The sequence below is a fragment of the Sciurus carolinensis genome, chromosome 9 (assembly GCF_902686445.1).
Source record: "Sciurus carolinensis chromosome 9, mSciCar1.2, whole genome shotgun sequence".
NCBI lineage: Eukaryota > Metazoa > Chordata > Mammalia > Rodentia > Sciuridae > Sciurus > Sciurus carolinensis.
Window position 1 is genome coordinate 84827534 of NC_062221.1, and position 576716 is coordinate 85404249.

General features: G+C 36.3%; 3 protein-coding genes and 2 pseudogenes across 12 annotated transcripts; 2 read left to right on the forward strand and 3 right to left on the reverse strand.

Annotated features, from left to right (window-relative positions):
• Positions 1-6671: 6671 nt before the first annotated feature.
• Positions 6672-253504, reverse strand: Bbx (BBX high mobility group box domain containing). Of its 9 annotated transcripts, XM_047563425.1 has the most exons (19): positions 253369-253504; positions 250064-250134; positions 150798-150871; positions 137784-137900; positions 96244-96414; positions 91207-91449; positions 80340-80535; positions 76487-76554; positions 65317-65397; positions 61945-62019; positions 54570-54650; positions 38368-39376; positions 37015-37153; positions 33708-33856; positions 22633-22722; positions 21267-21326; positions 14587-14784; positions 12392-12578; positions 6672-8523 (listed from the first exon to the last, which is right to left on the reverse strand). In XM_047563425.1, exons 5-19 carry the CDS (start codon positions 96403-96405, stop codon positions 8436-8438), a joined length of 2826 nt encoding a protein of 941 aa, XP_047419381.1. In that variant the 5' UTR covers positions 96406-96414; positions 137784-137900; positions 150798-150871; positions 250064-250134; positions 253369-253504; the 3' UTR covers positions 6672-8435. The 9 variants fall into 9 exon arrangements, with proteins under 9 accessions (XP_047419381.1, XP_047419386.1, XP_047419385.1 ...); XM_047563430.1 differs by lacking the exon at positions 137784-137900 and having other exon boundaries at positions 14587-14706; XM_047563429.1 differs by lacking the exon at positions 137784-137900 and having other exon boundaries at positions 14596-14784.
• LOC124992540 (formin-like protein 14) lies at positions 252720-394284 on the forward strand. 2 transcript variants are annotated; one of them, XM_047563434.1, is made up of 3 exons: positions 252720-253303; positions 391199-391321; positions 394152-394284. In XM_047563434.1, the coding sequence occupies exons 1-2, from the start codon at positions 252848-252850 to the stop codon at positions 391226-391228; spliced, it is 486 nt and encodes a 161-aa protein (XP_047419390.1). In that variant the 5' UTR covers positions 252720-252847; the 3' UTR covers positions 391229-391321; positions 394152-394284. The 2 variants fall into 2 exon arrangements, with proteins under 2 accessions (XP_047419390.1, XP_047419389.1); XM_047563433.1 differs by lacking the exons at positions 391199-391321; positions 394152-394284 and adding an exon at positions 262984-263737.
• Positions 394285-396986: 2702 nt separating this feature from the next.
• Positions 396987-397973, reverse strand: Ccdc54 (coiled-coil domain containing 54). Its single transcript, XM_047563162.1, has one exon. The coding sequence runs from the start codon at positions 397971-397973 to the stop codon at positions 396987-396989; it is 987 nt and encodes a 328-aa protein (XP_047419118.1).
• An 18215-nt stretch (positions 397974-416188) lies between these two features.
• On the forward strand, positions 416189-416887 carry LOC124993678 (proteasome activator complex subunit 3-like; annotated as a pseudogene).
• Positions 416888-439631: 22744 nt separating this feature from the next.
• LOC124993679 (beta-1,4-galactosyltransferase 2-like) lies at positions 439632-440839 on the reverse strand (annotated as a pseudogene).
• Between the last annotated feature and the right edge of the window lie 135877 nt (positions 440840-576716).

Sequence of the window (576716 nt, forward strand, 5' to 3'; positions counted from 1 at the left end):
CAGAGAACTCTTCTGGAGCCAAACCATGTGGGTTCAAACACTTTTCTATGAGTTTTGAAACAGAGTAGTGGAACGAAGCACTGTTTTAAAGCAACTTAATTCTAACAATACAGTTTTCATTTTGATTGACATATAACACAGGTCTTAATGGAGGTGAGGCTAGCATCAATGTGTGGAATATCCATATTTTATTTATAAATGGCTTTAATATTCAAGGACTCGTGAGCAGAACATTGCTCTATTTTTTAACACACTTCTAAATATTCAATCCAAGATAAAGTATGGGAGATTTTATTTTACAAAACAATGACCAAATTTTTCCAGAATCTATGGATTGTATAATATCTTGAATTAGAGGGAAAAATTCTATCAAGTTTTTCTATTAAATAAATTTCAATAAAAGCTTTAAACTATATGGAAAATCATCATCTATTTTTGTATCTACCATTATATTCCTATTGTTTATATATATTTTTCAGTGCTTTCATATGCTTATTTCTGGAAGATAGTAATTGTACTTATTCAATTGGTCATTCATAAGCACCACTAATATCAAATAGAAAATATCAGGATTATACTTGAGCATGTTTCTTGGACATAGTTCATAATGGCTTTAGTCTTTCTGCCTCATCCTCCCCCATCTCAACTCTCACATTTTTCTGACTTCTAATATAGGACCCTGTAACAAAATATCTTTAGTGAAATTCCTTAAGGGTAAAGAATCTCCAAGTGGGGATAGTGTTCAACTGGGTAAAGAATCTCCAAGTGGGGATAGTGTTCAACTGCCATTTTACTTCCATTATATACTTCCGTTTCTGGCCTGTTGACCTAGGATTTTCAATGAATTCTTTGACAACCTGTCTTCCAGAACATCTAAAATTTTGTCTCTACCCCTCCTACAGATTTTCTCTTGCAAGTCTAGGGGACATAGAAAATACAGTAGGAAGAGGGTTGGGGGCGTGTATAGAGACATACTGTTAACTCACACGCATAAATTGTTAGTTCTGGTGTGGGCCTTTTAAGTCATTAAGTCTGTAGAAAAAAAGGTCATAGAAAATGAGATGCTTCGCCCCTGCAAAAAGACATCTTAAGAAATGGCTCCTTTTGATCAAGAAAGGAGCCATTCTTTCAAGAAATTGTGGATCATGAAGGTAAATTCAGAGCATCTAATCTGAGTAGTGTACTCTAATTTCCAAATGACCCTCACTTTAGCACATCTCTTCTTGGGTTCATGGATCCCTTTTGCTTTGAACAATTTTTTTTTTTTTGTATTTGTGAAGAGGCAATACATGAAAAATGTAAGCTATGTGTACCTAGCATCACTTTTGCAGTCTCCACTGAAATAATTACAGATAAAATCTTTCTAGAATGTGCATATCTCCTGGGGATGGGGATATGGCATGGTGAAAATGGGTGTCATTCAGATAAAACAGGAATTGGGAAAATACTGTGTATTTCAAGCTGGGTGATGAGAACCTGGGTTTGATACACTAACCTCTTTACTTTTACATATATTTGAAAATTTCCATAATTCTAAATAAGATAAAAAGGTTGAAAATGATTAATAAGCTTATCTTTTCTAGTATGAATTTTCAGTATATATGGAAGAGTACTATCTGTTTTACCTCACTTACTAATGGTAAGAACTTTATTATTCCCTTTATCCTTGCAAGAGAGTTCATGTTCTATTCAAAGGGAAGGATACAATTGTATAATACATTTAGGGCCACACAATCATGGCTAGTCATTTCAAAACAGAAATTATCCTTATTATGGACCCCACAAATTTTGTAGACAGTAATGGAAAGGGTGCTTATTGTGTAAAAGCATAAGCTAACTGATGTGAATTTCAACTACTCTTGAGTTTTCACACCATCAAGTCTCCTGAAAAATCTTACCTCTAAAGCACTAGGCCCATTCAAAATTATTTTGAAAAGGTGGCTGTATTATCTATTTTGAATATACTACCCTTACAGTTGGAATAAAAATAGTTATAATCAGCATTTAATTGTTTAATTACAGGCCCCAGGCCAACATTTTTCCCTATATTCTCTTTTTCAGTTCCATAGAAGTGGTATGAAGTTACCATCACCATCACCATTTAGATTGTTGAGGGAAGCTAAAAACCCAAAAGTAGATGAGTTCAGGAGCCAGAACTTAAGAGTGTAGTCTGTCAAAATGCAAAGCCCATTTGATAACACACTGTTTGTGTTTGTGTGCATGTGTAATTTCCAAAGGATTAAAAAAAAACCCTTATCTAAGGCTTGGGAATACTGTATTCAGCAAATTTGAGGTCTGAATTTATACTTTAGATTATGGTCTTAATGATGTCATTTCCTTAGTTTCATTATACTTCATGTCTCTTCTTAGCAAGGTGCCCCAAAGTCTCTTGTTCTAAGTAGGAAGACTGAAGCCTCTTCTTTCTTCTGCTGGACTCCACTCTACAAATCAGAGGAAAGGCAACCAATGTTGCCCACACAATAGTGAACCTCAGGCAAGTGTACGAGAAGACGATTCTGAGATATCCCAAGATATCCCAAATAGATGAAATATCTCAATTTAATATCATTCCCACTGCTTTTAGTGGATATGGCACACGGAAGGAATACACTCTATGGTCAGTAGTGTGAACATAAAAAGAAATGTATTTGAATAATATCTTTAAAATATTTCAAATTTTTATTAAATATTTTTATTCAGTTTTAAGATCACAGTTAAAGTACTTTAGCATGTTATACACATGACTTACATGTGCAATTTTTAGAAATATCAAATTAGGTATAAGATTTTGAAGAAAGAAATTATATAAATGTGTATATTGACTTTTACTACACATACATCTAAGAAAGCAATAATTCTGTTGTACCATTAAGTGGAAATCATTTATTACATGGCATGTTTACACCAACTCTAAAGAGAACCAAGCCAATTTCTGAAAGCAAAAAAATGAGCTATTCAGTCATGCTGAAACTGTCAACAGACTTAAGACCTGGTGGTCAAATGAAACTATGGTTAATTTATGACGTGTAAGTAAGCAATTCAAACCTATGAGAAAAGTTCATAATCTGGTACGTGGAATCTCAGGTGGTTTTATTCTCTTTTTGACAAATTCCTGAGAGCAAGAGATTTGTTTAGTACTAAAGAAATGGAAAAAAAGAAAAAAGAAAAATGCTGCTGAGCAAGTTACTGAGCTGTAGATGGCAAACCTTCCCTACCCTCAGTTCTGCCGCTCTTAGAGCCGAGGCACTAATGTGAGGTGTCAGGGGACATGAACTCACCCCTCTAGTGGGTCAAAAAGAGTCAGTGATAATTCATGAAGCATGCTTGTCTCTGATTTAGGTTAGAGCTTGTGAGGTAAGATTTGCATTGTGGGCAGAAGGGTTTGGAGGCATTCAGTTAGATCCTTGCTACTCAGTAACCAGTTCTGGCCCAAGTTGTCAGGAAATCTTTGGAAGGAGTAATAACGTTTGTGATAAGTTCTGTGCATAAAAACCAGTTTGAGGGCATTATCAGTTTTGACCACTGACTGCCAAAAAACAAACACTAAAAAAAAAAAAAAAAAAAAAAATATACAAAACCAGTGGCCAAAGAACTTTTAACTACAAGGTTCTGTCTCTCAATTTATGTTGGTATAAATCATACCACCACAGATGAAATTTGGCCAGAAGAAAACTTTTTTTTAAAAAAGAAAATGTATTTATATTTGAAGGAAAAAGTAAGCATAGGAAGATGGAGATGTCTGTGGGAATCAAATATGTCTGTCATTATTCACTCTTCTGCTATTTCTTTTTTAGAAATGTAAGATAATGTCCTCAGTGAAAAGGACAAAGTCATCTAATATGGAGTATAATAAACTTACCTATCACTATTGATTTAAAGCAAAACAGCCCATCAAACCCTGAATACTTCACCAGACACATCTGGTAAGATGAACTGAACAACTGCTTCTCTTTTTATTTTATGTATGCTGTTAGTCAGTCTAAATATGACAATTTTTTAAAATCCCAAAACTCATATAAAACAAAGTCCAAATCTAATTCTTTGGGAATGCCTGCATAAACAAAAGCAACATCTAATTACCAATTAGTATATTTTGCATAAGTTGCAAAACAAAGACTATGTGGGGAAAAGCTAAATTTTCACTTTCACCTAGCAGTCACTCTGAATACTTTATAGGTCAAATGTCATAGCATTTGCTTCTACTGCCCATTTTCAGCAATACGTTGTTCTCTCTGGAGAAGGCGGTTTGTGAAGTCAAAACACTGCAGTGGAAAATAGTGGCACTGAAGGCAGAAGCAAAAAAAGACAAACTTCTGAAACAGGACTTACTGAAATTAACTTTTAAAGCCGAGGTAGCCCATTAGGATTGGCCTTACATGAGGGCTCTGTGGAGCAGTGCAATCAGAGGTGAATCTCCTCAACAGCATCACATACACCCCAATCTTCCCTTCACAAATGATGGCTTCAGGCCTCCCAGTTTCCTTCCTTGTCCCCAACGCTGTGGTTGGTGCCTCCCCTTTTTGGTGTGGATGCTGTCCTCCAGCCTCCAGCTGCTGGTCTTCAGAACACTTAGCTTCATACAGTAGTTTAGCAGGCAGCATGGTCCCACTGCTTCACATTAACGCCAAATGCCAAGCTTGGAACAGAGCTATTAGGTACTCCCCACCCCACCCACCCTATAAACAAAACATGTCATTCAGTTCTCAGCTAATTCCTGTTCTGTAGCAATTTATAATTTGTTAAAGATTTGACATAGGTGCAAACACTTTCATACATTGAGCCAAAGACTGCAGAGTGCAAACACATTTTTATATGACTTAGAGTAGCATCTGACTTAATAAGAAAAGGACAGGGATTGAACATGTTGGATTCTAAACAACCAGACCAGTTCAGATGTGCCTTTTTCCCCATAGTGTTCCATCAATTTTTTCTCTCCACTAATTATAATGGCAGGAACCAGAATAACAAAGATAACATGGGAATTATTTCAGCATGGCATCGGGGCATCATCTGACAGAATTAAATAATTTCTGGTATTTGTGGGAAAAGGGTTGTCATAATTACAACAGTATAATTTGTCCTTCAAAAAAGGATTTAATGAATAAAGAGTTTTGATCTATAATCTGGGAATTGACCAATTTGGGGACAAGAACCTGTATTTCCAATGTGGTTGTGGGACATTTTCCTTTTCCTGATCTCGTATACAGTACCCAAACAAATAAAAACTTCAAGGATGTCTTACAGTAAATTTTCTTTCACTCAGCTTCTTAGAGCTGCAGTTTCAGTTACTATAATATATTCTACACACTTCAAAATCACATAGGAAATACCAGAATAACTAAATAAATAAAAAGCTAGAGAAAACTGGAACAGTACTACGTCTCCATCCGAGACGAAATATTCCACTTTCAGCATTGCAGAGAAGGGCTAGGACAATTTTTTTTTTTTTTCAAAAGATTTATATACAGGTTTGAATCCAGAAATTAAGGTTAAAAGCATAAATATTGATAATTTCAACTAAATTCAGAATGGTTTCAGAAAGATATGATACAACGATTTAGAATAAAACAAAGCAGAAGAGCATCATATTTTGGTTTGCTTGAGATATACATAAGGTGCAATAACTTTTTCTTGAGGATGCTGTGGGACAAATGTTAGTGAAGATGGTGTTTGCTGGCAGATTAAAGTACATACCATAGCAATATGATTTTCCAAAATAAAAAAAAGAATGAGAGCGTGAAGTGAAAATGATAACGGGGGCGGGGCACTACATACTGGTCTGAAATATTTGTGCTAACAAATGTTACCTGAAAATACCAACACCCCTCTCGAACAGATTCAGGGCATGAGAAGCACTACCACTGGAATCAAAACCTCTCAGAGAAACAAGGCGAGTGCCTAAAGAACTATAAAGCTTTGCAGGATTTCTGCTACTCTCAGTGCCTAACCGCTTAAAAATTAAGCATTTCTACAAAAAGGTTTGTTTTAAAGTATCTGAAAACAGTCATATCCAGGAAGTTGTTCCCCCACCCCACCCCTGCCTAAGGGAAAAGCCACTGAGGTTTAGGAAAAGCAGATCAAGTAAGATATTAATCACATAGAAAAAAGTAATCTTCTGTTTTGCTTCTTTTTAAAAAAAGGTCCCATGAATATACAGCAATCTCTTAAGGAACTCTAGTGAAATGTAATCGGAGGACTGAAGGAGGGTGCTCTGGCAAAACTAGATCTATTCTAACGTGTTCTACAGAGTGACAAGTTAGTACCATTGTCAAGATGCATGTTCTGCACCACACAACTTTTGTTGTTGGTTTTGTTATTTATTTTTTTTTTTTTTGGATTTCAGCTAATTATAATTTTTAAATCACTGCTAGCAAGTGGTCCACAACTCCAACAGCCACCAACATCAGGACCCAGCAATTTTCAAACATTCACTTTTTGTTTTGAAATTTAGAAAATATTAATAAAACAGTATCATAGTAAAAACAGTATGCTAAAATCTGGGACTAGTCCCTTGATGTTTCTATGTTAATGGGGTTAAGCTATAACCATGGATTAAACCTTCTGCTAATTTCTGCCTCCTCCATCCCCACAATGAAGATGCATTTTTGAGGACATTATTCCAATGCTCTGCTGCCCTCTTTACCTGCTTGGGGGGGGAAAAAAAAAAGAGAGAGTACAAACCCTCTTCATTTTTTTCAATCCTGTTAGTTTATGTTGTACATATTTTTCCAGCACCGAAACTGAAGTAATATCTACAACCACAAGAAGCTAAACCTAGTCAGTATTAATAGAGTCATTTTTATATGGCTATTAGGTCAAATTACAATTAGAAAAAAATCATCATTACAATTCAGTCAAGTATAAATAAGAAAGCTAGATAAAACCATGTAAACTGTCACCATTTAGAGATCTAACTCAAAAGCTTCAAACTCAACTAGAACTATCAAAACTCCACCAGTTTGAAAACCATTAAAAATTATTGCTGGAATCCAATAATCAAAATTTGGTAGTTTGTGCTGTGATGCAAAAGTGGGGAAATACTTTGTGCTATGGAACAAATACCCTGTAAAATCTGTAGCCTCAGACTAATTTTGATTTATCACTTTGTATCTGTTGCTAGGAAACAAGACACTGTGAACGTCAGGTGGTTAAGTCAATATGTTCAATGTTCTAAGCCAGTTAATCCACTTGGCACTGGCATATGTATGGTTGATTTTATGTTTAAAAGCAACAAAACACAAAAAAGAAACAGAACTTGCAGGTGGGTCTATGACTGAGAGGCCCACCTCAGGAATACCTCCCCTATCATGTACTCAATTATCTCCTAAACAGCAAGCTTGAAATGACTCTAAAAACCTGCAGTGCCAATTAGGCTGTGCATAGCAATTACAACACGTCCAGTCTATCTGTGATGGATGTGAAAGGTCTGTAGCTCCAAGTCCACATGAAGTGAAAGTCTTCAATGTGTTTAGAATAGTGAAGTAATACTAAGGTCACTTCTGAATAATATTTTTGTCTTTTTTGTTTTGTTTGTTTGTATGAACGATTCATTGGTCACTTAGACCCCTGTGTAAAAATAAAAGAATCCTCAAGGCATGAAAACATCAGTAATCTGTAATCTGCAGGACTCCTCCCCTGTCTGGGAAAATATTTGCCACAATTTGCCCCAAGCAAATTCTTGGTCACTCAAGGCTAAAAAAAATTCAGATTGTAAGAACTGTAATTTTCTCTCTCTCTCCCTCTCTCTCTCTCTCTCTCTCTCTCTCACTCTCTTTTTGCCAGCAAACTATCACTCTGGTGGCAAATATAAAAGTGCAGAATATATGGACCACGAGGCCGAGCATACACCGCTAACAATGGTACATTTGCCTGCCCATGCTGCTTGGGAGTCTCTGGAACAGGCTTTTTAATATTTATTCTACAATATAAATGTAGGTATAACCTATTATATAAACCATCTTAGAACTTAAATCTCCATGTACAAAAAAGACTAAGAATATCTAATAATAACTAGTGCAGTGCGTCAGTTTTTGTTTTTTTGTTTTTGTTTTGTTTTGAAAGAATAACTAGGTAATATATGAAACTAGTTTCACACTCTCTGGTTGGTAAAAGAGATGCTGGATGAGCTACAGTAAAGGCAGCCTTTTACCAAGTCACCACCAATTACTGTCAAAAGCCTTCAATGGAAAGCAAAGCTCCAGGATCATTCTGTTTCTGTTCAGTATCAGATAACGTCACCCTCAAAGATTCTGGGTTCCAAAAGAACAAACTGGCCCAGGATGCTAACTTCTGCTTCAAGTGAGTCTGGGCCGTGTAGGGCAACAAGCACTTGTTTGCAGTCTATATTTTCCACCACATGGACTCACTAGCATCCCTTGGTAAAGACAAGGCTAGGGTAGTAGGTAAAGCACAATGTTTTACAATTAAAGGGCGCTTCACTGGTCAGCGCAAGAAATAAGTACAGGAGCCTGTGGCATTTCTTTTGGCTGTCCATCATGGGTGAGCGGAGTTGACCTCTGACCTCTGTAAAACAAGAGGGGAAAAAAATGACTTATTCAGGGTGTATTATCTGAGAAAGGAGAGGATGATGAGTAATAAAAGATTTCCAGTATCTTAATAGCTGCTGCTGTTACTTGTGTCATTTAAATAAAATCAGTTTTGTCTTTAGAATTTTTCTCTTCCTTCCTTTGTTCTCCCCATTTCTTTCTACCTTCCTAAAATTTCTTATCTCAATTTCTCTTACATATATTCTTTGGCTCCAAACAACTAACTACTTCCATTTTGTAGAGATGAAACCTGAAACTCCCACCAATTTGGGGCAAATCCCTAAGAGGTAGAAATTTCTCATTCAAGGACTTATGTTCTGGGACAAAAATCCTCCTCTTGATCCATGGATATTCAAAGTGACACACTCCTTTCCTGTAGTAACTGGCAATCTCCAGGCTCACTTCTTAAGATCCATTGTAATACACTCAATTTAAAACTTAAGGTCAAAAAAGCAATGACTGCAAAAGAGGTGAAGAGATGGACTATGACAAAGAAAAAAAAAAAAAAAAAAGAACAAAGGTAAATAAAGAAAAAGTGGAAACCTCTTATAAAAGGGAAACCTCCCAAGTACATGGAGAGACAGAAAAGTATAGGCAAAGGAGGTAAGTACTGACTCTGGATTTTGGATGTAAGAACATCTAGCCTACTTGGACCCAAATCAATATATGTGGAGGGCGAACTCCAGCAAGACTAGAAAATTTATGGAAATTTTCATCATTTGGATTGGAACTATGCCGAACATAGCTGATTTTTCATTCATCTTTTGTATAATTTAGTAGTTAAAAAATACAATTTATTTCATGGTTATGAGAAAACTGTTCAAAATTCCTGGCAATTTCTACAGTTTCTCATTTTATAATAGGTTTAAGGCCCACCTGACGTTTGCCCACAGGCCTATCAAACCTGGACAATGCAAACTCCCGGCTCTGTCTCCTGCACCAGTCTGTGGGGCGTTACCCAGAATGGAAGACAGAGGGGAAAGCAGAGTGTTTTCAAGGACATCTCAGTATAGTACTCTTTGTCAGAGTATGTAGAACAAAAAGGGCTATTTTAAGATTCAGGTAATATTTGCTCCATAACCATATCCAGGTTTCTCCTGATGTACCAAAAGGCAAAATAATTAGTTAAATTACAACATTTGGGGCTTCCTGAATCCAATGATCCCTGAATAGTACAACATATTTAGGATTTTAGAAAAATACATGTTAGAAATCAAACCTCTGGATTAATCTGTTCATTCATGTATGGCTGCTGTGAGCACCAACTGTTGAATATGTTCAGCTTTTTCTCAAGAAAGATGAAATTAAAATGCTATTTTTTTTTTTTTTTAACTTTTAAGATCATCTAATAAGAATTTCAAAAGTATTTTAGTAGTACTGGAAAAGGAAAAGAGAAAGAGATGAAAAGTACAGTGTAAAGGAAGAAGGGCAAGAGGGAGAAAAGGTGGGGTGACAGAAAGGAGTCAGGAATGGAGCAGTGCTGCAGCTGAATGACGCAGCCTAGGACACGAGTGAAGCCTGCTCAGGCTGCACGCTAGAGGAAATGAAGCACAGGACCTGGAGTCCTAAGACCTCAGTGCAAATCTTGACTCAATCAGGAATCAGCTGTGTGCTCTTGACAGTTTATTAACCATCTGCACCAACATTAAAATGGGACTAAAAAGACAGACCTGTGAGGGCTGGGTTTAAGGATTGTGTTTAATGAGCTTTCTTCCTTGAAAACACCTAATAAATAAACAGTCTCTCAACAAAGGTTTGCCCAATTCCCTATTTCCCATATTTTGTAAAACCATCTAAAGTGGGTTTCGGAACTTAACATTCGATTCTTCATGGCAAGAGTACAGGTAATGTATTTCTACCCCCAGTTCCGTGGGCTTACCCTATAAATTAGGAACCTAGGTGTTGCCTATGTAATAATTAAATGTTGAGACTGACTGGTTGGTCTGTTTTGGCAAGTAAGGGAGAAAGTTACAATTGAGATTAACTACAGTCTTTCTAGGTCTTAAGAACAATTTGTTAGGTTGATGGTAAAATTCTAGTCATTTGTTCATTTACCCATCGGTGTAAGAGAAGCTATCTAAGTAAGCTGGGACATAAAGAATAAAACTGGTGCTTTGCTTTCAAAATATATCGAAATGAGACAGAAGCATCAACAAATAATTACAACAGATGTTCTCAAGCCGGAAGAACACAGAGTGACGGGCAGCATGGAAGAGGCAGCAGGAGCAGCAGGAAGGCTGGGAGAAGAGGACCAGGCATGAGAGGTGGAAGGAGCAGCAGCCATTCACCTGAGAGGAGGATGTACAAAGGCAAGAACTTGGCTAATCTGGAAAGGAGCAAGAGTGCGTGTTAATGCAGGGCAGGGTGTAGAGGCACTGGAGAGATGCGAGTGGAAAGGTTTGCTTTGGCTTTCTGCTTTTGTAAACTGGGAGTCATGGAAGGCTGGCTAGCAGAGTTGGTGGTGTGATTACAGTCATGTCTCGAGAGAACGTAGGGAGCAATAGGGGTGACAGTGTGGTGGCATTTTCTGAGCCCTAAATTATGATGCTCCTTTGAATTCTTATTTTATCTACCTACTTCCATAATTTGCAGGGACACTTAGCAACATTTAGGCAGGCAAGTCATGTGTTTGTCTTCTATACTCAACTGTAAAACTCTACAAGTGGAGAAGTGCCTCCCTCAGAGACACAAGCACATTTACAATGTCTGTCAGAGTCACTTGCTATTGGGGCAGCGTATACATGAAAAGGAATGTGACGTCTTAGAATATCTAGAGGCTACTTGTGAGGAAGCACTAGACTTATAACATGACAGGTAAAGGGCAAGAAGCCAACCAAGCTCACAGGGGGGCCTACGGATTTACCTGAAGTACGGGTTTACCTGAAAATGCAAAGGGAGCGTGAGGTCCTACAGGCAGATATCCAGGTTGTGCTAGCACTTTATACTAGACTGAAAGTCCCCAAAAGTAACTCATCTGTGGTAATCCACAGATGAAATTCAGTATGAAATACTGGAATTTACAAAAGGCTTTTTAAATAAATTTCTAATATTTTTTGCCTTCCCAAAGGGCCCATTAAGTAGCAGAATACCCAATTATACACTTAGAACTTAGTACACTTCCTGTGTGGCTTCACTGAGTTCAAAGGGTTTTCACAACTATGATTTCCTCTGATCCTTACAACTTTTGTGATTCTTAGGGGATATATCACTATGCTCAATGAAAAATGAAAAAACTGAGATGCAGAGAATAAATTACTTTGTAGTAAATCACAGAGAGTTGAAGAAATTCCAGGCCTCCTGCCTGCCATGAGTCAGTTGCCAAGACACTCCTTTCCCTGAACTGCACTGTTCCAATGGCTGGCCACCACTGCCACCAGCACCTCCTCAGTAGGGATGTCCCCACATGAGCACTGTGTCATCCCACACAGCAACTCCATGAAATGAGTGCTACCCATCCCGTTTTACAACAGAAAAGATTGAGAGGAGAGAGGTTAATGATCTTGCTCAAGATCTTTCAGATTCAGAGCCTGAGTGAGGATTTAAAGTCCTGTCTGTGATCTCACACTTAAGGGTTAGATAATACGCTTTCCTACTCTCAGGTTTTTATGGAAATCCAGATTAGCCACAGGACAATATATTCAAAATGAAATACTTAGCTGGCTATATTCTCTTACATTTTCCCACACTGTTATCTTAGCACATAAACTTTTGTAACACCTCACATAAACAACAATGCTCCTGAAGCACTCTGAACCCCAGTATATATAAAAAAATTGCCACAAATCATGTGAGAAAGGTTGATTTGGTTTCCATATTTTTTCCTCCATCCATGTCACACCACTGACCTGTGCACATTCTCCATGGCTGCCACTTCGGCCAGTGCAGCGAGGCTGAAGAAGGCAGACACGGCAGGCATCTCTGGAGTGCTGCTCCGCGTCTCCTCGGCCTCGGTGTGGTGTGAGCACTCGTCACTGCAGTCTGTCTCAGTTGCTTTAGGGAGACTCCTCTGCAGTTGCTCCTTTGGTTTGTCATCTGTAACAAAAGAGAAATCCATCACAAGAGGATCACTCTGCTCTCCAGAGAAGGAACACTGAGGAAATGTGACAGAGAATGAAAAGAGCTAGCTTTCTTTACTATTCACTTCTGCTATCCATCGAATATTATGACTTTCACAGAATCTCTTCTTCCACAGTGACAAAGCACTTTTATTAAACTCAGTTGCAACCTGGAACACTATGGACAGTGAAGATGAGCTGAAGAGAAGCTGCTTTATCCAAAGTTAAAGAATGGGTCAGTCTTGGAGGAAGAAGAAAAAATAAGCCTTGGCCAAAATAAAACCCAAGGGGACTTCTGCCACTGGGCCCTTAAAACCCTAGCTGACGATACAGTTTTCATGAATTTTCATGAAGCTAGGTGCAGGGTGACCTACTATGGCAACTTGGACATTTGATGTGCTGTGATATTAACACTTAGGATAAGCTAACCATCAGATAAATCAATCCTAACGATATCCCATGTTGTTGTTTTGTTCCGAAGACCTACTGGAGAGAAGGCAAGGGGTCCTCTGATATTTATGAAGAGGTAGATGAAATGCTATGCTATTATAACCTGCTAGAAATGAGAAGATTTTCTTTATTATGCAGACATTATAGATATTAATTAATTCTCTCATGCTAGAAATGAGAAGATTTTCTTTTTACGCAGACATTATAGAAGAGGGAGAATTTTTATCATGAGTTTTAAAACATTTTAAATATAGAAAATGAGTGATAAAAGATGTGAATTTCATATATTAGGGCATAAAGCTGGTATGGTGTTTGCCTACAGAAAATGGAGTGTTTTCTAGTGTTTCTTCCTACAAGTGAAAAATAACAATCTACAGAACAATCTGTTCTCAGAACAGAACCCAGAGTGGAAAGGGGAGGAGAGATGCATCAACTGGACTAAACATCAGGATATCAAGATTTAAGTCCTCGTCCTACTTCTACTCAGTTGGATGTACTCAGCACAAAATTCCACTTTCCACTTTCTTCAAAAGAGTTTCATATCTTTTATGATGATGGAGTCAGGGTCTTTAATATGTTTTCTGGTTTTAGTAATTAGTATATGCAAAATTCAAGAAAAAGTGCCCCGAAGTAGATTTGTCTTCCAATTCTAACTCAGCAAACAATTCATTTCTATGAACATCCAGATTGACCCAAATCAGATAAAATGAAATGCTGGAGATGTTGAAAAGCACCAATCACTAATGGGGGGCTGGAGTTGTGGCTCAGTGGTAGAGCGCTTGCCTAGCATGCGTGAGGTACTGGGTTTGATTCTCAGCACTGTATATAAATAATAAATAAAATACAGATCCACTGACAAAAAAATTTTAAAAAAAGATCACTAACGGCCAGATGGTGCAGCATCCCCAAGAATTTCTAGGGAGATGCTATTACTCACTGTTTCATCCCTTTACCCTAGTCCCTCAGGTAACTCTACTGTCATGGAGGCCACCAGGACCAATAAAGAAAGACCCAAGTCATGACTGCAAATGGGGCACTTTTACTGTTTGGGTAGATAGGACAAGAAATTCATGCATTCTCAGGCTTTCTTAGTGTTCTGCATCAGTTCTACACAGAGTTAGGATGTGTTTTAAGGTCCCTTAATCCACTGATTTGAATGCTTGATAATCTGGATTGCAGTGAATGAACACCAGACCACGGAATAACACAGATTCATCTAGTACCTTTAAAAGTCTAGGCTCTTCTGGAGTTTACTTAACCAAGACTTTTTTTTTTTTTTTTTAGCATGCACAAAAAAAAGAAGAGGAGGAGGAGGAAGGAGCTAGAAGTCCTAAATTTACCTTTCTTTTCTAGGAATTAAAATATGCTCTTGGAAAAAATAGGTATGACTTTTAAAATGTGGAATGAGACATGTTTGGAAGTCTATATAAAGCTAAAGAACAGCTCATTTTTCAATGAGGAGCCACCACTGTCTTACGGTCATTTGCTGGCTGATGTGACTTGGAATATCTCTGCTGAGAGCTCCCTCTTCTTACCCAAAGTACCTCCTGCTGGTGATACCCGGCCATCTGCTGTCCTGACAAGGTGTGTGATCTTGGTTTTCCTTGCTTTTCTCTTTTGGCTGCCCACCAAAGGTTCTTGCGTTGTTGTTGGCTCTGGAGTGTTAGGAATGGATGGGACATTTTTAACCTTATAAGCAGGCTCTGTGGTGTTTTTGTCTTCTGAAAATATGGCTGAAACAGGACAAACCATACATAGTTACAAACAAAACACACAGTACTAGCATTGCTCTTGGAAAGAAACATTTCTAAATGACTGAACCATCTGAATTAAGAATTTATATTCAGAATCTTCAAACTATTGATGGAAAAAATTCAATACAACATTTCTATAATGTTTACTACTTATTTGTACCTGTTCTGATAAATAATGAGCAGAATATGAAGATAATCTCTCTTTTAATACTTTCTAAGTGTTTGAATCTTGCATGTTGATGGGGAGGATAACATATAAATCTGAGTAAACTGTAGCTCAACAGACCTCAAGTCCTAGCTGTGATCAGGGTCCCATGCCTCATAATTTTACCCTGATGGTTGGGACTTTTACTTCCAAGTACCAGGCTGGACTAATGAGAAAAGAAATTGTGAGACCTGACCTCCTTTTAGGCACACTGACTCTCAGTAAGGACAGGACAAACACTGTGGAAGTCAGCACACATCAAACCCTCCTATTCACTGAATTCTAGGACAAGGTGAGTGAGGTAATTTAATGGAGTCTCACGTGCTGACAGATCAGTTTTAAGTACCCTCATTACAAAACTAATAAATATTAATAGCACACTCTTGTATCCTGAGTCACTATGTCAAGAGTAAGCAACACACTTGCCATTAAAGCCTTTATCTCTGGCTTATATTTGATGAGAATGCTTGTGTTATATACTTGTTTCCTCAGGAGTTCATCATTCTCATCCCTTTAATTCAAAAGTGAAAAAACAATGTGCAGATATGAGTTCAGTACATTTATGGGAATATACATGTAGTCAAGTGCTATGATTGAGATGTCTTTATTTTTTCACATGACTGTGGCCAAAGTGTTTTAGGCAGGAAATAAAGAATTTTTTTTTCTACTCTGTAACCATCCAATCTCTTAGAACTGACATAGAAATCATTTTTGAAAAAGAGGGAACTGTGGACCAGAAAATCAAGACCTGACATGACAAACTTCAAGCAAACTAAACCTGAAACATAATCGAAGATATTTATGTCAGAAGGTGGATTTGAAGGTAGACACTGGAATAAAACAATGCATACAACATAAAAAAGAAAAACAGCTAAAATAAGAGGAATAAGATGGAATAAGATTAACTCAGGGTGTGAAAAAATGCACTTGTTGGTATAAATACTTGCACAGGCCTCCTACAAGATTTTTAACCCAGTTCTCTAATGAGCTTAGGAAGTCTGGAAACTGACTATGAATTAATAAGTCCTTTGCCCTGGAAATCATGGAATCTTGTTTTTGAAAGATGTCTAAAAGGCAAAAGGTTGATTCCAGGCTTCACATTCTAAAACAAATGGGAAATAATTTCAGTTCCATTAAAATAAAGTACAGACACAGAAATTGCACCATGATCTGTGGTTTGGCCTTATCTCAGTATCTTAGTATTGCATAACAGATGGCTGTGTGGGGATAGGCTTAAGATAACAATTATTATTAAAACAAAACAAACAAAAAAAAAAAACCACCAAACCAAACCAAAACTGGAAAACATCAACTATTTAACCATGTTTCCAATCTTTTCTGATTACAGAGGGATCTTATTCACCTCTGTAGTGTGATCACTATATTACAGATGGTCATTCCAAGAGAATATTAACCTCTTCCCTTTTTCTTAATTTCTCTTCCTAGAGAAGTCCAAAACTTGCAGAAAGAAGGGCATGGCCTAGGTTCCAAAGATGAAAAGTGCATTACATCAGAAGAACTGCTTATGGAAAGAAAATACAAGGAAGTAGAAGGCATAGATACCAGAAGAAGGCCAAGCAAGCTGGGAGAGATGATCAGATTTTCACATAGACCAGGGTAATGGAAATAACCATCACAGAGAGACCTGGATTCCACTGTTGAATTTGTAATTCACTAACTTTGGAACCACAGACCTCTGTTTCTTCAATGTAAAAAAGGAGGGTGGACTAGATTAGCTCTAATCTAGAGACTCAGACCCAAAATAATCATCTTGCCACAGGGTCTACAGTTGGAGTTTTGGGCAAGGAAAAACAAGTCCTCATTCGGTTCGAGCCCCACGGTTGAGGAACAGTACTCCCTTGCATAGCACTGTTTTCTTTTTTATTGGTGACCCTTCAAATGGTTTTAATTCTTTTAAATGGTTGTTCCTTTCTAATTTTTTCCAGATAAATTGGTAAAATCACTATAAGAAGCCAAGGGCAGGGCTGTGGTTGTGGCTCAGTGGTAGAGCACTTGCCTAGCATGTGTGAGGCACTGGGTTCAATACTCAGCACCACATATGAATAAAATAAAGGTCTATCAACATCTTAAAAAAAGAAAAAAAAAGCCAAGGACATGAGGGCAAAAGGACTACAAATGGGAGTCTACTGTTAATTCAATATTTAATAGTAAGAAGTCACAAACATACGGCTGTGGGAAATTTCAAAATCACAGTACCCACTAAGCACACAGGAGTCAGAGGGTCCAAGACCAGCCAGCCACCAAAAGATATCAGCAACACTCAATTTCTAACACACAGGCATACTGGGAGACAGTAAAGGAGTGAATCTGGTTGCAGGGCAGGTAAAAGAGGCAAAAAATAATACACTGGACATTCTCTTTAAGCTATTCCCACCAAAGTAGGTATGTCATTTACCCAGAAGTAGTCTCCTCTAAACCTACTAACAGACATAGAAGGAATAATTCTCCCTACAGAAATATATGGATACATATTTGAAAAAGGTAAAGAATATGACCTTGCTAGAGTTTGGAAGAGGAGGTAAGAGTCCTGCCCTGTGCTTTGACCCAGCAGAAAAACATACTGTCTTGTCAGCTTATACGAAGGACAGCCCTCAAGATTAGTCCTCAAAGAGAACCTTTTCCTAAGAGAGGACTGAGGAAGGAAAGTAAGGTTGAACCTAAAAAGTACTCCTCTAGGACAGCAGATCTGAATTCAGCCACAGTTGTGGAGCAAACAAAAGGTTGGGTGGTGTGGGATGTGAAATGAAAAAGCTCAGAGAGGAATCTATGTCCTGCGCCCCTACCCCGTCCCTGCTAACTAACGGAAATGTGAGAAAAGAAAGGCTTTGTCATCCAAAAGCAAATTAGTCATTTCTCTTTTGGCCTTTAATTGAACACACAAGACTACCCAAGCACTAAGAACAAGTCCACTGGGCTAGATTTTACACTAACAATAACCATAACATACTTGGAGTGCATCATCTGAGAGTGATAACATGAGCTCACTCCTGGAGTCACATTAGGAATGTGGCAATAAGAGGCTGTCTTGTTTTCCAAACTCTACTCCCCAAATGTAGAGTAAACGTTTTGGAAAAGCAGCACTGCACTTGGATTGCACCCCAGGAGGCCACTAGAATCACAGATTCACTTTACAACTGGGGGATTCAATTTGAATTATTATAGCCAGATCTGAAATCTCATTGCCTTTGGTTGATCTCCCATGCACTAACACAGCAGTCAGAATCTGAATAGAATAAAGGAAAAAGAAGCCAATGAATGAGACTTATTTAAGGTTCTGGGAGATTTTGAAATAGTTATATAACAACTATTTCAAAGTTAAGAGATCAAGTTAGAATGGAAACTGAGGATGGTATTTGAAAATCTATTTACCATATAAAAACTATAAAAACTATAAACCAGTCTCTCTCCTGCCTCTGATTACATTTACACAGTGCAAAGAAACTAATCTGACGAAGGTTCCTAGTCCGAGGTTTTGGGTGTTTTTTTGGGGGCAATATGCCTTTTATATTTCCATCTGAACCAAATGAGGACTAAAAAGTCCTGAACAATTGATATGTAGATATGCCTGAACAATTGAAACTGTGGTGGGTCAAAGGAGCTTCAGTGGAAAGAATCCCAGTTTCTTCTCCTTTGCTTCTATTGGTCATGCTTCAATACCATGTGTTTGGGATTAACAAAACCCTTCTTAATTCAATGGGTCCACTGTGAAGATGAGATTTTAAAAATGTATATGGAAGGCTTTTGTAAACTATGAAGTTGTATTAATTATATTATTATTGCAATTAGAAACATCATGGGCATGTAACAGCATGTTCTCGCAGAAACAAATATGGTGGCAGAGACAGGTCTTCTTACTTTATCAGAAAATTTTACCTTTCTAAATTCTAGATCATAGGCAATATATTTATTTGATATGTGAAAGTTCTAGAAGTAGTTTAGCCATTTTTAGTTTTAAAAGCATAGGGAAAAACACACAACAAATTATAAGTTTAGCATTTAACCCTTGGATTATTACTAAGTATTTTTGGAAAAAACTCTTCCAAAACTGGAAAAAAACATTCTACATAGGATGTTGTAAAGAATAAGCTCAGTGAACTTCAAGTCATCCACTTTAAAAGAAGTCAGGGACAGCTGAATAGCTGTACAGTCTTAGGTGTACCAAGGCTTCTATTATAGACACTAGCGACAAAAAACTCCTCACTTTTGTGCAGAATGGTTTACACATGTTGAAATTATCCTGGATTATAGTTTCATTTTCTGTCCCTAAGTATTTATACTTTCCAAAGCAAAGTTGTAATAAGCAGTGATCTGGCCATGGGTGAGAGAGAGGATGAAGTAAAGGGCCTAGATAATTCAAAAGTACACAATCACCACCTGAACCAGTAAAGACTGGGGTTGGTATGAAAATAAATAATCAAGAAAGGTCACTTTAAATTACTAGTAATTTTCTGATGCTCAAATTGATTCCTTTTTCTCTTGGCCATGTAACATGAGCTTGTACTCTACACTAAATAAATGGCATGCATTTTCAGTGCATCCTCTCCAAAGCTTTGTTCATATACATTAATAATATCTATAATCAAATATCACCAATAATAATCTATTTCTACTAATCTCTGAAGACTACCTAAAAGATTCAAAATTGATTTACTTTTCTGTCCCTGAAAGGTAGAAAATTAGGGCTGCAGAATAGGGTGCTTCTAGCTTCACATTACCCACTCAAGATACAAAAGTAACAAAATCTTCAAATATTAGGGGGAACATGGAATTTATGATTCCTGAATTACTACATCCTATCATTCACCCAATCCCTCAACACATGAACACCACCTATGTACATAGGACAAATGTGAAGAGTAAATCCTAGTGAGGTTAAATAATTTGTCCTACTAAAAAATGATAATTAGTGGCAGATCTGAGAATCAGTATCTCCTAATTCCTATGTTAAGTGTTCCTTCTCTCATGCTGCACCAGTTGCAGCAATGCAGCAGCATTTTTAGTGTCTAAGAAAAGCAAAGTAGAGCAAAACAAAATGAAGTATTTAAAATGGTATCAGTTGAAGTGAAGAATAATGTGATCTTAAATGACTTTAGCTTTCTGGGATAGGTCATCAATGCCTTATATTTATCAAAACAGTCTAAAATATATACTTTATAATACACAAGAGCTAATATTTCAATTTGGGGATGTTAGGACTAAATTCTGGGAACAGCACAATTCATATATTTTTCCGCTTGTACTTAAGCAAAAATAATATTCCACAGAGGTTGTAAATGTGAAGTAATAGGTCAGAAAACATTCCTTTTGAAGTCACTTTTTGTAAAATGATGCAAAAGCAAACATGGCATGCATGAATTATGTCCACTAAACCAAAAAAGTTTTTGATAAATGTAACTCAAACTAGAACTGGCGCTGGGGGGTGGTGGTAACTGGGAATTTAACATAGGGGCACTCTAACACCAAGTTTTATACCCTTATCCTTTAAAAAAAAATTATTTTAAGACAGGCTCTCACTAGGTTGCTAAGGCTGGCCTTGAACTCAGGATCCTGTTTCAGCATCCCAAGTCCCTGGGATTTCAGACATGTGCTGCCATACCTGGCTAAATATATTTATAAATAAATACCAAAAAATATGAGTGATAAGTGACTAGGGCCAAATGTTCCTTTTAATTTTTTTTCCCCTTTTAAATAAGGTAAAAAGAGCATATTTGGGAGACAAGTTTGTTTTCTGGACATAAGTAAATTTTTTTGGATGTAAATAAATCAAAGGGGTCCAAACTGGATGACTTCTAAGAATCCTTCTAGTTTTCAAAAGAAATAGGCACTACAAAAAAGTTCAGGTCTTTAAAATTATCTATGACGAGAAAAGGAAAATCAATGGGAAGAAGGAAATCAATGGGAAGAAAAAGGATGGCTCCTTAACCATCATATAAATTAAAACTCACCAAAGCATTCAATATTTAACAGTAATTAATGTCATAAGCAGAACTCAAATCTCTGGTTAATGTCATTGAAAGGTTTCAAATTCTCCTTTCATAAATTAAACACCACATGAAGTCTTTCTGACCCTTTGCAGATCTTAAAATGAGTAGTTTTGAAAATTAAAAGTAATCTAACTTTTAACACACATTTTAATGCTATTGGTTGAACCTATATAAATGATGCCCTTTTTTAAGTCTATAAAAAATTACTCAATTTTCAACTTAGAAATTAAATAACATGCTGATTCTTTTACCTTCTGTAGGGTGAATGGCATCCAAGTAGAGTTGCTTGTTTGACCATTTATCCCCACTTCCTAAAAACAATGACAAAAAAAAGAAAGTGAAACTCTATTCCTAATATGGACATACATATTATAAAAATAAGGTGATGTGCAGAGTAACTTAAATATGAAACACCATATAAAAAAAATGGAATTTTATTTCAATTATTTTGTTCTCAAATTGTATTTACCAACTAAACTAATGAAGCTATGGAGGCTACACAGAAAATGGATAAAAATAAACAAATTTTTGTCTTTCATGAAATACATTGTTGGGTAATTTCTTTGACATTAAATACAGATAACTTGAAGATCAGTAAAGGGAATGACAATTTTACCTGAAAAATAAAGTTTCTTTACTGGAAGCAAATAAAAAAAATATAAATACACAAAACAAAAAAAGAGGCTGAAGTGGAGGTGAAAGCCCACATTTAGTAAGAGGTTGTTACACACAGGCACACACAGGCACATTTGCCTACACAGAAGACAGCTGCATTGAGAGCCCCACTGAAGAAGCACAGAGTGCTTCACATCTGGCCATGCAAGTAGGACGCGAGTGTGCATCAAATGAGTCGGTTTATGGCTTGACACGGACATGCAGGGAGACACTGAAGCCCAAACTCCAGGACTCGTGGCTATACTGAGTCAGATTTATCTTTTATGTGAAGAAGGAGTCCTGAACTATGAGAAAGAGATCTTGAGATGAGCCCTGAAGAGGTTCAAGGGCCCATCAAGATCGTAACAATGAGATAGATGCTCAGAGGAGAGGAGGGGTGGGGTGCACTAAGTCTCCAGGGCCCTCTGGAAATAACAGTTACGTGACTGTAGGAGTTGGGAGAAGAGTCCAGCCAACACTGAAGACACAGATGAGGAAAAAGAGGCAAGTGAGGACTTAGGAGTGGAGAAAAATGTCCATGGGAATCCCTAACAGCGGGACTCTGACATGAATATGAAGATTTCAGGAAGCAGGAAAATGTGGTTATGGCATGAAGGGCTGCCAGATATGAGAAAAACAAGAGCCAAAGAAATAAATGGATACAAGGTCAAAAAGACTAAATTACAAAAGGTACCTAATGTAGATGAGAAGAATCAATTTTAAAATTCATATGGAACTCTATACATAAAGACAAGTATGGATTTGAGTAGGAATCCTAGGGAAGGAAGTTTGGAATTAGCTGCAGAAGTCTAGAAAGAACAAAAATCCCCAGTCAGAAGCTGATGGCACTGAAGCAAGCACAGGGGAGGAAAAGGCAAGGAGTAGCGCGGAAGCATTACTCAAAGATGAGCTGGCAATGGAGGCGGCCAAGAAACCTTAATGGAGGATGGAAGGCACCAATACCTTTTTCTGGAACATTAGGCTTCTCCTTTTTGTGCTTATATTTGCTGACAATTTTGTGGAATAAGTTCTTTTTCTGAGACTGGAAAGGACCTACAGACAATATTAATATGAATATATTTTAAATTTGCAAAGCTTCACAAGACAATATTGTGTGTTTTTAAACAATTATACCTCCTCCCTCCTGTGGAAAGAGTAAATCCAGTTGCAAGTAACATCATCTTGCATCTCCACTCCTCTTGGGACTCTGCCCTTTTCTTTAGGTTTTTGTAAAACCCAGTGAGATTTTCCTTGAAAGTATTGGGCAGAAGCCTCCATCAGGGCTGGAACTTTCTAAGCAGAACTACAGATTAAATGAGTAGAAACGAACTGCAACCAGTGTACCAGCAGAATGGCGACACTCTATTACAGAGCAAAGGTTCCACTTTAGATGCCAATACCACAAAGGATGGCATGTGCATTTCCTTTCCTAGGAGAACTGGCTTTCACAAGGACAGCACCTTCAGGATGACAGCTGACCTGAGAGCGTTAGATAGCTTTCTGGTCTTTTCTGAAGCTATTCTAGGAAGAAAAAAGTGATTTAAAAACAGAAAAATATTGATAAAAAACTTTTTTTTCTGGATGGGAAGGGGAGAAATCTGAGAATCTATCTTAGTTATCTCAGATGAAAACAGAATTGAGGTTATTTCAGTTAATTATAAATGCCAACAGCCCTGACTTCCCCAAAGCAGGCTCCTTTCTATACTTTGAGGATTCTCTTATATGAATTTACATAACTTTTATTTCCTCATCTGTAAATGGGGCTCATCTAACTCAGACAGTTGGTATGAGGATTAAAGTAAGCAGAGTCATAAGCTGCTCTTGCTGCATCGCCCCACCTACCAGCCTCCGCAACATGCTCTGCTTCTGGCAGGAGGTGAATTAACTATGCATCTGCCCAGGCACTTCTACCCTCCCTCTCCAGTGGGTCATTCCAACAATACATAAATGTATATTATTTGTCCCAAAGTTAAAAAAAAAAAAAAATGGTTCTGCTCAAACTTCCTTCATGTCCCTGTTTCCCCTGGAGTGAAATTCTCCTCAGAGGGCTGCCTATACTGTCTATAATTTCTCTCCTCTGTTCTGTCTTAAACCCACTGCAACCAGGCTTCCATTTGGTCATTCAAATAAACCTGCTGCTGTGAAGGTCAATAGCTGAGGATCATGGTGCTCATGCATCTTCCAACGCGGCCGTCTACACCGGCTACACCCTCTGCCTTCAATGCTTCCTTCACTGGGATTCTAGGATACGGCTGTCTGTGTTGCTTTCTCTCTTCCCTCACTGATCTTTCCTTCTATGTCTCCTCTGCTTCCTCCTCTTTCTCCAGATGTCTTAGTTTTGGAAAGAGAGGTCCTTGTACTCTTCCCTGTTCATTCTACTTCCTTTGGTGATTACTTCTGGTCTCAGGCTTTAAATACCAGCTATAAGATACATCACTCCAGCCACACTGCTATGTATTTGAAAAGCCAGCTGCCTTACAAATTTCCATTATATCTGTAAACTCACATCCTGCTTCAATTCTCTCCAGCACACTGGCCTCCTTGGCTCCTCCCTGCATGTACCGTCTCCCTCCAGCTTATAGGACTTCTATGTTGGCTCTGCCTAGAAAATGTTCTTCCAACTTCCTCACCTCCTTCAAGGTTTTGCTCGAGTATCTCCGACTACACTTTGCAAAACTGCAACCCCCACTCCATTCCTATCACTTGTGATCTGCCTTTCCTTCACAATCTATTATTATAACTGATTTTTTTAAAGTTCTACTGAAATATATTTCACATATCAAACAGTTCACTAATTTAAAGTATATAATTCAATGGTTTTTATATTCAGAGTTATTTGCAACCATCACCAATTTTAGAACATTTCATCACCTCAAAAGTAAACCACACGTCTTTCAGTTATCTCTTCTGTACCGGCATTCCCCGTCTCCCTAAGCAATCATAATATCCTTTCTCTCTTATGGAACCTTCATATAAATTAAACCATATAGTAAAGTGCTTTTTGACTGGCTTAGGATTTGTCCAGAATGTTTTACAGGCTTATCCATGCTGTACATAGTCAGTATCAGGATGAATAGTATTTCATTTTATGGATATAATACATCTTGTTAGTCCTTTAGCAGATGATGAATATTTGAATTATTTATATCTTGTAATGAATATTGCTGTTATAAACATTCACGTACAAGCTATTGTGCAGATGTATATATTCGTTTCTCTTGGGCACATACCTAGTAGGGTCATGAGAACCCTGTTTAACCTTCTAAGAACTACTAAGACTACTAACTGAAGCAGCTGCACCATTTTACATTCCCATTCCCAGTGTGTAAGGGTTTCAATTTCTCCATGTTTATTATTAGCTGTTTTTTTGAGTAGGGCCATTCTAAGGGGTGGAAATCTCCTGACAGGTGATGATATCAAACATCTTTTCAGGTACTTATTGGTCATTTGTAAATCTTCTTGGGAGAAAAATATATTTACTCAGTATATCACTTGCCCATTTTCCCCCCTTTTCAACCATTTAATTGTAAGAGTTCTTTATTTTAGATGAAAATTCCTTATCAGATATGTAATTTGCAAATATTTTCTCCCATTCTGTGCAATTTTTAAATTTTTTTAAATTTTTTTTTTATTTTTACAGACTGCATTTTGATTCATTGTACACGAATGAGGTACATCTTTCGTTTCTATAGTTGTACACGGCAGTGTCCTTTGAAGCACAGAAGGTTTTTTACTTTTTAATTCTGACAGTCTAATTTATCCTTTTGTTTTTTGTTGCTTGAATTTTTGATGTCATACTTCAGAATCCACTGCCAATGCAAAGTCATAAAGATTTCCCCCCATGTCTTCTTTGAAAAGTTTTATGGCTTTAGGTCATACATCTAGTCTTTGATCTATTTAAAGTTAAATTTGGTATTTGGATAAAGTAAGGGTTCAACTTCATTCTTTTGCTTGTAGATATCTAATTGTTCCACCACCATTTTTTAAAAAGACTGTTTTTTTTTTTTTTTTCCATTGAATAGTCTTATCACCCTTGCTGAAAATCAAATGACCACAAATATGGGTTTATTTTTTTGTATACTCCATTCTATTTCATTGATCTATATGTCCATATTTATGCCAGTGCAATATTGCCTTCATTACTATTGCTTTGTGGTTAGTTTTGATACCAACTGCTACTACTTTTGCTTCTCAGGATTGTTTCAGTGGATCAGAATCCCTTGTAATTCTATGTTAATCAAAGGTTTATTTGTTGATTTCTACGAAGAAGTCAGCTGAGACTTTGAGAGGGACTGAGTTTAATCAGCAGATTAGTTTGGGGGAATGTTTCTATCTTAACATTAAGTCCTCCAATCCATGAACATGGGATATTTTCCCATTTATATTATCTTTCTACAGTGTTTGGTAATTTTCATTATGTTGCACTTCTTTTGTTAAATTGATTCTAAGTACTTTCTCCTTTTTGGTGCTTTTGTAAATGGAATTGTCTTTCCCATTTCATTTTTGGGTTGCTCGTTGGAAGTGTACAAAAATACAATTAATTTTGTATGATTTTGAATTCTGTAACCCCACTAAACTCATTTACCAGGTATAAAGGTTTCTTAGAATTTTTTATATGCAAGTTCATGTCATCTAATAAGTTCTACCTCTTTCTTTTCAGTCTTGATGGTTTTTGTTTCCTCTTGCTTAACTGCTGTCTAGAACAGCTAGTACCATGTTGAACAGAAGTGGCATAAGTGGACATATTTGTCCTGTTACTGAATGTACAAGGAAAGTGTCTGATCTTTCACCATAAATATGTTGGCTGTATGTTGTTTGCAGATGCCCTATCAGGTTGAGGGAATTCCTTTCTATTCCTAGTTTGCTGTCTCTATTATGAAAAATTACTAAATTTTATCAAATGTTTTCTATATATCTATTGAGAGGATCATGTGATTTTGGCTTTCAGTCTGTTGATAGAGTAATTCTTTGATATTTTGCTAGATTTGATTTGTCAGTATTTAGTTAAGGATTTTTGTGTTCCTTATTACCCAGGATATTGGTCTGTAGTTTTCATTTATTTGTCTAGTTTGACATTATAATGAGTCACAGAGTAAACTGGGGAGTGTTCACTCCTCTTCTAGTTTTTAAGATTCATTTGTGAAGATCTGGTACTAATTCTTTCTTTAGAAGTTTGGTAGAATCCAGTGGTGAAGCCATCTGGACCTGGACCTTTTTATTTGTACCCCCCTTAGGCACATTTTGGATTGATAATTCAATCTCTTTACTAGTTACAGATCTGTTCAGATTGTCTATTTCTTAAGTGGTTTCAGTAGTGTGGGTCTTTATTTGAATTGTTTGTTTTATCTAGGTTATCTAATTTACTGATACAAAATTGTTCATAGTCTTCTCTTAAAATGCTTCTCCTTTCTGTAAAAATGATAGTAATGTCCTCTATTCCATTTCTGATTCTAATAATTTAAATCTTTTCTTTTTCCTGGTTACAACTGAGCTAAATGTTTCTCAATTTTGTTGTTCTTTTCAAAGACTTAGTTTTAGATCACTGATTTTATTTTTCTATTCTTTATTTATTCTATTTAATTTCATTAATTTCCTCTCTAATCTTTATTATTTCCTTCCTTCTGCTTTCTTTTTTTTAAAAATATTTTTAGTTGTAGATGGACAAAATACCTTTATTTATTTTTATGTGGTGCTGAGGATCAACCCAGTGCCTCACACAAGCTAGGTAAGCATTATATCACTGAGCTACAACCCCAGCAACTTCTTTCTGCTCTTCTTCTTTTTTCCAATGTCTTAATGTGAAAAGTTAAGCAGATTATTGATTTGACATCTTCTTTCTTAGTGTAGGCATTTAGAGCTCTCTAAGTATTACTTTAGCTACATTCCTCAAGTTTTGATATGTTGTCTTCATTTCTATTCACTTCAAAGTTCTTTATGATTTAACTTTTGAATTCTTCTTTGACATATTGGTAATCTAGGAGTGTGTTGTTTAGCTTTAATGCATTTGTGAGTTGTCCAAATTTTCTCTTACTGTTGATTTTTAAATTTATTCCACTCTGATACAAGAATATGTGTGTTATTATTTTAATCCTTTTAAATATATCAGTTTGCTTTAAAGCAAGTTCTGGAGATTGTTCCATGTTTACTTGAGAAATATGTTCATTCTGCTATTGTTGGATAGAGTGTTTCATATATGTCTGATAGTTCTAGACATTTTATAGTATTGTTCAAGTCTTCTCTTCCCTTGCTGGTCTTCTGCCTAGCTGCTTTGTCAACCTATTCTTTCTTTCATACCAATTTTCACCTTTACACACAAAACATACTTTGCTTACTTCAGGCTCATTTATGGTCTGGTAACCCCAATAAAATTTAACCTCCATGGCAGGGGTGTTCTTTGCTTTCATTCACAGATATAACCTAAGTGCCTAAAATAGTGCTTAGTATATGACAGGTTCTCAGTAAATATTTGTCTCACAAGAAGTAAATAAAGTTCTTAGAGCAAAGCTTGGCACAAAGTGTGCACAAAATGACATCTGTTGCTGTTATTACTGACACCATAAATCTGTGCAAGTGTTTCTTTGATGAAGACACTAAGACATCCCTCTAAATAACCAATAGAAACACTTCTGAATTGTCTGCTGCTGACTTGAAATGGAAATAGAAAATGTGCTCTTGTTTGCTTCTTTGAGAATAAGTGAGCAATGAAAGAAAATAAATTTAAACTAGAATGAAGAAAATATGTCATGTATACATGCTATACTAATATTATGGGTATTCTCTATAATCTGTTTGCAATCACTGCCTCCTGTATTTCATAAAACCTAGGAAACTGCAGGTTTCCTGAATGACATGCTGACAATCACAGAAAACAGAAAGCAGAAAAACAGTTCTGAAACTTTTCAGGATCATAAAGATCCTAGTGATTTACCTGAAGGAAAATAATTAACAATGATAATATACTGGTGCACAGGGAGGAAGAGATCAAAAAAGTGGTTCATAGAAGCAAACTGATATATAGAAAGGGTTAGGAAAGAAGAAAGGGGGTATCTTTTCAGATCCAGCCATACTCAGAAATCTAAAACGAATACAAGTTAAGGACAAAGCTAAAAAAGAACTTAGCAAAATTACCAAGGAAAAAAAAAAGAAAAAAGAACATTCTGGAGTGCTTTTTGTACATTAGATGAGCTTATTTAGACTTACATTTTAAAATTCCTGCTCCAAGCCACCCCCACAAAATATAACTATAAAACATTCTAAGCAAATGACAACTTCTTCAAAGAAAGTGACAAACTTGAAAAGAAATAGATAAGATCTAATCATATTTACTGAAAAGCAGTAATTTTGGAGTCAAGAAGTGAACAATTTAATTTCTGCTCAGAAGCATGGTATGTATGTATGTTTGACATGTTGTCTAAAGAAAATAAAGTCAAAATTTGTAATCAATAGCAAATACAAGGTAATTTACTACTATGTTTTAAAATGTAATATAAATTTACATTAACACAGAAGTGTCCACAGAGGGGGGAAAAGGTGAAAGTGAAAAGGAGAGAAAAGAGTTTTTGAAAGAATCATTCAGAAAACAAATAACTGAAATGTATTTTACTCTACTACCTCTAGATTCCATCCCATCTCTTTCCCTACCAAACTTCTTGAGAGAGTATTTGCATCAACTGCAGCTTCCTTGTGAGAAAATCACCCATTACTGTTATGCAAAGTGGCTTAGATGTCTCTGCTTGTGGGCTCCGGTAGGACGGCCTATACAGTCCTTCACACTCCAACTTCACAGCTGAGTAGGAAATAGGCTAAAACAGGCTAAGGGGGATGAGAGGGTTACCACAGACATGTCAACAATAACCCTTCTAATACATTAATATTGTTTGAAGTTTGCTGAAAATAGACAGTTTGGGAGTAAGAAAGTATAGTGACACAGAAGTCTTCTTTTTTTTTTTTTTTTGGGTGCCGGGGATCGAACCCAGGGCCTCGTGCTTGCAAGGCAAGTACTCTACCTACTGAGCTATCTCCCCAGCCAGAAGTCTTTTTATTGTTGGGCTGGTAAGATAATTTTTCAAGGTCAGCAGGAAAGGTGAACTAAGTGAACCTACTTTTTAGAACTGTTGTCATAAACAAATGTCAGGCATAATTCCCAAGGTGGTGGCTTTTCCCCAGATTCTATAGTTTCATGTTTTCAACCTACAAAAACAGTAAGGGTTTTGTCAAAGATCAGGTTGCCAATTTTGTCATGAACACATAATGAGAAAATAAGGAAATAAGGAATTCCTTTGCAATTGTTTATAGCAAAGTGCATCCAGCTGCTAATAAGCATGTGGATCTGCTGACCTGAGTAAGTTCTCAGTAAGTGTATAGGCCACAGTCAAGTTAAAATTCATTAAGGTGGAAAAGCTACCTTCTTGGGCTAGGTGTGCATCTTTGTTAAGTAACTCAAGATTATAACAGTAAACATGTTACAAATGCATTGTCACCATGTTCCTGAAAAAGTGTGGTCGCAATGAAGATTCTCAAAACAATTCTGGAACAAAATGAAGAGCTATTCCTATCTGAACAGCTGTAACTTCCTTGTAGGAAAGGCTGGTTGAGCTACCAACAAATCTTAGTTCTCTCAGACTAACAGCATCCTCTGGTTGGCTCAGTCCCAAACAGGGGATTCTGTCTTCAACTTTTGACTTTGTGAAACTTCTTTTATTACAATTGTGATAAAAAAAGGAAACGCTCAAATCCCTATTTAAAATTTCAATCTTAAAATATAAGTGGATTAAAAAAATAAAAAGGAACAACAATATATTTGATAAAGGTCAATGAACTATGTAAAGATAGAAGGAATAAATGAGGAGAAGTTAAGTAAAAGGTCAAGATGGGGCATATCACACATTCTAAATTGAACTCAATTTCCTTTTTCCTCCAAGAGTCTAGTTTCATTTGAAAATTACAATTTTGCAGAGAACTTTGACTTTGGAAGTTGTTGGAAACAAAGTTTCACACATCAGAACATAAATAATGTATGGTGTCAAAACAAATCTCTTAAGAAGTTACAATTAAACTTGGGCTTACCATTTGAAGTTTTCCTTTAAAAACACATAAAAATAATTACAAGAGAACAATGTCAAACTGGCCTACTTAGACTGAACTGTATCATGAGTTAGGTCAATAACAATTTACTAGATAATTCTGTTCTTAGAAGCAAAAGGAAATTCTAGCTCTCCAACAACATAACAGCACAAACCCAGTTGGAGGGAGATGGCACTTATTTTCATCCCTTTCATTGTTTAAATTTTTGACAAGATCTATTATATAGACATAAGGGACAGGGCAGAAATAATAAAAAGACAATGGGAAAGGATAAGATACTATTGGGCAAAGTAAACATGAACAAGGAGACCAATGGGAAGAAGAGTAAACCCACACGGGTATAACGATTCTAAGATACATAATTGTATAAATGCATGGACAATAATTTCTTCTAAAAATCACATTTCAGAAAAATTCTGTACATTTGATAAGCCTAAGTATCTAAAAAACTACTAAATATAAATTGTGAAAAAGTATAAATATTCAATGACAATATATGAGAAAATAAAATACGGACCATGGCAAATTTTTAGGGTAAAATGAGTTTCCTATGGACTTAAGTTCTTCTAATGATCTCATACACAGTGCCTGCTTTAGTTGATTCATAAGTCTAGAGTTGAAGAAAACAATCTCATCTATCCCCTAAAGATCAGGCAATTACAGCACAGCTGGTATGATAATTTCATTAATAACTTGTAGTCTAGTACATTGGTGTTGCTAATGCCAAATTACAATCAGTTACAAATACTATTTCTTTAGTTTGTTAAATAGAGAATTTAGTATTTAATTTCTTCTTTATTTTAATTGCATTTTACTTCATGAAACAGAACACAGAGCAAAATCTAAAGTCTTAGAAGACTTCCCATACATGTAATTATTTATATACTGTATAAGAACCAGTGACTTTTTGGTTTGAGAGGCATAATGAGAAAGATAAGATGATACTGCATGAAGTAAAATCCAAAAGTCTGAAATGCTATTTCATATCAAAAGAAATACTACTAATCTCAGCTGAGAGAGGAAAATCACATAACGGACAACTAAGACTCAAGAGAAGGTTTCCTGAAAATAGTTTCTAACTTCAGGGTTTTATAGCTTTACAAAAATAAATCTAATGTTACCTTCCCTGATAGATAATTTGGCCAACTTCAGAGCAATAAAATGAATGTCCTGAACTACAAAGAGGGACATAAGAAATGCATCCTTACATCAATCAATTAGGCTCCATTTTACTGGCTTGTCAAGTACTTATCAGCAACTTTAAATCCAAGAATTATGGAAGCTCAAGGTAGCTGGTAGCTTTGGGCTCATGGACTACTTTGCCTATTCCTAAATATCTCCAGGGCATGAAGACTGCCATTTCATTTGGTAATCCATTACAGTAGTCAGCTACTACCTGTCAATGTCCACTTTATTTCTTTTCCTATGCATCTTGGAAGACCGTCATACAGTGCTCTTTTATTTTCCCAGATGAGCAAACCAGTCAATGCAACAATACTTCCTTTCCAGTACTTTATTCACTAGCCTTGCTTTTATTAACCCCAGAGAAAACAGTTAATTCTAAAATGACTTTTGTGTACCTCCTGTCCTTTAATCACAAAGGGGGAATTTTCACCAGGCATTCACTGATGGCCTGAGATACAGATCTCAAAGCAACCGTCTTTGTGGCAATTCATGTGCAAAGAGTACTTAGGTCTTGAGAGAAAACAATTTAGTCATTTTTTAGAAGACATAATTTTCCCTCATCCATATATCTTAAATATTTCCCTCAAAGATCCACAAAAACTGTATTTCTCCATTAATATTTATATCAGATCTATCTAAAATACACAAAAGAAAGGAATTAATCTGATTTGACACAAAGCAGGGAATAGGCAGCCACCTTTGCAAGATAAGTTGTAAGTACTCTTCTATCAAATCTTGCTCAGATTTTGATCCTGAAAGCAACTATAGCTCTGTGACACCAATTCTTCTTCTCTCTATTTTCTCTTCCTAAAGGACAGCTCACTGGAGGCAAATTGTCCCCACTAATCTTTAGACCTAAAGTCAGGAGAAAGGCAAGGTTCTCAATGACACCAATATTATCATTTTAGATAGAACAATTTGCACTGTGCTTGGAAGATCCTGAGCAGAGCAGGATGTTTGGCACCTCCATCCCTATCGCACAAATGTCAACAGGAGTTCCAAGTATTGAGACTACTAGAAATGCCCCATACTCTTTAAAATCTCTTTTGAGATCTGCCAAGTCATGCTGATAATTTTAAGAGATTTCCTCACATAGATAGGGAGAAGCTGAGGGGTTGGGTTATGTAGCTCTGTGATAAAGCTCTTGCTTAGTGTGTACCAGACCCTGGGTTAAATCCCCAGAACCACAAAAAAATATAAATAAAATAGCCAGATGGGGAGAAGCTGTTATTCTTGAAAATAAATATGCTAAACAAAACATTTTTCTAAATTTAACAAAACCAATAAAATATATATTGCTGCAGTATTGCAGGTACTTTTATTTTCATTTGGTCCATACTGTCAGTAAAGAATACCTTCTGCTTATCAGGCAAATAGAATGATATCATAGTCCAGAGTCCAACCTGTTGTAGACTCAAGGAAGACACAAACTGGACTCAGAAGTTTCTGAAAAGTTTTACACTCCAAATAGGAGTTCTGGAGAGCAGAAGGCTGAAGATCATGTAACATGTCTGGAAAAGCTGGCTATACCTTTAAAGGAGATGTACAGACTTAGATGCTAAAGGACAGAGGAGAAGAATGAGGGAGGAACGCAGGGAGAAGGGAGGCAGGGACCAAGATAATCTTGAAAAGCAAGCTGAAATTTTGACTTCCTATTGCCTTAATTCTAAATCCAATTATTGTACTTATCTAAAGGAGCTGCTGAAGCTTAGCCAAGGGATTGGTTGAGATTCTGACCACACTGCAGGGAGGTACAGGTGACAGCTAACCTTTGCTGGTTTTAGATGGTTCTGAGGACCCATTTCCAGTCTTCTTCTTTTTTCTTGGGACAGGTACACATTTCCGGTCAAATGTAATCGGACTATATTGAGGGAGACTGTTGAATTTCTTTTCAAATTCTTCATCCAGCTTTACTGAGCTATTAAAATTGGGGAGAGGAATCAATTAGCACATGACCAGATGCTTCAATAGAAAATGATACAAGGCATATTTTTAAGATATTCCATTTGAAAACAGGGCACCTAGGAATTAGGGTATTTTAAATAACTTTTTAGCAAGGGAAAAAAAATACATTTTTCCAGAAATGCTTGGGAAGATTTACCAAGTTTTCTTAGTAAACTCACATGACAAGTTGCATTATTACCTTAGAAAAGTAGAAACATTGTTTAAAATATTAAATATGTTTCAAGTGGGGAATTTGTCATTCTCTCCATTGACATGAGAATTTCTCATAAAGTTCAATACAAAGCATAGCTTATTCAGAGTTTTCCATTCTAAAGATTCATATGTATGCATATATATTAACAAGCTTACTAGTAATATAGATACTGATAGTTTTACAAATTTGACACTTGGTTAAGATGTACACACACATAAAAAGCACATAAAATTTGAATATCAAAAAAAATCTGGAGAGGTGATCAGATGAAGATAAAAACACACAAGGAGAAAAGTAAAAGTCAGTTTTGAATGAACTTACTGGCAAGAGAGGTAACACTACTTTAACTTACACCACATATGACTAAATATTCCACTGGCAAGGCTGGGAATCTGTGGACTGGCTTTGACCATCTCCAAGGCCCCCATGGAGCAATGGCTGCATGTCTGTTGGATCCTAGGCTGGTTGCTGGCTTTCGTTCAGTGAGACTTAATAACTAAGGTTCACTCCAGACAGACGGGGAAAGTGGCAGACCTACTGTGCTTGGTTGATGGGAAATGGAAGGTGTGTGGAGGAGAAAGTAGCTTTGGTACAACTTTCATGAAACTAATGTGTTTGGCTTCTAGCTATGAGATGAACTTGAGATATTCTCACCTAAAACTGTTCCCAGTTTTGGAGGAAGGTACAAGCGTTGTAAAGCAGAGAGGTAAGAGGGTCATATGACCAACAGAACAGTTAACAGAAAATTACTAGGTGGAGCAGTGGTGATGGAAGGGGCATATTCCTCCCCCAAAAATCATCTTTCCTCATCAACTTAAAAAAAAAAAAAGAACAAAAAAAATCTCACTCTGATGGAAAGTTTGATATTAATCAGATACAATTCGAAAGTTTTCTTAAATCATGAGTTTTTCAGACAGTCCGAATACCCACAAAAGACAACTGTGAAGACACAAGGCTTTTTACTTACATGGTCTCTTGGGACTGTCATTTTTAAAGAGAACAAGGATAAACACCTATGTTTTTCCTGAGAGACATCTGTAAAATTAGAACTGTCAATACTCAGCTGAATTTTTCTTGGCTATAACTAACTAAATCAGTAGCACATTTTCTGAGATTAAAAAGGTTTAAAGTGCTCACCTACAAATCTCAAAGGAGACTGACAGGAACCATCATTTCTCACTGCTTAGACACTACACTGGCATGTTACAAACCAGGAAAACCCAAACAGTTGGATCCTGACAGGTCGATATTTAAAGAGGTAAAGGAGGAAAGAGAACTAAAGTTTAGGGTTGACTGAAACCATCAGAAAACCACTCTCTCAAATATATACAGGTGACTTTCTCAGAAATTATTAAAATACAATACACATAAACCATACAGCAATCTCTTTGGGGACAGATTTTCAAATGATCTTTCAAATTTACTCTGTTTTTCACTAGACTGGAGAATATCTCTTTCTCTCAAATTAGTTTCTAACGGGAGTTTCAGGGACAGTTCTACTGGGATGCCTTAATGCTTGCTTTTCCCCCTAGCACTTCTATAACGAGAACTGCTCCCTCCTGATGTTCAGACTCAAGAGGCACTGGCAGCTATTCTAGAAGATACACAACACTGGTCTAAAAGCTCAAGGATCACTTTTTGGATAATTCTGCATTGAAAATATCATTTGACAATGACAAATGGGAGGATTTTCATGTCATTACTTAAGCATATAATGTAAGCAAAACTAATTTGAAGTACTTTGGACTTTAAGAATATTAGAAATGAAATATATGCAATTATAAATGTACTGTTTCAATATAAATAATCTTGAGAAGCCAGCACCATGAGAAATAATTTCCATCCTCCCACTTTATGTGACCTACAGTCTTAGAATTAACCAGACTTTAAAGCACTGTAATTTCTGAGGAAAAATATTACATTATTCCACAAATAGAAATGCAAATATTATGAATAAAACAAATAAAATATGCTCAATGCATAAAATTTGCATACTTTTAAACACTTATGAAAAAACAGAATTATTTCCATTCAATGTATTCTTTTCAAATTGGGCTAATGAGAAATCTCAAAGGATTTTCAAAACAGTACCACCAAATATGCAGATACTTTCCTCACCAATATAAAGCTCTGTATCTCCCATATTATTAACAAAATGCTTTATAATAGGATTGTTATTAAAAGACTTTGGCATAAAAATTAAGTATGAAATGATTTTTCATGATCTTATCTTGAAGTATACCACTGCTTATTTACCACTACATTTCAATGCATGGGTTAATGCCTTGAATGGTCTTTGTATCAGGAGAATATTCAACTGAATTTTCTCCATTTTTGTGTGCAGGGGTGAAACCCAGGGCCTCCTGCATGCTATGCAAGTACTCCAACTGAGCTACATCCCCGCTTCTCAAACTAGTATTTTGATCTTACAGCAACAGAAGATGGTTTGAACAAATCAAGGTTAGATACAGTGGCATAACTTTATTTACCTCATGTTTTCCAGCTATACTTCATACACGTGTGTACATTTAGAAATATTAAGTGAATATAAATACAGTACTATAAATAGAGTACATAAAATGGGCAAAATACAAATATTTTAATAATATCTATCCAAAGATTCAGATGTAAGAAAGGGTCCTGGTGATATTAAAGGATTTATAATATCACCACTGCTTACATGGTGGACCTCAATTCAAACTCAAACCCAAGTGTAAAACCTACATAAGTTCTACTGTACTTAACCATGTGAATAGAATAATCACTCACATGACTGTGTTAACAGCAGGAATTGTGTACTTACACTTGATTTGTGTTTTCTAGGGAGCTTAGTCACTGGCAACTGATTCATTTCTTCTTCAAAGTCCAACTACACTGGGGTCTGTGCAGTGCAGGTGGACTGTGCTTCAAGCACTTACCCAAGGAGAGAGTCTTCCTTGGGCTTTGTCTTCTTGAACTTCTTGCTCCCGCTGGTCCCACTCTGGTTAAAGGTCCAACTTTCTTCACTCCAACACCCTTCATGATCAGAGGAGTTCCCTTTTCCTGAGCTTCGTTTACCTAGGGATGTGCAAGAAGAAAGGATGTGCTCAGTACACTGGAGTTGGGAGAAATCATTTTAGTTGCTTCACAGGTGACCTCTTGATTTCTTAGGTGTTACTTGCTTGATACTGTCTGTAACTATTACAGAGATGATTCACACTGGACTATCTTTAATAATGGACATGCAAAGAAGGTAACTAACATAACCTCTGGGATAAGGTGTTTTTGTCATAATTTAACAGGTTACCACAGGATTCAAGACACAGACCTAAGTTTTCCATTTGATAACTAGCCTAAAGCAAGCAAGTCCTCTGTTGATAGACACTTTTAATTCTAATTTCCCCAAGACTCACTGGAAGGACATTCCAGGAGAACTACATATTCCCAAGTTATCTTCATTCAGAGCTTACTGACTTAAGACACACATCTCTTGGTGCAATATAGCTTGGCAAGAGAGAGTTCCCTAGTCAGGTGCTACATTTTAAAATAGATGAATTTACGTGAAATAGTCCATAGAATAAAGGCATATACAGCAATTAGTTTCTGGGTGCTGTCATGTTTTAAAGAAAACTTCAATTACATTTTTTTTTTATTGTAAACAAATGGGATACATGTTGTTTCTGTTTGTACATGGAGTAAAGGCATACCATTTATATAATCATAAATTTACATAGGGCAATGTTGGTTGATTCATTCTGTTATTTTTTCCCTTTCCCCCACCCCTCCCACCCCTCTTTTCCCTCTATACAGTCCTTCCTTCCTCCATTCTTTCCCCCCTCCCTAACCCTAACTCTAACCCTAAATTCAATTATATTTTTGATTACCAAATGGAAAGGCTGGATAGGTTATTTGTTTCTGGAGGTTACAGATCAAGATCCTAACAAATATATCTGCTACATTCAGAAAATTGTATCTGTTTTAAAAACCAACCCCATCTCCATTGTATTGACTTACTGAAATAATGAATCAGCCCAAACAAGTAAAATGAAAGAGTTTAGGTATTTTGAATATTTACATCTCAAGAACTACTTACAGGTACATACTCTGAATGGTGCTGGCAAAATCTGACTAAAACAAAAAATAGATATGAACCATATACCACAGAGAACCCTATGAATGTTAAGATGCTCTCTGGATGTCATGTTGTCCTTTATGGAGATGCTTTTCAATTGTCTAAAGAAGAACTTCCACTTGGTTTCCATGCTCCTTTCGGGTTTGTAGCAGTTACTTACCTCTGTCAACATTAGCTCGCAGAGAGGTGAGCATGCCCTCAGACACCAGGGTTTTATAAAGAGCACCTTTGCAAGACCTTTCAGATTTCCTGGAACCACAGGTCTCTATTTTTCTGTGACAGTCATTTTCCTCAGGCTTGGCCTGTCCCGACAGGCTAGGTGGTAGTGCATCCTCTGTGGGAGTCAATGGTTCTGTCTTTATAACCTCTGGCACCTCACCGGAAATGTTCTTGCTGGCAGAAATACTAATGAAATCTGGAGGTCTTGACTCTTTGGTGATGTCTGAGGATTTCTCCTTTGACATTTTCTTCTCTCTTGATTTCACTTTTTTCTTTGGTGGCTTGGCATCCAAAATGCTTCCCTTGCCACTTGAGGACGTACGAACCTTCTTTCGTGGGGTTTCTCCAAATTTGTCAACACCCCAGTCTCCTTTTGCAACTGCTTCAATGGTATATATGACACTCTCAATATCAGATTCTGAAGACTGCCTCTTTTTGCATGTCTTTTTGGGTGTGGATTTATCATTTCCATGTCGATCCATTTTGCTTTTCTTCTTTTTCTTTTTTAGTTTTTCTGGTTTGGTTAGAGCAGTGGGGTCCTCAATGATCATAATTCCATGAGGATGGCACATGTGATCCTTTCTGTTGGGAACATCACTTATTATTATCTTGCTACTGGCAGAATATGAAAAATCAGGGAAGTGACTGTATTTTTGATCTTCCTCTAATTCTTCCTTTCTAATTTCTTTGGGGTCTTCCATTTTTATAGCCATTACATTATCCATTTGTAGCTCCTCAAAATTTCTTAATTCCTTAGACTCTCTTATATTTTCCTTAGATGATTTTTCAAATTCTCCTTCCTTCTGTAACCCAGCTTCCTCAATTTTCTCTATTTTTATTTCTCTTTCCTCTTTTCCCTTCTCCAATTCTTTAATTCTTCCAACATCTGATTCTTTTGCTTTTATTAACTTTGTTTCATCCATTTTCACTCCTTCTGATGCCAGGCACATCTACACAGTTAAAACAAAAACGGGAGAACAACACAAAATATCCTCGTTATTCCATAATCAAACAAGTTACTGTTTTAATTCCCATCCCTCTTTAAAAAATAATCAGAACCATCTTTATAATAGTCACTGCAGTTCTGCCAAAGTAACTTAAATGATTCAAATGAAAGGTCTATAGGCCATGTGGTACATTCATTAAACTCTAGACTAACATATATCTGAATCATCATTTTCCAGCTTCATCAGAAGCTTTCCTATGAAAATAACATTTGATAGGAGGAGGATGGGACATGAACTTAAAAGACTCAAGTTTGACTCTCAGTTTGGCTGTTTACTAACTTTGTGGCATGGAATGAGTCACTGCACTCCACGCTTCCCTGTGACCTTTGTAAAATGGAAATGATCCTATTTCGGAGGATCTTGTGAGGTCTACGTGAGACGAAGTACTTATAGTGCTTAATTATCCTCAAACTCTCTTTTAGATGTTTGCCTTCCCAGCATCCTTGAAGGGAAATGAGAATGGCAGGAGCTTCAACCAATCCAGTTGAAATGAGAAATGGCACAAGGATTCACTGAACAACTGCAAAAAGTTTCAATAAAAGAACAAAACTTTATAGGTCCACAAATGCTGACAGACAACTCACTTAAAACCACAAAAGCTCTGAAAACAAAGGGGATTTTTTATTCGTATGACTTGTTTTTAACTCATTTGGTGGAAATTTCAATCTGATCTGAACTTACTTGGCTATAAATTCTGACCTGAAACAACATGAAAATGTTTTATATCTTAAATAGTTTATCTCACTTACTGACAATTCACATGTTTTTGCTATCAGAATATTCATTAGTTTCAATATGCACAGTGGAAATTACATAGAGTAAGATGTATCTACTGTATCATTTCTCTAGAATCTGAACAATTCTGAATACCAAAACATTTCTGGTTCTACACTGGTTAAGTTTTTAAATTATCCACCAAAACTCCCAACATTTCACGTATAGGACATTTAAGGGGAAAATTGCCATCTTTCTCTCCAGTTCATAGGTACCTTGAACTTCAATTACAGGCTATTTTTTAGGAGGGGTAATTGCAGCTTATTATAAAATTAACTTCCAATATCTGGATTTTCATTCATACATACTTAACTGCAAGATGCCAAATGCCATGGCCAAGTAGAATGCTAAAGGTATAAAAACCAATCGGGTCAGGTTTCTGCCTTTGAGAAATTTATTGAGAGGTTGATGGTGCTGATTTGGTCAAAGGTAGCACAGGAAGTCTTAGTCATAACTCATTTTATTTACTTTGCATTAGTAACTTAGAGGGGAAAGAGTATTGAGGCTTGCTGAGTCAGTACAAGATCAAGCACATGAGTAGGGAACCAATCCATTTTCAAAACCCCCAAATGGTAAGTTGTCAGAGATCTTTAACACATTTAAATTCACTTTTTAAATGGGTAATACACTAAATTAGATATCAGATGCTCTTTTCTCTCATTTTTTTTTTCTTTGTACTTTCAATGCATCACAAATCTTTCTGGGAGAAATCTATTATGATTAGTGAGACTTGGAAGACACTGGAGAAGGGGTGGGAGAGGCAGTTACTGCATTTGGAAGGAAAAATAAATAAATAAAGGAACATGATGAGAGTGCCCCGCCCTTCAGATTATTCACAAGGAAGATCTGAAATACCAAGGGGCTGTCTTTTTCAGGAACTAATGTAAGGTAACTTTTAATGACTACAAAGATCGAGAATTTTCATTTATTAAACCTAACCAGCAATAACCCAAAAGCAAAATGTTAATTCTGAAACGCCAACATATTTAGTCTTTCCTGCATGTTTTACTCTGATGAGAGAATTTGTTTTTGCATCAATTTTAAAGTAATTTTTATTTTCCTTTTTCACCTATTCTAGCCATGTAAGCTAAGAGAATATACTTGCCAGACCAAAAAGGCTCCAGGAGGTAAATTTTATGATTTTTCAACCAGCCCCCCTGTTGGCCTTTCATAGGTCATTTCAGGGTCCTTTTGTCTTCTGGGTGCTAATTTTTACAGTGATATGCAGAGAGTTTACATTTGCATAGGCTCCACTTAGCAAACCTAATAATACTTTGCAAACTCTGCTCTCTGCTTCAATATATTTCAAAATGATTCTCCTCATCACCTCTGATAGGATTCTACAGCTAAGAATGAAATGGAACACATGCAGACATTCACTCTGGGGATATATTCTGGGAAATAGCATAATATTTCTTGGGTAGGTAATTACACCAAACACTAGTCATGCTTTCTTTACTTTCTCATTTCAGGCTCTTGAAAGTTTTTTCACAAATAAAGTATGTTAATCCTAAACTATAAGAAAGAATAATTATAGTGCTGGAGATAGAATTATAAAAGTAAAACAAATACCTCTGAATTACAAACCACAAATCACAAATTTATTCCACTAACTAAAAACCAAATCAGAGTCAGCTGTTATTCCAGAGGCTGTCTAACACAACCTTCCCCAAGCAGGAGTTCCCTCTACTAAAGGCTTCCCAAGAGTTAGTTAACCAACTTCCATACAAAAACATTAAACCTATTATTCTATTAGAGGGCAATTCTGTTTAAATTCTTTTTAAATACTGAGTAAAAATTGACTATTCTATTAGTCTTAATTCCTGAAGTGAGAGTGGGCTTTACTGAAAAGAACTGGGTTCATGACCAAGCACCATAGCTTGCCTAAAGTCACCCAGTGAGCTATGGAATGGAGGAGACTTAAAACCACAGGAGGAAATACCAACTGAGGAATGGGATACTGGTGCAACTTACACGGGTTCCCTGTGAGGTAAAAGAGAACAAATGTGTGCAAACAACCTGTACATGTTGCAAAGCTTTACTAATATCTTTTATAAATTATATTCTAGTCTTGCCATAATATATCAGATGAGAAATAAAACCATTTGTTAGTTTGCGGGGGTCCTTTCAATGGGGTACAGATATGAATTATAAATTCTTCTTTTAAAAACACATCACACTTCTGGCTGTATTGAACTTGTGGTCAATTAAAATCCCGGATTTACTTACCCACATAACATGCTGGTTGGGTGGGTGTACCTAGAGTCAAGACTTTTTTTCTATCAGTACTAGGGATTGAACCCATATGTGCTCTAACACACTTAGCTATATCCCCAGCCTTTTAATTATTTTTCTTTTGAGACAGGATCTTATTAAATTGTCCACACTGACCTCAAACTTGTGATCCTCCTGCCTTAGGCTCCCCAGTAGCTGGAATTATAGGTTTGTATCTCTGCACCCAGCTAGAACTGCATATTTCTTTTTTCAGTAATATGTTTTTGTCTAAATCTTTATGAACAATGTTGAGTGGGGTACGGATCAGGACAGAGTCTTCCGGTACTTCTGGACCAGTTTCATTGGGCATTTCTTGAATATTAATAATCTTCAGCAATGTTCAAATGTTTTATAATCCAGTCTAAATTTTCCCATTTTGTTCACAGGGACATTATATCTGTCAAGTCTTGCTGAAATCTAGCCTGCTTTATAACTAACTACAACCATACCATATAGAAAATGAGGTTGCCCTGTATCCAGTCAGAGTCTAACAAGGTAAACAGAAACAACTTAAAAGCATACCTAGCAGAGGACCTTTAATGCAGGGAACAGGTCATGAACAACTAAAATGACTAAATAAAAGAAGTGTGAGGCAACTCAAGGATTAGCACCAGCAGGAAACCAGACTGGAGACAAACAGGGTAAAGAGTGTTACTAAAGCCCAGATGCCAGGTCCCAGTGGAAGGCAGAAGCACACTGGGCTTCTCTGGAGGGAGCTGGACCATGGAAGGGAAGCTGTCTCAGCTTAACCCTGCCACTGCCTCACCCCTTCCCTATACAGCCTCGCCTCTCCCATACTGACCTCCTACCAGTGTTTTTCACTGGCTAAATCCAGTGGAAGAATGGAAGCTGGGACATAGGAGCAGAAGAAAGACAGTCTGCAGGCATTTGGGATATAAAGGCAGAAATCAATCCAAATAGACTGAGGGACAGAGAGCACATGTGAAAATGGCCTTTGTCAGGGAAACTGATAATTCCCAGTTTTCATCTTCTTTTCTATAAGTTCCAAACATAATATTAAAATAATTTCTAATATTTCTAGAAATTAGTAGCCTACATTTTAGGAATTATGCTTACATTTTTTAAAAATTAGAATGAAGTTTTTCCATTTTTGTTCTCATTGAGTTCCATTTCTACAACTTGTCAAAGATTATCAAAAGTGAGATAAATTTCATTTCAAAGGTCTCATAGTATCCTACAATTTTTCTTATTATATATATAATTTTTTTTTCTGTAGGAAACCTGAATTACTATACCAGGATCATGTTACTTCAGTTTTTTCTAACTGATTTAATATACACTAGCCTTTTTGTACCTATACTTTCTGATAGAACAAAATATTCTTTATCCCCTCCCCACAATGGCAGCAAAACAGTAATCAACAATTTTGCCTTTTCTTCTTTGTAACCTTTACTTCCTCTAATCTAAGACAGAGACAATTTTCTTCTACCTTTAGTTCTAAATGGTTAAAAACAGTCCAGAGTTTTTTGTTTTGTTTGTTTGCTTCTTAGTTTTTGCCAAATATAGTTCACGCAGGATTTTAGTGTATTTTTTCCTGCTAATTGATGCCATTCTTTTGTATTCCTCTTTGATTATTTATTATACAAAGTTCATATTATTTTACAAATGAATTCATAAGTATTTCTAGATTTTAAATACTTTTAAACTTCTTCCCCATTCTTTTTCTTTTACTGAGATATATATATATATGTGGGCACCACAAGTGTGTGTGTGTGGCAGGAAGCAACAGAGACGGACTCTCTTACTGATCTTGGGCCTTATTTCATGGTAGTGACTATTTGTATGTGCAGTTCCTGAATTTTTTGAAACTCATTTTTCCTTAAGTCTAAAAAATACATTTGACTCTCTAAAACATTCTTTGTTCTAAGCATCTTCTTAAAAGCACTTCAGTGTCCTATCCTTTACTACAAAAATCACTAAACTCCATGACTTCTGTTTTTGATTCCTTTCCCCCCTCACTATTATATTAGGCACTTACATATGACATGAACTGAACCTGGGAATAGCTACGGATATAACAACTCTAATAAGATGCCTTCAGTCTTGCAGATAGGCAAATTCTATATTGAGAGGCACTGCCAAAAGGTAGAGAGTCTGGAGTCACATTGTCTAGGACACAGGTGGGCTCTACCACTGATTGCCTACGTTAATTGGAGGGGTCAGTGCCAAGTAAGATTATTCATAGCACTTAACTGACACTTTTTGTGCCTCAGTTGTCCATTTTACAAAATGTAAATGTTAATATTTCCTGCCTTAGGAATACTGTGAGGTCCAATGTGTTGCACAGATACAGAATTTAAAATAGTGCCTAGTACAAAGAAAAAAAAGTATTGTGATACTCAGCCCTCTGGGGCTTATGACATAGAATAAATGCTAGAAAAATGTCAATACTATTAGTAGTAGTAGTAATATTCACATTAGTATCATCAATAGCATGCCACAGCCTTGGAAGACTAATTGCCTTTTTCTAATTTTTCATTCTAGGGTTGAATGATTCTGTCGTGGTTAAAAAAGAACCATACCCGACAAAATGAGGCTAGGAAGAACTCAAATCAGTATCCCTCCCCCAAGCAACACAAGTAAGCTCCTTTTTACTTTTGAGTTTATCTATTTACATCCACTTCAGGTACATATATCTATACAGTAGTGAACATAAAACTATACATACACACTGCATTACATACACATGCACAGATGTGCACAAAGGCAATCAGGCATACAATGGACATACAAGAACACAAAGTGATGTTTAATCAAGGTAATAAAAACGCATTATGGGAATCACACAACTAATGACTATTATTAATTTAGTCAAGATGCCCTTTAGTAGAGGGTTGTTATTAATCAAGTCTTGAAACAGTACATGACAAAGTAAATGACAATTTATTGTTCTAGTATTATTTCGAATTGAACAATAACCTTCTTTTAAAGTGATAACAGAAAATCATCTGGACATCTTCCAGGGATGGAATCCCCATGACTGCATTCAAAGTAGTTAAATGCTAATGTTTTAAATCAAATGATGGGCATAAATATTTGATTCTTAGTATATATTCCCCAAGGAACTACTGTGTTTTTTTATAACTATAATAGAGGACATAAAATGAATTTTGTTCACCTTTGGATTCTCCAAGAAGGCATTCGACAGATAATTGTGTTAAATTGAATGGTTCATTAGTTCTTAGGTAACTGATGAATCTAAAATGCATTCTGATTCAAACCTGGAGAGGGTTACTTTACAAGTCTATAAAAAAACAATGCTAATTATGACCATGCTACTGCTAGGCTTAAATTGGCAATCACATTGTCCTTAGTTACATCTCCCAAGAGCACCAGTGAAAATTAATCACAAATATTTAAATTTTACCTCTGCCAACAGAAACCACACTGAGATTCCTCACTGTTTTGTACAGTCAGAAAGGCCTGATGGTGATATGCTGCAAGAAATGTGACTCATACCCAAAAGAAAAAAAACTGATATGTTGATATCAAGGTCCCAAGGGTGTACATGTTAAACCCAGTATAAAACAGTTATTCTCTTCAAAATAATCATGAAGGAAAAACTCAATGGAAATGCTGAAGTACCATAAGATAAAGTATGCTGTAGAGGGATTTTGTTTTAAGTTCCTGGATTCAGGAAGGCTGCCATTTTTAGTTCAGGAAGAGCACACTGTAGGTATGGGGTTTGTTATTGGGGACTAGCTTTAAAGGCATAATAAACATCTGCCACATCAAGCTTATCTCTTTAAATCAGAGCTATTCTAAAAGTATTCTTTTCTAAAAATGTTAAGATATTGATTAATTTCTTAAATATGTCCTGCTTAAAAAGACTTTGTGAAGTGGTGACTGAAAATAAATTATGTATATTAGGTAAGAAGTAATACCACAGTAGAAGTCATGTAACTGGTATGAAGAGATGGTAACTACTTCCAAAAGGTACCATAGTATTTTACTCTTAATTATACTTTCTTTCATTTTGAAGGAGTCAGCTAAATTAAAAATAAGGCAGTGTGAAAACAGACCTATGGGCATTAATCAGGAAGTTTCAATTTCAAAATCTCTGCTTTTCAGTACAAAACAAATGTTTTGCAGTCAAGGTATATTTACAATCATTTTGTACTGACTTATTATCTGCCAAAACAGATAGACATAACCCTAGGATGGCATTTAGCATTATTTTCTAAGATGTGCATTTCCCCTATAATTAAATAAAACCAGAATGTTTTTGCCATAAAAATACACACTAGCTGACAGTTTCTAAGAATAAACAAATAGCATTGCTGCTAAGAAAATTAGATTCTTTTTATCATAAAAGATAAGTGGTCATAGAACAGTGGTCTAAGCGTTTCCTGACCCTGGAATCTGGGCATATTAAATAGTATTCTGTTTGGTGTGCTGAAACAGTTTGCCCAGGTGAAATGGGAGTTTCTATTTCTCTTTACTTACTATTTCTTCAGAAATCATGGAGTTTCTGAAGATTTCGGATGGGTTAGAGGTGGTTGTTGTTCACAAGACCCTCTGTTAAAGTCTCCCCTGAAGATGTTAAAGGTAGGTATTAAACACATTTGTATCTCAGTTCTTCTAAAAATAAGTTGGTGCAACTGGGGACAAAATGAAAAGTTTAAGGAATTTCCTAAAAAGACGCACAATTTTAATAAAAAGATAAGAAACATATCATATTCAAATAAAAGGTCTTCTTAAAAGAAGTTTAAGTATGATAATTCATTTCTACAACAACTCTAGGAAGAACTGAAGTAACACCAGCAGGTTTATGTTCTGTTCCTGGGGTCTTTGGAAAGGATAATACACATGGATAACATAAGAAAATTCAAATGGAATCATATTTCAATCAAATACAACCAGTAACTGTCAGTGACAGAATGAGATTGGAGGGAACACAGTCAAGTAAGATTATTCATGGGATATCTCTCCTTGTTTTCTTCCCTGGCTCCCTCCCCTCCCTCCCTGTGGTACTGGGGATCAAATCTAGAGCCTCACAAATTCTAGATAAGCACTCTGTCATTGAGCTACACCCCCCAGCACTTTTATTTTGAGACAGGATCTCATTAAGTTGCCCAAGCTTGCCAAAAACTTCTGTTCCTCCTGCCTCAGCTTCTGTAGTAGTTGAGATTACAGGAGTGCATCACCACATCCAGCAACAGTGGCTTTTTAAAAATGAGCAATAATTTTCTATGATTGAAAATTATAATAGTAATAATAACATTTTTACAGCTGCTAGAAGTAGTTCATCTTTACCTATCTTTGATTTTAAGTGGTTTTAGTAAGTGAGAATTTAAGAAAAGGTAAGAGGTTGAGCCCTCTGAAAATGTCTTCATTGTTTTTCAATGATAACTTTTCCACTTCCCTTGCGCCCACCAGACCCATAATTTTTCTTTTTCACATGTGAGTAATACAGCAGACCAAACTTGGTGACTGTCTTTTTTTTTTTTCACCTTTCTTTCTTCTGTGCTCACAGGAACACATGTATCTGCTTTCCAAATTCAACTACTTAGCTAGCAATTTGCTCTCTTCTTGACTCATCTAGTATGGCGAATTCCTCAACTGTCTCTTCCCTCTCAACATCTTTCATCTCTTCCTTTCTATTAGAGTAACATCTTACCCTTTGCACACATCTGGGCTTCCTGAAGTAGGGTTCCAAAATCAGGGTCAAAATTCTTGAAGCTATCCTTCTATCTCATACTCAATGTCAAAAGTTGGAGTCAACTCTTCTTTTTTCCTTTGCTTCTCACTTCTATTCAATCACCCAATTCAACTGAAAACCCTCAAAACTGCTCGTTATCTGTTTCTGCCTTCTATTCCCACTGCCTGCTCCTCCAAGATCTGGTGCCCAAGGAGGTTTTCTACTCTGCACAGCTGCCAGGAGCATCTCTCCATGTCCCGCTCTCCTGCATATAACTGACAAATCTTCAATGGCTCCTCATTATTTTCAAGGATAAATTTCTTTGCTCTGCACTAAATATCCTTCCAATCTGACTGGAAGCTACACACTACCTTCATCTTTCATAAATCTCCTAATGCAGACCTCTACTCTTGCCTATTTGATTTGCTTATTGCCATCTAACGATCTCCTTTGCTTGCTTTGTCTCTTTATCTCCCCCATCTCTATATTTATTTATGCATGAGTAACAATCTCCACTTTATGTGGTCAGGTATGAAAAAGAGAAGTAGGCAAGTATTAAGTAGATGATGGCAATTTTTACTGGCCTCAAGAGTCAGCGCTCATCAGAAAAGGGAGAGGACAGTGTCATTTGGAGAGCAAATACCAAAGAGGGCAACCACTAATCAGCTCTGACCAATTATTCTCACAGAGGAAGCCTGACCTTGTGTCTGCAGATCCTCTAAATTTTTAGGAGCAGTCAGAAAGCTACATTTATTTGAAATATAATTTTTAAATACTAGCCACTAATTGAAATGTAAAATATGATACAGGTCAACAAAATGTGTGCCAAATAAAGTATCCCTGCTGAATAGATGTGGCCCAAAGGTTGCTACTTTCAACTTCTGGTTGTTTCTAAATGACTCCTTTATCAAGAACCATCTTAATGTTCTTTAATGCTCTCTTCTTTGTGCTTGGTCCCCAGAACATTTCTGCTAATACTAATTTCTATCTTTTTTAGTTTCACACATCACTTTATGTATCACTCTTAAGTGCACAATTCCTTGTAAAATAATTTGCACTATTTATTCATTTCTTACTCTGTAACTTTCAATATATTCTCTCTCTGCACCTAGACAGTAAGCTCCTCTAGGACAGGGGTTGTATACCAAAATTTCCTATAATACTCAGCACCTTCCCAAAGTATGCTCACGAATAGGCATATATTTAAGGGTGTAAGATGTATCTGTGGCAGTTTCAAAAGTACAGACGGTTTCTAAAAAGGAAATATAAGCTCCATTTCTTTGACAGCAGTCTTGAACATCTGTCATCTTATTCAGCCATACATATATGTGTAGGAGTAAGCTGTCTTCCATAAGACTTCTATAATATGCACATGCCTATAAGAAGCAACATGCACAGTCTTTTAAAAATATTCATCAAAACGAGGCAACAGAACATCCCAGCATATGGAGACAGACTATCTGGGTTCCTACCTGAACTCTAACACTGTCCATATCACCTTAAGTAAGTTACCTAACTTCTCTGTCCTTTAGTTTCCTAATGTGTAAAAGAAGAATGATAATACCATTCACCTCAGAGGACAGTTCTGAGAATTAATTGGTACACAAAAAGTTCTTAAAACAATGCCTGATGCAAATAGATATTCATGTCAGTTATTATCTTAGGTTAGAAAATAAAATTCATCTGCTAAAAAAATCTAAAAATTTTAATCTGAAGTATATTTAAAATTACTTTGAATTATGAATAAAACTAACAACAGTATTTTTAGGTTTGCACTCAGTCACTACTCCACACTACATACTTCGTACTCTGAAGACAAAGTGCTCCTATACCCCTGACCTTACGTGGTTTACAGATTTTGGTTCTTATGAACTAAAATATGTGTGTACATACATTTGCAGGTAACTTTAGTAGCCACACTGTTATTGGTATGGCGTAAACCCTGATAATTATTGTCTGTTAGAATAAATAAACTATCCCACTTATTAATTAGACAATGGTGGTCTTTAAGTATATAATTTTCTTTACTGAAATGTACAGGTAGTTATCTCTGAATTTCTTCAGACTGTCTTCAAACTAAAGCAACTATGATACAAGATGACCACACCAGGAAGGAGACTCTGTTGATCTTTATATAACCTTATCTAACTCATTTCCAAACAAATGGAAATCAGTATATTATAGTATTTGCATAACTTAGGTTAATTGATTAAGTGAACACTACAAACCTCATGGGGGGGTTCAAACAGAAAGCACTGTATTTTTCTTAATTCCCTGACCTCAGCAGAAATCTGAGAAATTCCTTTAAAACAAGTGAAATGAATCCCAGAATTTTCAGTTATTAAATATTTTCAGCTATTAAAAGTCTACCCATTAAAATGCCAATCATATGCCTAAATCGGACCCTTCCCTAGGGCATCTTTTGGCTTCAGAACCATGGGAATATAGGGAGGTCCTTATAACATCATAACCAAGAGTACAGGCCTATCCAAGCCTCTCTGTGCCTGCTGCCAACTTCATCCTATTTTCTTTTTCCTGCTCAGGTAGGTACAAATCACAGCAGTGCCTAAAACATTTCTCACTGCTTGTCAAAGAGAAGAAAGTTAAGCAACAACCCTGGCTTTGGAATATCTGCTCGTTCACTTTTCCTACCATTCCAGCCTACAGGAGTGTGGTTGGGGAAGAGTTAAGTGCTTGGTTTTAAGCCAATTTCTGGCCTTTCACAAGGCCTAAAGCTTCTGGTTTAGTCATAGAAGACAATGAGGTAAAACTAACTAAGTGCCCATGGTTATGTCTTTATTTTGTGGTTCCTGCTAACTTTATAAAAGAGTTCACGACTTCCTCAGGGGAATGTATAGGAAAGGGTGATATTTAAAATATTTAATAGGTGGGCATGCCAATTATCAGAAGGAATGTGGCTACAGGGCTGGAACATGGTCTTGTAGGTTCCTTGGTGTATCCTGCAGTTGTTGGAAGAACTAGGGTAGCTTAGGGATGCTGGCCAAGTTGTGACACAGATACTCCAGGGGGTTGAGTCACAAGCTTTTTACTAGTAGTAGAAGTATTTTGGTGTTTTAGCATCAAAAAGGCTGATTGATGCAAACCAGTTGAATTCTACTTTTCCAGAGGGACTGCTTCAATGTCCCCAGAAAAGGCATTTCCATTATATTTTTCCCTGGTGTGAAAGACTGTCCCAGGTCTGCTATCTATGAATTCCTCCCCATTACTATCCAGCGGCCTCTTACCTGATCAAACTAATCTACTTCCTGTGTATTCACTTGACCTTTGGTAAACATGCATTTTTTTTTTAATTTGTTCTAATTAGTTATACATGACAGTAGAATGCATTTTGACACACTGAGAAACACGCATCTTTACAATGCTAAAACAAAGAATATAGCGGGCCCTTCAAAGTCTCTCACTGCTGCCAATATCCTTTGTTCTCTTTTTTACCTGGGTGGATTAAGTAAAAGATGCCACAATGAATTTATGTCCAAAACATTTCTTGCTTCTGGCTAAAGAATGAGGAGATACTTCTTGATTGTTCCTCCCTCAGTCTTTAATAGTGGTTCTCTTGGAGCTACCTACACTTCCCTTGATGGGGCAGGGGTAAAGAAGAGAAGTTACTTATCCTTTCCTCCCAAGGACAGAGAAACATCATGATGCTCCAGATGACTGAAATGCCCATGTCCCCTCAACCTAAGATGACTTGGGGGTTGCAGTGGGGATGAGAGGTATCTCAAAGTGTAAGGGGTAATAATCGGATTATAAATCCCATGAGACAGGTCCAGTTCAAATTGGAAGGTATTTCTTGGTGAATTTCCTTTTGGAATATATAAACATAAAGTTGTCTTCTTCAGATTCCAGGTAATAGCACAGGTTTTTACTCAACAGGAAAAATCCTCCTCAATATCCTGTTATAATTACTTTCTTATAAAGAGGCATGCGAATAATTAAATATTCTATTTTGCTGAAGAAAAATCGAGTAAAAATTAAGGATGCATTTATCTACTAGTAATCATTTGGTAATGTTGATTAATCCATTGTACACATTATCTATGTTTAATCAGAAGCTGGAAAGGCTTTAGGAAGTTATTCTAAAATGCACTCTTGGTATTGTGGCATCATATTCATGTGGTGCAAATAATAATGTGAGAACAGTTTCTAGGTGAATTATTTTTTAGCAACCCTGTTTCATCAAAAGCATATATTTTTACTCAAATATTATAAAAAACTGAGTCTGAGTATAAGCTGATTTGCTATAATTGGAATAAGCTTATTTCAGTCATTTTACCCCTTTAAATTATGATTCCAGCATTGAAACATCTGTTAAACCATAGCATCTGCTTCATATTTGGGATGCATCCCTACAAATTAGAAGAATGTTCTTTTTAATGAGCTCTGATTTAATAAGGAATCCTTTTTTTTATAACTGGAAAAAAATGAAAAGACAAATTCATTTAGCACTGCTCACAGCTAAGTATCCCAAAGGTTCACACATTTCTAACAAAAAAAGGTTTAATAAAAATAAATATTGCATGTTGAAAGATAGTTTGTTTTATAAATTAGTGTTAATACTTAAGTAACCAAGTTATGTTTGTATATATGTACATGTACACACATATACAAATTATATAACCAGAAAAACAGAGACCCCCACACACCTATTATCATTCAAGAAAAACAGTTACTTCCTTCAAAAGCCTAGTCTTAATAATCTTAACAGTTTAGAAAATTCATAACCTTTGGTCTCTTTGTTTACTAAGATTTGTTTACAAGTTCAACTCCAAAGCAACCCTCTTTTGTTGGATCCTCACTGTTTCAGTTGTGTGTGAGGTAGAAGTTTACAGTGACTCATGCAGTTCTTTTTAGAACAATTCCCTGCTGTCTCCCTAAGTTTTTCTTTGAGTTTTCCACTCATTCTGCAGCCCTCCATTTGGGTCTGAATTTGTCTTACACAAGCAGCACGTTAGTTCAGTATCAGACAACAATGGGCGGGTTTGTTCCACTGTTTATATACACTACTATCTCAGGCCTTTTTATTTTTATATTTCTAATAGGGATCTGGCTGGGTTTTAAAAGCCTAATTTAAAGATATTTAAAACTTCCAAATGTTTATGATACAAACTACCATAAAACTTAGAAATTTTAGAAAATCTTCTGTCACCTCATTAAGCTCAATACATTACAAAGAATGTATGAGAGAACCATATCACAAAAGAGCTCAGAGGAAACTGAATGGGAGAAAATCCTGAGAGAACAGGTTTGGATAAAAAAGTTTTTTTATCATTCATTCACTCTGTACTTCCTAATTCATTTGCACCAATTGAGAAAACTTTCTTTAGTATCCTGGTGCTGAGGACATTCGTTCCACATGTTCCCTTGAGACAGAGTGGCCAAGCCTGGCAGAGCAAGCCACTGTTCATGCCCACCAACGACTGCTCTGGCACTTTCCTGCCTGACCCATTGCCCGCCAAGTGAGGGCTCTGCCCCTTGCAGGCTTTATAAAAGCGCATTTTTTCTTTGTCAATGGAATAAAAGCATTTTATACCCATGTCACATCAAAAAGTACAAGTGTTAATGTGTTATAAAAAATTGACTTTAGACCATGCCAATGAATCTTTCACTTAAAAAAAAAAAAAAAAACTAAAACATCAACCTGGGTTAAAAGTAATGCCTTCTAGAGATTTACAGATGATTTCAGAGAACAGAGAAGAGGAAAGTAACCTAGTATGTTAGTCAGCATTTTCTTGAAGTAACTAAAATGCCTGACAAAAACAACCTGGAGGAGGACAAGTTTATTTTGGCTCACAGTTCTAGGGATTAGTCCACGGTCAGCCGAGTTCACTGCTCAAGGCCCAAGGTGAGGTGGAACATCACAGCAAAAGGGCATGGTGAAAGGATGCTGCTCCGCTCACAGTAGCCAAAAATTAGAAGGACACAAGGAAGATGAACCTTCCAAGGCACACCCACTGTGACCCACATCTTCCAATCACACCCCACCTGCCTATAATTACCACCCAGTCAGCCCATTCCACTAGGAAGGTCCACAGCTTTTATAATCTAATCATTTTACCTCTTAACTTTTCTCTATGAACACAAGAGCTTTTGCAGGATACCTCATATCCAAACCATAACACCTGGGTTATTCTGTGCTCCACTGGACTGACTTAACCAATGAGACAAAAACGACCTTCCTTTAAAATAGTACCTTTGAAAATCTCTGTATAACCTTTCTTAATGCTTAATGACTTTTAGTAGTGAAATTCCTTTTTTATAAATTAAAGGTTAACTCTCTCATTGTTGAAAATTAGATATAACACATTTTATGGTCAAAGGTGAGATGGTACAGTTTATGAAATAGTTATAATTATTTTGTAATTTCTGCCTCTGAGGTCTTATCTCAATATATTCACAGTAACTTGCCTCTGCCAGTTGAAAGAGTGCAGACTTCCCACAGCGTTTTACAGGCTCAGCACCACCCAACTGTGAAGAGTTCGAAGAGATCTATATTGAAAACAATTGACATAAAGAACATTAATTATGATACCAGAATCTTTGCTTTCTATCCACACACGTTTAAGAAATTTCCTTAGATTATGAGAATATCATAAGTACACTTCAGAGTTAATTTTTAAGAAAATATTTGGGATCTTTATGGAAAGATAGCATCAAGTAAATTGACAGTATTTTTTTTCTTTTTTTGAGAATATATGCTAGGCAATATGATAGGAGTTAGGGAAACTAAGAGTTTTACAGAGACACTGACCCTGGTGGTGTTTCAAGTATGCTCTAAAGTACACTTGAAGACTGATAATCAAGGACATGACTCTAAGTTTTACAGTTAAGGACCTATGCTATGTTGTGGTACACTGGTATGCATAACATTACATTGACTGCATATTCTTCTGGAAAATTTGGTTAAATGGTGTCTGGGCACAGATAAAATATGAAAAACACTGCCCTTTCTTGTTTTTATATGAAAACTTCATTTTCAGTTTCTAGCCTCAGTAAGAGCTAAGAAAGATATATGCATTCTTTTCCTGGAAAAGTTTTATTATGGTTAGCTATAGTCAAGTTCTTTGTGATTCTGAATTCTTTCCCAGTTCAGACAGAGCTGTTTCTCAACTCTGTTCAGGAGACAATCTTGCCTGATGACTATATCCTTATAGGTGACATCCAGGACCCACAGGGGATTCTACAGAGTTGTCAGCTCCAGGAAGGACTGGGAGTTTGCAGGTAGAGTGAATTCTCCCAAGAATTCCTGCTGAGTAGAGGCCTTTGTATAAGATGTACTTAATCACCTACAAAGCCCATCATAAAAGGTCAAGTTTAAGAAAGTCATGAGGATGCTTTCTTCCTGGTGCAATCAGTTTTAACAGAGTTCTCCCATATTTACTATAATCATTTACTTTCTATTGGAAGACAACATGGTGCTCAATCTTTCTGAAGTTTGGAATATTTTCCTCTGGCCAAATATTTACTGATAAATGTAACTTCTACTTTTTCTAGACAAGCTGAATTCAATTATGTATCATTAGACTAAGAGAAAACAAACTCATTATCACTGACTCTTAGTGACTTAAGAAAAGAGGTAGTGAACGTAGACACCAGTTCTTTGAATTGAAGTTGCAGAACAGAAGGGATATGGCCTATGTGCTGGACAGACATGCCTTCATTACTTTTGGCTTTGTGGATTTAATTCAAATAATAAAGACTTTGAGCCTCATTTACTTTACCTTCAAAATATAAACAATACCTGTCCTGTATCACATGTGAAGATAAGATTTCATGTTAATGAGCAGCACAGTGCTGAGGTCAGAATTATGCTCTCAATGTATGATACAATTAGTACTAATGAGTTATCATCAACACTAGTAAATATAAACCCTTTTAGTACAATTCCAAAAATTGGTTACACACTGAAATTAAGCAGACTTAAACAACTATAAGTAGTATCTGAGGATACTACTGATAAATGTAACTTCTACTTTTTCTAGACAAGCTGAATTCAATTATGTATCATTAGACTAAGAGAAAACAAACTCATTATCACTGACTCTTAGTGACTTAAGAAAAGAGGTAGTGAACGTAGACACCAGTTCTTTGAAATTGAAGTTGCAGAACAGAAGGGATTATTAGATACTAAATAAGTATCTAAGCGATAATAAGTATCTGAGGATACTACTTATAGATTTAGTCCTTTGTAGAATATTATACTTGTTGCACAATTAAGAATAGCTGAACGACAGAGCAGAGTGGCACTACACAGCCCAAGCTGTTTTTCTAGTTCTCCCACTGGCTCCCTCTGCTGTCGCTTTTGTTGCATAGGCCTCTGCTCCATGGCTGTTTGTTATTACCACATTATCTTATGCCTAATGCAGAGCATGGCACACAGAGAGGCTTAGTGAAGAACTACAAACTAAACAGATGCATTATCTGCTCTCCTTCTCTTAAAGCACAGCTGTCTGACAGAGTGAAGAGGCTTGAGATAGTTCCTTGCCTTCCAAAAGGACTCCCCATGTTAATCAGAACAGTTTTCCTTATTGCCTCTGGGAGGATTTTTACCTATTTATAGGTACGGCAGGGTGAGATTTTAAATGCTTAAGGTTGCTGGGAACCCTGACTTCCAAAATGGGATGTGCAGGAAGTTCCAACACTTCTGGAATCTCCTGACAATAAATTTTTTGTGGAATGACTAGGTGGTGTCACATAAAGATGTGTTTCCTAAAAATGTCTTTTAACTTCTTACTGGGGTGGTGGGTTGGTGGAAAACTGGACAGATGTTAATTGTGATGGCTTAATCTTATCTGGATTTCTCTGTAGCACCTGACATTGGTCATCTTTCTTTTGGGAAACTCTTTCCTGGGATTCTATTACTACAGTAGGGTCCTACCGCTCAGCTCACGTCTTGTCACTCTCCTTTGCTAGCTCTTCTTTCTATAGTGTCTTTAAATGTGTTTTCCCCCTCAGGGTTTTGTCTCAGAGCTCTCTTTTATGTCACACATGTTCTATCAGTACTGTCATCTAGACTGATAGTTTTGATTTTAGGCACTTGCTTGCACAATGCTGATTTCTGGTATTGCCACTGCTCACCCCTGCTAATAATATCCTACTTAAGAGACATATGCATCCTTTCAGATAAGAGGAACATAGTTAATGTAAGTTTTCAATGACTGACCCGCAATGGAGAAGTTCATATTTGCTGGTGGGTGGGGTCACTAGTGGTTATATTGTATAGTTACATTCATGACCATGCTTTTACTTTCCTCATATTGGATGGTGCTTGTCAGTGTATTAACTCCATTTTAGTCTCTATTTTGACTTTTATGTAATGGTCAGATAAACAGTACTCATCCATAAAGGGCTGGCAAAAGGGTAGGTGCAACAGTACATGAGGTAAGGTTTAAAAGTGCTAAGAAAAATTACCACTGTAGACATTAAATTACTGATTTTATGGCTGCCTAAGGTGGAGAAATGCACCAACTGGTGGTAATGATCAGAATAAAAGTAGGTAATGGTGGAATTTTTTGCAATCATGAAGGGTATCAACATTGTAGTCTTAGAGAAAATGATCATAATTAGTGATGACAAACAAAATCAAAGACAAATGAACAATATGAGGATGAAGAGTTTTCCTTACCTTTAAAGAAGTATTAACAGTTCCAATAAAACACATAATATGTCCACTAATTAGCTGCAGTGTAAGCATATGGTGTTTTTATGGAGTGTAATATTCCATAACTTACTGCGGTATTCATGAAAATGAAATGTTTTAAATTTGGACCTAATGCTTATATCCAGCTGTGATGGAATCTTAAATTTGTTGAGATTATGCTTGTACTTTTATTGACCGTATCTTCTGAGGGAAGTTTTAAAGTCCAAATCTAAATTAGCTCTGAACCACCTAAATTAGCTCTCTATATATTTAAGTAAATAGGTAATTTTTCAATGCAAAGATATACTTCAGCCACAGAGCAGAAAAAGAGTATGTGAATTGGTCATGGCTTTTAGAACTGATAAATAATGGAAAACAATAGCTCCTCCTCTCTTTGTGTTTGGTCATCAGTCTTCAGTAAACCAGATCTAAAAAGTGACTCATGTGACATTCTACCTGTAAACAATAAAAGATGCAGACAGAGAACTCATTCTGATCACTTAATGAATAAAAGAGCCTGGAAACAGAGTAATAGCAAATTGAATGGGCCAAGATGAATCTGGATGAAATACAAGTATCAATAAGGAATAAGAGACAGGTGGAAATGGGAGGATGGAAGCAAGTGTCTGCATTCCTATTTCTTTCTAGATCCAATAAAGTAGATATATTATTTTCTTCCCTTTAATGTAAATATTCATAAGGAATCTATAAACAAAATGTGCTTTAACTGAGTTTCCTGGTTCCATAAAGGTTATAACTTCGATGGCTTTAAAATTAGCATATTTGGTTAAGGAAAGAAATATCCTTCTCAGTTTGCAATGCAGAGACCCAAAACTATATGTGAAAGAAAACACTCAACAAAACCTATTTCAACCCAAAGAAGTGCCCAGGGCTTATTGGTTTTTTTAAAAAATAGGTTTCTTGGACAATATATTACACAATAAATGACCCATTTCTAAGAGATGATATAGCTAAATCTCTTCCAAGAGTTTTGTAAGTGAAATTAGTAGAAACAGTTTGAAGATTTTTGGATGCCTGGTTTAAAATAATATTTAAAAGTAAGTACATTAAAGACCTAATTGATTCCTAAGCTATAAGAACACTCATTTCTAACTAGGCGATAATCACCTGGGAATCCCTCTGAAAAGGGATGGGGTTATAAACAAATTATACACCCATCCTCTCTCTCTTCCACCTCCTCCCAGTGAGGACATACAGACATAGTAGAGTGCTGAAACAGTCATAATTTAATAATTTGGGGATTAAAAAAAGATAACTAGAGATAAGTGATCTTAAGCTGTAGTTTCCTAAAAAGGAAACCTGTTGGATATTCTCAGGCCACACTCCCACTGATAAATCAAAAACTCGAGTGGGGTTCAGCTAGCCTTCTAGGTGACACTGATGTATTTTATAAAGTTTGCAAAACTGCCACAAAACTAATTAGAACAAGAATTTCATGAGATTTTGTGTTTTCTCAAAGGTGATGGTGTATCATGGATAATTATAGAGCTGTAGGTATATCATCATAGTAATTATAGCCCATTTTGTTTCTACTGCAATACACATGCTCATATAAGATTTCAGTAGATAATTTTATTAGTTCACCTAATTAAATTAGTTCTTTTTAGCTTTAAATAAACCAGCCCGGTATTGGGCTGATGGTAGGTCAGATCGAGATTGAAACTTAGGGTTCTCTTTGTCATAAGAGGAAAATGACTAGAGAGATTATATATCCTTAGAGTAACATGAACTTCTCTTACATGACACACAAAATATTTAAAACTAAATAACCAAAGATACCACAATTTATTTAATTTGCTTAGAAATTGAAAGGGCTTGTATTATCAACCTATGCAAAACATAACTAGGAAAAGTAATAACCTGAGTGTTGAGAGGACTGCATTGAATTTAAGAGCATAACAGAAAATAATTTTTTACATTATTCATATTATGTTGGGTTTTCCATCATGCATGCTTTCCTATGTTACAATCAATTCAAACAGCTCCTAATAAGTTTTCAGATAAACAATATTAAGCTTCTTCAAATTCTGCATACAGTTTATGTCAAAAAAACAAAAGACCCCAGTGACAAGTGCTATTGAGCAGTGGGACAACATCTGGGATGTCACCTGCATGATTCTCTCAAGGAAGAAGTTCTTTTCTTCCTCTGAAAATAAACTTAGGGGCTAGAGTTGTGACCCAGTTGTAGAGCACTTGCATAGCATGTGTGAGGCACTGGGTTCAATTCTCAGTACCACATATAAATGAATAAAATAAAGTCCATTAACTAAAAAAAAAAAAAATACTTAAAAAAAAAAGAAACTTAGTAAAATTAAGAGAAAAGAAAAAAATCTTCTAGTCTGCTGAAGAGTGAGTGTGCTGAGCAGCAAAGACGAATTACTTTGAGAGGTATTGGATCTCATTCTGCAGAATCACAGGACAGTGCTAATAAAATATCAAAGTGGTCCCTCGGAGCTGCCCCAGGGCTTCAGGGGCTCCTAATGAATCTGATGATGGAATGTTTCTTAACATCTAATCATGCTGTAGACACTCACCAAGACCAGTTCAGTTATCTCACATTGACATTTTACATTAAGTTGAATACTCTTGGTAGTTAATGCCTATGCAAATATTAGGTGTGTCAAAGTTGAGCCACTATACCTTTCTAATATTCATGCTACGGAGTGGAGAATTTAATCAAACAGAATACATGGCAAATTCTGTTTTCAAGGAAATGTTTCTGAAAAGTTGGAGGAAACTAGCTCAGTTATCAATATTAAAAATAACCTCATTCAACATGCCAAAATTCTTTTTTAACTCTTTTAAAAACTTATTAGGAACAGATCAATGGCTGCTGACAACTGGAGAAAAAGATGTGCTATTAAACAACACTATTTTTCCCAGACACTGAAAACAACAGCCTATTTATCAGAATGGAAAATTATAATAAAATCCTAATTTATTCAGATTCATCAAGCAAATTGTTCTTTATGAAATGATAACATTATGTATTTTTGTTAGCAGTTTTATATAATAGTCCTCAGCAACTAAAGCAAATAGTGTGGTAAAGAAGCCTAACACATAAGCAGGCCACTGCTGACACAAAGTCGTAGTGGCTGACAGAAGCATCCCAAAGAGGAAGCAGTGTTTTGTGGTGGTTGGTGGGGGAGTGGATACAAGCTGAGTAATTTTTTCTCCTTTTCAAAGGAAGATGCTAGATTTTCTCCTGCCAAAAGGATATCATTTTACATTTCATTTATGCAGTCATCTTTATTCAAATGAATCACAGTAATTCAATACATCAATATTAAACAAAACAGTCCTACTTGTCATTTTCTCTCAATCCTATTAAAAACTGCTTACTTTCTGATATGCATTTTTTGTTAGATTAAAAAGGAAAAAGGAGAAAGACCTAAAGCAGACAGCATCTTATTTTCATGAACCGTATATGATTTATTATTTGTCACACAGTGCTCAATAGGATCAAGCATATGGTTGAGGCCAGGGTTCTGTGGCAAAATCAAGCATATCAGATTTGCTTCCTCAGAATACCAACAAGAAAATACTCTCTAGCATGTGCTCTGTCTGGCTGACAAACTGAAGAAATCTGAGATCCTGAAAGAGCTGACCTGATCAAAGTCAGGGATTAAGTGCTAATAAAAACACTGGCTGCAGCTACATCACATCGAAAGTGAAGTGCTGATGATTTAACAGGTCATATTCACCACTGCATCTGCTTTGGGAGAGTTATTCATGAATTATAGCATCTAATTTCACTATTGGAAACATTTAACAAATTGGAATCCTCTGGCCTTCATGTTGATAGCAGTTGTTCTTAAGCTTTTAAGATAAATTAAAAACAAGGTAAAATAAAATAAATGAATTACTGGTAAGTGCCTATTCTGAATGAACTCTTTAATAAATGTTTATAAAATGGGTATGAAATCTGGAGCTGACTCGACTATGATTATACCAAAGGCAGCAAAGAGCCATAAATATTCTTTGTATTACATTAATAATGGCAAGAGCCACGCTTAAAGTTGACTGTACATCATTAAAATTCCATTTCAGTAGTTTCTGAGATAAATGTTTTCTGAGTGCAATAAGCATAAAAAAAAAAAAAAAAGAAAAAGACGGCTTTACCTCTGCAAACTGAAACAAGGCTGATGCTTGACACTGTTTTGTAGGAGCATCAGGGTGGGATGTACTTGAAGATATCTGAAAGGAAACAAGTTATTTTTAACGTACAAGGACATTTTCCCATATCAGACTATTAGATTCTGCCTTATATTTCCACTGCAGACACTGATAAAGATTGAGACATGAATCATCACCCTCAATCCCTTTTAGAAGAACACTATAAATGATAACAGAAGACAAAGGCCATGTTTTTAAAAACAGATGGTTGGAAAGAACCAAATGACAGAGTCTGGCTTAGTCGCCATGTCCCTTGTAAAGGTATCAGGTATATATCAAACAGCAACTAAGGAAACCTATGGAAATAAATTTTTATATTTCTATGATTTTCAAAGAATATATTATTTAAAGCTGGAGGCTACAAGGAAAACCACTCTCTCTCACCCCTATGTCACCCCTATGAGAGCAAGCTGCTCTGTTCATAGAGGCAGCAATAAACCTTTTGGAGCACATGGATGTGGGTCAGGGTTTTTGGGATTGAATCTTAGCTATGTGACTCACCAGCTACATGACCCAGGCAGCTTAGCTAAACTTATTTTTCCCAATTGTAATTTAATGATGATGATAATTTCTATTTTAAAAGACTACTGGTTATGGTGAGAAAAATGTAAGCCATAAAATACATAGGCCATAAAATATACATGCTGGCATAGCATCACAACTTAGAAGTTGCTCACTAAGTATGAAAAGCATTTTCTTTCTTTTAGGACACCTGCATCCTCCCACTCAACACAAACAAAATATACTTTTGTGCCTCTCAGTAGACAGAAGATTCTGTCACACCACAACTAATATTCTCCTAATGGAGAACTTTTGTTTCTACTGGGTAATCATGGAAACCTCACTCAAACTTTGCTGAGAGCCATGCAGAAATATTTTTAAGAACATTTTGAGAGCAAGATCAGTTTTAATTTTTGTCCCAAAGAAATAACGCTTCTCTCCTGTTATAAATCAGGTTGAAAGTGAGTCACAGCCCATTCCCAGTCTCACTGAAGTTTTCTTTCTTCAAGTAATTGGGTTTACCACCTCCATGAAAAGATACTAAGTAATGAATGCACCTCAACCACAAAGTATCTTCTAGAAAAGTGAGGGAAATGGGGTTGTATGGTAAAATATAGTATCGCAGTGAAATTTAGGGATGAGAAAGGATTAGGAGAAAGATTGAAACTATGGATTTTTATTCACTGTCGAAGACATTAGGAAAATTTTAATTCTACTGTATTTTGAAGCAAATAAGCATTTTTAGAATAAATATCAAAAATAAGAAAAAAAAAAAAAAAAGCAGATCCTCTTTAGCACACTAAACATAAACCAACCATCACAATTGGATAAAATTTAACCAAGTGTTTTGAAGACAACCAAGGGTGAAAGTTTAGAATTTTTCTTATTCAAACCACAAACCCTGAAATATCCAATGAACACCATGGACAAGTATGATGGGCTGCAAATATAAACCCACAGGATTTTCCTGAAGTCTTGGGAATTACAACCTCAGTAGGTCTTAATTCAAATATTGCTTTTCATTTCTACTAACACTCTATAAAACTTAGAGAAAATAAACAGTTTATATAAAATAAAAAGCCTAACCTACAATATATTTCTTCAAGAATTAAATCAGGCAGTGAAAAAAAAAACTGAACCAGTATTCTAATCTATCTTCTTTTCTGAAAAGCATTTCATGAGTTCCAAACAAAAGGATAATTTTTTAAAAATAAATGTTGAGATAGAGGAAGATTTCTATTAATGACATGAATAGGAATGCCTGAAGAACATATTACCCAAGGATCTTTTTTTATCATTATTATTTTATTTTTACAGACTGCATGTCGATTCATTGTACACAAATGAGGTAAATCTTTTCGTTTCCATGGTGGTGCACGATGTAGATTCATATCATTCGTGTAATCATTCATGCATATAGGGCAATGATGTCTGTCTCATTCCACCATTTTTCATACCCACACTCTTCTCATTTCCCTCTAAGTAATCTAAAGTTTCTGCATTCTTCTCTCACCCACATTGTATATCATCATCCACTTATCAGGGAAAACATTTGGCCTTTGGTTTTTGGGGATTGGCTTATTTCACTTAGCATGCTATTCTCCAATTCCATCCATTTATCTGCAAATGCCATAATATTATTCTTTTAAATAGAAGTAATAGTATCGGAGATCTCCTTGAAATCTGAAGTATGCTGTAGAGGCGATAAAAGTGTTCACATGAAATTTTGGATATTTCACAAGATCTTTAGGGGTCCAGGGATCATTTGCCAAGAATCTCTGCTCTCAAAGTTGGGCCCAACTTCATTCAACATGTCTATAACTGCAACTGAAAGGGACTACATAATAAAAACTGTTACATTAACTTTAAAAAAAAAAATATATATATATATATATATATTTAGTTGTAGATGAACATAATACCTTTATTTTATTTATTTTTATGTGGTGCTGAGGATTGAACCCAGGGCTTCACACATACTAGGCAAATGCTCTACCACGGAGCTACAACCCCAACTTTTAAAGAAACAATGTACAAAACAATTGGAATTCATGGCAGGTCTCACAGAGGCAGAAAAGTGAAAGAGAAGGAGTCTTACAAGCAAATATACATAACATTTTAGTGACATCAGCAAAGTATTTAGGAATATCATAAACAGTTTCAAAGGAACAGCCTACTGTGACAGTGTCAAAAATATTTTTTTGAACTGTAATATGTTCCCCATGTACAAAACTGTGAGAGGATGGGCAATGCCAGGAAGGATGAGATTGGTAGAGAATGTCTAATGAAAGACAATTCAAATGATCAAGGGAAGATCAGGTGGTTTAAAGTTTTGGGGAGGGGAGGTCAATTGGAGCTCATATAGGGTTCAAGGCTAAATGAATATATTTTTAGGAAGCAGTTTTAATCTATAAGTTTACGATCAAGGATAATGTGTTTTTTAACATCTCTCTGAACCAGTGTCAAAGGCATTTTGAGCATTACAGGCCCAACCCATAACATAAGACTTTGACAACTACCAACCTTCTAGTACAGTTTCAAGTAAGAGAAACTTACGACTTAAAACAGAGTTGGAGGCAGGTTTGGGGAAGGCTTAGGCAAAAACCATGAGTTGATTCAGTCTTCTTATTTATCAAATCAACATGTAATAAATGTCTTACTTTTAATAACTCCATTTTATTCATAAGTTTACTACCCATGAATAAAATTTGGTAATAAGGTTTAAATGTAATAATATTTAGTTGTGACTTAAAAAAATTATATAAACTCATAGTTATATTATAACTTTCTTATTAATTATAAACTGCAGCGTATTACCTCGGCAAACTGAAACAATGGTGACTTTTGACGCAATTCAGGGGATTCTGAAATATCAGGCCTGCAAGTACCAGAGGATATCTGAAACAAAGAAAGACACATGAGGTTTACAGGCAAGGCTTCTAGAAGAGAAGAGGAGGCAGATGTCACCTAAAACATTCCTATGCTGAGGAAAGAACAGTTTTATTCCAATTTAAGGTAGCGTTATACTAAAAATGCAGTTACTGTGTAGTTTTATACAAGTGGCCATTTTACTGCTAAATAATGCCACAAATAGGAGGAGAGGAACAGCACCTCACCCAAGGAAGTATCTACAAAGATGATCTCTTTGATCTCTTGATTTTCTGCCACCAAACCCAAAGAATCTACTTCATGTTCTATGTTTCCTCAATATTTCTTCTCATTCTACAGATGAAGGACCTGAGGACCAGAAAGGGAAGTGACACTTGTCTTCCCCAACATTTAATAATCCCCTTTTTCTTAATTTAGCACTTATCACATGACATCAATATTGGTTTACTGTATATCTCCTCCTAAGAGCTCTACTTAATGCATTTTCCCAACACTGCCTGAGAACATAGACATTTCATCAAGTATTTAACGAATGAACTTATGAAAGGTGACAATAGGTCTTCTAAATCCCAAATTAATGTGTTGTCTCCCTACTTTCCTGAATGATGAAGTCAGGTTGTATAGGGAAAATAGTTATTTTCTACTTTAAAGGAAAATATACAAAGTTACTGCCCCCTTTGGTCTCTTTGCTTTCTGCACAAAACCCAAAGAAAATCTACTTCTTTCACATATTTTTTTAACGGTTTGTTTTCTGACTATAAAAATAATCCAAATTCATTATAAAAATCTGAATAAAGAAAAAAAAAACAACAAAAAAGAAAAGATATCTACCAATGTTACTTCCCAAACGTAAATACTGTTAATATTCTGTATGTATTCTCAAGTTGAGGATATAGGTAATTTGCACATAAAAGTAGGATATTATAATTATGGAATGTTCTTTTGTAATCCTAATAACTATCCTGAATTATAAATCTTTTTCAGCTTAATTTTCATAGTTGCAATAGTGATTATATTAGATGCTTAATTCTATGGAATAATTGCCAGTCAACTAGGTTATGCTCCTAAAAAGTTTCTCACTGAACCTCATCATTAATATTAGGATGTGTTTCTCTAGCAGTATCAGAGGCCATTAAGCAGAGCAAGCATTTGAAAATTTGTCACTTTTGGATATTTTAAAGAGTAATGGTCACCTTCTCCCAATGATAAGCACCAGAGAGAAGGTTCAGAATCTTTAATCTGCCACCTGAGGTTTGGCTGCAACCTCCTTATTGCCACTTGATTATTTGGCATGTTGTGCCAAATGTCCAACCGAAGAGACACAAACTCCATCAAAAAGAAAGCCAATAAATCTGAAATTAGTGTCTACAAAGGTTTGGGAATTCCTTCACTGGAAGGAATATTGGAATAAAATGTCTCTTCCTAATTTAGGAATTAAAAAAAAAATCAGCACTTCCTTGGTTTCTGAAGAAATCATATATTGGCTCCTAAATATTATTTTGGTAAATAATCAAAATGTGATTTAAGACCAAGCTTGTAATTTAATAAAAAGTATAAGTATGTCATAAAACTTAATTAAGTAGGTTATGCATGTGACCAATCTAGAAAAGGTACTTGGAATGAAATGTCATTGACAGCAACTACACACATAGAGTCATGGGTTGCTTTACAACAGGGTTTATGTTCTGAGAACTGCATCATTCAGACTTCATCCTGTACAAACATCACAACACAGACTAAGACGGCTTCAACATCACTAGGCAACAGAATGTATGGGATCACCATTGTGTATGCAGTCCATTGCAGACTACAATGTCATTACATCAATATACAGTGTGTGACTGCACTCTTATTTCAGAGTCTATGAAGTAGGAGAAACAGTTACCACTTATGCAGAAGTACATTGCCCTATGGCTTAGAGTTCATATTAATAAGAAGAAAATTGAACTCTGTCATTTATAGATTATATTTGCTTATATAACAAGTCAAAGTTTAAAATTTAAATGACATCCTTTGAAAATCTTCAGGATGGATGGTCTTACATAAAACTCCTATTTGAATGGAAGATTCAGATCCAAGTAATTATCAAGGTATCTATAATCCTGCAAATAAATGAAGCTATGCATGCATGTTCATGCTCACCATGCACTAGACAGAGTAGATGCACAATGAATATCTGTTATCCAGTTTGATTCTTTGCATATGTGTGAATATGAAGAATCTCAGTGACTGAACCAGGAAGTACAACAAAGGCTGTCTAGTAGGTAACTGAGCAGGAATAGAATCACTAAGGCATGCACTTTACCCTAGTGAATCATGTACTCCTAAAATGTAGTTATTCTTACCATAAAGCACTGTGGATTTAATATGCATCATTAATGTAGTATAATGAAAACAGAACAAATTAGGAGCCAAGAGAACTGGGATCCTCCGAGGCTATGTTATCTAACCTGGTTACTTGACTCTCTCTAGTACACAGAATAGAAGCAGTAAATCGAAGGAACCAAGAGTGGAGACAAGATAAAAGGAGAAGGCTGTGAAAGGAAGAAACCAATGTCAGCACCAAGAGGAAAAGGAGAGACAGACAGAGAAACTAAAGAACTAAAGCATAGTAGTTTATCTTAAACAAATTAAAGGAGGGCAAATAGCCCTAAATTTATCCTGAAGGCATCTATTCAATGCAGTAATTTATATGTTTAGCTATGATTCTACAATTACAAAATATTTTATTAGAAGGCAGAAATTTCTAAAATCTAGAAATGAAAAAATGGTTCAATGCACATGTATATATGTAGGATTCATTCTTGAGCACTTCATAAATAAGAATACAGGTGTATCTATTTGTGCATACAGTAATAATATGTGCTTGATAAACAATATGGAATCCTATCTATAAGAAGGGATAGCATATTCCCACAAAAGGCTCCTATTTTAATTATGTCATTAGAGTGCAAGATCTTATGAAGTGTATAAAAGATTGTGTGTACTATGTTGCCTTGCTGTTTGCACTTAAAATACTTTAAATATCTATTTGTGCTAGGTGGGGCACATTTTTTATGGTGAAAGCATCCATTCCTATGCTAGAACAGTTTTACTTTCTAAATGTAACAATATGCAGAGTTGAAGAGGAGGAAAGAAAATACAATAACTAAGCAGTGGTTTAATAAGGGGGTGATGGGACCAGAGAAGCTGTCTCTAGAAACAGTCCTTGAAATAAATCCATAAAGCCACTAGGTGATGCTATATGCCCAAAAACTAAAATAGCTAAAGGGATTTGTTACCACATAACTTCCCTTACATTCAATCCTCCCTTTGATTTAGCTATAATTCTCAATAACCAAGGAAGGGAAATGATTAGTATAATTAAGAATTATGAGGAAGTAGTATTTTTTCCACAGGAGCAATTCAGATAGTGAAAATTCTAGGCATGTGAAAGTGATCCAGCCTTCCAATATGAAACAAGATCAAGTCAGTTATGCACTGTAAGCAGCTTGGAAAGTAAGAATTATCTAGGGCCCATTCCTACTTTGTAGGGCACAAGATCACAGTGTCACAATGCCTGGTACTGTGGCAAACACACAATTAAAAAGGTATGTGCCTTTTGTAGTTCAGTGATGTAGTCCTCCTCTTGCTAATCAAACGTTTATTTATACTCATTGAATAAACACTACGCTACAAAGACTGCTGTTTTTTAAGAAGGTTAAATTCCACTTAATTTCAGCATATGCTGGGGAATAAAATAATGACTACAGAATTGTGCCAGAGTGTTGTCCTTGAACTCTCAGGTAGAATCTTCTACCCCCCAAACTGTCTTTTCTCCTGAAAGACACTCCCTGCTCCTTTGCGCAAGCCTTCTCTCAAATTCCATCTTTCAGCTTTAACTCACTGCAATTCCAGTGCCAGGGTCATCTGCATTACGTAAATGCATAGTGGTGGAGTATCACAAGGCCTATGGGAAAACAGTCTTTACTATGGTTGGAAGGAGTACGGTAGTATCTCACATACATCTAGACGGAAAGCCAGAACGTCTCTCAAAAAAAAAAAAAAGTGTGGAAATATGTAGTAATAGCTGGGAAAGTATGAAAGCAAATACGTGCTCTGTGTTTTGAAACAGTGACTACCCCCGGGTGGTTAAAGAGTAAGATGCCACGGGAATAGAGTGGGAAAAGAATCAGACTGACAAAAACTGGAATGCTGTATTAAGAACTCTGAAAATTAGGCTAGAGGAAATGGAGACTCTCAAGACTTTAAGTCCAAGACTTTAACTCCAAGCATAGGAGTAGGTAGGTAATTATGCCAGTGGTGTATAGGATGACCTTGGCTGGGGTGTGACTGGAGGCAGAAGACCAATTAGAAGGTTAAGGAAATAGAGCAGCAGAGATGTGGGATCCCAATTAAGTCAGAGAAAGTGTTTGCTAGTCTCAGTAATTTTCTGGAAGAATGTCAGGGAAAAGGGAGAAGGGTCAGGCAACTGAGTATTAACAGAAGTCGAAAAAGCAAACTTGAGAGAGGAAGGCTTGGTCAGGTGCAGAGAGCATCTTTCAGAAGAAAACAAATTTAGGGGTAGAGCATTACCTGAACGTCAAAAAGAACTTGCATCATGATGCATCACACCTGGCTACCTGACAACAGTAGTATACTACCATCCTGGACAAGTACTGGTGTCCAGGGAGGAGCACAACCAAACAGCACCACAGAGTTGAATGCTCCCAAATCAGATTGTAGGTTGAGTAACCTGACGGAAAGGAAAGAATAAGACCCTGGTTTTTACTCAGGGAGTCAGGGCTACCACAGTATTGATTTCACTCCATGGGTAAAAGGTTTTTTATCATTACAGTCTGTGTGGCACAGCACTAGTGTGAGAGTCCAGACACACTCTGGCCAGTTCTACCAATAATGTGCTAACAGTTGAGTCAACTGACAACATCTTTCTGCCTTGGCTTCCTCACTTGAGAAAATGGAGAGTAATGCTACTCTGCTTTCTTGCCCTCTTCCCAGAACACTGGGAAAACAGTACACAACAGCAGAGTTTATATAGACATTCTCTCAACAATGACAGCAGCAACAATACCACCTTCTCTTGGCAAGGCTGCCTCTTTCAACTCCACCTCCTCTGCCTATCTCAGCGCTCTGGCTGATCAGCTTCCACAGACCCCTTCCCTTCATCTCTCAAAAGACCAAGGAACTCATGCAAGTTCACCAGTGCAGCCAGGGGACTTGGAGGATCTGTGATTGCCATTTGGGTGGGGTAAAATAACCTGATTCTCTGGGTCTTTGATCCCCACTGCTGGCAGAAGAAAGAGGTTGGGCTCAAGGACATGATAGGCAGTTTCAGTTAAAAAGGCAATAAATAGGCAAGGAATGAACATAGGGGAGGCCCTAACACATTTAGGAAGAGAAAAGGCTCAGAGTTTTCATTTCCTTTTCAAAGTAGAATTTAAATACATCTTTCTTCACAAAATATGTTTAAAACCTATAAACTTGTAAAAAGGGAATTAAAAATTTAATGTGGGTTGGGCTAGGAGTTAAAAAAAAGGGAAAATGTCATTCCATGGATTAAGTATCCCAGATAGTCAAATATAGTACCTTACATAGGCACCTATCACACAAACAAAATTGTACCAAGGGACAGGAAAATAGTTCTCCTAATTTCACTGACATTAGAAACTATAAAAAGTTGAAAACTTTCAATTTTACCTAAATCAATATTTGTTTCATTTAAAACTGTTGAAAGTATGGATATAAGCATTGATTTATTTACCACATATTAGATAACAAAGTGTTCTCCATCTCAGATACTGCCTATCTCATCATATAACAAAATATGTGGAATTAAATCCTAGTGTTATGACTTCCTTGTTCTATGACCGTGGAGAATGAAGACAATAACAAACTGATATTACAGGGTTCTGGGGAAAATGAATAATCACTGTGAAGGGCTTAGTACAATGCCTGGCCCTGAGAGCACCCATGAAATGCCCCTGCTCTGGCTGCTAGTAGCTGAAGTAAGAGTTCAGCACAGGCCATCACAGAAGTAGCACAGTTGAGGCTGGGTAGGTGGGGAGTGAATCACAAAGGAACTAATATACTATGGAAGACTGGTTAGTTCTCCTGGGCTCAAATCTGTTCTGCCACTTGGTAGATGCATATCCACAGTTTTCAATAAACACTTTTCATATCAATGTATGCAATGACAGCACTCAATTTCACACTGTTAAAAGTCTTATGTAACATGACCTCCCTACAGGACCTTATAGGAAGCAAGCCCATCACCCACTGGAATCTTATCCCTAATCTGATGCTAATTCAGCTACTCTGCTTAAGTCATTACTTTGCATATTGATTTCCCCCAAGTATTAAAAACTGTCTTCTTCTTGAGTACTTGATGATAACAGTAAATTACAATGGTAAATTCTTGCAAGGTTTCAATGGACAAGTAAGGTGGTGTGTGTGTACACGCATGTGTGTAAACTGTACAGTATATTACAGCCTATGGGAATAATGCCTAATATAATTCAAACTTTCAAGTGCAGTATGAAATGCCCAGAATAACTTAAGGTAACAATACTATACCTACAAGAATTCTTTCCAGAAAAAAACCTGCCTTACAAGTTTTATTTAATTTATCTTCATAGTAGTCTTCAGAGTTACAGGCAAATGGGTATTATTAGTTCCATTTCACAGAATGTAAGGCAAAGCAAGAACTGGCTTAATCAAAATTTTATTGCCCTGTTTGTTCAAACAAAAGAAGCAAGTATTCTAAAATCACAGCCCTAAGATCTAAAGGCAGTTTGCAAGCATTGGAAGGTTTGGCTTCAGTCATTCAACTGAGTAAATATTGATGTCTTCAAAATTCTACCATCAATTACGATTATGCCACCTAACATCTTATTTTCCATTTTCCCCCAACCATCTTTCTTTCTTTTCTAATCAAGCTGTCTTTCTGTTACTAAGGTTCAACACTATATCATTACTTTCTAAGGTTAGTCCACTGTTTTAGTCAGTTTTTTCACTGCTATGACTAAAAGACTTGACAAGAACAATTGTAGAGGAGGAAAAATTTATTTGGGGGCTCATGTTTCAGAGGTCTCAGTCCTAGATAGCTGGCACCATTCCTTGGTTCTCAAGATGAGGCAGAACATCATGGTGGAAGAGTGTGGTGGAGGAAACCATGATGGTCAGGAAGCAGAAGTCTCTACTTGCCAGATACAAATATATACCCCAAAGGTATGTCTCCAATGCCCCACCTCCTCCAGCCACACCTACCCACCCTTCAGTTACCATTCAGTTAATGCCATCAGGTGATTAATTCACTGATTGGGTTAAGGCTCTCATAACCCATTCATTTCTCCTCCAAACCTTCTTGCATTGTCTCACACATGCATTTTTGATGGACAACTCACATCCACACCACAACACCATGCTCTTTGACACGTTAGATGTGGGAATAATTGCCCTTTCCACACCTATCTATCACTCCCTGCCTTTATTTTAAATTTTTAATTTAGTTGTGCATTTTTACTAAAGTAACTAATAAAAAGCAGATTCTTAGTCTTAAAGGTAACTTATAGTAGTCCCAGATCAAATATTTCGGCTTTATTTACTGTATTTTCATTACGTGCTCCCCACCCAGTGGTCAGGGTACAATCAGGGCCTTGCACATTCTAAGTGAGTTGCATTTATCTTTCGATAACTCCCTGGATATGAAACAAACTACCTTCTTTTCAGGTTTTCTCAGTTCAATGTGAACATTGTTCTTCTGTTTGTCTTTTGCACACTTAAAGTTAAAAAAAAAAAAAAGTATCTATTCCCTTAAATCTCAGGGCATTCAACTGAAACACCATCTTTTCTCCTCTACAGCTCCCTGCTAGTCTATTTATCTGGATCTTATTTTTTGATTAAACAACTTCACTTGATTTCTGACTTAATTTGCTTAAATCTCATATTCACCGGAAACACTCCTTGCTATTTCTTCTACTGTCATGTGGTTAAAATAACACTACTATGCTTGTATGGTTGTCATGGTTTAGATATGAGGTGTTCCTCAAATATTCCTGTATAGGAATATTCAGAAGCAAAATGATTAGGTTATGAGATCTGTAACATAATCAGTCCATCTTAGTTTGAATGGACTAATTAGATGGTGACTGTAGAGAAGTGGGGTATGGCTACAGGAGATAATCACTGAGGGTGTACCCTGGGGATGGGTAAATCTTCCCTGTACCTCAACCCACCCTTTCTGCTTTCTGTCCACCATGAGGGGAGCAGATTCCCTTCCCAGGGTCTTCCACCATGATATGCTGCCTCATTTTGGGCCCAGAGCAATGAAGTTTGACAACCATGAACTGGTCAGTAAAAACTCAGTAAAGATTTGCTTAGTCTACCATTTTGAGCCATGATGAATCACTCTTTTCTTTATGTCTGCCTTGCTCAATATATCAATTTTTCAATCAATAAGTTTCATAAAACATTGTTTCTAAGATTTATCTCTAATAATTCATGCATTTCACTATACTGGGGGAGTAAATAAAATATACAGTATATAATAAATTTAACAAACTATACTATAAAGAAAATACATGAATAAATTTAAAAAATTAAACTATAGATCAAAATTCACCTCTTTATCACAATTGAGACTATAAAGTCATCTCAGCTTAATAACAGTAGCACTAAAAAATGTTCAACTAATAGACACAAATCTATTATGGAAGATTAAGATGAGGAAAAAGAGAAAACTTAAACATTATTATTATTTGCCCACTGATATTTCAAAAAACTGAAATCTCTGTCTACAACTCTAAGAACACTTAAGATAGATCAAGAATAGAATAAAGGCAAACAAAAACAACCAACCTTTCAGTTTGGGACTTGAAGTAAAAAAAAAAAAAAAAAATCTATTATCTATATTAATTTAGACTCAAGAACTTTTTATATGTGAATAGGTCTCGGTTCAACGAACAAAAGAAAATTTCTTCCCTTTAAGAATAATATTTCAGAATAAAGATTGTTTCATGGCATTTAAAAAGTCATGATTAAACCATTTCTGTGGTAGAATTTTTGTAAAATGTCAAATTTCACAGTAATTGTTCTAAATGTCAAAAACAGAAAACTTTTGAATCTCTCATCTTATATTCCTGCTTAATTCTTAGAAAGCTTAAGTATATATTTACTATGTTTGGCTTATGTTCATCTGCCTGTGTGTGTAAGTCCCTAAAGTTCTATTACTGTGTCTACATAATTGAAATAGGACTCTACATAAAAATCCAGGGGCTAACGGAAGTCTTCTGATATCTATGAAGTAAACTCTCAAACTATTGGTATTTACAAAGGCAATAGATTATTTTACGTATTTTTACTGCTTTATTGTTCCAATATGTCAAGATTATTTTCACTAATAACCTATATATCTCTGAGGTGAAGGGTAGGGAATATGAAGACAGAGTTGGGTACTTGAAGATCTAGTGACACTTTTTCCCTTAGTATAGTTCCCTTCACTCATTATGGTTCATTTTTAAGTCATTTAATTTTGCTTCTTTTAGCCTGAGAATTCTCAAAATGCTTCCACTTCAGAGATAAAAGATCCAACACTGTAATACTTAAATTGCTTTTTTTGAAACCTCTATGCTTTAAAGGGAATAGGAGAATGCACTGAAAAGACCCCAAGAGGCACAACTTTAAGGGAAGGGGTCAGGGAAATATCCTTTTCTTTGGCTATCATCTAGAAGTTCTATAAATGTAGATTTGTTTATAGTTATACTGAAAAGTTAAAAAGAATGTTGAAAGACATTGGGAATAAAAACCATCATCATTATTAAATCTGTTAGGTGAGATGATGCTGACTTTCACAAGGCAATGAATTCTTAGAAATCAATTGTACAGTTGTGTTGAAAGGTCAAATGTGTATTGTTATTCCAACAATCATCTCTGGAACACATTTGGGATATGCTATACGTAAATGAGAGTTAACCTGGTTTGCCAATAGGTAGCACCATATGGAAGAAAATGAAATGATGCCTGACGATGCTACTTGTGTTAGAAAGTACAAACATGCCAAATAATGTGTATGCAAAAGTACCAAGTGACACATATCAGGTTTTTTTCCAAGTTAAAAAGTATAATATAAATTTAAAAATATACATTTTTGATATACTAAATTGAACAGAATCAAAATAATTTAACTGAATAGATAGTCAACAACTATGGATCCAGATATAAACTATTAAAGTCACATATGATATAAACAGTTGAATAGGCTTTCACTATAACCTACATGGCATCCTCACAATTTAAAAAAAAAATAAAAGTATAAATCTGTGATAAAATTGAGGTGACTGCTATTTTGCCCTACATACTTATTCTGGTTGAGGACTGAAAATTTCCATCTCAAGAACCCTAGTGTGATAAAATAACATGACCTGCAGGTTAATTTGACTGGCCTCTGTTAAGAGTGTCTGGAAAATAAAAGATTCCACAAATGCAAACTATGTGTGGGTTAACTGTCACTATCTGCCCATCAAATCATACCCATAAATGTTTAACAAGAGAAGTCCAATAACTAGACTAAGATACCAAGCTCACAAGGGTCCAGTCCTTTTTGTTCCATTTTGAAAAATAAAACAATTCTGCAAAGTCATGTATTCAGATTTTTAAAACAGAAGTTTGGAATTATTCAGGTACTAGAGAAAAAAATAGTTTCATGTTTTTTACAATCATTTTCTACTAGGAAATCCAAATGAGAAAATCAAAAGAGCAGGAAAGTTTTGAATAGAGTAAATGAATTATAAAGATACAATGTACATATCCATGCCAGTCATAGCAAAGGCCAACAGATAGTACTTTGCATTTCTTACTTTTAGATTTGCAGACACTCATCTCCACTGGACTTGTGTTCATGTCCCTGTAGATTTATTTACACCACTTCTGTTCTCAACACACCAGTTATACAGACAGATCATAATGAAAACAATTATAAGTAAAGTTTGCTCATGAGCTATAAGCAGTGAGCTGCAAAAATAACAATGTGAACAGAATACAAATGTCTGTGTTCCTAAGCCCAAGCATGAGCAGGGTGGAAAGGGATGAGGGACTGGCTTACCTCTGGTGTCCCAAGAGCATGTTCTCCAGCTAATAGCAGCATGCTCAGGCCTCCCATTTGAGTAGGATCTAAACAAGTCAAAAACAAACAAATCATCACCTTCCAAGCATGATGTATGTATAATCTATAGAGAATCAATGAGAATATTAATAAAGACAGAAATGCAACAGAACCACGTAACTTTTATAGAAACTTTCAAAACTCTTTAACAATAACCTGGCATATATTTGCCCTAGTGCTTGTACTTCTGTAACTCTTTTAAATACCATTATTGTCTCACCATTCTAGCACAGCATTTTCTTCAGTATCACAGCTGCTTATAACACGAATTATCTCTCAACCTGAGGCTTCTTTCTGGGCATGGAAAGTTGAGATGGAATTTCTTTTTATTTTTCTTAAACAAGAATACTTACACTTATCTTCCACAAAGTTTGAGATTTTTATTCTCAATTGTTATTTCTGCCAGATGAAATCAAGACTAATAAAAAAAAACCAGGCTATCAGAACTAGAAAACAATGACAAATTTTCCAAATGGACCTTCAAAATCTAGTGAGCTTTTCAAATTATCCCTCTTTAAAACTTTCAGGATAAATTTAAATTAACTGATGTGTTTTAGACATTTTAAATCTTAGGAGTAGTTAGACTCTTTCTCAAAATAACTTCAAGAATTAAAACTAATCTTCTTAATGTTACCACTGATTTTTGACCCAGGTCATATATCTAAACAAAAAAAGTATTAGAGATAATAAGAAACATTTTTTAAAGGTTGTCTTAAATGAATTAAGAGTCAGTACTGTAACAAAAGAACACATGTAAAAATGCCTAGCTTGGTTTCTCTCCTAGTACACACAGGTTCTCAATAAATGCATATCTAATTTTAGGAATCTCTATAATTAAAGATGAGCATCAATCAAAATGTTGTCTGAAGACATTCAGTTGTTTCTTTCTTTTTGTTTCAAGATATACCCTTCAGTATACCTTTATACAAAACCTGTTTTGATACCCTTAAGTATACCTTATGCAAAACTTGTTTTGAGAACTCATGAAGTAAGTTTGATCATATATACAATTTGTTTAAAAATTGCAAACAGGTTGCAAGGTACTTATGAGGTTATAAGAGGGAAAACTATGTCCACCAAATGATTAAGTGTTCAAGAAAGTATGTCAGTGTTGGAAGACAGCCATATGGAAAGACACAAAAACAGAATATGTAAGCAATCACTGGTTGATCTGATGAAACAAAGCTCGAGTGTTGTTATTTAAAGATTTCAATTTTAATTAACACTAAATTTAAGTACTATTGAGACTTCTAAAATAGATACTTGAGCTATTTAAAAATTTTTAAAAACCAGAAAGGCGAAATGAATTAAGTAGAAAGTAAAAGTTTAGTTGGGTACTTTCAGAGTGAAATACTTTTGCAGCTGTCATCCTAGAGACCAGCAGGATTGGATGATAGTTTTCTAAAGATAAAAATGTGTTAGTTGAAATTACAAAGTAAAATGCGAACATGATCACATTATAATTTAAGTTATATATCAATGTGACTTTGCAAGAAGTTTGCTATATTGATACTAAATATAGACCAAGAAATTACCACATCCTTTATATCATTTATATTATATAATTCAGAACTATTAAAATATATTTGCATAAATAGCACAATTTCCTTTTATGAAGAGGGTTTGTACTGTATTAATTTCTAAATAACTTCCCCTTCCTGGAAGTCATATACATGAGACAAATTTGGGGTATTATGAACTAAAAAACTTCAAGTGAAAAACCAGAGCAAACAAAACAAAATGAAAGAGATTCTCTGCTAAGGAAAAGTTAAACCAGCCTTTAAAATCCCTCTATACCCCCTAATTCAGATAGCTAAGAAGCAGGTTTTAATTAAAGGCAATTTGGAAATATCAGACTAATATAAACGATTACATGGAAGCTGAGTAAGAATTCTCACCATGGACTTCCAAAATCCAACACAGGCAATTAATTGTACAATGAGATGAATGCCAGGAAAGTGTTTTTGTGTTTTCCTGTACTTTGCTGTAAAGAACACTGTTTTATGCTGGGTGCAGTGGTATACACCTGTAATCCCACCAGCTCAAGAGGCTGAAACAGGAGGATCAAAGTCAGCCTCAGCAACTCAATGAGGCCCTGTCTCAAAATGAAAAATAAAAAGGGCTGGAGATGTGGCTCAGTGGTTAAGTGCCCTGGGTTCAATCCCTGGTACTAAAAACACTGTTTTAAAAAGCTAAGATATAAATATCTTTGTTGAAGTTTACGTTCTACTTCAATTTTATAGGTAAAAGACTGGTAGATTAATAGTGTCAGAAACACTACAAAAACATTTCTCATAGTTTTATATAATTTATTTGAAATTATTATTTGTTTGCAGAGAATAATTCAATGTTTTCTTAAAAAAAAAAAAACCTAAATGCACTAACATTGTTTTAGAAGTGAGAGAAAAAGCAATGGATGCTAAATGATAATCAAAGACATTTAGTTTAGAAGTCAGTCATCTACATAGCCTTTTTTGGTCTTGATAAGAGAATGTTTTAAAAATGCTCCAAATGATATAATATGGGAAGTCCAGAGAACCATCAACAGTATCCACAAGACTGTCACAGTAACAAGTGAGTTAAAGCTAAAATTGTATAAAGTAACAGATAAAAGGAGAGCAGATCTCTATATTTTGATTATTTTGAGACATGCAGAAACATCATTTTGGAGGCTTAGTATAGCTTAGTAGTAGAGTGCATGCTTAGAATGCACTTATCCTGGGTTCAATCCCCACAAAAAGAGAAAAGAAAAAAAAAAAAGATGAAGGAAGACATCATTTGGGAGCTCACTTAGAGTCATACTATAGACCTGCACAGAAAAAAATCACCTGGAGACTGTTTCCCCAGAATGCTGTCATTGTGTTAAGCTTCACTTTCAGCATTTAAATAAATCATATCTTGAACTATTAAGTCTGATAAGATTTTTTTGGCTATTTAAAAACAAAAAAATGTAAATGTGTTCTCCCAGTATCGCCCAACTTCTGTCCAACCTTCCCATATTGTAAATGGTTCAGTATTCTGATTCTAAAGAGAATTTGCTTGATAAAATAGGAACCCTATGGCTCAACACCAACTTTACTGCTTCTACTCTGCCCAATCTCTGAATTTCATCCTGGCAAATTCTTCTTTTGAGTATTGCATTGCAATGGCCAGGAAAGATAGAGACACTTACAGGTTGAATATAAATACTTTAATTCATGGTAATAAATTCTTCAGCATTCCTTACCACCCCCGCAAAAGTATTCAAGGTTCCATAACAAATGGGACTATCTGGAATTTAAAATTTGCTTGGCCCATACAGGAATTGAGAGGTGTGAGATGCGGGTTGGGGAGTTAAGATGAAAACTCTTTGTAAGACACACCTTTAGATCCACCTCAGATGTGTGCTGGAGTTGTTTCATATTCTTGCCCTCAAGGTTTCAAATACTGAGATACTGTGGCTTTTTAGATATCCATGAAAACCAAGGCCCTTACTGGGATCTTTCGTTGTATGTATGTGTATGCAATATTTTAAGTATTATAAAATTCCCTAAGCTCCTGACAATCTTCACATTTTTGTCTCCTTTTCTACACAGTCAATGACAGAAATTCACACATAACTTGATCTTCATCTCCTTCCTTTAATTAATATATATTCTCTGTATATCATGTTCTAATGCTTTAAGACATGCCATAAATTTGTGATTGCTTCATATTGGGAATTTTACTATCCCCAATTGTGTATTAATTAAAAATATTGAATACATGTATTGTCCTATTGCTGAGGAAGGGGTAGAAACAGTGTCTAACTCACCAGCCATTCCAAAGTTCAGCTGAGGCATTTCTTCAGTCTTTGCCTTCTTGGGGCTTGGCAAGTCTCTTGAAGAGTCAGATGGAAAGGCCCAAAGTTTCTTCCGTGGATTGACTGTGGGTGTTGGCGATTTCACAGGTTTGTTTGTGGTAGGACACCATTTGTAGCCAGGATTTGCTTTCATAAATGCATCTTTATACTATTAAAAAAAAAAAAAAAAAAAACAGCAAATTTTAATTGACATACAGATTGAGAAAAGTTCAAATAGCTTTTACCCATTCCTCTCACTTAAATAATGAATGAGAAAACCACTTTCAGTGACTTCTTTAGCTTTCCACATAGAGGAAGGATAATCTCGGCACAGGGCTCTGAAAATTCCATTAGGGGTAAGAGCCCAAAGGGTACATATTTTGTCTTTGAATCTCCATTTTCTTCAACCCCAAAAGCAAAAGTTTGTCTGATACTGGTGGGGACAGGAAGTTGTTTATAACTGAAAGAACCAAAAGCTCTGGAGACAGAAAATGGAGGGTTCAAACCCTGATACTTCCACTTCAGGCTATGGCAATCAAGGACAGAGAAAGTGGCCTCTCTGGGTCTCAACCTTAGATTGCATAAACAGAGAACACCACCACCAATGCCTAGGGTTATTGTAAACGATGGTCTATTTGAAAGTAATTTTGGTTATACACCACAAAGTGTGAGTCTACACCAGCGCCAGAAATCAAGATTATTCCTGCAACTTAATTAAATTTGCTAACTATGGCTAAAAATAATTACATCTGTGTTTTGATGTACTAGTAAGATAAATGCAAACTCAGAGCAAAATACTTCATTATGGGATAAAGGAGCCAAGATCAAGAGCAGGAGAAGGGGAACAGAGGAGGTCAACTGATATAACTTTTCAGTCATTGGAAGACACAGGGGCCCTGAGTAGGAAAGAGCACTGAATGCACAGTCTGATGATCTGGATTCCAAACAACCTCTACTCCAGCTAGCTGTGGACATCAAGCAAGTTGTGTAACCTTTCTAAGATTTTAGTCCTCCATCAATAAAGTGTCAGTGCACCTGCCAACATTTTATAATGTGCACACATGATTGAATATTTGAACAAGTTGAGAGCTCTGATGTGTGATGTTGCAATTAATCTATCACTAACTTTATGTCTTACTTGGAAGTTTTAACCTCCACTGACATCTTTCTTTCTCCTTTGTATTTCTGCAGCTTTCTACTATAACCCTTTCTCCACTGATACCTCATTCTCCTTTTAAGACAGTGACTCTAAAATGAAATACCATATTGATATTCATTATATGTTGCCAAAAGTTATATTATCTGATAAAAAATGTATTTTCCATGTGTTTTTCAAATGTTACATGTAAATACTACTGGATATTTTATTAGATTAATACAATTATTTCAATCTCATTAGCTAACCTTTTAAAATGGACATTCTATGTACATGATTACCCAATTTAGTATGTTTCAAATAGCTTTTAATTTAACCCAACAGAAAAAAAAAAAAAGGTCCCTTTAACACTGGTATAAGAAAGAATATACAGTCTAAATGATATTTTCCCCACCATTTAAAATCATATAAATGAAAACTAAATAGTGGATAATAATGCAATGTTAACAGACAGGGATCTAGTATTATCTCAAAGTCATCTTAACTCAAATTTTCTTAATTTTTTAACCTATAAGAGGTAAACTTACCTATAAATGGACATAAAAACCCACAAGATACTCATTTTTCTTACAAAAGTAATTAAATTGATACACAGGACCAGAGAAAACTATAATTTTCATTACATACCAGAATGCAGTTAGGGATATCAAATGTGATATAGGAGATACACTATCACAGCCCATGCATGTGGATGGGAAATTTGCATATGAAGCTGAGGCAGACAAATAGCCCTGACTGCTGTCTGGAGGCAGAAAGTGACAAATGGTTGGGTGAGGTGAAAATGGAAGTAGTAGACACATGCATCATTACTGTGTCCTAGTAGCAGGCACACTGGCTGTGTTTGTCAGATGAACAGTCATTTGGACAAAGGTCACTACTTTATAAAGTGACAAAAGACTTTCAAATTTATTAACATATGGGGGGTAGTTCAAAATTTTTAAGAAAGTCACAGTTATAAGATGCTAGACAATGTCATCAGCATGCAAACTGCCTACTAGGTGTCCCCTCTCATCCTCCCCATGTTCATTTGCTGAACAAACTCTTTCCCAGTAGACATCACATCTTTTGCTAAGAATTATTTAATAATGTGCTTCAGTAAAAATCAATACTGTTAACTTTATAAATGAATTATTGACAGCATCGACTATTTTTAGAGCATAGTTGACGACTCTAATAAAGGCCAGCTTAAACTAGTTTACTACAGGGAGCTGATGCTGAAGCCAACAGAAAGCAGTGACAAGCACTATACCACAATCATGTCCCTTATCTTGTATACATGCTACCCACCCTCACTGCAAACACTTTGTGAACATTAACTAGAAGGAAGACACTTATCAGACACTGAGGATAGGAAAGGGCATGAAGTAGAGTCCCGTTTTCATATTGCTTTCACTCTACAATTAACTACAGAAATATATTATTTCTTTTTACACATAGTTTATAAGCCTTGTCCTGACTCAGGCATGCAAAGTTGTTTTGTAAAGTCGAAGCAAAACATTAGTGGAAGAAATGACAAAGGTCAAGAGAAAGTCTTGAAATATGAAGCGTTTTATAGAAAATGGTAACTGGGAATTTACCCTGTGGTCCAATACCTTGGAACCGTATTGTAATATTAACCTTGCAGATTCTTAAATTCAAAATAAATGTCCAATACCATGAAAACATATATTCAATTGCACATGCATGTATATGAGTGTATATGTGTGTTTGTGGCGCTAGGTATTGAACTCATGGCCTCATACATGCTAAGCACACAATCTACCAATGGGCTGTATCCCCAGCCCACCTTGATCGAGTATACATTGAGCAGAGAGTTAAGAATGTGGGAGACAGGAAAAGAGTAACACATAATCCTTGTCCTTAATTAAGAAGTTTAAAGGTTGGATAGAGATGCCAGAAATTCATTAAAAACACAAGCAATGTGTAAGTATCAAGTGAGGGCGGAGGCAGAAAGAGTCTCAGGTTTAAGAATGCCTAACTGTCCTTGGAACTAGGCACCTCATCAATCACTTGCTTCAGCTCTAAAACACAACAAAAATGTTTAATCATTTGTTGTGGATGAGGTTATTTGGAAAGGATTACAGAGAAGGCTGGGTAAAGGAGAAATGGGGTGGGGTGGGGGGCTTCTTATGTCATCTGAAGTAAACAGCAAAGCAAGCGAAATTATTACCATGCTGGGCAACCATGCGGGTGAAATTCATCATCAAAAGACTGAAAGGGCCAGAGAGATAGGCCTTGCTTATCTAGATATCCAAGGCCAAACTGTTCATGCTAGAGGTAGGAGGGAAGCTCATTTATCCTCCAAGAACATCAATCACAGGCTAATTTGGTCTAAATATTTCAATGAAAGACTCTTGCAGGTAACTAAATTCTTGCTATAATACTGATTTTCCAATGTCTTCCATTAAAATGAAAATTCTCCTCATAGGCTCCGATTTCTTTCTGCAAACTTCCAATTAGATGACCTAAATGTACTTTATGAATACAATTAATGACTTATATAAGGTGCTTAGTAATGCTAACTCCCTTCTCTTAAATCTCAACTACTGTTATTTCATTAGCAATAATTCCAAATTTTTATTTCAGTTATTGATTCTATTATTCATTACTGGCATTAAAGACATACCTTTTGTCATGGCATTTTTGGTCCTTCATATTTGACAAAGGCATATATATATATATATATATATATACACACACACACACACACACACACACATATATACATATATATATTATTATATAACAAAAGAATATTAGGTCAATCTTTTAAAAATGTGGCTTCAATATTACTTTTCCAGATCAAACACACAAATGGAAATTTGATCCACAAAGGAACTCAATATTAATGAGAGACATATTCACCTATTGTTTTTCAGTTGTTTATTTTTAATTGGGGGTGGAATGCTATTTAAAATTCCACTAGTATTTCTAATTATTATTACAGTCTAGATCTTCTCAACAGAGTGAATGAGAAAGGAGCAACCCTGTGAGATTTAGTAATAACGGATGCTGAGAACCCCTGCATAAATAAAGACAATCCTGGTGCAAATATGCAAAGTATTATCATAAAATAAAATCTACTATAAGTGTAAAAGATTATACAGGAAATCATCTGATTTTTAAAAAGAATCACTACACATATTTTATTTTATAAATACCCTATAGTGGGATAACTGAACACCCGCATAGTATGTTCTAAGACAGCTGTATCCTATTTCATCAGCAGGCAGAAATCACACACAAGGAGGAAAAGGAAAGGGTGATATTTGAGAAGTAGTACTAAGTAAGTGCAGATTTCATGTGAGGATCTTTCCATCACAAAAATTTGAAAATTATCATTAGAATAATAAGACTCAATTCACTATGTGATGTGAATTATCCTTGATAGCTGTTTCTTCTAGGAAGAAAATTAAGACTTTTGCAAGACAGAACACTGAATTAAGTTTACGGTTTTGACTGAATAAAAATATACAGTAAACTAAAAATTTTTAATGATAAAGCTACTCCTATAGAAATTAAACGCATGAAATAGTGATTTGAATATTGTGACCAGAGAATTGTTTGGTTGCTCTATTATGGAAAAGTTAAAGGAAAAACTGAATTCAAGGGAGTTGTCTACAGCTGCTTGGATTGTGTAAGGATGAGGATTAGTGTGAAAACAGTGGTTTCTTTTTATGTAAATTTTATTCCCAAATTTGGATAATTAGGAGAAAAGTCAGTTTAATCAGTATGTGCTAATTTTAAAAAGCATAATCTTAAGAAGTGCTTTAAAATTTTAATTTTATTACTTCTTAAAAAGTAGATAGGGACTTGGGTGAGAAAACATTATCAAAGATCCTTTAAAATATTAGAAAGATGTGTTAATTCATAAGTTGAATTGTCAAAATGCTTACATTTCCTTAAAAAATATGTTCACTTTAATACTTTCCTTAAATACTTTAAATTTCTCCTTGCAAATAATCTACATCAAGTATTTGCACATTTTTCAAATGGTGCAAAAGTTAACTTTAACTCACATCCCTTTGAATGCTCACAAGTTCCAAAGTAACCAGGAATTACTGTAGTAACATCAGATATCACATTTGAGCATTAGGTCCCACAATCAAGCTAACAATTAACAACTGGAACTAGATACCAAGATGAGTGTGAGACTTAGTTTAAGTTCTCAATAGTACTCACTAGCTCCAGGGTCTTCATAAGGTCCTTGTAATTAGATTTGATTTGAAATTTAAGTATTATTATATTAGTAAACAAATTAGCAAACAGACAACCATTTTTAAATCAAATAGTTCACTGCACATCTATTTTGGTAGAGGCTATTAATCACAATGCACATTTTCTGCCAAGTTGGACAAATGATTTATCTAGCTTTGTCCCTGCTTGTTGATTCTGTTTGAAAGACTCAACTTTGCCTTTTAGTAGCTTTTCAATATAGTAATTCAAAATAAAATAGTGAGTTTTCATTAAGTAGAGAAATATCAAATAAAAACAAACATTAAGTTGCTCATTAGTTTTAACTCTAAAACTAACATTTGTATAGCATACTAAACTTTATATAATGTTTGCTCGTATATTTATTTGTACCTTACATCCAACCCTGTAAGGACAGGCATCTCCCTGAAATTTTATAGATGTGGAAAATCCAAAAAGGTCTGAGTAAAAGGAAGTCAATTATGAGAATCCCAGCCTCACTACTACTAACTTTGCTTGCTTGGAAAAGTTAACTTTCCTCAGTGATCTCATCTTTACCGTTTGGAAAATAATCCATTCGTGGGATTGTTCTGATGATTAGCAAAATGTTTATAAAAGAATCATGAAAATGATAAAGCAATATTTAAAAGTTTATTTTTTATAAATTTGTAAAATTTATAAAAGATATACCTACATATTATTATTATTATTATTAGCAGTGCTGGGGTTCAATCCAGGACTTCCTGCATATGAGACAAGCACTGCACCACTGAGCTATGCCCCTAAATCCCTGACAATATTTTTTTAAATACAGCAAAGAAAAGTCCTTGTATCTGGAACATAAAAATGGATGAACGTGGGGAGTGAGAGAAGAATGGGGGAACTTTGGATTATGTAGAGGGAAATGAGAGGGAGGGGGGTATGAAAAATGGTGAAATGAGACAGACATCATTACCCTATGTACATGTATGACTGCATGAATGGTATGAATCTACATCGTGTACAACCACAGAAATGAAATGATGTACCTCATTTGTGTACAATGAATCAAGATGCAGTCTGTAAAAAATTTAAAGATTAAAAAAAATGGATAAATTTAAGAAAAAAGGAATGTTGCAAAATATGAAGCCTAAATATGTGATTTTACCATCTACTTCCCCTCTAGAGTGATGGGGTCCCAAGTAAGCCACAGTCAGAAAGTCCACATCAATGAGACAGTAGTCAAAGAAAGAAGCTGAAACTGAGAGTAGGCCCAAAAGAGGAAATCCAAAGAAAAGTAAAGAGGAAATTCAAGAAAATCAAATAGTTGAGAACTATTTACTATATAAATAAATATTTGAATATAACTCAATTATTCACAAAGGCTCATCCATAATTCACAGTGGGAAATAAAGGATAGAAGTATTAAAAGATGTTCTGAATAAGGAAACAAATCAAATTTTAACTAAAGTTTTCAGGGTAAATATACAAAATAAATTTGTAGTTTTTACAAGAACACTGAAGTTTCATCTATCTGGAAATCACTTATGTGTAGCACTTGCTTCTCAAGGATGCTGAATGAATAAGGGGTCACACTAACAGCACGCCAAGTGCTGCAGCACACTGGCAACAATACAAATTCTGTCTGCTAGGCATGATGCGTAACAGTCAAGAAAGGCCTCCACACTTTAATTCATAAGAAATACGGTACTACTTATTTGAAATAGAGTTCATTTTTGATGAAGCCAAAACAAGGGAATGAATGATCTTTACAAAAATTATCTCAAAAATAGGTTAATCTTATCTTGAAGAAATATGGAGGAAGAAGTTATTAAAATCTCCAGAGTTTTGTGGTGGTGATAATCTTTTCTCCAGTAGTGATAAAGATACCAATATTTACAAAGGGCTAGTATCATTTGCCTTCAAATTTCATATTTTTACATTTAATTCCATAGCTGTTTTACCAGCATACAACTGAACTTAACAAACTTTTCAACTTGATCTCTAATGATTATTTTTACCTTTACACATCATTACCTCCTATGACTATTCTACATATAACCAAGGTAATAGGTAAAATAAACTTCCTAGTTCCTAAAACTGATCTCAAATTCCCACATCTGAGTCTTGTCTTTCTTTACAAATTCTATTATCAAAACCAAGGATATAAAGCCTTTCCTGATATACTCCCACCTCCCAGGCACAGGAAGATTCTTCCCATAAGATGCATAATATTGTATTATTACCATTCTTGCCATACTTACTCAAATCCATTTAGCTCTCAGGCATTTAAACTGAATAGGATAAATATACCATTTGTTCACTGAACACATGACTGTCCAAAAAACTAACTCCTATGCTTTGAAGAAGAGAGATGATCTTACATGTTCTGTGCTTGCTTAAAACCGTGGGCAAGGAATGAACGAATCAATCAATAAATGCATGCATTCTACTGCATATCCTTGGTCCTCTGGTCCTAAAAGGCAGGGATCACCTTAAGGGTCATTTTAATTGTCAAAACTTTTCAGATTCTCCCCTCCTCTTTGCACTCTGTTCTAGCTGAAGGTCAACATTATGATCCTATAAATTTATTATAAATCCATTAAATACAATAATTAGTTTAGGGTGACAAGTGGAAGGTTCAAGCAATGTGGTAGGCAAATATGCAGAGATTTGTATTCCTCTATTTATTAGAGTATATAAAGATGTTACAAGGAAAGGTAAAATCGCTTCCATACCTCCCAATAGGCAGTCACACATCCAGAAATTAAAATTGGTTAACAGGCACAACATTGTACCATTGTTGGGCATTGCTAAATTTAAGAATGCAATCCAGGTTATCTCTGGGATAGTACTTTTAAGATTACTTACTTACAATAAATTATTGCTCTGATGAGATTCATCAGAGAACACAGAACACTCATTCAACAAGATTTTTTTCCCTCTAACAATGCAAATTAGTGCTGGGCGATAATTCAAGAAAATGACAAATTATGGAATGGGTGCTTCAACCAACCAAATGCACTAACATAAGGTGATAATCAGGAGTAAGGGAAGAATGAGATGAAATTTTCATGAACTAGGAGGTAAAAAAGGAATCACTCTAAATGTGTATTAATTATAACTCACTCTTATTTTTAAAACATGCTTCTTTTAAAACCACAGAGAGAAAGGAATAATTTACATAATAATGTTTTGGGCAACTGCAGAACACATACATAATACAACACCAGTCCTATAATATTATACTGCCTAGTGACATTGTAAATGTCTTAAGTCTGTTTAAGTACACTATAATGATTGCACAATGACCAAATAGCTTAATGGCACATTTCTTAGTGCATACCTGTCATTAAGTGATGCATGACTGGATTTTTCACTGGACTAATAATGGCAGGATAGATTTTGGTGAATACATGTTAAGCATTCACAAACATGCACTACGTTGAAAGACTATGTCTAATAAAAATATTTTAAGCTGGGGTATAAAAATAAAATTAAAAATTACGAACTAAAATATAGTTTGTAAAGTAATGAGGGGGGGATGTTTGATGAACAGAGATCATATTTATTACTGGCTTCTATCACTAGCAACCACCACCAAAACCTGGTACTCAGTAGCCACTTATTAAGTATTTGTTGATTGAAATGACATTCCAGTTAAGGTTGCCAAATTAACACAAAAAGCACTAGCACAATTACACTACATTAATGTAACTATGAAACCATTTAGTAAATAAGTTGAAACAAGTAAGAATCATGACTAGAAACCAGTTATGTCATAAATTTGAAAGTAGCTAAATCATCTACACTTTATGGGAGAAATGAGGCAACCTTTCATAAATGCAACTATAAACATGGCAAGTTGTAATGTGGGACATTATGGGCTCCATTTTTAGATCATAGGGGGCCACCTTAAAAGATTTTATTATAGCACCACAATGGCAAACATTGTGAGAATCTAATTAGGCAATTAGTAAGGGATTTCCTATACAAAAATAATACCTCCTTTCTTAAAAGTGGCCACCTATTGGGTTTGTAAATTAGCAGCATTTAAGAAAAGGCAAACAATATACTGGGGATATGCTGCATGTTATCCAAAAACAGCAATCCAAAACAAACTCAAGTGTTTAATTATAGGAAGCTTATGTAGTTCCCTGTGAGACTTCAGATAATTGTTTATTTTACCATATAAGCATTACTATGAAAGAATGTAAAGCTATTTAATGAAAAAGTTTTACTGTTAATTACTGTTATGCCAGTACAAATCTAATGAAACATTTAAAATAATGTAGGTTCCTGCAATTTGATTTTAAATTTTCCAGATGGCCAACATACTTAAAATTCTATCTTTAACAATAGTCAATTCCGGAAGCTTGTGTGATCATTAATTACACAGCAACGATGCTAATCATTTACTCTGGATTAAAATTTCCCTGAACATTTCATAAGAAATTTTTATGTTCCATGTTTCCTTATTAAAGAACTCAGTAAAACCACAGTAAAACGAAGTATTGTTTTTCCACATACTGATTGTCTAATAAAATATCTTGAAACTACGCATTTTATCCCCTGCTGGTTCATTTTTTCAGAGGCATAAACCAAATGTTTGGGCAGCAGGGGTTTTCATGAATCAAGATTTTCTTAAGTTGAACTCTGAAGAAACAGGGTTAGAATTATTCCTTTCAGGTTTAACCACAAGGATATGGTTTTGCTTATCTCTTACTTGGGAATAAATCCACTCATAATATATTTAAATGAGTAATGCTCCTACACTAATTTGAGAGTAATGGAGAAACAGTACCAAAATATAATTTTGGCAGAAATTTACAAACTGCTATCATTTTGGAATTGATTAATGTTCCACCTCTCTGAATAGCCTTGCTGCATGGAAATGTTTCTCACCAAGGATTGCCTCCACAGTGTTTACACACATGAACACATCACAGTACATCCTGTTCTACTGCCATTCATGCCTTTATTGGTTTTAAATATTCATGCTGTGCTACCTTCAGAACAGAAACAAGTTAAAGCAGCAGCAGCTGCTGCTGCTGCTGCAAAGACCAAAAGATTGACTTATATATATGGTCACAAAGCATTTAGCATATAAAGACTCTTTCCCATGATGCAATTAGAGTAACCTAAGATTGTCATCTTTACCATGGACATTCTCCAAAAGCAGAAGATGAGTTCCTAGAAAACACTTAAAAGAAAATCATACCAGACATGATTAATAAATCACTATTCATAATAAATCAATCCCTTATATCAATCAGTGGGGTATTACCCATGAGAAAAAACTTGGTAATAACCTGCTCTCAGCACCTCCACCAGTATTTCCAAAATGGGCCTGGGACACAGAACATAAGGAAAAAATTTCTTCTATTTTTCCTTAGCACCTGAGACTTAGGGTTGGTTTTCTCATTGCTTGACCTCCTGTAGGTACTCAATATTTGCTGAGTGGGACTGGATGCTCAAAGCGACCTTGACACCTTTGTCATTATAACCTACCTCCTTGGCCATGTCTGTGTATTTCTGCTTTTCCTTTGGATCGAGAACAGCCCACCAGTCAGCTAATATCTTGGTAGCACCTCGGTTATCAAGCCTGGGGTGTTCCTGACGGACAAGGGGGCGATGGCGTTTGCAAAATAAAAGAAATGCATTCATTGGTCTACGGGCTCGCTGTTCTGGTGATTCATCATCTTCAGTCTCACCAACATCTTGCTCTAGGCCATCGGCCCCAAGAAGTTGAACCTATAACCAATCAAAACAAAAGTTTAACACATCTCAATTATGATTTAACAATCCGTTTTGGTTGGTAATTTTTTTCTTACCTCTATTTTTTCTTCTTACCTCTATTTAAATACCAAACAAATTGGAAGTAGTAATTTTTTAAAATCATTAACCACTATTAGTGGTTGGAAACTAACTTATAATGTATCCTGCTTAGTTCACATAGCAATTGTGTATGTCCCTATTACAGTAAATATTTACATTGTTAAAATTGCTTAGATTTTAATGCTATGCCCATATGTGAATATGCCACAATCCCGTGTGTGTGTGCGCGCGTGTGTGTACTTCCTATACACACAATTTTAATACACAAATTTAAAAAATAATAATGAAAGGGAGATCAGGAGAGTAGAACAAGTGGATGGGAAAGAAGGGAAAGTACCAAGAAATGAGATTGATCAAAGTAAATTATGTGCATGTATGAATATGGCATAATGAATCTCACTATTATGCATAATTATAATGCATTCCCCCCAAAAAATTAAACAAAAAATAATTGCTTACATTTTTCCTCTTTCATTGAACAGTAAGCTTGGAGAACAAAAATTTTCTTATTTACATTTATAATTACAGTGTTTAACTTCTTGTCCAGTATAACATTAAAACTTAACTAATTGCTAATGAATGAATAAATTTAGTTTTGTTTTCTTGGTCTCAAAGTTAACAATATCCATATAAAATACATCAGTATTAGCTCTTTTTCCTCTTTAGAAAGCACTTATCTTCAGATAATAATATGAGAGTATTTAATATGAAAATACATAATTAAAAGCTAATATAAATTCAATGTTCTTCCAAACATCACGAGTGGGACTTCCTAATGTAAAATAATAACAATAAACATTTAACATGATTACTTGAAAGAAGAATCACCCAGTAAATCCTTAAACCTATAAGTATCAAGCCACCCTGTCTAGTGAAATGTTATTATGATATGAATAAACTCCTTAACAATCAATTAGTCACTATTCAAGTTCTTCTGGGTCTGTAATTCCCATTTCCATTGCTCTAGTACCACTTTGGCCCATGGCCTGGTCTTGCTATTTTCTGCACATGGCTGCCAGATTAAATTTCTTAAAGCATATCTCTAATCACAGAATCTCAGAAAATATTAGAATTGTAAAATACCTTTTAAAGCTAAAATACGATTCTATGATGTTTCTTGGAAAGAATGGGACTATGAACAGAAATCCAGAAAGCTTACTAAGACCATTTTTAAAATTTACTTGTTCTGTAGTTAAAAACAAGAAGAATCAAAGTAGTCATTAGTCTACATTATGCAGTAAAGCAGTAGTTCTTAAACTTGAGTGTGTATCAGAATCCCCGAAGACCTTGTTAAAACAGATCCCTAGGTTCTATTCTGAGTTCCTGATATTGTAGGTCTGGAGTAGGTCCTAAGAATTTGTATTTTTAACAAATACAAATGCTGATGCTGCTGGTCCGAGGATCATAGTTTGAGAATCACAACAATGCAATGCTGTTGTTCTATACAGTGTTTACTGGGCAACTGTTACAGGCAGGTACTGTAGAAAAATCACTTGCTTAACCACTTAGCATATTTTTAAAGTCCTAAGTACTGCAAATGCAGTTAATTAACCATTGATTATCTTTGAGACAAAAATAATACAGAAAAATCTTGAAGCCACAGCTGTCTTATAATTAGGAATGAAGGATTCAGATTTATATCCCGAATTATATATACAATCATTAACAATGATCTGCATTTTCAAGGAATATTTGGCATTGTGAAATTTTAAAAGAGAGAGAAATAACAATGTGTTGTATAAGTTGAAGAAATAATTATGGTTTCCCTTTAGAAAAGAATAACTTTTGATTCAGTTACTAAATTGTAAAACTCATGCTAAAAGCTGGAAAAAGGAACTCACCATTTTTGAAGGGGAGAAATGCATACGCACAATTTAAAAAAAGGTGTGATGACTGCAACAAGGAACCAGTGAGACTAGTGGATGGGTAAAAGCACAACAAAGTCTCCCTGAAAAGGAGTTGTCTGAGCTACATTTTGAAAGATGAATCAAATGAGTCAGGATGGGGAAAATACAGGGAACTAAAAAGGATGAAGGCTTGAAGGTTTATTTTAACATCAGTATGCAGTTCCATAGTCTTGGTATATAAAAGATGAAAACAAGATTTGTGACATAAGGTTATATAAAATATGGGCCACTTCATGAATAAAACGCTGTGTCAATAAAAAAAAAAAAAAAAAACGCTGTGTCATGTTAAGAAACATGCATTTAATCCTGTGGACCAGTGGTTTCAGACTGAAAGGATGAGTAAAAAAAAAAAAAATTTTGGTTGAACATGGATATAAGCATTTGATTTTGCCAAATACATAAAAAAATTTTTTTTAACTAACCTAATGTTCAAATTATTTCACTGAATAACTAAAAAGTGAGTGAATAAATAAAACACTTGAATAAATTACAAAATAAAGATGAGAAACTCTCTGGACTTATATTTCTTTTACTAAGGGTCCATTAAAACCTTGGAAGAGATAATGAGAAAGAGCCAAGAGTGGTTGGTATCTAATTGGAATTGAAGATTCAAAATCAAGTGTTTCGAGCTTGTGTGACAAGTTTCTTCACATATAGCAGAGAATACATTTTCTCAAGAAAAATTAGATCCCCAGGGGAGCAGAAAGAATGGGGCTAGGGAGGCTGCATTTTAAAGGGCTACAGGGTGTGCTATGTGAAGACCCAAGCCTATGAGATAATGATCTGGGGACCAATATAGAGAAGAAAGAAGACTATGGGTGTGAAAACAGTGAAAAGAAAAGGATTTAATGATGCCCCATCTTTCTATTTACTGAGCATCTGCTATCGATCACATATGGTTCTAGGTGATGCAAACAGAGCAGTGAATACACAAGTCCATGTCCTCATGAAGCAGAGAAGCAGCACAACAGCCTCAAGTTCAAAATGGATCCCCTTGGCCCCTCTGTTGAGAATAGACCATAGAAGGGAAAGAGAATGGCAGGGAAAGAGGGAAGGGACAACAATCTCTGCTAGAAGTGGTGATGGCTTGCATTAAGGTGGTTAGAGGGAATTGTAGACAATTTCCTGGAATAGGGATGCTCTATGATTTCAAGGTCCTCTCCCAAAACTCATGTTGAAATTAGATTGTCATTGTAACAGTATTAATAGGTGAGACCTATAAGATGTGACTAGGTCACGAGGGCAGTTGAACAGATTAAAACCATTGTCATGGGAGTGGGTAGTTACTATTGGAATGGGTTCTTTATAAAAAGATGAGTTCACAGGGATTTTTCTCAGTTTTACATGCATGCTTCCTCTCCAGGAGATACCCTCCACGCTGCTGTGAGGCAGTTAGAAGGTTCTCACCAGATGCAGCTCCTGGATCTTGGATTCCTAACCTCCAGAACTTGTGAGCCAAATAAACTTCTTTTGCTTATAATTAACCCAGGCTGTGATGTTCTACTAAAGCAGCAGCAGATGGACTAAAACAAGGAAAAATAAACAAACCCTGTTCTCTGAAACAGGAAAGGGAAATAATAAGAGTAAGGAGTGAGATAGGTATATAGGTACACAGAGAAAGCTAAAGAAGTGATTTCTGGTGGCTTCTACCATTTCTGTGGAAAAGTCACAGTGAGAGGGATATAAAGGGTATCTCCAAAGTTGAAGTCTGAGAAACAGGAGAAATGTTTCTAATTCCTGCTCAGATAAAGACAGATAATTGATCAAAGTCAAGGGAAAAAGTCTGAATGGATGTCAAAGTCTTAAAAAAATTAAAAACATATATTTGTAAAATTTGAAGTGACACAAAACATGTATTCATTTAGTCTCCATTCAGTAGACTTCTATGCAATATGTGCTACTTGTCAGGCACCATTCTCAATTCTGGAGAGAGGCAAGGCCTCTGCTCTTAATGAGTTCCTCCTCTAGTTTCTAAAGACTAGAGGAGTGCCCAAGTAAACACATGGAAAATAGTCTTAAGTACTATGAAGGAAATTCTTTGACTTGGAATGAGTTATATGGGAAGGATCTTGGAGATGATTAGGTATTGTAGCCATTTTTTGTGTTGAGGCTTAAATAATAATGAGAATCCAGGTATGGCAAGACCTGGAGAGGTGTGTGATTTTTTTTTTTTTTTTTTTTTTTTTTGGTAACAGGGACTGAACCCAGGAGTGCTTAACAAATGAACCTTTTTAATTTTATTTTGAGACAAGAACTCTCTAAGTTGCTGAGGCTGGTTTTGAATTTTCAATCTGCCTGCTTCAGTCTTCCAAGCCACTGGGAGGATGTGGAACTTTTTAAAGTTCCTGCATGGCTGTGTAAATTTCTAAACAAGAGCCAATAGCTCATGCAGTAGGCCAGAGAAAGGAACCTGGAGGACTGAGTGAACAGAGAGGCTTGGTGGAACAAGTACAGTCAGATGCTATGAAGGTCACAGCACCAAAGACCAAGAGAGTAGCTCCAAGATGCTCTATGGTGGCAGAACTGAGCTGTAAGCAAAAGAGGCCAGAGGGCATCCCCACTGTTGTGCCTCTGGTGAACACATCAACTTTTAAGAACATCCCCATCTCACTGCATTTCAATATTTCAGTTAGGAGAAATAGATACTGTAAGAGAAATCAATAAAAATGTCAGTTGAATGGTCACATGGGATTTAAGTGATACAAATTCTTGGAAACACATCTTTTAAACCACACAAGTTCACTAAAGTTTCTAATTAGTACTCAAACCTACTTGAAATTTCTGGAGTAAATGGAAGACTTACCTTGTCAATATCCTCTTCTTCGTCTTCCTCTTCCTCCTCTTCTGAAAAGTCAAGAAGTTTCTTTGCTAGCAATGGATGCCACTGAAGACACTTGCGTTTTGGTCGTTTTCCAGTTCCTTCTCCTTCTGCTGAATGATCTTTATTTCTATTACTGCCTTTCATTACTGTGACCTATAGTGAGAAAAGAGACATGCAGAGAAAAATCAAAGTAAATTTGATTAAAATTAGTTTATTTTGCTCCCTTAGTTTTATTGGATTATATTTTAATGACTAAACTATCTACCAGCTCAGGCATTTACTAGATTCAGTGAGAATCCTAAGTACATAATCAAGCTTTCATTTTAGTGGGTTAAATTGAGCTATTAAAATTGGTCTTTTATGAAATCTACTTCCTTCCACTCCATAACTTCAAAACTTAAAGCCCAAATAAGTTTTAGGATGATTTGACCAGTTAGCTTCATGTGTTCATATTTACTCAGGGTAGTGTTTCTAGGTTTCCCATCAGAGGGACAAAGAAAGATGCCTCCTAAGGGAGCTGAGGGGCCTGCAAAGGTGACCCTCCAGCTGTTCTCTCCTGATAACAATTTACATGGCTTTTGCATTCCACACTAGATAAATCTGTGCCTGTGCTATTATGAAATAAAATGAATAATTTTTAAGAAAGGTTTGGATTTGAAATAAAACTATTTCCTATGATGACACACATTTTTCAGAAAGGATCTGTGGGCTTGCTGCCTTCAAGCACTATATGGGAACTCAGTAGGAGCATTCTCTGTGTCCATTTACAACAAAACAAAGCAAAAGTTCCCTCACACCTTTCTTTATACATGTGTTGGGAACATTGGCATAAAGTTTTGCTCTTGCCACCCCCTCCCCCTTTTTTAACTGGGTGACTGACTCAAACAGCTAAGAAACAACCAGACTATGAATGTGACAAAGTCTTTTAGAAGTCCCAAATTCTAAATTACTTTTGAAAAACTTCTAATTATTCTTGATGATAAAATTAATGCATATTCATATTATGTGGGTGATAATAGCATAAAATGAGGTTTGCCCTCTCCATCATGCCCAGTCCCACAGCCCAGGGGTAGCTACATTTTAGTTTCCACATGTTTTCTCAACTTTTCTGATTTCTCAATCATTTATTCATTTGATGTAAAACGAATATAAAAATTATTGTTTATGTATATTCATGCAAAAACTCAAAAAAGAATACAGTTAAATGTCATCAACTAAAATGGTTCAGAACATATGCTGACAATTACAAACCCAAAGGTAGCTGCTATTATTAGTGGGTAGAGGCTTTTTTGCTCAATGTAACATGTACTGGTCCAATGCTTATGAAGGAATACCATTTAACTTTTAACACCATATTAAAACTGAAATTTCATGAACATTCAGTATCAAGATTCATCCAGTTCTCAAGCCTTCTAAACAATATAGAATAGGCAAATTTATTGATGTTCCTTAACTGTTTCTGGATTTGGGGGTATGCTTAGATCTTCCTCCCTTCAAAACCCAGAAATGTACACTGACTGCTTTCTCCTAGAAGTCACATAACTTCATCTTAAATATATGATCAATCTAGAATTTGTTTTGATAAAAGGAGTAAGAATCTTTTTTTTTTTTTTTCCCCCAAATAGCTAACCAAATGCACTAATGTCATTTCTTTCCACCATTCCTTTGGACTGCTGCTTTTATCCTATATTAAATTACCATATGTATATGAATTTATTTGTGAATTCTTTTCTGTTAATAATTATCTCCCTCTAACCTTGGACCAATTTTCATGTCCTTAGAAACTATGTCATTCTACACCTTTTTAAAATGTGCAAATACAATAGTAAACATAATCATGAGTAAAAAAAAATTTTAAGTTGTATGTATCATGCTCTTCTCTTTAAGTCAATATTGGTTGGTCATTTTCAATTTTAATAACTAGGTAATATTCCAAAATAAGAATGTATCACAATTAACAGTTCACTATTTGATAAACAACATTCAGATTATTTCTTTTCAGGACGCAAAAAACAGTCATTTTAATAGAATCATTTTTTAACACACTAACAAAAATTCTCATTAACTATTTAAAACCGTGACAAGAAAGTACAGAAATAAAAAGGGGAGGAAGAGAGAGGACAAAAGGAAAGAATAAGAGAGAAAGCTATGTTCCTCTGGGCTTTCTTAGCAAAAAACTTCCACTGAATATCTGAAGCAATTATATGACTCATTGAGGCTGCCTTAAGCGTACAAGTTATTGAAAACTCTAAATGGAACCAGTTATCTGGTCTACTCTTAATAAATGAACAAAGATTTCTTATGAATTGATAGATCACTTAACAATTCCCATTCTACCTACAAATAAAACTTGGCACAGGCAACCCAATTTCCAAAAATACCAATGCTTGTTATATAGGGAGAAGAGGAAATGGTTATTTCTGTGGTTTATTAATCACTTCAGGATAAGCTGCTTGAGTGGTAATTAAACCCATATTGGGGGCCCAGTATTTTATGATAACACATTTTTTATATAGTAAAAGAAATCAATGGAAACTTATGTCAGGCAGCTTTTATTAAATGGGTAAGTGATGGCCTAAGACTAAGAAAAATATATTTTTAGTCCCAAGATTTTGAATTAAATTATGTTATTTAATTTTACATGCATTATGCTATTCAATTTACATACACACATATATACATTTTACCCCTGGTATAGTGGGAGATAATTTATTCCAGGATGCCTCACAGATATCAAAATCTCAGGATGCCTAAGTCCCTTATAAAATGGTGTAACATTTATCCAAAACCTACTGTTTTGATTTGGATCTTAAATGCCCCCCAAAGGCTCACGTTGAAGGCTGGTTTTTAGCTGATGGTGACATTGGGAGATAGGGGGACCTTTAGGAGGTGGGACCTAGTGGAAGAACAACTGGGCCTTGGAGGCATGTCCTTTAATTTTTATTTTGAGGCAAGGTCTTGCTAAATTTCCCAGGCTGGTCTCAAACTTGGGATTCTCCTGCCTTAGCCTCTCCACCTCATAACACTATGCCCAGCTTTCCATGTATTTTAAAATCATCTCTAAATTACTTATAATACCAGAACAACATAATTGATATTTGGATAGGGTCTCACGACAAGGTAAAGAAGTCTGCAGGTGGTCAGTATAGATGCGATTTTTTTCTTATTTTTGATCCAAGCCTGGCTCAATCTGAAGATATGAAAATCATAGACACAGAGAGCCCACTGTATGTTCATGCCTTTATGTTTCTATGTATAATTTCAATATTCAAAGAGGAAACAACATCTTGAGAAACAAATCAATAAGCAGTATATGTGGCTTTGGGTTCACATTCATTCCCATCTTGCAATCCTGCTCTAATTCTTTCCATGTTAGTCCACACATCACTTTGGCTACAAGGTCTTTTCTGACACTCCAGAAGTTAAACTCTCCTTACTCTGAAATACAGAAGAAAGACTTTGTATTGCTACCGATCTTACACCATATTCTCCCATGAATTATAATCATTTGGGTATATCCTACCACTATTGTTAGGTCTTTTTCTTGATAGCCCAAGACTTTATCCTTCTATGTTCAGGAGCATCCTGGCTGAACATCAAGATCAAACAACCATACCAACTCCAGTGCTAAACAGTGGCTATGAGTCACTAGTTTGTGTACTAGGATGGCTCTAAAATTAACTACCATCTCTCTCATTTCCTTGAATTCAGATAGATCTGAGTTGGAAAAGAAACAGGGATAAAAACCATGTAAAATTCTGACATGCAGATCAAGGTGGTTTGGGTTGTAGGAGAACCACCAGTCACCTGGTCTTGGGGACAAATAAGACTGGCAATCCCTAGCACTGTCTCAGGAACAAAGCAGATACATTTTTAGCATGGACTTAAAAATGAATAAATGAATAAGTGAATCTGAGATAGTACATCTCAGATGAAATGATAAAGAAAATGAAATACCTCCAACTGTAAGCTGGACACTTAAATAATGTCTAGTGATCTATTCCAAATATTTTTAAGTTTTCTACTATAGAAAGAAAGATACTCAGGGCGGATGGAGGTATGATGTTCCTGGTAATAATTCAAAGGAAGTGAGAAAGCAGCAGGAGAATAAAAATTGAGAAAGTGGGAAAGAAAAGGACTAAGCATAATTTTGTGACAAGATTATCATTCATCTTATTTCAATAATAAGGAAAATTTATTAATCTTACAAGTGACAGAGGAATAATCTTGTAATTATTTTGCCACTAAAAACCCATATATTTATTTTAAAGTACGTTTCCTTGTTCTCACACAAGAATAAATTAAGCTAACAATCTATACCCAATAAATGAAATGACTGATGGATTTCATTCAAAAGTGGTCATTCTTCTACTCTACCCTGCTGCTCCAGAATAATTGGAATCAGGTTTTTTAAACATCAATGGACTCTGTGCTTAAAAGACTCAATAATACAAAATTCTGCTGCCGAGACTGTCAAATGATGATATGAAAGTCCCTATCTAAAATACTGCATACTCATTTATCTTACAGAACCTAAGCAACCAGTGTGTGCTCCATTTCTATGCCAGAATGAGTGTCCCTAACAGATATTCATTGTACTGAATTCCATGTCAACCGGATAAACTGGGATAAACTTCACTTACCTATATTTTCAAATGTAGTAATAAGCACATTCATTAAGACCTTGCTCATGGTCAAATTCCATAAGAAATTTAAAGAAAAAAGACTAGAAGAAAACAGTATGAAGGAAACACCATAATTAATATAATACAAGTAGAAGAAGAAAAAATAAGAGGATATTAGAGCCTATCAGGTCTCAGAATCTTCCCTTTAACACAGTCATCATGCCGGTCTTTCCTCAGGTTAGAACTGAGTAGCAGCAGTTCTGTGAGAACAAACATGACGGTCAGCACAGGGCCTAGAAGGCTCTCTCTCACAAATGTACCCCACTTTTAGAAGAAGCAGAGGGTCAACAAGCAGCATTGGCCCACTTACACAAAGGCCAAGATGTGTGTAAGGGAGAGACAACTGTCTCCCAATTTATTTACTGAGAAAGAAAGAAGGAGAGTTTTCTTTCTTTTGTCTGAGTGATATACAGTCAGAGACAGTGCCTTGGCACAGTAATAAATTTTGTGAATAAGACCCTCTTAGTCTTTCTTTCATCTTGTCTTATAACTTTAGACAAGATGTACGCTGGTCAATCAGTACCCTTCTGACCTTTAGGATTGGTGTGAACCCAACTCTCTGGCATAGGGGTATTTTAGAGTCTAATTTTTTTTTCTAAATGTCCAATAAAATCCCATTCAAATCCTGTGAAGACCCCAAATCAAAATCATCATTTTTTGCTCTGAGGTTTGCCATATAGTAGTCTCTTATCCACAGATTCATTTTCTACAGTTTGTTACCCATGATCAACCACAGTCTGAAAATATTACGTGACTATTTCCAGAAATAATCAATTCTTAAGTTTTAAGTGGCAAGTCATTCTGGGTAACATGAAGAAATCTCATATCATTCCACTCCATCCCACTCAGGATGTGAATCCTTTCTTTGTCTAGCATATCCACACAGCCCTACCTGCCTATTAGACACCTAGGAGCCATCTCAGTCACCAGATAGACTCAGCACTGCAGTGCCTGGGTTCAAATAACCCTTACTTTATTTAATAATGGCCCCATAATGTACAAAAGTAGTGATGCTGGCAATTCAGATATGCCAAGAACATGCCAAAGAGAAGCTATTAAGTGAAAATGATGAACATCCTCAACTTATTAAGGAAAGAGGAAAATGTAAAGATATCTAAAGTCTCTAGTAACATCAAATTGTGAAGAAGGAAGAAGAAATTCTAACATTAGTTTTAGTGTTGCACCTCAAACTGCAAGTTATAGCTACAATGTACGATAAGTATTTTTCTTAAATTGGAGAAGGCATTCAATTTATAGGTGGAAGGCATGAACAAAAAACATATGCTAATTGATGGCAACACTGTCGCAACAGAAAGTATTATACTTACAGAGGACTTCATAAAGGGTTCCCCTGAAACAAGGGACAACAACAATTTAGTGCCAGTTTTAAACTAAAAAATATATAAATTACTGGAGAGGCTGTATCTGCCAATGAAGAAGTTTCTGCCACATTTGTATGCATTTGAGAAACATCTTTAACAACATGTACTAAAACAAGCATTACATTCACATCATTTTTATTACTGTATATTGTTATAATTGCTGTTTTATTATTATTTTCTAATTTCTTACTGTGCCTAATTTAGAAATTAAACTTTATCTAAATATGTATGTACATATAGGAAAAAACACCGTATATACAGGATTTGGTACAATCCACAGATTCAGATATTCACTGAGGTTCTGTGACATATCTTGTCTGAGGATAGATAAGGCGGGATTACTATGCTTGACCTTGTCAGGTCAAACAGTATATTACCAATTACTCCAATAGGTGTGACTTCTAGAGAGGGCAAATGACATGGTTTCCATTCTGTCTCAGTGACTAATCCTGACCCTGGCATACAGAAGGCTTTGAAAATGGTATTAATTGCTTCTAATTTCCTAACCTAACACTTAATCACATATAATTTCCTAGAATGGCATGCTCCTAATAATTTTTAAGATATTAATACAAGTTATATTAAATACTCAAACTGCTATAATTAATTGCTACATACATGATATTCATTATGCCACTTAACCCTTACAGGAACTCTCTGAGGCAGATACTACTATGAATCTCAGTTGAAGAAACTCTAGGGTCACAGAGTTAGCAAGTTGAGGAACTGGGCCTAGAACAGGAAGCCTACCTTGAGAACCCAAATGCTTACCCAGGAAAATGAGCTCTAACATAAGATTTACAAATTGTCAATTCTTTGAGCAATTCCTATAGGAGAAAGCACTTATGGCCTATGGAAATAACACAAGAGAGCACTCAAAAGTCAGCAGGGGATATATTCAGGGATTCATGGCACAAAGGCAAGTACTTTGAGTAACAATTAAATTAGATGAAAACTCAATGAAGATAAAATTCTGACAAGTTCTGATCATTATTGATTATCGTAATTTTAATGACAATTCTAAACTGTAGACAGAGTAAGTAAAAAATTCTAACTCGGCATAGAAATATTCTCATTTTAAAAGCAATTCAGCCACTGTTCATGCAAACAGTGTCTTTAAATGTGTTAAATGCGTTCCTTACTTTACTGAAAAGCATTGGCTCTTCAGTTAAAACAGTCAAGATGTTATCTATATGCTTTTTATGGCTACTAAGGCACCCATTATTCAAAGAAGGGTTTAGCTGTACTGGCAGTTCTGGTCCCTCTGCCCATATCTCATAAAGTAATATATATTTTTAAGATTTCTTAATATGTGCCCTCCATGACGCTTAGCCTTGGGACAGCTTAACATGGTTCTCAAAATAAAAATGCTGCTCTAAGCTAAAGATAAAAACAACTACCACCTTAAAAGAGATAAAGGTACCACAAGAGGGAGCTAAGAGAAGAAAGGCCATTTGTATAACAGGAGTGTTCCAGTCTAGATACTCTGCCCGCAAAAGCAACCTTCTCTTTTCTATAATCTTATAGAGGTGTTTACATTCTTAATCAAAGTCACTAAATCTATTCTTCAACAGGCCTAGCAAAAAGTGATTGCCTTTTAGTTTATAAATTAACAAAGGTTTTTATTACATGCATTTATTTTACCTGGTTAGGACTATAATTATCTCATTGACAAGAAGCTGAAGCACAAGAAAATAAGCCTACAGCAGTTTGCTCCTCCTCTATTACCAGTGCATGCAACACATGTATTTATCACCTGGTGACTGAGCACAGTGGAAGTTGCATCCAGCCTTAACTCCCATTCAACTCTGCTTTCCTATCAGGCTCCTGTCTGCCCTGTTCCCCACACCTGCCCAGGTGCTTCTGTACTGTTGATTCTCTGCTCTTCCAGGTTTGCACCCTGTTGCTCTACATACCCCATTCTTGCTTTCTATTCCACCTAACACACTGTATTGGTCCCAGTTCATGTTGTTGTCCTTCCTAAGAGCATTTTTCTGACCAACCACAGCACCTAATGGCTATACTATATTGACATTTAATTGTATGACAACTATCATTTCCCTATACAATGCATGTATTATGATATCATATGAATTCCTTTCAGAGACCCTCCAGGGTAATAAATATGCCAGATACTGTTCTTGGATCTGTCGGAGCCATGATCTGGACAAGAAGGAGAAGCCTGGTGAACATGTGGAATGTGAACACAGGAATAATACTTCTGGGCTTTCTTATTATGCTTTTATGTTGTCTTGCTAGAAGGCAACAGAGATAAAAGGTTTAAAAAGAAAATATGCAGCCAAGGAAAAATAATAAGCCAGGAAGGGTTGTTTGAGAGGGGAGGGGAAAGAGAAAAGAAACAGGAAGTTGACAAGGCAATGTAACAGATATAATAAAATAAAAGTCACTTCCACATGGGTGTTTATACAGTCTAAAAACATGTTTCAGTAGCTTTATTTCCTTCTTTTGTTATTTGTCAATGACTTTCATATTCTCTCAAAATAAAGGACTACAGTACCTCACTGGCTGTCTTTCCCTTTAATAACTGGTCTGTGAATAAACCTTAACTCTGAATCTATCCAACCACTTTTCTTCTTTAGGTCAATCCCTAGGCTCCTGGGTGCTCCTGTACTCTGACACTCCCACAAAAGTTTGCAATCCCAGGTTGATCTTCAGTGCTCACGGGTGATCCTTTTACTTGTCTTACTCAGTTCCATACACAATCCCATAATGCCCATTATAAATGGTTTCCCCTGAATTCCTATTAATGATGATGACAAAGGACAATAATGATGATGACAGCTAGCCACTTACGATGCTTCCTATGTAACAGTAACTAAGAACTTAAATACTTATCAACTCTCTAAATTCACAAAAGTCTAAGAGCTAGATACTATTATTATCCTCTTTTTGAACATGAGAAAACTGAGGGAGACCTAACATACACTGCCTCTTCTAGTTTAAATTAACAAAAGTTTTTTACTATATGCATTTATCACATGGCTAGAACATAACTGTGACAAGAAGTGGAAACATGAGAACACAAGTTCATGGAGTCTCATTAAGTATATACTTACTGATCACGTGGTCAGCTATGCATAATGTTTATATATCAAATCACTAGCATATAATTGAGAGTCAATATTTGACCGCAGCAGGTCTGACTTCAGAGTGTAACTCTTAAGCATTATACAGTACTGCTTCATAATAACAAAATTCATTGAAAATTTGCTACATGCTAAGCACTTTTCATGACTTAATTTCTTTAATCCTTAAGAGTCTTGGGAAAAAATGATATAATGATCACATTTTAAGCACAAAACTGCAAATGACAAAGTTTAAGACACAAAGTCAAGGCCACTGCGCCATTATGTGGTGGGGTCAGGATTTAAACAAAGGTCTTCAGAACAAGGAACCTGAGCTTTGGGATCACTCCTTCATACTGTCCCTCCCATCCCAATCCTAGTTTTTCTAGATAATGTCTTTGCCTCCTAGTTAACAGAAAGGTGTTAGCTCTCCTAAATGCTACCACATTCCTATCTTGCCTACCAATTTCAAAACTTTTCTTCTTTTTTAATTTTTTGCTTGGATCTTCACTTAAAGCAGAAATTTGAGGTCAACTTCTCTCACCCTCGATGGGTGCTTATACTCTTCTTTTTTGCTACCCTGAGTCATCACTCTTTAAATTTCTTTGATGAACTACCAATAGTTTCTTCCCCTTCAGTCTATACACATCTCAAGTCTAAAGCCCTGTCTGACATCTCTATCCTTCTATCCTCCTCTAGGTTGGTCCACTTTCTTTGCACACACTGATTTCTGATGGACCAGAAGACTACCTAATTTGAAGCCAGGCAGGTATCACCTAGAAAGAATGGGCTTGTCTGGTACTACTATTTGTTCATAGTTCCTACCTTGGACTTCACTGATGTGGTACCTAATTTTGGTTCTAACCCTTATGATTAATTTCCTAAAGAGCACATAAAATTTGTTCCTGTTACACTATATCACAGACTCTGACTTATCTTACCTCACTATGATTCATACTTACATCTTTACTTTCTAGGCCTCTTAGAGAAAAAGCACTGTATGTGCTAGGCTTCTGCTTCTACCATATCCCTGGAGTTACACCAAAGCCAGGCGAGCTGAAACATTCCAACCTTCAGGTGAACATTGAGAAAGTTTGTGTATGTACATATACATGTCATATATGCTTTTCCTACACACCACACAAATATATATAAAAAATATATTTTCTGCTTTCTCTCCACAAACTCAGATCATTAAATTGGCTACTTGCCTCAACATCGGATCTCTCACCAAGATCTCTATTTCCCACGTGTTCCACTCCTTTCTACTCCTGCTATGATGATTCAGCAGTCTGGTCTTAGCTAAGCTGTGCTGACTTTAGTTCTCCATAATACCAATATCTGCTCATGTCCTTCTCTGGCATACAACCTCTTTAATGATCCCTCAATGCATTTTAAGTTCAAACTCCTCCTTTCACATAACATACAAGACTTCCTGATGTAGTTCCTGCTTATTTTTATGGCTATTGTTTCTTCGTTGAATTCTTAACCTCAAAGCTCTACCAACACTGAGTCACTTGCCATGCACTCTGGCCTCTGGGCATCTGTCCTGCTGACTCCATCGCTGCTTCAAGGCTTAGCACAGATCTTACGTCAAGCCTTTGCTGGCCCTTTCTAATCTGAGGAGATGCTTTTAATTCCTCTCTAGAGTACCCTATACTTAATAAGTGACACTGGAATGGACTATTTCCTTCTTTACATCACACTTAATGGCAACAGAGAACAGGGCTATGAATTATCAACACAGTGTCTCTAGGGCCTGACACAGGGCTGGGCACTGTATAGGAAAACACTTATTCAGTGAATGAGTACCAGGACTGCTCCCTGCACTCTATTCTTATTGCCCTTCCTTTCTAACCTACCATTTCCAGGCCCTGTTGAGACCCTCCATTTTCAAAACTTCCTAGTATCTACCCAAAGAGCATACTCAAACTGCCGACTAAAACACCTGGTAATTTTATTTGTTTGGAAACAGTTTTTATACAGCTAATCTCACAAAATAAAGGATTCTTAATGAATAACTCTGACTTTGTGATAGAAATAATTATCCACTCCCCTTTCTCCTATATCCATCACTAAGCACTGGTTATTTCATCTTCCATGTTCTACTTTACATGTAGCCCTTTTCTTTCTATGAGTGACTGCACATATTGTCCAAAAAATTATATATTAAATCCCATCTAAAATGGTCAATGTTTAAAATAATCATTTTTAATGACCTCTTTGTTTTGAGGTTTAAAATAAAAACAAAAATGAACATGTTGCATCATCCTGATCTCCAATATAATTACCAAGAACAAAAGAAACAATGGTTCAGTTAAGAATGAAGGAAAGAAGGACTGTGTAGAGGGAAAAGAGGGGTGGGAGGGGTGGGGGCGAGGGGAAAAATAAAATAAACATCATTACCCTATGTAAACGTAAAAAAAAAATAAAAAAATAAAAAATGAATAAAAAATAAAAAAAAGAATACAGAAAGAAAAAAAAAAGAATCAATAATCTATATATCACTCAGTTGGAATCTTTTTCCTAAGCTACTGGTTTTCACTCTTAAAAAGTGCCAATTAAAACTCATTTCATTTTCTTAAACAAAATTTCTCATCCTTAGTGGATGCAAAACATTTTCAAAAGGTTAAAAAAAAAATTACTCTTTCTTCAGTAGTACAGTATTAAGAAACAGTTTCTGCAGTGCCCACCATCTTTACACATTAATACAGAATTAACTCATTTACAAGATTTTGAATCACATGAAGATAAAGAGGATAAAGTGCTGCTTATCTTTTCATTTCCCAATGCTTAAAATATTGAATATAATATTTTATTTACTAAATAGTGTTTAAAAATGCATAAATAACTACATATCAACATGTACATCTACCAAGGAAATTAGAATGCACAGTGTACTATGATTCATTTATAATTCTATGTAACTAGAGTTAAGCAGAAAACCATTTGTTTTGGTGAAATTTTTTTCTTAATTATATTTCAGTTTTCTGATTCAATATATATGACACAAACTATAAGAGTTCACTAATGATTACAGTCCTAACAGTCCCTCTCAGAACATTAACAATTCCTTTATATTTCTTCTGTGGTATTTTTTTCAGGTATTTTGGTTGAATACGTTCTAATTTCAAGACGAAGTACTGAAATTTTGTTTTTATTTACTGAATTTATTAAATTCATGGCATTTGTTTTTAAAAGATTCTTCCCTTCACAGAATTAACCAAAACCACAATTCCTGTTTGTATTGTGTTTGCCCTTTTCTCTTTTTAAAAACTACCAAAGAAAGAATACAAATAGCTACAAGTTTTAATTATAATCCCAAATTCTCTCCTTCCATTTTCCTCTCAATGCGTGGTAAAAAATGCTCTAAAGCTGTATCTACCAGAGACATATTTACCTGAAGTATCTTGGAGTACATATTTTTTTACTGTCCAAATTACATGAATCTACTCTCTGCTGGCTAAAATATTTATCTTCTAGCATCATATCTAAATATAAAGGTAGTGCTTTCTAATATAAAGAAAATAAAGCTCTTCTATAAAATAATTATCAACCATATAAGCCCAGAAAAAAAGCTCTTAAGAAGCTCATCTACATCACTCAGGCATGGTGCTAGCTGATTTTAGGGAGAAGCAATCATCCAAGTATTGAGTTAAAGCCAGGAATTTTCAATTTAATATCATTCTCTCCCTAAGCAAGATTCTTAACACTAAGATCATTTCTCATTATTCAATTCTTTTCCACCTGGAGTCTCCACAGCACTTTGACCAAGTTTTTCGAGGACATTATACTGAGGGGACCACAGGATGGAGGGCTTTTAAGATTCTTGATTTGTCAAGGTCACAAGAATTAGTGGCAGAATATGTAATCAACAACAGGGCCTGCAGTGCTACCAATGAGCTACTATATTGGTTTTTACTTCGCTTTCTTATTCAAAGATGGATTATAATAATTTTTCTGACATATCTAAGAAATTTTTTGTTTTTAATAAAACATTTCATAATATTTGAGTACATTTCATTAAGTTCCAAATATATTTTCTTTTTTTTTTTTTTTTTTTTTTTTTTGGTGGGGCTGGGGATTTGAACCCAGGACCTTATGCTTGCAAGGCAAGCACTCTATCAACTGAGCTATATCCCCAACCCCCCTAATATATTTTGTAGTACAAAAAAAAAAAAAAAATCAGAACTGCCATTAAAACCCCTGGACTGCTTTAATTGCACTTTCCAATTATGGACTATTTTATAACCTACAAAGCTTTCATTGTATACATTTATTTATAAAATGTTATACTATCCTAAGAAGTGGGTATAATTATGCCCATTTTACAGGGCACTGAGAAGTCTCAGAGGTTTATGTAATCTTTCCAATGTTATTAAGTGTCTCAACTAGGGATATAGCCTAAAGGTTCTGAACTTTAAAACCTAAAACAGGTAATTTCTTCTACAGAACTGTGTCAGTGACTGTAATTTTTAATCAATATATTTATTTTGAGAGGAAAACTAACTCATTTTTTAGCCTTCTTGTCTCTCAGTGTATTTTACACTGAAAATAAATGAAATGAAAATTCGTAAATTTTCATTCATATTTCAAAATAATCCTTCGTATAGATTCAGTCATAATAAATACACTAGGGAAGGGAAGGAATCAGGGAACAGACAGCACATGTATCTGTGAGTCTATGTACTTTTCTTCACTTTGCATTTTGTAAATATTGATGTCACTACTCTTAAAGTACTCTTGGAAGTGGTTATGAGTGACAGCCCATGAGTGCTGCTTCTTTCAAAACAAATATGCTTTATTGATGGAGAGCTCATGCATCTCCGTTTAATTTCTCTGAATCAGGAGCAGAAAAAACAACGTGAGTCCACAACATTTTAACTAAATTCAGCATTCTACATTGAATACAATAGGTAGGTTCTTTTTTAGCAGACATCATGAAAGTTTGTCATTTCCATAGTAAGGACACTCCACTCCACAAACCTGCCATATAATCCCAAAGCAGCAGGCTACTTCCTATGTTTATTATAAATATTTTTAAGTATAAGCAAAAATTCAAAATATAGTTTGTGCAAAAAATAGTCTTTGCACATAAGTTTTGCTGGATTTTAAAATATGTAATAATATATTGCTGAAGAATACAAATAAAGTTTGGATAAAAATTTGAAGAGCAACCAACTGGAATATAAACAAAAATATACTGAACTACCTGATTCTAGGGAAAAAATAAATAAATAAAACCTGTCATTGTCTGCTGTGTATTCAAAAATCACACTCTAGCAGCAAATGTCAGACACATTTTGTATCATATTATAGTTTTTTTCAAACTGGAAGGTAAGGCCCATCCAGGAGTCAAAGGAAGATTCTGCTTGCTGAGCTTTCCCAGCTGTTCAGCTTTGATGGCTGTCAAATCCATACTTGAGAGGCTAGCAAATTCCTTCTACAGCTCTTACACAGCTCCTCTAGGGAGACCTCCTGATCCCAAATCAACCTTTTGAGGATCTATTAGTGGACTCATATTAAGAGAGATGACACTTATTGTGAACAGTGAGTTGGACCAATAAAGGGCTTGTTAGTGAGAGAAAACCTATATATTAATGAAAACATTTGGGAACTAGGACAGCATGTAATAGAGTGCCACAAATGTAGCCCAAACCATTAGGGAATAGAAATATATAAGAAGATATTCTCTGCACCTGCAGCACCAGATACTTGGCAGTTATAAAAGCCATTGAGAATTCAGATAATTCTCTTTATTTCCCATGAAGACCCCCATTTGCTAACCCTTTAACTAATGGCTAAACTTGTCAACACTGCTGAAGGCACTTCCAGGTATGACCCCAGGTTCCAGGAGCTTCCTGACACTGCAAATCTTTGCTCACTCTCAACAGACTTCTTTCATTTTGAGCATCAGCAAAACTAACCCTCTGAAAAGAACTGTTCATTTCCTTGCTGTTACTTAACACTGGGGTAATGTTCTGCAACTTTCCAAGGTTTGAGATAAAGGGAAGGGAATCAAGTGACTAGCATTCCTGAAATCTCAGACTGGACTTCAGAAGAATTGGGGAGGAATTTATGGCAAAGTAATGCGTAAGGGAAAACAATTCAGAATTTTTTTTTTTTTTTTTTTTTTTTTGCCGTGCTGGGGATTGAACCCGGGGCCTTATGCTTGCAAGGCAAGCATTCTACCAACTGAGCTATAACCCCAGCCCCAAGGGGAGAACAATTCAAATGCCAATTTAAAATGGTCAGAGACAATCCACAAAAATATGTAAAGTATAATCACATTCTGTCCTTCTCATGCTCATTTTTTCATGCTTATAGAGTTCTTTCTTCATAGAAAGAAGGAACTATAGGACCCACAGAAGTACCAAACAGAGTAAGATTCCAGTGTCCAGTCCTGATTATCACTTTCTAAGAAGAAAAAAAAAAATCCAATGTTAGGTCTATTCAAGGTCAAAATTAGCAAATGAAGAAACAGAAAAACTGTAGGTGGTCTTCAAGTTTCATTATCATTACTCTATTCTATGGTTTTACCTCACTATCATCAGCTAGGACCAGGTTGTGCTATGGAATTCCCCCTTCACTATACAGAAGACCTGCATTTCCCTGACTATATCTTCCACCAGGAAGAGGAAAACACACAGCCCCTCATACAGCTTTACATAAATGAAAGCTTTCTTATCTGTGTAAATGGACCTTTCAAAGAAATTATGACAGCATTTTGCATATTTACCTCACAATATTTTTTTTTAGTTTAGTTAATACTGGATTCTATATTTTGAAACTGGCTACAATACTGATTGTTGTACACATTCACTGATATTTTAAATGCTTTTCCTGTGCATTTTTTAGTTTCTGCTTTAAGGAAAAAATAACTTTTCCGAAGTTTCAATATGACTTCCCAAACTGGACCAGCTATTTGGGAGGCCAAGGTAGGATCTCTTGAACCCAAGAGTTTGGGCTGGGGAGATAGCTCAGTCGGTAGAGTGCTTGCCTTGTAAGCACAAGGCCATGGGTTCGATCCCCAGCACCAAAAAAAAAAAAAGAACCCAAGAGTTTGAGGCCAACCTGGATAAGCAAGATATTGTCTATTTCAAAAAAAAAAACAAAAAACAAAAAAACCTCCCAATGTCTATTTAGAAGATATAGAAAAACATAAATTCAATGTAAGATTTATCATGGAGATGTTAAACTTTCAGAAATTCAGATCTCTAACAGTTAGTATTAAGTCACCTTTTGCATATGTTCAGAATCACTCCAGCTACTCTGAAGCAAAACTCTGCCTATGGTTCTTAAAAACGTGAACACCACAATGTGTAGCTCACGCAGGTAATAACTGTGGTCACTTCTGGGCTTTCGAGTACTGGGCCTCCTCACATAAATCCAAACCATTCATGTACCAAGAAAGGAACTACCTGGAATACTGAGAGCTCCTACGTGACAGAAAGTTTAATGGAGAATTACAAGTGCCCCTACACACGTAGACAAAGTCTGTCCTTGATCCTGAAAGTGCTAAACGATTGATACACTTTTCTATGGAAAAATCACCAAAGGTTTATGGTATTAGAAATTCAGTCATGATATAACCAGCTGAACATAATACTTAATATTAGAATTATGAAGTCAAAGAATCCCATGTAATTAAAAAAACTAGTATCTTTTCAGAGATTTTAATATTTTCAACATTAAACTATACTTTTGTTGGAATAAGGATACACTTATAATCTAAACTGAACTTATAATTCTCATGGGCAACAAAGAGAGGAGAAAAGTGATGGTAGGCAGGCCCTTTTTTCCTTTCCTTTCTTGAGTTAATCATACACCAAGTAGTACCCTAACTCTTTACAATCGCTGATTCATTTAATCCTCAAAGCAACTACAAAGTAGGAACCATGACTGGCCACGTTCTACAGATAAGCAGCTGAGGCACAGAGAGGAAATTCTCCAGGTAACACAGCCAGGGATGCTGGCACACTAGAGGCCCAAAGCTTACACTCAGGTGGCCCTGGCGCAGTGCTGTTTAATACTTGCTCACGCAGAGGTGGCTTTAGAAGCATTGTGGGGACCTGTAAATTCTGCAATCAGTGTGATACCTTTTAAAATAGATGATTAAACAAAAAAGTCTCCATTAACTCCTCTAAACATCAAGGAGCTCAGAGGTAAAACACAAGGTAATTACCTTTGTCATATTTAACATGATTTTTGAGTGATGGGCACCATGTATGGCTAAAGTGACTTAGTATCATTTAACCGCACTTTAATTAGCATTACAAACTTGATTGTTCAACTCACTGCCTTAATAACGAGTTCACTGTACAGACTAAAATCTAGATATTTTATTGAATGATCTTTTTCACTCCTTGGCTTAGAAATAAAATTCAAGTACATTATATATACACAATATAAAAAGTTATGTACACACAAAATTAGTATAAAAATAGAATGTTTCACTACCTAAGACTTGCTTTATTATTTAGTGTTCCCCAAACATCCTGGAGTTGATTTTGTACTGACTTTCCAATAATTCTGAGATTCATCATGGAGGCATCACTGCTACCAAATAGCTATATGGAATCCTAAATTCCAGTTTTATTCTATTATTGCAAATCTCACAGTACTGGATTCAATGAAGACATGTACTGGGGAGAGAGGAAGAGGGAGGAAGGGGAAGGGAGATGTAGAAGTAATAATTATTTCACTCATAAACATAAAGGACCTCAGGCACTACCCCTAGTTAGGTATCTAGAATTCCTTAACTATGTTCTCAAACCCGTTTGTAATACGCTCCCCACCCTACAAAGATAATGCAGTCTGAAATGTTTAGCTACACCAGAAAAGACTTAAGTCCTTAAAAAATAAAATAAAAGTGGGAAAATGAAACACAAATAGCTAATCTTATATCATAATTGGAGTCTACTACTGCTCAAATACTGGCAAGTCAAAAGCTTTCTCTTGTGGTTATTTCTAGATTTTGGCTTTTATAAACATATTTGGGTTCACAAACAAAACTCTACAATGTTAGAATTGAAAAAGGCCTTAAAAATCATCCAAACCCCACCAATTTAAAGATTTGTAAAACTGATCCAACGAGAGTGGGAGAACTAAATATTTTTGTTCTCTGTGTTGGTATAAAGTTTGGGGCTCTTCTGGGCAAATGTATATATATATGTGTGTGTGTGTCTATGTGTACACAGACACACACAACACTTATGTCTTACTAAATTATAAACCAGAGATTACTTTCAATTTGTACTAAGACACAAATGGGTAAAGTGCTACTTTTAAAAGTTAAAATTACAGACTTATTTACAGTAAGATGACAGAAAGGACTTTCAGTTTCTTCACTTTCCACTTCTGGAATGAACTGGATCAATATAGGGAAAGCATCTAAAGGGTAATTTTATTCTATTATCCAAATGAAAGAAGTCATAGCAGAATGGAGCAGACAAGAAATGATCTATTTGAGGACAATTTACCATTCCCAAGGTTCCTTGCTATGATGATAGAATATCTCAGAGAAAAGATACATACCGATGATAACAACAAAAAATTGTGGTTATTAAATGGAGGTGAAAAAAACCTGCACTAAGAATTTTAACTGAAAATCAATAAAGAAAAAAAGTCAGAAAAGTTGAAAGGAGGAATGTGTGGTTATAGGGACTTTGCCCAAACCAAACATTAGTGCAAATGCTCTAGGACACAGAAAGAACGTCTGTAAGGCATTACTTATGGCACATAATAAGCAATCAGAAAAGTGGAAATAAGGGTCCATTACTCATGGCAGGATAACCTGCATTATCCTCTTACAGATGCATCACTGGTGAGAGCTGATGAAGAAAAAATGAAGGCTAAGAAAGGGAATGGTCTATCTTTTACATGTAATTTTCAGCAAACCTTGATGAGTTTCAATTCTGGTTGAGTTTCCCCCTTCTTTCCTTCCTTCAATTTCATTTAGAAAATTCATCTTGGTTAAGTTGTTATGTGTGACTCTGCAACTAGTCTAATGTTGCCCCAAATTACCATCCCCAACATTCCTTCCAGAAAGCACCTGATTAAAACCCTCAGGTTAAGCAGATCAAGGAGATTATGTTGGTTCCAAGAACAAGAACCTGTCAAATCAACAAATCAGTGTCTTTACTCTGTCAGGTATTTCCTCCTGTCAGATACATTTCCTATTTCCTTAAAACTTGCTTCTTGATTCTGGCAGTTTTCTGTCAGTCACCTGATACCCTAATTCTTAAAGCTTATAAATTTCTAGTTCCCCTTCTCCAATTTCTCTACAGATTACACTAGTGACCTCTGCTACTGATTTGGGAGAGTCATCTGGAAGCCCTTTGTACTGACCATACCACAAAAATTAAAACTCTGTTTTCATGAGTCAGCTTTACAGTCTAAAATACCTAATTCAGTTGGACAACTCATGTTTTAAAACAACTCATAGAAAAGGAACTCCACTTCTGTGGTGCTGCTTTTTCTCCCCCTTTGTCTCTAATCAGAAAAAAAAAAAGAAGATGAAAGACAGGAAGTGGCCTATCAACAAGCAGTTCTCCTTTGAAGACATATAACAAAGAACCACAGTTACAAGTATATGTGTAATTGCAAAGTTACTCTTCTTGAACAAATTCCAAATACGGTATCTGTCTTTGATCTTAGAAAAGCATTTTTCTCACTGTTCACTGCTGACATTGATGGTTCAGTTAGGCACCCTACTCCAAACTATAGGACAAATGTTCCTGGAAATTCAATCATGTGAGACTACTTTAGTTGACGGTAGACAACTAGATGTGGATGCTTATGCTCTGCCTTGGCTGCTTCCTGGGATGTTTCTGCCTGCTATGGTGACATAAAAACTTGCCTCTGACATCTGGGAGACCCTTCCTTGTGTCACATGGTGTTGGACAGTCATTCAGCATTTCCTTGGACAGGGACTATTATATCATTAAAAATAATGCAATGATGAGAAAAATATTGAGAACGCAAAACATAAATAGAGTTTAAGTTTTATATTGAAAAACGGAATCTGTTCTTAACTATTCACATTTGTTATAACAGTAAAAAAGTCCAATGATGATATGTTGTTTTAATAATGAAATAAGCTTATTTTAAAACAATAAGAATATCCCCAGCATCTCCATGCTTCATTTTGAACTATAAAATAAATACCATCACATTTTGTAAATTATTCAAAAAAAAATTTTTTTTACCTGCAGGAGCTATTTAAGAATTTCCTTAGATAGTTTGCTATGGGGTCTTTTAATTCAAGGAGAAAAAAAAAACAAAAACACATTGACATAATAAAATAAAGAGAAGATTCATATTTTTGATAACTAATAGTCCTTAAATTCAGTTGATAGAGAAAAACAGTAGGATCTAAAAGAAATCTAAGGATAACTGTAATCCTTTTTGAAAACACCCATTGCCACAGTACAATTTCTGAATAAAAAGGAAGAAAAACATGCTTTTAAAGTTAACATCTGCAAAAACACACAGCACACACTCTACAAAGTGTAGAGCTAATGCACAACACATATTGGAAAACTGCTAATGCTTGGACAGCAAAGTGGTATTTGCTCTCCTAAAATAGGGGTTTGTCTGAACATGACACCAAAACCAAATTTAATTTTTGAGACTCATCCATAAAGTCAGTACTCAGTTTGTTCTTTACTACCATGGGATAATACTAACCAACTAAGTGTGAGTGAAGAGCTTCAGCAAAGCTCTGGGAAGCAGAATTAAAGAATGATAATCAAAAAAAGTAAGGTGTGTGTCACTGGCTCTGACTGCATCAAGGAAAAATTGTGATCACAAACCCTAAATAAACAAACCCTGAAATTTATCTCCTCTAGAAAAATAGCTGTTTCTTTTCCCTGAAAAAAGAAACTCTTCCTTTCATCCTTATTAAATGACAGTGATCTTCTAGATACACAGGAAGACATGAGGCAGGGTCTATTTCTAAAATGTGCAATCAGACCACATCACAACCAGAATCCCGCCATCTTTGTGAAATATAAATGGAACACTAAAATAGAAAGAAAACTCTAACAAGAAAGGGCACAGGAATTTGAAGGCAAAATCATATAAAAACATTTTTTCACTAAATGCATTATGGTAACACTTACATAGCATGATTCTAATTAAAAAGAAAAAGAAAACTGCAAAAATGCACTTATGTCTAGGAAAAAACACCGGAAGGATAAACAAAATGGATATGGGAGGCATGTGCACTGAAGCTGATACCTAGTTTGTCTTCATATATTTCAGTGTTACTCTTATATGACATGTATTATAAGCAAAAAAGAAAGCCAATAAGTTATTTTAAAATCAAATACTTTAAAAGTAATTTAACAGAGGACAAAGTATCAGGTTTCTGAAGTACCAAATCAATATGCTGCAGTGGAAAGTCATTCTCCAGATCCTTTCTGAGATCATATGACATATTTTAACACTTGCTCAAAATTAACTGCTTCACTACATAATTACTGCAACTAGAGCAAATGGGCCTTTCTGTCTGTAATTCAATTACTTTAGAAGGTTTTATAGTTTATTAAGAAGTGAAGCATTTACCTGACTACATATATAGAAATAAAAGACTCTCAACATAACATATCCTAATTAAAAGTGAATTTAAAATTTTTGTTGCTTGTATTTATACAGAACAGAGCTGATTGGCCAATGTTCTGTGGTCTTGAGAGAGAGTTCAAGCACTGTTCTGTCTCATTTTCAGGTGACTTAAGTGATTTCCACATCATGATTAGAGGCCCAGAGTTGGTATGCTAGAGTGAGCTCCCTTGGTGTGCATTATATTTACACAGCTACTGTGACACTATCACCTTGGATAGAAAAATTTTGTTTGTAGGTTTACCTTCCACACTTAATAGAAGCACACCGGTTACAAAGAATGCATTCATTAAGTGATGAATAAATGAACTCTTCTAGAAACAAATGAACTTGGGAACAGATGTCAAGAAATCATAGTGAATCATCTGTAACCTTAATAGGAAAACTAGCAAATATTCCTGTCTTAAGAAAGGTTTCCAGCAACTCAAGTCTTCTCTCCTTCCTCCAGCCTCACTCACCCAATTCTTGTTTTTAACACCTTCATGAATGTATTCAACTTCGGCCTTTAGAAAAAGAGGAAGAAAATTGTTTTACATGTAGTAAACTTAGAAGGCTTGGTTTTTCCTAACTATGAATTATCCTTTGCATTTCATTACACTGCAGTGTTCTGAAGAATGCTACGTAAGTTTTCTTGTCTTGTGTCATGTTTGATTGCAGTGTTAGTACTATCAGCAGCTTCAGTAACTTCCTCCATGATCTGGACTGATTTATGGCCAGCAGGTAGTAGACCTGGAAATTTATATCTACTTCCCCCAATTGCTAGTTTGACTCAATAAGAAAAAATTAGCCTTAGTTTAAGCAACTGAGTAAATAAAATTAGCCTTATTTACTTTAATAATGTTTAGAAATCTCTAGAATGTCTACAGGATTACCACACCATCTACCTTACTCTTTATGTATATGGCATGTACCTTCAGAGTACAAACAGCAGAAATGTCCAATTACTTATCTGATCTGCTTAACTTACCATAACATACAGTACTCGAAATCAGCATTCCTCAGTGGGGATGCTTTTGGCATTTGGGTGGGGCTAAATTTTACTGGCAAGACTATTTCATTTCCTGTGGAGTTAACACATATCTAGGCTCCCTCCCCATCCTCTGGCCCATCCATAATCCCCAATCACTATGACAATAATGTCTCACAAATTTCTAAATACTCCCTGGAAGGTGATGGGACCTTTAGTTCAAAATCACTGCTACAAATAAACCTACTAATATAAAAGTTCCAATTTTAAAAATAAAAAGACTCCTTAAAAAATAAGTTCCATAGAACTTTTCCCTCAATGGCTATTTTAACTAAAACTTTACCAGTTATTTTCAGTTAACATGTAAGGCTCATCTACTATATACTTCAGGAGTCCTTATCAGCTTGAGTATTTTCTATGTAACTTTTGAATGTTTACAATCCTGGTGTTAAAACCTTCCATGTTAGTTAATACTTCAAATTGGTTTGATCCTATTAAAATAGGTTTCTAAAACATTATTTACTATTACTGCCATCATTATTCAGATATTGTGTTTAAAAAAAAATTACAGGAAATGAATCAATTGCTACCCACTCTGTGCTTGGCCACCACAGGACAGCACATACAAAGATGTACACTCCAAGACCCAGAGGGAAATATAATTTTGCAAACTTAGGGCCTCTCTGGTCACCAGAGCAATGCAAAGCTGATGAGTCATTTCTAAAACGTGAAGCACCATTATAAAGCCTCAAAAGAGCAACAAAGATCCCACGTGTTCAGTTAATGACAGATTATCTGGAATTGTAAATCCACATTTTTTAATAATAATAACTTCATTATCACTTAGCATGAAAGTGAAACTTGAATGTTTCCCTTATCCACATATGCAGCATGCCTTAAGGGACCTGTCAAGAACTGAAGTGGTCTCTTTAAAGTGGTACAGCAGACCTAGTAATTCAGTAGAATCACAAATGGTCTCTTCTAAATATTACATAAATAGTGGCTTTAGTGGTTTCTGACAGAAAACTTGCCCTCTTTCTGCTCCTTCTTCCAACAGCATTACTGTGAGGTACAACAAGTCCTAATGCTTTCATAATTTGACTCTGTTGCCAGTTTCAAGCCAATCAACATTCTCATCTTACTTGGAAGCTACTTCACCCTTGTTTTTGGCATGTCTACTACCACTTGCACTCCTTGGCCTCTTTTTAGAAATCTTGGACTTGGGTTGAGGGTGTAGGTCATTAGTAGAGGACTTGCCTAGCACATGTGAGGCATTGGGTTCAATCCTTGGCACCACATAAAAATAAATAAAATAAAGGTGTGGTGTCCATCTACAACTAAAAATATTTTTAAAAAGAAATCTTCAACTCATAAAATCCTACTTGAATTTTGGGATATTTTGCCTTGGGAAGAGGTATCATCAAGAGATGGTTTGTGGACTGGGTTTGTGGCTCAATAGTAGAGCATTTGCCTAGCATGAGTGAGGCACTGGGTTTGATTCTCAAGACCACATACAAATTAATTAATTATTTAAAGGTTCATCAACAATAAAAATACTTTTTTAAAAAGAGAGACGGTTTGAGAGACCAAATTAGAAGTAGCTCTAGTTGAAAGAGGTAAGGCAGATGTGTTCATTTACACCACCCTGTGCTCTGCAAACAGTGTTTCCAGAACTTCCTAAGAACCAAGTAGCCCCATGTGACAAATCAGTAAGGTTTGGCTTCTTCAATTCTCCATCATCAAAAAAAGAGGACTCCTTAGTCAGTGATGGACTACCTTCTGGCCACACTAATTCCTACCGGCTTAGCAGGAAGCATCTGAAATCTTGAATTTTGTTTCTGCTTTACACTTGTTCCTCCCAGGCTTCTCTGATCCCTAGGACTTAAGGCTGTACTTTTCTTACTGAAGCTGTTAATTGCTACAAGACTTTCTGCTTTAAAATGCCAGTTCTGATTCCTCCCAGGTTGTCATAGCCTGAGAAGTTCCAATTAGACAAGTGTCAAGTAATACAATAAATTAATGCTCACTTGAAAACAAGTTTTGGGGGAAGAAAAATTTTTACTGATTATTCTTGGAGACATTTTTGCAACCAGTAATATCAAGGTAAGGGGGGCTTTTATAGAGATCCCACAAGAAAAATTCAGAGGAAAAGAAAGCCCGGACTGAAACTAATGTAAACTCCTGATTTCCATTTGCTCGTTTGTTTTTGTTTTTGTTTTTTCCTTTTTTATAAAGAAACAGTGTTAAAGCTAATAACCAAACATCCTAACAGAAGCCTGCTGTCTCTGGGACCTTTTCAATTCTGCTAGTCATTCATCATGTCTTTCTTAAAGAGGCTACATTTATTCATCTTTGTATGTCCAGTGCTATTATTGCACCTGCCCACACATTAGGCACTTAATAAATGTCTATTAAATAAGTGTCTCTGCAGTTGGAGAACCATGCAGCTTTCACATTCAGAATAGCATTGTCCTGTACGAAGCTGAGAAAAGATGGAACCCAAGTCCATAAAACTCTATGAGCCTGAATTTGGGGTAATTGAAACTACAATGTTATATAAGTTCCATACCAAAAATTGTATAGTACTTGTTTCACTTTACAAATGAAATATTAGCTGTATTAAGCAAAACTATAATCTAAATCATCTATATTATGAACTTTACAACTTGAAATCTGACATTTATTGAGAAAATTTGATGGCAATAATACCATCTTAAGGAACTACATTAATCTGTGGACTTTTTTTTTCCTTTTAAATGAAGACAAATATGGCTTTGAAAGAAATCCCAGATCACCTGTTTAGCTCCATTTGTCAATACCTAGTACTTCATGTGATTCGGCATAAGGATTAACAGCACAAACACTCTTTTTTTTTTTTAAGTTAAAAAACCTGTAGCCACAGATTACTGGGTTACTTGAGCATGGTTACCTTGAATGAGTAACCTAACCTCTCTGTGTCTTGGCATCCTCATCTATAAGAAGGGGAATGAAATTTTTAAACACACACACATTACTTAGAACAGTGGTTTGCATGTGGTAATGTCTACAAATGCTTCTATTATTACCATTATAATTAATAAATATAAACATTCTAATAAACTTGAAATACATGACAACTAACAATTATTAACCTCATATAAACTAAAAATGTAACAAATTCTTTCAACATTAAATTTATTATAACCAGATGTTGTATCAGGTTGATTTACACAACTTTGAATGCTTTATTTTTGTCAGTAAATCTTAAAGAAATACCTTACATATGAAAAATCTATGGTTAAAGAAAAGACAGGGGTTGAAGGTGCTAAATATAAACAGTGGAGTAACCAAACAATTTATAGTGACCAAGAATTCTATGAAAATACACTGTTGATAAGAAAATATATTCAAGGTAAACTTAAATGGAAAAAAGGGCAGACTGCATAGGATATAATTTTTTTTCAAAATGCATAACAGATGTGTCTATATATGTATACACAAGGAAAAAAGGTGTGAAACAATGATGTTACATTGTTTTCAACATTGTCTTTAATAGAATTATGGGTTTTTCTTCTTTTTGGTAATTTAGTTTTCTAATTTTTCTCTAATAACTAAATAATCAAAACAGGAAACATCTGGGTAGACTTTACCTTCCATAAACTAAAAGTTCTTCAAAATACTAACAGGCTAAATAGAAAACAAAATCATTCATAAACTTGTATGCACTATTAAGAATATCATTAGCCTGTTAATAACTAATAACCTGGAAAATGACTCAAATACTAAGAAATTTTTCATAGGATCAGGCCAGTGATTCTTAGAATTTTAACTTTAAAACAGGAACTTTGCAACGATATGGAAAATAAAATCTGTATCTCTGCTACAAGCACAAATGTCCTACACCTGTAAGAAGCAAAGGTTTTCTAATTAATGGTTATTCAGACCACTTTTTTCTATATTTTCTATGTGCTTATAAACTTAAAAAAAAATTTAAATGGTTAGGAAAGCAGGCTTCCCAATGATACAGTACAGGTTACCAGTATCATGCTGTCTTCAAGAACTTGTCAGGGATGCAGAAATGTTCCCTATAATAACAACAATGACTGATGAAAATCTCTTCATTAAAAAAGATGATTTTAAAGATTATAAAAGTCCAAATGTTCATGAACAACCAAACTTTCTGTGGGGAAAAACAAAAGACAAAAAAACAAAACCTTGTTTCCATTATGCCATCTAGTCAAGAATGCTGCAGGCTGATTCTAAACACAATTATAAGGTGCCATCTAGTGGATATTTCAAAAAGTTCCTCCCTTCACCTACACTTAAATTTGGATGAACTAGTGTTTTAAAAAGCTAATCTGGATGAGGAAATAGCTATCTCTTAAAACATTTTCTCAATTACTGATTTGAGTCAGTGGGCAGAAACATTTAAAACACAAAGGCAGCCACCTCTGACTGGTAACATTGATTTTAAAGTTGAAGTTGAACCTATGCAACCATAACAAAAGAATAAGGAACAGCTCGATTGTCTCCTAAGAGGTCCAGGTCTTATAATGCTCCCTACACAAGTTCAAAAGGAGATCCAATTTGCCAAACATGCTCTTATTCACTTCAGTCAATAATAAAAGATTACCATCACTGAAGAAGGTAACTACAGTTACTGCTGCTTCATGTTACATGAAAACAATTCACTTATTCATAATAAGCTATATCTGATATTTAAAAATCAGTAGTTTCAGGCAAAGCTCTGATAGGGCACCATGTCCCAAGTGTGCACAGCTGCCAATGTCCTCTTCTCCCATGGGGTGGCATAGCACAGGACATGACTAATTAAGATAAGTCAATGAACACAGTATATATACATAACCAGTATAAAAAAAGGCTAGAAAACACACATATATATATATATATAGTATAAAATAAGCCAAATGCTTATTTTACTATTATTCTGCAATCGTTCAGGTAACAGTTTACATTTAGATTTAACTGGATGAAATCTATAGCTACCTATATTATCCTAGTTATTGACTTGGAATTTGGGGGGGGGGGGTGCCTTCATTAAAGTTTCTAATTTTCTAGATAATTTCAGTTTTATAAAACAGAAATTATCAATTTATTTGAAGAGCACTCTATTCACTAATGAAAAGTTTTTACTTTGAAAAGAGTTTGTCTGCAGTCTGTCATAACTAGCTTTCTTAGGAAAATTGTGCATTTGTTCTTCTGTTTCTGGTGTAATAACTAAATTACAGTTTAATTTCTGTTTAAGGAACTATTCTAAAATGAAACTCTTCATTTATAGAACTGATAGGGACTGCAAATCCAGCTTTCAAGTACCATCTTGTTTCCCCCAATTTATAAGTGAGGAAAACAAGACCCACAGCTCAAGTTCAGCAAACAAATTATCAGTAGGGTTAAGGTACCTTAACCACAAAATTTAAACTCTTTCCTCTATCATGCTGGCTTTTTATTCTTCTCCAAAAAGAAATGGTATGTTTCCATTACAACTTTAAGGTATTTCAGTTTCATTTTTCATCTATAAAGTCCATTTGAGAACTGCTGCCTTGGTGTATCTGAAAGGCAAATAAGGGTATTAAAACCAAGGGTGTCAGAGAATAAAAGGTGGGAAGAGGCAAAGCAGCTACTTAGATCAGTGGTTTTGATGAGGGGACTTAGAGACCAGGAGGGAACAAACCCATCCATTACTCAAGTGGGAATCTGTTGTGAAGAGGGCATAAGAAGCTGTTTCTGTTTACTGGCAATGCTGTCCTGGAATTTGCTGTAGCTGAAGCAGCACTATAGACTCAACAGGTGCCAACAGACAGAACTTCACAGGCTTTCCACAAAACTGCCATCTTTTTTACCTGTTGTCATCCCCTAGAGCAAAACAGAGCTACATAACACATATTCCTTCAGCTCTGAACCAATTCCAAACTCCAGGATTGTAAATTTTATCTGGGTCTTCCAATCACATTTGGGGCAGTCGAGGCTTGTATTTAATTTTTAAGTTATAAATTCCTTTTTGTCACTAATCCTAGGACAATATTTTGACCCAGTGAATGTGTACATAAGTGAAAGTCTGCAAACTTGGATGCATATACTAAGTCTAGGCAGGAGAATGCCTTAGCTAAATCACCTACCTCTAAATCTCATCTGGCCCTAGAGATAGCCCAACTCTGAATTATTCCAAGACTGCATTTCTTAAAAGCGCTGTACAACAGGTCTCAGCTCTACAAAACTTATCAGGCCTTTCCCTAAAACTAATTCTTTAGCATTGGCTTTAACAGAAGTCTTAGGAGTACTGTGACAGGCCCAAATCTAAAAGGGGTTCTTTGTAGATCATATGTGAATTGCTTTTGAGAAAGTCTCTGTAGACATCTTACTTTGGCTCCTCCTCTATACAAACCGCTGTGCAAGCCTAAGAAAAGCAGCTTTGAAACATCCAAATACACAGATTTTGTACAGCTGCCACCAGCCTGCAGACGTTGCCAGAGGAAAGGGGCGAATCAAAGCAGTTCTCCCCATCCTGCTCCTCAATGTCTCCCCTTACTTGGCAGCTATACCCTGGGATTCGTCATCTAGCTGCATGTCCAGAGGCCCAGAGTCAGTTCCAGGGCAAAGTTTCCTGTCAAAAACTTTCAGAGTGATATACAAAAAACAAAAAACAAAACAACAACAAAAAAAATTAATGGAAAGGAAATCTTTCTTACCACAACTGTGAAAAACTAAAAGGGCGGTGAGGCAATGACTTAGAAATTGCACTATGTATGTGTCAGAACATTCACATGTACCTTTCTGGATCAAATGTATTATAGGCACTTAAAAGAATCAAGAAAAATCAATATGAAAGTTTCTTATATTAGTTACATAGCCAGAGAAGCTTCAAAGATATTTATTTACACATGAATTTCTCATTTTCAGGCTCCTCTGACACTTATTTCCAACTTTAAAGATGACTCACCTACAGGCTCTATTTTTTTCTCTTGAAAAGTATGAGTATCATTAATGGTCTGAGTTAAATTACAAAATATGTAAATTTGAATGCATTCTTCCCCCCAAAGGAGAGTGCTTAACTTTACATTTGGTGGTCATACCACTCTGGAACAAAAGACAGTTCATACCTATTCACCAACATAAATGAAATACTTGAAGACTGTCACCAGAGACAGCTCCACTTTTTTTTTTTTTTTTTTAAACAAACTTTCTCTGAGACTTTTACATGAGAAGAAACTTTCAAGGGTAGAAAAGGTACACGTTCAGACATTAAAATTTTATTTCAAACAACTAAGCTGTTTCTTTTTTTAAAAAATTCATGTTATGCTAATTTTCAAGAGTTTATAGTAGAAAAATGTTATCCAGAATAGGAATATTTCTAAGAAAAAATTTGAAATACATCTTATTAACAATCTGTTGTCTCTTAAGAAGAGCAATTTGTAAAAAGGAGAAGCTGATCATAAGAGATACAAACTTTTAATCAGTATTCCTTTCATTCTCCAACAGTCTAAAATTTTTTGACTTTTGTCTGTGGTTTGAATTTTGTGAAGAAACAATATAGTTGTTAAACAGGAAACAAATAATACAATTCCTGTGGGAAATTTTTGGGGAGTGAGGTAGACAGGTGAAAAAGCAAAAATGCTGGAATTTAAAAAATGTAAAACAAAGCTTTATTAGGAACATTTTAAATGGTCATTTTGTTAGAAAATGGTTATATACAGAATACAGAATAAGAAAACTCACTACTATATTCAAGGAAAACTCTATAATCAAATCTCATTATATATATAAACATGTATATGTATACAAATAAATAAAAATAAGGTTTTACGACCATGCAACTCCTCCTATGATTTCTACTATTAGGAGTGTTTTCTCTCCCTAGTACTTGTTCTCTTTTCTTCCTCATCAATCTGCTAAAAGTTTACTTAATATGAAACTTTACCTTATTAAACTCATCAAACTTGATTTAAAAATACTACTTCTAGGCTGGGTACTGTGGTGCAAGCCTGTAATCCCAGCAGCTTGAAGGCTGAAGCAGGATTGTGAGTCCAAAGCCAGCCTCAGCAAAAGCAAGGCACCAAGCAACTCAGAGAGGCCCTGTCTCTAAATAAAATACAAAATAGGGCTGGGGATGTGGCTCAGTGATCAAGTGTCCCTGAGTTCAATCCCCGGTACTTTAAAAAAAAAAAAAAAAATACTATTTCTTCCCATTTTGAACTCTGTTATGGTTTGAATGTATTCCCCAAGGTTCAAACTTAATTCCCAGTGCAAGCATGAGACATGGGATCTTGAACAAGTGGTTGGGACGTGGGGGCTCTGCCCTCATGAATGGACTATGGTCAACACTGCAGAAGCGGGTTCCTTATCTCAAAAGTAGATCAGTTATAGAGGAATTCCAGCCTGCTCTTGCCCTCTGTAGCCCACATGCTCTTTCACCTCTCCATCTTCCACCATGGCATGACACAACAAAAAGGCCCTTGCCAGATACAAGCACCTTGAAAGTGAACTTCCCAGAAGTGAGAAATAAACTTCTTTTCTTTAAATACTACCCAGTCTGTGGTATTCTGTTAGAGCAAAGCAAAATGGACTGCAACTCCTACTTTACTCTTGATTCAAAATCACAAATTATACTTAGAATAAACTAAATACAATTATAGTTAGAATAAACTTTACAGAGATTATACAACTTAATTCCTTCATTGGAAAAGAAATTCAGATCAAAATTAAGAAATGTGCTCAAGATCCGAGAACTTGTTAAAGGTGAAAAGCTGGGGTTACTACAAACTGATTCACACCAATCATTTATCATTTTCATTTATCATTGAGAAAGTCAAGGAAACACTACTGAAGACAACTTTGTTTTAAAAGCAAATCATTGATACTTTTCACAAAGTGTTAACAAGTTATAGTTTATGACAAGTCACATCATTAAGATGAACACCAGTCTCTCATCATTAAAAAATAAATGTATTCAGCATCCAGTCATGTCAGACACCTGGGGGGGGAAGCAAAATAATGAGAACTAAAAAGGAATTTAAACCTGTGAGAAAATTCATCATGGGCTTCTAATACTCTCCTAGAGAGGTCTGATTAACTTGGCACACTGTACTCTAATGGACTATAGCACAATAAAAAGAATGTCATACTCTAGTCATTATCCTAAATGGCCTTTAACTTAAAATATTGCTTTGTATATATGTCTATAAAACAGGTAGAGCCTTCCTACCAATAAATCCTCCCAATTCTTACCTTTCAGGATAATATGAAGATAAGACCAGGATTTTCAAATAATCTGTGTTTAGAGTTGTATGCAAATATGTAAAGTAAGTAATGTGTCTAAGACATACGCCCTGAGTCTAATTCAAACAGTCCAGTCACAAGATCACACCTCATCTGAAAGGGACCACATTTTACAAGCCTTAATGATGACATAAATCAACTCAGGATTTGGAGATAAGGACTTTTCCAAACCACATTTTCTTTCTGTAGCTATCAGAGGTAAAGAGTAACAAGACATTGAAGACACAAGATTTCAATGAAAAAGATTCAGAAAATGGAATCTTAAAATTAAACTGCATTTCTAAGTATCATATTTATTATTTTAGTGCACTACTTTCATTCTAAATATTTAGTTATGCTGGAAACTTAACACTCTTGTGCTCCCTAAATATTTACAGCCCTGGTCTCTCAGGAAGACAATCAGTTTGCAGTTCTATATGGACCTAATAAAATGTGTGAATAGTTTTATACTGCTGCATTCAATTTTACAGTTCCTAAAAGTCTTTTGGGACATCATTCTTAATATGCTTCTGGCCTTGTCCATTTAATTCTCTGAACTGATCTTCTTTGGTGAACTAAACCATTCGTTGCTTTTACCAAACAACACACACACACACAATTATAATTTTTTTCTCATCTAGTTAATAATATTGAGATGTATCCCTTGAGAAGTCAATCTTGAGATGAAGATTCAAGGTTTTCCTTTGAGGATGAAAAAATCATTCAGAAGGAATAATGAGCTTTGTCATTTTAGCTCTCTTATTAACAACCTCAATGGTATATAGGCTCAAATCTCTCCAAATTTCAACGGATGAATATACTACATGTGGACTTCAAGACTTCAAGTCATAGACAGAAGCTCTTATTATAGCTTCCAATATCTAATTTGAATGCTTATTTTGATTTCTTACACTACCCTGAATCAACTTGTTGGGCAACTACACACACTCAGCAGAGTCAATGAACATACTTCAGACAGCTGCTTTGTATTTATAAACCTAAGAACTATTTTTTTGCCAAAGAAAATTCAGGTTTTACAAAGAGAAATAAAAATTAAGATTAAAAAATTTTTCAAAAAATATGTTCAACAGAATGGCATCCATTTAACACATTTAAGGATAAAATAAGCAATCTAAAACTAACATACTCCATCGATGAACCACATTTTGGGGGAAACTGCTTTTTAGGAAAAAGTGACAAATTATGGGAAAAAAAAGTATCTTTAATTAAGAAAATGAAACAAAACAAATAAAATAAGCCTCCCCAAATACCTTGTATAGGAAGTAGAAAAATGGCTAGTGATGGTCATGGGCACCTATTTCTTTACATCTCCAACCCCTTGTATGCAATATATATTTTTTAAATTTCAAAATAATTATTTATCATTAAAGAAATGATGTCAAGATCATAATCCCATTAAAAATAAACATCAGTTCCTTATTGAGTCAAGTGTAGTAAACATTTTTGTACTGGCAATGAAAATATTAAATTTAAAAGTTTTCTACCAAACTTTCAATAAATAAAAGTAACCCAAACTCATCTTATGAAACATTCCCATTAATTCCATAAATGTTGTTCTTGGAACTGATAAGACATTAGTTTCCCTCCCTATCCATAGTTTCACTTTCCACTGTTTCCTAGGTCAACCAGTGTCTGAAAATATTAAAATGGAAAAATCCCAGAAATAAGCAGCTCATACATTTTTGCACATCATTCCAAGTAGTGTCATGAAATGTTACACAGTCTTGCTCCACCCAACCTGGCATATGCCCTTTGTCCAACATTTCCACATCGTACGTGCTACCTGCCCATTAGTCCCTTAGTAGCCATCTCAGTTATCAGATCGACTGTTGCAATAGTATCATGCTTTTGTTATAGCAACCCTTATTTTTCTCAATAATGGTTCCAAAGCCTCATAGCAGCAATGCTGGTGTTTTAGTCAGCTTTTCTTTTATCTGACCAAAATACCTGACAAGAACAACTTAGAGGAGGAAAAGTTTATTTTGGGCTCACAGTTTTAGAGGTTTAGTCCATTGTAGTTTAACTCCATAGCTTGAGGTGAGACAGAACATCATGGTGGAAGGGAATGGCAGAGGAGAGCAGCTAAGGACACAGCAACCAGGTAGCAGACAGTGGGCTACGCTCAACAGGAACAAAATATAAATCCCAAAGTCACACATCCAGTGACCTATTTCTTTCAGCCACACCCTACCTACCTACAATTAACATCCAGTAAATCCATTATCAGTGGATTAATCCACTCATTAGGTCTTGATTCTCATAATCTAATCATTTCACCTCTGAAAATTCTTGTATTGTCTCACACATGAGTTTTGGGGGTGACTTCCTATCTAGAATATAACAGTTGGTAGTTTGGATATACTTTTGTATATCCAAAACAGTTGAAAGTGCTTCCTTTGAGTCATCAGGTAAAAGTTCTCAGTCTAAAAATAAGAGAAAAAATACTGTATCCTGAGGTTACTAGGATCTAACGTTAGAACAAAAGAAATAGTGAAGAAAAAAAAAAATTGTGTTTTTCTTGCTGTTACACCTCAAACTGCAAAACTTAAAAATTAAACTTATAGGTATATATGTATAAGAAAAAGCAAAATATATATAGGATTTGGTATTATCCTTAGTTTCAGCATCTTCTGGGTGTCTTCAAACATATCCCCCAAGAATAAGGTGAGGGATGCACTACTGAATACTAAAATTACAATTTGATGAAAAATATAATCTTACTATATGTTTTAAAACTGGTACAAAATATATTGACTGAAATACTGTTAATTGACATTTTCTCTAAATTAAACAGTGTTCTCTCAAATGCTGTGCTTAATAGTTAAATCTAATTAGGTAATACATAACATCTGATAAAAACTCAAATTCAGGTGTACTGACATAGGTGCATGCATGTATATCAAAACAAATATGAATATAATCCTAATTTGGATTCATTTAACAATTCCCATGAAAGTAACAGATGACAAATAAGGGATAAAAAGTTCATCTTTCTCCATTTTCATATTTCATGAGTCAGAAACTTACCCATCAGATAGGCCTGACTATGAATTCTGACCACTACTAGCTGTCTAATTAGAGGGTCTCTGTTCACTGATTTCAAGGTAGACAAATATCTACTTCATAGTATGGTAAGAATGGAAATAAAATAAATATGGAAACACCCCCCCTTAGATAACCTCACTCATACTGCCTTAAATATTTAGCTAAATATTTACCTTGAAAAGAGCATGCTTTCTCACTTTTTCAAATCCTATACTTCACCCCACAAAGATGATTATAATAACTTCTAAATGATAATCTCCATTCCAAACTAACCTCTTTCATTTTATGATTATTTCTTGAATCTTGCATTCCCTGAACTCAAAGTCTTCAATGGCCATTTAGTATACTCCTGGATTTCAATTCCTTAAACTGATAATCTACATTTTTTGTTCTTCCCCGCATCACTCACACATACATTCTTTTAAAACTTAGCCCAAAATTCTCTTTCTCTGTGTTATATCTGAAGATCGACCTTCTTTGAAATTTAATTCCTTACAGCATAAGTCAGATTGCCTTTGTGACCCTCTTCTATTCTGTATCAAATGATTATGTTAAATCTGTGGCTCAGCCTCCTATTATACCTCTACTTCAGGCACAACCACATCATCATCAGTAACCTCTTAATTATAGATATTGAGTCTGAAACACAAAGATTCCACTGAAGATCACAGATTTAAATAGTGTAAGTTAAACTTGTCCACAGATCATTCTTTCCATAACTGTATCTGTGAATGCAGGAGAGGGGATGGAGAAGGTTTGGATGTTCCTTATTGATTTTTGAAATCCTCACAAAAGCATAAAGGAAGAAAAAAGAACAGTCCCATCGATGATTTCACCAACGTTAGTAAATATAAAGAATAAAAAAGCCAGAACCTCTGGGTAAAAACTGTCCTGGAAGCCATTTAAAAGTTCTCTGACTCAGAGTTCCAGAGCACCAGCTTCCCTAGGTCCAGCATGGTTCTTGGCAGTTGGCAGGTTATGAGTGATAAGAATGCAAATCTCATGTTTGCTGGGCAGCTGAATGCTTACACACGTTGCCAGCTGCCTTATTATAACACACATATACCTGCAGGTGCAGTGAATGGTTAAGTAACAGTGAATAACTATAAATGGACGGACACTGCAGCCAACATCCCTTGGAGCTCAAAACAGACCTTAGCCTGAGGGCAACGATGCCATCATTCAAAGCGGACACAGTGGGCTAGCACAGGGCAGAGGTAAAGAGTCCTTTGGGTAAATGCAAAGGAAACGCATTCGGAATGAAATCTGGTGAAAGAATACAAGTTTGGCATACACAGAGAAGAAAACCTGATGAAAATCTGACATCTTCGTGAGTCTCCTGGATTGCTGTACCAATTCCTCAAAACAAATGGCGATAGCAATGTGTGTCCACTCTACATTTCTATTGTTTAAAAAAATAACACTCCGCAATTTATTATTCAGAATTAATAAAATCTAGTTAGCCTTTTAGAAATATGGATTTTACATCTAAAATAATAAATGATAATATATTAGAAAATTAACTTAAGGAAAACAGTCATTGCTCACTTCTATTTCTTCAAAATTACAGACCCATTTAACATTGAACTGCTTTCTTATCCCTATATGAACTCTCAGAAAAAATGAACATTGTTGTTCTAGCAACCAACACTAAATTTGAATGAAACTTTTTACAACTTTTGTAACAAAATGCTTATTAAATAATACAGATATCTATTTTGGTATAATTACTTGAATAATTACATAAGGATCAATTTGAGCTTACTTTTATATTCATTATAAACTTTCCTGTATAACACAGTAAAATATGAATAAAAATTAAATGTGAAGTTCAAAATGTATTCCTAATTAAACATTTTAAAAATCTTTAACAAATTAAACACATTCACTACAGAATTTGTAACCAATGTTTTCTACTTTTCTCAAAAAGAATGTTTCATAACCCAAGTTTATATATTTATAAATTTTTCTACTGCATTTAGGGATGGTCCAACATAGTTTATTTTTAATATTTGCTGCAGCTTTAATCAGAGAATATATGTTTCTCTTTCAGAAGACATTAAATTAAGAATATTAAATGAGTGTTGTAGGTTTGGTGAAGCACTTTTAATCCTGCCTAAATTAATAAAATACTAAGTGAATTAATACTTTAAAAGAAACTTATTATTGTTAATTTAAAATATTAATGTGAACATTTAGTAGGTCAAACCTTTTACATTAATCAAAGATATAATATAAGAATGGTTAAACATTCTCCTATCAGTGAAGTTTCCATGTCATATATTTTCGCCCATATTTCCCTTATAAGCATAAAAGTGTGTTTCTTTTTCTTTGCATTCCTAAAGAATAAAAAATCATCTGTTGTTCTTGAGACAGGATGGCACTAACTGCTTCTTAAGAGAGCTGAACACTTGGCACAATGTTTTCTTAGAGTTTCATCAAGTAAGCAGTCAGGAGGGGTGAATTATCACACACAGTCTGGCTTCTTTTTCCTCATAGCTATGGAGTCCCAGTGAATCTCAATGTTTCCAGTGTATGGAGGTTAGAAGGGGAGGTCAACGACTAAGTTTTTAATAGTAAGTAATTTAATGTTTTTAAGAATCAAAGATGATTTTTAAAATTCCAAATCTGATTTTTAATAAAGTGAATGTTATTGAAACAAATCCTTCACTAATAAAGGTTGTCCCCTTTTTTTATTGTTTTAGTTGTGAAATTCTTCTCCTGCCTTATTCTCTTTTTAGCCAAAAATATGTCATACTTAGAATTTTCACAAAGAAAATCAATAACATTGTGATTAGATTAGATTATTTTATGTCCCTTTAAGAAAGGTTAGAAAGAACCTACCTGACCTTGGCTAATAATCAAATACACAGTCTGGCCAGGACCCTCAGAGATGGGGCCCTGTCTGCAATCTACAAAGTTAAGAGGCTGCTCTGCCCCTGCCCTTTGTAATCTGATCTCTAGTACCTTTTCCCTTCAGTGCAGAGTTCAGAGGTGCTCACAAAATGATGCCTGTATAAGACATTTAGGAAATACGTCATGTGAAAATCTGAGAAGTCTAAAAACTTCTCCAAGGTGGTTGTAGTGCTAATCTGTCTTAAGTTAGAATAGGATTCCTGCAGGGACAAAAGATATATATTTGGGAGTGCAGGTAGGAAGGAAAGCAATTCAGGTCCTCACTCTCCTTCTACCTATAGTTGAGGAGTCCCTGGCAGATGAACCAGAGCAGAAAGAAATGGACAACAGCACCAGATCGACAGACCCTCTAACTCCAAAGGAAGGCCCCAAAAAACCCAATGCTGACTCAACTGGAGTGTGAGAAAAGACATTGGGTTAAGTTGTACGGCAAATAACAAAGGGTACAACAAGGTGCCCTGATCATTGCTATAGGGCTGGGGAAAGAGAAGGAAAGGCAAAAGGGCAGAACTCAAACTCTTGCACAGAATAATGTCTGGGTTACCTGAAGAATGAAACTGGGATGCCAAAGGCACTCATTATATTCTTTCAAAGAAAGATAAATGTATTCTTTCTCTAGAACAAATCAAGCCTAAATAATAAAGAAAGGAAGAAAAGTTCAATGTATGCACTGCTTGCTATGGTTATCAGACAACAATCATGGGCCTAAAGCCTAGTGAGGTAAACAGATTCAGGTTCAGGTTGTGGTGCCCAGAAAAATGGTGAGAATTTTTTTTTTTAATTTCAATTATATGATTGAAAACAAAATGTTAGGAGTCAAAAGGAATCTTAGAGATCACAGATCTACCACTATCACTTCTCAAAAAAGCAGAATGAAACTCAAGAAGAAAGTTATTTACTAGCAGAACTATTTTCAATTGTCTTGATTTTTGCCCTATGCCATTAGGGAAATTATTGTTGCTGAACAGAAAAAAGGCATTTCAGTGTTTGCTGCATTTACCTCTTTGTTTACATTCAAAAAACATTTATTAAATATTTAAGTACTAGGCAATAGGCTAGATTCTAGTATCCTCTCTGGAATATCTTAGAAAATGGGCATAGTGAAGAGTGACAATAAACTTGGTAACAGGCAAAACACTGAGATCAGTCAACTAACACTATGGGCCACCAAGTACCTATTATAAGGCTAGGAGGAACTTTTGATATTAAAACTGGAATGAAGTATACAAGTATAATCTCATACCAAAAGAACTGTTGGCTTAAGAAAAACAAAAGTGGGTGAAGGACAGAAAAGGGGCAAGAATGGCAAACACAGCTTGACTCACACACTCAAGTTTTTATAACTTTTGCAATGCAGAATAAAATAGGTGGATCAAATCACTTCAGCTTGCAAACAGTCCTCTGTGGGCTACTCCTTCGCTATCTCAACTGCAATTTTAAGAGGAAAAATTAAATCCGTAAAAGATGTGTGTATTTCTCTGCCGTGTTTTAGAAGTCAGGATCAGCTGACAATTTTAATTTAATCATAAGGGAACATTATATTATGGTTTTCTGGAGGAAAATACATAGCAAACATGTCCAACTATTTCAGTAGCTGAGTTTGAAAAAAGGTGAGAATGATGAATGAAAAATGGAGAGAAATAAGAGCAGCAGCTGCTGCAAAGAATAAAACTAGCTTTAAAAAATGAGGGTCATCAGGGTTATTGTTAAGATGGTACCATAGGCAACCTTAAAAATCATTCCTATTTTTAAACTCTGCATGGGTACAATAATATTCACAGAAGATCATTCTTAAAGATGTGGTACATCTATTAAACAGAATCTAGCAATTTTCAATAACTACAGGAAAAGGAGGGAAGATTTACATTATGAAAGGGAGTATAAACTTTAGCGAGTTCTAAGGAAACGCATTTGACATTATCTTGTGGACTGTGAAGCTAAGCATACCCTTTGACTTGGCAGTTCTGTTTCTAAACATATATCCTACCAAAAATAACAGAGAGGACATATATAGGACTCTTAAGAATTTTTCCTCTACAGCTTTATTTCTAGTAATACACACACATACACAAACACACACCCACACACACATGAAAACAGCCTAAATAGTCATTAAAGGGAAATAAAGTGTGGCATTTTCATATAATGAAATACTATAAACTACAATCATAAATAAATTACAAGCATAAGCAGGAATAACTCTTAAAATCATGAGCAGAAAAAATAGGTACTGCAGAAGAAGACAGTATTATATTATCTATATAAAATTCAAAAAGAAGCAAAATTTAACATAGGGAGTAAATGTGTGGAAAACTATAAAGAAAAATGCGTAAGTTATTAATAAATTCAACATCCAGGAGTAGTGAGGTAATAAAGTGAGGTGTTGGAATCTGGTATGGGCATACAGGGAACTACAGATACTAGTAATGTTCTATTCCCTAAGCTAGTGGTGGGTACTCAGTTACTCAAGTTATTCTTTATACCTTATTTAATATTCTTTGTACATGTAACATTTTCTAAATACTATAGGGTTACTTCTACTTTTAAACAACTATCAGAAATAATCCTACATTTAACAGTTAAACTATTTTAAAGGTATTTCTAAGTATGTGCAAAGGTATTTCTAAGTACCTAGCATGTACTCATCTCTTTTTAAGTTCATGTGGCTCTTTGAGGAAAACATTTTCCTTCTTAGTTCACATAAGAAAACTGAGATTTCTGTTGTTAAGTAGATTGCCCAATGTTAGACAGCTAGCAGTGCTGGGAACCAATCCACTGGGAACACTGATAATCCAACTCTGAAAACGTGGTGCACATCTATTAGGGGCATGCATCTGCTAAAATATGACAGCAGAAATAAATCTCCAACATGAAAATTAAACAGACTTGTTATACTACAGTTTACTATTCTAATTGCTTTTAGCACTTAAAATGATCAGTGTGTATTAATTTTATGTCACAGAACTTCTTTATTGCTTCACAACCATAATTTACCCTTAAATTCTCTAAATTCTAAAACTAGCAACAAATACCAATTAAACTGATGGAAAGTGACAGCTTTACTGTATTTCTTCTCATAACTTAAATTTCTCTAAGACTGGAAACTTAAGGAAAGTTAGGTGTTGGTAAGCTGAAACTTAGCGGTCTTATTTCACTACGGTCCTCCATCTCACAGGCAAGCAAACAGGCTTGCCAAAAGAAATTACTCATTTCCACCCTCCCTCTCCTCATCTCTCTCCAATCATACTTCAAAACCTAATTTTAAACTCATGTAGGAAACCTGATTAATACCACCTGGCTTTCTCTACTCCATTAACCCTGGGTTCTTTCAGCAGACATTCAACACAACTCTTTTATAAAATTATTTCTCAGCCTTTAGATTTTTTGTTGTTTTTATTTGTACGTGTATTTACCCTGTAAGAACAACTGAAAAGAATTTACAAGTTTGTTTGTTCTGCACTGCACCCTCACTCATTCTTCCCTCCCAAGTACAACAAACTATGCCTGTGAACAGTAGTCACTATATAAATGCTGATGGACTTACTACAGTGGAACAATTCGCCTCTGGTATTTCTCAATATCCCAGTGAATCCTCCACATCTACAACATGCTGGAGATGATACCAGGTACCGCTAGAGGCTTGGGATCTTCCTGAGGGTGCCTGGGACAAGAAAAACACAGAAAGAGACCAGAGACAGTCAGGAGAAACACAGAGAGAGGAAACATGGAAATAACCAGAGGATAGAAATAAAGAGCTGAGAGGAACGCGAGAGTTAGGACTCATATAGAGAGACTAAGCAGTCAAAGGAATCAGAGACAGAGAAGAAGTAGTTGGCAATCTTAACTCAGGTTTTGATTTTGAAACCACATTTTTGATACTATTTATTCATGTAAATGATATAATTTACCACTTCAAAGTAATTTCTTGAGTTTTTTCTGAAATTTATTAAAACTATTTACCAAATTTCACCTCTGAACATTATATATATTAACACATAATCCTTAAAACAATCCAGCTGTAAACAAGGAGATTCTGCCCTCTCCACCCCCACCCCCCAATTTAGGAAATGGAAGTCAGGGAGGTAATGTGACCTGCTCAAGGTTGCAAACAAATAAATGATAAGGGGGCCCCCAAATCTTCAGATTCCAAAATGTTTCCTGATATCCTATGGTGTCCCTAATAAAAATGGACATTATATAAACCCAAATTTTTTATAAAATACAAATCAAACTCTAATTCAGAATGAAATTTTTCCATCTTATGGGACAAATGAAATACCACTACTCCAGTTACTCATCAAGAATATTCTACTCTATTTTAATTAATTTATTTATTTACTGTGTGGTACTGGGGATTGAAGCCAGGAATTTGTACATGTTAGGCAAGTGTTCTATCACTGAGTTAACACTCCCAGCCCCTCTTAAGAGAATTTTTAAAATACATCAGAAAAAATAAATCATAATAAAAATATATCAGAATAACAGAAAATTTAGACAGAAATGAACAGTCACTAGGCAAAATTTTAACCTTTGGGAAAAAAAGCTATAAAGTGTTCATTTGCTTTTACAATTTCATAATTTGAAAGTCCTAATGATCTGGCACATTTTAGCTGACCAAAAAAATATGAAAATGTTCTACATTGCAATGAATTCTTAAAAAGTTAAGTATCAGTAAAGGACTGGTCTCAAAGTTACTTCTCTCTCATGTCTTACCTAACACCTGCATTGCAATCCCATTTCAAGGTACTCCATAAAGTAGAATGATTTAATGTACACTCTTAGTAAGCTTTAGTATGTTTCTCTTGAGGGATACTTATACTCCTCTAAATAATCATGCACTTTTAGAAACAATCAGTGTAATTGCCAGGAAAGCTCCTTTGATACAAGTACAGAACATGTTATTGGATTTCACAGCAAGACAATAAGAATACAAAGAAATTTCTATTCAACTGTGCATCGATATATTTTCCATAATGTTCAGCAATTTTTAAACCAGAAATTTTCAAATAAGGCCTAAAGTACAGTACTGCTCTGCCCTCTAGTGACAGGCTAGGCTTTGCTAACTGCATTTTATTATTTTTAATTCACTTTTAAGCAATAGTTTGATTTGTATTTTATAAAAAATAATTTTTTTTTTTTTTAAACTACAGGATGGCTGCTTTTTCATTTGTTGAGTAGTGAAAAGAGTCCTGGTCAACTTTTAAGACATGATTTGTGATTTGAACACAATGTAGGAAAGACACTAGAGTTCAACAGTTCCTTTTTATTGGGATGGCCCACCTAAGTGTTATAAACCAAAAACAAAATTAAAAAAATAATCTCTCCTATATTTAATTTTTTTATTTTATTTATTTATTTATTTATTTTTGTACTGGGGATTGAACCCAGGATACTTTCCCCCTGACTGAGACACATCCCTAGCTTTTTTTTTTTTTTTTTTGCGGTACTGGGGATCGAACCCATGGCCTTGTGATTGCAAGGCAAGCACTCTACCAACTGAGCTATATCCCTGCCCTAGTTTTTTTTATTTTTCATTTTGTGTGACAGGATCACAATTGCTTAGGGCCTCAGACTAGCAACTCTTCCCAGTCACTGGGATAACACACATGGGTCACCATGCCTGGCTCTATCCTTGCATTTTTACGTGCTTTACTTAGAAAGGCAAAATATCCCATTTAGTTTTTGTTAAGAAGTTTACAAAACTTATAACTTTATAAATCCCAAATTGGTCAATTCTATTATTTTGGAATATGAGGTAATAACAGAAGTGTTACAGTGAATATCATGCATGGGTGAACAATTGCCTATTAATAGTAATAGAGAAAAAAATGTTTAATACGAACTATACTGAAAATAATTTACCTTTAATTGTTCAAAGGAAACTTCAGGATTTTACTGAGGGTAAGTGTCATCATTAGGAAATCTGTTATTACTTTACTAGTATACATGGAAACCAATATACATTAATCAAGGATGCCAGTTAAGACAGTTACATGGTGATTCACCCTAGTACTTTGATGAAAGGGAACTTCATTGTCATAGTAGAAGGTCCCTCCAGCCATAGGCTCTTGTGAGGAATGGATGCATTCCTAGAAGCATTTCTACTCTCACTAAACCCAGCATACCACTTCTGTCTATACACTTTATGTGTTAAATATAAACCATGTATTTGTGCACAGGAATATAAAAGGATATCTGAATATTTGAAGATAATTTATGGGATAAAGTATAACCTTAGGCAGATCACTTAACCTCTCTGTGCTTTGGTTCCCTCAGCTTAAAAAAATGGAAATAAAAAGAGGCTCCTACAAATAGTAATGTTTTATACCTTGGTAGGTATCTGAGTTATACTGGCATATGCATTTATTAAAATTCAAAGATGTGTCTTTAAGAATTGCACACTTTTGCTAAATGTAAATTTCACACCAAAAAAGAAAAATACACATACTTTAGAATTTAGGAGGAGGTATAGTGATGCCTATAATTCATTCTCAACTGCATCAAAACTTCAGTTGAACTGATAAGGCAAAGAGATATATATTTATGATAGAGATGTCATAAAATAAATGTGGTAAAACCTTAATGGCCAAATCTAGGCAGAGCATATACGAGTTTGCCTAACAAAATGATGAGGGTACATGCACTTACTTCTCACCAGGTTGATGCAAAGATTAAATATATGTAACAGTATTAAATATAAAGACTGCTGACTTAATCAATGGCATATAGCAATAGGCTGATTTAAAGACATGAAAAGCAATGATCTATTCTTCCCATGTTGGCAGAAAAGGGAAAGTAACCAGATACTGAGCTCCCATACTAAGGTAAATGTTTCAGCTCAAATTTGAAATACATCATCAAACTGTAGGGGCCATGTAAAAAAAACAATAGTCTTTGAAAGTCAGAGCTAAATCTGAATCAAAGCTAAATCAAATCAAGAAGTTCAATTTATTTAAACATTCTAAGCTTCAGTTATCTCCTATTTTAAAATAAGAATAATAGGTACCTATACATAGCTAAGCTCATCGTGAAGATTAGGAGAAAGAAAAAAAATACACCCACAGATATATAAATTAGAACATAAAATGCAAAAAACAGTGGTTGTTTTCATCATTTTGATCATCACTTCTACCTAAGGGTGAGTCCTACATACCTGAGACCACTTTCTGCAGATGGAAACAAAACTGGCTACATATCTGATTCACAGCTTAGAAATGGCACATACAGGTAGCCCAAGTACTCTGTAAAGTTTTCTAAAAGATCTTCATTAAAAAGCAGGCTTTCCATAAAGTATCACTACACTTGGAGTAAAAGAGTTGGCAGTTACAGGGAACTCATTATTTATTCCTCTGTAATGCCAATTATAATAAATATAAGTCCTCTGGGTGAGATATTTAGGAAATACACTTGTTGATGACATTTTAAAGGAAGTCACTGTGTGCATTTGAGGAAATGATATCAGCACCTGGATAAGCTTTATTTGAAACAGTCTAAGGTAGCAAACTTCAAGAAAAAATAGTAAGACTATATTTATAGAAAATTGGTTCTGTGCTTCCAGGGAGTGGATTTGTAAATCATGATGCATTACTCCCCGAAGGCAGTAACTCAGCATACAGTTCCAACCAAAGGGAGAATTGAGAACTTGGCACTGAAAAGGGGTATCTTAGAAACATTATCCAACAGGGCGTCTGCATTGACTACTCCATGAAAACTACTTTTTCCAAAAGTTTATTTACCTGTGGGTAGCTAACCCAAAGCCTCTGTGTAAGGTGTTTAGATGTTTCTCAACATTACTGATGGTGAAACTCTTCCCTATCTTCCACAGCAGTACACTCTATGGGCTTTTCTCACCACAGATCTGATTATTTTCCTTTCCTTCAAATACTGCTTAACAAATAGGCAAGAGTTGTCAAAACTGTATTCTTCGGTATATTATCTGCTTTCAGCAATTTTCAAAGTCTCATTTTCCTTCAAGTGGCCCCATCTTAAGTCAAATGCATCTCAAATTTAAAACAATCACATGAATATCCTCTCTGCATATGAACTCCAATCTACCCCAAACTTCACACTCCACCCCCAGCAAATAAGCTTCTGCTACAATCTCCTTACTTCTGGCAGCAGCAGCAACAGCAGTATTCTGAACACAACTAAATCAAAGATGTATTTCTGGCTTTTCAACAACTTACTGATTCCTTCCCTCTTGATCTTTCTGAAAGTCTATCCTTATCAATCTCTAGAAATCAATAGTGAGCATTACGCAGTTCACAATCTAGAGGCAAATAAGGACACTTACGAGCAATAGGAAGTAAAAGTTAAAAATCTTTAAATATTCAGAGGTAATTATAAACTCCAATGTATAAAATATTCTATTACAATGAAAATAATCAAAAATTTGATCTTGATGATTAAGTTAAAAACTCACAAAAAGAGGTGGGACCTCCTGGGACATCTTTACTACCTGTACAATAGAATAGCCTTGCTAGAAAGTTTTCTCTATGCCCATCATTAACAGGAACAACTAAACTATCAAACCTGAAAACTTCATCATTCAAATGCTTACCTTAGCAAATTAAGTGAAATATCAACTGTATGCTTCCATCCTTCAAACAAATAGCCCAAAAAAATAACTCCATAGAAAGTTGCTATTTATGGGGAATGGCAGTGACTGCTGATTTCAAACTCTTCTCTACTGATTCTTTTATAATACACCTATTTGGTACCTCTAACAATGCTGAAAACCTAGTTGGTATTCACAGACTACACTGAGATAATGGATCGTTTCAGGAGCATGCCCATCTGAGTGGTGCTGGATGGAGAGATGGTAGGTACTACTCTGCACAAACACCTATAGTGTGTATATCTGCACATATTTTCAAAGTTTTACTTTCTCTTATTTGGCAATTCTTCATAGTAACATGATTTACTAGGATAGTGGTGGCTAAGCCCTATTCGAGAAATCAGTTCCTCTGTATCTGGCTGGCTCTAAGGAAACCTGTGGAGTCTAAGTGCCTATGGAAATTAACGTTCAGTGCCTTAAAACACCACCTGAAGTGGAATACTCTGCCATGAGTAGACACTTGGTAACAGATGTCCTTATAGTAAATGTTAAGGAACAGTAAAATAATCACATAATTCATCTGTTTTATAAGAACAGTACTACAGTCACAGCAGAGGAAAATAAATAAATAAATAAAACTAAACGAAGGTTATAGAAATCAATGTAAAGATAAGACACAATATTCCTGTCATCTTCACAGGTCAATTTAAGTACAGAGAAAGCATAAAAATATCCCCACAGAATAAACCACCAAAATGTGGATTTCAGTCAGCTGTTTGGTAGATATATTAACTGAGTCCAGGTACCATCCTGCATCTCTTAAAGCCCAGCATGAACCAATTTGCCTATTTTAAATCTCACAACCTTCACATGTACTCAACTAACTCATCTACTGATCAAGTTAGAGAAGCATGTGTTAAAAAGCTAACAAGTCTGAATAAACACCTGTGATTAAGTGTACATAACAAATAACCCATCAAGCACCTGGAATTGTTTTGCTATTCATTTTAAGTTCTCAGGCCCACTAACATTTATTGATAATGGGACTAACCACAAACTTAGATCTTTAATTATTCTTCTTCTTAAACTCAGTCTGGGAAAAATAATTACTTCCATTAAACCAGGGGGTGCTTATTAACACTAAGTTCAATGGAATACAGGATTAATGAAATGCAAATTCCTAAAATACTAATTCACCTAATGTTTATTGAGCAAACTCCATGTGCCAGACACCGTTTGTAGGTTTGGGAAATATAGTCACAAACAAAATAAACTTTCTAGTGTAAATTCAAGTCCCTTCACATTTTGAACAAGTCCTATTAAGAATTCCAAGTATATACTGCACTGATTTGTGAATATAGAGCATAACCAGTAAATCAGTATGTGTTTTACATTATAATAGATGGAAATTCTTAGAAATGTTAAGAACAACTCCCCTGTTACTATAGTTTAGATCAGGAATGTCCCCAAAAAGCCCACAGGTTAAAGGCTTGGCCTCCAAATCGGCCAGTGGGAGGTGGCAGAAACTTTAACTGGTAGGGACCTTTAAGAGGAGAGAGGTCTTTAGGTCATTGAGAGGTGTGCCCATATAGTGAATTATGGTCTCCCCTCTTTCTTTCACTTCCCAATCATGAGGTAAGCAGTTTTCCTCTGTCATATGGCACTGCTACTATCCAGTATCCAACTGGAGGCCTGAGAACAATGGTTCATCCTAATCAAGGACAGGAACGTATAGAAGGTTACAACCAAAATAAATCTTTTCGCTGTAAGTTGATTATCTCAGGTACTGGTTACAGTGACAGAAAGCTAATTAGCACAGTTATTACATCTATGGATTTTCCTGGGAAAGCATACTTTTCTATAATGGAGATCAGAGGGACTACAAAATTCAATGCAAACTTACTTAATTTATCAAATGCCTTTCAAAGTACCATTAAGTGCATGGAGAGAAGTCATGCCTAAATATATTTAATACTGTCCTTAACTAGTGAATTTCACAATCTAGTACACTGATCCTATTGTTGAGAAGAAATACACTGCTAAAATTCATTATGTATGTTTTTGAGTATGAATCATTTCAGAAATCACTTTTAGGGAAACTAAAATCAAAGCATTTTAAAAGAGTTAAAATATCTTTAACCAATTAAACAGACATCTACAAAATTAGATCACTGCTTGACAGTTTATCCTACAGTCAAAAAACAGAGGTGAACTGTTAAATTTCACAAATGAATTTAAAATTATTTGTTCACAGAAGTGTTTAAGGGTTAGGGATGCAGCTCAGTGGTGGTGCACTTGCCTAGCATGGTTTAAGTCTCAAAAGGTTTGTTTCCTTTTGATTACAGACATCTTGTATTGGACAGATACCAAATAATCAGAAATTGAAATTATTCTAGTGACACAGAACACACAATACACAATCAACTAAAGATAAAACAAAGAAAGTTAATCTTATCTATGTCAACATCCACTATTTGCTTACCACTAATTCCAAGTACCCATCAACTGATGAACTTAATTTAAAAATATACTATGATACAGTGGAAAAAGGTACTAAAATTCAGTGAGCTGTGCTTATCGACTATACTTGAGAAATTCAAACTACTATCATCTAACTTAAGCACTGACATCAGAGGAAAGAAGGGGAAAAAAGAAAAAAGAAAGGAAGCTAAGGCAATAAGTAGGTAGATGTATCAGATTTAGGGCTCTCTGACTTCTGGAACTACTTCAAATACATTCTTTTTTGTATTATTTTCTGTTTACCAAAATCTTAAATATATTTCATTTCCCTATCTGGATTCTCAACTGTTTCACATAGTTAAAGAATACTGCCTTGGATCATGTGAATTTCCTTGTTTGAGACAGTAAACAGAAACAGATATAACCTCCAAAAAGTAACTCTCTTGTTCTTCAATGAAATTCTCAAATACAATCTATTCCTAAATAGCAATGAAGACACATGGAAGCCAATTTTTACAATGATATAATTCTTCCATTATACAAATCATTTCTGATTTTCAAGTTCTTAGACTTGATTCCTTCACTTATAAGAAACTCATTTTCATGCACAACAACTTCAAAGTGGAATATGAATTCAGTAATTTCAAATGTCTCCCACCTCAAAGGCACCAAAGATAATTTTAGAATCTTAGAAGACTATAGCAAACCATATTTCTTGTTTATATATTATGTATTACAGAACATACTTTTTCAACACTTCCATTTCATTCTTTGGAAGAGAAAAACAACTACCTGTTATGGGTGAAAGTGGGCTTCCCTGTGCAAAAAAACAAACAATAGGTTAAAGCCCCCATTCCCAATGTGATGAGACAGGGAGGACCAATAAAGAAATAATAAAAATTAAGTGAGGTCATAGGATGGGACTCTAACACACCTAGTTAATTTTGAGAAGAGGAAGAGACATCAGAGCTTTCTGACTCTGTGACAACTGAGGAAAAGACCCTGTGAGGACACAGCAAGAAGGCAGCTATGTATAAGCCACAAAGGGAACCAAACCAGAGACCACATTTACCAGCTTCTTATTCATGGCCTTCTAGCCTCCAGAACTGTGGAAAAATAAATGTTTGTTCGTTAAACCACTCAGATGGTGATATTTTTTTATAGCAGCCACTGCTAGCTATCACAACCTGTAAAGATGAGGAGCTTATATTTTTAGGTAGTTTTACTCTACTAATAATCAAGCTAAATCAGTCAGTAACTGATAGTAACAGAGATGTTCCATTTATAAAATGAGTCTGGAACAATGTGAAGAAAAACTCACACACACACCCCATTCATTTTTACATACATGTGTTATTTTAAATTAAGCAAATGAAACTGTCATTGTAGAAAGATCATAAGGTTTTGTACCTGATTCTGAGAGTACAGGAGGCAATGTCAATAGAGAAGTTCTTTAAGGAGTCCAAATCAATTAAACCTTCATTGGAGAATAGTAACAAAAAAACTTAAAATATAAATGCCCACTCCTTTTGAAATCTAATAGCATTTGCTCTTCATGGTAAAGAAAAATTTAGCAGCACCACCTCCTGTTTTTGTATCTTGCCTCAAGATTGTATAAATTTTGAATGTTTTGAACTTCATGATAAAAGAATACATATCCAATTCTTGGTCATCTCTCTGTCCTTGGGACTTCTAAATTCTCACTGGCAGAGTGAACTATTAGATTATAGAGTGGCTCACAATCTTTAACAGGATTCACCCTTTCTCTCAGTTTTAAGAATATAGCTACCTTCAATTTCCAGTATAATTGTAGAAAAATGGGTAAGTTTTTACACTTCCAGGGCAATTTTTAAAAACTCTTCAGGGAGATTATTCATATATAAATATACAAACACACTTTAGATAAATATACACCATCAGATATCTATCAGAGGTATTTTATAGGGTATTGGGATTCTTGAATTTTCATCACATTCCTTTTATTTTTTAAATGACTCATAAAAATTGTACATATTTATGGGATACATGTGAGTTTCAAAACATGCATACATTATGTGATCTTCAAGTCAGGGTAAACATCTCTAACTCCTCAAAATTTAATGTTTCTTCATGGTGAAAAATTTGTAAACTACCATTTCCTGAGTGTATCTATGTGCCACGCACTATATTCAACACTTGACACAACTGCCTCAATTTTACTTCTCACACTCCTTCAAGGTAGAGATTGTGATCCCCTTGTGAAAATGAAGAAACAAAGTTTCAGAAGGATCAAAATAATCACCCAAATTCTTTCAATCAAAAAGTGCCAAAACTAGAATTTCTCTAAATCCAAAATGCCATGTTTTGTTATGCTGTCTTACCTTCTAACCTGTATATACACAATTAAAAAAAAAAAAAAAAAAGACAGCTTTCTAACCATGCTCCTCTCCCTCAATCTTAAGGAACTATAAACTATCAAACAAAAGTACTGTTAATAGCCTTCTGTATTTCTACACAACTGTAATCTATACAGATCTGGAAAAATTATTTTTTAATACCTATAGGATTAATCAAATCAATATTAGCTGAGGAGTTCCATGTTCCTAGCAATTTTCTATAAGACTTAGGATATAATAATGCAAAGCCACTGTATAGTGAATATGACCTTAGGTGGAGTATGTTAGAAAACTCCAGGGATACAATTAAGCTCCCTACAATGTCACATTCTTTATCTCTAAAATGATTCTTGAAATTGAACTTAAGTAGACAAAGGTAATTGATAACCATTATATTGAGTAAAAATTATTACTAATGAGAAAAGTAAAATACTCATTTCTTCATTGCCTTCTTATATCAAATTAGATAGTATCTGTCAAAATTCTGTAACCTATTATGCATAGGCAATGAATTATAATAAATATCATATTTCCCTTCTCTAACTCTGTATGCAAACTGCCATGGGTCCTGTATGCATTAGTTCTCATTTATTTTTAAAACTACTTATTAAACAATAATGTAAAGTCTAAAATATATACTAGAATTTATTACTAAATAATGAAAAAGTTCTAACATTCAAAACATTAAGACACTCAAACTGTATCCACTCCTCACTCCATAACTTGTCATCAATAGTAACCCATATAACAATAAAAAGGAAACAGTCAAATAAATCTAGATTTAAACAGATGGATTTACTGAAGGACTTTTTGCAATCTTTAAAATATCAAGTACGCTCTCTCTTAACAAGCAGTAGATGCTATTTTCAGATACTAAAGTTAAAACATGCACTGTCCTCCTTATCTGCCTTTCCCTACCTCACCCTTTGTACAAGGTCCCTGGCACCCTAAAACAGAGGCTTGGCCAAGTGACCTGCTTTGGACAATGAAATATGAGAAGCAGCGACATGTGTCATTTCCAAGCAGCTGTTTTAAGTGCCATAGCTTCACTATTGCTTTTTTCTTCCACCACAAAACCTATGCATCCCAAAAAAGGTTGCTCCTTCAGCTTTGCTCCAGGAATGAAGAGGATACATAATACAGAAGAGCACCAGACTCATCAAAGACATAAACAAAAATAAGAAACTTTTACTACTATATACCACTAAGATCTGGGGACTCTTAATAATGCAACGTAACTTTGCTTAAGCTGACTGATGTTTCCCAGATCTACGGAATGCTGGTATCCTTTCGGCAAGTAACATCTTCTAGTATATAAATCACTCTTGCTTTTGTATGACATCTTTTTATTTCTTAATTAACACAGTATCTGAGTGCAAATACATATATATATACACTAGAAGTATACAGTCTTCACCATCTTCAATTAAACTTTCATCTTAAATTTTACCAGCAATTTCAATTTCTGTCAATTTCTGCTTAGTCAATAAAATGTTTTATTGTGGTAATCAGATTTACATTCAGAAATCACAGATCAAATGGCTAGTCAAGACCATCATACTAATGAGTTAGTTTTCTGGACAGCTCAAATTAAAAAAGCTGCCTTACTTTTTATATATGTATTCATATTTAACAAATTCAGAATACTGTTGACAATTTCAATTTTCTTTAAACCTCACTATAATTTCCTTTTGGATTAGCAACTGAGACCATATGATATTTCGGTATCAATTTATGAACATTCCATGTCAATTTGCTGATTTTATAAAACTATAATTATGTTCTGACTGGCATTCTTAAATCTGAAATTTTTGTTTCTATCAAGTATTCCTAAAGGATAGCACAGTAAAAAGGAAAAATAGTAATACCAGTTTTCTTAATGGCATCAAGATTTTGCTGGTGTTTCAAAACCTACCACCACACACACACACACACACACACAAAAATGAAAGAAAGAAAAAGATTTGCTTGATGTTTTCCTATATTAAATACATGTTTTAAGCTAACCTGCTAATTTTTACTGTGTGTCCAATCCTAAACAATGACATTCAGAAAAACATGACTCAGAGGCTTTCTATTTATGCTCATGGTATAAAAGCAACATTCAGTCATATACTGAAGGAAAGTAGTTGCAAATGTTTTAGACAGATTTAATAAGCTAACAAAAACCCCTTAAAACAGAAAAGAATTCAGATTAATTTTCAATTAATTGAAAAGTTAAAAAAAAGTTCCTTTCCCAAAAACTGCAACTGAACCATATTTGCTACATTTGTTCGTTTTGATTTACACCAAGCTCTTTTGTCTTATAAATCATCAGTTCACAATATAGTACGCATGTATGAATAAAGCAATTGAACAGCTGATTCCCAGATTGGGAAAAATCTATGCAACTAACCATTACTAAAACTAAAATATTAATATCATATTTTAAAACAGATAAAATTTTTTTCGAGTAACAGCTTTAAAAATTTGTCACATATATACATATGTATATACATAAAAAATTTGAACTTTATTACATAGTTTTCATATTTTAAGAAGTTTCATGATGCAGCTATACACATCTCTATTATATGCAATGGGGGATTTAAGAATTAAAGGGATTGACCTCAGGACCACCAACCACTGAGCCACATCCCCAGACCTTTTTTTTTTTTTTTTTTTTTTTTTGTATTTTATTTAGAGACTGAGTTGCTTAGCACCCCCACCTTGTCCTGCTCTATTATTTTTAATAGGTAAGAAAAACTCCCAAGACTTTTGATATTGATTCATTTTCCAATTAAAAGCAACAATGATACAAAGAACTGCTTTCAAAGAAACTGATCAATTATATATATATATTTTAGGTGTGTAACCCAAGACTTTAATCAACTGACTTTCACTAAAAACACACTGTTGTGAAGAAACAAATGAAGAGATTCTGAAAATTTTTTAAATTTCATAATTTGAAAAGATCTAACTTACTTGATGATGAAGATTAAAATGTCACTGTAAAAAGAATAATAAAAATGAGAAAAAATACAGAACTGTCACACTTCTTGATTAGTATGGAAAGTGAATCCATCAGATGGGGCAAGGCTGAAACCAGCTCTAATAGCACATAGTTCTTGACAGCCTCACAGCTTCCAGGTAAGCAAGTAAGATGCACCTTCAGTGCAGCTCTTACCAGTCAAGTCAGGACTTTCCATTGTGATTGCAATGGAACATCAGAACTTCCAGCGTCTGTGATGCAACAGGATTCTGTGAAAAAGCCATAGCAAAGTGGTTAAAACAGGAGACAGGAAAGCCTTGCAAACAAGCTGACACTAATTTTCCTTCGCCAAAATAGTCTCCCAATAAAATGAATTAACAGCCTAACAATCAACACCAGGCAAACATCCCTATGTCAATGCAATTTAGAGAAGAGTCCCCAAGTGTTTACTGTCATTTTTAATTTAACAAAAAGACAACTAGCTAAAATTACTTAATATGAATTCTGAGAGTGAGGTTGCATAGACTAAGAATTAAAGGCAATGGCTTCTTCAGCTTTGGGCTAAAATCAAATATATAATTACAGGAAAACTTCCTGGAAAAATACAGGGTTAACTGTCATCCTGACTAAATTAGTTATTTTAAATGACTGACCCAACTCAACTACATAAACTATGATCCAGATATTAATATAATTAATCTTTCAAGTATTTTAAAGAAAATGAATGAAGTGAGACAATAAAATTAAACAAACAAAAAAGAAAACAGTTACGGTGAAGGTGCACACAGATAAAAACTGTACCAAACCAATTATTTTCTAAGTATAAAGAACTAAGAAAATATAGGAAAAATAATCAAAATCAGCAAAAAGAATGTACATACCAATACATGGAATATTTTAAATGTAAAATAACACTGTAAGTAAAGATAACTATTTTATAATCTCGGTTTCATTGTGAGATACATTAAGTTTCTAGTTTGCTTGTTCACATTTAACCAAAAGGGGCAATTTCTTGCCCCAAGCAGATTATGACAATACATTTCTTACTTACTGGTTTACAGGTCTAACAATATTATGAGTCATTTTATGTCTAGACTAAAGTTTTTTTAATTTTAATCAGTCTGTGATTAACATTAACTATCAAAACTGTGTAATAATTCATGAGTAATTTTATCTAGAATTAGATGATTCAGTTGTCACCCAATGCAATTAACAGAAACAATAGCAGGCAAGAATAGAACATTAAATGGTCTCATGCCACTTCACACAAGATACTACTCATTCATTCCCATATTTTGAAAATAAGAGTATAGATAAAAAAACTAAAATCAAATCTTTGAAGTTAACCTCCAAGGTTAGCATATGAATACTTGCAAACTAAATGCCTGTTTTTAAAACTTTTTCCGAAAGAAGCACAAAATTTTAAACACTGATAAAATTAATACTATGAAACTCTATTTAAAATTACCATACAATGGGTGGGAGGGGTTAGCGTTAGGGTTAGGGTTAGGGTTAGGTTTAGGGTTAGGGATAAGGAGGGTGGTAAAAATGAAGGAAGAAGGACTGTATAGAGGGAAAAGAGGGGTGGGAGGGGTGGGGGGAAGGGAAAAAAATAATGAAACAAACATCATTGCCCTATGTAAATTTATGATTACACAAATGGTATGCCTTGACTCCATGTACAAATAGAGAAACAACATGTATCCCATTTGTATACAATAAAAAAAACAAATAAATAAAATAAAAAATAAAAAAATAAAATTACCATAAAATATACAACTAATGTCAATAAAAATTTAAAGAAAATATCACAAACTAATCTCCTAGTCATATACTTTTTTCCTTCATACAAAGTCATAAAAGCAATATATACAACCATTAGTTAATATAAAATAAATGAGCAAAAACCATTAAGTAAATAACTACACATGTCAAATAAAGAAATTCTTACAAATTAAAAGTGTTACTATAATTTGTTCAGTCAAAATTGGGAGAAAAAGTTCTATCACCTTTTTGGGGTTGGGAGGTTTACTGGGGATTGAACCCAAGAACACTACCACTGAGCTACCATCCCCAGTCCTTTTTTTTGTTTTTGTTTTTAATATTTGAGACAGGTCTCCAACTTGTGACCCTGTCTAGGCCTCCTGAGTAGCTGGGATTACAGGTATGAGCCACCATGCCTAGCTATCACATTAATCTTAACAGTGTGGGTTTAATTCTTCTTTGGTTTAAATATTTGATTACACTTTAGTGTAAGCAGTGAACATATGCTATATGAGAAATAAAATATGCTAATTCTTCTTCCATAAGAAGTTCTTTAAGAAGCTCAAAGATAAACAAATCTTCAAGTATCCTGATACATTTATTTCTATAATGGGAGATTTTATTTTGATTACCGTTCTGTAATTTACTATGTATGATACAACTATCTATGGATAAAGCGGGAGAAGAGGAAAGAATAAATTGACTATTCTATGGCCAATACAGGTTGTTAACTCTCAAGAAAACAAAGAAATCATGATGGACCTAAAAAGACAGTGAACCAGCCCCAGAGAAGAGGTCAATTTCCAGGCTAAATGTCCTACCTGAGACAGCCTAACTTAAGATTGTATAGGCTATTACAAAATGCCCATGAGTAGCATCAGAAAAGCAATAATAGTGTGGCCTATTCTGCATTTCAATTAAAAGGATTTCATTTTTGACTTGACAGAATTGGGTTGTTTGGTGAGATGTCATAAGGTCGGATAAGCAAAAGCCCAAAGTGTGAACACAATGGTGACTTTAACAAGCCCTTTGATCAAAGTCTGGGCAGATCTGTGCAAGCCACCTGGTGCCTGCCTATGTTCTCCCAGTCCCATGTTGGTGTCTTCTCAATCCTCACTCCCCCACAGAGAGCCTTGGAATCCTGACTCCTCCTGATTAGAACCCACTACCTCATTAAGAACCTCCCCTTCCCTTTTGAAGGTCTCTGCTTTCCACTCATGATAGTCCTGGTCAACCCTGTCCACACTCAGTATTCCCGCCTAGAAACCTCATCATGGCAGGTGGACAGTCATCTATTAAATACCTATTATTTGCCTCTTAACACAAATAAGGCATCTGACTTGGCATCTCAAAGCCCAATCTTAAAGATGTGGCCTAAAGCAATCACTGAAATATACCAATGCAACTGGCTTTCTGGCACAGCTCAGACACCGTCCCCTTGGGGCACTGTGTTTTGAATCACTTATTACACTACAAAAAGGTGAGGTGCCACTTCTTACAATGAGGCGGACTTCCAATTAGTGTTAAATGTCCAATATAGCATTCAAAGGCACATCACTGCAAAATTCCCTTCTATGCCAAAATTGTATGCTTTATACCCTGATGTCACTACTACCCAGTCAGCACAGAAGGGACTCCAGGGTGACCATGTGCCTGCTTACATGGAAGCATATTTAATTCCCATGAATGACTGCTTTTCTGATGTTTTCATCAATTCTCTGGGTAATAGACTAAGCTTTAACTAACTCATTTTCATACATACACCTAATTCAATCAAGCTCAATGAAAGGACTGCAATTATTTGCTAAGGAACAATTACATTCAAATGAAAAAAAGAAATCAGTGGGCATGACACAATCCATGGTACAGATGCCTTTCCATTTATGGCATAAGAACAGCAAGAAAAGAAAAAAGAAAAAGCCAAAGTGCTAGAAAAGTAAATATATTTTTTCCTCATCTTCCTGAAAACTGAATACTTATGCTTTTACACCTGTAAAAAGCAAAATGGGGAACCAGAGAAAGCAAATTTTTAAATTACTCCTTTCAATTATGTTAATTATTTAAAAGGAGTTGCATTTTTTTTCTTTCTTTTGTGGCAGTGGGGATTGAACTTGGGCCACTCAGCCACATCCCCAGACCTATTCTGTATTTCACTTAGATACAGGGTTTCACCGAGTTGCTTAGCACCTCGCTTTTGCTGAGGCTGGCTTCTAAATTCGAAATCCTCCTACCTCAGTCTTTGAGCCACTGGGATTAAAGGTGTGGGTCACTGCACCTGGCAAGGAGCTGCATTTCTAATCTAAGAGTCAGTAGGACCTCAGAGAGTCAAACAAATCCAGATCACAATCTAAGAGTTCTAGTAACTGCACATATACTAAATCATCCACAGGATCACTCCACTATCCCAACAATAAGTATGCCAATCTCTACTCTACAATGGATTTTCTTAAAATGTTTTTTTCTGTTTTAAAGCTTATTATTGTTATTTTTAATGTGAATTTTTATGTTTTCCTCAACTCACTCCTTTATTTATGCACTACACTTTTATAAATGAACTTAACTAAAAACTCCAAGTTCTATCTGCCACATGATATAATGGGTATCATGTTTGTAAGTCAAAAACTTCTTAACTAAAGCCTTCCCTGTATTGTGTGTGCATAGGGTTTCTCCTCTATTACTCTATGCAATCTCAATTTCTTCAATAGTGGCATCAAATACATTGTACAATACTACAGTATTGAAAAATGGTGTCATATTAGCTGTTTTACAATTTTAGTCAAAGAATACCATGCCTCAGGTCACTGTGGTTCAACACTGGTTAGAACTGCAAATGACAAACAACCTACTGCCAACAAAATCATTTGCCAAAATAAAATAGCTTCATAGAGATAAAGATAGGGACATAAGTGTATGTGGTGTGTGTGTGTAAGAGAGAGAGAGAGAGAGAACACATAATGTAAGAATAAATACAACACTTTTGTTAAAATAATCCACCTTTTATTGTTGAAGCCTAAACCACAACTATTTCTGGCCAGGAACCAATATTTAACTGAAATTTCAAATGTCAGCTATACTGAGAATGGAGATCTTTTAAAGGACAATGTAAATCTGAATAACTTCCTTGAAACCTTTCCACTCCCACCTTTACTTCCTCATGACCTAGAGCTTTTCAGTTAAGAAATATTAAAAAAAAAAAAATAATGACAAGCAGTCTTAGGAGTTTCCTCCATGTCCAGCAGTAAAACAAAGTACTAAGTATTTACAAATTTGTCCATTTGTAAGGACAACTCTAGCATTCACTGATAACACTGGTCTCCTAAAATACCAAGAAGATTTAGAAATTCACTTCCCTCTAGTACTCAATATTGTACCAATTATAAAATTATATTTTTAAACTACTTACCACCTACTATAGGCCAACAGAACAGTAATGTGAATGATTCAACGTTTCACTATTTGAGAAAGTAAGGACCTACTTTCTCAAATATGAATTATGAGTTAGCATAACATTGCAAAAGGTATCATTAACAGCACAGCTGGTTTTTTGAGCCGATATTCTAGTTCAGTAATCACAAACAATATACATACAGAAGTCAGATAATAGAAGAATACATAATAAATATTAAAATAGTAAGCAAAAAAAATTTTATAGTTAGAATGTATAAGAGTATTCTTACACAGATAAATTAAGTTGGAACATGAAGCAGGGATGACCTTGGTATACAGAGGCACTGGCCCAGGATGAGCAAAAAGATTCAATACTGGGAGAGAGCGTGATCTGCTGGAAGTGTTAGGGGAACTAAGTGGCAGATCTGGCTAAAGCACTAATTTCACATCCAAAAGTGGAACATGAAATATAGGCAAATGAAAACTGTGATGTCCTGCTTTTTTCTGTCCATAGTCTCATAAACATAAAATAAGGTTAGTAGCACAGTGTTGTGCTAAACCTACTAATCTTATGATATACCACCCTACAACTGTGGGTCAATTCCTAAGCCTCTCTGGGCCTCTATTCCTCATCTGCAAATCTGAGTAATAATCCCCACAGCTTTAAGAGTTGCCTTAAGAATTAAGACATTATAATATAAAATACTTGGAATATATTAAGTGCTCAATAAATGTTAAGTAATGTTCTCATCAGAGTTAAAAATTAGTAAAAAATTTTGGTGAAGTTACATTGTGAACACACTGGGGTTGGCTTGAATATTCTCAGCATTTAGATGGTCAATGAATTGGTACACTATCGAATGACGTTTCACTGTGTATTTTATTTTAATTTAGGTGGCTTAAATATATGCCTAATTCTGACAGTCTGAGCAACCACTTTTTACTCCTACCAATTTCAATGTACATTTGCTGATTTGATAATATGGACATTTTATTATAAAGATTATCTGTCCCAAACTGTTGCTCCAAGGACCGTGGTAGAACCAATAATTTCTGCAGTTTCCACACATAGAGTTAGATGGTTTGGCATGGAGGCATTGAATATCTCTTTATACTCCCATGAACTGTGTAAATGTGCCTTTGACCTTCCAGGCAGGGAAAACTGCACAAGATAGAGAAAGGGGCTGAGGTTGTGGTTCAGTGGTAGACTGTTCGCCTAGCACATGTGAGGCACTGGGTTCAATCCTCAGCACCACATAAAAATAAATAAAAAAGGTATTATGTTCATCTACAACCAAAAACAACAACAAAAAGAATTTAAAAATACATAAACAAAAAGAAAGACAGAGAAAGTGTCACTTCCAGAATGAGTATAAAAGTATGCTTGTCAGCAGCCACATTAGTAATAATGACAGGGAATACCCAGATACTTTGGGAAAACTCATAAGCTCCATCAAGACACTAAAACTAAACTGGAAAATAAACAGGATAACTGTGGGTTACCCCCTCGGAGATTACATTGGCTCAAGCAAGCCTGATCTACATGTACTTTAGGAATTAACTTGTAACTTTCAGAAGGGTTCCTGCAAGCGAAATGCACTGGACAAACCTCAAGACCACCTTGTCTTCTGAAGTAAGAAAGGGCTCCTTTGGCTATTTTCAAGATATCAATAATTCACAATATACAGAAAATCAGATTCTTACAAAAAAATTATCCCAAAAATGTGATAATAGAAGTCAATAATCAGCAATTTACATAACTGTAACAGAAAATATTGTTTCAAGAAGTAAAGGGCATTGATCTTTCTCCTTTTTTTCTTTAATACAAATTACACAAAGCCAGTCTAAAGAAACAAACATAAAAATACAATTTAAAATTTTGTGGTATTATTTAATAAAAGTACATTTCTATTAAAACCTGTATTTTGGAAGGGAGAGTCCTAGGGATTGAACCCAGAGGTGCTTTACCACTGAACTACATCCCCAGTCCTTTTTATTTTTTTATTTTAAATCAGGGTTTCACTAAGTTGCTTAGGTCCTCACTAAGTTGCAGAGGCTGGCTTCAAACTTGATCTTCCTGCTTCCTGCCTCAGCCTCACAAGTTGCTGGGATTACAGGTGTGTACCACCACACATGATGAAATAATTTTTTAAAAAAATAACAAAAGACTCTACTCTCCAGATAGGGCCCCTGTCCCTTTCAGGTGTGTCTAATTTTTTCCAGTAAATATCTTACTGGTAGAAAGACTTGCTCAGATGCATTAACTGTATGTTTTTTAACATATATATTTTTTAGTTGTAGATGGACGCAATACTTTTATTTTATTTATTATTTTTTTTGTGGTGCTAAGAATCGAACCCAGTGCCTCACATGTGCTAGGCAAGTGCTGTACCACTGAGTATTAACTCTAGCCCTGTAAGAGTATTTTTATTATGAAGTCACAAAGAAGTCTGCTCAAAAATGACTGTGATGTGCCAATATGTTCCCTTTTTATTTATTCGCAAATCAGTTATATTTCTGGAACAAATAAGATCACAAGAAAATTAGTTATTTTAAATCAAAAAACCCCACGTAACTTTCCTTAGGGTGCACAGAGAAGTTCAATCACATTTCCATGGCCGAAAGCAAGTTAAGACCCAGGGAAACTGGTGACTGGACAAAAGGTATTCCAGGTAATTTTGGACCAGGTTGAGGCAATACCCCAGGTCTTCACAATGCTTTCCCCATTACTGCATACTGCTGCCCCACAGGTCTGATGCTTCCTGTTAGACAAGTTGTGAAGTTACAGAATCATAGAATGTTAGAGGTACGGGAGAGTTAGGACCCTCTTACTCTGGCCCATGTGATGGCACAGCAAGAAACAGGTAGGGGCAGATCAGAACCAGGTTCCCTGCCTTTGTTTGTCCTGATTGCACAAATGCACTTCAGGATTATCAATTTGATCTAGAATTTGTTATCCACAACCAGTAGGAGGCTCCAGGCCACATTATAACTTCACTCTTACAGTAGTCCACCACAGCAGCAATATTCAGCAGGAAAAGACCCATTAAAAGGGGTCTAACTTTTTACACTCAGAGTTCAGAGAATATTTTTTAGTTCTGGAATGATTTGCCCTTGCTAGGCTGAAGGCAGGGAAAGACAGCACTTAGCTGTAGAAATACATATGTCACATACATGTGTTTCTAAATACTCTAAGCAACACCTTGAAATGAGGAGTTAATGTCAAGTGTGTGTTGTGTGTGTGTGTGTGTGTGTGTATACACAAAGGGTATAGAAGAATACTCTATACTTTCTGTCCTATTTGATTGTGAACCTAGAAATACTATTATAAATAGTCTTAATATTTAAAATATCTGATGTCAATTTACTTCATTTAGCAATGAGAATTAAATACTGACTATGGAATGACAAGCTAATGCCAGTTGAGAATATAAGAACAGTAATTCTCCCTTAAATGCACAACCCCAGGAGAAACACCTAGTACCAATTAAAATTATGTCTTATATTAAAACTAAGTACATGCCCTATTATACCTCTGTACAGTACAAATGCTCCACCAGTAATTAATCCTCAGAAAAACACTCCCAGCTTTAGTTGCCACTGCTCCTACGACAGTCAATATTTAAAGTAATATAAAACATTTAGTTTAAATTAAGTCAACTCAAAATATCAAAAGAAAATATTCTCTAAGTATTTCCATAGGTATAGGCTTATTCTTTGCCGCTAAATCCAGTGTAGTAACACACAGAAATCAGTGTTATACAACCCCAGGGGTCACCAAATATAAGGACTACAAGGCAAAAGGCTTATCCTGAAGCAACCCTAGAGTAACCTGCAATAGCCATAGTTCTCAATATAGCACATTTTGAAATTTGAACTTCTTAAAATTAGCAAAATCAAACTTTGCCATCTTTCAAGTTGAAAAAGAAACTTGTTGTTAGGAGCCTTATTTAAACAGGAGAATACCCACCTACAAAAGCATATTTTCTATACTGGATTCTCTCAAGCAGAAAATAACAGACTCATGTTTTAACCTGCTTGGCATACACTTCCCATTATGCACTTTGATTTTTGGGAAAATACTTCATGCACCTGGAGTGTACATGTCTTTTTGGGAGAAGAGTCCAGTACCTTGAATAGGACTAACCTAATTCTACCTCCAAGTTTCTGAGATGAACTATATCATGCAGGCTTGTCCAATCTGTTTATTCCATCTTCCTAAACACTGTGGCTGAGTGAGAACTGGGTATGAAACCCGAATCTTGGCACAGCTCACAAAATAAACAACAGAGATGTTAAACTACGTTACTATAAGTACCTATATAGTATCTATATTACAAATATTACCCAAATTACTATAAGTACTATGTACTTAAAGTGAAAGAGAATGGTTTAAAATTTTGTTGAAATAAAAGTACTGGACCACATACATACCTCCTGAAAAGAAATGAAAGGAAGTACTGATTTATTTTACTCTACTTTGTATCCTCATTTCAACAAATTTATTCAAAATTGCTGGTACATCATGATACTTAGTAAGTCAAGATTTTTAGACTTGAAATCTTTTCTCCTGTTACAGCAATTCATCCTCCAATTTACATTTCTTATAAAGAGAAGTTTCAGGTTTCAATACAAACATGGAGAAACTGGCATATGTTAATCTGATTTCAAAAACTAATTGTAAGGACATTTCCAACGTCTTGAAATTTGCTATGTATCATGGTATACTTAAGTGAATAGTGACACACAATTCATTCTCCATGCAAACCTATGGCCTGAAATAATTTTATCTTAGATTTAAAAGGAGGGAAACAAAACAAAATAGAAACAAGGAATAGTGAGGAATACAGTGTCTTGCTCTGAAACGTTATCATATATACCTCTGGAAAAACAACCAATTTTTGAGGGATAAAATAAAACAAAATATGTCAACGTTAAAACTATTCTGAATATATTTCTTAAGTGGAATCTTTGCAGCTTAAAAGGCATTTACAGTACTTTACTTTCACAGATGATTATAGTCACAAAGAACCCAAGAGTTGGTTATTATACAGTACATATGATAATTATATTCTTCATCAAATCCCTCATACCATCTTTCTTGACCTAGGCCTCTTTTCATAAAAGTTGAAATACAAATGAATTAATGATGAGGTCATGTATGAACATCCACACACAACCAAAACTCTTAACTTCAAAACACAGAGCTCTTCAGTGATTCAAATTCCAAAGAGTATTGCTATAATTTTAGAGTAACAACCCAAGTACTTGTCCCTTACTTTGGAGGTAAAGTACATATAAAGAAAGGAAATAAATGTAAATTCAGGCCTAGAATTTATTTTCAAATATGAACTACATCTCAAGAATTTTTACAGTGTTCTAGAAATGCCAAAGACTGCTTTGACAACACATCTAAAACTAAACTTTAATTATTGCACTTTGGAGGTGAACAGTAACAGGAATAATAATACACATTAGATCCCAGGTCTAGCATGTGGTTCATAGCCTTCAATGAATTTAGTCAGCACCAAGAGTCTCATATAATGAATTCTAGGTGATCCCCAAAATACAATATACTAGAATAGACTTGAAATTCAAGTCTACTTGATTAGAGTAAAATCGTTAACATGGTTCAACACCAATGCTAACAAAACAACCTTAATTTAATTAGATTCTCTTCATCCCATATTTCACTCCTATTATGCTTCCTCCCTTCAGAGCAACTACTTTAATGTGCTGAGTATTTTGGATGTGTGCTAATTTTACATAAAACTGAAAATGGTACATCAGATAATAGGTGGAGGAAAGGACACATGCTGTTAAAAGGGAATTCTAGGTTTCCCTTTTGAAGTTCCAGCATGAATGCATGCTAACAGACATTACACTTATGTTTAAAATTTCCAACTGTGGAGTAACAAGAATAGGTAGCATGTAAGCACACCCACAGATTTATAAGTAAGCACTGTTACCTTATCTTTTCTCTGATTATGTCACTGAAAGGTAGCACACATAATCTAAACTAAGTCTCATCAAGTAGAATGAATAAAAGTGCAAAAGCAGAGAACTGGAGATGCCTACCTTAACTGAATGAAATGCATGTAAAACTGTATAGTGCAATATGAGTCAGCATTGTGAAGTACCCCAAAATAAAATGAACTTAGCAGAAATACACTGTCAAGCAAAAAATGAAAAAGTCCTCTCTACCTGGTGCTGTTTATCTTTACTAGGTAAGAACATAAGAAACTCCAAGTTCCTCTAGAACAGACCATTGAGAGATAGCAGAGGAGCTAAGCAACTCTGCTGGGGGAAAAACGGTTGAAGAAAATGAAAATGTTACTCTGAAAAAGAAGTTCTGTTTTCACATCCCTTCAGTGTCTCATAAAGATGAGACATCAGGCATAAATTTGTATGGTTAGTTCAGAGTTTAAAACTGAAAACAATGAGCAGATGTTTCTAGGAGGTAGTTTGGAGGGTTCAAGGTAAGGAAACACTTTTTAACCATCAGATCTATACAAAAGTGAAGGGAGTTCCTTTCAGATATTTCTCTATTGATGGAGATAATCAAGTAAAAACCTAAGAAGTTATTATATGGAATTCGTTCAGGGCACAAAGGCTTTCAAGTCTTCTAAGACCCAAGCATTTCAAGATTCTCAAGAGTCTTCAGAAAAACCAAGAAAAGCTGAATGCCATGAGGCCTGGAATGCACTATGCCTTTCAATCATGATGCCCCAGGACTCCAGCTCTACTAAAGATTATGGTGCAGTAATGTACCAAAGGCAAGTTCAGGTTATTTACATTTTAAAATCACAATTCAAAATTTGTGTTAGTCAAACTGTTTAAGGCATTGGAAATGAGCATATGCTAGTTTCTAATTAAAAGACAGTACAAAACTTTTTATATAATCAAAAGATTTCATATTAACACCATTCAATTATCACATTAAGCTTGTGCTCATACTGTTGCACTAAAGTGAAACTGGATTAATAAAAGAAATTCAAAATAAATAGCATTATCACCTATTTTCACAGAACTGTTCTTTGGAATTCAGAGCACTTTACAGACATTTGGATCTATCAAAAATTATGATAGTAACTAATAAGAGGGATTTTATTCCATTTTATATGTTAAGAAAACAGCCTCCAATAGCTATAATTATACTCATCAACCATACAAATCAGAAAAACAAATCTCTAGAGTACAAATTATTAGGTGGGTAAATCATTCAGCCACAAGGGTCCTCTATGTATGAGGGTCATTTAAAAAAAAAATCAATGTTTTATTAATATCCCAAAACTATAACTATTAATTATGAGAGCAAAGGATTTCAGATAACACCTAAAGAAGGATTTTATTTTCTAATTTGTACCTTACAAACCTAGATCTATATTTTTATTTCATTACCTTTTAAAACTTGCCTTTCAGAATATTTTTAGCCAAACTTGCGAGGTAGAGAATGCACCCCAGAATTGATGATCATGAGATTAGTATCTTGGTAGAATTAATATATCTCACAATTGAATTTCTGAAAAATTTTGCCATTTTTCCCCTACCAGAGGATATTCCCTTTCAGTTAAAATTCCACTGTAAAGATAACCACTTTGATACATGGTGGATTCTTTTGGTAAGTGCACATTTTTATTGTGTGAACCCTTCCCTGAAAATCATCCCAAACATCTGACTAAAAGCAAAAAACAAAAGTTCTACAATTCTAATTTTAAAAATCACATTTCCTCTATAAAAACTAATTTCAAATTAATCACAGTAGACACCTAGACATTTCCAAGAACTGAAAAGCACTAATACATAGAAACAAGCATTTCTCTTAAGATTTCACTAAAAGTTCCTATCAGGATCTGGAATTGGAATCTGTTAACTAGTCCTAGATTGCCACTGTTAATAGAAGGAACTGGATTCTTATTAAATCATTTTCAATTCACTTTGTAATACCTTTTCTTCCCATAAATAAAATGTTCTTAAAATATTTGCAAAAATAATTTGTGAAATTTCTAAGTATAGCAAATTTAATAAGTACTATTTATATTTTCCTATGGTTAAAAGTAAAACAAATTTACCTTTCTTACATACATGTCAGAAAAGTACCAAGTAAGTGAAGTCAAGAAGTCTTTCATATCTAAGGAAAACTGACCTGGAATTAAAGTGTCACCAGGTTGTTATGGTAATCCATAAATAGCAAAAAGAAAGCATGCACTGGTAATATTTATATATAAGGTATCCTCCACAAAAGAGATAAGGTCTATAAAGGCAAAACAGAATGCCAAAATTTGTCATAAGTTATATTTTTTTCTTAGTGTTTTTTAAAGCTAATCCTACACAAGGAAAATCATTTCCCAAACATGCAAGTTAAAACTTATACTACATATAATATATAAATATGTTTAAATTCTTCTAAATGCCCTAAGCCAGGACATTTATTTAAAATTTTGATTTGTTTCCCTAACACTTCACTCTCTTCCACCACAGAGATCTGCTACATTTTAATCTGAACATATTCATTATTTTCATCCACTGCCTGCCTAGGGCACTTTGTGAGGTATATTTGATTTAGCAAGTTTGATGTGCTGAGTGAAATGGGGGACAAGACCAAATTGAATCCCAGGACTTGGAGGCCTAGGCAGAAGGACATGGTGGTATTATACTCCTGTGATGGAAAGGCTGTGTGTCCTGGAGGTTAGGAGTGAGGAAGCCAATAAAAGGTTTGTTCTAGTCAGCAGAGGTTCAGTTTGGAATCTTTTACATGACATGTGTTATGCAGAATGGGGGGGGGGGCGCTAAGCAGACAGCAGGCTTTGTGAGTCATGCAAACACACAGGTTAAATCTATGGTGAAGAGATGTTGTTACCCAGGGTCTTCATCTAAGAATGGGAAAACAAGAGCCCAAGGACTGCAACCGCAGGGAAACTTCACAGCTTGCCTCAGCTCCTTTATAAAAGAAGATGAGGGATCATCACCCTTGCCCATGATGGACGTTGTTGGGCGTTTCTAGGAACTGATGTATCCTGTTGTCAGGACATGCTAATCCTTTAGTTCACTCTCCCTGCAGCACATGCCTGTCTATATTTTATGTTCTTCTTCACAACTCTTCCATTTGTAATCTCGTATGTTTCAGAAGATGTTTACCCTGAAGCACATTTCACTAGTAGAATTACATTCCCTTGGCCAGGTCACATTCTATTTTCTGACAGAACTGGTTTAAAAGTGTTTAAAGATAAGCTGCCTGCCTTGACCAGCAACAGAGATGCAAGCTTATCAGGACAGGTCAAATCCTAAAAATCTAACATCATATTCTGCACTCCTTACCATGAAAACATAAGTGGCATCAAATAGCTCAAAACAGCTCAAAATAGTCAGCAACAAAACATGCAATGTCAGCAACCAGAATACCAAGTTCCCCACTCCTCAACTCGGCTCTGGAGGACTAGGCAGGTATGGAGAAGAGTAGTTGTATTTGCTCTGAGACATTTGTTTAATCAGAACTTTTAGAAACCTCAAAAAGTTGCCACAATACCACTTCCTTTTCAATCAATCACTCTCAACTTGAACTATAAAACGTAATCACAGGAACCACTTGAAAATGCCAATGTCGAGAGAGGCATAGTGACCTGCCCTGTAATCCCAGCTACTCAGAACGCTGAGGCAAGAGGATCACAAGTTTGAGTCCAGTCTGGAAAACTTTGTGAGCCCCTGTCACAACAAGAATTTCTAAAAGGGGTGAGAATGTAGATAAAGGTAAAATGTCTCTGGATTCAATCCCCAGTAGTGGGGGTTCCGGAGGCGGGGGCACCGGTAGATAAAAATGAAAATTAAAAATGCAGATTACCTAGTCTTCACGACCCTAAACCAATTAAATTAAAATAATCTCCAGGGTTAGTCTCAGGCATCCACAGAGATAAAAGTTCCCCAAGTGATTGTAAGGTATATCCAAGCTTGAGATGAACTATGAATATGCAAGGACTGAGCTGATTTTAAAAACCGATAAAAAGTGGCAGTGTTGTTGTGTTGTCTGGTGATTTCAGATGATGAACACAAGGTTAAAATGATCACAGGTAATATTTAATCAGACCAGTAAGGTTTATTCTTTTTTATGGCAAGTCGCTGTTCTGACAGGCATCTTACCAACTGATGCCATATACATGAATAAATCTGTATAAAAAAGGTCCTGGAAGAAAGTTTCACTATCAGTAATGCAGAACTGTCTTCACATTCATGGGGCAGCAGGTAGAGATACTGTTGCGTGTCTCAGTCATGCCTTTTCCTATGTCTTCTGTTGTATTTTACAGCTAAAAACAAGCTTTATAACACAGCTGACTAATATGGAAGCATTTTGTAGCAGAATTTCTTGTGTCCACTTAGCTGCATCAGGAAGTATGCCATGATCACTATTAAACAGGTGTGTTTTCAGGAAGAAAAAATCAATGTGTTCCATGCCCCAAAATGACATTGATTATTGTCTTTCACCTACTATTGAGTGGTGTGAATGAGAGTAGAGAAGAGCTATACTCTCTTGTGAGGCTGCCTAGTGGCTTAAAATTTTACATCAGTGTCTTAAAAATAAATATCTTTTCACAACAACAACATCATGTGCATAATTAATAACAGTTCAGGACCATTGTCTCTCATGATTCTTTTTGGTTGCTTTCATCCTATACCAATAATTAGCCCTTATATACAAGTAGAAGTACGTTGTCACTTCATCTATTTGTAGATCCTGGGTAGTTTTTAAGTGATCAGGTAAGGAAGTTGTTTTGTTTTTTACTTTGTTTTCCTTTGTTTGTTTCTTCCTCATTGACAATTAATTTGCATTTCAGCTTCCTTTTGTGAAAAGGGAGATGATAAAGGACAAAGCTACTGAACAACTGGGAAATTACTCAAATCACCCAAAACAAATACACTCAGTTCTGCAAGTTCAGTACAAAGAGACACAAATCTTATCAGGGAAAAAGAAAAATCCTTAGCTCTCCTAGAAATTGCAGGCTTCCCAGAGCTTGGATCAAACAATTAAAAAGTAAACACTTCACAATTATAAAGAAATCAAAACACTTCTTTCAAGTAGGAAAGATCAAGGAAGTAAAAATGCTGTTTTTGAGGAACATGATAGTTTCCCATCTATAATTTCTCTAGACAAAAAGATGTTTCCTTCAAGTACTAATATATGTGATGAGTTTCTAATTCTTCATCTTTGTAAATTTCCATTTTACTTTAGTAAAGGAAAACAAGTTCTAAAGAGTAGTGTTCAGGAAAAAAAAATACATACTATGCATCTAGCCTCTAAGAAATATTAACATTTTAAGGTTAAAATCCTTAAAAAATCAGTACATGCCACATCTTTTATTTAGTTTTGTTTTGTTTTCCTAATACTGGGAATTGAACCTAGGGTTTTGCAATTGCTAGGCATGCACTAAGATATATCGCCAGCCCTTTCTTAAGTTTTGAGACAGGGTCTCTCAGTAAGTTGCCCAGGCTGTCTTGCAGCTTGTGATTCTGCTACCTCAGCTTCCTGAGAATCTAAGATTACAGGTATGTGCTGCGTCCAGCTAGATGCCACATTTTTTTGGTTTTGGTTCAGTTTCAAAATGCCTCCTAATGTTCTGTGAAGCTTATGTCATTGAGATTACTGGAGAATTCTTTAAACTAGAAGAAATAATAAACTCGAAGAACTTTTTAAGAAAGAAGTTTCCTAATATAAAAATTATACATGTAAGAAAGAGACTAGAAAAAATACATATTTAATCTGTCTGAACTTCTTTACTAAGAGATTTCAGATTGGTTTCTAATTTTGACATGAGTTGAGAGATATAAAGAAATTGGATATGTTTTATTTCTATTTCAATAAAAGAAAAATAATTACTTATTTAATATATTTTATTTGTACATGCACACAATTCTCATTTGTAATCAATAACTATTTACTCATTAACAATTTCACTCAAAAATATGGAATCTTTTATATCAATCTACACTTTAAAATTTACAGTGAGCATTTATATCTTTGATATAATTTTTTAAAATCTGGAGCCCTCCAGTGGTCAAATATTTATACAGTACCATGAAAAATCATGATAGTCTACTGACTGCATTGGGTACCACTTCTTTATAAAGTTTTTATCCAGTATCTAAAGAAAAATGTTTCAATTAATTTTGTTCATGAACAACCAGATATAGATTCCAGACATTATAAAATGATGGGCATTTTCCAATGTCACAGAGCCCTTACTATTTATTGCCGTAATAAGAAAAAAAAAAAAAAAACTCACAAAAAATATACTCAGTATTAAAATAAACATTACAAGAAAAAAGATATTTTCCAGATACCAAAGAACAAAACATTTAAAGAAAACCTAACAATAAATAAGAAAATTCATGTGCTTTTTCTCAACAAATAAAAGCAATTGTCTTATGTTCTGCTTATGTATTGCTTTGTAAATAAGTGTCCTCTTCAAAATAAGCCATAAGCCATACTAACATCACTATCAACGGGAAGGTACTGCTATCGTTTCAATTTGGAGTGTCCCTCAAAGGCCCATGTGTTAAAGGTTTGGTCCCCAGCTTAGCACTATTCGTGGAAACTTTTTAAGAAGAGTGAGAGGTCTTCAGGTCATTGGGTGTGTGTGCTCAAAGGGCATTACAGGACCTCAGTCACCTCTTGCTCTTTCTTTCAATTTCCCACTACAAGGTAGGAAGTTTTGAGCCACCGAGCACTACCACCAAGCTATGCTACCACAAGCCCAGAAGCAACAGGGCCAGTCATATGAGAGTGAAACCTCTAAAACCACACCATAAGCCAAAATAAATCTTTCCTCTTTTAGTTCATTATCTCAGTATTTGTTATAATGACAGAAAGCTAACACAGGTATAATCTGCTTAGAAAGAGAAAAAAAAAAATGTAGTCTATTTAACCCTAAAGAGAACAGAAGAGGCTAAATGAAATTCAATTACAACATTTAAAATATGCACACATCAGACTTTAAATACATTTTCTTCCTCAATGATGGTGTGCGAGATATTAATTGAAATGAATTCATTATGGGTCACAATTATGGCTTGCAGCCTTTATCAACATTCTTGCCTCAAACTCTAGTTGCTCTCATCATTTGATAACTAAATAATAACCAACCAAGCTTATAAGTAAACTAACAATTACAAGATGAATCTGAAGACTTCACCTCTTCTGTCAAGAGTTCAGTGGTCATCTCTTCTCCATAGAGACATATTAAACATTCCTCTGCATTTGGCAAATAACCAGAAACTGATTTTTACTGTCCAAGGGACCATCAATAAAAAAAACATGCTAATCAAACAGATATTGTTTGGGGCACCTACTAGGTTCCAGAAGCTTTCACTGGTAGCATTTCTTTTAGTTGTTACAGTTATCATATAAGATGGTAACCAGCCTCCAACATGGTCCCCAATGATTTCCGACTCCTAGTAGTCTCTTCCACACTGAACAGGGCTGACCCATGTAAATAGTAAGATACTGCAGAAAAGATAGAGAATTCTGAGGCTAGATCATTAGGTCATAAAAGACATTGTGACTTCCTCCTTAACCTCTCTTGGACTGCTTGTTCTAGGGGATGCCACCTACAATATCATGAGGATATGCAAGAAACCTTAAAGGAAGGTTCACATGGGTAAAGATACTCATGAGCTCTTCTACAAGGTAGGTGCAATCTTGAAAGTCAAACACAGAATGGCATTTGTGAACTACCTTAATGTGAACCCCAGATAAGGCTTTGATCAAGGCTTGAATGCAGCTTAAGTAGACATCTTGACTAAACCCCATGAGATACCTTGAGCCAGAATCACCCAGCTAAGTCACTCCCAAACTCTTGGCCCAAAAAATCTGTGAGATAATAAAAGTTTACCCTAAGTTTTATGGTGATTTGTTACATTTCAAAAAATAACTATACTAGCTCCCCCTTATCCATGGGGGAATATATTCCAAACCCCCTCCCAGTGGGTACTAAGACCTATTTATACTATACTTTTTCCTATACATATATAGGTATGATAACATTTAATTTATGAATGAGATTAATTCATAGAATAATTATAACAACATATACTATAATAAAAGTTACACAAATATGGTTTCTCTCAAAGTAACTTCTTGTATTTTCACCTTTTAACATTAAGGAAGCATTTTTCAGCTTCTCTTTCCCATATCTGAATGGCCAGCATCAGTACCCTTGCATCTTGGGGACATCACTAAGTAAAATAAGGCTTACTTGAACACAAGCACCCACAATGCCATTACAGCAAATCCAATAACCAAAATGTCTACTAGGTGATGAATGGGCAGGTTGTATATACAGGGTAGATACACAGGACAAAGGAAGGATTCATATCCTGGGTTGAGCAAAATAGGATAGTGAAGATTTCATCATGTTACTCAGAGTGCTCAGTTTAAAACTTGTGAATTATTTATTTCTGAAACTTCCCATTTAGCATTTTCAGGTTGCAGTTGACCACAGATAACAGGAATCATGGAAAGTGAAAATGTCTGGTCTCCATTTTATAGTCTTCATTTTATAGAAGAGTTTGGGACTAAGAAGAGGAATTTTTTTGTTTAACTTTTCTAGCTCAGTTATTAAGTATCTGGTCATTTCACCAAAAGATTAAACCAGTAATAATCCAATTTTTCAGATCACCCATAGAACTTGTTTGTTCTAGCTTTAATACATCATTATATATTATGTAGCCTATTTTACCAACAGTCATATCTCAGTTTATATTCCACGTCCATAATATGATCAAAACTTATTTCCAAGTAAGTGAAAATCCTTTTTTCTTATAACTTGTCTTTGGACCTAAAGAAGCAGTGCTGATAGGTACAGCAAATAAAGTATGACTTAATTTATCTAAAAATATTGTTGTACATGGTAGACAAAAAGCACTTGCTACATGCCAGTAGCTATCCTAAATGCTTTATATTAACTAACAATTTAATCCTCACAAGAATGCCATGAGGAATGTTCTATTATCCCCATTTTACAGACATACTGAGGTAAGGAAAGATTAAACTTTTTCAAGACCACATGGATAATCAATAGCAGAGCTTTAATTGAACACTTTGGCTTCTGAACTATGAGCATATGTTGGCTTTCATAACCTATAATCTACTTAAAGTACTATGGTAGTCAAAGGCCATGTGCTTTGGAATTAATATATTTGGAGTTTTAAAGCACAATTCCACCATTTCTATCTGCATGATTTTATAACACTAAATCTTTTACTCATCTATAAAATTAGGGTTATTTAAAAATGGGTTTAATTTTTATGAATACTGAATGAAAATATGAATAAAACCACACTGTACAATGTTCAATCTATAATCAGTAGTTATGTTTTATATTAAAACCAATGAAACTTAAGTTTCAGGAACCTTCACTTTCACATCCCCTTCTAAACACTGTACCTAATTTCATTTTCTTGACTTTTCTTTAAAAGGGGCTCTAAATGTTATGACCTTCAGGTCCCACAAAACCTGAATCTTTACTTCTTTCCATTATTTCAACAGTAAAACAAGTCCAGTAGGTCCCAGTTGTAGTTAAGAGGGAATAAGCACACTTCGTCTTGTCTGTTCCAGTGTGACTAGCAATAAAACCTGGAGAGAATTCACACGACAGCTAAAATTAGCTGGGAAATAGGAGAACAACAAAATCTGAAGAACTATTTCCTCTATTCTGTTATGTGCTGGGTCTCAAGTCTTTCTGTGGTGTCAGAGGAGGTAGCAACATGAGACCCTACAGGAAAGGAACACAAAAACTCAAGGAGAGGGAACCTTCATCTCTGATTAGTGGAACATTGGTCCCAAGAGGGTGAGGCAAACCCCTATTGCTTTTTTTGTGTTCCTCTCTTTTTATCATTCCACTGCTTGTTCCCCCGAGGCAGGGGCAATCATTGGAACTATATGAAAAAGTATGCTAATGAAAGATCTGAGTTTTCTAACAAGAGCCCCATAAACAAAGTGTTTAGGGATGAGAGAGAGAAGGGAACTCAGTAAAGTGATTGCTTCAAGTTATTTATGAACTCTTGGTCTCATTCCAAATTATTCAAGTGTGGGTCTGATCCAAAACTGCTTATACTGACATGAAACACTAAAGGACAGGACTGTTCAATTCCCAAACTGGCCACTGGGTGGCAAGTCAATGCGACAAATCCTAATACCAATAAAAAGATTTGGAAAACCGAACCAAAGGACATAGAAACCACAATGCACAGAGGGCTGGTTAGAACATGAATCCTAAACTTGGTTGGGTTAATTGCATACTAAAGTTAAAATACAATATTTTCCGTAGGATATAAAAAATAACCAAATCTCACAAAATAATGAAATGTTCAAAATTAATCAACATATGAAAATAGGAAATAGGAAATAGGAAAAATCTCAACTTATATAGATAAAAAAAAAAGAGAAATAACACAGATGTTAAAATTACCTGAGAAAGATTTTAAGGAAGCTTTATAAGAATGCTCTAACACAAGCCAGGCTCAGAAGCCTAAGGCAGTCTTTGATTTCAAAGCCAGCCTCAGGAAGGGTGAAGCCCTAAGCAATTCATTGAGACCTTGTCTCTAAATAAAATACAAAATAGGGCTGGGGATGTGGCTTAGTAGTGAGTGCCCCTGAGTTCAATCACTGGTACCAAAACAAACAAACAAAAAAACAAACAAACAAAAAAGAATGCTCTAACACATAAGGGCTAACACTCTTGAAAAAGAGAGTATTTGTGAGGTAAAAAATGGTATAGCTGCTCTGAAAAGGTTTGGATGTTTGGATACTTTTTGTATAAGCATGCACTTACTACAAAAATATATACTCACACTCCTAGACATTAACTTTGAAGAAATCAAAACTTATTAACAAAAACCTATATATAAATGGTATAGTTGTTTTGTTCATATAAATTACTGTAAACTGGAAATAACACAACAGGGAAATTTATAAACTATAGTATGTATGTATAGGTATGTGTGGCAGTACGTGTAGCAGACTACTGTTCAGTACACACACACACACACACACAAATGGACTACTGATATAAAAGCAGTACTGATACAAGCTAAATCTCAGGTATTATAAGATTACATATTGTATGATTCCATTCATATGACATACTCCAAAAGAAAAAACTACCTTTGATAATGAAGAACAAATAATGGTTGCCATGGGGTAGGATCTACTTATAAATATACGCCACTACAAATATTTATTATTGAAATTTTACATAAAATCTATACATTTTTAAATTCTTGGAACACAAAAAGCCAATCTTACTGACAATCTAAAAACTAAAATTTCTTAAAAGCTCAAAGTGGAAAGAGGGAAAAAAACAGATAAATACACTGCTAGCATAATTAAGAATAAAAGATGAGTGATGAGTTATATTAGTTGATTGATTGACAGGCATTTGACCTACTACATGAAAAGCCAATGGAATCAACTGAACTGCGACAGGCCTGAAAATGACTTACGAAGTTGTAATCCTACCCAAAATGCTTCCATTTCTACTGTATATACAAAACCAAGACTAAAATAGCACATGGAAAGAAAATCAAAGAATACTGTGTCACTCACTGCCTGTCACCAGGCAGCAACTCATGTCTTCAAACTGAATGATATCTAAATTACCTGAGATGAGAATCTTTCTGTCTTTGAAAGATCCATTCCAATGTTAATAATTCCACCTGGAATTCTAAACTATATCCTCCATAACACAATCTCCTCAGTGTTTTTATTTTTTTCTGCCATACTGAAAAGGAGGTGAGGAAATCCCACTTCTGTAAAAATGAAACAAATATATGTATTCCTATCTCTCTAATGAAATATAATTAAAAATACTAGGAATTATATATAAAATGACCCCTAAAGACTAAAAGAAAGTAAGAAAAAGGCACACCTACTAGGAATTCAGGACCCAAGCAACAACACTGGTGAATTTCCTGGAGTTTCTTTTTACCTCATATATGCCAAAATTGAAAATAAAGAAGCTGGCCATCCAGTAATGCCAACAGAGCACAAACAAAAAAGTCTCAACAAAAGATAACTCTCTTTAGCCAAAGGACCAGGAAAAGGGCCACATAGCAAGACAGAAAACTTTGATACAAATAACTGCTCTATACAAATGAAACATCACAGAAAAACTAAGGCCCCTTACCTACCCTGCCACCCAAAATCAAGTACAGAACATAGACTTCCACGCTCGACAGGTTGTAAAGATGGGTCACAACTCCCACACTGGGGTTGGTGACACAGAAGGACCTTGGGCTTTTATCTCCCACCACTCATACAATCAGTGGAAATCATCTGTGAACAGAGAACTTCCAACTACCCACCCAAAAGTGATGGTTCCCTCTTTCCCTGCAGAGGCTGGATCACAGGAGACCTAGTAAATATTTCAGCATGTTGACCACTCCCCAGTAGTCCCAGCAGTAATACAACCAACTCTTATTTCCCACCCCTAACCCCTGTTTCAGTGGACACCATGCGGAGATCGTAGTGAAGCACCCCTATACCATTTCGATTAGGGTGTTATCAGCAGAAGCCCATTGGGTGTAGGAATTCCCCAACAGTAACAAGGAGCTTTCCCCTCAGATATTAATGGAATCCAGGAGGGGAACAGGACTTGTAGTAATGTGATGGTATTATATCTTCCTCATGCTACAGCAATGTCAGAGAATGTGGCTAAAAATAGGAGGTTTAATTAAATAAGATCCACAGTCCCACAACACAATACCCAAAATATCCAGATTTCTATTGAAAGTCACTTCTCATACCAAAAGGAGGAATAGCTCCATTTGAATGAAAATATACAATCAAAAGATGACAAAACGAAAATGAAAGAATTATCTGACAGAAATTTTAAAGCAGTAACCATAAAAATGATTTGGCGAACAACTGTGAACATGGCTGAAACAAATGAAAACATACAATGTCTCAGCAAAGAAACAGAAAATATAAAGAGGAAACACACCAAATATTTTGAACAAAAAAACACAATGACCAAAAATTTTAAAAAAAACTTAATGAATAGGTTCAACAGTAGAAAAGAGAAAATAGAGGAAAAATAAATCAGTAAAACAGAAGATAAAACAACAGAAATTATCCAATCTGAACAAAAGATAGAAAATATATTGGGGGGGGAAAAAATAAACAAAGCCTCAGAGGACCTGTAGAACAATAAGATCTGAAATCCATGCCATTGTAACAGGGTGGGGCGCTGAAAAAGTACTCAGAAATAATGGTTGAAAACGCATCCAAAACACACACACAAACACACCAAGAAACATCACCAACTTCTGAAAATTAATCATCTCCCCTTCTTTCCAAATACTGAAAGCAACAAAAGAGAAAAGACAGCTTACCTATATAGGAATAACAATTCAAACAGCAGATATAGCATTAGAAAACACAGAGGCCTAGAGTGATGGCACAATATTTAAGTACGGAAAGAAATTAAGCACAAACCTAGAATCCTTTGCCCAGAAAAAATATCCTGATGGCATGAAAAGTAAATAAAGGCATTCTCAGAGGAAAAGGAACTCAAGAGAGTTTTCAGCATCAGACCTACCCCAAAAGGGTAGCTAAACGAGTTCAATAAACAGAAAAAGTAAAAAATAAACTGAGAACATCAAGAAGAAAAACGTGTTTAAACAAAAACATGAGTAAATACAACAGGTTTTCCTCCTTTGAGTTTTCTAAATTATGTTTGATGTTTAAAACAAATCATAAAATTGTCTAATAACTTTAATGTGGTTCTAAGTATACATAGAAGTATTTAAAACAATGATATTACAAATGAAGAAACAGGATGTAAAGAAAGGGCAGTTAAACATACTAATTAAAATACTAGAAGTGGTTAAAAAACATGGTCTAAGTATATGGTCTACACATACATTTTATATTTCAAATATAAAAACAGGTAGGTTGAAAGTAAAAGAATGGAAAGGCTATCGTGCAAACAATAAAAATACAGCAAGAATACTGTACTAATCAAGACAAGATTTCAGAACAACGACAACTATCAGAAACAAAGACATTACATTGCAATGAAAGGACAATACCATCTAGAAGATATACCAATCCTAATGGAAGGAAGGCCAGTAGAAAAAAGGAAGGGAAATGGGGAAGGAGAGGGGAAGGTAAGACAAAGTACTAAGGACTAAAATGGAGTGGATTATGTTCTATGCATGTATGATTATGTCAAAATGAATCCCAATATTATATATAAGTAGAATGTAGGAACAGGAGACAGGAAAAAGAGAAGATATACCAGTCCTCAATGTGTACACACCAATAACAGAGCTACAAAATATGCAGGATAAGAATGTATAGAACCAAGAGTAGCAACAGACAAATCCATTATTATGGTGGGAAAATCAAGTTCTTCTCTCAGCAACTGATAGAACAATTAGACAGAAAATCAGAAAGGACATAAGAACTCAACAATATCATCTATCAACAGGATCTAATTGACATTTGAACACTTGACCCAACAACAGCAAAACATTCGTTTTTCAAGTGTCTTTTCCAAGTGTCCATTTCAACTGCCCAAAGAACCATACCAAGATGACTATATGCAAAGCTATAAAACAAGTTATTCAATAAATTTTAAAGAACTGAAATCCTACAGGGTGTTCTCTGATCACTACAGAATAAAATTAGAAATCAATAACACAAAGATTAATAGGAAAATTCCTAGACACATAGGAATTAAATAACACAAATAAACCATGAGTCAAAAGCCTCAAGAAAGATTTTAAAAACACAATGAATTGAATGAAAACAGCATATCAACATTTGTAGGACACAGCTAAGTCAGTGCTCAGAGGGGAATTTGTAGCACTACATACTGTTCTTTTTTAAAGAGGAAACCTTGCAATCAGTAATTTAAATCCCCATATCAAGAACCTGGAAAAAGATCAAACTAAACCCAAAGCAAGCAGAAATTATGAAAATAATAAAGGTATAATTATGGTATTACTTAACTACCAAAACCAGACAAAGATTGTATAAATAAAAAGAAGCACACACCAGTCTCCTTCATGAGCACACATCCAAAATTTTCTAACAAGGGTTGGGGATGCAGCTCAGTGGAAAAGCCTAACATGTGTGAGGCCCCACTAACTCTACTACTGTAAAAACAAACAAAACCTAACAAAATACAAAAAATAGAAATTTGAGAATACACAAATTCCACAATACAACCAAGGATTTATTTTAGGAATGCAAGGATGATTCAATATTCAAAATAAAAATCAACGAATGTGATCCAATGTAAAAGGCTAAAGAAGAAAATTTATATGATCTTATCAACTAATTCAGAAAGAAATAATAGATACAATTCAACACTCATTCATGATAAAAATTTCAGCAAGTTAGGAATCAAGGGGGCTTCCTTAACTCGATAAAAAGCATCTTAAGCTACCCTAACATTGTAACAGCAAAATACTGAATGTCTTTCTCCTAAAATTATGAAAAGGACAAGGTTGTCCACTCTCATTACTCTTATTCATGCATAAGTCATGGAAAGGAAATAAAATGCATACAGATCTGAAGGAAGAAACAAAACTAGCACTATTTACAGATGGCATGATTGTCTACATTAAAATCTCAAGGAATCTACCAAAAAACCCTCTAAAATGAATGAGTTTATTAGCACAGTCAACAGAGACAAGTTAAACACACAAAAATTAACTATTTTTATGTGTGTGATGGACATGAACATCAAAATTAGAATGCTTTACTAGCAATGAGTATGCAGACACCAAAATGAAAAATACAATTTATAATAACTTTTTATATTAAAATGTGTAAATCTAACAAAACATGTCCAGGACATGTATGCTAAAAACTATAAAATACTAGTAAATAAAATCAAAGAGGATCTAAATAAGAGACATACTGTGTAAATTAACTGGAAAACTAAACACAGTAAAGATGTTGATTCTTTACAAAATTAATATACAAATTTAACACAATTTTTATTAAAAAAATTTCAGCATGATGCTTATAGATACAGTGGATACAGGCAAGTTTATTCTAATTTTATATGGAAGAGCAAAGGAATTAGAATATCTAAAACAATTTTGAAAAAGAATACAATGTGAGGAATTGGTTCACCTGATTTCAAGACTTATATAGCTAGAGTAATAAAAAATGAGGGCTGGGATGTGGCTCAGTGGATGAGTGTCCCTGAATTCAATCCCCGTACCAAAAAAAAAAAAGAAGAAAGAATGAATGATACTGGTAGAGGATCAGACATATAACTCAATGGAACAGAAGAGAAAACCCAGAAACAGATGAACACCAAGGTCTATATTATTATTATTATTATTTAGACAAAGGTATAAAAGCAATTGAGTGGAGGAAGAATAGACTTTTGAAACAAATGGCACTGGAGCTAACAGACATTCATGGGCAAAAAGAAAGGAACCTGGACATGAGACAACACGTAAAAATGAATTCAAAACAGATCATGAACTTAAATATAAAATACAAAACTATGAAATCTTCAAAAGATTCTCAGAATATAGAGATATTTAAATTTGAGTAGTTGGACTTAACTCCAAATTCATGATCCATACAAGATAAGACTAATAAAATGGACTTAACCAAAATTCAAAACTTTTGCTCTGCCAAAAACCCCATAAAGATGAAAAAGACAAGCTACAGAGAAAATTCATGAAGATCACATGTCAACAAAGTACTAGTATCTACCATATAAAAAGAGCTCCCAAAACTGAGCAGTAAAATAATCTGATGGGCAAAAGATATGAATAGAAAATTGAACAAGGGATATATAGAGATGGGAAATTAACAAATGGGAAGATGTTCAGTATTATTATCCATCACAGAAATGCAAAATCAAACTACAATAAGATCATTGTACACCTACTGAAACAGTTTTTAAAAAATGACACCACCAAATGTTGGTGAGAATACAGAGAAACTGAATCATTCATATATTACAGATGGGAATGAAAACAATACAGCCACTTTGGAAAACCATTTGACAGTTTGATCCCCCCACCCTTAAAAAAAAATGCAACTGTCATTCGACCTAGCGGTTACAGTCCTAGACATTTATCACAGAGGCATGGAAACTTATTCAGATAAAATCATGCACACGAATGTTCAAAACAGTTTCATTCATGATAGCTCCAAACTGGAAACAGTCCTGGCTGTCTTTAAACCAGTGAATGGTTAAACAAACTGGGTATCTCCAGACCACTGCTCAGCAACAGAGAGGACTACTGAGGGCTAGGGATATAGCTCTGTGGTAGAACACATACCCAGTGTGCAGAGGCCCTGGGTTTGATGCCCAGCACCACGCTGCCCCTCCACCTCCCCCCACCAAAAAAAAAAAGTGAAAAAGAAACTACTGATACACCCAAATACATGAAACTCCAGAGAATTGTGAAGAAAATATAAAAGCCAATTTCAAAAAACACCTACTATATAACTATTTCTAAAATATTCTTGAAATGACAAAATTATAGAAATGGAGACGAGATTAGTGATTACAAGGTGTTATAAAGGAGTTGGGGGCAAAAGAGAAATGAATGTAGCAATAAAAAACAAACATGAGGTACCCTTGAGCTGATGGAAAATGTTCTGCATCTTAACTGTACATAGGTCAATATCATAGTGTACTATAATTTTATAAAAAATAAAGGTAAAGGGCATATGGGATTGCCCTGTATCATTTCAGATATCTAAGATGAATCTATAATTATCTCAAAATAAAAAGTTTAATAAAAAAATTTATAAAGCAATACTGTGAACAAATATAACAAAAAGCAGTTGAGTAGTGTATGTTTCTCCTTCATGCTTCCATCTCATGTATGGGGGCTGTGTCCTTTTCAGGGGCTTTGGTTAGGGTTACAAAGTTAACTTTTACTATTATTCTACATTTCTCCTTAATTTGATCTCATTCACAGGGGACTTCGGTTACCATATGCCAATGATTGCCAAATTTGTATTTCAAACCCACTCCTTTCTTCCAGAGTCCAGATACATTTTACTTTTGAGTATCTCAACTCACAAGCACTTCCACACTGCAATTTTAGACATGTCATTTTTTTCCCCTACAGTCCTAAGATGTGCTTCTCTTGGGGCTTTTCCTGTTTCAGTAGTTGGCTAGGTCTGAATGTTTGTATCCCTCCAAAATTCACTTGTTGAAATCCTAACCCTCAAGGTGATGGTTTTAGGAGAGGGACCTCTTTGCAGGGAGAGGGGATTAGGACTTGAGGGTAAAGCCCTCATGAATGGGATTAGTGCCTTTACAAAGGAGGACCCAAAGCTGCCTTGACCTTTTCTACCATGTAAGGACACAGTGAGAAGGTGCAAATCTATGAACCAGGAAATGGGCTCTCACCAGACACTGTACCTGCTTTGATCCTGGACAACCTAGACTCCAAATAGTGAGAAATAAAATTCCTGTTGTTTCTAACCTACACAATCAATAGTATTTGCTTACAGCAGCCTGAATGATCTATGACATCACTATTCCATCCTACATATAGATGTTTAAGCTAGTGTGAGGTTCAGTCTGCCTTATTCTCACTCTCACATAGTCAATCTTAAACAGCTGGTCAGTCCTCTTCTTCCCATCCCCCACAATGCCACTTGGTTGAAGCACCACTGTAATCATCTACTGAATGACTTATGTAGCCCCAACTGTGCCCCTTCAAAACCATTCTTCCTGCAGCAACCAGACTCAGTGTTACAAAATGCAAATTCAAACACCTCAAGTCTAGCTTATAACTTTTCATTGTTACCCTGTGCTTACACATTGTCCTAATCAAAGCATACAAAATTCCATATATTCTTGTTCCTATTTGTGTCATGCCACTGTGCATGCTCATTTCTAAACTCCGGCCATAATAAGACTTTTATTTTCTCCAAGGCACTCTGCTATTTCACTTCAGAATCTTCACACTTCTTTCTATCACTCCCAGCCCAAACTATCTAATATCTACCATCCCTCAGACCTTAGTTTATCCATCGCCTCCTCTAAAACAGTTTTCCTGAGCCCTCAGATCTAAGGAAGGTCCTTGTTAAATAATGAAAGGAAAGGCTATCCAACTTCGAATACACTCAAAGTGTTTTAATAAAAAATTACCAGTTTTAGGATTCATACAAAGATAATAAACAAGGTAAAAGCCAATATATTTCAATATATGTCACATATATCTGATTTGGTACTTTATTTTAACTTAGGTCCAACTGGTAGGTACTTAACATCTATTTTCTCTGGGATTTTCTTAATATGAAGAACAAAAATCATGATTCTAGTAAGATGCTTTGTCATTCTTAGTCAAACTATGACTATTATTTATTATGAGCAACCAATACAATTGTTTTATCACAATTCCTTGTCATTTGCTAGACTTTAGGGAAATTTCATATATACATACTCTAACTTTCTTAGGGACTTGTAAGTTCAAAATATAACATTGTTGACGCTGAAGTTTAGCTACCTAGCATTCTTTCCAAAGTGTAACAATCTCTACCCAGTCTTTTAATAACGATAAAAATCAGTAACAAAGACAAAAAACTCATATTAGAACGTGTCCCATAAAAAAATGTCTGAAGCTTCAGAGGACATGTCTAGAGCACCATCTAAATAGAGAGGTTTGTATTTTAAACCTCTACAGCTGAGTAGTTTTTTCTACTGTTCATTGACATAGATGCATATGTGATGTGACCACATCATCATAATGTTGTCTTTACACGTAAAATTCTACAAAAGTATTTACAAAAATCTGTGCTTCCTAGTCTCATTAGGGTTTTATTAGTACTAAGAACTAATTAATTCAACTATCAATCATATTTGTCTTTGTCATATTAATTTTCAACTGTATAGTTATATGGTTCACATATACGTGGTTCATGGTTCTAAATACATTCAATCTTTATTTCCTGTTTTAAAAAATATATTTAAAAGCATCATCATAAACATTAAAATAATGAAGAGATCCTAGGAATGGATTTCAGTATTTTAGAGGAAGAGCCACAAAAATAAAAACAACGGAGTAATGTGAAATGTGCTACAAAATAGAAGGTAGACATGGAAATATTTATTGGGGCACAGGAGGCAAAGGATGCTCTAAAAATGCAGCTTCACGAGGTGTCACCGCTGACATTGCACCATCTTTGGATTAACAAGACCAAGGGTTTCCAAACTGTGAGAAGAGACCACATGCAATCAACAGGGCTGGAGGAGTAGCCTAGTCTGACTGACTAAATCTACTTACAAAACCTTTTTGTTTCAACAAGTGCTATTGAAAACCTTTCTAAAATGTATTAAGGTATGCTTTCGTGCTCTAGTAAGTACAGTACAGTGAACATAATTAAATCTCTCACTGTTGACTATGGGTCTTATCAGATATTAAGAGTAGGCCTTATGAGCATTCATTTTCACTGGAACCTAATGAAAATGTAGACATTTGGATTGTTTGGGTTAGATGTATACAGACTGGCCCTGGGCTATTTATTCTTTGGAACTTTTTTTTTCTACTTTACTACACAGCTTAAAATCAATTTTTAAAAGGGAGAAAAGGAGCTTAATTTTCCTATAAGTCAAGAGCAGGAAAAATAAACCTGGTTATCTGAACTCTTACTCTATCACTGGAGCTTTTCTAAAGTAATAGGTATTCTTGAAAAATCTGTTCCATTTTCAACACTGTTATAGCAATGAGTGCCCAAGGGTAAAGCTTAGGAAAAGTAAAATTCAATTCCTATGTGAAAAAGAGGAATTTGGAAGAAAGCTGGTAGTATCTGAGTATTTACTAAATATGCCTTATGTACTAAGTATGTTTTGTGTACCAAGTACTCTACCAAACTCCATGGCAATAGCCAAGTCTTCCCTGCCTGTGCCTCAGTTTTAACATCTGCAAAATTAGGAGACTAAACATAGTGGCCTCTCCACACACAAAAGCTCTCCATACTGTGATTCACTAAGAGCAAAGTGATGTTACTCTATCATTCACAGAGTGTGCGTGCACATGTGCACATGAAAGCAGTAAGAGAGCAAATGAGAGAAGGAAAAGTATGGGGGAATATTTAACTCTCCAAGAGAAGCTAAGATACCAAATTCCTAAGAAAATTATACTCTGCAGCTAACTGAGGAATGTTAATTAGTTATTCTACTCCACTTTTTATTGCTTTGGGCAGAACATTAAATGAATAACAAATTCATGGCTGGGCTATATGCTAAAATGTTGTGGGGTTAAATATTAAATATCCAAATGAAGAAAGTGAAAAATCCCATGGAGGTTTTTTCTTTCCTTTCAGTTTTCTCTGAAAACATCCTAAATCACAACTGTATGGGCACTAGTGCTGGGCACCAGCAGAGCTGTATTTGGATTCTAGCCCTTGTATTAGTGAGCTATGTGATCTTAGACAAGTCACTGGCTTGTCAGCAAAACATTTCCTTCTATTTCTGTCATCATCAAGAATGTTATGCAAATGCAACACATTTCATTTTAAAATTGCCCAGAAGAACACCATGCATATGATGCATTTTGACTCTGGAAAGGCATTTGACCAAGCACTAAACATAGACACTAGGACAGGCTATAAGTCAAATGAATTCTTAACTCTGAATAGCAAGTTTTGAGTAATGAAACAGAAGAAATACTGGAAAGATGAACTAAATTCACAAGATTAAATTTAACTATGGATCCAAATGAATCCATATAACACTCTTAATATTGCTACTATGTGCATGTAATAAACTCTGACATCCAGTTTGGATATATCATTTTCCCTGTATGAAATAACTGATTCATTGGTTTTCCCCATTATGTTTCACAAGTATAAATGTAAATACTGAACCTAAAGTGAAAAAGAAAAATTTACACACATGGAGAGGCCTGATTTAAGTGTAGTTGATGAGAAAAAAAACTAAGATCATTAGCTGACTTCAAGATTCACATGAATCAAGTGTGACAAGACTGCCAAAAAAGTTAACATAATCTTAGACACCAAAAACAGAAGTGCAATGTCCAGAACAAAAGGGTTACAGCTTTACTGTATTCTCTGCATCCTTTGCATTTTGTGCTGGTTACCACAGAGCCAGAATGATGGGTTAAATCCCAAGATCACCTTATTTAAGAGAATGCTGACAAAGGAGAAATTCCAGGTAGGGGAATGACCACAATACTGTAGAACCTTGACAGGAAACAAATCTTGAAGACTGAGAGAACCAGGACTATTTAGCCTGAAAAAGCTAGGTCCTAGGGAAGATGATATTAAATACCTGATGAGGAGGAGATCTAAGAGGACACATGCCAAAGCAGATTTGGTGGATACAAATAGTACGCAAAATGGAATCAGCACTGGGAATGTTGAGATAATGCAACTGTGGTCAACCCTGGCTATGTAGAAATACCCGTGAATACTTTTAAAACAATCAATGCCCTGGCCCTGCCCCAGCCAACTAAACTCAATTTCTGGGGGAAGGGTCTAAGCAATGGTAGTTATTGAAAGCTCTCCCAGGATTTCTAATGTGAAGCTCACTTGAGAATGACAAAGGTAAATACAATCAGGGTGGCTACCTGTGCATGAGTGGTGTAGGATTCCTTATCAGAATTTTGCATTAGGCTTACTTCCCTTCTGCTCTGGAAACTTCTGTTGATTTTTAATCTACTTTTTTTCTTCTGTGATTTTGGGGATGGAGCCTAGGGCCTTGGGCTTGCACTCTACTATGGAACTAAACCCCAGCCCTAGACTCTTTTGTATTTTTAAAATGTTAAACTCAGCAATGACTTGTACGATCATGAAAGATTAGCAACTTTTTGAAAATATTTGAGAAGAAATGAAGTTTAAATTTCATTTAAAGGGAAAAAATACTCTCCTAAAGGGAAGATTTAAGTTGGGTTATAATAGTACATTCTTGAATAAGAGGTTTCAAAGATTTAAGTACTAGTACTTTTAGAAAATAACAGTACAGAATCTTCATATGTAAATAAACCTATAAATTAATTTCAAAGTTTGATAAAATAAAGTTAACACTTGCTAACATTCAAGTTTTCATTTCTTCCATGATATAATAATTATGATCAAGCAAAAATATTTTGTAGTTGAGTGGTCTCTACCACCAGTAGTAGTTTATCCTATGTACATAATAAAATGCTACATTTTCCTGTTTTAAATATCTTCTAAAACTTTTTGTAACAGAATAGACTGTATTTTTAGTAATCAGTATACAGCTTTCCATGCTTCCTTCAATACTGGTTGTACTCTTGCTCTTGATCCTTTTCTCCAACTACTGAATAAAATCATTTATACAGGTTTCCTAATATCTTTGGAAAAGATACAATAGTGTGTGTTCAAAAGCCTTCTGGCCTTAATATAGGTCAGGCATCAGCAGTAGTGGGTTATACTTGTATATTTAGTTGCCCCTCCAGATTTTTCCACTTAGATGTAGCACACCCTCTAAACTTTAAAACTTTCACTTTAGATTACGGTAAAACACCAACCATTTCCTTTTACTTTTACCATCTGTCAGTGTAAAAAGCTCCTAATGAATCTGAAGCTTCTTCTGGGCTACTTGAAGTCTCTCTCATTAATCTTTGTCATGTGGCTCATAAATAATGAAAGAGGTATTAAAGATCATCATCTTGTTTACAGACAGCCACCACCAAAAGAGCCTGGAATTGGAATAACACCGGGGATCTGACCAGACGTATTCAGCCTGAGAGCATGTCGGGAACCCTGATGTGGGGACGAAGCACACGCTTAATTTTTTTTTTTTTTTTTTAACCACTAAGCTGGTTAACTGCACTCCGATTCAATTAATGATTGCCTTTTTCCATATCAAAACATTAGAAAGAATTACGACCTTACAGTCATTTGAGCAGCTGCTGGACGGGCAGATTGCTCCACAGCCAACAGTCACCTTTCCATTTTTCAAGCACATACCTCTCATAGAAATGTTTTCAGTGCGGCAGTCTACAGAGCTGGTTATAACACCGGCACGATGTGACAACAAAATTCATGATGATTTTGCTTTTTCAGTCTGCCCCTTTCTTTTTTAAAAAATTCTTTTCTTGACCTTCATCTCCCAAAGAAAACCAAACCAACAATACTTCCACAAAACCTGCCTCAGTCTTAGGAATATAACGCTTTCAATGAAAGCAGACCAGCTTTATAGAACAGCTTTAGAGAAGCAGGAAGCTGATCTGAGCAGCAGAGAGCAGGGATGGGGCGGAGCAGAAAGGAACTGAGCTGGGGGAAAGCGAAGCACTAGCAGTCCTGGCCGCTTCTAGTTACTTATTGACACTTTTCTCTAATAGCACAGATTTATGAACAGGGTGAGCATCCGTCCTGCCATACCTTTTCTTTCTTTTACAAATTTCTGTCAGTTTGGTAAACTATCACACAGGGGAAAGTAAGGCCTTACAGCCCCGCCAGAGCCCAGTTGCAGGGAAATGATGTAAGCTTCCCACCTCCCACCAGCCCCCGCTCTGCCAATCCACCTCTACTCTGACCTGTTCATATCCCCTCCCTCCCCCAGGGCCACTGCCTGGGGCTGAGGGGCCCCAGGCTTGCCTAGCTGTGTCCTACTGTGCAGCACAAAGTATTTGCCAGGGAGTAAGGAATATTTTTGTTTTCAGAAAGTCTTCAATGAGAAAGTAAATGCCTTTCTATTTAAAAAATAATGCTGAATGGCCAAAAGCAAGTCAGTTCCCAGGACAAATAACAGTACATAGATCTGAGGTGAGGAATGCAGTTTACCAAAAGTCAGAAGAAGGTGTGATGTAGCAAGAGGTGTAAAAGTGGGAATTAGAAGACAGAAATTCTACTTATTTACTACCACCTCTGTGACCTCGATCTACTAGCTTAACCTCTCTGGTTTTGTTTTTGGTTTTGTTTTCTGTAAAATAAAAGAAATATAAATTATATAATATTTCTTATATATCTGGTGATATAACAGTCTCTTGATTGTCTATAAACTGCTACCCAAAAGAAAAAAGTGAGGAACCAGACTGTGGCCAATTGTTTGCTGTTTACTCAACAACCTTTTAAAGATTTGCTTTTCCAAGTAGGACTAGCACAAGAAATAGAGTGAAAAATTTTAGAGAAAGTTTAAGTGCTAATCCTAATCTGGAGAATTTGTAGAGAATTAGGGTTACAGAAACTCATGCTCAGGAATGACAACTGATAAACAGATGTATGTAAGCAATTGAGACCTATGACATTACCCTAGACAACATAAATATTTGCCTTGGTCAGCAGTGATACAAATTTAAAGGACTCACCAAGAATTAAAAAAAAAAAAAAAAAAAAAAAAAAAATGAGAGCTCATCATTTACTGGTTGCTAGCACAATCCTCTTCAAACAGATATGTAAACTCCTGGAAATACAAGACTTTTCAAAGGTTATGCAGAGGTTAAATACTTTCCAGGATCAACTTTTATAAGCACCCTTTCCTAAAACTGGTCTACTTTAGAATGCCCTGGAGAGTATGTTAGCTTTACTCATTTTCCCATTTTCAAACATCCTTTTCCTCCACTTTATAAATTAAAGGCATATAATTCACCCATAACAAATCTCATTCTGGGGCATATATCTTGGAATAGGGGGGAAAATCCTCTGGTCGGGACACAAGGGGACAATTATAAATACCAGTGAATAGTGAATGGTCCTAATCTAATCACTCTTCTGCAATTCAGATAGTTTTGCCAATTCTTTGCTTAGACTAAAACCAGGGGAGGGCCTGACTGTCAACTGATGAATCATTAAAGATAATTTAAATGATGAATCATTGGGATTTGGAATATAATCCAGGAGTCCAAATAAATGAGTGACACTGCTAACTTAATACTTCCATTCTCTTCAATTTATGTAAACAAAATTCCAGTGTATATATTAAAAAATAATGAAAAATATACTAAATATTAATCAAATAATGATGAGTTAATTGGAAAAATAAAGCATGCATTAAGAAAGATTGTGTGCATAAAACTGTGTTTTTATCTCTAATATTACTTATCAAAATTTGTGACTTAATGCATATTATTTTGATGAGTTACAAACTAATCATTACTCAATGATACCTTTTTTAAAAAATCAGAAGCCAGTATGGTGGTATACACCTATAATCCCAGCAACCTGAGAGGTTGAGGCAGGAGGACCTCAATTCCAGATCAGCACTGACAACTTGGCCACAGAAAATTAAAATTTTATCATAGAGGAATGATAAGGTGACTAATAATAGACTTTTAAACATAATACACAAGGATCAAATCTGCTGAGAAGTGTTAAAAAGTAAAAGTTCAAGGAGGGAAAAATAACACTAAGATTTCAGATTGCTAGAGAAGAGTTTACAAATGCATAATGGAAGGTAATATTTAAAAAAAACCATAGTATTTGACTGAAAAGAATATATTTAAGAAGAAAATCACGATTTTATTTAAAAATTCAATGTTTACAATAACAATTATATCTAGCAAATAATTTAAACATGATGAAAAAACTAAAAAAGTCAATTAAGAATTATAGGAAGGAACCCATGTTTTCCAATTCTTGAATTCCTAGAAGCACAAGAATAAAGCTTTCAATTTCCAGAAGAAGCAAATAAAATTCAAGTAATATCAGAGGGGAGAAAAAAGTTTTTTAAAAGTTAGCATACATTACCTACGCTATTTATAATTCCCATATGGTAAACTAGGCACATGAATCTCTTCCACGAATTATTATGTGGTTTTACTATACTTTTCACTTGATCCTCTACACATCTCTAACATTATTTCTAGGTTACTGATTGTCAATCTGAGCCTGAAATGTATTTAAGTGAATTGCCTGCAGTTAGACTGTCTGGATTCAAATCCAGATACACATAACTCCAGAATGCCTGCTTTTGACTAAAACAAGCCTCCCAGGAAGCGCAGAACACAGCAGAAATGCTGCCGCCACTCCCTGCTGCAGTGTCTGTTGCTGAGAGCTGCTTCAGTGGGGCAAGGACATATACTAGAAAACTCTGCTGGACAGAGACTTGCATCCTACTTTTGAGTGTTTCCTCTGCCTTTGTGATCCTGAGCAAGTTATTTAACTTTTCTAAGCCTCAATTTCCTCATCTATAAAACGTAATAGTCCTATAGGGATCAAAAGACAGTACCCGCATTCCAAGCCAGGTGTAAATTTGAGTTTCCTAAATGCTAATAACTACATTTTTAAGCTCTTACTATGTCTGATCTTGATTCATGTAATTCTCCCAACAATCCTATGGCATCGTAGATACTATGATTTTTATTACTGTTTTATCAATGCAGAAAGACTTTGTCCAAGAGAGGGAAGGCAGTTTGCCTAAGGTCATGACTCACAAAGAGCTAGCATTTAGGCTAAACAGTGTGACTTCAAGGCTCGTAGTCACTGGGACTGCAGGCTGTCTAGAAATGATAACACTACCTTTATTCTCACCACCACCACCACCATTATCATCATCATCATCATCATCATCACCAACCTTTTCTATAGTTCGCCTGAAGGGCCTTGGGTCTAGAAAGCACTCAGTAGTGAGACACAGAAAGATCCAAAACTAAAGGGAATTAAGGCTTCAGAGAAAAAGTCAAGAAGGAGGCTATTCCCCAGAAAAAAATAATGTACAGCACAATGAAGAGATTAAACACAGACCTAAACTCAGAATATGAAAAAGTAATCAACTACTATACAAGGGACAAAAAAAGGAAACTCAGCCCAAGAAAGAAAAACATGTGTTTATAAAATTTTATAAGGTGCCCAAAAGAAATGTTTAAAAGGGAAAAACCTAACACGCGTTACAATTTGAGGTCTTGCCTACTTAATAATTTCTCTCTCCAACTTGGGGAGCGAAGAATATGATCATTTGAATCAACCATAATTGATGATCTGATCCAGACAAAATTAAAACCATTTGCCTCTGAAAGTATCAGAGCCCAGTAAAACATCCCTCTCAACCATCTTTTGTAAATCTTAAATCATGTACTCATGCAAAATTATCTATGGGTTCCTTGGAACAACTGTGTTTGGGCTTTTAATCTACATTATTTTCCTCTACGGCTGCCTCTTTTTTTTTTTTTTTTTTTTTCTTTTCTTTTTTAAATCAAGGATTCAAACCAGGGGCTCTTAACCACTGAACTGTATCCCCTATCTTTTTATTTTTTATTTGAGATGGGGTCTCACTAAGTTGCTAAAGTTGGCCTCAAACTTACTATCCTCCCTGGGATTACAGTTATTTACCACCATGACTCTAAAGTCTCTCTTTTTTTCCTCCACTTAAAGGAACTGGGGGAAATCACATCTTGCTCATTTCTCTCCAGCAGAGTCAGACTGCATCCTATACACTTACAAACACTGCAGATACCACTGTTAGAGCACTGGTGTATCCCATTTGTGACTACAGATCTGGTTTCTCCATTACCCTGTATCCATTCCACAAAAGCACATCCAGGTTTTGTTCATCTTTACCACTCCAGTACACTGCATTACAATCAATAAATGGTGGAAGAAAGATTATTTTCTGACTTCATCAAATTTTTGTCGCTGAACTTAACTCTAGAAGCCTAACTCCTCAGACAGTGATAATCTTAGATCAACAGAAACTATGAGAATTTAGTAAAACTAGTGATTACTTCACTGACAACTGGTTGGGAAATAAAAAGGAAGCCCCCCCTGGGTCCATGTTTCAGAGTTCTTTTCAGTGATATTGGTTTTCAAACAAAAGATATGCCTCAGGGTCATGATCAGTTAAAATTTATTAACTAGCTTAGGGAGCTTTGGTTATTTATCCAGTAGTGGCTAGCACAAGATTAGAGGCCAACAAACACTTTTATATTGGTTGATTAATTGACTGCTATTAGAATTGTCATAGACCAAAAGCAGACTCTTCATGAACTGCCCACAAGAGTGTTAAAAGATTTAGAAAAACACCAAGAAGTCTCGGATCAGATAACTAGCTTTTCAGGATTATAAAGCTACAATTACATATAGTCAGATAATGTTTAAAATCTAAGTAATCACACTTCTACTTTTTTTTTAATAGGGTTCTTGAAAATGCAGAGGCAAGGGAACTTTTTACCTTGATCTCAAGGTGGTGGGGGGGACCACTCCACAAGGGTGAGGTAGTAATTTAGAAATTGTTGGCCCTTAAGGTGTATGGGATAAGGAGGATCTGAATCAATGATCACCTAATACTCCTGGAACTTCCCAAATGATATTACTATCTTGATAAATCTAAACATACCTACTTGAAAAAGTTATCTTGGGGTTCCTAAAAATTGCATGTACCTCTTTTATCAATAAAATGTGCACTTGTGTGTACTGATAAACACAGCTAAATAAATAAATACACAAACTTTAATTTTAAACTTTAGGTTGCAAGCAAAGATTTAATTTTAAGAGTGCTAAATTTCCCCTAAGATTTCCTTGCATTATTGGGATTCAAGAGACATTAAGATTGAGCATTCCATTCAGTACTAAGACTGCTATTACTTTAAAAATCGGTTTAAGATTATTTTTATCAGCAATTTCACAAAGAATAGACGATGATCTTAGTGCACCTTTAAAAAAAAAATTAAGAAAAATGAACTAAGTATACTACATTTTTCAGTCTGAGAGGCTTTCAAGTTTTCCCAAATTTATGAAAGTCATCCTAATCTAGATTAGTCATACTAATCTAGTCATGCTAATCTATTAACTTCTTGATGAGATTAATCTCTAATATAAAGGCACATGAGTAGCTAACTACAAACTAAATTACATATATAGTAACAAAAAATAAGAAAATAACATTTTTGTACCATGATGATTAAAAAGGCTTACCAGCAGGAATCAACCAACAAGTTATAGATTAACCTCACCACACTCGATCAAATATTTTCCTTTACTTCCATGAAATCTTACTAAGGGTATTTCATTCATTTAAATTACTCTGCCTTATGGAAACATTTCTATTATACCTTTCACAATAAATAGAATATTATTAAGAGTGGGATTTGGGTCTTCCTTTTAAGTGTGTAGCATTACTAACAGCTATAACATTCTCTTATTTTTATACTTCCTTAGAAAATAAATAAATCATAATATATGTGGTAGAAAATCAGATGTCATTTATTTGCATGTTCTCTTCGTTTGATAATATTTTCTGAAGACTCGTTTCTACTCTAACATCCTTTTAAGGTTTCATACTTGAAAGTCACAACTTAAAAATGTTTTAGCAAGTTCCTTCTAATTGCAGAGACATCTAAGAATGATCTATTTACATTAAAATGTTCACTGACATAAGGTCAGAAAACATATTTTACAAAAATTTTTACTTCAGAAAAAACTCACTGAGGTAATTTTATTATTCCTATTTTACAAAGAAAAACACCAAATCCAGAAAGGTGAGCATTTTGCCTAATCTAAAAAGCCAAGATTTGAACTGGATTTTTCTCATTTAAAATTGGGTATTTTTAATACTAATCAGTTTTTTAAACATGTGTTCCTCTATACAGTACAACAATATAAAATCCGCAAGAAAATTTAACATGGTTCTACCACACCGCCTCCTTTCCTTCTTACCCAGCTTTTAAGCAGCTTATTGACTATTTATGCATTGTAACTCTTTATAAGCTTCTTTTAATGGACTTGCACTGACCTCCTGAATTTTCAAAGCATGATTTTGGATCTATTGCTCTTTGATTATTTTTATGAGTTTCCTCACTGTCCTATGAAATACAGAGAAAGTCAAGGGACTCACTAAAAAATTTAGATCACCTTTACTTTCAGACATGTTATATCAAAACAAACATTTTTTTAGAATGTAAAGAGATGGGACATCTACCTTAAAAAGTAATGATATGATTCTGCACTTAATCTACAATTGTATCCTTAAGTGTCTTGGGTTTAGAAAAACTATCTGGATTGGCTTTAACCTTTAGGAAACTGGCTGATTCCCCAAGTGGGCAATGCTTAGAAGCTGAAGGTATTTTGAGCTATATTAGGGAAGTAAGGTCATGGAAGGTCAGTAATGAAGTTTCTGGCAGTTGGAGCAGGGAAAGCCGTGACCTCCATTGGGACCATACACAACTTGTGCTGCCATTGACCAGTGGAACCTGACTCCAAACTTCAAAGCAGCATAATTCCTACCACCTGCCCCTAACCTAAGTACTAAGTGGAGGGCCACCGGTATGGCTTTAGATGATGGAGTAAATAATGAGTCAATAAGTTGCTAGGTGTAAGTCAGAAGCAAGCAGCCCAACATGGTCACTCAAGGAAAGGGATCCACCTGTCTTTACAGGTAGGAGGTGAACTTGGTGATGCTTAAAAATAAAGAAAGAGAGAGGGAATGGTAAAATAAGAGAGGCAAAGACTCAGAAAACTGAACTACAACAGGTGCCATACACAAATTTAAAAGCAATTATTTTATTTGTAAAATCTTTATATTTAAAGCTGATACAACCCTACTGACAAAGATCCCATGGAATGGTTTTTTATGAAAATGTTTTCAGAGATGTTTATAAAGATTCACTTTAAGGAAAAATGAAAGATAAAGACCTGTACAAAGGAGGAAAGGACCATATCAGATCCCAAAATGATGAAAAGCAATAAAGTGAAGGCATAAGGAACCAGCCAAAATTCATAGGGCATGAAGGAAATCTTTAGTCATCTGTGAAAAGTTCATTTTAAAATCAAGTTTCATTTTGCTAGATCTTGCTCTTTCTCTAAAAACAACTGTGTGCCTTTTCTGTAATTAAGAAGGCCAAAATTCTCAAAACACGCACAGAGAAATTCTGATATTTTTGTACCTAAACAATACTCATTCAACTGCTCTGAGTTCTTGCCAGAGAAAATGAAGAGTGCAGTTCCACTCCTGAAACTTTGGAAAAGAATTGCTACATGGCACTTCTCACAAATCAAGTTGAGACTTTAGGCTTTTGTGCTTCCACTGGTTAATTTTTTTTGTACCAAGGACTGAACCCAGGGGCACTTAACCACTGAGTCACATCCCAAGCCCTTTTATTTTTTATTTTGAGATGGGGTCTCGCTAAGTTTCTTAAAGCCTCGTTAACGTTGGCTTTGAACTTTCGATCCTCCTGCACCAGCCTCCCCAATCACTAGGATTACTGGTGTGCGACACTACACTGATCTAAACTTCTTCAAACAGTGTCAACTGGAATTATTTGATCACTTTAGTGCAGCTGGAGCATATGAATCAGTAGTCATTTCTGTTATTTTTTTGTCCAAATAATTATCTGGAAGACCAAATGACCTGATTAAAAAAAACTATCTGGAAACAAAGGAAAGACTACCAGACTAGGAAGCAGGAAAACTAAAACATAATTCAGAATTAGGATTAAACTACTTTGACTTCAATTGTTTTCCATTTTCTTCAGTCTAACAGCTTTGTTTTCTCAGTTCTTTTATATAGTGTAGCTGGGCATGGTAGCACACGCCTGTAATCCCAGCAACTCCTAAGGCTGAGCAGGAGGATCACAAGTTTGAGGCCAGCCTGAGCAGCTTATAGAGGCCCTAAGAAACTTAGTGAGACCATTTCAAATTTTTAAAAATAAAATAAAAAGGGCCGTAGATGTAGTTCAGTGATAAGGTGCCCTGGTTTCAATCCCCAGTACCAAAAATGAATGAATGAATGAATGCATGCATGAATGTATGTATGGTAAAAAAACCCAACACTTCTTTACCCTAAGAACTAACAAGCTGGTCAAACAGTGGATGCTGAAAAGATATTTACTCACAGAAAATAATTAACAATCTCAAATGATAAAAAAAAAAAAAAAATGAAATGGTCCCTTATTTTTCATCTGCTAAAGTCAAAATTGCATTAAAAAACTGTGTAAAATGATGTCTATAGGTTCTAATATGTCAAAAGGCCAAATGAAAATTCACCAGATATATTAAATGACAGAAATGAAAACAAGCAATGAAACATATCCTCCTAATTCTGATCTCAGATAGTCTTTGAAAACACTATGTTTTACCTAAGTTGGGACTTAATTTCTTTTATTTATGATTATTCATTAGTTATTATATGTGATTTCTATTAAAATAAACAAATTTTACCTATAATCACATTGCTATTGACATTTTTGACTCTGGTGTTTCTACTTTTTAATTCCAAACCCTGATACAATAAGAAGGAACTCTACCTTTAAATCATTTTATATGTTCAATTTTTACCCAATTATTCTTTATTCACTTGCATTAATATTAATGGCTCAATATATATAACATATGTATTATATATAATCTTAATGGCTGTGTGTGTACACACATACCTATTTTTTTGTTTGTTTGGTGGTAGTAGGGATAGAACCCAGGGGTACTCTAGCACTGAGCTACATCACCAGTCCTTTTTTAGGTTTTAATTTGAGACAGGGTCTCACTAGGTTGCTGAAATTGATCTTGAATTTGCAATCCTCCTGCAGCAGGCTCCCAAGTAGCTTCCAAGATGGAGGCCACCATGCATGGTTTAGGCTTTTTTTAACTGGAACTGGGAAACTCAAGTACAGAGAAGTTAAGCATCTTGAATAAAATTACCCAGTGAATTAGTGATAAGCTGGGACTTGAACCTAAAATAGGTGATTTCAGAGCTCATGCTAGTAATCAAATTGTTTGAATGTAATATATGCCACACCCCTCTGACCTTCTTCCCACCTACATTTCATTCTAACACATTAGCTTCTGGCTTATCTCCAACATGAAATGGCTGCTAATCCAGATTGGCTTCTTTACTGATCCTCCTACTTTCTCTTTTTCTATTCCCCCATCCCAGGCACCAAGCCCCTTTCCCTTACTTTGTGATCACTGTTGTTCACAGGGCTCCGTCAGTTTGTATACCTGTTAGTATCCACACCCATGTACCCATCTCTGGCTTCTCAAGGCTCACACCTTTTAAGACCTGGCTTGTGTGCCCTCCCCTCCAAAATATCATAAGTGACCATAAGAACCTTCGTTCATTCATTCATTCATTCAAATTATTTAGCAATTACTTATTTAATACCTACTGTGTGCCAGATACTGCTCTAAGCACTTGAATGAAAAGGGCAGCAAAGCAGACAAGGCTTCTGCCTTCCAGAAGAACAGGAATTTAAAAAATGCAAGTATCATTCCTGTCAGTGATATGCATTACAAAAACAAGGTAATTTTCTGTACAATTTTTTTTTTGACTGGCTTTTAGTCAATCCGAAGTAAAACAATAAATTACTGAAAAGCAAGGACTGGCACGTAATAGGCACACTTCAGTGATGAGTGTATTAAAACATGTATAAGTGAAGTAGGAGAGGGGGAAGGAGGGAAGGAGCATAGGATACAGATGGGAAGAAGAGAGGACCACCTCAAACCAGAAAGAAATCATTTCATCTCTAAGTGCTGCTTCCCCTAACTAGGCTGCTAACTCTTACAGCAAGAGCCTTGAGCCTGCAAATCAGTGTTGTCTGGCCTGTCTAGTGACAGAGAAAACGAATTAAATGATTTCAGGCAGTGTGGTCATCTCCAGTTAAACTACGATCCCCACTATTTACTCTCCTCTTACCCAAGTCCCCATACACATAATCATGCTCCCTTCATGGTGCCTATGAGCATCTGCCCACTGACAGGTTTATTTTAGAACAGTGACCCAAAATTTAGTAACAGTCAGCAAACTGAAAAACTTTGTAATATGTTCATAACTAATTCTTTAGGATTTATGAGAAAAGCAATTTCTAGTGAAGATTATCTAAAAATATAAGAAGATCCAAATCATTCCAATATGTGACTAAATTCTTAAAAGTTCACACAAAATTCATTTCTCTTTTAAAATATTAGTTTAAGGCTGGGATTGTAGCTCAGTGGTAGAGTACTTGCCTGGCACATGAGACACTGGGTTCAATCCTCAGCACCATATAAATAAATAAATAAATAAATAAATAAATAAATAAATGTTGCTAAAAAAACTGATAATTTTTTAAAACATTCAGAACAAGTGAATATGTTTTTAAATAAAGTGAGAAAACTCTTCGAAAGTGTCCTTATGTTCTCACTTGCTTATATCAACACAATAATCACAGACCATCTTCAAGGCCACTATTTCTCAAACTTGCTTTAGCCTTGATAACAAAAATAAAATCCACAGACAACTCGGTGGACCCCAGTATTAAATGAAAATGGTCTTAAAAATAAAACATTAGCTTTAGGTACACAAAATTCAGTAGCTGTCTTAGTCAGTTATTTTGCTGCTGTGAATAAAAGATCTGACCAGCACAATCATAGAAGAGAAAAAGTTTATATGAGGGATCACAGTTTTCAGAAGTCTTAGTCCACAGAAGGTCAGTTCCATTCCTGGGGGCTCAAGGTGAGGCATCATGGTGGAAGAGTGTGGCAGAGGGAAGCAGCTTGCATCATCAGGAAGCACAGACTACTCTTCAGATACAAAAATATACCCCATAGCCATGCCCCCAATGAACCACTCCTCCAGCCACACCCCACTTGCCTCCAGTTACCACTCAGTTAATCCCATCAGGGATTAATTCACAGATTAGGTTAAGGCTCTCATAGTCCAATCATTTGTCCTCTCAACCTTCTTGCAGGACACCTCACATCTAAGCCGTAACAATAACAAACAGTACCATAAACATAAATGCAAACTTTGTGCTAAAAATTCAATAGTAATGCTCAGTTATAATCTAACCTGGCTGCCCAGAAAACGCTATTTCTTTTATATTTATCATCTAAATGAAATACATTTCTAAAATTTTCATTAAGAACCAGCTGGCCCCTAAGAGTTTATCCATTATTTGAGTCTAAGTTTAAGAAATTCAGACCTACACAAAAACATATCTCTCAAGAAATGAATGAATGTATACTGGTGGTATGATCATGTGTACATACAAACTGCATACAGTAAAAGTTTATCCTTAAGTAATGTTGAAATAATAAGATTCTTAAAATCTTTTTACTTTTTTTGCTCACTAGCTACAGTTGTCTGATAATACAAGCTAGTTAATAATATATATGTGAAGTCTTTACAACAACAGATTACTATTAAGAAAACCATGTGGGGTTAATTATCTTGGTCAAATAATCCCTGCCTATTTATTTATTAACTTTAGATTTTTACATTGAACTTTTGAAATGGGAATAGTAAACACTGAGAATCTTTAGTAATGTGCTTTTAAGAAAGAGCATCAGAAAATGTATGAAACCTGATTTTTGTTTGTTTTTAAAAATATATAAATATTGTAAATAAATTGTAACCCTATAGAACAGGATTTATAGCAGAACTGAATCTGAAGTATCTGGAACCTCTTAGTTTAGGGGTCACTATCCTCTTTTGTGAAATAAATAAAACCATATTATCTTGTTTTCTTGTACTGTCCTACTGTTTTACTAATATAACTAAAGTACATTTACTTTATGGTTTTAGTTTAGTTCTTCATTCATGTATATGAATATGAATAAAATACATGTGTGTGTGTACATATATCACAAGTTTCCTACACTGGAAATATTTCTCTTATTATTTCAAATGTCTCATGCCAATTTAGCATCATTAGAAATTATAATATTTAATATAACATTTGCCAAAGAAAATAAAGACAACAACATAGGACAGTATTTTTGGTGCACTAAGTTAGTGATAAGTCCCTTTAGAGGAAAGATAGGCTTTGTATAAACATCAGAACTACAAAAAAATTTTGAATAATTTAAACATTTTTACTTTTACTTGTTTTTATATATAATAAAGACCACTTGAGAAACTAAATCTTCATTAGCTTCCCAAGTTTTTTTTTTCCCACATTGGGTATAAAGATACATCCTACATATCTAAGAATAAAAATCCAGACTGCTTCCAAAATCTATCTCCAGTACTATTTCATCTCCAAATAAAACTTTTCAAAACATTTGTTAACAACAACTATCAACTTTTTCTCCTTTCTCTCTCTACTCAGTCCACTGTAATATGGCTCCCCCACCCTTCACTCCACTTCTCCAAACTCTCTCCACCAGCACCTGGACTGCCTCACATTGTTAGTTTTCCCTCCACTTGGATTACTGACTAAACAGTCTCCTGTTTCCCTCCTGCCCTCTGGTCAGTACTCAACCTCTATACTGATTCATGCCACTCCATGATCTCTAAGCTTTGTTCCTACACTCTCCCCTGCAACTGTCTCCCAAAGTCCACTAATTCTTAAATTTCAACTGAGACATAGCTTCCTCACAAGAAGTCCTCCCCTCAAAGTTTTAGCTGATTCTCTTACTGCTCCATTCCTCCGCCTTTAAGTATTTTATGAATTGAATTAAAATAATTACATACTTTTTTGATGCAGACTACCCTCACCAGAATATAAGGTTAAGTACTATGACCCCTGGTATTTACCACATTGCTTTCCAAACATGAATACTGGAATGAATGTGTTTCACAAACTAAATTGACAACTAATAACTTTAGTTCTAAAAGGTATGTAGGGGCTGGGGAGATAGCTCAGACGGTAGAGTGCTTGCCTTGTAAGTACAAGGCCCTGGGTTCGATCCCCAGCACCCAAAAAAAAACAAAACAAATAAAAGGTATGTAAAACTAAAGAAAACAGTTATCATTTCAAAAATTTGATTTAGATGTTAAAAATAAACCAACTGCAAATCAGGTGAATGGAATTTATAAGAACTAGTAAATAGAGAAAGTATGTATAAAGTACAATTTATTCTGAATGTTAAAATGATTAGCCTTTTTTGTTTTTAAACAAAACAGTCCTATAAATTATCACTCCAAACAAAAACTACTTTGCAGAATCACTAATTCACTCAGGCTCAACAGAAATTAGACTGTAATTTTTTTTATTTTTAGAATTTTTTTTGCAGTGTTGGAATTGAAGCCTGAGTATCATGCATGGTAAGTAAGTACTCTACCACTGGAATAAATGTTTCTTAAACCTGAATTAACATTTAAAAACTACTCCCAGTGACTCAATTTGTTCTTAAAATGATAAATGAAGCATTAATTACTCAAAATCTAGACACCTTGCACTGCTGGTAATAAGGTAAATCATTCATGCTCCATTTCCTCATTCATAAAATAGTGGTTGAGTAGCTGGTCCATGAGATTTTTTCTAACCCTTTTGAAAGTTTTGCACCAAGGAACCTAACACTGTTCCATCCCAGCTAATCAAAAAGCTGGCTTCATGGTTTAACTATTCAAGCTACAAAAGACTGTTAAAAAAAAAAAAAAAAAAAAAAAAAAAAAAAGACGAAGAAAGGAATTCTCTGTTGGGCCAAAATTTGTTTTTATTAATACTCCAAAGGTCCTATTTAGCAGACCTTGACACATTAATTTTGGTCATACTTGCAATATTTTATAATTGCTTCACTATGTAATAGTAAATCATATAACTAGGCTAACTACCTTGAGAAGAATCAAATGATAAGAAAAATAGAAAAAAATACTAAAGCATAGATCACTCTCTAAAGAACAGCTATGCAGTGTTTACAGTGAAGCAAAGAGCACAATACACCTCTATAGCCCATATCTACACCATTCTATCAGTCCTAACAGCAACAATGACTTTAAGTTATAAAAAACACACGTTTGTTAAATTCTGTCTCCAGGAGATTAAAAGCAAACAAGAAACCCCATAAACAAAAGGGAAAAAGTATTCTCCTTTGTTGAAATTTATCCCTACATTTATGCCTATACCCATTTCAGTGGTTATGGGTTTTCACAGATGATCACTGAACTGACAGACAAGAACAATCTTATAACCATAAAGACTTAACTTCAACACTTTCATTAACAAAAAAATCAATACTTAAAAACAGTTTATAAGCACTGACTGCTGAAATAAAATTAAATGACATTAAAAAACAAAATAAAAAATATTGTTTTTAAAAAAAATTTCCACACATGGTGTATATACTGAAAATTCTTAAGATAAAAACTGCACAGATTTTTTTCCCACAAAGTTTCAGAAGTATACTACAATTTTGGTCAACATTTGCTACCTATAGAAAATACTTTTAAAATACGTCTACCAGGTACATATGAATGTTATTAGGCAGAAAGTATGTTAAGATACCTGACTCCCTAACAAGCTAAAAACAAATAACTGTTTCTACCTAACTCTTTGGTGGGGGGGGAATATTTTTTGATTCATCTTATAGATAAATCACTATAGATGTAGTAATACTATGTAATCTAAATTTGATGGATTTCTTAATATAGCACTAATTACAATACAGCATAATTCTAAAAAAAAAAAAAGATGACAGCTATTCCTTAGCGGACACAGTATATGATTGAGAATAAGATTTAATAAATTCCATAAATTCTGCCCTGCTGCTGATAACTTACATTCTCTATGTATAGTTCTGATCCTTTTCTTAAATTCCTGTAAGCAAAATACAAGAAATAGCTAACTCAAGACATTAAATACCCAGAATGGATGCAATGGATAAAAACTGAACATCATCAGTTCATGTCCACAGGAGAGACCAATTTGTAAACCACTAATTATAATTTGGCATACAATTCTATCCTCAAAGCTATTTTTTTAAAAAAGCTCCACTTAATTCCACCATTATCAGCTATTTAGCATATGCAAAGCTGTTAAGTTAGTATAGATAAGTTGAAGGCTGAAGGAAATATGGAACCTTCATTTTGACTTGGTAAGAGCAAGGTGCAAATAAAAGATCATGGAAGGGGAATTTATAAGTTTAAGAATCATGAAAGACAATGGCCTATATCACAAAAAGAATTGAAGGGAAAGCCAGTCCTTCCCTAGGATGCTGGGGACGGGGGCAGCTCTTAAACTTCTCTTTTATTCACCCCATACTCTCAACAAAGCATGTGGTAGGAACGGCAGCAGCAGGAGTAGTAGTAATAGTAATATAAGTGTATAACAAAAGCTCAATAAGTGAAAATATGACTGAAGTTATTTTAAGGTAAAATGACCAGTTTGTTTGAAAAAACTAGAAACCTGGTTTATTCTTCTAGTACAATATAGATTGTATCTAAGCAAAACTCATTCAAGAATTCATTTGTAAATAATAAGTAAAAAGGTTATTTTCAGAAAAGATATCAGCTTGTTCTCAGAAAAGATATCAGCTTGATTTGGGGTTTTTCTCTTAAACATTTATGTGCATAATTACAGGACTCAACACAAAATTGACTCACTGAAAATACTAATATTTTAAATCCATTAAAGGGTTAAATTAATAGGATAATTTTTCCTGATACCATATGTATAGATCATTCATATTTGGGGTAAATATTTAATTACTAAGAATTAAACTGAAGTTTAATATAATTGATACCCAAAGTCTACATTATTTTATTAATTGAATCGTCCATAGTCATCTTTCTTCTTAATCTGGTTATAAAATAAAACAAATCTTAATGTACATTATCATATGAATTGTTGGCGTAAGAAAATGGCATAGGGCTGGGGTTGTGGTTCAGTGGTACAGCGCTTGCCTAACAGGTGTGAGTCACTGGGATCGATCCCCAGCACATTAAAAAAAAACTAAATAAACAAAATAAAGGTATTGTGTCCATTTACAACTAAAAAAAATTTAGGAAAAAAAAAGAAAACAGCATTGAACATACAAACAAAGTAAGAGGACAGGAATACTAAAGAAGAATAGTGAGAATAACTTTTAAAACTACCCACAATAACAAAAACCTATAGTTTTAAGACTCACTCTCTGTCCAAAATGATAACTCAACAGAAGCAATGTATTTTAAGAATCAGACAGACAACATAAACCCAAACTTGTAACCAAAACTCAGTGTTTTTTCATTAAACAAAAAGGAAGCACCATACATACAGTCAATGTTTATGACATTCATCTTTCCTAATTTACTGTATCTGAAAGTAGACTTTATTGCTGATGTCAAGTGATTAAAATGATCTAGACTCAATTAACTGCCTATACAATGCTGGAAGCAACTCAATTTTTTGGCTGTTGTGTTGATTTAAAATGAGCTTCTAAAGTACAATCCAGTTATGGGGGGGCAGTTATCCACTGCCATAAATTCGTAATTATGTAATTAACAAAAAAATACTTCAAGGCTTGCCAACTTGTGTTCATAAAACTAGATTTTTTAAAAATGATAGTAACACTAAAGATACTCAATCCACAACAGATATTTTCTTAACATCCCCACACGGTACTAAGGACACCACTAAGAGATGGACAGAAAAAGGCAACTCTGACTAAATGCCAGAAAGCAAACTGGGGAAGAACAATCCACATTAACAATGAGGATTAAACTCTTTCAACTTTCCTTCTGGTAATAAAAGAGGCACACTAAACATAGGTTAAGTGTCTAAGTAAAAAGAAGCATAGAGAAATCTGTTGGGGTGGGAGGGACTGCAGAGCATCCATCAACATTTGTTTGAAAAGACCTGCCAGGCTCTCAGGAGTTACACTTAAATAATGTGACCCTTTCCCAACAGGACAATACTGAGACAGATTAGACCCTTCAAGGAGTGATTCATCCTCAGGCGCATGGTGAGAGGGGATCCAGGGGATCCAATACAAAGCTCGGACCCTGTGTGTTTGCTTAAGCATCTGGGCAGCTCTTTCTGTGGCCCTGTAACTAGCTACTGGGTAATAATGCACCTAGAGTCTCAGGACAAGTGACTAAAGGAGGCTCCAGACTGAGTAACAAAAGGTACTCAGATTCTCAAACAGCACCCACTTTTCTCTTCAAGTCTTATTAGAGCACGAATTCCAGTATATGATCTTCCCAGGTCCTTTACAAGACCTGTCCTCTGACTTTGATTCTGAAAAATAAAAACTCTAAATGAAACAATGAAAAGCAGATTTTAAAAGAAAAGCACCTCACCTCAACAACTACAGAAGAAAACAATCTGAAAGTGAGAAAGGAGATCTATGCATTCTACACAGGCAACTCTCTTCTCATCATGTATGTATGATCCCACTCACAGCAACATAAGAGCTGGAGTATAAAATGAGGTCCTTTAGAGCACAGAATTATTACATAGATTATAAAATCATTGAGGGCAGGAAGTAGTATTTAAATACCACCTGTCTCAATATCTCAAAAGCCTCAAAATTAACCCACCCCAATTAGGTAGCTGCCTCTTGCAAATGCCTTCATCCAGTCTTTCAAATCCATCACTCCCTTGCATTTCACGAGAGGGGGAAAATATCAAGGAGGGGACAAACCCACTTTCTCCAAGGCCCAGGGGAAGGGCGGGACTCTGCTCATCTGCTCACTGTGAACCTCTGAGCTGGCTTCTTAGGAGGAGGAAGCGCCTCCCTGAGTCAACTGTGCTGTGCTTCTCCCTCCTTCCTGCAGATGGAGTCAGGCAAGGAAAGAGCCTGCTCCAGGGCCAAGAGCCCCCTCTGCTCTCTAAGCAGACAGACAGGAAAATGAAGCCACAGAAAGCCCCGTGCTTCTGGAAATGAGAAGACAAACGCAGATGCTATTGATTTTAAACATTGTAAAATTCTAACCTGACTACCACTGTGTGATATTTTTTGTGCACACAAAACCTAATTAGATATAGGTTACTAATAACTTTATCCATGGACGAAGTTGAAACCCCACCCTTTCTTCCAGAGTCAAGTCTCTGTCCCCACAGTCTAGAAGGCAGGGTGGTAAAATGTCCTCTCCTGAATGAATTTATATTCAAGTTGCTTTCCGTCTGTAGCTCCTCGCTGTTGCCTGGAAACAGGAAACCCTTCCCACCTACATGCTTCCTGACTACTCCCCCCATGTCTCCTTCTCAGTGCAGTGAAATGTACCTGGCCATGCTTCTAGATACTGTTTTAGCTTAAATAAGAGCTGATTCTTTAAAATAGGGCAATGACAGAAATGCATTTAACCGTTTAGAAAGAATACCAACTATTCAAATTAATACTAAAAACTTGAATTGTTTAGGCAGTAGAGCAAAAACACACACTACCAATTTACAAATGCTGAACGGTAGATACAAATTCAATAAAATGAATGTGTCAAGTAAAAACAGAAGTTACTCTCTGGATTTTTTTTTTTTTTTTAAACCTACTTCTTCACCTCACCAATACTTCTTTAAACACCCTCCTTTCTTGGGGTAGCCCCCTCTGCTTGAACCACCATAATTATCAAGGTGCCTCTTACATCAATACCCACCTCACATCAGTTGCTAAGCCTTTATGGAGTATAATCACCCAGTCTTCACTCATTTGCTTTTTATTTTTTCCGCTCCCTTTTCTTCCACTAAACTTTGGGCGTTAATTTTCACTTAAGATTATTGCAGCAATAAAGCCTAGTACTTTTTATTATCGACTACTTAGATGAAACCATGTGCCAAGAAGTATGAAAATCATTTACACATCTTATCTCACTATTATAACTTTTATTCTTTATGCTTAATAATCATTATTATTCCACTTTACAGATGAGAATACTGAGATTTAGAGAGTTTAAGTAACTTGCCCTAGGTCAACTTGCCCTTGATTTAAGCCTCTAATTCTCCTCCTAGGAAGACAGTAGCAGAACAACTTCATTTTCCAATCCTTCTTTATATTCCTACCATTTTCCTAGGAACTTTGGAAAAGTTTTTTAGACAAATTTACAACTAAAATGGGGTTTCACCTCTAGGTAGGTGAATCACATTGTGTTCCACACTCATACCAACAGTACATACAATACACTGGTCCACCACCTCCTCTCTTTAGAGCAGGTATGCTAGGGATCCATTTTAGTGTTTTAATTAATGAGAACTATGGCAACAAATTTAATATGCCTCTCAGAAGAGCAGTAAAAGAAAATAAATATCTTCTTGTGATTGGATGTTTAAAAGAGCTTGGTAGAAAAAAAGCTCTGTTTTGGTCAATTCCTTATAGCCAACAAGCCTCTAATGCTAAATGAAACCATAAAAAAAGGGGGAGAGAGGGAAACATAGATGTACAGCCATTAATCCTTGGATTGGTGATTTATACCTGGAGAATACTGAAAATCAGAAAGTAAATTTATATCAATTTACTCAATTTACAAGTTCATCCAGTTAATGTTCCCTTGGTTCATGAAGAATTATGAATCCTTTTAAATTTGACTTTAATTTATATATATATAAATTAAATATATAAATTTTTATATATTTATATATTTTTTATATAATTTATAAATATATATAAATTATATATATATATGTGTGTGTGTATATATATATATATATATATCACACAAACTTAACTGTACCTTAGATCAGATAAAGACCTTTAAGGCAAAACTAGAAAGTGGAAATTGTACCAAAGTCAGAGAATTGCTGCACTTGAAAAACTGAAATTATCAATTATTAAGTATTTTCAAATAACTTATCTGTTTAAAAAGAAATGACTGTTATTCATTCAACAAAACATAGGTAGTGTTTTGATTCTTAAATATATCCAAGAAAATCATGTTTGTGGCAACAAAATCATAAAATAGTCACAGGGCAGGCAGAACTGGATTTTGGTTATGGTGTTAAGGTTTACAAAAACACCTCAACTTCAGCATTTCACTGGTATTGCCTGTGTCTCAGTTTTCCCACAAAGATAACAATAGTAACCCAGACTACCAACAGGTTATTGTGAAAAGTAAATGAGAATATGAATAGTGCTACATACAACATTTGGTGTCTTTACATTGTTTTTATTCTTTCCCTGAACTAACTTTGTTTTCCTCAGTTCACATCACAATTGGTTTTATTCCGGTCATATTTTAAATTATCAAACTAAAGAAAGTCTTGCAGTCAGTACTCATCATTTCTGGCATAAATGCCTCATCTACCACATTGAGAAAACTTGCCATCTAACTTTTAATAACGACTTCTGAGATACTATCTTACTTAAGGACTACATGCCTATGAATATTGTTTAAATTAGATGGCATTAGCAAACAAAATTCTTGTAATGATCAATAAACACTAGCACATATTATTAAAAAAGACATGCACTCTGTTTCTTAATAAATTCCCTTATGTGATTAAAAAAAAAAAAAAAAGACATGATTTTACTTATTTGTTTGTTTGTAAAGAGACTAGATCTCCTCTGTTATCCTCTGGCTCCAAACCTCTGGGCTCAAGTGATCCTCCTGCCTCAGACTGTCAAGTAGGTGGGACTACAAGCATATATCATTGCACCTAGCAAAGATATGATTTTTATTTAAGTTCTTATGTAAAGCCAAAAACTTAAAAGAAATGGCTACATGATGTGGCACTGTAATAAAAATTAATATTCTAACGATCATTATCCTTACTTTAGTTCTTAAGAGTACAGGTATTTCCATCCCTATCAGATGGTTAGCAGGGTCAAAGAAGGTGGCAATTTTGGTAGAGACTGAGATATTTATGAGCTGGTTGGATTTTTTCAAAAATGAAAATCTAGAAAAATCAGTGCAAAATATAGTTCACCAAAACATCTACTCACAAGAAAAAAGTGGCAAAAATCAGGCAAACCCTGGGTAATCAAAGTGTCCATGAACACTGGCAACAGAATGAAAGAATATAAAATAAATCTTAACTGATATTTTAAATATTTTCTAAATTTAGTAATGGTTCATAATTTGACATACAACTAAATAGTCTATCTCTTCATACAAAGGTGATGGAAAGAAAAACTAAAAAGGAGGATATGAAGGATTTTACTATTTTTAATTGAAATTACACAACTAGAAAAAAAGAAGAAAATTTACAAGAGACTTTATCAAATTCATTTAGACAAAAATGTTTTTAAGATGAACTTACCCAAGTTAATGACCTTGACTATGACACTAGCGTTTAAGGATAGAAACAGCTTTTGTTTACCTGTCAGCTTCTTTGTGGGTTTATGTGATTCTGTGGTTCTAATATACCTTCCATTTTATCCTGCTTTTAAGTCTGAAACTGTAATAAACAGTTGTCAGATATTCGGTGTTGAACCTAACTGGACACTTGGACAATGGCAACTCTTATACCACCTCACTAACCCAAAAAAGTTCACTTCGGCTGACTTATGCTGCCCTCTACAGCCTTGAGTCATTCTTTCTAAAAAATATTTCTAATTTTTGAAATGTGGAAGGACAACACAGAACTAGGGGTCAAGAGATATTCTTCAGCACTCAGTTTTATCTCCAAATTACATTTATAATAATAGTGACTTAAAAGTAGGATTTTAAATATTGCCAGATACTTATTCCCCATTTTATTCATTAAGCTCACACTGGAGAATTTCTTTCACTCCACTTCAAACAAACAATAATTCCTAAGTGTTTATTACTATACATAACACTGAGTCAGATGTTGGTAGTACCAAAATATAGGTAACATGATTTTTTCCTTCACAATTTCCAAAGAATCACCTAAACTTTAATAGACAATCATTAAAGATATATATTTCCCTGAAATTTTGCTTCTTGACAGATCAAGCTAGAGTTATTACACTGCAAAGAAGTGTAAAATGACCAATACTCAAATTAATTTAAAATAATGTTAATCTTGGAGTAAGGGGATGCTGAGTTTAAATCTGAAATCCTTTAACAGGTGTGTCATTCTGGATTAGTTACTTAAACTTTCTGGGTCTCAATTTTCTCATTTATAAATGGAGATATTTATAAGTCTCATGAACAGTTTTTCATAAGAATAAATGATATATCCTTGAAATATTCTTAACCACATTTATTGCATATGTAGTGAGTACACAATAAATGGCAGCTGTTATTTTTATTATTTTATTTGTATTTTCCAAAACAAAAATGGAGACACACAGTCTGGGGAGAAAAAAGTACACTTATGAAGACAGTGAGAGGTTTTAAATTAGGACTGTCCTAGAAGATTGAGACTATGTGTTTCCTATAAAGTCAACTGAAAATAGTTAACAAAACTATGACTATGTTCAGTATATATTTGGTTTCACTTTTAAAACCTCCATAGTTTTCACATTTTACTATTTGTACCTAAAGAAATTGTGAGTTTATGTAGAGACACCATATGATTTGACTAAATCTCCAAGAATACATTTTTAAGGGTTTCATCTTTTTATCTTATCTTTATTTTATTTAGTTTTATATGTGGTGCTGAGGATTGACCCCAATGCCTCACGCATGCTAGGTAAGCACTCCACCACTGAGTCACAATCCCAGGTTTTCGAGAATACTTCTTAAACTGCACTAAACATGTTCTTTTATGTGGTTTAGATTTAATCTATGTAGATGTTAAAACATTCAGAAACATCTGCATTAATGTAGGGTACTTATTATGAATGATTCATTCTCAGAAGGATGTAAGACTGAATATAATGTTATTGTTTTCACTTAAATTTATTTATTACTAAGTTATGAAAACATTTAAAATATTTTATTGTTTGCAAACTTCTTTAAAGTTTTTAAATATGTCAGAAAACATGTATCGGTATAGTGGTAGTAAACTACAGGCACATTTCATTTGAAGACAAAATTTACAAAAAGGTGGCTCATTTAATCACTTAATGGAGTTTTTTTGGTCGTTTCACATTCTTTAAAGTAAGCCATTTAAAATGAGAGGTAAATCAGTATATTTAAAGAAAAGATCAGTTTTCCTAGTCATACTATAAGATATAATTTTTTATTTGAATGGTTGATAATTTAAAATGCTACTTTTAAAATGTCTGTTACGTTTGTATATTAAACATTGAAATCATTATATCATATTGATGTTAATTCTAACCTTTTTCTCAATTTGTAAACATACTAATGATCAGAAGGTTACGAAACAAGGAAGTAACATGTTGAGAGTTTACTTGTAATTATAAAGCATTTAGATATAAAGGCTAACTAATATGCAATTACTCTTAATACATGAAAATTCCTCATCCATTTCAGGCATTTTTAGCTTGCTAAAGAATAATAATTCTGATAAAATAGTCCTTTAATAGATACCAACTGTCTCAAAACAAGGTACTAAACAGAAAAATGGACTTCTAATTTATTTGTTCCTAATTGTAAAAAAAAAAAAAAAAAAACTTAAGAATTCACTAAGAATTTCTAAGAACTAAGAAAGGATCTGAATACTGTAGTTTGGAAAGTTCAGCTGTGGTTACCAGCACACTGTGGAGTAATACTATCCTAAGAACCTGAAAGAAGGGAGTGTACTTTCTGATAATATCTTCAGTCTCTTAAGTCTAATATAACATGATTTCCCAGAACCTTTATTTACTCTTCCATATTATGTCATTAAGTGATTTCTTCATAAAATAAGCACACTATCATTTAAGAAAAAGTAAATGCCTTGCACAGTCAATGGCAAACAGGAGAATTTGTACCTACACTATCTAGCTCAGCTAATAAATTACAACATGCACACACATGCATACACACACATTATACATATAAACTCACATGAACAAAACACTGAGCAGGAAAAGAGTAGATAGAAAAGAAATTACTCTAAATAAGAAACCCAAAGGTAGGTCAAACACATCTCTTCAAAATACTGTTAATTTGGTTAAGTTTGAGAAGCCAGTGATCAAAGTTTTGCTTTCACAATGAATTTCAACAACTAGAGCAACAAGATCAGTTGCTTTCAAGGGAACAGGATACCAAGACAGGTCAAGGACATATTCTTAGGATTGTTGTAAAGCAATTGCTGAGTTAAATCACATAACATATACGAGCAAAGTAGCAGTACAGTTCTTGGTGCATAATGTTTAATAGTCTAATACTATAATTAAGGAATTTCATCCTTACAATAACAGAGTGGCATTTGCACCACATTTTCCTAGAAAACTGAAGATCAGAGGCAGCAAGTAAACAGCCATAACATAGCTAAGCAGCAGTGAAGTAAGATCTCAAGTCAGCTCTGTGTGATTGTTTGAATTTATATACTTGTATCAGATATATATTTTACATGTATTTCAAAATCCCCTGGCTGGATATAGAAAGAACCATGGGCTCTAGAAAATCTGAAAACCAAGAATCTTATTTATTGAACAGACAGAATGAGTAGAATAGTGAGATAGCACTGAAAGAACACCACTGAAGAATAAATTAGAACCTGGGCCAAGAATTTCTCCAAAATTCAAAAGAAAGGGATAAGAAACAAAAGGTAAAAAGAGAAAAGCGGAGACACAGAGGAGAGATCTATTTTCCATTCACCTGTTAGCAAGGCCAAGATCTGAGAATAGAGAGCCTGAAGAAGAGGCAATGTTGGAAAACAGCACATTCGAGAAACATGATTCACATTGAAAGGAACCAAACTGCCAACTGGGATAAGTTAAAAACAAAAACACTTGAGACATATCGAAGGAAATTTTCTGAGTGAAAAAGAAAAAGCCTCAAAATTTTCAGGAATAAAGAGACATACAGATACACCAAACTTCCCCTTTTAAAGACAGGGGAAATAGTCTGTCTTATCAACCCAAGAGGTTCAAGAGGCAGGATGGAGGAAACCAAGAGCATGTTCCAGTTCAGTCTTGTTTACAGAGAAACTACAGACACCTTTAAGTCCAGACGTTGTTAGATAAACATGTATAAATATGTATGTTAAAAATATGAAATAACCACAGAATAAGAAAGAAATATACGTTATTTAAACCAACAAACAGCAAAACAAAAAGTCTGATCGTTCTAACAAAAGTCTGCAATATGAAAGTGGGAAAAAAAAAAGTAATAGAAAAATATTAACTGGTAAGTCACAATAAATATAAATACACCTATTCAGAGTCATGTTCAGATTTGTATCCATAAAAGATACACATAAAACAAAATGGCATACAAAGTTTTAAGATTCGGGGATGTGAAACCATACAGAAAGCAAATATAAAGAGAAAGTAGGTGTAGCAATACTGGCAACAGACAAAAAGGTAATCAAGGGGAAAATCTTTACAAGGGATAAAGAAATATTTATACTGCCAAAAAGAATAATCTTCCATGAATGAATGACAGTCATTCGTTCTTTATAGATTTGAAATATATTAAGGGAAAAAATAAACAAAGACAAAACACGTAACAATTCATAATCAGATTGGGAGACTGTTAAATGCCTCTCTCAGAAAATGGTAAATTAAAAGAAAAATAAGTAATATTATAAAAAGACAGGCATAACATATTCAAATTAACCCAACAGACATAATATTAGCCTTAAAGATACATAGCACTTTGGACCCACATAAAAAGAAATTGAATTTTTTCAAAAACATGAAATATTAAGAGAGTGGTCACATACAAAGAAAATATTAACAATTCCTAAATAGTGCTAACCTGAAGCCCACATTCACTAACCTAAACATGATTACATAAAAAATTGATAATAAAATGATAGCAAAAATATTTTAATGGGGATTTTAAAATACGTTTTGAAATTTGATTTGAGTAAATCAAAGTTTTGGTTTTTTTTTATTTCAAATTAAGTAACCAGAATACCTAAGAAAACCTCAGACATTTCATCAAAATGCTCAGGAAATAGTGCACCCAGCAATATTTTAGAGAAAAACAATTTTTTGAAAGTCTGAAAATAAATGTATTATTTCATAATAAGCACTAGAAAAAAGAACAAAAAAAGATCAAAGAACTTAATAAATACACAAAACAAAACTAAAGACATAGAAGAATAGACATTAGGTCACTAAGAACAATTTTTAAAGTTTAAAGGCTACACAAATGGACAGTTTGCTAACAAAATGTAAATTATTAAAATCAACCAAAGAACAAACAGAAAACTCAACAATAATAAAGCACTTACTAAAGTTCCATGTCTTTAAACAAACTGTTCCATAGCACTAGAACTAGAACCAGTAAGAACAGCAAAGAAAATAATTATCCAATCACATTATTTTAGATATCAAGATTCTAAGTAAAATTTTTAAAAAGAATAAAACAGTACAAAAAAGAATCATCAAAAAGAAACAGTGAGCCAGGCACACTATAATCCCAGTGGCTCAGGAGGTTGAAGCAGGAGGATTGAGAATTCAAAGTTAGCCTCAGAAATTTAGTGAGGCCCTGAGCAACTCAGTGAGACCCTGTTTCTAAATAAAATGCAAAAGGGATTGGGGGTGTTGCTCAGTGACTAAAGGCCACTGGGTTCAATCCCTGGTACCCCCCCCAAAAAAAAAATGAAACAATGATATTTAACACCAGAAAATCTGTCAATGGAATTCACTACATTAAAAGGGCAAAAGAAGAAAATGATATGATTAAGTCAACAATCTTATTTTACCACTCATTCATGATAAAAATTTCTTAGCTAAGAGAGAATTTTCTTAACTTGGTAGAGGACCTAGGAGAAACAGAAAACATGATGCACAGTAGTGAAATTAAACGTACATACAAAGAAGGATGTACTCCATTACTGGACCTCGAGAACTAGAGAATCTGTAAGCAAAAACAAAATAAAAAAGAAAAGTAACATTGAATAGGATGCCATAACTGTCGTTAGTTAAAGATTGATTTTCTATAAGGAAAGAACAAGAGACTCAAATGACGAACGAGTAAGACAAGTAAAAGAGTTCATAAGGTAGCCAGATATGTGATTAAAAAAAAAAAAAATCAAAGTTTCTACATAACAGCAATAATTGGTGAGAAATTATGAGTACAAACAAATTTCCTTCATTATGACAATGAAAACTACGATACTCTGAAAAAAACTCAAAAAGAAATGTGTAAGATTTACAGGGGAATAAGTCTAACATTTCCTGAAGAATAGAAGAGAAAGCTTGAATAAATGAAATGAATGTTCCTGGATGGAAAGTCAACATTTTGAAGTAGACTTACCTATTTATAAGCAATTCAGATAAAAATTCAAAAGTAATACTTAGAATCAAGATGTAATTCTAAATTCATTTGGAAGACTATTCAAAAACAGCCAAAATAATTTTGAAAAGGAGTAATTACAAAGAGAATGTGTTCAATAAATAAAATATATATTAAAAAATATACATAACATATAAAGCTATAATATCTATAAAGCTATTAGTCAATCTTACATTTCCACAGCAAAAGAAAAATAGGTTGAGAGAACACAAGATATACATCCAAAAATCAACTCAAAGACACCTGTACATGGTAAATGCATTTTGAACTAGAGAAAGCACACACTAGTCCACAGAAAGGGTTGAAATAAACAGTCACTCCAACCCTTTATGTGGAGGGTGGGGAAGATATGAGGGATAAAAAGATGTATCTCTAACCTGACGTTAACAGTTAATTACAGACAGCTTTTTTTTTAAGGCCTTAAACATAAGATTCAAACTATATCAATGACACCACGGTAGGAAGGCCTTCCTCTAAGTACAGAAAGGACAAAAAGGGAAAAACTGATAGTTTACTACATGCACACTGTGGACATCCTCATGAGAAAATGACTATAAACAAAGCTAAAATGAAAATAAACTAAGAAATATTTGCTCTATAAACACATACACGCACAGAAACATGTAGACAAAGAAATAATATAGACTCTGTATGAAAGTTCATTCAAAAACAACATCCCAAAAAAAGGAAAACAGGAAAGGAAAGCTCAATAGTATAATGGGCAAGTAATTTCAAGGAAAAAACTGATCAATAAACAGATAAGAGCGAGTTCAATCTCACTAGTTACATAAAATGCAAGTTAAGGGCAAGATATTAGTTTTCACACATCACATCAGAATAACTGAAAACATTTGATAACACCGACATTTGTAAAGATATTGAAAATAATGCCTATATTCTCTGCTTTCTTTCTGTGAAAATATGTACATAAGTGAAGGCATTGAAAGGGTTGTTAAGAACACACACTTAACTGATAAAATAACTAGCGTAGAGGTTGGTGTGAGTGGGGCTGAAAAACGCCAAGACTGGAATAAAAGACAAAAAATTACTTTATTCGTTTAGCATTCATTCACAAACATTTATTATTTAACAGGTCAGTCCCTGCAATAAGCACAGAACATAAGACCAAATGAAACAGAGGTCCTAGTTTTCATGAAACTTCTTTTTTAGAGGGATAGGTAGGCTATAAACATGTAAACAATCAAATGATGAAACTACTTTTTATTTTAAACTAAAATACTTATAGAAATTAGTAAACACTAGGGAAACTAAATAGGACTGTTTTTATTCTGAAATGTACTGGTCTTTGATAAAGGAAAATATGTATACATACATTACCTATAAAATAAGCATTATTTTTTTTAATGTTATAAAATTTTGTTTTTTCTCTAATAGTTTACATGTGAGGATACGTATATAACAATATCTAATCTTCTGAAATGTCTAGATAAAAAATTCTAAAAAGCCAAATCCAGAAAGTCTGGTCAGAAAACATAGGTTTGATAGAAGAAATGCAGACTTTGTATTGAGATATTCATACATACACTGGCACAGTGAGGGTAATGCCTCCTTCTGCCTGGTCCAATGGGACAGAGACAAGGTGCGGAACAAGTCCCATGGGTCTTGAGAAGACAGGGCAGGAAAGGGTCCCTGAGATCACAAATATTCAGTCCCTAACTGGCGGGGGGGGGGGGGGGGGGGGCCCCACGGGGACAGGACGGACACCATCTGAAAAATGCCCCTCCATTACCAACCTTCCATCCCTCCCCTCTCCCCAGCACACATAAATGCCTGCCCTGAGCTCCTCCCACACAGCAGGGAGGAGAAGCTACATAGCCTAGGGCTGTAGGTCTAAGGACACTTCTGAACCAAACAGTCTACCTGGACAAGAAGTGACTCTCAGGATTCTGGTCAAAAAGAGACCTAGGTTTGTCTATTCCCTAAATATTTGCATAATGCCCAACATATGGATTTCTCCCATATTTTGGAGGGAAATAAAGGCTACCGACTGCTATAGTCTGCAGTTCAACTTGGAAAGGACAGATAACCTCAAATATGGGGACTTTGAAAGTTATATTCTATATGATTAAAATATTCTGTATAAGGCTAAAGCATGTTAATTCATTTCTTTTCAAGTTACATACAGTCATTTGTAAAGGTGAACAGTATGCTTCCTGGTATGGAACCTTTCTCTGTTTTCATTCTAAAATCTGAAGTGTAAAAACACAGATTTTTAAGTCTTGTTAAACAAAAGTAGTTCTCAAAATTAAAAAACCTTTCTTCATGTTTTATTTTATTCTTTAAAATATACTCACAAGTATATTTTACAAGAAAAAGAAAGGTGAGGGGAGAATCTCATGAAAATCAAAGGGAGATCAGTAGAGGAGAGGAAAGGAACCAGGATGAGGGAAGAGGGCTGGGGAAAGAGGAAATACTGGAGAAAGATATTGGTCAAATTATATTGTTATATTGTGTACATTTATAAATATGTAACAACAAATTCCACATTATGTACAACTATAATGCAACAATAAAAAATGGAAAAAATCAGGGTGCAAAAAATAAAAACGAATCAAAATAAAACATCAAAATGTTTTTTCATATTTATTTCAACCCTATTGCATTTAGTTAACCTGTCAAAAGTAAACAAAAAATAAAAAGTGTTTTATTCAAGGATTATTTGTATTATATAGGACAATCACCAACATATTAAAAAATAGCCCATTAAATAAATTCTGCATTTGTCTAAAGCAATGACTCAGACTCTAAAGAACTATTTTCTTTTAACACACCACATCTGCCCTCTATAAAACACATGTTCAAGGCATGAACATTTGAGTAAAATGAAACTTCCCTTAAAACAAGTGTGTTTATTTGAACACACAATTTCAGAACCAAATCAACAAGTGTTTTACAGGTTCACACTCATAAGGAATCTCATGTGTGTTTATTTGAATGTAATCACAATGAAATAAACACAGCTGCGCTTATATCAATGTGTGAGAATCCAGATCTACACATCTTTGTGCAAGAATGAAACTATGGCATAGTGCATGGAAATGTGAATAGAAAACAGCACAAAGCACAATCATTTTCTTCAAACACATTGTTGAAAATTAAATCTATGGCTAAAAGATATTTCAGGAAAGGACACAACTCAATGTATTCTACAACGCAATCAAGAACATCAACTTACATTGTCAAGTCTTAGAATGTTTCCTTTGCATTTTTTAAAAAGGCTGATAAAGTGTAAACAAAAAAAATTTGGTAAAGAAATAATGAAAGTGCAAAGAATACCTACCACATGAACAAAACCTACTACAAAAACTGAATCATTTCAAAATAAATACTTATACTATACTATAGAGACCTTTTGAAAAAATAATTAAATTGAGGTCCTCCATTTTAATCTCCCTGGTATCATTCATCTTCATTCCTCCCTCCTCAGAAGCTAACATTACCATGAATTTGAATAAATAATATATAGAATTGTTTGGGATGTTTCCTAGACATATACAGAAGATATAAGAAAAATTATTCTCCAGTTCATTTGTTTTCTATCACTACTGCTCTTGAGATTGATCCACTAATTCATTTATCTGCTGAATACTTATTCTATCATGTGACTATACCATAATTTACTATTTCCCTACTGATGCTATTTCCAGTTTTCCATTATAAAACAGTTCTATTATAAAGTTTCCCATTATAAAACAATTCTAATATGAATATTCATGTATATGTATAGACATATATGGATATGTACATCCTTGTGCAGATATTTGAGAATTTCTGTAGTATATACAACTAGATGTGGAATTGCTATATTTTTCAACTCTTGCTAGATATTGATGAAGTGCTCCAATTTGGAACTGGATTTGACCCATTGTGCTCTAAGCATAGTGTTCAAGGAATCAGTTTCTTAAAATCAAAATTTACTGCACATTTACCACACCCAAGATACAGAATGTTAACAGACTTTCATGTACTTGCTTGATCACTTAGGTTAGTATCACAGTGGTTCTGGACCAGGTTTTTTTTTTGCCCCCAGGAGACATTTATCAATCTCTGGGGCCATTTTTTATTATCTTGACTAGGGAAGTGATACTAGCATACAGTGGTCAGAGCCAGGAATGCTACTAAATGTTCTACAATTCAACAAATTATCCAAACCAAAAAGTCTATAGTACATTGGCAGTGTGATTCAGTACTCTTTCCACTTTTGATTTAGTCTTCCCTCTCAATTAGGTTGCTACATTTTTTCCTTCCTCAGTGCTCTCAGGGTAACAGACCTCCCAGCTCTACCAAAATTCACTTTCTCCCATGTTATCTTTTTAAGAATAGAGTCCACCTGTTTGATCTAGCACACACTGGAGACAAGGTTCACTCTCCCTCCTTAGCCAAGTATAAGTGCCAGAAACTTTTGGCCTATGAAGTCATTCTTTAGACAGTAATTAAAGCAGTAACCTTTAGAAGTTTTCTGATATCACAGCTGGATTCAGAATAAGGAAAATGAGCTACCATACCTAAAGACATTCTATATCCCCATTACTCAGAATATTTAAAACATGTCTTTCTCAAATAACTGACTACACATATCTAAACTGAAACAACTGGAAATATAACTGAGTCTCATGACTTATCAAAAAGAAATCTTACTCTCAATTCCTAGTTGACTTAGTATCTCAGCTGACATTTTTGCCATTTCTTTTATTTATAAATCTAAGCCAACAGTCAGAAATAAAGATTTTTTTAAGCCAAATCACTTAATTACTTCTTCTAGAAAAACGAAAACCAGGAGATAAAAGGTCAAGATACTCTAGGAAGAACTGAAAAAATACATTTGCTTTTACCTGAGAGGATTTGTAATTTTTTTTTCATTTTTCCTATACTGTTAACAGTTAAAAACATTTACTTTCCCTTAATTTAATAGGCAAAAATGTAACTTCAGTATTCATTTGCAGGCCATGTGAGTCATTCAAGATAAAAATACTTGAGCAAATTGACCGACACTGACCGACTCATCATTTCCATCCTTGGCAATGGTATTATCAGCCACAGTGGCCTTCAAGGACTGCCTCTACAATGAAACCATCTAAACATACATACCCAAACTTCAGTTTTAGTTGAATATTTCCAGAGACTTGCTTGACATTATCACATGGGATATCCCTATCCTCCCACCTCAGCTTTCCAAGTAGCCCTAGCAAACAACTAACATGTTATATTCAAGAGCCATATTTATAGATTTCTGGATGTGACATTTAATATCAGATGCCTAAGACATGCCTAAGTCATATCCTAGGAGATATGACTGTCGGGAGGGTCTCTGCATATATTCATGCAAGCTGTGCAATGCACAAACCTAGGGGGCACTGCTGAAACAGAACTGTAAGGACTCTCAAACACCCTCCACCTCATAAAAGGACCAATAGCCCCGTAGGTAGTCAGCCAGTCAGTATCTTTAATGGCATCCTCTCCTTCAATCTCCCAATTCCTATACTGCCTCTTCCATAATATCTTTTTGATCCATTTCTTCTACCCCAGTTTAATTGCCACAACTGAGAACAGGTCCTAGTTTATCCCATACAATGCTTCTAGACTTCTCTCCCTCCTGTTTATCCCTAGTTTCTCTTCCTAAAATTCACCCTACACATATTTTGTCACATTAATTTTTCTAAAATGTAGTTCTGACCACACACTTCCCAGATTAAAAATCTTCACTTGCCTGGCATATGAGTACACCCATGACTTGATCTCAAACTAATGCTAAACATTTGACTTTTCTACCAAAACTCTTTGATAAGCCAAATCAAAGTCAAACAGAATAACCAACTTTCTTACACATGAACAGCCATACTCACATACCATGATACCTTTTCTCAATTTTCTCCTTCTGCCTAGAAAGCCCATCATATCAGTTATTACACAGCCAGACCGTATACTACGTCAAGGCAAAATCAAGATACAGGATAACTTCTGTTTTCCCCTAGTCAAAAGCAAATCCCTCCTCTGAATGGTCTCTTGTTCACTTATGCTCATTTTGTTATTGCTGTGATTGTTCTGACCACGGGAGACAGCACAGCAAATGATTAGGAAGATATACATCGGGATGAAGCTGCCTTTTGGGTTAGTTCCACAACTTCCCTGAACCTCAGCATACTGGGTACTGTGATGCTCTGCCCAGATATCCTTCACCTACCAGCATACCCACTGCCCAGCTGCTATAGATCCTAGATACAACTGCACAAACCCTTTCCCCAGAGAATTTGGGAGATTATACCTTTCCCTGTCTGTCCCCCCTCACAACTCCTCACAGCCAAAGCATTTCTGACAGGGAGTCTTTCTCAGTGGCAACTCTATAGTAACTCTATAGTAACTTTGGACTGTCATTCACAGTCCAAAGTTCCCTGAAGAACCTTACAGTGGCTAGATTTTGGCAAACCCACATCTCACTTCACTTCCTATAAATCAAGTGCTTCTTAAATTTTAGCATCTATCAAAATCACCTGGTGGATTTTATTAAACCATATATTGCTGCCCAGTCACCAAGTTTCTAATTCAGGATCCTGAACTGGGACCTGAGAATACGTATTTCTAATAGGTAATGCTACCATTACTAGTGCAAGGTCCACTGACTTCCCACCCTGCTCCTGAGAGTCCTGTCTCAATAAACAACTTGCACAAGAAGCTACACCTCAAGGCTTTGCTTGTAGAAAACCTGACCTAAGGCACACAGTTTCCTAATATACAAATGGGATGTATTAGTACTTAACTAAAATGATTACCATGGAGATAAAATCAGATACTATACACAATATGCTTAGGATGGTACCTAATGCTGGACTTTTAGTTTGGCAGTTTGGCTATTGTGCTTAATATAATGCTCTCAAGTTTCATCCATTGCTACAAATGACATAATCTCATTCTTCTTTATGAATAAATAAAACTCCATTGTGTATACATACACCATTATTTTCTTCATCCATTAACATGCTGATGACACCTAGGGTGGGTTCCATAATTTGACTTTGTGAATTATGCTGCTATAAACATGGGTATGAAGGTATCTCTATAGTATGCTGACTTTAATTCTTTAGGATAAATACTGAGGAGTTGTACAGTTGATCATATAAGTCAAGAACTGTGTTTTCTCTCATATGTTTGAGGTGGAAAGAAAAAAGGTCAGGGACTGGGGTAGCTCATGAAAACAGAAGGGAGACCAGCAGAGTAGAGGCAAGAAATCAGGAGGTAGAGAAGGAAAGGGGACATACTGGGAAATGATATCGCCCAAATTATATTGTTATATTGTGTACATGTGTGATTATATAACAAATGTTTAATTATATACCAATTAAAAACATGGGAAGAATAGTGCTTGACCATAAACTGACTATAAGTATTACCTACTATTAGCAGTTCCCTCAACACTACAAAAATTTCTTGAGTATAGGGTCTATCTATCCCTTACCCAATTTCCTACTTTCTTTACTACCTAACCCCAATATTGATCATGGAAATCAAGCTACTGGATTTAAGGTACTATGGATTGCACTAAATATAATAACTAAAACTTGGTTTCTACCAAAAAAAGAGTTTTTATATCTGCCTCCTGGAAGATTCTGAAGGAAAAGAGGTACAAGTACTCAGTCATAGTTGCTACAGGCGATGCTTAAGAAAGAATTCAAGAAATGGGACTGAAAGTTGGGAATGACTCATCAGTGGGGTTTCTAGAGGATGAGTACTAGGGGAAAAAAGTGTCGAATATGTTATCCTAGAAAGAATGTTAAAGGAATTAAATATTAGATGTCACATATGTAAAGATCTTTCTATAAAACCGAGGACCAATAATAACAATGAATTGAGACTGTGAATGAAGTGTCCTGATCACAGATCTACTGCTTGACTTGATAAACTGATTGCAGAGAGAGAAATAGGAATTTTTTGGTGTTTTCTCCAGATAATGTTAGACTTTAGCTAAAGAAAGTACATTAAGATGTCTAGCCATTTTACACAGTTACTTTGTTGAAGCCCAGACAAACTTCTCAAAATAGAATAACCATGTCTTGTCCACTGACACCATCCCTGGGGAATATGGACTGGTATAACAAGAAGCCGCCACAAAATGAAAAAGGTAAATTATTCCTGGGACATCAATTTTCTTGATGGCAAGTAATTTTAAACATTATTTCTATATTAACATGTAAGTATATTCTTCACAGGACTTGAGGATTGTACACCATTGTATGTTTTTGTCAATATTCAATATTGTATACTTAAGATCTTTACATTTACCATATGTGAAATTTACCTACATTTGAAAAAAAAAAGTATATATTATAGAATTGGATATAATATACAAATAAACTTTAAAGATAAAACATTTTAGCAGCTTTAACAAATCTGAGTTTCTGATGGCAAAACATGGGGTACAATCCCTGACTTCATAAGTCTGAGTTTACTTCCCTACACCATTCAAGTATTTCAGTAGAAAAATTTGAGAAGAAAAATGGTTCAGAAATTCAAAGAGTCCTCTGATTCTAGCTTCAACGTTTATTTAAGAGAGAGCTTCAGAATCTCTCATGTGGTTCATAAAAGTTTTCCAACATCTTCTTTGTTTTTTTTTATGTAAATTAAGCCTTCTTTGGAAACAAATGGGTGGCCCTGCTAGGATTATCACTTACAATAGTCTGTGCCTTAACATACATTTCCTAAAGGAATCTCTTAAAACACACACACACACACACACACACACACACACACAACCAAACCTGATAGCCCTAGTGGGACTGCCTCACCGGTTCTGTTAATTAAAGGAATAAATGCAGAAATTACCAGACACCTATACAGCTGCATAACACTTGGCATTTATGTGTAATACTCCCCAGTAGGAGAAGGCCTCTGAAAATTTGCTCAGCAAAATGGCTCTGGCTCAAGGTCAGCAACTACACAGTGCGTAATTCAAAAAAACAAAGACACAAACATGCATGTACTAAAATTATGAACCCAGTAAGAATCACTTATATATAATAATAAGCATGCAAACCTCTTCAGTAACTACCTATTCAATCACACAGCTGAACAGTGAATTCTATTAACCAACAGTTTTCTACAACAGAGAGCAAAGTCCTAATGTCTTGGAGGAACAGCAGCAAAGATATGATATAAGAGCATGTGAACCAATAAAGCTAAACAGAGGGGCTAGGGATATAGCTCAGTTGGTAGGGTGCTTACCTTGCAAGCACAAGGCCCTGGGTTCAATCCCCAGCACCGCAAAAAAAAAAAAAAAAAAAAAAGCTAAATAGACCTATGAGCTACTCAGTACTTGATCTGACAGTGGAGACAGGGATTGACGTGACTTTCTCAACCCTGACATCCACCTCACAAAATTACGGGTAAACTCCCATCTTTCTACTTGCAATAATACCCCATTATTTTTCTATTACAAACAAATTTATTTAAATTATATTTTTTAGAAATATGTATTTTCTATTACTTTCTCCATGGACAATAGTCAATAACACTTCTGCACTAATATTTAAGATAAGTTAAGCATGGATGGAGCAGGAATATTTGTCCGGAAATGTTTAAGACCCTAAGAAATTACTACTCATTCAAATTCTTTTGAGTTTGACCCTTCGCTCCTTTATCTATGATTTCAGACTAAACCAGGGATGCCTCCAGCATTCAAAAAAGCATCTCCTTCAATGACAGCTCCCAGTCCCAGAGGTGTTTAGATGCCCTTGTATGTGATTTCATTAACAGGCATCTTTCTAACCTAGAAATACTGCACTTACAAAACATGAACACTGCCTTCTTAAACACAGGTAGGATAGCGTTTTTGGTTGCATTTTTGCTTTCTGATGAATCATCTTTGTTGGACTTTTTATGACCATAGCAGTGATGTGATTACAGCAGTCAATGTCTTCTTGAAAAGTTAACAAGCACTCTCCAAGATTTTTCTGGGATCTTTAATGAAGAATCCAACTTGGGTGGATTATTCTGCCCTTTGTACATTACTTTCCTTTGCTAAAGTGCCCTTGGAAATCCACAAAATTTCTTGATGAGTTGTGTACATCTAAAACCTTAAAACAAGGGGAAAACACAAGAGAAGTACTCCAACTGTTCTGTATTACTTGGCCAAATCCTGTTCTTATAACTTTTACTCAAAACAGACTACATGCAAGTGGAAAGGATAAGATAGGAGGTGGGAGAATGAGCAACTGACTTCAAATAGGAGGCTTTGGTCCAGCATAAACAAAGCAAGTATATTTTTTAAAAAAGCATAGATTTACATTTACATGTTAAAGTCATTCTCAGTCATCTGCACAGATTTATTTTTTGCAAAATTATTTTTTAAAATATTTTTTAGTTGTAGATGGACACAATATCTTGATTTTATTTATTTATTTATACGTGGTGCTGAGGATCGAACCCAGTAATCGCTCTGCCACTGAGCTACGGTTCCACCCAATCCCGCAAAAAATATTCTTTATGTGGTAAAGAGCTTAGACAACATTGAAAAGGCAAAAACAACATTATGAGAACTGCTGTGGATAAAAATGCCTCAGAATTGCTCCATTAGTGGGTTACATACTACTGGACTGTCTTCCCAAAGGTTTGCTTCCACCATCTTCTTTGCCTTTTTTTTTATTTATTTTTTAATTAGCATGTAATATTTCTATATAATCTGTAAAGATCAAATCAGGATAATTAGCATTTTCATTTCCTCAATCATTTATCTGTTTTCTTTTTTTAATCACTTAGGGTTTTAGAGGAAAAACTACCCTTAGCAAGTTTAAAATATATACAAACCATAAGACATAACCATACCTCCAGAGTCACTCATAGTAACCACTTAGCTAGACCATTACAAAAAAGAAAAAATAAAACCACAAAACAAACCTAAAATATTACCATCTTTCACCACTGTTAGAAACTTAGAGAATGAGTACAGATGTCTCTTGGTAGCCACAGAGGATTGGTTCAAGGAACCCCCTGCAGATACAAAAACCCAACAGATACTCAAATCCCTTATATAAAATGGTATAGTATTTTCATATAAACTACACATATCTCCAATGTATTTAAGTCATCTCTACATCATTTATAATGCTTAATATACTGCTTTGTTTAGGGAATAATGACAAGAAAAGTGTACATGCTCAGTACAATTTTATTTTTTCTGAATATTTTCTAGTTGTGCGTAGTTGAATTTATGGATATGGAACTCAAGGATATGGAGGCTGACTCGGGAACTAAAAATCTAATGAAAGGCCTGGGATGTAGCTTAGAGGTAGAGGGCTTGCCCAATGTGCATACATGTGGCCCAGGGTTCAGTCCCCACACTGACAAAAAATATTTTTTTAATCTCATGAAACTAAATAAATAATTTGAAAAATTAATAGAATATGTATAAACCTAAACTCAGTAAATAACCATAACTTTGGCTTAAAACTAATATTGTGTTCAAAAAACAAGCAAAATATCAATCTATTTACAACAAAGTCTCTGGGTACCAGATCCTTTAAGATGACCATTTTAAGCACAGAAATATTAGAAAAAGATTTGTTTTTCACAAATAACAGCCAGAAAAGGATTTAAAAATTAAGAATGACTAATGTCCCAAATGTGTAATCTATATTCCCTCAACCTGTCTGTTTTGTTCCTTGATTTTCAGCTTCTGTTCTTCAAAAAAGGAACATTCCTCCACATATCCAGCACTCCTGGCTTCAAACTCAAAGTCCCATTTCATCTATTTCTTCTTTTCCTCAGGCTTATTTGGGTTGCTATCAGCATTTGCTGCATATCATAACCAAATGCAAGATGTGAAAAATACACACACTTGGATTTCACTCTGAAAACTGATTTGTTCAGGAATACACCCAGGAAGTAGGATTTGGGAATCAAGCTAGACTTCAAGGACTCATTTACCTGTTCATCTATCTTTTCACTTTAGTGTATGGTGCAGTATCTTCCCGTTGCTGACTTGGGTTCTCCTGCTGGCTACAGTTACCTAGTTCTCACCTCAGCTGCCAAAATGAACCTCTTACGTTTAAGCCCCAAAGGACTCTCCTCCTGTATGCTGCCCTCACAGACACAAACCTCTTCCACCCCATCCGTACATCAGACCATGCATTAAAAAGTACAGGCCTAGATTTTAGCCATAATTTCTAGGGAGCAAGGAAAAAGTGGCAAAGTGATTACTGACTTCGATTCCAGAGTGGGAATGACCAGAATTCAAATCTTGAAGCATAGAAATAGCTACCCAGATATTTTATTTCCCAATTAGAATGGGAAAAAATAAAGTTTAAATAAGATGACTTACATGACACTCAATAATCAATAACAATTACTAATACAAAAGAATTTATAAAGTGTTTAAATCCATTTGTGGGTTTCAGAATATGTAATAAGAACTTACATCACTCATTTTAATAGAATGTCTAACCAACTTTTCACTACTGACTAGTCAGTACAAATTCAGCAAGTTTAGCAGATCCTGAGCAACCTGATGTCACTCTGACTCCACAATAAAATTTCTGAAATCAAGTTTTTTCTTTATGAAGTCAAATGAAGTACAGCAGTTAAAGAGTGGGCAAAATTAGGTCCTTGCTACCTCAGCAAAACTGACTAAAGATGGCTTCAATCTATAAATCCCTATAAAATAGGAGCTTTAATATCCTTAGAGGTGGCATATCTCCATGTCTCTCATGGTTGTTGAGACTAGCTGAAATGTCTATTCTTTAGACCTAAACAAGGGAAATGGGAAGAAACCCCATAGGAATTCACCATCTTATTTCAAGAGAGAGGAGAAGCTGGGATGAGACATATTATTTTAAGTTTTCCAAGTATTTTTACTGATTAGGACATTTTTTAAAACATAATTTTACTTTCAACAATAACTTACAGAAAAGAAGAGTCACTGGATTTCACACTTTTCCATCTGTAACAGGGGAGTAAAACTTACCTGTACAAAATCCTAATCCCTGTTTTCCTTAATATAATAGAAGCTGGTAGAGGTACCTATTTTTATTTACTTCATATTCCTAGGACTTAATATCATGATCTCCAGGTAAATAGCAGGACCTCAATAAATGCTGATTCAGTGAATACCGTATTTCATCATATAATCGTCACACCCTGTTTTTTCAGGTCAAAAACTGGTTTATAACCTTTCACCACATAAGCATTGCATGTTCCCATGCCACTTAAAGGAAAACAGAGCAGTAGCGTGTTCACCAGTGGCATATGGATGTGCATTTGTCTTCTAATGCACTCCAAGTCACAAGCCTGGAATTCTCAGCACTTGAGCATTGTCCATATATTTCTGAAAGCCTACTTGCCTGGTTTATTTTGAGCGCTTCAGTACTAACAGTAAACACATCTTATATGAGTGGTGCTGAGGACAGTGCATCAGATAACAAAACCAATGATATAGGGTCAGAATCCTCATACACAGAAGATTAAATTTTCAAAGTCCATACTTTGCAATATTGTATTAAATATTCTCAAGTGTAATATTTAAACTATAATACACAAATCAATAACAACAAATATGTTAACTTATTTTATCCAGACCTGAAAAATGTATGCTAAACTGCCACAAAAAAATGATGTGCACTAATTTGGACTGTTCAATTTTAACATATATTCACAAGTATTCCCTGAATCCTAATCTTGCACCAAAGACAGCTGAGTAATAAGTTATTTTTAAGTAATAGCTGGACAATTAAAAACACATACACACTTCACATAATGGTTGCACCCCACTCTTTTTGGAAAAAATAAACTCTGCAATGATTATGCAGTGAAACACGATATAATGGGTTTTGTGATCCCCCATTCAAGAGTTTATTTCTGAATACATCAAGAGTTGTTTCTGGGGCTGGGGTTATAGCTCGGTGGTAGAGTACTTGCCTAGCACATGTGAGGCACTGGGTTTGATGCTCAGCATTGCATATAAATAAAATAAATGTTCACTGACAACTAAAAATATATTTTTTTAAAAAAGTGTTTCCACTACTTCTCTAACTCCAAGAGAGGATCATACCAAGTTCAAGTTCAAGAGTAATCCCTTAACCCACTAATGTCTCTCATAGCTGCAACAAACCCAGCAATTATTTACCCCTTCTTCCATGTGCCATGCACTCTGCATAGAAAGTTCAATGTTCTCCAATTAAACTTGGAGGAACTGGGGTTGTGGCTCAGTGATAGAAGGCTTGCCTAGCACCTGCCAGGCCCTGGATTTGATTCTCTGCACCACATAAAGATAAATAAAGGTATTGTATCATCTACAACTAAAAAAATTTTAATTTTTTTTTTTATTTTAATGTAAACTTAAGAGACTTTCAGTCTCACACATGGAAAAAAAGTGTGTGTGTGTGTGTGTGTGTGTGTGTGTGTGTGTGTGTGAATGTCAGGAATTTATGAGGAATATCAAATCATTTGAATTTTATATTACTATTTGTCATTGGAGATCCTTCCCCTCTGCTCTTAATACAGACTTGCAGGATATTCCTAATCATTCCAGGATGGCCTTTTGTTCTCCACAGATCAGAAAACTGAGGTCTACTGAAATAAAGCATCTGGCACAGGTTATTCTCATTAGTAATACAAAAGCCGCAGCTAGAATCTGAGTTTATCAATTTTCAGAACAATATACCCTTACACATAACTATATTAATGAAGTTTATGATGTTGGAAAAGAGGAACATGCATGTTATATTTTTATATTATCTCTTACAGTGTTATACATTTATACTAGAAAAGAAGACAAAGCTGATTGTTTTTCTGAAGAAAACTAACAAAAATGTACTAAATAAAGCTTAAACAGCATTACTATTCTTTTTCTTTAAATAAAAAAAAAAAAACTCAATGAAATTCTTTCTTGGAAACCACTTTATAAGACTGATGATCTTAAAAATTTTCACATAAAAATCAAGAAAATGAGGGCTGGGAATATAGCTCAGTTGGTAGAGTGCTTGCCTCCCAAACACAAGGCCCTGGGTTCAAAAACAAATCAACAAAATCTTATCACTGATCTATATTACTAATCCACAATGCAGCATCGAAGAAGTAACTGATATGTGGTTATTTCTATTACTTCCCTGTCTGCTAGTGTGTGTTTAACACAGAATATACAGCAAAAGGCCCAAAAGAATTATAAAAATATATTCACAATATTCAAAAATTGAACTCTACTATACATACCTAAACACTGATATAACTTTACTTAACATTTTTTGTTTTGTTTTGCTTTCATGTTTATAAGGCCTCTTGGGAAAATGACTTAGATACTGCTAAATTCTCAAAAAAAAAAAAAAAAGTTATTCCAGTAAATTTGATTTAATGTTTTCATTTTCTCAGAAAGAGTTTCTATACCAAAAGGAAGTATTTAAAACCATTCCATTGAGCTACAGTTTAAGTACTAAAGTATTTAAGCATGCTGTCAATTCAGTTTCTAAAATATTACTGGGCTTCAAATATGCTTCTATAGTCCCACCAGCCACATAAGAGGAATCGCCAGCTCTGATGCTGTTAACAGTCTCCTCATCTGAGACTCCTGCCACCCGTTATCCAGCACAGACTACTGAGTCTGCTTTAATGATCCTCCACTGCTTGGCCTGGAAATTATATCCCCTAAGACCTGACCCTCATCCTACCTAGAAGCTACATTTCCCTTGCATTCACCCTTTCTTCAGCTGAAAAGAATTACCACTGGAGCCCCTAAACTCCCCTGTGCTTCCCAATCTCTAGCATGCCCTTGTTTGCAGTTTTCCTCTCACCAGGATCACCTTTTCCCTTTATATATCCATGCAACAAATATTTAGTGATAGCCTGTTCAGTACCACCTGTAAAAAACACAAAATCAAATAAGGCAATCTCCTCCATGCTCCCATTCAATCCTCAAAGCCCATTTTAAGACTCCATGTGGATTTCTTTAATAATGGATTCCATAACTGACCTCCTTTACCATACTGTCTGTACTTCTCTTGAATGAGTAATCACTTTACTCAGGATTCAATAAAGGTATTGAACATCTAGTATACCCAAACATGTGCTAGATCCTTCTCCTCTTATCTCATCAAGGTCTCCTAACAGTACCTGTTCTCCCCTTCTGTTGTATATGCTCTCGATACACAGAGATATACCTCACTTACCCTTATTCACTCTAGCATTCACAATGCCTAGAACAGTAAATGCTCAATAAAAATATGTTGAAAGAATAAAAATTAATCTATAAATGAATATATGGAGGTTGATGAGGAAGAAAGCATTTATTCCCATAATAATTTTTGAAAAGAAAATGTTAGCTTACTCCTCCTTTTCTTTGTCTTGACTCCTTGTAAATTATTTAAAATTTAAATGTACCCTTCCTCCCATTCAGTATCTTTTTTTAAAGGAATTAAGAATAGTATACTTGCTTAAGGCACTTCTTGATCCAAAAGGCATACTTGCTAGCTTACTTGACTGTTATCCCAAATTTAAGAGACAGACAGAAAGAGAGAAGAAAAATATAGTACTTTAGCTACAAGTAATGTATGTGGTTTGCCCCTAATTCTGTCAACTGAAGTACCAGGCACCTTCTTCCAAGCATAACAGTGAATACCCAAAAGCCTGCCATCAGGTACAACTTTTGTACCACCTTTCATACTGAACAGCAATGTCTTCAAAAAGGTTGAAAACACTCTCAACAGTACAGAAAAGGACACACAGGTCTCAAGAACATGGGGCTCCCCGGAGGTCAGCACCATGCTTACCATCTTTGCAGACACTCCTGCTGAATAGTACAGTCCTATGCAGAGTATGACTCTGTTTAATCACAGACCACCTGGAGAGGGCAAGCCCCTCTTTTTCATTCCCTTCCTTTCTGTACTTTTCCTGTAACATATAACCACCTAACATACCACCAGCTTACTTATTTACTGTCTGTTTTTCCCAATTAAAAAGTACACTCATAAAGGCAGCACTTTAACCACACAGATGTTACTATTACTACAGTTCTACAGACTAGAATGCAGCCTAGCTCACAGAAGGCTCCATAAATGTTTGTTGAATAAATACTATAATTCTTTTATTATTTAAATCATGTTCTGCTTATTTTGTTACCTTTATAGATATACTACTCCCCAGCCAAAAAAACTACTTGTTTTCTGAATCTAGTTTTTTTTATTCATAAATGACTGGAAATATAAGATCAGCTATTATGCTCATGAAGAGACAAATCAATACAAACACTGAACTCATCTAACAAGTGTCTTTTTTTACAAATATATATATATATATTTGCAACTGCTAAGTGCCTATATACAAAGCAAGAGTGCTTTATTTACATAGATTATCTTATAATTTACACAATGATTCCAAAAGGCAACCATTATTTTCCTTGTTTATAGAAAAGAACAGAATGCAAAGAGTTTAAATGTCTTGCTCAAATACACACAGCTAAGAGGTAGCACAGAAGACACTGAAATAAAGAGTTATCTGATACATGATCATATTCTAAACCACACTGCCTCCCAGGTAGATATTTAAAAGACCAACTTAATTAGGTTTCTGAGAGTGTGGCTGGACACAGAACTTCATTTTAAATCTTGAGGGAAAAAAGTCAAGCAAATGAGGAAAACAACCAATTGTTTCAGAAATTGGAAATTAAATACTCTAGGCATATGAGTACCTAAGTGAGGACAGTGGAAATGGTAGTGACTTTGGATTTGGATGCAATCCCCTCCTGTGTGATTCCAAGTGGGTTACCCCTTCTATTAGAGGTTCCATCTCAAAATCTGTGAGAGAAAAGAACAAGACAGAGCAGACAACAGAAGGGAGAGGTAGGGAGGTTGGATAAATTATGTCTACTAATACCTGTTATGATCTTCAATAAATCGAGATATTTAAGAGTATACAGAAGAGTACCTGATGTACAAATGGATAGTAAATATTTATTTAATGTCATGTTTTGTTCATTTCTTGAAGGGAAAGACAAATATAAAACAAAAAGAAAATCAACTGGGATAGGTTTCATGGAAATCTGGAAAAGATCTTAAAAGTACGCCAAAAGAGCCTACAAGTCTCCCAATTCTGCCTCGTATTTCATTTATTCAAAAATGCCCATTTTCTTAATAAGTATTGAGCTAGGTGCTATCAAGTCGTGTAATTATAATCATTACCTATATGTAAGATAAAGCTCAATAATTTAACTTACTGAGCTGATATTTAGTGAATGGTCACCAATATCATTAACTTATGAACTACAAAAATGATCCCTGAAAATACAATATTAATACCATAAATTTTCTAAAGATACTGTTTAAGAATCATCATAAATTCTTTCTACTTTTTTTTACATTTCTTCAGTATAACTTATGCTATTATCCTGACTGTAGCTAACCATTAAGAGCTATAAATTTTCATCAATAAATAAATAAATGGAGAATGTTTGAGTTTATTTCATATTTGGAGCAAAACTCTTCTAGTATTATCTCATAATACAAAACAACTGAAATGATTGTTAATTTAATAATTCAGGTTTTTAAAGCAAAGAACCAAGTATTGATTAATCTTTCAAACTATGTTGAACATTATAAAGTTTACTTAACATACACATTACGTAAAAGTCAGAATAAATAAACTAGCAGAGCAGTTATATTAATAGACCATAACAGAAATTGGGTAAAAAGTTACTCAGCAAATCCATATAATTACTTTCACTTCTAAAAATACAGAAATAGATGGTGGAATAAAGGAATCATGTATCATTTTCAGGTATACTATTATCATATTGTAATGAAATAGGATTTTCAAATAACTAAATCATACATTTAAAATTAATATGATATTTAATGAAAATGCTTTCCTTGATTTAACATTATACTACTGGCTTTCATAATGGTAAACTTTTTTGTTGTTGTTTAACTTAATAATACCAACCTTTTCCATAAACGAAAAAAAAGGTAATAAAATTTCAAAAAGAGTTTACAACTTTCTTATGAAAGTCTAGCCTAACATAAGATGATATATCCCTAGATTTGTCTGTAAATCCACTTGATAATGATTATTTAATCATGTGGCCCTGTGTATCTTGGAATCTTGAAAATTCTGGTATTAATGTAGCCAGAAACAAGTAACTAATTAGTCTATTCTGACAATGGGCTTTAAAAACTATGACCCTTAAGTTACCATATTAAAGTTTCCTAAAACACTAGTAAAAATAAATGATTAATAACATATAGTCAAAAGTGAGTAGGGAAGAAGTAACATCTTGCAAAGTATGAACAGTTGAGGAATCTAAGCATGGATGTTCAGAGACTCCCATGTCTTAGAACTGATCATCAAAGGGCACAGAAGAGTGTGCTGACTCAATCACTATCTGTCTGCTGTGAGCTAGGGAGCTGGTGAGAAAGTTCTGGGAAGGTTAGGTATTACAGAGCAAGAAAACTGATCATTAGCCTGTGGGACCTAAATAAAAGTAAAGGGTTCAGGATTAGCTTGAGGTTTCATGTGTAACATTCCTACTAAAAAAAATTAGCACCTTTGAGTTGCTACCCACAAGCAGACTCTTCTTTTTACAAACCCAACATTTTACTGTCCTTTCTACCAATCTGTGAGGAGTTTTGAAATCTTTATTTGGAGTTCCATGTTTTACAACCATGTCATATTTGATCCTGACTCAAACAAAAGCCCCAGCAAAACTATGGTTTTAACTACTTAAAGCATCATCTCTAGCTACTGAGCAAGACCCAAACTAGACCAAGGAAGCACACAGACTATGCCAGCCATAGTAATGGATTTCCTGCTGAATATCTTACCAATTGCCACTCCTTAAAGAATAAAAAAGGTAATTATTACTCATTAAGAAAATAATTACATGGACTAGCACAAAGATAAAGACGACATTGCTACCTTTCCAAATATGTAGGGAATTAAACCTGTACAGACAGCCTCTTACACAACCACCCTAAAGTCAGATACACAGCATTCTGAAATCTTCGGCTTTCAACTAAACATAGGTACTGATCCACTATCACCATTCTCCCTCAAAAATTAAAACTTTTATTTCCATTTAGCTGCACTTCAGATTTATAAAAGGTTCATCTGTCCTTTCTCTTAACTCAAATGCTCACAGAGCATACATTCTTCATCACAGGTTGCCAATTTTTGGTATGTTAAAAATCCCATCAAGTTGGACTTATATGATGTGACAATTAACTTTTAATGACAGATGAAAGAGGTAGGTGCTTAAAGTCATTTTACATTCTATTATAGCACCCATCTAATAAAAGAAAGCTCCTTTATAAAGGTCAGTAAATTTTCTTCTTTTAATCAGACTAAAAGATAGCATAACTTTAAAAGTCCATAAAATCTGTTGGGCCAAAAGGTGTGTAACAGAACGTAGAGCCTTTTGCCAGTACTGCATCACAGAAGTAATGTCTCCATTACCTATTTTTTTATTAATTTCTTTTTGTTTATAATATTCAACAATGATTTGCCTAAATAACCTTTTTTTTTTTTTTTTTTTAACTGTATTGAGGTTTGAACTCAGGGGTACTCTACCAATGAGCTACATCTCTAACCCCTTTATTTTCTATTTTGTGTTTTGAGACAAGGTCTTGCTAAGTTGCTCAGGCTCATCTCAAATTTGTGATCCGCCTGCCTCAGCCCTCCAAGTATCTAGGATTGCAGGTGTACATACCACACCTAGCTAATAACTAACATGTTATATTCAAGGGCTATATTTGTAGATTTCTAGATGTGATCTTTTAATATCTGATGTCTAAAGACAAGATCTCCTAGGATATGTCTGCCTGCAGGGTGTCTGTATATATCCACGCAAACTGTGCCGTGAACAAACATAGGGGGCGCAACGTACAAAGACAGGTCTGTATATTTACTATGACAATTTCATGCCCGAAGGCATTGAAGTGTCTTGTTATAAGCAAAATCAATCTATTATGACAATTTTTCTCAAGAAAGGGTGTCTTTTTTTCTAATTTATACAAAGGAGTGGAACAGTGGCAGCTGCCCAGACTACCTGGTCCTTATTCTCTAGGAGTTTATGGCTGAGTGATGGCCATTCCTTAGGCAAGCTCCCAGGAATGCAACTGTGATAAAGCATACCAGGTTTCTTCTCTGAACTGCAGAGCTGAGGTTAATTTCTACCAAGTGAAACTTACAAAAATACCAACCTAGAAAATATCATCTGTGTTCTTAATTCACTAATATTTAGTCCATACACATTTGAGGGGATTCAGTCACAGTGGCAAGGTACATGGTCACTTTATTTCACTACAGTAGTTTCCTAATAAGGCCACCATGAGGCACCACAGTACACAGATCAGTTAAACCACTCTTTCACAACTAAATCTGTTATGGTTTTACAAACTTCTTTTCTCCTGATAAGCTTTGAGCGGTTTATACTTTCATAGATAGAACAAATCTAACAACCCAAGAATAACTTACTAAAGCTCTTTTGCTTAAGATTAGGATGAGCTACTGTGAGGCTGGGATGATTCTTCCTAAAATCAAACTGCAATAAACTTAGGGCATTTGATAAACTGGTATGCCATTTAACAATGTGTTATTGTTTTGCAAATTCCTCATGTTTTCACAGCACACAGGGCGCTACATTCAAGCCATGTTTCAACTAACTGTTAAGCTACCAAAATCACTATATACCTACCACTAAGTCAACTAAGATAAAATGATTTCAAAGTAATATGTATAATATATTACATATAGTTTCATTCTAACAATACATTTCAGTTCTTAAATTGTTTTAACCACTTATAAAAAATAATGATCAAAAAAAAAAAAAAAAAAGACCACATATATTGCTGTGCAGATGGTACCATTAAATTGGCTAAATATGTTTTCCACATTGTTTGGGAGGTAGGCAAATTTCCATAGCAAAACACCAAGAAGTCTTATATCTTAGACCCAGCTCTGCCACTCAAACAGCCAAGGATCCAGTTCCTCACTCTGTACCTTGTTTTCTTCAAATTTAAAATGACAGACTGTATTATTCTAAGATCATCTGAAATATGTAGAGCTAAAATTCTATTACTCTTTAGGTTTACGTTATCTGAAAACTACTTTCTTTTGCTTATTGTAGTATAATGTTTCTTTTAAATCACAGATATTTCATCTCTATATATTTTAACTTTATAATTTTACCATATTCTTGGAGTGATTCAAGAAACAAGTAACTGAGGAACAACTGTGTATATGACAATCTGCTTGATGATGTAGGAACACAAATAAAGAAAAGGAAATTTTATCCTGGGTTGGAAAGTCATACTTTAAACCGAAGACATTACAACTCAGTGAAAGTCTAGAGAGGTCCATGCACAATGGAGTGATATAAATGCCTATGGGAAGCACAAGAGGCAGGATAAGAGAGTGAGTGATTATGCACGTGGCCTCAGTAGACAAAGTGAACTGGGAAGGAACACCAGCTCCAACATTTACCAGAAGAATGGGTAAGCTGGCAAGCCTCTGAGACAGTTCCCACATCTAAAATGGAGGAAGACAATAATTCCTACTTCACAGGGTTGTTGTGAAGTGCTTCTTAGTTTACATCATTGCTTAGAACTGAAGGTCCAACAGGCAGGCGTGGTGGTGCAGGCCTGTAATTCAGCTACTTGGAGACTGAGGCAAGAGGATCACAAGTCTGAGGCCAGATTGGGCAACTCAGCAAGACCCTGTCGTAAAATAAAAAGGGCTGGGGGTATAGCTCAGTGGCAGAGAGCTTGCCTAGCATGTATGAGGCCCTAGAATTGATGCAGGGGAAGTACAGAGGGGCTGAGGGTAGGAAATAACTACACACCTAATTATCCTCATGACTTTTATATCCACCGTTCACTTCAAAGGAAAAGCAAAAAAAAAAGTTAATGGCTTCCAATCACTTCCACCATTTCATGCCTTCTTCAATAATCACATGCTCTGGTTTTATCAAACTGAAATTTCTTAACAAACCTCTTCTTTAGCCATTAATAATACACTATGTCCAAAGGCAGTATAAATAATCAAATACAAAGTATAAAAATTAAATTGAAGCAAAGGGAATCAACAGAAATAAACATTCTAAATTAACTGCTTCTGTATCAACACTAAAATAATTAAATTTTAAAAGTTCTGGAGTTCTAATGTGAACAATCTTTTATCACTCTCCCACAGTAAAATAATTAGTAGACCTCTTGAGTCATGGAGAACTTGGAGATAAGATCCTAACAAATAAACCTCTGTATTATGTAAAATATTAATTGTTTAATTGGTCCTGAAATAACTTTTAGATAGGAAAATCTTCTCTTTTATTGCTGGCAGAGTTACACGAGATTTCCTAACTTTTCCAACCAATCCATGAAACTTCTCCTTCTATAAAGTGCCAAATTAAAATGCATTTTAAATTTAAAAAGAAAAAATACTTGAGCACTTGTCTGCATTTCTCTGAAAATACTAGTTGATGAACAAATTGTGAACTGAAAATGTTCTAGAACTAAGAGTATTTCAAATATCTAGATATCAAATCATATTTTCAAATCACTTTTCATACACTTTATTTTCCATTACAAGCTATTAAAAAAAAAAAAAGTCCAGATGTACAGATTCCCTAAAGGATCTCTGAACACTTATTTAGATGCCCAAATAGATTTAAGTACATCAGAAATTAAAGACTAATATTAAAGTCTGATAATTTTTTAGCCAAAAGGACATGAACAACTACATAACCACATTTTCTAAACCATCATTGTTCCAGGTATTACAAAAACCTAACAGATTGAAAACAAGTAAAAGAAAGAAAAAAAGGAAAATTTAGCTCAAAAAAAAAAAAAAAAAAGATAAATTTTCTATAGCACAAAGGGAAGTACAGAAGGAATGGTCAGAATAAGTATGTTCTGATCTTACAGGAGCCAAAGCAAACTCAGTGACCTGGGTCAAGTCACTTAACTTTCAGCAAGACTGTTGCAAGTACTTAAAAATAAATGTCTAAGTTTATTAGCTAAGTTAAGCCACTTAACTTCACCTGTAAAATGGGAATGATGATATCCTACTATCTACCTCATAGCACAGTTAGAAAAGAGCAAATAAAATAATGTCTGTGAAATCACAATGTAAACTCTAAGCTGAAATAACAAGTGTATGATATAACCACTGCTAAGCAATAATAAGGATAATGGCCTTGCAATAAAGATTTGATGACTTCATGACTAACTGGAGGACAGCAAAGATGTTTCACTGTCCAGGTCTTTTACTGAGAGATCATACCAAAGATGCAAGAAGGCTTCAAAAGAAAATAAGTTTTCATTCAATTTTGGAGAAGCTTGAGCAGATTAGACCATTTTAGTAAGAACAAAGAGGAACTTCTACATTTACTATAAGGTGTCAGAAAAGCAAATTAGAATACCATAATTTATTAATTGTACAGATATGAAACCACTTTAAATAAACATGTCTAAGTGAGATAAAAGGAGCTATCTGTCTTGACCAGTGCAGCAGAGCCAAAGAAGGATACCTCCATGTGGCTAGATTCTAAAGGAGACCTAATGCCAAAGCTGTTACTGATAATGTTCAGTAAAACAAAAGACAAGTTTATTTTATGAATAAGAATATTCCGAAAGGAGGAGAGAAAATATAATATACCTTATTTTGTAAATAAATTCAGTCGTGTTTTAGTAGTATAGGTTAGGGTGATTCATGACATATCCCAGTGTCAGTGATGGGCAAGAAGGAATAGGAAAATAGAAGTTGTAGTCACTAGAGCACCCTCTATATGGGCTAACACTGCCAAGGCTTGAAAACATATCTGCCTATTGTACCAGGACCATAGTTCATTCAGAAAAGGACTCATTTACAGGCCTCTGATCTTGACTTTGATTCATTCTTGCAAGTTCAGGGCCTCCAATATCCAGTACAGAGTACAAAACAGAGTAATTCAATTCAACAAAAATTAATTAGATACCTACCATACTATATCCTAGGACAGGAGGGTACAAAAATGAGTAAAACCCAGATCTCACTGTTTAAGATGAGGTAACCAACCTAAGTCATCATTCCTCAGAGATGTTCTTGCTAACAATCTGAACTCCCATGAGCTGATCTTCCCACCTACTTACAGTCAATCTCCATATAGTGTTCTGCTTTAAAGGTCCTCCTGGAACTTGCCTTCTCATGTCAAGGACTTATGACCTCTGCCAGATCCCTCATGCTATACTACACAATATCCATACTCCTATGAAGTCAACTTATACTTACTGAGTCCCTACTTTGTAGCAGGCACTTTTATAGGCATAAGAGAAACATCAATAAACATCGTCCCCACCAATATTTGCCATATTTCTTATGCTGAGCTAAACTGTTCTCTCCCCTACCAACTGCTCTAATTTTGTATATTCATTTAATAGTATCTATTAAGTTCCTACTATGTTCTAGATGGGGATACTGCAGTAAACAAAGAAGTCCCTGATCTCATGGAACATACCTAGACATGGTGTGACACTGCCCAATTTTTGCCAGCAGTCTCCAAAGTAGGATTCTGAAAACCTAAAACATGAATCACACAGTCCACTTGGAGTAGGAGTAAGAAAAATATTAGAATTTTTCTTTACATTCAACTTATCTTCTAGAATTGTTGATCTACTTATATTTTGTTATATATAATAATCCCAGGTCACTGAGTTTGCTTTGGCTCCTGTAAGATCAGAACATACTTATTCTGACCATTCCTTCTGTACTTCCCTTTGTGCTATAGAAAATTTATCTTTTTTTTTTTTTTTTGAGCTAAATTTTCCTTTTTTTCTTTCTTTTACTTGTTTTCAATCTGTTAGGTTTTTGTAATACCTGGAACAATGATGGTTTAGAAAATGTGGTTATGTAGTTGTTCATGTCCTTTTGGCTAAAAAATTATCAGACTTTAATATTAGTCTTTAATTTCTGATGTACTTAAATCTATTTGGGCATCTAAATAAGTGTTCAGAGATCCTTTAGGGATGCACTAATATTTAAACGAAAGTGATTTTTAAAAATTCATTCTAGTGCTGCAGCCAAATTAGTTTTACAATCTTAATGACAATAAGGGTAAACAGCACCACAGCTAAAAACTCCCCACATGTTTCAAGGTCCAGCTCTTATGCCGGAATTGGCCAGTTTTCCACTGATATTTACTTAGTACTTTTTTGCACCATATATTTTCAAACAATTAGCACAGATTAACTCATATGATAGATATTTCATCAACTGGCTTTCTCAGCTGTAGAACATGTTGCTTTGAGGACAAGGGTTGTTTCATATTATCTGTATATCCTCAAGTCTAGGTCAAGCATCAACATGAGTAGGTATTTGATCTATGAACACTGAATTAAACTGATACTGGTTTGCTACCTGAGTCTCACCAACACTTGTTCAAATTATTTAATTTGGAAAATGTTCGAACATAACTCAAGAAAACAAGGAGAAAGAAATGTGTAAAATGCCATAAAACTTAAACTAATTCAAGTTACCAACCTATTTGAATGAGAAGAGTGCAAAATTGGTTTACTGTGGGGAGAGGAGGAGGTGAGGCAACAACTGGAAACTCAGAACCTTTGGTAAGGTATTATTTGGCTAAAATAATGCAAAAAAAGCAGAGTATGGTAATAAGATCATCATTGGCAAATGCTACTTTGCTAAAATAAACACTATTTACATATTTCATGCCTAAGGGAAAAATAAAACCCACTTAAAGGTTAAGAAAAAGAATGACAAACTTTTAATCTTCTATATCTGAATTAGACTGACTTTGCTAATTTGCAAAGATAAAATAATTTAATTTCAGATGAATAGGGCTCACAGTACCAAAAGGCAATAAATTACTTTGTATTTTCTAATTGATTTCTACCTCCACACAAATGTGTAATTTATAAAATCCATTCTACTTATCACAACAGAAACAAACTTCTTAGGTAAAATAAATCGAAAGTAATATACCCTTAAACACACTTCCAAAACTGATGAAGTAGAACTTTTGACTGACCCTATATCTAATTCATGTTTGTTCATCAGATACAGCATAGTAAAGGCCGTGAAGTGAATCTACTTATTAATTTTTCCACTAAAACTGAATTTCCTTTCAAAGTAAGTGCCAGAAAACTATTTTATAACACTATTGATGTTACATTGTTAAGCTCCTCTTGTAAAATATATTCACTGATTAAGAATTAAAAACTACCAGAGCAGACATAGGATGTTCAACTTTGAAAACTCACTTTCTCATGACAGAACAAATGACTTCTATTGATGCATCAGAAGAATTAATAAATGTTAAAAATAATGCTGGCTATCAACATTTCTATACTAGATATACCAACCCCTCCCCCCCAAAAAAAAAAGTTGACTAATTACATGTCAATTTGTAAATTCAGTGTTGGGCCAATTTAGACTTTGACAGTGACCTAGAAGATGAAAATTTACAACAGGTCCTGGATCAGAGACTATCTCACCCAACTCCCTTAAAAAAGTGATAAAGAACAGAGTTCCAACATTATCACCTCAAAAACGAAGGAGATTCTTCCTTAGAGAGGGAGACAAAGTGGGGGTAATTCTTGGCTAAAAGTTGTCCCAAACCTTTCATTTCTAACTTCTTGGAATGTGGTCCTAGTGGCAGGTAAACATAGAAAAAGCCCCAGGAGACTAGAGCACTGCAGACAGGCCATCTAAGCCTGGTAAGATCACTGACTAGCTATATGACTTCAGACAAGTTATTTAACCTGAGACTTAGTTTCCTCATCATTAAAATAAGGTACTTCTCATCTGAAAGTTGTGAAAAATAAAACTTATGCGGCAAAGGAGGCTCTTGGTTCAAATTATCTTTCTCTTTTCCCACTAATATAAACTATTACTTGGGAAACTGTTCTAAAAACCACATTCAACTTTCTCTTAAGTATAAATCAAAGTGTGGAGTCATTTTATCACTCTAAGAGAGAAAAATGACTGAATAAAGCATTTAGTTCACTTTATTTTATAAAAACAACAGGTGTTTTTATTTCACATAGACCTGCTAAAGGTTCCTGATAATCTCTTCCTAATTGACACTTATATGTAGGGAAGTTTATAAGTCTCAAACTCATGTATCAACAATTTTATTATATGAGTAGTGTTAAATACTTAAAAACAACTCAAAAACTACAAATCTTTAAAATTAAAGTTATAAAAAAAATGAAGATCAAGCCCATATTCTCAATCTCAAGTACTTTCAGGTAGTATCACAGATGTACGTTACTGAACACAACAGGCTGAAGGCCAAGAGTAAAAGGAGAGATGAAAAGGTAGGGCGAGAAGAGAGGGGAAGGGAGGGGAGGAGAAAAGGAAGAGAAAAGAGGGAGGGGAAAAAAGAAAATGAAAATTTCAGCAACTCAAAAAATAACAACAGTTTGACAGCTGTACGTAGAGATTTATTTTCTCACTTTGTTATATGCCCCACTATATTCCCTTTGCAGTCAATGAGAATGCTACGCTTGGGTAAGTTTTGAGAGGTACACCAAAAGCTGAAAAACAACTCAGCATTTCTTAATATTAAAAGAATCAACACCTGGGTGCCGTCACATATACCAGGTAATCCCAGGAGCTCAGGAGGCTAAGGCAGGATTGCAAGTTCGAGGTTAACCTCAACAATTCAGTGAGGACTTCAGTAACTTAATGAGACCCTGTCTCAAAATAAAAAATAAAAGGGGCAGGGATGTCAGGTGCTATAGGGCACACCTGTAATCCCAGCAGCTCAGGAGGCTGAGGCAGGAGGATTGCAAATTCAAAGCCAGTCTTAGCAAAGCGAGGTGCTAAGCAACTCAGTGAGACCCTGTCTCTAAATAAAATACAAAATAGGTCTGGAGATGTGGCTCAGTGGTCGAGTGCCCCTGAGTTAAATCCCCGATACCAAAAAATAAATACATACATACATACATAAATGATGTTTGTTTGTTTGTTTTTAAAAAAAGGAACAGGGATGTGGCTCACTAGTGAAGAGTCACTGGGTTCAATCCCCAGTATCCCCCATAAAAAAAAGAATCAACAATGTTAATGAGACTCCCTCTGAATTATTCCGTCTGTGACTTTTCTACACTAAGGAATGTAGTCATGTATGTCAATAAATAAGTCATATCAATAAATAATTCTTTAGCATTAATAGTTTCAGTCTCTATCAAATGAAGACTATTTCTAGAGTGATATCGAGATTCTTCCCTATAAAACATACTTTTCATTTTCCTATATTAGTTTTATAGGAAAGTAAAAGGCAAAATCTTAATATTTCCTAATTACTGAAAACAAAGGAATCTAAAATCTCTGTAAACAATAAAACCTGAAAACGTTTTCATCTGAGAATAGAATAAAATACTATTTGTTTTTATTTTTCTGATAAATGGAAAGAAACCCATAAAAAAGTGGAAACATAATAAAGAAAAGAACACTTTCGTGAAACTCACAGTCTGAAATTTGTTCAGCATTGAATATTGAAAAAACATTCAACATAGAAATTTCAAATATTATATGAATTTGTGCTTATTTAATAAAACAAAAACTACAACACAGAAATCACAATGCTAAAATGGAATGTAAAAGGCTCACTTAAACGTAAACTAAGCAGCCTATGTGTGTTTAAGTTTTCCTTGTCCAGAAGCTTTTCACTCTGCTCAACTTTCTTGGAGTACAAATAATGTTAACTACTATATTTTGCTTTCCTGACTTTCTACCCTCTTATGACTTGCACTCTGATATTTAGAGCCAAAGACACAGTTGATGAAGTTATATATAATGTTAAAAGGCTTTCCACGATTTGCCAGCTTACAATGACCAGCTTGCAATGATCAAATGTTCAGATGATCAGTGATCAAAATTTGCAGAAGGAATTTCATTAAGTTAAATGGGTAAGAATATCAGATAATTTCACTCTGTGAACTAATGAAGTTAATATAATAGGATCATAATCCCTTACCTAAAACCCTCAGGTCCATATATATTTCAAGTCAGATCTTTGTGAAATTTTTTATGTTTAAATTAAGGTGCAAATAGTACATATTATGTAACATTTCTAACTAGATCCAGCATAGCACCTCATAATCAATCAGTCACTATTACTACTTATACAGTAAAATAAGTGAACATTCTAAGAGGGCTTAAAAACAATTTTAAACATTCCTATGACAGTTTGGGTTAGGTTTTGCTATTAAATGAATTTTAATACCAAACTTTGGAGGAAAAAGAAACTTTTGAAGGAAAACGTTTTTCATAAGTTTAGATAAAGGGTGGTGAATCTGTTTTCAATACGACTACACATCAAAATACTGAGACATTTTCAATATATAGTCTATTAATGTACTAGAGATCATAAAAGTATGGCAAATTAAAATTTAGCAAAGAAGGAAAATGTTCCTGGCAACTATAATCTTAAAATGGGGAAATATAAAAATTAATTTTATTTGTTCATATAAATTAAATGATTCTTGAGGCTACTTTTAGAATAAATTTCTATGTGAGAGACAAGGTGTATTTGATAAGACTATAATGTTGAGAACCATAATACCTGTAGCCTTCTGTACTTCCTTTGCATTTGATCATATGTTTCATTTTCCCTAGCTTTTCTTTTTCACATTGTTTGAGATTTAAGGGATCTGGTTGATGCATTTCCCATTCATCTTCTCCTTAGCCTGCCCCTCTTTATTTAAGGGCCTATGTTGTGCAATGTAATTTATTAAGCATTTCACATGTAATGTTTCTCAATCTTCATACCTTAACACAAGGTAAATTCTACCTAGTTATGAGGAATGCTTCCAAATAATTAGGAGAGTTAAAGTAACAGTTTATAAACAATTTTATAGGTATATATGAGAATATTCAAAATTTTTATTATATCATACTAGCTTATATTCAGATTTCTCTTCTTGATAGCAAAAGAAATGGTTTAATCACACTGTAAACTACCTATAAAACCTACAGCATAATTTATCTATGTCTATAACCAGGGAAATTATAATGCCCCATGTATAAATAGTCATGTGTGATGAAAAAAGTTTGAAAATTGATGCTCTAAGACATCCTAATATGTGTCAAAGTCACCAGAGAAATGCTCAGTGCTATCAACTAACTACCTTGAAATATGAAGAGATTTTTCCTGTCCTATGCTATGTCTTTTTAAAGAGGTGGAAAAGTCATTCCCCAAACCTAAAGGAGCATTGTATTCACCACAGTATGCTTCAGGTTTTTTCTTTTCTTTTGGTTATTCTTATTATTTCCTTCCCTAATTACCTCTCCAGTAACTCACATCAAGTTATAAATGCACCAGTGTCTCATGATACAAAGTTGAGAATGACTTGAGAGGAAAGAAAAACTAAAAGGTACAGCTTCAAAAAATTTCAAAGTGGGGGCTGAAGTGAGGTGAACTAAAACTATAGAAACCGACACTATACACTGAGTGCTGACTATGCATAAGGGTCTGTGTCTTTCTTGTACTACTGCTTGGTAAATATTAATATATCCATTTTACACATACAATAAATGATGGAAGTTCAAGAGTCATGAAATGACATGCTCTAAGTCCCTCAGGTGGCAGCAGGACTGGAACCTAGGACTCTGCAAACCCTTTGCTCCCTGCACTACACCTATGTGAGTATCTACAGAGAGGGATGAGGGCCTCAGTGGTACAACCATGCTGACTGAAATACAGAAAGGTGAGGCTGGACGAAGACTTTAGCAGTCAACCACCTCAAGAGCACATACAACTTCCATTCAGTCTTTAGCTCTCTGTCCCTTACAGGTGAGCCTATCAAAGTTATGTCAAAGGACCTCCCACCTACTTCAGAATCTAAACTAGCTATCATCTAAATTTCTGGACCCCACCCAAGAATCCATTAGGGATGCGGCCTACAGACCTCCATTTTTAGCAAGCACTCTAGGTTAGTGTTTTTCAAACTATAAGTTATAAAATCAATTTAGTGGATATATTCAGTATTTTTTATCTAATAAAACATCTTGGAACAGATTCAATTTACAAAGATTAGATAGGAATAAGAAATATCCAGAGGTTACTGCACTTTGTACTGTTTTAGGAAACTTTTGTTTCAGTTCTTTTATGTAGGTCGGGATATAAAAGGTATTCCCCACCAATCATCACGGTCTAAACATTTGAGAAATATAGCTGTTTTAAACAATCTTTATCCTCATTTCTCCTTTTAATTGTTATTGGTCTTTTATTTAATTACTCATTTTACAAAAAAAATGCAAACTTGTATGTTCTTTTTAGGATCAGTTATTCCATTCCAATGTCTTCTACTGTACTGCCTGAACTTTTTACCTGAAGACTGTGCTTTAATTATTTAACCAACATTTTACAATATTTTAAATTTTTCTAAGGTTTCATAAGATCCAACTCGCTCATTAAATTTTTGATATTTTTATACCACCTCCTTGCTGTGTGAAGTTATTTTACTTCCTGGATTCTTGATCACATTCACATAATTCAACTTTATATTCTGGTAGGTGTGTCAATGCTTCATGGTATTTAATCCTTTAAGTCTTTCTCTCATTCTCTCCTATTTATATATACCTCTAGATAGAATTCTTTACTGGCTTGCCTTCTTTGGCATTCTTTGTATAATTGGCACTTATTTCAATTTTTACCATATCATTTTTTTTGAAAGAAAAAAAATGAAAACATAAATAATAAGGATTTCCCATGTATATCTTTTTATGTAAAAGTTTTTGTTTTGTTTTGTGTGTACCGGGGATTGAACTCAGGGGTACTTGGCCACTGAGCATATCCCCAGCCTATTTTGTATTTTTTTTTTTTATTTTGATTCATTGTACAAAAATGGGGTACAACTATTGTTTCTCTGATTGTACACGAAGTACAGTCATACCATTTGTGTAATCATACATGTTCACAGGATAATGATGTTGGTCTCACTCTGTTATTTTTCCTTCCCCGACTCCCTTCCACCCCTCACTTTCCTCTATGCAATCCATCCTTCCTCCATTCTTGCCTCCCTCCCACCCCCAGTTATGTATCATCATCCACTTATCAAAGAAATCATTTGGCCTTTAGTTCTTTGGGATTGGCTTATTTTGTATTTTATCTACAGGCGGTCTCACTGAGTTGCTTAGCACCTCACCGTTGCTAAGGCTGGCTTTGAACTTGAGATCCTCCTGCCTCAACCTCCTGAGCCACAGTTCTTAAATGATGTACAGTAAAGCTGGACGTGGTGGCACATGCCTGTAATCGCAGCAACTATGGAGGCCTCAGCAAATTAGCCCTATTCAGTCTCAAATTTAAAAATAAAAAGGGCTGGTGATTATTGTACAGTAGTGAGGCACCTAAATTCAATCCTCGGTTTAAAAAAAAAATGTACAGTGTACTGGCATTTCAAGAAACTGTAATTGCTTTCTGAAGGATAATATGATCACCTTTGAATGCTGAGTAAAGGTATACTCAAAACTTTGCTCAGGTATGACTTGAAATATTTGACACAGTATGTGATGACTGCCCTTGAGGTAGTACAAACCTACTGATTGAATTTGGTCACAGACTCTTCACACAAAAAGAACCTCCAGTCAGTCTTAGCCTTGGTCCTTACCGCCTTCTGAGTAGTGTTTCTCAATGTGTTGCCTAAGGACTGCACACATCTGATTTACCCCAGGGCATGTGATAAAAGAGAAGCAGTGAAATTATAATGTTCTTGCTGAAGTTAGGTTTGTTTTCATTTAACAGTGAGAGCAAAGAATCTGACTAAAAATATAGGGAAGATACCACTCAGACCTATTTTAAAAGGTGCCCTAGGTTGGTGAAATGTTAAAAAATGAAGTGGACTTCAAAGTACAAGTTCAAGAGAAGTGTCTTCTTTTTAAGTTAAGTACCTGCTTAAGTTTAAATCTTAAATTATAGGTACTCCACATTAGTGATGATACAATATGTCAAAATTAATTGCCTCGATTAATTTGAATATCACAACTAAACATTCTCTGTACTTTTGTGAGACGCTAATAATCATCTCAGGGATTTCCTTTAGTACAGCAAAAACGCAATCTATAATAGGACTACTTTCAAAAAAGTTTTTTTTAAAGGGGGTTGAGCTATAAGACCTTTATTCTATTAAAGATTTCTATTGTAAAAGTCGTTCATATTCATGGCATGATCCACTTAGAAATATGGCTGTTTTTATCTCTGTTCTTTATAAAATACAAGAAAACATATAATGTTAGTACGCTACTTAATAACTAATTAGAAATTGTAATTTTATTGAAAATATATAGCTTTGTTATTTTAGTTGCTGAGCTATACCACTTCATTTTCAAACCTGTTGTTCCTTCATAAAAAAACAAAGCTATCCCACAAACTCTTAAATACGACACTTTTAAAAAAACTTAGATGCAGAGATCAAGATGGATTTTTTAATGTCTCAAGATTGCAAATATTTTAAAATATCTGAATATCTAGTAGACAATTCTTCCCAAAACCACCCCACTATCTCCAAAGATGTAATACTAGGAAACACCAGAGACAAGCCACCTTTTCAATAGCTGGCATTAAATGTGAAATGCAAACTAAGGCTTCAATTTCAAAACTTAATGGAGATTTGCAGAATAATAAAATGGAAAGTTTGGAAATTCTTGCCAGTGAGAAAACAAAAAATTTCTTTAAATTTTTATTTTGATAAGCTTCATATCTAATATTTTTTAGATGCAAATAACTGATAATTCACTGGCAAAGTGACTTTTGAAGATCCAAGTTTTATATTATCAAAGCTACTTCACTGATTTCAAAGACCAAGACTGTTCTTGAAAATATTGTTTTAATGAAGCAGTCATTTGATATCTCAAAGAAATACAGGAGTTCATTCAGATTGCTTTTATTGTGGTACTGATTTCCATGTTAGTTTTATTTTTGGATATGAGGGAACTGAACTCAAGGGCACTCAACCAGCCATATTTTGTATTTTATTTAGAATTAGGATCTCGCTGAATTGCTAGTATCTCATTCTTCCTGAGGCTGGTTTTGAACTTGCAATCCTCCTGCCACAGAATCCCAAGCTGCTGGGAGTGCACCACCTTGCCTGGCTCCCATGTTAGTTTAAGTGGTCAAATATACTTCCAGAGAATTAAGTAACATTAAAAGTTTGCTGCAGTGAACAAAATAATATGACGCACGTGTATAAATGTGGTGTTTTTTAGTAATCAGAAGTGCATTTGAATACTACTGCCACATTTTCAAGAATGAAAAGCCTCTCTTCCAAGTAAGTTTGGAAAAAAAAAAAAATCGAAGACACTGAAATCCATATTTCAGTGTGTAACTAAATTCATCTTATAAAACAATCTCATTCTAACCACTCCAACTCCTGTTATATATGTGATGTATTATTAAGATCTCCAACTGAATGAACTATCTAATTATGAAGCAATGTAATATTCACATTCCATAAAAAATACTGGACACAGAACTTATATAGATTTATCTAAAGTCCTCAATAATATCAAAGCATATTTTGTTACTAGATAGAGACTACCACAAAAGCCTGGACTTCAAACTCAATTCCTCTTAATACTAAGACAACATTTTATTAATGTACTAAATCTCCCAGCAAGCCAGGAAACAAAACAGACAAGGTCCCTGAATTTTCCATCATGGAAAACTGAAGTCAATTTTCATTCACAAAATACAATCTCCAAATTCACTATGGTAATATCACAAAGCACCACAGCTGATTTGTATAATTTAATACAACTAATTTTCTTACAATCAGCAACTCAAGAGTATCTGGGGTGTTTCTTTACAATGCAGAGGCAACCTTGTAAGTTGCAGTTTCAACTCACTATGCTGCTTTCAAATACTCTACAAACTCTGTTTCACTTATCAAGTTATTGCTGACAAACTTTTCAGACACTGTTCCACACATATTTTGCAGATTTTTCCATTTGGGGAGCATACATCTGAAAAGGGCACTTAACCATAGATCTCAAAGTTGCTGTTTATATTATATACAGGCCACTAAAATGTTTCTAATTACTCAAAAAATATATAAATTTGAAGAAAATTACTATCAATTTTGAATCAAATCTGTACACTAAAGTACTAGATTTACTACACTCCCCAACCCAAAAGTAACTGTTACAAACATGTTTTACTCAAGAAAAGAACCTGGAAAACAGCACTGCAAATATCAGTTACTATAATTAAAGAGGCCTAAATGATTCTTCCTTCAGTTTTTAATAATTACAGTAATCCATTGCAAGCTTTCTAAAGTACCGTCTTACAAATTTACTAGGCCTTCAACTCTGTAAAATTTCATTATCTATTAAAATGCCTATTGAATAAGTTTTCAAATGACACTTACTTGGAGATTAACAAGTAATGAACATTTAAACAATCTTGGAATAATAATAATAACCTGCAGCTGAACTCTAACGACGAATAATCATAAGTTGGCTTCTTCAAGGAGAAACTTGGGAAGATAAGCTTTCTGGGGTGTTAAAGCCTCAATAGAGCATCTTCCTATGTTAACAATAAGAACCCTTATGTCATTTCTCATAGCTATCCAGTTTTCCTGTATGAAGAGTTTGCATACTTACCCAGGAAGGTAAATGGAAAGTACACAGGGAGGAAGATGAACTGCAGCAAAGCCTTTGTCATATGATATGACCTATAAAGTATTGAATAAAGGTACATCGTCAGTATGGTAAAGCTTTACAATAGTAAAGTCACAGGTCCTGTGATATCTATGAACCAAGGACACCAAAACCCAGGAGTTCAGCTCCCACCAACCCCTCCCCTTTCTCCTCCCTCTTCCACCCAAGAGCAGCAGGGGCAGGGAAGGAAAAGCAGCTCCCAGTATTCAAAGGGCAGAGGATAGGGGGGCAGCCCGGTTGGCATTCCAGGGTGTCTTCAGCACCCTCGCTTCCTACTCCCAGTCTGTACAAAGCGGAAAGTTGATCCATTCTGCAAATGCAAAATCCACACTGCGATCATTCATCAACTTGCACAAGTGATCACCGCCCCCAGGACAAATACACCAGTAACCAAATCATAGCGATCGATAGGCAGCCCAAGCTTTGCCGTGCCCAGGAGCCAACCGGAGGTGCCACCGCGGCGGCAGCGGGTCCAGGTATCGCGCAGCCCCCAGCCCTGCAGACCTGGGCGGCTACAACCATCTCCCAAAAGCCCGGCCCGGGTCAAAATCCCGAGACTGGAGATCGGAACCAACCGGAGAAAACACATTCGCCAGAGCCCACAGCTCCAAGCGCAGGGCCACCAGGTCTGCGAGGTCGGGGTGGGGAAGCAAGGAAACGCGGAGGGAGGAAGGGAGCGAGGGATCCCACCCTGGCTTTGTTGCTGGTCACCATCAAGTTTGCATCTTAGTACAAAATGTCGATCTTAAAGGCTGACAAGACAGAGGCAGAGGCAGAGGGAGAAAGAGAAAGGCAATAGAGTCCATCTTGCTTTGGGGAAGAGGGGGGAGAAAAAAAATGAAGTACAAATCCCACACTCCAGGCGTAAAAGTCTGCTAAACACCTTTCCACAACGGAGGAGCAACGAGTGGGGTGTCCCCATGCTTGTGCCCGCTCGAACTGGCGGCGGTCTGAGCAGAAAAACGCCTCCCTCTCCTCCTCTTCCTCCTCCTTCCCCTCCTCCTCCTCCCGTTCCTCCTCCTCCTCCTCCTCCTCCTCCTCCTCCTCCTCCTCCTCCTTCTCCTCCCGCGGGCCCCGGCGAAGATCCCGCCGCCACTGCCTCTGCCTCCGCTGCCCCCCAGGGAGGCACCGCCGCCGCCCGGCCCGGCGCTGCCATTCCGGGCTTGGACCGTGCGGCGCGCGTGGGGCCGGGCGCCGAGTAGCCGCGCGGGGACGTCCGCGCCGGGGACCCCACGCGCCCCCTGGCCGCCTGCTGGCTACAAAAGTCGCGCGAGCGGAGGTGGCGGCGGCGCGCAGGAGAGGGGGCGCGCGTGGGGGCCCCCACGTCGCGAGTGGGCAACCCCAAGGGATGGCGAAGAGCGCCCCTCCCCGCGCGGGGAAAGTACCCCAGTCCCCGTCACCAAGCCCCGGGAATGGCAGCCCGGCGTCCGCGGCTGGGAGACGAGAACTGGACGTGTCATTAGCAGGACAGGCAATGGTTTCAAAGCCCCAGGCCAATGACCATTAGCCGAGGCAGAGCTCGCTCCGTCCCCATCCCCCACAACCTCCACCCACCTCCCCCTTCGCCCCCCCCCAACCTCCACCCCACCTCGCGAAACTTTTCAACAAGATCCACCTGGACTAATTTGTCCTCAGACAGTTAAAATATTGACTAGACCCTTCACACTGGGAAGGAAGGGGAATGCACGCTTTATTTTCCTTTCTACAGAAAAGAAAGCAAAAAATAGCTTCTCTCTGTCTCTCCCTCTCCCCCCCCCCCCCCTCTGTCGTACATGTTGTGTCTTAGCTTTTTGCATCGTTTCGTTTTACCTTCCTCATTTAGCAGAAATGATCGCGGATATAAAGCACATAAACGTGTTCCAGATTCTTGGATTCAGGATCCTTGTAAATTACAGGACTCGGGTTCGGTCTCAGTTACGTTAAGTTTCATACAATACCAAAAAATAAATAAAAAATAATACATTTCTGAGGGTGAGTGAGCGAGACGAGGTGGAGGAGGAAAAGAAACCTCGAGTCTGATTTCTGTAATTTACTAGCGACCCGGATCTCAGCAAATAACAGTGTAACACGAGTGTGGTTCAAGAGAGCTGGGGAGCTCTTTCTAGAGGCATCGACCCCATCCCCGGATAAAGGATCTGTAAGTTTTCTGTCATCGCGACCATGCAATGCCATAACTTACCTTCAGAAATGAGACTTTAAACAGCCAAGGCCTTCCTCCTCCCCTCCACCACCACCCCCAGCCTCGCTCTCTCCACCTTAAACTTATTGACACAACATAATCCCACATTCAAGCAAAATCCTGACACAGCCTCCCTCCTCCTCTTCCCCCTCCTCTCTTCCCTCCCGTCCTCGCTCCCTCTCTCTCTTCCCCTCCCTCTCCCCCCCTTCCCTCCCTCTTCTCTCTCCCCTTCTCCCTCGCTCTCTTCCCCCTCTCCCCTGTTCTTCCTCCAGGCTACTCTGGCACTAAAACAGCACTTTCTCTACTCGCCGCGCATTTGGTTAGGGGTGGGGGGTGAGAGGGCACCGATCCGCGGGGCCGGAACACCCAAATCCCAACTCTCCAGATGAACGAGCAACTGGGCTGCTGTTCCCGGTCACCAACGCACACGAAACGTTCCATAAATCCACTGAGAGCTGGCTCCCCGTACCTTCTCCCCTGCCCCAGCTCCCCAGGCCCCACCTCCCCGGCAGCCGAGCCCAGGCTGGGCTCCACGTACTTTCGCCGAGATGAAGTTTGGGCTCCCCGGGCGGCCACGAGCCGCCCGCCGGCGTGAGGGCTCTGTTGTTGTTTTCCTCGGGCTGCTCAGCCCGCGCCCCGGCTCCCGTGCCCCCCTCGGGCGACGCTGCCTGTGTGCCGAGAGGTGCTGGTTGCAAACGCAGCCTGGCACCGGCTGGCCTACTACTCCCCAGCCCGGCCCCCAGCCTCCCGCTCGCAGGGCACTGCCTCCGCGCCCCCCGCCCCCGGGCCCGCCGGCGCGGCCACCGCGACCCTCGCCCCCGACCTCTCGCGACCCAAAGTTTTGGCGGAGGGGGAAAGTGCCCTGGGAACTGGCCGGCCGGCGGCGGCTCCGGACGCGCGGGGCTCCCTCCGTCTTCCTCAAGTCCACCCTACCGGCTGCCGCCGCCGCCGCCGCCGCTGCTCCTACCGCGGAGTCCTTGGGGCTGCAGCCCGGCTGCTCGCAAGTGAGTAGGAAAACAGAAAGTGCGGGGAGAGCGCCCGGGAAGGGCTGGAGATGGGGGGCGCCTACCTCGCGGGCTCGCCGGGCGTGAGGGCGTGTGTGTGGCTCGCCCTCAGCGGCCAGTCAGGGTTTCTCTATGGGAAAGTGGAGAAGAGCTCGCGGAGCCGCTCTGCCTCCGCTTCACTGTACACTGCTCCACATACAGTACATGCAACCCGGAGAGACTGAAAACACTCATTTTATATAAGGCAGCCTGCCATTGGCCCGAGCCGTGACTGACAGACCGCGCAGCCAAACAGAAGGCCCGTTACACCCAAACACACGCACACATACACACATTTTACAGAGACACACAAAGATCATCATATTTTCTATTTTCTAATATTCGGGACCTGTAGACAGTAGGAGAGGACAGGTATAGAGGCCCAGTAGAGTGAGGTGAAGGGAAGAAACCCTGTCTGCACCAAGTTGCCAGGCTTGAAACTGCTGTCCTTTTGACTTGGGAGGGTTATGGTCATAAACTACAACTCCACTGGATATGGAAGTGAGGGGGTTTATTTGATCGCTGCCGTGTGGTGCCCCATGAAAGTGGCGTGCATTGTGTTATGATTTGCCTCCTGACATGGCTAACAAGTGGCCAAGAAGGTCTTTATCAGCTTGGATTTCTTTTATAATGGGTTAGCTATCACAGGCCAAAATAGTGCAACATAAGTTTATTAGGACTATAATGCACTGAGGTTGTTAATGCTTCGTTTGTAGGTAAATTCATAAAAATCAATACAGCAGCACCCAGAAACAAAGGTAAACATTTTTCTAAAATAGCCAATCTACTTTTAGCTAGTCAGAGTACTGCAAACACCTGTGTGGACATGCAGACTGTGCTATAATGTAGAGTCAGTCATGGAAGATTGGCTGTTGACCACTTTGCCTTAAAAATAGGCCTTTAGATTCAAAATACGCAAGATTTACGTTTTTATAATGTATATGTGGAAATATCTGATTTTTTTTTTACATATTTCCCATGTATGTGAATATTACATGTTCAGTGACTTGGAGATGGTGAACCTGAGAGCTGGTCTTGATTTTTTTTATTATTATTATTCTGTGATGCACCTTTGGCAGATTGTATTTAAGTCTGAAATAAACAAGTCAACAGTTTTCTGGGAAAAAGCCAAAGCTGGAAATTAGGAGGAATAAATCCTAGACTTAACTCTTAAACTGGTTGAGTGATCTTAAACAAGTTACTTAGTCTGTAATGATCAGCGTTGACTTTCGTTTTTAAGATTAAAATAAGAAGATTTTCCGAGATCCCCTTCATCAAATGTTTATTCAGCATCTACTATGTCCCAGGCATTGTTCTAGGATGTAGCTTTTTTCCTAAGGTTCCTCTGATTTGAGAATCTGTATGTTACTCTTAGACCAACATTTTGAGTATTAAATAAGCAATATGATTGTATGGCCTACCTACATAGCTTTAAAACTTATAAGAAACCTGAATAAAAGAAATTATTTCAAGTCCTCCTTTTTCCCTTGATGCCATCTTAAAGTTTTTCTCTCATTCATAAAGCTAGCAAATGAATATGTGTATGTATATTTGTGTAAGAGTGGGAAAGAGAAACAGAAAAAATGAGTTTATGAAGTTCAGAAAATAAAGAGGTAATTAGAAATGTGATATCTTATTTTTTAAAAGGAAAGTCATTTTTAAAGGGAAAAGTATATAAAGTCACAGTATTTTATAGTGATGATATTAAAGGTTATATTAATGATCCTCTGCATTTAGTTGACAAAAGGAACAATGTGTTCTTTATCCAAGCTACACTGCTCCGAGTTCAGTGCTAAGTATTATTATCTCTATTTTACCCTTAAGAGAAATGAGGCAGGGACAAATTAGATAGACTGCTTGATATTACACAGAATGCCAGTGAAAAAGGAACTTTAACCCAGGACTTTTAATATCCAGCACAGGTTCGGAGTAACTTGACAGCCTGTCCTTCCAAATGACAAACTTCATGGAAAAGAGACAGAAGGAGGGAGAACTCTCTTAGGATTTCACTGTGCCTTTTTGAAGAGAAATCCAACAGGAATTGCTTTATTTGATAGCTGGATAAAGTGTGAATGATTTGCAAGTTTGTTTGTTTATTTATTTTATGAAAAATAAAGACCAGCCCACTCCCCATGCCCACCCCAACCTCCCTCATAAGAAAACACACTTTATACTTTTTCGGTTGCAAAGATATTTTTGTTGAATTGCACTCAGCTTAGCAGAATTATTTAAAGCTACAGTCTTCAAACTTTCAGGTCATGCATTGCTATCAGCAAAATGAGCATATCGCTTCAGTATATTTATATACACATTAAAAAATGTACCACTGTGTGGATATATTACTTATTGTTAGAAAGCATATAGTAATGAAAACAAAATTAAAAGGCATGTAATAGATAAAAATAAAATTTCTTCCATAGTCCACGTGAAGAGTCCCCATTATAACCCTAGCACATGCCCTATGGTTTTGCATTCTACTTTGGAGACCTCTGATGGTACAAGGTGCCTGCTGACCAGGACTGATACCTGAGAGCATAAAAAAGTGCACTGAGGTAACTCCTTCCAAGTCATTAATCTGCCTGTAGAAAACTGGTCAGTCCAGAGCCTTTAGAATTGGGAAAATTAAACTTTAAAAAAATACATATTGCATATTAGTGGTTTGTTCTGAGCATCATGTAGCCTTATAGGCTTATTCAGTATTCTTTAGCAGAACGTGTATTGAGTGGGTTCTGTGTCACTTGTGATGCAGAAGTCAGAATAGGAAAATTGCCTGCTTCTAGAAGTGATAGAATTCCAGTCTTCTATGTGATAGATGGGCCCTCAAGACTAAGTAAGGAAAAGAGGCTTAGAGCTAACTTTAATGTAGTGTTTTACCATTTTGCGAATACTTTTAAAAGTTTAATTATTTCATTTGAAAATGAGTATCAAAAATTTAAATTCCAAAAATTAAAAATATGATCAGGAAAACATCAATGCTTTCACAATATTTGCTGAATTTTTATAAGGTAGGGTTATGAAAATAGAAACAATTATTGTTTACCTGTGTAAAATCACGTACAAAAGGGTTGACATTTTTCCTTGTGTTCACATTTGGTAATCCATCATAGATTGACCTCATATAATTAGTATATTCCTCCTTATAGACTTGATTATTCATTTATTTAATCTTATTTAAGTACTTTGTTGTAAGCCACACAAAATAATTTGGGGGAAGTAAATTTAAATATGTGTGTATCTGTGTATATCATTTAAATATATGTCTAAAAAATATTGTTTCCTTGTTTCTATATTACTTCTTTACACAATTTTAGTTCAAATCCAGGCTTTGCCACTTCCTAGTCTTAGGAAAATGTTTTAATCGCTGTGCTCAGTTTCCTTGTTTGTAAAATGGGATAATAAGAGTATTCATGAATTAAATAATATATATAAATTCCTGAATGACACCTGAAACATACTAAACAGTTGGTCAGTGTTGTTTTTAATTATGTTTCACCCATACTAGTGAAAGATGACAGCCCTTTTGCAGAAACTTTTTCAAGACTTAACTATCATATGGATGGAGTTTATAGAACCTGTTGCAATTTATTTGCCCAGAATTTGCAATTGTCTTTCAGCCTATATTCCACCAACCTCAGTTTCTCTGCACTTAAAAGGGATAGCAGCCTCATCCCAGGATAAAACAAGCAGCTTATTGGGTGAGTTTTATTAAACACCCCCAAAAAGGCAAACTTTAAATAATTCATTGTTTGAAACAAGCCTGATTTTATGCTTTGCAACTCTAGAGAGCTACAGAGCCTTATATAACAGTTTATGACTTGTACTTGACCTTTCCACGCTTCATTTTTTTTCTCTATAAGAAAAAAATGGGGGGGGGGGGTTACCTGTCTCCTACAAAGGGACTAAAAACTGGAATTTATAGACAGTTGGACTACTCAACACCTGTGCAGAGATTCATAATCTTGAAGAGAACCAACTTCTATGAAGTCCCAGCAGAGTTGGTAAAAAAAAAAAAAAAAAAGAGGAAAATGCCTTGATTTCCTAGGGGAATGCTCAGCACAGGGTTTTTTAAATTCCCACTCTCCTGAGATCTTCTACAGGATTTTATCTATAGTATTCTTAAAGCATTCAAATACCTTGCTTTGTTTCATATTTTTCAAATGTTAACAGAAATCATTAAGTGATGGCAAATGCCTTGAAGAAAATGATTCAACATTTTGTTTTCCAACAGTGGCCAGAACAATAACTTGCCATGTTACAGTAACTTGACAAAAAAAAAGAACAAAACAAGCAAAAACAAACTAACAAAAAGACCATAAGTTCTAAGAAAGCTCAGAGAGAATCCAGGAATGAGAGAAATGTCAGAGAAGGTTGAGGGTCCCAGATAAATGCTAAACAGAATTTACATTACAGTCAATGTAGGTTGTATTTGCATATCATTTAAATTTTCTAAAGCATTTTTACATTTAAGGTAGCCTAGAATAGTCACAGATAGTGGGAACTTCTTTTTAAAGATGAAAAAATTGAAGTAGGAAAAGTTTAAATGATTCCCTCAGTATTATTCAGCTAGTTGCTGAGCTGGGTTAATACAAAGTTTCTAGAAAGTTCTGCAAACTTCCTGCTTCTTTTTTTCCTCTTGTCGGTGGGAGGAAGAGGGGAGTACCAGAGACTCACTTAAGGTTCCTGCCATGAAAGCAGGTCCCTAAGTGGACAGTGATTTTACAGTAGTGGATTTGATCATCAGCTTTATTGTTAGCAGGGAGGTCTTTTAGTTACTATCCCATTAGAAGCTTTAACAACGTCCCCGACAAGGAACTTCAGTTATGAAATATCTGTCTCCTGGGAACTCCCCTCTTTCCTAAACAGTCCATTTCATCCTCTGACAGTTTTTTGTTTTTTTCTTTTGGTGCCAGAGATTGAACCCAAGGGCACTTAACCACTGAGCCACATCCCCACCCCTTTTTTATATTTTATTTAGAGATAGGGTCTTGCTAAGTTGTTTAGGACCTCACTAAGTTGCTGAGGCTGGCTTTGAACTTGTGATCCACTTCCACCAAACTTGATTGACAGTTTGATTCTATAAAGTTCTTCCCAATACTTAACATAATCTTTCTCCTTGTTTTAAGTTTTACCTAAAGGTTTTTGTTTTTATTTTTTCTGCTCTCTTGGGACCACATGGAGCAATCTAATCTCTCCCCTGTGGCACTTGAGACCTGTGAAAATGGGCTATCAAGACCACCTCCTAGGGCACCAGCCTTGATTTCTTGGTCTCCTCTCATAAAAGCTGACTATTGTCCCATTGTCTTTGCTAATGTGCTCCTTCAAGTGTGATATGCAGAGCAGGTTGGGGGCTGAGGCAGTATGTGGTACAACATGACCATGACTCCTTGATACAATATTTCTGATAATACAAATTAACAGAAATTTTTTCTTTCTTTCTTTCTCTTTTTTTGGTTGTCATTCTGCCAAAACTCACTCTGCTCCCAGATATTTTTTTTTCTTTTTCTTTTATTTTTGGCAGTGTGGTCTGTTAAGCCATGTCTCTCCTCCATTCTATTCCATTCTATACTGCATAACTTATTTTGGGGAAATTCAGGCATAAGTCTTTACAACCCTAATGCTGTACAGTGATTGAGAACTTAAGCTTTGGAGTTATAGTAACACATACTAACTTTTTTAACTTGGACAAATTTTATAACCTCTCTTTGCTTTAATTTCTTGTGTATAAAGAGATGATAAGGTACCTCATGAATTTATTGTAAGGTTAAATAATAATAGGTACTAAGGTTAAAAACAATGCTTGTCATGATATCAGGACTCAATAAATGGTAGGGTTTTCTTTTCTTTTAGCCCTCAATTCCATTTTGCCAGTATCATTTTGTAATACTGATTAGTTCAGTCACTTGCTACTGATATCATGGTCTGATTCATTCACAAATTTTATGCCTTCTTTACATTTCTCTAAGTAATTTGTGAAAGTATTGTCCAAGGTTGAGCCCAAAGCACAGCCTCCAGACAGGTTAACATCCATACATTCATCAGCACACCCACAGCCACAATTGTTGAACCTGTCATGGAGCCACCTATTTTTGCCTAAATTTTGGTTACTTTAACCTAAAGAAATTTTAAACAAATAATGCAGTGTAGTGATCAACTAGGAGCTTTATTAAAACAACATGTTTTATATTGCCTCAGATTTCTTTATAAGAAATAAAACATTGCAAATTCAGTTGGAACCCCTTCCTGGTCCAATCCTCCTCTAGGTCTCCCTAGAGATAACCATTATTTCATATTTCATTCTCATCCTATCCATATTTTTGCAGCCTACTTATAAAAAAAAATGCTTGATATAGCTTTATCAAAGGACTCTATGAAATTTGAAATTTGCATTTAATAACACTATCGGAATGGAGTTCTTGGGTAATGGGGATGTAACGACTCTGGCTAATTAAAATGAATACAGGAAATTATGGAAGGATGTGGGATAGCTCTTAGAAATAAAGGAAAAGCTGGAGAACTCAATCTCAGAAACTCTAAGGACACTGTCACTTTCAGGTATTGTTACGGTTTAGATATGAGGTGTCCACTAAAAGCTCTTGTGTGAGACGGTGCAATAAATCTCAGGGTGAACTGATTGGGTTATGAGAGCCTTAACCTTATCAAGACAGTAATCCATTTGAATGGATTAACGAGGTGGTTCATGGAGGTAGATCGGGTGTGGCTGGAGAAGTTGGGTCACTGGGGTGTGCCTTTCAGGTACACATTTGTCCCTGCTGAGGGGAGCAGTCTCTCTGCTTCCTAGTGACCTCATCTTGGGTTTCTTTCCTCTACCATACCCCTTCATGGTGATATTCTGCCTCACTCAAGCACAGAGCAATGGAGTCAGCCATCTATGGACTGAGATCCAATATACTTTTCCTCCTCTAAAATTTTTCTTGTCAGGTCTTTTGGATACAGTGGTGTAAAAGCTGACTAAAACAGAACTTGAGATAATTTTAGGTTAGAAGTTCTTTACTGTGATGAATATGTTCCAACTCTTTCCCATCCTTCTTCAGGCCACTAACATGAGTCCAACCGGCTTCACCAATGTTCTTTGTTTACCCTTCAGCCAGGGTAGAATAGTATATTTTGCTTAACCTACCCACCAAGTCTGCAGTTACCTGGGGAGGAGGGACAGTGGTAGAAGAGAGTGGTATTGAGTTAGAACAAAAATATTAGATGGATGCAACGTATTGGTAGCATTCTGACTCTTGGTGAATTCACAGGTGTTCATTTCATAACTTTCATAAATGTTACTTTATTATTTTGCATTTTTCAAGCATACTTTAAAAATAAAAGTCAAACTTCAAAAAAAAAAAAAAAAAAAAAAACAACAACAGAAAGATTGTATGCAAAGAAGGCTTTTTGATTCCCAAGGTAAAAGTAGCATACTAAGAGAAGAAGGTAAATAGATATTGGCCAGGTGAAAATGGGACATCCGGAACCTCTTTAGCAGCCACGGTGCACTGAGGTATCAGTTTGTTCACTCTGTTATAAAAGAAAAAGAGGTTTGAGGTAGTCTTAGTTACCCCATGCTGGAGATTACTTATTCCTTTTTTAAAGTATGGGCAGATCTTTCCTTCATTTGCCTATTTAGTTAGATTTAATTTAGTTTCAAGGGCCATAAAGCCACTCAGATAAGCTTAAGAAAAGAAAAAAAAAAAAAGGGTAAATTAATTGTACCACAGTTGGAGTTTCTCACAGAACTCAAAGGCATTAAAGATAACTAAGCATAGAAACGAAAAGCTCATCCCCTGGTGTCATCAGGTGAAGGACAAGAATTCACCTCATGGAGGCTGCTTTTCTGGGGTTGTAGGCAGGAACAGTGCTGAAAAGTGAGCATGGGAATGGGAGGATAAAATAGGTATTATCCTCCATAGCATTTTCTATAATCTTATCTAGGCTCTATGTCTCATTTGCCACCATAAAATTTGCAGGATCTATCTTTTACCCCCAACCCCAAGAAATTTAGGTAGCATTACACAGAAAGTTTATGGCCTGACCTTATACCTGCAACTATTCAGAAATAACCCATTTTCTTTTATGTTTATTTGTTGTATTCCTTTACTGGTTCCAAAAGGATTTCCATTGGTATTCAACAGTTCAATCATAACTACATGTTTTCTCAAGACTCACAGGTATTACTCAATAGACCTAGGAAATTTGAACTCATTTATACTGTCCTGGTGGTCTCAAAAAAATTTTTTAGACTTATTTTTTTACTTCTTGTTACATTCCATAGTACACTCTCAAACAAGCTGAAAAAAAATAAAGATTTATTAGAATCACTACACAGGTGAGGTTACATCGAGGGACAACCAGCAAAAAGCTATAACTGGACCCCCCCAAATGAAGTAAGATTACCAAGGCTGGGAGATAGGCAAGAGGCCAGGAACATTGTTCCACAGTGCTGTTAAAATACAGGAAGTAGAGCTGGCTAGAGAGGCAGCTTCTTCCTGCAGTAGGATGAGACAGACAAGAGACATATGATTGAGAAGTTAAAGACAATGATGTTTTGAGATAAAGGAACTAACCCTAAAGGGGAAGGGGGTTGTCGTTAAATGGGATTTTTGTATGAATTCACTCTTAGACTTAACTCTACCATGTATGAGTTAATAACAAAAAGCAAATATATTGAACCTGGCCTACCAGAAAGGGCAGCTTTGAAAAGAACAGGACAGTGCTCAAAGGAGGCATTAAACACTGTTTGTGAAATTAGGCTGAAGTTTCATTACAATGGAAGAATTGACACTAGTTCTTAAAAGTACCTAACTATTTGAAAGAGATGTTTTCTGTCACTCCACACTTTTTCTTAAAATACAATCTCTTCCTTTAAAAACAAAACTTCCTAATCTTTTGCTACAATTTTCCCCCCATATATCAGATTAACTGTTGCAGGTTTGTTGACATGCCATTGGAGAGAAGGATAAATCAAATGAGTAATTTGGCCTGTTACAATACAGGGAATAGGGAGGGAAGGAAGAAAGGGAAAATGGAGGCATGTGACCTGACTGTGTTTAGTAGAGAAGCAACTTGTCCCTTAAAAGATAACTCTGAGCTGGGGGTGGCGGCACATGCCTATAATCCCAGCAGCTCCAGAGGTTGAGGCAGGAGGATCACAAGTTCAAGGCCAGCCTCAGCAACTTACCTAGGCCCTCAGCAACTTAACAAAACCCTGTCTCAGAAAAATAAAAATAAAAATAAAAAGGACTAGGGATGTGGCTCAGCAGTAAATTGTCCCTGGATCCAATCCCCAGTTTAAAAAAAAAAAAAAGATAACCCTGAGTTCAGAGAAGGGAGACACCTCTTGAAGCTTCTTCAGCAGACAGAGGGCTGAAGGTCCTACTGCCCTCCAAGACCTCATGTGTTCTAGACATAACCAAGTCCGTGATCAAGTCCTCCTCTGGCTATTCTCTAACATACATTAGATGACATATGTTCTTCCCTCTTAATTTGTGGGTAGGGTCCCATTCCTCCTCCCCTTCACTCATACTTTTTCTATTAGAGGAGATAGCAGACTGCAGAAAACCCCTACTTTCTGTCCCCTACCCCCTATAGGCTTCCCTTCCTAATTGGGAGACTGACTGCTTTTGGAACCTTCATAGATGGAACTGCCTCAAGCACTACAAAGGAAGAGAGTTACCCATTCGGAACACAACTCTAAGTGATGCGCAGAGAAGAGCTGGTCTAAAATCTTGATGCTCATCTGAGAAACCAGTGGCTTTTCAATCCTGAGTGAAGTAAAGGACTCTTTCTTCTTTCTGGCACCCAGTAAAACTCAAACCATTTCCCTGGTGAGGATGGAAGAAATAACTGCGCTCTGGGAGCCTCTAAGTTTCATGGGTCACTCGTTCATTACTTTGTTCAACGTTTATTAAGTGCATGCTCTGTGCCAGCTACTATGGTTATTGCAAGAGACACCAAACAGATGTGGTCCCTGTGCTAATGGACCTTGTGGTCTAGCAGCAGAGACAGCTGTAATATACAACAGAACACAAAATGTTCCTCGGAATCAGGGATGGAGGCAGAGCAAGCCAACTCACAATACTGGAGGAATATAAAAGGAGAAAAACAAACTTCAGGGTCTGAGGGTGTTAAGGGTTTAGTTTTAAAGGGAAGAGAGCATTTCCTTAGTTGGCTAAGGAAAGACACTGGATTATGGGATCTTTAGATCCTTAGGTTGGTTTTATATTCTAAGTAAAAGAAAATGCCACTCTGGGACATGTCTTTTTCTTGATTTGTGTGGTCACTATTCTTCTTTTTTCAACTCTGCGTAGAATGAGTGATTGGGAGAGATTATGTTACTTGCCTCAGAAATTTCAGCAGGAGGCTAAATGTATTAGGGGTTTCAGCACAAAAGAAAAAGAAGCGTAAGTATTAGCGGTTATAAGAAGATGTGTCAGGAAATACTACACACTGGAGGTTTCAGGTGGCAGCTACATGGAACAGAAAAAGTTTATATGCTGCAATAAGAATGACTTTTCATAGTTAAAGCATGTCTGGCAAGAATGACAAACACTGGATATTGATGTAGATTTTAGTTTTTATTTTTATTTTGGAGAGATAATTACATTTTGATTTTGTGTCATTTCTTGTGGAATAGACTTGTTATTCCACAGGGATCATGTATCCTTAGTAAGCTATGCAATTTGTAATGCTGTTTGTTTTATCTGTGCATGTTCATGGGGCGAGTATGAACTAAGTCTCCCAATGGAGGTGGAACTGCCTAGAATTTAAGAGCTGGTGCTTCTGGAGTCAGAAAGATCTGGATTCAGACACTGACTCTGCTAATTAGTAGTTATATGACCTTGAACAAGCTTCTTCACCCATCAAGTCTTAGCCTCAGTTTCCTAACTATAAAATGGAAACTCATCATTCCTATTTCTAAGGGTTATTGTAAGAATTAGACAAAATCATGCTTATGGAAATAGTTCCTGACAATAAGTATTAGCTCTTATGTGTGGATTGTTATACAGAGTGATGTTGAATGTCCACTGATATGGAACTTTGAACAATAAATAAAAATTTTGTTTTCTGAGTAATGTAATTAAAATGTTTAAGAGATTTGGGAGGGCCACTCTTTGAAGATTACTAAAATTTAATATGGTGGCACAATAATTACAGTGATTGGGACTAATAAAATATTTTCTTCTGTTTTCTTTATAAGAGACAGTGGTATTTTTGATTATTTGGGTAGCACTGGAGAATTCCAGAATGTTTATGTACTTCTGACTTGACTCATTTAACTCTCTTAATATGTGTCTGCAGTAGATCAACAGCTCAATTTTAGTTCCAAGTCCCGTTTGCATCCTTTGGGCTCTACGGTATTATGATAGAATTTTTCAAAGTGTGGTTCATCAGAATCACCCAGGTACCCATTAAAAATTCAGATTCCTGGCACTAATGTATGAAGAAGTCTCTGAATTTTAAATATTCAACCTGGCTGATTTTTTTTTTAAATATGATACTGGGGATTGAACCCAGGACCTTGTAGATATAGATGCACAGTGTACCCCAGAGCTACATTCCCAGCCCCACAACTAGACTGATTTTTATGAACATCTAATCTTAGGCATGAGTAGGCCACTTTAATAATGGTGTTCCACAAATAAGCTATACTCCCAAAGATCTCTGACAGGTTGTGCTTATTATTTAAATGGTAGCTTGTATGAAATATTTATGGAACATTCCCTGATGCCTTCACAGGGCATAAAACTTTCCAGGCCTTATCTATAATTTCCAAATCACTTGATTAGTAATGATTTACTTTCTCTTGTAAGTCTTCAGATACAATTCTCTTTCCCTACTCATTGTGGTAACGACTAAACTATTAACTTGTCTTTGTTATCAAGGAGTAGGACTGGAGGGAGAGCTAAAGTGAATGGCTATATGATTGGGATCCTCAGAGACCCCTCTGGTTAAGGCAAACCTCTCTGGGTTTGAACTTGTTAAAGCTGACTTTTCTGTCCCTAATCCTTTTGTACCTAAAGTCTCATACATCCTGACATATATCCCCATGGCATCCCCAGCCTATGTATCCCTGACCCTTTCCATCCTGACAGACTATTCCATATCCGATTTGATCTGCAACCTGCTATCTGATTCTGCTTGTAGAATTTTATTAGCCATGAAGGTGGTAAAACTTATATTTCCACATTCCAGTTTGTAAATAGAGAAGAAATATCTGTGAAGAAGTGTCAACATGAATTGGAGGGTAAGGGAGAGAAAGGGAATGATGCCAATAAATTCAGGGAAGAAATCTCTACCTTTATATTGCTTGACCCATTGGTAGTTACAGGACAAGAGACAGGTGAGCCACAGAGACAGCAAGGATGCTTGCTGCCCCAGTATGTTGAATATACAGGTATTTAGTTTGCTATGCCATTTTATACAGCCCAAGCAAGATGACAAAGTTTACTATTTAAATTCTACATTTGGAGATTGACTGGTGTATAAAACAATGCTGATTTCCTTTTGATTAAAAATATTTTGACTGGGCAGAGTGGCACATGTAATCCCAGCCAATTGTGAGGCTGAGGCAGGAGGGTTGCAAGTTCAAAACCAGCCTAAACAACTCCACAAGACCCTATCTCAAAATAAAAAATAAAAGTGTGTGGGGTTGTGGCTCAGTGGTAGAGCGCTTGCCTAGCCTAGAACATGTGAGGCCCTGGGTTCGATCCTCAGCACCACATAAAAATAAATAAATTTATAACAAAAAGGTATTGTATTCATCTACAACAACAAAAAAAAATTTAAATAAATAAATAAATAATAAAAGGGAGCTGGGGATGTGACTCAGTGATGAAGTATCCCTGGTTTCAATCCCCAGTACCAAAAAAAAAAAAAAAAAAGAAGAAGAAGAAGTATACACACACACGTATATACATGTTTTAGGAGACCCTTCTGGCTTTGATGGAAGTAACACCCTTTATGTGGTAAATGTGGAGGTCACAACTGGGAAAGCAAAAATATCTTTGGTGTCAAAGTACAAGCGTCTCACAAAAGATACCTGTCCAGTAAGTAACTTTAATAACATGGGACCCATATGCTGAGATGCCTTCCACCATTTCTCTGTATCACAGAGGTGGCTTTAAATAAACTGCCAGAGCAGTGGTTACACATATGGGCTTTAGAGTCAGACAGATATGGGTTTTTTAATTCTGGTTCCTCCCCTCACCAGTTGCAGGTACCCAAACAAACTACCCAGCCTCAGATTCAACTGTAAAGATAAGATGATAGTAATGTTGTCCCATATAGTATCACTCAATGTGCTCTTTTGTCATCTTATGCTTCTATTGTCACAATATTTTTCTTTTTCAAATATAATCATGTAACCTCTCATACCCTATTCCTCATTTTACCAAATTCATTTATTAATTTGACAAATCTTTCCTAAGTGTCTGCTAGGTGTGGGCACTGTTGCTCATTCTTTTTTTTTTTTTTTTTTTTTTTTTTTTTTTTTTTTTTAGATGTTGATAGGCCTTTATTTTATTCATTTATTTATATGGGGTACTGAGAATCGAACCCAGTGCCTCACACATGAGAGGCAAGTCCTCTACCACTGAGCCACAACTCCAGCCCTCCTCATTCTTAAATCAGAGCAACAACAACAAAATACTCACCATCATGGAGCATACAGTCTAGTTGAGAGGAGAAACACAATAAGCAATAAACAAGGCAAATGAGTTAATTTCATAGTATGCTAAGTGTGATTAGTATTATGGAAAAAAAAGAGTTAGGTTATGAAGATGGGGTATAGGAGTGGAGGTGTTATTTTAAAGAGATGATCAGGATAGGCCTCCTTGAGATGTTTAAACATACAGGGGATGGGAAATGCCTTTTTGGTGAAATTTTACAGAGCTCAGTAGACTTGGGCAATTTTAGGTAAAAGTGAGAGGCTGGAATGCCTAAAATAAGAGAGAAGTTATTGCTTAATTTCTCAAAAGCAACAGAAAAGCAGCAGAAGGAAGATTGGTAGTGTTTGCCCATGAAGTGGCAGTAACCATTTTCTGTTTGTTTTCTCTTTCTAACTTCACTCTTCTCTATTCTTTAAAGGTCACAGAATCGCCATCCCTCACGCCTTTAGTATCACATCTCAGAACCTTGGATTATAGATAATGTTATCAGTAAAAGATGAGAACTTGACACTACTTATGCTATATCTCTGTGTGTTTCATTGCAGAGTTTATATAATATAAAACTGTATGTCTTACATACCAAAAAGTTAAAATGTTTTGCAACTCGGGGAGACACATATAATTAATTATAAATGTATAATTAGATTTAATCTTGGGTAATTTTTATTGAAACAGTACCAAAAGGGACTGGGGATGTAGCTCAGTGGTAGTGTGCTTGCCTAGCATTCACAAGGCCCTGGGTTCAGTTCCCAACTCCACCCAAAAAAGAAAAAAGGGTACAAAAATTTTTCAAGCTTGACGAAGTAGGAAGAGCACTGCAATGGGATTCAGAAGCAGGATCTGCCTAGCCCTCACTAACTGTCATTTGACACTTCTATACCCACCACTTTTCCAATTCTGAATGGAAAGGTATGAGGTATCCCTTCTACCTCTAATTCTATGAGGTTTTTAAAAGCTATACAAAAATTTTTCTTTTTGAAACTAGAGCAGGTATAATGTGTAGGACTTTAAACTCTTGACATCTGTTTTATGGAAAACTGTAATTAAGGTGATTTGTCCATTTTTGGTTGGGAACAAAAATAGAGTGGTAATCTTCCACAAATTACTTGTGCTTCTTTACCTTTCATACTGTAAATGAAGGAGAGAATATATTCTTGCCACACACTGCTCAACAAGAGTTTCACCACACATGTAGGAACTCCAGGCCTTACCATCATGTGTTAGCTATCAAACACGTAAAAGATTCCAGTATTTATGAATTTAGAATCTTACAGGTAACCCAGATCTGTCTTAGGGTCTCAAAGCCTTTACCTATTATTATTTTTATATCAGAGATAATTCTATCAGTACTGTGTTATAACTAATATGTTATAATCTTCATTTTATATGGGAAAAATTGATATGGTTAACAAGATTCACTTAATAAATCAATGTCACTCCCCACCTTAAACCTGAACCATTCCTTAATCTTCTAAACAGGGGTTGCAGGGATGTAGTTCATTGGTAGAGCACTTGCCTACCTTGTGGGGGAAAGAAAAGATGTTAAACCAGGGTTGAAAACTACTGCCTATACACTAAATCTGCATTACCTTCCCTCTTTCTTTCCCCTCTCATTTTTCATATCGTTTTAGCATTTTGTTAATGATTGAAGAAATTCAAAATAATAATAATAATTCATGATAACTAAAAATTATATGAGCTAGGCATGATGGTACACACCTTGTAATCTCAGCTACTCAGGAGGCTAAGGCAGAAGAATCACAAGTTTGAGGGCAGCCTGGGCCACTTAGCGAGACCCTATCTCAAAATAAAAAATGAAAAGGGTTCAGGATATAGCTTAGTGGTAGAGAGTCCCTGGATTCAACACAGTACAGCAAAATTAATTAATTAATTAATTTTAAAAATTCAGATCTCAATGTTCATAGGTACAGACTTATGGGGACATGGACACATTCATTGTTTAATATATTAACTGCTCATCTATATATGACTGCTTTTTGATAAAATGGCTAAGTTGAGTAGTTGTAACAGATTGTGTGACTCCAAAAGAACAGGATATTTACTATTTGTCCCTTTGCAGAAGAAAAAAAGCAAAAACTGCTGATATCTATTCTCAACTATATGGATCTCTTTGTTAAGAATCTAGGAAGAACATACCTAGACTCATGGCTACTTTATGTTACATATTGCACATGGTACCATTTTGTAAGAAAATTACATGTCTTCTCTACCTTTCCCCCTTTATGGAGTGGTTACTCATGTTTAATTGTTATTTCTACTTTTTTATTCATTTCTTCCCTCAACAAGCCCCTATGATCCACCTACCTGGGAATAAGTGACTAATAGGATGTAACTTTATTAGTTATCTTGTAGAGATAAATAACCAACCATAACTGTATAGTAGTTGGAAGTACCATCCTAGGGTTATGACTAGAAAGGAAACAGAAAGGAAAGGTCCTCAAAGGCTGAGGGGTTGGTGAAGGCTTTCTAGCAAGGAAGACACTTGGGCTAAGGACAAGAAGAGGTGAGTACAGGGTGTGGGGAGAGAGGACATGTGTTCCATGTTAGACCAATGTGTTCCAAGACCTGTATCAGTCAGGTTCAGTGAAAGAAACAGAAACCAATGTAGTTATCTTAAGAAGGAAAAGATTTAGCCAGGCCAAGTAGCTCACGCCTATAATTCCAGTTACTTTGGAGGCCAAGACAGGAGGATCACAAGTTTGAGGCCAGTTTAGCAAGACCCTCAGCAACTTAGTGAGCCCTTTTCAAAATAAAAAATAAAAAAGACTGGTGAGATATCTCAGTGGAAGAATGTCCCTCGGTTCAATCCTCAGTACTTGGAAGGGGAAAAAAAAAAAAAAAAAAAAAGAAGTAGAAGGAGAAGAAGATGAAAGCCTTTAAGTAAGTTATAGGTAACTAGGACAACATCGTTGGAAAGCCGGGTGCAGTGGTGCACACCTGTAATCCCAGTGGCTCAGGAGGCTGAGGCAGGAGGATTTTGAGTTCAAAGCCAGCCTCAGCAAAAACAAGACACTAAGCAACTCAGTGAGACCCTGTCTCGAAATAAAATACAAAATAGGGCTGGGGATGTGGTTCAGTGGTTGAGTACCCCTGAGTTCAACCCCTGGTACCAAAAAAAAAAAAAAAAAAAAAAGTCATGGAAAGGCCAGAATGGGCTATAGACTGACTACTAAGAATGATTTCCAAGTTGGGCACAGTGTCACACAGCAACTCAGGGGGCTGAAGAAGAAGGATCACAAGTTCGAGGCCAACCTCAGCAATTTAGGGAGACCCTGCCTCAAAAGACAATGCAGCTAAGTGATAGAGCACCCCTGGGTTCAGTATCCCATACAAAAAAGAAAAAGAATGATTCCCAGAAGACTATATTTCTGTTCCATTGAAGCCACCACTAGAATTACTCATTCCAAGAACATCTTGCCATCCACCATGAGGAATCAGGAGGGCATTCCCTAATGCAGCTGCCAGTGCAACTGCCTCTGAACATTCAGGAAGCCAGAAAATGGACACAGGAAATCTGCTATAGAAAAGGGTCTCTATAAAATTGCTTGTCAGGAGAAAAACAGTCAGGAAAGCAAGGGGATGGCCTCAGGCCTATTTTCAATTTCCAAACCTTAGAGGAGTACATCTATTTTGTACATCCAGAACTGTTGCTCTTTTGCTGTAAAAGAAAATGGGAAAGATAGCCTTTAGCTTTCTAATCTCTGCAGCACAGGAAGAAACTCTAAGAAGTAAGGTATAGTGGACATTGAGCAAGCTAAGGCACAGAATCTACCACAGGTTCAGAATTCATGTCATGGTCCATTCAAACAATTTCAGGTTTTACGGAATGTCTAGAGCAGTAGTCCATAAATATTCAGGCATGGATCCCTTTTTAACCTCAAAATGTTGAACCCCTGAGGCATGTGACAGTAGTCATATTTTACCACCCTATAAGTGAGAAATACAGTACAAATAGTTACACTTGAGTAAAATTTTATTTTATTAATCATAATAGCAAATACATTTTGAAAACAGTGATTATAACAATGACTCACATATGCTGTATGCTTTACATACATTAACTCATTTGATAGTAAGGCATATAAAGTCGAACTCTATCATTTGTTCAGTCAATAACTAATATTTGGACCACTATGGATTCCAGAACTTTTTTGTAATGCTTGGAAACTCTAGTGTTTTAGATTCACACTTGGGAACTACTGATCTGTAGTTCCTAGTATCCTAATAGCTTAGGTTATGAGCTAAGAGGCTTTAAAAGAGCCTATGAAGGAAGGCAAAGAGACTGTGAAAGAAGGCTGATTTCTTTTGAAATTAACTGCAATATGGTGGGGAGTCAATGAATTTTATGCAAAAGAAGAACAAAAGTAGACTTCTATTTCAGAAAGACCATTCTGGAGATGGCTGACCAATAAATTGGAGGAATGAAAGTAAGGGCAAGAAGAAAATGTAGGTGTCTATTTCAGTAGTCTCAGTGGGAAAATAAGGGGTCTAATAAGGCATAGGTTGTGCAGGTGAAGAGAAATGGATATTTAGAGGTAAAATCAATTATTTTTTGTAACATGAGTAACTTAAGAGGAAAGAGGCTGTGCTTGGTAATCATGTAAATATGGCATAATTATATCAAGTTCTTAAGTAAAATATATGTATATTTCTACAGATAGATATGGATATAGTTTTATATGAGTAGAGTGAAATGATTGTAATACTGAACTTGTCAGTAATAACACTAAATCTCAGTGGCTTAATATAGCAAAGGTGTTTCTTCTTCATATCACAGTCCAGTGGTGGTGGGGTCTATCTGTGTACCTGTGATGATGAGGAGGGAGGCACATTCTGTTCCACCGGGTTTTTCATATGTCCAGGTTGTTTCCTTTCATTGGATCCACCATCTCCTAAGACCACTGGGTTCTCTACATTAAACTAGGATAAAATTAAAGAACTGAATTGAAAATAGGAGGATCTTACGGGCCAGGCTTAGAAGAAGTATACACTATTTGTACACACATTTCATTGGTTAGAATTAAGTGATGTGGCCAGGCATGGTGGCTCATGCCTGTTATCCCAAGTCAAGAGGCTGAGGCAGGAAGATCAAAAGTTCGAATCCAGCGTCACCAGCTTAGCCAAACTCTATCTCAACAAAGGACTGCAAGCATAACACAGTGGTAAAGTGCCCCTTGGTTTAATTTGCTGTACCCCCCAAAAAAAAAATTCATTGATGTGGCATAGCTAATTGGGTTGATTATGAGAAAGGTAATCAAGCTGTGTGCCCAGGAAAAAGAAGACATGAATTTCAGGAGCATTTACCCCATTTCTTCCATAAGCATATGCTAGATTAGAAGATAGAACTCATAGAATTTAGAAATAGGATTGCAGTGGGTTTAATCCAAATTTGATTGTTGCAACAAAGAAATGTGAACCATTTGATCACTGAAGAATTTTGTGTTTGTATAGCATAGGCATTGGGGAGAAATAGAAAGGAGCAAAAATATATCTGCAGATTCTATGTACTATCTGCTGAGATATGTGAATTGAAGGTAAAGGGACCATCACTATCTCCAAGACTGTCCATAGACTGGGATTTTCTACCCATTTATTCATTAACTGCTTACCAAGGTCCTTCTGCTTTCCAGGCACTGTTTTAGATCCTCATGGCTTGAAGGCTTAAGCTTTTATAGTATTCCACTACAGCTTGCTCTGATTCTCTACTAACCAAGTACCTTCTAATTCTCTCTCAACTGTCTTTGATTGTAGGGAGAAACTACACAGACCTCAGCACTCATGTCCACATCCCTGTGACTCAAGAAACCTCCTTCTTATCTTCTTCTTCCTCCTCTGTTTTCATCACCATCATTGTGCTTATCATTAGAATGCCATTCACTAGGTACTGGAACTTGTATTAAGTATTTTATGTTTCTTTTAACCATCATGACAGTTTCATTTTACAGATGAAAATACTGAATCTTAGAGAAATTCAATAACTTGCTGTCACAAAGAAAGATGGGCCTGATTCAGAACCCAATTCTGCTAACTTCATAGTGCAAGTTCTGCCTACCATTATAAAAGAGTAAATTTTCATCTGGTTTATAGATTAATCCCTTGAGGACTTAATAAGCATGAATTTGCTTCCTTGAATTGACCAAATCTCAATTCATTGACAAAATCAAGTTACTAGTCATACAATACTCAAGATCCAGTCTTCAGATGAGGAAATTCCTCAAAGGTCATTGGACACTAGAGGTCTTGGTCAAGACAGCTGTTTGACTACCTGCATCTGATATCCCTGTTTCTGAACTACAACTTCAGCATTGATGACCTGGTGGTTTCACAAAATAATCTGTTTACTAGGGAGAACTTACAACATATTTGTATTTTTATAATGAGAAAAAACACTCTCATAAACAGAACCCAAAAAACTTCAATATAAAATTTAGTGAGGTTACCAGATAAAAATTGTATTTGATTCCTTGAATAAGAACCATACTGTGTAGTCACAATTATTGAGCAAAGTGTAATCAGAAAAAATATATTTTTGAATTAAAAGGTATTGATAGGAATAAATAAAAGTAAATGTATTTTCTTCTAATGGCAGTTTTTTTTTCCCTGAGTGGGAATCTAAAATTGCTTCAATTGCTTCTAAGTTAGTAAATAGGAAAAGTGCTTGACTAGTGATAAAACTCATAACAAATGTTTAACCAACACGCAAAGGATGCAAAGGATGATGAGAATGGGAAGAAGGATTCTGTATACGTCCCCAAAAATGCAACACTCCTTACCCATGTTTCCAACCGGGGTACAACAAAGGAAGCATCTATTTCATTTTAATCTTTCATTTTAGTTCATATCCTTATCTAAAACTAACCCTTGCCCAATGGATCATTCCTTTGATTTCATAATATTTCTGACCCTTTGAATCTTATGTGATCATTTTTGTTGGTTCTTAACTTCTGAGTTCCATTGTGTCATAAAAGAATTAAAATGTAGGTATGTCTTTACAATGTCATTCTAGTAAAACTGGGAGACACATGAAAAAATAATGTGCATTTCTTAAACAGTATATAATATAATGATGGTGGCAGTTGCTCACTGCTATTTTGGGGAGAAGAGTCATGGTAGATGTGGGATTTGGTTGGCAGTAATCTTTTTCTGGTGAACTACATGAATTTGAAAGCCCACCATCTCAAGTAAGTTGCAATAAAAACAAGTTTTATCAAAAGTACACATATGACGATTATCCAGCTCAACATCTGTATCCAAGGAGTGGACAGCACCAAGGCTACCATCAGGGCTAGATAACTCATCCATCTACTGCTACTTTAATGTAGCAACTACAAATTCTACTCCAAGGCAGTGGAGGAAAATTGCCTAGGAGTGAAGATACCTAGACTCAACTCTGTGACTCTAGGAATTCACCTCAACTTCTAAAGTTTCCAGTCTGGTAATCTATAAAATGAAGGAACTGGACTAGATGTACAAGATCCTTCCAGATTTAAAATAGCAGCAGCACTGCTTCATTGTGTGTGTCGGTGGGGGGGGGGAGGCTTCCTTTTAAAAATGAATTAGAAACATCATATATGAAGTGATATTTACAAAATAATTGCAATCTATATGGCTGCAGTACACATATCATGAATATGAACATTGGTGGTAAAAGCCTTTGCATTTCTTTCTGGTCTGTGAACTTGTTTGAACCTAAGTGTGCATTGGTGTTTCATCAGGCTGGTAACAGATTCAGTCTATGATTATTAAAACTCGTATTCCTGAACATTGTATGCAAAAGTACCAGATTCTATTAAAATCACAAAGCTCCCATGAACCCATTCTGGTTACCTCAGAGCTAAACCTACTTTTCATTGAAACCTATGTGGGCCCACAAACACCTTTTGTCTCAGAAGTTCTGTGATTTGGTGGCATTTCTGAGGAAAGGATAGTTATGTCTGTGCCTGGGACTCAACCATGCCCCATACATACCCCAGTTCAGGGCCACTGACCCCAAAGTTCTGTTCCCCTTCTACTCCTGACCACCCAGGCTAGAACACAGCACTACTTTTTTCCCCTTTGCAACCTTTGAAAAATCTTTATTTTCTCCTCTCCTTCTCTGGGATACCATGCATAAACTCTTCAGTGAGTTTATATTTTTATATAAGGTGGGGAAAGAATTTGCTTCTTGTAACTTCTACTTGACCTTACAAATTTCTCTGAAGAAAGGAACTGCAAAATCTTATGGCTAACATCTGAGACTGAGGACAAGGGAAAATGCACAGGGCAAAACACAAAAAAAATTTGAATAAGTCATTCTGCCACAATATCAAGTCATTGAAAATATAATTATGTTTATAAGGGAAAGCATTTTTCCTTGTTTTTATTGTAATATTAAATAAAAGCTTCATTGAGATATAATTTCCATACTATACAATAACCTATTTAATGTATATTTTTTATTTTAATAGTGAGTTTGAATGAAGGCAAGTTTAATTAGAGGGGATAGCCAGAGAAATTTATGGATGTTTTAAAGAGGACTTCTGAATACCTTCAAAGGCTTGAGAGGTTAATGATGCTGGAATTTTTTAAATGTAAAATTTTAATAAAATATTTTATTTTTAAAGATGTTATGGGGCATATGATAACATGATTTTATCCTGTAATGGTATCTGAAAAAGGCATCTGCAAAGTTGTAGATGGAATCTGACCACACTTGTAAGAAAACCTACAGAGCGAAAAAGATGGGAAGACTCTACTATCATGTATAACTAAAAAATAATAATTAAAAAATTTAAGAAACATAAAAGAAAAAATATGTATATGTACACACATATAAAATATTTTAAAAATGGGAAGAAAAATGGCTAAGTATCAATTGTCAGATTTAAGGTAACTATTCTATTTTACATTTTTATAGTCTCTTCATTCCGCAATTAGTATGTGTAGTGTTAGAATGAGAAAGGGAGGTCTATTTATGAAACTGTGAACTCTTCTTTTTGGAAACACGATCCCTCTTCATCAGACCTGACATAGGTCATTAGGAGAGATCATACATGATGAGGATAAGCTGCACTTGTTAATTGTTTTATAAAGAAGATTGCTTCATTTCATGGAGCAGAGATGGAGATTTTACTGAGGAGATTGTCTAAAGTTGGGGAAGCCAGGAAAAGCAGAAGGGCATCCAAAAGGACCTCTTCATGTAAGCAGTTTTTTTCTGGTGGAAAGAACTGTCACCTGAGTTGATGACAGAACAAGGCAGGAGGGGCTGAGAAGAGCACAGAGCAATTCCACGGGGCCATCAGTGACCTGAGAAGGAAAGGGAGAAGGAACAGAGCTTCCTGGCATGGGACTTTTGTGCGTGATATTTTTATGCCTTTGTTTAGTGTCATTAATTTAGGCCAGGTTGGCAGTTGTCCATTAAAAAATTGTTCAAAAGAAAAGGAAGAGGAGGGAGAAACAAGGAATCCCATTTCAGAGTGAGTGAATGAGTGTGAGAGAAAGAATGAGACCCAAAAAGTCTTATGCCAGTGGCATTTGTATATCAGCAATTTAAGTCTTAAAACACCTTCCTTTTAAGTAAAGTCCATGTCATATGATTTTAAGGAGAAATGGAGTTTTATTTCTTCCAATATAATGAGTAGATTATATTTATAGCAATAATTAACATGAGGTGAATGAAAATAATAAAATTCTTGAAAGACTCACATATTACATTAAGATTATAAACACTTTCTTTAATATATTAGTTGACATAATTGTTGGCACCTAAATACAAAGGATCTTTTTTTTTTTTTATTTTATAGGTGCCTTAAAAGCAAGGCTATGAAAATTTAGAGGGAAAAATATATCACCTATTTTACTAAGTAGTAATAGCTTATTTATCCAAATCATCAAATAAAATTATCACAGGTTATATTTTTTATACTTAAGAATTTTTAAAATAATCTCTATTAACTTTATCAGAATTTCTAGTGCTTTGAAACCACTGAGACTAAGGGAATATTTTCAGGTGTCAAAGCCCAGTCAAGCATTTGAAAAATGCCTAAATGACAGAACTTCAATATAATGTAATTGCAAGGCATTAATTAGAATATAGATGGAATCAAGGAGACACAGTGCAGGGAAACATATAACACACAGCACAGCCAGGCTTTGGAAAGCTCCAGATCCTAGTGTGTTGTAGAATTTCTGCTTTTGGAGAAAAACCAAACTAAGATAACAGTTATGTACTCCTTTGCATTACCCTTGTGTTTAAGTCAATCTTTAAAGATCTTAATTGTATAAATCTTGCTTCTACAACCAGACTGTAGTCTTCTGAGGAATGCAAGAGTTTCTTAGAGATTGTATATCCCCATCAGTAAGAGTGCTGCCTTGCATGGGGTAGATATCAATTAGTAAATATTTGTTAAATAAGAAGGTCGAGATTGTATATTGAGATACTGTTAATCCCTCTAATTTGGTCACTTAAATATCCAGATTCTTGTGAAAGTACTTGATGTTCATCATCATCAGTCTAGCAAATAGACATTCAACATTATGTTAACTCAGCATCCAGATCTCTTGCTCGTAAGATGAATAACCCTGACCTTAGACGCTGAAAATACCAGCAACTCATTTTGCAAGCCTCTCTTGCAGCTAAGAATTTATGACATAAATTCAGCCAATCAAATTTTACAAACATCACTCACTCTGGATTGAGTCAAAGTCGGCATGAGAAGAAGCAGAGACCACTTGGAATCCATCCCAGTGGGGTGATTGCTGTTATAGTGGTATCCAGCTCATGAGGTCAGTTATTTTTAAAAATATTTTTAGTTGGGGCTGGGGCTATAGCTCAGTTGGTAGAGTGTGAGGCCCTGGGTTCAATCCCCAGCACCAAAAAAAAAAAAAAAAAAAAAAAAAAAAAAAAAATTTAGTTGTATATGGACACATTATGTTTATTTTATTCATTTATTTATTTTTAATGTGGTGCTGAGGATCCAACCCAGCTCCTCACACATGCTAAGCTAGTGCTCTACCACTGAGCTACAACCCCAGACCATGAGGTCAGTTTTTAAAATTAAAAATTAAGCCCCTTTTCTGAATAGTTTAGCCAGAGTGGCAGTATGTTGTTTCCAATAAGAATTTTGATTCATTCTATATTTTCAAAGTCTTGAGGGTAATTATTTTGTGTCCTGATTGGAAATGTACAGCAAATTCCCAGGAAATTGGGAGAGATCCAAAAATCTTACATTTTTGTCCTCTCAACTAGCATTCTATCGTCCGCAATCCTTAGGTTGAGTTGTATGAGGACTAAAAAAAACCTCCTTAGTCTTCATACTAAAAAACCTCCTTAGTCCTCATGCTAAAAAATCTCCTTAGTCCTCATACAACCCAACCTAAGCATTCTGGATGATGGAATACTAGTTGAGAGGACAAAAATGTAAGAGGGCCATCTTTTATGATACATAAGCAGATAGAAATGTATTGGAAACCAGAGAATGGAGTAAGAACAGACACTTGAAAGATTACCATTTGTATAACCCACTGGAATTGTTGCCAAGTATTTTACAAACATTACACACACACACACACATGCAGGCATGCACACACACCTTATATGTTCAGCAAAGACAGTATCTCAAATTCGAAATAAAATTGACTATTAACATGCCTGCCATTTATAAGCTAGGAAAATTTATTTTAGCAGAAAGATTCACTCATATTGAGAAGCATGATCTCTTCAATAAAAATCATAAATAATAAAAGACCTCTAAAGGGTAGGCCATTATAGATATCATATACTTTATCAGTTGATAATAAAACAAATAAAACAAAACCATATTTATTATTAATTTTTAAGCAGAAGACTTAGTTCCTCCAAATCCCCATACCTCCAAAAAATGATGGTATTTTCAAAGATTTTAGAAATGTATTATCTTTCAGATTATGAAATAATCTGATATATTATTACTTGGAAAAAATAAGCCATACTCTATCTCATGTAATACTCCAAAGCTGAAATAATAAAATAGCTACAATTGGATAGAAAAAAGAGAGAATAGAAATGACTCTGATGTCAGAAGGGGGGAAACCCTGTTAACATAAAATCAATGCTAGAAATACTGGGGAAAAAATTGATTACAGGGCTGGGGTTGTGAATCAGTGGTAGAGCACTTGCCTAGCACGTGTGAGGCACTGGGTTCAATCTGCAATACCATATAAAATATAAATAAAATAAAATTATTATGTCCATCTACAACTAAAAAAAAATTTGAAAATTGATTATATACGAATTAATAATCAAGATACTTAATGGTATCAAAATACAAAACCACAAACCTATCATAAAACTCAAAATAAGATCATTTTCAAAATATATGAAAAATTGGTTAATAACCATAATATAAAAAGACGTTTTTAAAAATTAAAGTGAATATGTTTTGATCCCAAATTTTAAAAAGCAGGTATATAGAGAAGGGAGACCAGTAGAATATAGAGGAAGGGGACCAGGGAGAGAGAAAGGGAACAAAATTGAGCAAATTATATTGCTATTTTGTGTGCATATACAAATAGGTGGCAACAAATTCCACTCTATTTGTAATTATAATACACTAACAAAAAATAGGGAAAATTTTAAAAGCAGATGCATAGAAGTAGATATTTAACATCAAAAGTAATACAGAGACCAATAAATATGAGTTACTAAAAATAAAAGAAATACAAATGAAAGTAAATAGTATTTTCAACAACTAAATTGCCATTTTTTCCCCCAAACCATTTTGCTATTGAGTATGCACTGAAATGCTATTCCCATGTTGGAGTACGAATCAGTGCATGGTTTTTGGAAGGAAATTTGGCAATAGTTCCTAAGGAACTATAGAAATATTTGTATGCTTTGATCTAATGTATCCTCCCACAAATCTCTTTTAGGGAAACAATGGGAGATGTGCATAAATATTTGTAAGAATGTTTATCTTAATACTACTTTAGTTGCAAAAATTTTAAAATATCATAAATGTCCAAATAGTTTGATAACTATTGATGGTTTTCCACATAATAGAGTATTATTCAATGAATAAAAACATATTTTTCAAAGAGTATTTAATGAGAATGCTCACATCATTTTACTGAATGGAAAAAGCAGGATGAAAAAAAGTACATATAGGTTTTTTAATCTTAGTTTTTACAATGTTCACAGTAAAAGTATTAGAAATAATTACATGAAAATATTAATAGTTTTATCTTAGTAGGATTTTGAATAATTTTTATTTTTAATACTTTTGTATGTTCTTCAAATAATTCTACAATTAATTATAATATTTGAAAAATCAAACTTGTTATTAAAAAAGTGATTCTTCAATTATTTTTCCCACATGAAATAACACATTTAATAGCATGATCTGCCTTCAACTATACTAAGGAAGTAGGAACAAATATTCATTTAGTCCATCTTAAGAACTTTAGAATTAGATAGAATGGGTGTTAATTATCCCAGTTAGAAGAGGAAGAAATTGGAGATTAAAGACTAAATGACTTGCCTATGTTTGGCTAGTTCAACAAGCATGTTTTATTTTTTTGAGCATATAAATATGAATTGGATTAGGCATTTAGGCATTAGGTATAAAAGATTAAAAATTGTTCCCAAGTGTTTGCAATCTTATAGTAAATGACATTATTTCAAAAATTGATATTTTCAATTAGTTGGATAAGTGCTGGTGAAGGTATGAAATAGGAACTACCCAGAAAATACTAGTTTGAATTGCTTCACACTGACAGCATGCAACTATTTTTTACCTACAAAAAATGGTACGTTCATATGATTCATTCTAAAATATCTTAACCAAAACAGTTATGATGGTGAGGTGAATCTTAATGAGGAAGGAGAGTACCAGAAGGTATGTTCATCTAAATCAGGATACAAAAAATAAATAAATAAATCGAACAGAAAATTTTAATATAAAGAATTATTAACCCAACAGGAGATTTGACTAACGAGGGATTGGCTAGTAAGAAGTAAGAAGAACTCTAGAGAATACAGAAATAGCAGAGCTGGGGGTGTATCTGAGTGTTGGAGTGCTTGCCTAGCATGCATGAGGCCCTGGGTTTGATCTCTAGCACATCAAAAAAAGGAATATAGCAATAGCAGGTATGAGTCAGCAACTACCCAACTGTAGCATTGTGTTAAAACAACCCAGGAAGAGTTCCTTATCCCCTCTGCCCCAAGTCTGAGACTATGTTGAAGAGGTTACAGCATGACTCACTGAATGACAGAGAGGTTACTGTGGTGGAAGTCCTGGAAACATGCCCCTGGGTTCAGGGAGAAGTTGTTCACAGACAAGTGGCTCACTGAGGCCACTCCGTTAGGAAACAACCCAGGCACTGCTAGGGAAAGCTGCTGGTTGCTCCTTGCTGCTGACTGCCCTGCCTGGGGCAAGCAACCTGAGCCACAGGAGCCTGGTGCTGAAGGATCTACCAACAGGTCAGGGGGTGAGTGCCTGGGAAGCCATGTATGTGTACTGTAGGAGCCTGGTACTATAAGAAGCTGCACATACTCAAGAACCTAGCTGCAGAAGCACATCAGGAACAGGAAGGAAAATCCCTTCTTCCTTCAATCTTTCCACTCCCCTGTTGATGGAGTTTAACATTATGTTAACTGGCAAATAAAGTCTATTTAAAAGGTCAGCTGCAGGTTTTAACCTTGATAGAATCACTCATTTTGGTGCTTTGAATTAAGTCTGTGTACTATGAAACAAGAATCATTTTTAGAGAATTTTTACATTATGTTCTATGATGTAAAGTCAAGACACAGTGAGTGTCAATTCTTACATAGCTCCTGGTGTTTAACCACATTGACACAGTTAAAAATAAGCTGAATCATTGTTTCATATGTAGTTCCAACATCTTCCAATCATTGCTAGAAAAACTGCATTTTCCTTTGAAATAAACCAATGAAATGCTTTCTCTCTTAAAATATTTCTCCTGTATAAAATAATTCATTATTGTTAGTAATGGTTGCAGGCTGTTCATAAATTGTAAATATATATTTTAAAAGCACTTTCTATTTTTAAAAGTAACTTGAAATAATATAGTATAAGAATCCTATTATCTATTGTTTGTGCATATTTGCATACAAGAGAAATCATTTATTCTTACTGTGTAGAGTTCCATCTTGTTAACTACATTATGTATTTGAATCACATATATGGTTTTTGTTCTTTTAATGTGTCCTTTGACATTACATATCAGCTACTTATATAAAACAGTGAGTAATCTCTAAAATTGGAATTAGGAAACATATCACCAATATTGACTAAGTTCTTTTAAATTTAAAAAAAGTGTGGTCTCTTCTAATTTATTGAGGTACAAAGACCTCAATTTACTTTCATCACAGCTTTTTCAATATAACCCATGAAATAAGTTTCAAAAGGGAGATGGGAGAAAATGTGATTCAGAAGAGTCAAATGCTTTTAATGTTTCAAAGATTACAAAAATTAAGTAACCAGAACCCTACTTATTCCAAATTGCATTGTTTGTTCTGAAATTCATTCTGGTGTAGAATAAGGCGGGGGGGGGGGGGGGTGCGGAATCCTGTAGAAATCATTGGAATCATCATTGAAATCATTATTATCAGTTTCTCCCTGGCCCCAAAGAATGAGAATAATATTATAATATGACTTTGTCCTTTAAGAGCTAATCCATTCATTTCTCTCAGCATATTGGACTTGGGGAAAAGGTAACTCATCTTCTCAAATATGTTGTAGGTAACAGGAAAAATAGGCATTCCATTTATTTTACTTTATCCATTATTATCCCCTATTACTTTATTGACTCTTTTTTTTTATAGCAAAACAAAAAGAATTACCCAAACAAAATGTTTAGAACAAGAAGATATTCTATGAAATACTTGATTCTGTCAAAATTTAGAGGTGCTTTAACATTCAAAGTACCAGATTCTTTGGGAGTATAGAAAACCTATCGGTGCTTCTCCCTTAGAAATGCCATAGGAAGTTCCCAACTGCCAACTCATAATTTTGGTGCAAAAGCAAACAGTTCCAGCAAGCTCTCTAACAAAAACCTCATTGTAACTTATTAAAATAATATATGACACAAAGTATCAGTTTAAAGTTTTTGACTAATCCAAGTAAATGAATATGAAGGGACAATAAATAAGGAAATGTTCATTGATAGACCATCATCTTGTACATGTAAAATTGGATAATTCATTGACTTGTTTTAGTATTTCGTGTGCCTTAGACTTTCATTTTATACAATGTAATTTTTTTGAGCCTAAGGTTTCTTATAAGTATATAAGTGATTGTTTATTCCTTCAGCTGCTTCAATAAGATATTTTCTAGTATTAGACTATCAGGAATACACCCTTGTGATAACTACATTTTAGATTTTAGACCTTATCTCCCACTAGAAATTGTTTCCTCAACAGATATAACGGATAAAATTGTATGTCCCTTAATCTATTCTGCTATCCATTTCCTCAGTACATATTTATTGAAAGCCTGCAAACTTTAAATGTCACTTTTGTTTTTTGTTGAATCATCACCTATGACATGGTAAAGTTGAAGAATTAAAATCCTAAATGATACCTTTGAAAATGTATTTTTAAAGAAATAGCAAATTACTTTCAAAAAAATCCATGGTAGTATATGTGCAGTAATTCATATCAATTTGTTTCTAACTTTAAATAACTTTCTTTATAATCTAATCTTTAAATACCAATGTTGATTAAAGGGACTATTGGAATTTGTGAAACTAGTTACAGTTTATCAAAACAAATACTGAAAATATCCCGTTTAAACTAAATGTTTTCATTTCAGTGGTGTAATTAACATCATGAATGGACTGCCTCAACCAATAACCCCACTGTGGGAACTACAGTCTGTTTCTACTTTGTTGAATTTTAACAACCATCCCATTCTCTGCCCTATGACTTTTTTTAAGCTTATGTTTATTCAGTGTTTTGCAGCATTGTAATTCTATGCTGGCTACACTGCTTTAGAATGTTTTCTCATGAAGCAAGAAAATAAATTGATTTGAATTACATTTAAAAAAAGGCCAGCTGCATTGTTATACAGCAGGCAATGAAGGGTGAATTTGGAACTGAGGCAATAACTTGAGTTGATAAGTGGCACAGCATGGAAAGAGTGTTCCAGCCAGTGGACTAACATGAGAGAAGACAAATAAAAAGAATTTCCATGGATGGATTAGAAACCCAGACTGACAGTTTCACTGTAAAACTAACAAAACGCAAGTTGAAATTTGTGATCAAATGGATCAATGAGATGGCAAGAAAGTAAAGAATACTTAGATGCCAAAACTAAATGAAGGCATGAACTTGAATACTGAAGAGACTTTCATTTTGGTGGCATTTGCCATATAGTTTGAATTTGAACTTTTACTTCAGGATCTTGTGGAGTACAGGGGACAAAAGATTAATTTCAGGAGTAACTGGAATTGGGGAACCTCATTTTGAAGACTTATTGCATTTCATTATGATGTAGCATTCTCAGAATGAAGGTAAACTAGACACTGCAGGCAAACTCATACATTTATTCAGTGTCACAGTGAAATTAATCCACCCTACTCCCCATTTCCTAAGGGAATGCCAAGGATAATAGCAGGGTTTATCCTTTAGTACCGATCAAAGGTAGGAAAATCCTCCACTCAGGATTCACAAACCAGAAGCCAACCCGTAAAAGATTACCTGAATTTGTATTACTCCCGTGGTCTGAAAAACTTAAAGGTGAAATTAAGTTTAAAGTAATGTCATGTTGGTTGTGTGCTTGTAAGGTTTGCAGAATGTTAACATAAATCCTCTCAGAAAAAAAGGTGCCTTCAATCCAGGTGCCAAAAAGTCCTACAGATAATTCCCAAGAATTACTAAACTACCATCACCATCAAAAATCACAAAATACGCAAGGGAACTGTCCACAGTGAGCAAGAACCAGCAGAAACAATAAACCCACAAAGGCTTTAGCTATTTGAATTATCAATTCAAATCATTTGGCATGTTTAATATAGGTTTAAAGAAACAAAAGACTAAAAGATGAGCTAGATGGTTTGGAAATGAATCATAAAGAACCTTTAAACTGAAAAGTCTAATACTTGAAAATAATTTAATCAGTTGATTTAAAAGCAGATTAAATACTTCAGAAGTCAAAAGTAGTGAATTGGGCTGGCATGGTGGCACATACTTGTAACTCCAGTGTCTCAAGAAGCTGAGGCAAGAGGATCATGAGTTGGAGCCCAGCCTCAGCAATATAATGAAAATGGAAAATAAAAAGGGCTGGGAATGTAGCTCATTGGTAGGGCACCCCTGTTTTTAATCTCCAGTGTCTCCCCGCCCCCCCAAAAATGTAGTAAACTGGAAAATAGAACTGAAAATGATGTAGCAGGTAATGCAGAGAGATAAAAAGGCAGAAGATATAAAGAGACATTGAGTGAGAAGATTTCACATATATTAATTTGGAATTCCAGTAAGAGATGAGCAGTAGAATGGGACAAGGGCAATAGATAAAGGGTTAATGGTAGTTGTTTGTAGCAGCACAATTCACAATAGCCAAACTATGGAACCAGCCTAGGTGTCCATCAATGGATGAATGAATAAAGAAAATATGGCATATATATATAATATAGTTTTATTTAGCCATAGAGAAAAATAATATTATGTCATTTGCAGGAAAATGGATGGAACTGGAGACCATCATGTTAAGAAAAATAAGTCAAACTCAGAAAGTCAAGGGTCTTATGTTATCTCTCATATTCAGAAGCTAGAGAGAAAAAAAGGAAAAGAAAGGTGGGGCAAGTCTCCTAAAACTCAAAGGGAGATCAGTAGAGAAAATGGACGAAGGGAGGGAGATGGGGAGGGAGGGAGGGAGTACTGGGGAGTGATATTAGCCAAACTGTATTGTTATATTGTTTGCATGCACGAACAGGTAACAACAAATCACCTCAGTATATACAACTGTAATGCACTGATAAAAACTGTGAGGTGATAGTTGTTAAATGGATAAATGGATAAATAAATATGGTAGCTGCAGAATGAAGTAAACTAGATTGATCCTAGATAAATATTCATGAAAATCATGGCTCTTTGATCAATCCTCCATACTGACACATGTATTATTTTTTAAAATACAAATATGCTTTTGTAAATCCCCAAACTAAACTTTCAGGGGCCTTCCATTGTTTTTCTCATATATTTGAATATTCTATGGTGTCTTTCAGTTTTTTATACCATGATTCAATCTGATTTATTCAGTCTTATTTTTCACATTGTTCCTCAATATATTGCAGTCATCCTAGGCACAATCCTCTTACTAATTTCATTGTTTTGCTTCATCTCGCCATATTTTCTCATGTTGTCCTCTTTTGTCCGAATTCTTGCTTTTTTTAAAGGCCCTATTCAAGGATGATGTCATGTGTCATTTTTCTTGTCTCACTCCCAGGATAATTAATGACTTCTTCTTCTGTTCTCTCGTGGCATTGGTTCATCCCTCTATTCTCTTATAGCACATGTCACAATTAATCAGGTTTAGATGTTGAATGGCCTAACAAATAGAAGCTCTTTGAGGACAGCGACTACCTTATTCATTTTGTACTCCAAACTTCTAGCATAGCATTTTGAATATTGTGGGTAGTCAGGAAATGCTTACATGATAACTCACAGTCTAAAATTATAGTCTCATTCACAGAATAATTTTATTGAGGAAGACACTGTTCTGTAGTCTGGGAAAACATGACCAATCTGGATCACCTGATTTACAAATACAAGTCTTTTTTTTTTTTTTTTTTTTTTTTTTACAGAGGGAACAATCCAAGTGTAAGATCAATTGGGAAAGGATTGTCATTTTTGTGTACGAAAGAAACCACAAAGCAGGCGTGTTGGCACATGCATTTAGTACCAGCAACGTGGGAACCTGAAGCAAAAGGATTGCAGGTTTGAGACCAGCCCGGACAACTTAGCAAGACCCTATCTCAAAATGAAGAATAAAAAGGCCTGGGGATGTAGCTCAAGAGGTGCTGAGTGGATAGCAGAAGAGTACTGTTAATTTTTCAGGTCAACTACATGACCTCAGGTGTCAGTTTGCAAATAGATAATTAATTAATTGAGGTATACTGACATGGAGACATGATAACACCATTTAAAGTCTACCAGCAGACTAGACATTCAGCTTTATGGTAGACCTAATAAAGTCATGATACTTATTAATATTCCTTTTTCTTGAAGCATAAATATTTCAAGAAATAAGCAGAAGGCAAGCAAATATGTAGGTCAGATTAAGGAGCCAAAAGAAAAGTTAAATTTACAGCACACGGAAGCAATGCAAATTATCATCTCAATTATTCCATTTAATTATCAGTTGATGTCTAAAAATATATACTAAGTTAAATGTTTTAAGGAAACACACTTACCAAGTTTGTATTAGTTCCAAATGTACCTGTAAATAACAAAGACTTTTTCTTTTTATCATAATGTTATTACAAATCACACGAGAGTGTAGTTTTCCACTTTTTATTCACACAAACAAAACTGAAGGACGATATGTACTTCCCATGAGTAATACTGGTTCATTATAGAAGTTATTCTGAAGGATGGACACTCACTCCCATCATATTGAGAATCATTGTAATAGAACATGTTAGTGATGACAATCATTTATGTTCCTTTACATGACTTTCTTGAAGACTTTCACCTTCCTCAACATTAAGAGAGAAAGCCGTTAGCACATATTCCATTAGCAGTAGTGCATTAGATGCTTGATTCAGGAATTCAACCCACTGACTGGGTTAATGACCACAAAAACTAAATGTATAAACTCATATAGCACCTGGAGTCACCCAGAGGGGCATTAATTACAGGTCCTCTGTGTTTGGTAATCAAGCCAGGAGCATTGAGATGAGAGATCATTTGGTTTTGAAATGAGGGAAAGATGGAGAAATAACTGGCAGTGAGCACTAATTGCTTTTTCAATTCTCAGCCCATTTCAGGTATGAGACTCAGCAGTTCTTCCTGCCCTTGCATTCTACAACTCCTCAGACTTGATTTTTGCTTAAGTTTTTTCCAGACTGTGTTCATTTGCTACAGTCGAATGGTCCTTGAACATCAGAACAGAGATTTTTAAAAATAAATTAGTAAATGCATATATTTTAATTTATAATGATCTGATTAACCTGAGAAATACAAATACAGCTTATCTATTAAAATATTGTTAACATACCAAGGTGGCCAAATATTTTCAGCATGTTTATTGAGGTTAAGAAATAAGGATTTGGAGTTAATAATATTCCTTACTTCAGATTATCATTCGGAGTGGTCTTTCCTAGGAGTTGACATTTTCTGTGAAGGGACAGATGTGACTATTTTAGGCTTTGTGGACCCTTGGTCCCTTCAGCTTCTCAACTCTGTCCTTGGGTATGAAAGTACTGTGAAAGGCATCTATAGACAATATGTCGATGAGAAAGTTGAGGTCCCATAAAACAAGCAGTGGGCCAAATTGGGACTGAACAGCATAAACCTGTAGGTCTAACCAACTTCAAGTATCAGTGTTAGTTCTTCCAGTGATTCCCAGAAATATTGGAAATATACTCAGTGTTTTTCAAACTCATGTTTCCTAGTCTATAAAAGGAGAGTGTGATAATAACTATAATTGGCCTTGTAGAATTTGATGAGGAATATTTAATTAATTAGATAAAATAAGATTAACTATACTCAAGTACTAAGTAGAATACCTGGCACGACAAATATTGTCTGTGTCAGACTTTGTTCTAGGTACTAGAGAGATATCAGGCAAAGAAAATAACTCAGAAAACTAGTCATGAATGATATTGTTATTTGTCAGAAGTAGATGGAATACTGAAGAGCCGTTCATATACTCTATGCATTTCACTGACCAATTACCTATTAAATAGGAAGCTTTAAAAAATTTAAAACACTGATAAATTAAGTTAACCACCAGGAACTATAAATAGCCCTGTAACAAGAGGGAAAAAAAATAAATCACACTATAATTCTAAGAAATGTAATTTAACATACTGTTATATATAAAAGATGTTTTTAATATGTTAGGAAAATATGTTGTTTGCTTCTTCATGAACATAAAAATACTACAGTTCCAACCTGTCAGTTTAAATGTATCTAGTCCTGAATGAAGAATTGTCTGACTGTTAGAGTCTAGGTGACTTTAGTCAAGTTTCTAATAAAGTCTTGATTGGAGAGACTAAAGATATAAAAGGACCAAGAAGCCACTTGCCTCCCTCTTTCTTCCAGAAACAGGTCAAGGGTCGAATGACTGAGAGAGAGGCTTATATCATTGTTCTCTTAACATTCTGAAGTTATCTTCCAGATTGCAGATAAGTAGGTTATAAAGGAGTTATCCCATACACTGGGGGAACAAATCTCTCAAGTCCAAGAAATCCTTATACTGTGTGTTCCAAAATCATGGAGTCCTTGAAACATCAGAATATTTATCTGGAGGCACCTTTGTTAAGAGTTCAAGGCCCTCTGTGAATGATGGTATTCTCTTTCATCTTTGCATCATGGGGAGGGGAGTAAAAAGAGGGAGAATATTTTGCTCTCAAAGAGGAAAATTTATTTGAAAGATTGTATTTAGGATGGGAATTATGGACTGTTGTGCCATATGGTGAGTCAGAGATATGCTGCAAGAGTCCTGCGTCATCCACCTGATGCACTAACCTGTTAACTGTTCAGAAATGCTCTGGAAGGCTTTGCTGCTTGCTTCTTTCTCTTATACCTGGAAACACAAATTTCTCTCAAAGGTGGTCTCTGGTGAGTTGGACTATGGCCCACCATACATAATCAGCAGCAGTTTAATCTTTTGCCCTGAACATATAAAAATGAAGACTCCTGGGCCCCACCACAAACATATTGAAGTAGAAGCTAATAGGGAGTGGGCAGAGACTAAGAACCTGTATTTTTTATAGACTCCCAAGTAGATTATTAAGCAAAGACAAGATACAGGCTGCATTCCTTTCCAGAACCACTATTCTTGCTAATGGTTACCCACAAATGCAGCTTAATTCTTGTCATCTTTAAGGGTCACTGAGTCCAAAGTGTTGCTGTGTCAGGACACTGTCCCAAACTGGAGAAATTTTCTCAACCAAAAGATGTTAAGTGATGGCGTTGGTCTAAGGAGTCTCCTTAAGTCAAGATGGGCCAAGTTGGATAGGATTAAGCAAATGCATGGGTAGGGGTGTAGTCCAATGGTAGAGCTCTTGCCACTTGCCTACCATGAAAGGCCCTGGGTTTGATTCCCAGTATCCCCCCCACCAAGAAAAGGATTATTCAGATAGGGCTAAGCTGTCTGAGTTGTGTGTGGCATAAACGGGGAATTTGGTGAATTTTTGTTTCTTTGATTTTCAACATATATAATTGGTACATTATAGCTGCACATAGTGGTGGGATTTGTTACATATTAATTGCACACAATATAACAAATAATTGGGCCAGTATCTTTCTCCAGTATTTTCCTTCCCCATCCACTTTCTCTATTCTACAGATCTCCCTTGGATTTTCATGAGATTCTTCCCCTAAACCCACCCCTGCCACTTTTCTTTTCCTTTATCCTCTCTAACTTCCACATATGAAAGAAAACATATGATCCTTATCCTTCATATAATGTTCTCAAGTTCCAATTCATTTTCCTGAAATGACATAATTTTAGTTTTCTTTGTGACTGAATAAAACCCCATTGTGTATATATACCATATTTTCCTTAACCATTCATTCACTGATGGACACCTAGACTGGTTCCATAATTTGTCTATTGTGAATTGTGCTGCTATAAACATGGGTACGCATGTATCATTATAGTATGATGACTTCAATTCTTCAGGTTAAATACCAAGGAGTGGTATAGCTGGGTCATATGGTGGTTCCATTCCTAGTCTTTTGAGGAAACTTCTTATTGATTTCCAGAGTGGTTGTACAGGTGATTTTTATATGCCTCAGAACAGTATTTCTCAGCTATTTTTCATCATTTGCCCCTCATTTTAGACAGTTTTACCCTAATAGCCCCCCATGTAATTTTAGTACCATATATATGGTGTTACATATATACAAATACTTGACCATTTGAAGAATGACAATTACACATCCTTCTCCACCAAGAATCAATTTTATCCTACCTGGTTGAAAAGTATGCTTTAAAACAGTGGGTTCTCAATCTTGGCAGCAAGTTAGAATGAAATAAGGGAATGCTGGGCATAATGGTGCATACCTGTAATCCCAGAGACTCAGGAGGCTAAGGCAAAAGGATCAAAAGTTACAGAATATCCTCAACAATGTATCAAGGCCCTAAGCAATTTAGTGAGATCCTGTCTCAAAATAAAATTAAAAAGGGCTGGTGGATTAGGGATATAATTCAGTTGGTAGAATGCTTGCTTCACATGCATAAGGCCCTGGGTTCAATCTTCTGTACCCACCCTCCAAAAAAGAATGAAATAAGGAAGACTTTAAAGGCTGCTCATGTCTGGCACATACCCGCAGACTAGTTAAATTAAAACCTCTAGCCAGGCACAGTGGTGCACACCTGTAATCTCAGTGACTCAGGAAGCTGAGGCAGGAGAATTGCAATTTTGAGAGCAACCTTGGCAATTTAGTGAACCTCCTCAACTTAGCAGGACCCTGTCTCAAAATAAAAAATAAAAAGGACTAGGGATGTGGCTCAGCAGTAACACATCCTTGGGTTCAATCCCCAACACCAAACCAAAACAGAACAAAACAAAACAAAACAACCTCTAGAGATGTTTGTGTGTGCGTGTGTGTGTGTGTGTGTGTGTGTGTGTTTGCTTATTTGGCAGTACTGGGGATTGAAGTCAGTAACACACGCAAGGCAAACACTACCACTTAGTGACATCCCGCCCTAGGGGTGGTCTTTTTAAAGATCTCTAGATGATTCTGATATGCCGTCAAAGTTGAGAAACACTTCTTTGAAGTTTGAGATCCTCTTACAGGAGATTAAAATCTGGTTGGCAAGCAGGACCTACAAACATGAACATAAACAATGCACAAATGAATAGAACAGCCAGTGCCATAGGAGTTCAGGAAAAGGAGAAGTTAATACAGGGTGTTCTGTTTAGAAGAAGGCTTTGTGAACAGGGCACAGAAACTGAACAAGATTTGGGAAAGAGAATGGAAGAAAAATTCTGAATGTGGAAATAACATGTCTGATGATATGAAAGGAACATAGGGGAGTGTAGTGGATTGAATGGTAGTCTCCCAAAAAAACAATGTCCTGAAACTTTTCACAGGTTTCAGGTGACCTTATTTGGAAAAAGTGTCATTGTGGATGAAATTGGGCTACAGATCTCGAGAGGAGCATCCCAGGTTAGGGTGGGCCCTAAATCCATTAGCTAATGTCCTTAGAAAAGGAAAGAAAGCCACGTTAAGACAGAAGCAGAGGGCTGAGTGATGTGTTTATAAGGATAGCCAGCCACAACCAGAAGCTGGCAGAAGCAGTAGAGGGTTGATTCCTCAAGACCCTTTGGAGAGAACATAGCCCAGCTGATACTATCATTCTAGATGGGTTGCATTCAGAACTGCAAGGTAACAAACAAATATTGTTTTAAGCCAATATATATGGGAGTAGGCACGTCATGACACACGCCTATAATTCCCGAGACTTGGGAGGCTGAGGCAGGAAGCTCAAAAGTTCAAGGCCAGTCTCAGCAACATAGTGAGGCTCTAAGTAACTTAGTGAGACTCTATCTCAAAGTAAAAAATAGAAAGAGCTGGGACTGTAACTCGGTGGCAAAACATCCCTGGGTTCAATTCCTAGTACCAAAAGAAAAGAAACTAACATGGGAGACAATGAGGAAACCAGTTTGAAAGAGTAAAAGGATTGTTTTAAAAGTGAAAAATAAAATTGGAAGTATAGGGTAGGTCCAAACAAGAAAGCCATTGTTGCACAGTGTATTAATCAGGTTCTCCAGGGAGACAGGACCAAAGAGATATACAGAGAGATCTAAAACAGGGAATTTATTATGGGAATTGGTCCATTTGATTATAGAGGCTAAATTTTCCCACCATCTGCTATCTGCAAACTGGAGACCCCCAGGAGCCAATGGTATAACTCTTAGTTCAAGGCCAAAGGCCAGGAATCTGGAAAGCTCCAATACTGGAGGGCAAGAGAAGATGAATGTCCTAGCTCCAGACAAGAGAGCAAATTTATCCTTTTTCTGCCTTTTTATTCTATCTACACCCTCAATGGATCAGATGATGGGTTGGTGAGGATGGGTCTTCTTTACTTAGTCCTACAGATTCCAAATCTAATGTCTTCTGGAGACACCCTCACAGACACAATGTTTTATCCTCCATCTATGTAGACCTTAACCTCAGCAAGTGGACACCTGATATTAGCCATCACACACAGTATACTACTCCCAATGAGAACAATTAGAGGTCTGGGGGATAGAAAGTGTAGCCTGATAAAATCAATGTAACTGGAAGATTAATAAGCTACAGGAAGTAAGTAAAGTTAGGGAAACCACTTACAATTGCAATAAATTAACTAAGGGAAGTAAGGAAAATCTGTATGAAATGATTTTAGAAAGGAAGATTTAAAAATGGGTTCATGCCACTTCACAGAAGAAGATACACAATCAATCAACAAATATATGAAAAAATGTTCATCATCTCTAATAATTAGAGAAATGCAAATCAAAGCTACTCTAAGATTTCATCTCCAATTATAATGGCAATTATCAAGAATACAAGCAATGATAAATGTTGGTGAGGATGTGGGCAAAAAGGTACACTCATATATTGCTGCTGGGATTGCAAATTGGTGCAACCATTCTGAAAAGCAGTATGGAGATTTCTTAGAAAACTTGAAATGGAACCACCATTTGACCCAACTATCCCACTCCTTGGTTTATATCCAAAGGATTTATAATCAGCATACTACAGTGATGCAGCCACATCAATATTTATAGTAGCTCAATTCACAATAGCTAAATTGTGGAACCAACCTAGATGCCCTTCAATAGATGAGTGGATAAAGAAACTGTGATATATATATATATACACACAGATAAGCACACAAAGGAATATATATATATGCGAGATATATATATATATATATATATATATATATATATATACATACACACACACGCATATACACACACACAAAGGAATATTGCTCAACCTTAAAGAAGAATAAAATTATGGCATTTGCAGGTGAATGAATGGAGTTGGAAAATATCATGCTAAGCAAGATAAGCCAATTCCAAAAAAAACAAAGACCAAATGTTTTCTCTGATAAGTGGATGCTGATACATAACTGGGGTAGGGGGGTATAAGAGAAAAATGGAAGAACTTTGGATTGTACAGAGAGGGATGGGGGGGAAGGGTCAGGAGTGGGAAAGATGGTGGGATGAGACAGACATCATTATCCTACATACACGTATGATTGCAGGAATGGTGTAACTCTATATTGTGTACAACCAGAGAAATGAAATTTGTACTCCATTTTTGTACAATGAATCAAAATGCATTCTGCTGTCATGTACAACTAAATAAAACAAACTTTTTAAAAATGGGTTCATGCAATAAAGTTCACAGGAAGAACAAGGAAGGCCTTGGTACCTGATCTGCATGACCAGTAGAAGAGGAATGTGTCCATAAAAATGTCAATGTTTGAGCCTGAGCAAATTATGTATGCTACATCTACAATCAAAAGATGGTACGGCCTTTACTAATTTTATTTATTTATTTATTTATTTATTTACTACAGGGGATTAAACTCAGGGGCATTTGACCATTGAACCACATCCCCAGCTCTATTTTGTATTTTATTTAGAGGCAGGGTCTCATTGAGTTGCTTAGCAACTCACTTTTGTGGAGGCTGGCTTTAAACTTGTGGTACCCCTACCTCAGCCTCCCGACCCTCTGGGATTACGGGTATGCACCACCATGCCCTGCACTAATTTATTTTAAAATTTAGTTTAGTTTATTTTGGAACAAACTATCATTTACCCACTTAAAGCATGCAGTTCAATGATTTTCAGGAACTTTACCAAGCAATGCAATCATCTTGGTAAATCAGTTGTAGAACATTTTTGTACCCTAAATAAGATTCCTCATGCTCATTTACAGTTAGTCCCATTTTATACCCTCACCCCCAGGTAACCACTGCTCTACTCTCTTGCTCCATAAATTTGTCATATAAATATATATATGTACAAATATGTGTATATGTATTTATGTATATTTATATATTTGTATACACATATGCAAACATGCACACGCACATATGAATTATTCAATATGGGTCTTTTGAATCTGGTTTATTTTACTTCACATATTTTTAAAAATATTTTTAGTTGTAGATGGACATAATAACTTTATTTTATTTATTTATTTTTATGTGGTGCTGAGGATCAAACCCAGTGCCTCACACATGTAAGGCAAGTGCTCTACCACTGATCCACAACCCCAACCCTACTTCACATGTTTTTTAGGTTCATCCACCATGTAGCATGTGTCAGTGATCTGCTCCTTTTTATTGCTAAATGGTATTTCATTGTGTTAGTATACACAACTTGTCTATCCTTTCACAAATGGATAGACATTGAGTTGTTTCCTGTGTTTGCTGATATGAACCTTCTGATACAAATCTTCATGCAGACACGTTTTCATTTACCTTGGGTTGATACTTAGGGGTGGAATTACTGGGTTGTATGATAACTTTAGTGTTTACTTTTTGAGAAATTGCCAAATCTTTTTTCCAAAGTTGCCAATTTTCATTCTCATTAGCAATGGTTGGTGGTTCTTATTTCTCCATATCCTCATCAACATTTGTTATTCTCTGTCTTCTGGCCTTTCTAATGGATATGAAATATTATCTCATTGTGATTTTCACTTCCATTAACCTAATGAACAATGAAGTTCAGCCTCTTTTCAGGTGTTTAACACAATTTTCACCTACATAGCAGCTATTTATATATCTTCTTTGGTGAAATGATCATTTATGTAGTTTGCACATGTAGTTTTGATCGTTGTTTTCTTTTTCTTTTCAAATTTTTATAGAGTCTTCTTTATATTCTGAACACAAATCCTTTATTTTGATATAAATCTTGTAGACATTTTCCCCCAGTCTGTTACTGGTCTTTTAATTTTCTTTTTCTTCCTTTCTTCTTTCTTTTTTTCCATCTTTCCTTTCTTGTACTAGGGATGGAACCCAGGGCCTTGTGCATGCTAGGCAAGTGCTCTATCATTGAGCTACGTACCTACTCTTCTTTCTTTTATTTTAAGACAGGATCTTGCTAAATTGCCCAGTCTAGCCTTGAACTTGCTACCACAACTAGCTGTCTTTTCATTTTCTTAATGATGTATCTTGAATTGTAAAAGTTTTCAGTTTTGAGAACATCTAATTTATCATTTACTTTCTTTCATGGACAATGCTTTTGATGTCATATCCAAGAAATCTTTGCCCACCCCAAGGTCTTGAATATTTTCTCCTAGTTTTCTTCTAAAATTTTTATTTTTTTAGCTCTTACATTTAAATCTACATTTAATATTTAGTTAATTTTTATATGTGGATAAACACATATCTTTTTTATATATGAATTTCTGGTTTTCTCAGCACCATTTGTTGAACAGAATCCTACCTGAATAAATGATGTTGGCATATTCACCAAAACTAGGTTGAATAAAAATATGGGGATTTATTTCAGGACTCTCAATTCTGTTCCATTGATCTGTATGTCTGTCTTCATGCCAGTCTCACACTGTATTGATAACTGTAGCTTTATGGCATGATTTCCGATCAGGGAGTGAAAGTCTTCTAAAATTGTTTTTTTTTTTTTTTTTTTAATTGTTTTGGCTGTCCTGGGTGCTTTTCATTTCCATATAAATATTTGGATCTTCTCATCAATTTCTTCAAAAAGTATAATATATTTAATCCACAGATCAATTTGGAGAGAATGGTCATATTAACAATATCAAGTCTTTTGTTCCATGAACATGGAATGTCTAAGATCTTCTACAGTTTCCTCAAAATTTTATAAATTTTGGTGTACAATAGTATTCTTAAGTTCATCAATAAGTTGTTCATTGCTTATTTAGTTCAATTTATTATCCCACTTATTGTTTAATAAATACATTTAAAATTAATGAATTGATGTCTGAATGAGCAAGAGGAAAATTTTTAACTAAGGAGAGAGAAGGAGGTAAGCTTAAAGATTAAGTTATATGACATAAGCTTGTTATTTAACAGTTTGATATTTGTGGAGCTATGTAACATGTAGTTTATGATGGAGTTAATTTTTAGAATAAATTTTATTGTGTATATTTAAGGTGTACAAAATGATTTTATTAGAATCATATAGACAATAAAATGATTACTGTACTCAAGCAAATTAACATATCCAGCATCTCACATAGTTACCTCTTTCTTTTGTGGCAGGAGCAACTAAAATCTACTCATCTATCAGTTACAGTTCAATTTTATTGTCTATAGTCCTCATGCTATACTTTAGCTCTCTAGACTTATTGGTCCTATAGATCTCTACTTTGTATCCTCTGACTCTCCCTATTTCCTGGCCCACCTCTTGCCTCTGATTAGTTCTATTTATTCTCTGTGTATATTGAACTTTTAAAAAATTTTGTGTTTTCTTAGTCTATTTTATGCTGCTATAACAGAATGCATGAGTATGGGAAATTTATAAATGATAATAGTTTATTTGCTACACAGCTCTAGAGGCTGAAAAGTTCAAAGATATGGTGATATTATTGTTCACTATTTGGTGAGGGTCTTCTTGCTTCCTCATAACACAGCAGAAGTGAGAAAGTATGTGTAAGAGAGAAGGCAAGAGGAGGCCCAACTCCTAACCTCCTAACAAACACACTTTCAAGCTAACTAGTCCACTTCTGCTGCAATAGCATTTAATCACCTCTTAAAGGTCCCACTTCTTAATGCAGTCACAATGGCAATTAAATGTCAGCATGAATATTTTTGTTTTGCTTTATTTCGATTTCATACTGGGGATTAACCCCGGGAACACTTTACCACTGCACTACATCCCCAGCCCGTTTTGATTTATTTTGAAATCAGAGTCTCCCTAGGTTACCCAGACTGGCCTTAAACTTGTGATCCTGCTGCCTCACCCTCTTGGTCCCCCGCCCCACCATCTCTGGGATTACAGGCATGCCTCCCTATGCCCAGCTTCAACACAAGTTTGAATGAGACACATTCAAAACATAGCTCATATATTAGTGAGATCATGCAATATTTTTCTTTCTGTGTCTGGTTTATTTCACTTAACATAATGTCCTCTTGGGATGGAGTTTATAATGCCTACCTCATAGAGTGATTGTAAGGTTAAAATAGAATAGGATGTATAAAATTCCTAGCATAAATATAAACCTTACATGCTGTGGGGCCACTATTCAGAAGGGAGGCATTTTGCTCAAGAGTGAATTTGGTTTAGTGCTCCCTGTTCTCTTGTCAATCTGGGCATTGTGGGATTGTGAGGACTGTCCCTCATAACTAGTAAGGTTCTCCTAACTACTTATGATTACTTTAAAAAATTTGTTTCCTGCTACTAGTTTCCTTTCCATTCTCTCCACTTAAGTCGATTTGAATGATAATTGTTAATAATTGAATTCATTTCATGCCAAAATGTTTAGAAAATATTTTTAACAGAATTTAGTAAATTGATGCATTTTTCTATTGTCCTTTTTAAATTACCATAACTGGAACAGCACTGATTTTTCTTTCCCTTCATGCCCCTTTCTGAATGAGAAGGAAATCTTATGTATTCATTCATTATGCACCATATTTTGAGTGCCTAGTATGTGCCAGGTCCTAAGCTCATTAGGAGTTGATTCCATACAAGCAAAGAGAGTGAATATTTTACCATTTTCTGAATAGAAAGGTCTGTGATTTCCAAAGTAGAAGGAACAAACCCAGTGGTCTCAGAAGACTTTGCTCATATCAGGATAAATAAAGTCTATGTGAAAGTCTGCTTCTTCATTAAGTTCTCTCTTTGGGTTAGAGATTCTCTGTAAAAGTTAACACCATCTGGCTGTTTCTGCTCAAAGGCACCTTTGAGTGGTGTTTAAAAGTATAAAATCAAGTCATAGCATATTTTTCCAGACATCTGTTTTGAACCTAGTGGGTATTAGCCTATAAGGTCTTCCCCTAACTAAACCATGTGACCTTGGGCAAGTCACTTCACCTCCCTGCACTGATGGGTCAAGCTGTCAGGCTGTAAATCTCTGAGGACTTTTCTAACTACAGAGTCTGTTTCCAACCCTTCTTAAGTCCTCAGACTATGAGTTTGTGGGTGATAGAGAAGTCAGGGAAGTGACAAAGAAGGGGGAAGTGTCTTTAGATGGATTCAGTTTTCAGTACATGGGACATCCAAGTCATGAGTGACTTAAATAATTTGTGGGTGAATATGCAATAAGGAAATAGACTTGCATGGCTCTATCCCTTTCCTTCTCTTTCACTCTTGAGAATTAATAGCTGAATTCTGGTTGGTTTTTCCACGCTCTAGTTTGTTTTACAAGGTGGGTTCCCGCATGGGGAAGTCTGTGGTTGTACACTTTTGCAGATGATTTGTTGGATAAATCGACCTAATTCAGGGATTCAACATTGGGATGCCCATTTTTGCTCCTCCTCTAAACCACATACTCTAACCTGACCTTCAGCAATGACGATGAAGGTAAAGGTGAGGATGATGACAAAGGTGCTATGTTGTTCCCCATTTGTCTAATGTCCTTTGATTTAAAACTCAAGTAAGGAAAATAATAGTGTTATTTGTTGGACTCCACAAACATTAACACATGTCTTCTTCACGACTTTCCTGCTAGTTAGGAAAATAGAAGGGGCCTAAAGTTGCTCAAGAAATGTTCAGCAGAGCCTCTGCTGAAATAGATCACCAGGCACAAAACTTTGGAAAAGGAAGTCAAGCTAGAGGAGCTTGGCAAATATGAACTGAATAACTGCTTTATTTGATACTTTTAAATTAGTAGCTCCCACCAGGCATGCAATCCAGAGACTAGGGAGGCTGAGGCAGGATGATTCCAAGTTCAGAGCTAGCCTTAGCAACTTAGCAAGGCCCTTAAGCAACTTAGTGAGACCCTGTCTCAAAATTAAAAATAAAAAGGACTGGGGGTGTGACTCAGTGGTTAAAAGTCCTGGACTCAACCCCTGGTACTGAAAATAATAATAATAATAATAAAAAGAAAAAAAAAATTAGTAGCTCCCCTCTTGCAACACAATTGAAGTATTTCTAGAATCAGTTACTGCTGTCAGGATATTGTGATCAGGTACTTTCAACCACTACCCAAAGATCTGAACAATGTGTTCGTGGTTTATCCTCAACTGATACTTGTAATTACTATATTCTGATTCATATCCATCAATAAGAGGAGGAGGGCTGGGGAGACAGCTCAGTTGATAGAGCGTTTGCCTCACAAGCACAAGGCCCTGGGTTCAATACCCAGCTCAGCAAAAACAAAAACAAAAACAACAACAACAACAACAACAAAAAAACGGGGAGGAGACTTTGTATTTTATAACTCCATAAGTCATTTACTTCCATATTTAAAACAAAAATTAGAAAGGTAAATTCTATATCATATTTAGTGACTTTCTGGAAATGATTGTTCCAAATAATACTTACAGGAAAACATTACTAATTATGAATATTTGATGACCAGGCTATAGTTGTCTCATTTTGCCTTCTTCCTTGGTGAGGAATCCCAAGTGTGAACCTCTGTCTCCAGCTCTCTTGGGACTCTGGACACATAGTTCTTTCCCTGCCCCTGCAATACTGGGAATGGAACCCAGGGCTTCATGCATGCTAGGCAGGTGCTCTGCCACTGAACTACATCTTCAGTTTATTTTTATTTTTTATTTTGAGAGAGAGTTTCACTCAGTTGCCCAGGCTTGCCCTGAACTTGTGATCCTCCTGCCTCGGCCTCCCAAGTAGCTGGGATTTTAGGCATGCATGGACGTGCCCAGTTATGGACCCCACATTCTAAAACCGCCTGCTGGAATCCTCCAGGTTAACAGCCCACATTGAATTCAACAGATCCAAATTCCAAACACAAAATCTCTTTCTGTTACAATTTATTACCTCAGTTAAAAGCAACATCAGTTCAGTGAGTCATCAGGCTTCATTGTTGCCACCCGTACTCCTCCATCTCTCTGGTATGCAGCCCTGGGAGCCCCTCTCATGGTGTCCCAGGACTGTATCTATTCTCTGTCAGTGCCCTTGTACCCACTCTGATTATGTCTCACCTTGGCTGTAACGATAGCCTATCTACCTCCTCCAGGCCATCCTGAACATTATGAGGAGCTTTCCAGAGCTAGCTTGCTAAAATAGAAACTTAATCATGTCACTCTAGTAATCAAATATATTTAGTCTCCTTGATACCTACAGGATACAGTTTAAAGTTGCTGGATAGGACATTTAAAGAGGCTTTATTCTGGTTACTGTTTATCTTTTCAGTCATACTCCTTATGACCCCTACACAGTTTCTCCAGGAATGTTTGCTGCTAGTGACCACTACATGCCCTTCTCCATCTCCATGCTTTTGGACTCCTATGGAGGTCATTGTTCCTCCGTCACCACCACCATCTTTGTGTGGCCTTCCTGAAGTACCAACTCTTGCAGCAGTCTTCTTTCATGACCTCTGGAATCCTATTTCATCCTTGCATGGCTGGTACTTTTAGCACCCTGCCTTTGCCGTAGGCACATCTTTCCATGCACACCTTTGAGCTTCAGCTGTGAGTAATTGCCTGAGGACTTTCCTCTTGAATCTAGAACCAGCATAGGCCACAAGTGCCAGGAGTATTCATTCCACAGCACTAGCCCTCAACCAAGGAAGGAAGCAAGGTAGAGGATAAAAACCCAGGTGTCCTTGCCCCCTGCTGCCTAAATGGGGCATCTTTTGTAGTGTCCCTGGAGTTCTCCAGGGGCTGAGCTCCAGTTGCTCACAACAGGAATCTGCTTCTTGGAGGCTCCTTTTATTATCAGCTACTTTGTTTCCTTGTCTAACTTCCCTACTTCCCTCCTGACACTTGCTGTGATCAGCCCCCAAATAAATCACTTGCAATCACATTTGTCTCAGATTCAGCTTCTGGGGGACCCAACATAATACACTGTGTCTGTGCCTTTTTTTCCGATTAGAAATTCACTCAGCTTGAGAAATATTCACTTGGAAAAATCCTTCAGGTTAAGAAGAGCATCTTCCTTGATATGTTCCCTCTAACACCTAGCACAATCTCTTACTTGAAGTAGTGCTCCATATCTAAAGAGTGAATGAAAATGTTTCAATAAAGAAAGAGGAAAATCTGCATATGGGTACCTAAAAGAAAGAGTTAAAATTTTCAAGTTTTCACAGTAACTCTGTAGCAGAGCAATGACCACAACACGCCTTATGAGTTCTGCCCTAATGAACAGAGTGCATTATCTATAGCCTTCATTCCCTACTTTTCAAGTTACCTGGTATTGAGAGTCGTATTTCCATGTACCTGTCTTCTTTCACACCCAGGCCTCTAAGCTCACTGAAGACAGGCCAGTGATTTATACTTCTTTATAATAAAAGCCCTTTGCCTGGTTCTTGCTCACAGTATGTGCTCAAGTACAAAAATATTTTTTAATAAAGCCAAGAGTTATAAAGCACCTGAGAGTGCTTTAAAATGTTTTTTATACAGAGTTGATTTTTCAATAATCATCTGTGTTACCAGTCATTTTTATGCCCACTATAAAAAGATAAACCAGCAGAGTTCAATCATATCGCTTATACAAATTTTAAGTTGAGAGCATTCAAATTAATGGAGTTCAACTGTACTTATGAAATTACTTGAACAATTATCGAAATTAGGATCAATTAGGATCTCTGTAGAGTGTGTGATGCAAATTAGCAGCCTCTGAATATCCTAATTGTGTAGTCTTCATCCTTCAGCTTCCTTTTTTGCCATCACCTCTCCTGCAGCATTTACTCACATTTCGCTCCTTCTCTTCCCCTGAAAGAGGCAATCTACAGATCTTGTAACTTTTCCTGCAGCCAGAAAATCTAATTCACTGTATCAGACACAGCTGTGTGTGCTCCCTAGGCTGCTGTAGACATAACCCTTTAAAAGTTAGCTTAGTTAAAGGAAACAAAATAACAGAAAACAATAGGAGGAAAAAAAAAAAATCAGGATTGTATTGGCCTGGACCCACTCATATCATTTTCATAAAGCAACTCTTTCTGTGTTTGGTATTTCAATTTTATCTTAATCATCAACAAGTCCAGCTAGGTCAGAATTTCATTTGGGCCTTGTCCCTTAGGAAATAGTGGGAATTATCCTCTGCCAGTGGCATGGGCAACCAAGAAGGGACAAATTAAGGGTCCGTCTGTACACAATAGTAGAGACCTTTACTTCCCAGATGATCCAAATGTCTGCATGATTTTATGTGATGAGATAAAATTCAGTTGAATACTTTGGAATGGGTTGTGCATATGGCTATGGCTGGAAGACTTGTGGATGTAACTGTGGTTCAGATGCACTTACTCTGCTAAAGGAATGCAGACACAATGCAGATGTATATAAAAAAAATTCTGCATAAAACCATACTCATAGGATTACAGTGCTGACATTCATTTTTAATGTAAAATAAATTCTGGATTAAATAAATTTGAATTCTGCAAGATTTTAAAATTATCATTAAAGAACAAGAGAACACATTGTTGGTAAGGGAGGTGTAATCGCTTTGAATTACATTTTTTTTTTTTTTTTTTTTTTTGGAAAAATAGCTGACAAATATGGCTACTCAGAATACGGTGCCCAGGTAGAAGAGATTTGCCAACAGGGAGAGATCTGTAATCCAGACCTGACATTGTTATCCCCAGGACCTACAACATAACTTGCTGCCTAGTGCAAAATGAAAATTCAGAATTCCTTGTTCAGAACTTAGTGAGGAGTTTTTTTTTTTTTTTAACAGAGTAGAGCATTAAACCCACAGGAGAAACCTGCATACCTAAAGTCAGGCCTTGTGACCTCCATTTAGTGATATCCTTCTCCACAAGGCCTCCTTCTTGGTGGCTCTTGACTAAATGAAGTATCCCTGGATACAAGTTAGAAATCTAAATTTCTGTCAGGCACAGTGACAAATACCTGAAATCCCAGTGACTCCAGAGGCTGAGATAGGAGGATCACAAGTTCAAGGCCAGCCTCGGCAAGTTAGCAAGACATTTTCTCAAATGAAGAATAAAAAAGACTGGTTAAGTGGTAAAGTGTCCTTGTGCCCTTGGATTCAATTCTAGGTACAAAAAAAAAAAAAGGAAGAAAAGAGAAAGCGAGGGTGGGGGGTGAGCTGGGGGGAGGGAGAGAGAAGAGAGAGAGAAAGAAAGAAAGGAAGGAAGAGAAGAGGAAGGAAGGAAGAAAGAAAGAAATCTAGATTAAGCCTTGCTATGGTTTGATTGTGTCCCCTAAATTCACATGCTGGAGCCTCCATTTCTCAATGTGGTAGTGTTGGGAGACAGTGCCTCATAGTGGGTATTTGGATCATGGGGATGAAGCCTTCATGAACAGAGGAATGCCTTTCTCTTTGAGTTCTTGTTCTCATGGAATTGGATTAGTTATTAACTCCATGAGATTATAGGTATGTGCCACCAGGCCTGGCTAGTGAAGATTATTGTCAAGGCGAGACCGGCCTTCATGTTGATTCTTGCACATGCTCTAGCTTGCCCTTTTGGCTTCCCCACCTCCAGAACTGTGGAGCAAAATAATACCCAGTCTCAGGTATTATATTATAGCAACATAAAACTGATTAAGACAAGTCTATAAAGGTTCTATCTAAACATGATTTTGTGGTTTCTTTATATACAGTGGCAAACATCAGAGATTGTCAGGGAAGGGCTAGCTATGAATAGAACTTCAATAATGAATCCTGGAAGGACATTCTTGGATTCCATCCCACTCATTTGTCCGTCACTGGAAGCCAAGGTCCCAGTCTTGAAATTTTAAGGTTTCATCTACCCCCACAGGGGAGAAAAGACAGTGCTCCCATCTAATTATTTCTCTGTGGCCTTTGCCTCATGTCAGTCCCTGATCTCTCTTCCTTGCTCAATCTGTAGCTCTTTTTATTTCAAGGCCTGCCTCTGCACAGGTCTTAGCAGTCTCCTGGAGGCTCTGCCCTTCTCCCCAGGACACCCCAGGCTATGGAGGAAGGCAAGTAGATCTGCAGGAGTTACTTGGTCTTCATTCCTCCTGCCCCCAAATCTCCTCCTCTCCTTATCTTGGAGGCCCAGCTGTATCCTTGAGTTTGTCCTTGGCTTGTATTACTGTATTCTCCCTGGGAATAGAGTGAGGAGGTAGAGCAACTTAGGTTTTCTCTTAAAGTTAGAATAAAGATGTTGTGGGTATGTGACCTACCTCTGCAGAGAGATTCAGTACTAAACCACAAGTAATTTGAGAACAGTATTGTATTAATCATCCTGAAAAGTTCCAAGAGGACTTCTACAGAAGCATCTCCAGATTTGATTAGCATTCTTTGCACACTGACATCACATTTCTTTTAGGCCCTGAAAACACATGTTATGTGGATTAGAATTTTTTTGTAAATTTTAATATTAATATATTTAGAAAGTATTGGCTATTATGGTTATTAATGAGCACCTGTGATAAACTTGGGTCTTCAACTGAATTTTAAACCAAGTTATGACCCCAAGCAAAGCAAACTTCCAAATGTATTGTGACTTGTTATCAAAAGTTATGAAAAGAACATTCTTTGGACAGATTAAATTTTAATGTCTATTAGATGAGAATAATACTATCTGTCCTCTATTTCAGAAGGAAAATGCCAGAGTGTTTTGGAATTTTTTTAAAATTCATTTTTATTGTAAACAAATGGAATACATCTTGTTATGTTTTGGAATTTTTTTAAATGTGAAATTTAATAAGGAGCTGGTATTCTTCTACTGTTATAAATATATTTAAGTATTATTTTAGTTTTTAGAATCCATAATCTCTTAAGGTTAGTTATTTTTTCAATAAACCAGAATTTAGTACTAGATTTTTCCACTGAGTTGTGTTTTCATAGAATCTAAGTTATTATTTAACTGATGATCTACTTTGAAATTGATAAAGACATATTGAGTATATGTGAGATATGAGGAAGGGGACGTTTATCAAAATTACCAATTTTATAGTTATATCTCTATACCAAACACAGTTTTTAATCAGTCATTAGTAGAATAATAACACTGGTCTACTTCAGAGACTGTGGATTTTACTTAATATAATTAAAGCCATGTATGTTTTCATAGCTTCAAGGAATGATAATTAACTTACAATTAGCTGTGCATATTTAAAATGTACAATTTGATACATTTTGACATATTTAGACACCCTTGAAAGCATTGCCATCATCAAGGTATTGAACTTATTTATTACTCTCAAAAGTTTCCTAGTGCCTGTTTGTAATCCCTTGTCCCCACCTGTTCTAGTCCCCTTCCCATCATTCCTAGGCAACCACAGATCTGCTTTATGTCACTGTTGATTAGTTAACATTATCTAATTTTTTTTGGCTTCTTTCACTCACCATAATTATTTTGAGATTCTTTCTTGTTGTCTCATGTTTTCATAAATTATTTCATTTTTAATGTTGGATAATATTCCCTTGTATAGATAAACCCTACTTCCCTTATCCATTCACCAGCAAGTGCTTTGTATTTCTTCATTCTTCTCTTCTTTGAACAAAAAGGCATCTTTACTTCACCAGTGCCTCCAGAGAGGTCTTCGGGTGTTACAGGAGTTCTATAGTCAGCACATCTGGATCCAAATCCCAGCCATGTCTCTCATGACCTGGTGAATGCAGTCTTCATGGGTTTGTTCTCAGGTAAACAGCTTCCTTGTCTGAAAAGTGAGTATAGTAATATGTACCCTTTAGGTTTCTGTGAGAATTAAATACATGAAGCACATAGAACAAAACTTGACACACAGCAAATGTTATATGGTTGGTGATTGTTATTATTAATTACCATTATGAATTCCATCTGACATGTTTAAAACTTCTAGTCCAGAATAAACCCCAAGAAATATTAGTTATTATTAATTTTACTAGTATACTCTAGCAGAAAACAAATCTTCACATCTTGCCTTTCCTTGTCCTTCTTATGGTTTCATTTTCTTCACTATCCTTGTCACTGTGACAAGGATACCTGTGTTACTTGACCAGGTAGGGTACAGGAGAGCAGTTATACCCAGAGAATGATCCTAGCAGGGCCAGCATTATTAGCCCTGACCTGGGAACTTGTTAAATATGCAGAGACTTGGGGCTGGGGTTGTGGTTCAGTGGTAGAGTACTTGCCTCTCACATGTGAGGCGCTGGGTTTGATCCTCAGCACCACATAAAAATAAATAAATAAAATAAAGATATTGTGTCCATCTACAACTAAAAAAAATTTTTAAAAAAATGCAGAGGCTCAGGCCCCACCCCAGACCTACTGAATGAGAGACTCTGGAGGTGGGGCCTGAGGTCTGTGGTCTCACCTGAAGGATCCTTGTAAGAGATCCTGGTAAAGCTGAAGTACAGCAGGGTAATCACCAGGCAGGGGTGGGAGTCACTGCCGACTCAGTTCACATAAACTTTCTCGTTAGGGAAAGCACAATGTTGACTAATTGAGCTTAATATCAACTAAAACCCCTAAGTCTTTTTCACACATGTTGCTGCTAATCCCCATATTCCCCATCTAGCACTTGTACAGGATTCTTTTTGGACTGAAGTATAAGTCTTTACATTTATCCCTATTAAACTTAATCTTGTTAGATTCGGCCCATCGCTTCAGTCATGTTTGGGGAAATTTTAGTTCAGCTGGAATGAACCATGACAAAAAGGCAGGGCCTAGAGACCACGAAGGAATGCTGCAAGGACAACGTCCTTTTATACATGAGCAGAATACTGGCCAATTGGATGTTGCCTACGGCAGGCTCCTATAAACATGCAAGACCCCAGGGGGTGGAGTAATTTGATTTTGGTTTAATTTAAGGAACACTTATTGGGTGTCTACCAAGTTCCTGGTTGTGAACAAGGTATAGGAGAGGTGCTAAGTAGCCCACTCTTAGATGTAGATCTAAGTAGACATGAAGGGGTTTTTGTTACTGTGTGTGTGTGTGTGTGTGTGTGTGTGTGTGTGTGTGTTTGTTTTGTTTTTAGCAGACACATAAAGTCCAATATATAAATACTTGCCAAGGCTCTTAATGAAAAGTACTAATATTTTTTGAGTACAGGATCCTTTGCTCCATGCTTTGTTTACATTTTCATATTTAATTTTTAAACCAATCCAAAGATACAGGGATAATTACCCACTTAAAGTTGAGGAAACTTAGAATGAGAGGTTAATGCCTTTCCTCAAGGTCACACGGATAGTTAACAGTAGAGCCAGAGGAAATCCCAGATTTGCATGGGTTTAAAGAACTCACTGTGTATAGGCTTTCTCCCTGAGATCAAGAAAATTAATCTCTTTAAATATCAAAACCACCAGTGGCTTAAAGTCCAACCATAAACTATTAATGTTCTTGGGCTAATTTATAATGGGTGAGTTTACAATCCTAAAAACACTAAAATACCATTAGATGACCCAATTCATATAAGCAGTGCCTCTGTGTTAACAGTTCTAATTTTTAAAAAACTTACATTTGGTTTTATTTTTATTTGCATCTTTTAAAATGTTAGCCACATATTTTAATCAAAGTCATAATAATTTTACTACAAATTGTTAACCTCAAGCAAGCAAATCTTCGGAAAGGTTATAATTTCCTCCTCTAGGGGGCGAAACTAGTCAATTCTATTCTCCTGGGTAATATCTACTATATTTTACTGTAATATAAAATGTGCATTTTCATAAAGTATCTTGCAGTGTAATGGAAATACACTGGACTTGGAGTCTGAAGGTTTAAACGTGGCTGTACTTACTAACTGTATCACCTTGGGCAAAAAAAAAAATTTTTTTTTGACCTGTATAAACCTCAGTTTTTAGCTCTCTAATATGGGGATAATATAATATTCATGAGGTTATAACTCTGTGGTCTCTTCCATATTTTAAAATATAAAGTGTTAGATTTTTAGTTATCTATTTTATAAGTTGCCAAAATATGAAAATTTTCGGATACTTCTGCCACCTAACAAACACATCTACCTAATTCATAGGGCAGAATTCAAAATTTCTTAGCTTCTCTGAAAATCCTCCCATTATTTCATAGTCTCTTTTTAACAATAGAGTTTCCTGTAGAATTACTTGGTTACAGTATGATAGAACCAATATTGAAATTCTAGATGGCTGGTCCATTTGCATTTCAAGCATAAATTCTCTTTAACCATCACTAACTTTGTCAATACTACTAGCATCACCATTATAAAAAGACCCCCACTAGGTGCCTTTATGCCTGAAGGCACGTGCTTTGATTATACAAAGCAAGTTGAGCTGTTAAAAAGCCTCCTTCTCTAAGGCTTTATAATGTATCTTGGGTGGGCTTTAAAATGGAATATGGGCTGACTTCCTGCAAATAGGGAAGGAATAGAGATATGCACTTAAATGCCTACCTTTGGATCCTTGCTTCATCATTTAATTCAACTTCCTTATCTTTAAAATAGGGAATAATTGTACCTACCTGATAGAGATGCTGTGAGAATTAAATGCTGTGGTATGAGTGTTTGGTATAATGGGCACTCAATATTAGATATTATCTAAGCTAAGTACCCTATACTCTTAAACCTTTCATCTCTCCCTTCTTGTCCTCAAACTGTGAATAAATGAGCTTCCTCTGATCCTATTGAATAATCTGAATAGCCTGGAAGTTGTCAGTCACCTACACTGCTCAACTAACACCCTGCAGTTGCAGAGTCTTCAAGTAGGAATCCCAGACTTTGGAAGTCTTTCAGCCCAATGAATTTATTTTACAAATGAAGCAACTTGAAGCCCACAGAGTTTAAGTGTCCTACCCAATGCTAGAGAGCCAGTTAGTGAACATTCTTGGATAGTGAAAATTTTCACCTAAACTAAAACCTTGGCTCCACACTCAAAGTATGCCACTTTACCCCCTCCCTGGTCTCTCCTAGCCTCCCTGGTCACTTTAATCTCTTATACTTGCATTAAGACTGATCATCTGACCTGCTGCCAGTTTAGACTATCTAGCTTCAGCTAAATCTTCATGGTTAATCTTGTTAATTCATCTCCTTTTTTCCCCCTAGCATGTTAAGTATTTATTTAGTAGGGGGTGGTGATGGTGAAAACACTGCCCTTTTTTGGTTTTGCAAATAAAACCTTATTTGTGTCAAAAAAAACACTAAACCAACGAAATCTTCCCTGGTTAGATGGGGATGGGATTGCCTGCTGGGCTCAGCTCAGACCCTTCTCTCCCATCCCCTCTAAAGTGGTCCCTTAGGGAGTTCCACTGAACCTTCAGGGCATCTCTTAGCAACGGGATTTAAAAGTTACTACCTAACACTTGTACTTAACAATGGTTATTCTTGGGAACTCTCAACTGTCAGGAGAGGATCAGGACACTTTCCTATTAAAAAATATGGAAATGCTAAACAGGATTCCACAAATGTAATGTATTTTAAATATTTACACTTAATATTTTAAATTCAGATACAAAATTGATAACAGCATGAGTGGCCTCATTTTGACATCACATGCAAAATTTAACCAGGAGACCCTCCACCTCCTTATTTAGCTTTCCATTGACCCAGACTGTTCTTACCTTGGTCAGTGCTGTGGTCCTTCAGTTCCAACTCAACTCTCTCACTCCATTATTTAATAACTGTCCAGCGTGTGTTAAGTTTCATGCTAGGTACTGGGGGAACACAAGGTGAAGTGATAATCTTTGCCCTTCAAGCAAGTAGCAGATTAATAAGGGAGACAGTTCCAAAGGTGGTCCCTATCCATCATGCCTTCTGGTGTTCATGCCTTTGAGTAGTCTCTGTGTCAACAGCGGTGGAAGCGATGCATTTTCAGGTTTAGAGCCTCCTCTTTAGGAGGACTGGTAGATTCTCATCCCTTCCTTGTGGATCTGCTGAGCTGCTATATAAGAAGGTGGGGACTGGAGATGTGACTCAGTGGTAGAGTGCTTGCCTAGCACACATGAGACCCTGGGTTCAATCACCAACACTGCAAAAAAAAAAAAGTTGGGCTCTTGGTAGAGGGCCATATGGAAAGACTATGGGCAGAGACTGCATGGAAAGAAACAAGTCCAACTTTCCCAGCATCCCAGCTTGAGCCCAGCCCTCCTGCTATCTCACCTCCCACTCTCTCAGCCGTAGTCCCAGACATCTGACTGAACTGTCTTGGAAATTCTAGCCCAGTTGAGTCCTGACTATGGTCCCAGCTGACATCACATGGAGTGGACAAACCACAATCATGTCAAATCACAGAATTTAAAGATAATAAATTAGTTATTATTTAAGGCACTATGCTTTGGAGTGGTTTGTTTCATAGAAATAGATGATGACTGAAACAGATGGTAAAAAGAAAAATGATTCAGATGCCACATTAGGAATGCTGTTCTTGAGCTGTTTACAAACTGAAGTGGTAGAACTAAGAAAGCATTATGTGGTCTTTTGCTAGGGATGAGGAATATGCCTGGATTCATGTTACTGGTAGTATGAGTTGGATCTTGAAGAATGAGTAAAATTTTATTAGGCAAAGAACAGAACATGTATGAAGAAACTTGAAAGAACACATTAGCATGAAGAATAATGTGTAGCTGGATATGTGTTGTGGGCTGTCATCACTAAGGCATATTAGAACATTATAGAAAGTATCCACTCCTCGGGCTATTAACCTGCAGGACATAAAAAGCCAGTGATGGTTCTTAGGCAATGACATGAAATGAATCATTATCATATCTGTTTCCTCAGGCCCATTGGCCATTTTACACCTCTGATACTTCCTTTTCCCCCTTTCTCTTCTTCTGTGACTCTATCCAGGTTCTTCTTCTGCCTTTCTAAAATTTGCTTCCTTTTTAGCTTCATGGGCTCCACTTTTGTCCTGGCATTTCCCAGATTTCTGTCTTTGGTTCTCTACTCATCTTTCCCAATATTCTCTTTTTCCTGCAACTGAGATGTCTTGACAGAATATCCCAAATCTCTGTCTCTTGACTGGTCTTACTTCCTAATTGCCACATTTTCCCAGACAAATCTAAAGTACATTTCTGTCCTTTCCCCTTCTCCACTTTCCCCCTAGAAAATTCAGCTCTTTCATTTTCCCATTTCTGCGATTTCTTTCTTTTTCTCAGGCTTACAATATCAGAATCACATCTTCAGTTCCCAGTTTCCTCACATACCTAATCTATCAGTCAAGTTCATTTGTTTTTTCTTGACACTGTCTTCCACATTTTTCTTTTCCATTGCTCTTTTCTTTATAATTTCCTTAAAATCTATATTGATCTTGCCAAATTTTTGCTGAATTATTTTTTTCAAGGCCACAGGCTCTGTAGCTGAAAAACTGGTCCCTCCACTGATCCATATCTGTCTTGTTTTTGAACATTCCACTTCCAAAATTCATTGTTTCATGGTATAGTTAATAAAGGACTTTCACGTCAAGTCCAGTTAGGACCCTACCCCTAATGCTGTATTTTCTGTGTATGATACTCTCTTTTTATCTTGCCAGATTAGAAAATAAGTTTAACTAAATGAAGATGATGTTCTTGGTAAGAAAAAGAGGAGAAACAAGATGAAACATGTTTGCTTTTTCTTGGGAGATTGGAGAAAGATAACCAAAGAATAAAAGATAGATACCTCAGTGCCGAGAATCAAATGTTATTCATGGCTCAGCTAGAAAGAATCACTTGGGCCAGTCACAGTGGGGTACACCTATAATCTTTGCTACCCAGGAGGCTGAGGCAGGAGGATCTTGAGTTTGTGGCCAAACTTGACAATTTATTGAGACCCTATCTCAAAATAAAGAGAAAAATAAAATAGATTAGGGGTAGGACACCCTGGGTTTAATCCCCAGTACTGCAAAAACAAACAAGCAAACAAAATAACAGAAAGAATCACTTGGGAAATCTACCAAAAGCACAGATATTAGAGCCCTACTGCCTGTAGCAACATGTGGCTACACATAGCAACATGTGGCTACACATGGGAATTACCTGGGGAGATTTAGAACAGTAGTGATACCTGGCTTCCACCACCAGTGAGTCAAATTTAATTGGATTTGACTGTAACCTGGGTATCAGGATTTTGAAAACTCCTCAGGTGATTAAAGTGTGTAGTCAAGTTAAGAACATGATGCTAGAGATGGTTTCAATATGTCTAGGATGGGTCAATGATTAAAGCTCTCTCGTGTGATTCTGAACATGATACCACCATAAGAAGACTCATCTATTTCTCTTGGCATTTTTGGAGGAGAACTCAGTAAATGCCAAAAGCAAGCATGGGATGGGGCATTTGGCCAAGAGAAGGCTGTTCTTTGTGGATGGGGCACACTGGCTCCTGAGTTGAAGGTTGTGGATGTGGCTAGCTCCTTCTCACACTTTCCTCTCCCTCACTCTTTCAGTTCTGTCCTCCCAGAAACTATGCTGATTTAGTTTCATCACTCTGCTTTAGCCAAACTGGCCTGTTTGATGTCCTCTATGATTTTGCACTTTCCTTGGTTTGTCCCTGTCCTGCTCCTTAGCTACTTATATCAGAACCTTATCCATTTGTAATGCTCAGCATAAATTCAACAGTTTTAGTGAAAACTTCGCTTACATCTTAAATAGGATTGACCTCCTGAAAACCTGAACGCCAATCCAATATTTAACAATGTGTGTCACTTGAACTTGCACGTGAATGATTGCGATTGCTAATGAGTGATGCCTGTGTTCAAAACAGTAAACAATCTGGGCATGGTGTCATGTGCCTGTAATCCCAGCTGCTGGGGAAGATGATGCTGGAGGATTGCAAATGTGAGGCCAGCCTGGGCAACTTCATGAGAACTTGTCTCAAATTAAAATTTTTTAAAGGAACTGGATGTATAATATCAAAAAATACATTCTACTATTATGTATATCTAAAGAGAACAAATAAAATAAAATTTTTAAAAAATAAAAATATTTTCTAGTTATTATAGTATGAGTTACTATTTTTCTGATGCCCATTCTGATATAACTACTTTTCTTAGCAAGTCTCTACTGTGCCCAAATGTATTTGATTTAAATCATTACTGTAAAATAAATAGAACAGATGATTCTTTAAAATAAAAAAAAAAAGAGAGAGAGAGAACTGGAGATGTAGCTCAGTGGTAGAGTGCAATGATGTTTTAATACCCGTATATTATATTAAGAATGATTTATTTTAGCTAACCTAAATAAATAAGTCTTCGCTATTGTATTCATTTGCTAGGGCTGCCATAAGTGGATGTTTTAAAAAACAGAAACTAATTTTCTCATGATTCCAGAGATTAGCAGTCTGAAATCAAGGTCAAAGGGTTGCTTTCTTCTGAGGTCTCTCCTTGGCTTGTCTTCATGTGGTCTTCCCTCTGTGCACATCCACATCCAAATCTCCTTGTCTTATAAAGACACTGATGATGGATTAGGGATCATTCTAATTACCTCATTTTAACTTTATTAACTTTTAAAGATCCCATTTCAAAATACAGTCACATTCTGAGGTCACAGGATGGGGACATCAACATGTTAATTTAGGAGAGGGGAAAACGCAATTCAGCTACAAAAGCTACCCCACTACATTATCGACACACCTTATATGTCAAGACTGTATGCAATTTTAGCACACTGAAAACAAAGGGGCTGAGGCAGGCAGCTTGCCTGGCCCGTGGTGGGCACTGGGTTTGATCCTCAGCACTGCATGTAAATAAATAAAATAAAGTCCATCGACAACTAAAAATATATTTTAAAAAATAACAGAGAGAGAGAGAGACAGAGAGAGAGAGAGAGAGAGAGAGAGAGAGAGAGAGAGAGAGAGAGAAAGAGAACCGGAAAACTGGGGCTGGGGCTGTAGCTCAGTTGTACAGCTCTTGCCTAGCATGTGTGAGGCACTGGGTTTGATCCTAAAAATAAATAAATAAAATAAAAGACTATCTACAACTAAAAAATAAAGAAAAAAAGAAAAAGAAAACAAAGAAGTGACCTACTTAGGGCTATACATGTGTTTTCCTGTCATGCTAATAACTTTGTTTTGCAAAATTCTATGCATGAGATTCAGTGGACAATTGCAGGTACAGTGTGCACATCAGTAATTCCAGCAATTTGAGAGGCTGAGTGTAGATGGATCATAAGTTCAAAGCCAACCTCAGGAACTTAGCACAGTCCTAAGCAACTTAGTGAGACTATGTCTGAAAATAAAAAATAAAAAGGCCTGGGGATGCTGCTCAGTAGTTAAATCCTCAGTACCAAAATAAATAAATAAATAAATAAATAAATAAATAAATAAATAAATAAATAATTCAGGAGGCAAGAAAGGATAAGCAATTGTGAACTTAATTTTAATCTTATTAATATTATATATAAAGTTTTTTGACTCACAACTGCCCATATAAGATTTTACCATCCAAGCAATAGACTGTCTGAAGTTATAATGAAGGAACATAAAAGGCCTCAAGATAAAGTTGGAAGAAGCTGGATTTGAAGGGTTTCCTTGGATGTATCACTACATTTCTGAGCCTTTTGTGAGAGGGGATGTTGGCTTCTTAATCACAGAAGACAGAATGAGCTAATGGATGTTATAGTTCTTCAGAAATTATAGAGCACTAATCAGATATTTTTGTTATTATTGTCATGGGCTAGGGAAAAATTTGAAGAGAAGCTTCCAGAACTGTATCATTCCTACAAAATAATCGAGGAACTGAGTTTAAAATGCTCTAAATAGGTTGGGCACAGTAGTGCACACCTATAATTGCAGCCACTCGGGAGACTGAGGCAGGAGAATCCCATGTTCAAAGCCAACCTTAGCAATTTAGCAAGGCCCTAAGCAACTTTAGTGAGACCCTGTCTCAAAATACAAAATAAAAAGGGCTGAGGATGTGGCTCAGTGGTTAAGTACCCCTCAGTTCAATCCCCAGTACCAAAATAAAATAAAATAAAATAAAATGCTCCAGACAAAATCTAGCAATCTGCTGTTGCTTGACTTAACTCTCCACATCACAGGTGTGTAAGTTTGTTCTAAATGAGTTACCTGAAGAGACTTTATCATTAACAATTCATATGATTATGAGGAATGAATTTCAACATTGAGAAGGTGCTGTTTGCCTAGTATACAGGACCTGTGTCTTTGAAAAATGAAATACTAGAAATATAGAGAGCAATGTGGTACTGTTCCCAAGGCATTCACAATTGTAGGGTAAAAATCAGAATTCAGAATTGAATGGGTTAATTAGACCTTTTTCCTGAAGGATTGACATTGGAAAATCCCATATATATATACATATATATATATATGTATATATATATACACACACACACACACACACACACACACACACACACACATTATATTATATTTTTAGTTGTAGAAGGACATAATACCTTTATTTTATGTGGTGCTGGGGATTGAACCCAGTGCCTCACAAGTGAGAGGTAAGTGTTCCACCACTGAGCTACAACCCCAGCCCTCCCCTATATTTTTGAGTAATTACTTTTATAGGTTGTACTGTTTTTGAGCGACTTCCTCCTTGGCCTCCCCTATTTAGACATGGTGCCAAGTTATCCTAGGGCCCTGGGCCAGTGCCCTTCACACCCAGATGAGATGATGGAATGGAGGGGGAGAAGTCAAGATAAGGAAGCATATTAGTGACTTCAGGATGCCTCCTCTCCCATCTCTTTTCTTTCCCATACTACTGATGTGAGGATACTATTGTGCTGTTTGCACTTGGGTCAAAATTGCTACTTATGGCTCTTAAGGACATATGAAAGGGTCAATAGCTATGAAATCAATGTCAGCCTGTTTACAGCTCTTCAATTGTCCACGTGTATCCAAGTTACTGTTGGAGGTAATAAATACAATAAGAGGTTTGAATACCACTGGGTCTATGGCATATTAAATAAACACCTTATAGATTTGCAGTCCTTTCTTCTGGTCCTGTTTAACCAATTAGCAACGATTCACTATCCTGTTCACCTTTCTATCTTGTTCAAACCTATATTCCATGTACTTAATATAACACCTGGTACTCAGTGAGTAGTTATTTTAACAGAAAATAGGGTTGCTAAGGCCCATATGACTCATGGTAAAACAAAATTATCACTCTTTGCACCTCCATTTCCTGTGGTCACCACACTTGTCAATAACTTTGGAGCCATGGAGAATAGACAAGGAAGCTAAGCAGCTAAGGTGGGAAGGTGGGACAATTAATCTTAGTCATCAGTTTGAATGGGTTAAGGAATACCTAGAAACCTGTACAGCATTCTTTTTGAGTGTGTCTGTGAGAAAGTTTCCAAGAGGACAAGGAAGAGAAGATCAAACCTGAATGTGGATGAGAACTATTCATCAGCCAGGGTTCAGAAAGGACAAAAACAGAAAAGACAAATGTATTCATCCATTTCTAGAAACTGGGATACAGTTCTTTCTTTCCTATCTTTAGATACCATCACTCTAGGATCCCTGGCCTTTGGATTCCAAGGCATACAACAGTTGCTCCCTAGATTCAGCCACAGACAGTTACTCCATTGACTTTCCTGGTTCTAAGGCCTTGAACTTGGACTCAGTCACACTACCAGATTCCCAGGTTCTCCAGTCCACAGTTGGCCTAAGATGGAACTTCTCAACCTCCATAACTGTGTGAGCCAGTTCCCTTAGTAAATCTTCTCTCATATATCCATACCTTTTTGGTTATATTCTCTGGAGAACCCTGAAGGCAATGTTGTTTCACCTGTTTCTGATGTTGCATATTTCATTTCTTCTTTAAGGGCTGAAAGGGAAATGTAAGGATCCAAAAATCCAACCTAGGATACTAGGCCAGACCACAGCTCCTCCATGCCCCAGGATAGCTAGCTAGGAGATGAGGCACAGTGACAAAAAACTGAGAGAATAACTTCTTTAATCAGTGTCAAGTCTCATTAAATTGCAACTAGCCTAAAAAGTAGCTGGGATCTTCTTCAAGATTAAGGACCAGCGTTTGCTGCACTTGTGTTTTCAGGAAAGTATGAAAATGAAGGGTTCTGGTGACAGAAGGTGGGGTTGTTAGAGTGGTGATGGCAGCCAGAGAAGCAATCCTCATGACCTCTGTGGAGTAGAGAAAACAGCTGGACAGCTAAGACTTTCATCAGCTATGTCTCTGCCCAGCTGCACAGATGGGCACTTAAAATATATAATAAATCACAGGCATTCCAATGTACCCATCAAGCCCTGTCAGTCCTGTTGCTTAAAACCTTTAGAAGCACATGATCCTGGAAAGTGTGAACCACAATTGGGTCGCTTCGTTTTTTAATGATATTTCATCTATTGTGGTGAAAAAAGAAATCTTTTGTACAGGAAGAGATAGTGTGTGTATGTATGTTTTTGGGTTTTTTGTTTTGGGTACTAGGTGTTGAACCCAGGGGCACTTACCACTGAGCCACATCCCTAGCCCTTTTTTATATTTTTATCTAGAGACAGGGTCTCACTGAGTTGCTTAGGGCCATGTTAAATTGCTGAGGCTGACTTTGAATTTGCAGTCCTCCTGCCTCAGCCTCCCAAGTGTCTGGGATCACAGGCGAGTGCCACCATGCCATGGTAGCACCTATATTAAACTCCATGTTATTACCTCCAATCCTTCCTATGCTGAATATCCCACTTGACTTCTTAGGGAACAAGTGTCCTCCTTTATGAATCAGAACTGTTGCTATCTAGTCCCAGTGTATCTTCTAGGGTAAAATTGAAATTGAGCTTCACAAAATAAAAAGGTAGTAGTATTTTTATTTCTTATGATTATAAAGGATTTAACTTCATCAGTATTCCAGTGGTCTTGAATCAGTCATGATGACTCAATAGCACCATGTCTACAAATTATTCAAGCCCTTTCCATGACTCATGTCATGTATTATTGCAAAGTAAATTCTTCCTTCTCCTGGGAGAAAAAGGCCTATTTTTCTTATGAAAAAGGATAGACATTTGGAAACTTTTAAGAAAGAGATTTTGCTAATAATATAAATGATTGTTAACATTTTTAAAGTGAATTAAAAGCTTGTCAAGAAGAGAAAACTAATATCCAAAAGACTTCCATTTGGTGCAACATGAACACCAGTATAGAGGGATTTTACTATAACTTCTCTAGGAATGCTGGAGTGGAGGTGCATGTGAGTAGGTAAAGGGAGGCTGGTTTGCGTAAGGTTTGGAATTCATTTGACATGAGTATATCTAATGATATACTCAGGTGTATCAGTCTGTTTCTTCACTATAACAAAATACCACAGATTGGGTAACTTATAAAGAAAAGAAATTCATTTCTTACTATTATGGAGCCTGGGAAGACAAGATCAAGGCACCAGCAGGTTTGGTGCCTGGTGAGGGCTATATTCCTGCTGCATCCTCCAGCCAGGAGGATGACTATGTCCTCACCAGGCAGAAAGCAGAAGGGCAAGTGTTTCAGTCAGCTTTTTCGCAGCTGTGACTAAATGACCTGACCAGCCCAACTGTAGAGGAGGAAGAGTTTATTAAGGGCTCACAGTTTCAGAAGGCCTTAGTCCACAGAAGCTGGCTCCATTCCTTGAGGCTTGAGGGTAGGCAGAACATCTTGGTGGAAGAGTGTGGCAGAGGGAAACAGCTCACTTGTTGGTCAGGAAGCAGAGAGAGACTCCACTCTCCAGATACAAAATATATATATCCCAAAGCCACACCCCAATCTCCACCTCTTCTAGCCTTATCCTACCACTTCAATTACCATTCAGTTAATCTCATCAGAGATTAATTCACTGATTAAGGTAAGGGTATAGCCCAATCATTTCTCCTCTAAACCTTCTTGCATTGTCTTATACATGAGATTTTGAGGATGCCACATCAAAACCATAACAGCAAGTGAGCCGAATGTTTTGTGAAAACTCTTTTATAATCCTGTTCAAGAGGGAGGAACCCTCATGACCTAACAGGTTTTAATATTTTTGGAGATTAAACACATATATGATTTATAACATTTATATGTATATAACTAGAAAGATTTGTCCCACAAATTTGGAACAAAAGTGGCTACATCTCTCTCTCTCCTTTTTCTTTGGTTCTGGGGATTGAACCTGGGAATACTTTACCACTGAGCTACATTCCCAGTCATTTTTACTCTGTATTTTGAGACAGGGTCTCACTAAGTTGCTGAGGGTCTTGCCAAATTGCTGAGGCTGATCTTGAACTTACAATCCTGTCTCAGTCCCCCAAATGGCTAGTACAGGCATGTGCACATATTCTTATTTATTTGTGAAACAAATGTGAAGTGCCCTATTATTAGGAAGTCCTAAATATCCCTCTTGAGCTTTTTTTACCCACTTAGCCAGTTCTCTCCTCTCTTTTGGCCAATTTCTCAAGAATACCGGTATATGCTTAGTACAAAGGATGGAGCGATCGACTGGGCCATTCCCAATCTCAGTGCTGGGAATTAAGAGATCTAGAATGACTGATCAACTCAGGGTTGCTACTGCATCTGGCTGGTACTTAGTGTTAGAGTTGAGGACTATGCCCAAAGTCCAGAAGATACTTGTTTACTCTGTACGTTGCCTTGATGGTTTTGGATGCCTGCTAACCCATCACTGGGGCTCTGAACTTGGGCTTTGAAACTATAAATCTTAATTTGCTCCCAGGTATTCTGTTATTTTTTACCACAGCAAAACCTTGTGTGCATCACCGTGTTACTATGGCTAGCCTTAGTCACACTGCTGAGACCACTCCACAAGTGTAGCCTGAGATACCTACCACCCAAGATCGTCCCTTTCCTCAGGGTCATCTCAGGGACCTCCTCAGCTATAACTTCAGCTCCTGAGCCTTGACAGGACCACCCTGCCCACCCTTCTGTTTCTACCTAACATTGAGTCTCAAGAAGTAAGGTCAGTGATTGGATCCCTTTGCAATAGAAGCCTGGACTCTTTTTGCAAATCAATTCATCTCTTTCTTTTTCATCTTCTTTTCTTTTTTTTTTCCTTTTGGTACTGGGTATTGAACCCAGAGGCACTTTACAACTGTATTACATCCATAGATCTTATTATTATTTTAAATTTTGAGACAGGGGCTCACTAAGTTGCTGAGGCTGACCATGAACCTGTGATCCTCCTGCCTCAGTCTTTGGGACTTCAGGTGTGTGCCACCATGCCCAGCTCCTTCTAAGTTCTTTTTAGGAAGTAATGAAGCAGATTGTGTTAAAATACTTTTTAAAAGTTACTATTATACCCTTCTTTGAAAACCATTTATATAGCTGGAGGTATAGCTCAGTGGTTGAGCACTTGTCTAGCACACATGAGATCCTGTGTTCAATCCCTAGCAGCACACACACACACACACACACACACACACACACACACACAATGAAATAACAAAAGAAACTAAAAAACTTAGTTTCTTGGTAATCAGCTATTTACATAACTAGGAATTTCCTTTTGAATAATTCTCTAAACTGGAAATATTTTTGTAAGTAATTTGTAGTCTATACAATTAGACTCGAGAGCAAGTGGTGTAATTTCCAAGTATTTCTCTGCCCCCACCAAGTACAAATCATTGCTGCTCAAAAAATCGGAATAGACACCCTAAATACCAGTAAATGGCATAACTTTTACCACCTTGCTAAAGCGAAAGTTGTCTGATTTCTCTTATCTCATCTTCCAAATCCAAGTTCTATTCACCAAACAGGATAGACTCCAAAACCAATATATCCTCAAGTATCTCAATATATCATTGGAGTCTTAATCTACACCTCAATATAACTCAGTACTTTAATATATACCTACCAAATACATCTCAGTTTTTTCATCTCATTAGCCACCCCTAGTTCCCACCACATTATCTCTCATCTGGACAACAGGAGTGGCTTCCCCACCAGTTCCCTGCTGCTATTCTTGCCAAGCTCCTATAGATTTCCTTGCCATAGGGAGAGCTAAAAATGTAATTAAATCATGTTACCCACCAGCTTGGACCCCACGAAGGGCTTTTCCTGGTTTTCATTTCTCAAAAACTAAGAGCCCTTTCCCAATTCCGGTTTTCTCTAGTTCTTCATACAACTTGTTCTCAGCCTTTTAGAGGACAGATCTCATATTGTCTTAAGAGAGGTCTTCCCTGACTTCATTTCTAAATTACCAGCTGCTCTTTTTTATCATCTAGTTTATTTCCTTCATGAAATTGTCCTTTTGGTGGGGTTCAAGAAGGAATAAAAGTAATTGTTGCCCCTTGGCAATATTTATCTGAGCATTGAAGCCATACTTTTTGTTGTTGGAATAAAATCATCACTATGTTCTGTATAGTTTTAAAACTTTTTAAAAATAATGTTAAATCATAAACATTCCTTAGGTTGTTAAATATTCATCTGGAACATGATTTTTTAATACTTCATCATATTGAGGTGTCATAATTTAGGTAACCAGAACTCTATTGTTAGAAATTTAGATTTCTCTTTGTCTCTTACAAAAGAGTTGGAGAAGACCAAGGTCATTATTACAGTCCTCAGAAGAAATAAATGTGGGCTTCTGAGATTAAGATTATGGTATATACTTTTTCAATGATGGATCAATAATAAGGTAAATTAAAATGTATTCACAAAGTCTAAGCTATCTAGAATTTGGGTTGCCCTTGAAGCTCAAAATAACTAAATTATGACTAAATAAAGGAAATGCAATGTGGTAAACATTATGAAACTCATTACATGCAGTTTCTCACACAAGTAACATGGTGAAAAGTGTTAGAAAAGTAATTTTAGCTGGGTGCAGTGGCACACGCCTATAATCCTAGCCACTCAGGAGGCTGAGGCAGGAGGATCTTGAGTTCAAAGCCAGCCTCAGCAAAGGCAAGGCACCAAGCCACCAAGCAACTCAGTGAGAACCCTGTCTCTAAATAAAATACAAAATAGGGCTTGGGATGTGTCTCAGTGCCCGAGTGCCTGAGTTCAATCCCTGGTAACCAAAAAAAAAAAAAAAAAAGGAGTTTTGGTGGTAAAGCCAATGGGTTGAGTTTTTGTTTTGAGATGTTGGATTTTACGTCTGTGGAACATCCAAGGGGAGCTATAGTGTAAGAAGTTGGATTTAATGTTTGTGTGGCTCAGGAGGAAGTTCTGGTCTAAAGAAAAATATTGGAAGACATCAGCATATACCGAATGGTAACTGAGACCCATGAAACCAGAGGCAAAAGTCCCGGAAGAGTTCATAGAATGAGAAGAGAAGACAAATGGACAAAATGGTAAAGAACAGAAACATCTGCAGAATAGACAGAGGAAAATGGACATTGAAAGGTAAAAAGCATGGCCAGAGAGCTAGGAGCAAAGCCAGGAAAGAGATTCTCCAACACTGATTAGCCTCATTCTACTTATCAGGCTTATAACCTGCTTACTTTTCTTCCTCTTTACTTCTTATTTATAGCTCCCCAAACTGTGCTCACTTTTCCATACAGAGCATCCTCTTCTTCAATAAAAGACATACCATGTTATTGCATTCCCCGGGAGGAATATCCAATGAGTTCTTTGATCTCGTTGAATGAGTAGGTGGAGATCTCTAGGGCGCGATTGGAAGCATGCAGGGAGAGCTACTTCTGTGTCCTAAATAGTTCTCTGGCTGACCTGTAGCAATGCCTGGCATAGTGGGTACTCAGTAAACCCTTGTGAGTAAATGAAACCATGAATATTGAATGACTAAGTATCTTATTAAAATGCAAATATTCTGAGAGGATGACAAATAAATCGTTGACCCCTATTTAACAACTGAGTAGGCTGGGGATTTGTTATCAAAACTCTTTCCATTGATGCTGTGCAACTGATTCACAGGGGCAGTTATTGTGGCAGGTTTACAGGCCTATAGTAGAGGCCACCTGAGAAGGATATATCTAGCACATTAGTAGAGTTTATAAATATCTATACAAACCATCTGTATTTGTCTGCTAAGCTTCCATAACAAATTACCACAAACTGTGGCTAAGAATAACAGAAAGTTATTGTATTATAATTGTGGAGGCTGAAGTCTGAATGTCAGCGGGCCACGCTCTCACTGATGGCTCCTGGGAGGGACCCTTCCTTGCCACTTCCTAGCTTCCGGTGGTTGCTGGCAATCAGTGGTGTTCCTTGTCTTGCAAATGCAGTACTGCAGTCTCTGCCCTCATCCTCACATTGTGTTCTTTCCTGTTTCTGTGTGCCTCGGTTTTCTCTGCTTATAAGGATGTTCCGAATACAGTGTGACTCCATTTTAACTTAACTAATTACAATCTGTAAATACCCTATTTTCAAGTAACGTTGTATTCTGAGATCCTGGGTAGACATGAATTTCTTGGGAACTCTGTTCACTCCAGCACATCATCTACTTTAGCTAAATTACGACTAGACATTCAGCTAATGACTAGGGAAAATCTGGTGGTGGAGATAAAGTAATCCTTATATAATTTGGAGCATTAACACATGTGTGTGTTTTGCTTCTGTGTGTCTCTCTCTACCAGGTAGCATAAAGGCACTTGGCACCTATTGGATGTGAGAGGTAGCCTGGAAGCACCACCCAGTAGGAAAGAAAAAGTAACAAGGATGTTAATGTACTCGAAAAAATTTTGTGAGTGCATATTATGGGCTAAGCTTTGGGTGGAGGATGGAAAGACAGTGGTAAATGAAAGAAGAATTATTCATGTTTAGGCAACATACAGTCTAAGAGGTGAAGATAAGTGTTTTAGTCAGCTTTTTCGCTGCTGTGAATAAAAGATCTGACCAGAACAATTTTAAAGGAGGAAAAGTTTATTTGAGGGCTCACAATTTCAAAGGTCTTAGTCCATAGAAGGCCAGCTCCATTCTTTGGGGCTCAAGGTGAGGCAGAACATCATGGTGGAAGAGTGTGGCAGAGGGAAGAAGCTGGCATCATCAAGAAGCAGAGAGAGAGAGTCTCCACTCTCCAGATACAAAATATACACCCCATAGCCACGCCCCAATTCCCACCTCCTCCAGCCACACCCTACTACTTCAATTAATCCCATCAAGGACTAATTCATTGATTGGGTTAAATCTCTTACAACCCAATCATTTCTCCTTTGTAACTTCATGTATTGTCTCACATGTGAGCTTTTGGGGGACACCTCACATCCAAAACATAACAATAAGCAATAAAGAAGTATATAATAAATACACTTGAAGTGTAAAAACTGAGAAAGTGTAATGAGAGCTATAGGACAGCTTGTGCATCAGAATAGCTGAAAACCTATTCAGAGCGGTCAGGAAGAAACAGCTATGCTGTAACTTGAAGGAGGAGAAAAATTAGTCATGGGAAGGGTCCAGAACAGGTATGTCACTTTCTTCATCAGTTTGTCAGCACTGCCACTAAGCAGAAATTCCAAAATTCAGCAATAAGGATGAGGGCCTTCATATCCTATCCCTACCTTAGCTATTGTATTATACTTCTAGATAGAGGCCGGGGCATTTTCTCCTCATTTTTACCCACCCTTTCCCCTTTCCTCTACACACACATACACACACACATATACACACACACCACTTTTTTCTGAATCGAGAGTTGCACATATTTTAACACTTTAGCCTACAAATATCATCACATATCCCAAAGAAAAAGAATGTTTTTTCTGCATAACCATGGTACAACTATTATACTCAGGTAAATTGATATTAATACAGTACTATTATCTAATTACAGTCCATACTTTAAATGTGCTAAATTGTCTCAATACTATTCTTTTTTTTTAGGTATTTTTTCTTTCTATTTGATCCAGAATCCAATTAAGAATCAAGAACCATATTTAATTGACTTACCTTTTTAGTCTCCTTTAACCTATAACAGTTCTCCAAACTTTTTTTCTTTTATGATATTATCATTTTTAGAGATTCCAAGTCATCGCTTTATAGAATGTCCAACAGGGACCCTCATGCATATACTTACTGGATTTGTAGTGTTGTTTTCGATATTTTGTCTATATGCTCTTGGATATTTGCAACTAACTGAAATTGCTAGCATTCTATACTGTTAATGTTCAAAGTATCCCAATCCAGTTCTGTTGGGGTATGAACAGCATTTCATTAAACAGGACTTAGAAATGCATTTTTAAAAAGTAAAAAAAAAAAAAAAAAAATAGATTTTTTTGCTGCAGGACTTTTAAGAGCCTTTATATACTAACAGACATTATGAATTTTTAAAAGCATTATAGAGTACAGTCATCCACTGGTATCCACAGGGGATTAGTTCCAGGACTCCTACAGATACCAGAATCCACACATTTTCAGAGGAATACAGAGGGCTGACTGTACACATCTTCCCAAAGTTAGTCGATCACAGAACACTTTGGGGACCACATTAGTTATCTGTTGATAATAAATTACTCAAAATTTATGGGCTTAAAAGTAACATTTATTCTCTTACACAGTTTCTGAGAACCAGGAATCTGAAAGTGGCTTGGCTATGTGGTTCTGGGTCATAATCTCTCCTCAGATTGTAGCCAAGATGTTGGCTGGGGCTGCAGTCACATGAAGGCTTGACTCAGGCTGAAAGACCTGTTTTGGGGATGGCCACTTACTCAGCTGTAGGCAGGAGGCCTCAGTTCCTTACCTCGTAGACTCTTCATATGGCTGCTTGAATGTCCTCATGACGTGGCAGCTGCTTTACCCTAGAATGATCTATCTAACAGAGGGCAGGAGGAAACTGTAATGCCTTCTATGACCTAGCCTCAGAAGTCACACGTCATACATACCCTCTACCAATGAGTCACTAAATCTGCCCAGTGCCCAAGAGGAGGAGGATTGAGTTACATACCTCCCACACGATTTTTTAGGCTCTAACTTTGCTGGGGGAAGGATTTTAGGGGTGGGCTTAGATACTAGAGATTGAACCCAAGGGCACTTTACCACTGAGCTATATCCCTAACACTTTTTATTTTTTATTTTGAGATAGGTCTTGCTATATGGCCTAGGCTGGCCTCAAACTCCCCATCTTTGCCTTAGCCTCCCAAGTAGTTGGGACTACAGGTGTGTGCACACCTGGATTTAGGCTCTAAATTTCGAAGAGAGTAATATAAAGAATTTATGAACATATCTAAAAAACTATAAAAGACCATGTTAGGATTGCAGAACACTTTATAACACAGTTTTTAAAAATTTATTTATTTTTGGTATCAGGGATTGAATCCAGGGGCACTAGCCATTAAGCCACATCCCTAGCCTTTTTTAATTTTTTAAATTTTGAGACAGGGTCTCTCACTAAATTGTTTAGGGCCTGAGTAGCTGGGATTGCTGGTGTGAGCCATTGTGCCTGGCTTATAACACACTTAGGAAACATTACTTTTAATGTTGAAGGAGCTCAGGATGAGAAATTAGAAGAGGTTGGTTTGAGATCAAACAGTAATTTCATCAACTTGGGCTTGTCTCTTAACTTTTTGAGCTTGAATTTTAACGTAAGTAAAATGAAGGTGATAATAGATACTTCTTGGGGTATATTTTGGTTGCAAAGGTAAAATGAACCAATGTACATAAATATGCTTTTACAGTTATAATGTAACACAGAGATACTCACACTTGCTAAAATCATTGGCCAGTGCTGGGTGCGGTGGCACATGCTTGTGATCCCAGAGACTCAGAAGCCCGAGACAAGAGGATTGAGAGTTCAAAGCCAGCCTCAGTAGCTTATGACCTGACAAATAATTAAACACTAAATGTCTGACTTTTCATATTAAAAATCCCTTCTTCCTATATTGCAAGAGTCTGTCACATGCATAGACGTGCTGCTTAAAAATGCTTTTGATAACTCTTATAATAACTCCCTAGAAATTTTAACCTGACATCTGTCCTCTTATGCAATTGCTTCCTTGTTAGATACATAGAACTTTGTCTCTGCAGGGTACTGAGTTACCTTGTACATGTTTTTAAAGATCTCTATATAGTTTCATAATTTTGCTCAACCATATGAAGACTGTTATTCTCCTGTGTCTCATAAGCTGGCTCATAAGCTGTCTAGTTCAGACAATGTTTGAAGCAATGGCAGCCTCAGCAGAATAAATATAGTCTCCTATGGTGACCACATGGCAGGACCAAGCAGCTTTGGCTACATGAGTAGTCTTGATGGGATATGCTTGTGCAAGATTAGTCTCCTCACTTTATAATCGTATCTCATTACAAAATGAACCACACAAACCAGGCATAAAGAAAATGTTACTGCCAGCCAACTGCAGTTTTTAAATCCAGAGAGCTTAGAATACTTATAGGCATAATCTTGTTAATCTTTATAACACCATGAGGTGAGTCAAAGTATCATCATTACTAGAGGGAAGAGTGACAAAATTTTGGTTTATTCTGAGTCTCCCTGTGTTTTTCTAGTACCTTGTTCTGTGCAACTATTGCTCGAATATTGAGTACAGTTCATTCCTAGTAGATATTAAAAAAAAAAAAAAAAAACATATCATGGCTGAAATAGGACCAGGGTTCCTAGCCTAGAAAGATCTGTTGGTCAATAAGTTAATTAGGGCATCAAGTTTACACCCTGTGTCAACTGTAATCGTTTATTGCCTAACTAAACCCTCCCTAATTTATTAGAGTCATTAGTGTCTATTAGCAAGAAAGAATGTCTGAATTTTACAACAGCATGTGGTTAGCAGCTTTCTGTCTCTCAGCTGGGACCTGCCTTACGTGATCTGCTCACCTTACACTTAACACAAGACTGGTCCTTCCTAAAGAAATGATTATCCTTCCCCTTAGAATTATAAACAATCATAGTTCCTTCTATTTGTGCCTCAGTTCTGAAAGTTATAAAATGAGAGTATAGGATTAAGTGATCTCTAAATTATCATGTACATCTAAAATTCTGAGTTAATGATTATCTGCTTTGCTACAGAGACTAAGATAATGTTAGAAATATACCAAATTAGTCCACAGAGATGATCAGTTATTTACATGATTCTGTAACTACCTAAAATCAGTTTGAAGATCAATAACTTTATACTAATCCAGTGTACAGAACTGTTGCAAAAAAAATTTTTTTTTTTGGGGGTTTAGGTGTACAGAACAGGACTTCCAGAAGAGTCCCCTGGCTATCTCAGTATTTGCTTTTGGAGAGGGAGAGTGCAGAAGGGAGGGGAAGGGGAAGAGGGAGGAGATCTTTGCTTTATGGTTCAGCAACAGATGTTTGGGGCAACAAGAAGTAGTCTGCATCCTAGATATCCTTCAGGAAATAGGGTATTAAATGACAATGGCTAAACCTGCCAGGGCAGATCCAAGTTTTTTGGGGCTTAAAGCTTATTCAAATGTAAAGGCATGCTTTAAGAGAAAGAATGCAAAATTAGGTATGTAAATGCATATTTATTCAGAAGTAAATTCAGTTTGAAGTGATTTTTTATTTTTGAATGCTCACAGCTTCTCAAACAGCATTCAACACAGGGAAAGTGTCATGGAGGAGATTTGGAGAGACCACAATTTTCATCACTCATGTTTGAAATATCTTACTCTTGCAAATTTTACAAAAACCTATGGCCATGTGAACATGTTGCTAGCCCTCCCAGGGTCACTGGAAGAGACCTGTGAAAGTGAGAGACCCAGAGCCTGAGCTTTATTAGTTTCACATTACATACCCCATTGTAAACATGTCTAGAATATTCTATAGAGAGTTAAATTGGAAGTTCATTTACATTTTAAAGAAAAGAAAAGCAATTTAAAAAATGAGGTATATCTATTTAAACAATCATGAAAATTCCAGGATATATTGTTCAATGAACAAGACATGGGATAATATAGGTAGTATGAGCTCATTTAAGTAAAAGCAAATAAACCAACACTGAAGCAGTGTATATGTGTGTGTGCACATACACACACACAAAAATTTGATAGATATAAAATTCTCAACACTGTTACTGTTGGAGAGTGTCTGAAGTGATGGAATATTATTTGAATTTGCCATAGCACATAAATAGTCATGTGTTATGTGTAGACCCTGTAAGTGCAAAAGATTGGGGAGCAGACCTCAACAGTTTCAGAGAAGCCTTTCTTCCTTCGCGAGCTTGTGTGCCATTGGGGCCCATTTTCTGGATGGGAAAATGGCTGTCAGTTACAGAGGGGATTTAGGTTTTAGAGGGTACAATGAGGATGATGTAATCATTGGAAACCATGCACATGCAGTTTTGACTCTCAGGGGCTAGTTGTACAGGTTAAAACCAGACCCAGAGTGATGAATACTCAAATCTTGCCCATTGTTATTTAGGACTAATTTGTCATGGGGGAAGGCCAAGGTTTAGGGCCCAGCATTCCATATCTGCTCCTTTCCTTTAGGGCCCATGGTTTTTAGGAAAGAATGCACTGGGAGAGGTTTAATGTTTGGCCAATTTCCCCTCCTTCCTCCTGAGTCACACTGTCCTTCCGTTTTTCTTGGGGAGCTGTCTTACAGGAATATTATTTTCCATAACCCTTCAGACCCCTCATAAGTAATAACTGGTCATCCTTCCACAATCCCAGTTTCAAACATCCCATTCTCACACCTTCCTTGGCCATCTTTCCAGTTAAATTCTTTGAGGGCTTAACTCCAGGTATTTCTGACCCACCAGGAGCCATAATCAAACCTCCCCTTTCAGCATCCCTCACTCACTCATGCCCCCATTGCTATCCTTACCCAGTTTTAATTGCATGGTCCATTATTATCATTTTACATATATTTCTTATGTACCTCTTATTGGTCCTGCTTGGGGAACTCCATCCCTGCTCGAACCCAGTTCTCCTCCTACTCTGCTCCTCCAGCTACACAGCTGAATGTGACTGGAGAGCAACCATCAACTCAAGCTGACTGGTCTCATTTTAAATTCCTCACCTATCCTCAGGAGGCCTTTAATGCTGCCCTGGAGTCCTACACTTTTTTCCAAGTCCTTTCACTCTCCCACACTCCTAGGTGACTGTTTCAACTTTTCCTCTCTGGTCAAACCTCCATGACTCCTCTGTTCTCCTTGTTCTCAGCTGTGTATGACTAAGCTTAGTTTTTCATTAAGAAGAAACAAAGGGAAAAAACCAAACTCCTTGAAACCTTGCTCCAGCTCCCCTCCTGTATCCACCCACACCCTAGTCTGTGCCCACATCCTTTCTCCCGCTCGTTGGAATAAACAACCAGGGTCTCCATCTAAGGCCAGCTCTCCACTTATACACTAACCCCATCCACTTCTTACCTGCTTAGCAACACATGGTGATGGAGCCACGGGAAAAGGACCACTGCACATTTAGAAATCAGAAATCATCAATAAAAAATATGGAAACAAAACAAATAAAAAGAAAGCTATAAAATGTGAATATGATTACAGAAAATGTTTTAATATTTATTTGAATAACTTTTTTTTTTTAAAGAGTGGAAGGGGCTGGTGATGGAAAAGTGCCTAGAGCTCCTGCAAGGCATAATGCAGCCCTGATGTCACTACTGCCTTCTCTTTCAGCATCACTTTCTCCTTGTATTTTAGGTCACTCCCCGTCAACAGGCTTACTGCAGTTTTCCCCACCCAACCTAACTTTTTAAAATTTTTAAAATTTTTATTTATTTTTTATTCATAGTAGGGACACATCAATTTCATTTGGGAAATCCTTCTTGTTAAGGATTGCCTTGGCTATTCTGGGTCTCTTATTTTTTTCAAATGAATTTCATGATTGCTTTTTTCTAGTTCTATGAAGAATGTCATTGGGATTTTAATAGGAATTGCATTGAGTCTGTATAACACTTTTGGTAGTATGGCCCTTTTGACAATATTAATTCTGCCTATCCAAGAGTATGGGAGATCTTTCCATCTTTCTAAGGTCTTCTTCAATTTCTTTCTTTAGTGTTCTGTAGTTTTCATTGTAGAGGTCTTTAACCTCTTTTGTTAGATTGAGTCCAAAGTATTTTATTTTTTTTTTGAGGCTATTGTGAATGGGGTAGTTTTCCTAATTTCTCTTGCAGTGAATTCATCACTTATGTATAGAAATGCATTTGATTTATGGGTATTGATTTTATATCCTACTACTTTGCTGAATTCATTTATGAGTTCTAGAAGTTTTCTGGTGGAATTTTTTGAATATTCTAAATATAGAATCATGTCATCAGTAAATAGTGATAGTTTGAGTTCTTTTCCTATTCGTATTTCTTTAATTTCTTTGGTCTGTCTGATTGCTCTTGTTAGAGTTTCAAGGATGATGCTGAAAGAAGTGGTGAAAGAGGGCATCCCTGTCTTGTTCCAGTTTTTAAATCTTTCTCCATTTAGAATGATGTTGGTCATGGGCTTAGCATAGGTTTTACAATGTTGAGGTATGTTCCTACTATCCCTCGTTTTCTAGTGTTTTGAACATGAAGAGGTGCTGTATTTTGTCAAATGCTTTTTCTGTGTCTATTGAGATAATCATGTGATACTTGTCTTTAAGTCTATTGATGTGATGTATTACATTTATTGATTTCTCTATGTTGAACCAACCTTGCATTCCAGGGATGAGCCAAACTTGATTGTGGTGCACTATCTTTTTAATATGTGTTTGTATGCAATTTGTCAGAATTTTATTGAGAATTTTTGTGTCTATGTTCATCAGGCATATTGGTCTGAAGTTTTCTTTCCTTGATGTGTCTTTGTCTGGTTTTGGTATAAGGGTGATACTAGCCTGATAGAATGAGTCCTTTTCTATATCATGAAATAATTTGAGGAGTATGGTATTAATTCTTCTTTGAAAGTCTTGTAGAACTCGGCTAAGAATCTGACTGATCCTCGGCTTTTCTTGGTTGGTAGGCTTTTGATGGCATCCTTTTTATCATTGCTTGAAGTTGATCTGTTTAAATTGTGTATGTCCTCCTGCATCAGTTTGGGTAGATCATATATCTCTAGAAATTTATTGATCTCTTTGAGTTTTTCTATTTTATCTGAGTATAAATTTTCCAAATAATTATCTTCTGTATTTGAGTAGTATCTGTTGTGATATTTCTTTTTCATCAAGAATTTTAGTAATTTGAGTTTTCTCTCTCTCTTTGTTAGTGTGACTAAGGGTTTATCAATTTTATTGATTTTTTTTTTCAAAAAATCAACTCTTGTTAATTTTTTCAATTGTTTCTTTTGTTTCAATTTCATTGATTTCAGGTCTGATTTTAATTACTTCCTGTCTTTTGCTCCTATTGGTGTTAATTCTTCTCTTTTTAGGACTTTGAGATGTAATATTAGGTTTATTTGTTGACTTTTATTCTTTTAATGAATGAGCTCAATGCAATGAACTTTCCTCTTAGCACTGCCTTCATGGCAACCCGGAGATTTTGAAATGTTGATTCAGTGTTCTCATTTACCTCTAAGTATTTTTTTTTTGTTTGTTTGTTTCTGCCTTGATTTCTTCTTTCATCCATTCATCATTCAGTAGCATGCTATTTAGACTCCAGGTATTGGGTAGCTTCTATTTTTTATTTTATTGTTGATTTCTAGTTTCATTCTGTTATGATCTGATAGAATGCAGGGTAGTATTTCTATTTTTTTTTGTATTTGCTGAGAGTTGCTTTGTGGTATAACATAAGGTCTGTTTTAGAGAAGGAGCCATGTGCTGCTGAGTAGAAATGTGTATTTGCTTGATGATGGATGAAATACTCTATATATGTCTGTTAAGTCTAAATCATTGATTATATTATTTAATTCTATAGTTCATTTGTTTAGTTTTTGTTTGGAAGATCTATCCAGTGGTGAGAGAGGTGTGTTAAAGTCACCCAGTATTATTGTGTTGTGGTCTATTTGATTCTTGATATTGAGAAGGGTTTGTTTGATGTATGTAAAGGCTCCACTGTTTGGGGTATATGTATTTATGATTGTTGTGTCTTGTTGGTATATGATTCCCTTAAGCAGTATTAAATGTCCTTCTTTATCCTAACTTTGGTTTGAAGTCTGCTTTGTCTGATATGAGGATGAAAAGCCCTGCTTGTTTACACAGTCCATGCGAGCAATATGTTTTTTCCCAACTTTTCACCTTCAGTCTGTGGATGTCATTTGCCCTTAGCCTGCAGACTGCCCACAGTCAGCCGGAGGATCGCCTCTTGCCTGTCGTTGCCTGGAAGTCCATTGTCACAGTACCCACAGGTTGGGTTAAGCATGGTTGCTGCAATTTTGGAAGGCAAACGATCGTGAGTGGACTGGGCGGTGGACAATGGGTAGGTGAAAGACAGGTGATGGACAGGCAAGAGGCAGGCAAATGGGCAAATGGCAGAAGACAGGCAGTGGTCAGTAAGTGATCCACACTCAAAAGGCAGGCTATATGCTGGCATATGGTGGGTGATTGTGGCAGACGAATGGGGTAAACATCAAGGGAATCAGTGAGCAGCAAGGACTGCCTCGCAGAGAAACAGTATTTCCTCTGCTTGAATCCTGAACTATGGAGTGACAAGGAATGCAGCCTCCCTCTAGTCTTTACTTGACTTCCCTTCAACCACCCACTCCCAACCCCTTTTCTGCCTTTTTTTTCAAGAGTCAAACATCTTAAGAGATTTGTCTATACGTTCTGTCATCAATTCCTCTCCTTCCAATTTCCTTTGACCTCGGGTTTTCATGTCTGCTGCTCCACTGAAACTGACTTGGTAAGTTCCCAGTGACCTCCATGATACTAACTCCAGAGACCAGTTCTCAGTGCTCCTCTTACTTCACTTAGCAGCAGCATTGTAAATACTCTATCATTTCTTGACTGAAACCACTTTTTACTTGGCTTCTATGTAAGGAAGATAATATAATTTATATTATAACATAATTTATCATCGGAAGAAAGACATATTTGAGAATGAAAGATGGGCACTACTGCTAATTACACTGAGACATCAGTGAGGCATCAGCTTGGGCAACCTCAGGCAAACTGGCCCAGAGTCCCTTTTCTTCTAGGACACTGCACTGTCCTGGGTTTTCCCCTATCTCACTGCCTTCGCCTTCTCAGTCTCCTTTGCTGGACCTTCCCTTCTCCACATCTTCTAAATACTGAACCACCCAGGGCTCAGTCCTTGCACCTCTTCTTGTTCTTCTTTTTTCCCATCTTTGGTCAAATTTTCTTCAGCATTATTAAAAATGCTTTTAATTGTCACATAATATTTGTGTATATTTATGGGTATTTTAATTAGCTTTTTTGTTGTTGTGACCAAAGGACCTGAGAAGACAATGTAGAGGAGGAAAAGTTTATTTTGGTTCACAGTTGAAATTCAGAGGTCTAGTTCATGGTCAGCCAACACCATAGAGCTGGTCCCAAGATAAGGCAGAACATTGTTGTAGAAGGGTGTGCTGAAGGAAAGCAGCTCAGGACATGGCAACCAAGAAGCAGAGAGAGCTCCATTCCCCAAAATGACAAAATATAAGCCCCAAAGGCATACTCCTAGTGACCTATTTCCTTCAGCCACACTCTACCTGCCTATAGTTACTGCTCAGTTAATCCATACCCGTGGATTAGTCCACTGATTAGTCACAACTCTCATAATCTAATCTTTCTTTCCCTCCCTTCCTTCCTTCCTTCCTTTCTTGGTACTGGGGATTAAACTCAGGGTCACTTGGCCACTGAGCCACATCCCCAGCCCTGTCTTGTATTTTATTTAGAGTTGCTTAGTGTCTCACTTTTGTTAAGGCTGGCTTTGAACTTGCAGTCCTCCTGCCTCAGCCTCCCAAACCGCTGGGATTACAGGTGTACACCACACGGTGCCTGGCCTCATAATCTAATCTTTTCCCCTCTGAAAATTCTTGCATCGTTTCACACATAAGCTTTTGGGGCATACCTCATATCTACACCATAACAATGGGGTACAGTTTGATGCATAAAGGTACTGGCATGCATAAAGATGGAATCAGAGTACTCAGTTTTTCCATTTCCTCAAACATTTAGCATTTCTCCATGCTGGGAACCTTCAGACTCTTGTAATTTATTTTGAAATCTTGTACCACATTCTTCTCTTTCTCCTTCTCTGTGTTCCTTCGGAACTCATTTCCAACTGCTGCACCCTGGCATACTATACTGCTATATGCAATGTTGAAATGCTTCCATTCAGGTTGTAAATGGCCTTTCTCCACACCTCACCCTGGGACCCTCAGACCTATCCACAATCTTGTTTCTAAAAGGTTAACACCTGACCCTTTAGAAGTGTGCTCCAGTACCTTAAGTGTCTAGTACCACTAATAAACTGGTAAACATTTTAAATAGCAAATCTACACTTGTTCACAGGGCTTTAAATGGACTCCTAAATGTCTCTCTCCAGCTCAGGCTCTTCCCCTGAACACCAGACTTGTATGTCCAGTTGCCTGTCCAGTATGTCTACTTGAATGCGTCGAGTATTTTAAATTAAAAATGCTCTGATTTTGTTGAGCACCTTTTCATGTACTGTTTTCACCTTACACCTTATCTTCTTTGATGACTTGACTATTCAATTTTCACCATTTGTAAACATTCAATTTTTAAAATTTAAAATAAATAAAGTACAAATTTTCTCTTCCATCCTTTTTTTTTTTTTTCCCCAGTGCCGGGGATTGAACCCAGAGCCTTGAGCTTGCAAGGCAAGCACTCTACCAACTGAGCTATCTCCCCAGCCCCAGTTCTTACCCCTTCTTTTCACAGAATCTTTCCCAATCCAGGTAGCAATAACTCTCCTCTTTTCAGTTTCTCAGGCTCCAAATCTTAGGGTTTTTTTGTTTGTTTGTTTGTTTAAACTCTTCTCATTCTTTCACAGCTATCAGATAATACTGTGAGGTCCACCTTCAAGCTACATAGGCCACTTCTTACTTCCTCTACTGCTACCCCTGACTATGGTCACTTCTCTCCTGAACCATGCTGTCTTCCTGGTAGCTCCTGTCTTCCTACATCCACCCTGTTCCAGTCCCTGTCTTGTTTTCTAACATAGTAGAGAGATCCTGATAAAACCTAAGACAGTTCATGCCACAGCTCTGCTGAGAAGCCTCCTATTTCACTCGGTATAGAGGCCAAGCCCTTACAGAGACCTCAAGGTGCAATGCACCTGGCCAAGCTCTCCACCCTTTCCCTCTGACCCAGCTTCTACTGCTTTCCCATGGCCTGCTCTCTCAGCCACCTTGGTCTTCCTGCCCTTCTGTTTGGGCCAGGTACCTTTTTGCTTCACAGCCTGCACAAGTGCTCTCTCTTGCGGCCTGCCCCATTTTTGGTCCCTGTTATACACAGCTGGCTCTTCCCCTCCTTCAGGTCATTGATTAAAGGTTACTCTCTCAGGAAAGTTTTTTTCAACAAAGGATAAGCCCAATGTATTGCCCTTCCTTGCATATTTTTGTCCTCAGTACTTATAACTACCTGACCATAGATTTAAAAAAAATATATTTTCAGTTGTAGATGGACATGATACCTTTATTTAGTTTATTTAGTTTCATGTGGTTCTGAGGATCGAACCCAGTGCCTCACATATGCTAGGTATCCACTGTATCACTGAGCTACAACCATGGATTTTTACTTCCATGACATTTGTTAGCTTTGTTTGTTGCTATGACTGTAGGGCCTAGCACAGTGCCTAGTAGGTTGTGGGTGCTCAGGAAATCAGTAGTTAAGTGGCTTTATAATTTTTAAAACATCAAATGTCATTTACATTTTTTAGAGTTTTTTTTTGTTGTTGTTGTAACTGGACACAATACCTTTATATTATTTATTTATTTTATTTTTATGTGGTGCTGAGAATCAAACCCAGGGCCTCACACCTGCTAGGCAAGCGCTTTACCACTAAGCCACAACCCCAGCCTGCCTCAAATATCATTTACTAATCTTTAATTGCTAAGAAAAGTTTTACTGGAGCTCCAGTGGCACAATCAGTTAGTGCACGGTACTTATAAGAAAAGTTTTACTATTCTTAAATTTTACTATTTATTAATTCACATGCTAAAGTAAAGCTTCTAAAAACAAAGCAGCTGATTATTCACAGTCCAGTCTAGAGCCCTTATGGTGAGTTAATAAAATGTAAATTTTGTGGATTTTGGGGAAGCTTATGCAATAAAAGATACACTATGCAGATTCAAACACCAAGGGTGAGGGGCAAAGTCTGAAGCCACAGCACCAAGGCCAGGACACAATGTTCCAAGGCAGCCACATAACAGAGCCCAGCTCCTTCAGGCTCTGGTCACACTGCTGAATTCCACGTGACTCAGTGGTTATAGAGCTCTGGCTGGCAGACCCATCTCTCCCAAATAGCACTGAGGATTGCACCAGGGAAAGCAAGAAACCAGGCCCTCTATTCTTCAAGGAAGATTGGAAACAGAGTTAAGTTATAAATGAACTGGAGCCTCAGCTATGCTGCCGGCTTTGCCGCTTCTTCATCCTTCTTTGCCTATGTTGCTTTGACTCTCTCTTGAAATTCACTAATTGGCATAGTGTATCATGAAACCCCTTCTTTTGTCATCTATAATACTCTTGCATAGACATGTACCTATCTTTTATTCTGTCTGCTTAAGAACATTTTAATTTGCCAAGTTAATCAGGAAAATACAATCATAAAACTGAAGAGGCATTAATAATTCCAGTGGGTGTTTTCCAGTGTTCTTGAACATTAGCCTCTGAGGAATCTCTCTAACATGCCCACACAGACAGGTACTCATATTATATACCCCTGTGCACCTTTGCAACCCTGGAACTGAACATTACTCACTTAGCCTTTCCAGGGAAACCTCCAAAAATATCACTTCTTATTTGCAGAGATGGGAGTTGCTAGTTACTGCCCTGCCCACTGCAGAGAGATCCAGAATCATCTCAAGTCTGATTTCTTTACCTCCTAGAAAGGAGTTCAATTCAGTAACTCCCTCAGGATACTTATGAATCATAGGATTTAAAAAGAAGGAACTTAATTTTACATACCATCGTTATGTAATTTAGTTAGGGTTAAAATGCTTACGTTTTTCCTTCCCTTACTCAAATACAAATAACAAAACACTTTGTTTTAAAAAATTTAAATATCTTCATTTTGTAATAATTTTTCTTCTATTGCAGTAGTTAGGTAGGATGAAAAAGGGGCATGTTTATGCAGTTATTATGAAAGGATATACTTTTTAGTCATTAATTAGAAAATTTATAGGGTAAGGTAGAAGCAGGAAATAATGCAGACATGTCTTATTTAAGAAAACAGTTTGGAAGAAATGGGAATTGTTTTGCATTATGATGCCCCTGTTACTTACTTAATTCACACATATAATATATTAATTTATAAAATATATTAATAATATCTATATATACAAAAAATATATTTTCTTCTCACTTTCAGTTTGAATAATACTAGTTTAGAATTATGAATTTACAGCATCTTTTTTAGGGGAGAGGGGATAACAGGGAATAAACCAGGGCCTCACACATGCTAGGCAAGTGTGCTACCACTGAGCTACATGCCCAGATCTTTTTATTGTGCTTTTTTCCTTTTAATTATATTTTTAAACAGGGTCTCATCTAACTTACGATTCTCCTGCATTGGCTTCCAAAGAGGATGGGATTATAGGTGTGTAGTACCATGCCCAGTTTACAGCATCTTTTTAAAAAAATTCTATTTATTTATTTATTATTTTTTTACAGACTGCATTTTGATTCATTGTACACAAATGGGGTACATCATTTCATTTCTATGGTTGTACATAATGTAGACTCATACCATTCGCGTAACTTTAGATCATAGCATCTTTTTGTTTAGAAAAAATGATTTCACAATCAAATGTGAAGATACAGGAAAATAACTTTTTTATTCCTCAGTTTTCTTATGTTTCTTGCATATAAACTCACAGATGTTTGGATAAATGGTTGCAGAATTTATAAATTCTTTTGTATAGATTTTAAGGTATGCAACATGATGTTTTGATGTATATATACGTAGTGAAATTATTATTTCTGTCAAGCAAACTAACATGCATCATCTCACACGATTACTTTTTTTGTGTATGTGGTAAAAGTATGTAAAATCTATTTGCTTTGCAAATTTCCAGTAAATAATTCAATATTATTAACTAAAATTTTTTAACCTCATGGTTTACATTAGATCTCTAGACTTACCTATCCTACATAACATAACTTTTGTACCCTTTGAGACCTGCATCTCTACATTTTCTACATAAATACTTTGTGGAAGGCTGCAGCATAGATATTAATAGATCCAGTAAGATAAATTAGTAAAAAAAATTGTGTAAACTGATAGTAAAATAAATTATGTAAAATGGCAAGAGAAGTCAGTGATACTTTTTGTCACTGCATTGATACTTTCTTCATTAAATTTTGGTTTGGTAGCTGTAGCAGCATCAGAACTAATTTTACTGACCAAGCAAAGCAAAACAAAATAGACAAATATTTGAGAAAATGATTTCTTGGTATCTGATTCAGAAAATTCTATTCGTGAGTGATTCCAAGAATCTGTTTGGATATTTCTTTTATTACATTTCAAGGAATATTTCTCTTAATTGAAAATTTTATGACCTATGTCATAAGCATATATTTGAGATGCAGTGCAGTTCACAATGCAATTTCACATTGAGTACCTCATCTGATTCACATAATGCCTCCCTAATAGTCAGCAGGGCAGTAGAAATACACCTTTCTCACAAAGGAGTCACCCAAAGAGAAAAAAAGCTAGGTGGGTCATGGAGATGATAAATGAAGAAGTTAGGATTTGAATCCAAACCATCTGGCTCCAGGTAATTCCAATGTTTTGTTATCACTCCTACCTCGAGCTAATATAATTATAATGGAAGTAACTACTGAGGTAATTCAAGCAAAAAAAGTTTATTGGAGGGCCCAAATTACTCAGATAATTGACTGCATATGGTCTGATAGCTTTGCAAATTGAGACACGACCTGAGTGTCCAAAACTACATTTCTAAAAAATGAGAAGTTTGGAACCCTACATGGTGATGCACACCTGTACTCCCAGCTACATGGGAGGCTAAGGCAGGAGGATCTCAAGTTGGAAGCCAGCCTGTGTAACTTGATGAGACCTGTCTCAAAATATAATAAAAATATTTGGGCATGTAGCTCAGTGGTAGGGTGCTTACTTAGTATGTGTGATGTCCAGAGTCTAATCCTTAGTACTGGATGGGGGGAGAATTTTATTTTTCAAATCTGTAATCAAAGAAATGTTTCTTGACCCCAAAACTCCTGAGATGTTTTTATTTGAGAATAGAATCTCTCCACTGAAACACAAACTAATTAAATCTTCATAGCTTGCTATATACTTCATATTACTTTCCTCAGGACTAAAGAATCTAAAGTTCTAGATTCTACTCCATAATGATGTATAGTATATTATGCTTTAATGCTAACAAGTGATACTGTACCTACTATACTATACAAGGCTTCCTTTGTATGCCTTGAGTTTGCAAACATTATAATATCTAAATAAGCAAATATATAAGGTAGTCAGAGTGCTGTCATATTAAATGCTAAGTGAACCCTCCCAGAGATGTAGATCTCTTATCATAGGAAATCAGTTTGTTAATGGGAGATCATTTTTCAGGGTTGGGGGTCTATGGGTATATATATGTATTTGTGCTCCAGAGGTGTTGCCAAATATTTTTCAATTACTTTCTGAATTTTGCACAAATATTCACCAAGTTCCTCATTCACTAAGGAGTTAATCTGACATGGAAAATTTATCCATGCAAAACCTTTAATAGGCTGGTTGCAACAGGCCCTTATGGTTCCAGATGGTACAGAAAGTGTATTTGTCCATTCATAATCTTCTGGCAATAGGAAATTTTGCAACAAGTACAACTGCAAATGTTCAATAAAACAGAGCTGTTGTCCACATCTGGGAGGCGATTGCCTGGCCCAGAGCCTGACAGGTAATGAATGTTGGAAAACTGTTGAATAAATGAATGAATGAATATTCCACAAGCTGATTTGAAGCTTTATTGCTGTGTTACTCCGTTAATTATCCCTACTTCTCAATAACTTATTTCATCAATGGGAAAAGTTTGGAGATCTCCTTCCCTAGTAAATGTCAGAAGCAAGTTGGTAATTATGATTTAGTCAAAAGCATTAATGAAAACAGAGAGAGAAAGCAAAGGGTGGGGAACGATTAACATAGCAACTGAAGCTGGTAAGAACTCATCAAAAAGATGCAGAAGAAGCTGCAACAGTGATGAGCTAGGACCAGAAGTCCTAGTGGATATTGGACCTGTGGATATTTAGGTTGGTTGCTCAGTTCAATTTTAGAATAGACTCATGGTGTCAGGAATTGGGGCAGAGTGTTAGGGTGTCCTTCTGTAAACCAGAAAATAGAACAAACTTATATTTAAATAGTATTTTAGTTGTGTTTTCAAATAATATGCTCAGTATGTTTTTTCTCCAACGTTCAGAAATCTTTTCAGTTTTAATGCTTCTAAATTTTAAAGCAATGAGATAATGTGAAAAAGTATAATAAATACCCTTCTCCTGCTTTCAGATTTTTTTTTTTTTTTTTGTACTGGAAATTGAACCCTGGAGCACTTTACCACTAAGCTATATCCCCAGTCATTTTTATTTCTTGAGACAGGTTCTCAATAAATTGTGATCCTCCTGTAGCAGCTTACCACATCACTGGGATTACAGGTGTGCGCCACCATGCCCAGCTTCGGGTTTGTTTGTTTGTTTTTTTGTTTTACATTCTGCAGTGTACATCAAATGCACCTGTTGCTTTAAATGTAATGAACATATTATTTCAAAATCTAGCTAATGATCTAAAATTATTTATTTAAAAATAAATAATAATGTTTCCTAACTTTAACACTAAACAAAGTTTTTATATTGTTTCCCAAAGAACTATAGTCTTAAACAGAAAAGGATGTGGAAAAAAAAAATCATCACACAGACTAAGCCATAACAAAGACCATATAAATAACAGAAGTAGTTTCCTGAACAGGAGAGAGATAATCTCCTGTAGCAGAAGCTCAAGGAAAGAATTCACAGGTATGATACTGTCTGAACAGGGCTTGAGGGTAATGAATGGACATTTACCAACAGGACAGGTGGGAAATGGTTCCAAGTGGAGGATGGTCATAGAGTAAGAACACAAACATGAGGCAGCATTGTGTGCTCAGAGGTCTGCAGTTTTTTAGTATTGCTTGAAGTTTTAATGAGAGAGTTGTGAATGATGAGAAGTCAGAGGTACTATCATGAGTATTTTGTCTGTCCTGCTGATGAGTCAAATTTTATCTTGTAGAGTTGATGGGGAATCAGCAAGTGATTTTACCTAAAGGAAATAATTTGGTGGAAGTTGTTGAGAAAAGGCCCTTTTCTCCCTTTTCATTATTATAATTTTTATTGAGACAGTATTGTACACCTTTTGTATTGTATACAATCAATGTATACAGTGTGCAGTAATCAAATCAGGGTAGTGATCTCCTCAAACATTAATCATTTCTGTGCGGTGGGTTGGGAACTTTCATACTCTCTTAGTTATTTCAAAATAGATCACAGATCTGTCGTAACCAAGTTACCCTACTATGCTATAGGAAACCAGAACTAATTCCTCCTATTGTGTATTGTTACCTCTTATTTAACTTCTTTCCATTCCCTACCCCATTATTCCATTCCATTCTATGAGATCAACACTTCAGTTACTACAAATAAGTGAGAATATGTGGTATTTGTCTTTCTGTGTCTGGCTTATTTCACTTAGCTTAATGATCTCTAGTATCATCCACGTTGCTGAAATGACAAAATTTCATTTTTTTAATGACTGAATAATATTCCACATTTTCATTATCTAGTCATTCATCTAAGGGTATCTGAGTTGATTCCATATCTTGGATATGATGAATGTTGCTTCAGTAAACATGGAAGTATAGATATTTCTTTGATATACAGTTTCATTTCCTTTGGATATATATTTTGGTATTGTTTTATAATCGGCAAAACGGGGGAGTGTGATTGTATCAATGCTTCTCAAGTCTTACACATTCACCTGAGGTGGTCTGGAAGACATAATGTAATGGAAAAGCATAAGAACTCTGAGTCAGAATGGCGGGTGTTAAATTCCAGTCCTTCGACTGGCTTCTTAACTGGGCGACTAAGGGTAAGTTATTTCTGGCCTTCAATATCTCGTTTTTTTCTAATGTGTAAAGCAGGGTTAACAATGTCCACTCACACTGAACCTGGAAGGGTAAACTAATATAATGCTTTTAAAATATAAACTACTCTCCCTGTGGCATCTCAAGCATTCAACAGATGTTATTTATTATTATCTGTATAGACCATGGTATGTTTTGTGGGCAGAAGGGGCGGTGGGTGTTCGGTACAAGGTAGATGCTCCATATTCCGGTTGAATAAATAAAGTCTGTGTGTTTGGTACTAGGGATTTCTTTTGGTACAGGGGCGCTTTGCCACTGAGATACATTCCCAGCCTTTTTTACATTTCATGTTGAGACAGGGTCTCCCTAAATTGCGGTGGCTGGCCTTTAACTTGCGATCCTCCTGTGTGCGCTTCATCAGTCGTTGGTGATTTCAGGGGTGGGCCTGAAATCCACCCCCCCCCTTTTTTTAAAAAATAACTTTTTCTTTTGTTCTCAGAGCTTATTTCTTTATTAGCCCAGTAATTATTTCCCAAAGAAAGGTAAAGCTAGTTTAAATTTCGTGCTCAATCTTTGCCCTATGCTTACTCTTAGACTGTGAGCCTCATGATAATTAAAAAATAATTAAATGGTAAAACTCCCTTTAGAGTGGGTAAGCTGAGGGAGGAAGGGAGAGAGTCTGTTAGCCGGATCCAGCCGGCTACTGTGTAATAGGATAACTCTCACCTAGGTGCGCATCTCCATTTTATCTCATAAGACGCTTTGAAAATTCTCGGTCACTATCATTACAATTGATTTTGAAGCGCGCATGCATACACACACACAGACACAGACACAGACACACACAGCAATATTCCATTTTCCGTGTTGTCGATCAAGCAGAAAATAGGACAACGTAACTTTTAAAGAGCCTGAAAATCAGGGCTATCAAAAATAGCGAACTTCTAGTCCCCATTAACCCGCTGATCAAAAACAATCTATGCACATTGCAGCGTGTGTGTTTTTCGGTGGCGGTGGACCCTAGCCAAATTCTCAGCTTGTGGTTCTCCCGGGTGCTTTTAAGAGAGAGGAGTTACCAGTTTAGCACCGGCAAGGAGGAAATCGCCTTGGAATCTCTGGAGGTGGCCTCCTAGAAAGATCGCTGCGAGGGGAGGAGCCCTGATTGTCCTGGAAGAAAAGCATGGCCCCATCCGGGAAGTCACAGCTTGCGGGGAGGCTGGGTCTGGCAGCTCCGGGTCCTGGGGGTGGCAGGCGCCGGGCAGCGGGCCTCGTCGCTGGGCCCTGCGCGCCTGAAAGGGGGCTTAGGGTGCAAGTGAAAGAAGTGCAGCCAGGCGGACCTGCGTGGGCACCGGCCTCCCCCGTCCGCAGGCGGGGTGGGCGCCGAACCCAACCACGGCTCATCCCAGTCGGCGAGCGATTCCCCACCAGCGGGCGGGCTCCACTTCGGGGCGGGCAGCCCTGGGCCTCCGCAGGGCGCGGCAGCCCCGCCCCCCGAGAGCCCGCGCTTCCGCCCGAGACCCGGCGGTGGCCGTGACCGTGGCTGAGCCGCGCCTTCCGCCCAGGAGCTGCCGCCACCCGCCCGCGCCCTGGCGCACCGCACCCACAGGCCGCGGGACCCGGGGGCACCCGTGCGCCGGGGCCTCCGCCACGCGATCCGGACTCTCAGAGCCGGACGCTGGGAGGGGTTGGCAAGCCCCGCGCTCCGCTCCCGCAGGGAATGGGCTACTTTGGACACCTGCGGCCGCCCTGGAACCCGGACTTGGCCAACGATTGCAACCCTACCGGGCTGGGAGGGAGAAGAGAGCCAGCGAAGCCTCTTTCCTCTCCCAGACTCGCAGCTGCAGCGGAGGGGCCGACCCCCAGTGCGGAAGGGCGGGAGCCTCCGCGGGGACCTAGTGGATCCCGGATCTCTTATTGCCACCCGCAGACTGGGCGAGCTTACCCTTAAACTCAAGAGTGTACAGGAACGTTTCCGCCTTCTTCCCCAAGACCCTTCCGCCACCGTGCCTGCTTAAGCAAGCCTGTGGTCTGGAAGCTGATTCTACCACTTCCCCGCCCTCCCTTCCACTTACCTCCGTTTCTCTTACCTTTTTTTTCTCAAAAGCTCCAAAGCAAATATGGACAAGAGTGAACAAGTTAGGATATAGCCAAGAGTGCGTGTATTGAGGAGAGGGTGGAGAAAGGTGGGCGAAAATAATGAAAATAAAAATTAGAAATACCCGAGTGTAAACACTCTCTCCCTCCCTCTTTCCCTCCTCCCCCACCTCTTTCTGTACCCAGCCTGCTAGCGGTCGGTCTTAGCTATATACAATTGGAGACAAATTTTAAATATTCAGTTCTAGGAGAAATTTTTTTATGTTGACACTAATGGTAGTAGGGTAGCCAGGAGCTTCCTTCTCAGTATTTATTTTACTTTTCTGGCGCATATTCATTCTAAAGGAACCGAAGAAGTAACACTTGGGAAGGCCATTTCTGGACACAGCTGAGGCTGGATTCTCTGGGAGGGTGGCCTTTGTCACCTCTGCAGCAAAGGTTACTGCTGGACTCTGCTCAAGGTGTAAGGGGAGTGGGGGAGCTGCTTCAGGAAAACATCATCTGTGCGCTAATGAATGTTCTCATCGCTGCTAAGGCAAGTGTTATTCATAAGGACAAGGCGGGTTGCTGAATCGGAGGGTGGAAAACGTAAACTGAACCCTGGGCGAATCATGTCCCTCCCCCCACCGAAGTGTCAGATTCTTCCCGATCCAACATTCGCTTCAGTTGCGAACAACTGCATTAAAATAAGGCAGTAAGAGCTGACTGCGTAAAAAAGGCGCTCTGAGAGTCTTCCCGGGATTGCGTAGTCCTGGAATATTCTCTTATTCAAGAGGCCTCTTCCAGTTGATTTTAACGGGGTTTGGGTTATTGTTCTCACAACCGATAGGGGGCAGCAGATGCACCGCGAAGCCGGGCGACGTGCTAGAAGAGCGCCCTGCTGGCCTTAGTAATCCTAAATAGAACGTTTGGGTTAGAAGTCAGGATCTACCACCTGCCTCTACACCCACAGCAACAGCTATGCAGCATCGGGCTTGCAACCCTGGGCACCCGGGGGTTTTCCTTGTGGGTCAAGCCATCTGTGCACCAAGCAATGCCTATAAACTTAGCGCACAGCGTTAATAAATTCAGGTGTATGCAAATACTATCATTAATGAAAACATACAATCATTTGAAAGTATAACACAATTTTTTGGCGCCCCCCCCCCCCATAAAAATATAGCTACCAGAGTCTGGATGGTGGTGGTGGTGGTCCAGGGGATTGGTTAAATTATGTTGAATTTTAAAAAGACTTCTCTCATTAGAAGTTGGGGATTACTGATCCATAAAATCTTCTGATTAATGTGGTAAAAACTCCGAGGCTTCGTAAAGTGGAAACTGGGCGAATTCCGTCAGTTCTGCCAGGGTGTGCGTCTGCTAGCATCGCGAAGTGTCAGCAGCGCAGTCCTATTCTGAGAGCGCAGAGCTGGGAGCTGGGGCAGCTCGGGTTGGTCCAGACCAGGAGATTCTTAAGGAGTTGTGTTTTTCTGAAAACCCACCACTCTTGCTAAGCCAGAGAGCTGAGTTTTCTGCATTTTTGAAGAGATTTCATATAGCTTCTTCAACTTCACATTTCCTCAGAAACGAGGGTTATTTTTCTCTAAATTAAAAATACAGTTGTGGAGCACTTATTTTTTTAAAAAAAGAAAAGTAAAATCCAATGTAAAAAATTAGAGACTGGCTATTACAGTCATCTCTAAGTAGCTTTTAAAAGTAATTACTGTTAAATTATATGAGTGAAAAAAGTATGTAATAGTAGCAAGATTATGCTCTTCTCCCATATATCTCACGCACAATTAAAAACTGATTAATCCCTGGAATACCTTTGGAAGGTAAAGCTTAGTCTAATTACAGAATTGTCATAACATGACACCAAGATATTATTTATTACAACAAGGAACAGAACACATTGATGCTATGCAATTTTCCCAACATCATCATAAATTCCAGAAATGCAACTGTATACTGAAGAAAGGAATAATTTTAATTTTCTGACATTTGTCAGAAACTTCTTTAACAGAAAAAGTCCATATCATGATACCATAATATAGACATAATATGGACTCTGCCCCAAATAATGATGAATACTAATAAAAGTACTATGAAATTGTGGTGAGGGAGGAAATATGCATAAATCCAGGTGAGAGAATTTCAATGTTGGGTTGAAAATCTTAACTAGAGGCCCAGCTGCTTCTACAGAGAGCCCTATAGCTGTTGAACATGGAATGGGTTCTTTGAGGGATCTGAAAACGCAGATTATTCTTTTTGCCTAAAGATAAGCCAGAACAGCTATTAAGTTTACCAAGGACCAGTACTACATGTATAAGCAATTGCAGGTCCCACATTTTGTTCCATGTTTAATAGGAGTGAAAGACCTATTACGAAAGTTTCTTTTAAAAAATCTTGCTACAAATTAGCAAAAAGAAATATGTCAGCATTTAAAACAATATATTACTTTATGATACAATTTGGTTTGTTGCTAAAAAAATGACTTTTTTCTTGTGCTAGCTATTCAAGGCAGATATCATTAGCTCCGTTTTATATATAAGGAAACTGAGGTTCAGAGCTTATGCTACTTTACCTCCCCCAATTTCCCGGTTATTAACTGGAAAGCCACTTTCTGATTCTAGACCAGGACTTTTTATTCTATACTAAAACTGGAGAGTATCCTTACCATGGGTCACAATTCAGGAACTTTCAGAGGTCTAATGACTGAGCAAAAATTACCAAACTTATTTATATCATGACTTGATGGCCAGAAACTAAATTAAAAATAAACAACCCCTACATGCCACAGAAGATCTCAATCTTGAATTTCTGTATCCCAGATGATTTATGGAGGCAATAATGGGGTAGGCAGGAGTCTACATTTGTTTTGAAGTTTCAAAAATCTAAACAAAAAATGATTATTGTCGATAGGTTAATTAAAATTCCATTGTTTTGCTTTGCCTGGGATCATATAGGTGAAGAGTTATATGGTCAGTATGAAATAGGAAAATGAATTGATAGTTGCTTAATGCTTAGTTTGTTTGCTCGACAATATCTTTAATTACATAAAGAATGGAAGTGTTATAATAATAATAGCAAATGTTAAAAGGGAGACTTTGGATATGAAAAGGAATCACTGGAACATGGTAAAATCTCAGACCATACAGTTATTTTGTTAGGTATTAGTTCTGCCACTTAACAGGTTTCTAATTATAAAGGAGTTTTGCTGCAGTTTGGGGATTTTATGTTGTATTGCCACAAGTACAATGTTATGTGAGGAACATTAGTGTAAATTGGTCATACTTAAATTAGCAACATGATACATTCGTAGTCATAAAGGAATGGGGAAGGAGGGGTATGTTGGAGATTATTCAATGGCAGCTCCCAGAGAACAGTTTCCCGAGCTCTTCCTTTGTGTCTCCCTTTCTCTAGTCCAGGGAGTCTCAAGTATTTTCACCTTAGGAACTTGCAAAGATTTTATTTATTTGGGTTTATGTGGATTGCATCTATCAATACTCACTGTGTTAGAAATGAAAATCATAAAAATGTTAAAAAATTTGTTACTTATATTAATAAGTTTATTATACATTAACATAAATGACATATTTTAAATGAAAAATAATCATATCTCCCCCAATTAATAAAAAATGCATTTTATATTTTGCAAGTCTCTAGAATCTGGCTTAATAGAGGCAACTGGATTCTCCTATTTGCTTCTGCATTCCTTGTGTTGTAATGTATTGTGTAGGTTGAAGAAAATCAGACCTCAAAGAGATATATATAGTTGAAAGGGGAGGACTATTTAAATAGCACTTTCAGATAATTGTGGATAATCTTTTATATTATTCGCCAATACTTCAAGTGGTAATTTTTAAAAAAAAAAGTTGGCTGCAATGTATAATTTAAATCCATTATCAATAAACTTTACTTTGTTAAGACCAAATGTTCTATTGAATGGATGTTTTACCTATGAATTATTTGTAACAGCATTCACTGGTCATTTGGAAGTTATTGGTTTACTGAATTATGCAGATTCTCCAAATATTGTCTGTTTCATCATGTTATCAAAAATATTATTTTCATTAATTTTATTTCTTCAGGAAAATTTTTAAATATTAGGTTACAAATTTTTCAATATTCTCATTTTTGTATGTAAATTAAAATTTCATTACAGGTAAAAAGTATTGTCAGTTGATTTCCTTGAAGTGACTGGCTCACTTTGTTTATTTTTGAGAAAATATCTGCCAGATATTCAAGGATGAATAACCATAGTTTTTCTGTCAGTCAGTTACTTTTTTAAATAAAATTGCTATTGTATAAAACACTGACTAGTTCGGTTTGAAACTCAATTGTACCAGTGCTTTTCCTAGAAAACTGTTATACCGTGTGTGTGTGTGTGTGTGTGTGTGTGTGTGTGTGTGTGTGTGTCAGAAGCACTTTACATATACTCCCCATTTCATCCCACAGAATATTAAAAAGTTGCCCTGGAGAGTCGATATTTAAAAGATTAATGATTTTTACTACGGAGAGTCAATATTTAAAAGATTAATGATTTTTACTACTCTATCAATCATGTGCTTGAGTGAAACTGGCTTTTTTTGTTACTACAAATGTGTGGTGATGAAAATTATAGTGACTACATAGTGCCTCCTTCCCTTTTGATGGTTTCATTTTCTCAAGTTTTGCTTTCCATGGTTTCAGTTAACTGAGGTCAACTGTGGTCTGAAAATATTAAGTAGAAAACTCCAGAAATAAACATTTTGTAAGTTTTAAAATGTTTGGCATTCTGAGTAGCATGATGAGTTTGTGCCATCCTGCTCCATCCTACCCAGGGCATAAATCATCTTTTGGCCCAGTGGGTCTACATTGTAGAAACTAATCACCCAGTAGTCACTTTGCAGCCATTTTGGTTGTCAGATCAACCATTGTAGGGTGGCAGTACCTGGGATCAAGTAACCCTGGTATAGTGGCCTAACACTGCCTCATCACAATGCCTGATATCATTCACCTCACTTTGTCTCATTACATGGATAAGTGTCATCTCCTAGCATCACAAGAAAGGTAAGTATAATACAAAGGAGTATTTTGAGAGAGAGAGAGAATATTCACATAAATTTTATTATAGCATATTGTTATAGTCGTTCTGTATTGTCACTGTTCATCTTTTACTGTACCAATTTATAAATTAATTATCATAGATATATACACATACATACAATGGTCTTTGGGATATGCATTTATTCAGAAGAAGGAAAGGAACATTTGTGTATATACTTGTATATACATTTGTATATATATATATATATATATATATATATATATATATATAATCAGGAAAATATGGTTTATAGAGGGTTTGGTGCTGTTCACAGTTTCAGGCATCAATTGGGGGGTCTTCAAATGTGTTTCTTGTGAATAAAAGGGAGACTATTGTACTATAGGGTTTGATGCCACTGCCTTGCTTTGAGCTGAAGAAACCAGTTTTACTGGTTTACACTATCCACGAAAATATTAACACAGCGAGAAGAAGGTCAATGGCACCTTAGGATTTTTATGAAAAGTTTTAATATCATAGAATTTCTGATTCATGAGGGCTACCAGGGGTCTCTGGACCCCACTTTGAGAACCACTGCTCAAGTTCTAGAATGGTGATTGGTTGTTTTTTGGATCCTTCACCTGTGCTCCGACAACATGCACACTGCTTTACCTTGTTAGTTATCTTCTGCTGTCTACAAACCTAATCTCCCTTGTTAGTAACCATATCATTTATGTAGTTGTTTCCTGACAACTGCTGAAGTGCCTGGTGCTAGGCAAAATTAAAGTTTCTTGATGATTGATTGACTGACACATTGAAATTAGTGGGGTCATACACAACCTTGTTATCACATATCACATCCTCAGAGGATGTGCTTTTTACTTATGTTACTAAGTGAGGACAATGGTCTTTTGGGAAATGCATTTATTCAGAGGAAGGAAAGGAACATTTGTCATCATATTTGTCATTTTCCCAAACAGCTAGCATCCTTGACAGTCACATTCAGATGTGTTCTCTTATTTATTCCATTGCTAGCGCACTAAGAACACAACTTCACATACCTCTGTAAGAATTTGAGTTTGGTTTATAATGATTTTAAAATATTGTAGTCATTAGTGCCAGCAGAGGAATGGCTTCTAACAGTAGAGGGCTTGTCCAATTTGTATGGACAAGTTGAGAAGCACGGCTGAGCTTTGGGCAGTTCATTAGTTCCACTCCTTTGGGTTATGCAAGATTTCCTAAATATGTGAGAAAGTTCTGTTGCCTGTGAGGTCACAGATTCATCTACTTTAAATAGCAATATGCCCGTATTTTTCACTTTTCACATTCTCAGTCTTTATGATTAGAAATTGTATAGTAGCAGAATCATCTCTGAATCTGGAAAAGGAAAGTGAAATTGTACCAGTGCTATTGCTGAGAGCAGTACCTCACTTTTGGTGTGAGATATTACTTCTGTTTTTATAGACACATCTGCTGAGAAAACAATATACATGTGATTTTGTGATAGTAAATAGAAGCCAAGAAAGTAATTAAGGACACACAATTTACATTCTTTTGTCATGTGTAAAATTTTAGAGTTGAACTTGCTGAGTAGTGGGTGTATTTAGCCCTATTCCCATGGAGTAGTACATGCAACGTCAGTATTGCACTATTAATCCCTTCCAAGAAGTATAACTGATAAGCTAGCCTCTAGCCACACATGAAACAGATCAACTAAGAATTTTCATTATGTTGCAATGCTGGGGATAAAACCCAGGGCCTCACACATACTAAGCAATTACTTTACTTGCTCTTGAACTATACTTCCAGCTCAAGAATCCTGACTATAAGTTTTTGTTTAATTTTAATTCATTCAAATTTAAATTTAAAAGCAAATTCTGAAGTAGTTTTTAGAAAACTTATTTTGGGTTCAACTTGGGTGATGATAACCTACTTTTGCAACAGGAAATTTTATTAAATGTAAATACTGATCAAGTATTTCCTGAGAAAAATTAGGAACCAAATTGACCTGTGCTGCACATCTAAAATTCCCATTAGATTTCAATGGTTTAATATGATATAAAGGATAAAATATCTCAATACATTTTTGTGCTGATTACACGTTCAAGTGATAATACTTGGATATATTAAGCTAAATTAAATATTAAAGTTGATTCTACCCCCTTTCTTTACTTTCATTTAAAACTGTGACTACTAGATAATTTAAAATTATGTATGTGCCATTCATATTTATATTGAACAGAGCTGTTATGGTCACCTTTCTTCTATCTAAAGGATAAGAAGTCAGATGAAAAAAATATTATATCTTCATTTCATACTCATAAGGTATAGATTTGCTCAAAGCTACTGATCTCCAAAACTTTATTAGGCACCTGTTCAGCATACTTCAAAAGCTTCCTTACTGAATCAGTGTTTTTATATTTCTGTACTATGCATTGCCAGGTTAACTTCGCATCCAACTTGCATTCCATTTCTTATAGCCATTTTAGATTTATAGCAAAATTGAACAGAAAGTACAGAGGGTTCCCATCTACCCCCTGTACCCCACCCCCAGACTCCCTCACTGTCAGCCTCCCACAGCAAAATGGTACATTTGTTACAACTGACTAACCTACATTGACACATTGTACCACCCAAATCCATTGGTTACATTAGGATCAATCTTGGTTTTGTACATTCCAAGATTTGGATAAAAGAATAATTTTTAAATGTGCTTAAAATGTCATATTATCATAGAAAATTTGAAAAACAGAAAGTGTTTAAAAAGTGAAGAAAGTAACCATGGCCTTACTACTCAGGAACAAATAAAGGAACAAACAAATTCCTCAACTAAATATTTGTTTTTGGTATATTATGATATAATCATATTTTGATTATTGTATAATATCATTTAGGTGCTGTTTAATCACCTAATAAAACTGAACATTTCCCTATGTAATTATTTTTTAAACTGAATAATTAACTGAATAGTATTCCATTATATGAATTTATTTTACCAATATCCTATCTGATTATTCTTGTACTTAAATTTCTTTTACATTTTGATTATTTCCCTTGGACATAAAGAACTGTGTTCTAAGAAGTCACTGAGACAGAGATAAGGCCATTAAGAATCTGTATATACCTATCAAATCACCCATAAAGGTTGTATAAAAGTGCCATTTTTTGCAATAGGTTTACGGAAACTGTTGTTATACTTTTTAAAAAAAATCATGAATTTTAAAGGCAGAACTTGCTGTTTTGATTTATATTTTTGATTATAATGAGTTTCAACACTAAAAAAAATGTTAATAGACAAGGATAAGGATGTTTTTGAGTTGTCTGTTCATGACCTTTGATCATTTTCTGCTGTATAGTTAGTTATCTTATTACTAAGATATTTTTAGATGGAAGGATATTAATTTTACCTGCCATTAAAGTTGAAAATATTTTCTCCAAGTTTATGATTTGCCTCTAAATTATGATTATATTTTCAATAGATTCTTTTAATTTTTGTTAACTCGCATATCATTCTTTTAATTTATTATCTCCTCATCTACATTGTAATACAGGAAATAGTCACTTGTAATTTTTTTAATGTTTTGGAATCAGAGATTGAATCCAGGGGAACTTAACCTTAAATAAATACATTCTCAGTCCTTATATTATTTTATTTTTTACTTTAAGATAGGGTCTTGCTAAATTGCTTAGGGTCTCACTTAATTGCTGAGGCTGTTTGAATTTGTGATCCTCTTGCCTCAGTCTCCTGAGCCACTTGGATTATAGGTGTTCTCCACCTTCCAGCATTCCCTCATATTTCTAAATAGGCTTTATTTAAAAATAGTTCACTCTATTTTTTTCTGAAATTAATTTTGGTGTATTTATGAAAAAAAGTTCAAATTTTATTTTTTTCAAATAGTTACTCATTTTAAAAATACAATAGCATTAATCTATACTAAATTCTTATCTATACTAGAGCCCTTTCTGCTCCATTCATCTTTTTAGACATGACTTCCATGTAGTTTTAGTTGTTATTGTGTATTTTAATATCTACCAGTATGTATTAATCTTTAATAATATTCTTTTTAAAAATCTTGATTTGTGGTGGTCATTGTCTTCAGTAGATTCCTTTAGGTGAATGTCACAATTATTTTTAAAAGTTTTCCCTTCCTCCTAAAATTATCACATTGAGATTTTTATTTATACAATTTAAAAATTAATCTGGGGAGATTCGACATCTCCGAAACTGTCAAATTACTTTTGGGCATTGACATAAGAGAAGGCTTTGTGCATATGTCCTTTCCAGTCATACTATATAATCAGCGTTTTGTAAAATATTGGTGACATTTCATAATAATTCTACTAAAAAAACTTGTTTTGGGAAAAGTACATGTTGACACTGTCTCATAGTAAGGAATGGATTTTGAATACAGAGAAAGAGGTCACTCTGTATGTTGCTGATAGGACATTAAAGACGTGAGCAGATTGGTAATTTAGAAATGGGCTTTTTAAGTGAAGAATAAAAACAATAAAAGGATGAAGAAGATGGGAAATAAAACAGGGGAACAAAAAAGCAAAAGAGTAATAAAATGAGATAAAAAACAGATTATGCAATACATGTAAGAGAGAGAGAGAGAGAGAGAGAGAGAGAGAGAGAGAGAGAGAGAGAGAGAGATTTTTGATGTAAGCTGAAATTCTCAATTTAAACACCAGAAAGTCAACTAGCACAGGGATACTTTTAATTTGTATCTGAACCCATAAATGGAGGGTCTAGAATGAAAAGGGGGGAAAGTTCCTACTTTAGAAGTCTTAATTTGATTTATTTAAAGAAATATCTTTCTTGTAAAATGTACAAATTGGTTTTAGAAAAAAAATTAAAAACCACATTCAGAGACTATATATACTATTCATTATTTCAGCATGGAAAATATTTTAGAGTTTGTTTTTCAAGTTTACTGAAATAATTTTCAGCTTTTCACTATAATGTCTAGTTTCTTGGAAATGGAAAACTATTAAGGTAAAAATACCTACAGAAATTGATTACTAATATTTAGATATACAAGAAAATAGCTTATGTTCCTTCATCACCACACTTTGTGAAAGGGCAGGAAATGTGAAGTTTGGATCTCAGGGTCCCCAGTAAGAATGGCTATTGCAGATTCCAACATTTCTTCCTGAAGGTGGCAGTATTTCAGTAACTAAAACAATGACAACAAACTGATTAGTGTGCCAGAGCTTCAGAGTCCTATGATGTCTTTTTTTTAATGGAAAAATTCCTTGAGCAAGGCTTCTGTTTCTTGGTTTGAATCATCTACTGCAGAAATTTATACCACCTTCCCTGCTGACCAATGAGTCCTTAGGGTAAGAACTCAATAGAGTAAGGCAGCATTTTCTTTCCTCAGGAAAAATTTGGCAGCACTGGAGAAAGAAAAAAGAATTATTATTAAATTTAGAATTTGAGTAGCAAATGTAAAGAGATAGGAAATAGAATGATGTGTCTCAAGATTGTCGGCTACCTCTTTAGTGGGCAAGTGGCTGTTAATCCATATGGTTACTGGTAAGAGACAAGCAGAACTTCTCAGGTCCTTTGTAAATATAAAGATTACATAAACAAAACTTTATTTTTATCAGTAATTAACATGTTACCAAAAGAAGTAAGAGCACTTACAGATTGTGGAATGAATGTACTAACAATGAAAATAAAATGAATTTTATGCTTTAAGAGGAGAAAAAAATTATATATGTATATACATATGTGTCTATGTATTAATGAATTAACATATGGGGAAATAAACATATAAGCAAAAAAGTAAACACAGATGAGCAAAATTGTTTTCTAAAAACAACTGCCAACACTATTTAGTCATATGATATTTTAAATAACCATTAACTGATAGATGTTCAAGGGTAATTCCTCATTTATTTTGATTGATTAAGGCCACATAGAACTTAAAATAAGTCAGGCATGCTGGCATTCACCTGTAACCTCAGCTACTCTAGAGGCTGAAGCAGGAGGACAACAAATTGGAGGACAGTTTAGGCAATTTAGGGAGAACTTGTCTCAAAATAAAATAAAATAAAAATGCTGGGGATATGGTTCAGTGACCCCGTGTTCAGTCCCAAGTACAGATAAATAAGTAAGTAAATCTGAAGATAGCCTGATTGATTCATAGTACTGTCTGCTGAAAATAACTGGATTATAATTCTTTCAAAGCAATTAGAAATGACAAAGCCCCAAGGGATACTCAGAGTTGTAGTCCTCTGAAAGTTAACCATGGAGAGTAACTGAGTCTTTAGAGTAGCAATAGTGTGATATTTTATTCAGTTTATAATCTGAAAAATCTTCTTGAAGATATTTCTTCTTCAGATTTTGTATCAGTGAAGTGTCAAAAGACACCTCAGTTGAATTGCAAACGCAATTTTTTAATGTATAATTATATCAATTTTAGCTTTCTTCTCCTTTCAGTCCCAACTATATAAATTGTGCCAAATTATGTTGACATTTTGTTTATGAGTATAGTCCTACAGTTTTTTTTCCTAGTTTTTAAAGACCATAATTCAAAAACACCTATGGATATTTTCTCATACATCCTGTGGTCTAATGAATTAATTCTCTAATCTTGCAGTGTAGGTATTTCCTGGACTAGACTTTTTCTCTCATTTTCAGTCTATACCATTGATGTCTATTAGATTCATTGCCACTTTTTTCAGTAAAAACTACTTTTTCAACTTAATACTTTTATTTTAAGAGAAGTTTTAGGTTCACAGTACAATTAAACAAAAAGCACAGTGAGATCTCATAAATTTTCTATCCCCATACATACACAAATGACCCCACTGTCAACATCCCACAGTAGAGTGGTACATTTGTTCATTGTTAAAGGATAATTTTGCTGGGCACAGAATTCTAGGTTGTGGTTTTTTTTTTTTTTTTTTCCTCTCAACACTTAAATATTTCACCCCACTCTTTTTTGCTTGCAAGGTTTCCATGGAGAGGTCAGATGAATTCTTTTTTTCTCAGTACATAGAATGTTTATTTTTTCCTCTTTTGACTTTTCCCCCCATGATTTTCTTTTCTCTTGGATTATCTGAAGTTTATATGAATATGAAATGCCTGAATATTTTTTTTTAATTTTTTACCTTTTACTTTTGGCATTTACCATGTTTGGTGCTTTCTGAATTTTCTAGATCTTTGGTATGGTGTCTAATATTAATTTAGGGAAAACTTCAGCCATTATTGGCTTAAATATTGCTTCTACTCCTTCTCTCTTCCTTTTCCTTCTGGTATTCTAATTATGCATGTATCACACCTTTTGTTATTTCTCCTCAGTTCTTGGACATTCTGTTCTGCTTTTTTTCCCATTCTTTTTTTTTCCCCCCTCTGCTTTTCAGTTTTGTAAAATTCATTCTATTGTCCTATCCTCAATCTCAGGGATTCTTTCCTCATCTGTGTCTAGTGTACCAATGAACCCATCTGTTACAGTATTTTTGATCTCCAGAATTTCTTTTTGACTCTTAGAATTTCCATTTCTCTGCTGACATTGCCCATTCATTCTTGCACGCTTTCTGCTTTTTCCACGAGAGCCTATAGCATATTGATTGTAGTCGTTTTAAATTCCTGTGTGATAATTTCAATATATCTGCCATATTTGACTGTCTTTCTTATGTTTTCTCTGTCTCTTCAAACTTTATTTTCACCTTTTAGCGTATTTCATAATTTTTTTTTTTTCTCTTAAGTCTGTACTGGCATCCTAAGTGGAAGAGACTCTAGGAAGTATTCCTTTAGCCGTGTAGTGGTAAATTGTGGGGAAAGGGGAAGTATTCTATAATCCCATGATTAGGTCTGAGTCTTTTGGTGAACCTAGACCTTTGGACTGTGACTTTCACCAGTGATTTTCAGTTTTATTTCCCACCTCTGGTTGGATAAGAGGGCTAGAGGGGGCTGGCGTTGGGTATTTCCCTTTCTCGGTGTATGGTAGGCTTTACAAAACCCCTGTAGGTTAGGCTCTGTAAAATAGTTTCTCCTGAGGCCAGAACTTGTTTAGAAGAATTAATGGTTTCTTTTACCCTCCCTTTGCTGGAAGCATGAGGTAACTTTTCTCCAATATTTACCATGAAGACCTGGTAGAGTTCTTGGAAGTAAAACTCACAAGAGTATGTGGGCTTCTCTGAGACTGGGTCCCTCTGGAGTTTTTAACTCGCAGACTTGTCCTTACTGTGTAGTTCAGATTCTCCTACCCTGCTACTGGTTTAGGTTGAAGTTTTCCTATCTTGCTGTTGGGGTTTTGGTTTGGGTAAATTCTAATTCTCTGTATTTAACTGTTTGTGCCTCTAATTTTGGGGTAAGTGGTTTCCTTTTGACCTCATTTCTCTTGAAGATCTAAGAAAAGTTGTTGATTTTTTAATTTTTTGAACTTTTCACTTGTTGTTAGGAAGAGGCACTTGTTTAAAAGTGGCAGCTTCTAAGTTCTTTATGTGCCAAATCAAAACCTAAAAGTCTCCAGTTGTTTACTTTTAAATCATAGATATGTAGAGAAATTATGTAGGGAAATTGAAGCAGTATCTATATGTTCGCCTAATTTTTATACCTAATGCTTTGGAAGACTTCCAGAGGAAAATAGCAACTAATTTTATATCTTCTTGAAATATAGGAGAATAATAGTAAAAGAAGTACAGAGTAATTATATATATATATATATATATATATAGTAGATCAGATTCCATATATGCAAAATTACAACTTTTAAAAACCTCTCACCATTTAGATATGGCTTTTGTCTTAGTCTGTGTGTGCTGCTAAAACAGAACACCATAGACTGGGATAGTTCATAAAGAACAGAAATTTCTTTTTCACAGTTCCAGAAGCTAGGAAGCTCTAAGGGCCAGTAGGTTTGGTTGTCTGCTCACTGCTTCCGAGAGGGAACTTGAATACTGTATCGTCTGGAGGGAAGGAAAGGTACATGGCAGAAGATGGAAGAGCAAAAAGGGAAGGGACTCCCTCCAACAAGCCCTTTTATTATGAAATTAATAAAGAGCCCTTATTTCCTCCCTCCCTTCCAAAGGCCCCCACCTTCCGACACAGTTGCATTGAGGACTGAATTCCCAACACATTGATTCTGGAGGACAGATTTAGACCATAGCAGTTTTGGAGACATTATGAGATATAAATGTAGACATCACCTCCAATAGAAACAAAATACACCATTATCCTATTTGTACCCTGACTCTTCTCTAACTCCCTCACTGTTAGCAATGTGAAATCCAGTTTGGTGGTAGAAGAAAGATGATAAGCACAAGCTGACTACATTTCTTTCTTTGAAATGCCATGAAGATTTTCCTTTCAGCTGTTGAAATAACAAAATGTTCTTGAGCTATTAAATATTTCACCAGTGTAGTTGATTGCTCCACATGGATTATCATTGCAGGAAGCCCAGAAAATAATTTTTTTGAGATACTTATTGTCTGTGACAACTTTTATTTTTGACATTCAGTAAGTAATAATAATATTTCTGCCACTTTGGCTCCCAAGAAAAATAGATTCCTAATACCTTGTAGGTATTGTTTCCACACGTTTATGAATAGAACAATACAACCTGATGAACATAATGTTCAAAGATACTATGAAAGTCTGCAGATGATTGAAATTACCTTTGGTGGATGGATTGAAATAAACATCATGAAGCTAGTGTCATTGAAGATAAGATTCTTAGGTCAGCAGTGTATAACAACAACTTTAAAAATCTCATGCCATTTCATCTATCTATTCTACTTCAAAGTCATTCTAATTTCAAAGTTATCCATCTTAACATTTTTTATTTTTATGATGCTGGGGATTGGCACTTAACATTGGGCACTTAACACTGAGTCACATCCCTAGTTCTCTAAAAAAAATTTTTTTTTATTTAAAAATTTTGAGACAGGGTCTTACTAAGTTGTTCAGAGCTTGCTAAATTGCTGAGGTTGGTTTTCAACTTGTGATCCTCCTGCCTCAGGTTCCTGAACCACTGGGATTATAATCATATGCCACTGTGCCCAACTTTAGTGTTTTGTTTTTTTAATAACAGCAAAACAAATGATATTTGGAAAATAGGAAAGTCCAAAATTTTTATCTTTTTGGTACAAAGCTCCACAGACTTTGGAATAACTTTGAAAATGTTTGCCTTCTGTGCCATTAGCTTCGTTATCTCTTTTTTGATCCCTTGACTAAGAGTAGGTTCACCCACCTATGAACTTCCACATTTTTTATTCTTTATTTTATGGTACTGGGGTTTGAACTCAGGAACCCTCTACTACTGAGTTACATCCCTAGCTCTTTTTATTTATTTTTTATTTGGAGACAGAGTCTTGCTAAGCTGCTGAGGCTGGCCTTAAACTTGCAATCCTCCTGCCTCAGCTTCCTGAGTAGCAGGGATTACAGCTGCATGCCAACATGACTAGCTTTTGTATCATTTGTGAAACATTACATTAATCAGATTATAGATTTTTTTTCTTATTGACTCCCATTAAACTGTAAACTTGTTAAAGTGAGGAACTTTGTCTTTCTCATTTATGTGTGTGTGTGTGTGTGTTTTAACATACATAGTATGCACTATTAGGTTCTTCAAGAGAAACACAGACGAGTAAGACAAAGTCCCTCAAATGAATTTGTTACTATGGTTTAATTAAATAGCACCAGTACCCCTGACACACGGTTTGAATTTCAGTTACTATGGTATGCTATCAGCAAATAGTTGCACAAAATACAAACTCGTTGCTTGGCACAAACGAATTACTGTATGTCGCAGTATCCAGGAGTGACTGAAGACCAGAGTTGCTCTGCGAGATCCTCTCTTTGGAAGAACTCCCACTCTTCCTTCTAGACTATACCCTCTTAGTCATTTTTAAAGTTTACAGTTCAGTGATATTTAATAGACTTGTATTTCTTTTATAAAAATTCTCTAGAACTTTTTCATAAAACTGAAACTCTATACCCATCTACCTGTTTTCCCCTTTCCTTCAGTCCTGGGAGACCGCTATTCATTTGTTGTTGTTGTTGTTGTTGTTGTTGTTGTTATTGTTTACAAGATTTTGACTACTCTAGATATTTCATATAAAGAGAATCATACAATATGTATCCTTTTGTGACCTTCCAGTTATGTTGTGAACCTCATTTGTCATGTAGCCACCTCACAGAGGGAGAAATAAGGGACTGAGCTGTGTTTATGAAGTATTTTAAGTATTGGTGGAAATGTACTTTGTCTTTTAAACAAAACTGTTTAGATAAAAATTCTCACATTTTTTTGTTCTCCAGCCCAATGGTTTATTTCATGTAATTAATTGACAGTGCCCTCCAGTAAAAAATCACCAGGAATATACCTATGGTTGAACAAGCTGTTTCTCATTGCAGCAAGGAAATCACACATCATGGGAACTGGGGTGTGTTTCAACAGGAAGGTGTTCAAAAAAGTCTTACCAAAGGATTTGGGCTTTAGATTGTGTGATTTTGAGAAAGAGCTAAGGAAGCAGAGTTTGCCCTGCATGATCGCTGTCAGGAAGTGAGGGCAGTTTTATGCCTGAGTATTTCAATAGATTTTATCTATAGAGAGGGTAGACAAAAGCAAGCATGAAACTTGTTGGGAAAGAAGCAGGAGGTGTTAATCTTAGCCAGGAGAGGGGGATGTTTGGCATCTTCTTTTGGTCTGTTCTTAGACTTCATTATCATAAAATAATGGAGTAGATTTGTTCTGTCTCCCTTTTTAATGGTCTCAGAATGTCCTTCTTTGATGTTGATGTCCTGTGAGATTGTTTATATGCAACAGGGAACATGTTCCTACCTCAAAGGAACATGGTGAGCATTAAATGAGATGAAGTATCTAGAGTGCTGAGCAGATTAATTCTAGAATGAGAACTCATGTTAGCAATAATTGACTGTCATTAGTTCTGTCTCATGAAGAGGTAGTGAGAGGGCCTTTTTTATTCATAGGAAACACTGACTGGATAACACTTGTTGCCAGGCTCTGTGCTGAGGATGCAGTGGTCAGCAAGTCCCAGGTGGCAGCTGCCCTGGCAGAACCTGCAGTGTCACATGGGTGTGAGAGAGTGAAATGAGAGATTTAACAGAAGGTGAAAAGTTCTATGAAAGGGGAACCATCCCCAGGAGAAAGTGGTGTTTGTGATGACATCTAATAGATGAATAGGAGTCATCTGGGATGTGCTCTAGATAGAAAAACCTGGACAGAAGAGCAAGAGAGAACATGGCATAGCCTGTTCATTGGAAAAAGAAGCGAGCAAATGAAAAGATAACAGGAACAGAAAGAAAACACTCTCACTTTTTAACTTGCTCTATATGAAGCAATTTCTTTTCCATCTTGTACATAGATTTGAGTGCTGCTGCAATAGTGATTATTGCTCATTAATTAATTAATGATGATACAATGCTTTGAACATACAAAGTGCAGCACATTTGCTAACAAAATGCTGATTAGCATGATTGCTATTTCATTGTAGCCTCTGTTTACTATCTGCATTTGGAGTTCCAACTGTCTGCTTGCTGTCATGCACCAAGGACAGCTGCTTCATATTAGGGTTGATTTGGTGACTATTTTTGGCCTTTCCTTCTCTGAGTTGTGAATGAACTAAGGAACGACTATTAATGGAAAGAAAAATGTTGCCTGAATTACTTCCAAGGTCCTTTTCTAACAAGTAATTCTGCAATGTCTACTACTTTCCTAGTTTCTGATATACTAATAACTAGCTAAAAAAGTACTAGGAGTCTTTGCTATTGGGGCATCTGGTGAAGCAAATGCCCTAGGAGTGATTTTGGTTATTTCAATATATAAATTTTCTTGGTTGGCATCCACCAAATAAATATAACTTTTATGGATTCCACTATTACCCCCAATACTGCACATGATTTCCAGATAAATAACTGATTAAATGGGATTCTAAAAACTTTTATCTTTTTCCTTGATAAAAAGATTTGAACTATCAACAATTAGTTTGAAAATAAAATGTCTAATTTTTAAAATTCTTATTGTTTTTGCTATAAATAACCTGCCTAAGGTGGCAAGATTCTATTGACTAAAATCCCTTTGACTAATAGACATAATTTTATCAAAATGTTGGCTTTAATCTAGGCTGAAAAAAGTTTCTGGTGAAATGTTCTTCCTAGTCTGGAGAAATCTATTTTTGGTTGTCAAGAGACTCTGTGCTTGACTGGCAAGACAAGTTCATGGAAATGTGGCTTGCAAAGGCTGAAATAGTAAATCTAGACCTGGAAATGGTCCAGGACAATTTTCTGTTGCAAACTTTTAATGCTTGCCACTATTGTTTGGTTTAACATAGGGTCCTTATCATCAAGAGCTGACTTGTGGTAGAGAAGAAAAGACAAATTCACAAATACGCTTATATTAAATTGAGCATATTGTGGCAAGATGACATAAATTCTTGATAAAAAAGAAGCAGAGAAGGAAGAGATTACTTTGAGTTGGGTAGTTTTCATCTAGGTGGATTTTGGAAGGGACCTTAAACAGTAGGAAGTAAGTAGTTCAAATAGCAGAAATGGGGTGGAAGAGGGAGAGCATTCAAGGACTTGGCAATGGCACTGAGCGAGAATATGGGGAAACTGGAAATGGGTGCCCAGTCCATCTAGTCTATCTCTGATTTATCTTTAGATATAAAGTAATTATTGGTAGGCGAAGGCTTACTATTATTACTTCATTAATTTTTTTCTGGCTATTTTGTTGATCCTTTGTTCCTTTCTTCATCTCTTGCTGTCCTCCTTTGTAATCTGATGATTTTTTTGTGGTGGTATGCTTTAATTCTTTTTCCCTTTTGTGTATCTACTACAGGTTTTTTTGCTTTGTGTTTATTATGAGACACATAAAATTAAGTATAGTTATAATGGTCTATTTTAAGCAGACAACTTCAATCACATACAGAAGTTCTACATTTTTATTCCCTTCCAACTATATATATATATATATATATATATATATATATATATATACACTTTAAATTTTTGTTTTAGTTGTAGGTGAACACAATGCCTTTATTTTGTTTATTTTTATGTGGTGCTGAGGATCAAACCCAGTGCCTCACACATGCTAGGTAAGCACTCTACCACTGAGCCACAACCCCAGCCCCCCACAGTTTATATTTTTGATGTTATAGATGATATGATTTTATGTTGTGTTTTCATTAGCAAGTTATTTTTAACACCACTGTAGTTATTTTTAACCTTTATAACTGGAGTTATAAGTGATTTACATCCCATTACAATATTAAAGTGTTCTATATTTTACTGAATATTTACCCTTACCAACAAGTTTTATGCTTTCATATGTGACTAAACAGAGTCTTTTTGAGTCAGCTTGAAGAACTCCCTTTATCATTTCTCATAAGGGAGATCTAGTAACAATGAACTCCATCAGTTTGTTTTTTTTTTTTTTTTGCAGTGCTGGGGATCGAACCCAGACCCAGGGCCTTGTGCTTACAAGGCAAGCACTCTACTGACTGAGCTATCTCCCTAGCCCCCTCCATCAGTTTTTGTTTGTTGGAAAAGTCTTTATCTTTTCCTCATTTCCAAAGGACAGCTTTTTGGGTAAAGTGTTCTTCACTAGCAGATATTTTCTTTCTGCATTTTGAACACATTAGCTCACCCTCCTGACCTTTAAGGTTTCTGCTGAGAAATATGCTGATCACCTTAAGAGGATTCCATTGTATGTGACAAATCTCTTTTCTCTTGCTCCTCTCAAAATTCTCTTTAATTTTGATTGTTGGCAGTTTGATTTTAATGTATCTTAGGCTTTCTTTGGGTTGAAACTGTTTGGGCACTTTTGAGTTTCATATGCCTAGAGATGTCCATATCTCTCCTCAAATTTGGGATGTCTTCAGTCATTATTTTCTTAAACAAGCCTTCTGTCCCTTCTCTCCTTTCTCCTTCTAGAACTCTCATGCTTCATGTCAGCTTTTTTTGGTGTGTCCAATAAATTCATGGCACTTTACTTCTTTGCACTCCCCTTTCTTTCATCTCAAATGAACTGTTTTTGAGTTTGTTGATCCTTTCCTTTGCTATATCAAGTCTGCTGTTAAAGTTCTATATTGTATTTTAAAAAAAACAATTATTTTAGTTGTAGATGGACACAGTGCCTTTATTTTATTTATTTTTTGTGAGGTGCTGAGAATTGAACCCAGTGCCTCACACATGCCAGGCAAACTCTCTACCACTGAGCCACAACCCCAGCTCCTATATTGCATTTTAAATTCAGTCCTTATATTATTTAGTCCCCAAATTTCTGGTTGTTTCTTTGTTTTCCATCTCTTTGTCAAACTTTTAATTTTATCCTTGAATTTTTTTTTCTAATATTAAGTTATTCATTTGCAACCTCTTTAGAATGATTATTTGAATCATTTTTCAGGAAATTCTTGAATCTCCATTTCTTGGAGATTACTGAAAGTTTATTGTTCCTTTGTACTGCCATGTGTTCCTGATTCTCCATGATTCTTGCAGCATTTTGTAGTTGTCTGTACATTTGAAGAAGCAGTCACTTCTTCCAGACTTTATCAACTGTCTTTGGTAAGGGAAGACCTTCACTTGTGGAGCAGGGGCACAATGAAGCATGATTTGGCACCACCTCTAGCGGGGCACATAGCCATCTGTGGAAGGATATTGTAGCCCTGGGTTCAGAGGGTGTCTTGTCAGTTTTGGCAGTGAGGGCTGTGGGGTGTCCATATGACTGTGAAGGCTCTTGGGACTCTCAGCAGTACCACCAGGTCAAATATCAAGGGACCAGGACAGACAGTAGTGGAGACTTGGTACAGCAATATGCATGCAGTTGGCTACAGGGGCCAGCTGCAGGCAAGTGCATGATGGTGAAGGCTAGGGCCAGTGACAGGGGCACATGTATGGTAGCAGGGGCCAGTTGCATGTGCATACGAAGCTCCTGGGCTGTGGTTGCATCATGTACATGTGTGGCTGCAGGGTAAGCTGTGGACCTTTGTGCAGCAGCAGGGAAACTGGAGCAAGATGAGCGGAGTGGTGGCTCATGCAGCTGGAATCTCTGAAGGCAAATAACTGCAGGGCCCTTGTCCACAAAGGCTGCTGGGGTCCCCTTTGGAACAGACTGCTGAAGTTCTTTACAACAAATACTGTGGGTCCTCAGTGGTAAAAATTGTAAGGAGTCTGTAGCAGCTTGTAGAGTTGGTAAGGTCCTCAGCAGTGAAGGTTCTGGGGTCCTCTGTGGAGCAGGCCATTAAGGATAACAGTGCCCCACCTCATGGCAGATGCTGATAGCCCCTGACCTTCTTCTTTGTGCCTAATTCCCAATATCTTAGCTATGACAGTCTACCCAGTGATCTAGATGAGGTGAAACCAAGGTGGGTTCTTCAGGCAGTACCCTGAAAGTGTGGGGAAGCTGGTCATTAACAGCTCTCCTTTTCCCTGTAGGGGAACTCATGAATTGAGAAATTCTTTCTTAATACTGACTAGTGTTGGGCAAGGGAATGGTATGATACAGGAAAAATGAAGTTATTTTTTGCTCCACTCTGTGGCTACAGCTTTGTAACTGGACTTTTGAACACTTCCAGAGATAGTTTTCTTCTTGGCATGTCTCATTGTTTTGTATGGAGGACAAAGGTGGATATATCCTACTTCATCTTGCCAATGTCATGTTCAATCTCTCATTAGGAAGGATGATCCCCATTCCCAGTCTTTTTGGGACTGTCTCAGTTTATACCTTCTGACCTATTGAGCTGGTACCATGACAGGCTGAATAATGTCCTTCAATGATGTCTGTGTCTTAATTCCAGAACCTGTGAATTTCTTACCTTACATGGTAAAAGGGGCTACACAGATGTGATTGAAGTAAGGATCTTGAGCTAAGGAGATTATCTGGGACTATCTGAATAGGTTCAATGTTATCACAAAAATATTTATGAAAAAAGGCAGGAGAATCAGAGTTGGTAGTGGGAAATGTGATATGAGATAAAGCCACAAGCCAAGATATGCAGGTGGCCTCTAGAAACTGCCAAAGACGGGAAACAGATTCTCAACGATGAGACTCCCAAAAGATTCAACCCTGCAGACACCTTGGCTTTAGTCCAATAAGGCAGATTTTGAACTTCTGACCTTTGTAATTATAAGATAATAAATTTGTGTTGTTTTAAGTCTCTAAGTTTGTAGAAATAAGTTTATAATAGGTAACTAATGTACTAATTATTTATGCTGAGTCCTGTGTACTATCAAAAGTAGCGTGGTTTGGGGATAAATTGCATGTTTATTCTATGCATGAGCCACAGGATCTTACAAATCCATGGTTCTGTTAAGAGTCATTTTAGGAAATAAAATTTAGGTTCCTCTATTCTGATTACCAGGATGAATCCCCAGGTCTGAAATTAGATCATGTAAACATCCACATGGGAATTACTAACTAACCAAATTAAATGGGGTGAGGGTAGAGAGGGAGCAAGTGGGGAGATGGAATGTTACACTGAATCCTTTACTTCAGCAGCCTTCAGTGTTCATAAATCCATGGGGTCTTTATTATTTTTGGTGCAGGGACTAAACCCAGGGGCATTTTACCCCTGAGTTACGTTCTCACCACCCTGATTTTAAATTTTGAGACAGCGTATCACTAAATTGCTGAGGCTTGCCTTGAATTTGCAATCCTTCTGCCTTATCCCACCACGTTGCTGGAATTACAGGCATGTGCCACCATACAAGGCCAAAAATATTTGAATGGATGGTGCCCCCTCCCCCATAGTGCTGGGGATTGGGCTAGGCAATTGCTGTACCACTGAGGAGTCCCCAGCCCCCACTCCATGGGAGCTTAACAAAAGACTTAAATTGGCTTAAAGCATTCCTTGTTCTGTTTGCTGGACTTTGAAATAGGAAATAAAGTTTATGGTGAAACATTTTCAGAAGTATATACAGTTGGGACTATTAATCTTTTAGATTCATGTAAACTCTTAGAAAGTTCATTTTCCCAGAAGCATTTGTCAGTTCATTTTCCAGAAAGATATGAACAGGTTATTTTCTCCTAAATAATCTCAATTATATTTATTATCTATTTTTTAATTCGATGCAATGAGTTCTAATACCATAATATTTCAAATAAAAAACCTATTGAAATAGTTTAATCAGAAATGAAACAAAACAAAACAAAAATGCTGTAGTTAATTTCTATAACTTCTATATTGCTTGAGGGATTAAATCTCAGTTCAATTTTTTTTTTTTTAAATGTTTTGATTTTTAAAGGATTTACCACAATATTCTGAGACAGTCTTTGTAGAATTAATTTAAGATGGCAGCTCCATTCATACATATGCTATAATGGTGTCTTGTCCCAGTTTATGATATAATAGAGAAATTCATCTCAGTGATGACTAAGTAAAACAGTAAAATAATTCTATCTTTGTGACACTACAAAAGCCGACTATTACAGTCTGATTGTTTCTTGAGCTTTTAGATTTGTTCAAATGACTACATAAGACGAGTAGTTAAATTATATACTTATTTTTCAGAAAGATATTAAAAGATATATTTTTTATATTTTTAAGACCTTATAAAATGAACCTTAAGAAAGTTACCATTTGGGTTTATAAAGGAACAATTTTTAACCTTTGTTATACATCAACTCGGTAAACTGCAGGGAAAAGATTTTATATCTTTGTCTAGATCCATTAGGTAAAACAAAAAGGTGAAGTAGATGCAAAATAAAAATCAGGTTAGGAAACAACACAAATTGAAGTAGGACCCCAGATATTCATGAACAAACTCAGAAAAAGTAAATAATTAAAGAAACATATTCTAGAAAAGTTCAAACATGGTATAATGTATTATTTTTGGTAAAAGCTTTATAAATCTTCAAGACTCAGAAGTAAAAATATTAAAGAATCTAAAAATTAAGTAAAATAATGGTAGGTGATGATCAGAAAAAATCATAAAGCATATGAAAATAAAATGGCATCAAAACATTTGAGTCAGGTGGGGTGGTGCATGCCTGTAATTGCAGAGGCTTGGGAGATTGTCTTGAGTTCAAAGCCAGCCTCAGCAAAAGTGAGGTACTATGCAACTCAGTGAGACCCTGTCTCTAAATAAAATACAAAAATGGTCTGGGGATGTGACTCAGTGGTGACTGCCCCCTGAGTTCAATCCCTGGTACCCACTTCCCAAAAAAGTTAGTTTGAATAGAAACTAGTAGACTGAATCTCACATATGCAGTAATTAGAAGACTAAAAGTTAATATGAATTTGTAAGTGAGCAGGAACTCAGTCCAACATATAATTTAGGTTATACTCTTATTTTAAGCATTTTTATCCTTCACTGTATTAAGTGCCTTTGTGGGATGAACAAACTTTCATGAAAAGAAACAAATACCTACAACTGAACAGAAAAAGCCTAGTCTGTCCTAATACATATTTTCAACAATTTTCTGAAATCTCTTCCAAAGCTAAGATTTTGGGATTGACAAACAGGATACTCCAGGGTAAGAAGATATAATTAAATGATTCAATCAAATGATTGAATCTGACTTTTTATGAAGACAAATGGTCCTCAAATAGAACTTAATTGCTTTGGAATTTTAGATTCTTCACATAACTGAGGTCACTTACTAGTCTCCAATTTTAGATTTTGTAAAAGGCATAGCTTTAAAATTTGTGGTTGTATTTGTAACATACCAGAAGAAAGAGTTTATGACAATTAGAGCTACTCAATAGCCTGGGCAAAGTAATAGGTGGAGATGACTCAGAGGTCACATAAATACACAAAATGCCCTGTGGGTGTATGTGAAAGCTGTAAAGTGTAAAGTCACATGATACAGGTGTTTTACATTTTGTATATTCTATGGTTATACAAATACCATTGTAATTAAGAGTAATTACATTTATGACACAATTGGACTTATGAGTACAAATCTAGATACACTTCAATACATTTCCTTAAACTATTTCATATTTTACATCAATATCAGTGGGTGACTGGTTAACAGTCATATAAAATGAGCCTTAATTAACTAAGACTAAAAATCATAACAACTAGATGTTCCTCTAAGCATACATGAGAAAATTCATAGGAGGGAAAATACCTGCAAGTACAAGAAGTGTAAATAAGTTGTTTAAAACTTTTTTTTTTTTAATTTTGGGGGGCTGGGGCTGTAGTTCAGTGGTAGAGTGCTTGCCCAGCATGTGTGAGGCACTGGTTTTGATCCTCAGTATCATATAAAAATAAATAAATCAAAAAATAAAGGTATTGGGTCCATCTAAAAGTAAAAATATTAATTAAAAAAAATTTTGGTACTGGGTACTGGGCACCGAACTCAGGGGTGCTCTATCACTGGGATACCTCCCCAGCCCTTTTTAATTATTTGAGATGGAATATCTCTAAGTTGCTGAGGCTGGACTTGAATATGCCATCCTCCTGTCTCAGCCTCAGGAGTTACCGAGATTACAAGCGTGTCCATCACAATGGACAAGAAAGACAAATTTTGAGCCATCATATATTAACAGCAGAGAATTCCTGTTGAATTAACTCATTTTAAGCGGAGTTAACCTCCCAGAGCTCATATTTCCTCAAAATATGAAAAGTGCCTCTGAAGAGTAACTTTCTGGATATAATCAACACAGAAAATCTTTCATCTCACACACACATACACACACACGCGGGCACCCCTCTATACTTTTTTTTTGCGGTGCTGTGGATTGAACCCAGGGCCTTGTGCTTGCAAGGCAAGCACTCTACCCACTGAGCTATCTCCCCAGCCCTCTATACTTCTAAAGTTAAAAAATGGTGAAGGCTTGTGTTCCATTTACTAGAGATGAAACCTGCTACTTTTATACCTGGAAAGAGTCTAAGAACATTCTGAGCTCTTTGTTTTATGGTTTGGAACCCGAGCCCCAAAAGGTAACTTCACATGCTTAGGTCCAGCAAACCTCTAGGTAGCAGAAAATATCATTTCATTAAACAAGGTTAATCACAGAATTTTTTTTTTGGTAGTACTGGAGATTGACTTCAGAAGCTCTCTACCATTGATTTATCTCCTCAGCCCTTAAGAAAAAAAAAGGAATTACAGGCATGAGCCACCACACCCAGTCAGACTGTTCCTTTAATTAACATTTAATGTGTGTTCATGGGATATCTGACTCTTAGTGTTTTAGATTTAGAGAGGTTTTATGGAATGATGTGATGAGAATTACTCTTGGAGTCCAGCTTCTATTTCTGTCCTGACTTGTATACCTTGTGGTAGGATGTCTACTTATAATATTACTTAAGATTTCACTTGTCACATTTCTAAAATAAGGATAATCATATATATAACATACTTCAGGCGATAAGTGATTAAATTTTATCAAGTATAAAACACCTATAAGGTACCATCATCATTACCTTCTGAGTTAATCTTTTTAGCTTATGTAGGTTAAGTGTGTTAGAATTTTTTTTGGTTTTATCAGAATCACAGGGGGAAAAATCTAATGAGTTTAAATCTTTTTAGTCTAGTGAATAAGGGAAGAGACCATACTCTAAATCTCTAGTAAAAAGCCTTTCAAGATTGACTTGTTAAAGAATATGCACACCTGTGTGCTTGTGAGCACAGTTATTTTTCACAAGCAATAATTGAAATGTATACATTCTAATTTCCTCCTGTATACACAGTTTATTTCTTTCTATAAAATTTTTCAAAGCTCTTTTATAATAATGGTTTTATTTCTCTCCTGCAGTAGCCACTCTCCCCTTGTCTTAGTCCATTGGCACTGCTTTGACAAAATACTATCCAGTCTGGGTGATTATAAACAAAGAAATTTATTTCCACTGTTCTGGATTCTGGGAAGCCCAAGATCAGTGTGCCTGTAGGTATGGTGTGTGGTGAGGGCCTGCTCTCTGGCTCACAGATGACATATTTTCATGGTGTCCTCTTGTGGTGGGAGGGGAAAAGACAGCTCTTTGGGCCTTTATTAAAAGGACACTAATCCCATTTCTCAACACTGCCAAATGCTCCACATGCTAAGAAATCATTTAAGTTTCAATATATGAGTTTGCTGGGAACACATTCAAGCCATGATACTCTAGTACTTGACAATTGCTTACAATCCCAGGTCTTGCTCCTAACCTAGGGTGGTACTTTTCCTGGTTCATTCTGGAATATGCTTCCTTTTTCCATAGTTGGGATTTCCTGATTCCTACCTGTAGATTCAGTCTTGCCTGAGGGTCTGAATTCAATTAATCAATCCTGTTCTAACATAAAAGAACTTAATTATTCACTCTAGTGATTTATTACATCTGCGCTTGAATTTTGGCAGCTAGGCTCTGCCAGCTTATACTCTAGTTCTAGCCTCTGAGAAGCTGGATTTTGTAGAAGCAGTTTTCTCCCCATAAGAATATTCTCTGAAAATTATTTTTAACATTTTTTAAAAGGATGATTATTACTATGATGAAAAAGCATTTAAGAAATAGTGGAAAACCAAAATATTGAGGAACTTGGGAGAGAATTGGGTAGTGGCTCCATTTTAGATATTTACTCTCCCACCAATCTGGATCCCAAGCCTTTCCTGTATGCGCCATGTGGAAACTAGCTCAGAACCTCACTTCCATGACTATTGCTACTCGATATCTGTGCTATTAACTGCCTATCTGCTTTGATCTCTAAATTATACATGTTCTCACCTTACATCCAGTGGCTGACATGTTCTGATGACATCTTATTGGATTTATCATTGACTGCCTCTCTAAAGCACCACATATTCTCTATCACTATGTTGGAATGATACAGTTTTGTCATCATCCAGGCAATGGTGGTAGGTAATAGTGCAGGTGGTTGGAGGTATGATGGGCATAACTGGATTGAAACTTTTTAAAAATGATTTAGGCAATTTCTTGGGAATCTGTACTGAGAAAAGACATTCAGGATACCAGGTTAGCAAAATAATAAACCACCATCTTACCATCTTAATTCTTTACTGGTATCTGGATAGATAGATAGAGCAATGGGTAGTTTGACTAAATTCAGAAATCCATCTAACCTTCATCTTCTATCAACATTTATAAATCAGTAAATTAACCTTTTGGTAAAAGTGATACTAAATAATAAATGTTTAATATCTTATTTGGGTTTCTTGGGAAGTAGACTCAGGTGCAGATTTGTGCTCAGTAAATTTTGGGGGACATTCTCTCTAGAACAAGTCCTGTGAGAGAGTGAGAAAAATAATGTAAATGCCAGAAAGACAGCTCAGATCACAGGGAATTCTAGAGCTGGAGGGTCCTTTAGAGTTGTCCTGATTGAAACAAAGCGGTCCAGCTTTTCTACCCACACCTTGATTAGTCATTGCAAGTGGGACAATCATCTGCCTTGCCTGAGGGCAACTGCTAGAGACATTTAAGCTATGAGAACTCTGCAACTAATTTCCACTAAAGTTAGCAAAATGTGAACCTAAGTCATGAAGGGAGGATCTGGATGGCTCTCCACAGCCTGCACCTCCTGCCACAATACATGGACATGTGTAACATACACATCTAGATGTACAAGTTGGCATACGTGTACATACTACGCACATAGAGCTCTATTGCTGTTCATCATGGTACTTTGATCTCACCAACAACTTGATCTTTTAATTTAAATACAAAATTCCTCAAAAATGAAGTTTGTCCTGTTTTAAGAAGAAATCCTTTTGGAAATCTCAAGTTCAAATCAGGCTATTTTATACTCAGCATCAAAAAGTCATTTTAGAGTCTTAAAAATAGCATTCTCCCTACCTCCACATTCTTACTACCACCTCACTGCTACATCAAAAAGCTTTTATAATAAATTATCTGAAATGTATCTAAAGGCATTTCTTTCATAGGGAGAAAAACACCCTTATGTATAAAAATCTATATCTCATCTAATGGCTGAGGATTACACTGGCTAAAGGCGTAATGAGGTCACTGTGTTAGGTTAATATAAGACATTTCTCTTCAGCCTTTTGGACCTAAGTGTCAGAGTGGTTTTTCCCTGTGTTAAAAATCCTATATTCTTCCTCACTTATAATAAAAAATCCCATTAAAGTAGCACTTTGACCATAATCTCTAACCTTGGACTCAATTGTCTAGTCCACTTTTATTCCCAGTTGATGTTGTCAAAAAATTATTAAAAATAGATATTTGATGATGCCAGATTGATTTTAATTTCAACTTTTTATCAAAAGAAATTTGTTACTGAATTAGTTGAATTAATTGGTTTCCTATCTTATGAAAATACAAAATTGTAGGTCTTATGACACATTTTATCTTTAGCCACTAAAATGAACATTTTGGACACAAATTATTATATATAATAAAGTTGTTTGTACTAATTAAAATGTGATTCCAGTTGTTTATTGAGAGCTGTTTTTTTTTTCCCCAAAAACATTGAGTATTTTTTTTCTCTGCCGGTCTGTCAGCATAGGGGCTAGATTTTCCAACAATAACTTTCAAAGAAGTCACTCTGAACCCCAATACTAAGTGCTTCCTTCAGACTATTGTGAATTCATTCTCATCATTTGCCTTAGCATCATTATCAATAACTAATTAGTATCTTTGGCATTAAAGATGGGCCTTAAAGATAAGGTAACATGCTGAAAGTTTTTTGAAGAGTGGGAAATTGTAGTCAATAGATAAAATTTACTGAATGACAGACAGTGCCCTAAAAGTTTTACAGTTTTCACAGTAGTGTGAGGCAGGGATTACTTACAAATTTTCAGATGAGGAATTCGAGGCTCAGAGAGGAATGGTAACCTGCTCAAATTCATAAAGTTAGTGCGTTTGTGATTTCAGCAGGGATTGTGGCTCCATGGTTAATGTTCTTGACCATTATATCACAGTTGCTTCTAATTAGTATTATGTAAAAAAAGTTTATATTTGCCTCCCACTTTTTGTATTTTAAAATATTTTCTCTCTGATATAGATTCTTATTTCTATTTTTTTGAAATATGAATAAATGCTATGGAAAAAATAACATTGACCAAAACCCTAAAAGTAGAAAGGCCAGACTGTAAATACAGTGACATGTAAGGAGGCTTGGATCATCTCTCAGTCTCTCCTTATAAGAAGGAGTCCAGCACTTTTTGAGGTACAGAGAGGGATGAGGTCAGAACTGGAAGAACTGTTGGTAGGTGTCACTTTCACTGTCAAGTCAGGGACTTTGTTCATTCTATCTGAACTGAAGGATGGGAAAATGGAACAAAGAACCAATCATCAGCCACATTTGTTTGAACTAATTATATGAAGCTAGTCAGTACATCCACGATCTGACTCTTGCATTCTAAATGGCACCATGAAGCTCAGAAAGAGTGTGTGTCCAAACCAAATAGTGAATTTAGTTTTGGGGTATGCAAGGGATTTAGGCCTTGGACTAAAAATGACTTCAATAAGAATCTCATATGTATTATTCATACCTATTTCTCTTGACTGTTCTTTCAGAAGGAAAAAAGGGACCAATTTTACATCTTTGTCTATTGGTCGTTGCTGTTTTATCTTTTAACAAGCAGTGTTCTTCGTGCACTGAGTCCCAAAGTCATCTTTTATTCCTACCTAGAATATTTTTGGTGTCAGCCTAATATTTTTATGTTGTACATTATTTTTTTCACCACTGATGAGAACATTTTCATTCCTTTCTTCTCTGTTGACATCCCCTCACACTCCCAATTCAGGCAGCTAATTTCTTTGAGTTTACTGCTTTATGGGAAGAATATGACAAGGTAGGAAAGAAAAACCTAAATTGACTTCCTTCTTTTGGTCTAAAATGCCTCATTACTCCCCAAAGGAAAATCCATCCCCCTCTAAACTTGTACTGAAGATGGATAGAGACTGAGGAAATGGACAGAGAGGTTATGGGATGAGAAAAAGATGGCTGGCCATAAAGAGCCAGTCCAGCAGAGAATGAGGGAGAAGGAGCCCTATGTGAGGCATTGTCCAAGGTTTCCAGAGTAGAGTATGTGTCCTCATATCCCAGGAACTTTGCTAGTTGCCTTTGCTTTGGAACCTAGTGAGGATTTCCCTTGGTCCAGGCGAGGACTTGATTTGCTGAATGATGAATATGATCCGTACTTTTGCTAAAACCCAACCATGATCCAAACTCATTGTGTGAATGACCCCTTTCCCTCCAAGTTTTCAGCATCTGTAGAAAAAGTGGGAGCCCTTGGAAACTTACATCAGGTTAGGGGAATGGGAAGCTAATGAAAGCAGCTCAAGATCCCCAAGACCCCATAAATGGGGATAATATAAAGTTGATACCCTGGTTTACTTCTTCATTTTAATCAAAGTAGATACATTACTCAATACTCTATGGCATCTGTTGCTTCTTTTTCCCTCTATCTTCTTCCTCCTCCAGATATTTCTTTTCAGATTTTGCTCCTTTTTTCTCATTCTTTAAATGTTAGTGTTCCTTAGTCTCCTTTTTATACCTCTTTTCATTTTGCACATTTTGGTAGGGGGGTGATGGTGGTGGTGGTGAGCCCATCCACTCACATAGTAGTACCATTAATATTGCAAAGATTCTCTTATTTATTCTATTAACCAAGACCAGTTCTAAGTTCCAGATCTACATATCAAAGTATCCAGTGGATATCTCCTCTTTGATGTACCACAGACATTTCCCTGCAATTGGACACATCTTATTTCTTCATTTCCAACTTGCTTCTGCCTCTTGAAGAATGTCACACCGTACTCCCAGTCTTTCACCTTGCACATCTGGCAATCACCCTTTCAGGTTTTCCCCTTTCTCTTATCCAATTAACCTTCTAATTAATATTCTTTATTGATAGGATTCTGGTCCTCAATTTTCTTGGATTGATCACTGCCACAAAGTTTGGACTAGAGTGCCTGTCTTCATTATCCAGAATTCTCGAAAATGTAACTCTATTTATGCTACTCTCTATGTAGACTGTGGGACAAAATTTGAAATATTAGCAAGTCCTACAGGGATGACCCTGACGTCAGAGGATCAGGTGGTCTTGCTAAGGTCAAAGGCTGGTAGACTTGGAGGATTGATTTGTTTACTACTGAACTGGCCTAGGAACTAAGGGTTTCAATCTTTGAACCCTGTTGGGGTTGGATGTGAGGTGTTCCCCAAAAGCTCACGTGAGACAATGCAGGAAGGTTCAGAGGGAAAATGATTGGGTTGTAAGAGTTTTAACCCAATCAGTGAATTAATCCCTGATGGAATTAATTGAAGTGGTAGGATGTGGCTGGAGGAGAATGGAATTGGGCTGTGACTTTGGGGTATATATTTTGTATCTGGAGAGTGGAGACCCTCTCTCTGCTTCCTGATGATGTGAGCTGCTTTGCTCTGCCACACTCTTCCTCCATTATATTCTGCCTCACTTTGAGCCCCAAGGAATGGAGCCAGCCTTCTGTGGACTAAGACCTCTGAAACTGTGAGCCCTGAAATAAACCTTTCCTCCTCCATAATTGTGCTGGTCAGATCATTTAGCTACAGTAGCAAAACAGCTAACTAAAACAAACACCAATTTATTATGTAGAACATGGGAGAGCACATGCAGGCCTTCTTCAAGCATATGCTCCATTCTGCAGCTTCTTTGCATTTCATTGGAAGTCTTAGAAATGGCATTCTGTGCTACAATAACTTCCTATAAGGGAAATATTTTGAAAATACTAATATGCTTATTTTTTTTATTATTTGATGTACTTGGAACTATGTGTTTGCTTCAAGGGAAACATTGTATACTATTACATGTATTATCTCAGAAGTGTAAAGAAAAAGGGTTAGTATGAGATTATAAATTCAAAAGACTTTAAGCGAGATAATAGTTTAGAATATCAGGGCTTACAGAAAAGGATTATAAAATTCCTTTAGAATATTGAAAAAATGGAGCTTACAGAACTAAGAATTTAGTGTTTTCTATATAGTATAAAAGAGATTCCCCTTAATTTATGACCCATATCATGAAGCTTCTTGGCAAAGTTTACTTTTCTCTGAGACACATTTCTAGATCATAGTTCTCCACCCGCCTGGTGTTTCAGTATAACCTTGATGCTGAGTTCGGACCAATGGCACTTGAGTGGAAAGCGATTTGTGTCACTGGATGTCCTATTTTATAGAAACTTTATATATAGTATGCTTCAAGGAACAAGAGAAAATCAGAACTACACAGTGGAAGAAATCTCATCTGTGTATGACCAAACAGGGCATCTGACCAAGGGACAATTGTATTGAGCTATGATAATGGGAGCTAGACATAAACTTTCTATTGTGTAAAGTCATAAATATAACAGGGTATATTTGTTACAACAGCTAATGTTCTCTTAACTTGTACAAAGATATGATTCAGAGCGATCAAAACCCTCAGACTGGGCCCAAGGGATTGTGAAAAAGAGGAAGAGGTGGACAGCCTGAGCTGGGCCCCACAGGAGTCAGTTAGAAGTGTGTGTAAGTGTGTGTGTGTGTGTGTGTGTGTGTGTGTGTGTGTACATGTGTACTATTACACCGGAGACATCTAAGAGGATGGGACTGAATCATTCCAGGGATACTGAGTAATTGCCACTCAGACCATCCAACCCATGAGTTAACACTAATGTCCCAACGTCAGACCCAAATGTCAGAAGGGTGTGTAGTACAGTGGTGAATAAGATATCTTGCTGTGGAGACAGGCAGACAGTTCAGTAAGGATCAGAGGACTTTCCTGCCTCTGCTCTCTGGAGATTACACAAGCCACGTACCTCCCCACGTTATATATTCTAGATGTTATTTTAGGAACTAGAAGGGGAAGGAACATAAATCTGAAAGATATTAAACTGATTCACCCAAAGGAGAACTTAAAACTAGTTAGATAGGGAAGCATAATTCTGGTAGATTGTTTCAAATGAGCAGAGAGAGCTTAAATCAGAAGAGTTAAAATCGTAAAAATAACAAGTTAATTTAGTAGGATGATAGTTCAAAAGGAAGGTCAGGCATGTTTTAGAGATTAAAGGCACCACATATTATTTGCATATTTGAGTGTCCCTTGGTGATTTGTCTGCCCCCCTTTTTTTTCTTTTAAATAAAATCACTCCTTCTAAAAAAAGACTTCCTTCTACTTTCTTTTCCTCCTTTTCCACTCTTGCCTCTCATCCAAACAGTCTTCTGCTCAGGCGTGTTCACATCCCGTGTTTTCTGGCATGGAGGAGAAAGGCAGAGGGTGTTTTATTATATGCAGGGGACCCACAGTGGACTTTGTTCTGAGCTTCAATTCCCTTCAATTTTTTCCCTTACATTTTACCATTTCTAAAGACAGGAAAACTCTTCCAGTCAAAATGATTTTACAGTCTCTAGGCAGGGGAGTTGTGACAGTTGTCATTTCTTCAGTATATGAAAACTAAGCTGGGCATTGAGGTATCTCTTCATTCTTTTCTAGTTGAGTTGTTTGCATTGATAATAAGTGGTTGAGATAAAATTTAAATTTGGATCTCTACTTTTTGCTTAGAATCTCTGCACAAAGGTATCTTTATGGTGCATCACTGAAACAAAAATAAGGGTATGATATGTTATATACCAGGAAATGGCATTAAAGGCTTGAATTTACCAAATCTCCTGTAACAGACTGTAATAAATCCTAGAACTTCCCCTACGTTCTTTCCTTCTTTTTATGGTGGTACTGGGGATTGAACCCAGGGTAGGTAAGCACTCTACCACTGGGCTACTGCCCCAGTCCCTAGAGTTTACCGCGCAGGGAGAGGTTACTTTTACTAACATTACTTTGCATTCATGTAGGATCATTATTCAGCTGTTGAATACAGATGTGTCAAAAGTTTCCAGTTAATTTTTAGGGAAGCTATTTGATCCGCAGTAATATGTAATATAATCATAGAAGAAAAAAAAAAACTATGAATTTAACCAAATAGGAAATGCAGAGGAAAAAATCCTGATATAATTTGATATGGCTTGAAATTTACTGTCAATCTTAAAAAAGTCAAGACCACAGGCACTGGTGAAAAGCTAAATATAACTGCCAAATGACCCACAGTTATTTAAAAGGATCTCTATGCATTCTCTATTTGTCCAGAGGGTTTAAATGCAAATTCTGATATAAATATTAAAAACAAAGTATTCAGATTGATAAACAAATGATACCTTTAGTTAATTTGTAAAGAAGTTTGTATATTTAATATAGTTTCTATTTCTCCTTGACAACTTTTATAAATATAGATGATGTGTCTTATTGTCAATGGCCCCTTAGACTCCAGAATATGTGGACAATGCATTTCTACCCCTCCTTCATGATCTTACCTCTGTGTTGCAAATGTTCCCACACACTCCCTTCCTCTCAGTGTATAGCCCAGCTTCACTGAACAGATTCCACCTCTAGAAATATATCATGCTTTCTTATCTTTTGTACCTAATGAACATCCTCTGGTAGCCTGCTCTTTCTTTTTTCCTACCCTCAAATGCAATTTTCCTGGCTCACTCCTACTCCTACTTCAAGATTCGGCTGACATCACTTTTCTAGAAAATCTTCCCTATGTACCAACTCCATATTGTACCTCGTGCTTATCTCTGGCACTGTACTTACAGTGCAATCTTATATTTTTACTTGCATAGATTCAACAACACACAAACAAAAGCAAACATATTTTTCTCGCAGCATGGCCCCTACTTGGAAGCCAAATTCTTCATCTGGTGCTTTAGCTGCGGAAGCTCTGATCTGTTTCCATGCTGCTTGTGTGTGATCACACTGCATGTAAGAGATTATGGAGCTATTACAGTTTGTTGTGTAGAATTGCAGGGCTCAGTTTGCAGAAGCAGGGCTCATTCTAAGCATTTGAAGTAGGATGAACTATAATACAAAGACTAAGGCTCATACACATTCATCAGAATGTTGCAGGTCTAAAACTGAATCTTTCAAAAGTCCCAGAGGCAAGGGTGCTTCTCTCTCTCTATCAAAGTAGGAAGGTAGAATTAGGAATCTACCAATGACCTGTTAAATTCAAGAGGACAATGCCATAGCTGCCACCCAGGAATCTGGAAGCCATTACCTCTACTGCACCTACTTGTGGACCCCCATACAGATTGATTTCATGTTCTGGACATTGTGGGAAAACCCAGTCTCCAGGAACAACAAGCAGCAAGGAGCTGGGCTCTTCCTCATCTGTGTATTCAATCACATGCAAGTACAACTAAATGATCGAAGCAACCTGCACCCTAGAAACTTGGCAGCAAAGTCTTCTTGGCAAAGCAGCTGTAGCTCTTCAATGGATGCAGGTCAGGAAGGATTCTAGAGGCTGAAAGGACTACTGAAGCTAATTCACTGCACTCACCATAACCAGGCATACTGAGAATTTTAAGCAAGGTTTGAATCTTTACTGGTTAAATCTGATTATCCACTAAAACCCACACCTCACATAACTACAAATCCATGACATATTTTGAGACAATGGATTTTTGTCTTTAACTAGAATTTACTCCTAACAGAAATTGTGCTATACTCCTCTTGGGAACGTGGTACCCAATGCCGTGTCTGGCCAAATGAATAAATGAATATACAATCAATAAATCAGTGAATGATAGAAAACCTACATTTTTTGTGTTTCTTTTTGAATTGTCAAATCTCTTTGACTTTCTCTAATTCAACAGGGACAATTTTGCCCCTCTCCCAGGGGACATTTGGCAATGCCTGGAAATATTTTTGAGTGTCACTCTTTTGAGGAGTGAGTAGGTGAGTTTACTGTTGGTGTCCATTTGGTCAAGACCTCAGAGCATCTTCCTACAATATGCAGGGTAGCCCCCTGCAAGAAAGAATTATCCAGTGCAAAGTGTCAAGACAGCTGATGTTGAGAAATCTGTTCTAATTACTTCTTCTGCCCACTTGTGTCTGCCATAATATTCTTTTGTCGGTAAATTAGAGTCCTGGAGAATCTGGAATCTCTCAGAATGTAAGTCCTCATCAGTCTTATTCCTCTTTGGTAGCCACCCCTCCCATGGTCTCTCATTACATTTAATCATTCTGTTCCCACATGTATTAATAATGGGCCTTGGGGACAGAGACTGGTGTATAGTCTTGTATGGGGAATATTACTACAGGAAATTTTGGAAGATCGCTCTTCAACTTCTATTTTTACTTAATCTCACAGCTCTAAATTTGGAATTAAAATTTCATTTCATTTACACAACACCTCCAATAAAGTGAGAGAAGTTATTCCAACATATTTTGAACCTTGATGGGCAATACACCAATTTTATTGAAGTAGGTAATTTTTTATTCATTTTTCCTTTTTAAGTTATTTGTCAACAGAATGGATAGTAAACTACTTCTTAGAAGAATTCAGAACTTCTTTTAGTTTTTAAAAATTTATTTCATTTCAGAACAAAATACCCCAGGGAGTAAAAATATGTCATTAAATGATTATCATAATTAAATACTTATCAAAATAAAAGTACTTAGTCATAAAGTCAAATATGTTAGTGAACAGAACAGGAAGTCAATATAGGTCTTATTGCTAGAACAACATAAAACTCAGTTTATGTTTCCAACAAATCTTACTGAGCATCTACTATTCCCCTCTGCTAGCCACTGAGGATATACTTGTGAGCAAATTATACCCAGTTTCTATGCTCGTAGTGCTTCCATTATTTAGTTAGGATTTCCCTTAGTAGATAGTCACACAAGTAGAATTTAATTATTATGATGACAAGTACTATAATTGAAAATGGAAGAGTGGTATGAAAGTAAATAAGGAACCTAATACTATTTCTGAACTAATCAGGAGAACTTTCCTTAAGAAAACAGTAATTAAGCTCATACCTGAAAGATGAGTAAGAGTTAGCTGTGCACAGTGTGAAGGAAACAGCATTCCTGGCAGAGGCATATATAATATCCTGAGGCAAGAAAGACTTGTTTTGTTCAGGAAATGCAAAGAAGGGTTTTGGATTGATAATTAGGATTAAGGAGCCAGTGAATGATTTAAGTAGAGGAATTACTGGATCACATTTACATTTTAAATTACTAATCACATTGCCAAGAGAAAAATGGAATTGAGGAAAGGGAAAGTAAGTTAGAGAAAACTAGTTAGAAAGTAAACTGAGTAGGGGCTGGAGTTGTAGCTCAGTGATGGAGCACTTGCCCAGCACATGTGAGGCACTGGTTTGATCGTCAGCACCATATAACAATAAATAAATAAAATAAAGGTATTGTGTCCATTTACAACTAACACACACACACACACACACACACACACACACACACACATATTTGATGACTAATTTTTAAATATTTTGACCAAAGGGAGAAATTAAAGGAGAGAGAAGTGTTTAGAATGACTCTGATTGGAGCATCTGAGATGATGTTGGTACCATTTTCCACGGCAGGAACTCTAAAGGAGAAACAAGTTTTGATCAAATTGGTTATAGATAATAAGTTTATTTTGAGGCATCCTATATTTTGATTGTTTATTTTTTGGTACTGGGGATTTAACCCAGGGGCACTTTACCATTGAGCTACAACACACGTTATTTTTATTCTTTATTTTGAGACAGGGTCTTGCTAAGTTGCTGAAGTCGACCTTGAAATTGTGATCCTCCTGTTTCAGCCTCCTTAGTCCCTAGAATTGTAGGCATGTTCCACAGCCCCTGGCCTGTATTTCAGTTTCAATGATATTGGAGATATTTTAAAAATTTGGACCTATGTATCTATAACTCGGAAGAGTCATCTGTTCTGGAGATAGGATTTTGAAAACCTTTGACTATATATAGATGGTGTTTGACAATACAACTGTAGATGATGTTTGAAGATATGAGAGTAGATGAGGTCACTTTGGGAGAGAATATGAAGAAAGCGAGAAAAGAGCCCAAGGCTGAGTCCTGAGGAAAGTCACATGAAAAGGTTGGGTAAGGGAGATGTGCACAAGGGGTACTCATAATAAGGAACAGGGAAAAACAAGAGAAGCATAGAAACATGGAAGATGGAAAACAAAGAGACTATTATAAGGGAAGAGGGGCATCCTGTGTACAAGAGATGCTGAGAGATCAAATAGGAGAGAAATGAAGATTTTCAGTGACTTGGCAACATGAAGATAATTGATGATTTAATGAGAGAATTTAGGTGGTAAAAACAGAAGCTAGCTCATAATGGGTAGAGATTTCAGTAGGAGGAAGAAGTGGAAATAGGAGCTTTAGGCTATATATGTTGCAACTTGATTAATAGGTAAGATTTTAGTTGGAGATTCATTAATTAAGTAAATTTTAGTTTTTTCTTATGATAAGAGAGACAATAATAAGTTTAGACGATAAATAAAAAGGAGGTCCAGTAAAGACAAGAACTTGAAATTATATAGGAGACAATGTATATTATCCAGAGTGGGAGATTAAGAGAAAGTGAGATGAGATGGTATACACAGCACATGTCAAGAAATTTTTCTGTGATAGAAAATATTTATATTTAGTAATGGGAGGAGAGAAGGAAATAATGAATATAAGTTAGAATATTTATTTTCATATGACTTTCCTCTGGAATGCATGATTTTAGTGGTTTGAGATCATCTGCACATATATCTTCAGATCTTGAATCTAGTGTCTGTATTATTGGATGTTAAAATGTAGGAAAGCATTTGTGGATGTCTTCCTACCAGTTGAGTGTTTAATGATAAAGTGTCATAATCTAATTGGAAGTTGTTGGATGTAATATTACTCCATTGTCATGGGGATTGAGAGAACTAGATGCCCATGCATCTCCATGTATATTATGTACACATCCTGCTCTCACTTCTCACACCAAGTCCCACAGATGATTTGGCTAAGGATCCCCAGGAAAACAACCAAAATAAAAGTTGATGAGCACCATACAACCATGAGAATCCTGATGTTCTGGGAGACTTTAGGACTGAAGAATACCTGTGGTCAATTTCTCACCTGAGTTCTGGACAGACAGGAGTAGCAAAATTTACTGTGATAGTGGCAATGGCAATATATCAGTAAGAATTGCATCTGGCTCTAAGAAACAAAGAATTCAACTGTACTGGTTTAATCAGTGGAGGTTTAATAATAAGTACAGAGGTACAAGTTGCTGGTGATGTTATAGTGACTTAGTGGTATCAGGTGTGTATCTTTGTGATTCATTTGGTCTGTCCTTGTGTTTCTGATGGAAGTATTCAAGTTCAAGATGTTACTTCTGCTCTTGAGGCAAGAAGGAGAAACTCTAAAGGACTTAACAGTTCACATGCCTCTTTTTATCAAAAGGCAAGATTTCACAGAATTACTTCTAGCATATTTCTGCCTACATAATATGCAGGATAAAAGGAGGCTGAGATGGTATATATTTGACTATGAAGCTAGTAGAAACATGATAGAACAGTGTATGGGAAATAGCTTTTGGATAGTGCAATCGACAGTGTCAGTTAACAATAGGGAGCTAAGGAGGGATACTAAATAGAATAAAGGATAGTAGTTCTCATGGAGAATGAAATCACTGAACCAGACAGTAATAGCAATGGAGAGACATAGCCAGGACCTAAGCATAGGAAGTAAGAGTCACCACATAGGAATAGTACTGAAGAGATTGAAAACAACTGAAGGCATCCGTGAAGAAAAGGGGAATCAGTAGGAAGACAGAAGCTCTTAGAAGTTCTATGATGTTCTATGGGAACATCAGGATATTATTCTGTCTGCTTTACTCACCAACATGTTACCAAGAACTTTACATGTTACCTGTTGTGTGGTAGACTCTCAATGATTGTCATTTAGTGGGTAAATGAATCACCTAAGAACACTGTGAGGCAGGAAGTGATGGAGGGGAAATGTCTCCCACCCCATATCTAATAAAGGGTCAATATAAAAAATATGTGAGGAACTCAATAACAAGAAACAAACAACCCAATTTAAAAATGGGCAAAGGACCCAAACAGACATTTCTTAAAAGATGTGCAAAAGGTATATGAAAAAAATAGTCAGTAGTCCTCAGGAAAATGCAAATTAAGTGAGATATCACTTCATTACAGTAAGATATCACCTCATACCTATTAAAATGGCTATTATCAAACAAACAAAAAGTAAGTGTGGACAAGGATGTGGTGACAAGGGAAGCCCTGTACGCTGTTGGTGGGAGTGGAAATTAGTAAAGTCACTATGGAAAATAGTATGGAGGTTCTTCAAAAAATGAAAAATCAAACTACGGATTAGAATACTGTGATTCAAACTAATTTAGTAAATTTCAGATGTCTCACCACAAAGAATGATAAGTGAAGTGAAGAAAACGTTAATCAGTTTCATTTAATCATTCCATATTGTATACGTGTTAAAATATTACATTATACCCCACAAATGTACACAATTACGATTTCTCATTTACAAAGATATTAATTTTTTTAAAAGCATGGTTAGAAAAATTCAAGATGATAAAAGTGGAAACTTGGTGATTCCTTGCTCAATTTGGCGTTTATTGCATTGGAGGTGGGACTGATTTGCATATTATAATGGTTAATTTTCATAGACTAAGAGAAGGACATATCATCTTTATGTCCTTTCAGTTGTATGTCCAGGAAAGAGACCTATTTAAAAGAAACACACAGAACAGAGGAGGTTGGGATGGAGATGAATTTCAGGGCTTTGTCAAACTGGGATCCTTATCCACTTAGGGACCGAAAATGAACACCCTGGGGAGAGGATCAAGAGTAGCTGAGCCTCATCATGTCCACACATGTCTTTCTTGTCCTTAAAGGATATCTGCACTTTGAGTTAATGAGAACCAGAATACTTGGCAGGGGAAATTTCACTCTTGATTAAAAATTCCATTTGTCTCTGAGCTGTTTCAATAAAATGAAAGAGAAATGAATCTGAGATTACCTAGTACTTCCTCATTCAGATGAGTCATAGTGAATTGAATCTTAAAAAAATTTTTTTTTCAGTCTTCTTAGGCTGCTGAGTCATATAGTATTCTCAAAGTTACAAATACATTAAAATTAATTTCACAATTGTGTGGAAGTTCAAAACTGAATTTTTTTTCTAAACAGAGAGTAAAGGAGAGCTATGTGAGCTACCCTGTCTCAGATTCAGTAATTTCCAAAAATCTGAAAATTTTGTATAATTATTTGTCAGTGTTTTTCTTGACTCTTGTACATTTCATTGTTGCAGATGAAAGAGTTATAATCAGTGTTTCTACAAAACAAGCTTATTGTAAGAGGCATTTTCAATGAATTATAAAACAACGCAAAACCTATCTTTCCTTAGAATTTAAAAAAAGTTAATTTGTCTGGAACCACAGAGGGACCAGAATATTAGAACAAGAAAAGAGAATAAAATTAGATTAAGATCCTTTTCATATATTTTCTCAGGGTAGACAGTTCTATTCTCAATTGAGAGACTATTAAAAAGCAAGCAAGTGAAAACAACCATAGCTAAAATTATTTTCCTCAGTGAATTATAGCTTGTTTTATTCACTTGCTTTTGAAATTCAGACTAAGGAATATTCAATTGTCTTCATTTACACAAATAAAATCTATGATTATTGTGTATATGATTAATTCTATTGAAAAAAAAATAGGGATTGGAGTAGAAAAAAAAAGAGAGAGAATTATGAGGAGAGTATCACAGAGAAAATGACCAAAAAACAAAAACGAAAACAAAAAAGAATAGGAGAGAGAGAGAGACTGAAAATACAGAGTAATTGAGAAATACATTGGGGGACTACCCTAAGAAGTTAATCAGAATGGAGATGCAGTCTGGGATTGGAATATACTTTTAAACAGTCACACAAAGGGGACAAACAGAAGGTGAAGCGTGGTTGCTGGCCTGGGCAACAGGGCTTGGGGAATGGAGTAGGTGGTAAACATTACCAGAAGTTGGAGCCGGAAGCCAGGGATGACCAGAAGCACAGGCAGGAAGGAGAGGGCAGGTCAGAGACACTGAGCTTCAGGGTTGGGAAATGAATGGGGGTGAGGAGAAAATTGCACATGACCTTAGCCTCCAAGTCCACATAGGTTACCACCCCATGCTGAGAAAAACTGAGATGGAAGGAGGCAGTGGGGGAAACAGGGAGACAGATGGGAAAAAGAAAGGGCAAAACATTGGCAGAAACATACAAGTAGAAATAGTAACCTCATCAAAACCCAGGAACAGTGATATGTATTAAAGAAGGGGTGAAGGATGACAAGCCAAGAGTGATTCACAAGATTTTACATTTTGAGTGTATTAATACATTTCCTGTTAAACTCTGTTGTTCTCTTGATTGACAGGTTTTGCAGTAAATTATCACTGTCCTTTAAAACTCATATAAGCTACTTAAACATTATTCACTGCTCTTCAGTTTTTTAGAAAAACTGTTTTAGAGGTAACATCTGAGACTTCTACCAGAAGTGTGTGTGTGTGTTGGGGGGATGGTTACTATTATTACTATTTTTTAAACTATAGCTGTAGTAATGAGAACAACATCACTGGCAATAGGTAAGGAAATTAATAAAAATTTTATAAATCTCTAGTATATTTGTATATCATACATACATATTTGATACATATATATTTACACACATATACATATATGTATATATATCCATATATATATATATATATCCCTGCACACATGTGTACATATATACATTACCATACCTTATTAGCACCTTATCAAAGGCTCAGATAATCAAAGACCAATATGGTAAATTCTGGGATAAGAAAAGCCAGAGTTTTAAAGATAATGAAATAATGAAATAATACCTGTAGGGTCTGGGGAAGGAGGCTTGTTGGGCAGTAGTAATGACAGATTCCTAATTTTGATCATTGTACTATGCTACTTCATACAGTATTAGGGATTCCACTCAGAGGGTGAGAGGTCCAGTTAAACATGTCTTTGGCAGATCAGTGCATTTTCCCTTACATCTAACTATTCCCTTAGCTGTCAGGATTAGATTTGGTATAAATCCTTCATAACTTGTGCCTAAAGGTATTATCTGGAACATTGGAATCTGGTCCAGACTCTCATAACCTGGGTAACTTGAGGCAAGTCACTTTTGCCTCTGGATCTTAGGTTCCTCTTCAGTAAGTTGGACCAGTTTTCTGGTCTTCAGTCTTTTTTCCTTCCTCAACATATTGGACATATAGCTTCTACCTTGTCTTTTCAGTAGTAGTAATAGTAGCAGTAGCAGCAGTAAATCAGAACAGTAGCTGAGTACTTACTATGCATTAGGTGCTGAGCTAAGCATTTTTTCCTAATTTTATCCATAGCACATAATTGTGCATCATAGTTTATTATTGTCCCCAGTTTGGAGACAAGAAAACTAGTTCAGAGAATTTAAGAAATTCAGGAAAGTCACTAGGTAACACAGCACCCATTAATAAGGCCTATTCAATATTTAGGTGCTTGTTCTTAGTCTCTCTATTATGCTGCTCCTTATTGTCATTCTTCTCAAATGGGGAAGGACAAGGTCATGTCCCTCAACCCAGGGACATATCATGATATTGGGGAAGGATTAATTTGTAAAAGTCTGCCAGGAGAATTTGAAAAGCTGGGGTTGGGGGTCCCCCTATTTGCACATCACTGAACTAAATAATCTTTAAGCTTCTTTTCATGGCTAATCTTTCAGGACTTTGAGATCCTCTTGCTGAGAAAGGAGAAATTTTCTATTACTACCACTTGTGATAGATTGATTCTAGTAAATTCCATTGCTTTTTGTTGTTTTCTGATAGCCTGCATAAATTTACCAGTCATCAGTTCCTCTTTGTCTCCTTCAATAACTCATTGTCTCCAGAGCAGCCTCTGATCAGAAACTTCATTAAGTCAGCTCTGATTTGTCTTCTGATCATACCTCTGAGATAGCATATTGAAAACGCCAGCGGGGTCACCAATGGTGCTCTCTAATTGGGCTGCCATAGGCACAATGTCATTAATATTGCTCTAACAACAAATAACCATGTCACTGATGGCTGTGATCCAATTACAGCCTGCAAATCAAGCAATTATTATCTTTATATTTGGCAAATATAAGTTGACTGAGGGTCACTATAAGTGAGAGTGGCACCCACGTTTTGATATTCTGATCTCAGAAAGATGCGTCACACCTTCCATCAGGATATTGGACTGTGAGAACACCCCTTCGGAAACAATTAATGGAAAGAGTACATCATTAGAATCAAACTATCACCTGATCATATTTTTCATGCATTTCTTTCCCTTTCCTAGATGAGAGTGAAGGAGAAGGGAAATATCTAAAAATAGGTGGAATCCCTGACTAAAAGGAAAAACTGGAAGACTCCTGCCGAGAGCTGTTTCTAGAAGATTGGGCAGATTCCTCAGAGCTAAAATGTAAGTGAGGGTAGGAAAGGAATGACCACATGTTAGATTAAACTGCTGTTTTTACTGTTTTCAGGGCACCTGGTGTGCTGTGCACCTCTTCCTGGGAGAAGTATCCTAGTGTTGGAAGGGAGTTAGACACTATCCTATTCCTTAGATCCTCCGCTGCGTTTCAGTCCTCTGGGAGTGTTCTCTCACTGTCTTCTTTGCTTTTTTCTACCCCACCTCTGCCTCTTGCTGGGACACATCCTTGCTCGAGCTTTAAAGTCCCACTGGAACCTCACTCTGCCTATTCACCATTGCCTGCTCCACCAGCATCTTCTGCCACCAATATTTAACAGCTCAGAAAGGCTTGGAGCTGGGTGCAGTGAGACATGCCTGTAATCCCAGTGGCTCTGGAGGCTGAAGCAGGAGGATCTCGAGTTCAAAGCCAGTCTCAGCAACAGTGAGGTGCTAAGCAATTCAGTGAGACCTTCTCTAAATAAAATACAAATTAGGTCTGGACATGTGACTCAGTGGTCAAGTGCCCTGAGCTCAATCCCTGGTACCAAAAGACAAAACAAACAAACAAATAAAGGAAAACAAGACTTGGAGATTCATGTTCCTCAAACATAATTGTTTTCTAAATAGGTTTGTTATGATTTGCATCTTAAGTGTCCCCAAATACTCATGTGTTGAGGGCTCATAGCCTGTGGTGCTATTGGGAAGTGGTGGAAACTTCAGGATGCGGGACCTAGTGAAAGGAAGTCAGGTCATTGTGGTGTGCCTTGAAGGCAATGTTGAGACCCAGATCCTCATCCTCTCTTTTCGTTTCCTGGCTGCCATGAGGTGAGCAGCTTTGCTCTACTGCTTGCTCCCCTCCATGAATAGGCCCCAAAGCAACAGGAACAACTGATGGTGAAACATTGGAAACCATAAACCAAAATAACCCTTTTCTCCTTTCAGTTGATTACCTCAGGTCATTTATCATAGCAATAGAATCTAACTAACACAAGGTTATATTCCAAAAGATAAACTAGGGAGCAAAGTCTTCCAGTTTTCCTCCTACCCCACCATTTCCTCTATTTCTGTCATTGTTTATAATATGCACACATTTGCACCAATTCTCTTCCTTGTATCTCAGCCTTCAATTCTTCATCATGGTGAGAGAATTAGACCCTACTTAGTCCTAATTTCCTGGATGTTCTTAGCATCCACATGAAACCCTTGTCTCCTTTCTTACCCCAAATCCCCATACTTTAGCTTCTCATTTCTATATTTCCTATTTTGGCCTCCACTTAGCTCCTGTTCTGTGTCTCTTGATCTCCAAAGTATCTTCTACTAGTACTACCAATGTGTGAAGTGTTTACTCCACTATAAGATATAAAGCAGAGCAGGGAGAGCTGGAAAGCTGATCCAGCTGTCAGGACTACTGCTCTTACAGTTATATTCCCAAATAGACTTTGGCATGGGGAAGAACAGAAGCTTGGCTCTGTAGCTTCCGTAATCCATTATCTCAGGTGCACTATTGTTCAATCTTCTTTTACAGGTTGGTAAGAATCCAACGCTAATGCTATTTCTTTGTGATATGCATTACTAATTTCAAACCAAGGATTAACAACTGAAGTTTCAGAGCATAATTTGATGATACATTGGAGACAATTTACATTTTGGAAGAGTACATAGGACGATATAGGACAAATATAGTTGAATATTTGTGACTGGAAAAATTAACCTTCAAAAATTAGCTCTTAGGAATAGCAATTTTTTTATCTACATGAATCTCGAGTTGCATCCTATGAAAATTCTGTTTTACATGAGGTGTGAGGGTTTTTAAAATTCAAATCAAGCAACAGGCCAACATTAGCAACCAGAAAGAACACCATTTAAAAGAATGCTCCTTCAGAATAGGACTAGTATCTTTTCATCTCTATTTGTTCACACCTAGCTCATCTAGTTCCTGGTGTAGAGTCAGATTTCAATAAATGTTGTTGAATGTTGTTTTTAAATAAACAGAATGATCTTGGTGATTGTGTCTATTCAAGCAGGTATTCCTAACGGAACTAAATTATTTATCTTAAACTCAGACTCCCTTCTTCTAAGTCCTTTTCTTTGTTGCTTATTTATATAGTGTGCAATTAATTAAAGGTTGGCGATGATGGAATATTGGTTGAATGCCCAGACTAAGAGGAGAGATTCACACCCTGTCTTATTCTAATCACGCTATCTTTGGATGAGGGAGTCAAGAGTTGGTTTGGTGCTTTTGTATTTAGTTTGTCACTTTGTTCGTTGTTTGTCCAGCATCCTTTATGACTGATAAAAGGAGGCAGAGTCCCAGTGGGAGCTCTTTGACGCAGGGCCTCTGTTCTGTTCATCTTTATGCCTCTATTAACACTCCTATAACATCCTTTCATCTAGTTAGAGAGGCAAGGAAATGACCACTGTTTGTTAAGTATCCTAAATCAGATACTGTTCTGGGCAGATTATATAAATGGTTCCATTTAATCATGCAGGAGTCTTAGGACATCAATTATTCTTAAGAGTTGAGAAAACTGACGAATGTTAGGTTCAAGGAATTTGCCATACTCACATAGTTATGAGCTTCACCATTATACGCTAACCTGCTAGGAGAATGCCCACATTATACATGTTCAGCAAGTCATGAACCTATTCTAAAGTCTGTTCTGAGATGAAAGTCCTAACTCTTTTCACTACTTAGTCTTGTCTCCCCAATAAATGTGCTTAATTTAAAAGCAACAATAATGGTTTGTGATGTTTTGGTGAATGCACAATGTTTTTCATGTTTGACTTATACATAATAGACATTTATTGAATTATGTTTATATACAGTTTCTTTTAATAGACACCCAAGTGGAGAAGATGAGTGGTCATCAAGCTCAAAAACTCAGAGGGTCCCAGGAGAGATTGGATTAGAAGTCCTTTGAGTTGGGAGCAATTAAATCGAAATATCAAGTATTTTAAGGGAATGATTAGTGGCAGAGGAATCAGCTAAGAAAACCGAGAAGGATCTACCAGAGTGATGGAAAGAGAACCAAAGAGAGCATTTTTATGAAGACATGATTCTGTCAACTGTGGAGTGAATGGGTGGGGACAGGGACAGGGAGGGTAAACCTTCCATTCAAAAAGGATGGTAGGAAATCAGCTAATGAAGAGGGGAACACAGGGTCTAGACAAAAACGAATATTTTTTGAAAGTTGAATACAAAGAATTATTTGAAAAATGGTAAGATGGAATAAAGAAGAATACCTAAGGAAGGCGCTGTAAGCCACTGGAGGAGGAACTGGGCAAGAGACACACCACCTCCCCTCAGGCAGGAAGTAAGAGGCTGGTGAATTGGAAAGCAAGGCCTGGGAGAGTGATTTCCTCATGTACAGTTACAAGTTTAGTTATAATTTAAACAAGTCATGAGAGATCTTGTTAGGGTGATGATAATAAATGGCTCAAAAGCAAAATCCTCCCTTTCCTCACAGGGACCTTAATGCATTAACTGGACAAACAGAGTCATCCCTGGGGAGGAGGGCTTGAGATCATGAGAAAATCATGTAGAGTCCCCTTCTTACCCTCTGACATTCTTATGTAGGTAAAAAACAGGTTAAAATGAACATGGAAATCCCTGAAGAGAAAAATGAGTTCCATAAAAGGTTTGGAGTAATAGCCTGTTAGAATTGTGCATGTATGGAACGCTTGGTGGCTTTCATTTCCCTCACTCCCCATCAACTCCCAGTCCTGTGCTGGTTTGTTATTCCTTCTTCCTGCCTCATTGCCTTCACCACCTCCTTCTTATCTTACCTCCTTACAGCAAGCCTCATCAACTCCCTTTCCTCTCCAACACCGGGGGTACTTATTACCTGGCTTTCTGCTGCCCATTCTATCTGTCACACATCAGGGTTATTTGTGGACATGTTTCATCTATCCCATTCAATGCTGTGTCTAAGTTAGGGAATGTCTTCTACTTTTCTCTTATTTTACATGATGTCTTGAAAAATTTTTTACTAAATTAATATAATTCCCTTTTTACAGTTGAGAGAACACACCTAGCTGAGATTGATTACATAATAGAATTTACAGGTGTAGGATTTAGAATTGAAGTTCAAAATGTACATCATGTGATCCCCAAGTCTATGTTCTCTCCCTAAACTGTTTGTCCCTCTTGAAACTTCATGTTCTAAGGGTCCATGTGAAAGAGGAAAGGTAAAAACGTGCACTAATACACAGAGGCTCAGATGACCCAGGCGAACCCCAGCTGAGTTACTTTTTCTCTTCCAGAAGCATTTGTGATGCCATTTGCCTGTCATGACTTACATTCCCTAGTTACCCGCCCCCCAATGTGAGTCTCTTACTCAGTGAGCTGAACTAGGGATCTGGCTGTTCCCAGGGGCATCTGTGAATACATACAGAGAGATTGCTAATGCCATTACCAGAATAGTCACAGGTTACTTGGTAAGCACAGTTATCTCATTCAGAACAAATCCATTTCAAATATACCCTTGCTTTTATTAGGTATTTTGCAAATTGACCCCTCTTAAAAGCTATTGTGTACACATTGTGTCTGTATATTTGTAAAGAAGAATAAAATAAAATGTATTTACAACTGAAAACAATGTGGTATACAATTACAATGACTCTGGCATCAGACCAAGTTTTGTCTTATTGTATGTCTGCCCTCGTTTCTGCCGTACCCAGGTTAGATGCTTTTCTTTGGAACTGGATTGCTCTTAGCTAGTTTCCAAAAACCCCCTTTAAAAATTGTTAGCAGATAATAATTAAAAGTAGTATCTTTACAAAGAACATTTGTAGTTTGACAGCATATGATCCCAAAGGAATGACTCTTGGTAGATTTCATTCACTGAGATAAGTTGTGAAATTTTTAAATAGTTATTCTCTATGATTCTTGGAAAAATTACAGTACAATGGCAATCTCCTATTATGTCTGAAAATGAAGCCTACTCTGGATATACAGTTTATAAAAAAATATACCTTGTTATATTGGCATTTATGATCTTATACTGTTGAGATTTAATTTACTTAAAAAAAATCCCTCCTTAGATCTTCCTTTTGTTCCCCTGAAGTAAACATACAGGACATGGCAGCCTTTGTCTTCTTTCATGAAAATGTAAAAATTACCTGGAAGCATATTAAGCCTTCTCCTTATCTATAATCTGGTAGAGATGACGCTAAAGTGGAAAGAAAAGGTCATTTTTGTAATTAATATTTTTCTTGCAATAATCTGACCTCTTAATATCCTTCATTTTTATAGTGCCAACTAATAGTCTCGTCAATGGGTCCCTTTTTACTCTATGCCTTTGAAAGATTTGACCTTAGAGAATGTCTCTTTTATCACAAATTTCATCTACAAAGCATGTAGAAAACTGACTTAGGGACTCCCAAACTGTTTCACATTTCCTTTTACTCCCTTTTATTTGCTTCCAGTAATATATGAAAATGGACATAAGTCCTTACGAATTGCCTTTGAGAAGGCAAGACATTGATAGAAAGTGGATCACAGCAGTCTAAGGGGATGATTCGCCTGCACTTACTGTAGATGTATACAAACTTTGCAGATCATGGGGCCGCAGGGAGCAAACTACGAAGGAGTTCACAGCCACCACAACAATATGCGTTTGCTTGGAGCAACCAGGTTACATTTATTTTGTACCAAGCGAAGTGGAAAATAACTCTATAGTCGAGTTACTTCCTCTTTTGAGGAACCAAAAAGGCAGTAAATGTAGTTGAAAAAAGAGAGACAGATTGTGGTCAAACTTGCCGTTGGTCTAGTGAGTGGACAGTCTCTCTTGGGAATGATCTGTGGTTCCTCAGGAAAGATGACTGGCCTAGAAAGAAGCCATTGAATGAACTCTTCTAACTTGGTAGCACTGAGAAAAAATCTCCACTTTCCTCCATGAACGAAAGTTAGCTTGATCCATGTGCCAAAGTCTGGGTAAATATAAATATTTGACCTTGCTTTTTTTAAGCTTCTTGATGCCTTTTTTAGGTTATTTTCCCTCAGCGTTTCAATTTGAGGAGAAACTGGTTTTTCCTCGAGATGACCAGTGGGCTCTGGATAACTGGGCATTTTCTCTGGTTCTGCTGAAGAGATTTCAAAATCCTTGGACACCGATGTGTTCTTTAAAGTTTCTGGTTGTATGTATTTATGAAGCAGTTCTATGATTTCTTTACCTCTTTCTCCCTCCAAAACTTCTAAACAATGTGTGCTGGAGCAAGAACTTTGGTTTTCCAGCTCTGAAACCTTTTTCTTTAAAGCATCAATGTCTTTTTTCAGAGAGAGGATATCTTTTGTAGCTGTGTCTTGTTTGTCTTCGTTAACATCCATTCTGGTTTCGAGGACCTCCATCTGCTTCTGATAATGTTCAATCTTTTCCTGGATTTTTGATACTGCACTGACAATATCAGTCATTTGGCTGAGGAGTTCAATCTGGGAGATTTTAATATCTTGCAGCAGTACCGTAAGATTCATTTCTTCATCCAAACTAACATCATGTTGGTCACAACCATAGGAAGTCATTGTTGGATATCTAGTTGAATCTGGGTGCTGGATCTTACATTTTTGGTAAACATCTTTAAGAGATTTTCTGATCTTGCAGAGATTTGAAGTCCACATATGTCCAGCAGCTGCTTTTACCCTTTGGGTATGAAATCTGTACATCTTTCATTGCGAAATAAGATGCAAGGTATTGGGAAATGTGATCACAGGAAGATGCAGTGTCAGAATTAAATGACCTTTCTCTTGCTATTGGCTGGATTTCTTTCCTGGTAGCCACATCGAATGCTCTATTGAGAACAGCCAAGGCAACAACGGGCACTCTTAGATGGTTAGCTTCTTCATAGGTGGCCCAACTGGAGAATTCTGTGAAATAATGGTCAGCTGCATGGAATTCTTCCAATGGTAATAGTTGACCTGACGCTGATGTCACAATGTCTGCTGGATTACAATGTTTTTAAGCATAGGACAGTGGTTCTCAAGATTTTTGTCACAGAACTTTTTTTTTTCACTTATAAAAATTATTGAGGAACATAGAGGTTTCTTTATGTGAGTTGTATCAATTGATAAAGACTTAATTTTATTCTCTAAACATTAAGACTAAACATTTTAAAATTAAAATTCCACATTACAAATTAAAATTAAGAAAGCCTTAACTCAAATTTTTAAAAAAATGATTACATCTTAACATAAATGACATATTTTGGTAAGAAATAATTGTTTCTTTACAGAAAAAAATGAGAAGAGTCTGTAAATGTTTAAAATACCTGGATTTATAGATGATACCTACATTCTCCTGTTTTTTCATTTGTGGTATGTTTTGGTCGAAGTGTATGAAAAAAAATATGGCCTCTGGAGATACATAAATGAAAAGGAGGAAGAGTATCTTAAGTCTTTTCAGATAATTGAGGATATTATTCTTTGCTATTCCACCAAAATTTGACAAATAATAATTTTTTACTACTTAGTTTCTCCAGAAAAGTCTGAGTGAGGGAAACTGGAAATACTGTAGAATGATATTGACCAAATTATATTGCTGTATCCTGTGCACATATGAATATGTAACATCCAATCCTACTATTATATGTAATTATAATGTACCAATAAAAATATAAAGAGTACAAAGTTAAATTTTTAAACAGATTAATATTTTAATTATAATTAAAAGTAAATTATAATCAAAAAGCAGACTTTGAGTATTGAAAAGAGTTCAAGTTTATGGTGACAGATATAAATTTTCCAAAATTCTAATTTTAGCTCAGAAGCTTCAATTTTATAAAGTGTGTTGTTTTCCTTGAAGTGACAGTTTCCCTACTTCAATTTCTGTGCAAAAATGCTTGCCAAATGCTGAACTCTCAATACTATTGTATGTTGCCAGCTATTTTTTTCCAAGTGCAAATGGTGCTTCATGAAAAAATGGCTAGTTCAGTTTGTAACTGAAATAATTACTTTTTCTCTGGATAACCATTAAACTTTGGTAAGCAGCAGAAGTATTTTATGCATACTTTCCATTATATCATATATAATATAAAATATTAAAGATTGAGATTTAAAAGATAATTTTTTTTTGCTGCTTCATAAAGAGCATCTTGAGTAAAACCATTTTTCTTGTATTTTTTTTTTCTTTCTATTTGAGAGGTGGTAAAGAATACAATATCGGTCACTGCCTTGGTTTGTGCTTCGTTTTTATCATCAGTTTTATCCACTGTTGCTTTTGCAATGTATTTTCAAAATGCAAAGTAAAAAGACAAATAGTGTCTGGGTATTATTTTTAAATAGTTTTGCCTTCATGGTCCACTTTATGCCACACTTTGAGAACCACTGATTTAGAGATTAAGAATAACATCATACATTTCTCATGTGTCTTCTTATAGGTTTATCTAAATAGCAGTCCTTAAAATCCAAACCTTTTGAAGTACTAAATAATATTTCCCCCATTTTATATATTGAAATAAAGACAATTTTATTCTCTAAACATTAAGACTGAACATTTTGGAATTAAAATGACATGATACCTGGATGTCTCTCATGGAGCAGGCCTTTTCTATTCAAGAGGATTTAAATTTTTTTTGTTTTGGATTGGTGCCAGTTCCAACCTTGTACTAAATCATTATTTATTTCTCCTATTTGTGCCAAATTGCAGGGTGAGTGTTGGCCAAGGTTTTGGTATGAACCCTGAACTTAGCCAAAAGTAATTTATGAATTTTGGCTCGTCAACACTATCTGGGATTTTGCTTCACTCTCCTATCTTTGAATTGCTATTTAGTAACCTTTCCAAAATGTCTAGAATTCTTTCCAAAGTCTTACTGAGGAAAAATGTTCTCCAGGAGGCCAGCTACTCCGGGAATGGTAGTCGGGGCCAGAAAGTTTTGCTTTCAGAGCTGTTCCATTTACCTGGGCCAAGACCATTGCATCTACCAGGCTCCACAGACACTGTGTTTAGGACTTGGGAAGTTTCTAATGAAATAACTTGAGAGCAGAGAGGAGGAAAAAAAGAAAAAAAGTGCTCAGAATACTAAAAGAAAGCTGCCAGATTGAAACAATAAATATTTAATTAAATGTCTCTGAAATGTACTATATCATCTTCATTAATTGTTAAATTTAGTACTATTAATATTTCAGTACATTTGGAAGAGATTTGTAGATTAGGTATTCTTACTTTATAAGAATTCCCAATTAAATTAGAGAGATTGCTTGTAGTAATTACTCCCTCCAGATTAATAACAGCCAAGTCTTATTGGGTGTCCACCAGACACTATTACATATATTGCCTTTTAAAACTGAAATTCAGAGAAGTCAAGTAATTTTTCTATGGGAATACAGCTAAAAAATGGGCAGTCAGATTTTACATTCTGGCTCCAGAGTCCACATGTTTTACCTCTACTGCCACACAATTGTGATTAAAAAATACATTTGTCACAACCCGGGAAGAGATGGACAGTTCTTTTACTCTTAAAAATCACACTAGGTATTTATAAAAGACTTCTTTTTATTGAAATACTATTTGTTTAGCAATATGAGAAAACTAAAGCTTTAGCTGGTTATTTTACTTACTAAAACTTTTTGAAGCAGAAATTCATAAAATCTTTAGAAGCTGAATTAGCTCTAATCCCTAAATTAAAACAAACATTAAAGCTTATTCTTGCCTTACTGTAGTAATAGTAAAAATAACTGAAATAAAAAAAAAAAAAAACAATCACTTAAAAATTCTCAACCAAAAATATTCAGGTGCTGATTATTTTATAATACAAATTAATCTTGTAGGTGTGATACAAACACAAACCCTTCTGGGATTCCAGCTACAGTTCTTGCTGGTTGGTGTTCCTGAAGGGAGCGCAGTCCATTGGGGTTTGTTAGTGAGAGGTTGTCGTGGGAGGATCTAAGCCTACTGATTTGGGTGAAGTTACAGGAACAGTCAAAAAGTGAATGAATAATGGAAAATGAGCTGACTTCCCCTCTTAGGGTCACTGCCAGGGAGACAGAGGCATTTGGGAATAAAATACCTTGCTAGATTGGAGCCTAGTGGGAGACTGCCTGAGGAAAAATGTTCTCCCGGAGGCAGGCTCTCTGGGAAGGGCATCTGGAGCTAGGAAGTTTGGAGTGCAAACCTGACCCATGACTAACTAGGCCTTCAGCGCACTGTTAACCTCGCACACGCCTGGAGAATGGGATAATAGCAACACCTCGTTTGCAGAGTGGTTCTGAAGTTTAGAGAGCTCAATATTTGTGAACCCTTTCTTCCCCCTCTCTAACCACCTCCTTCTCACTTCCCTCCTGCAAATGAAAGGAAGAAAGGGCTCTCAGAGTTTCCACTTAGCTCACTCACAATCTCTTGCTCTGCCTTTCTCTCTCTCTCAACATGACCGAGATGTGAAGTGTTGCTCACTGTTCAATATAACGATTGAGCATCTTGATTGGAAGACACCAGACTGCAGCTGACAAGGCCAGACAGGTACTCTGTCTCCCAGTTTTGCTTCTCCGTCAGCCATGGTGTCAGGCACACGTGTGGAATAACCTCCACAGAGACAGCTCTAATAGTAAATAATATTTATTGCTAGACACTGCTGTGTTTGGGTACTTTGACTATAAATCAATTACAATAGAGCCAAGATTATCTATATAAAGTCACCCTAATTTACATTCCTTTTTAATATGTTTTTCCTGAGTGGGAGAGAACGGGTAGTTGCCAACAATTGGGCACTATTTGGAATCTTCATGTTACACCTTAATTATCTGTTATTACTCATGTGACCTTCATGGTTGCAACTGTGAAAAGTTATTGAGTCTTTAATTTCCCCACCAAATTTGGGGACCAGGTTCATAAGAACCTGCTGCCCCTGGCCCAGCCCCAGCAATACCTGAATATTATCTGTTATACATAGGGTGGGATAAAAGAGTAAAACAGGAACCAGGAAGGCCTTTCCAATTTGATCAGAGTAGCTGACTCACGGGGATTAGAATGTATTAATTAGCTTAAATCTGCTATTACACAAGCCAAGTATTTATGAAGGGCCCAAAGGTAAAGCCAATCTTCTACTCTGCTTTCAATCATGAGAAATATAGAGAACTGGATTGAAATCAGAGCTGCTACACTGGACAAAGACAAGGAATGAGGGGAAAGAAGAGGCAGTGTTTGCAAGATGGGCAGGGTCTAAGGTAGCAAAGGCAAGTGACCAGCTGAGGGAAGTGCTGTGGCCAGGGACGCTGACAAGGCAACCTGGTTGGAGTGACACATGGGCACATGAGAGGGCCGTATGAGCTCTGTGGTATCATGTCAATGAAGACATTTTAAAATCATAGGGAACCGAAAGAATTGGTGAACACCAATTCAAAGAAATAAGGGAAGGCTAACATAATATTTGGTAATGGCGACTTACTTTTCTACTATGACTAAAATTGTGTGGTCTCTTTCTAGAATGCTCTCCCTCTCTTCATGACCTTGGCAAACTTTACCCCACCTTTTAGAGGGAGTATCGCCCACAATACTTTCCTTGTTCTGGTTCTCTTCATTGTCTCACCAGTGCCCCCAGCTGGTTCTTAGTCTCTATCTAGCAGTGACTCGCATATCAGACGGTCACTTGTTGGTGAGCCTAACTCCCCTCTAACCTCTGAGTCTCTTGTTGAGTGCAGAGACTTGCTTTTCACACAGTGTCACCAATGTCATCAATCCTAACATAGGTTGGTGCTTAGTAAATCTTTCTCCAATGCATGAATGAATGCCTCTATGGATAATTGTCAAAAGTCCATTAGTTTCTCTTCTGAGTCTATTTCTATGGGTGGTAGGAAATATATTGCTTTCCTCATAAGGGGAATAACTTTTCTCACTTCCTGGGGGATCATTTAGTAATTTCGGGATAGGGATTTAATAATTGCTTCCCCAAAGACCTGAAGCAGTTAAGTGTCAGGAGAGGTAATTTAAGATCAGGGAGATGAAGGTAATTATGCACCTGAAAACAGCTATGGCATGGATCAGAGGGAGAGCCCAGAGATGTTGATAACAGGGCTGATGTTAATGGCATGGATCCTAGAGGTGACTGATACATAGCATACTTCCCCCTGTGCAGCTAGTAAGTCTTTTAGGCCCCTAGAGAACCACAGGTAATCAGCATATTCTCCTAACCCCTATGGAATTGCCTGGAAATATATTTGTCATCAGTTTAGGTACTCAGTTACTGATCTCTTTATGTCATCTTCTACTCTGAACTCTAAATTTAAAATGATCTCTCTCTAGCTTATCTAAACATACCCTTCACCATTTAGTTCCAGAACCCTGAGGCACATTAGTATTTTATGTAATCTCTCCTCCCTGTCATCTTCCTCCAGTTCTTTCTGTTATGCTTGGCTCTCTCTGGTAATATATCATACGAGGTTGCCTGGTTTCTGTAATTCTCAACCTCACCTTTTGGTTTCCCTTCTCAAATATTACCTGTAAACCTCTGCTCCCGTTAGCTTATGATTGACACTCTTCTTACAGTGCTTTATAGGTCCTGATGTGCACCATTTATGTAGTAATAAAAATAAATGGCTGGAAAAAGGAAGAGAAAGTGAAAGAGAAGTGTTTTCGCACAGCCATTCACCTCTTCCCTTCGATGCCATTGGTGAATAAATGTAGTGAATAGGTCTATTTAAAAGCCTCTGTTTCACTGAATTTTTATTGTTTAGCAGGCCTTTTAAGGGAAACCAGTATGTGATGAGTACACCACTGTCAGCTTTCTCTTGTTTCTGAATTACATGGCACTTAAGTGACAAAAATTAAGTGATATGGAACAAATAGTAATCATATAGAAAATGGGAGCTTACAATGTAATCAAATCCATAAATTATTAAGTGTAAAAATTGGAGGACATGACCTTCCTCCCCTCTTTTTGTGCCGGGGGTGGTCTAACGCAGGGCCTTGTACATGCCAGGCAAGTACTTTACCACTGAGCTATGTCCCCAGCCCTAATTTCCCCATTTCTAGTTATGGAATACTGTGTAGTATTTTATCTGGCCTGTTATTATGTTAATGTAGACTTAATTTTGAGAAAACCTCTGTTTTAGTGTTTGGATTTCCAGTAGTCACGACACTTTACAGTACTTTGGACTACAAAATCCAAGAAGCTACCTTCTTTTTTATTCTGAAATTTAAGATTATAGTGTGAAACATTGTACTGGCTTTTCTAATAGTGCTTACCATGAAAAGTTTCTATTATTGTGGCATTTTCCTCTCCAACTGAATTCACACCAGCATCTCTGTGAAGTAAATGTGGATTTATCCCCTGGCTCTGTTTTTCCTTCAGTTGATACTGTGTTCCCTATCAAGGTCATGTCATTTTCCATTTCATTCCATCTATACAATGAGAACAGCAATAATGCAGCTGCTGATACTGAAGGGAGTCACAAGGATTAACATAAAAATGTTTTCATTTTTAAACATTTTTTATTTGTTCTTTTTAGTTATATATGACAGTAGACTGTACTCTGACATATCATACATACATGGAGTATAACTTCCCATTCTTGTGGTCGTATATGATGTGGAGTTACACTGGTCGTGTATTCACATATGAAGATAGGAAAGTTATGTCTGATTCATTCTACTATTTTTCCTATTCCCATCTACCCTTTCTTACCTTTATTCCCCTTTCTCTAATCCAATGAACTTGTATCCCTCCTTTATTGTGTGTTAGCATCTGCATATCTGAGAGAACATTCAGTCTTTTGTTTTGGGGATTGACTTATTTCACTTAGCACGATAGTATCCAGTTCCATTCATTTACCAACAAATGCCATAATTTCATTCTTCATGGCTGAGTAACATTCCATAGTGTACATATATCACATTTTCTTTATCTATTCATCTGTTGAAGGACACCTAGGTTGGTTCCATAACTTAACTATGGCGAATTGAGTTTTTATAAACATTGATATTACATCTAATTTTTAAATTTGTATTATACTTCTTCTATAGGAACCATAAACTATTATTATTATGCACTGTTTCTGCTGTGTTTTTTTCTTCAGCAGTTTGATCTTAAAATACTCTTCTTTCTTTGTTTAAATCTACCTGCATGTTTTCTCCTATATGCCTTTGGATTTGCTTAAATGTGTTCTTTCTCCTTACACATACTGATTACATACAAAATAGGTATACCCAAGAGCAATCACAAATGAAGTTTTTTTTTTTTTTTCTCTTCCTTCTCTACTTAGGCTTTTACAACTGTGATCTAGGGGGAAAAGTATTTATTCATTGTCTTAAATATTTCTTGAAGGCTCCCTCCCTAGGAATGTGTATTGCCACTGTAACTGTTTCTAGCTCACCAGCAGCCCACTAGAATGTAAAAAGTATGTAGGAATGCTTAACTATAAGTGATATTGAGAATTTTTTTTTTTTGGTCCCTCTCTAGAAATCTGAATCCTTTTCTTCTAGTATTGAAGTAATGTAAGTAATCAAATAAGAGGAATGTAGAACAACAAGACAGTTCTATTAAACACTTATTTCAATAATTTCAGCTTCAGTGTTAGGCATTAATGGCTATGATTCTCACTGGAACGTGTGAGAATTAATTACCACTTATTCTCGTGAGGTGCCTAAGTTTCTCCTTCATAAAGTTCTGTAAAATGACACCAAGTTGACTTCAACTCTTAGGCAATTTACATCTTAAAGTAGGTAAAAATTTCTATCATAACCTCCATTGGACTTAACATTTCAATTTTTTAATGGTAATCTTAAAAAAAAAAAAGAAAAAGAACATTTTCTTGGAAATCACATTCTTTATTTTTAGAAAGAAGAGCTGAAGTAAAATGAATGCTCAGGCTCATTTGTAATGATTGAGAAAGTGATATAGTTACTTAAAACCTAATAAAACAGAGCATCTGTACTTTTTTTGTCTCTGAAGAAGAATCTGATGAAAGCTTTTCATACTTTCTCAGGAAATAGCACATACATACAAATTTGCACATAATTTCAGAGGGTTCATAGACCTCCCCCAGTCCTACCCTTGAAGCCAGTTGTGGACACCATAAGTTATTCCCCAGGCTAAAATCCTGACAGTAAGAGACGGAAGAACAAGAATTGTTCTGGTTCCAGGATTAGTTTATGTGTGTTTTGCTTTCAAGGGGCCTGGCCCCTTTGGATGGTTTAGTTTAAGAGCTTAGAATATGTGAAGAGCTGAGTGAAGGCAGTTGATTTTGGGGGATCAAAGGAGGGAGAACTCCATGGAATGCAGTGGCTCAGGAATGTTTCCAGGCAAGAGATCCGGACAGATGACTGTGAGGAGACTCTTCCAGGCTGCACACACCATGGAGTCAGGGGCCCTGTTTTGTCTGTTCTACACTGTCCCTAGCATGGTACAAGCCACTGGTCACTAGCTTTTAAATAAATGTCTTGTAGAGTTTTGTGCCTCATTTCAAACTGGAGACAGGAGAAATGACATAAACCGAGGGCAGGAGTTCTTCATGTGACTGGGATGGATGTTGGTGGCCAGTCCAGACATTTCTGCGGATCAGATGGGAATATGGCAAAAATTTTTTATAAAAGCTATAGCTGCAAAATTAAATATCTTGATTTTATTGCTAAGGAACTAAGAAATGACATTCAATACTTTATGATGAAATTTGTATAGCCCTTAGGAATAGAACTCAGTAATAGTGATTCCAAATATAAGTAGTTGACCCCTAGACCTGAATCCCCTGTAGTAGTGGGGAGCTGGACTTTTCACTCTGGCTCCTCCAGGCTGCCCTTCTCACCCCATCCCTGAGCCTCACTTCCCAGAGTGGGGAGGGAAGGGGAAGCTTTCTGGGACAACTATTTTTAATTTTTGACTTTCACTTTCTGTTCTTGCATTTGCAGTGTGAATCCCTGTTATAATCAAACACAAACTGCTTCTTCCCCTCACCCCATTTCAGGTCTACACCTTCCTCTTCTTACCTGTACACAGGTGGGCTCTCTGCCTACTGAGTCATCACTCTGGTGCACTGAGTCAGCTCGTGGCTTGCCCTTATTTTGAGACTAAATAGAACCATTGGCTATTGATTCAATTAATCCTGAGTTGCTGGTGGGTATTTTCTTTTTCCTCTGTATAATTTACATATCTTATACATATATTTGTTTATTTTATGCATTTAATTAAAATGGCAATGTAGTTTTTCCCTTTTGAAAGCCTGACTTACTCACAGCAGGAGTATGTCATTTCGTTTCTTATTCCCTACAGATTGAGGCTCAACACGTCCCAAAGGCAGAGAATGGAGAATATCACAGTTCAAACATGACTATGTATAAGAATATGTACAGGAGAGGGTGGGTATGGTGGATCACCTCCTTTCTGACACTCCAGGGTTCCACAGGAGGGACAAGAGCTAGCCTGTTACCTCTGCTCTCTCTCCATCCTAGCAGAGGAGGAAGTGAACCTTTGCTTATTGGTGAGTCTGGAATGGGGAACTGGGTGTGCATATCCCATCCCCTTCCTCCTTTCCTTTGTCTGTGGGATTTATTTGCCTGCCAAGTGCACTCTTCATTCTGACCTCCATACCATTAGCTGGCCCAAGTCAGAGCAGGAGCGGGACTGAAATCTGGTAATTCAATTGAATTCAAAGGTTGGGGTAGACTATGTTTGCCACACCCTTCATAAAGATGATTTTTTTTTTTCTAATTTTCTGTCTGTTTCTTTCAATTGTTGAAGAAAGTGAGAGAGGGGAAAACAGCAAAATTTATTACTTTCTTATACACCCAGCAAAATAGGCTCATTTGTAATCATTACAAACCTGTATAATATTATTCTGCCTCTGGCTTTGGAGAAGCCGAGAGTAAAGCTTATTTAGTGTGGACTCATTTGGAGAAGCCTATTAGTTAGAAATTTTTATTTTAGGTGCAGGGTTATAAATTAGATTTGACTGCACACTTTTTAATCCACTCCTTCTGTTGTATACCTATGAAAAACCATACTGACTTGCCCCTTTAAAGAGTGCACTATAAGGACCAACCTGAGATTATCAGGTATGGGTGCTTCTATCAGTTTCTTAAAAATGTCTATGGCCTTGTTTCTTCATCTGTGATATAGAAATGATAGTACTTCACAGAGCAATTAAGGAGATTGAATAAAATGAGAAAATGTGCATGAGAAATAGTTCAGAATACCTGGTCCACCTGATAATGTTTAATAAATGCCTCTCATGTGCTGTGTCATAAAGTGAATATTCTTTATAAATCAGTGAATTTAGTAACCCAGCATTTTGCTTTCCAAGATGGATGAATAGAAAAGGTGGGGAAAAGAAATCAGTTTGTTACTGGTGACCTCACCTTTACCCTTTTTTCTTCCTCAGCACTGCATATAAATAAATAAATGACTAAAATAAAGGTCCATTGACAACTAAAAAAAAATTGTTTTCTACACTACTTTCATAGTGCAAACCCACTTTTATATTTATTAAGCTTTGGAGCTTTTAAAAAATAACACTTATTATTCAATATTTGGTTATTAACAATTTAAATTAAATATTGCCTATTAAATGAATTATCACATGAAAAGAAAAATCATTCAAGAGTTGGACTTCTCATTTATTAATGTGTGCTTAAGTTGTTCAAAATGTACAGGTGATCTGAGTTCAGGAAGAGTCCAAGGTCATCTAATACTGAATTTCATTGATTCTGTTGTCTACATGTTTACATTTTAATATGTTAATATTTTAATGAAATTGGAATTTGTCTTATCATTGATGGCATCTTAGTAGTATACCCATAAATGAATCAATGACTCTTGTCTTTTTCTGTTTTTAGTGGTACTGGGGATTGAACCCAGGACTTTGTGCATGCTAGGCAAGCACTCTGTCATTGAGCTATATCCTTAGCCCCTTTAATCACACTTTTCTTAATAATACTTAAAAAAGAAAGCATACTTGCTACTAATGGTATCTTACATTTGAAATACAATACATATTAATTTGCTATAAACACCTAAATTTAAAACTATTTTTCTCTTCTTACATAAATGCATTATACATGTTAATCCTTATCTTAAACCAGTGTTTCATGAACATAATATATCCTAAATAATTATTTTTAGTATGCAAAGTTATATTATCCATTTTAATCCAGTAGAAGTTTCGATTTGGGTCTAAGCTGGGATTTAATACATCTGGACATGTTTGGAGAAGCTGTGTGTGTTTAGGAAATGTTAATGTATATAAACTGATTCATAGAAAATAAAGTTTTGTTTTAATGTGTGTGTCTAGACACAGTCATATCTGTTGGATTCTTTGTGAAGCAGACACTGAGACAAAGTTGGGAGTACAGTTTATTGGAAGTAACACTTGTGAAAGATAAAAGGCAGAGGAATTGTATTGGGTAGAGAAAGCCTATAGATCTGACGAAGTCTCAGTCAACCCAATAGAGGGCTCTGGAGTAAGGGTTATTCATGAGATTGCGTCTTCTACTGAACAGAAATGTCCAGGCCCTGATACCCACACCCACCCTAGGCTGGTTGGGGGCCCTAAGAAGAGTAACCCAGACAGCACAGTGTCTGTCTTAGATAGTGGTCCTTTCCCAGGAACTTATGTCTGAATTATGTAGTGAGGAGTGTGTTAACAACTAGGAAAGGTCTGAGGTCTTCCTCTACTTGCAAGTTAACAGGTTAGGCTGACACAATTTCATGGGTGCTGGTGGAATACACAAGAGTCTTAGGTCAAAGACAAAGGACTTTATTACTAGCCTGAAAGTTTGCTTTGAATCTCTTGCTCAAATTCCCCCAGAAAGATGCAAAAAGGGCTAGGTGAAGCCCATAAATGCAGTGAAATATGTTTCAGGAGAAGAGGAGTCGGGAATCAAGCTTCTGTAGCTGATAGAAAGTCTGCCTGACATTTGCCCCAGAGGACAGTTAGCATAGCAGCCTTTTGTTTCAGAGGAGACCCTGTATTTTGTAAGGCTATGGGCCATGCAGACATCCTTAAAGAGATAATCCAGGACAGAAGTAGCCTGCCACTCTGCTTACAAGAGGTACAGAAATGTAACTGACTCATGGAGAACTGTCTTCCAACAAGATGTGCTAAACAGAAACTGAAGGAAGTATTTTCATTAGTGACTTTGGGACACAAGGAACACAAAACAGAAAGACAATGCTTTCTCAGTTCTAAATAATTACTAACACATTCTAAGGAGAGGAACACTGGTCTCACTTCTTCCAATGTTGAGGGACCTTAGCTCAGAGACAATTACAGGGGAGGCAATGCCACATAGGCAACTCAAATGTTAGAAGTTGGAGGAGTACCAAGAAATAGCACTGTTGGCATGAATATCAGCACTCTGACTTCTCTTCGTGTTTGTAGCAAATTGGACCAGTCTGAAAATGATGAGAAGGTTGTGAAAACTTTGGAGATGCACTTTCAGGACCTATAAAGATAGTTGGCAGGAATGTGGTTGCTGATTTTGCATAATTTCTGTCTCATATGGAGGTGAGAAAGGAAATTTGAGATAAGACCATTAATATTACCCTACCAGTATGCAAATACTGGAGAGGCCTGCCTAAAGAAGTTCAGGTCACACCAGATGTGCTTACTTAGTATTTCTCACAAGTTCTTTGATGTATGAATTACTATATTTAGTAATTCTGTCCAACCTAATTATATTTTGCAATGTATCTACTTATGTTTCTTTTCCCCCTGAACTTTCCCTTCTGAAAACCTAAGTTAAAGAAAGAATAAGTAAGCAAATAATTTCATCTAGGTTAAAAAAGTTAAAGTTTCACAATTAATGAAGGAATTTCTTATTCACATTTCAAAGTTCAGTTCACATCTACCTCTTCCTCCAAGTTGATCAATTCCAGATTATAGTGGTTTCTTCTTCCTTTGACTCCTACAAGTAATTCTCTCTGAATTGAGGAATGACAAAAATATTTTTTTCACATCCATTGGGAATGACTAACTGAAGCACTTTGTTTGGAATTCTGGATATGTGTCCCAAATCCTGTGCAAGGAAGCCATGGGCAATATGGTTCATGAATTTAGGTTATGGAGGTTTCTGCACGCATTATTTATTTAATGATATCACCTGACTAGTTCTTTAAAACTTTTCCGTAAAAAGCAACTCCCTCCCACCACCAGAAGCGATACAATCTTATGAGACAAACGTTTCTTTTTCTCTTAGTTTGTTGGAGTTGCTATAATAAAATACACTAGACTGGGTAGTTTATCAACAAGTCCTAGATTAAGACACCAGCAGATTCAGCATTTGGTTCATTTCCTGGTTCACAAAAAGGCACCTATTCCTGTGTCCTCTCATGCAAGTAGGGGCAAGTGAGTTCCCTTTGGCCTATTTTATAAGGGCATTCATCCATTAACAGAGCCTTCATGACCTAACCCCATCTTAAAAGGCTTTGCATCCTTGTGCTATCAATTTAGGGGCTGATCTCAACCCTCCGTATACAGATTTCAACATGGACTTGAGGGAAGTGCATTCAGATCATAGTGCTTTTCAAAACAATTTTGGAAAACAGTTGCAAAATCTGAAACTCACTTGGAGATTCAGAGTGCACATTGCCATCATAAAGACCATGAGAATTGTGCTTGAATAAATAAATCTGCTTTAATAAATATAATCTAGTATCTTCAAATTTTTTAAAAGTACAGACCTCTTTTCTCCATAATATACTAACAAGTTAGTCACACAATACTCTGTGATATGAGCTTTGTTTTAGTCTCTTGTGTAGAATTACTCTTGAATTTTTTATCTTTTATATATGCTTTATATCTCTCTGCAGCTGAATTATAAACTTGCTGAGAACAGGGACTATGTTCCTAAATGTCTTACACTCATTACAGAATCTATGCCATCTGCATGGTTGGAGTGTAATACACATGCTTTGGATGTCATAACTAAGTTGACCAGAGTAAGAATGGTGGTCACAGATGCTTCAGAGATTCACTAGTATATGTATGGTCTTTGCAATGCTATACTGGAAGAACTGCATGAAAATTTTAGGACAGGTAAGTATACCAAGTTAAGACTTGGTCCTCAAAATAAAGGAGCCTAATGGCTTTTGAAGCAACTTTTAAGTAAAGATGGTGGGTCCATGTTGTGGCAGAAGAGAAAAGAGAATATAAAGATTGTGACAGCATGTATTGACTTTGGTTTATCTGAGTTTTTTTCTGGACTCAATGCACAGTATGCCTGGACGCTTAGGAAGCAGTATGTGTGGTGAAGTGCTTTTCCCTGGTTTAGACTAAGTTCAGGATTTAGTTCTGCTCCTTGCTAGCTTTATGAGCTCAAGTCAATCTCTTAATCCCTTTTATCTAGAAAATGGAATGTAAAAAGTGCTGACCTTATAGGGTTATTATGAACATTAAATAAGATATTTAGAGAATTTGACACAGTGCCTGTTCCACATGTTAGGCAGAAATCAATGCATGTAATCTATTATTTTTGCTAGGAAGGATTAGGAAAAAAAAAAAAAAAGAAAGATGTTTGCACTTTCCAATAGCAATGTGGTATAAATCTTTTTACCTTGATATTTTCAGATGTCTCTTCTCAGTTTTTATACACTTGATCTGGACTGTGTCTTGCATGTCGATGTGATCCCTCAGCTTTGTACAATCAGTGAAAATCTTGTTATAATGTCTGCCTTCAGGGTAAAAACCATGCCCTGCACTGTTTTGGACTTGCTGAGCCAGCACAGAACTTGCTAATAGTTAAATGCTCAGTAAATTCTTATTAAAGATTACATTAGGATATTATATTTTAATTAAAAATATATTAAATATTAAAAATAAGCAAATAACTTTCAAATGTGATGATGAATTAGGCAACTAGTCCTTTTAGGTACAATAGGGTATATGTAGCTAGATATTTGAATTGCTGTTTTGTATGTTTTCTTATAACAGATGCATGCTTTCTTAAAGCTTTCATTATTTTAGATATTAACCATTTCAGTATAAATTTCTTAGAGCCTACTTTTATGGTTGCTTCTGCTCCCAACCCCCAGGCTTTAATTGATTGTTTAAATTGCCATTGTCTCTTCTTTTTCCTTTCTGAAATTCATGATTTCCTCCAATAGTAACAATAACTCTTTTAAGTTTAATACTGTCAGGATTAGAATTAATCATTTTAAGATAGTTGCTCAATTGTATGACTAAAAATATCATGGGTGATTGTGACGAGGCTTCTTAAACATCCCGTGTGTGTTTCATTATTTCTGTTGGCTGCTTTAACTTTACTCAGTGGACACAAAGCATGGATTGAGCACCAGTGTGTGTTTCTCGTAAGCCCTGAGGTCTATTTTGGAACTGACTGGAGGACTGTCCCTCAGAACATGTTTATTCTTCCTATAAAAGAAAAATAGAGTGAGAAAGAAATAACTTGGTAAATCTCCTGAATCCTTACTGTTTTAGAAACTTGTCAAGCTTCAAAACTTACAAGGAAAGTACTAAAGTCATTTCACCGAGAAATGGGAAAAGCAGGGAAGTTAAGGAACTTACCCAGTCACATTGCTGGTAACTAGCTGAACTGGGGTTTAAACCTGCAGGTCAGTCTGATAGGCATTTGCAGTCTTAACCCCTGCCCTATGCCATCTTTTACCATAGCTTTTCTATTTCTATAATGAAAGTCTGAATGAGTAGGCGGAGGAAGTCTTTTGACCTGTGCTGCTAGGACACTGGAGTGCCTCCCAATTTTCTTCATACTTATTCTAATTCTCTGGATATGTTTTAATTTAAAAAAAAACCAAAATGTTTCATTGTAACTTTAAGAAGTCATAATTTGTTCCATAGACTTCAGACTAGTTTTCTGGTTTTCACAGTCACTCAACACCTACCTGAAAACTCCTATTCATGTTGAGTCACATGGTAAGATGTATAGGTAGTTCTATGGCTTATGAATAGGAGCATTGGGATGGCTACCATTACGCAAATCATTTTTTTTTTTTTCTTTTTGCCAGAATTTGAGGTTTAAATAAGTGGCTGCTGTGATTACCTACTGATCCCCATGTGAGGATCTAATGTTATGTGACTGACTCATCTGAGGTTTATTAGTCATCAATAAAGCGACTAGAACATAATAAAAAAGAGGGAGGATTAATGATTTTATTTATCTTGCAGAGCATTTCAAAAACATGCATTTGTCATTAGCGGAAGCCTGTACTTTTGTTCACTCATAGTTTTTTTCCAAAAGTATTCTAGGTCTAAAATTGACTTCAGTATGTTAAATGTTCTGAGAATGTGATCTTTCTCAAAACAACTCCCAAAATGAAAATTTGGGAAGAAGATGCTATGTGGATTCCATATTTAAGAAATTTTTCTTGGATTACTGGGCCTACAGGAAGAAAGGAAAATCTTCAGCAGCCCAAAACATGACAAAGAAAACACAAAATATAATCTGTAAAGTAAAACCAGAACAATGAGGAGCAAGCCGTGGCAAAAGGCAGAGCCTGGCTGTAAAGCTAACGCCAGAGCCAAAATAAGAAGACCAAACCTTAGAGATGCAAAAGGCTTGAGGCAATGACTCCACACACTCCCAGATTTAGCTGGGGATCTTGGATTGGGCTAGAGTGATTGCATGTCAGCAGTACTCGTGGAGTCTTAGAAGAAACAAATTTAATTCTTCCTGTATGATAATATATTCACCTCAGGTCCTATTGTGCTCCCAAAATATTGGAGATCAGGGCATATCAAGAAAGGTAAAAAATGATAGACTCCTCCTGCTTTGAGTTGGGACCCTAAAAAGTTTGCTCCAGGGGTAGAAGTTAACTGTAAATGAAGCAGTCCCTTGTTGGTACTGCAACTGGTTTGAAACATCTCCACTTCTAATATTGGATTAAGTTGAGTCCAGATTTAGGGCTCTTAACCATCAGGGAAGATGATACAAGCCAAAATTTAATTGTAAAATCATGAATATAAACATACATATATTAAATCTGTCACACCATTAAAAAGTCAGTAAGAGGATAAAATCAAAATCTATGAGAAACAGTACATAATGGAATAGGCCACAGGGGACCCAGAAAATGGAAGTAATAAACAGATTTTAAAGTAACTATGCTGACTATATTCAAGATATTTCAAAGGAGAACTAAATAGAAATTCTATAACTGAACAAATTAACAATAATATGAAATTGAAAACTCAATGGTGGATTTACCCTCAGATTAGACCCAGAAGAAGAGAAGATTACTGAATCAGGAAGTAGTTCAAAGAAAATTTCTTTTTAAAGATGGAAAATAGATAAAATAGAATGAGAATCTTAGGGGGTAGTGTGGGACCTGTCTAAAATTTAGATAATTAGATTTCCTGGAGGAGGGAGTAGAAAGAAAATAAGGCAGAAGTGTATTTGAAATGAAAATGGATTTATAACTTCCCCCAAAAGGATTAAAGACATCAAACCATAGATTCAAAGTGCTTTATGAAACACAAAGCAGTGTAAATAAAAGCAAAATCACACATAGGTACATCACAACAAAGCTGCTGAACTACAAAGACAGAGAAATGCTTAAAAGCAGTGTGTGGTGGGGTGTCTTTGTAACCCCAAAGGACTCAAAATAGGATGATCCATCAAAAATCATGGTGTGTAGCTAAAGCTCATGGAGAGAAAATTTTAGTTTTAAATACATACATTGGAAAAGAATAAACTAAATAACTAAAGAAATTAGGGGAAAAAAAACCCACCAGTAAATAAATCCTGAAGGAAGTAGAAGAAGAATAGAAATAATATAGAAAACATAAATCAATGGTGGCTTTTAAAAAATGAGGGGCGGCAGGCTGCCACGGGACAGGAGGACAGACGGCAAGGGTTAGAAAACCAGCAAGCTGAGCAGTGAGTCAGTGAGAGCGGCCAGGTCCTAGGGTAGCTGAGGTTCTCTGGACTCCTCTGCAGAGGCCACAGTGCTGCTAGTCTTCAGCAGAGGGGATGGGGAGGCTCTTCCATGGCTTTCTTGCTGCAGATGGATCACAAAGTAAAGATCAAGTTTGACTGTTTCAGGGAGCAGATCACAAGTGAGGCAGAAGATTTGGTGGCAAATTTTTACCCTAAAAAGTTGTTAGAACTTGATAGCCTTTTGAAGGAACCAATCATGAATATTTACAACCTAATTCAGATCCACTCACACACACATCTCCTGACCCCACTCTTCTCACCAATAGCTAGGATGGATTGAATGGTTCCACTTGGGAATCAGTGTGAAGAGACCCTCCAAGGAACCAAGGTGTTTGAGATGCCCAATGGGGTGCCAACAGGCAACCAGCTGTTGGTGGACACTGTTGAAAAAGTGAAACCTGAGATTCAGCTGAGGATAAGAAATGTAACACAGTGAAAATGTGGGTATGGTTCCTGATGCCCAGGATAGAAAATAGAAACAACTTAAGGTCACCCATTCAGGAAGAGACAGCTGAGAACTAAAAACAGTTGAGAGTGAAGCTACATTTTATCTGACTAGATTTCTAGATATTATAAGAGTCATACTGGTTTCTAAAATAACTAAAATATCCCCATGTGGAGGACTATCAGATATATTGTGACAGAGATTGATGAGAAAGAATATATCACCCTTTGGCTCGTTATATCAGAGCTGAGAAGTAAACACATCACGTGCCATAGGCCTATGTATTCAAGAATTGGTCTCTAGCATTGCTGCTATTTTGAGGAAGTGGGACCTTTAAGAGACAGGGTCTAAGGGGCAAAAGTTAGGTGATTGGGGGTGTCCCCTTGAAGGGGATGTTGAGATTCCAGTCCCTTCATTTTTGTCTCTTTGACTTCATGGAAGCCATGAATTGAGGAACTTCCTCAAGGTGGCCAGGGAACCAGCTCCTCTATGCATGACTGACAGCTAGTATCTCTTATCTCTGGAGGACATTGGATTCTCCTGCCATGGTTGCTCTGTTGGTGACATGGAGTTTCTCATCTACATACATCCCACAATGAACCTGCTCTTGACAAGAAACGCCTTCGCCTTCAGCCAAATCTCCAGCTCCTTCAGATGTTTTTATAACCAGAGGTTTTCACATACATGTATGTATATGCATGTATATATATATGGTCATGTATGCACATGCGTTCCTATTTCATTACCTAATATACCCACACCCCTCCTCTCTCTTACACTCACACACACACACACACACACACACACACACACACACACCTCAGGAGGTGGTAATTGTCTTAGTAATCACCTGCCCCAGTGGAAGTCCTGGGCTTATCATTCCTTCAGTGTTGTAGTCTCTTGATGCTCAGGGTAAGTTAGAATAGTACCAAGAGATGGGAAGGGACTGGGGAGGTCCTCTTCTGCTGGATTTGAGTACCCCCCTTTTTTGTTTCTTCACAGTGCTGGGGATTGAACCAGGGCCTTGGGTGTGCTAGGCATTGAGCTACAATCCCAGCCCAGCAGATCCTTTTTTGGTGTTATTGCAAAAACTGGTCCTTTAACTCATGCTTGCCTTTTCCTAGGTCAGTTGTAAATTGGGGTGGGGATATCTGCAACTGTGAGGTCCAGATGCTGCAGTTCCTATGGGTTTTCTATTTGGGAAATAGTTCTTTTATTTATAATATGGTGCTTTCAGAAAAATCATTTGTAAAGTATTTATGACATGTGACACATATATACCCTTGTGTGTATGTGTGTGTGTGTGTGTGTGTGTGTGTGTGTTTGTGTGTGTGTGTGTTTGGAAATATACTGGGCAACTCCAAATCATAGAAGAGGAAGAGTTGGTTCCTCTCTTGAATACTCTGGCAATATCACTTATTGTTTTAGATTTTGTGTTAACCCTCCCTCATCAGCCCCTGGAACTTTTATTCTCCCACTAGGAGTCAATGTCTATAGTCAGCCTGCCAGGGATCTCAGTGTCTGTTTCTGACTTTTATTCTTCCCTGTCCCTGTCTTCCAGGCTTATGATTGGAGTACATCATTTTTGCATGGGATAATTCAGTATTCCGAAGCAAAGGAGTCAGTGTGCTGTGATCCCAAGAACAGTGCTCAGTAACAAATCAGTTGCATTTTAGGCAGGTGTTGCTCCTACCCACCGTGCAGATCTCCTCTAGCTAAAACCATTCCCTCCTCCTCCCAAGCATTTTTCAGTTTTCCTTTTTGTTCAATTGTTCTACCACCCCTCCTTGTCTACCACCCTTGAATTGTAATGTAAAATTCTTTTATCATGTAAAGAAATTATTTAAATTACAAATACTTTGATCTCTTTTTCTTAAAAAAGAGGGAAGGGATAGAATCAATAGAACCAAAATTCGATACTTAGGAAAAAGTAATAGGATTGATAAACACTTTATGAGATATATCCAGAAAGAATAAAGTAGGGGGAATGCAGAAATATCCACTAGTAGAAATGAAAATATGACATTTCTACTAGATTGAAAGAGTTAATCTTTCCAAGATGTCAATTCTCCCCAATATGATCTATTAGATCTATTAGTGCAATCCTAATGGAAATTGTGGTTTTTATGTATAAATTGACAAGATGATCGTAAAATTTATGTAGCAATTCAACAAGCCAAGATCCAAGAATAATCAACTGTCTTAATGAAGAAAATAACTTACTCCATCTGATAGTAAGTTTATTATGAAATTATAATAATTATAATAACGTGGTGCAAGTATAAGTACGGATATATAGACCAATGTAACAGAAGAGTGCCCAGAAAAAATCCCCACATATAAGACTACTTGATTTATGATAAAGAAGGACTTATAGAACACTGGCAAAAGAAAGATTTTTTTTTCAATAAATGGTTCTAGGTCAACTATATAACTATATATAATCACTGACACTTGGTCTCTACCTGATGCCACTTGCAAATATCAATTCCAGATGGATGTTGGAGGTTTGTTTTGAAAATAGTGTAGAAAATCTTCATGACTTTGAGGATGGTGATAGATTTCTTAAGCAGCACACATGAAAACACTATGTAGAAAGTAAAGGATTGATACACTAGAGTATTTAAAATTAAGAACATCCATTTCCCAAAAGAACAGAGTGGGAGAACATATGCACAACACTATCATCAACAAAGAGCTCATGTTCAGAATGCATAAAGAGCTCTTATGAAAGGATAAGACATGGGTTGAATGAGATGCATAACAAAAATGAAATAAAATACAACAAATTTAACATAAATAAAAATATGAAGATTAAAACAGAAAATAAAGAGAAAGATCAAACAAGCAATAGAAATGATCAAACATGTTAGTTTCTGAAATACTAATAAAGTCAAAAGATTTTTGCTGGATTTATAACATAATAGTAATGATATAACCATGCTTTCTGTTCAGAATAAAAGGAGATCATAAACAAGTTTATGTCAGTATATTGAAAACTTTGGAAAAATAAGTGATTCCTTAAAAAATCGGTTACCAAAATTGTCTCAATGAAGGGAAGGAGGATGGGTGTGGTAATAGGAAAGACAGTAGAATGAGTTAGACATAACTTTTCTTTGCTCATAAATGAATACATGACCAGTGTATTCAGTGTAGCACATTATGTTCCATCGCAAGAATGGGATCCTAATTAGAATCAGTTAAGCTACAAGTTTGTATAATATGTCAAAACACACACTGTCATGTATTTGTTCAAGAAAGAACAAATAAAAACCAAAAAATGTCTCAAAAAGAAATTGAAAGCCTGAATAGTCTTGTAATTATTATCTTCACAAACAGAGAGAACAATAGCTACAAAGAGTATTAGAAAAAACTTTAATCAAGCATTTAAGGAACAGATGATTAAAATCATGCTGAATGTTTTCTTGAGGATACAAAAAGAGGAAATATTTCAACTCATGCTATTAGGCAAATTTGACCTGAATTTAAAAGTATCAAGCAGTTATTGTGGTAGATAAAACATGGATGTGAATGTGAATTCTTTGATTTTGTGTGTATAAAGATTTTATTTCTCCTCTATAATTTTCATTGCATGTTACTTTTTTTTACCAATGAAGTATGGCATAACTAGTTGTATGACAATTTTGGACCTTCCTTGGGTAGAGAGCCTCAGCTTCCTGGGACCCAGAATTTTGGTGGAAGAAGCATGACTTCCTTTTGTATAGGCCATGTGGAGAGGTCCTGAGACTGTATGGGGAAGACAAGGACCCTGCTGAGGTCTGAGTTACAGCCTTTCCCTCCAAGGCACATTTGATAGAATTTGCTTTGGACTTCAGCCCAGTTCATTCACTAGCTGAATGCTACTTAGTGATCTCAGTTAACACCACATGAAATTGAACAATTTCCCAGGGAAGCCCTGCTGAAACTTCCAACCCACAAAGCCAGGACACAAAATACTTGTTGCTTTAAGCCTCTATGTTTGGGATACTTTGTTATGCAGCAATAAATAGTTGGAACAGTTTGTATGGGAGAGGAAATTTGCTGTCCTCACAGGCATGAACATAAATAGATACAAAAAATCCTACTACCAGCAAATCAAAGTCAGAGAAGTGTATCTATGTATAAAAGCATGACCAAATAGGGTATGTTCCAGGTATGCAAGGAGTTTAATATTAGAATTTTATTGTTAGGATTCACTGCATTGAAAAATTAAAGGAGAAAAACAATTTTTATTTCAAAAAATACAAAAAAAACATTTGACATTAGTCAATGCACACTCACTATAAAAACTCTCAGAAAAATAGGAATAAAGAGGGTTACTTTTTAATCTGAAAAAGAGCATCTATCAAAAAGAAGAGCAAATATCATTCTCAATGTTAAAGATTTTAATATTTAGCATTTCACTTAAATTAGAAAGGTTGTTTATCATCAGTATTTCCATTTAACATTATTTATTCCTATAACATGGCAACAAATGAAAAAGAAACAAAAGGTATTAAAATATTTCTTGTAATAGCAATGCAATAGGTACATATACAAAGAAACAAATCTAACAAAAAATAGACATGCCAATATGGAAACAATTTAAAATTTTATTCAATTATACTGAATAAAATTTATGTAAATGAAGACATAACAATTCACCATAGACTCTATCATGTGAAGATTTGTATTTCCCCAAGTTAATATTTAGAATTAATGAAATCCCAATAAAATTCTAACAGCTCATTCTAAAATTTTATGAAATGGCAAAATCTACAAACCTGACAAGACGTTCTTAAAGAAGAAAAATAAGAAAAATAAGGTGGGAGAACTTGCCATGTAAGATATCATGATGTATTTATAAAGTTACAATAGTTAACACACTTACTATTTGCAAAGGTTAGGTATGTTGATCAATGGAGCTGAATAGAGAGAACTTAAAATATACTTAAAATATTATATTTCTAATATCTGTAATAATCCAGGAGTGGTAAATGTAATAGAAATATTTCACTAGTAGCTCTAAACTGAAAAGCCATTTATGTATAATTGATAAGCCATTTATCACTTTTAAAAAAATCACTCTGAAGGGGATGGTATATTCTAAGTAATCTGATTCTCAAAGGCTGAAAATTCATGACAACTAAAATCATGTTTGCACCTACTGTGTATTTGCACACTACTATGTCATGCCTCCCATGGACATTCTGTTCTCTCTATTGCCTGACTGGTTACTAATCATTTTTAAAAATCTATTTTAGATATTGAGATGTTCTGTGCTTAATTAAGTGTCTCTGGCCTAGCTTAGAGAACGGATCATCAGTCTCTTCACTGTTCTATCTTTGTGCATAATATAAATTACTAATGTATTTTTGGACTGCAGTCACACAATTTATTTATATGTTTTCCCTATTAGATTGAGTTCCTTGAAGAATGGTACTGCCCTTTGTGCAGATGGCCATTTCTGCTAGTCTCTCTGCTGGGTATTGAAGATACAGAGATGACTGTACTGACAAAGTGGTTGGATTCATAGAAAGGATTGATAGACAAGGGAATTATCACATTTGTGTGTACAAAGTCATTGAGTTACAGTGCTGGAATGGACTCTGAGATCATCTATCAAACTTTCTTCTTTTACAAAAATAACCAAGCCCCCAGGAAATCAGGTGGTTCACCTGGCTTTTTGGTGGTAGAATGATCGAACTAAATTCTAGACTCTTAGGACAGTGATTTTCTCATCTTGTTCTGGCCTTTCTAAAATGAAAGAATTTAGTATCTCAGATGCAAGTATATTATCTGACCATGGCACACCACCAAAATGTTCTAATGCTTCCAAAATATTGGTATTAAGTTTGCTTAAGAGGTTATTTTGTATCATTACCTTCCTGTGAGAAATCAGGTCCTCATGTATATGGATTATGTTATTTAATACTAAATTATGTGTCATGAGTTAGTCTCTATGCTATTCATAAAACCCAAATAACACCAAATTATTCTAATTTATGTTAGAGAGGAAAGTATCTGTATGAACCACAGGCTAGATAAGTATCATTATTTTTATTAAAACCTCAAGATTATTTAAATTTAAAGAATTAAACTTTTAAATACTCTGATGGTATGACTATTATAATTATATCTCGTCAAAATCTTCTAAAATTTGGTTTCAACTTAGGTTATATGCAATTAGTTCAAATACTTTTATTTAATATTTGTTTTCATAGTTTTGTATCAGGCTTAATAATGCACCTAATTTGATTGAATTTTCTAAAGCCTGAAGTGTTTTTGAATAAGCTTTGCCTTCAGTTACTATTAAGATTATTTTCTTCTCATAAAAACTTGGTCTCATTTAGATTGCAAGAACTACAAAGAAATGAAATAAAATTCTTTTCCTGGCTTATAGTGATGTCTCAATTTGTATCTGTGCCATTAAAATATCCAGTTAACTTAAAAAAACAAACAAACAAAAAAACAAAAGAAGAAAAAAAAACAATTGGATACCATACACAGTCCCAAAGTTTTTGATGCTTGAGTTTTAGGCATTTCCATATAATTACTGATTATTTCTATAGATACATCAGTAGTAGATTACTAAGAGAAGGATGTTCATTAAAATCCTCAAAAATGATGCTGTTTGAGTATTATGAATATGATTTGATTATATTCTAGTTCCACTGAATACATGCATCTATGTGTATGATAATCTGTTATGTTATTCTATTTTCTCATGTATAAATGGGGAAAATAACTGTCCTATAGCTGATAGCAGAAAGAGGTATTTGGAAGCAGGAATGCTTGTGGTTTTGCTGCTGTATCCTGGTAACCTGATCCTTGCGGGAAACTTCCCTGTGGTTTTGTTTGGGGCAGCCACTCCCACAATTCCAAACCCAATGCCCTGACGGTAGAGAAGATAACAAGCAAACTGGACCCATCACCATGGTATGACCTGGACAGGTCATCAGAGCTCTAGATCAGGGTGGCTAGTGTCCTTCTTTTAGGGTGTTCCAAACAAAAGTGTTCAGAAGCTATGAAAATGTGGCATGTCCCTGGCAATGTAAAAAAAACAGAAAGGGTGGTGGCATCAAGCAGTAATGAATAAAATAGGGGTCAAAGAGAGGGAAAGCAGAAACAGGTAATGACTTTGAACCCCTGTTCCCAGAGACGCCTTCATTCTTGTTGTTCTTCCTTTGGTTTGGGTGCAAATCCTGCTTCCTCAGGAAATACCTCTTTCACTCAAATGGATTATTATTAGTAGTAGTATTCCTTTTTACTTTTCTTATTCTTTTTTCTTAAAATAGAAAGCATAGACTATTAATCTTGGATCTTAATTATATGCACATTCATATAAAGCATTTAGAACTATAAATTTTCGCTTAAACACTGTATCCCATGATTTTGGATATGGTGTGTTTTCATTTTCATTTAGTTTAAAATATTGTCTAATTAATTTCTCATGCAGTTTTTTTTGTTTTGTTTCATGAGTTGTTTAGAATTATATTGTATAATCTCCACATAATTAGTTATTTCCACATATAAAAAATTGATCTCTGATTTAATTTCGTCAGAAAACATGCTGTTTGATTTCTATCTTTTTAATTTTATTGAGACTATGGCACAATATATGGCCTTTCACTGTGAATGGTCCATGTATAGCCAAATAGAATGTGCATTCTGCTCTCTTTAGATGAAATGTTCTAAAAATGTCAATTAGTTGATTGATGGAGTGGGTCATTTGTACTATATTTTCACTGTATTCTGAATACTTGTATCCATTATTGGGATAGTTATGTTGAACTTGTGTTCAAATGGAAATGAGTTATGTTTTATGGATAATACAATTAGCTAGCTATTCTTTAAGAAAAAAGATAACAATAAGAAAAAGAGCCTGCTAAAAGTAGATACTTCTTAAGAGACAGCCATGTAAGTATTTATATCTTACTTGGATGCTGGATGAACAGCAACATCCCCGGAGCATTTCATCCTTGCTTGGTTAACTTATGGAGGTGTCAGCAGACAAGAAAATACTCTTAAGTAGACTCTTCTTCAGTGTCTTTGCCTTTTATTAAGGGCTTGGAAGTCAGTCCAATCTGGAAGGGTGGGTAGTCTGGCTAGTTGACTGCTCTCTCTAGGTAGCAATACTTCTGGTCTAGATCAAGTGAGGGACTTAGAGTCACTCAGCCAAGTTAGGGCTGACCAAAATGCTTTCACAGACACGGCGTTGATCTTTTTCAAAGCTTCTGTCTTTATTAGCATATTTATAAGTAGAATTTTAAGCAGAAAATTCATGATAGTGCTAGCTCCTGTAGCCTCACAATAATTCTACGAGGAGATAGATATTACCCTGTTGGTTAAAGAGACGAATACAGAACAGCCAAGGAATAGATGCTCACCCCTGGTCTTCTGAATAGTGTAAATGTAACAGGGGAAACACGTTGAAAAATTAGATGGATTGGGAAGCATAGCATTGTCTTGAATTCATGTGCAAACTGGGAAATTTTTCCTGTGATAAAAGTAAAATGCTTTAAGAGGTTTTTTTTTTTTTTTTTTTTTTTTTTTTTAAACTGTTACACCTCTGAAATGTGTTGTATAAAACATTGGTTTCTGGCAATGCAGCTGACATATCTCATCCCAAAGCACATACACAGATGTTCTTTTAAAAGCAACAATCCAGCAATTGCCCACAATGTGATCACATTCCTGACTCTGTTGAGGAGTCAATGCTTGGGAGGAAACGTTGCATATTAATTGATGATACAAACATGAAGTTTCATTCCATAAAAGGGAAGACAAGGAACAAAGGCAGTACATCATTGCTTGACATTTAGCCACAATGTCCCAGAGTGACACATTTTAGGTAGAGTTTGTCTGTGTGTTGTTTGTTTAGATTAATTTGAGTATTTGAAGAACATTGCCTGCATATTTTTATTCTTAACCATCATAGTAGGCTTATGATTAATTGATTTTATATATAGCAGTATGTTTTCTTCTGTGAGGTTCAGTTTTATTTAAACATCCTGTCTTCCATGAAACATATTCTTTTGCTAATGAATCATAATAGTTATGAATAAAAGTGAATATATTATGTTTATTAATATACTTCATTGGAAACAATGGATGATCCTTCTTTATCATAAGACAAAATGAGTTCTAACCATCTAACTAAAGAACTGAGACAAATAAGGAGTGAAGCAAATCATTACCTTTGACTTAATGCAGGTGGTGATGTAATTTCCTTGCATGTTGATATATATGTCATTACTGAGTTATATTTTTATTTTGTATAATCTTATGATTCATGTGCATGTTGTGCAAGCAACTTTCCTAAGAGAAAAGTCGTCTTAGACCATGAGAGGCTTAAATGAAAGCTTCCCATTATGGTATCATACAGACAAGTGCTACCAAAGTGTGAGCTATGGCCCACCATGACTTTATCACCTGGGAGCTCATTATAAACTCTGAATTTCATTGGCCTAGAATTGCTGTATTGTCAAGGAACTCAGTCATCTGTTTTAACAGGTTTTCCTGGTGATTCAATGAATGCTAATGTTTGAGGACTACTGAATTAGAGGTAATAATATTTCATTTCCTCATGTATTGGAGCTGACTCAGTGTCTATGACCCTGTGTACTTTGTATCTGGAATGTTCCCCAGAGACCTATGTGTTAAAGACCTGGTCCCCTGCTTGCAGCTACTGGGAGGTGGTGGGAATATTAAGACATGAAACCTAGTGAGAAGTCATCTGGTCAGTGGGGACATGTCCTTAACTTTTTAAGAAACTGACAAGCTTATTTCCAAAGTGATTTTACTATTTTACAGTCCTATAAGTAGTGTAGAAAGGCTTCCATTTCTCTACATCTTCACTAACAGTTATTATTATCAGTTTTTAAAATTATAGCTATTCTAGTGGTTGTACAGTGATATCTTGTGGTTTTGTATTTTTCTAACAATGATGAGCAATTTTTTTTTACATGTGCGTGGCTATTTGTCTTTCAAGATTTTTGTCCATTTTTATATTGGTTGTATCTTATTAATTGTAAGATTTCTTTATATTCTGGATATCAGTTATTTTATTGGATATATGATATGCAAATACTAGTTCCTGGTCTGTGGTTCATCTTTTCATTTTCTTAGTGGTATATTTTGAAGCACAAAAGTTTGACAAATTTCAATTTACCAGTTACTTTCTTTTATAACTTGTAATTGTGGTAACATATCCAGGAGCTCTTTGCCTAACCAGGGTCGACACAATTTTTTTCAGGATAATTATGGTTTATATCTTCCACCAATATCTGAGATCTATTTTGAATTATTTATGTGTGAACTAGTTAACTGGCTTATTTAATAGTGTGTTAGGAGTTCATATTTGTGGTTACAGATAGTCCATTTTTCCAGAAAAATTTGTTGAGGAAAATATCTTTCATCTTTTGATGTATCATGGCAACTTTGTCAAAAATAATTGACCCTAAAGATAAGGGTTCTTTCTGAATCTTCAATTCTGTTTCATTGTTCTCTGTGGCTCCTATGACAATACCACAGTGTCTTGATTGTTGTAGCTTTGTGGCAAGCTTTGAAATCAAATAGTATTGTTAGAGACAGACAGATGAAGACAGTGAGAACAGGAAGAGAATAATTCTATAAAATGGGCCCACTGAGCTGACCCCCGTGTTTTCTTTGCCAAAATGCAATTTACCTGCAGGTCTTCCTGGCTTAAATGAACAGGATATGTCACCTTCCTCAGCAAACTACCTGATATCTGCAAGGAAATGCAGGCGGGAAATAACATTGATTAGAGGAACCCCAGTTGCTTCTAAGGAAGAAACTTTTGTAACCCTTTTCTCAGACCAGATCCCATAAGATAAAGATAGTTCTTCCTAACCATAAAACCTGTAAAAATGATTAAGAATCCAATTAGAACTGCTAAGCATGGGCCAAGGTTACATAGAGTTGTCATAACAGTGGGGAATTGAAAGTCTGATGTCATCCTGCTGTTAGAGAAAAGTCAAGAAGTGGACCTTTGAGAACTCTCTGGAAAATTCCCTGGGATATACAATAAAACAGGAGAGGATCCAGTTTCTCCCTTGGGAGTATTCCCTTTTCCTTTGCCTGTCCCTTTAATAAACTCACTCCTGTTACTCTAAGTGACATGTCTGAAATCTTTCTGACTTGGTCACAAGAATTGGAATTTGGAGGAGGTCTTTGTGCTGCCTCAGATTCCCAGAAGATCCCAGTTCTGTAACAGTGTGATTCTTTCAACTTTGTTTTTTTTTTCCAAACTGTTTTGGCTATTCATTTTACTGGTATAATTTCAAATCATCCCGGAAGAAAGGTTTAATTTGTGTCAGGACCATAGTAGGACTGAATATGCAATATTTATAAACATATCAACTTGAATAGATATTTAAACATTCCAGTGGGCAACAGGGAATCTGAAAAATAACATGGCAAAAATTTTATTTTTGATTTGTTCTAATTTTTTCAACAAAGTTTGAGGACATTTTGATAATTCATTGGTGAGCATGTGATTGACAATTTTAATAGACACTTTTTCTAAATCTTCATGGCTGTGTCTACTGGCCAGGAGGTTTGTCTCTGAACAAATTGCAAGTATATATGCAATGGCTTGACTGTATTAATGAAGTTTTTTTTTTTTTTTAACCTAATCACGTGTTTGGCATCTTCTGTATTTAACCTCGTATCATTTCTTATAATTGTTATTGATTATCTGGACATATTAATAAAGTTTAGAAACACTACTAAAGATGTGTAAATTTGACTGAGAATAAGTTTTAATAAATGACTTTATTCAGATTATGTCAGACAACTACCAAAGATTTTCCTGACTGAACAATATTGATCAATTCCTCAGTCTTCAGAGAATTGTATTCACTTTGTCATTCTGTGAATGATTACTTATTTACTTTCTGTTCATATCTGCAACTTTAAAACAAACTGTTATTTGACAGAGGCAACTTATTAATCATTTTGCTTGCTTTGTCCCAATCATTGTTTTTGCATTTATTTGCTTGTAGGATTATATATGTTCCACTAATTATTTCATAACATCATAAAGAAGGTCTTTCCAGCTTTTATATTCTTATCAGTATTACACAGCATGTCAGTTTCAGAGATGCTTGAATTTCCTTATTATTTTGTCTCAGAAAATTTGATGCTTTTCATAATGTTCTTTATATGTGACAAAGGACACCAGTGTGTGGAAACACAACCCATAATGAAATAGGTTCACTCTTAGTTGCCAATAAACTTCTAAAGGTCAGACGATTTTCATTGTATTTGTGTAGTATTTTTTTGGTATTGGAGTTGGCCTTTTGTAACACTAACCGGTAATTAAGTCATTATTTAGCTTTTATTACTATCTCTCTTAGTCCTCACATTTCTCTTATAAATCCGTAGGAAAACATTTTAGACCTCTTCATCATAAGTTTAGTTAAGAAAAAGTTCAATTCAGATTATAATTCATAATAATAAATATTAATGTATTTGACTTTCAGAAGTGATGAACTGATATGTTGCCTAAATACATGTTACCGAGAATGGAAATTTGACTTATGAGGCTCCTTACCAGCCTTCTGTACATCCACATAGACCTCATATCGATGGCAGAAGTTTTAATTATTGAAGGTTTGATTCACTCATGGAGGTGCCAAGAAGAATAACCACTCCACCACTACAAAGTAGATAAGTATGGCACTCATTACAAGCCACAATGTTTATAAAAGTTTGTTCTGCTGACTTGTTTCCTGATGACTATTAAAAATATAGAGCTATTAAAATGTTAAAAACGTATAGCTAGAAAAATGTTGAAATCTTAACCTAAGACTGTCTTGTGGACCAGCAGTGGTACACGTGGCATGGGAAGCACTGCCCTATCCTTGGGTCACCTAAACAAGTCTACTCTTTTCCAGTCATCTTGCCATCAACATTGTGCCACTAAAAGACAGAAATTGTCATAAAGAATATCCATCAGTACTCCTGAATTCTTTCTCAAAAACTTTTTTTTAATGACCAAGAGTTGGAATGATTAATATATAAAAATGGCAAAGAGAAATTTGGATAATAAAAACCTTCTCTACTCTTTTATCTATATACCTCTAATTGAGGAGCAATTACAGTATTAAAAACGTGTAAGTGGACAAAGGTGGATTCCCATCTGGGTTTTTAAATTTGACTCTCTTAGATAATTTAAACCATTATACACAAAGTTTCTCCCTGTTTATATTGAAAATAATCGTTAAATCTGGAAGGACTTTTGTGAGGTTTAAAATAAGATATCAACTGCAGCAGGCCTGACACAGAGCTTGGTGCATAATGGATATTAAAAAATATTACAAGTGGATTCAATTCATTTTTTTCTACTCTGAATGAGCTAAGAATATACCCCATATACTTTGTGTGCTACTGTAGAAACTAAATTACATTGTTTGTAAAACATTCTCCAAATTGTCTCTTTATTAAAAGTCAACAAGATTTTCTTTGAAAATTCCAAAGGCATCAACAAATAAAAGATAAAAGTTGAAAATTTTTAAACATTTCTGAAATATAGTACTTTTGTCACAGTCAGTAAGGCCTAATCACATGCTCTAACTGTGGTCCAAATGCTGGATGTTTTGAGATCTTTAGATGAAAGACTGTGATGATAAGGTGTCATTACTGTTAATTTTACTATGCCTTGCAAACAGATTTCTAAAAATTATAAAATCAAGCCATGTAGCTCAGCTTCTCCATCACATTTCCCCAAGAACAAGCTCAAAATCTCTGAGCTTGAATAACAATATATAAAATTATGATCTCAATAATGAGTAGATAGTATTGTCTCCTCTAACTAGTGAACTGAGAATTAAATAATATTTTATAGATTTTTTTTTCCAACACTGGGTACCAAACTCAGGGCCTCATATATGCTAGGCATGTGCTCTACAACTAAATTACATCTCCAGCACTTTTAAATAATATAGAGGAAAAAGTGAAAGTTTTTAGACAAATTAATACTTACACAAAAGATTTGTCAACATGGAGTATGCAAGGCTAAAATGACATCTCAGATGATTCAAGAGGACCATTTGGAGGCACCCAACTCTTGCTTGCTTCTCCATGAGATAGAACCAAAACTAGAGAACAGCTTCTTACTGAGGTGGGAGAGAATGCTGGGGTTCAGTAATGGACAGACAGACTTGGAGAAACTCAGAGGCTCTGAACTATGGAACAGAGGGTGAAACAGAGCAGGCCAGCTCTGACTGCAAGTATGCATGTAGCCGGAGTGCCCCTCAGTAGGTGTACAGGAGGAAGAAGAGGAGTCCTGGTGAACACCACTGCCACAGGATTTGGTACTCTGCAGAACTGCATCCTAACAATCAATAGACCTGGGATGGACCTTATTTTTTTTTTATTGTAAACAAATGGGATACATGTTGTTTCTCTGTTTGTACATGGAGTAAAGGCATACCATTTATATAATCATAAATTTACATAGGGTAATGTTGTTTCATTCATTTTGTTATTTTTTCCCTTCCCTCCACCCCTCCCACCCCTCTTTTCCCTCTATACAGTCCTTCCTTCCTCCATTCTTGCCCCCCTCCCTAACCCTAACTCTAACCCTAACACTAACCCCTTCCACCCCCCATTATGTGTCCTCATCCACTTATCAGCGAGTTCATTTGTTCTTTGGTTTTTTGAGATTGGCTTATCTCACTTAGCATGATATTCTCCAATTTCATCCATTTACCTGCAAATGCCATAATTTTATCATTCTTTATGGCTGAGTAATATTCCATTGTATATATATATATATATATATATATATATATATATATATATATATATACACCACAGTTTCTTTATCCATTCATCAATTGAAGGGCTTCTAGGTTGGTTCCACAATCTGGCTATTGTGAACTGAGCAGCTATGAACATTGATGTGGCTGTATCTCTGTAGTATGCTGATTTTAAGTCCTTTGGGTATAGGCCAAGGAGTGGGATAGCTGGGTCAAATGGTGGTTCCATTCCAAGTTTTCTAAGGAAATCTCCACACTGCTTTCCAGAGTGGCTGCACTAATTTGCAGCCCCACCAGCAATGTATGAGTGTACCTTTCTCCCCACAACCTCGCCAACACCTGTTGTTGCTTGTATTCTTGATAATCGCCATTCTGATTGGGGTGAGATGGAATCTTAGGGTGGTTTTGATTTGCATTTCTCTTATTACTAGAGATGTTGAACATTTTTCCATATGTTTGTTGATTGCTTGTAGATCTTCTTCTGTGAAGTGTCTGTTCATTTTCTTAGCCCATTTGTTGATTGGATTATTTGCATTCTTGGTGTAGAATTTTTGAGTTCTTTATAGATTCTGGAGATTAGTGCTCTATCTGAAGTATGATTGGCAAAGATTTTCTCCCACTCTATAGGCTCTTTCTTCGCATTGCTGATAGTTTCCTTTGCTGAGAGAAAGCTTTTTAGTTTGAATCTATCCCAGTTATTGACTCTTGCTTTTATTTCTTGTGCTATGGGAGTCCTGTTGAGGAAGTCTGGTCCTAAGCCGACATGTTGAAGATCTGGACCTACTTTTTCTTCTATAATCTGCAGGGTCTCTGGTCTGATTCCAAGGTCCTTATTCCATTTTGAGTTTAGTTTCATGCATGGTGAGAGACATAGGTTTAGTTTCATTCTGTTGCATATGGATTTCCAATTTTCCCAGCACCATTTGTTGAAGAGGCTATCTTTTCTCCATTGCATATTTTTGGCCCCTTTGTCTAGTATGAGAAAATTGTATTTATTTGGGTTTGTGTCCATGTCCTCTGTTCTGTACCATTGATCTACCTGTCTATTTTGGTACCAATACCATGCCGTTTTTGTTACTATTGCTTTGTAGTATAGTTGAAGTTCTGGTATTGCGATACCCCCAGCTTCATTTTTCCTGCGAAGGATTGCCTTAGCTATTCTGGGTTTCTTATTCTTCCAGATGAATTCATGATTGCTTGCTCTATTTCTGTAAGGTACGTCATTGGGATTTTAATTGGAATTGCATTGAATCTGTATAGCACTTTTGGTAGTATGGCCATTTTGACAATATTAATTCTTCCTATCCAAGAACATGGGAGATCTTTCCATCTTCTAAGGTTTTCTTTAATTTCTTTCTTTAGTGTTCTGTAGTTCTCATTGTAGAGGTCTTTCACCTCTTTTGTGAGATTGATTCCCAAATACTTTATTTTTTTCGATGCTATTGTGAATGGGATAGTTTTCCTGATTTCTCTTTCTGAAGATTCATCGCTTATGTATAAAAATGCCTTAGATTTATGTGCATTGATCTTATATCCCGCTACTTTACTGAATTCACTTATGAGTTCTAAAAGTTTTCTGGTGGAATTTCCTGGTTCCTCTAAGTATACAATCATATCATCAGCAAATAGGGATAGTTTGAGTTCTTCTTTTCCTATTCGTATCCCTTTAATTTCTTTGGTCTGTCTAATTGCTCTGGCTAGAGTTTCAAGGACGATGTTGAATAGAAGTGGTGAAAGGGGGCATGGGATGGGCCTTATTGTCTGAACTGATTGCTCTGCAAGTCAAAGACCCCTGCATTTTCCTGTCTAGGGACTTCATGTTAATATTAGAGCGTTGACTTGGCCTAGAGTTCCACAGCCCTGAAAGTCATATGACTGGGGAGACGCAAACTCGTTTGTGGACGCAAACTCGCTAAGAATTCTCCGTGGTGGGAGACTGGACTGCGGACTGGGTGGCAATGGAGGGTGCTTCTCTTTGGAGTCTGGTTTGTCAGGTCGGCTGCTGGAGCTTGGGGCAGTAAGCAGTTGCCTATGACTGTACTTGGAGTTGGGAACACCAGAAACACGTTAGGAACCTACCACCATTCCCCCGAGCACAGACCTTGACACTCCAAAGCCTCTCTCTATCCTTGGGAGTATTTGAGATCACACAGGAGAGCTGTTCAAGTGTGAAGCACAAAACTCTCTGAAAGTGTATTTTGGGAGTTCAGCATTCTGCCTTAGCTAATTGACATGTTGGGCATCAATGTCTAGCAGGTGGTGGTCCCAAAATCTCTGGAGAGAATTCTAGGGAGTTCTGCCTCCCACCCAGGTTTGTTCTGATATGCAAAGCAGCTGAGAGGTGTTCCAGCTGGGGATTGGACCAGGGGCACTTTACCACTGACCTACATCCCCTGCCCTTTTTATTTACTTTTTATTACTTGGAGGCAGGGTTTCACTAAGTTTCCAAGACTGGCATTGAACTTGCCATCCTTCTGCTTTAGCCTTCCAAGTCTCTGGGATTACAGGTGTGTACCACCCCACCTGATGGAAAGAATACATGTTAATAATTAAGCAAACTTGATGTCAGCTTGTGATAAGGAGTGTAGTAAAAAATAAAGCAGATAAAATGAATAGGGAGTTACAGGGTGTGGAAGGCTAGATGTGGGTTTCTATTTTATTTAAAGTGAACAGAGAAGGCCCCGCTTTTACTGTGGCTTGAAGAAAACATGAAAGCAAGTCATTCAATGTTTAAGCAAGAGTGCAGCCATCAGGAACAGCTATGGAAGGGCCCTAAGGTTGAAAGAATTAATATGTTCAGGGAACATGGAGGAGTGTGTAAGACAGAGTAGCAGAAGATGAGATCAGAGAGGTGATGGGTGGGGAAGGGGGTCACATGGGTCCCTGGAGTCCATTGTGGAGCTTCTGCACTTTATTATGAATGAGATTTGAAACTACTGCAGAGAAGTGATATGATTTGGGTTATGATTTTAAAGACTTGGTTGAGTATATTCATAACTGGCAAGATAATTTGGGGGATGTGGTGCAAAATGAAAATGTGAGACTCTATTCAAAAATTATTAAGAATTTCAAGATGACAAGAAAAAAAACATTTAAACTGAGCATTGGGTCCTTCTGAGAGATGGGCCCTGTAGGGGTCATATGCTGATGACACTGACCCTGGATGCATTGAGTACAGACTGCCAGGAGTGAGGGACAGAGGCAGTGAGACCTATGTGGAATCAATGCAATAAACCAGGGCAGAGAAGGAGTGATGGACTCAGGTCCAGACAAGGCCATGGAAGTGGGGAGCAGGGACCATACAGTAGTACTTTTGAAGGGATTAGTTCAATTAATGGATTAGTTGAAACTTGTTGAGATAGAAAAAAGGGGTAGGTTTGTGGGGCAAGTCAGAAGTTCCTACTTGGACCGTGAGATGTCAATAGAAAGCAAGTGAAGACGACATGTGGGCCGTTGGCTATATGATTCTGGATTGAGGGGAGAAATTCAGATGGTAGATCCAAATTTGGAGACTCAACTCCATGAAGAAGATGAGATGGACAAGAGAAGAAAAATAAAGAGAAGAAGATAGAGTGTAAAGGAGAAAGACAAAGATTGAGATAGCAGACACCCTGGTGTCAAGGGATCAGGAACAAACAAAGAAGAACTAGAGCAAGGAACCAGCAGAGGGAGGAGCCAGAGGCCAGGAGACGACAATGTATCCAGAGGAAAGTGTTAATACTGTCAAGCGACCCCGGTAAGTAGAGGACTGAGGACTGACCACTGAATGTTGGGTTTCTTAGTAGGATATGTTTTGGTTGAGTGGTTGAAATAAAAACTTCTCTAGAGTGTAAGCAAATATGAATTAAAAGAGGGGAATTGAAGGATAGTAGACAATTCTTAATAGCTTTTTAAAAGGAGGAAATATAGGAATGAGTGGCAACTGGAGGGAAATAGTTGAATGATTGTTTCCATTTTGTTCTTAAGTTGTGAGAAATAAAAATATTTTGGGGGAATTATCCAGTATAGAAGGTACATCTGACAATGGGGCAAGCGAGGATAATTGCTAGAGTGATGTCCTGGAGTAGATGAGAAAAGATGGGGTCCTGGGCACAAGGGGGAGCTGGTTTTGGAAAAAAGTACAGACAGGCGGTTCATTCATTTTAATGGAAGGGAGAGCAGGGATATCAGTGCAGATGCAGGAAATTGGTAGGTGTCATGTTGGGAAGGTATAGAAATTCTGTTCTGATTAATTCTCTTCTCTCAGTCACAGAGGAAATAGATTCAACAGTAGAGATGGAGGATAAGGAACATGGTGTTCTAGTTCAGTCCAGTTCCTATCAGAACGATCTCCAGTCACAAGCAAGCAGTCATAAGAATTCTGATGGGCTGAGTAGCAATCCGACATCTTGGGAGAGAGGTAAAGTATGCAATAGTTGTCTAGGAGAGGAACAGGAGTGGAGTAGAGAAATCGGAATTGCCTGTTAGCACTTGAAGTTAGAGCTGAGACATTTAGGGGAGACTGTTTTCCACCCGTTTCCTTTTCCTGCACAGGTGCAGATTCAGCCGAAGTTGTCTTTTTATTGCCCACATAGTAAGAATTGATGAGAACAGGACAACCAAGCACTTGTTGTTTGTCCAGTCACACTGGAGAAATGATAGGCAGAGAGAATAAACCAAATAAGAAGCAGTGAACCACAGTCCCCAACTCCAAAGCAGAGTGGCCTCTGTGGTTAAATGTAAACCACAAATACTCTAGGTCAGCAGACTTTAAGCCAAGGAGTTTCAATGTCGGGATGCCCTGAGTCTGAAAAGCATGGATAATGGATTGCTTGCTTGATCTTCCTGCTTGGCATGCTGGAGACTTAATCATAAATCTGTCTAGGATAGAATCATACACAGTGTCAAGAATTGGGATTCTGTAACCATTCACTTTCATCTAAGGGTGAATTTTCATACATAGAGTTTATCCTCACTATTTTTCAGATTCTACATTTGCAGATTTACATGTTTGCTAAAACTTTTTTTGTAATCTAAAGTTAACACTTGAGGTGCTTTCAGTCATCTTGGACATGAACAGAAGAGCAGAATCGCTTCTCGGCCTTTTGACTAAGATCAAGTGTAGAAGAGCAGAAAATCTGAGTCACCTGATGCATACATCCCAGCTGAGGTTAAACAAGGGGATTCTCTGCCTTCTTGTTTCAGTCATTATGTGGAAAACAACTGTCCCTTCTGTGATCTTTTTAGTGGCTTTTTTTTTGTGTGTGTTTGTGTGTGTTTTGGTACTTTCTGTAAGTGATTTTGCTATTTAAATAACTCTTGTAGTGCTGAAGTGCTGCTCAGAGTTTATAAGCACAAGAAGGTTGGGGGTGTCTTATGGAGAAAATGCTCGTGTTGGATAATTTTTGTTCCGGTGTGAGTAATAGTGCTGTTGGCTGTGAGTCCTGTATTAAGGAATAAACAGTGCATACTGAATAAGGTGATTTTAGACAGAAACTCAGTAAAACACAGTCAGGTCCTGAGTGGTTGATGAAAAGATTATGAACAGAGGTTCACAGGAGTCTGACCCTGAATTTTCCTTAGGAGCCTTGTCTCAAGATTTGTTAATTCAGTGTTGTAGTAACTTTACAGAACAGAACTGTTTTGACTAATGACTGTGAGGGCTGTGTAGGCCATTTGGTTCTTCACATGAAACCTGTTGGAAACACTGAGCTCTTCGTCTGTTTTGTTTCTGTCCATGGAGCTCACCCCATCACCTTCTCCTATCCTTTGGCCTTGCAGGCTTTCCATGTACCCAATCTTGTAGCTCCTCCCCAATCCAGCAGATCTCATAAATACAGCCCTTGCTATTAATGTCTTGCACTGGAGTTCCCATGGGGGTTTAAGGATTTCACTCCCATCTCAATTACCTTTTTAAAAGAAGCCATGAGTGTTTAGTCTCTGTGTTCTTGCCTTGGTATTGCCTTGGCTGTCGACCCAAACAACCCCTGGTTCATGCTTTATAGAATCTCCTTGCAGCCTGTGATGGCTTTGTGATGTGTCAATTCACTAGGCTGAACAATAGTCTTCAGAGTTGTCTTTCTAGTCTATTTCTGTTTAAGATTGGATACAAGATCTCTGTTTGGGGGAGAGTTGAAGGATGGTGATATTGCCATATCATAGTTTATATACGATTTCTCATACAAACACTAATCTAGGTGCTAGTGTGAAGAGATTGTACTTTTGTGAGTAAAATCCTAATAAACTGAATTTAAGTTAATAACATTGGAGATTATCCTAGATTGTTCTGACTTAATCAGCTGGAAATCCTTTAAAAGGCTCAGGCCTTTCCTGAGGGAGGGAGTGGAAGTAGCTACTGGGCCTACAATTGTTTTCCCTTTCTTCAGTCTTCCTTTCCTGCCTACCTGTCCCACAAACCTCAAACCTGCTGAGCCAGCCTCTAGAATTGCATGTCAATTTTTTGTTTAAAAATATCTTTTAAAACTTTTGTATGCATCATCTATTAGATTTGTCCCTCTAGCTGAACCTCGATTAATATATTTTCCATGTTGTCAACTACCCTTCCCTGTCATCTTTTCTTCCTCTACAAACTTCAATTTTTCCAGGCAGTACAGGATGATTATTCAAATCTTGTCTCTGCTACTTTCTCTTTCTAAGAGTTTAGGAAAGTTACTTGAGCTAAGTCTTGATTACCTCATCTTTAAAATGGGGATCTTAATAGTGTATGCTTTATAAGACTGTAGTGAGAATTTAAATTAGCTAATTATATAAAGCACTTAAAACAATATCAAGAAAATAAAAAAATCATCAATAAACACAACTGCTATAATTATTATTATCCAAAGAATTTTTTTTTCTTTCTTTCACATCCCCAGTACTGTGGAGAGTACAAAGGAAACAGATGACAGTTCTTTCTCTTCAGAATTTTATAGTGTGCTTAGGAAGAGAAGAATCTATGGAGATTTATTTTTTGAGCCCAAAATAAAATGAGGTGATGTGACATTGAATTATATTTATAGGAACAACGGACATGACATGTGAGATGTGTGGTCCTCTACAAGAAGCAGTTACTTGAGTTGCCTGCTTTTCATTTTCACCTTTCTTTTGCAAGTTTTCCAAAATAGAAGGATTATTAATCTGGTCAGTTAGAGTCAAGTACTTGAATTGGGTCCAGTTGCTTGGGAAACTGCTGTCAACATGTACTGTATTGTGAGGTCCTGTGAGTGTGTTCTTGCTCCCTCTTCTGCTCTGTTTCAGTAAGTGGACAGACCACTGCAACAACCCTGCCCGCATGCTGGTGAAAGCTCCTCTTTTCTTTATGATTGGACCCAGGGCCCACTTCCACAAGAAAAGATCTGCTCACCCAAGTTCTTTCTTTCTCCTTCTTTTATATGTATGTTCTAGGGTTCACCTTTTCAGTCTCCCGTTTTATACTGCTTTAAAGAAAGTGATATATCATGAGACTTAGGGCAGGAGGTTAAGGCTATAGGTAGGCACCCCAAGTAGCCAGAGCTCTCTACATTGGGGTTGCATGCATTCTTTAGGGATTTACTGGGAGGAGGAAGGCTATGACCAAATTTGTCTGTCTGTCTGTCTTTCTTTCCTTCTCTCTCTCTCTCTCTCTCTCTCTCTCTCTTTCTTGATCCATTCATGATTTTGACTAAAGCCACAGAAGTTTCTGTACAATATACAAACACAAGTCACTTGTGGGGTTTTGCCTCCTCACTGAGACAGGGAGGCAAGAACCAGACTGATCCAAGCTCTCCCTGTGTCCTCCATGCCGAGGCCAATCCCAAGATCCCAGGCAGCAATGAAACATCCCCTCTGGTCCCCTCCTTGGGCTGCTCCTCAGCAGGGGATGCACCAAAGCTTACTCCTATAATATTGAATGAAAAAGATTTCCCCTCCCCTGGGAGCAGGGGGGATCCCCAGGTCTGAAATTCCCTCTGGAAGAGACACAGCCCCCTAGTCATATCTCCCACCCTTCCAGGTCCTAGGGAACTCAAGGGGGAAATTGAGGCACAGAGAGATGGACTGACCAGGCCTAGGCCACTTCCTAAGGAAGTGCAGGGGCTGGCCTGACCCTGACAGGGAGGGGTGCTGAGATGGGGAGTTAGGTAAGAAGAAGTGTTAGAAACCCCTCAAAGCAAGCTCTGAAACTTCTTTGTACAGATGGTAGGTTGACTGAAGACCTTCAGAGAACAGCCCAGTCTCAGTCCTGGGGGTCCCTTATAGAGCAGCTGCCAGTCAGGCAGGAGGTCAGTCCTCTGGCAGGCAATCCTTGGCACTGAGAGCCTTTGTCAATGAATGTCAGCCCTGAGGGGTCCATGATAGACCAGGCAATGTCCACTGTGATGTAGGAGAGACACCTCCAAGACCAGCTTCATGATCAGCTTCGTGTTTGGAATCTTGGTAAACCTCTCGGGGTTGGGCTTGTTATGCTTGTTCTGATCTTGCTTGATCACGTGGTAGTGACCTATTCACAGTTCTGGGTGTGAGATCTTCATCTCAGGGGGATCCCGTTGAAGATGTTATCATCCTCACCACCCCAGCTCCAGTACTCTTGGGGAAGCCATTGATTCTCAGAGACAGTGTCTCAGAGACACTTCTCCAAAGTAGTCAGCATAGGGCTGCTGGAACCCAAACTTGTCCATGGCCATGGCAAAGTGGTGGGATTGCTGCTGCAGATTGCGATCATCCACTGGGACCAGGTCCGCATCACTGAAGATGAAGCAGTCCTAGGCAGTGTCCTCCTTCAATGCCTCTAGGAAACCCCACGTTGAGCAGCTTGGTGGGGTCGAAGGTGTCCTCACCATGCTTATTGATGACACAGATGACATAGGTGCCAGAGGCAGCTGCTACTGCCTCAAGATAGGGTGCACACTGTGCAGCCAGTAGTGCAGGTGATGCTCCCAGTGTTTGAAGGGGATGGTGACTGTCACTGTCTGGGCCTGGGTACCATCAGGCAGTGTTGTAGTGGCCACCTGGGAGCTGGCTGGGTTCTCCCTTTTCACCTGCTCCAGAAGCATGGGTGAGGTGAGCTTGATCAGCAGCCAGTCCACTGCAGGCAGGAGAGTGTCAGAATCAGGGTCTTTGCCAGAATCCAGGGACACCAACTGCCTGAGGTGCGTAATGGAACTCCAGAAATAGCCCTGTCAAATGGACTTGAACCCATGGGTTGGGACTCCATTCTTCCAGTCACAATAGAAAGACCCTTTTCCCACCCCTATAAATAGGTTTTACTCAACAGGTGGTGAGTCAGGACATGGTGACAGGATAGGAACTGTGGGGCCAGGCCAGACACTGGGGACTTCAGGGAGCCCAGAGCTGGGACCAGTAGTGTTGGACCAATAGTAGTTGGTACTGCTGCTGGCTTCCGGGTGGAGGCCACAGGCAGGGCTACAGGCATTTAAGTGGATGAGGAAAGCCAGGTGTTGACATAGATTTTAAAGTACGGGATCATGACCATAAGGAAATACAGCAGGCAGAGAAGGAGCCTGCTTTGCATATGCACTCTAGCCGTCACCCCGCAACCAGCCCACCAGCAATCTGCTCATCCTTCAGGCCAACCTGGCCTGAGAGAAAGAAAAGAGAAAGAGAGACAGGCCCTGAAGTCAGGGCAGGATGGGCAAGGTTGCCTACCCTCTTTCCCAGCTGCTCACACTGACAGATCCACAGTCTCACACTTACCCGTTCATGCCCTTGACCCTCACAGACTCACACTCTACCTGCAGTCACCCTGACAACTGCTGGCAACTCAGGGCTCAATGTCTTCAGCCACACCCCAGTACTAAATCACGTGCACTTGCATTCCTTGTCCTCCCTGACACACATGCACACCTAGGCACACAACCTTATTGCACAATTCTACATGTATGAACTCCCAGGAACACGGACACAGGAAGTGTGATCACACAGGTTCGTACGCAAGTATGGAAATACATTTAGTTTCTGACCTGCATATGTACTTGTACCCCAGGAAACAGACACCCTACAGGGTAGCATCCTCCACCCAGGGTTCAGGGCTTGAGAAAGGGGACCACTTACTGAGTACTTACCATGTAGGAGCACTTTACACTCATGACGTCATTTAGTCCTTCCAGGAGCCATGGTGGGAAGTGGTTTGGACATTCAGGTCCCAGGGGCAAACAGGCCAGGCCAACTGAGACCAGGTTGGGAACTGGATCTCAGCATTCAAGGGGGCCTAAATGTGGACAGGATATTTATGAGATCCTTTCCCAATGGAGCAAGGGGTCAAAGTACAGGGTGGGGTGGGGGACACCCTAACTAAGACAGACCAGCTCTGGAGCCTGCCTAGCACAGCTAGTTCACATTCCCTTGACCAAGTCTTTCTACCCTTGGAGATACATGCACAGGACAAAGACTGGCACAGATATATATTATTCTATCCTTATTTGTAGTATTTGACCTCAGAGAATAATTCAAATGTAATCTGCTCTGTGTTACCACCATTTTGCACAGATTATATGCTCAAAAGGTCTTCTTCCTCCACTTTCAAACCCAAATCTCCAAATCCTTGGTTCAAAGAAATGAAAATCTCCACACATGCCAGTCCCAGAGGAAACAGATCTAGAGAAAAGGATAAGACTTCTCAGAATAAGGAAAGGGTCCTGAGCCCATATGGTACAACAAGTGAAAAATTAACTCCAAAATGCTCAACAGATAACATTTCCAGAGAAAAACAGCAAGAAAAAGGATGATCCCTTTGAGTAATGTGATCAGAGAAAGTGTTTTGTAGATGAGATTTGCACTGGATTTTAAAGAATATGAATTTTGATGGACAGAAAAGGGAGAAAATTTTAGGTAAACATTATTGTGGACCCAAGGTCTACCATTATTGCCACTATTATTTGTCTTTGTGTATCCTCTGGAACCAATACCTATGGCAATTATTCACTTGGAAGGAAATTCCACAAAGCACAAGTAAGGAGGTGAATAAAAATGAGATAGGATAATGAAGAAAGTCATAAAAGAATATGTTCATGAGCTGTTACCATTATGTTCAAAGGAAGGTCCACCCCATTAGGGATTCTCTGAGAAAGTGTGAAATGTGCCCCAGAATCATTCCACTGGGGGCAGGAGGCTGAGGCATTTACTCACCAGCTGTGACACAGACCTCACTGATTGAAAGTGTATTTTTAATATTTTACTTTGTACCTACTTGTGGCCCAGGAAGCTCTTGAGATGTCAGAGAAAACCTGAAGAAAGAGAGTTTCGGCATGCAGGAAACTCCTTCAATTCCTCTTTTACCTCATTAAAGCATTTTTTCCCTCAGTCTTCCCTAGTTCAATAGATGGTACCACAGTCTATCCAAGAGCAAGAGTCAAAACTTAGGAGTCATTTATTCATCCATTTCATTTATTAAATACTTGTCCTGTGCTGGGTGCTCATGCAGGTGCTGGGTGCTAGCAAGTCCTACATACTGTACTCTTAAAACATCCCAAATTAGTCCTTTGCTCTCCAAATTTATTCCTATATCCTTAATTTGGAGTGGGGTTGGCCATTTACAATTGTTGCTAAATTGAGAAAGGCGCCCATCTTTGTAACCCTCATTGTGCAACTTCATGATCCATTCACATACCTCTTCACTAAGAGCTATGTGTTTTGTACTTGATTTTCCAATCTTGCCCCTTTCAGTTCCCTATCCAACCAACCAGATTTTTCACCTTACATGTAAGTCTGGGTATAGTCCTAGCTTAGGCCGTTTTTCTTTCTACATCCAAAGTGGATGACCAGGTGCTCTATCATTCTCCTCTCATTTCACCTTTCAGGGTGTTGGGGATGGTATTCTGTCCTCCAAAGGACAGGTTGAAGTCCTAACCCCTGGCACAGGTGAACAGGTCCTTATCTGGAAATTGGGTGTTTGCAGATGTGATCATTAAGAGGAATTAATTCTGGATTAGGGCAGCTCTGATTCCATTGTCAAGTGTTTTTATAAAAAAAAGGAAATAGAGACACACGCGCAGGGAAGGAGGCCAGATGAAGACAGTCAGAGATTAGCCTTATGTTGGCTCAAACCAAGGAATGTCAAGGGTTGCCAACAACCACAGACGCTGGAAGCTAGAAACTAGAAAGAGCAAGGAAGAATTCTTCCCTCTCTCCCTTCCTGCAGAGGGTAAGATCCTGATGATACCTGGACTGGGGTCTCCAGCACTGTGATTGTCTCTTGTTTTAAGTCTCCCAGTTTGTGGTACTTTGCTGCAGTAACCTAAGGGAACTAAGGCACAGGATGGGCCCTGGATGGGCTGTGGTACAACAGCAGTCCACCTTCACCTTGCACGCACACACCACAGAGAAGCATTCTACCACTAAACTACATTCCTAGCCTCCCAACTTTTTTGTCTACATTCCCAGTCCTGTCCTTTACTTTGAAATTCATGTTTTGGTGTACCGCAGACCTTGCTTTCTAAAATTTTGCTCCTCAGGTTTGACCCCTAAACTCTTTACTGATGTGGTTGGGTCACTATTATACACATTTCCTGTGCTGTTCTGGATTCCTAATGAATAGAGACCCGGCTTCAGTCAGTGCATTTTAGATCTGAGAATTGACTTGTCTCTGAACATCTGATAAAGGATTGTGGATCTCTATTGGGGTGGTTGATCCCAATCTACTAATCCACTATTGATTACTTTTGATTATGTGCATATTTAGCAATGTTCTTTTTGGCTTGTCTTTTTTTCTGTACCTAAAAATATGTTTTTTTTTTTTTTTTTTTTTTTTTTTAAGCATATTAAGCAGGTTTATTTAAAGGGAATAATACAGACTTCTCCCGGCAGGGAGAAGGGGGCCATGGCTGATGTTCTAAAGTCCCAAGAAGTGAGCACACCCTGCATCTTTTATAGGTTAAAGTCTCTTTTGTTCTCCAGTTCTTTCCCCCCTTATCTCTCCTTCCTGCCTTGTGACTAGGCCCGGTTTTGCATAAGTGAGAAGCCAAGGGCAGGGGGAGGGCCAAGGTGATTCAGGCGGGTAAGGGCCAGGGGGCATTAATTAGCAGCTCCTTGTTTGCAGTCCTTGATAAAGGCAGGTAAATTTGGTAATCAATGGGCTCCGGAGATCCTTGACATTCCATTCTTCCAGGGGCAGTCTCCAACTTCCAAAGGCAGATGGCTTCATGGCTTCATTTCCTTGAATTGACCCGATTTTCTATTTCTACACTAACTACCTGTCCTTAATTCTGGCTTCATTCCCCCCTTTAGCTATAGGAACTCCTAACTGCTTTAAGAAAAAGGGGGCGTCGGTCGTTCTGGCTGCTTCGAAGCTGAAAGGGGGCAGCGAGGGGTAAAGCAGTTTGGAGTTCCTTTTTTTAAAAATCGGGTCAATCGAGGGGTCCAAGGTAGAAGTCTGGTTGGGGAAGAGCAGGTTGTAAAGTCATCTGGGGGTGGGTGCTTCTGTGATAGAAGAACAAAAAGACATGAGTACTGAAATGAGATTAGTACAAAGTTAAATGTTTTATATACCATCTCCATAAATCCCTACAAATCAGGCCCTTGTTGCTTCCCTTTCCACTTTTCTCTTTGTTATGGCAATTACTCTAACCTTGCTTCTGCCTGTAAAGTTCTGTCATGTGACCACTGATATTCCATAAACTTATCATCTCCATTACCATGAAGGACCTGGTTCTCTAAAAGCATTTCTTACTTTTCCTCATGACCCAAAGAGAACAGCCACAACTGAGGTTTACAATGATGTTGATGACCTTCTCATCAGCACGTTCTTATTTTCTTGGTAAATATTGTGTTCTCTGGGTCTGTTGCCCAAAGCTTGGTCCTTGTCCCTAATAATGGGTCCTCTTATAGCACAGAGTTGGCAGGTAGGCTGTTAGTCTTTGAGAAGTATATCCATTCTTGCCAGCTTCTGTTTTGAGCCTTTTGATTTCTTCCTTGCCTGCCTGCTCGAAAAGACCTAGTATTTATATATTTTATTTAGTATGGGCCATAGCTTTCTTCCAGCTGCCAAGAGACATCCTAGCAGGTATTAGTTCCATTTCTTATGGTCTTTGTTAGGGTATTAAATTCAGTATTATAGGAGGATACTCCCCAGCAGTAAACTCTCTGCTGTGCATCTTGATGTCTTATATTCTTTAACCACACAACCTCATTTTCCTGTCTCATATATACTCACTTTGCTCCTACCAGTTCGTGTGGCTATCCCTGCACTCTTTAAGTGAATTGCTCCTGTCCCTTACTTAGCAGGTCCAGAAACTCCTCAGGTGGGTTATGCTGAGATTTGACCCTTACTAGGTGTTTAGTGGCTAGAAGGTAGGTGGGAGCATTTCCTGAGCTTTCAAGAGTAGATATTGCCTAATCTGCAAGCAAGAGGGATAGGTTAGCCTTTAACAAGGAGAGGTGTGACATTTCTCCTGACCCATCAGGTTCAGTTATATTTGGGTTTCAATGTTCTCAAGTGTATTGACCCAGATATCTCTAGTCCTAGGGTCCCAGTTTCTAATTGGAGCCTTTTCTCTGTTGTAGCAGAGATGCTGGGGTTAGCAGTTCAACTTCCTCTGAAGTTTCACTACAGTTATAATTAGGTTCTCCAACTGACCTTAGCTTTCCCCAGCATTCAGCAGGAGGTGAGATAGCTCAAAAATTTCATGTAGAGTCTACTTTTTGGGACCATATCTGATACCCATCATCTTAGGTTAAATTTTCCTAGAAATAGATTGGAAATAGAAATTTATGTGTAGGATATTGGGACATGTCCTCAGAAACAACACCTTGAAGGAATTACAGGAAGCAGACTGGGCAGAGAAAAATATTCCACTGTGATAAAATTATAAGAGAAGTCTCAGAAAATCCTCTGGGGTTGTCTGGAGCTGATATAGCTTTTGAATTACTCTGAAATTGATGCAAAGGTAACAGGTCTTCAAACTTGGCTTTAACCAGTAATTGGATGCAAGCTGCCCTGGGAAAGGAATTGTAATCTTGAACAAGGCAAGTCCCTTTGACAGTTGTGGGAGAGAGGTGTAGCTATGAGGTATCTGGCAGTCAACACACCCAGCAGCTTGCAAATAAGTGGCTTTGTCCTGACAGGGCATCTCAACAGTGTACTAGAGCACCCAGGATAGTACGCAACACATTCCTACATTTATTTGTTTTTTGAAGCCTAACTTCTTAGAATATAACTTCTAAGAGATCAGGGCCTTGTCTATCCCATATACTGATATCCCCTGGCTCCATATTTACTCATTAAGTATTTGTTGACTAAATGATTGAAATGAAAGTGTAATTAAAGCATATTTATAGATGTCACATTTTGTAAACTGACAATCATTTGGCACATCACAGGGAATACTGATAAATGAAAACACAAATAGGCAAGCGTTCATAGGTATTTCCTCTACTTTCACACTAGAATACAAATCTTTTTTTTTTGCGGTGCTGGGGATCGAACCCAGGACCTTGTGTTTGCAAGGCAAGCACTCTACCAACTGAGCTATCTCCCCAGCCCTAGAATACAAATCTTACATGAAATTTCTTACATTTTAAAATCGATACCACGTCTAACATATTAAATGAATTGACAAATGTCATAAGCAAAATATTTATTTTGACCATGACATTCCACTCTGATGTGAAGTCTTAATGAACTAAATTGGCTGTTACTGATATTAAGGAATATTCAAAGAGATATTATAGTTAGATCATCTCTTGAAGTTGGATGGACACAATAAGTAAATTTTATTTTTGATCTAGATTTCATTAATATTCACTTTGAGTGGCCTCCAAGAGATGTCTACTTTTGATTCTACACAGAGGTTTTCAAATATTTTTATAATACTATAAACATATAGAACTTTCTCAAACATTTTTGATACCATTTTCTACTGAATTTTGGCACTCAGATGGTGTGAGAAGAAAAAGTTAAGGTTTGATATATTATCTTGTCCACTTTGAAATATTTCCCATTGAAAAATGTCACAACTTAACATTGGGGAAATGTTTACCCATCCCAATTTTAATAACCACAGTGTGTGAGTTCAGATTTAGAAATGAAAGTGCCAATGGAAAAATCAGGAATGGCAGCAACAAGTTTTGTGGCCTTGCTCTTCAACAAAGTAAGTGTAACTAAGGAAATTCATTTTCTTTTAAACCCAACAATTTCAAGTCTCTGGAGCTTGTGTTAAGGGTATGCAGCAAATGAAGAAAAATTTATTTGAGAAAGTCTACTAAATCTAGGTAGGAATAGCAAGACTCTGTAGTACTCGATCTGTGACTTGCTCCCTCATCCATACCCGCAGGGCAACTTGACTACAACTCCATTCCAGATGGGTGTAACCAAAAAGTGAGATTCCTTTCTAAACCCCCAATCAAGGAAGACAGTAAGTATCTCACAGGGAGTGACAGGCTTCTCTGAGTTGCAGAGGTGGAATTCTTTGTGAGTGTAAGAGATCAGGGTGCCTTTCATCCACCTAGCCTCAACTCAGGAAGAGGCTCTACCTAGACAGGGCAGGTTAAGAATACTGGATCCCTAATTACTTTTGTCCCAATTGACTACCAGAGTGGAAGCTCCATAGCAGAAGAGGCAAATTGAGACTACCAGGGGATAATGCCCTTACTTCTCCATACCCAGAGCAATTGACTCAAAATCTTTTTTCCCATGAGAAGAGACAATCCATAAGAACACAGCTCCAAACTCTTCCCAAAGGTCCCAACTTGAATTGAAAAAGTGTGGTGAAGTCCAAGCCTATGGGCACTCTCCAGAACAATGGAGATCTTAGCTGTTAAGAGGAGGTTGGTGCATTTATGTAAAAATATAAGCCATAGGATGGCTAGTTTACTAGCAAAATGTAGTTAAGAAGAGCCCTCCCTGGGACCAGGAAAAAAACTAAAAAAATTTTCCTCCAAAAGTATCCTGCAAAAGGAGTTCAAGTTCAATTAGGTAAGTGTGTGGAATTACTTACATACAAGGGTATTTCAATATAAACAACAATAAATGTTGGCAAGGATATAAGGAAAAAGGGATACTCATACATTGTTGGTGGGACTGCAAATTGGTGCATACACTATGGAAAGTGGTATGGAGATTCCTCAGAAAGCTTGGAATGGAACATCATTTGATCTAGTTATCCCAATTCTCAGTTTATACCCAAAGGACTTAAAATCAGCATATTACAGTGATGCAGCCACATTAATGTTTAAAGCAGCTCAACTCACAAGAGCTAAACTATGGAACCCTTCAACAAATGAATGGATGAAATAATGTGTGTATACAGACACACCCAAACACAAACACACACACACACACACACACACACACTGGAATATTACTCAGCCTTAAAGAAGAATGAAATTATGGCATTTGCTGGTAAATGGATGGAGTTGGAGAATATCATGCTAAGTGAAATAGGTCAATCCTGGAAAACCAAAGGTTGAATGTTTTCTCTGATATGCGAATGCTAATTGACAATGGGGGGGTGGTTGGTGATAGAGAAGAATAGAGTTACTTTAGATTAGGTAGAGGGGAGTAAAAGGAGGGTGTAGGATGGTAGGAAGGATAATAGAATGAATCAGACATTATTATCCCATGTATATATAACTATATGACCAGTGGGATTCTACATCATGTATAACCAGAAGAATGAGAATTTATACTCCATTATATATGATGTATCAAAGTGCATTCTGTCATGTATAACCAATTAAAACAAATTTAAAATATTTTTTAAAAGAAATGAAAAAAAAAAAAAAAAAAAGCAACAGATCAATGAGCTAACAAACAATTAGAACAATTAGCCAAAAACAGCTCAGTGTTAGGAGCTTCACAGAATGTGCAGGGAAAGAGACTGTCAAGTGTTCTGTTAAAACCACAGTCATGTTGAGGTGACTGTGGGTGCTCAGGGCTGTGCTTCTGAAGAGCATTGTCAGAGGGCGCTATAGTTTGGATTGATGGTGTTCCCCAAGTGCTCTTAAGTTGGAAGCTTGGTCCTCAGTGGCAACGGGGAGGTGGTGGTACTCTTAAGAGGTGTAGACCAGTGGGAGGTGATTGGGTCATTGAATGCATTACCCTTCCAGGAAATCAGTGTAGTTCTCACGGGATAAGTTAGTTCCTAAGAGAATAACTTGTTACAAAAGAGCAAGACTGGCCCCTCCCTGCTGGTCATCACTCCCTTCCACCTTGATGCCATCCATCATAATGCAATGTAACCAAGAGAACCCTCAGCAGAAGGGCCCACCCAATCTTAGAGTTTCATATCCAAAACTATAAAGGAAACTTTTCTTTATAAAGTACCTAGATTCAAGTATTTTGTTATAACATTGAAAAACTTACTAAAAGAGAAGTTTCACAATGTGAGGGAAAAATTGTCTACCCAAGTCATAAACAAACAAGAAAACAACAGTAAAGGTCCAGAGCAGGTGGAAGGCAATAATTAGCCAGAGTTTCTACAATATGTAACCTCAATGTCCAGTTTTCAACCAAAAATAATGAGACATTCCAAGAGGCAAGGAAGTATGACCCACATAAAGGAGGAGAAAGCAGGCAACAGAACTACCTGTGACCTGAGCAAGTAATTTGAGTACATATGAGAAAATAAAGAACACTGGTAAAGGTAGTGATGTAATTATGAAACAGAGCATAAATACACATTTCTTCTCTTCTCCTCTCTTACTCAATTAAATACAATTGTTTAAGAAGAGGTAAACCTAAGTGTGGACCCATAACACATACAAATACATTATATTTGTTAATAGCATGAAGAATCCAGGTGAGAGCAAAGCTATACTAGATTAATGAAGAGAGACCAGATAGTAACTTAAATGCACAGGAACAAGTAAAGATACCAGAAATGGTAAATAATAAGGTTAACCTAATACATTCTATAAATACTTCCTTCCTTTTTTTTTTCCTCAGTTTTTTAATAGACATAAAATTATGTAATAATACATATTGTTGGGTTTGAAATACATACGTGTAATATGTGTAACAAGAGCATAAAAATGGATGAGTAAGTAGATCTGCCTAGGAATAACTTTCTTTATCTTACTGAAATTAAATTGCTACAAATAAGAACTTATGATATTTATGGTTAGCCCTAGGACAACCACTAAGAAAATAAGTAGAAAAAAAGTAAAAAAAAAAAAAATTAAATACAAAGACAGAGCAGGGATTAGAGTGATTAAAATTGTAAGCCGCAGAATGCCAGGGATGCCCAGAAACCTTAGAAGATAGGAAAGATTCTTCCCTAAAGACTTCACAGGGATTGTGGCTCTACTAACATCTTGATTTTGGATTTCTACTCCTGCAGATTATGGGAATCAATTTTTGTTGTTTTAAGTGATTCATTTTATATTTATTTGCTATGACTGTCTCAAGGAACTAATACAGATTTTTAGTTCTTGCTGTTGGTATTTATTTTTCCTGAAAATTTAGAAAGTGAATTAAAGTCTCAGAAAAAATTTTACCCAGTGTTACTGGTTGAACTGTGTCTCTCTTTCCTCTGAAATGCATATGTCGAGGTTCTAAAACTTAATATCTCAAAATGTGGCCTTATTTGGAAATAGGGTTGTTGCAGATGTAATTAGTTAACATGAGATTCCACTGGACTAGGACAGGCCCCTCACTGAAAGCAACTGGTGTCTTTATAAAAAGTTGAAATTATGACATAGACACTCTCTGGGGATAAGCCCATGTGAACATTGGAGCTGTGCTACCACAAGCTAAAGATCTAGGAGAGACCTGACACAGATCCTTCCCTAACACCAGGACAGACAGTGCCCTGCCCTGATCTTGAACTTCCAGCTCCAGAACCATGAGACAGTAACTTTCAGTCATTTAAGCCACGCCGTTTGTGACTGTTTTGTTATGGCATCTCTAGGAAACGAGTATATCCATAATGTTATTTCCAAAATGTAATAACTGGTTTTTTGTTTGTCTCCTTCCAGTTGCATATCTATAAATGTACAAATGCACATTTGTTTATATACACACATAGACATGTGGAATTTCTATTCAAATATTAGAGGCAGTGCATTAGTTTACCTTGCATCGAGTTACCAAAATACCCAACAAGAACAATTTGGAGGAGGGAAAGTTATTTGGGGCTCATGGTTTTTAGACGTCTCAGTCCATGGATGACTGAGTTCATTGCTCTGGGACCAAGGTAAGGCAGGACATCATGGTGGAAGGGCCTAGGGAAGGAAAGTTGCTCAGCTCATGGTGGTGTCAGGTAGCAGAGTGAAGGAGGGTGGAGGGGGTTGCAGGGAAAATGAACACTTCCAGGACATTCCCCACGGTGACACACCTCCTCTAGCCGTGCCCCACCTGCCGGTAGTTACCACCCAGTCAGTCCCTTCAAATTAGGATACACTGATTAGGTTATATCTCTGGTAGTCCAATCACTTCACCTCCCAACACTTCTGCATTAAAACAGGAGTCTTGGGAGGGCTTCTTATGTCCAAACCATATAACAGGCAGCTTCCCCTTAATAGAATTATTTAAAACTAGAAACGAAGGCAGAAAGATTACTGTGTGACCTGCTAATTCATACTAGAGACTGTTTCACAAGCTGGTAGAGTCATCTGACACATATGGGAAGGTAGTTTTGTTTGATTTACTCTTTACTATTATTGATTGAGGCCCAGATTCTATAAAGTTACATGTCAACTTAGAAAAGATTGACAAATTGCAAATTACTTTTTTTCTGGTAGGGATTCAAATGGTTTTTGTTCTATAGAAATGATAACCTCCAGAGATTATGGTTCCATTTCCCTGAATCTAAATTAGCAATCTTATTTCAGTTTTCTTGCTTTTGGTAACTCTCTTTCAATCTCTTATATCCTTCTTTGAAATAGTTCTACCATTTTTTATCATTCTCTCATTAATGAGTTAAAAAAAACTTTGACATCAGTACACTCTGTATTAAAGTCATGTTTTTAATATTTAGAAAATAATACTTTGACATGCCTTAGATCAATGAAATTGATCAATGAAATTTTCTTTTTCAGTTTTCATGAAAAAGAAAAGTGATTAAAATAAAATAAAGTTGGATGACCAAGATAGAGTTGCCAATTTAAAATTTCCAAGTAATATTAACTTAAAAATGACATACACTGAAATCTATCATCTAGTAATACCACCATTTCATAAATTGCAGGTAGGGCTTTTTAATACTGAAGGAGAAGGTTATAATGTAGTATAAACTGTGTAGCATTATGAGAATTTACTCCATTTTACTTATTTCTCTAATTGTACTCCATTTTGGTGAAAATTCGGTGACAAGCGTAATTTTGGAAGCATTGCCTACAGATGACTGGTTTCCTTTGTGCTTGTGCAGTTTCTTTTATTCACTCAATGAATGTCTTTACTGAGGTCCTTCTGTGTCCTTTTGAATGCCTACCATGAGTCAAAGGGCACCAGTTAATTTGCTAAGAAAGTATCGTCTACATACAAACATGGTTCCTGACATTGTGGAGAATATATTGTTGTGGGAGAAGGTTGACACTAACTTCTCAAATAATTATATTATTAATTTCTTCTAAGTATTATGAGGGGAGAGAACATTTAATTGTGTGTGTGAAGCAGTTTCTGTGCCAGTCATTTCTCAATGAAATCTGCTGCCCTGATAGAAGGGCCTAGCAAATTATTCTGAGTTGCAACTCCTAATGCAGGAAAGCCACTTTCATTTCCTTAAGGATGAAATATGTGACTGATGGGGGCAGACAGGCTGCAGTAGTAGACTTTGCATGGCATTTTAACCTGGACTTAACAAGAACCTAGAAAAAGCAGAGACCTCCTACTTTTCCCTTCTTTCCACATCCCTGGAAGTCCTCCTAGATAAAATAAACAAATGGAAATTAGATCAGTCCAAAGTCAATTTTTCTAAGAGACACAAAAATGCAGTGTTTAGCTGATAGTAATGTTATATGGTTAATTGTTCATATTTAGCTCAGCAGTTCCACGGACTCAGATCCCAAGACCGTGAAGCAGCCCTAGGAGGGGAAAAGGACCTTATGTGAAAACTGATTATAAACTTTCTGGAGATGAATTTTGATGAGATTGAATATATGTGGACAACTTGAATAACTTTAGAATAATTTACAAAATATGTAAGAAGGGAACCACTGATATCCAAACACTTCATGCTGTCCCATACTACGTCACTGGAAATTTGATGGAAAAGACAGGAAACCAAAACTCAGAAAAATTTAAGGCCATGGGACACTTATTTTAACCAATATGTGGGTGAATCCTAGAAGAGCAAGAAGTGGTTAAATGTTTTGACTGGGGAATTTGAGACTATTGTTTGAGAACATAAAGTAACTGATGTCCACACAGTATATACACAGTATATACAGTCACAAAAGTGGACAGTAGATTTCTCTTTGTTAAGCAGGGAATTCCCCTGTATGTTTGCACTTGAGGGTAATTTCAACAAAATGGGTCTGGCAGAGGAATAGGACAGTGAATAATTTTCTCATTCTTCTACCATCTCCAAGGTTTATCTGTATTCCACTGTAGACTGCACAGCTTGGAGATGAGCCACAGAAGCAATGATCACTGGAGATAAAAGTCTTCTATAAACTTCTGAGAAGCCCAAAGAGTTAATTATTTAATAACAGAAAACCAGTCAAGAAAGATATTCTGAAGACAAAGGCCCTACTTTGCAATTCAAGGTCTGAAAAATGATAACAAGAATGAAAAATAGAGCAGGGTTGACTCTACTCCCCCAGTAAACTACCAGAGAAGCCTACTGATGCACCAAGACCAAACTTGTTAGACTTAGAGTAGGGAGGGAGAAGACCATCGTCAACTATGGGTAACTTCCTGAAATGAGGAAATGATGTAAGAGTGGTTTTAGGGGTTTAGAGTCACATAGGTTGGAAGATTTCAAAATGAGTCCTGCAAAATTGGTAATTTGTTGGATGGGGCAGATTCTATAACATAGCTTTGGATTGATAGGCACAGCAAGATGAAGGGTTTTAAGAGTCTTGATAAATTCTTAATCTTGATAAGTAAGGAGTAAAGGTGGTTCATAGTTTGGAAGCAAGCAATCACTGGGCTGAGCCAAGTGGTTATTTTAGCTTTGGCTCAGCATAGTCTGGTTCCAGTATTGTTTAACATAAGGACTTCAGTTCTCAGGATTCCTTTTTTGTTTTTCTCCAGCCTAAGCTACAGGACAAACCATCATCATCTAAGGGCATAATCAATTCAGATCTGTATTACATTGGGTGTGTTCTCATGTCAAGAGTTTCTGATGGTGGTCATTCAAATCTTCATTTGTAGCGGATTTTTTGGGGTTTGTTTTTTGTTAGAAAAATCATGTGTAGATCACTTGATGGAACAGCAACTGCACAACAGAATTTAAGACCAAGATCTCTCATAAGCAAAGACACAGAAATCCTCAATAAAAAGTAGCAAACTGAATCTAGCAAAGTTTTAAAAAATCCACTATAATATATTGTGCCTAACTGGGGTTATCTTGGGAAGGAAAGACTGGTCACCATTTAAAAATCAATGTATGAATTCACACTAACAGAAAAACAAATTGTTGTATCAATAGATTCAGAAAACTTTTAAAGAAATTCAATGTCCCTTTATTACAAATATTCTTAAAAAGTAGAAGGAGGTTTTGCAACATAGAAATGGACATTTAAAAAAAACTCTACAACTATCATTATATTTAAAGTGAAAGTTTGAATGTTTTCTCCCTAAATTCAGGAACAGAGCAAGGATATTAATTCTTACCACTCCTATTCAATATTTTACAGGAAGCTCTAACTTGAAAATAAAATAAGAGAAAGGGGGGGGGAAGGCATGAAATCAGAAAGGAATAAAAGAGTATTTATGTGGATTACATGATTATTTACATAAAAAATCCTAAAGAATCTATTTTAAAAATCTAAGAACTAATACACTAGCAAGTAACAATTGGAAACAAAATGATACCAAAATCAGACAAAGACACATCAAAGAAAGAAACTTCAGACCAATATCCCTGACGAATATAGATGCAAAAACTCTTTAGAAAATACTGGCAAATTGCATACAAAACATATTAAAAAGAGAGTGCACCATGATCAAGTAGGTTCACCTCAGGGATGCAAAGTTGGCTCAACATATAGAAATCAATAAATGTAATTCATCACATTAATAGGCCTAAAAACAGGAATCACAGGATTATTTCAATAGATGTAGAAAAGACATTTGACAAAATACAGCATTCATGTTCAAAAAACTAGAACAACTAGGAATAGTAGGAACATATATCAACATTGTAAAAGCTATATATGCTAAACCCAAGGCTTAGATCATTCTAAATGGGCAAAGGAACTGAATAGACACTTCACAGAAGAAGAGATATGAATGGTCAACAAAAATATGAAAAAGTGTTCAACATCACTAGCAATTAGAGAAATGCAAATTAAAATTATACTGAGATTCCATCACACTTCAGTCAGAATAGCAATTATCAAGAATACAAGTAACAAATGTTGGTGAGTATGTGGGGAAAAAGGTACACTTATATATTGCTGGTGGGACTGCAAATTGGTGCAACCACTCTGGAAAGCCTGGAATGGAACCCCATTTGACCCAGTTATCCCATTCATTGACATATAACCAAAGGACTTAAAATCAGTATACTACAATGATGCAGCCACATCAATGTTTAAAGCAGCTCAATTCACAATAGCTAAGTTATGAAGCCAACCTACGTGTCCTTCAGCAGATGAGAGGATTAAGAAAATGTGGTATAAATACACAATGGAATATTACTCAGCCATAAAGAAGAATGAAATTATGGCTCTTGCTGGTAAGTGGATGGAATTGGAGACTATCATGCTAAGTGAAATAAGCCAATCCCCCAAAACAACAGGCCCGGTGTTCTCTCTGAAATGTGGATGTTGACTCACAATAGATGGGGGTGGGGAGTGGGGAGGAGGGAGGAGTGGAGGTTCATCAAATTGGGAAAGGGAGAAGGGATGGGAATGGGAAAGACAGTAGAATGAGTCAGAGATAACTTTCCTATGTTCATATGTGAATACATGACCAGTGTAACTCCACATCATGTATAACCACAAGAATGGGAAGTTATACTCCAGGTATGTATGATATGTCAAAATGCATTCTACTGTCATGTAGAACTCAAAAGAACAAATAAAAAAGTTTAAAAAATTGGAAGCAAAATTTTATAAATGACACTTTTCATAAATCATAAATCAAGAAAAATGTTTAGGCATAAACCCAACAAAATATTTTCAGGATCTACTTGCTGAAAACCTCAAAACATTGATCAAAAATATCAATGAAAGTGAAAATAAATGCAGAAATATAGTCCAGAAGAACTTTTTCTGTAGATATAGACAAACTCTTTAACTTGATATGAAAATGCAAAGAAAATAAGATAATTATTTTGTATAAAAATAAAGTTGGAAGTTTTATACTACCTAGTTTTAAGATTTACTATAAAACCACAATTGTCGGGCTAGGGAGATAGCTCAGTCGGTAAAGTGCTTGCCTTGCAAGCACAAGGCCCTGGGTTCGATCCCCAGCACCGCAAAAAAACAAACAAAACAAATAAAACCACAATTGTCAAGGCCATTGTCTAAATAAATAACCAGTGGAACAGCAGCAGTTGATCAGTATGAGGATTCCAGATGTAGACTCATGTAAATATGGTTGATTTTTAGCAAAGATATAAAGACAATTAGAAAAGGATAGCTTTAAAATGTAAAACAAATGGTGCTGAAATGGTTGGACATTTATATGCAAAACCCACAAATGAACAAACAAAACAAACAACAAAACAACAACAATAAATCCTTCCAACCTTACTTGACACTATATATTAAAATTAATTCATGAAAAATTTTAAAGGAAACATAGAAGATCTTTGTGATCCAGAGTTAGGCAGAGTTCTTAGTTATTATGCCCAAAGCAAGATTCACAAAAGAAAAATTACTGCATTAAACCTCAGAACAATTAAAAAACTTTTATTCTTCATTCTTTGTTAAGGAATTAGAAAGATAAGCCACAGACAGACTATTCAAAAATCATATATCCAACCAAGAGCTTGTATCCAGAATATAGAAAGAACGTTCAAACTCAACAATAAGAAAATGATGCAACTGAAAAAATGGTACAAAGATTTAGAGAGACATTTTATGAAAACTTTGATTATGAAATAAGTATATCAAATGTACTCAGCATTATTTATCAGTAGGGAAATGCAAATGAAGATCTCAGTGAGATTCCACAACACACCTATTAGCATAGCAAAAGTTAACAACAGCAACAACAACAAATGACAATACCAATGTTGCAAGTAGATGAAGGAACTGAAACTGTCATACATTGCTGGTGGTGATGAAGATGGGGACAGTGACTCAGGAAAATCTGGCAGTTTCCTGTAAAGATAAACATGTGATCTAGGAATCGCTCTAGAGAAATAAAAACCTATGTTCACACAAAAAGTGGACACAAATGATCTAAAACAGAAAAGCATTGTTCATGTTGCTCAAAATGAAAATCAAAATAAATGTGCATTTGAGTAAATGGATGACCAAATCATTAAATACTTCTCAGTAATAAAAAGAAATGATTTTTTGACATATCACAACATGGCTGAATCTCATACTTAAGGTACTAAGTTTAAGAAGCCAATCTTAAAGTTAAGTGTGTATGACATTCTGGAAGAGGCAAAAAACTATAGGGAAGCTTACAAGAGTGTGTGTATGTTTTAAAACTTCAGAATTGTACTCTATGCAAATCAAAAAAGTATAATGTAGGACTAAAGTATATAAACGTATATACTTTACATGTATAGACACATACTACATATTTATTTATAATTATATAAGTATATATGTTCATTTATATATTTATAAACCATATTGTTTTGTTTCCATAGTTGATTTTATTACCCTTGAATGAAATTAAGTAATTTTTCCCCCAGACACAGAGCAAACTAAAAAATAGAAAATCGAGATCAATGTGGCTGATTTTTATATATATTTATGCTCTTTTACTTAAATACATTTTCAGATGTCAATCAAAATGTATTTAATATCTTTTAAAGACATGTCCCTGATTTATAGACATTCTATTTGTTACAAAAGTAAGTATCAAGGGAAATTTAAAACTATGTTTAATGACCAATGTTTACTAGTTTTCTTGCTGAGAAATTATCCATGTATCTAAAGACTATTAAATAACACAATTTAACATTAATTCAAGTTCTTAGAGCGACTAAAGATCTCAAAAGCAAAATATATGTCAGAATATTAAGTCCTGTAATTAGAAAATTTCATAAGATTAAACTCTTTTTTGAAAACATTTGTCAATTCAATTTCATTTAGTAAAAATATTTTTATATATTTTTTCCAATGTTAAACAATTTCTGGAAAAAGTTATAATTTCCAAGTTCTGTAAGGAACTAGTGGAGGACATTTTAAAAATAGACATCATTAGAAATTAAATTCAAGTCTTGAAGTAGCTAAAAGAATATGCAAATATTATTTTTCACATTGTGACAAAACCGGAAAGATGATGTAGAATTGTTTTTAATCTAAAATTAAATCACTCTAATTTGTCCAAAGACTCATCTATTTACCAATCTTAAAAGGTTAAATGTGGAATAAAGTTCTAATTAATTCCAAAAATGACTCTTGAATTTATTCCAGAAGCTCTGAGTATCTAGCTTTCTTATTATCTGGAATCCTAATGATCAAGCAAATTTGCAGTTAAAACATCTTGGAGTTAGTGTTTTGACTGGGGATAACATACCAAAAAAGCAAAACAACAACAACAAAAAACCTGACCCACAGTCCAATCTTTCTCTTTCTTTTAGATATTTTTCACTATCTGGGATAGATATTCCTAGAGCACATGCACTTGCATGGAACAGTTTTTTTATGATCAGTTAGTCTCCAAAGACTTCCACGGTAGGGAAAAGAAGAAGGAGGAGAAGGAGGAGGAAGAGGAGGAAGAAGAGGAGAAGGAGAAGGAGGAGAAAAAAGAAGTAGCTAGTGTCAGACAAATATAAAATCATAATTGTAAATATTGTATTAAACTTGTAAAAATTGTATTAAAATGGTATCCTTTTGTAAGGAGGATACCATCGAGCTGCTATGATCAAATATCGTAGATTGGATGATTTAAACGACCAACATTTATTGTTTGTAGTTCTAGAGGCTGGGAAGTTCAAGATCAAGGTGTAGAGGATTTGATGTCTGCTTCCTGGTCCATAGATGGTGGATAAAGGATGAGGGAGCTCTTTTGGGGTCTCTTTTATGAAACACTATTCAAGAGGTCTCCACCCTAATGACAAAATCACTTTTCGAAGGTTCAGTTCCTATCACTGTCACATGGGGTTAGGATTTTAACATATGAATTAGCGGTGGACATAAAAAGGAAACAGCTTTAGATGAGGGAGAACCCATATTCACATCAACATGCTCATGTATTCCCTGGGTAAAGTGAACAGAGAGTAAGAGTGAGAGAGACAGACAAATGGAGAGACTAAGTTCAACTCCATCCAATGTACAATTTAAAATGATACTTTTTGTTCCCAAAGGCAAAAAGCAAAGAGGAGGATCTATCCTTTGTTGTTCAAGTGATCTCGTCTTTAAATTTACAACCTCCTCATTAAGGTTTCTTCCCTTTTCCTTTGAATGTGCCTCTCTAAGGAATAACCTTGTTCATGTCAAAATTTCTCCAAAGTGGTCACTGAGGATCATAGTGTTGTCAGTGGGTGTTGGGGGCTGTACCATGCTCACATCGGCAGTGGGGAGGTTAATTAACATAAGCACACTCAGGTGATTTATCACTGGCCATATTCAGTTAAGTCCACGTGCACAATGCGTGCACAGGTGTTCCTGAGCGCGCCTGCTTGTTTTAACTCTTGCCATGAGAGGGCAACTGGTGTGGCCCCACCCTCTGCCTCCTGGAGGGAATATAAGCAGGCGGTGGGTGGGGGTGTGACAGTAAGGAGCAGCAGCAGGCAGAGAAAAGTGGCAAGAAGAAAAGAAGCAGCTAGTAGGGGCAGCAGCGAGCAGAGAGAAGCGGTGCACCTTTAGCACATACTCCTAGCTCGCACCTTTAGTTCACAGGCTGCAGGACGCACCTTTAAGAAGAAGCAGCAGAACTAAGAAGAAATAGACCTCTGATAAGCATAGAAGCCTCTCTTTCTCTAAAACTTTCTCTCTAAGCAAAGTTTCTCTTCCTGATAAGCAAAGTTTCTCTTCCTCTAAGCAATTCTCTTCCTCTAAGCAACGTTTCTCTTCCTCTAAGCAAAGTCTCTCTTCCTCTATAAATTAGTGAATATAGGAAAAATAGTTTACTTCCAGGCCCCTCCGATAAATACCTGCGCAATTGTTGCTGCGGGCAGCGACAAGTGGGATTATAACAGTTAGAGAGAGATGTGCAGGGAATAAACAAGAAGGGGTCATTCTGCTAGGTGGGCAGATAGAAAGACAAGATCCTATTAGCAATGCAGGGATTACTAAGAATGATTGCTGTGCAAACTTTTGGTCTCCAAAAACTGAGCAAAGATGTTTGTCATTGGTGGGATCTGGTGTACTCCACTTCTGGACCAGGGGAAGCCAGTGAAGCAGTTTTCAAAGGTACAAAGGTGAGACTGCAAACTTCACCCAAGGGAAACTGACCTGATAAGAACTTCTGGACTACATGGTTCTGAGGGCCGACTTGACGTGCTTATCAGGTCTATGTCTGTTTCTTTGTACAGTCTTTGTCTATGGACTCATACAAAGCTGCGTGAGAAGAGAGGAAGCAAGCCCAAATCAGTTTTCACCATAGCTGTGAGTTTTCAATCAGGAAAGAACAATTAGTGATTGTGTTCGGAAGACTGCTCAGACCTTCTACTAAGCTGTAGTTTTTTAACAGAAGGTGAAATGAATGACAGACTAAATGTGTCACCTGATAGCATCAATTATGAAGTGCATCATCCAGTTTATTTGGGGCTGGAGTTCTGGAGATTTCTTACTCATGAGCTTATATGAAGATTACAATTTTTACTAATTAATTTCAGTTAATTGGCCTCCCGAGTAACTTGAGGTTTGTTCTCACTAAAAGATTATGAGGCACAAGAATAGCATTTTTATAAAATACTTTAAAAGTGTTGATAAACTTGTGGTGGTATCAATATCAGTATGATATTATCCCACATTTCAAGGTTTTTCTTAATCTAGAAAAAAGATAGGTAATCATTTAAAATGTAAAGAGGACATCCTTGTTCTTATGCCTGTTTTTAAGAGAGTATGAGTTACAAAATTTAAGATTATGTTTACCACTGTATTAGTCAGGGTTCTCTAGAGGAACAGAATCAACAAGAAGTATGATATAAAAAGGGGATTTATTAGATTGGTTTAAACAACCAGAGGTTGGATAGTCCACAATGGCCATCTGTAGCTGGAGAACTGGAAGAACCGGCAGCTGCACAGTCCAAGATGCAGAAGTCCCAGAACAAGAAGGATCAACAGTTCTACCCTAGTCCAAGACCAATTCTTCTGGAAAGACCTGGAGAATCACTGGCAGAGTCTGCTTTGGAAGAATGAAGAAGTGAGAGTCAGATATCCTCAGATGATGGAAGCAGCAATCAAGAACCCATTCAATAAGAGTCGAACTTGCATCTGCATCTGCTTCCTTTTCTTCCAACTTTTATTCCATCCAAGTCACCATCCTATTGGGCAGTGCTGCCCAGGCCTAGGGAGGGTTTCCACTTTAGTTCACTATCCCACATTCCAGTGATTCCTGGACACACCCTCATTTACACATCCAGAAACCTCTTAATCATCAGCATCTCTTAATCCAATCAAGTTGACAATTCAAATTAACCATTACAACCACTTATTGATAATAAATACTCTTTTTTTTTTTTTTTTGACCACTGAGCCACATTCCCAGCCCTATTTTTTGTATTTTATTTAGGGACAGGGTCTCACTAAGTTGCTTAGTGCTTCGCTTTTGCTGAGGCTGCTTTGAACTCCAGATCCTCCTGCCTCAGCCTCCTGAGCTGTTATCACAGGCATTCACCACCATATGCGGCTTAATAAAAAATACTCTTTAAAAATCACATTACAGAAATGTTTTTCAGTTCCTATTTTCTAATCGATTTCTACAGGAATATGATTGAATTTCATCAAGTATCTCTTCTATATCTCTTGATCTAATCATCTGATTTTCTGCTTTAATAAATGTCTTAATATTGAACTGCTCTTCTGTTCTTCAAATGAAACACACTTGCTTTTATACTTCTTTATTACACTTCTGGAATAATTTTATAATATATTATTTAGAATTTTGGCATCTTTATTCATAGGTAACATCTCAAGTTTCATTAGGCTACATTAACAACAGTTAGAAAACCGTTTAAAGAGTAAAAGAGGAATTCCTTGACCAGGCACGGTGGTGCATGCCTGTAAACACAGTGGCTCCAGAGGCTGAGGCAGGAAGATCGCAAGTTCAAAGCAGCCTCAGCAAAAGCGAGGCACTAAGCAACTCAGTGAGATCCTGTCTCTAAATAACATACAAAAGAGGCCTGGGGATGTGACTCAGTCAAGTACCCCTGAGTTCAATCTCTGGAAACCTCCCCGCACCCAGTCAAAAAAGGAATTCCTTGGTTCATAAATGTTTGATAGTACCTTTCTCTAAAATTATATCTAGTCCTGCTGCCTTTTTCTTACCAGTTGGATTCATGCAGTGACTCCACATGTACATACTGAATGTCTCTATCCAGTCATCTGTGCAGTGGTCTAATGGGGGAAGCAGTAGAGCTGTGGCTCCTACCTTCTGCCTGGGTGGGTCTAGGAAACTTCCATATCGGACATTCTCTGGAATCAGTTTGATAATTTTTGTTTTCCAAGTGCATGGTGTGTTTAATCTAGGCTTTCAAGATTATTGTCATGGGATATAGATTGTGGTAACTTAAAATTTTAAAAATTCTCTAGTTTTCCTCCTATATTTCTAATAGTTTGTTTTTTTTCCCCCTTTTTATTTCTTGTTCAGTGGGTGGTACATAAAATAAGATCTAAAAAGATGAATTATTATAATAGCTCATGCATAGATCATACTTCTAATCGGTTCTATTTTCCTCATATTATTTAATTTAAACCTCACATAACCATAGGAGGTGGATCTACACTGAAAACCTGTGCTCCTTTAAGGATCCAATGTGAATATTCTATAACTAGTATATTGAAATATGCAACACTGTATCTTGTCCAAATTTCTTTTCTCTGAAAGAATATTTTTACTTCTTCCATTTATTTTACTTTATTCTTTTAACAAAAGTATTTCACTGTCTCCTTGAGAACTAATCACTGGGGAGAAGAAATAAGGACAATACTACTGCAATGGAAAATACAGGTAATTTTTAAAGAAGAAACAACTCTTGCTATCTGCTTTGAGTAGAAACAAATGTTTGTTATCTGACCAAAGTGAACATTCCAAAAGCCCTTAGAAGAAAAAGGCAGGAAACCAGAAGAAAACATTTTAAAATGTTTCTACTAGGGAAGAAGTCCTGGAATTTAATTTGTTTAGGTTCAGAAGCCAGAACCAAATTAAGGAAATTTATCAGGAAGCAGATTTTGAACATGTATGAGGAAGAACTTTCTAGTAATTGTAGCTTCAATCCATGAATGGGAGGGGCCACTTCACAATGTAATGAATTTTCTTCCAAGATAGGGTGACCATATGAAATTTTAAGAGCAAAATGAGATATAATATAATTATAGTTATATAATTCCTTAAATAATTACTGACTGATGAATTAGTTTTATTTTATTGGTGAACCTATATAATCATTCTATTAAAAACATTTAAAAATAAAATTCTTAGCACGTGAATGAAATAAGATCCAACCACACAAAGTTTAAGAAGTACTTATATGAAGTATGTGTATACTAAAATTATATAAGCAAAGAATTATGGCCTTGATACTTGGATAGTACCATAATCAGTAACTAATAGGTTAGAATATCTCTGCCTTTATTTCTTCTGCAGTAACTGTAGAATTTCCCTATTTCCCAAAATTCCTTTGACAGGCAGGCTGACAGTTTCAAGGATTCTGCCTTCTGTGGCAAGGACTGTGGCAAGAATGTGGCATCATCCATTCTCCACTGACTGCGCCAATAAGCTGACAGCATGGCAAACATGGAGATGATGTCTGGGTATTTCCTTTTATTAAGGATAGTCCTGCATGATGTCCGTTTTAGTCTATTCTGGCTTTTGTAACCAAATATCATAAACCAAGTGTCTCATAAATAGAAATTTATTTCTTATGGTTTTTGAGACTAAAGAGTCCAAGATCAAGCCACCTACAGATTCTGTGTCTGGCGAAGTTTCCTTCTGGTTCATAGACAGTCATCTTCTCTCTGTGTTCACACAGTAGAAAACTCTAGGCAGTTCCCTGTAGTCTCTGATAAAAGCACAAATTCCATTCACCTCCCAAAGCTTCCACTTCCAAATATCATTACACTGGGGTTAGGGATTTCAACTAAGAATTTTGGAGGGGCATAAACATTCAGTCTATAATGAATGATTTGTGTTAGGTACTGTCTTTGTATTCTGCTACAATATCAAGATACCTGAGACTATGTAATTTATAAAGAATAGAAGTTTATTTAGCTCACAATTTTGGAGACTGGGAAGCCTAAAAACAAGGTGCCCACATTCATTTGGCATCTGGTGATGGTCTTCTTTCTGTACCACAACATGACAGACAGTATCATATGGTGAGACAAGAACAAGTATAAAAGATCAGGTCTCAGTCCCTTACATAGTCACTAATGTCATCATGACCTCCCAACCCTTTATGACTTTAACCATCCTAATTACCTCCCCAAGACATAGTTCCAAATGCCATTAACATATGTTTTGGGGAATTAAGTTTCCAACACATGAACTTTTAGGGGATACATTGAAACCATAGTGTTGTGGGGTGCAACTTAAGAACAAACTGATCACTACTGAGAAGTCCAAATTTGAGAGTCTTTATTAGCTGGTCAGCTGACTGTCTTCACCCAATGCCCCCAAAATGGCTATTGGAATAACAGCCCCAACCACAGGGTTGCAGGGGTTTTTATACCATAAGTCAGTATATCAATCATAAGTGTCTGCTGCTATGATTCCAAACTACAAACTAACATCATGAGATCTAAAATCATTAGAAGAAGGGAAAGTGGATCAAAATGACCTTACTTAGGTACAGATTACAGAATGGTTGCTGACATCTAGACAATCACTGTTGACATGGTACATTGTTTAGGAAAAATAGAAATCAAAAAGAGAACAATTTTTCATTGTATTAGAATTGCCATTTTGTGTTGCCAAACATGTCATACTAAGCAACTGATGAGGGGTACAGAGGTGTGGTGTTCCCATGGGAGAAGCATTTCCTACATGACACGGAGTCTCAAGATAAAATGGAGTCTGTTTAGTCATTGCCCATATAGCCAGGCCTTTAACATTTTCATGGAGTCAAATATGTCCAGTCATCATACACAGTAGTTATTTTGTGTCTAGAAAGGTTGGAGTGTCCATCAGGTTTAACCTGTGTTATGGTGAAAACTCTGTTCATTGGACAAAATCTCAATTTTTTTCTAGTTGAAACCAAACTGGTTGGATAAGTGAAAGTCCACCAGAACCATCATAGCATGTTTAATGAATCTGTTACTAATAATACTAGGTTAAAAATGAAAATCCTAAACTGGGTGCAGTGGCACATTCCTATAATCCCAGTGGCTTGGGAGACTGAGGCAAGAGGATCCAAGTTCAAAGCCAGCCTCAGCAATTTAGGGAGGTCCTGAGCACTTAGAAAGACTGTCTCTAATAAAATATTAAAAAAAGGGCTGTGGATGTGACTCAGTGGCTAAGCACCTCTGGGTTCAATCCCCAGTACCAAAAAAAAAAAAAAAAAAAAAAAAAAAGAAAGAAAGAAAGAAAGAAAGAAAGAAGAAAGAATAAAGAAAGAAAGAAAGAAAGAAAGAAAGAAAGAAAAAAAGAAAGAAAAAGAAAGGAAGGAAAGAAAGAAAAAATTCTTTCCATGCACAACACTGGACAGGTCAACAATACAAAGGTGTGTATGCAGAACCATCTCTAGCAAACCAGCTGTGAACATCTCATACAAAGTTGAATTCTTTTATATTCAAACATAAATTTCATACCAGTCAAAGGAATTCAGAACAAAAATCCCATGGGGTGTTTTAAGCATGGAAATGTGATAACCAGTACTGATAACCAGTGTGCTCATCAGAAGTTCCCTCTAGCCCCACCTCTCTGCTGGGTCTGAGGCTGGGTGAGGAGATAGCCTCACATGGAGGCTGTAGACCTGGGTGGGAGCTGAGTAACCTTCATTTGAGTTTGGGCTCTGACTGCCAGTTATGTATCCAGTAGTGAGTCCTTGTGCCCCACTCATTTTCTGCTCTATAAATTGTAGATAACAATAGTAACTATGTCTTAAGATTCTTATAAGAATTTAAGGACCCAAAGTAGTATTTATAAAATAAGTATTCACTGTGCAATTATTCATGAAATACAATTAAATAAAAGAAAGTAAGCTCTGGAACTGTGTGGGAGAGAATAACATGGTAGCTACTGTGTTCTGTTCTTCAGTGGCCTGTTTAGGGTTCTGCCTCACTCCACAAGAAGAGAATTGCCTGTGGTGCTAAAATAAGAATCCTATTTGTTATGGTGAAGACACAATGTCATGATTGCCACTCTCAAAGGGCCCTTAATGTAAGACCATCATGTTTGCGATTAGAAACTTGATGAAGGGATTTTTAGGTCCTTACACTGTTTAGAAGTTTTCCTTAAGATTCTGAATCCCAGAGCTGTCCATGACGCTTTCTGCCAAGAGTATCAGCAGCAGGCAGTAAGTAGCAGCTTCAGGGAAGAAAATTAGAATGAGCTGAACATCTCTTCAGATTCCCATCACAGTTACCAGAGAGAACAAAATGTTAGCATCGTAAACAGGTCTATGACTCATGATAATATGGCCTCTGAAATTATGGTGAAGAAAACCAAAATACTGCACATAAGAAATCATATACTAGCTTTGATGTACCATAAGATTATGTCATTATTCTGGTTTTAGATTAAACTACCTCTCATTCCATGTTTATGCTAACCCCACTCCACGGTGGGGCATTCAGTTTTTTTTTTTTCATTCTAGAATAAAATGTTCTTAAACTGAAAAAAAAAAAAAAAAAAAACCTGTTCAAATGAATCACATCCTAACAAGTGCACGTGGGCAGCTCATAATAAAATAAAAGCATTACCTTTGCATCTGAATATTTTTTTTAAAAGCAGGATACACTTTGTATTCAGTGGTAATTACTATGTTTTTAAAACAGTGGTTGGAAAAAAAAACTTGTACTTCTTATTCCTGACCTGCTGACTCACCTGAATTTTAGTGCCTCTAGATGATGCCAGATTCACTTTTTTGAAAGTGAATTTAGACACAAATTAGGATAATCTGGTCATAGCACTCATACTCTCACACCAACTCCATCATTATCACCTAGTTAGGATAGTCTCAGCTCTAATTCTCATTTTTCTTCAGCTACCGTGTTGAAATAAGTTTAATATTATGTGTCAAGAAGGTAGCTCTTGTCTCACTCAAAATCAAAGGTCAAGCTCAAAGCATTTACCAGGGAGAAGAGTTGCCTCAATTAAGATTTGCTGAAAAGCTCTCTACAGGGCTGTGTTATAAAGGAGTTAGTTGCTAAGGGATAAAGAGACCCGATTAGCTATGCTAGAACACAGAAAAACAGCACACAGTTTTCACATTTCCATGCATTCAAATTCTCAGACCCTTCAAAGCAGAAGTCTGAGAGTAAGAAGAACATGATTCATGAAGTTCTTCCTCTTTAATCTCAGGGATTCTGAATACCCACAATAACTCTTAGATATTAAAAATAACGGTCCAGGAGCAAAGTTCTTAGTTTAGGTTTTGTTTGTTGTCAGGTGAAGACTCAAGTGTTTCAGGTATCTGCAATAAAAGAATTTGGGTCTTTATCAGTTTCATTAATAAGAAGTTAAACTTTTCATAGGCATAAGTCTGATGTGGTTTTATCAATGGACCAGGTAATTGACATTTAAAGCTTAGACATATAGTTGCAGTGATTTGATTATTTCAGGAGTTGGCCAACTATGGCCTAGAGACCCAATGTAACTTTCACATGTTTTTGAAAATAGTTGTTGGAAGGTAGCTTCACCCCTTTATTTGCATACTATATGTAGTTGCTTCCTCTCAGACAGTGTGGAATGTAAAGCATAAAATAATTATCAAGTTTTTGGTAGAAAAAGTTTGCTGATCTCTGGATTAATACTTGTTTTCATAAACCCAGAAGACACTTTCTGGGTTTTCTGTGTAGCTGCGTGCTCAGGTCGTCCTGGAGGAGGAGACAAGTCCTGCAAATACAGGTGGGCTCAGCTCGACTGGCAGTGTCACAGTCTGTGATGCTTTTGTTTACCCACCCAAATCGCTTCCTCCTTGGAGTCTTTCTAGACTCTAGAGATAAGTCTATTTTTGCAGTCATTATTTTAAGTGCTTGTGATCCATGTTTGTTGAGCAACTTGAGCGTAAGCATTGTGCTCAACTCAAGTTTTTATTACGAAGATCTAATAGAATTAGATTTTGTAAACAATTGAATTAAATTGGACAGAATCTCCAGCATCCCCAAAGCAGAAACATTTTGTGATGGGCACAAATAAAAGAGGCTGAGAATGCATGCTTCCTCACAGCAGTTTAAATTGGTTTTTAATAATTTCATGTGAACCAGGCAAGGTGGGGCACACCTGTAATCCCAGCAACTCAGAAGGCTGAGGCAGGAGGATCACAAGTTCAAAGCCACCCTCAGCAATTTACTGAGGCTCTAAGCAACTTAGTGAGACTCTGTCTCAAAAAATAAAGAGGGTTGAAGATGTGGCTCTGTGGCAAAGTGCCTCTGGGTTCAATCCCTGGTACTGTTACTACTATACTAATAATAATTTAACCTGAATGCTAACCTTAAGATGATATGATGAACAGGAATTGAAAGCCGGTGATGTGCCTGTGATCAGACTACTCAGAGTCATGAACAAACAAGTTTATTTAACAAAGACAAGGAGTAGATTTTGTCCTTGCTTTTATCTTTTAAAATAGCTAAGCAGCATGAACTCCTATTAATTGAAATTATCGAGGGAATGGGATTTTATAGTTCATTTAGTAAACTCACTGATTACTATACAGTAGGGAATTTCAGTTTTCAGAGAAAAAATGAAGAAATAAGCAATCATAAAGCGATACTGAACAAACTTTAAACTTGCTTTAATGATTCAGAAGGCACTTCAGGATCTTAAAGTAACACTTATAAGGAACATAAATAGTAGGTAGTCAAATACTTACTGATTTGAATTCTACACTTCAAAGTAGACAATCTAAGAAATTAGGATGGGAATATGCTGACCGTGTGGTATATTTTGGAAATTGCTTCGAAAATCTTGATATCAGCTTGTATACTTGTCATTTATATTTTTCACATAAAAATAAATTGCTATTAAAAAACTGGAGTTATTTGAGTTTCTTAGTTATTTGCATTGTAGATAAAGGAAAGTTTTATAGTTCTAAAATATCTTGAGATTGGACAGACTTCTAAAACACTTCTCCTTTCAGTCTTTTAAAAAATATTTTTTAGTTGTTAATGTGTCAATGAACCTTTATTTTATTTATTTATATGTGGTGCTGAGAATCAACCCAGTGCCTCACGTGTGCTAGGCAAGTGCTCTGCCCCTGAGCTACAACCCTAGCCCCTCCTTTCAGTTTTGATGCTGATATTGAGTATTAGTTTGTATTCATATTAAACATCATATTCATAAAAACTTACCATCAATCTTTTTCTGAAAGTGTGAAGGAGAGATAAAGAATAATAAATTCTTCTGTCAGGGATGGATTTTCTTCTTTTCTTCTTCTTCTTCTTCTTTTTTTTTTTTTTTTTTACTGGGAATTGAATCCAGAAGACGATTTGCCCCTGAGTTACATCCCCAGCCCTTTTTATTTATTTTGAGACAGGGTCTCACTAAGTGGCTTACAACCTTGCTAAATTGCTAAGACTGGCCTCGAACTTGCGATCTTCCTGCCTCAGTCTACCAAGTCATTGGGATTACAGGTGTGTGCCATCACACCTGCCCAGGGATGGATTTTCTGTCTCAATGCCCAAAGTGATGATTGTTATGGACAATGGTTCTAGATAAGTTTAAATCCTTACTCAGGTGCTTATTGCTCAGGTGATCACAATTTATTTCATTTCTCCATGTGTTTCATTTTCATCTGTGGAACAAAAATACTTAACTTATGGGGTTATGGTAAGAATTAATAAATTAATGAATATAAAATCTTTGGCTAGCAAAGTATTGGCATATAGGTAGAGATCTGAAAATGATAATTATTTTCTTCCTTAAAGTTCAGATTATTAAAAATTATTTACTTTAAAAAATAAATTTAAATTTTATTTGAATTTTACATACAATAAGACTTTTTTATTCTGAGAGTATAGGGTTTTAACACACATGTGTAGATTCTTGTAACCACCATCATAACTGGGATGCAGACAAGTTCCATCATCACCCAAAATCTCTCATGCTGGCCCTCTGTAGCCATACTTTCTCTCTGTCCCTAACCCATGACAACCACTGATCTATATTCTGTAGCTGATTTTTCCCTTTTCCAGAATGTCATATAAATGAAATCTTACTTTTTTTGTGACTGGTTTCTTTCACCAGCATAATGCGTTTTGGACTCACCCAATTTTTTTGTGTATTAATTATTTGTTCCTTTTATTGCTGAATTGTGTTGCCTTAGATGAATGCATCCCAGTTAGTTTATCCATTTACCCAATAAAGGACATTTGTATTGTGAGTTAGCTTTCTGTCACTGTGACAAAGTACCTGAGAGAAGCTATTTAAAAGGAAGATGGATTTGTTTTGGCTTATAGTTTCAGCAGTTTTAGTCCATGATCATTGGCCCTGTCACTTTGGGCTGTTGATAAGGCCAAACATCATTGCAGATAGTGTGTGGCAGAGCAAAGCTGCTCACATTTTGGTGGCTGGGAAGGAGAAGAGAAGAGAGAAAGGGGCAGGGGTTTCAAGATAGCCTTCAAGAGCATACTCCTCATGATCTACTTCCTTCAATGAAGCCCCACCTCCTAAAGTTCCCATCTCCCAATAGAGCCATCAGTTGGGGACCAAGCCTTCAACACATGAGATCCAAATTAGAAAAGGTTAGTTCCATTTTTTGGCAGTTTTTAAAATATAGTTACTGTGGGAAAATAGGCTATATGAACACATGTTTTCATTTCTTAATGGTAAGTACTGAGGACTAAGACGTTGGGTCATACAGCAAAATAATGTTTACTTTATAAGTAACTGCCAGATGGTTTTTCAGAATGGCTATACTGTTTTGCATTTCAGGAATGTAAGGGAGTTCCACTTATTCTATATTCTCATCTTCACTTGCTAGGCTGTCTTTTTTTTTTTTTTTAATTTAGCTTTTCTGATAGGAGTTTAGTGATATCTCATTGTTACTATAATAATAATGTTGATCATATTTTCACACACTTATTTGAAAACCATTTATTTTGTTTGGTGAAGTGCGTATACAATATTTTGCCCATTTTCAAATTTGGATGTCTTATTGGTGAGTTTTGAGAATTTTTGAATATTCTTTATGTATTCAAGTATTTTGTCGGATAAAGATTTGCAAATATTTTCTCCAAGCTTATGGAAGGTCTTGTCGTTATTTTAACAGTTTTTAAAAGTTTCAAAGTTTGATGAAATTCCTTTTTTTCTTTCCTCTTATAAATTGTGCTTTTGGTGTTATATCTAAGAACTCTTTGCTTAGCCTCTTGTCCTGAAGATTTTCTGGTTTTTCTTAAGAATTTTATATGTTTTACATTTAGAACTAGGATTCATATTAAGTTATTTTATGTAAGGTGTGAGGTCTGAGTTTCACTTTTTGCAAATAAATGGTCAGTTGCTCAATTGTTGAAAAGGTCAGTATTTCTCCATTGAATCACCACCGAACCTTTGTAAAAACTCAACTGGCTATATTCATGTGGATTTCTCTTGCACTCTCTATTTTACTCCATTGATCTCTTTGTATGTCCCGTCACCAATAGCACCCTGCCTTAATTAGTATAGCTTTATAGTAATTCTTAAATTATTTTCAACTTTATTTTGCTGGTTCCAGATTGTTTTGGCTATTCCAGTTCCTTTGCCTTTCAGAATCAGTTCGTACTATAGTTATTTACTACAACTTGTTGGAATTACATTTGAATTGACCCTTTTTTAATGCTGAGTCTTCTAATACAAGAACAGAGTGTGCCTCCATTTATTTGGGGCTGCACTCACTTCTTTCAGCACTATTGTGAAGATTTTAGCATACAAGTTTTAGGAATATTTTATTATATTTATATTTAAGCATCTCCTTATTAGAGTCATTGTGTTTCAAAATGTTTTCAGTTTCCAATTGTTCATTGTTAGCATACAGGAAAAAGATTGATTTTCATATTTTGATTATATTTCCTAAGACATTGCTAAATACACATTACTTCTTGGTGTCTTTTGGTAGATTACTTTTGATTTTTTATATGGCTAATTTTGTGTCTTGCAAACAGGGAGAATCTTATTTCTCTTTTTCTAGTATTTATGTTATTGCGTAGGAGTGATGAAAGTGTATATTTTTCTGTTGCTCCTGAGCTAAAAGAGAAAGCATTTTTGTCTTTTATCAACAAGTATGACAATTTTTTAGTTTTTATTGTTGTTTGGTACATGCTCTTTAATATGTTAGGAAAGTTATCTTCTATTCCTAGTCTGCTGAGAATTTTTAGTTTTATTACAGAACCATGGTGAATTTTCTCAAATTCTTTTCTGGATCTACTGATATCATCATAGTTCTTTACATAGTTAATATGGTAGACATATAGATTTGTTATAGTGTCAGATGGTCAGTTTTTTTTTTATATATGGCTGCACACTATTTGCTAATATTTTGCATAGGATTTTTGTGTTAATGTTTGAGTGAGTGGTTTTGATCTGTTTATTTCTTTTGTTTTCTGTTTCATGTAAGTTATTGAATTTGTGTGTAATTAATTGTTCCTAGTATTACCTTGTTTTTCTTAAATGTTTGTAGGGTCTGTAATGATATTCCCTATTTTACTCCTGATATTGGTTATTTGTGTCCTCACCCTGTTTTTTCTTTTTCAATTTTGCTAGAACAATATCAATGTTATTAACAATTTTAAAGATGGACAATAAAGTTTTTTTTTCTCTACTTTTCAATTTCTTATCTTTGTCATTTCCTTCTGCTTCTTTGGATTTCATTTCTGAGGGTAAAACCTTAACTTTTTGACTTTTTTTCCTCTTCTCCAACATAAGCATATAATACCTTTAATGTTCCTAAAAATAGCTTTAATGACATAGGCCAGATTTTAAAATGTTGAATTTAAAATTTCTTCAAAATAGTATGCTTTTCATACTTTCCTTGAGATTTTCTCTCTGATCTATGGGTTATTTCTTAGTACATTGTTTAATTTCCAAGTGTTTGGAGATTTTTTCTGTAATCTTTATACTATTGCCATCCAGTTTAATTCTGTTATTCCCAGAGAATATATTTTGTATGGTATTAATTTTTAAAATTTGTTTTATATCACAGGAAATCATCTCTGTTAGTAATGGGTCTATGTTTGCTGGGAAAGAATGTGTACTCTGCTTTTATTGGGTGAAGTGTCCCATAATCTTAATTAAATTCACTTAATTGATAGTCTTGTTCAATTCTTCTATATCCTGGTTTTCTAGTTGGTTCTATTGAATATGGAGAGAAGTTTAGGTCCTTAAATATAATTATGACTGTTTATTTCACTTTCTTTTCTGTTAGTTTCATTTTATGGGTTTTAAATTCTGTTGTTGGTTCACGCTTGTTTAGGACTGCTTTTTCTTCTTTGGGAATCAATGTTGTTACTGTTGTGTGGCACCCCTGCCTACTACTTCAGCTATCTTTTGTTTAGTGATCGCAGGGCATACTTTTTTCCTTTCTTTTATTGTCTGCTTACTTGTAGATTTTTCTTTCTCAATCCTTTCTGACAATCTCTTCCTTTCAATTTGTGTGTTTAGACTTTGTACATATAATGTAGTTATTTGTATATTTAGAATTGAGTCTACCATTTTATTATTTGTTTTTTATTTTTCCGCTCCCTTCATTTCCTTTTTCTTTTCTGTTTCTTCTTTGCTATCTTCCTTTGGATTATATGAACATTTTTGGCATTCTACTTTAATTTACTTATTATGTGTTTGATTTTATCTCTGGTTTTTTTTCTAGTTATACAATACTTGTTTGAGTGATAATATAAATATTTACCTTTTGTGATTATTTAGAAGACTTGATATTTTACCACTTCAGTGAAAAGGAAGATTGCTTATTATCATATAAATACTTTTATTTCCCCAATTTATGTTGTAGTTGTCCCTGTATTTCATTAATGTACATTGAAAAAAAATCAATGTGATTATTTTGTTTTCATCTATCGTATATATGTACTGTAAGTTTTTTTTTTTTTGTTTGTTTGTTTGTTTGTTTTGGCAATACTGGGGATTAATCCCAGGCCTTACACATGTTAGGCCAGTGCTCTACAACTGAGTTGTAACCCCAGTCCTTTTAATGGATTCTAAAGAGTTCAAGAAAAGTTTTATTTACCCAAATATCTATAATTCTTGTTTTTCCTTTGTTCCTTTGATAATATTTCCCTTTGGTTGCAAAAACTGACCATAGTTATTTTAAAGCAATTTTTTCTGGTAACAGATTTTCTTGGCTTTCTTTCATTTGAGAAATTATTTATTTTATTTTCATTATTGAAGGAAGTTTTTGCACTTGAAAATCTTTAGCCAATTCTTCCTGGCCTCCATGATTTCAGAAGAGAAATTTACCATAATTTGAAATATTATTCCCACAGTTAATATGTTGTTCTTTCTCCCTGCTTTTTAAAACTTTTCTTTCTTTTGTTTTCAGAATTTTGATTATAATATTTGTTGGCATGAACTTTTTTGTGTTTATCTTACTTGAGGTTAACTGAATTACTTTAATCTATAAATTTACAACTTTTACCAACATTAGACATTTTTAGCCATTATTTCTTCAGATACTCTTTATTGCCATTCTTTTTCTCTTTTCTTGTAGAATTTCAACTATGTGAATACTAGATCTTTTGGTAATTTCCCCAATGTCCTATTTCCTATCATCTCCATTCTATTATTAAACTTATCCAGTGAATATTCTGTCAAATCTTGTATTTATCTCACTCAGATTTTGTATTTTCAACAAAATATTTTTATTAATCGTTGCATTAATATAAGCTGTCAGTCTGTTAGGTCAATGGGAAATAAAGGGAAATTATAAGTCAGTTTCATGCAAACTTTATGTGGGTGTAGTAGTTTTTAAACATGTCCACAAACTTTTTGCTACTCTTTTCAACAGAAAGTTCACTTCAGCTACCCTCCCCTTGAATATCGCCTATTGTTACACTATTTATTTGCATCAGGCACGGAATATGCTGAGATATGAGCTGTGTCACGACCTTGGCAGTACAGCTTCCTCGTGGCTCTTCCTCTGGCTCTCAGTCACCAGGTTGTGAGGGCCCATGTAAACAGCACAAACAGATGTTGTATCTGACACTTGAAGCCAGAGCTCTAGGGGATCTCCACCACCAACCCCCAGATGCAGGTGATTCTAGGTCCCAGCTTTTAACCTGCCCCAACCAAAGCTCTCTCAACTGGACCCTACTCAAGTTGCTGATTTTTAAGTAAAATATACATTGCTGTTGCTGCTACATGCTTATATTTTAGGGTGATTTATTTTATTTTATTTATTTAAAGGACTATATTTTGGTATTTGATTCCTTGAAGTGCTGCTGGGAGTGTTGCTATAACAAAAATTGTAAAACATGTACAAAGGAGCCTCAAGGAGAAAACTACCACTGAAGGCCTGATTCCCTGAAGAGACTGTGTTATAGATGCCTGATGGCCCTGGGGCTGTCAGTGAGGACTAAAATTGAGGAAAATGTGTTTAGAAGTTGAAAGAAAGGGGAAATTTGTTAGGTAGTAACAGGAAATTTAATAGCATTATATTCTGTAGTAACATGGAAGATAAGAAATATGCTTAGTGTAATACAAAGCCAATACCCCGCCCTTTCAGATGCAGCAATTTTCCCCGGCTCCCAACCACTTATCAATCTGTGCTCCACCCGCCTCTTACGTTATAGGAATTTCCGGCCTACATTACAGCCATTTTCTGCTTCCACCTTACGTCCTAGCTTGTCTGAACATGCTAGCTAGCTATTGGTTCATCAGTCAGCTTGCAAGTATTCTCCTCCGCTATTGGTTCCTTCCAGCCCTGGAGATTCCAATATCTGGGAGAAGTGTCCACGCCATCTTTCTCTTTTCCTTCTTTTCAACCCCAGAGCAGACGTGCTAGTGGTCTGCATACCAAAGTCTCTTGCGTGAGTTCGTGTCGTCGTGGATTTCTGGGAGCTATGGTTGTGCCACAACTGAGACCGGGCATACGGAGAGCGCCAATTCCGTTGGAGCTACCGCGGGTCCCTAGCGGAGCTGCATTTTTCCTTACACTGAGTAAATTACATGATTAACAAAAAATTTCAGGCACAGTAACAAAAGTGCTACCTTGCTTTTTTATAGTCAAATGAGGGGAGAAAAATAAGGTAAATTAATAATGTTACATATAAAGGGATTGGGAGTTGCTATTTTGAAAATCAAAATATTTCTATTTCTAAGATACTCCAGGTATCAAAAAATAAAGATGTTTAAAAATGGGTTGCAGTCAGAGACCAAAGTCAGAACACTAAGGAAACATTAAAAGATGTGACTGTACTACCCTCGTTACTCTCAGAAAAGTTTAAGGTGGTCCTCTAAACAGATGGAAGTTCTAATAAAGTTGTTAAGGATGTGACTTGTAGTTAAATAGAGCTTTTTAAAAAACAAGGGCATTTTCCCACAGCAGCCTCATAAAAAATCCAAAGTAGAAGAGGGCTAGCTACATCTTAGTGACAACAGTCCATAACAGTATGTTGTGCACTTGGAAATTGTTTAGAGTAGATTTTAAGTGTGTTCTCCCCACAGTAAAATAATAAGTGGCATGTGAGGTAATGTACGCTGTTGAATATCTTGATTGAGCTATTTCAGAATGGATACATATATCAAAACATCTTATTGTATACCAAAAATAAGAACATGATTTTTACTTGTTAGTTTAAAATAGTTTCAAAAATAAAGTAAAACAGGGCTATACCATTTAGAGTGAATTCCCATAAAATTGGTAGGAAAACCTCCAAAATTTTAAGAGAATTGTACTACTAGCAACTTGGACTCAAGTGATAAAGATAATACAGAATGAAAAAAAAAGCGGGGCGGGGGGGGGGGGGCTTCTGGATCCCCAAACCATTACTGTCAACAGGAAGGAAGAAACAAGAACACTGAGAAAATTACTCAGATGCAAATACTGGCCTCTTGTAATGACAGAGGACGGGAGAGAAAGGATCAAGTGTCTCAAGGGAGGAGCTAAGGGACATGGAGAATAATTCCCAGGCAACAGAACCCAACCCTCATCAAGAAACTTGCAACATGTACCTAAATTTTTGTCAGGATTGCTATCGATGATGAACTCCTGCTTTCCCAACTTTTGAATGAACGTCTAAAGCAGTTATCCTATGCTAATGACATCTGGGTGCATATATAATGTGTCTTTTTGTTTGAGGAGCTATAATTAAGGAACTTCATTGGAGGAGCTCATATTTTGCTGGACCTAACTTAGGTGTCAGGATTCTTGACCTTGACTAGGTGAGACTTTGAAGGTCTTGGAAGGGGATAAGTATATTTTTTAGGTTGGAGGCATATAACTAATTTTTGACCAGAGGAAAAACTTGTATTTTTAAAAATCTTCCTGCAATTTCTTTGACACTCATCTGATCAGAAGGTGAAAACTTTCCATTTCTCTTGAATGAAGACCAATCTTAATTACTCACTTCTAATAAGCAGAATGTGGTGGAACTAATGTGCATGATTTCTGAGGCAAAATTTATAAAAGGCAATATAACTTCTGCCTGGCTCATTTTGGTGGAGTGCTTGCTTTTGGACCCAACTACCATTTTGTAAGGAAGTTCAGTTAACCCGGAGATGTTACCTATAGATAACAGTCCCAGCTAATAACATCAACTAATACTTGATTCAAGTTTTTAGATTATTTCATCTCCTAGGCTTCAGGCTAACCCAGTAAATGCTGACTGAAGCAAAGACAGATTATCTTTGCCAAGCCATGTCAAGTTGCAGACACCTGAGAAATAAATGTTGCTATTATTTTAAGCTACTAAGTTTTGAAGAGGTTTGTCATATAGCAAAAGACATCTAGGATCTTGTGAAATAGAAGCCAAGCATTTCTGTTAAAGCTGAGCAGGGCTGTCTTTTTCTTTTTTCTCTTTGTGGAAGTTTTGCCACTTACCAGATGACCTACATATGCATCTATTCATTTCATTATTTGGTAATTTAAAAATTTATAATGAACTTGATATATTGAGCTAATGCTATTTGAATTCTTTCTTTTGAAAATTAATTGCATGCTCTGTATAGCAGGAAGAGCAAAATAGATTATTTGGAAAGCATATCGGTAGACTACCAGAGACAGGTTTAATCAGAGGGTTTTGTTGTTGGTTTTTGATTTATTTCATTTTGGCTTTTGCCTTCTTGGATGCCTTGAACCCTCTGGTAGACTGACAAAACCTATGGCAATTGTTCTTTTTTCCTCTATTTTGCTCCAAGGACACCAATGTCTATTGACCATCCCCAAAGATCTCAATGGATTAAGGTAAATGATTTGCCATTCTGACCTTGCTTACTGTTATGGAAGTTATATACATGTTGCCTTTGATAGCCAAATGCTACCAATTGTCCTCCCCTATTGTGTAATCTTACTGTGCCCATTGATACTAAGGATTCTAATCCAAAGGTAGCATCTTCTGTTGTAACTCTGGGCTGCAAAGGGGAGTCACCTTTGAGCTTTTCACTGATGCTGGTGTTCCCAGCCCTGGCACATGCCTTATTTCCCTAGAGAAGTACTCGTTTTCACTTTCCATGGAACATAGTCAGATAGTAGATTCTCCTACTTTATATAATTAATTTATTTAAAGATGCCTCTTTCCCTAATCATTTTTGTTCCCTTGGGTTCTCCAGGGTTCATATATTTGCTGCACAAAGTCTGTCATCTCTATCTCATTTACTATAATGTTATGTCCAAACTCAAAGGAATCACTGTGACAACATGTGAGAAATGGCTGCAGGTGTTCATGCTAGGACATTAAATTCTGAGAGAGAACACTCATGTTAATAAATTTCCCTTTAGTCAGGTTTATATGATGCTCCCTACCTTTAGGTCTATGACTCTCAAATTTGCTTCCAACTTTCACAAGTAAATATGGGATAATACTTGCAAATCTTTCTATAAATTATTTAGTACTGTAGCAAGAACTATTATTCCCTGCATGGGCTATACTGAGGTCTTTAGAGACCTACAGTCGATGAAGGGAGGGGGGAGGCAGATCCTAAAGAATAAGTACTATCTTTTAAGCATGTACACAGCATGATCTCCTGCAATAGCAGACTGATTCTCTAGCAAAATGTGGAGACTACTTTTGATGATCCAAAGTATTCAGGAGAAGTTGGGTATTCAAGGTTTTCAGGTTATACCTACATAATCCCATTCTTTTAATGACATTTGTCCCCATATTGCTCCAATACTAGAGATACCATGAATGCTAATGTTTTGCATTTTGCCTTTACTGTATCCCAATATACCATAGATGAGAGTCTTACTCATTGTGATGCCACAGCATGGTAGGAGTGAGCCCCTCTTCTCACACATGCCATGTGTGTGGCAGTGGTTGACTGTTCAGTATCTCAGTTTGAAGATCCCAGACCTGGAGGCTTTTTTTCTGGAGCCTCTTCCAATACCAACTTTTAAATTGTTTTTTAGGAAAGCAGAAGCTGACATGATGACTTGGTGCAGGTAGTTTATTTGGGGATAATCCCAGGAAACAGAAGGAAGAGTTGGAAGAATGAGACAGGAAAGAGAAAAGTCAATAAATGGTATAGTACTGTGTTGGTTTTGGCTGAAAACAATTGGCACCCAATTCAATCTGTGAACTCTGAAGAAGCTTTGTCTCAGAATTGGTTTGCTAAAGAACTGGAAACTGGTCTGTTTACATCAACAGTTCTGTTGAGCATGTGTGAGTGTTATCCCTGTGGTTATTAGCCCCTCTGCACTTTTGAGCTACACCTGTGAATCTGTTGAGTGACCTTCCAAGACTTTGAAGAAAGCCCTGAGACAGAATACAGAGTGATGTCATACTTGAGGAGAGACACTGATAATACACATGGAATTATTTACCTCTGCTGCACTGAATCAGATGGATTGAATGGGATGTGGCTGTGGGTACAGCAGCATCCACTATACCTACAATTGTAATTGAAAGATATGTTAAATTCAGTTAAAGATTAGAATGAAATTTATTTTCAATCCAAACTAACAGACCTTCTGGCAGTTCATGAACCCCATGCTGAGCACCCCTGGCTTAGAAGCTCAGTCATTCTGTATGCTCTTTCCAGGTAGTCTCATCCTCCATCTAAGTGGATCATGTGATTGGGTTCTAGATGATGGCTATGGGACAGAAGGAAGATATACCATTTCTAATTCTAGCTCATAAAATTATTCAATTCTTTGCTTGTCAGTCAAGAGAGAATTTAGTACAGCAGCACTGAAGTCATATGATGGAAGAAACCTGAATCCTCAAGCCACTTATGTCACCTTTAACAACAATAGCAGCAGCTAAGAGCCAGGAGATTGTGAAGAGTTTTTATGCATGACTGCCTAGTACATAACTATTGCAAAAGGCAGCAGACGACAACCTCACACAGAAGTCCTCAGAACCTCATACTAAAAGTACTTCTGCAGGGACATCTGCCCAACTGTTCAACCTAGGAATGAGGCCACTCTTGTTTTCAATCATTGTGACCAAAATATCTGATGTCATCCTCCTCATTTTTGTCTTTACAAACTTCCCCTTGTCTCAACCTCTTTGAATATGCCCATGGTTTACTGTAGTGCACGTATTATCACTGCAATATTCTGCTATTCCCAAATAAATATCATCATTTTTTTTTTTTTGAGACTATGTCTCTGATTGTTTCTGTTTTAGGCTGACAATTAGAAGAGAGTAGACCATGCTGGTTACCCAGTTCCCATCAGATAGTAACCTGAGTGAGAAATAAACTCCCTCCATGTGTGTGCGTGTATGTGTGTGTGTGTGTGTGAGAGAGAGAGAGAGAGAGAGAGAGAGAGAGAGAGGAGGGGGGAGGAATGGAGAGAGAGAGAGGAGAGAGAGGGAATTCGTGGATATTTTGGCTTGTTTTATTTTAGCAGTTGGTGTTAATTATTGGGCTAAGAAAGTCAATGTGGTATCTTCAGAAAACCAATAATTTCCTGATTTTTCTACACTTAGGGTATTGAGGAAATTGTTAGTTATCACCTCTATCTTACAGGCATGTGATGAAAATTGACAGAATCATCTTTGTGGTTTGCTTTTAGCCTTTTAAGGAGTAGGAAGCGATCAGGATGAAGCAAGAGAATCATCTTTTCTGGATAACTATGTCCCTTCCTGCTAGTCAGGGAGAATTGCCCATTGCTAACTTATACTTGTTAAATGCAACTTAACTGAGAAATACTCCTTCACCATCCCAAGATAATAAAAGGAAAGAAAGAATCAGCATACTTTCTCTTTTATCACGACTGGCCAAGAAAATATCCTGGTTATAATAAATATGAATCAATGGAAGACAAGTAGATAATCACTCAGATTTTAGATGAATATAAATTAACTTGCTTAGTATTTAATAATATGTCTTATTATTTTTAAACAAGCATAAGGATAATATCTATTCAGTATCAGAGACAGACAATGACAAAGAAGTAAGAATACTCCCTCTTGTGGTTCTTGAGAAAAATAATCCCTGCTCTGGGAGCATACTGAGAAACTAGAAATACTAATTCAAAGATATGATCAATGATAACTGCAGCTTATCACTATCAAGAATTATCAAAGGATAATTAAAGCTTATCATTCCTCTTTAGTCTGGTTTTATGAATCCGAATAACCACATTAGGCTGTGTTGACTGGGATCCTCTGGAGCGTGTTTGTGAGCTTGTACTGCTAACCTCAGAAAAACTGAGAATATGATATGAGGAAAGGACTCTTCAGTCTGAGCAAGAAAAATTCACTTGGATTTTTCCCCTGGAGGGTAAAAGAGAAACAGTAATCGTGACTAAGTTTCCTCTTTCCTTAAGTTGTTTCTGGCTCCCCAGTGTGGCCTTGTTCTATTGCTCTTGGAGACACCTTGACTTAAGAAGGGTAATCTTGGTGTAGGGACACTAACTCCGTCTGGAACACATTCTTCGGCATTATTTTGTGAGGGGTTTTAATGTGATCCTCTTATATGTGTTTTCCCCTGGTTTGTTTTGAATTTTACTCAGCAGCTTTGTTTTTGTCAAGAGAGAGTTGCCCGCAATGGTTGGAAATAGAAATCTATTCCTTTCTTAAGAAGGAAGTAGGATGTCATTGTCACCGGAAGACAGCACACATCAGAAGTCAGCAGTGGCTCCATGTGAAATGTGATTTGTTTTCTCATAATTGATGTTCCCTGCTTTCTTCTTCTGCTGCTTCACCATTAGAAAGGTGATATCCTCAAGTTCCGAGGCGGGCTGACATCTGTGTATGAAATCAATACATCTCTATATCTGTCTTTCTCTCTTTGGTTCTCTAGTTAGGATGTACATAGTGTTCTGGTTTTCCCAGAAAATTCTGAGTGTATACTGCTGTCTCAGTGTTCTATTTGACTGAGAATTTGTTCCTTTTTCATCTTTTTCAATAAAGATTTGAACAATTTCAATTTCAGTAGTCATTAGATATAGCTTTAAGAACATTGGAGGCAATTTTACAAAAAGATTTAAATGTTACATTAAAAAAACATATTTTTTAGAAAAATATCTGTGACATATTAGAAGCAATTCTAAAAAGTACATGAATATGTGCCAAGAATAATTATTCTACTTCTGTAGAATAGTGTTCAACCCATTGATACAAATGTTTTTCAATTTGTCTTCTGTTGTTTTAAGAAAGAATTTTGCTTCTGAAAACAGTTGTAGAAGGATTGTTTTGTTTGTATACTGACATAATTTAAATAATTCCACTCTGTGATTAATAAGCACATACTCTAAATATATATGATAATTTAAAACATCCCTTGCATTCTCAACAGTATACAGTTTGAGCATCAGTAGTATGACTACCCTGGTGCTCTCTTTAGTTCTCCACCAGATTTGATGAAATCTTGTCCATCACAATTACTTGTTGGGACCCACAGAAAATCTTGTCTTCCACTGCATTTAACTTGTTGGCATCTGGCTTCCCAGGGGTACAAATGTGGTGGACTACAAGGAACATTGGAAGGTGTTGGGGGCTGGGGGTGCAGCTCAGTGGTAGAGCACTTGCTGGCATGTGCAAGGTCCTAGAATATTCAACCACCAGTGTGGCAGAAGGAGAGAGAGAGAGAGAGAGAGAGAGAGAGAGAGAGAGAGAGAAGAAGAAGAAGAAGAAGAAGGAGGAGGAGGAGGAGGAGGAGGAGGAGGAGGAGGTCGTTCAAAATTTATGCAAATATCTCTGTAAAAATACTCCTTTGGAGGAAAGGCTCAGAGATGTTTTTCTTCTGCTGCACCAGAATCCTTCAGTGGAACTTACCCTGACTGTGGAAGAAACACATGAAGAGGTGCCTGGGTAGCCTGAAAATTTGGCTGTTGAGAAGAGTAAATCCCAATGCCTGTCATCCACCAGGGGAAATGAGAAGGGAAGGTGAACCAAAACCAAACCAAACACAATAACAACAAAACCATGTCTAACATCTAGCCCCTTAATCAAGAAAACAGGTGAGGCATAGAAGAGCAGGGGCAGTGGGGACCAGCCTGGTGAGGTCAAGTGTCATCCCAGGATGCCTCCAAATCTTCTGCCTGACCGACTGTGATTAGAAGTGTTCAGAATGATTCCGTAAGTGAGAACTTTGTACTGCTGGCACAAACTCTGAATGTCTGAACCCATGGGGTCACTCAATGGGCAAAATTATCCAAGTACTAATGGAAAAATCAGTAGGTAAAATGAATCTGTGAATTAGCTAAAGTCTGAACATTCTTCATATTGGTGGAAGGTATTTCTTCACAGTGATAGGAAAAGCTAAAATGGAAGGATCAAGAAGTAGATGTTGATAGAAATGCTTGGTGGTCACAAACCATGTATCTCTGTATTAACTTCCCTGACACTTGCTTAAAATTCAAAAGGTCAGAAGAAATGCAGTGGTCACCACTTCCCTATCTACTCAAAAGTTTAAAGCAAGATCGAGTGGCATTTTCCTTTTCTGTTCTATTAGTGGCTTTGTTCTTCTTAACCTTAACTTGTGTCCTGGCTTTTCTGACCTCTGCTGAGTAGGTTCCAGAGTGTGAAGGACTGAGTACCATGTGTCTTAGAGGAGAACACATAATCACTCTATAATCCATTGGAACAGTTAAAAATAAAACAAACAAAAAATCAATGGAACTTTACCACTGGTTTTAACATAAAACTACCCTACTCCATCTTCCCGTTGGGCAAAGGGAGGAAATTGTCATGGACCTGGAACTAATACCTCTCTGCTGTAGTTTCCTTGGTAGCAGCATCAGAAATCTGCAGAGGCAATTATGTGCATCACTGATTATGCAGCTTTTAACCACCTTAAAGGAGCCATGGTTACTTGTCTTTCATGCACTTTCAATAAATTTCTTTACTTTGGCATTCAAAGCATTGGGTGGCAAGACCTTTGAGGCCTTTAGGATGTTTTGCTTTTTTTCTCTGGTCCTCACTTGTATTTAAGTCTGCTTCTAGGCAAAAGTATAGCTTCCATGGCTTGTAAAACTGCAGCCAAGGGGTGGGCATACAAGGGGATCATTTTTCTCAGACATGTGGGATTCACATCCAAGCTCACTTAATTGTTGACAGTTAATTGGCTGCTATACTGTGGGCCTCAGTTCCTCCCTGGCTCTTGGCCAGAGGCTGCCATCATCAGCTCCTTACTCCGTGGAGCTCTCTAACATGGCACCTCGATTCATTAAAGCCTGCAAGCTGAGAACTCATCTCAGAGAGTCAACTAGGAGGATGAAGTTCCCAATATTTTGTAACTTGATCACAGAAGTCGTATGCTGTCAATGCTTCCATATTCTGTTGATTAAATTGAGGAGGAGGTGGAGATTATACAAGAAACTGAGCACCAGGAGGCAGGGACCACATTGGGGTTATCACAGAGTACCAAGAAAAGGAACTGTATTGTGGAACATGACCAAAACTTCCAGTTTTAATATGACTTATTGATATGCACTATGTTACTACATAAGCATATTCCATATAATCACTTTACACTTTGTCAATTATTCCTCAGACTTTAAGGTTTCTTAACCCACATGTGGACATAACCAAGGAGAAACTCTAAGACAGATAACCTAACTAGTTATGTGTAGATTCCTGACCCACAGAAATTGTGAGTTAATAAAAATTATTATTCTAAACTTCTAAGTTTTAGGTAATTTATTGCATAGCAACAGACAACTAACTCCATTCCATTTTCCAGCCCCAGTTCATTTTATACTCTAACACCATTAGGATGAGGATTGAGCTCAAAGTGAGGCATAAGCAATTCTCAATCACTCAATAGGTATATTAAGCATGTGTTTAAAGTGCAAGTAAATTAGGGGTGTTTTGAGGGGATGGTATAATTTAAAATTTCATATTTAAAAAAAATCACAAAATCATCATGATAGTAATATTATAAAACAATCAGAATTTTCTTGAAATTCTTCAGATATATTTTATGATTAAATGTTGTTTATAATTACAATTACAGATAGGGTCACCAAAATCTTTTTAATACCTAGAGCCTTTAGAAGTCTTAATTTGATTTTAGGCTTAGAATGCAGGGAAGCAACACTAAAATAAACTTAGAAGTGCTAGAGGTTTATTTGGAGAACATGCCTGTGAAAGTTAAAATAGAGAGGAACAAAGAAAGGGCAGAAAAAAACGTTAGATCATGATGCTGATCTGTCCCTCTTGAAGGGAAAGAATGAAAAGGTCAGAGAGGGCAGAGGGAACCCCTTCATGCTCAAAACACTAGAAAAAATAGGGATAGTGGGAACATTCCTTAACATTGTAAAGGCCATCTATGCTAAGCCCATGGCTAATATCATTCTAAATGGTGAAAAACTGAAAGCATTCCCCCTAAAATCTGGAACAAGGCAGAGATGCCCTCTTTCACCACTCCTATTCAATATCATCCTTGAAACTCTAGCCAGAGCAATTAGACAAACCAAAGAAATTAAAGGGATACGAATAGGAAAATAAGAACTCAAACTATCCCTATTAGTTGATGATATGATTATATACTTAGAGGAACCAGGAAATTCCACCAGAAAACTTTTAGAACTCATAAGTGAATTCAGTAAAGTAGCGGGATATAAGATCAATGCTCATAAATCTAAGGCATTTTTATACATAAGTGATGAATCTTCAGAAAGAGAAGTTAGGAAAACTACCCCATTCCAATAGTCCCCCCAAAAATAAAATACTTGGGAATCAATCTCACAAAAGAGGTGAAAGACCTCTACAATGAGAACTACAGAACATTAAAGAAAGAAATTAAAGAACACCTTAGAAGATGGAAAGATCTCCCATGTTCTTGGATAGGAAGAATTAATATTGTCAAAATGGCCATACTACCAAAAGTGCTATACAGATTCAATGCAATTCCAATTAAAATCCCAATGATGTACCTTACAGAAATAGAACAAGCAATTATGAAATTCATCTGGAAGAATAAGAAACCCAGAATAGCTAAGGCAATCCTTCGCAGGAAAAATGAAGCTGGGGGTATCGCAATACCAGAACTTCAACTCTACTACAAAGCAATAGTAACAAAAACAGCATGGTATTGATACCAAAATAGACAGGTAGATCAATGGTACAGAATAGAGGACATGAACACAAACCCAAATAAATACAATTTTCTCATACTAGACAAAGGGGCCAAAAATATGCAATGGAGAAAAGATAGCCTCTTCAACAAATGGTGCTGGGAAAATTGGAAATCCATATGCAACAGAATGAAACTAAACCCATATCTCTCACCATGCACGAAACTAAACTCAAAATGGAATAAGGACCTCGGAATCAGACCAGAGACCCTGCAGATTATAGAAGAAAAAGTAGGTCCAGAGCTTCAACATGTCGGCTTAGGACCAGACTTCCTCAACGGGACTCCCATAGCACAAGAAATAAAAGCAAGAATCAATAACTGGGATAGATTCAAACTAAAAAGCTTTCTCTCAGCAAAGGAAACTATCAGCAATGCGAAGAAAGAGCCTACAGAGTGGGAGAAAATCTTTGCCAATCATACTTCAGATAGAGCACTAATCTCCAGAATCTATAAAGAACTCAAAAAACTCTACACCAAGATTACAAATAACCCAATCGAGAAATGGTCTAAGGAAATGAACAGACACTTCACAGAAGAAGATCTACAAGCAATCAACAAACATATGGAAAAATGTTCAACATCTCTAGTAATAAGAGAAATGCAAATCAAAACCACCCTAAGATTTCATCTCACCCCAATCTGAATGGCGATTATCAAGAATACAAGCAACAGCAGGTGTTGGCGAGGATATGGGGAAAAAGATACACTCCTACATTGCTGGTGGGGTTGCAAATTAGTGCAGCCACTCTGGAAAGCAGTATGGAGATTCCTTAGAAAACTTGGAATAGACCCACATTTGACCCAGCTATCCCACTCCTTGGCCTATACCCAAAGGACTTAAAATCAGCATACTACAGAGATACAGCCACATCAATGTTCATTGCTGCTCAATTCACCATAGCCAAATTGTGGAACCAACCTAGATGCCCTTCAATTGATGAATGGATAAAGAAACTGTGGCATATATATACAATGGAATATTACTCCGCAGTGAAGAATAATAAAATTATGGCATTTCCAGGCAAATGGATGAAATTGGAGAATATCATGCTAAGTGAGATAAGCCAATCTCAAAAAACCAAAGGAAGAATGATCTCGCTGATAAGTGAATGATGACACATAATGGGGTGTGGGAGGGGTTATTTTTAGGATTAGAGTTAGGGTTAGGGAGGGGGGCAAGAATGGAGGAAGGAATGACTATATAGAGGGAAAAGAGGGGTGGGAGGGGTGGGGGGAAGGGAAAAAAATAACAGAATGAATCAACCAACATTACCCTATGTAAATTTATGATTACACAAATGGTATGCCTTTACTCCATGTACAGAGAAACAACATGTATCCCATTTGTTTACAATAAAAAAAAAGGTCATATTAAAAAAAAAAAAAAAAAAAAGAAAGGGCAGAGGGAGCCTTAAACCACGGTGCAGATCTAGCGGTCTTAACCAATCCAGCTGGGGCCTGTGGAGCAAAGACCACCAGTGGAAGAGTCTCACATGAGGCATAAATGGCCAGTCCCTTCTACCCAGTGTGTTCAGCCATTGACCAAGGTTACTGAGAAGAGCATAACCTCTGTTTTAAGGCTGAGGCACAACCTGGAGACACAAACAGTTTGTAAGTCCCTTTCTAATGAGAGATCTACACAGAGCACCTCCATGGTTGCCATGTAGGGCTATATATATTTAGGACTCCCCTCTTCTCTGCAAGCTTGACCTGTTTTCTTGCTCATTCCTGCAAACATCTTTCTTATTTTTGTTTTTGTCTGTTTGTTTTTCATACCTTTTCTGCTTCTCTGCAACTTAATCTTCCTTATGGTACTGAATTGTAAGGCCCCTTGTAACAAATAAATTTATAGCTTGGCTTTTCTTGGCAAATTGACTTATTACATGTTCTACCTTCAAATTGCTAGAAAAGAGAATTAGGTCAGGTAACTATCCTGGGGCCATCAACTCTGATGAGGAAAGAACTACCCTTTATAGAGGCTATTAGCAGAGTAATGGACAATTTGCTAATTTCCATGGTATAGCACAATAAAAGCTATTGTTTTCATCAGGTTTTTTTTTTTTTTTTTTTTTTTGCTGCTGTAACCAAAACACGTCACAACAACACTGTAGAGGAGGAAACGTTTATTTGGGGGCTTACAGTTTCACAGGCCTCACTCAGTCCATAGATTGCTAGCTTTATTCCTTGGGGTCTGAGGTGAGGCAGAATATCATGGAGGAAGTACATGACAAAGAAAAGCAGCTCAGGACATGGCACCAGGAAGCAGAGAGAGCTCCGCTTACCAACAACAAAACATATATCCCAAAGACACATCACCCCAATGACCCACCTCTTCCAACGACACCCTACCTGCTTACAGTCACCACTCAGTTAATTTATGCACTGATTAGGTTAAGGCTCTCATCTCCCAATCATTTCACCTCTGAAATGTTCTTGTATTGTCTTACACGTGACACCTCATATCTAAACCATAACAATTGTTTCATTCACATAACTCTAATGCAGATGTTGGGCAGTTTTCCTAGATGGCTCTCCTCCAAGGCATCTCAGGGATTCAGGCCTTTTCTCCCTCATAGTGTTGATATCTTTACCAAGGGACCCCACTGTCACTCAGAGGGATAGATAGTACAAAGATGAGGGATAGATAGTATGAAGAAGAAACATCTGCTTGCAACTGCCTCTGGTAGGAAGAGGTGCATCACTTTTATTGATATTATACTGGAGGAAGCTAGCCATATGTCACCATCTTACATGCAGAAGGGCTGGGAAATGTAGTTTAGCTCTTTTTCCAGGAGAAGAAAAAGTGTTTGATGTATTTCTAATCAATTTCTGCAGTCTGTACTTCTGGCCTTCAAATATAGGTTTCATACTTTCTCCCACACATACAAGATATTCACTCTTTTCCCTGGTAGAAAATTCAAGATTGTAACCAGTCACTGCTTCTAACTCAAGGTCAGGCTGTCCAGGTGATGAGAAATTTTCTCCTTTAGTCCTGTAGCCCATGATCTAAAAAGACAGGTTATTAGTTTGCTGCTCTCCTCCCCCAACACTCAGTAGTAGAAGAAGGACAAGACAACTAAGTAAACATTCTTGTTAAAAAAAAAACAAAACTGGCAGAATGGAAGACACATAAGAATCATTAGACCATAGCAATTCAAAACTCTTACTGAGCCAACCCTAAGAGGATTTGCTACTGTGGGGTGGAAGAAGTCTATTTATTGATTGAAGCCAATTTCCATTGTTCTTGAGGATCTTCTGTCTATTGCTTTCTGTGGGCCCTGGCTTTTCTCTCTAGCAAGTTCTCCCAAGTTTATTATTTTCCATGGCCTCCTCTGAACTTGGTTTTAGGAGTGAGCCCTCCTTAGCTATTATACAGATTTCAGAACTTCACTTGCTTGGGGAAGTTGGAAACCCAAGCTTTTTATAAGTCTCAAAAGTCAAATGTTTCTATTCTGACTTCTGGTGCATGGTAATATACTTCTTTCAAAAATTTAGTAGCTTCCTACCTACTCATTTTTAGTCATTTCCATGTACCCACCAAACCCCCAATTTTTTCCTAGATATAGTTCTCAAGTGTGCTTCCTCCACCCCCCCAACCCCAACCCTGTGTCTCACCCACTCAGCTTAATGGTGGAGCTATCAGCCTTGAGTGGGAAAAACCACACTCTAGATGTGCTCTTTGCTGGAAGGCTGAGTCATTCTATTCAATAGGGCACTAGGCTTAGTCTCCCTTTTTAAATCTAATCTTCTATGATTTGGAGTACAAAAATAGTTGATTTTCCCATCTAGTAAGCCCATGGCTTTCTATACTTTCCTTCTTCTCTTTAATTTTCTTTTCTAAACTGATCAGTCTTTCCCTGAACTCATTTCTTTCTTGTAATACCTTGCTACTGGCAGTCAGTAAGACCAAAAAACATGATCAATTCTCTCTTTTCCAACCTCTTCCCCTACATCCATATGCTAAGTAGTTACAGGGTGTGCCTCCCTCTTTGTGAATGATATTATGTCACTGTATAACATGACTCTGTAGGTACTTCACCTGTCATAGCTGTGTTCTTGCTCCCCACTGTTCAACTGGTGAGCCAGTGACACATATTTCACATTTTCTTATAGCCATGCCTCACTTTGCCTTAGCAATTTCTGTGGCAGGGAAAATAATACTGCTGTAACAAACAACCCCCAAATCTCAGTGACTTATTATGGTATAAGTTTATTTTCTACCTGGGCAGAGTCAGTTATAGATGTTCCTGGTCAGGTAGCTCTCTTCCAAATGGTGACCCAAGGACCCAGGCTTTCTATGTGGTATCTCTGTCCTCTTCAATATGTGGTATCCAGGATTACCCTGAGAAGGGGAAAGAAATCACTTTGGTCTGTATGAGACACATCACTTCTGGTTATGTTTCTTTAGAGAGGCAGGGCACATGGATCATATAGACACGTGATTGCTGGGAAATGTAGTTTAGCTGTTAGTCCAGCAGCAAGAAACACATTTTCGGAAATATCCAGCCAGTCTCTGTCATACTATTTAAAAACAGAATGAATGAAGAGAAGCCATGAAAGACATAAGCAATAAAAGAACAAGAAAGGTGTTATTTGTACCTTACTGATAAAGGAACTGAAGCCCAGAGAAGCTAAGAAAAGTGCCCATAGTCATGAAGTTTAAAAGGATATGAATTAAGCACCAAATATGGGGGTACTTGACTTCAAGTCCCAACACTTAACATTGCCTCCCAAAGCTCTCTTCATAGTTTTCAGATGTCACACTTACAGCACTATTTATATCTTTATGATTAACAGAAGCTAAGATTTAAGTGATTTGGGTTATCTCTCATGTTACCCAAAATACAATACTTGCACGTATTTTTGGAAATCATAGCTAAATATAAATATGGAACAGATTTATATATTTATCTGCCAATAATTTAGATTTGATTTGAACTTTCTTCTTGTAAAAGTTAATTTTATTATCTTAATTATTTGCAGGGAGAAAATAGTTTCCCTTTCTCCATGTATCCATTTATTTTAATTTATTTCTTACTTGAGACCATGGAGTTCAAAACAAAGTCTTATTAAGATTCTTTCATTTTTCCTGAGTTGAGCATAAAAATATAACCTGTTTCTTGCTCAGAATCTTTTATTAGTTTTTTTTGGGGGGTGGTGGCGGTGAATAATAGAAACCTGAAAGATATTTCTCTTTATTTTTAAAAAATATTTTTAGTTGCATATGGACCCAATACCTTTATTTTATTTATTTTTATGTGTTGTTGAGGATCAAACCCAGTGGCTCACATGTGGCAAGTGCTCTACCATTAAGCGACAACACTAGCCCAGATGTTTCTCTTTATATCAATCATTTTCTCCCACCTAAATAATCTTGAGACACATAAAAGAAAAATAAAATCCTTAAATTAAATTCCCCATTGCTTTTGTTGGTTCATTTTTATCAACAGTTTGTTGAATGGTTGGTTTAATGGAACAATTCCCTAAGAACTTATAAAACATTGACCAATCTATTTTGGCTATTTTTCACACCTTTTTTCAGAAGTCAAGACACAAGATATAGTTTTTCTTTTTGTTAAACAATGAATAGAGTTATGTGGATATTAGACTTTGAAGAAAAAAATACCCCAATGTATTTTAGGTAGCTTGGATGCTAGTACTAGGTCCTGCATTTTGGAATTACTTTCTGCCAATGGTGAGTTTACCTGATATCTCTGACTACAGTTGAAAAATGTTGGTGACCTTCAACTTTTCCCCTTACATTTTTGCCTGATTTCTTCACAATTTAGTCAGAGGTCACAGGATGTTGGTGTGTTTAAAGCAAACTGGATAAAAAAAATGTGGCAAATGCCTCCCTTTCCATAATGCAAATACAAGAATTCCTGCTTTCATTCTCTCTCTTTTTCATACTTAGAAAATAAGGCCTACTTTTATTTTTATTTATTTTTTTAAACTTGATTCAGACCTATGGGTCTTGCAGGTAGAACACTGATAATTGCTCACCTTGTTCTTTCTGGAAATACATTTGGTTAAATGGTACTTTGCCATTACCCTTTCTAAGCACCAAAACCCTGAAGCTTGTCCTTTGAGGAAGCACATAAACCAGGGAAGCATAAATCCCCATTTGTCTCAAACCACAAGTCAGACATTTAGCTGCTCAGTGAGAAACAAAGTCTGCTCCTCAGAGAGCAACAGCTCAGTATAGTCAATGTTCTGATGGATACAAAGCTTGGAGATTCCATATCAATAGTATAGAAATGTAGCCAGAAAACAGGCCATAGACTAAACTAGAATTCAGTCACATCTGGCATGCTTGTTGTTCTGGTAAGGTCAACTCCCCCAAATCCTGTTTCCTGAAAGACTAAAGAGATTTTTCTTAGGAAGTATTTGTCCTAAGAGAGGAGGAGTTTAGTCCTGTAACAAAGCCTTAGTTGTTAGGGTGGATGTGATTCCCAAAATAGCATCAAAATTTGCACTTTCATTTGACTTGTAGTCAAGACCCCATTGGATTTGGGTTTAGATCCTGTGGAGAACAATGGGTCTGTGCATCAACCTCCAAGATTTGATTTTCTAAAAACTATCTAGATGTACAAGTGCTACTTCCTTGGAGTGGGATATGGAGTTATGGTTGTGTGTAGGTGTCTAAAGATGTCCCTCACCCCAAGATTTCTGGCCTCTGGTTATCCACTCAAAAATGAATCTAGATATTCCTTTGAAGGAATTTTGCAGATGTAATTCAAATCCTAAGTTAATTGCTCTTAAATTATGGCAATTATTCATGTGGGGCTAATTCAATCAGATCAGCTCTTTTAAAGCAGAGTTTCTTATAAGTAGGAGCAGAAGGGGGAGTCACAAGGGAAAATTGGTGCACTGTTGCTAGATTGAAGATGAAGGAGACTTGTGCCAAGGAATGCAGGTGGGTTAAGGAGCTAACAGCAGCTCCTGCCTGACAGCCAGCAAGGAAAGGTAGATGTCAGTTCATATTTGGCCAACCACCTCAATGAGCAGATTCTTTTCTAGGACCTTCAGATAAAAGCCCAGTCCAGTGCACATCTTGATTTCAGCCTTGGGGAACCCTAAGCATGGAACTCAATAGAGGTATGCCAAACTTCTACCTACAGAAGTGTGAGATAATTTGTGTTAATTTGTTGTGCTCCAATAGAAAGCTAATGCAGTCACACAATATGAGGAGGCTTTGTATTTTGGGGATCAGGTCTTAGGTGTTGTGGGAGGTCCAGTGTTCTAGTGGGTGCCCAGAGGTAAGTGGTGGCGCACAGTAAGAACAGACTTGGAGAGTTATTTGTGAAACGTCTTCCAGTACTCCTAGAAAGGCTCCTGGGTGGAGTGGGGGAAACAGTGATATTTGGATTATTACAGTTAATATGAGCCACTAGAATCTATAGGCTGATGAAATTCTGGGAAATTGATTGCCCACATTTCCCTAAGCTTCCATTCAGTATCTAGTATCTGCTTCATCCACCAAGAACACGATTCCCTTTTGTCTTGTTTCTGATTCTCTCCTCCCCACCCCTAAATTCAGGGACCCTAACCTCTTTTGATAAATACAAGTGAAGGATTTAGTAAGTATATTCTTGGATGATCAAGACAGTAGAAACAAATATCTCTTGATTATTAAGTCTTCTTTACTGAGATAAAATAGCAACTTATTCTTTAGAGATAGGTTATGTTGTGATTTGGATGTGAGGGGTCCCCCAAAAGCTCATGTGTGAGACAATGCAAGAAAGTTTAGAGGAAAAAATGATTGGGTCATGACAACCTTAACCCAATCACCTAATGGATTAATTGAGTGATATTTGAAGGCAGGTGAAGTGAGGCTGGAGGAGGTGGGGCATTGGGGGCGTGGCTTTGGGGTATATATATTTGTATTTGGCAAGTGGAGATCTCCTTCTCTCTGCTTCTTGATCATCATGTGAGCTGCTTCCCTCCACCATACTCTTCCACCATGTTGTATTACCTCACCTTGAGCCCCAAGGAATGGAGACTGCTGTCTATGGATCGAGACCTCTGAAATTGTGAACCACAAATAAACTTTTCCTCCTCTACAGTTGTTCTGGTTGGGTCCTTTAGTCACAGCAGTGAAAAAGCTGACTAAAACAGGTTCTCTCTTTCAGTATAATTCGGAGGCTTTATACAAACTTCCTACTAAAAAGTAGTAAGCAAACATTTTATACTGGATTTTTAACAAGAAAAACTTGGTTAAAATGTGAAAGAACATGAGATTTTCCTCTTCAAAGCCAGGATACAGATTAATAAAGGGATGATTGTACTATAATTGTACTGTAATTTTATAAAAGTATTGTTGGGAGGTAATTCACCACAGATCTCTTGTGTTTCTGCACATTTTCTGAACAGACACATTGACAGCTTTTGTTCTGGAATATCTTTTCAAGCATGTTTACATGGTAAACTGCATTGGAAGATAAAGGTAGGGTCTCCATCCAAGGTAAAGGGCAGATTTGTTTGCTGTCCAGGGTAATAAAGATAATGTCTCTTTCTAGGACAAAGGGTAGGCAGTTTTGCTGGCAGACTCCTTTAAAAGTCTTATGTTTCCCAAATTTGGAGTTTCTCACCTACCATCTAAACCCTGTGTGCTCAGGCTAACCAGGGTGTTCTAATTTGCCTGAGGCTGTCATGATTATAGCACAGAAAATACTGACTTTCAGGAAATGCTTTAGTTTTGGCAAATGGGAGAAGTGGTCACCTTAGTGAGTTATGATCACCTGAGATGCTCCAAGTCATCCCTGAGGGTATTGGGAGGCAGGAGAATCAATGCAAATTAGAAGTTCATGCTGACTGTGGTGCTATGGGAAATCAAGTTTTTTTTTTTTTTAGCTCTGATTTGGAAGTTTTTCAGCTAAATGTTAATGCTGTGGCAGGCTAATGTGTTGGGCAGCAAATAGAGAAAAGTCTTAGATAGTTCAAAGTTCTTTACAAATGTAAGTCTAGTAGTTGCTGGAAATGTCGTTGGAAAAAGTCTATTTTAGACTGAAGAAATGGAGCACACCCATAAACTTCTCAAGTTTTCCAAAAGCTGTTCTATGAAGTGGGTAATTCAGAAGAAAATTAACTTATGAATGCAATTTGTAGGAAAACTTGTATTTCCTTTACTCACAAGTTACTTAGAAGCATATTGCTTGATTTCTAAACATTAAAGATTTTTTTTCTAATTATATTTATGTCACTTGCCTTTAGTTTAATCTCACCCTGGTCGCAAAATATCCTCTATTTTAACTTTTTGAAACTTGTTAAGATTTGCTTTTGTCCATTTTTGTAAATGTCTACATGTGTTTGAAAAAGAAAGTGTGCTCTGCAGTTGTTGACTGTAATGTTATTCATCTATCAATTAGGTTAGGGTGGTTTATAGTGTCATTTAAATTTTCTGTATTCTTATGTTTTTATTTTTATTCTTATGCTTTTTCTGTCAGCTATTGTAACATTTCTGACTATGATTGTGGATATGTTTCCTTTACCTTTGTATATTAGGTGATTCCAAGTTTTATCTTCCTATACAGTGGATTCTTTTATCATTTTGGAATATCTATCTAGTTCTAGTTATACTTACCTTTAAGTCTACTTTGGTTGGTATTCAAGCTAATACTAACTTTTACATGTTTATCTACTTTCCCATTCCTTTTACCTTTTTTCTGTGTCTTTGTGTTTAAAACACATCTCTTATGAAGAGCATATGGTTGGATCACATTTTTGTTTGTCTTTTAATTGAAGTCTTTAATCCATTTACATTTCACTTAACTTCATATAGTTGGGTTTTAAGTCTGTCAACATACTATTTGTTTTCCATGTCTCCTATCTGTTCTTGATCCTTAATTTTTCCATTCTTCAATTACTTTAGATTAATCGGGTACTATTTATTACTCTATTTTCCCAGTATTGGCTTTTTAGTTGCCTATTTAAAAATCATTATTTTTGTGCTTTCCATTTAATTATAATCTATACATCTATATCCCATTGCAATCTATCTTAGATTAGTAACTACCAGTTATAGTCTAATATAAAAGCCCTCAACAGTTTAATTCCATTTACCTACCTGCCACTATTTGTGCTAGTGTTATCTTATACCTTAACACCATGAGACATTAATATGAGTTGAGGGAAATTTGAATGTAGCTTTTGTATCCCTCTTTCAATTCCTTTCCTGTCTGAGATTTAGAGGCTCAGTTCCAAACCACTTTGGCAGCCCTCAACTCAGACCTTTTTTTCCTCAGACCAATAAGACTGTCACTTCTAGTTTGAGCTATATTTCCCTTCATCATAATTTGAAAAATGTCCTCAGAAAAAGCCATAGTATGAATGTAGAGCTCACCATATGTGCTTCACTTCTCTTAGGGACTGAGAAAGTCCTGTCTGTACTGGTTTCTTGCCAATGCCTTCAACCAGTTGATTTATATACGTTATCCAGGTTTTATAGTTGTTTTTGGCAGCAGGATTAGTTCAATGCCAGTTACTTTATCATGCAAGGCCAAGATTGGAGATTGCTTAGAACATTTTTATAAAAAGAAATTTCCTGACATCTAATATTTGGTGCTCTGGTGGTAGAGTTCATGTAAATGCATGATTATTTTTGAAATCATGTTTTTTAAAATAATAAAATGATTCCCTAGCCTCCCCTAATGTTGACCAGTTATTAATTTTAGTATAATTAGGAACTCATGGATCTAAACATATTTGTTGTCCTTCAGTCCATTGTAGGTATTAATAAAATTCTCTTATTGTTGACCACTGGGAGCTTCTTTATGTCAGTTTCTGAGTTAATGACCCGGGCTGTCCTTGGTTCCTTTATTGTTAGATGTGTGACAGGATAGTGCAGACCTATGTTGTGTATTTTTCCTTCCAGTCCTGGAGTCAGCCATTTTTCAAGGGATGAAGTTGACTGTGAGAGAAGCATCATGGGTAAGTACTGTTTTCAGAGCACTGTAAGCATCAGCAAAAACTGGAAGGTACAGAGAACAACCAGGAAGGAGCTGAAAACAACAGGTGTAGTTCCAACTGGCAATTTGTGATTTCTCCAGGCAGAAAGAAAAATTCATAAAGGCAGGAAAAGGACAAGAGCAATTGGGTAAAATGAATTGAGGAAAAGGAGAGAAGGAGATGGAGAATGAAAGCCTGATAAATACTGTTAAATGAAAGTCACTGGAGGCCATTGCTTCAGACTAAGCTCCTGCAGTGCCCCAACAGACGAGACTGAAAATCAAAGTAAAGTCACCCAAACCAATGATCCATGTTTCCAAACTGAGGTTGAATGGTTATCTGACCTGAGAAATCAGGAGAGAGACATAATAGCCAAATTTCCCAAAAAGGTCAGTTCCAAGTGGTGTGATAGAAGTTTCTTCTGCTTTAATATTTAGACAAAAAAAAAAAAAACAAAAAAAAAAACAAAAAAAAACCTGAAGTGAACAAATCAGTTATTTTTCTAATGCTCTGTCTCCTTGCCTACACCTTAAGAGGACAATGACTTTGAAATAATCAATCCACTTTTTGTTCCTTGTTTCTGCTTTCTGTAGCACTTTTGTCTATAAAAACAACCTCTTTCTGCTCAGCTCTGTTGAACTCTCATTCCAGTTTAAGGAATGAAGTGCTGTTTGATTCTAAAGTTGCAGATAAAGCCAATTACAATATTTGAACTAAATTTGTTGTCATTTTTATCTTTTGACAAAACTAACATTTTTAAACAAATTAGTATATATGTAATTATTTCTTGTTCTAAAACATTTCAATATACCCAAATTCACCATTAATCAATTCTTATGTCATCAGTAGTCGCTAGACTCAAATATAGGAATTGAATGTCTGAGACCTTTATTTTGATAAAAGATTACTTGCAAAATGTTTCTTTATAGAGCTCAGAAAATGTGAAGATTTCCTCCAACTTGTTATCTAAGTATTCCTTTTTCATTTACTAGTGTAAAGAATTGTCAGACTGTAGAAAAAGAACGTACCCTAATTAATTTGTATATTTTAATCAGTAATAAATCACTTTCATTTGTGATCACACCACTATTATTATCATTGTAATATATTTAAACATATTTTTTAAATCTACATTTATTGTTTACAGTCTTAGGATATGAACTGTTGGGTAATATTTTCCACTGAATTTCTTGGGATAGATAATATTATCATTCGCAGTGTAATTTTCCTGAGCAGGAGCTACCTGAGTAGTAAATTCATGACAATTCTAATTAGCTAATGAGACAGTTAAATGGTAAATTATGTTAATATTGACAATAAACTGTGTGTGTGGTAGATGGTTTTGATTCTCACTCTGTGATAGACGAGGCAATGTTTCTAAATCCAAGAACTTTATTAAGCCTACTGGCAGAGTCCAGTAAGTTATAGAAACTATTTGGGGTAAAAAGTAAGTGCAATATGAGTAGCTGGGCACAGTGGTGCACACCTGTAATCCCAGCGACTCAGGAGCCTGAGGCAGGAAGAGGATTGAAAGTTCAAAGCCAGCCTTGGCAACTTAGTGAGACCCTAAGTCACTTAGCAAGACCCTGTCTCAAAATAAAATATAAAAGAGAGTGGGGATGTGGCTCAGTGGTAAAGTGTCCCTGGGTTCAATCCCCCGTGCAAAAAAAAAAAAGAAAGTATGTGTAGCAGCAGGAGTCCTGCAGGCTTCCTGGAGGATATGATCCCTGAGCCTTTTTGTTGGAGTTCATCCACAGTGGATCCATTCCAAGCAGAGGGAACAGCAAGCGTGGGGAAGCGGGAGGGGGAGGGATAGAAGGCCGTAATGTGTCTGTGACTAATGGGCCTTTATGCCATGAGGTGGAGTTTGCATTTTATCCTGTACCAGAAGGGGAGGAAATAAAACACACAAAAAAATTGGGTAACATTAGGTAACTTCAAGAGAAATTTAACAGGTAGAATGTATCCAGAAAAATTTTATTAATTAGGTATGGGAGATTAAGGGAATAGATAAATTCAGTGTGCTTCCCAGGTTTCTGATTTTAATAACCGAATGAATAATGGAGTCAAGTCAGAGTAGGATGGAAATGATAAGGCTTTGGGGGAATGTAAATATGATGAATCTGGTGTTTATATCTCTCTTTATGTTATCTATAGTTATGTGCGAGCATATCTCTCATGGTATTTTTTTGAACCTTAGAGATCTCATAGAAAAAAACTTCTGTATCTCACAGGTAATGAAGTGTATTCCATGTTTTTATTAGGAAACATTTGTCTTGTCTTGCTGCCCTTTTGGCTGTTTACTTATTCTGCAAGCTTTCATGTGTTCCTTGAATATTGTTATGTAGTCAGTGGATATCTTTATAGTGAAAAGATACACATAGAGCTATTTCTTATAGAGCTAATATTACTTTCTTTAGAAAAGTGTCATCACCCCAAAACAGGCCAGATTGCCAGTTAGAAGGATACGCCTTGCTGGTTGCAGCTATGAAAGGAATTCAGTATTTGTCAGCTGATTTAAAGTTTAGGGGAGGAGTTAACTAAAAATCCTGGGGGAAGACCCAGGCAATCCAGAGGCAGACAGACAGGATATTGAAATGGAAAAGAATACACAGTTTAGGAGACTCTTCACATACATTTTTGGCTTGCATGAGAATCTGCCAGATTAACTGTGTTTTCAATCACTTTGCCATTTTATTCCAGTTATAATTTTAAGACTGAAATGTCTACACCTCTTTAAGTACAAATATGGATAGGGATGTGGATTAAATCCTTTTTATTTTTTCAACCTGTCTTTGTGGGAGGTAGAACACATGCATGAAGAGTCCTGGAGCATCACCACGGCACCTCACTTGTCTTTCTCTTCCTCAAGGAAGGCTTTCATCACCCCACTTCAGACCTATTGAAATAACCTCCCATCATGTCCCTAGTCCCAGACTTACTTCTTTCTGATCGTTCCAAACACAGCTAGAAAGAACTTTAGGCATTCATCTAGTCTTAACAACATGCATGTTCTCTGAGTCAGTTTGTATTTACAGCCATACCTTTAGATTTTATTTTTAACTTCAAAATGGGGTTAGTGTTTTTGAAATTTCTCTTCAAAAGGCTTGAATGAAGTCCTCATATTTAACCTCAGCATTTAAAGCCTTCCATGATCTGATCCAACCACCCTTCCCTTCAGTCATCATGTTTATTCATTTTACCGTGAAGGTTGATCTGCCAGGGTTAAAGCAATGAGAAGGTTTTGAAATGAACAAATGAAGGCATCATTTACGCATCATCCATCTATTTGACTATTTCCTCCTCAGTCTCTGCATGTCTAAATTCTGTGCTAACTTAAGGCTCAGATCAAATGCCACCTCTTCCATGATACTTTCCCAGGTTTTTTCACACAGAAGAACCATCTTCTCTCAATTCCTGTAGTATTTTATTTATACCTCTTTAATGATGCTTACTTTCTTCTTGAAATTATTTTTTACATCCTTATAAGCTATAAAGAAGGCTTCATATATTTATCTTTGCACCTTCCCTAGATGCTGAACTCATGATATTTAGAATACAATACGTGCTTAGTAAATGCTCCCTGGGTCAATTGATTAATAAAGTTAAACAATAACTTGGAGGTGTGCTATGGTTTGAATGTTTGTCCTCTCTAGAGCTTATGTTGACATTTTAATTGCTGTTTTAACACTGTGGGACCTTTGAAAGCTGATTAGGGCATGAGGGCCCCACCCTCATAAGTGGGATTAATGCTGCTATAACAGGGCAAGTTTGGCCCCCTCTTGCTCTCTCTCGCTCATCTTCTACCATGTGATAATGCAGTAAAAAGGCCCTTGAGACATGCTGGCACCTCAGTCTTGAACTTTCTAACCTCTAGAACTGGGTGAAATAAATTTGTGTTCATTATAAATTACTTAGTCTCAATTGTTCTGTTATAGCAGCACAAAAATAGACTAAGACAAGGTGCATTGTTGATGAATTCCTAAATCTCTAGAATAGTTCTGTCTGTACATATATGGTTCTCTTTTTTTGTAAATGGAAACTAATGAAAACAAAATTACAGCCAATTTTGTTATCACCACCTCAGTTACCAACAACTTTTATAATAATAACAGTCATGCTTTGTAGAAAACTGACTTAGTGCCAGGCAATCTAATCATCTTAAGTAAATTGTTACAGGATCTTCAAAACTACCTTGCAAGGATTATCTCCATTTAAATAATGAGCATATTGTGATTGAGGTTGAGTCTTTTATTTGCTAAGAAACTGAACTGAGATTTAAATATTGATCTGATTCCAAAGCTTGAGCCACTGGCTATCCCTCTGCACTCTTTTTGACTAGGAAATGCTTTTGGTTAACTAAGTTAAATGTCCTGTGTGATATTGAAAGTGGATACAAACATGACCCAGAAAAACCTGGGTATCTGCAGTGGCAAGTCTGCTTCTCCCAATAAGATGTGATGGCTTTTTTACTATTGGTGGAAGAAGGTGCCCTTAGTAAAACTTTTAGGTGAAATCTCAGAATTAAAGTTCATCTTGAATACCATTTTCTATAATAACTAAATATCAAAACCTGGAATTCAATGGTGAAAGTGAATTTTGAGAGTAATTCCTAACTGTTCTGATTATAGCTTAAAGACAAGAATATTTTCCAAGATTGCTTGACTGCTCCATCTCTAGTCATTCTGTGAATACGCTAACTGCAATGTCTCTGGGATCGATGGAAGGCAAATTACACAGGTACAAAACAAATGAACTGCAGAATCACCAGTTTTATTTCACAAAATTCTCATGATTTTCTTTTTAAGAGAAAATACAGCATAGCTAAATCAATGCACTTCTAATTCTGTAACTGTGTAGTGGGTGTTCATTATCTATAATATGAGAACAATAGAACATTGCCTCTCTTTCCTTCCATTTTCCCAGTTAACACAGTTAGGTAAATGAGGGATGTTCTAGCTCTTTCTTGTCCCTTTCCTGCACCTAAACTCTGCGAATAAGGAGAATTTCTATTTTTCCATTTCGGCTCTTCTTTTTACTATTATCCAGTAGTAATAATTAATAATTATTTTTGGTATGGTAATTTGTATTGTGTATGTCTATTACTTAATTTTAGCTAAAAATAACCATTTAAGAAAGTTAGACTGATAATATTAACCTCAAGGCCTTGTTCTTAGAGCAGAAGACCAGAAAATGTGCAAGCTGAGTTAGGGTTCCTACCCTTGTTTTTCCCTGTACTTATCAGTGAGTACAGCACTAAGTCAAGAGCATGGCCTTAGGACTAGGACATCAGGAGAACATGTCTCAGCTCTGACACTCAGTAGCTGTATGCTCTTGAGCAAGTTACTGGACCTGTCTAACTCTCCATTTCCTATTCCAAAAAGATGAAGGTGATAATATTTATACCTACCTCAATGAAGTAAGGTTAGGAACTATCTTCAGGTGATCACCATTACACTTATACTCGTGTTCAATTTGATGTGTGATTCCCACATTCATTTATTCCTTCAATAAATATTTGAGTGTCCACTGTGTACTAACATTGTATAGTTATTGGACATGTGCAGTGTTATATAGCACATTGTCTAAGTTGACTAAGATATCAAAGCATACCCAGTAGAACATGAGTATTCAGATGTCAAAAGGTTAGGATTTTGATGAGGAGCTATGAGAGAGACTTCCAGTATGGGAGGAGGAAGCCAGGAACGTATGCTACTGTCCTAGAAACCTGTCTGAGGAAGTATTTCATAATGGTGGAGGTGATCAATTGATTAAATGTCTCTGAGAGTCAGAGCAAATGATGGCCTGAGAATGAGACTTTGGTTTTCACGAGATGGACATTACTGGTGACTTTTTGTGACGGGTGGGAGCAGAGAAAACAAATATTTGGTTCAAATAAATTTCCAAGAAAGAACTTCCAGCATCCCTAGTTCATGATCACTAGAATTCTGTTGTCAAAAATAATAATCACCTCCTGGTGTGTGGCTGACTGACTCAAACTGAGCACCTGTAGTACTGCTATCACTGTAACTATTTACCTTCAAGTCTTTATCATTGCATCAGAATACTTGGAAGTATGTCCTTTGAACTAGCCTGCCCATGGCTGGTTTTCTTTTATACCTACCACTGAGTACAGCTTAATATTCATATGCAGGACAAATGTCTATCATCCTGCCTATTTTACCAATATTTAGTATTTCATAAAACACAGATATTAGTGGTCTCATAGATTGTTTAATATTTTGAGAGCTTCAAGTCTTTTAAAGAATTCATGTGCCACCATTTTCAGATTTCTTTTTAACACATGACATTTAATTTCCCATGCAAAACAAGATATGGATATCTTATCTTCTGACATTGGTTTAATTTATTTCTTGTGTAACCAGGAGACAAGCAACAAGTAGATCTCTTGTTGATTTGTTTTCTTGGTCTCAAAAGTTAAAGTGTATGATGAGTTTTGGCTTCTAATTTCTTGTTTGGGGAGACTATTGAAGAGATTTGAGTGACGATGTGTGAGTTTGCTTTTCCGCTTTATTGTCAGGGCAAAGGTGGCTAACTTTGGCACAGAATCACTCTCATATTTGAAACAAGGACACAAGCACTCTCTCTAGAAGTTGTAAATGATGCTTCAGCCTGGACTGGTGTGTCAAACAGCTGAAGTCAAAGAGAATCCATTCATAGTGATTTTAAGACTTCTTTGAAAGGAGGTTTTAAATTATGCTTCCATTAAAAAAATTACCTTTTAAAGAATATATGGTAAAATTGGTGATTTAAATACATGGAATGTTTGACATTTGTCTATGGTGTTTTCTCCTTTTTATTATAAGCACATCACACAAGCCTAGTATCTTTTAGGAAGAAATCTAATGCTTACTTAGAGAACAGCTAGGATTTTTTTTTTAAAACATTTAAGTGCAAGTAATTTGTAAGTACATGAATAAGCTTTACCTTAAGGTTTCTTAATTAATATATAGAGACATAGAAATTGAATTTATTGGTTACGAATAACAAATCTTTTCAACATTTGAAAAGAAATAATCCTATTTACTTAGCATTTTTGATTTGTAAAGATGGAACTTGTAAAATGGATACCTTCAAGATTTCTTTTCTCGTGGAAAGGTTCCTATATAAGAACAGTTTTCTAAAGTTAGTGGTTCTTTTAATCTGCTTTTCTAACTAAGTGTGATTATAACAAGCTTTTCACCAGGGACGAGTTACCTGCCTCAGGTGGATGGACCATGAACAATTTAGGTCACTGCTTCATTATATTCAGGCAGAATATGTTCAGTTATTAGATCCATGAGAACATTTACACCGAACCTTTATTTAAAGAATCTGGGAGTGCTTGCCTCTCATTGAATATTTGCCACAAGTCCATAGGGTAAATGTTGTGAGGCTTATTTCCTTCAAATAAAAGCTATTCACTAGATAGAAAAGTCACAGCTATAATGTTTCAAGTTATATGAGTATATTGTAAAGGAATGGGACTTCCAGTTCACATATCATACCATTTCTTCATGTAGATGGCCTTGGGGAATCATATTTTAAAAAATATAGTAGTATCCAAGTAGATAGGAATAGCAGATCATTTGCTTCTTGCTGCTCGCATTTGCTGAGACTCTTATGAAGATTTTCCCTGGGCACATGAATCAGTTTAATAATGATTGCTGCCAGTTGGTGGCTAGACATCAGACTGCCAGCCTACTCCACAGTGTTGCCATCTGCTATTTGGATTCACAGTGTGTTGCTGCTATGCACCACCTCATTAAGAACGGGACCCTTGTGAGCCATAGACAGTAGCTTATTCAAGCGAGCTGAAGCCAACTCCTCCCCAAGCCAAATTTGTAGAGGCTGCATGCATCTCATCTTATTTGGAAATCATTCTGTGCTGATCATGCAGTCTGATAGTTCATTGTCTCTGATCATTTAGGTGTTAGTCTTTTAAGCCAGCTCCTTGTTTCATTGTAACATCAAAATACAAATATGGTTATTTCAAAGACTTGTAAAAAATATTCAATCGAGTTTTTTTATATTTCGTAGTAGGAGTCACATCTTGAAATGATTAGTTGCTATTGGCTTGCCAAGTACAAATATTTTTGTAAAGTTAAGTGTATTATAATCCACTGGACTATTTTGGATAGATCTCCCAGTTTTGAGGATTTTTTTTTTAGTTTTGTGGGATTCCTACTGCACAGTTTCTATTTCTTGGAAACAGATTTTCAAAGGCTTTCGTCATACTTTCCCTTTTCTTTTTCTACTACATTTCAAAAGGCAGCCGTGAAATGCAAAACATTTTTATTTGTTAGAAAAGAATGCATTTCATCCAACCACTGATCACCTTAGAGATTAAAATTTTTTTTTCAGAGAAAAGTGAATTTGTTTGCACAGATCATATTTAGTTCCTCTCAATCTACCTCAATAGGTAATGGGTACTAAGAGCACTGGGGAGTCACATCTCAAAACTGGGCTGGTTTCACATTTCAAAGGAATTCATGGGCAGAGATTCAAGGCTCAGACTCCCCTGACCCCATTCCCCACACAAGGACTTAACCCAGTTCTCACTCATATCTGCACTTTCTGGCAGCCAGAATGTGTTTCTTAAACCCTGTGCTTGTTCCGTACTCATTGAAAAAAGGCTTTTGTTGGCAAACAGCATCAGGAAATGGGGGCTCTCAGATTGAGACTCTGAGATATACTTTAACCTGCTGGATGTTTATTAAAAGTTCCTTTTAGGGCTGGGGGTATAGTTCAGTGGTAGAGTCCTTGTCTAACATGTACAAAGTCCTGGGTTCAATCTGCAGTTCTGAAAGAGAAAAAAAAAAAAGTACCCTTTGAATAAACATTTGCAGGCAAGAGAAGAGGCAGGATTTGGTGGAGTGAGAAGCTAGGTTGTAATGCAGGTCCAACAACCATGGCGCACACCACAGGAAGCTCTGAGGTTAGAAGGGCCTTCAGAGGAAAACACTGAGCAAGAAAACAACTTTGTATTCCTGCAGGGATCAATCACTGGATATGGACCACCTCACCAAGGAGTGTGACCTTAGATAAAGTGGTTCTCCACAGCTGAGGTAATCATGGAAAAGGCCTGGCAGCTGTACCTTGCTTGCTAACAGTTCACCTAGCAAACGGGGAGCAAGTCCCTCTTTGAAGGGGGATCTGGACTACACTTCATAATGTTACCACATGGGACAGATCACAACATCGCCTTGGGAGAGGAGCACGGAACATTTGCAAGTGAATAACTGAGAATCTGGCACTGAAGAAACTTTCCAATTTTGTTTCTCTTTTAACATCGACTCATAAACTATGAACTAATATTCCACAGAACATAACTTGATAAATATCGCTGTAACTGTACAGCACCTCAAAGGCTGGGTAAAAAGAACTGCAAATAGATGGCTTGCTCCAGGTTCACCTGCCCTTCAACAGCTATCAGTTCTGCCTGAAACTTTGGTGTTGCTATATAAGTAATGGACCTGCAAGTCAAATATTCAGGTGTAGGAAAACTGGCTTTATTTTCCCATAACTGAATTTATTTCTTAAGTTTTCATTCTGTCTAGTGGCAAACACATACACACACTCCCAAATCCTTAACTTCAGATATTTTCCAGATAAATGTAGTCATTACATTTTAAAATAAGTTAAAACAATATTTTCTCTTCATCTTAGTTTGTTGGGACTATTGTAACAAAATCTGTATACTGGATAGATTATAAAAAACAGAAATTTATTTCTCATACTTCTGGAGCCTGGGAAATCTAGATCAAAATGCTGGCAGATTCTGTGTCTGCAAGCTCACTTAATTGTTCATGAACAACAGTTTTTTCACTGTGTTCTCCCATGGTGGAAGGGGTGAATGCACCACCTTAGGTTTCTTTTGTAACTACACAAATCTCATTCACCTCCAAAAGGGCTCACCTTTTAATACTGTCACCTTGGGGGTCAGAATTTCAACATATGAATTTAGTGGAGGTGGGAACATAAATAGTCAGAACATAGTTCTTCTCTTTTACCCAGGATTACACCTAAGCTCCAGGGGATGAGGTGACATTATGGCATCTGATTCTTGGATGGCATCTATTAATGGTTGGCACTAACTAAGATGAACAGGGTCCTTTTGGTATTCACTGATATCTCCCTCCATGCTGGCATCTGATGCATTCCAGGACTCCTGCAAAGGGTTCACACTGCATCTCTGCCAAGAGTGTATTGAGTCTATCAGCTGTTAGGATAATTTCTTTATGTTCTTATCTATACCAAGAAAAACATTTTCTTGATTCCCTGCTCCACAGTGATTAAGAGGCAGTAGGATCCATGTGCCTGGGCACTCAGTGCAGGCGTTTCGACCTCAGTAACCACTGCCACACTGTTAAGGCCAACTTTATCTAATCAGGAGCTAGGGTATGAAGTCTCTTCATTTTTAGATAATGAACATTTTTTCTGGGGTTTCTTTTACATTCTATTTTTGAATATTGAACTCCTCTTCAGGAACTTTTACCAGTAATCAACTCTACTATTTTCTTTCCATCTGTGATTTATATTTTTCTCACTTAGTGCTGAGATTTCTTTTTCTTTTTTCCTCTTCTGAGTGAGTTTGGAGGAGTAGGTCCTGGAGAAAATCTGCTAGCCAAATATTCTTCCATCTCTGAATTTGAATGTCATGATTTTGGTCCTTGAAGCTAAAAAGTCAATAACTTAACTTTTCTTTTGCATGTTTCTTTCAGTGGCTCTTCTGTGGTTTCTCTTTCCCAAGACATTTTGCTTACAGTTTAGTTTGTGTAGGGGAGTGAGGTTGGGCAGGGGATAGGTACTGAAGTAAGGAACAAAGCATTTGCCTCTTGAGAAAAATACCTTTATTCCTCTATTTTATTCCATTAATCTATTATTATATCATTATACCGATATTACATGGTCTCAATTTATGTAGCTATGTGGTTGTCTTGATATCTTGCGTTAGTAAGTCCTTGTTCTTATCCAAGACTGGCTTGGCTATTGTAGGTTCTATTTCCAAATACATTTTATATTGAGTTTATAAATTTCTTAAAAAGATGTCTCTTGGGATTTTGATTGGAATTACATTGACTCTTGTCTATAAATACAGAGTAAATTGTAAATTTAAGACATTGATCTTGAAATATTGAGTCTTCTATCCATTACATTGTTTGTACTTCTATTTATTTAAATCTTCTTTAATGTCTCAGTAATATTTTCTGGTTTTTGGTGTAGAAGAAATGTAATCTTACAATAGGTTTACTCTTAGGTATTTGCTGCTTTTGATGCTATTGCAAATTTTAATTATTTCAATTTGTTCAATTGATTCAATGTAAGGATTTTCAATGATTTGATATTTTGACCTTGCTAAATTTATGGTCATTCTTAAGGTTTGTAGAATATTTCAGAGTTTCTACATTCATAATTGTGTAGTCAGTGACACAATTTCATTATTTCTTTCTCAATATTTATTTATTCCTGCTTTTTCTCTTATCCTACTTCTTCATTGTCTTGGCTAGGATACCTATTGAAATTCTGAACTGAGGTGATGAGAGTGAACATACTTGTCTTAATCTCAGTATTGTGGGGGGGGAAGATTCCTTATTTTATCTTTTTTGTTTTCCTTGTGATATTGGGAGTGCACTCAGGGTGCTTTACCACTGAGTCATACCCTAAGGTCTTTTTATTTTGAGACATGGTATTGCTAAATTGTCCAGGCTAGCTTCAAACTTGTAAGTCTCCTGCCTTAGCCTCCCATGTTGCTAAGATTACAGGCATGTGCCTCTGTGCCCAGCTATCTGTAGGTTCTGAATAGGTTATTAACCTTATAAGGTTAGAAGGTTTCCCTTCTGTTTCTAGTTTGCTGATAATTTGTATTGTTAGTGATTGTTGACTTATTGGTTTTCTCTGCATCTACTGATGTTACTATATGCTTTTTCTTATTTATTCTGTTATATGTGAATTAATTTTCAAACATTAAGCCAACTTCCTGATGTATTAGCCTCTTTATTGCAGATTTCATTTGACATAGTTTAGTACCTGAGCATCTAGATTTGTGATCTTTACTGCCTTCTGAGAAGAAAAGAGTCAAGCAGCTAGCCTCTGATTAATTTCTTTCTTAGAGACATCTTGGAGAATGTTTCAGGAAAGAAAAAAGGCAGGCAATTTAGGTGGATCTTCTTGTATGCATATTGATAACAGACTTCATGCTAATAAGGTAATATTAGTTCCTAGGAGGTAGAATTTTATCTATAAAGTGTTTTCACAGGATATCCCAGATGTAGGGCTGATTACAAAAAATAAAACCAGGACCTATGAAATTATACAGCATGGCTCTCAGGAAAATATTATGTTACATTAATACCTGGAGATAAGAAAGACAAGCATCCTAACTTAACATGCTGTATGTTATGGAAGGTGATGAGGCTCATATCATTACATTTTGGCCAAAAAGTAAATCCAATGCAAGCAGGAAGGACCTTGGAGTTCATGACACTGTTAAAGACCTCTGTCTACTTTGCCTGTGCTCCATGACTTATGTAATCTTAAGATCAGTATAACCTTATAATGAATAAAATCCCTTATTCTTTTGAGTCTTTGAGTCTGATTTGCCAATTCTTATGCATTGGCTTCATCTATAATTTTCTTTTTTGCAATGTGTCTGTCAGATTTCAGTATCCAAGTTATGCTTGTCTTCTATAATAAGCTGAGAAATGTTTATATTTTTCTATTAGGTTGAAAAATCAGTAAGCTTGGTAATTTTCCTTCTTAAATGTTGGAAGAGCTTACCAATGAAGTCATATGTGTCTGGATAGCACTTTGTGGAATGTTATATGCTCTTTCTCTCATGGAAGATGCCAGAAAGGCCCCTCTCAGCAAGGCAATAGGTGGGTGTGTGCTCCTGAGATGCCTCTATCTTCTTCCCTAGTTGCTAGGAAGATGACTACAGTTAAACTCAGCATGAAGTTGGTGGAGAAGTGCCGGGCCTGACAAGGGAAGAAAAAGATAACATGATGAAGGAGCTGCAAGGAATGGCCTGTTTCTGTAAGAGCCAGGAAAATATTACTGATAAAGAATTTTAACTTTTCTTTATCTAAGGGGCCAGAACATAAGACTAGAAAACCAAGAATTTATTTATTTAGGGGAACTTTATCAGGACATAGTATTTATCAAATCTGCAGTAGCCTTGAATGTCCCTCAAAATTCACTGTCAAAATTCAATTGCCAATGTGATAGTAATAAGAAGTGGTGTGTTTAGGAGGTGATTAAACCATAAGGGAGAAACCCTCATGAATGGGATTCATGACCATTCAAAGAACTACAGGGAGTTAGCTAAGGCCCCTTTGCCCTTCTAATCTTTCTCCATGTGAAAACAGTGTTTGTCCCCTCTAAACACTGGTACTTTGACCTTGAATTTCTATCCTCCTGAAATGGGAGAAATCAATTTCTGTTCTTCATAAATTACCCAGTTTCAGATATTTTGTTGTAGCAGCACCAATGGACTAAGATACCCTAACAAGAACTCCAGGGGATAGAACAAATCCAGTAATAGAGTAGGTCTTGGAAACCTAAGAACAGAGCTGGTCAACACTTAAATGACCACAGTGATCAGGTAAAGGGTAGGAGAAGGAATAAAGAGGTTGAGAGAAATGATCATCCTGGAATGGAAAACATGAGGCTAGAAAAACCACAGGTTTTGTTCCAAGAGAGGTCCCAGAAGACACACGATTCACTAAGACCCTCAACCATATGCCTGTGTGAGGGTCCCAGTATCACTAAGATTAAGTGGTGGCTCTTCTTTTTATACAGGGCTGATGATGAGATGGTCACAGAGCTGGGCTTGTTAATATCATTCAGGGGTAATGGGCCCTGAAGTAATACAGGGCCCCGAAGACTGGAGTTTAACTACCACAAGCCAAGAGGCTGTAATTACTCTAACAACTGGTGAAATTGGAGGGGTAGTTAAGTGGGCTTGACTCGCAGCATGTTTGTGATATGATTAATTGAAGGTAACACCCCCTCAGGAAGAACAAGCAGACAAGTAACAGGGATGTTACTTAAGATGTATAACCAAAGGTGAAAATGGAAAAGCAAGAGTTTGAGGGTACTGCCCCAATGAAATATCACAATTCCTTGCTCCATTCCCAAACCGGAGGGAATTTTAAGATAAAGAATCCACAAATGGAAGAGGTGCAGGGTTCCTAGAAGGAAAAGGAAAAGACCTTGTTACAAATGGTGTGTGTGTGTGTGTGTGTGTGTGTGTGTGTGTGTGTGTATAGTGATAAATCCTCAAGTTCTTCCCCAAATGGACTCATTGTCATTTACTAGGGTGACTGAACACTGGCAAAGGAGAATATCCAAACATTTCCAGTATTACTTGGCCTAGGGTACGAGTTGACATTGGTGTCTAGTCATCTTCCCAGGAGCCAGGCTGAGTGAAGATGTATAGCATTAGGGATAAACTGAGTCATAAAAATGTGCCACTTGGGATCTCTTGCTGAGGGGAGCATATATGACTGAGTGTCCCAGCTATTGCTCTCTGAACCCACTGACATGTTCTTGTCAAGGTTACCATCATAACAATTACTGAGAAAGCAGGTATAATAGTGTAGGCTTATTCCTAATATAGTTCCTCCAGTGAGAAACTTTGGCTTCAATGTTTTCCATCAGCTGACCTGAAACTTGATTCTATAGTGTAGTTTCATTTTGTTTTGTTTTGTTTTTGTTTTGTGGTGCTGGGGATTGAATCCAGGGCCTTTTGCATGACAGGCAGGCACTCTATCAACTGAGCTATATCCCCAGCCCTGAAACTTGATTCTAATTGTTTTGCAGCATAATGTCCCACTATTCAACTGTCCTTCCTCCCTTTTCTTCTATATTAGTCAGTGTTCTCCAGAGAAACAGAAACAAATTGTCTGTCTCTTATCTATCCATCCATTCACCTAACCATTCATTCAGCTATCAGTCTAGATATTTATGATAAAGAATTGGTTCTTGCAATTATGGAGGCTAAGTCCTATGATCTGCCATCTGAAGACCTGGGAGCCAAGAACACTGCGGCTGTCAGTCCCAGTCCAAGAGCAGAAGATGGAGTTCCACCTTAATAGCCAGGCAAAGAAAAAATGTTTCTCCATCTTTTTATTTTATTCAGGTCCTCAGCAAAGGGGATGGTGCCCACCCATGCCAGGGATCAGTCTGTTTACTCAGTGCATCCAAATACCATTCTCTTCCAGAAACACCCTCATGGGCACACCCAGAAATAATGTTTAACCAGATGTCTGGGCATTCTGTGGCCCAGTGAAGCTGACACACATAAAGTTAAACCTCACACCTTCACACAGGTCAGACAGGTTATGTACTCTAAAGATCCTTCATTTCAAGCCTTATAAGCATTTCCCTAAATAAATCTCTTACAAATCAAATCCTACCTTTATATGTGCTTCTTAGAGGACTAGAACTAACAAATTTGCATTTTTTTCTGTCAGGTAATTACTTGAGGATCAGTTTTATACTATTCAACTTGCTTTTTTTTTTTTTTTTGGTGGCTGTATGTGTAGGTACAGTTTTTAGTCAGGACAGGACGGTTAGCCCTACGAATATTTTGTGTAACCTTTCAGCGTCTTTGGTGAATCCCTGGAGTTCTCAGTGAGGATTCTCCACCATAGCTAGAGAGAAATTAAATGTTTCCTAATTTCAAACTAACTTTTGAGTATTGTTAGGCTTAGCATTCAGCAATTGGCACAAAGAATCTCTATTTCTTTCATTTTTTTCTCCGCGTATCTTCCACCTCACTGATATTCTACCCTGAATATTCAAGTCATGCCAGTCTCAACCCGTCTTTTTCTCTTTAGCTCAGCAAGACTGCTTTGCTTATGTTCCTCCTCCTGCATTGATCCAGAGTGCTCACCTGCAGAAAGGCAAGGCCACTGTAGGTTTTGCCTTGTGTCCCTCTCTCAGGGATCAATCCTTTCCCACCAGGTGCCCAATGTCTGAAATGTTGCTCCATTTTTTCCCCCCTCTGGTTTCTTGAAGTAGCAATAGCCAAGATTTTTGTACAATTTCTAGTATGTGTGTTTAGAGCTATAATTCCCTGTAAACATGTGCTTTCATAGCATTTGGTAAGTTTTGATTCTGTTTTTTCATTAGAATTCATTTTGAAATATTTTCAAAATTCTGGTGTGATTTATTGTTTGACCCATTGGTCATCAGGTGCATACTCCTTAACTTACAGGCATTTGGGATTTTTTTTGTTACTAGGAAATATTTAATTTCTATCTAGTAATAGTGGAGAGTCCTTTTCAGATCCCTGAAAAGTTACACATAATAATGGTAGGGCTAATTTTCCTGACTAAAAACAGCACCCCCCCCTCCACACACACACATAAAGCAAGTTGAATAGTTATATAATTAACTTCTGGTTTAATTCATACTAAATACGATTTCAATCTTTTGAAATTTGTTGAGACTTGTGATCCAACCTATGGTCAGTGTTAGTAATAAATATTCTGGGGTGTACCTTAAAAAAACAGAAATTCTCATGTTTTTGGATATAATATTGTATGTTTTATTTATATGTTTAAAGTGCTAATAAATAGGAGCTCAACACATACTGAGTTGAATGACTCAAAAACTTTACCCTATTAATGGAAATTCCAGACCAAATAAATAAAAGGATAATGGTGACATCATTATTTCTGATAAGATGATCCTCACAGGTGAAATACCACAGTTTTCCAAGAATCCAGCCAATGCTAATGCCAACCCTTTATGTGATCCCAATTATTTTTCTTCTTATGTCCCTGCCAGTTTCTGTTCAATAGTTGTAAGCTTTGTGATATTAATGCTGGATAATTTTAGAAAATAGTATCTTGTGATAAGTTAATGACATTGAAGCTCATGGAGACACAAGATATGGTTAATTTATTTCTTCATTTTTCTCTAATGATTCATGATTATTTCTAATATTACATGAGTTTAGACGGTATCTAATATATCTTTTCTCAATGGTCAAAGTTTTCAAGTAGAATCATTTTCAATTTTCCAAGTTTCACTGTCACTTTCTTATAAACTTGAGGTTAAAACTGGTATAAATATATGACCTCCAGTATGTTGAACCTTCCTATTTAACCCTTCTTTCAACTTTGTTCTGGACAATATATCATGATTAAAGCAAGAAGGGAGGAAACCAATTTAGGCAGGTCTAACTGTGTACTATGCAGGCTTATAAAATCTCTCTTGTGTACTTTCACATCTTTTTAACCTGATTCTAGCTGCAGCTCTGGTAAAGAGTCTGGAAGACTTTACCCTGTTTCATGCTGATAGTGTTGCATGTCAAACAAACACCAAGAATCAAGTCTCCTGTCCCAAAGCTTCTTTGTTGCAGCAAGGTGTGATGTCCTGTACCAGAGAGGCAACCCAGACTTATGGGGGAGTCAGTGCAGACCTCAACACTGAGGAGATGACTGCTGGCAGAAAAATACTTCTCCCTTTTATCCCTCAGGAAAACAGCTCTGAGACAAAGATTCTTGAGAAGTCTCTGCATTATGTAATCATTACCTGTAGTGTACCACTTGAAAACACTACCTTGTTTGCTTCAGTCTTTCCCTCACTGCCACCCCCTTTCATTTCTCTTTCACTCCTGCTCCCTGAGATCAAATTCCTAAACAGAATGTCTCTACCTTTGTCTCAGGTTCTGCTTTTTAAAGAATAACCTAGATTAAAACAGTAGGAAAGTAGGCTGTTGGTAGATTATACAATGCAGGAATATAATTTTCCTTGACTCTGTACGTGCTACAAAGAAATACTCATTCAGTAGGCAGCATGGTTGGTGATTTCCATCTTTTTTTCTTTTTGAAAGCTCATCATCCATCCTGAGCCTGACCACCTAAAGAAAAAAAAGGTGGTAAAAATTAGCTCATAATAGGCAAATTTCTTTGATGATGGCTCTAAGCATTTTTCTTGTGAGAGGGTCCTCAGCAACTTGAATACTCAAATGTATTATGGAAGAGCCCTCAGACTACTTAATCAGGTAAAGCTTTTTGTTGCTTTGGAAACAAGCATATCACATTTCTTATACTCCTTGGTATAAAGCTGGATCTTTTACTATTATGATCCTTTTTGCTTAGAAACTCAAACATAACTTAAAATACATGCTTTAGTGGGCTACTAATTGATCTTTTTTTTCATTCATAAAGAAATGAAGGAATGCCCTGAAAGATACAGAGTTATTGGGAATAAATATAAGGTTGTCCATATGTTAGCCTTGAGTAAACATGTTACAAATTACAATTTCTTACTCATTTGAGACACTACAGAGAACAAAACTGATTAAAATCCCCCCATATGGAATCTATATTTTAGCAGAACAGAAGGTGAGACAATAAACAAATACTTAAAACATATCATACTTAAAATAAAGGGTATAGATAAAAATAAACTAGGGATGGTATTATGACTGAATCATATCCTTTCCACAAAATTCACATTGAATCCTCAGTATCTTATAATGTAAGTATATTTGGACATAGGGCTTTTAAGGTGGTAATTAAGTTAGAATGAGGCCATAAGGTGGGCTCTAACCTAATCTAACTAGTATCCTTACAAGAGGGAATTTGGACATACTCAGAGAAACCAAGGACAGAAGAAAAACTATAGGAGGATACAGCCAGAGGTGGCCAACTCCACACTAAGGCAAGAGGACTCGGGAGAAACCAAACCTACCAACACCTTGATCATGGACTTTAGTTTCCACAACTGAGAAAATAAAATTCTGTTGTTTAAGTCACTCAGTCCATTATCTATGGCAGCGCCAGAAAACTAATACATATGGGAAGAGAACATGTAAGCTTTTTTGCTTATTTAATATATAGGTCTCTCAGAGATAATGACATTTGAACAAAGACCTGAGGAAGAGAAAAGAATCAGCATGGAATATTTAGGGGAGAAGCATTTTGTAAAAGGGAAAAGCAATCCCCAAATCCCTTAGTTGGAGACAGGTGTGTATGGTTTGAGACCTAAGTATTAGAAGATGTTTGAAAAGATATATAATAAGGAAACAGTGGCAGATCATGTGACAAAGATTCTCATTGCATGCAGGGACATATTGTGCACGGTGGGGATGTTTTGAAAAATTGTGAGGACATTCTGACATTACCAACATTGGGGTGGTACTTCTGGTCTTTAGATAGCATTTATGCTAAATGTACAGCCATCCTCAGAACAGTTCCATCTAATGAGATATTTTCCCAAATTCTATGTGACTTTAATATGCCCCACCGCTCATTTCTGGTGATGAACATTTTCTAAAATTTGACTGAGGGTAATGGTTAACACTGATCTGTGAATATACTAAAAAACCCACACTGAATTGTATACTTCAAATGGATTAATTGTATGGCATGTGAATTCTATCATAATAAAGTCATTAAGAAAAAACAGCAATATAAAGGATAAACTGTGCATATTTAGACAACTGAATATCATACAGAATAAAAACAACAACAAAACATTTAAAAAAAGATCTGTAACATGCAACATACACAAACTCAAATATAATATGGAGTGAAAGAAACCAGATACTATAGAGTACTTATTGAATAAATAATTTCACGTAAAACTCAAGAACATAATAAAACTTAACCATGGATAAGGTAATGGTTATATTTGGAGAGAACTGTGTGACTGGGCAGGGGCATAAAGGATGCTTCTAACAATTTATTTCTTGATCTAGAGTATGATTGCCAGGGTGTGTTTGCATTAGTTTGAAAGCTTACTAAACTATACTTACAATTTGTGTACTTTTTTCTATGCTGTACTTAAACAAAAGTTTATTTCAAAAAAAATTTTTTAAATCTAATTGTTCTATAAATTTCCTATCAGTATGCATTGAAAAAAAGGACTAAAAGAATACATAAGTTATTTTCCATGGATTGGGATTGTGGAGAATTTTTATTTTGTCTATATTCTTTTCCAAATTACCATAGTAGACATATATTACATTTCTCACTAGGGGGAAAAAAACTTAAAATACAGTAGTTTGAGATACCTTAAATTACTTTTCCACTAAACAAATTTATTCAAAATGTAGGGACTTTGGCTTTTGCTCCCAGATGAGAAGCAACTGCCACTTCAGAGCAAAGGAGAGTGTGGCTGCTGGTGTGTGTGTGGGGGTTACTGGTGGCCTTGATGACTACCAGGAACTTACCATCTGCCTCCGGGAGAAAAGGCAGGGGCGCAAGTGTAGAATTCAAGAGATGGAGAACTAAGCCTAGGAGTGACGACCAAGCACACCTGGGGAGGTGTAGTCCTCACAGAACCTGGGGCCTTACCGCGAAGGGCAGGGGTGGCAGACTCACTGAGTTCTCAGCCTCCGAGCCGGGCAGTGCATGACTAGCTTCTTATCACTGTCATCTTCAAGGTTCCTAAGGCCTGATGCTGACTGTTTTTTCTCATTTTTACAAGCTTGTTAGAACTAACGAAGACGAATATATGATAGACGAAGCTCCTGATCTGCAAATCCTAAAATATTTGCTATTTGGCTCGTTACAGAGGTCTACCGACTCCTAAATTAGAGAATCTATGCATAAAAATTTCTTAAAGTACTTAAAATTCTTACCTGGGAACGAGCTCGCTGGCGAGGAGCCGGGTGTGGAACCAGGGTGCCAGGATGCACTTGCACCACACGATGTAGTACTGCCCAAGCTCGGCAGACTCCGGAAGTTAGAATCCACTCGCGAGAGTGTCAAATTTCACCTCCGAGGAATCCAGCCTGGAAGGCGGGGATGGCCAGGCTCTTCCTGGTCGGTCCAAAAGAATAAGGATGCTCACTGCGGCCCTCAATGGATCGCAGAGGAGGGCTCCGAGCTTCCACCGGGAAGGCATCGTTGTCATTCCTGGAGAAGCCAACCGAGCCTCCACTGGGGATTTTTGCCTGCTTTCGGTCGTGGCCACTAGCAGGTTCCGAGTGCTGCGCGGGGCAGTAGGTAACTTTGGGTGAAGCGCCGCGCGGATGGGGCGGGCCTTCCTGCGCATGCGCAGGGCCGCCGTCACGCCTCCCGGCGCAGGCTCCGCCCCTGCGCAGGCTTGGCGGGAGCCCTCCGCGTGGGTGGGGAGAGTGCGCCACTCCCTGGGCTCCCGAGGGCGGAAGGACGTGTGCAGGATTTGGAGAGTAGTGGGCATTGTCACCCTTCACCCTTAAATACTGCCCATAACTTACCTATACAAAAGAAAATCACGCGTGATTCAGCCTAATATCTCAGTATATATCCCCTAAGAATAAGGGCTTTTCTTACATCAGGGTTTCTCGACCATCGGCTGTTGACATTTGGGACAAAATGGTTTTTGGAGCGTGTGGAGGGAGCAGGTCGTGCTAAACAATTAATGTTAGCAGCATCCTTGGGCTCTACTTACTAAATGCAGTGTCATCCCCTGCTTCCCCAATTCTGACAACCAAAAATGTCACCATACACTGCCACCTACCTACGTGTGTGGTGGTGGTGGCTAGGGGAGCAAAATCGCTAATATCGACGACTGCTGTCATATGGATTCACAGTGCAAGGGTCATAATCAGGAAATGTAGCATTGCTACCTTACTGTAGTCAGTATGCAGTTGTATATTTTAACTTACTTAATTGTCTCCAAAATGTCTCTTTATTGTTGATAAAACAGAAGTCTGGGATTAAGTAAACTGGGACACATATATGACATTTAGCTGTCAAATCTCTTTAGTTTCCTTGATTTACAGCAGTTGCCCAGTCTTTTTTAATTTCTAGTTTTTCCTGGAATTAATATTTTTTAAAATCTAAGCTGGTCTGCCTATCCTTCCAGGACATCCTTCACTTTGGACATGTCAGATTATATATTCACTTATATATTTACATATATGTATACACACATATATGTGTTGTAGTGGTAATTATACCTAGATAATTTTATATCCAATTTTATCTATTTTCCAAGTACAATTTTCTATTTTAAAAGACGACCCTACATTTTTAAAAAGGCCACCCCCATGATTTAAGATACTGTTTTTTTATCATATATATGTAAATATTCACTTTGTACTTGGGTCTTCATATTTTTGTTCTTTCCACTGATTATTCTACATGTTTGTTAAATTTAAGCTATTTTGACTATAGAGACTAATATATTTCAGTATATGTTAAGGCTGGTCCTGCTGCATTGCTGCTTTCTACGTGTGCATGTGTGTTTGTGAGTTTCTTTTTTATTCTCGCTTATTTTTTTATTATAGAATCTAGCTATATAAAATAGTTTAAAATTGGCATCAATTTATGATATTGTATTTTTCTATTGAAGAACAGTATTTTTCCTTTTACTCAAGTCCCAATTTTGTGTCTTTTAGGAAAACCATAAAGTTTTTTTCCTTATAGGTTTTTCACATTGTTAAATTTATTGATAAGATATTTCTCTTTTGTGGTGTTAGTGTAAATGGGATCATGTCTTTTATTTCCCTAGTAATTGTTCATTGCCTACAAAATGAGCTTATTGATTTTTACATGTAATTTTATATCTTGCTGCTATATTTAATCTCATTGATTCCGGGAGTTTTCTCTTGATTCTATTTACATATCTGTTTACACTTTTATATAATATAATTGCAGTGATTGATTATTCACTTTGAAGTTCGAATTGCTCATCTTTGGCCATTTTGGTTCTTGAGCCTATTTGACACAACTTCAGGTGTCCCAATGGTGTCCTTGTGACAAGTCTTTTACCTGTGTAGTATTGTACATTTATAATACGTTTATTGCTCCAGACCTAGAATCAACTGTTTCTCAAGAAGTCTTCATTGTCTTCATGATGATGATAATTGGATACTACCTTGTATGCACTTAGGGATGCTCATGGCTAAATGACTTCCTGTTACTTCTCAGCCTTTTCAACAGAGGACCTAGAAACTGTGTAGTTTTTTTTAAAAAAAGCATAAATTTGTGATATTATTTAAGTTTTAATGAAGGACTATAGGATTTTTACTTATTTGATTTTGTGTTGCACCTTTTCTCTCTTATGCTGACAAGTGGGATTCCCAATGATTCTAACGTGATTATTTATTTTTCCCATCATATTACAACTACTAGTAAAAATTCTAAGTGTAGTTTAATATAACTAGGTTGGTTTCATGTTGTTTTCAAATCTAGGCTTACTTAATTAAAAAGGAAATTAAATCCAAAGTGGGAGGAAAAAAGCAAGTGAAATATCTAATTCATTTATTTAATTCTTTAATTTTTATTCCTATAAACACATCTCTGAATTTTGTTCTAAATATCTTTAGCTGTATTTTGTAGACTCTGATGCTACATTTTAATTTTTTTTCTAGAAGTTCTCAGTATCAGTTGATATTTTCATTTGATTCAAACTCCATTTAGTAGAAGCTAAATTCTGCAAATGGAAAATTTCAAGGTGAGACATCTTTCTCATGTTTTGATTGTTATGAATTGCTACTTTTCACATAATGGTTTTGTGTGTGTGTGTGTGTGTGTATGTGTTGCTGGGGATTGAATGTAGAGCCTTGTGCCTGCTAGAAAGTGTTCTACCTGTAAGCCATACCCCTAGCCCTATCATACTATTTTTTTGTGGAGGGAGGGTTACTGGGGATTGAACTCAGGGGCTCTTGACCACTAAGCCACATCCCCAGCCCTATTTTTATTTTATTTAGAGATAGAGTCTTAATGAGTTTCTTAGTATCTCGATTTTGCTGAGGTTGTCTTTGAACTTGCCATCCTTCTGCCTCAGCCTCTGGGATTACAGGCAGATACCACTGGGCCTGGACCCTATCATACTATTAATAAATAATATTATTTGTTTTTTTATGTGATTTATTGAAGTATTCATATGTAAATTATAGGGCCCCTTTTAACAAATTTTTTTTCTTGGATTAAGAGTCTTATTTGCATATTTCAGTTTTTCTTTGAATATCTTGTAATTGTTGCTCAAAGTGATGCTGTGTTATTTTCTGAATACCTTTTCATAAAAATTTTGTTTTCACTGTGCATTGTAGTACAAGGTTTGTGCATCTGTGTTGGTAATGGTTTTTGGTCTCCATTCTTTCTTGGATTTCAAAATTCTCAATTTTTTTCCCTTTTTAAATTTGCTTTTTCTTGATATATCTTTACCCATCCTTTCTCTTATTCATATTGTTTCTTAATTCTTTTGCTTTAGGCATGTCTTTGTTTTTTACATATAGCAGTTAAGTTTTCCTTTGGGATTAACCCAGTTTTTTTTTTCTTTCTTTTTTTCTATTGACTATTATATTTGATCTGCTATCTCAGATTATATTAATGTGTAATATGTGGCATATTAGATGGTGCTGAATGCTATTGAGGAAAACAAAGAAAAAGGGAAGGATAGGAAATGTTAAGGGGAATATTTCATTTTAAATAGGTGATCAGGGAGGTCTCACTGAAAAGGTGACTTTTGCACAAACACTTGGAGTGGGTGAAAGATTCTTGTTGAGGAGAGAACAACTTGGGTAAAAGCACCCAGGCACAAAAATACCTCGTGTGTTGTCAAGAACAGCAAAGCAGCTGGCTAGTGTGACTAGGAATCTCTTAGGATAGTGGCAGGGAAGGCCAGGCTTGTATTCTGGGATACAATCAGTTCATCAAAGTGGTTTCATATTTGCTGACTTTGAAAGTTGGATTACTAAACACTTTTCCAAACCATACCATTACAATCATTTGTGAACATATTCTTAAAACTTTTGATGTTTCAGTTTGTACTTTGTATTCTACCTCCAAACATATCAGATACAGATCACCGTTATAGCTTTTGGCTCTTTATCTCAAGTTATGTGTTTACAGGGAAAATTTCTGTTGCAACACAAGAATCAATGAAATGTATCTTGACTAACAAATGTTAAGAATGCATAAAAACATCATACTCAGAAGTTTGATTAATGGCCAGAAAATGACAGAATTGTTTTGTAATTGGAGAATGTATATTTGGTTTAAAAGTTTTTTTTTAACCATTTAAAAGAGGAAATCTAAGTTTTTACAGAAAACAATGAAATGAGTGTGTGTGTGTGTGTGTGTGTGTGTGTGTGTGTAAGGAGTAAAGATGAATTTCATCTGTAATTCAGAAAAAGTGTCCAGGATGGGAAGAGAGAAGGAACAAACTTTATTATCTATATGTAGGATTACTTCTTCCTTGTTTCTGTTTCATTTGGTTGGGAGAATTTTTTCTTTCCCTTTTTCCCTTCACTTTTCTTTTTCTTACTAAGCTGTCACAGTGAAATACTGTGTAACCGAGTCGCAACTCCTATAGAAAACTGAACCGTGCATTGTAAAATAGGACACAAAACAAAAGACTTCATCGGAGAGCTGAGATCATCTCGCTGGCGGGCGCACACAGACCCGGTGCAGCAATTCAACAGTTTCTCAGAGCCAGGGGGTTCTGCAATTCTTGGTGCGCTATTGCCCCCTGCTGTTCACATGGAAGCACTGACTCCAGAAATTGAGGCTTTCATAACTGCACATTTTAGCACAATGTTAGCATGCTTTCGGAGAAAGTTGAAGAAGTAAAGATTTAAACAGAATAATTTAAGGATGCTTTCTGAAATGCTGACTATCAAATAAATTCCAAAACAGCTTTTTCTACTTCCTCATAGGGTGAAAAGAAATGTGATTCAGTTTTTGTCTAACGAATCCAGTTTCCTTTTTAAGTTTGTGAGGTTAGCAGAGTCCAAGGAATTGAAGTAGCTCAGAGATAAATTGACAAAGACAGAGCAGGGAGTAAACAGAGAAAATGGAGGGAAAAATGTGCAAAAAGAGGAGACAATGAAGGGAAATTTCTCAGAATGATTATGAAATAGGTTGGAACTTTTGAAGTGGAGCAAAGACACACAATCCGTGAAGCTGATTTCCTGGTCAGTTCTGCAGTGTTTCAAGAGGTCAGGGGCTGTCTCCTAGATGGAAGTCCACTGTGCAAATGTGTATATTTGAGCATGAGATTATGTGTTAAGTGCTTCCAGTTTTAGAGCTCAACTCTGTCACTCATGGACTGCTGGATAGTTCTTGTATGCTGGTGCTCCCAGTGAGATTAAGGAGTAAGTTAGGAGGATCTATAAAAACAGTTTAGAATCTGGGGCCTTCCTTCAGCATTTGGTTTGTGCTCAGACTCTTTGTCTGTGAGGAGCACAATTAGAGAAGCACCTTTTAATATTTAAAAATTAAATGTATTCTTGCTATGGTCAACCTAGAAATGCAGCCCAAACTGCTGCTGAAAGGTTTAGTTTTTGCTGTAAATACCATGAAGAGTGTCACTTTTAAAATATCTGAAGTCCTACTTCAAAGGCACAAATTGAAGTCTTCTAAGTAGATCAGATGCATATTTAATTTCAATAGAGAAAAGGAAAAATTAGGAATATTTGATTTTTTTTTTGCATGTTCTTGAGGGCAGTGAGAAATTTTGTTAATAAAAAGCTATGAGAACACAAAATTCTGCCCTGTAACTACCTGAGGAAGTTGTTCTCTAATGGCTTTCCTATGTTGCTAATATATGTTGATTTTCTACATTTCTGTCTGTTCCATTCCTTATCAGATCTGTGTACATATGCTATTGAAAATTGGGTATAAACTCGAGTTTTTTCTTCAGTTCTAGGAAACAGACGAATATGAGACCTGTCAAGTTGCTCCTATTTAATTGTCTTAGTAAGGTTACACAATGATATCAAACAAAATACCAATGCCAATCTCTAACAAAACTGTAACTATAAATGATTCCAAAATTTCATTGAGTCACTGAGAAGTGAGTCTCCTCTGTAAGTGTGCTGTGGGATATACTGTCTATAGAGTTAGACTCATAGACTATTTTTTACCCTTCTAAAGTTCCAGGGACTCATATAGAAAGCTTGGAACTATTTTCTGTTAAGTGGTAGTGGTAGGAGTTAGGATAGAGGAAGCTCACAGGGTTGAAGAAACATGTTGACAATACCTATAAATAGTTTTAAGGCCCATTTTTAATTCTCATATTTTGTGATTCTCTTGAATATAAGACATGGCCTAAAGTATATTTTTGAAAAGTAATAACTTTTGAGTTTTGTATGTGAGATGACTTGATGTCTAATATGATTACCAGGAAGCATGTTGTCAAGATTTCATTGCATAGAATGCTAGACCAGGTGCTGATTAGAATCAGCAGCAACTGTGTCCTCATCTTCAAGATGTTTGTGATAGAATGTGAGATGAATAATAAACAAGTCCAAAACTGAATTAAAAGAAAAGGTGAGTAAGGTGTTTAGCATTTTAATTCTGTTTTAATAAAATGTCTTTTAGGAGGTTTGGTTAGTGCAGGGTAGAGGGGTTAAAATTGTTGAAGAAATAAACCTTTGTCTCAAATTATGTACCTTAAAGACTGGTATTTGTTAAGTGTAACTCCTCTGCTTGCATAAAGCAAAGAATGAACATTTCTCCACCCTCCACCCCCATTTCTAGTTCAAGCCCAGATCTTCTCTGTCTGAATGACTGAAAAACAATGACAATCATTACAATGCTTCACAATCCATCATCTGTGCAAAGTCAGGTGGATGGATAGTGGAAATGTAGAAAAGAATCGTCCATGCAACTGAAAAAACAAAACCAAGTAACAACAGCAGAAAAATCAAATGTGCTTCCAAGATGCTCAAAAATATCATGAAATAGCTCTAATATATATAACAAATAATTTGCTTGTCTTAATCAGATCCATGGGTGATTTATGTTTAAATGGCATCTTCTCTCAATTCAAATTGCCTTAGGCTTCTGGGTATTTGAAAATATTTTGTGTTCATTAAACTTCTTTTTATAATTGATGTGGCTGTTTGCTTATAGTCCAAGTCTAATTCATAAGCTGGAAAGTTCATTTATTTATTCATTTCACATCTGTTACATATTTACTGTGAGTCAGGTATGATGGTAGCAATTGGTTTTTCAGTTAATTTCAAAGCTTATTTATATTATTGTGAGTTCTGTTTGCCTTAATTCCAAGAAATCCTGTATGCAGAACAGATTGGGTCTCCTTCAAATGGGCCTTTCACAATTTGCGTAAATCTCTAGAGTAGAACTTTTCTTTTTTAACGTTAGTTTTGCTGGAATGAGAGTAGAGCAGGATCTGGATCTGGTCCTCACTGTGTCCTCAGTGTCTAATACAAAACCTGCAGTACACTAAGACCCCAAAAGGCGGATTGGATAAATACAGCACCACGTGCACAGGTGTTACTCTTTCTGAGGATTCTTAATTTTGTTAGCTGCTAGCACCATTTTATACTGTAGAATATCTTCTAGAATAAGGCAAATCTTGCTTTTAAAACCCCTGTTGTATCTTTCACCCAGAATTCGACTGGATATTGATCTGAAGCACCTTAATATGATAATGAAATATGATTCAAGTCATACTTTGTAATAATTAGATCTTCAGGTTCAGATTGAGGGTTGGTTGAACAACTATTTTATGCTAATCTTGAGAATATTTTTTCAATTTGCTTGGTAGGTAAAATAAGGCTTTGGAGAAGCAGTTTGTGTCAGGGATATTCCGATGATGGGTTCTCTAAGAAATCATTCATACTGTCCAGCATTAGTTGCTTCCTATGTATCCAGTGGGTTTATGTCCACATAAATACTTTTTATTTGTGTGTTGAGTGTAAAACAGTGCCAAAAGGAGATAATATTCATATGTAGCCCGAAATTTATGCAATTTATGTGAAATTCCTGATAATTTTAATTTAGAGTAGGAGTAATGGTACTAGAGCAAAATGTCTGGCTTCACACTTATTGTAGGATTCATCTACTGTTGAGTAGACTGCACTGCAAAAAGAAACACATCTAAAGTGCATGCTGTTTATATCAGGTATTATAAATTTGAATATTTATTGCAACAATTTTATGGGCAGTGAAGTTTTTCATTGTAGTAAAATCAGCATATTTATATTTTATATGGCAAAGGGAAGCAAAATGTCTTGAAGAAGAGGTACCTTGTTTTTCAAATTTGTACAAAGGCTTGATATGGGTGAGTGGTGGCCTGAACTTGCATAAATTACATAGTTCCTTTTCTTTTCTTTTTTTTTTTTTTTTAATTAGTTAGCTTTGTGTAACTGCAATAAAATATCTGGGGCAGCTAACTTAAAAAGAGAAAAATTTTATTTGGTTTACCATTTTTGAGGTTTAAAGTCTGAGATTGTGTGGTCCCATTAGTTTGCCTTCTGTTTTGCCCATGTGTGGTGGCGCATCGTGGGGACAATGCATGTAGGAACAAGTGGTTACATCTTGAACTGGAGCAGAGAGAGCAAAAGAGACTGGGGTCCCACAATCCCCTTTGAGGCACACCCCCAATGACCTAACAGCTTCTCACTCCATCCCACATCTTAGAGGCCCACAGCACTTAGAATTTGACCACTCTGAGTACCAGGCCTTCACATAAGGTTCTTTGGGGGACACTCAACATCCAAGCCTAGCAGCCTTCGGGTAGAGTTGTTATTACCTACCTTGGGAAATTGTTTACGTTAGGTCTTGCACACAGTTAGCATTCAGCAAATACTTCTGAATGAATATGAAAGTTCTGAGCAAGGCCTGTGACAAAGGTTTGATAAATTGTAGCTCACTTTTGCCGTAAATAAGAAAAACTTTAGAGGGATTGATACTGTTTGTATAAATATGTGCCTTTGAAGATTGTTGCTTTACATTTTATACTTAATTACAACCATTACATTTTATATTTTAGTACCACCTAAAATGTCCCTAACAAGATGTATAGTTTTCTTCTTTATTTTCCTAAGGACTACATATCCAGCAAAATCAAAATTATGACTGTGACACACTGAAAGGAAGAATTAGTGGTATAAAAATCAAGCTTCTTTTGCTATCCTAAAATCTTGGATTCCTAGGTTTGGAAGGAACCATTTAATCTATACCACCACCAGGCACTTGAATTTCCCAATATTTATCAAATGTATTATTCAGTTATTATATGATAAGAATTGTGTTCTGTACTAGGACTACCAAGGTAAATAAAATATACTTGCTGGAAAGTTATAAGTCTTTGCATCAACATTTATTTCCAGGGATAACTCAGGATAACTAACTTTATTTTCAGAAATGTCTCATGATAATTCAAAATATGTCTTCCTATAACTTTTACTTATTGATTTAGTGTTTTTTTTTTGTGGCACAAAGAAGTTTTAGTGTAATTCTTTACTAGAAAAGACTTTATTATATGAGAAAGTAATTGAATTTATTCTGAAACTTCTGTTTTCCAAGTTAAATATTGCTGTATTCCTCTACTATTCCTCAGACTTTTCACCCTCTTGCTCACTGCTCTGAATGCCTGCCAGGTCAGCTGCTTACCTCTACAGGGCTCCAGTATAAAGTGACCATCACAGGGTGATTGCTTTCTGCATTCTAGATAATGTGGTGTGATTATATTCATAACCATCTGACTAATATGTATTACAAGATAACTCATCCCTACTGTTATTTTAAAAAATTTATTTATTTTGCACATATGCCATGTAAGATATTTTTTTGGAAAAGGATTGGTGATCTCTCTGACTCCTTGAGGAGTTTATTACACTGCTTCCAAAAATCAAAATGGGAACAATAGTGAGGGCAACCTTGCTAGAGCTCTAGGTTATTTAATTATCATTTAGAAGTCATTTTTGGTTTGGTTAATTAAAGTCACTGTAATTCATACAGTGTCTGGTAACTAAGAAATGAGTAGCCAAGAAGGGACTTCTATAGCTTTCTTTCCATGATCTGTTTCTATAAATAACTGTGTCACTAAATTTTTTCCCCTTTCGATAAACAAAGGATGTGACACTAAGCACTTACTAAAAATCCTTAATATTTGTTTACCTGCTTTTTAACTTTTTTTTTGTTCTTAGCAAATGCATGAAAATTTCTGTACCAGCTGTACTCTGAATTGGCATTTGGAACAAGAAGCTCTGCCTAGTAGAATGCTAGAAGATGCCAGTTATAACACAGCCATAATTTATAGGTGTATACACTGCTTTGCTTTGCTTAGTGTCTTATAGCAGAATGAAAGAACAAATTCAGGTGTAGTAATTAATTGGAAGATGAAGACAGGGAAAAGATTTCTGGGTAAAGGGTGAATATTCGGAAGCAGCGGGGTAGGGCGATAGAATTGATTATATGGTATATCAGTTTCTTAGAGCTACCATAACTAACTTCCTCAAACCTTGTGACTTAGAACAATAGAAATTTGTTCTCTTGTAGTCAGGAGGCTGGAAGTTCAACATCAAGGTGTTACCAGAGCAGTGCACCCTCTGAAGGCTGCAGGGAGGAATTCTTCCTTGTCTCTTGCTGGCTTTGGTGGCTTGTGGCAATCTCTGGGGTTCTTTGTCAAATGTACATATCAGTACAATCTTGCCTTTGTTTTCAAAGGCCTTCTTTCCTGTGTATCTCTGTGCCCACATCTCTCCCCTTTTTCTTATGAAGACAGCACTCATTAGATTAGGTCCCGACCTACTCCAGTATGACCTCACTTTAACTTGATTACATCTACAAAGACCATATTTCCAAAGAAGGTTAACATGGATGTCAGTCTATTTATGCTGATAAATAGAAGGCCACACACTGGATAATTTTTAAGGAAAAAAAATATTTCTCATCACTCTGGAGGCTAGGAATTCTGAGATCAAAGCACAAGCAGGTTTGGTGTCTGATGAAGGTCTGATTATCTGTTTCCAAGACATCTTGCAGAGGGGAGCAATGCTGTGCCCACACAGTACAGAGGTCGAAGGGCAAAGAAAGGATAAACTTACTCCTTCAAGCCTTTTATTCAGGGCACCTAATGCCATATGAAAGGGAAGATTCCTCATGGTCTAATTGCCTCTTAGGGGATCCACCTCTTGATACTGTCATATTAGTGACACTTGAATTTTGGAGAGGACATATTTAAACTGTAGCATGGGACCAGGATGAGAACATATCTTTTTAGGAGATACACTTGATCCCACAACAGGTGGAATGGCATCAAATCATGAGTGCAGGCTTTATTTATAAGGTGGGAGGGCCACTGGAAACTTTAAGCATGAGTACTAGATATTACAGGAGGGTCTAGTGGTTCCACACTGTTGAAGGGTGAACTGAGATGAGATTTGTGTGCTAGCATGTTAATGAGTAGAATATTATAGTGGTCCAAGAATAAAGTGAAGGCAAGTTTATAAAGAAAACATCAAAGAATGTATTTTCCAAAGATGGCTACAGCAATGTGTCTATTACCACTTGATCTTTTATAGTGAAATCTTTCATACTCTCATCAGTAGGTGGTGTCTGTTTCTCTATCTATGAATCCGCCAGACCTAGTAACTGCTTTGACCAATAAAATATGGTGAAAAAGACACCTTACCAGTTCCTTGCTGCTGTGGATTGAATATGTCCACCTAACTCATGTGTTGGGAACTTGATTCCCAAGAAGCAGTGGTGGGAAATGAGGCCTAGTGAGAGGTGACTGGGTCATGAGGGTAGGGCCTTCAGTGAGTGGATTAATGTGGTCATCCCTAAGAGTAGGTTATTCATGATGCAGCCTGAAGGCTCTCACTAAATGCCCTTGGACTTCCCAGACCCTAGAACTGTTAGAAATAAACCACTTCTCTTAATAAATCACTTAGTCTATATCATTTTGTTATAGGAGCAGTAAATGAACTAAGGCACATGTATAAATCTTCTTTTCCTTCTCTGCCCCTTTCTTTTCCTGAGACCACCTTGCTGTAAAGTCTGAGCTACAGAGCCAGGTGGAAAGGTCCTGTCTTTCCAAAATGAGGGTGAGGTGAGAGAAGTACCCGGTACACATTTTAAGGAGGCACTGTTAGGTGAATGGGTTCTTAAATTTTGTACCCAAGTCATCTCTCTTGCCTTAGCCTGGTTCTGACACTGCCTGGAAGATGATCACAAAGCACCATGGAGTACAAGCAGCTAATGTGAACATTTATTCTCTGGTCTCAGCTAACAACTGGCACCGAGTGCATCAGAGGCAAACCGCCAAGCCAAGCTCTCCTTGAACTGCTGATCCACAAAATCATGAGTGAAACGAAAGGGTCATTTTAAACCACAGGGTATTGGGGTAGTTTTTTGTGCCACAGTAGATTACCCAAAACACCTCCAGTCTTGCCAGTATTATGCAGAGACATACCAAGTTGCTCTCTACTTACCAAATTTTGATAGAGGTGAATATGTTTGATAGCTGGTTAGGATGAAGAAAGCAGGGAGAGGGATTATGGTGAGTGGCAGTCTAGGAAATAGAATTTAATGCTTTACTTCTTCAGTTCACTGCTAAGCTACAGAGCTGTGCACCTTTTAATGTTTGAGGTTGGCCAGAACAAAAAGATATGCATGCTCAAAGTTTGAGTCTTTATAGAAACAAAATCTGTGTCTGTTTGATCTGTGCCATGCAGAGGGAGGTGGAATTCCCATTCTAAAGCAGATAGTCTGAATTCTAATGCTAAATGAATAAAATTTTCCTTGGATCTTATTAGCCTTCATATAGGAAGGAGGGGAATCAGTATAGCTATTTTTTTTTTTCTTGGCCTTGTTTGAACAAATCAATCTTTGAGGGAAAGGTTTATTTTTATGAAGACTGAATTTCTAATTTTCATTGAGTACCTCTGTTTTATAGTAATTTATAGATTCTTTCAAATGGTGTTGGCATGTTTATTTGTTTCTCTTTGAGGCACTTTCTAATTATTTGTAACAGGGCTGAGAAAAAAGCAAATCCAGAAGAAAAGTTAGGAAACAGACTGTTTGGTAGAGGTGTATTACCCATAAAATCATAATGGCTATTTTTAAAAGATGTCAGTCTGCTTTATAGCATTCTCTGCTCCTACAAGTGCTTGGTAAGTGAAGATTTCCTGACCCATTATTCATTTCTACAGGATGTTAGACATTTTTATGACCTCCTAGAGTACTTATAATCTGTACTGTACAATTTAGCACCTAATTATATTTTGTCTTATATTGTCATTATTATATCATTATAAGAGTCTGTCCCCTCAAGTAGATTATATGATCTTAAAAGGTAGGGACCATGTTTTATAGTTCTATATTCATATTCCAACCAGCATAGTGCTGAATTTAGCATCCACTTGGGGAAATTTTAATTGATAGAAGCATATTATGTAATTCTAGTCCTTTGCATATCAGTGTGTCTGTGGAGGACCTGTTGTGCTTCTGGACTTAGGTCAGAGATTGGCAGTGCTTTTCATTTTCTTTGTCATTTAGAGGAAAAGCCAAGGCAAGGAGTTGCTTTGACTGGAAAAGTGACTTTGTTTCTTTTTTTCCTTTATGTTACAACAGGGCAGATGTAAAGCACGGATGCACAAGCCATTGTGCTACCATTGTTGTTTTGATGAGATTGACAGTAGGTACTTTTTCCTCTTCATTTCTCCCATTAGACAAGCTAACTGATGGAGTCTGACCCAGGGGATCTCATTTGGCAGAGCCACTGGGATAAATAGATTGGCAAAACTTAATCTTTCTGTTTTGATTAACATGTTTCTCAGGTTATCAGAGCCGTGTGTGTGTGTGTGTGTGTGTGTGTGTGTGTGTGTGTGATGTTACTGGGGATTGGACCCAGGGCTTTGCACATGGCAGGCAAGCACTCTACCATGGGGTTACATTCCAGCCCACACTTGTTCTTGTGGTGGTGGTAAAATATACATAACATAGAATTGATAATTTTAACCAGTCTTAAGTGTACAGTTTAGTTGCCTGGAGAACATTCATATTGTTATACGACCATTACCACCCTCCATCTCTGGAGTTTTTTTTTTAATCATCCCAAGCTGAAACTTTGTACCCATTAAATAATAACTTCCTATATCTCCATGTATTCTACTTCTGGTAACCAATATTCTACTTTGGTCTCTATGAGTTTGACTATTCTGGGAACTTCATATATATGTAATCATACAGAATTTGCCTTTTTATGTCTGGCTTATCTGACTTAGGTTGAGGCTTCCAAGGTTCAGCCAGGTTGTAACATATGTCACAATTACATTCCCTTAAGGCTGAGTAATAATTCATTGTGTGTGTGTGTGTGTGTAGTTTAACCTTTCATCTATTGGTGGGCATTTGGGTTGTTTCCATCTTTTGGCCATTATGAATAATGCAGCCATGAACCTTGATATTGAAATACCTATCTATGTTATTATGAGCATCAACTATTTAATGCTCAGAAGCAAAGTACCCTGTTTAGTTGTTAAAATGCCTGAAAGAATGTATGAATCTCTGGAATTTCATAACTTGAATTCAGATTTAAGAACTCATCAGGAAAATGTGGCCTGGGAACATTCTTTTGAAGATTAGGATCATAACCAATACAATATCACATGTTTATTTATCCTTTAAAGTTTTTCCTGTCTCCATTTTTATACCCTGTTAGGTTACTAAGGTGTGTTCTTATTGCTGTGCAGCCAGATTATAGAAATCACATTCCAACTGGTTCATCTAAATTATCTCCATCTTTCCAATTTTTCTTACAAAGCACTGCTTTGATCACATTATGTTATTGAACAAAAACTTTTGGTGGCTTCCCATCACCTACAGGAAGAAGTCCATATTTATTTGCCTGTCTTCATAATCTTTTACAATTTGGTAACAGCTCACCCTTTAAACCCTCCTTCTCTCACTTTCTTGTATAAATTCTGCCCTAAGTAAAAATTGTCTTCTCATTACCTTCTGAATAAATCACGTGTTTTTGCTTTTCTCAATGTTGTTCACTCCATCATGCATAAACCCTTTCATGTTGCCTTCAAGTTTTAGTTCCAATATACTGTGTCTTTGCTAAATATCTTTTTAAACAACCATGTTTGGAAATGATAGTTTGTTCTTTTGAATATCCATGCACTTACTAAGAGATTAATCATGTTAATTTTTTTTTAAGAGCTAACATTATTTTTTAGCCCCTTGGTTAGAGTTAAGTGCTCTACGTGCATTATTTCTTAATATCTTTATAGCAAACCTGTAAAGTATGCTATTATTATGTACTCTACAGGTGCTGGACTTGAGGACTTCGTATACTAATTTGTCTAAAATCAAGCAACTAGTAAGTTACAGATTTAAGTCTGTATCTCAAGTTTTCTGCTGCCAGTATATCATTTTTTTTTCAGTGTATCATTTTTATGTGTACATTTACACCTTGATTAGATTATAGAACCTGGGAGTGACTAGGTATGTCCCCTGGGAACTGTCTATGGGAATCAAAATTATAAAACTATTATTGCCTTTGAGTGAAAACTTCTTTTTTAAAATTTCCCCATGAGGGATGAACATAGCATGATTTTTCAGCTACTTATTGCATACTGTTTCTTCAAAATGAGGCAAGTTTTATGATTTCTCATGTCTGATTATATGCACTTCTGAGGTGCTTCTTTATACCATAGCCCTGACAACACTGGCTTTATTTATCTGCAACCTCTTTGCCTCCCCTACAACATCTCTTTGCTTGAATCCTGGTACCTAGAAAAATATCCTACACATATACTAAGCATATTAGTCAGCTTTCTGTTACTGTGACTAAATGCCTGAGAAAAATCAACTTAAAGGAGGAAAGGTTTGTTTTGATTCATGGTTTCTGGGGTTTCAGTCAGCTGGCTCCATTGCTTTTGGGCCTGTGGCTAGGCAATAAATCATAGTAGGGAGCATGTGATGGGACAAAGTTGCATGGGAATCAGGAAGCAAAGAGAGAGAGGAAGGGGCTGGGTCTCAATAGTTTCTTCAAGGGCTTGCCCCCAATGACTTAACTTTCTCCACTAGGCTCCAACTCCTAAAGATTATACCACTATCCCATAATGCCACAGGCTGGACCAAACCTTTTGCAGATAAGCCTTTAGGGAATATTTAAGATCCAAACTGTAACACTCATCAAATGCTTATTCAAAGAATTAACTGAATCTGTGACCATTATCCATTTTAAGAGTTAATTTTCAAATGTGTTTCTATTATACAGTCTGATAATACATAAGTTCAATAAAGCTGAACAGATAGTGTCCTTAAGGAGAAAAAATGGCAATAGAAATGAAAACTGTAATTTATTGTTCTGCAACTTAATTTGCATGATGTAATTGTCTTTGTGGTTGCTTTTAACAAAAGATGTTTGAGTGTAAGAAGCAGACATCTATATTCAAGGAAGAGATCCTGTGTATTACAAGCATGAGTAGATTTGGTCTGTAGACAATTTGGGAGCAGATATGGTTCAAAAAGTTTCATACAATACTCTTTAAAATTAACCAATTCTCTTTCTTTTAGGATATGTGCTCTCCAAACAACCATGTGATTCATCATTGGATTATCCAAATGCTGTGATACTTAAAAGTCAGTGCCCTAGAGAAGAAATATTAATATTTTTGCACCTGAAAATGTAGATTCTATATAAAAATAGAAAATGATTCTTTATATTTTAATTATTTGTGAGTCTGCTAAGTGCCTCAAAAAACTAAGCAGGTTATCTGAGGACCTAACTTAGTGCTGATGTTCCTAAAAAAATTTCCCCAGAGTTTTTAACCAAGAAGCCAACAAAATTTCTCTTGATATCTTTGTGTAGGTAGGTGCAACAGCACCTGACAAAATCCTTTGCATTTAGAAGGCATGGAACAAATACTTCTTAATTTTTTCAATTCAGCAGGATAGAGTATTTTAAAGTGACACATGTCATTTACTATCCCTTCATAACACACGTGATATTGCTCTAACCTTCTAATACATTTCCACATGCTTACTCAAGTGTATGCTTAGTTTCATGTGTACAGCTCTAATTGCACTTTCTCTCGCCCATTTTGGAGCCATATGGAAATGTGCATGAGAACACATTATTGTAGAAGTGATAGCAATTATAGTAATTACAATAATAATGGTAATACACTTAAATATTTCAAATACTGACCTAATCAGTGTTTTGTTTATAACCTTGCAATAGTTTCTCGTTGCCTCATGCCAGCCCCCAGACTTTTTTGGGGACATAGGACTCAGCATGATAGTATCACTAGTAGCAGTTGAGTTTCTACGCCATGCAGAGTGGAGATGCACTCTGTTGGAGGCCTCCGGGCCCCATTGCATTCCACATCACAGAGCCATCTGAACAAAGCTAAAGAGAAGTTAGAAATTATAATTTGGCATTCATTGTAAGATCAGCTTGTCACATGGGGGTGTATGTGGATTCCTGGATGCTTAAGGATTATGAACAACTCTAGGGAAATCTCAAAGAAGCAATCTGATAAAAAAACAGCTTCCTCTTCAGGAGCTTGCTTTGTCCCATCTTATGGCCAGAACTCCGAGGAACTTGGTGTGCATGTAGGAAAGCAGCTTTCTACAAATAACACTAACTTGCCCTAATTCCCAGCACACATAAGAGAAAGTCAGTGTCCTTCAAGATAATTCATGTCTGCACATTCCAGCCCAGGCCCACGGTCATTGTTTGGGGGACTAGAAAGGGATAGTTCAGGGACATGGTGTTTTTCTGTTATCCTTTTCTCCAAGGATGACACGGGGTGGTTGGCAAACAAGTTAGCAATTATTGTAGTGAACTCTAATCTTAAATTCTGAAATCTGAAATATTCCCACATCCTAGTTTCTGAGCACTGACATGATGTCTCAAATGGAAAATTTTGCATCTGACCCCATGTGATGAGTCACAGTTAAAAAGAAGACACACGAAAAATGTGTAAAATTTTTTCAGGCTATGTGTATAAATTGTATGTGAAACATAAAAAAATTTGTGTTTGGACTTGGGTTCCATCCTTATGATATTAATTATAGTTTTGCAATTGTTCCAAGGTCTGTAAAATCCAAAATCTGAAACACTTCTGGGTCTAAGCATTTTGAATAAGAAATACTTGACCTGTACCATGGAATTATATAGAAAGGTAGGGTTCTATGAAACTGAAACCAAGGAAGTGTGAATTGGGCCTTGGGGGAGTGCTTTTCTGGGAAAGCAGTGCTTAAGCTAAGTCTTCAAGCCAAGAATAGATATCGAAAGAAGTTTCCAGCAGCATGAGCAAAGTTGACAGGAAAACATGAAATAATAAACACGTTTATAGATCAATATTTATTGTTCAGTATTACTGTTATGAAGGTTTCAACTTGAGACAAAGGAGGAAAATCTAGATAAATGTTTCTATTTCCTTTCCTTTAAAATGGAGACAATTTTATCCCCTTTATGGATTTGGTATAAACACTAATTGGCTCAAAGACTTCAGACACAAAGTAATGATAAGATAGAAACATTATTTGTCTTGACTTGATCAGTGAACATTGTATACATGTGTTGAATTATCACACTGAACCTCATAAATGTGTAGAATTATTCCATGTTAATAAAAAAGTTTAAAAAGTATTAAAGGACATGGCAAAGCCAACTACCCTGATTTGATTATTACACATTGTATTCATGTATCAACTTATCATACTATGCCCTATAAACATGTACAGTTAAAATACTAATCGTTATAAAATATAAATTTAAAAGGTACCAGCATATATAAAGTACCTAGTCCGTACATAGGTGCTCAATAGTACGAGTTCCTTCCCCCCCCACTAACTACCCTGTCTTCTTCCCTTTCTTGTAATTTTCCAAAGTAGAAAACACCTTATGGGGATTAAGTTATCATTTTAGAAATGTTAACATGTTGAGGAATATGGAGGAAGTATGTTCTTTTTTTTTGGCCTGACTTATGGTTGTATTAGCTTTTGGTTGCTGTGACAAAGTACCTGAGATAAGTAATTAAAGGGAAGAAACATTTATTTTGGCTCATGGTTTCAGAGGTTTTAGTTCATGGTTGCTTGGCCCCATTGTTTTGGGCCTGTGACAAGGCAGAACATCATGACGGTATTGTATGGCAGAGAAAAACTTCCCACCTCATGACAGCCAGAACATAGAGGCAGAGAAAGAGAGAAGAAGGGGCCAGGGTCCCAATAGTCCCTTCTGGGGCACACCCCCAATGACCTAACTTCCTTCCACTAGGCCCCACCTCCTAAAACTTCCATTAGAATCATGGGCTGGCAACCAGGCCTTTATTATATGGGCTTTGGGGGACATTTCAGATGCAAACCATAACAGTGACATGTTGACCTGAATGGAGACAGTCCTCAGCAGCAGCAGTACTTCTTTGGACACTGCCCAGTTTCCTCTGTCATCACAAATAGTATTCACAGAAGGCACAGTTGCTCAAGGGCACTGTATGCTTTATCTTCCTATTTGCTCTGCTGATTTCCTTGTTGAGCGTGGGTCATATGCACTCTAAAGTGCCTGGAAAAAAGAAAAAAACAACAACTTTAATAGATACTCTTGTGTCTACAGTTTTTTCTTTTGCTACTTTGAGGTCTCTGAATTTGGATGTGCTTTAGGGAGCAGGTTTTAAATGTGTGTGTGTGTGTGTGTGTGTGTTTCCTAAGGAGCAGATCCATAACTTTCATGACCCAGTAAATATCAACTATCATTCCTTTTGGAGGGTTTGGCCTCCATTTTGGTATTTCTTTCAAGGAGCTTTGCCTCAAATACTGAATTGGGTAACTTGGAAGAGATACCTAGTTTGGAGAGATTTTGTTCTTCCAATGGTTTATTGTTAGTAAGAAGCTTTTATTTTTGTTCAAATGCAGTTTTCTCAAATGTTTGTCATTTGCAAATACCTTTGTCATGTTCAAATACCTTCTATTTTGTAATTTCCTTGATATTTTTCTGAAATATCTCTTACCTTTTAGATGTTCATAAATTTATCCTCATCTTAATAACAGTTATGAACTCATAGGTATGATGTACTAGATTTTTCTAATATTACATATATAGGTGTGTGTATGTATATTTATCTATACTTTTTTTAAGCAAACCTTAGAAATTTTTTCATTCATCACTAATACAGGAGTTGGGAATCACAACCAAGTCATTCTTTTATGTATTCTCTCTACCATAGTTAGGATTTGACTTCTCTTTTTAAGAAAAATTTTGCCAAACACTGACCTGAAATTATCTCCATGCCATCAACAGAACACATGAACACTCTGTGAACATTGGTCTAGTGAATTTGTCAAGAGACAGTGCACGTTAAATCCTAATAATATTTTTCCAGAACCAGAAAATGCACTTTTATTCCAGAAATGAAATATTCAATAATAAATAATTTATGTTCTGACAACTTTGGTGACAAGCCTGTTTGAGACCAAAAGACATAGATATTAAGAATAATTAATGTATTTTTAAATAAAGGTACAGTTTGCTTATAAAGACTTCTAATGACCCAAAAGTGTATAAAGCAAGAAGTAAATATTTCCATGCAAGGAAACTCCAATCTCACCCACTAAGAGCCTTTCTTTTATTTCCTCATAGTAATTTTTAAGCATTTTCAAAGTTAAATTCATTCCTTTTGTTATTTAAAATGTTGTTTCTTTTTTAAATTAAAAGAGAGTATCAGTATATGCAACCTACTTTTTATAACTTGGATATATTCCTGCTTAGAAATTTAAGCAATATGTCTAAAATTATGAATTGCTGTCTTGAATTTTATTGAAATATAATTTACATATGATAAAATCCCCCAGTTTAAGTGTACAATTCTATGATTTTTAGTAATTTGTAGACTTGTACAACCATTACCAACAGTACAATTTTAGAACATTTCCATCCCCCACATCCTTGTAGAAGATTCCTCATGTTCATTTGCTATCAATCTGTTTTCACCTCCAACCCTAGGCAACTGCACATCTACTTTTTCTTTCTATAGATTTACTTTTTCTGGACACTCACATATGTAAATAGAATTATATATTACATGCCTTCTGTGTCTGGTTTCTTTCACTTGGCTTTTTAAAGTGATTTCAGGATAAAAGAAGTGTTCAAATAGCCCAAGGTATCTTTACTCTTTTGCTTAGGATTCTCTAGTTCATGTTTGTTTCCTCTCCTTTGGAAATTCACTTTGGAGACAAGCAGGGATAACAGTGCCAGGCAACCCTTTATTACCCACTCTGCGATGACAGACAGGGCAAAACAAGTAGACCTGCTGGATCACAGGTTGTGCTATTTCAAATTTTGGTATCTGTAACCTGAGTGACAGGTTGACTAGCAGGATCCTCACCACAGCTGATGGTGGAGCTTGTGCAAAGTGATAGCTACCAGGGCAGTGGTTCTCAGTGGAGGTGCAGGTGGATGAGGATGAGTGTACAGAGTACCTGGGGGGTGGTGGTAATCATGTATAATTGGACTCGTGTCTCTCCAATAGATTCTAATATGGGCACCACTGTACTAAATTCTGATATGGACACCACGGTGTTTTCTGTCCACAAGGTTGAATGCTGCTGTGAGGGTTATATTTAGTATTGAGCTATTCACACTATTGCAAGAAGCACATGGTTTTAGGGTTTGTTCTTCTTGACAACTCTAAGGAAAGTAGCCAGTATAGGAGAAGAAAGTAGCCCTGCAAACTGATGCTAAAATATCTCTGGTCTAGTTAGAGAAAATGTGCATAAACCTCTTAGACTGTTCTTAAAAAAAAAAGAAAAGAAAAAGACTAGAATCACTATTCCTTGCTCTCTAAAGATTTGGTTCATACTGTCCTTTGATGATGGGCTTTATTTTTCTTCTTGTTTGTACTCACTGCTTATTTTAAACTATTGAAATGAGGGAAGGTTGGGAGTAGGATAGCTGCCCACGTGGCACCATGTGTTTGTGATTGTACAGCATGGAGTAACAGGAAGAAGCCTATGGATCCCTGGACATTTACTTTTGTACTGCAATAAAATATTACAGGCTGTAGTTCCAAGTTATAGGACAGTGACATCCTGTAGGTTTTAAGGAGGGGGTAGAAATGAAAGAGGATTTTTTAAATGGGTGTAGAAACACTTGCGAAATTACATAGCAATGAATTGAACTCTGAATTTGAGCTTACTGTGGAATAAAGAAGTAGTTGTGGGTCAACTTCAAAATTATGGCATTTTCATCTCTTGGAATTTCTTGGCAGTGACTCCCACTTGAAGGTTTATAGTGAATATAATATATTGTTTCTCCTGATCAAAGGAAGTTACTTGGTGTCAGGAAACTATTTGGGAACTAGAGTGTTTACTGAGTAATTTTTTAATTAGTTCTGGCACATGGTTCTCATCTTTGTAAGAAGGAAGAATGTACCTCAGCAGCACAAAGTCAAACCCTGAGCATTTTAGCAAATGTAGAGACTCAGCACAGCTGGAGAAAAACTGCTGCCCCTTTCCCCTCAAATGCTACATTAGTTTCTAAGTGTGTTCTATTGCTAGTTCAGATCTTAATATGAGCAGGAAGTGAGGACTGCTTATTGGTATAGTAAGAAAACAAAATTAGAATCTATTTACTGGGTTGTCCTCTCTTTTCTCCATAAATAATTAGTGAGGACAACAGGTGAGGGACGATGAGGGAGAACACTCTGCTTTAGTGTTGCTCCATTGGCGGAAACCCTGGCACAGGACACTGGCATGATCTTCACTGCTGACTCAGCATTCCTCTGCTTAATCAGAGGAGCACAAGGCATGGATAATTATTCTTTTAAAAATGCCTTTTATTTTTCATTGTCATGTAATACATGTTCTTTTCATAGAATATAGGAAATAAGGGGGAAACTGGGAAAGATATTGCTTGGTGTAGTTCTCAGCTTTCCGTTTTTAATATATGATTGTCTCTCTGGTCTAATATGACCTGAATACAGACCTCAGTCCTCCAAGCAATACAATCTAGTCCTTCCACGGCTGTCAACAAACATTTATCAAGTTGCATTCCCTGAGTTAGGAACTGGACTAGGTGCTGAAAATACAAAGGGAACACAGATTTTTCTCCCTGATATATAAATAGTAATGAGTAGCTGAAATAATGAATTATTAAACTAGTGAGTAAGTCTGAGAAATTATGACATATCCTGAAGCTGAATGAGTCTGTATAAAGGCTTAAAGAGAAAAAGCGTGGAAGTGGTACAAGTCAATAATGCCATGACCTCCTTGTGCCTTTTATGAGCCTTACCTATGAAATGAAGGGCTAGTTAAAATAGATGACACATAGGGTGGTCGACTTGTCCCAGTTTGCCTGATATTTTCCCAGTTTTAGCACTGAAAGTCGCAGGTTCAAGGAAACCCAATTTAAAAACTTTTGAGTCCCTTCAAAGAGTCCCCAAATTCCCTGGAAAACTGTTGGGTTGGTTACCCTACTTATAATTTCCTTCTGATACTAATATTCTGTGGTTATGTGTTGAAAAAGAATACTTGTTAGTGTTTATGATAGGACCACATAAGACACTTAGGCTGAAATATTGAATGTATATTAAAAACGCAGTTGTTTTCCTCTTTATGAAACAAATCCTAAAGGGTGAGTTATTTAAGTACATTGTGGGTAAAACAGGCTCTGTGTACTAGCTTATGACAAGTGCACTAGTATTTCATTTATGGTAAAATGGTTTTTTTCCTTCCAAGAAAATATCTTACAAATAATTATTTGCCAACACTCTGTAGAGTCAGGGTTTCATGCAAGCAGTCCTTGATTGTGAACCTTGCTTGTCTCCTCCATAAGCCTGGTGTCGTGGAGAGCACTGGATTTGCGATCAGGCAGCTGTTGCTCTTTGAGTTACTAGCCATGAGAACTGGAGAAAATAACTTCTCTGTAATCCATTTTATTCATTTATAAAATATGAGTAATAATAACTCCTTGGTGGGATTGTTGGGGGACCAGAGCACACTGGCATGCAATAAAAGCTCAGTAGGTGTTTGTCTCATTTCTTTGAACAAGGTGCTTTCTGTTGTTCTTAAATCTAAGGGATCTGGAACAGATTGGGATACAGATGAGAAAGACATTCTTTACAGGACTGTATTAATAAAATCTTGAATATATATGTGTGTGTGTATTTATGAATATATGCATATTTATATATGATTATATAGTCCCCATTAATAATCCCAAGATAACCAAAGCATCTACTAAGTGTTACTACTTCAAGTTAGGGTCCACCCTAGATCTTAAAGTTGCAAAGAGGTAAAAACTGATTTAATTTGTCCAATATCCATTAAATCTAATAATTTATTTGTATTTGAAAAACAAAGCAGAAGAAAAGCCTACAATTTTGCAGGTAATACCTTCCTGGTGCTGATGCATATTTACTCCAAGAAGGTAATCTTAGATTTAAAAGAAATATTTCAGGTTAAAATTCTTAAATGTATATAAAAATGATGACTAATGAGTGATAACAGCATATTGTAAAAGCACTATCGTGAGAAGCAATGCTTTAAAGTACAAAAGACACATAAAGAAAATGTTGAATGCTGTTGCGGATCTGAGAAAAAAAATGTGAATCCCTTAGTTTGTCCTGTATCTTCACCAGAGGTATAAAGGCAAGAGGGCCCAGCTTCTGGAGTCATATAACTTCAATGCCAAGTCAGAGCATTATTATCCTAAGTTCTAGAATAATATAACCCCCCTCATTTCTCAGCTAGGAGACTAGTATCACTTTGTTTTTAAAAAGTCATTTAAATATCCTCATTTTCATTTGTGCATGTAGACAAAAATATTGGCTACCAAAAGCACAGTCTTTGAGTATTGAATTCCCTAGTTCAATGCACGTTATCAGAATGCTGCTGCACACCCACTGTGTGCAAGGAGCTGTGGGAAGTGTGAAGAGGAATGGTCATCACGATGCTTAGATGAATGATCAGGCAAACACACGGCAGCCACATTTCTTGTCCTCTAAGAGTTTATAGTTTTGCTGAGGAAGCGTGATTTTATGAAATAAAATAAGCAATTTAGCTGAGATTATTTAAACATCAGCTTTTGGAACATTTTCTCCTAGAATCCAAAAAAAAAAAAAAAAAAAAAAATAGGATCATGGCCAAAGCAGCCAGCTCCAAAGTGATGCTCTAAAACTTTTCCTTGGAGCAGCAAAAACTTCCCAGGAAGTGAAGCAGTTTATAAATAGCTTCAGATCATTGTGGAAATATACTGAGAAATTGGCAGAAAATGAATCAATGGAGCTTTTGACAAGACTCACCTAAACTAAATCTAAGAACAAAATCAAATGGAGCTGTCTGTGTATTATGTACTGTTACCAGAGACATTCATGCAAAATAATAGGGTTGGTGGTGACAAGATTACACAACAAGAGAGATATAGTTAGAGAAATTCTAAAGTGCTGTCTTAGGATGAATCAACCCTAAGAAAGCATACCAATACCCATTTTTTACAACAGATGAAGAAAGCCTGGAGAAGAATCATGCACTCTGGTAAGGCTGCAAATTCTCTCACAAACACCAAAGCATCTGATTTATATGCCAGGGCTTCCATATGGGTAAATGGGTGTAACAAGCAGTACTAGAACTGTTTTTTGGAGTAAATACATTAGGCATCTGTGGAAAAGATTTCAGTGTTTTAGAAAACTGTACCTTAGATACGTCTCAATGGTGTGATTTGAGGGTTTTTAGGGAAGCCCATCTCCAATCCTCTATGAAACTTTTGAACCGAAAATCCTGTTACTAGGGATTTCTGTGTGATGAACATCATTTCCCTTTGTCTCTTTTCGATTTTGCCTGAAGAATACTTTTATGTTGTTAGAATAGAAAGAATAATGAAATATCACTAATGATGATGATAATAACAACAACTTTTAAAGTTCTTTGAGCACTGATGAAAACATGATTAGAATAATATAATAGTTGACAAGTTATCAATACTAACTTCCATGAAAGTCAAGGTCAAAGAAAATCCAGCCACAGGGTTTGGCAGGGGCGGGGACTAAATTCATGAGATTTCCTTTAGCAAGGTCACAGAGCAAAATAGTTTCCAGCCCTGAGAAGCTGTGATTTCCTTCCTGTTTCTTTTCATCTGTATCCTTTCTGTATTCTACTACTTTGTCTCTAATGTTTCTCTCCCCACCACATACCTTCCACAGCGACTGTTTTCTATTCAAGACCTGAGGATGTTGTCACCATTTTGGTTATTACTTTTGCACTTGTGTGGCTGCTTTTAAATTCTCATCATTTTTAGCAGCTGCTGCCAGACAAACATGAGTCAGTGGGAGGGGCTTAGAGGAACTGGCTCAGTTCTCCAGGGAGCAGTAACCTTTTGGCAGTTCAACAAACAGAACATTTAAAGTCCAGTGACTCCCAAAGCTCGCTCAGTCTATGTGATAGCAACTGCAGTTTTCCCAAGATCTGCTTTTTTTCAGAGGGAGTCCGGTTTCTGCCTATAGAGAGAGACACATTCCTGTAAGCTTAACTCTGACCTCATAGCCAAAGTGGACACAAAATAAAATCTGGGGACAGCTGGGAAATGATAAAGCAAGGAGTGGTAGGAGGAGGAAGTTTGGAGATATGAAAGTGAAAAGATTTTATTAAATGTTATTAGCATCTGTTTTCTGTATAATGTACAGCCCAAATTGTGAACCCAACTGAATCATTGTCCCCTCCCCAGTAGTTCAGGGTACCATATCTTTACTGTGTTCACATAGATGTTTTCTAAAGTGTGGTTTCCCTACCTACTGGTCCTAGAGACTCCTGGAGGATGGGCATTATCAACTCATTTTCTTTCACCTGTCCATCCTCTGGCAATGATAGTGATCCACAGGCTATCACGTGTCTGTATCTGAAGCTCCTACTTCTAGCACCTCATTGCTGTTGATATTTGACAAAGATGTCAATTTGATCAGCCTAATATTAAGAAGAAAATGAATAGGTATGGATTGTTGACTTGTACAGAAAACCAGTAAATGATTCTTATTTCTCCATTTCCTTGCATGTTCTTCCCAGTACATATTTTTCTTTCTTCTTCATTGCTTGTCATAAAACCAAGAGTGAAGAGTAAGGGAGTATTGTTAAGAAGGAATGAGTCACGAAGATTTTGTGTACATGTGTGTGGCAAGTAGAAACAATCTATTCTTTTGCTAAATGAAAATTAAACAATATATTTCTTGATAGAAATTTTGCAAAGATCAAGAGTCACAATCAAGAAGTCTATTTATACTGAAAGTGGCAATTAGAGGTCTGTTGATACCCACAGACACAGTCCCTATAAGACTGAAAGTTTTACTTCATGAACCAGGTACCAGTTGAATTTCTTAGTTGCAAAGAACAGAAAACCTCTCAGATATGCAGAAAAATAATTTGTTGGAAGGATATTGGGTTTCTTGGAAATCAAACAGGGGGTTAGAGATCAGATTTAGAAAGAGACTGGGAAACAAGGGAGGGGAAACAGCTGCAAACACAGCTGAGATTGCCCACAGCCGTAGCCTGCTTGGAGTCAGTCACTATCCCTGCTGTCCTTGTCACTGCTGCTCCCTGCCATGCACCAGCTCACCACTGGTCTTGGCCTCAGCTATGGGGGCCAAGAATATTCTGAGTCTTCCAGCAACCTGATCTCTCTCAAGAATCAAAGGCTTAAGGAAGAGCATCTGATTGGCTGAACCCAGGCCATGTGCCTTTGTCCCAACAGCTAAGAGTGGTGCTGGAGGTGTGCATGTGGGAATATTGAAGGCGGGCATTTTCATTTCCAACTCAGTTATGTTCCATCTGTTTATCCTCCAACAGTGACAAGATGCCTCCTCTCCTTTTCTTTAATCCTGTTGGAGGTAATAACATCCCCCTTCCTTGTACTTTGTAGAACTTTGTACATTGGTTTTATTGTATTATTCTATTTATAATTTACATGTCTGCATTTCCCCTGCTGACTGTGAATTTATGGAGAAGAGGAACTATATTGAGTTTTTAGAGTCATCACCTACAGTGCCTAACATGAATCAGGTGCTTAAAATATTTAACTTCAATAAATTATATTTAGTGAGTTATCACAGGGAAAACTAGAGTAATGCTTATTAATAATATAATAATAGCAATAAGTATTGATGGAGCACATGCTATATACTGTCCATTCTATCATTTCATCCTTATAACAATCCTGAAAAGTCAGTTCTATTCTTTTCTTCATTTTATGCATGAGGAACTAAGGGTCAGGTTAAACAAATTGTCCCACTTCATATAAAAGAAACTGGCAGACCAGGAACTCTGGCTAGGGCAATCGGAGGCCACAGCTCATCATTGGAACTATACTGCCCCCTGGAGGAGAATCGGAGAGAGGAGGAAATGAACCTAATCTCAAAAAACAGACCAGATCTCTAGTTGGCTATTCTCTGTTCTTAGATGTTCACCTAGAGTAGGTTGTATTTATTTGATGGTCAATGAATAGAGGAAGAGTTTTTATTGATAAAAATTAAATTTTATTTCAGGTTTAAAATTATCCTCATGGATCTGGTATATCAAAACATTCCTTATTCATAGCATTCTTGGCTAGATGTTTGCCTGTAATACACACATATAAAATATAAAGGCCAAGAAAAATATGCAATATTTTAGGCAATATAAAGGCAAGAAAAATATAGCATACTCAAATTTTGTATCTCATATAAAAATATTTTCTTAATTAATAGAGGTCATAAAATGGAACTTCTTATTTTACCCTAAAACTTAAGAATTTTAAATACATTTTTCTTTCTTATCAAAGATGAACTAAAATAACAATTACGTTTTCTGCTTTTGAAAAGAATTATTGGTCAAATGTGAATAAGCTTATTGTATAAAATAGCAGTCATCCACAAATATTTTTGGACATAAGTATATTTATTTTAAGGTGATTTATAACTGAGTGGGAACACATACACGCTTTTATGAGAAATGATAAATACATGGTATGGAGAAATGTTACCACAAAATGGCAGAAGGCCTGGCTTTCACATATTCTAAACTTGAAGATGTTGCCTTATGTGGAGTGAGCATGGATGAGGGCTTGGTCCTGGGGAATGCTGAAGGCAGCTTCTCCATAATACTTGGGGAGACAGAATCCAGTGAATCTATAGTTACTAGCCAAACTTAAAGGCATTTAGAGGCACCTATTTTGTATTTGGATAATGAATTGCTAGAGTAAAGATGTATTATGTCATCATTTTATTCCTGTATAAGTTTCAAGTACGTGAGCTAGTCGTCAATTGAGACAAAGGAATAGTTTGAATTGAAGTAGGCTTGTGGGAAAGATTTTGTAGGTCATGGAACACTGGACATATTTGTAGTGGATGGAAGAGAGATGAGAAAGAGCGAGCAAAGCTTTGAGAGAGGCAGGCGATTATAGGCTACAGACTGTTGAAGAAAGCGTGGAAGGAAAATGATTAGGTTCACTAAAAGAAAGATTGGGAGTGGAAGTAGAGTAAGATAGTAGACAAGGGACATACAAAGATCAAAGCCTTTAGGTTGGGAGAGTACTCAAAGATGATAGGATGCCAGGTGACTGGAGTGGATCACAGTTGCAGTTGTTTCCCACTGAGAGGTTCTAGGACAATGGGATTGCAGATGGAGGGCTGTAGGTTTTATTTTGCGTGCTAAGGGTCTTTAACAGAACCTGGAAATGTGTCTTGGAGGTCATCAGGTGGTGGTGATAAAGATGTAGGAAAGTGCAGAAATGAGTGAGTACACCTCAAAAGAGAGCAGAGAGCAATTGTTTGGAAGCAGCTGACTTCTCCATCCAACTGAATTAATAGAAATGGGTGTGAGTGGCTTATACTGGAGAGAAGACTGGGAGTATCTAATAGGAAAGCTGAGATGTCCAATGTGGGTGGGAGAAATTACATTTCTTTTTGGTTCTTTAAAGAATTGTTAACACACCCCCAATGCATAACAACCATGTGGTAAGTATCACATTGAACATTGGGACTCTAGAGATTTAAAATAACAAGCTATCATGAAAAATGGGTGGACTTTGAATATGGATGGAGTTAACTTTCCTATCTGATGTCATCCACTGGTTCTGTGGGCTCTGTGAAAGTTCTTAGACTCCCTGATTCTGTTTCCTCATGTATAAAATAAGAATACCAGTAACTTGTAGAGTTATTGTAAGGATAAAATACTGTGTAATTACATGCTCTATCAAAATGCTACCTCATCATTTCTATTAAAATAGCCCCTGCTTCTCTGTGATTTAACTTTCTGTAGTTTCGGTTACCTATGGTTGGTTGCAATTTGCAAATATTAAGTAAAAAATTCTAGAAATATACAGTGCGTATGTTTTTAAATGTCACATCATTCTAAGTAGCATAAATGAAATTCCATACCAGCTCACTTCTGTCTGCCTAAGATGCAAATCATCCCTTTGTTTAGCATATCCATACTGCATACAGTACCTGCCCACTAGTCACCTGTCAGTTATCAGATTGACTCTTTTGGTATCCCAGTGCTTAGATATAGGATTTGGTACTCTCCAAGTTTCCAGGATCTATTGGAGTTCTGAACATATCCCCAGTAGATAAGAGGAGACTATTGTATTATTATCATTGTTATTGTTATTTTGGTTTCTAATGTTATAATCTACTAGAGTAGATGAACATACATAACCAACAGTGAGTTGGAAGAAAGCCCAAGTTTAAACACCACCTGATTACCTTACATTGGAACTTTTGTGTTAAAGTTGAGTGCACTACCCAGGCCAGTACACATTAACACACTGCAACCTAGAAGTAAGGCTCCCCGTGTCCATCTTGGGAGCATGTTGTGGTAGAAGAAGCAGTTGCATCATAAAGGAGAGAAATTATCTATTTGGGCATCAAACTCTTCATTTGTTCGAACAATAGACCTCTCCCTCTTATTGGCTTGTGAATATTACTAAGGGATTGTGTAAGTGAGAATTCTTTGATAGCTGTGAAGGGCGTATCCACAGAAGGTTTATGTTTATGAACATTTGTGGGCAGAATTTCTAGTAACTGCTGTTTCCACCATCCTGATAAGACAATGTTGCACTGTTGTCTGCAAGGGAATAATAGAGAGAGAGAGAGAGAGAGAGAGAGAGAGAGAGAGAGAGAGAGAGAGAGAGAGAGAGAGAAAGAAAAGAAGAAGAAGAAGGAGGAGGAGGAGGAGGAGGGGGGGGAGGAGGAGGAGGAGGAGGAGGAAAAGGAGGAGGAGAAGAAACAAAACAACAACAAAAAGCAAAAGGAAAAAAGTCTTTCCTATAAAATTGAAATATTTGTGAATCTTCAGAAAGACAATTTTGTAGCTCTGTGGAGAGGACTTCTCTGGTAACTTCTAGTGTAATCTAGTCAGTCATTAGAAAACATTTTTCATAACAACCAATACTGTAATATGATAAAATGTGACATTTTTCTAAACCATTCTTGGATTCTTAAAAATGAAAAACCAACTTCCATTTTTTATTGGAATACTATCAGAAAAATGGGGATTTCTTGGCCACTATTATTTCGATGCAGACTTCTATGGCTCTTTTCTCTAACCAACCAATGTTTCTAGCACATAGCCATTCCGACACACTCATCCCCCTCCAGACTTCTGTTGTCTGTTTGGAACAGGTTCTTCTGCTCATTGGACTCAGTTCTTGGTTTTATTTGGTCTCCAAATGATTGATTTTGCTAATTTTTTTTTTTTATATAGCCAGTAATAGTGAAAGTAATAATAGTAATAGTATTATGATAGTAATAATATATAAGAGTGAGTGAGTGGAAGGGATTGATTCCCTAGAAAATAACACCCATTTGAGACCAGATGAAGAGATTAACATTCATAATGGTTGACATGCAGTGACTAAAACCATGTCCCAGGTGCTGTTCTTGAATCTTCAGATGTTTCAACTTACTTAGAATCCTCACCACACTACAAGCTTCTTGCTCTTACTGCCTTATTTTGTGCCAATAGCCCTAGTATCCTTATTCTTAGGGGACATAAATCCTCAAAATTTTAGGCTTATTTCAAGGTGAATCATGAAGCTGGTCACCTTTCATTCTTGTGGTCTTATTGATAGAACCATGGACTGTAGGAAACTTAAAAACATTGTATATTTTTAAGGTGTATGACAGGATGTTTTGAAATACATATTCATGCTGAAGTGATTACTATAGTCAAACAAATTATCATATCCATTTATGGAAAACATTCTATGCCCAGATTTGTGAAAACTTGCTAACTTCCTCCTGTGGGTTAGACTTTATTCTCATGTTTATGTCTCCACAGGGAACTTTTTCCCAGTTTTTCAAAATCTCTTGACAAGGTGTTAGAAATAAATTGCTCTCCCTTTGCCTTTAGAGACTGATTTTTTTGGTGACAATCATATAACAATGGAGGGAACAATGACATTATGGTCATCAAGAGGCAGGAGGCTTGGGTTTCTAGTAGTTTGTATAATGACTATGAATTTACTGTTACTTATAAAGTACTCTAAAGAGGAACTTTTCATTATGAAACTAGCATGATAGATTTTTAGACTTTTAAATCTGTCCTTGCAGAATTATTCAGTTCTAGTTTGTTGAAATGTGACACTGAATCTTCCATTCAGAAATATGGTACTGACATTTGTAGCTCTGAATTTTTATGAGTCCTCCACTTTATTTCAGATTGTTTAAAAAAATGATTACTTTTTTTAAGTTTCAAGTTTTTTTTTCTAAAATTTATTTTCTTTGACCAAATTTTTGAATTTAAGAAAACATAAGATTTCAAAAATATTGTGTTTCTAGAATCAGAACTGTGGTGTATTATTATTTTGTCAAATATTTTAGCCAAACAAAGAACCAAATAAGGAATGTGATCCTTCCATAAGCTCGTAGAGACACGTGTCATAAATAGTACACTCTCAATGCAGTCACTCCTGGGGCATTCTTGATACGTTCTCAATAACAGGAATTGTTATTTTGGATCACACAACTTAGAAATACCAAATCAGGGTTCTAAATACCTTTTATTGAGATATACTGTGTGAGACAAATGCTGTGGTGTTTTGTTTAGAGATCAGAAAGCAGAGATGCTCCAGTGACAGCTGGGCATTTCCTAGGTGACCTGAGGGAAAGTGGGCAGTGTAGCTTTCAGCTTCTGTGGTGATCAGACAAGAGCCCAGCTGCCAAGGGAGTTGGGCAGGAAGCCTGGCCCAGGGGAAGTATCCTGGCCTCTTGAGCACAGTTCCATCACCCTCAGGGCCTGTCTGCTGTCTTCCCTCAGGCATGCTTCTTGCTAACATGAGAGGAAAACACCCTTATTGGCACGTTAAAGCATCAAGGGCTTTTACAAGTGTCATTTCTGACAGCTTCTGAATGGGCTTTTCAGTTGTCACCATAACCCCCGCTGGGCTAAACATATGTTTTAAACATGTGGAGGAATGGTCAGGCTTACAGGCTCTGCTTGCTACTCTGTGCTGCTCCTGGCGCTGTTTTCCGCTTGGCTTGCCAGCATTCTAATTGTGTGGGGCTTGCAGCTGCCGCACAGTCATACCAGTCTCAATTTGGTGTTTCCGAGCTCTGGAAGATTCTGCCACTTCTGCCAGAAGTCCTCCCAGTTGTTACCACCTGGATTGCTTCCAGTTCAGAGGCAAAGCTGGGGAAACTGCCCCCACTTCTCTTAATTATGTATTGTAAGTTCATGGAGGACAGCTCTGTTAACTGCTTGAGCCATGTTACTATAGTGTGCAGTGTAGAGAAACACTTCGGGTCACTCTCCCGTGTTTTCCTAGTCTCCTCCCTTGCTTCTTGCTAAAAGGGTATCTGGGTTAACTTCAATTTCCTATTAAGCAGGGGGTCTTTCCTTTGTAGGACTACCATATAAACTGATGATGATGAGGAGATCAGTCATGGCATTTAATTCCAGTAGCTTTTCATAAGGGATCTACCATGTGTATTCGAGTGAACCATTCAATTTCTTGCTGTTTCCAGTCTCTAAATATGGGGACCAAATTTGTCCGGGTAAAGTATTTCTCCCAGGAGTCATGTTTGGATCTTTGCAAACATTTAATCCTGGCAAAAGCCCTATGATCTAGTTATTTTACTCCTATTTTAAAAATAGACAGCTCAGAGGGTAAGTATCATATCCTGGATACATATTTGGTAAGTGATAGAAATAGTTTCAAAACCAGGTGAGTCTAATTCCAAAACCAGTATTCTTTCACTTGAATATACTTCTCCCATGATTAGTTCACACTTTTTAAAAGCATATAAAGCCTTCATATGTGTGAAGGCTGTTTACCTGTCTTGTTATAGTCTGCCAAAACTGTTGGCCAAAATTATTACCTAGTTTATAAAATATGATATAGATTACTGAAGCTCATTTAAAATATCTTTTCCTTATTTGTGCTAAATGAGAGCTGTCCCTTAATATCACATGCCTTAGGAGGCTATGAAATGATACCAAAACCTGTGCCTCTGTGTGGCATTTTAGGAAGTTCTCCTTGGGTATTGCTTTCAAAGCAGATTTATAATCTATACCTTGTTGGGTATTTAAGATGGTTCAGCATTTTCTAAAAGGGTACAAGCAAAAAAGGAAATTTTGGTAGAAGCCTCGACATGCAAGTTGGTATCTTTTAAAAGACTTGGCATGACTAGAGTGGAGAGTACTAACAACTGGTGGATCTGGAGCAAAATAAGTGTTGAGAGAGCAGTATAGTTAAGATCATGGGACTGGGAGGCAGTGGATTTGGGTGAACCCCATCTCTGTCACTTCATAACTGTGTGATGTTAAACAATTAATTTCTTTGATTCTCCATTTTATCATCTTTAAGATGGGCATAACATTTCCACTCCCTTCCCCACACATTTATTGACATTAAACAATAAAATGTATTCTTAATACATTAGTACAATATCTGGCATGCAGTCAGATCTGATGAAGTGTAGCTATTATTTCCTAGGATTGACAATCAAATGCCTTCTATAATTTGCTAAAGTACTGAGATATTTTGCTAGGGTCTTCATAAACAATATGTTCAGTAAGCATCACATTAAGTTGATGTTTATGCAAAATAATACTGAGGTACCTGGATCAGAAGTTTGTGAAAGTAGAGAGAACAAGTTTCAGGAACAATATAAGAAATAACAAGTTACTAGAGATGTATAGAATAAATGACATGTAATAATCTAAAGGGGACTGAATTGATTTGTACTGATCATTTGGTTTGAGAACGAGGGAACTAGGTTCTAGTTTTGGCCTGGTTGAATAGATGGCATCAGTATCCAAGGAAATCTAAGAGTAAGCAGATTTAGGGAAAATATTATTTTTGACACATGGGATTTGAGATGCCTTTGAAGGAGCCCTGGTGACAGAAAATGACCAGCACTCAGAAGAAAGCCCAGTGTCTAGAAGTTGCTTGAAAATATTTGGTGAATAAATGAGAGAATAAACATGGGAGTCAAATATATGGTAAATGAAGGTGTGAAAGTTAATGATGTTCCTCAAGAAGAAGTAGGCGAAAGCCAGGGAATAGACCTTTTGGAGCCTACTAACATTTAAACATTCAGGAAAATAACAGCATTTAAGAGAAGAGATGGAGAAAAAAATTGTCAAAGACTAAGAAGGGGAAATCAATTAAAGTAGAGTTTTGCAAGTGCAAAGGAGTGTTCAAATGCTATTCCAAGCTGTCTTCCACAATGTTAGCATTCACAGAGGGGACAAATAAGATGCACTATGAAAGGAATTCACATTTGGTTATGGGAATAATTTTTCACCCTTGTCAAAATACCTTCAGTAGAGGTAGGGGCATCTATGACTTGAAAATAATTGGAGATTAGGATTTGGGTATAGCAAGGGGTGACTGAATGTACCTGAGTTTTCAATGAACATAGTTTTCAGGAGATGGGGTGGTAAGTAGAAGAGGATTGAAACAGGGCTCTTGCACTTGACTATGTGAATGCAGGACCAGAAGCAAAGAGGGAACCTACAGGATACAATAGCTTTTCCAGAGGGCTCAGCTCAAGAACATGTTCAGTGGAATTAACCTTGAATAATAGGAAGGCCAGGTTTCTGGTTGATATTGGTAGAAAAGGGATGAGATTGACCAGAAAGCTGACAGAGTCCATGTTTACTAGGCTCATTGTCTGTGCAAGGGAGATAAAGTTTTCTGTTGAGTACAAAATGGGTTATAGTGAGAAGGGGACTTGAAGAGACATTGGGAATAGCTGCTGTGGAGAATTAAACCAGAGTTGCATGGCAGTGGTCTGATGATCCATCTGAATCTGGAGACAGAATGTTTGATTTATTCTTAGGACTGATGGATGGTTGTATTGATAAATATGTAGTGTAGCTATTGGGAAAGGAACAGTATACTGGGGATAATGGCAAGAGTTGGGTATGAGGAAATCATCCTGGGTCTGGATTAGGGAAGGAACAAGTCCTAGGAGGGGGTTGTTAAACAAGGAATGGGATAAACATCATGAGTGCTGTGTGGTATGAATGTATAGCAGACACTGCCAGGTGCTAGGCAGTGGGCTGCCTTACCCTTTCCTTTATCTGCCTGTGAATATTATAATGGAAGGGGCAGGGATCTCCTGACCAAGTTGAAAGACTTCAAAATATGTTTAATAAAAGATGTAGCTATTCTTTGTTTATAACTCCAACCCAATGTAGAATGCCACTTACCCTGTCATTTTAAACATTCAGTTAATTCTAGTAATATTTTTTGTGTAACAAAAGCAAATAAAATCAACTTGTGGCTCATTATTGTATTTATATTCAATTTCAAAAATAAAGTGATAAATTGGAGTCAATAAGAAACCCCTGATCTGAGATCTTTCAATTTTTTTTCTTTTCTTTTTTTTTTTTTTTTTTTTTTATTTCATAGGTTCCTGAACCAAGGCTCCCAGATTTCAAGGGCAGACATTGGTTTACATAAGCTAGGGCAGAACATACAAAGATCTTTAGATCAAGGAAATTTGTGTTATCATATTCTACTTTATAATAACAATGCACATACTGTCTTGATGGGCAAAATGAGCTATATATTTGTCTTTCAAAAAACAATTAATTTCAGTTACAATAGAGGCAATTTCAAAGCTAAACTAGCATGATATTTCATGAATAATGTCTGTCTTTGTATAAATTGAATGCTACATACAAAATGAAGTCTTTTAGAATAAATTTATAACCTGTATATGCTGATAAGTTGAGGAATTTTTAAATGTCACAAAATTGTCATAAGCAATATCTTTATTGGAATTGCTTTTCACAAGAGGATGCTTGCCTTTATTACTTCTACTGAATAATTTATGTATTTGGAAACATTGTGTGTTGATTTCTGTGAAAAGTAATAATGCTATTTATTTGAAAGCTCCATTTTTTTCCCTGAAAGTAAACTGCTGCTTCTTAATCCATTGTCTAATATAACAAGCATTGTAGGTATAAATCAAGTTACAAATTAAGTTAGACACAGATTGATTTTGACAATTGTGTTTAAGTGAAATAACCTGGACTCAGTAAAATTCTCTGTATTGATTTCCAGAAATGGCATTTGGGATCGCCTTGTGGTACTAATGTGATGGTCATGGCTGAGTATTTGTACTCAGCTGTGGTAGTAGGATACACATAAATTGCTAAGATTGGATAAATAGCATTCTTCAGATGTTCTGGATGATGGCATATCTAATGTAATTGTACTTGTCTGTTAGTTTCTATGTGTTAAAGCAAAAAGGATTTTGAACCATATATAATTTTGATAGAGGAATTCAATTCATTTACTTCTATAATATGCTACAAATTATAAATTTTCATTACAATGATTGAATCACTTGAGAAAAGAATGCATTTTAAATCAGGTTCCATGCCAAATACCTCATTTGTAAAGCTATGCTGCTTAAAATTGGACAAACCAATTACCTTACTAAATTTGAAAATATTCATTGAAAGCATTAAAGCCATCTTTATTAGCACTAGGATCTAGTAATACATATACCCGTGTAATAAATATTAAGAGCTACTACTCTAACAGCTTTTAAAGTGGGAGAATTCTCATTTACTGACTTGTGGTGAACTGTCAGGATATGATTTTGAAGACCTGGGTACTGAAACATGACTAAAACATTCAAGAACCCTATCAGCACCTCTAGGCATATAATAAATATCCCTTCAGATAGTCCAGTGAGTTATTGTGGACTCTAAAACCCAGGCACAATGGTGACTTACACCTGTATTGCTACTTTTATTATAAGATTGTGAAAGGCTACGTGGTCACTCGCTAACTGATTACCACAATCCCCTTATAAGTTAAATGACTGATATTTATTTATTGTTCTTTTTGTATCTGGTCACTTTTCAAGAGCCTAACACTTGAATCAATCTCTTTGGACCCAGTAACTATATAACTCAAATATATGATTCTGAGTTGAACTATAATACTTCGAAATTCATTGATATTCTACTTTAAAAGATAACTCATTTGATCAAAGGTTTTATTTCTAACCCTATGCTCTCTTCTCTAACTTTTTAATTTTAAGTTTAACTCTGGCTTTGCCAGGGTTTCTGATTTCTGTCGGACAGAATCACAAAATCATGATTAGAAATGACCTTTAAAGTTTCAGTTCTGACGCTAAGCATGAATTCCCTCTTTGGCATTTCTGAAAGATGGGCACTGGGCCAGGATCATAAATATGTTCTATTCTCTGGACTCTGTAGCAAGAACACCCTAATTTGTGTCTCTACCTAAAGAACCTGGTGGGGTGATTGCAGTTTTTCAAAATCAACTTTTCAGTTAAGAGGCAGCTTTAATGATTGTAGTTTTATTTTTATAGTAAGGTAAAATTTCTTTTGCACTGACCCTAGGAATTAATAGAGTATGTAACTGCTATTATTTAGCACTTTTAATAAATGATATGTACAGCTTTGGAAAATTCTTAACCTATCCACATTGTAAAGAGGTGTAAAGAAGTGTATTTGGAAGAGAACACAAAGGGTATGATCACAGACTATTGGATAAGATTAGTTGTTCCAGTTTCCCATATTTCTGTTCTTATCTTTATTACTTTACTTTTGCTTACTTTGGGTATATTTTTCTTTCATTTCTAGTTTCTGGAGACAGCAGCTTATATTATTAATTTGAGACTTTTCCTCTTTTCTAATGAAATTCGTTTTCTCTTAATCATACTTTAGCAGTTTTTCACATATTTTGATATATTATATCTTCATTTTTATTCAATTCTTTCTATTTTTAAAACTTCCTTTGAGAATTCCTATTTAACTCATGGATAATTTAGCAGTGTGTTGTTTAATTTCCATATTTTTAAAGATTTTCTGTTATCGATTTCTAGTTTGAGGCTATAGAGTTAAAAAATAGATTTCAATTTAAAAATGGTTAAGGTTTGCGTTATGATTCAGGATATGATTCATGTTGATGAATGATTCATGGGCACTTGAATAAATAGTGTAGTCTGTGTTACTAGGCCCTTAGAAACTATTTCATTTCTATGAATTCCTTTTTGAATATATCATTTAATAGAACCATAAAAAATATGGTCTTTTATATTTGACTTCTTACGCTTAGCATGATGTTTCAAGACTCACCCATGTTGTGGCAGTATTTTATTCTTTGTTGAAACTGAATAATATTCTGTTGCATGGATATACCATATTTTGATTATCTGTTCATTAGTTCATGGGTATTTGGTTGGTTTCCACTTTATCTTGCTACAAGTTTTTGTGTGAGCCTGTTTCAATTCTCTTGCTTATGTACCTAAGAGGGGAATTACTGGGTCATGTGGTAACTGTTTCTATATTTAACTTGTTGAGGAACTGCCAAATAGTTTTCCAAAATTACTATTATTTATTTTACACTCCCGCCAGCAGTGTATAGGGTTCTAATTTCTCTGTACACCTTGCTACATAACTTACTAATTATTATAATTATTATCACAGTCATCTTTATGAATGTGGAGTGGTATCTATTATTTCATAGAGGTTTTGTTTTACATTCACTTAATGACTAAAGATATTGAGAATCTTTTTATAGGCTTATTGGTCATGAATATCTTTTGAGAAATGTTTTTTTTTTTTTTTTTTCAAACCATTTGTCCATCGTTTTTCTTTTTCTCTGATACTGGGGATTGACCCCAGCAGTGCTTAACCTACATCCTCAGCCATTTTAATTTTTTTTTACTTTGAGACATGGTTTCTCTAAGTTGTTTAAGGCCTCGCTAAGTTTCTGAGGCTGGTCTTGAACTTTCGATCCTCTGCCTCAGTCTCCTGAGTTGCTGAGTTTATAGGCATGCACAACTGCAGCCAGCTCATTTGTCCATTTTTAAATTGGATTATTTCTCTTTTTATTTTTGATATTAGATTGCGATCAAATATATCATTTGCAGATATTATCTTGCATTCTGTGAACTGTTCTTTCATTGACTATACTGCCCTTTGATGCACAACAATGACCTTTCATTAATTTTTTCTATATTTTTTGTTCTCTATATTATTAATTTATGCTGTAATTTTTATTATTTCTTTACTTCTGATTTCTTGGGATTGGTTTGTTCATCTTTCCTAGTTTAAGACTGAGAATTAACTTACTGATTTCACTTTTAGAAAAAGTAGGTGTTTATAGCCATAAACTTCCCTCTAAGCATTGTTTTTGTGTGTCCTATACATTTTGGTTTGTTGTATCTTCATTTATCTCAAAGTATTTTCTCATTTTCCTTGATGTTTATTTTTTGATTTATTTGTTATTCAAGAGATACAGCCACATCAATGTTCATTGCTGCTCAATTCACCATAGCCAGATTGTGGAACCAACCTAGATGCCCTTCAGTTGATGAATGGATAAAGAAACTGTGGCATATGTATACAATGGAATATTACTCTGCCATGAAGAATGATAAAATTATGGCATTTGCAGGCAAATGGATGAAATTGGAGAATATCATGCTAAGTGAGATAAGCCAATCTCAAAAAACCAAAGAACGAATGACCTCGCTGATAAGCGGATGAGGACATATAATGGGGGGTGGGAGGGGTTAGTGTTAAGGTTAGGGTTAGGTTTAGGGTTAGGGATAAGGAGGGTGGTAAGAATAGAGGAAGGAAGGACTGTATAGAGGGAAAAGAGGGGTGGGAGGGGTGGGGGGAAGGGGAAAAAAATAACAGAATGAATCAAACAACATTGCCCTATGTAAATTTATGATTACACAAATGGTATGTCTTGACTCCATGTACAAATAGAGAAACAACATGTATCCCATTTGTTTACAATAATTAAAAAAAAAGAGTGTGTTGTTTCATTTTCACACTTTTTGATTATTTATTTCCTCCTTCTGATTGGTTTTAAATTTCAATTCATTGTTATTGGAGGATATAATTTTATGATTTCAGTCTTTTTAAGTGTATTGATACTTATTTTATGGCTTACCAAATCTTTTAAGGTAAATATTGAGACTTGTTTTGTGGCATGTCCTGGAGAATATTCTGTGTGCAATTGAGAAGAACGTGTATTCTACTGTTCTACATGTATAACCTCCTGATTCAGTTTAGGTCGGTCATATGTCTCTATAAATTGTCAATGTCTTCGATATTTTCTATTTTATTAGAGTATAAATTTTCAAATTGGTTTCTAATTATCTTCTGTATTTCACCTGTTTCCATTATGGTATTTCCTTTTTCATCACATATTTTAGTAATTTGGGCTTTATCTCTATGTTAGTGTGGGTAGGGGTTTATTAATTTTATTGATTTTTTTCAAAGAACCAACTTTTTGTTTTGTCAATTTTTTCAATGGTTTCTTTTGTTTCACTTTCATTGATTTCAGCCCTGATCTTAATTATTTCCTGTCTTTTATTATTTTTGGTGTTGATTTGTTTTTCTTTTTCTAGGGCTTTGAGATTTAATGTTATTTGTTGACTTTTTATTCTTTTACTAAATGAGATCAATGCAATGAACTTTTTCCTCTTAGTAATGCCTTCATAGTGTCCCAGAGATTCTGGTATGTTGTACAGGTATTCTCATTTACCTCTAAGTATTTTTTTTAATTTCATCCTTGATTTCTTCTATCCATTCGTCATTCAATAGTGTAATATTTGGTCTCCACATGTTAGAGTAGCTTCTGTTTTTTTATTTTATCATTGATTTCTAATTTCAGTCCATTATGATGTGATAGAATGCAGGGTATTAGCTACATTTTTTAATATTTACTAAGAGTTACTTTGTGACATAAGATATAGTCTGTTTCAGAGAGGGATCCATGTGCTGCTGAGAAAAAAGTGTATTCCCTTTTTGATGGGTGAAATATTCTGTAAATGTCTGTTAAGTCTAAATTATTGTTTGTATTATTTAGTTCTATACTTTCTTTATTTAGTTTTTGTTTAGAAGATGTGTTCAATAGTGAGAGAAGTATGTTAAAGTCACCCAGTATTGTTGTGTTGTGGTCTATTTGATTCTTGAAATTGAGAAAGTTTTGTTTACAGATGTTCCTTTGTTTGGGGCATAAATATTTATAATAGTTATATCTTGCTGATGTATAATTCCCTTTAGTAGAATGAAATGACCTTCTTTGTCCCTTCTGATTAACTCTGGCTTGAAGTCCACTTTATCTGATATGAGGATGGAAACCCCTGCTTATTTACACAGTCCATGAGTGATATGTTTTCTCCCATTCTTTCATCTTTATTCTGTGGATATGTTTGCCTTTGAGGTGAGTCTCTTGGAGACAGTATATTGTTGGGCCTCATTTTTTAATCCTGCCAGTCTATGTCTTTTGATTGATGAGTTTAGGCCATTAACATTCAAGGTTATTATTGAGATATGATTTGTACTCCCGATTATTTTATAATCTGGCTTTTAATATGACTTAGTTTCTCCTTTGATTGATAATTTCTTTAGTGTAGTTCTTTCCTTGACTGGTTTTCACCTTTTTTTTTTTTCACTTCATCCTCATGGAATATTTCATTGAGAATGTTCTGTAGTGCATGCTTTCTTATTGTGAATTCTTTTAACTTTTGTTTAATCATGGAAGGTTTTTATTTCATATTCAAATCTGAAGCTTAATTTTCCTGGATATATAATTCTAAGTTGGCATCGGTTTTCTTTCAGAGCTTGAAATATGTTGTTCCATGGCCTAGCTTTGAGGGTCTGGGTTGAGAAATCAGTCAAGATCCAAATTTTTTTCCCCTATATGTAATTTGCTTTTTTCCTCTCAGGGCCTGTAAGGTTTTATCCTTATTCTGTATTTTAGTCATTTTCATTATAATGTGTCTTGGGTGGATCTGCTTGCTGTAATTTTGTACATTCGAGGTCATGTAAGCCTTCTGTATTTGCTTTTCCACTTCATTCTTTAGGTTTGGGAAATTTTCTGATATTATGTCATTGAAAATATTGAGTAGTGAATTTACTACTTTCTTAAGTATCAACTTACCTTCCCCTGATATTTAAACTTTTATCAATATATCTATAGTTTATATCTTCAAGTTCATCTCCCACTCTTTCCAACTACATCAAACTATTAACTCAGAATAAACTTACTTAACATTTGTTTTTTCTTTCAAGTCTATTTTGTTTCCTATTCTTTGAATACCCTTACCTATATCTCTTTTGCCAACATTTTTTTCCCTTCTTGAAAGCTCATGGATAAACCAATAATTCATAAAAAATCCTGATTCTTCCATATAAAGGTGAACTTGCAATCACTTAAACCTCTGTTCCTCTTATTATAATTAATTTAAGAGTTATTATAATTTTATAGTGGTATTTTATCTCGGCATAACAGATTTTATTTTAATTAAGGGCAGTCTGCAATTTTTGTTTTCTACAAAGTGACAATATATTCTTATATATTACAGGCAATCAGATATTGGTGAATTGAACTGATTTTCATGCAACTCTCTTCTGTTCCACAGTGGTTTGAGTTCTTAATACTTTCTGTCTGTCCTAATTTCATAACTCCCTAACTTAATTGCCTGACTCCTTCTGTTTCACTCTAAACCAGTGTATATATTGTGTGTTCATAATTTTACAACCCAAGGCAAATTATACTTGTTTTTCATATTGCCTTCCAAATAATATCTAGTTTACTGAATATGGCAACTAAAATTCTTTTATTTTTTAACCTTATGTATACACTGTCTTCCCTAAACTATATCTGTATGTCTTGGCCCCTTGGACAAGCTCTGCGGTGCCATGGTTCACATAGGAATAACATTAATAAATCAACTATGCACAATTGCTGATGACATGGGTAATTGTCTAAGAGTTTCTAGATGTTTCATTCTTCACCCAGCTGCTCCCCAGAGTTGAGAACTTAATTCATCACAGCTCTTATTTATGATACAATTTGAGGAAGCTTGTGTTGTGCTTATATGTATCTTGAGTCTTGCTCCTGTCTCCTTTCCTGGGAAACCTTACCCTCCATCAATTCCATAGGCTCCTCTCCACCTGCCCCACCTACCACTTTTCTTCCATTGTCAAAATGTATACCTGTATTTTAAGGTCTGACTCTGATGTTGTCTCAAAACTTATCTGACTTCTTTTTGTTTTCCCTCAGCATCTTTTTTATGCATGTAAAAATGAAAGTGCATATATTCTTTCTGGTATTAGTTATATCCTTGTCACTATCTCTCTCTTCATCTACATAAGCCTGCAAATTTTTATTTGCATTCTATTCACTGTTCAATCTATTCATTTTAAATCTTCTTTGGCAGACAAAATAGTATTCTGCATATATATACATAGAATAAACTTTTTTTTATTGAATTGCTGTCATAGAAAAGTAATATTTTATGCAACAAAACAATTAGGTTAATAGAATTTCTAGTCATTTTTTTAATAAAATCTTGACTCTCTTACCTCATTTTCTTAAAATCATTAGTTCAGTGTTTCTTAAACATTACTATGCATAGGATAACCTAGAAGACTTTTTAAAACAGATTGGTAGGTCCCAAATCATAGAGTTTCTGATCTATATAGGTGCAGGACAGTTTCCAGGATTAGCCTTTCTAATAAGTTTGCCTGTGATGATAATGCAAAGAAAATAATGACATTCCTTTGGCATTTAAGTTTTTGCATGTAATGGTAGTCTCAATTTATAAACATACAATGTTGTGCCAGAGAAGTTTCTCCCTGTGGCTCAGGAATCAAGAAATATTTTTAGAGCCTCTGTTTTTTACTTATTATCCACTAGATGTCAGAGGTCACCAAGTCTACATTATAGTCGTGTCCTAATTCTCGAGGAAAGAGGGGAGAAGAACCAGGTGCAGACTCTGATTCCGTATTGAAAATGAGTGATGACAGCAAATGTGTGAAAGAGAGAAGAAAACAGCTAGGAGTGAGACAGACACATATTCCTTGCACCACATGATTTCCTTCTTATGCCCTGTGAAGGGCATTTCCCCCGTAAATAACAGTCCATTATTAAAGGCAGTGTCATTTTAATTATGTTGTGAGTTTACCAGGGCTTTATGGATGACACTTGTGAAGCTGGCCATCATTTATAACACTGTTTCTTTGGATAATGCATTCTCAGTTCAAAATAGCTAATTTGCAAATCAACTCAGGGAGTACAACCCGCCTACAAATTTGGTACTGCTTGTACTACAGTTTCTAGAGCATATTTGTTTTGCTCATTTCCTAAAATGGCCCATTTGTATACAGTAAGGCAATAATAGGAGCAGGTGTTTAGTCTGTGTAGAGGTATTGGCAATTTCTTACAGACAGTGTTTATTCACATGGGGTGGAGAAAATGATATAAAAATCTTCTTTGTGGTATTTATAAGTTCCTGTTCCAGACCAAGGGAAGACTAAAGACTATATCCACATTAGTCAATGTGATTAGCATCTTAAAGCTATTTTGTAAGTATTTCTTCTACTGGACATATTTGGTTGATAGGCAGGATGAGGAGGACATTTGGGAAGGCAGGAGCAGAACAAGGTGATCAACATGACCAGGACAGGCAGTGATAGTTAAAAAATAGTGGTTACAAAGCTCTAAATGCTCATTTTATCAAATTTTGTGTTAACTGTACAGTATCAACAATAATAACTAGGTGAGTGATTTGGAGTAGGGGATATTATGACCGACTTTTACCAAATGGATTCCTGAAAGTGACTCTGAGCCAGGAAATCAGCATGCAGGATGTTTATGAGAGAGAGCTCTTGGATCAAAATCTGTATTACTCAGGCTTCTTCAGAGAAACAGAACCAATATGATATATATAGACATTTATAAGAAGAGATGAATTATAGGAAATGACTCATGCAATTATGGAAGCCAATAAGTCCCATAATCTATCATCTTCAAGTTGGAGACCTGGAAGAGTCAGAGGAGTAATTTGGTCTGAGTCTGAAGGATCAAGAACCAGGAGCATTGATATCTTAGAACAGAAGGTGAATGTCTCAGTTCAAAAAGGAGTGAAAGGAGAAATACTTTTCCTTTGCTTTTTTGTTCTATTGTGTCCCTCAATGGACTGGATGATGCCCACTGTTATGGTTTGGATGTGAGGTGTCCCCCAAAAGCTCATGTGTAAGACAATGCAAGAAGGTTCAGAGGAGAAAGATTGAATTGTAAATCTTAACCCAATCAGTAATTTAATCCCCTGATAGGGATTAACTGAGTACTAACTAAAGTGCTAGGGTGTTACTGGAGGAGTTGGGAATTGGGACATGGCTTTGGGCATATATTTGTATCTGGTAGTGGAGTTTCTCTGTCCTTCCTGATTGCAGTGTGAGCTGTTTCCCTCTGCCACACTCTTCTGCCACGATGGTCAGTCTCACCTTGAGTCCCAAGGAATGGAGCCAGTCCTCTGTGGACTCAGACCTCTGAAACCATGAGCCCTCAGATAAACTTTTCCTCCTCTATAATTGTTCTGGTCAGATCCTTTTAATCACAGCAGTGAAAAAGCTAACTAAAACAAAAATTGGTACCAGGAGTGGGGTTGTTGCTGTGATTAACCTGACCATGTGGATCAGAAACTTTTTGAGCTTTTTGGAATTGTGGGAGAAATTTTGAGATGTTTAGCAGTGCAAGCTGGAAATGCTTTAGGTTGTAAGCAGAGCTTAATGACTGATTCTGATAGGAGCTCAGAAGACCAGAATGACCATAGGATTATAGTCAGTGAAGACTGGGATCAAGAGAGTTCAGAAAAGAATGATGTTGGAATTTGGAGTAGAGACCATTCCTGTTTGTACTGACCAAGAAATTGTCTGCATTATGCCCACGTCCTGAGACTTTCTGTGAGGCTGATTTTAAAAGTGACGGACTTCTTAATCTGGTGGAAGAAATTTCTAGGCAGCATAGCATTCAGGTGCTGGCATGGATATTGCTGGTGGCTTTTAGTCACATTTATTATCATAATCAGGAGCAGAAAGCAGAGCAGAAATGTTTGAAAAACTTGGACTTGAAATGCCAGAATGAAACTAGGGCTAAGGAAGTTGAAGTTGTTAAAATCTTTACTGGTACTAAAGAAATGCTGAAGATTTTGCCCAGAGACAGTAAGATAGATGACTTGAGGGCATCTCAGGAGCTGGCAAGACCACACCCATCTCAGACCCAAGAAGTAAAAGTGAAAATTCTCTTGAAAAGAGACCAGTGGGGCACCCTTCTTGCAAAAAGGGGCCTAGAAAGTTTTTTCAACATGCTCAGTCACCCAGACACTCAGAGGCAAGGGTCTTTGGAGGCTTGGTTACTTCTCGAGATTGTGGCAGATCTTTGTGTCAACCACATGGTGCTAGTTCTGCAGGAATGCAGGATGCTGGAGTTAGGAGGTCATGGAGGCTTCCACCATGATTTTGAAGTAAGGCTTGGGAGGCCAGGCAAAGCGCAGCAGGGTTGGAGTCCCTGAAGGTACCCCCTGAAAAGTCAAAGTGTGAAGATGTAAGGAGGAAGGTGAAGCTGTAGTGGAGACCCCTGAGATTAAGAAATGCCAGTAACGTGGGACATCATCTTAGGAAAACTGCAGGAATTGGGCAGAGACAAGCCAACTGGAAGGTCACTTGTGCTGTAAACAAGAAGACCACAAGGGTGGAGCTCTACAAACCCTTTGGAGAGAACATCAGAATGCCATGTGCCTAAGATTCTAGACATGGAGCTACAGGACCTGTTTGCCTACCTGGATTTTGGTCTTTCTTTGGTCCTATCCCTTCTTTCTATGCCCCTAATTTTGTGAATAAAAATATTTACTCTGTAACAGTATATATTGAATACTTGCAAATTGCTTTTAATATTACAGGAACTCACAATGTGAGATTGCTTTGAGCCTCAGAGAAGACTTTGGATTTGAATTTTGAGCAATCTCAAAACTGTTGACTATGGGGACTCATGGAAATGGACAAATGTATTTTTCATTATGAGATGATTGTGAACTTTTGGGGGCCAGGGGCATAATGTTATGGTTTGGATGTGAGGTGTCCTGCAAAAACTCATGTGTGAGACAATGCAGGAAGGTTGAGAGGAGAAATTATTGGGTTGTAAGAGTCTTAACCCAATCAGTGATTTAATCCCCTGATAGGAAGAAACTGAGAGCCCTCAAACTTTTCTTCCTCTATAATTGTGCCGGTCAGATCCTTTCATTCATAGCAGCGAAAAAGCTGACTAAAATACCTACTCACATCAGTGAGGGTGACCTCCTTTATTCAGTCTACTGATCCAGATGTTAATCTCATCCAGAAACACACTCACAGACAACCCTAGATGTTTTGCCAGTTATCTGGGCATCTCTTATTTCCAGTCAAGTGGACACATGAAAGCAATGAGCACAGCATCAGGTTAAAGAAAAGGTAAGGAAATGGGACTGGACTGAGGGAGAGGCTGTGTTGTAATGTAGTCACTGCAAAACTCTTCTCAGCCAGTCCTGTGGGGAGCACTGAAGCTGAGATGACCTTGCGATTTCCCCTGGTTTGGATCATTGATAGTGGCCTTTATTTCTTTGCATCCACCAGACTTTGGCTATAAGCTTCCCCTTGAGAAGGGGTATGACTTTGAGGAAATTCCCAAAGAAGGTGGACAGTGTCTTCCAACTGTGGAAAAGTGCATATTTTCATTCCTGGAGGGTGGGTTGAGTGTCAAAGGAGAGCATGACACCTCTTCAGGAGGCAGGACAGTCTGTGGGTGACCAGGAGTATATGGAATAGGCTCTTTGTGTGAGGGAAGAAAGCAGAGGTCTATGGTCCCAGATGAATAGGCAACTATAGTGCTCTGTGCAGAGGGGAAGGCATTAGAAAAATATGATATGGACTTAGTTTATGGAACATCATGTATGTATCCATCAAATCTTACATAGTACTGTTAATTTGTATAGTAGCCCTGAACATAATCATTAATGCCACTTTACATAAAGAGGCTTAAAAGGAAAATTGACTTGCTTTCTGTCAGATAAATAAATGCCCAAAGCAGACTCTCCAAAGCTTGGTCTTTGACTCTTCCCTGAACACACTCAGAAAATTTAGTTACACAAAGTTTTGAAACAGGAAAAACACTGTAGTGCCCTCAGAGTGCATGATCACAGGCTTCTAGAAGCCCCTCCCGGTGTGAAGCTTTAGGTGACAACAATTCTAACAATTAGTAGCAGAGGCTGACTGGAGCTTGGCCCACACTTGGCAGAGTTGGGGGAGAAACCATGACAGACAGTGAAAGCAAAACTTGGTGTTTCTCGTCATAATGAAATTGCATACCAACTGAACCAAGAGGATTTGTTACTGGTGAATCAGGAATGCAAATTAACTTCACACTACACTGAATTGTACAAAGGACTTAGAGCTTTCGTAAGTTTTCTTTTTAATTGATGAAAACAATTGTAGATGTTTTGGGTGTACAGTATATTGTTTCAATACATGTATACATTGTATAATGATCCAATCTGGGTAATTAGCATATCCATTAGATCTCCATCACATATTTCTTTGTGGTGAGAACACTAAAAATCCACTCTTCTAGTTATTTTGAAATACTTAACACATTACTATCACCTATAGTCACTCTACTGTGGAATATAACACCAAAACTTATTTCTCTTATCTAACTACAACTTTGTACTCACTGACAAGTGTCTTTCCTTTCCTCTTCTACCTCCTTCCCCATAGCTTCTGCTAAAACACCACTCTACTTTCTACTTCTGTAAGTTCAACTTTTTTAGATTCCACATATAAGCAAGATAATATAGTTTCTGTCTTTCTAAGCCTGGCTGATTCCACTTAATCTACTGTCCGCTAGATTTATCTCTGTTGTCACAATGACAAGACTTCCATCTTTGTAAGTGACTGAATAATATTTTCATTGTGTATGTAGACCACATTTTAAAATCCATTCATCTATTAATGGACACTTAGGTCTATTCCATGTCTTGGCTACTGTGGCTAAAGCTACACTAAACATGGGAGGGCAGCTTACTGGTTTTAATTCTTTGGGTCTATATACTATAGTGGGATTGGTGAATCTTATGGAAATTCTAGTTTTAGTTTTTTCAGTAATCTCTGTACTGTTACCAGTATGGCTGTCAGTGCCAATAGTAATATCTCACACCCTCACCAAATACTTGTTATCTTTCATCTTTTTGATATTAGTCAATCTAACTTTAATGAGGTGATATCTCATTGTGGTTTCAATTTGCATTTCTTTGATGATTGGAGATGTTGAACATTTTTTTTTAGGTATTTGTTGGCCATTTTTATGTTGTTTTTGGAGAATGTTTATAAGTCCTTTGCCCCTTTCTTTCTTTTTTTCTTTTTTTCTTTCTTTCTTTTTTTCTGGTGTGAGTTTTTATTATTTCACAACCTTTTACAGAAACTTTTTTTTTTCACTTGTCCTTTGGATACTTTTCAGCTATGAAAATGGTTCTCTGATTCCAAGATAAACCAACGCATAAAGAATTTCTTCTACTCTAGAAGCCAAGTTGGTTCTGAGTTACCTTGTCTTTAGTCCTTTTGGAGTTGCAACTATACTTTTTTTTTTTTTAAATTGCTTGTTCTATTTAGTTATGCATGACAGTAGAATGCATCTTGATTCATAGTACACATATGAAGTACAACTTTTCATTTCTCTGGTTGTATAAGATATAGAGTCACACCATTCATGTAATCATACGTGTACCTAGGGTAATGATGTTTGTCTCTTTCCACCATCTTTCCTTCCCTCCACCTCTCTCCTCCCCTCATTTCCCACTACACAATCCAATGTTCCTCCATTTTTTCCTTACCTCTCCCCACACCTCCATTATGTATCAACATCCACTTATCAGAGAAATCATTCGACCTTTCCATTTGACCCAGCTATCCCACTCCTCGGTCTATACCAAAGACTTAAAATTAGCATACTACAGTGACACAGTCACATCAATGTTTATAGCAGCTCAATTCACAATAGCTAGATTTTGGAACCAACCTAGATTCCCTTCAGTAGATGAATGGATAAAGAAACTGTGGCATATATACACAATGGAATATTACTCAACCAAAAAGAAGAATAAAATTATGGCATTTGCAGGTAAGTGGATGGAGTTGGAAAATATGCTAAGTGAAATATGCCCATTTCTTAATAAGGTTTTTTCCTTTTCTTATTGAATAGTTTGAGATTTTGCATATTGTAGATGCTAGCCTTTTATACAATGTATGATTTGCAAATATTTTCTCCCGTTCTGAAGGTTATTCTTTACTCTGTTGTTTCCTTTGCTGTACAAAAGCTTTTATATTTGATACAGTTTCATTTGTTAAGCTGGGCGTGGTAGCACTTACCTATAATCCCAACAATTCAGAGACTGAGGCAGAAGAATCCCAAATTTGAGGCCAGTCCTCAAAAAATAAAAACTGGGGATGTAACTCAGTGGTAAAGTACCCCTAGGTTCAGTCCCCTGTACCAAATCACACCACACCTTACCATACCACATCAAACCCAACCAAACCAAACCAAACTAAACTAAACCAAACCAAATCTCATTTGTCTATTTTTGCTTTGGTTGTCTGTGCTTTTGACATCTTATCTTAAAAGTTCTTGCCCAGACCTATATTATGAAGATTTCCCCCGGTTTTTTCTACCCAAAGAAGATCTATGAATTCAAAGTGATCCCAATCAAAATACCATTGACATTCTTCACAGAAATAGAAAAAATAATCCTAATATTTATATGAAACCAACAAAGATCTGTTAGAGTTTACATATGAGGTATCCTCCATTGTCTGTGAGACAATGCTAGAGTTTTCAGAGTTGAAGTGATTAGGTTATGAGAGTCTTTACCTAATCAGTGGATTAATTCACTGATATGGATTCATTGGTGGTAACTGTAGGCAGGTGGGGTGTGGCTAGAGGAGATAGGTCATTGTGGATGTGCCTTTGGGCTTTATGTTTTATCACTAGTGATCTAAGCTCTTTCTGCTTCCTGGTTGCTATGTCCAGAGCTGCTTTCCTATGCCACACCCTTCTGCCTCACCTCAGACCTAGAGCTATAGAGTGAATGGACAATGGACTGTACCTCTGAAACCATGAGCCAAAATAAACAATTCCTCCTGTAATGGAGGAAATTGGGTATTTTGGCCACAGCTATATAAAAACAGACAAAAACAGACTAAAACAATCTTGAGCAAAATGAACAAAGCTGGAGGTATTCTACTACCTGACTTCAAAATATACTACAAAGCTGTAGTAACTAAGACAACGAGATACTTGCGAAAAGACAGAGGCATAGGCCAACACAATAGAGTGCCCAGAAATAAATCCTTCCATTTACAGCCAACTAATCTACAAAGGTACCCAGAGCACACAATAGGGAAAGGATAATGTCTTCAATAAGTGATGTAAGAGAAACTGGATATTTACATAATAAGAGTGAAATTGGATCTTTATATCTTACCATATACAAATCAATTTAAAATGGATTAAAGATTTGTATTTCAGACCAGAAACTATGAAACACATACCTTTATTTTCTGTAAAAGATTTGATCTTTTTGAGGTCTATTTTCTAATTAATGGGGGAGGGTTAAAGCAACTGAATTTAGTCATTTTAATCTTATAATTTATATGAGCTCTTGAGGTATATCAGTTCTTTTAGACAAAGTCGTGGTCTTTCAGATTTTTACTTCTTCCCTCACGTTTTCCTTGTGATATTGGAGGCTGTGGAGGTATAATCGATTTGGCAAGATGGTGTTGCCCAAGGAGCCATGAGAAGGTCATGGTATTGCCCCCTCTACACTGGGCAGTAATTTCCCATCTGTCCACCTAGGTCAAGTGGAAATCTCTTTGCTCATTCTCAGTTATCCCAGAGCCATTTCCTGAAGACTGAACCTAACCTTGAATTTGACAGCCCCATTGGACTCCCTGAAATCTGCTTGTAAGGTTTGATTCCTAACTCTGATCTTTCCTGTTTCTTATAGTCTCTGGGCCATTTGATCTCTACAGCAGACATTTCTTTTGCCAGACAGAACTATCAGCAACCTTGTGTGTCCCTCCACAGTGCATATGGAAATATCTACCTATTGTCCATGTCTCTTAGGAGCTGAAGAGATCTCCAGAAAGGCTTGGGCCTTCTATCTCTGACCAACAGCAGCGCACTACCTCTCCCATTCAAGAATAATCACTCCTATGCTGATCTGAGGCTATCTTTTAAATCATCACCTCACCATCCCAGACAGAGATGGGCTGAGGCATGCTGACTTTGGCTTGACCCTTAAACTCTTTACCATGCCTCCTGCCTTAGATGAAGGGGAGAACAGGGCAGTGTTTGCTTCTACCTCTTTCTTCCTTTCACAGACTTCCCAGTGCTGCAGTTTCAGGCTTTTGCATTTCTCCTTCCTCCTGGGGCTCTTCACCTGTTTTTTCCAAAGTGACAATGGTAGAATTGCCACAGTGGGGTGGGGTGGGGGGGCGGGAGGATTGAAAACACATCAGATCAATATCCCCAAGTGTTCCTTTTCTGTTAGCTGTGGCACACACAATGAATCATCTTTGCATCCCATTTTCTCTGTGCAATGCCTTCCCACTATTTGCCTTAATTTCTACTGACTTATAATGCCTTTGAATTAAACATTTTTCAAAAGTGGAGGAAAAGCAAATAAATTGCTGAATTCAATAATTGAAAGAATTTCTTGGTTTCTTGTTGGTCAAAGTAATAAAAAAGTAGTTAAATTTCTCAGAAATTGAAATATTCATACACTGAGTTATTTCTGATATAATTGTAATCGGTACTTTTAAACCCATGGTGTGTGATCAGAAGTCTAGGAGGTCACAAGAGTAATTTTAAATCATTAATATTTATGACTTCTTCAGTCATTCAATTTCCTTTAAAATCTCATCAATATGTAGTTTACTTCCATTTCCTACTAATAGACCATTTCTAACATTTGACAGGTTAACAGTGTTTTTACAATGCTTGTATTCTGAAGTGCTGTGTAGTTGACAGTCTTGCTACTCAGTTTCCTCCTAGACCAGAACAACTGGCATCATGTTGAGCTTGTTATGTAGAATCTTAGACTCACTCAAACCAACTGCAGCAGAATCTGCACTTTAGTAATATCTCCAGGTAATTTGTATGCACATTGAAGTAAGAGGAGATTGGTCAGCAACATGGCAGAATACCCTCTAAAGAGACATCATTAATTCACTTAGTATGTTTTAATAAACTGCTTATAAGAAATAAAATGGAGTGGAAGTAAATGATCCCTTTGCACTCTGACTCTTATAATATTTTTTCAAATCTCTGCACATCTCTTCCCCTAATTAAAAAAGACAGCTGCTTACTTGATGTACCTGGGTTATGCCTTGTGCAGGCTCAGTTAGGTTTCTGTTAGTCAAGCCAGCTAAGCACAGCTGTGGCATAGCTACGGAGTCAGCAGTTCTTCTGGCCACCTGTTACAACAAACTACATTAGAATACTCCCAAACAATCTTGTCTCCAATTCTTCCTTCCCAGTCCCCCAATAAAAGTCCACAGTAATTGAAAGCAACATAAATTACTTGTCAAAAGTAAATATTTATGAAGAAAAGCAGCTGTGGTATATGGAAGGGACCTCATTTTACTGAGTAATTCCATTCCTCATACCAGTTAAAACTATGGGTCAGAGAGGAATGGAGGGGTGGGTTTTATAATTCCCTACCATCTCACCAGGAGAGGCCTCTACAGACAAAGCAAAGTAAGGATCTAAACAAAGATCTCACTAATATAGACCAAGCCCAGAACTGCCAGGGTAGTTGGAGATAAGAGTTGTTTTGTTTTCCCTCCCCGCTCCTGCTATTTCCTCCAGTATCAGTCCCCCATTTAGTTTTTCCCTTCCCTATTGCTCTACCTTTGTAGCTTTCCTCTGATCACCTATCTCTTTCTGTGTACACCCATCCTTTCTTGCTCAATAGTCTTTTGTTACTTGATTAGTTCAGTAGCTAGACTAACTCATAGTCCTGGCCTAAAGCTCACACTTTTGATGTCAGGGGATCAGAATCCCTAAATGGGCATACTCAATATCATGGAGCAGAGGTTTAGGAAGAAAAGGGTGGTTAAGTTCAAAATCCAATATGCCTGGTGAATAGATGTGAGCATCTGGCCTTTATTATAGAAGTCCAGCAATTATTCTAAAGATGATAACAGTAGCTACGTTTGAATTCCTCTATCATGTTCATTTACTTATTACAAAGCTTTTTTTTTTTTTTTTTTTCGGTTTTCTTTTTTTTTTTTTACTAATTTTTTTTTATTATTATTGTATACAAATGGGATACATGTTGTTTCTCTATTTGTACATGGAGTCAAGGCATACCATTTGTATAATCATACGTTTACATAGGGCAATGATGTTTGATTCATTATTATTATTATTATTTTTTAAAGCTTTGAGGCAAGTGTCCTTATTATCATCACCATCATCATTACTTTAGGAAACAAAGGCTCAGATTTAAAAAATTTGCATTGTTTGTAAACTACTGTATCAGAATTCACACCTGTGTTTGACTTTCAAATCACTGCTCTTGCTCCAATGGCCTACTTCCCTTCTGGGTGTCTCAGCAGATAAGCACAGCATGAATACAGACATGTCTGGCAGAGACACTATGTGTGGCTACATAGCCAGGTTGCCATATGGCGGGCATTAGGAAAGTCTGTTTGGAAGTAAGATAACATCTGATGTGGGCCCAGGGTTCAGGGGCGCATTTGAATGCTGAACGTGTGGGCAGAAACCGGGTAGGGGCCATTCTTAGGAGAACTGGGATTCTTACCAATTGCAGACCGTCAATTCAGGTAGAAGTGGTCATCTGGAAAGAACATGTGGGATAAGTTCTAGTAGCTACTTGCTGAGGATTAGGACAGTGACCAAGGAGGTAAAACAAGGAAGTAGGAAAACACATCTCATTTGCATAGGTATGGTCAATTGAATTGTAGTACATTGTGGAATTCCCTCTAATGAGCACAGAACTGGTTCATGACATATGAAGATGAAACTTAAAATAAGAAGGGACAGATATTATTCTGTACCATCCTTTTGCAGTATTAAGAGATTTAAGTGGAAATTACAGAGTGAGGCTTAAGCTGAATATGAAAGGTGTGCTCTAAGAATCAGGACTCCAAAGCGGAACACATACTCTGTGAAGACATTGTGCTTCTGACCCTTAGAACTTATGAAACCTTTTCCCTGCTTCAAAGGCACTTAATGACTTCTGACACACTCCTCATAACAATCTAAATTCTTACTGTGGACCCAGAATCCTGTCTAATATGTTTCCTGCCTAACTTTCTGACCTCCACTTTGTCAGTTTCTCCTTCATTCCCTATTTTTTGTTAGGGTTGCTCAAAGAAGGTGCTGGTATTTTGGCAGAGAAAATTCTTTCTGGAGCAGAAGTGTTTAAAATAGTATTAGATATTTAGTACTCCTGGCTCCTGTTCATGAAATACCAGCAACACCCTCATGCTATTGCATGACATTAAAAAATGCAGGCACACATTTCTGACACTCCAGTGGACACCTGATCTGTGGCTTTCTGGAATCCCTTCCCTTTAATTTGCCAGCTCATTACCACCTCAGGATTATCATGTTTGTCTGGTATCTTCTTCCCATGATGTTTCTTATTCTCACTTTCTGGTCTCCATATCACTTTCTCTAAAAGCATCTTTCTCCATTTTTATCAGAGAATTTTCATGATCTGAGGTGACTCTCTTTTCTTTTCTTTTTCTTTCTCTTTCCCCGTCATTCACTAGAATGAAGTTTTCATTAGAAGGGGGTCTATACTTCACATGCACCCATGTACCACTGTCCACTGGCACATAAAAGATTGCTTTGTATAAAATAGTTCCAAATGTTTTCTTGAATCTTATAAGTTAAAAAAATTTAATTTTCCTTATTATTCTTGATGGGAAAGACAATCACTTTCCAAAATACCATAGAAGAGATTTTTGCATTGGATAGAAAACTGAGCTGCATATCAACTGTAAACCTCTACTGCATCTTTTCTATAGCTTCTGAAGTGTTTGAAGAAGGAAGTTTCTTCCATGAGCCTCTAGTTTCCTGTTAGCATTTATTTACCTAAAGATAAATGAGACTGTATAGCTAAAAGAAAATTAAATCTTTCTCTTGGAAAGCATATTTTAATAATGAAAGAAATCTTTACTTCATCAAGACAAACAGTAGAACTTAAATTCATAAA

Coding starts and splice junctions, on each gene's coding strand:
- Bbx (XM_047563424.1), bottom strand. CDS start 96,405: ATGAAAGGCAGTAATAGAAATAAAGATCATTCAGCAGAAGGAGAAGGA. Junction 91,450..96,243: donor AAGAAGAGGATATTGACAAG/GTAAGTCTTCCA, acceptor GATTGGTTATAG/GTTCAACTTCTTGGGGCCGA. Junction 39,377..54,569: donor CACTCTTTCAACTGGCAGAG/GCAAGTTACTGT, acceptor TTAACTGTGTAG/ATGTGCCTGGCATCAGAAGG.
- LOC124992540 (XM_047563433.1), top strand. CDS start 252,848: ATGAAGTTTGGGCTCCCCGGGCGGCCACGAGCCGCCCGCCGGCGTGAG. Junction 253,304..262,983: donor TGCAGCCCGGCTGCTCGCAA/GTGAGTAGGAAA, acceptor GAACCTTCATAG/ATGGAACTGCCTCAAGCACT.
- Ccdc54 (XM_047563162.1), bottom strand. CDS start 397,973: ATGTACAGATTTCATACCCAAAGGGTAAAAGCAGCTGCTGGACATATG.